At 39.3% G+C, this 576,716-nt stretch overlaps 1 protein-coding gene and 1 pseudogene across 2 annotated transcripts; one reads left to right on the top strand and one right to left on the bottom strand.

Moving 5' to 3' along the window:
• Positions 1-14,202: 14,202 nt before the first annotated feature.
• On the bottom strand, positions 14,203-422,316 carry AKAP6 (A-kinase anchoring protein 6). Of its 2 annotated transcripts, none has more exons than XM_055418225.2 (14): positions 422,269-422,316; positions 421,692-422,049; positions 321,725-321,976; positions 311,209-312,975; positions 280,853-280,975; positions 262,394-262,490; positions 261,111-261,277; positions 161,218-161,366; positions 144,326-144,446; positions 107,089-107,235; positions 103,812-104,036; positions 75,376-75,591; positions 24,852-28,258; positions 14,203-19,169 (listed from the first exon to the last, which is right to left on the bottom strand). In XM_055418225.2, the coding sequence occupies exons 2-13, from the start codon at positions 422,013-422,015 to the stop codon at positions 24,893-24,895; spliced, it is 6,954 nt and encodes a 2,317-aa protein (XP_055274200.2). In that variant the 5' UTR covers positions 422,016-422,049; positions 422,269-422,316; the 3' UTR covers positions 14,203-19,169; positions 24,852-24,892. The 2 variants fall into 2 exon arrangements, with proteins under 2 accessions (XP_055274200.2, XP_055274201.2); XM_055418226.2 differs by having other exon boundaries at positions 261,111-261,274; positions 422,269-422,315.
• A 31,302-nt stretch (positions 422,317-453,618) lies between these two features.
• LOC129550853 (U6 spliceosomal RNA) lies at positions 453,619-453,681 on the top strand (annotated as a pseudogene).
• Positions 453,682-576,716: the final 123,035 nt, after the last annotated feature.

Consider the following 576,716-nt stretch of genomic DNA (forward strand, 5'->3'; position numbering starts at 1 on the left):
TTTCTCTTTGTTAAAGTCTTACATCAAAATTTTAAAGAAGAACATAGATCTTTGTAATAAAAAACACTATTTATATATACCCACAAAGAACCAGGAATTGGATTAATTAATACTTTATCTCATATTCAAAACAACCTTGCCAATTATTTGCATCCTCATTATACAATTGAGGGATCTGAGACTCTGAAAGTGTAAGTAATTTGCCTAAAGACATACAGATGTTCAGTGACAGAGCTGGGATTTGTCACCCCAAGACCCCAGTGCCCAAAGTTCTTCCTCTTCTGTGGTTGGTGTGTGTCTAAAGCACATCAAACATGCCTTTTTTTTTTTAGCAGTGTTGCCTATAGGTTTTAGTGCTTGCTTGGGCAATACATATATTTATATATAGTATCTTTCAAAATTCCACTTTGTGCCTGACTGTTAGTATCTTGTTGTAGGTGCAACTGTTTACATCAAACAGAACTGAAAGATGGAACATTCTTGGGACTTCCCTGGTGGTCCAGTGGTTAAGAATTCACCTGCTAATTCAGGGGACACGGGTTCAATCCCTGGTCCAGGAAGATTCCATATGCTGTGGAGCAACTAAGCCCATGTGCCATAACTACTAAAGCCCTGGTGCCAAAAGCCCCTTCTCGACAACAAGCCACTGCAATGAGAAGCCCCCTCACTGCAACTAGAGAAAGCCATACCCAGCAACAAGGACCTAGTTCAGACAAATATAAACACAATTTTTTTAAAAGCTGGACCATTCGTTCTTTTCTTTTTCCAAGGCTCTTAGAGGGAAATTAGATATAAAGGAACTCCCAAGTATTATCCAAATTATATTATTTAGAATTGACCAGGTAGAAAATGTTATGTGATAAAATTCCTTTTTAAAACTGGACAGGCTTTTTATGAGAGACATAATGACTAACATTTGATTATACAAAATAATTGTATTCATGCAATTACCATTAAAAATGACAGATATGTCATAGCTGAATAATATCTTCTCCAATGATAAAAGACGAGGCAGGTTTGATGCTTATATTGGTTCAAGGTTGAAATATTTAAGGCCCCCCCCGCCCCCAGTTTGTCTTGAGGACAGGGGAGTCCAGGATAATTTGCATGGCTCTAAGCCAAAGAGGAACTAAAAAGCCTCTTGATAAAAGTGAAAGAGGAGAGTGAAAAGGTTGGCTTGAAGCTCAACATTCAGAAAACAAAGATCATGGCATCTGGTCCCATCACTTCATGGGAAATAGATGGGGAAACAGTGGAAACAGTGTCAGACTTTATTTTTTTGGGCTCCAAAATCACTGCAGATGCTGAATGCAACCATGAAATTAAAAGACACTTACTCCTTGGAAGGAAAGTTATGACCAACCTAGATAGCATATTAAAAAGCAGAGACATTACTTTGCCAACAAAGGTCTGTCTAGTCAAGGCTATGGTTTTTCCAGTGGTCATGTATGGATGTGAGAGTTGGACTGTGAAGAAAGCTGATTGCCGAAGAACTGATGCTTTTGAACTGTGGTGTTGGAGAAGACTCTTGCGAGTCCCTTGGACTGCAAGGAGATCCAACCAGTCCATTCTAAAGGAGGTCAGTCCCGGGTGTTCATTGGAAGGACTGATGCTAAAGCTGAAACTCCAATACTCCACCTCATGGGAAGAGTTGACTCACTGGAAAAGACTCTGATGCTGGGAAGGATTGGGGGCAGGAGGAGAAGGGGATGACAGAGAATGAGATGGCTGGATGGCATCACCGACTTGATGGACATGAGTTTGAGTGAAATCCGGGAGTTGGTGATGGACAGGGAGGCCTGGCGTGCTGTAATTCATGGGGTCGCAAAGAGTCGGTCATGACTGAGCGACTGACCTGAACTGAACTGAAACTGGTATAATGCCTGAGAATGCCAGCAGACCACATTAAGAGGAAAGTAAGCTCATATGTGGCTTCCCTGGTGGCTCAGAGGTTAAAGCGTCAGCCTGCAATGAGGGAGACCTGGGTTTGATCCCTGGGTCGGGAAGATTCCTTGGAGAAGGAAATGGCAACCCACTCCAGTATTCTTGCCTGGAGAATCACGTGGATGGAGGAGCCTGGTGGCTACAGTTCATGGGGTTGCAAAGAGTTGGACACGACAGCGACTTCACTTTCACTTAAGCTCATAGTATACATGTGCTGATGGTCAGATTTTTATATAGTAACATGCAAAGTTTTCATTTCTATATTTTTAAAAATATGTGGAGAAATGACAGTGAATTTAGACAACCAAGAATAAAATAAAATATTGAGGAAATAGGAAATTGACCCTGGGACAAAAGATGGAAAGGATTGGCCTTATTTACCTGAAAAGAGACTGATGAATTACTTAGTCAAGGTTTTGAAGAATAGCTTTTATGAGAGTTTTATTTTCATATGTGAGAAGATTAAGGAACTGACTATAGATACTCGTCAGGAAAGTGGACAATGTGAGGATTTACTGTCTATGAATGATGGACGTTCCCACCACAGGACAGTCTTTTGACAACCTCTAAAAATCTTCAAACATGAGATAAACTATCACTATCTTGGATATTTAGAATAACTAAATCTAATTCCTAGGGATGAAAAGTGAGACCTGATAACCACAAAGTACTCCAAGATTTGATTTTATATACTGAAGACTAAGAGCTTTCCAAACTCAGTCCTATCCATGTGGTGCCACTGTTATCCGAGGTTGGGCCCTCTCAGCCCCGACGGTGGCCCATTACCATGAACAGCCTCCTCTATATACTCCAGAGTAGAATATCATCACTTCTTACGTGTGCCATGGGGTGAAAGCATAGGAAATCACTGACTTCATTGTGTAATGGTCTGAAAAAGAGGTGGCATCTACACACAAATATTGTCAATTTACTGAAAACCTTTTGGAGACTAAATATAACCTTGTGATACACATATGGGAGCCAGGACAGAAATGAGAAAATTAAGGAACTTAGAGTATTCATTATTCAGACTGCTTAGGTGTTCTTTGGATTTTCTTTAGGAAAAGAACATTAGAGGAATTCAACTGGAACATTACAATGACTTGGCCAATGTGACAAGGTCTGTCACTTCATGACAAGTGCTGATGGAGCCCATCCATTTCCAACAATCTGTAACTTGAAAATCTGGAGTGATACGATTCCAAATTTTCTTGACAGAAAGCCAAGACAACCTCTTGAGCTAAAGGACACAGATCACATTCATCATGTTCTTTGACTTTTTGTCTCTTCCTTTTGTGTTTCCAGTTTTATGCTTAGGAACTTTGTATTTGATCATAATCAGAGTAGAAAATATTCACCCACCAGTCATTCATTCTTTTATTTATCAGACACATAGAAAGAACATTTATAAATTTATGGAATGACTGTTCAAAGTTTTGAATGGTCCAATAAAACAGAAAGGTAATTGGGATCATGAGACAAACATTGAAATAACTATCATACAAGAGAATGTATAGGAAGCATCACAAGGGTAAATTGGGAAAATAGTTTTGGACAATGGAAAAGGAGATGAGAAATCAGCATGCAGCATATAATTCTGAAGGCAAAATGCAGTCTTTCAATCAGTGAGAAGCATTATAAGACTTTTCATGGAACTTATTGATTTATCATTGGTCATCGAATCCATAAAGAGGCCTAAGTGTATGATCTCAACATAGATTCAAGGCTTATAATTCTCTCTCAGGGCCATTACTGCTGGACAGTATGGTACAAATTAACGTGGCTAGGATGAGCCTTCTTTTTGACAGATGAAATGTCTAGTCTAAATGGCATAAAACAGGGCTGGATCCCAAGTGCCCTCCTTTTAATTTTATAACTGAACAAATTGGTTGTGTTTAGATGTCCCAGCCACAGCAGGACAAGTACCTCTCATGTGTTGATGACATACTTTCCTATATGGTTACAAAGTGGCTTTGACAAGCAGTTCAGCCTATTGGCCAACTTATGTCAGAAAAAAAGATGCTAAGTATTAATTCTCCTAAAAACAAAAGTGATCCATTTTGGCAGGCATACTTTGACATCTTAATGGATAATATTAAACTAGTCTGCTCAATTGATGCCATATGTAATTCCTTAGGGTAAAATCTGTGATTCACCTGGTTAACTCTTGGCATCCTGTTGGTCTTAAACATTTGACATGGGTCATGTTAAGGATATTCTGTGGTCAAGACAGATCTTTGGTACTTCTTATCTTCAAAACGTTCTAAGACAGGCCATCTCCTTTGTGCCTTGTGATACAAAATTCCAGCATTTTCATCAATCTGTAAACAGTGAATTGCTTTGTGAGAATTGTCCTTGATCTATTAAAAAGTGCTCATCTGGCTTACTGTTTTACAGAGGTGAAGTGACTCTCCATTAAGATAAAAATATCAGACAAGTCTTTTTATTTTCACAGGGAAACAGAATCTCTGTCACCTACACATCTGATCTTTTTTGCAGTCAGAAATGTGGACCATTTGGGAGTAGATCTAGATAGCAATCTCAAATTTGAATTACATTATTACTCATCTTCTGTCACAAAGCCTGGCTGAGACTATTGATGCTTAGAAGGAATTGTTGAAGGGAACTACCGATCAGGCATTTTCAAGATTCTTCAAACTACAACTATGTTATGTCCTTACTTATCATAAGAAGTAGTTCTATGAAGACACTGGGGGAAGGAGAAAGTGGGATGAATTGAGAGAATAGCATTGAAACATATACATTACCATGTGAAAAATTAGATAACCAATGGGAATTTGCTGTATGATGTTGGGAGATCAAATCTGGTGCTCTATGACAACCTAGAGGAGTGGGATGGGGTGGGAGGTAGGATGGAGGTCCAAGAGAGAGGAGACATATGTATACCTAGGGTTGATTAAAGTTGATGTATGGCAGAAACCAATACAATATCATTAAGCAATTATACTCCAATTACAAATAAATAAATAAAAAAGAAAAACTTCTGGAAAGCTATAAAAAGAAGTAGCTCTATGCAGCCTTTTTAAAAAGTAGACTTAAATCATAGTATCTGTTATGTTATTCAATGGTCCCCAAATAAAGACTCATTGGGCAAATTTCTTCCAAAACTCAGGTGTAGAGAAAAAGTTATTTCCTTTTGTTAAACAAAGAATACTCTCATTGACCATGTTTTCTTCTTTACTTTAATTGCTGACAAACTCAGAGTAAATTTTTATGCTTAGGTTTAGTGCTTTCCCCTTGTTTGGATTTTCAAATAATCATTCCTTCACTGTTTTTATTTCTTGGCTCATGTCTTTTATTACATTAATAATTTCCTGTGATTTTTATTGTAAGCTACCTCATATCACATATCACTTGAGAAAGTAGGCAGTGTATAAATATATATGAAAAACATCATCTCTTCAACAGAGACTGATTAGCGACTGTTTGGAGCAATGACTAAGGAAGTGTGGTCAATGTAATACCTGTAGAAGAATCGCTTGATGTATGTGTTGAACAGACACTTAGGCTTTACCTCCTGTCTACTGGATCAGAACAAAGGTGGGACTGGGAATTTTCATTTTTACAAGCTTCTCCAGTGCGTATTCTACAGATTACGGACTGAGAACTCCAAAGTTACTGACCTTCCTTCAAAAGAAGGATACATCTTATACTTCCCAAGCACTGTCTGCAGCTCTGTGTGTGTGTGCTCAGTCCCTCCGTTGTGTCTGATTCTTTGAGAATCCATGGACTGTAGTCCCTCCTCAGGCTCCTCTGTCCATGGGATTATCCAGGCAAGAATACTAGAGCAAGTTGCCATTTCCTCCTTCAGGGGATCCTTCCAACCCAGGGATTGAACCTGCATCTCTTGTGCCTCCTGTGCTGGCAGGTGGAATCCTTACCACTGTGCCACCTGGGAAGCCCATCTGTAGCTCTAATAGGTCAGAAATTTAGATATTCACAAAATGCCTGGTTAAATGAAATGTGTGGGGAAAACCGATAAGCCCTAGGCCTGAACCAAGAATGAATAAGGAACTGGAAAATTACTATATACCATGTGTGAGTCATGGAGAGTATTGACACCAGGGTGGCAGCAGGAACGGTAAGTATTTAAAGATTTCAAACTGTCTGGAAGAGGGAACACAGGACTTTTCTAGTCATGTTTTGGGGGTGAGAGAGGATCAGAGATATTCCAGAATTGGAATGTTAAACAAATGGAAAAATGTTAATGTCATTATGTGACATACACAATCATATAAAAGTAAAAAAAAAAATACAAGTTTGGGTTTTAAAGCATGAGGTCCTAAAAAAACTAGTAGGTGAAAAGACAGTTGGATAAATGGGCCTAGATCTAGAATTCTTGAGACAAGCCAAGCTTAGTGATTAAACACTGGAATGTTACACCTAGAGGTGAGTTGAAATCATAGAAGTAGATAATAACTCTGGAACTATAGAGTGAAATGCAAGGAAGGCTAAGAAAGAAATCTAGAGAAACACCTCCCGTGAAGAGAGGGACGAGACACATGTCAAAAAGTAGGAGGCAGAAAAGAGAATTGTGGGCTTCAGAAGTCAAAAGAAAAATGGTTTTCAAAAAAGGGTTTGGGTGCCAGATGCTCTTTTGCTGTCTGCTAGGATTATAATTTCCTCAGGAATTGTACTTGAGCCATTTCAGTAGAGTGAAGGGAACAAATGGGAGGGATAGAGAACTAGAATTCGGATAGTATAGGCTGGAGAGCTAGGATGGTCACATGATCAGGAAGATGGTTTGAGGATGAAGTTACTGCTAGACTCTATGGTGCCTTTTCAAAAACTAGGAAAATTTGACGCTTATAATGGGTAGACACTGTCCCACGTGTGCTGGCCTGACTTGGCCAGCAGAATACTGGACGATTTCATCCTGTCTGGCCCCTTCAGCTAGGAGTTTTATGCTGAAGTTTTTGATGACAGCACATATTTAAGAATGTTTCTAGGCCTAGAAAAAGTTAGCATTTGTTGGTGGGGGTAAGGCAGCATGGAATGTAACTAAGAGACAGGAGGATAAAGATAATTGATAAATCAAGGGGAGCATGAAAACACACATAGCTGCTCTTAGAAAACAGAGCAGATACAGCTATTTATACCAATACCTTACTTGAAATAAACATCATTAATCTTTTCACATAATATGGGCATGAAATGGACTCCAAATCTCCTTTTATATTTACAAAAGGGCTTCAGAAAAGTTGTGAGTGCCATATAGTTACAACAAATAATGAGGCAGATCTCAAGAATTGATATAGGATGATTTCCAGAGGATATTATTAAATGGAAAAAATCAAAGGCAAAAGACACATTTGGTATGCCACCTTTTGTACTAGAAAGAAAGGGAAATAAAAATATAGTCATATATCTGCTTATTACTACAGAAAGAAGCAAGAAAAATAAGCCAGAAGACAATGGAATTTTGGACTCATAAGAGCTGATGAGCTAGGTGAGGGAATGACAGTGTTCTGAATATACCTTTTTAGGTAGCTTTGAGTTTGGAGAACAGGTTAATATTCTACATATCCAAAAATAAAAATTAGTTAATAAGGACTGGAGGGAAGAAAAAAAATAACCAAAAACTGAAAGGAAATGGAAATAAATGAACTTAATTTTGTTTTAAATGAAAGTCATAATAAAATGGAAGAAATAAAGAAAGAAAGGAAAAGAAGTGAGAGATGAAGGGGGAAAGAGAAAAGAGCCAATAATTAAGTAACAACATAACTTAGGAACTTTGGAACACAGTATCTGACCATATGCCCTCAGTCTTGAACAGGGCTGGGAGTGTGGGAAAGAGAATGTGGGGATGGGGAGACTGCAAACGAATTCTGAACTCTTTTTTGCAGGTTTATTACAGTGGTTTGAAGCAATTCTGAAGCCATTTTAATGGTATTACGTTACTCAGCAAATGGGTAAATGTGTTGATGCTGGTATCCAGGGAGCTCACGATGGGAGAAGGGAATATGAAATGGGAAAAGTCAAGAAAGAATCTGTGGGATGGGTTGTAACCGGAGGAACTGATGTGAACTCCTGATTGCTAAGATCAGTCTATGTATGTGTATCTGTGGGTTGGCATGAGCATGCATACATCTCTGCATGTATATACATCTATACATATGAATATGCCTTTGCACATATACATGTACATACATGTGTATACATATGTGTATTTGCTAGATTTGCCGACTGGAGGGTCAGAAAAGCAAACACATCTCAGTAGCCCTAAGCAAACCTAACACTCAGATCTTGGTCTCCAATGCCAACTCCTACTAAGGACCAAAGCTCTGCAAAGAAATGACCGATTAAAGGATTGGGGCAGGTAAGTACAAGGTAAGGTTGAAACACCTTGTTATACCAGAAAGTGGGAGATTGTTTAAAAGATGTCATAAGAACTAAAGAGCAAGATTGAAAAGGCTCCCACTGGTCAAATTTGGGACAATTTCAGCACCAAAATAATTTTAGTATAGTGATGGATTATAAAATAATTGGGAAAAAAGAAATTCATGAATTCATACTTATAATAAATATATAAATAGGGGCAAAGGGAGAGATTTTAGTGAAATACCAAGGGCCACTGCTAAGTGTGAAGAGAGTGGCAGAGTTGGAAAATCATAATTTTGCAGCAATCTGAAGTTATTTTCTAATAAAACATTGAAAAAGTTTTCACTTGTTATTATTTAAAATATGTATAGTTAGGTGTGTTGTCAGTGTGAAACTCAGAAAATATGATCCAGGAAATCTGCTATCTTAGAAAATATCTTTTGAAGATAATGAGAAATTTTGAGATGAATTTTTTACAAACTGAAACCTCAGTATTTACTCTTAAAATTACATTACCTTTAGGGGAAAAAAAGACCTAAGTGAAGAAAAGTCACATAAAAAGCCCACGTTTTCATTCCATTAAATTAAAATTTAATTTATACTTACACTTTGAATTTTCCCTCTCCATCACCTCTTTCAGGTATGAAACAAAATACATGAAAGGGAAATTGCATATTTTAAGTATTCTCAAGCAAAAATGTATGTTCCTACTAGAACATTAATCTCATCCTTCATAATTAACTATTGCATTTTTCTTTCATCAGGCTCTGACCTTTAAGGTGTTCCTGTGGTGTGTGTTTTTAATGTCTAACTTTTCTGGAAAATGTGCAGAGGTCATAATGAGGCATAATTATATACAGTATATAATTTTCTTTGGCCTTTTTTAAGTGCTAATTTAGCTATCATTTCTTCATATAGAATTTTTATAAAAAATACTTTTAAAAATGAAAGTCCTTTCTCCAGCTTTGGTATGAATTATATGTTCAATAAGTAACACAGACAGGAAATTTAGTAACATTCGTATAGATGTTAAGTGAACTCTGTAAAATAAATTCTTATTTATATAGATGGAAATGAGTTTCTGAAACAGCTTTTTCCCTCCACACTCTGCTTTTAGGAAAAGGAAGCAAGTAATAACTAGCCTGCTATATGGTCAGGCCACTCAAGATGGCTGTTCCCTTGCTCTCTGTATATCCCCTGCTCAACCAGTTCCTGTCTCACCTACATGCTACTCCCCTGACCAACCTTCCCTCTTCAATCATAGAGCCTAATCAGTAAATGCCTGTGTACTTGCCCATGGTCCCAGCCAGTGATTATTCTGATTTTCAGATCCGAATTAGCTCCACTATGATAGCTTATCAGAGGGGTGGTGAAGGTTCCCCACCTCTGCTGGTTTCCCTGGCAACCAGTGCGCCAACTTGATGTCAATTCCCTCTATCGCTGTTACTCTTCCTCTTCTCCTGGTAGTAAAAACGACTTCCATGTCCTGTGCACCGCCTGCCGCACACAGTGGGGTGTTGCTCCAGGATTTTGCTTTAGAAGTGGAAGATCCCTCCTCCCCCATCTGTTAAACCATTGGTATCTCTCTCACTGACCCTGAGCTCTTTCTTTGCTCATGAGGCTGGGTAAGTACAGGGCTTGCAGGACTATGGGGTGCAGTCCCCCACCTACCTTTCCAGTCCTCAGTTGCCTTATTGTAAAATGGGCATGCATAAAGAAGGATGAAATAATGACATTTGCAGCAACATGGATGGACCTAGAGATTGTCATACTGAGTGAAGTAATTCAGACAGAGCAAGACAAATGTCATATGATCTAGCTTATATTGGAATTTAAAACAATGGGTGCAAATGACCTTATCTACAAAACAGAAATAGAGTTATAGTTGTAGAAAACAAACTTATGGTTATCAGGGGTAAGGAGGGGAAGGATAAATTGGGAGATTGGGATTCACATAAACACACTACTATATATAGAATACGTAACTCATAAGGACCTACTGTATAGCACAGGGAACTCTACTCAATATACTCTGTAATGACCTGTACGGAAAAATAATTTAAAAGGGAGTAGCTATTTGTATCGGAGAAGGCACTGGCAAGCCACTCCAGTACTCTTGCCTAGAAAATCCCATGGATGGAGGAGCCTGGTAGGCTGCAGTTCGTGGGGTCGCTGGGGGTCGGACGCGACTGAGCGAGTTCACTTCCACTTTTCACTTTCACACATTGGAGAAGGAAATGGCAACCCACTCCAGTGTTCTTGCCGGGAGAATTCCAGGGACGGGGGAGCCTGGTGGGCTTCTGTCTATGGGGTCGCACAGAGTCGGACACGACTGAAGTGACTTGGCAGCAGCAGCTATTTGTATAGCTGATTCACTTTGCTGTACACTTGAAACTAACACAACACTGTCAATCAACTGTACTCCAATAAATTTTTTTTAAATGAGCATAAAATTAGCATAGTGACTGGCACATAGTGGATAGCCAAAAGATATTAATTTATTTTTTATTAATTATATTGATTAAAAAAATAATATCCAGGGTGTGTTTACTGTCTTAACCTGATTTCCTGTAACTTATTTGTCATACTAAATAATAACTGGTCATCATTAGGATAATGCTGAATCATCAAAGATTAAATTTTAAAAATGTTTAGGGCTTCCCTGGTTGCTCAGAGGTAAATTAAAGAATCTGTTTATCAATGCAGGAGACACAGGTTCGACCCTTGGTCAGGAAGATCCCACATGCTGCGGAGCAACGAAGCTTCTGTGCCACAGCTACTGAGCCTGTGCTCTAGCGCCCGAGCTCTGCAAGAAGAGAAACGACCATATTGAGAAGCCTTTCCACCACGACTAGGGCAGCCCCTGCTCACCGCAACTAGAGAAAAGCCTGCACAGGAATGAAGACCCAACACAACCGAGAGCAAATAAAATCTTAAAAAAATCTTAAGTTGCCAGTAAGTCACACATGACTTAATCAGATTCTTAGGTTAAGAGGAATATTCTGGTGTTCAGTTATTCAGAATCAGAATCTGTCATCTTTTATTTTTTAAATATAGCAATTAAGTATTTCATTCATGTTGAAGAATACCTCCTAACCTTCAAATAGTTAGCAATGTTACTGTCTATAAACTATCTTTCCATATAATTTCCATCATTAGTATAAGAGAATAATCTTAAACTTAGAACACTAAAAAACATATTTAGAAAATGGACAAGTAGTATATATGTAAAAAAAGAACTATTTTCCAAAAAATTAAGGAGCTTTCATTTTATAAAACCTTGCTGTAAGCATAGTCAGTCATTTGAGATTGGCAGGCATGAGAGAACCTATGTGAAGACTGATTTGACTTTCACACTATTGTAATGACAAGATGAAATTCAGCAATGTGAATTTCTCTATAAAAAGACACTTTAAATGAAACATGCTTGCAAGCAAGCATACACACACACACAGAGGGAATTATTTGTCTTGAATTGCTGACAGTGTAAGTAACTTGATCAACTAATAGTACCAGACTAATTCTATAAACCTTAGAGCATTTTTTATAAACCAGTGGTTAGGGAATATTGGGATTTAAAGAGGATCTTATGCATTTTTATGTTCCTAATGCCTTAAATCATTTTAGTCCTTGAATAAATGTTGCTGAATAATATTTGTTTCATACCTGTAATGGCCCATTATTTTATAGGGAGGTGGGATTTTTTTTTAATTGAAGGTTAAGTGTAAGGACAAGTAAATGTTTTAGTAATTTTAGTATGCTGCTGCTGCTGCTGTCAATTCAGTCGTGTCTGACTGTGCGACCCCAGAAACGGCAACCCACCAGGCTCCCCCGTCCTTGGGATTCTCCAGGCAAGAACACTGGAGTGGGTTAGTATAGTTTTTACTAAATCATTTGGTTAATGAATTAGTTATTACTTTTAGTAAGTTAATAAAATCCATTAATATGTGTCTTGATGGTGTGGAAAAACACCAAATTTTACATCTGGTGATACAAGTCCAAATTTGCCACATAAAATAGATGAAGGGAGAAAAAGCAAGGCTGCAGTCTATAAGGTTGATGAACATGGCAGCCTCTATGGTAGAGACACCAAAGACATTGTGAACATCTGGAAAATCTGATCGTTCTGTATCTTATGCCTCTGTAGTTAATAAGGAGTGAAGTTGCTTGGGTTAAATCATCAAAATGGGCCATTTCACTAATGTAAATCTGAGGCCAAGTTTTCTCGCATTTTGCACTAACTGCCCATAAATTCACTTGTTTTTAAGAATGTACTCACCAGAAAGCTCAAGTTCTTTGTAGCTGTGGAACAGATGTGTTGGTTGAGTCTCTTGTTCTTTGGAAGCCATTTCCCAGGTATGGGGGCACTTCCTTTCAAGCAAGAGAGTACAAGCCTCAATATCAGTGTTCTTAAACAAGCTATCACAAGGGATTTGTAACCAATAATAAAGTACCAATGTTTAGGAAATCGCTTTTTGTGTAAGTTTGAATTAGATTGTCTTAAAAGCTATCCATAGACTATGGATATGCCACCCCACTTGGCCACATTAAGATCCCCTTCATGAGTGGGAGAGAAGCGGGCAGAGCCTTTCCTGACTGGAAATTGCTTATCAATTCTTGGCAAAAGTTGTAAGTGTCTCACACGACCTTCCAAGTTGTGTGTGTTGCAATAGAAAAGAGACTGAGAAAAGTTGTTTTATGCATTTTCTAGCTTACTTTAAAACCCAATACAAACCATTCTTGCATATTTTCTGCTTTGTGAGGGCCCATTGTCAAGGAACAGAGTGGTCTCAAAGCACTGGCCAAAATGACTTTGCTGCAGAAACCTTAACATTGTGGAGTTGCCTTGAATATATCATTTTGTTATTTTACTCTGGAAATGCTAATACATAATTCTCAAATTAAGGGGCTGTTGATATGTGGAAAGAAGTGTTTGCTTTTTAGAGAGAAAATGGCGAAAAGGCCACTGTCTTTGTGTGTCTCCTTCCTAGGCATAATGGCAGTGGGAGGTGGTAGGGCTGACAAAAGTGAATTAAGAAAAAAATGTAGCAAGTCTTTAACCTTTGAACAGCTTCTTTTCAAAAAGTGTCTACCTATGACCACAGCAGGATCTGTGGTGTGTACTGATCTCCTTGATAAAGTCAGATGGTTATTTACGATCAGTCCTTAGGAAATGCAAGTGTATCTTACATAATCCTTGATCATGGTTTTACCTTTTGGTGGTTGAAAAATAAATTTGAAAACCCTGATTCTGAAATGGATTGTTTTTAAATTTCTTTGGACTACTTTAGAAAAACATTTAGAAAAGGGATTCCGGTTTATTGGTAAACTGAAGTGAGTTTGCTGCTGCTGCTGCTGCTGCTAAGTCGCTTCAGTCGTGTCCGACTCTGTGCGACCCCATAGACGGCAGACCACCAGGCTCCCCCGTCCCTGGGATTCTCCAGGCAAGAACACTGGAGTGGGTTGCCATTTCCTTCAGTTGTGTCAATTTTTCTTATGGTTTTGATTGAATTAATGACAGTCTATAATTGCCTAATCCTCTAAATCAATCAAAGACAGTCTATAATAAGTGAACTAAATTTAAATCCTTAAACCAACTGTGGATGTAGAACAATCCTTATGAAACAAAGCACACTTCATTTTACTAAGGACACGTGAAACTGAAATTAAGAACTCAATAAAACCTAGAATGCAAAAAACTATTGTAGGTGCTAATACCTTACATTGATTTTGCAAATGAAAATCTACCTGCCTCTAAGAAAATGGTGTCAGAATTAAGAATAATATAGACTAGGGATGGGAAAACTTTCTCTGAAGTGGACCAAACAGTAAATATTTTAGGCTTTGCAGGACATACGGTCTCCATCCCCACTACTTATCTCTGCAACTACAGTGCAAAAGCAGCCATAGACAATATGTAAACAAATGTGTGGGGCTGTGTTTCAATAAAACTTTATTCATGGACACGAATATTTGAATTTCATATAATTTTCACATGTCATGAAGCACTCTTTTGATTTTTTTCAACCATTTTAAAATGTAAAAACCATTTTTAGCTCATAGGCCAAACAGGCAGTGAGCTAGATTTAGCTCACAAACTAGTTTGCTGATCCCTACCTTATCCTGATGAAGCATGAGCTGTAAGAGTAAGTAGTGAACTTCAAGACACATCAAGAATGTCAGTGAATCATTCACACTTACAGAGTAGCTACTGAACACTACTGAACATCACCTATGTACTATCCTTGACTAAAATGTTTACCCTGAGTTGAATAAAGAGAAAACTGAACATATTCAGACTGTGGGTCATTCTATAAAGCTGGACAGGGCCCTTCAGAAATGTCAGTTATAAAAGACCAGGGAAAGAAAGAATAAAAGTGCAGGGAAACTGTTCAAGATTAAAAAGATAGGAAAACTAAAAACAATGTGTAATCTTTGGTTCCTGCATTAAAACAAAACCAACCATACAAGGACACTCTTGGGATATCTGGAGAAATTTGGATATGTGTTGTCAGGTTTTATCGCATCAATGTTATTAATACATTACTTGGGTGTGAGGATAGTATTGTGAACTTAAAGAACAATGTCCTGATCTTTGGTGATAAATGCCAAAGCATTTATAGATGTGCAATTTAATTCCAAATGGTTTGACCACACAAAAGTGCATGTGTGTGTGTGTAGAAAGAGATGAAACAAAAGTGATAAAATATTAATAATAAATGAATCTGAGTGATAAGCATACAAATATTACCATACTACTCATTCAACTTTCATATAGCCCTGAAATTATTCAAAATAAAAATTAGAGTAAAAGAATACATAGAAAAAAGAGACAGCTGTAAATTTAGTGGGTTCAACCTGGAAAATTTTGCAATATAAGACTTATATAGTGCTTGAAAAATAAAGTATTTGTTAGAATTACAAAATAATACCAGTTCTATTTAGAAATTAAAATAATGTGACTTGTAAGAAATAGCTGAATCATTTTAGTGTGCTTTCATATTTTTATCGAATTTTTCCCTGGAAAATTACAGCATTGGTAAAACCTAAAGTTGGACTAATCAAACACAACAAAATTATTAAGCTCAGCTTCTCAAAAGCCCTGAAATTAGATTTTTTGTTTTTGTTGTTATTGCATAAGATGTATGCTTATTCAGTGACCAGAAATCTGAAATGTATTTTTTTCTATAATTAAAACTTACAAATAAAAAACCCCACTTCTTCTAGTAGTCAATCCAGATAATTCTTCACATTACTTTGCTCACAGGATTTTTGGAAATGTAGGGAAACAAGATAGGAAACAAAATAAATGAGTCATCTTTTAATCTAGAGAAATTACCCTATTCAAGGACATGAAAGGCACTTTCACAAAACAACTGTAAACACGTTGTGGGCAGAAACCACATTTTAGTTGCCTTTGCATCTCAAACGCCAAACACACTGCTGCAAGTAACCATTCCATGAATGTTTGTTGAATGAGTAAATGAAGGTGGGGGGATTCCGCTCTATGAAAACAGGTTAGGTTTGGATTTGATGTAAGGAAAAGATTCAAGATGCAAGATGACTCCGGCACTGGACTGGGGCACTGAAGGAAGTAATGAATTCTTATTTATTTACTTATTTATTTCTTTATTGAAATTTACAATAATAGAATAAACATATATCTTGGATATATTCTGAGAGAAAACTTACCACTTAAATGTTCAGATATTTTTCTACACGTATGATAATGGAGACAGTTCCTCAGTTTCAAGGACACTGCCTCTTAACATTCAGTCAGGTTGAAATGGATCTGAAAATCATGACATATGAAGGGTGGTGGAGGGAAGTGAACAACAGAAATCAGAGCAGCTGGGAGAGGATGAGTAACTGGCCTCAACTTTATCTTTAGGGTTGACAGGAGAAAGGGGCAGAAATACTCTGAGCAGTTGCTCAGGACAGAACTCGGATCGCTGATCAAATTAAAGGCAAGGGGAAGCCGGAACTATGCAGATTTTAGCAACCTAAGAAACAACCTTTTTACAGAGAGATGTGTCTAATGGTGGGACAACTTGCCTTGACAGGTAATGAACACACTGAAATGGTCACATCGAAGACGTATAGGCAGAATTGGTGTGACCATTTTCAAGAGTGCCTGGGAGGGTTGTGTACAGAGCAAGAGACTGAGGCTATATTTCATTCCTTCCAGCTTGAAAAAGCATTTTCAATAAACCTGAAAGTCATGCTACAAATTCAGTGTTAATACTAAGTAGATACTTACAAAACACACATTTTCAATACCTCAGAGTCTTCAATGAGCACATAACTGGTAAATAGAACAGCTCAGTCAGTTTGTTCTTCAAATATGTTACAATAGACTTCGACTTGGAATTCTTAATTACCATCCAAGGAAAATTTAGGTTGTCTCAGTATATAAAATAATACCATACCTCTACGGAGATTCAGAGTGCACCAGGATCTGTTTCTTCTCTACAGCCTGGCCACTTTCCCTGTGAACTCTATGATCCTTGGGAGCCTAGATTATTACAGTCTATAGCTGCCTCTCAACGAGGCATTTATCTCTAATCTCTCCCACCTATAATCATGGTGCATCCTGCAGCTAGATGTCTGCCCAAAACCCCTTTTGAACAAATTACTACCCATTACAGAACCTAGAATGATTCATTGATTTAGAAATATGTATGAAAAAGATGGGGTACAACAAAATGAAAAGTTATTAAGTGGCAGAATTATAGACTAGTATTTTAAAAATGTTCTTGGTGTGGCACTAATAAGGTTATACGAATAAAAAAAAAATCAGGTGCAAAACAAAGATGCTATAAAGTTTCCTTACTACTTAGCATATTACATTCAAAGGCTCCAACTTAACTTTTGAAGAAACTCTTCATTTAAGTCTCTCAGTTTACCTTTTCTCCTCCTATCCCTGCAGTTAAGCTTCACTATCTCCTACTGTCTAACTTCCTGCTCTCTTCTAACCTTTTTCTTCCTTCTTGTCCCTTGCTGCTGTTTTGTGCCCCTTTCACCACTTTGCTGTCTTCCTCAGCCGCGGGACAACCACTCAGTCTCTCTGTGTTCACCGCGTCCATTCTGTCTCTAAGCCTCCTAAGAGCAGGGCTTTTGGTATCATTGCATCCCAACGTCTAGACTAGTGCCTTGCAGATAAAAAGATATTAATGAATTATCAGGTGAATGAATGATTGTCATTTTTGTGACTATATGAATCTACACTATTTTTAAAATTTTGATATAAATTGATTACACATTATGTGTGGTTTTATATTGCATTACATCTTTTTCTAATTGTTTATGTGTTTTAGTGTAGCTTTCTCAAAATGAATAGATAGATGTCATTCGTATTACCTAATTCAATACTTCAACTCAGCAGATTTTTATTGAGTACCTACTATGTGTCAGGCACTTTAGTAGGCATTAGGATATCAATTCATAACTACATTTAACAAGAGCAAGTAAAGACCAAATGGAGTATTTCTTAGCTAACTTCTTTTACACAAAATAAATACACTTGAAATCTATAGTTTAAATTAAAAAATAATCAACTTTTTCATACTTTTCTACTATTTTTTCTATAAATCCATTCAAAAGAATTATATAACATAAATATAAGATATGCTAGGTATCCTGAAACCCAAAACTATATCATCAATGATAAATATAAATTAAAAAATCTAAGATAAATTTTTATTGGTTTAGGGGAACTGGCATTTAACCATTTGTGTTCCAAGATCTTTATAGTGATCAGAAACATTTTTAAAATTGTGAAAGCTTCGTCTCTTCTGCAATATGAATATTTTGGAAGCTGCTACATGTCACATTTTTCCAGAACCAGGTGCAATAATTTGGTAAAGAACACAGGTAAAAGAGATCACTAATTTTCCTTTTCCCCCAATAAACTATGTTTATTATGCCAATTTTAATTGCCATGCAATCTAATGGATTTAAGGCTTATATTTTCCACATCACTAGACATCACAAACATGAAAGCATTTTGTACTGTCATTATACATCAATGTTTGTACTTGGTTATACATATATACAGAAATTATTCACACATCTTAACCTTGCTATTTCCTCCTTTCAAACCAACACAATTTTACCATGAAAGCAGCTTTTTAATAAATGGTATAAGAAATACAGCAAGGCACACTTTTTTAAAAAACTTTTTTCTCATTACCACCTCAAGAAGCATAAAAAAAGAAAATGTTGTACATAATTTAATAGTAGAATGTCACCAGTTTATAATATACAACACCATATAGTTGTTTCCTGAAGTGCTGCATAGATTATTCTTTTTAAAAGGAAATAAATAAAATGGTGCTTTTAAAAGTTGCTTAACTTTGAAAGAAGGACCAGTGTTTCTTCCCTTTGCTGCCATAAAATCAAATATTGACCTTTCAGGTAAATCTCTTTCCATAAACATAGGCATCATACCATTAAAAAGAATCAAGATTGAAACATGAGATTGGTCAAGTACCACCAGCAGGGCAGGGAGTCGGGGGTGGGGGGGCTGTTCATTCCAGATAGGTGAATTTAATGGACCATCAATTTAGTGAAGTGCAGAATTTTAAAGAGTAGATGGGGAGGGGAGAAGGCAAACTGAAAAGTCTTGCTGGAGAGGTGGGGTCGGTAGAGGTAGCTTGGGACAGGAATCCATGGGAGAACAAGCAGCTTTGCTGAACTTCAAAGACAATCACCTAAAGAGAACCAGTGCACATCCAGATCACAAGGCTCATGTGGACAACCGCATTCAGAAGAAAGATTCATCTGGGGAGAGGTCAATGTAACAAACGGCAGTGACACGATGGAGCCAGAGACCAGCCCGGGGAGGGAAGGTGAGGCCACCCTTGAGCTGCAGCCAGGCTTACCTACAAGAGACAAAGTGAGAGGAAAAGCTTTCAGAAGTGTCTGTTTCATTTGCCAAACTGATGAAGGCCACAATTTTAGAAATACTTGCTAATTTTCTGAAATAAAAGGATACATAAAATAAAGTGGTTGTAATAGCCCAAATGTTTCAAAATTAATGTGCAAAATAGTTTGCTTTGTTTTTTAAAAAAGAAACAGTTTTAAAGGAAAATAATTATCAAGTTTGACTTTTTCTCTGGATCTCATCTACTCTTGCTTGTGAGTGAAAGTTGCTCAGTCATGTCTAACTCTTTGGAACCCCATGGACTACTTAGTCCATGGAATTCTCCAGGCCACAACACTGGAGTGGTTAGCCTTTCCCTTCTCCAGGGGATCTTCCCAGGGATCAAACCCATGTCTCCCTCATTTCAGGTGGATTCTTTAACAGCCGAGCCACAGAGAAGCCCAAGAATACTAGAGTGGGTAGCCTATCCCTTCTCCAGGGGATCTTCCCGACGCAGGAATCGAACCAGCGTCTCCTGCATTGCAGGCGGATTCTTTACCAATGGAGCTATCAGGGAAGCCCTTTGCTTGTGAACTCGGTTTTGAATACTCGAGATAGCTTTAAATCAGTATGAAAATGTCAGGCTGCCGATGACAAGTGACACAGCAAAGTATCAACTGAGCCCCTTTGAGGAACTGATGAAGGCTACCATTTTAGAAAAGCTTGCTAATGTTCTCAAATGAAAGGATACATAAAACAGAGTGCTGTAACAGCTCAAATGTTTCAGAATCATTGTGCAAAATAGATTGCTTTTTTAAAAAAAAGACATAGTTTTAAAGAAAAATAATTGTCAAGTTTGACTTGATTCACAGAGTGGGAGTCTGGACTCTTAGGTTTAACCCTTCCTTCAATCACTATACATGTGACAGTGGGATTGAACAATTCCATTATTTTACAATGGTGAAATATTCATAAATGTGACAATCCCAAATCCTTCAGCCCCTTGCCTATGAAGGGAAACAACTGGGGCTTCTAGTTCAAATACGAATGCGTTGCATTTAAAGTATTGACAGCATTGTGCAAATGAGAATGATTCAATTATTTTTGTACATCTGATGGCCCAGATAAAATTTGTTACAAACTCAATTGGTTCTTCATATTTCTAAGTGGCTAAAATCAACCTGTTGAGTATGATGAACAATTAAAATTAGGCAATGCAGGATGCAAGTGTGGTAGGTGCTCTGACTAGCTCTCAAATATAGCAGGCTTTTGCTTGCTTGTAGGGGTTTAAACTGAGTTCTCAAGTCTGATGTCAGGTTGCTTTATGGTCCTTCCAGAACTGCTTTCATTCTTTCTGTCTTGCTCTCATCCTCTATAATCTTGCAACCTGTTCAAGAGCCAGAAAAACTTGAGCAAATATGGTTTGGCTGGAGCCACACGATGTTGGGGAGAAAAGGCAAGTTATCAAGAACAGGGAGAGAAAGACAGGAACAGATGGGATGAAATTTGTTACAGTAAAATAGCGCAGTAACTCAAGAAAGGCATGGTGCATTGTTCAAATGCTGAGGACATGACTCATTTGAAATCTGGCCACTGAGTAGGGAATCCTTAGGTGAGGCAAATATGGGCTTACTAAATGACAGTACTTAAATTCCTCTGGATAATCGAAACTTTCAATCAGGCCCATTTGGAAAGGGTCAGGATAAACCGGTTGAGACAAAGGTCTGGGCTGTGTGTATATGTGTGTGTGCGTGCGTGCGCACGGGAGTGCAGGTGAGGTGGGTGATGCGCTATAAAATCTTTGATATTTAGCAGCGCTAGTTATTCTGAAGCGCTAGGAAATTAAGAAAAGCACTTCACATCCAACAGAACTTTGATTTATTAAAGTGAGTTAAAGGTAAATATAATAAGATCACATCTATGTTGTTTAGGAAAAATTAATACACTACCCCCAAAAGTAGTTTCCTAAACTGCTTGGTCAACTTTGGGTCATAATAAACACTTAATGTATTTCAATTAACAGAATAACAATTTGTTGTGTACATGAGAAATGTTGCTTTTAGAGCTTTCCCAGTTTATAAAAACTGAGTAGCAGCACTGTTTACTGTATATGTGTATACTTGAGCATGCACAAATACAAATACTTGCCTAAAATCTAAAATCTATGGCCCTCTAACTCTTTGCAGACTGATAAAGTAGGAAAGGCAATAAACCTAAAAAAATTCTGAAGGAAATATATACGTCTTAAGTAAATACAGCACCCTCTCACACTAAATGCCCCCAGAAAATCAGAGGAAACCAAAGGTAAAAAGAGTATACACTGGCTGCATGTGATGAGTTCAGTTTTTGTATCACAGGATTTACCCAGCCTGAAGTTTAGGGTTAAATCATTCACCAAAGGTCAGAGGCATATGATGAGGATTATGAAGAAATAACTGTCAGAATACAGCAAAAAGATTAGTGCAAAGTATATCTCTTAGGCAGGTCCTAGGAGGCTCTCCAGACATATATGCTTCCTTCAAATTAGGCAGAAACATCTGGATCTATCCAGTTACCTTTCTTTGATGTGATTTGCTATAACTGACCCCTCTATGTTTGTAGAAACATGATACATAAATGAAAATAGTGAAAGGCACAGCAGTGTACCCAGAAATCAGTGCAAATGCATACTGTGTTAGAGCAAGTTAAAATTTCTCAAACAGATTCAGTGGGTTTTTAATTAGAACACAGTAAATGAAAAACTTGTTCCAAAAATTTTGCAAAAAAGAAATGTTTGTTTCTCTTGAGGTCTATAACTGCTATTCTAAGTTACACCTCTTCTAGAAGACATTACAATCATTTTATCCTCTGAGAACTTATTTCTGGTGGAAAAAAAACCAAATTTGGTGAACTTTATTTTCCTGATAAAAAGGGCATCCCAAGTAATAGCTTTCAAATGGCTTTAAAAAGTGGAGTTTTTCTTTTTGCTTTTCTGAATCCTAAAGGGAGAACAATGACAACAATTAAGCTTTCATAGACATGAAACCTCATATTTACATATAATTTTACTATGCATTTCTGACATTCAACACAGAAGGTGTGTCAACATTTTGAGATTAAATAACTTGTCCTGGTTGGTAGTATTTTAACAATATGTAAATACTTACACCCAGGTATCCAGCATTAATGACTGGTGAAAAGTTTAGGTATCCAGATGTTCTGTCTACATGAAACTGAGAACACTGAATAGGCCCAGTAAATATGGCTACCTGAATGGCCTTAGGCTGATAACAAGTCACTTGGGGGTGATGTGAGTTCTGCAGAAATAAAATCTGGCTGCTTCTCCCATTGCCTGTGATTGGTCAGGCATTGAACCGCAGGGGCTCCACAAAATATTGCTAACTGGCAGGCGGGCTGGCAGATAATTTTACACTGTCCATGCCTGTAAAATTGTGAGGATTACACAGATCCATCAGCATATTCCCTTCCCCGAGTCGAAAGATGGAGCTGCAAGTCATTACATTTCATTTAAATTCTATATCTGTGTAGGGGAGAGGAGAAATCCCCAGGGCATCAAAAAGGAAGGCGGGCACCCCAGAGGTTTCTCCAGGGCCAGAGCTTCTCGAGACCAGATCTAGGCGTGACTGGTGATTGGAGGGTCACCGTCACATAAGTCTGCGCCCAGAGTGGTGTTGCATTCAAGCCTTGATCCCCTTTCAGAAAACAAAAATCAGCCAGGCTCTACCAGCCCTTCTGTGGAGGTTGGCAGAGCTGGCAGTACAATTGGTTCTAATAGAACTTGTTTTGAAGCAGCTTATGGAATGGCAGTTATTCTCCCTTAATGGTCAGTTTTACTGCATACTGATGGAGAATGTGATTATAGGGTGGGCATGTTTCACAGAAAATACATTTCTCTCTCTTCTACTTTTGTTCTCCCTTGCAGCCAATTGTAAATAGATTCTGAAACACAGAAAATTAGTTGTGCTATATTAGTAAGTAGGGCTTCTTTCCTACAATTTTGCATACTGAGTTTATTTTTAGGGTATATATATGGTATAGATTCCCCCCTCACTCCCCATTTCTAGCAGCTCTACACAGAATCACACATTTTAATGAGCTGAGGGCACAGGTGTTACAGGAAAAAAAATAATGATGTTTGCCATTCATCTTTCAAATTAAATAATGTGTTTTTAAATAGTAACTTTTTTCATAATACATTATGGGAACAACATTATCTGTCACATTTTAAAAGATGTATTTGTAATAAATGTAAATTACTTTTAGAAAATCAGTAATTAGGCTCATCAAAAAATAAACAATCTGCCACAAAAAAGATAATCTTTAGCATAGTTAAGTATAATAACTGTTATTTGAATAAGTTAACAAATTAGGGTAGATTGCTTCTGTAATTCATTTCCTATAGCACGAGTTTAGGTTACTGCATTAAGCTTCTGAAGTAGGGGGTGGAGATGGCAGTCAGTACCTCAAACTTTGGTGAAATACAACTCTCACATTCAAAAACTCACATTTTTCTTTTTTAAACTTGATTGAGAAAGTATATTCATCACTGAGGCTTAGAAATGGGAAATAACAGAGTTTCGGTGTCACTTTTAGAACTGTATCATCCTATCAGAATTATCAATCAGTAGCTGTCTTATTAAACATGAAGAGCAGAATGACTTTCTTAAAAAAAAAAAAACCACACGGATGGAAATCAGCCTGTCACCTTCAGGCAAAATTCAAAAATTCTGTTTTTATCAAAACGCCATTAACTTGTCATGTATTCTCTCCGTATTTGCTTTCGGAGCCTGTTCTCAGTCTCTGTGTGGATAAATAAAAGCCTCTTCTTTAACATCAACTTTCCCCTCCTGTTTGAATCCTCATTCTTGGTCGTGATTAGGAGCTGTGACAGCACAGCCTTCCACCAGGGAAGTAAATGTGATGATAGTCACATTAGACAGAAGCGTAAAAGGAAGGCCCAGATCCGGAGATGCAGCTTTAACTTAATCACTGTTCATCTCCAGGCACTGAAGGGAGCAGGCCGTGGACAGAAGCTGAAGCGGGGAGCACTGTGCGTGCATTCTGATCAGAGGGTACAGCTGCAATCTGGAGGAGAGCCCCTTCTCCTCCCTTAATGGAAGAATCTGAGGCTCTACTGTATTTGACTACTTCCTCAAATTTTTGATTCTTCTTGGCATAATGATGTGATAAAGGTAATGTTACTAAGAATGTCAATGGTGACTGTTTTTTCCCCCTTTTGCTTCACAGTTACTTGCATGGTTGGGAGTATTTCTTCCATCTAAACGCCTTGCTGCTGCTGCTGCTGCTGCTGCTAAGTCACTTCAGTCGTGTCCGACTCTGTGTGACCCCATAGACGGAAGCCCACCAAGCTCCCCTGTCCCTGGGATTCTCCAAGAACACTGGAGTGGGTTGCCATTTCCTTCTCCAATGTGTGAAAGTGGAAAGTGAAAAGTGAAAGTGAAGTTGCTCAGTCGTGTCTGACCCTTAGTGACCCCACGGACTGCAGCCTACCAGGCTCCTCCATCCATGGGATTTTCTAGGCAAGATTTTTATTCAGATAAATATCTGCCATGACCAGCCATCCTGACTAGTCCTTTCTCCTATCATAGCTTTGTTGACTAAAACTCATATTTTAAGTATGTCTATATTAAATATATATGTGACAATATATTAAATATATATTAAAACACGAGGACTATACCTTTCAATGAGATGATTTTCATGCTTGGAGAGGGTTACCTTCTACCTATGCATATTTCTATGTCGTTCTTCATGAAGGTTTAGCAGATTCTCTTCACAGGTTAAAGCTGTGGGGCTGGGATGCCATGTGCCCTTGTCCTTTGGCTGCTTCACCTTTGAGGAGAGTCTGGGAACTCCAGATGGGGCTGAAGAAGCATTGTGTTCTTCTGGCTTTGCAGACTCACCTGGGTTTTCTGAACTCTCCTTTCCACTGCCCACCCTTGAAGGAGTTACCTCTGCACTTTCTCCATGGACATTAGAAGCTTGGGGTAAACCATCCACTTCCTTTCCTACATCACCTTCTTTTGGAGGACTTGAAAGGGCCACCGTGTCTGTGTTATTGGTGAGGAGGGAAGTATCGCTGAACCTGGAAGAGCCTGCTGCTGCTAGCAGGGGTACTGTGGCCTCGATGGGATCCTCAGGTTCATTTGGAGGAGCATCAGAGAAACAGGGCTTGTCTTCAGCAGGGTCCTCCTCAACACAGGCCTCGAAGAAGTATTCGGTGTCCTCCTTGTCCTCTGAGCCAGAGTCAGTCATGTCTGGTGGCAATGGAGTGATGCTCTTCTCTTCAATGTAATTGGTGACCTCCCCACAATCACTGTCATGAGAGGAGAGAGATAAGTAGGAATAAAAGTCCCCTTTTCTTAGCTGGATGGGCCGATGAGAATGCTCCAACACCTTCTCCTTGATTTGCGTTAATGAAGTAGGCGCAGTGACCTCGTTTTCAGGTTGAGACTTACATTTCAGGGCTGTTGAAGCCATGTCAATGATTTCCTTAACAAAGTCGTGCACTGAGCAATCTTCGGCATCTTTTTGATGAAAAATGTCTGCTTCACAGTTACAACAGGAAGCGTTGTCACTGGCGGCAACGTGTTCCTCTGTTTGGTTTTGTTCGCGTGCTAGGCAGCAACCAGCAGGTTTTCCAGCCATACTTGGTGCATTATTAGATGAAGATGTCAGTACATCGGAGTCCTGTCCATTGATAACACTGGTTTCTGAAGGCAGTTCTGGACAAGATTTCTCAATGGGAGTAGAAGCAGCACTCTGATTTTCAAAATGGTGGTGGTTTTGACATTTCTTTGGGACATGTCTAACCATCTGGGGAACAGACTCCTTCCCAGCAATATTTGATTCATCTGAGCCATCCGTAACTGGTTTGCACTTACAATGCTCACTCTCTGAAATCCTTTTCCCAGCTGAACCAAGACTTTCTGATTCCTTTGAAATCTCATTCGGTTTGTCCTTCTGACTTTCTGGAGTGCTTTCAATATTGCCGTTTTCCATGTCTGCCACATATGGATCTTTATTAACTTTGAAAATATTTTTCTTATTTTCACCTTTTGTCCCTAACTCACGGGTGTGGGGTAAATTCTTACTATTTCCATTATTTTCAGAGAGATGCTTTATTGAGCCATTGAGAAGAGTCTCAATGTTGAGGGTGTCCGAGGAATTGGTCATCTCACTACTGCTTACATCCTTACTGCCCTTGATTTCATCACTGAGATTACACCTTCTCTTATCTCTTGTCAAGGAAAGCTTGGGTCTAATCCAGGTCTGCAGCTCATTCTTTATGTAGTCCAGCCCGGACATCATGTTGCAGTCTTCATAAATTTCATCGTCCGTTGCAATACTGGAGTCGTCATCCTCATCTTTGATGCACAGCTCTTCTTCTGTTAAGGTGAGCGTTGAGCTGGAGAGGAGGTCACTGTCATCTTCATCATCAGTACAGGCAGAGGTGCAAGAGACGTTCACGATCATGCTGACATTGACATCACTTTCATCGGCCACCGAACGAGGCAGGCGCTTCCTGAATGACGCATTCGATTCTGGGACCTTGTTCTTGTGTGACACGATATCCTCCGAGCAAAGAGAAAGCTCATCACTGCTGCTTAGTTCTGTAAGAGAAGCTGGCGAGTCTTCATTGATAGAAGATGCCATGTCCAGTGACAGTTGGCCAGGGAAAGACATCTTTTGGGAACAGCTTTGAAGAGTGATATCGGAAACACTTCGCTTTATCTTCTGCTCTGAAGGGCTCTGGATATTCTCCAAACGATTCAGGAGATCTAATGTTCTTTTACTCAGTTCACCAACTGAGCCACTGCTCACACTTAAGTCCCCGGAGCTGTGACAGCTAAAAAGATCTTCATTGCTTTTATAAGACGTCAACCAACTTTCTAAAGAAGTGCTTCGCTGGAGGCTGTCACTGCCATTTTTAAAGATGCCCAATGCAAATAAATCACCCCCTGGAGAAAGAGACTCAATAGATGAACTATGAGATAAAAGCGAGAGCTGTCTGGCATTCTGCATGCCAGTGAATGTCTTCTCTACATCACTACTTTTATATGAACTGCAATCCATTTCATGGGGTGCACTTGCCAAAATCCTTTCATGGGGAGGTGCATCTGGTTGTAACTCTGTAGCCTGATGTTTAGATTTGCAGGATTTTTTATCAAAATAAAAACCATGAAGCAGGGGATCCTCCACATGTGCTTTTTCACTTTGTTTCATTATCATCGGTAATTTGAGTTTTGAGCCTTGGAGGTACGAGTAATCATAAAATGTAAACACATCATGTTTTCCTTGTAATTCTTCTCCCAAACAATCAGGGGTATGTTTGGTAACACTGTTTAAATCTCCAACTTTTCCATTTACACAACCCACTGGTGAAATGGGTAACTGAGAGCTATTTGGGAGCTTAATTCGTTCCTCCTCGTCTTTAATCTTTTGCTTTAACACGTTAACTGCATCTCCCATTTGTGGGTCCAGATGTTCACTGTCAGGGTTACTTGGGGACCCATCCACTGCATTGAGCAAGCACATTTCAGAGTTGGTGGTGGTTTCGGTGTCCCCTTCGCTGACAATTCCACTCTCACTGCCTGAATTTTGGCTCATGTCTCCTCCATGGCAGGGGCAGGGCTTCACCAAATTGGAACCCCCTAGAAGGTCTGGCAAAGATTTGGTAGATGAAAAGGAAGAGTCTTTGCTGAGACTCTTAGTTAAAACACTAGGCTGTGTCATGCTAGTGAACTGTGGATTGTTTTTCAGGAATGGGATGTGGCTGTCTTCATAGAGTTCAACATTGTGGAGGCTGTAGACTTGGTAAATGTGCGGACTGGATGGGGCAGTGATACTTGATGCATACTGAGATGCCCCGTGGTCACCTGCCTCTTCTTCGTAACTCGGGTTCTCACTACCTGTCTCTTCAAGGTTTAAGGAAGGCATGACAGGTTGGGATTCTTGATCAAGGTCGTTCGATTCTTCGTTTAAACTAATTAACTTGTTACTTATGTCGGTTTCATCCCATTCCAGGGCATCTTCATTCGTCCCATTTAGGTCCATCAAGCCAGGATCAATCACATTCAAAGCCTCCTGTGTAGGAGAAAGGGAAAAAAGCAGAAGAATTAGGGAACACAAGCATGAAAATTTTATCCATTCAAAATCTCTTGGAAGAGTCAGGAAAGAAATTTGCCCCAAGCATGAATTTGAAAGATAGCATAATTATCAGCTCTATTCCTCTCTGGAATAACATCCAAAATTATTGAAAGAGGCTTTTCTATCAATAGTAATTTGTCACTGGGGGCAATAACATAGATTAAAATGTAAGATTATTACAGTCAAATATGTAATTTATGGAATTAACTATTTCCTATTGATTTCTTCTACATTTTTAACCTTGGATTGGGTGAAGATAAAACTGTCAGGTAAATAAAGGTAAAAAGAGGTTAGCCTGTGACATCTTTTAGGGTCCAATCACTCTAATATTATCGCAGTTCTGGAGTTCATAATGGAGTACTATCTGCACCCACATATGGTGAAATCCCCTCTTGCTTCTGGTTCCTGAGTTCTCCACTTGATGCAGCTTCTGGGAAAAAGAGAAGAGAGTTGTAGCTATCTGTAAAGCCATTCACTGGCCAAAAGCTCTCATAGGTCTATCTTTTCCACTGCCTTCCCTTTAGGGTTCCTCCTCTTCAGAATGTGACCCTGTTCCCAATCAGACCCAAGCTGAGCACCATCTGACTGGTTTCTTTACCCACATCTTCCTGGACTTGAGTCTCAGGCCCCATTACTGCAGGGTAGCTTCTTAGTCATTAGTCACTGTTCTCACAGTCTCTCTCCTCCCCGGGCTCTATCACAGAGATTCCACTTTGATCCTGGATCCCTTGTTCACTTCTCTCACTACTGTCCCTTTATAAAGTCCAGGCAGAACCCTCCCCCTCCAGCCCAACTCCAGCCCTAGAATAACAACTATCTGAGGATTTCCTGACTCCATGAATGAAGCAGCCCAGATCCTCTTAGGATGCTTTCTGCCCGCACAGTTGGGATCTTTCCTTGGATTTCTTGATTTTTACCCTATTTGGTGGAGCGTGACACATTCTGGGACACAGAAGCTGAATGGGTTTGGCATGGTCTTGGGCAAGTCACTTAACCTTTCTGGGCAATCATCGCCTCACACCACTTTTTCAAGGGGGTCAGCACTGTCCATCTTCAGAGAGAATTCTGAGGATTAAGTGAGCTAATGCTTGTGAAGGGCTGAGGAGGCAGTCAGTATAAAGAAGCTGGAATAGTCAGCGCATGGAGAATTGCTCTAGAGTGGCCTTTAGTTAATTCATAAAGGGTTTTCCCAGCCTACCTCATTCTCTCCTCATCTTTCCTTTCAATTTGCTCTTAAAATCACAAGGGATTCATGATGTGGTGGGTAGAGAGAGGCGTCTCACTGTATTAACAGGTCAGCATATCTGCATTACAATTCAGAATTATTTTTGACAACCTGGTTGAAAAACAGGCCATGGTGCTTTTCTTCCTCAGGAGTGGGAAAAAAGGCTTCACCAGCTGCACATTCACAGTGCTCTCCTAAGAAGCTCTCAGTCTTTCCTGAAACTACTAGTGGAAGGACACCATGCAAACACATTAAGCATAAAATACCCATTAGCACTTTAATATACTGGATATGTAAGAGATTATCTGTATAGCCTACTTAAGTTTAAAACAGTCCAGATACAAAGTAAACATTAATTAAGGGATATTCTTAAATTTTCTAACAGAATCTTTCCTACCAATGTTACAGCACTTAATCTAGTTCACTGGCTATCATCATGCTTCCTTAGGTATGGGGTACGTTCACCATGATGAATTTTTATTAGAATTTCTGTTTATTCTTTGCTTGCTGATAAAGGAAGTACTGCGGATGCTGATTGCAGCCATGAAATTAAAAGACGCGTACTCCTTGGAAGGAACGTTATGACCAACCTAGATAGCATATTAAAAAGCAGAGACATTACTTTGCCAACAAAGGTCCGTCTAGTCAAGACTATGATTTTTCCAGTGGTCATGTATGGATGTGAGAGTTGGACTGTGAAGAAAGCTGATCGCCGAAGAATTGATGCTTCTGAACTGTGGTGCTGGAGAAGACTCTTGAGAGTCCTTTGGACTGCAAGGAGATCCAACCAGTCCATTCTAAAGGAGATCAGTCCTGGGTGTTCATTGGAAGGACTGATGCTGAAGCTGAAGCTCCAATATTTTGGCCACCTCATGCGAAGAGTTGACTCACTGGAAGAGACTCTGATGCTGGGAGGGATTGGGGACAGGAGGAGAAGGGGACGTCAGAGAATGAGATGGATGGATGGCATCACCGACTCGATGGACATGGGTTTGAGTGAACTCTGGGAGTTGGTGATGGACAGGGAGGCCTGGCATGCTGTGATTCATAGGGTCACAAAGAGTCAGACACAACTGAGCAACTGAACTGAACTGAACTGAATGACCAGTTAGTACGACTAGTGAATGTTAACATCTTTAGCTGTAGAAGCAATCAATCAGTCTAATCAAATAGTACATTAATTTCAAATACTATCTTGGCAACACTGAGAATGTTAATAAATAACTGAATTTGTCTTTCAAAAGAGCTCTCTCTGTAACTCTCAGGTTGACTTCAACATTGAGAGTTACAGATTTTCCGTGAGGGTCCCAAACCCAGGGCCTCACTCTGGCTGCGGGAACCATGCCACCTGGACGTACACCAGGAGCTGAGCCCAAGGGACGCCTGTAACTCAGACTTGCCTTCTATGACACAGTTGTTTTCTGACTGAAGGCTGCCTTTGCGGCTTTACAAATGCAAGCCCACAAAAAGTATAAAACTCGCATGGCAGCATCTACAAGAACAAATCTTCCACTCAATAAAGTAGTTGGAGTGGAAGATTTCCATAGGAGAAGATTAAACTTTTGTCTATAATATTGTCCTTTTCCTTTCCTAATTCTTTCTTCCTATAAATCTCTTGATTGTAATTTCAAAAAAGTTTTTATGGCAACTCTGGGGAATATCTGACAAGACCCATTTGAAAATCATTCACTTTAGACTTTACATTTTACATATTAAAGAAGAGCTGATCACTCTGCCCTTGTTCACTCTTTTCTGTAATGAATTAAATTCTGTCAATATTTTCAATAAAATCTCCATTTCTTCAAGATTTAACCTCAAACATAAAATATACCCTGAGGGTAGAAAAAAGTAGGGAAAGTTTCCAAGAGGAAGGACATTTACAACATTTATATACCTAAAAAGTTTTCTTCAATAAAAGACAAATGTACAGAGTGATATAACTGGCTGGAAAATTATTTGGTCAAGTGTTTTCTTTGAGGCTAGCCCAATATAGCAAATAATCCTCAAGTTAGTTAAGCATTTTTTGTTGTTTTGTCTTTCTAGAGGAATTATCTGGTGCTTTATAAAATGTCTCAGATGTTCCCTGTCTTTGATAAAGCGATAAATCAAACATGGATTTAGGAAAAAAACCTAAGAATATTTGTAAAACCAAGAGGATGGTGAGTCATACATGAAGTTCCAATAGAGAGTCTGCCTTTTCAGAGATAATTCTGAATTAAATCCATTTGTGCAAAGGCTTTTCATTCATAAACCTGTTTCAGTGGTGCAGAATTCTGTCCTAAACTAAGGACTCTCTGTATATAATTACACACAGGTATGCACACACACTTGGAGAAGGAAATGGCAACCCACTCCAGTGTTCTTGCCTGGAGAATCCCAGAGACGGGGGAGCCTGTTGGGCTTCCGTCTATGGGGTCACACAGAGTCGGACACGACTGAAGTGACTTAGCATGCACACACACACATCTTTGCAGATCTGCTCAAGACCAAGTGGAATTAATTGGCGTTAACTTTGTTTTGCTTTTATTCTTAGAGGCAGGTTATTTATGTTAGTGTAATATAGACAGAGAAACTAAAAGTGGCTGGAAAATAATTATGATGATGATGACAACAACCAAGATTCCAACTGCAGCAAGTAATACCTATCCAAATTAACTTCCTTCTGTACTTGCGTGACTTTGAGTCAGGTATCCCAGGACTTCATCTCTAGGATTTTCTTAAAATTTTAAGTTAAATGGTAGATTTTTGTAAGCGATGAGAAACACATTATCAGCAAAAGAGTGGAGATGAAGGAACCTGACATTCTATAAAACAATAATCCAACAGAGATCTGATATAACTACCTTTGGATTCCTTTAATTTCCTTTAAAGAGATGCAACTTTTGAAAAACTAAGGTATCTCAAAAAGACTAGGATGAACTGAGTGTTCCAATCAAATTTCTGGTGTTCAGAATAGCCAAAACCATTAGGAGGTCTTGTCATCTGTGTTCCCCTGTTTATTCCAGATCCAAGAGTTTATACTAAGCAAGACCACTTATAAAGCCCTGGGAGGAGCAGTTTATTTGTGGAAAAGTAGAATATAACAAAAACATACAAATAAAAGTATCAAAAACATAGAGAACCATAACTGAATAAAGATAAGCATATTTACCCTAGGGCAAAAAGCAAAATATAGGGAAGTTTGGATAGGAGGGAGAAAATGATATATAGATAAGGGTGGGGGATCAATTTAAAGAAGGGAAATTCTACCCTTAATATACTTACTCTGCTTTTTTGATGCAATATTTTCCCTAACACCACCTCCTAAAATTTAAAAAACCAAAGTGTCTGATCATTAGATGCATAATTATTTTCCTAAATTAGACTTAGGTAGAAATTTTTCAAAAACATCAACAACTGTAAGAAAGAGTTAGTCCTTAACAAACAGACAGCTTTCATGAGAGTTCAGAGCTTGTAGACTCTGCCTTTTGATGGGCAGAGAACAGATTCAGAGTTAGCAAGAAGAAATATAGATGAAAAATAAAATAGGATAAGAAGCAAAAATGTTCACTATTTATCAACCATTGTGAGATTTGGAGCAAACAGATCTGAGTATGAATCCTGGGTTGCCCTCCTTTACAGGTTAGTAGTATGATCCTGTGGTGGGCTTCCGTCTATGGGGTCACACAGAGTCGGACACGACTGAAGTGACTTAGCAGCAGCAGCAGCAGCAGTATGATCCTGGACATGTTATTTAACATGTGTGCCTCAGTTACACCATTTATCTGTTCAAGATAATCAGAGCACATTGTGTCTATCTTAGAGACTGCTGGGAGCTTTAAATGAAAAGAAGTCTGTGAAGTCCTAGGGGGAGGGCCTGGCACATTATAGGGATACAAGGATAGCAGCTATAGCAAATACTGCCTGTGAAAATAGAGGAGGACAGAGTAGTTGAGCGTTAAATAACCCTTTCAAGGTTTGCATTAAGACTGGTGGTTGGATGACTAAATTCTTTAGCGCAACCACATGCATGGAATCCAATGAAATCAACATTACTCAGGTCCCTGACTTACTCCCATTGCACTGAAAATGGGGGGGTGGGTTTGTCTTTGCATGTCCTTACTGAGCATATTAATAGCCAGATGAGAAAAGATGCCTGCCCAGCTCTCGGCAGGCCCTATAGCTCAAGGACTTTATATTTCCAGAAAATAATCTTTTTTTCAAAAGGCAGGTCCATTGTCTGTGAAATTCTATCACAACTGACACATTAGAGCAATCAAATCCTGCTCACTATCTATCAGATTGACAATAATGTTAAAGTAACTTGTCTCAGCTCAGAAAATGCTTTGAAGGTCTATCTCACACTAATGATCAAAAACTGTTGCTTTTTCAATAACAAAGCTGATCAGAAACTCAAAACAGACAAGTAAAACACAAAGTCAGCTCACAAATCTCACTAAAATGAGTACTGACGTGAACATATTTCCCAGTCTTGGCTACATAGATATACTGAATTAGATGAAAATGAAAAATCCATGAGATGTTGTTTTAAAGTAAATTTTACAATAGTAAAAATTGCCTTACTTTTCAACAGGAACCAGGGACAAAAGAGCGTTTGACATCGTGAATCAGGGGTTTTCCTCCCAGCTATAAACTCCATGAGGGCAGCAGCTTCTCTGTGCTGTCTCCATTAGTGCCCTAGCATCTAAAACCGTGCCTGGTAAGAAGCAGGTTCTCAAAAAGTTATTTAATGAGCAAACAAAAGACATGTCTGTGGTCTCGTGAAATGCTGAAGAACTCTGGGAAAGGTCTTTAGGATTTTTTGCCATGACAAAACCATGTGGAGAAATGTTTGACTTTGTAACTGGCGCTTCTGCTCAGTTATGAGCTAGCAGCCTCAAAAACATTTTGCTTGGTGAAAGAAGCCAGACACAAAAAGTCATATATTGAATAATTTTATTTACATAAAATACCCAGACTAGGTAAATCTATAGAGACGGGATCAAAATTGGTGGTTGCCAGGGACTTGTGGGAGGGGAGAAGGGGGAGTAATTACTTAATTGGTGCAGGCTTTCCTTTTGGGGTGATGAAAATGTTTTGGAAACAGAGGTGATGGTTATATACTAAAAACTGCCACCGAATTGCTCTGTTTAAATGTTTAATTTTATGTTATGTTAACTTCACCTCTATTTAAAAACAAAACAAGCAAACAGCAGTCCTCAGTCCTACTGTTTTCTGAACCTGTAACATCATCAAACGTGACAGGACGTCATCACTCTGTTGAGGACCTTGCTTACAAAAATATTACAACAGATATTTCTGAACTCGTGTACATCACTGCACATATATTATCAATGAAGATAATTTTTTATTCCAGGCCTCTTTAGTCTGAATGCATGCTCATCACTCCCAGAAATGTTGAAGAGAAAAGCATCCTGTGGATAGTACTTCGGGCTTCCCACGTGGCATTAGTGGTAAAGAACCTGCCCGCCAATGAAGGAGACATAAGAGACGCAGGTTCAATCTGTGGGTCAGGAAGATCCCCTGGAGGAGGGCATGGCCACCCACTGCAGTATTCTTGCCTGGAGAATCCCATGGACAGAGGAGCCTGGAGGGCCCTGCAAAGAGTCTGACATGACTGAAGTAACTCAGCACACACACAGTACTTCTCTTAGTTCAACTTCACTCATTTCAATGCAAAAGTCTCATGAGAAGAGAGAATGTGATCAAAAGAGCCCTTATTTGCTGAGTCCACCACAGGATCACCAGTGTCCTTCTGACAGCCCAGTCCAACTGATCCTCCTTTGCCCTTATGTTACGTCATTCTTCCACAGCATTTGACTCCATTTTTCTTGAAATTTTCTCCTCCTTTGATTACCTTGATGCTAAGCCTCCTCATAAAATGCATGCAAGCCAACTGTTAAATGACAGTGTGTCCCACAGTTCTGTCTTGCTTCTTTTCACCCTACAGATGCCCCTGCCCTAGGTTTAGCCACATGAGGCCTGACTGTCTATGATTCTGAAGGTTTATAGGCTACACTGAGGAGACAGGCATTCAGAGAAAGAGTTGGGGCGGGGGGTGGGGGGACACTGCAGGACAAGGGAACAGTAAGAGGCAAAGGCAAAAAGGGAATCGAGCTTTGTGGCTACCTTCAAAGGAAAGATAAGCAACCTGAAAAAGGAACACAGCAGGAAAATCCAGGTAGGACTGGTATAAAACTCTGGGAACTAAGAATAGAAGACTTTGAAAACAGTGGGTAGTTACGAGTGTTATAGAAGCAGAGAGGACAAGAAGAGAGGCAAAGCCAGTGAATTAGCAAGAAGAAAGTCATCTGCCCTTTGAGAGGGAATATCCTGGAGGCTGGTAGGAGAGGAAAGGAGCACAGGATATGCTTGATAGTAACCTGAAGAAATCTAGGTTCCATAGTAAGACTGCTATTGAGATTGGGAACCTGGTCCTACCAGATGCTATTCACCACCTTTCTTGTCTTTTAGCACCAGTCTTGGAAAGGGAGCACAAATGGGGGAACCATGGAGGCCACAGAACATACAGGAAACTCTTCAATTGTTCTAACACCTCTTCCCTCAATTCTAGTAGCCCATCCTGACTTTGTGCCTATTTAAAACAAATAAACAAAAATCCTCTTTAATATTTTTAAATAAGATTTTGTGTGTAAAGAACAGGTTGCCAAGAACTTTAAAGTTCTATAAACAAATGATTGTGAGGTTGTAAGAAACAATTCCAGAGAAAAAGAAGGATACACAAACTAGAAGCACTTCTTTCTATAATTTCAGTCTTACAGTGCTATTTTGACTGAGAAGCAACACATTTGTGCCAGTAAATTAAAGAAACTTAGATACTGTCAAAATGTTGACATAACTCTTAGGTGTAGTAACCTCAGCATTGGTGTTTTAAAGCTAGGTAGCAACCGACAAATGCCTTGCATCAAGTTATTTTTTAAAACAAATTCAGTTCAGTTCAGTCCTCAGTTGGGTCCGAGTCTTTGCGACCCCATGAATTGCAGCACACCAGGCCTTCCTGTCCATCACCAACTCCCAGAGTTTATCCAAACTCATATCCATCGAGTCAGTGATGCCATCCAGCTATCTCATCCTCTGTCGTCCCCTTCTCCTCCTGCCCCCAATCCCTCCCAGTATCAGGGTCTTTTCCAAAGAGTCAACTCTTCACATGAGGTGGCCAAAGTATTGGAGCTTCAGCTTCAGCATCAGTCCTTCCAATGAACACCCAGGACTGATCTCCTTTAGAATGGACTGGTTGGATCTCCTTGCAGTCCAAGGGACTCTCAAGAGTCTTCTCCAACACCACAGTTCAAAAGCATCAATTCTTCACAGTCCAACTCTCACATCCATACATGACCACGGGAAAAACCATAGCCTTGACTAGATGGACCTTTGTTGGCAAAGTAATGTCTCTGCTTTTTAATATGCTATCTAGGTTGGTCATAACTTTCCTTCCAAGGAGTAAGCATCTTTTAATTTCATGGCTGCAATCACCATCTGCAGTGATTTTCGAGCCCCCCAAAATAAAGTCAGCCACTGTTTCCACTGCTTCCCCATCTATTTGCCATGAAGTGATGGGACCAGATGCCATGATCTTTGTTTTCTGAATGTTGTGCTTTAAGCCAACTTTTACACTCTCCTCTTTCACTTTCATCAAGAGACTTTTGAGTTCCTCTTCACTTTCTGCCATAAGGGTGGTGTCATCTGCATATCTGAGGTTATTGATATTTCTCCCAGCAATCTTGATTCCAGCTTGTGCTTCTTCCAGCCCAGAGTTTCTCATGATGTACTCTGCGTATAAGTTAAATTAGCAGGGTGACAATATACAGCCTTGACGTACTGGTTTTCCTATTTGGAAGCAGTCTGTTGTTCCATGTCCAGTTCTAACTGTTGATTCTTGACCTGCATACAGGTTTCTCAAGAGGCAGGTCAGGTGGTCTGGTATTCCGATCTCTTAAATAATTTTCCACAGTTTATTGTGATCCACATTAATTACTATATAAATCATTATTCATTAAGCATCTACTGTAGGAAAAAGTTACTTTCCCATGTAACTCTGAAAGTTTCATTAGAAGTAACTTGAAAAATAACTTGCTTCTACTGGAAAATAAATTGTTTTATGTTAAATATTGTTTTATGTACAACATTGAAATATTTATTATATTTAGAATAGAATGAATAGGAAAACTAGCTTATTTTTCTCACTATTCTCTTTTCCAGAAAAATTTCCCCAGAGTTTCAAGAATGTGTCTACAATTAGGATTGCTTAAAAATGAATTTAAAAACAACTTTGGAAGAGATTTTAAATAAAGGAATATCTTTATCTGACCTCTTCAGTACTGTGTAGAACTGAAACCAATAAAATGAAGTACAAAAAAAACCAAGTTCAATATAAAGTTTTAAAAACTCAATCACAATAAAATGGTGGCATTTTCTACATTTTATTTACCACTTTGTTGCTGTAGTTTAGTCCCTCAGTCATGTCTGACTCTTTGTGACCCCATGGACTATACCCCGCCAGGCTCCTCTGTCCATGGGATTTCCCAGGAAAGAATATTGGAGTGTGTTGCCATTCTTTTCTCCAGGGGATCTTCCTAACCCAGGGATCAAACCCATGTCTCCTGCATTGGCAGGCAGATTCTTTTCCAATGAGCCACCAGGGAAGCCCCTGTCTACGACTACCATATGGTAAACCTATTTGGATGACAACAACAAACCCACATGGGAAGTTGCATAAAGAATTTTCCCCCTAATGATAACATCTGGCCCCATTCTTCTGCCATTGTTCTGTTTGGTGTTTGCCTTTTGACTGTCAAGAGTTGAGAAAACACTTGAGTTTTGTGCCTTGGGATATAATTTTTGCTTCACCTTTACCTTAGTGAAAAGTACAATCTAGTTCCTTTCTTTATGATAAGGATCTCCCATTAATAAAACTTACAATTTTTAAAAACTTATAAAGCATATTTGTGGTAAAGCAGGGGTGAACAGTTCTGTAAACAAATAAAGTTTACTGACAAAGCATAGGAGTTTCCAACTTTCAGACTGAATTCTAAGAACACAATCTGAGATAGCTTCATGTACAATGTGAGTTTTGCCAACATGCTGAAGTCTGCCTGAAAAGCCAAATATCAAAAAACGGAGTTCGCTCACATCCAGGATCTGTGTCCTTTATGAAGTACATATTAGTTGAGGGAATGTTGTGTCTTTTCAATCTCAAAAGGTCCACGTTAAGAACAAACACTGCGTTATCCCTATTTTTAATGGTTTGCTTGTCTTGTTTAGTTTGTTTCTGCTGAATTCTAATATTGTGATTACAACTCACCATTCAGAGAAAAAGAACTAAAAAAAAAATATTGAAATGACTAAAAATGGCACATATTTAATCTCTTTTCCATCTTAAGTCAACCAAACTTATCTCTTGCTTTTCTCAATTTATCACCTGATTGACCCATGTTTAACATGATTAACTAGAAGGTAAGTTATGCTTTGTTTTCTTAAAGGACTTAATTTTTCTTTCTAAATCTGATTTGATTTGATATGATTTCAGTTCAGTTCAGTCACTCAGTCATGTCTGACTCTTTGCAACCCCATGAACCGCAGCATGCCAAGCCTCCTTGTTTATCACCAACAACCAGAATTTATCCAGACTCATGTCCATTGAGTTGGTGATGCCATCCAACAATCTCATCCTCTGTCGTCCCCTTCTCCTCCTGCCCTCAATCTTCCCCAGCATCAGGGTCTTTTCAAATGAGTCAGCTCTTCACATCAGGTGGCCAAAGTATTGGACTTTCAGCTTCAACATCAGTCCTTCCAATGAACACCCAGGACTGATCTCCTTTAGGATGGACTGGTTGGGTCTCCTTGCAGGAGGGATCCCTCGAAGGGACTCTCAAGAGTCTTCTCCAGCACCATGATCCAAAGGCATCAATTCTTCTGCACTCAGCTTGCTTTGTAGTCCAACTGTCGCATTCACACATGACTACTGGAAAAACCATAGCCTTGACCAAGACGGACCTTTGTTAACAAAGAAATGTCTCTGCTTTTTAATATGTTGTCTAGGTTAGTCATAACTTTCCTTCCAAGGAGTAAGCATCTTTGAATTTCATGGCTGCAATCACCATCTGCAGTGATTTTCGAGCCCCCCAAAATAAAGTCAGCCAGTTTCCACTGCTTCCCCATCTATTTGCATGAAGTGATGGGACCAGATGCCATGATCTTTGTTTTCTGAATGTTGAGCTTTAAGCCAACTTTTTCACTCTCCTCTTTCACTTTCATCAACAGGCTTTTGAGTTCTTCTTCACTTTCTGCCATAAGGGTGGTGTCATCTGCATATCTGAGGTTATTGATATTTCTCCCAGCAATCTTGATTCCAGCTTGTGCTTCTTCCAGCCCAGAGTTTCTCATGATGTACTCTGCATATAAGTTAAATAAGCAGGGTGACAATATACAGCCTTGAAGTACTCCTTTTCCTATTTGGAATGAGTCTGTTGTTCCATGTCCAGTTCTAACTGTTGCTTCCTGACCTGCACATAGGTTTTTCAAGAGATAGGTCAGGTGGTCTGGTATTCCTATCTCTTTCAGAATTTTTCACAGTTTATTGTGATCCACACAGATGAGATTTACAGTTCTGTTTTAGTAGTCTCCTCTAAAGACAGCTTCTTTTAGACTAAGGAAAACTGAGAAATCTCAGAATTGCTAGAATATCTCCCTTGAACTACACTATTTAATAACTACAAAAACTAGACTTGACAGTATAGTAGTTATGCTTGATGCTTGAAAAGTTGCTTGAAATTTCAGGATGAATTTTCCTAGAAGGTAGTAAATTTCTTTGAAGTAAGGTTCCAAGAGATTTTATACATCTAATTCCTAGAGTACTTAGAAATGTTTAAAATGTAGAATCCCTAGGTTATTTTCTTCTTTGAGATCTTAGGGGAAAGACATTAAGGATTCTGAGATCTGATTAGATATAAAAATTCAGTCTTGCCTGTAACAGAAGCTCTGGTCTTGGGGTCTCATGAAGGAGGCTCTTAAGAGCTTAAAATGTCAGGACCTTAATTCAAACTGTAACCCAAATCAAAGAAATGTAAATTTCATTCTAGAGGAAAAATGATCTCAAATATGAATTCACTTTGTTAATTAAAAAAAATAGAATATTAGAAGCTTCAGTTCAGTTCAGTTCAGTCACTCAGTAGTGTACGACTCTTTGCGACCCCATGAATCACAGCATGCCAGGCCTCCCTGTCCATTACCAACTCCAGGAGTTCACTCAAACTCATGTCCATTGAGGCAGTGATGCCATCCAGCCATCTCATTCTCTGTCGACCCCTTCTCCTCCTGTCCCCAATCCCTCCCAGCATCAGAGTCTTTTCCAGTGAGTCAACTCGTTGCATGAGGTGGCCAAAGTATTGCAATTTCAGCTTTAGCATCAGTCCTTCCAATGAACACCCAGGATCAATCTCCTTTAGAATGGACTGGCTGGATCTCCTTGCAGTCCAAGGGGCTCTCAAGAGTCTTCTCCAGCACCACTGTTGAAAAGCATCAATTCTTCGGCGCTCAGCTTTCTTCACAGTCCAACTCTCACATCCATACATGACCACGGGAAAAACCATAGCCTTGACTAGACGGACCTTTGTTGGCAAAGTAATGTTTCTGCTTTTTATTATACTATCTAGGTTGGTCATAACTTTCCTTCCAAGGAGTAATTGTCTTTTAATTTCATGGCTGCAATCAGCATCTGCAGTGATTTTGGAGCCCCAAAAGATAAAGTCTGACACTGTTTCCAATGTTTCCCCATCTATTTCCCATGAAGTGATGGGACCAGATGCCATGATCTTTGTTTTCTGAATGTTGAGCTTCAAGCCAACCTTTTCACTCTCCTCTTTCACTTTCGTCAAGAGGCTTTTTAGTTCCTCTTCACTTTCTGCCATAAGGGTGGTGTCATCTGCATATCTGAGGTTATTGATATTTCTCCCAGCAATCTTGATTCCAGCTTGTGCTTCTTCCAGCCCAGCGTTCCTCATGATGTACTCTGCATAGAAGTTAAATAAGCAGGGTGACAATATACCCTTGACATACTCCTTTTCCTATTTGGAACCAGTCTATTGTTTCATGTCCAGTTGTAACTGTTGCTTCCTGACTTGCATACAGGTTTCTCAAGAGGCAGGTCAGGTGGTCTGGTATTCCCATCTCTTCCAGAATTTTCCACAGTTTATTGTGATCCACACAGTCAAAGGCTTTGGCATAGTAAATGAAGCAGAAATAGATGTTTTTCTGGAACTCTCTTGCTTTACCAGGATCCAGCGGATGTTGGCAATTTGATCTCTGGTGCTTCTGCCTTTTCTAAAACCTGCTTGAACATCTAGAAGTTCACGGTTCACATATTGCTGAAGCCTGGCTTAGAGAATTTTGAGCATGACTTTACTAGCGTGTGAGATGAGTGCAATTGTGTGATAGTTTGAGCATTCTTTGGCATTGCTGTTCTTTGGGATTGGAATGAAGACTGACCTTTTCCAGTCCTGTGGCCACTGCTGAGTTTTTCCAAATTTGCTGGCATATTGAGTGCAGCACTTTCACAGCATCATCTTTCAGGATTTGAAATAGCTCCACTGGAATCCATCACCTCCACTAGTTTTGTTCGCAGTAATGCTTTCTAAGGCCCACTTGACTTCACATTCCTAGATGTCTGGCTCTAGGTCAGTGATCACGTTATCGTGACTATCTTGGTCGTGAAGATCTTTTTTGTACAGTCCTTCTGTGTATTCTTGCTACCTCTTAATATCTTCTGCTTCTGTTAGGTCCATACCATTTCTGTCCTTTATTGAGCCCATCTTTGCATGAAATGTTCCCTTGGTATCTCTAATTTTCCTGAAGAGATCTCTTGTCTTTCCTATTCTGTTGTTTTCCTCTATTTCTTTGCATTGATCACTGAGGAAGGCTTTCTTATCTCTCCTTGCTATTCTTTGTAACTCTGCATTCAGATGCCTATATCTTTCCTTTTCTCCTTTGCTTTTCGCTTCTCTTCTTTTCACAGCTATTTGTAAGGCCTCCTCAGACAGCCATTTTGCTTTTTTGCATTTCTTTTCCATGGGGATGGTCTTGGTCCCTGTCTCCTGTACAATGTCACGAACCTCCGTCCAGAGTTCATCAGGCACTCTATCAATCAGATCTAGTCCCTTAAATCTATTTCTCACTTCCACTGTATAATCATAAGGGATTTGATTTAGGTCATATCTGAATGGTCTCGTGGTTTTCTCTACTTTCTTCAATTTCAGTCTGAATTTGGCAATAAGTAGTTCATGATCTGAGCCACAGTCAGTTCCTGGTCTTGTTTTTGCTAACTGTATAGAGCTTCTCCATCTTTGGCTGCAAAGAATATAATCAATCTGATTTCAGTGTTGACCATCTGGTGATGTCCATGTGTAGAGTCTTCTCTTGTGTTGTTAGATGAGGGTGTTTGCTACAGGGTCACCTTAATCTCTTAAAATCCTTTTAAATGTAAAAAATAACTAAAAATAATTTCAAACCCTAAACTCTTCAGATATGGGCCCCTAGGTGGCAACTAAGAGAGTATGTTGAGCTTATAGTCCAGAGAGGCAAAGCACTATGGCCAGTGGAGCTAATTACCTGGGCCAGACCTGCCTAATTTACTACTCCAAGCAGGTGACAATGGGAGCATTTGCAACCATCTCTGCTTTGCTTATAGTCAGTGCAGAGTGAGGCATACATTAATTACATAAAGCGTGGCTAATTTTTTTTTCTTTCTTTTTTTCTTAATAAATGACAAATAATCAGGGACATATAAAGCCAGTTGACCTCCATGCTTGTATGCTAAGTTGCTTCTTCATGTCTGATTCTGTGTGACCCCATGGACCGTAGCCTGCCAGGCTCCTCTGTCCATGGGATTCTCCAGGCAAGAATACTGGAGTGGGTTGCCATGCCCTCTTCCAGGCATCTTCCTGACCCAGGGATTGAACCTGCTTTTTTTATGCCTCCTGCATTGGCAGGCAGGTTCTTTACTACTAGCACCACCTCAAAAATATTTTTCAAAGGCCTAATCTATGCAAGACTTTCTCCTGGCAGATATCATTCCTGTTATTAGGAAGAGTGAGGAACACTTAGATACACAGAGATCCCTTATGTTTATCTGCTAGTATGTTCTATATTACGGGTAACAAAGGTTTTCTTTTATTTTTTTTTCCAAAATTAAAGTCCTTCCTCCCACAGAATTAATCATTTTCCCTCATTATTCAGTAAAACCACTAGATGAGCTGCGACTTCATAAACTTTAGGAACTCATTTATTATGTTGTCTGATCAGACCTTGCGTTTATTTACACAGTGCACCCGTAAAACCCAGCTTTCATTAGTGTTGGGGAGGCAGGGCCCTGCCTCCTTTGCTGGGAAGGTGAAGCTGGAGAAGATAATTAACCATGAAACAATAAGGAGGCTTGCTGGGTAAGCAGTAGTGTGAAAACAGTTACTCCTCACAAAAGAGGGGAAATTAGCTTGCTGAATAAAAAAGGAAGTGTCAGATTGAAGACTGAAAGGCCTGCCAACAGAAGTAGATAGCTCTATGCATCATTAATGAAATTTTTTAACACTTAAACACCACAGCTGTCCACATTTAAATGCATGTAAATGCCATGTGTTTCCAGAGATTAATATGCATGTTAAAGTATTTCTTTCCTCCTTAAAATCCTAGATGTTGTCTCTGTCTATTTCATTTCACCTACTTCTTTTACCAAGAATAAAAATGCACTAGCTTTCTCAGTGCTGTGTCCTCATTTCTAAAACCCACGTATACTAAGCATCCCAGAGATGGTCGGCATGCTCATTATATTTTTAACAAACGCATTATTTTACATTCATGATACTAATATTTTAGTAAATAGAAAGTTTGTTTTGATTTTGCTGCTTCACAGAGTGAAGACTTATGATGTGCGTTTCCTTTCAAAACTTCCTCCCAGAGCATTAGTGCTCCCTGAAGCAGCCCCATTTTGGCAGAAATTCAGTTCTGTGCAGTGCCAAAAGAAATAGAATAAACAAACACTGCTCCATGCAGCTGGCGAGATAATTTACATATTACTGCACACCAAACATGAAGACCTGAATATGGATTAGAGCTACGGTGATGACACAAATGTCATATAGATAAAGAGAAACAAAATCCAACACATCGTTGTTTATTTTACTGCTGCTACTGTATGAGTGCCACTCAGAAAGAAAAAAAAATGGAGGAATCGCTTTTTGAAAATTGGATTCCTTTCCTTGTTTGAAGAGGGTTCTTTCAGACTATAAAACAAGGAAAGAACTGAAAGGTGTGGGTTATTTTGGATCCCCTAATATTCTGTCCTTTTGTCTTGTGAGTTAAGCCAATTTTAATGTGCATCAGCTTGGATGAGGAGAATTAGTGATCTGATAAGAACAATCTTTAATATAGAAAGACACCTGAATTCCTATTTAGACTTTTTTCTGCCCTTAACAATTTTAGTTGAGCACTGTGCTCTTTGACAGTTTAAGTTCCATAAATGGAATCCTTGGTTAGAGAGATCCAGAAGGCCATTTGGACCCATTAAAGCTCCATCAGGAAACACCATCCAGTGGATAGAACTTGCCTAAAGTTCTCAGTTAACTTGTCCTTATTCCTGCATGTTAGTTGACCTTTCACATACATATCTAGATGTATAAGAGTACAAGGAAGAAGGGACATGGCTCTGGATATTTATTTATTACTGTAAGTCTTTTTCTAGTACTTGGATATTACAAGAGCTATATAAAGAGCTAAGAAAGTAACATTTGACAAATGATGATAGTGACAGGGTAAGGAATAAAGAAAATGTAAAATATTTGAGCTAACACCAAATTAAAAATTCTTTATCCTGCATTGGACAGGGTTGACCTTACAGGCAAAACCTACTTTAAAATGGGATTATCCTAGGAGCTTTCATGACATTGTACAGGAACAGGGAGCAAGAACATCTCCAAGAAAAAGAAATGCAAAAAAGCAACATGGCTGCCTGAGGAGGCCTTACAAATAGCTGTGAAAAGAGAAGAAGCCAAAAGCAAAGGAGAAAAGGAAAGATATACCCATTTGAATGCAGAGTTTCAAAGAATAGCAAGGGGAGATAAGAAAGCCTTCCTCAGTCATCAATGCAAATAAACAGAGGAAGACAATAGAATGGAAAAGACTAGAGATCTCTTCAAGAAAATTAGAGATACCAAGGGAACATTTCATGCAAAATGGGCTCAATAAAGGACAGAAATGGGATGGACCTAACAGAAGCAGAAGATATAAAGAAGAGGTGGCAAGGATACACAGAAGAACTATACAAAAAAGATCTTCATGACCCAGATAATCACGATGGTGTGATCACTCACCTAGAGCCAGACATCCTGGAATGTGAAGTCAGGGCCTTAGGAAGCATCACTACAAACAAAGCTAGTAGAGGTGATGGAATTCCAGTTGAGTTATTTCAAATCCTGAAAGACGATGGTGTGAAAGTGCTGCACTCAATATGCCAGCAAATTTGGAAAACTCAGCAGTGGCCACAGGACTGGAAAAGGTCAGTTTTCATTCCAATCCCAAAGAATGCTCAAACTACTGCACAATTACACTCATCTCACACAGTAGCAAAGTAATGCTCAAACTTCTCCAAGCCAGGCTTCAACAGTATGTGAACCGTGAACTTCCAGATGTTCAAGCTGATTTTAGAAAAGGCAGAGGAACCAAAGATCAAATTGCCAACATTTGCTAGATCATCGAAAAAGCAAGAGAGTTCCAGAAAAACATCTATTTCTGCTTTACTGACTATGCCAAAGGCTTTGACTGTGTGGATCACAATAAACTGTGGAAAATTCCCACCATCTCATGGCAAATAGATGGAGAAACAGTGGCTGACTTTATTTTGGGGGAGTCCAAAAAAAACAGTGTCAGACTTTATTTTTTGGGGCTCCAAAATCACTGCGGATGCTGATTGCAGCCAGGAAATTAAAAGACGCTTACTCCTTGGAAGGAAAGTTATGACCAACATAGATAGTATATTAAAAAGCAGAGACATTACTTTGCGAACAAAGGTCCGTCTCGTCAAGGCTATGGTTTTTCCAGTGGTCATGTATGGATGTGAGAGTTGGACTGTGAAGAAAGCTGAGGGCTGAAGAACTGATGCTTTTGAACTGTGGTGCTGGAGAAGACTCTTGAGAGTCCCTTGTACTGCAAGGAGATCCAACCAGTCCATTCTAAGGGAGATCAATCCCGGGTGTTCATTGGAAGGGCTGATGCTGAAGCTGAAACGCCAATATTTTGGCCACCTCATGCAACGAGTTGACTCACTGGAAAAGAGTCTGATGCTGGGAAGGATTGGGGGCAGGAGGAGAAGGGGACGACAGAGAATGAGATGGCTGGATGGCATCACCGACTCTATGGACATGAGTTTGAGTGAACTCCGGGAGTTGGTGATGGACAGGGAGGCCTGGCGTGCTGTGATTCATGGGGTCGCAAAGAGTCAGACACAACTGAGCGACTGAACTGAACTGAAAATCACTGCAGATCGTGACTGCCACCATGAAATAAAAAGACGCTTACTCCTTGGAAGAAAAGTTATGACCAACCTAGACAGCATATTAAAAAGCAGAGACATTACTTTGCAAACAAAGGTCCGTCTAGTCAAGGCTATGGTTTTTCCAGTAGTCATGTATGGATGTGAGAGTTGGACTATAAAGAAAGCTGAGCACCGAAGAATCGGTGCTTTTGAACTGTGGTGTTGGAGAAGACCTTTGAGAGTCACTTGGACTGCAAGAAGATCAAACCAATCAATCCTAAAGGAAATCAACCCTTAATATTCATTGTAAGGACTTGCTGAAGGTCCAACTTTGGCCACCTGATTCGCAGAGCTGACTCATTGGGGAAGACTCTGATGCTGGGAAAGATTGAGGTCAGAGGAGAAGGAGGTGACAGAGGATGAAGTGGTTAGATAGCATCAGACTCAGCAGACATGCATGTGAGCAAATTCCAGGAGACAGCGGGGGACAGGGAAGTGTGGTGTGCTACAGTCCATGGGATCACAAAGAGATGGACAAGACTGAGCAACTGAACAACAACTACTACTCTTAGCTATGTGTAAAAGCAAAAGGGGAAATCAGGGCCATGTGAGAAAATCTTGTTAGACATCATTAGAGTTTAATAGTCAAGGAAAGTTCTTCAACATTAAAGAAACAAATCATTTGAGAACAGTCAAGAGAGTTGGAGTTATTTTATCAGGTGAGGAAAAGGCTATATTGGAGCTTATTTTCGATTGCATTTTGGAAGTTACTAAGACTAGAACAAGGAAAAAATTCTCTGTTTTCATAACTCCAAGCTCAAAAAACAGAATCACATTGCAACAAGAAAAAGTAGGTAAGATATACCAGAAGGATTTGTTATTAAAAGGGCAATTAAACATTCTCATGGACTGCCATGAAAGTCTACAAAAAAATCTATCCCTCAGCTTTTCTAAAAACAGAAGAAACAACAATATGTTTAGGATAATCCTACACACCACTTTCGAACCACGCTTCCTAAAATAAATCCTTTCATTGCATTACTCCTCTCACTAAAACAAAACAAGTAAACAAACAATTTTCAGTGGTTATTGTCTCTTCAAATTATTTTGACTGATTTTTAAGGCATTTCATCATTTGGTCATATAAAAATGACTAAAATTTAATGTTCCCCCAAAGGTGATCTTCCCTATGCCTCATGAATATTTGCTGCCCACTTATGTTACCATGCGGAGAAGGCAATGGCACCCCGCTCCAGTACTCTTGTCTGGAAAATCCCATGGACGGAGGAGCCTGGTGAGCTGCCATCTATGGGGTCGCACAGAGTCAGACATGTCTGAAGCAACTTAGCAGCAGCAGTAGCAGCAGTATGTCACCATGTCTATGTTCATAGTAGGCATTCAATAAATTCTCTTTTGAATGAGTGGATGAAGGAATGCAGTTTCTAATACCCTTACCAAGTATCCAAAATTCAGTCTTAAACTCCTCTATAAAGATTCTCTGAATACTCAGCCCTCGGTGATTTCCCTCTCAATTCTTTTTTTTTTTTTTTCATTTAATTCTTATTCTAGTGACAGAACCACACAGTTTAGTATTAACATTTGCTTATTTACTTAACAATGTTCATTAAACACTTAATACACATAGTTCCCAATCACTGAGCAGACAATAAAGGTGAACTGAGCACACACTCCCCTCTCAAGTAACTTGCAGCTTTGTATTTAGTTTTCTAATTGGTACTGTCATTTTCAGCCCAAACACAGCTCGAAATAATTATTGTCTCATCTATGTCAATATTATCTGACTATATCACTTCATATAGCTTGCCAATTCCTTGAGACGGAAGGCCATATCCTGAACTACTTCAGTGTAGCCAAATCTCAGAACGGTGCTGAGCACAGAGGAGATACTCAAGGAGCACTTGGTGATTACCTGCCTATAGGTCCAGCTCCTTCCAATACCATGACCCAATGGAATCAGAAACAAACCATCTTGGCAAATAGGTTAAATATTCAGAATCCAAAACTTGCATAATCAGCAGTGATACACTGATAGTATTATGGTTATAAGAAAATATTTAACCTATAAAAACAACTTTAGTTATTCTGACTTCAGGCCCATGAGCCTGCCTGTATCATTTTGCACTGCTATACTCCTCTATTGGAGAAGGAAATAGCAACCCATTCCAGGAAAATCTTGCCTGGAAAATCCCATGGATGGAGGAGCATGGTAGGCTACAGTCCATGGGGTCACAAAGAGTCAGACACGACTGAGCAACTTCACTTCACTTCACTTCATACTCCTCTATACAAAAAGTAGCCTTTTCAATTTTGGTATTTCAGTTATAACCCCTTGGATGACTAAACAGAGAATCTTTTCTTTGATAGTCAGCAAACGTAGTCCTTTATAAGTTAAAAAGTCTTAAGTATAATTCAAGTGAAACAACAGACCTAAAATATTATCCATATATAAAAAAGAAAACTAGAGTAAATCTGATCTTTCTATAGTGGGATAAGAAAATTATTTGACGCTAGTGGCATTTCCACTTAAATGTTTTCTCGTCAATCAAAATTTAAATGTGACTACTGCTTCAAGATCAACGGGTTGGTGTTAAGGCTTAATACCTATTATTTCTAGACCAGTGCTTCCCAATATTTTTCAAGATACGACATATAGAAAATGCTGACATAAACTTACATACTGAGAAGGAACAAGAGAGCACTCACTGCAAAAGGCAAATAAATGGCAAGGTTTCCTTCCAGGCCCCATTCTGCCTTCCTTTCCACACCAGGAGGGAAAGGTTTCAATATTTGAACACTGATTCTAACTGATTCAGGGTACATGGGAGGGCAGCTATACATGAGATAAATATAACTAGAGGTTTCTTCAGTTGAGAAAAACATAAATACATGGGGAGGTAGAGAGACAGGTCAATGAAGACTGAATTAATGGCAGAGTGATGTAGAAAGGGGAAAAAAAAGCATACTAAAGCACTTCATTGCAAATAGATGGGAAAACAGTGGAAACAGTGACAAACTTTATTTTGGGGGGCTCCAAAATCACTGCAGATGGTGACTGCCGCCATGAAATAAAAAGATGCTTACTCCTTGGAAGGCAAGTTATGACCAACCTAGATAGCATATTAAAAAGGAGAGACATTACTTTGCCAACAAAGGTTCCTCTAGTCAAGTCTATGGTTTTTCCAGTAGTCATGTATGGATGTGAGTGTTGACTATACAGAAAGCTGAATGCCGAATAATTGATGCTTTTGAACTCTGGTGTTGGAGAAAACACTCTCAAGGAGATCTAACAGGAGATCTAACCAATCCATCCCAAAGGAAATCAGTCCTGAATATTCATTGGAAGGACTGATATTGAAGCTGAAACTCCAATACTTTGGCCATCTGATGCGAAATGCTGACTCACTGGAAAAGACCCTGATGTTGGGGAAGATTGAAGGTGGGAGGACAAGGGGAAACTGAGGATGAGATGGCTGGATGGCATCACCGACTCAATGGACATGAATTTGAGTGAACTCTGGGAGTTGGTGTTGGACAGGGAGGCCTGGCGAGCTGCAGTCCAGACTTAAGAGACACAGTTCCATCCCTGGGTTGGGAAAATCCCCTGGAGAAGGAAATGGCAACCCACTCCAGTATTCCTGCCTGGAGAATCTCATGGACAGGGGAGCCCGCTGAGCTACAGTCCACAGTATCACAAAGAGTCAGACATGACTGAAGTGACTGTGTACACATGCGTGAGAATATTCCAAAATTAATGAGACACCAAAATAATGAGCCAGGAAGCAGGATACAATATATATATATATATATATAGTATATACACACACACACACACACACACACATACACACATAGGCATATCATTCAAACTCCAGAAAACCAAAGACAAAGAAAATCTTGAAAGAAGTCAGAGCAGGAAGAAAACCTCACCAATAGAGGAACAATGACAAAAATTACAGAAGACTTCTTATCAGAAACCATGCAAGCAGAAAGAAATTGTAACAAAATATACAAATAATCAAGAGAAAAAAATCAGTAATATATAATTCTATAGCCAAAAAATTCTCCTTCAAACGTGAAGGAGAAATGAAGATTTTCTTAGACAAAAACTGAGGGACTCATTTTCAGCAGACCTCCTTGCAAGAAACATTAAAAGGAGCTCTTTGGGAATAAGGAAAATTATATTGGTAAGAAATTTGGATCTGTATAAAGGAAAAAGCATTGGAGAAGGAATAAATGAAGGTAAAATAAAATCTTACTTATTTTTATTCTTAGTAGATATAAATGATTCACAGTAATGTCATAGGGATGGGAAGGAATAATTAAAAATATTCTGTTGTAAGTTATCTGCACTATATATGTGAAACAATACAGTGTTATTTGAAGATAGGTTTATACTGTAAGCTCTAGGACAGTGACTAAGTTTTTTTTTAGGAAGAAGTATAATTGATATGCTAAAAGAGAAGACAAAATGGAATCATATGAAATGCTCCATCAAAATGAAAGAAAGCAGAAAAAAGAGGGAAAAGAAACAAAGAACAAATGTGATGAATAGGGAATAATTACAAAACATGATAGATATTCATCCAACTATATTAGTAATCACTTTAAATGTGGATGATCTAAATCACGCAATTAAAAGCTAGAGATTTTCAGGATAGATAAAAGTAAAATCCAGCTATAAGTTGTCTACAGAACTTTACTTTAAATGCAGACTCATAAGATGAAAAGAATGGATAAAGATATACCATGATAACATTAATCAAAAGGAAAGTGGAGTAGAAAATTATAAAAAATTTTTTAAGTGAAATGACTTCCAAATAACAACAACAAAAAGAAAGTTGGAGTAACTATATAAATTTCAGACACAGCATACTCAAAAAATAAGGAAAATTATCAGTGATAAAAAGGGTTATTACATAATAATATAGGGATCAATTCTTTAAGATGACAATAATCCGAAACTGTATTCACCTAACAAGAGGATATAAAACTACTTGAGGCAAAAACTGATAGAACTGTAAGGGAAAACAGAAAATCAGATATTATGGCTAGATTTCAACCAGAGTTGAAGTCTTCTGATTTAATTTCAGTAATTAGTAGATTAATCAACATTATTTCAGTAACTGATATATCAATCAGACAGAAAACTAGTAAGGAAATAGCTGACTTTAACACTAGCAATCAACTGTATCTTAACTGGCCTTTCTAGGATATTTTATTCAACAATATCAAAGCATAAATTCTTCTCAAACTCAGATGGAACATTCACTAAGAAAGACCACATTGTGAACCACAAAACACACCTTAGCAAATTTAAAAGAATAGAAATCACAATGTATGTTCTCAGACCACAATGGAATTAAACTAGAAATCAATAACAGAAAGCTGAAAAATTCCCAAATATTTGGAGATTAAACAACAAACTTCTAAATAACACATAGGTTAATGAAGTAGCAAGAGAAATTTTAAAATATTTTAAATTAAAATGAAAATACAATTTATCAAGATTTCTAAGATGCAGCAAAAGAAGTGCTTAGAGGGAAATTTGTAGTCTTTCATGCCTATATTAGAAAGGAAGAAAGATATAAAATTAGTAACCTATGTTCCTACTTTAGGAAACAGGGGAAAAAAAAGAGCAATTTAAACCTAAAACAAGATGGAGAAAAGAAATAATGAGAACAGAAATGAGTGAAATTGAAAATAAAATAATAGAGAAAATCAACTAAATCAACTAGTGCTGAGAGGGGTGTGGATTTTAAAATAACTGGCTTAAGTAAAAGTAAAGTCGCTCAGTCGTGTCCGACTCTTTGTGACCCCGTGGACCGTAGCCTACCAGGCTTCTCCGTCCATGGGATTCTCCAGGCAAGAATAGTGGAGTGGGTTACCATTTCCTTCTCCAAGGGATCTTCCCAACCCAGAGATCGATACCAGGTCTCCCATATTAGAGGCAGATGCTCTAACCTCTGAGCCACCAGGTAACTGGCTTAGTTTTGGCCAATTCTGAATCAAAAGGAGGAAGATAAGGATGGGTGGTTATGTCAACCATGGAATCTATCACTTTTTCAGGATTTCCTCAACTACTCAGTTCTTTGTCATTTGTTCATGTATTTATTAAGCAAAAATATATTAACATCCTAGTATGCCAGAAAGTTATGACCAACCTAGATAGCATATTAAAAAGCAGAGACATTACTTTGCCAACAAAGGTCCGTCTAATCAAGGCTATGGTTTTTCCACTGGTCATGTATGGATGTGAGAGTTGGACTGTGAAGAAAGCTGAGCACCGAAGAGTTGATACTTTTGAACTGTGGTGTTGGAGAAGACTCTTGAGAGTCCCTTGGACTGCAAGGAGATCCAACCAGTCCATTCTAAAGGAGATCAGTCCTGGGTGTTCATTGGAAGGACTGGTGCTGAAGCTGAAACTCCAATACTTTGGCCACCTCATGACTCACTGGAAAAGACTCTGATGCTGGGAGGGATTGTGGGCAGGAGGAGAAGGGGATGACAGAGAATGAGATGGCTGGATGGCATCACCGACTCGATGGACATGAGTTTGAGTGAACTCCGGGAGTTGGTGATGGACAGGGAGACCTGGCATGCCGTGATTCATGGGGTCGCAGAGTCGGACACGACTGAGTGACTGAACTGAACTGAACTGAACTGAACGCCTGATGCAGAGCCAACACATTGGAAAAGACCCCAATGCTGGGAAAGATTAAGGACAGGAGGAGAAGGGGGCGACAGAGGATGAGATGGTTGGATGGCATCACTGGCTCAAAGGACATGAGATTGAACAAACTCTGGGGGACAGTGAAGGACAGAGAATCCTGGTGTGCTGAAGTCCATGGGTTGCAAAGAGTCGGACACAACTTAGCTGCTGAACAACAACAGTGCTAAGCAATGTGTTAATTTTTAGACAACTACGAAGATAAGACTTGATTCCTACAGTAACATAAACAATAATAGCAGCTAACATTTACTGACCCTGTGGAAGCAATTTTTCACAGAATTTTCACCTATTAATTCATTTAAACTCATCTAACCCAAGATAGGTGATGGACAGGGAGGCCTGGCGTGTTGTGATTCATGGGGTCGCAAAGAGTCGGACACGACTGAGCGACTGAACTGAACTGAACCCAAGGTAGGCATTATTGTTATCTCCAACTCATGTATGAAGAAGGTGAGGCATTAGAAAAGTACATAATTTGCCACAATCACATACCTACTAAATGGCAAAGTCTGCCCAAGCTCTTAGTCATTATAATACTCAAGGAAACAAAAATCCCTCAACTTTTCTTGAAAATTTACCCTGTCTACCGGACATCCTCACATTAAGAACATGTATCTTACATTTAATATCAAGACCATCAACTGCAATTTAAAATCATTTATTTCCTTCTTTCTTCCTTTCTCCCTGTCCTTTCCACCCTCCCTCATCCCTCTTCCTTTCCTTCCTTTCTTTGGCTATTATGAATGGAAACAGGAGGGAGGGCATGTTGAGCTGTGTATAATGCACTTTCACACACTGAAGAATAATGGTGAGGGATTTATGAAAGAAAAATAAATCTATTGGAAGTGATTTTTAAAAGAGCTTTTGGTATTTGAAGCTTGGCTAGAAACACTCTAAAAGAAGAAAGCTGTTTTTGACATGTATAAGATTTTTAACAACCATCTCTCTTGTAAGTAATTAAGTATAAGTAATTACATAATTACTTGATTATGTAGCAGCACTAAAATTTTACAGGAGGTTTTTCACTTAAACTCTACCCTTATAAAAATAATTGCCACAAGTCAAAATTATTTTCTAAATGCAGCAATTCTTTCTGCTTTTAATTTTTTAAGTGGGGGTACAGGTGAGGGAGTGGAATCTAGGCCTATTTTTGTTTAGCAACCAGAGCCAGAGAATATATGATTTAATAACATGTCACTGTGTTCAGACACTGACTTAAAACTTAGAGTGTATCCCTAAGTTATGATGGTGAGAAATAATTAGGTGGGAAATGAAATTATAAGCCAAAGCATATTCTAGAGAATTTCTTTGTGCATAAATTTCTAAAATTATCAGTCATAATAGGGCGAGAATGCTATTACTTTAGTCATAAGACAGCATTTAAAAATACTTGGTATCTCAAAATGCATCACCAAATACTAAGACTGAGACACAGAAAAAGCTTCAGATATAAAGAAGACTCTCAAAACTTCATTTTATGTACCCTCTGCTTACAAGAAACAAGCTTCAGTAACAAAATATGTGAGATTTATCCGCATTTTCTTTCATTCTTCCTATCTTTCTTTGCTTTTTCTCTTTTTTAAAGTGAGCTGTCTCATCACTGCAAATTTTCTCAAGTTCTTAGAACTCTAATTAAAATGTGGTAATTGGTTATGTTACCTCAATTACCATGATGCATGGACATTGATGCAAAGTGACACCAATTGAATCCCTTGGGTGTTTTACCCTGGGGCATCCCATTTATCGTGGCCTTATTATTTTCAATTATGTGGCTAGATGTGTTGCATACTTTCAAGGCCAATAAATATGCAGGGGTTCTCTGAACACATCGTTCTGTTTTTTCAATGCTAGAGTTCTGGAGCAACAGGGCAAAAAGAAAAATATATTTTTGTGAAGAACAAAAACTTAAAACTCTAAATTCACTAAGGACTGAAAGGTACCTTTGCTAAAATAAAGGTATTTCAAAAGAATCTAGATTATATTTCTTTCTAAAATGTTTGTTTGGAAAGCAAGGATGATTTAATTGCTATTGATGACTACTTCTTCTACTAAGAAAATAGTGATGGGACCATTATATCAGAGACCTTATAGGATGAGTTAGACGGCGGAGGGGAACTGAGATAGAAAAACAAAAGTTTTCCTCCTCTTTAGATATAAGTGTGGGTTCACTTCACTTTGAAAAGGGCTAAGCTTTTGAACTGTGGCGCTGGAGAAGACTCTTGAGAGTCCCTTGGACTGCAAGGAGATCCAACCAGTCCATTCTAAAGGAGATCAATCCTGGGTGTTCATTGGAAGGACTGATGCTAAAGCTGAAACTGCAATACTTTGGCCACCTCATGCGACGAGTTGACTCACTGGAAAAGACTCTGATGCTGGGAAAGGTTGGGGGCGGGAGGAGAAGGGGACGACAGAGAATGAGATGGCTGGATGGCATCACCAACTCTATGGACATGCGTTCGAGTGAACTCCGGGAGTTGGTGATGGACAGGGAGGCCTGGCGTGCTGTGATTCATGGAGTCGCGGAGAGTCGGACACGACTGAGCGACTGAACTGAACTGAACTGAACTGAAGCCTTTTATATTTTTGTTGCTATTGTAAATGATATTGATTTCAACTTCAATTTGATTGTTAATTAATAGTACAAAAAACACAACTTATATCAGTATATTGATCTTGTTTCCTATAGTCTTCTTATATTCTTCGTTAGTTCTAGATATTTTGGGGGATTTTATAGCATTTTCTACATATATGACCATAGAATTTATGAATAAATTTGCTCCTTAACTTCCAAGCAGCATGTCGTTAATTCCTTTTTCTTGCATTACTGCACTTGCTAAAATTTCCAGTGCAATGGTGAATAGAAGTGAGTGAAAATGGACATCCTTACCATGTTAGAAGAAAAGCATTCAGTGTTTTACCAATAAGTATGATGTCAGCTGTAAATTACTGTATATGCCCTTTATTAAGCTAAGGAAGCTCCTACTTTAGTCTTAGGATTCTGAGCTTATATCAGGAAGGAAAGTTGGATTTTGGCAAATGTTTTTTCTGCACTCATTGGGATATAGTTTTCCTTTCTATTTGATTATGGTGAATTACATTGATCTTTTTCTTATGTTAAGCTACTTGTGCATTTCTATAACTCACTTGGTCATAATGTGTTATCTACTTTATATATTGTTGATTATTTTATAAAATTTTAATACCTTTTCTATATTTATGAGAGATATTGGTCAGTAGTTTTCTTGTAATATTTTTGACTAATGCTGAGTTGGGAAGTATTTCTTCCTTTTCAATTTTCTGGAAGATTTTGCATAAAATTAGTACAATTTCTTACTTCTCTATTTGGAAGAATTTACCCATAAAGCTATCAAGGTCTGGAATTCTCTTTATAAGGAGATTTTAAACTAATGGTCATGTAGCAGATATGGAACTATTCAAGTTGTGTATTTCTTTTTGAGTAAATGTCGACAGTCTGCAACTTTAAGGAATTTGTATATTTTATCTAAATAATTGAATTTAATGTTAGAAAATTATTCATAGCATTTCCTTTACATTCATTCAACATTAGTAGAATCTGTAGTGATTTCTCTTTTTTCTGATAATGATGATTAATTTTTCTCTCCTCTGTCCCTGTTCAGTCTTCTAGATCTTTCTTAGTTTCACTGATCTAAAATTTTTTTCTCATAAACTTTCTTCTATTGTTTTTTCTGTTTTTAATTTCAGTGATTTCTCCTTGAAACTTTATTATTTCCATTCTTCTACTTTGTGTTTAATATGCCCTTCTCTAGTTGCATAAGGTGAAAATTAAGGTTATTATTTTGGTGGCAAATTTTGGTTGGTACAAATTTTAATTTTTTCTATTTTAATTCATTTCAAAATAACCTCTAATTTCTCCTTTTCATTTTTCTTTGTTCCAGGAATTATATATAAGTTTGCATTTAGTTTCCAAATATTTCAGGATTTCTCCAATATATTTCTAATATTTATTTCTAAACTAATTCCGTTATAGTCCAAGAACAGGATATAATGAGGATTTTTTAAAATCTGAGACTTGTCCACAGCTCAGAAGAGAGTCAGTTTTGGTAGATGTCCTATGTACACTTGAAAAGAGTGTATATTCTTCTTTTATTGGGTGGAGTGTTTTAAATGTCAATTGGGTCAAATTGATTTATGGTATGATTCAAGTTTTTTATGTTCTTACTGATTTTCCATCTACTTGTACTAACAATTATTGAGAAAAGTATTGGACTCTCTGCCCCAAATTGTATATTCTTATCTTCTTGCAACTGTACCAGTTTTGATTTATTAATTTGTAAGTTTGTTACTAGAGCACAACATTTAGCAATGAATGGCATGTTCTCTTGATTAATTAGCATATTTATCATTAAGAAATATCCTTCTTTATACCTTATAAAATTTTTTGCTCCAAACTCTAATTGGTTTGATATTAATGTAGACACTCCAACTCTCTTTTAATTGTATTAGCTTAATATATATTTTTCCATCATTTTACTTTTAACAGTTTTTCTTTATACTTAAAATGGAATCATATAGTTCAGTCTTGATTTTTTATGCAAACTAGAAATCATTGCCTTTTAATTGAGGTCTTTAATCCATTTATATTTAACAGAATTATTGATGCAGTTGGTTCAATTTTTCATCAATTATATCTATTCTTTAATTCCAGTTTTCCTGTTCTCTGCATTGTGTGAGATTTTAAAAAGTGATTTCCTTTCCTTTGTTGACCTATTTTTTATAGCCCCTTCTGTTTTTAAAGAGTCAAAGTATATATTTTATCTATCTTTAAGTGATTCTATACCACTACACTTGATATAAGAACAATACATACAAAAGTATAATTCCATTTCCTGGACTTTGTGATATTTTGGTTATATGTTTTACTTCTACATGTCTTATATTAATAAATCCCTTAATACATTGTTATTATCTTGCTTTCAACAACCTACCATCATTAAAAGAAATTTAAATAAGATGAAAAAAATTTCATATTAACCCACACAGTAAATGTCTCCAGTGCTTTTCATTTCTTTTTGCAGACTCAGGCTTCCACTGATACCATTTTCTTTTTTCGTGAAGGATTTCCTTTAACATTTCTGGCGGTTCTGCTGATTGTTTTTTGATGATGATTTTTTTTTTAGTCTTGATAGCTGAAAACTATTTTTGTCTTACTTTTAGAAGAGCATTTTTTGTTCTAGGTTATTTTCTTCCAATACTTTAAAAATGTTGTTCCACTGTCTTCTGACTTTTATTATTTCTGAAAAATGTATGCAATAACTCTTTCTTCTTATGCTTCTGTATATAAGGTATTCCAACCCGCCGCCTGATACTTTGAAGATATTTTCCTTATCACTGGTGTTGTCTTTTTCATGTTTCCTGGGCTTAAAGTTTGTTTACATTCTGGATCTATGGGTTTATAATTTTCATCAAATTTGGAAAATTCTGGTCATTATTGCTTCAAAAATTGTTTGGTCCTCTTTCCTTTTTTAAAAAAAATTTATTTATTTATTTTAATTGGAGGCTAACTACCATACAATATTGTGATGGTTTTCACCATACATTGACATGAATCAGCCACAGGTGTACATGTGTTCCCCTCCGATCCAGAACCCTCTCCCAACTCTCTCCCCATCCCATCCCTCTGGGTTGTCCAAGTGCACCGGCTTTGAGTAACCTGTTTCATGCATGAAACTTGGACTGATCATCTATTTCACATATGGTAATATACATGTTTCAATGCTATTCTCTCAAATCATCCCACCCTTGCCTTCTCGCTCAGAGTCCAAAAGTCTGTTCTTTATATCTGTGTCTCTTTTGCTGTCTCACATATAGGGTCATTGTTACCATCTTTCTAAATTCCATCAGTTCGGTTCAGTTCAATTCAGTCACTCAGTCGTGTCTGACTCTTTGCGACCCCATGAATCGCAGCACTCCAGGCCTCCCTATCCATCACCAACTCCCGGAGTTCACTCAAACTCATGTCCATAGAGTTGGTGATGCCATCCAGTCATCTCATCCTCTGTCGTCCCCTTCTCCTCCTGCCCTCAATCTTTCCCAGCATCAGGGTCTTTTCCAATGAGTCAACTCTTTGCATGAGGTGGCCAAAGTATTGGAGTTTCAGCTTTAGCATTAGTCCTTCCAATGAACACCCAGGACTGATATCCTTTAGGATGGACTGGTTGGATCTCCTTGAAGTCCAAGGGACTCTCAAGAGTCTTTTCCAACACCACAGTTCAAAAGCATCAATATATGCATAAACATACTTTATTGGTATCTTTTTTTCTGATTTTTACTTCACTCTGTGTAATAGGCTCCTGTTTCATTCACCTCATTAGAACTGATTCAAGTGGGTTTTTTTTAATAACTGAGTAATATTCTATCGTGTATATGTACCATAACTTTCTTATCCATTCATCTGCTGATGGACATCTAGGTTAATGCCACGTCCTAGATATTGTAAACAGTGCTGTGAAGAACATTGGGGGTACACATGTCTCTTTCAATTCTGCTTTCCTTGGTGTGTATGCCCTGCAGTGGGGTTGTTGGGTCGTATGGCAATTCTATTTCCAGTTTTTTAAGGAATCTCCACACTGTTCTCCATAATGGCTGTGCTAGTTTGCATTCCCACCAACAGTGTAAGAGGGTTCCCTTTTCTCCACACCCTCTCCAGCATTTATTGTTTGTAGACTTTTTGATAGCAGACATTCTAACGGGCATGAGATGGTACCTATTTGTGGTTCTGATTTGTATTTTTCTGATAATGAGTGATCTTGAGCATTTTTTCATGTGTTTGTTGGCCATCTGCTTGTCTTCTTTGGAGAAATGCCTGTTTAGTTCTTTGGCCCATTTTTTGATTAGGTCGTTTATTTTTCTGGAATTGAGCTGCAGGAGTTGCTTGTATATTTTTGAGATTTTTGTCAGTTGCCTCATTTGCTATTATTTTCTCCCATTATGAAGGCTGTCTTTTCACCTTGCTTATAGCTTCTTTCCTTGTGCAAAAGCTTTTAAATTTAATTAGGTCCCAGTTGTTTATTTTTTCTTTAATTTCCATTACTCTGGGAAGTGGGTCATAGAGGATCCTGCTGTGATTTATGTCATAGAGTGTTTTGCCTATGTTTTCCTCTAGGAGTTTTATAGTTTCTGGTCTTACATTTAGATCTTTAATCCAATTTGAGTTTATTTTTGTGTATGGTGTTAGAAAATATTCTAGTTTCATTCTTCTACAGGTGGTTGACCACTTTCCCCAGCACCACTTGTTAAAGAGATTGCCTTTTCTCCATTATATATTCTTGCTCCTCTATCAAAGATAAGGTGTCCATAGGTGCGTGGATTTATATCTGGGCATTCTATTTTGTTCCATTTATCTATAATCCTGTCTTTGTGCCAGTACCATACTGTCTTTATGACTGTAGCTTTGTAGTATAGTCTGAAGTCAGGCAGGTTGATTCCTCCAGTTCTTTTCTTCTTTCTCAAGACTGCTTTGGCTATTTGAGATTTTTTTGTAATTCCATACAAATTGTGAGATAGCTAGGAGAGATAAGAAAGCCTTCCTCAGCAGTCAATGCAAAGAAATAGAGGAAAACAACAGAATTGGAAAAACAAGAGATCTCTTCAAGAAAATTAGAGATATCAAGGGAACATTTCATGCAAAGATGGGCTCAATAAAGGACAGAAATGGGATGGACCTAACAGAAGCAGAACATATTAAGAAAAGGTGGCAAGAATACACAGAAGAACTGTACAAAAAAGATCTTCATGATGAAGATAATCACGATGGTGTGATCACTCACCTGGAACCAGACATCTTGGAATGTGAAGTCAAGTGGGCCTTAGGGAGCATCACTACGAACAAAGCTAGTGGAGGTGATGGAATTCCAATTGAGCTATTTCAAATCCTGAAAGATGATGCTGTGAAAGTGCTGCACTCAATATGCCAGCAGATTTGGAAAACTCAGCAGTGGCCACAGGACTGGAAAAGATCAATCTTCATTCCAATCCCAAAGAAAGGGAATGCCAAAGAATGCTCAAACTACCACACAATTGCACTCATCTCACACGCTAGTAAAGTCATGCTCAAAATTCTCCAAGCCAGGCTTCTGCAGTATGTGAACCGTGAACTTCCAGATGTTCAAGCAGGTTTTAGAAAAGGCAGAGGAACCAGAGATCAAATTGCCAATATTCGCTGGATCATGGAAAAGCAAGAGGGTTCCAGAAAAACATCTATTTCTGCTTCATTGACTATGCCAAAGCCTTTGACTGTGTGGATCACAATAAACTGTGGAACATTCTGAAAGAGATGGGAATACCAGACCACCTGACCTGCCTCTTGAGAAACCTGTATGCAGGTCAGGAAGCAACAGTAAGAATTGGACATGGAACAACAGACTGGTTCCCAAATAGGAAAAGGAGTGCGTCAAGGTTGTATATTGTCCCCCTGCTCATTTAATTTATATGCAGAGTACATCATGAGGAACGCTGGGCTGGAGGAAGCACAAGCTGGAATCAAGATTGCTGGGAGAAATATCAATAACCTCAGATATGCAGATGACACCACCCTTATGGCAGAAAGTGAAGAGGAACTCAAAGGCCTCTTGATGAAAGTGAAAGAGGAGAGTGAAAAGGTTGGCTTGAAGCTCAACATTCAGAAAACGAAGATCATGGCATCTAGTCCCATCATTTCATGGGAAATATATGGGGAAACAGTGGAAACAGTGTCAGACTTTATTTTTCGGGGGCTCCAGAATCACCGCAGATGCTGATTGCAGCCAGGAAATTAAAAGACGCATACTCCTTGGAAGGAAAGTTATGACCAACCTAGATAGCATATTAAAAAGCAGAGACATTACTTTGCCAACAAAGGTCCGTCTAGTCAAGGCTATGGTTTTTCCCGTGGTCATGTATGGATGTGAGAGTTGGACTGTGAAGAAAGCTGATCGCCAAAGAATTGATGGTTTTGAACTGTGGTGCTGGAGAAGACTCTTGAGAGTCCCTTGGACTGCAAGGAGATCCAACCAGTCCATTCTAAAGGAGATCGATCCTGGGTGTTCATTGGAAGGACTGATGCTAAAGCTGAAACTCCAATACTTTGGCCACCTCCTGTGATGAGTTGACTCACTGGAAAAGAGTCTATTGCTAGGAGGAATTGGTGGTGGGAAGAGACGGGGACGACAGAGAATGAGATGGCTGGATGGCATCACCAACTCGATGGACATGAGTTTGGGTGAACTCCGGGAGTTGGTGATGGACAGGGAGGCCTGGCATGCTTGATTCATGGGGTTGCAAAGAGTCGGACACGACCGAGCAACTGAACTGAACTGAACTGAACAAATTGTGGGATTATTTGCTCTAGTTCTGTGAAAACCACCATTGGTAGCCTGATAACGTTTGCATTGAATCTGTAGATTGCTTTGGGTAGTTAGTTGTGTCATCTCTGATTTCTTTCATCATTGTTTTATAGTTTTCTATGTATAGGTCTTTTGTTTCTTTAGGTAGATTTCTTCCTAAGTATATTATTCTTTTTGTCACAATGGTGAGTGGAATTGTTTCCTTAATTTCTGTTTCTATTTTCTCATTGTTAGCGTATAAGAATGCAAGGGATTTCTGTGTATTAATTTTATATCCTGCAACTTTACTATATTCATTGATTAGCTCTAGTTGGTGTCTTTAGGGTTTTCTGTGTAGAGGATCATGTCATCTGCAAACAGTGAGAGTTTTACTTCTTCTTTTCCTACCTGGATTCCTTTTGTTTCTTTTTCTTCTCTGACTGCTGTGGCTAAAATTTCCAAAACTATGTTGAATAGTGGTATTGAGAGTGGGCACCCTTGTCTTGTTCCTGACTTTAGGGGAAATGCTTTCAATTTTTCACCATTGAGGATAATGTTTGCTGTGGGTTTTGTCATATATAGCTTTTACTATGTTGAGGTATGTTCCTTCTATGTCTGTTTTCTGGAGAGTTTTTATCATAAATGGGTGTTGAATTTTTTCAAAGACTTTCTCTGCATCTATTGAGATAATCATATGGTTTTTATATTTCAATTTGTTAATGTGGTGTTTCACATTGATTGATTTGCAAATATTGAAGACTCCTTGCATCCCTGGGATAAACCCCCCTTGGTTATGATGCATGATTTTATTAATATGCTGTTGGATTCTGTTTGCTAGAATTTTGTTGAGGACTTTTGCATCTATGTTCATCAGTGACATTGCTCTGTTTTCTTTTTGGTGGTATCTTTTTCTGGCTTTGGTATTAGGGTGATGGTGGCCTCATAGAATGAGTTTGGGAATTCACCTTTCTTTGCAAATTTCTGGAAAAGTTTGAGTAGGATAGGCATTAGCTCATCTCTAAATTTTTGGTAGAATTTGCCTGTGAAGCCATATGGTCCTGGGCTTTTGTTTGCTGGAAAATTTTTTTATTACAGTTTTGATTTCCATGCTTGTGATGAGTCTGTTAAGATTTTCTATTTCATCCTGGTTCAGTTTTGGAAGGTTATAGTTTTATAAGACTCCGTCCATTTTTTCCAAGCTGTCCATTTCATTGGCAGGTAGTTGCTGATAGTAGTCTATGATCCTTTGTATTTCTATGTTGTCTGTCGTGATTTCTCATTTTCATTGCTAATTTTGTTGATTTGATTCTTCTCCCTTTTTTTCTTGATGAATCTGGCTAATGGTCTATTTTATTTATCTTCTCAAAGAACCAGCTTTTAGTTTTTTATATTTTTGCTATAGTCTGCTGTGTTTCTTTTTCACTTATTTCTGCCCTAATTTTTATGATTTTTTTTCCTTCTACTCACCCTGGGGTTCTCCATTTCTTCTTTTTCTGGTTGCTTTAGATGCAAAGTTAGGTTATTGATTTGATTTTTCTCTTGTTTCTTGAGGTAAGCTTGTATTGCTATGAACCTTCCACTTAGCACTGCTTTTACTGAATCCCATAGGTTTTGGGTTGTCATGTTTTCATTTGTTTCTATGCATATTTTTATTTCCTTTGATTTCTTCTGTGATTTGATGGTTATTCAGAAGTGTGTTGTTTAGCCTCCATATGTTTGTATTTTTAATAGTTTTTTTTCCCTATAGTTGACATCTAATCTTACCACATTGTGATCAGAAAAGATGCTTGAAATGATTTCAATTTTTTTGAATTTAACAATTCCAATTAGATATACACTAACCTGCCTGAAGTTATCTCACAGCTCATTTATGCTACCTTTTTGGTTTTTTTCCTGTCTGTCATTTCTGACAGTTTCTATTGTTATGCTTTCAGATTTATAAATTGTTGCTTGTGCTATGTCTAATTGGTTGCTAATACTATCCAGTGTATTTTTCATCTCAGTTATTAGTTTTCATCTGTAGAAGTTTGATTTTAGACCGATATTTTCAATGTCTGTACTTAATAAGCTCAATATATTTTCTAGCTCCTTGAACATATGGAATGCAAGTAAAATAACTTTTAATGTTCTTTATTAATTCTATAATTTGTCATTTCTGGATCTGCTTCCATTGATTGAATTTTTCTCCTCATTATCAAGTATATTTTACTTCTACTTTGTATGCTGGTAGCTTTTAAAAAGAATTTATTTATTTTTAATTGAAGGATAATTGCTTTACAATATTGGTTTGATTTCTGCCATACATCAACATGAAATAGCCATAGGAATAAACATGTATGCTGGTAGCTTTTAACTGCATGGCAGATACTGCAAATTCTACCTTACTGGATGCTGGATACTCAGGTGCCAATAAGTATTCTTGAGTGTTGTACTGAGATATATTTAAATTACTTTTAAAGAGTTCGATCTTTTCAGGTTTTGTTTTAAAGGTTTTTGGGCAAGACTTCAAGTGGCTCAGTGGTAAAAAAAAAAACCCATCTGCCAATGCAGAAGATGCAGGTTTGATCACTGGGTCAGGAAGATCCCTTGGAGGAGAAAATGGCATCCTACTCCAGTGTTCTTACTGGGAAAGAGTAGGCTACACTCCATGGGGTTGCAAAAAGTAGGAAGAAACTAAGCATGTGCATGCACACACACACACACACAGAGCATTTAGTCTAATTTGCGTTACAAATGCAAAACTGTTCTTAGTACTCTGTCACAGACCCTGTGAATGATAAGGGTTTCTACTGTGACTGATAGGAAAAGGAACTAATCCCAGCTGTGTGTGAATTTCAGGGATTGTTCCCTCTAATTTTTTCAGGGGGTTCCCTTTCTTAAGAAGATCGCTCTGCATAGCTCTAGAGCCATCTCTCTGTGCAGCTCTCTCCTCTCTGTTATATGCCTGTAGCAACTGGAGCTGCCCTGTCCTCATTGGACTCCCAGACCTGTCTTCTCAATCGAGGGAGAATGCTAGGCTCTGCAAGGATTTCTTCTTTGTACACAGCGACCTGGAAAATCTCTCTGTGCAGAAATTTGAGTAACCATAGTATCACTTCAATCATTTCACATCTCTTCACTGCCTGGTATTCATGGTTTGAAATGGTGATTTCTGTCCAGTTTTTAAATTATTTCAGGTATAAGGGTACTGATCCTTTACTCTATCCTGGCTGGAAGTGGAAGACTGCTTATATCTTTTTAGAGCAAGAAAGTCTATGGCTCCCATCAAGGAGTTATCAAGGATGAAGCACAAGCTGGACTCAAGATTGCCTGGAGAAATATCAATAACCTCAGATACTCAGATGACACCACCCTTATGGCAGAAGGCGAAGCAGAACTAAAGAGGCTCTTGATCAAAGTGAAAGAGGAGAGTGAAAAAGCTGGCCTAAAACTGAACATTCAGAAAACTAAGATCATGGCATCCGGTCCCATTAGTTCGGTTCAGTTGCTAAGTCATGTCTGACTCTTTAGGGCCCCATGAACTGCAGCATTCTAGGCCTCCTTGTCCATCACCAACTCCTGGAGTTTACTCAGACTCCTGTCCATCGAGTTGGTGATGCCATCCAACAATCTCATCCTCTGTTGTCCCCTTCTCCTCCTGACTTCAATCTTTCCCAGCATCAGGGTCTTTTCCAATGAGTCAGTTCTTTGCATCAGGTGGCCAAAGTATTGGAGTTTCAGCTTCAGCATCAGTCCTTCCAAAGAATATTCAGGACTGATTTCATTTAGGATGGACTTGTTGTATCTCCTTGCAGTCCAATGGACTCTCAAGCGTCTTATCCAACACCACAGTTCAAAAGTATCAGTTCTTCAGGGCTCAGCTTTCTTTATACTCCAACTCTCACATCCGTACATGACTACTGAAAAAAACCATAGCTTTGACTAGAGGGACCTTTATTGGCAAAGTAATGTCTCTACTTTTTAGTATGCTGTCTAGGTTAGTCATAACTTTTCTTCCAAGGAGCAAGCGTCTTTTAATTTCATGGCTTCAGTCACCATTTGCAGTGATTTTGGAACCCAAGAAAATAAAGTGTGACAGTCCACTATTTCCCTATCTATTTGTCATGAAGTGATGGGACCAGATGCCATGATCTTAGTTTTCTGAATGTTGAGTTTTAAGCCAATATTTCCACTCTCCTCTTTCACTTTCATCAAGAGGCTCTTTAGTTCTTCTTCGCTTTCTGCCATAAGGGTGGTGTCATCTGCATATCTGAGGTTATTGATATTTCTCCTGGCAATCTTGATACAGCTTATGTTTCATCCAGCCCAGCACTTCTCATGATGTACTCTGCATATAAGTTAAACAAGCAGGGTGACAATATACAGCCTTGCTGTACTCCTTTCCCTATTTGGAACCAGTCTGTTGTTCTGTCCAGTTCTAACTGTTGCTTCCTAACCGGCATACTGATTTCTCACGAGGCAGGTCAGGTGGTCTGGTATTCCCATTTCTTTCAGAATTTTCCACATTTGTTGTGGTCCACACAATCAAAGGCTTTGGCATAATCAATAAAGCAGAAATAGATATTTTTCTGGAACACTCTTGCTTTTTAGATGATCCAACAGATGTTTGCAATGTGATCTCTTGTTCCTCTGCCTTTTATAAATCCAGCTTGAACATCTAGAAGTTCACAGTTCATGTAATGTTGAAGCCTGGCTTGGAGAATTTTGAGTATTACATTACTAGTGTGTGAGCTGAGTGCAATTGTGCAGTAGTTTGAGCATTCTTGGCATTGCCTTTCTTTGGGATTGGAATGGAAATTGACCTTTTCCAGTCCTGTGGCCACTGCTAAGTTTTCCATATTTGCTGGCATATTGACTGCAGCACTTTCACAGCCATCATCTTTTAGGATTTGAAATAACTCAACTGGAATTCCATCACCTCCACTAGCTATGCTTGTACTGACGCTTCCTAAGGCCCACTTGACTTCACATTCCAGAATGTCTGGTTCTAGGTTGGTGATCACACCATCATGATTATCTGGGTCATGAAGATCTTTTTTGTATAGTTCTTCCGTGTATTCTTGCCACCTCTTTTTAATATCTTCTGCTTCTGTTAGGTCCATACCAATTCTACCCTTTATTGTGTCCATCTTTTCATGAAATGTTCCCCTGGTATCTCTAATTTTCTTGAAGAGATCTCTAGACTTTCCCATTCTATTGTTTTCTTCTATTTCTTTGCACTGATCACTGAGGAAGGCTTTCTTATCTCTCCTTGCTATTCTTTGGAACTCTCATTCAAATGGCTATATCTTTCCTTTTCTCCTTTGCCTTTCACTTCTCTATTCACAGCTATTTGTAAGGCCTCCTCAGACAGCCACTTTGCCTTTTTGCATTTATTTTTCTTGGAGATGGTCTTGATCCCTGCCTCCTGTACAATGTCACAAACTTCTGTCCATAGTTCTTCAGGCACTCTGTCTATCAGATCTAATCCCTTGAATCTATTTCCGTATAATCATAAGGGGTTTGCCAGTCCAGGTTCAATGCATGAGACAGGGTGCTCAGGGCTGGTGCACTGGGATGACGCTGAGGGATGGGATGTGGAGGGAGGTGGGAGAGGGGTTCAAGATGGGGAACAATGCACACCCACGGCTGATTCATGTCAATGTATGGCAAAAACCACTACAATATTGTAAAGTAATTAGCCTCCAATTAAAATAAATAAGTAAAAAATATAAAAATTTTTTAAAAATTTAAAAAAGGAAAAAAAAATCATAAGCGTTTTTGTTTAGGTTCTATCTGAATGGTTTAGTGGTTTTCCCCTACTTTCTTCAGTTTAAGTCTGAATTTGGCAATAAGTTCATGATCTGAGCCAGTCATCTTCCAGTCTTGTTTTTGCTGACTGTACAGAGCTTCTCCACTTTTGGCTACAAAGAATATAATCAATCTGATTTTGGTATTAACCATCTGTGATGTCCATGTGTAGAGTCTTCTCTTGTGTTATTGGAAGAAGGTGTTTGCTATGACCAGTGCGTTCTCTTGGCAAAACTCTATTAGCCTTGCCCTGCTTCATTCTGTACTCCAAGGCCAAATGTGCCTGTTATTCCAGGTATTTCTTGACTTCCTACTTTTGCATTCCAGTCCCCTATAATGAAAAGGGCATCTTTTTTGAGTGTTGGTTCTTAAAGGCCTTGTAGTCTTCAAGAGGCATTCAGTTTCTTCAGCATGACTGGCCAGGGCATAGACTTGGATTACTGTCATATTGAATGGTTTGCCTTGGAAATGAACAGAAATCATTCAGTCGTTTTTGAGACTGCATCCAAGTATTGCATTCCGGACCTTTTTGTTGACTCTGATGGCTACTCCATTTCTTCTAAGGGATTCTTGCCCACAGTAGTAGATATAATGGTCATCTGAGTTAAATTCACCCATCCCAGTCCATTTTAGTTTGCTGATTCCTAAAATGTCAACATTCACTCTTGCCATCTCCTGTTTGACCATTTCCAATTTGCCTCGATTCATGGACCTAACATTCCAGTTTCCTATGCAATATTGCTCTTACAGCATCACTTCATGCCAAACAAATTAGGAAACAATGAAAACAGTGACAGACTTTATTTTGGGGGGCTCCAAAATCACTGCAGATGGTGACTGCAGCCATGAAATTAAAAGACGCTTGCTCCTTGGAAGAAAAGTTATGACTAACCTAGACAGCATACTAAAAAGCAGAAACATTATTTTGCCAACAAAGGTCCCTCTAGTCAGAGCCTTGGTTTTTCCAGTAGTCATGTATGAATGTGAGAGTTTTACTATAAAGAAAGCTGAGCACCGAAGAATTGATGCTTTTGAACTGTGGTGTTGGAGAAGACCCTTGAGAGTCCTGTGGACTGCAAGGAGATCCAACCAGTCCATCCTAAAGGAAATCAGTCCTAAATATTCATTGGAAGGACTGATGCTGAAGCTGAAAATCCAATACTTTGGCCACCTGATGCAAAGAACTGATTCATTGGAAAAGACCCTGATGCTGGAAAAGATTGAAGGCAGAGGATAAGGGGATGACAGAGAATGAGATGGTTGGAAGGCATCACTGACTCGATGGACCTGAGTTTCAGTAAGCTCTGGGATTTGATGTTGTACAGGGAAACCTGGCATGCTGTAGTTCATGGGGTTGCAGAGAGTCGGACATGACTGAGTGACTGAACTGAAAGAGTTATCTTCTCTTTGCTAAATATCATTCTTTGTGGATTTGTAAATTATTATAGATTATTCTGTGTGGATTTACACTGATATGGATTCTTACTGTTTTCATGGATTGCCTCATATATTTTAATTTGTATCTGTTGTAAGAAGTGAAATTCAAACTGTTCAAATAATAAAATCTTCAGTTCAGTTCAGTTCAGTCACTCAGTCGTGTCCGACTCTTTGCGACCCCATGAATCACAGCACGCCAGGCCTCCCTGTCCACCACCAACTCCTGGAGTTCACTCAACCTCAAGTCCATCGAGTCGGTGATGCCATCCAGCCATCTCATTCTCTGTTGTCCCCGTCTCCTCCCACCCCCAATCCCTCCTAGCATCAGACTCTTTTCCAGTGAGTCAACTCGTCGCATGAGGTGGCCAAAGTATTGGAGTTTCAGCTTTAGCATCAGTCCTTCCAATGAACACCCAGGATTGATCTCCTTTAGAATGGACTGGTTGGATCTCCTTGCAGTCCAAGGGACTCTCAAAAGTCTTCTCCAGCACCATAAGTCTTCTGTAATAAATACATCACAAATTCAGAACAATGTTTTGGGAAATAGGATACTCTAAGGTAATACAGGCAGATGGTACTGTTGGCCAAAATGTAAAGCCTTAATCTTATAAAGAAGTCAAAGGAACAAAATTCAAGCTTTTTGGTTCATAAAGAAAAAGGGAGGAGATGATAAATAAAAACATATGATTCAAATGAAAATTAGTTGTACAGTATAAAAAATATACACGGAGATTATTTTTATAGGTAACACAAAATAAACCAAAGTAAGTCTGGGAAAATAGCTTGAATGTAGAAAGAACAAAGTAGAGTTGGTCAAATAATTATGTAGTTTCAAATCTTGATGATAAATGAGAAAGATGCTTTTGAGTTTTGTCCGTTTTAACTCCTAGAATTTAATAAAAGATCTCTTGGTTTCTTCCAGTTAAGAAGAGAGAGATTCATTATTTACCTAGTTAGGAGAATTAGCTGCTACTGCTGCTAAGTCACTTCAGTCGTGTCCGACTCTGTGTGACCCCATAGACGGAAGCCCACCAGGCTCCCCTGTCCCTGGGATTCTCCAGGCAAGAACACTGGAGTGGGTTGCCATTTCCTTCTCCAATGTGTGAAAGTGGAAAGTGAAAAGTGAAAGTGAAGTCGCTCAGTCGTGTCTGACCCCTAGCGACCCCATGGACTGCAGCCTACCAGGCTCCTCCATCCATGGGATTTTCTAGGCAATAGTACTGGAGTAGACATTTTTACTTTTATCTGAATTTTTCTGAATATTAAGGAAAGATTTTTCATATTTTGTCAATATTAACTCTAAACTTGAAGCCAGTAATTACCTCAAGAGACCTAGCATTATTCCTAGCATTATTGTTCCTTGTATTTTGCATTAATTACACATTTTCTGCAGAAGGAAGATGTCTTGCTTACCTTTGAATCTCTAACACTGATTATTTTAGAGTATCAGTTAGAGAAAATTCATTTGTTTAACAAATACTACAGAGTACCTGTTAAGTCTTACACGGTATGTGGGGTTTTCAGGAATGTGAAAGTGAGGAGAAACTGAGATGTGGCTGTTTTCTTCAGACTGGTGGAGAAGATCAACAGTAATTAAATCATCACACAAATGGAAGTGACATAAAAAATAAGGAGTACTGGACAGACGATTAGGTGACATCTCTTATACGAGCTATTTCCAAAGTGACTGATTAAGAAAATTCTACAATACAGAGACAGAGTTAGAGCCTCTAATTCTAAGTGCCAGAACCTAGCCTGCACTTTCAGAATGACTTCATTCAATACCTCATAGAGAATTTCCTTCAGAATAACTTGAAGAAAAGAGAGTATACCATTTGGGACTTCACATCATATCTTAGAACCTGGAAGAACTGACCCTACCTTCGAGAAGAAAGGTTAAAAGTCATCTGCTTGGTGATCTCATGAAAGTGAAATACTCAAATAGGAACATAATACTCAAAGCCATTTTTTGGGGAATATGAACACTGAGAATTAATATAGTAACTCTATACTGAATGCCAGAATGAAACAAAATTATGAAATAAAAGAGTGTGTTCGTTCATTTAGCAAATGTCTATTAAAAGCTACTATATGCAGGTGTGTCCCAGACCCTGGAAATACAGCGCTGAATGTTCCTGTGCACAGAAGAAGATGGCACAGGGGCAGGGACACAGGATGAAAAAGCAAACAGGCCACTTAGAGGCTTCTGAGTCTCTTCGAAGGCAGCCTCCACGTGGGTGAAATACTTGTTTGCTTAACAAAGCAACTGGGACCCGTCACCTAGCCAACAGAGAGCGGAAGTCAGAGATGGTTCCAGCATTTTGAGGTACATGGTACTCATTGCCCTATTGACATTAGTGTCACTTGCTGCTCTTCGCTCCCTTTCTCGAAGGACTGCCAGCTTGTTTAGCACACAGGACCTTATCTGCTACCTCAGTATTCCAGAAAACCTACATGTCCAGCATCCAACCTACAGCAAAGGGGATTTGGTCCATCTGTAATCTTTATCTACCTCTCTGTAGTAGCTTGAGCCTCTAAGAAGCAATCAATATTTCAAAGCTAAAGCTTACCTTTACCACAGAAGTAGGATAAAAATGTCCACAGCTAGTCTGCAGAGGTCTACTCCTGCATCCCTGATCATATGATTTCAAGTAAATCTCCAGAGAAACACAGTTCTGTCTCCTTCAAAGTGGCCTGAATGTTTCTAAAATGTTAGAGCTTCTCCAGGTGCAATTGGTTTTTATGTAAACTTTATTATGATCACTACTATGCTTAGATGTTTCAAATTATAGATAAAAAATAACCTCTTCTACACTTCCAAATACTAGGAGGGAAAAAAAAAGGAAGAGAGAAAAGAAAGGACTGTAACTAAATAGCTTCACAACAAACAGGTCATTTTAAGAAAAGACATCCAAATATATAGAATCTGATTGCCGATAATAACTTGGATGTCTTAAGAAATTTAGCAACTTCAGCGCAAAACAATTGAAGTGAACTATTGAGGATAAAGGAGTATGTCAAGGTTGTATATTGTCACCCTGCTTATTTAACTTATATGCAGAGTACATCATGAGGAACGCTGGGCTGGAAGAAGCACAAGCTGGAATCAAGATTGCTGGGAGAAATATCAATAACCTCAGATATGCAGATGACACCACCCTTATGGCAGAAAGTGAAGAAGAACTAAAGAGCCTCTTGATGAAAGTGAAAGAGGAGAGTGAAAAGGTTGGCTTGAAGCTCAACATTCAGAAAACTAAGATCATGGCATCTAGTCCCATCACTTCATGGGAAATAGATGGGGAAACAGTGTCAGACTTTATTTGTTGGGGCTCCAAAATCACTGTGGATGCTGATTGCAGCCATGAAATTAAAAGATGCTTACTCCTTGGAAGGAAAGTTATGACCAACAGAGACATTACTTTGCCAACAAAGGTCCATCTAGTCAAGGCTATGGTTTTTCCCGTGGTCATGTATGGATGTGAGAGCTGGACTGTGAAGAAGGCTGATTGCCGAAGAATTGATGCTTTTGAACTGTGGTGCTGGAGAAGACTCCTGAGAGTCCCTTGTACTGCAAGGAGATCCAACCAGTCCATTCTAAAGGAGATCAATCCTGGGTGTTCATTGGAAGGACTGATGCTGAAGCTGAAACTCCAATACTTTGGCCACCTCATGCGACGAGTTGACTCACTGGAAAAGACTTTGATGCTAGGAGGGATTGGGGGCAGGAGGAGACGAGGACAACAGAGAGTGAGATGGCTGGATGGTATCACCGACTCGATCGACATGAGTTTGAGTGAACTCCAGGAGTTGGTGATGGACAGGGAGGCCTGGCGTGCTGTGATTCATGGGGTCGCAGAGAGTCGGACACGACTGAGTGACTGAACTGAACTGATTGAGGATAAAATCATCCCCTAGACTCAATGTAACTACAGTTGCAAAAAGAGTGAGAAGGCTTACTGATTCACTGTCCCTCCTGTTCCCAGTTCCCAATGCCAAACACATCAGATAGCAAATATTAAGGCTTTGTTAAAATTAGAATTCATTAGAGAAGACTGCTTTTCAGTGGCAACATTATGTTGATTTTTCAATTTTGAATCTTGGACTCTCTGAAAACGTAGAACTGATAATATAATTACACAAGAAAAAATTTCCATTGTATCTATATATGTATGTATGTGTGTATTTCACTGATGTAAGTCAAACATGAGAATTAGGCCTTGAACTAACAGACACTAACTTCAAGGTCCTTTGGGGAATGCAATCTTTTCATCTATAAATCATTTCCCTTAAAAGTATGAAGGTTTTCTGGATAAGTGTGTATTCTATATTATAATAAAACAACTCTAGTCATATCTTTTCGCTTCATCTAGCAAAAGCCTGAGTTTACAGTCAATTTGGAAAACTTTTATAAGCAGTCCACACCTCTACCTTGAGCACTGCATTAAAAAACTCTCAGAGGAAACTTGCCAGTTCTCAGCAACGCACCTCTATTTGAAGGAGCTCTAAGCAGGAACAATGGAGACTGTTTCGTAAAACACATGTCCATGTGTACATGGACAGTGTGAATTCTTAACATGGAAAGAAAAGATAAGTGGCATACTTTACTTCATTGCCTTGTCTGTAGAGCCTACACACAGCTCTATAAGCTCTGAGAGTGGTAAGCCGCCTCCTAGCAAAACCTTCATGGTGTATTGTATGATTAGCAATGTTGTTGGTGAAGGAATGATTGAAAGAATTAATGGCTTAGTTTGGTAAAGTTAAGTGAAGTCTCCATATGACTTCTCTAAAAGACAATGAGACTAAAATTCATCTTACTAGTAGGCAATTGTGGAGTTTCTTTCAGAGGTTGGAGATAACTATTCCTTTAGTTAGCAAAACTATTGTTAAGAGGAACACATTTTCCAAGTCCTGAAAGAATGTTTTTCTAATAAAAATGAGAGAGCATCATGATTTAAAAAAGAAACTATCACTCACAGATTCCTTTCCCATCTTCTTTTGCAGCCGTGTTTGCCACTGGACGGCTTGCATGACAATGGCTTCCCACCTTCTTTCAAGATTTACAATGATCAGCTGCATGGGCTGGTGGTCTGCGTTCAGGTTGCAGGTCTCCCGGTCATCCAGAAGATGTTGGCATAAACGCAGGATGGAGGCCACTCCGCGACGTCGCTGCTTGATTTCACGACAGAGGGACTGCAATGCAAAGAGGGATGGATCCATGAGCGTTTACAGGACAGAGTTCCCTTAAACATACGACATCCTCTTCCATCATAATTTTAAATTGTAGGGATATGCTCAACCATGAATAAATGGGACAAGAAGGCTCCTGGAGTTACTTCTGGATTGCATGTCTTCTACCCAAGTGACTTTTGCTTCATCTCATTCTTCTCCTCCTCTCCCCCCTTTTTTTAAACTTATTTCTGCATCTAAAATGTTGGGTCCCTCTTTGATACCTAGGTGATTAACTTAATGAAATAAATCATTTAGGTCATATGAATGCCAAGCAGATTGCCATGCTTTGCTTCAAGGTCACAGAAAACACAAAAGACAGAACAGTCCTCCAAAAGAAAATGGGATGTTTCCAAATTTTCTCCTAGATTCTCTGCAGCCAAAAGTTTACTTTTCTACTGACTGGAAATAAGTTAAATAAGATTGCAAAAAATTGATATATAACAGCTATTATTTGAAAAAATATGGTAAGCAACATTTCTCTTCCGAAACTTGATTAACAAAGCAATAATGTTTTGAAAACAGAAATTAGGATACAGGATGATTACTGCATTATTTGTTAGTTGCTGTGTTTCTCTTAATAGACATTCACACTATTTAAGAAGGATATGCATGTATCAAAATAACATTTTGCCCCCAGAAGCATTTGTATTGCTGCAGTGACCCTAAGCTGAATGATTCAAGCAAAATAGTGGGCACACATGTCTTAAAATATTGTATCTTTTCTTTGCCTACGGATAGTGTGTAAGTGATATTCTAATTCAAAGCCTTCAGGAGAAATGATGATTATATCCACAAACATCACTGAATTACTAATCTCCCTCCACTGCTACAATTGGACTGTTCTAACAGTTAACAGATTGCTTATTAATCAACAAGGGTAAACAAGACAATGCAATTTAATTTAGTGCTAGAGTTTTAATGCCTGAAAGTATTTGTGCTTAAAATGTTAATCTAGATAAGGCTTCATTAGAAGAAGTCTTAAAATGATTAAGTGCGGTTCACTGAAATGTGCACAGAGTGGTAGTAGATCAGCAGGTGGACGTTTCATACAGATGTTCCATTTATTGATATAATACATGCTATAGCCATTTAAACGACCTTAACTCAGCAATAGCTGGAATTCTATTATTTCTGTAATGAGAGAACCCTGTACCTTTAATATTTCTGAATTTTAAATAAGGAGAATGACAAATTCCCACACCTCTATTTATAGCAAAATATGACTAGGAATTTTATTATTCAATTTATACCAGTACAGCATTTTCAGTTATGTTTCTTGAACTTAGCCTTATTTATTTTCCTAGGGTTCATTACTATTTTCCTTATATAACTCCTGATAGAACCACCAGGTCTGACAAATTTCTTTACTGACACTATTCATTAGTTGAATACTGAATGGAGAGAAACTCCTACACAATCAAAGATAAAACTTAAAAGAGTCTACCAAAGCAACAGGCATTGTTTCCATCTCCTCCTCCAATTCTGCTGACTTTCTCTTTTATATGCTTTCTCTCTTTCCCTCTATTTCACTCTCTCTCTCTCACACACACATACAATCTTCAATTTGCTCTCTTGCTCTAGAAAAACTGTTGAGCAAATGAAACTATTAAGCCCACTTAATATCTGTCAATTTTTCACCCAAAGTTCAACACCTCAAGATGACATAATAATATAGCCAACTGGGATTGCTTCAAAAGAGTTCTATGAATATATATAAGACTTTGCTTTTTGTGTTTGTTAATAATTTGTTAAAAGGGGATGGGACTAGAAAATCAAAAGGGATGTTCCATGCTGCCAAACTGGATCTTGCAAAACTCTCTTTTAAGCTGCCTAAAACAATAACTGCATTTCTCCAGCCAACAAAGAGTCCTAATGTTTCTTAGCTGAATGAGAATTTGCCAGGGATGGCAGTAAAGGTATGTGTGGCGTTAGTCAGCAAGCCCCATTAGGTGATATTTACAAAGCAGCCCAAACGGGCTTTATTCATCTCACAGGTGTTTTCAAAGTTCTGAAACAGGACATATGAGGTAGCTAGACGTAATTTTCATAAAACTGATTAGCCATAACTTTTAATATGAATCTATAATGTATCCAGTATTTAAATATCCAGATGATCCACTGCACATCTGAACGCCAGTCAGTTGATGGGTTTTAACCATTTGTTAGGTGTTTTTAAAAACTGTTGACACTCAATATCAGATTTTTATGTCTCCATAATTCTGAAAATTTTTAAAATTTAAATATCCAAAGAACTCAGTGTATATTCTAGATTAATGATTTATCCTGTATGCACACTTCAGAAATAACACTACTTTAAAGAGGAGAGGAACACTGAGAATTTTACATGGAAACATATTTTTCAGTACATTTTACATCTAAGAAATATAATTGATAAAATTACATTCTTTTACATAAATGTGTTTCCATGTCAACCATTAAAATATACGTATTTATTTATAATCACAAACACATACTAAATAAAATCAGTGCATTTGCTGGCAATGTTTCTTAGAATCAGTAGAGTTCATATTATTTCTATGATAAACTATGCATAGAGAAATGTTAAATATAACTACATAGGAACAAAATGATTATTATAACTATTTTTGGCTTACATTTTTAGAGAAAAGCACTTTTAAACAGAAACCTAAGCTAAGCAATCTAAGTAAGTCTTAGAAACAAGACGAACTCATCCCTGCCTCCAGACCTCCTCAAATGTGTATTGTACCTTGCATCTATTTCAGGTATGGAGGCGACAAAAAAGAGCAAGTTACTGTTCCCACTCTCAAGAACCGAAAGTCTACTGGAAATGGACTAAACAAATAAGTATGGTACCAGGAATGATACAGGGAGGTAAGTGCTAACAGAAGTTTGTGCAGGTTGCTATCAGAGGAGTCATGAAATCAGGGAAACTATGTGAGCCAGACTGGCTAAGTTGAGTAGTTGAGGTTACAAGGACAGAAGGTCCAGTAGCAAGTAGTCTGGGACAGGGAGTACCAGGGAGTACCAGGCAGGTTGGAGAAAAGAGAGAATGGAGCCCCTGGAAAAGGAAGTTAAGAACAGAAAAATCTGGAAGGTTTTGTTATACATACATTTAGGTTGTTACATAATATTGAGCAAAGTTCCCTGTGTTATATAGTAAGCCCATGTTGGTTATCCATTCTAAATATCGCAGTGTGTACATGTCAGTCCCAAACTCCTTAACTATCCCTTCCTCCCACCCTTCTTTCCTAGTAACCATAAGTTTGTTTTCTAAGTCTGAAAGTCTTTTTGCTGTACACCTGAAACTAACACAACGCTGTTCATCAACTATACTCCAATATAAAAAGTTAAAAAATAAATTCTGGAGAAGATATGGGGAAAAGGGAACCCTCCAACATTGTTGGTGGGAATGTAAACTGGTGCAGGAACTATGGAAAACAGTGTGGAGGTTCACCAAAAAACTAAAAATAGAATTAACATATGATCCAAAAATACCACTCCTGGACATATATGCAGACAAACCCTAATCCAAAAGGATACATGCATCCCTAGGTTCATGCATGCATGTGTACTAAGTCACTTCAGTCATGTCCAACCCTTTGCGATCCTATGGAGTGTAGCTCACCAGTCTTCTGTCGATAGGATTCTCCAGGTAAGAATATGGGAGTGGGTTGCCATTCTCTTCCCTAGGGGATCTTCCTGACCCACGGATTGAACTCACATCTCCTGTTCTCTTGCACTGTAAGTGGATTCTTTACCACTGAGCCACCAGAGAAGCCCTAGGTTCTACTCATAATAGCCAAGACATGGAAACAATCTAAATGTCCAGTGACAGATGAATGGACAAAATGATGTGGTACATATCTACAGTGCAATATTATTCAGCCATAAAAAAGAATGAAATAATGCCATTTGCAATAACATGGATTCAACCAGAGATTATCATACTGAATGATGTAAGTCAGAAAGAGAAAGACAAATAACAATTATTTGTCTATTTCACTTATACATAAGTGAAATATTTATTTCACTGATACGTGGAATCTAAAATATGACATAAATGAACCTATCTATGAAACAGACTCATGGACATAGGGAACAGATTGGTGGCTGCCAAGGGGAGTGGGTTGGGAGGTATGGAGGGGGAGGTTATGGTTAGCAGATTTAAGTTATTATACATGGAATGGATAAACAACAAAGTTTTACTATATAGCACAGAGAACTGTGCTATATAGCATATATTCAGTATCCTATGTTAAACCAAAATGGAAAAGAATATCTTAAAAAGATGTATGTATATATATATATATATTTATACACATAAATATATAACTGAATCACTTTGCTATACAGCAGATTAATGCAATATTATAAATCAACTATACTTAAACTAAAATTTACCATTTTAATTTACAAAAAGAAAAATTTGGAAGATTTTTCATTATTGCCAGTTTTGAAGCATTGTCCTTGATATCCAATGAGATCATGTTGGTTCCTAAGCATAGTTTGTCCTTGATATTCAATGAGATCATGTTGACTCCTAAGCATAATCATATTGCCTTCTCAGAAAAGTAGAAAGGGAAGAAGTTGGAAAGAGAATATAAATATAAAGAAGGAGAATAATCAACATGTGTAAGAGAATAAGATGCCAAATGCTTTTGTATTTAGCTATCATTATTATTTGGTAATCTTTAGTCATTTTTTTCCTAAGGAGCTACCTTTGTTAGTATGGAGGTCATTGCCTTAGTATCACTTCAGAATCTGGTTGTTGGGATATAGTTTGGTGTGCTACTTTTAAGTCTCTAATGACCTACTTTATTTTCTTATTTTACATTTCTACTCAGTTTCTTCATGTTACTTTAAAAGTCGATTTGCTATAAAAGTTGAGAAGTACATAAAAGCAAAAATCAAAATTCCTAAGTTGTTTTTACCTTTACAGTTAAACAACCCTTTAAACATATCTTCTTGGACATGTTACGAGAGAGCTGTTGACAGATTGAAGGTATTTGTTTTACACTTACAAACTAGCAATATGATTTTCAATCTACAAGGAGATCCAACCAGTCCATTCTAAAGGAGATCAATCCTGGGTGTTCATTGGAAGGACTGATGCTAAAGCTGAAACTCCAATACTTTGGCCACCTCATGCGACGAGCTGACTCACTGGAAAAGACTCATGCTGGGAAAGGTTGGGGGCGGGAGGAGAAGGGGACGACAGAGAATGAGATGGCTGGATGGCATCACCGACTCTGTGGACATGAGTTTGAGTGAACTCCGGGAGTTGGTGATGGACAGGGAGGCCTGGCGTGCTGTGATTCATGGGGTCGCAGAGAGTCGGACACGACTGAGCAACTGAACTGAACTGAACTGAATGGTGATACAAAGGGGTGTTTTGGTTTATCTGGGGTTTTTCTTCTCTCCTGACCTGCTCTATGAGTTTCTTTGATAACTGAAACTACTCATATTATGGAGCCAATGTGATGGTGGTGTAGTTTTATTAATTGAAATAATAAATCAATTATTTTTTAATTGTTATTGAATGGTTAAAAAAAATTAATGAATCAATCAATGACTATATCTTTTCAGCCAGTGATAAATTTATATTATTCATATTTGCTTGATGATCTCTAGAATTTTAATATGATTAAGAATGCTGATTGTTTGAATACTGTATTGGGGGATTTTATACCTTTTGGTTATTTTTGTCAAGTAAGTAATTTACCAACTAAAGACTGACATGTTTGGCATTGGACTAAATTAAATAGAAGCTTTGTTCTGAGAGAGTTTACATAGTAATCAAAACCTTGATGACTGTTTGGCAGGTACAAGGCATCCCATAATGTTAATGCCTATAGCCAATGTGTGAGAAGAATGTATAGCAGATGGGAAAAATGAGAGGCCATAATGGTACCTTTATGATTCTCCAAAAGATGCTTTTGGCTTATTGACTTGGAATCATCATTTGGAGGCAAGGTTGGGAAAGATCACATGAATGATACTTCTTGTAGCAATGAACATTTATTGGGTATCATGTGTCAAACACCATACTTTTCATTACAGGATTGGTACTGAAAAATAAGAGGCCAATAATATGATGTGGTACCTGATCTTAAGGGCTTGTAAACTGGCTGTAAAGAAAAGACTCTTGGCTACTCACAATTAGAGATATCAATGCAATGCAAAGGTTTTTGATAAGACCTAACCCATCAAGTTATTGTAGGTTTTTAAATGAGATAAGTGAGGTAAATGTATCTTGTGAACAGTGAGGCTGTGACATGAAAAGTAACATGGAGTTGATATACATACTAAACTATGGGCACTGACTTTGAAGATGAGAAAGACCATTACCAGCTAAAGTAGATAATTGCTAGACTTCTCCTCTTAGTAGTATTTTCTTAGTTATTTTTCACTAATCTCCAATACTAATGACAAATTTTTTGTATATTTCTGTATGCTATGCATTTTCTTAGGTATTTCATATGTATCAACTCATTTAATTCTCAAAATAGCACTCTGAGATCACAGGAATGATATCGGCTTCTTGAAGAGGGTCTGAGACATACATTACTGTCATCTACCTAGTTTATAAATGAGATGATGGAGACATGAAGAGGTTAAGTATCTGACCAGTGATGACACAGTTAATAAGTAGCAAAGGATTTTAACCCATGCAACCCGAATCAAGAGCCAATCCTTGAAACTATGCCACACTGCCTTACATAAGAGAGCTGAAGAAGCTTGCAAAATTTTGACATTCTCAGACCATCTCTGCCCCTGAGTCTTAATCAGAAGTGGTTGCAGCCATAAACTTACTGTTGATGAGAGGGCCAACAACTTGGTTCATATACCTGTCAGGGGTTTACCTTATATTCATTCCTAACTCTGCAAACATAGTAAGAATTAGTAAACTATGCCATTCTTAAGCCCAGGGAAGTTAAGATAGCAGAGGTGGAAAAATATGAATTAATTCATTGAACAAATACTTAATAAACACATACTATAATGGGCATTGTTCTCAGTATTTGAGATACATCAGTGAACAAAACATAGTCAAAATGTTCTGCCCTCAAGAACCTCATATTTTAGCAGACAGTGGGAGCTAATCACTTTTCTGAGAAAGATGTAAATTATATAAATAATAAAGAAGAGATTTAACAAAAGTGAGAAACATTCATTAGGCAAATGATTAGCAAAGTTTCCAGCAAGGGGTCAGGAGATATTTTGGTCCTGACAGCTCCAGTCTTGAGACAATTATGTGCTTAACTATACCTACTGTATAATGTATGCTGCAAATAAGAATTTCCAACCTAGAGTTGTAAAGAAGTAATTCTTCAAAACAGAAAAAAAAAATTTAAAACACCCCAAGTGAGGTATGAATGATGAGTTGAATATTTTAAAGAAAATATGGACAAAAGACATCTTCATACTTTAACTGATTTCGAACTTAAAAGACATCAGCCAATACAGAAACTCAGCTCAGTTGCAAACTCTGGGACTTGATGTATATTGAAGCTAAATATTCTATAAGCATGCAGTGAAGTGCAAAAAATAGCAATTGAAAAATGACATGATTAAATGGCACGACATGCAATCATTTGCTCTCAATTATATCAATGTATCTTCTTCATTTCTAGGAGTCAGGCAGAAATATTGTTTTTTAAATGCCTCTATTAAATTGGTCACCAATAATAAAATAGATGAGAGTCCTAATAAGCTCATTTACATACCATACATCATACACTACAAAACTATTCTCTTCAAACAGTTTTACTCATAGATTTGTCTCCTGGTTGTCATTCGTCTTTGCTACATTAGCAGATTTTAAAAGCATAATACTGCCTTCAGGACCATTTGTAGAAAAATATTTGTGAAACTTTTCTAGTTAACCCTTGGCAGGGTCCTTATTGCTAATTATGGAAAAAGTATTGATATAATATCTTGGCTGTCACATTCTATTATGATGACGATAGAAGCAGAATTTAGGTCTGACATTTTGGAAATACCATCTAATTGCAAGTCAGAAACAGAGAATGACAGTTTTAAGTAGATTATAACTTCTTGCAAAATAACAAACTGGTTTATTTAATGTAAAAGCTAGATTTTAAAAATAGCATTAAAGCCCCCGAATTGATTCACCAAGCACATCTCTATCGGTTTCTTGAAGAGGGTCTGGGATGTGTGCCAAATAGTTTTAAAATCGTACATGACAGTATAAGTCTAGATTCAAATGCGAAATGATTTCTTTTAGCCATTTAAAATCAAAGTACTTTCAGTGAACACTTTGATTTGTAAAAAAAACCATCTCCCCTCTGTTCATCTAGGCTGCAGATAAGTGAAATGCCATCTTTACCACCATGGCCTAATTAGCCTGACCTTTGACCTAGAAAAAGATCTTGTAATCTAGAATCCTTACCAATCAAGATGAATCATTAAGGGCCGCCATGACTATTACTACTGAAAATTCTTAGACCTGCTTTGATGAATGGTGTCATCGAAGGAAAAAACATTCTTTTAACATACTCATATTTATGTTTTAATGTTTTATACCTTCATCTGTTTAAAAAATATTAATTCTATTTGGAAAGGAGTATTTCTATTCCTGTTAGCTACTTTGTAACTGTGGCCCAAACTTAATAAGCATTCTAAAAAGGAAGACTCTGTGTTATTCCATGAAAGCTGTTGCTAGCCCTATGTGGCATTCTTTAATTTCTTTGTGACTTACCCTATACTATGTTAAGTACTTTTAAATATGTTTGTTTTTAAGAATCAAGCTCAGTGGTCATGTGCTTAGTTCATATTCACATGTAATTAGTAATATGTTATATACTTCCTTTTCTAAATTAAAAATACTATTAAAATTCCAGACATATAGCACAATATGAAGATTAAGCTACTCTAAAGAAAACTGTAATAGCTTACGGATTGCTTGTGTCATTACTAAAATGCTGGTATCTATTACAGAGTCCCTCTGGAATAAAGAATGCACTTTTGGCAATAATCTCCTAAAAACATGTCCATTATTGTTAAGATGCTAACTAGCTTGCAATTATAGAAAGGTAACTTTTAGCAATAAGAGGGAAGGGGTGCTGGATATAAATGCAACTTAGCCATTATACTATAAATACCTTTTCTGAAAATCCTACAGTCACTCTTTTCATAAGTAGATAAGGCATTAATTGCCATTTATTTTTACATTATTATATTTTGAAATCTTTTTACAATGCCCACTGTGCTTTTTATCTCTTACTGATTCCATGGGAAGTATTTTAAAGTAATTCTGGAGAACAGATGAAGGTGATTTTCTTCTCTGGGTTATTTATGGATCCCAACTATCTGAACTCATCTGTGCGTTCAGGTAAAAGAAGAATCATCATAAAAAACCACACCTGGAGAATGAAATACCATTCAGAAGGAAAGCCAGAGAACATAGGAGCAAGGATGACACATACGGAATTCCCAGGGATAATGTGGAACGTAGAGAAGACAGATCATTGGACTAATTAATTTCACAAATCAGTCAACTCTGCTGTGTGATACTTTTCTAATGCTCTTATCCATACACAGTTGACTATACCTCACCCGTCTCCCCACCAAATCCTGTTTTTTTTAGACTTATCTCTGGCTAACTTACTTGCATTTCCTATGAAACCACTCCTGGAACTCATTACAAAGCTCAGTGTTACTTGAAGTATAACAGCTAGGAACTGGTATTTTAAGGAAGTATTACTGCTATTCAAGAATCCTACAGATGGGAAGTAAATGAATTAGAGAACTCTAGGGACCCAACAAGAGTGCAGGAAGAAAGTTAGGCTATGGGGAATAACACCAGTAAAAAAGAGGAAAATGATAACTAGGGACAAAAGTCAACATTAGAAAGACCTTTCTGTTTTTTCATTTATACCTTCCTGAACTGGAAGAGGCTGAGGTGTAGCCAGTTCTATAAACTTCATATTTCTGATTTTATTTTCATAGCACCTAAAATAAATAGGATGCTTTCCTGTGGGTTTGGACCATTGGGAATTTGCTTCTTAGCTCTTTCCTTTGTGTTTGTGGAGGAAGCCCAGGGCAACTCGACTCCTTTTTCACCGACTTTCAGTATTCCCAGATGTGCAGTAATACTAACCACACTCTCAGGGTCGTTTGGAAGTTTCACTAATATATAATGGCAAAACACTCTTCAACTGTTATATGAAGTAGTGGAGAGATGCTGACTAAATATTAGCCAACTGGTAAATTGCTATAATGATTACTTAGCTCAAAGCAATATTCCACAACCTTATGGGAAGGAAATGTAATAAGAACTTCATTCTTTAAACACTCCCATAGCTCAAAGAAAGCAGAGGTCCAGGAGAAATTTTTGAGAGCAGTTTCTTGAACAAAGCTAATTTTCCTTTTAGAAGAATATGTTTTCTTTTTCTGAGAAAAGACACCACATCCTTCTCCTGCTTGCTTCCCCAAACAAGATTAAATACATTGGGGGATAGTTTTCTCATTAATCTCCTTCATCTGTCAGCAACGTAGAACACAAGTGATCTAAGCATAAATGTGTTTTAGTGGAACATTTGAGAGGCAACTTTGATTAAGGGGGAAAGAAACAACTTACAGTCTTCTCATACAATAACTAGTTATGTGATCTCAAGGAAATGATAGAACTTTTATGTGCCCTCAATACCCCATCTCTAAAATACAATGATCCTTTAGTGTTTACCATCTTCAAGTATCTGATTTGTTCTGAGACAGGAAAATTTTCATATGGTGGTCCTTTAAAAAATAATAAAACATTGAATATCTCAATTCAGTTGCAAGAGGATTCTCATCTTTGCTGATGAACTTTTAGGGATGATAGAATATTAGTTTCATTTAGCCTGTATCATTCTTACTCATGTTCATCTTCACTGGCCTGCACTGTGGGCAGTGGCTTTAATTGGACAAGTGGGTTGTTTCAAACATTTGCGCAAATCATCCTTACTTGGTCTCAAGATTCTTCTCATGTCTTGGTCATGTTCTAACATCTTCAAAGTCTAACTCCAAATATTTTCATAGTGAGAACCACTTGCCTAAGCAAACTACACAAGACTGTAAATTTAACTTCCAGTGTTGCTTTTGTAAAACAGTGAAGTCTGTTATACCAGAGTTTATATTATAGACAGTTAGGATGACATAGTTGAATGGATTATTGGTTCTCTTGCTGGTAGTCTTGGCTGACAGATAAAGAAGTGAATTGGTTTTCAAACATCTCTCCAGGCTCTAGAGGACATTTCTCCTGTCATGACTGAGCAACAATAAAGAGGGGGATTTTTTAGAAAATGAGGAGAGCATAGGACAAGGAGGAGCCAGCATAGGATAATAGAGGAGCCTATTATCCTGTGCTTCTCAAATGAGCTTCTAACATCAGACCTGTCTACCTGGTTTTACCTACCTTGATGACATTAAACTGAAAAAGAGAGAAAAATATCCTTGGGCAAGAAAATATTGTCTTTTAAATGTATTGGGTATAAGTCAGGATTTAGCCAACAATTTGGAGTGTCAGGAAAATTAAAAGAGATGTTCAGTTCAGTTCAGTTCAGTTCAGTCGCTCAGTCGTGTCCGACTCTCCGCGACCCCATGAATCACAGCACGCCAGGCCTCCCTGTCCATCACCAACTCCCGGAGTTCACTCAAACTCATGTCCACAGAGTCGGTGATGCCATCCAGCCATCTCATTCTCCGTCGTCCCCTTCTCCTCCCGCCCCCAACCTTTCCCAGCATCAGAGTCTTTTCCAGTGAGTCAACTCGTCGCATGAGGTGGCCAAAGTATTGCAGAGATGTTAGGCCATCTTTTTGCCAGATAGGAAAAATGATTTATGCCTCCGCTCTATCTTAGAGAGGTTTGGGGAGGATTAATGAGTTAGTGACATTGTACAGGAGACAGGGATCAAGACCATCCCCATGGAAAAGAAATGCAAAAAAGCCAAATGCCTGTCTGAGGACGCCTTACAAATAGCTGTGAAAAGAAGAGAAGCAAAAAGCAAAGGAGAAAAGTAATGATATAAGCATCTGAATTCAGAATTTCAAAGAATAGCAAGGAGAGATAAGAAAGCCTTCCTCAGCGATCAATGCAAAGAAATAGAGGAAAACAACATAATGGGAAAGACTAGAGATCTCTTCATGAAAATTAGAGATATCAAGGGAACATTTCATGGAAAGATGGGCTCAATAAAGGACAGAATTGGTATGGACCTAACAGAACCAGAAGATATTAGGAAGAGGTGGCAAGAATACACAAAAGAACTGTACAAAAAGATCTTCATGACCAAGATAATCACTTGGTGTGATCACTCACCTAGAGCCAGACATGCTGGAATGTGAAGTCAAGTGGGCCTTAGAAAGCATCACTATGAACAAAGCTAGTGGAGGTGATGGAATTCCAGTTGAGCTATTTCAAATTCTGAAAGATGATGCTGTGAAAGTGCTGCACTTAATATGCCAGCAAATTTGGAAAACACAGCAGTGGCCACAGGACTGGAAAAGGTCAGTCTTCCTTCCAATCCCAAAGAAAGGGAATGCCAAAGAATGCTCAAACTACCACACAATTGCACTCATCTCACATGCTAGTAAAGAAGAGCCTTGGTTTGTTCTCATACTTATTTGTAATAATGTTTAAAACAGTGCTTCATAGTATTAGTTTTTCTACATTTCCTGCCAATCACAATGTTTATTGTGTTGATCATTTTTAATTTCTATTCATCAAATGAGATAGGCTTACTATATTTTATAGAGGAAAAATTAAGATGTGAAAATTACAAAGGCATCAATGATGACTCATAAAATCATCCATTTGGTATTATTGGACTATGGCCTAGATTAGGATTTAGGGGATATGGGCTGCCATCTGGCTCTGGTTGTGTGGTCTTGGGTGAATGATTTAATTTATCAGAGACTTGGTTTTCTCCTCTTTGGAAAGAGGAGGTTGAGCTAGCCAAATGACCTCAAATAGCATCTTGTGATGAAATTCTACAATCTGCTAAGTACTTCTTTAGTATCTAGCAACCCTAAAGCAATGTCTGTGTTACTGTGAAGGGCGTGCAAAAAAACAAAAACTTCAAGATAGTTCCTACTCCTGGATGGACCTAGAAATTATCATACTAAGTGAAGGACAGACAGAGGAAGACAAATATCATATGATATCACTTATATGTAGAATCTATAAAAATGATAAAAATGAACTTATTTACTAAACAGAAATAGACTCACAGACAGAAAACAATCTTATCGCTACCAAAGGGGGAGGGATAAATTAGGAGTTTGGGATTAACAGATACAGACAGCTGCTGGTACTGCTAAGTCGCTTCAGTCGTGTCTGACTCTGTGTGACCCCATAGACGGCAGCCCATCAGGCTCCCCCATCCCTGGGATTCTCCAGGCAAGAGCACTGGAGTGGGTTGCCATTTCCTTCTCCAATGCATGAAAGTGAAAAGTGAAAGTGAAGTCACTCAGTCGTGTCTGACTCTTGGCGACCCCATGGACTGCAGCCTTCCAGGCTCCTCTGTCCATGGGAGTTTCCAGGAAGAGTACTAGAGTGGGTCGCCAGTGCCTTCTCCAGACTACTATATATAAAATAGAGAACCAATGAGGATTCACTGTATGGCCCAGGGAATGATACTCAGTTTTTCATAATAAACTATAAAAGAAACTATCTATCTACAGATGAATCCGTTTGTTGTATACCCGAAACTAGAATAGCATTGTAAATCAGCTATACTTCAATAAAAAATGTTTTAAAAGTTCCTACTCTTAACAAGTTAATACAGTTAAAACAACAATGAAATATCATCAGTTCAGTTCAGTTCAGTCGCTCAGTCGTGTCCGACTCTCCGCGACCCCATGAATCACAGCACGCCAGGCCTCCCTGTCCATCACCAACTCCCGGAGTACACTCAAACTCATGTCCACAGAGTCGGTGATGCCATCCAGCCATCTCATTCTCCGTCGTCCCCTTCTCCTCCCGCCCCCAACCTTTCCCAGCATCAGAGTCTTTTCCAGTGAGTCAACTCGTCGCATGAGGTGGCCAAAGTATTGCAGTTTCAGCTTTAGCATCAGTCCCTCCAATGAACATCCAGGATTGATCTCCTTTAGAATGGACTGGTTGGATCTCCTTGCAGTATAAGGGACTCTCAAGAGTCTTCTCCAACACCACAGTTCAAAAGCATCGATTCTTCGGCGATCAGCCTTCTTCACAGTCCAACTCTCACAACCATACATGACCACATGCACCTATTAAAATGCCCAAAATTTGGAATACACAACAACAAATGCTGATGAGGTTATGGAGAAACAGGAGCTCTCATTCATTGCTGGTATGAGTGCAAAATGGTACCAACATTTTGGGAGACATTTTGGGAGTTTCTTACAAAACTTATTACCATATGATTACCATATGATTACCCTCTTACCATATGATCCAGCAATCACACTCCTTGGTAGTTACCAAGAGGAGTTGAAAAGTTTTATTCCCACAATAAACTGCACATGGATGTTTATAACAGCTTTATTTATAATTACAGAAATTTGGAAACAAACAAGATGCAATTTAGTAGATGAATTAATTAATAAACTGTGGTACCTCCAGACAATAGAATCTTATTCAGTGCTAAAAAGAAATGAGTTATTAAGCCATGAAAAGACATGGAGAAATCTTTAATGCATATCACTAAGGGATAGACGCTAATCTGAAAGGGCTACATACTATGATAGAACTATATGATATTTTGGAAAAGGCAAAAGTATGAGGAATGAAAAGACCAAGGGTTTCCTGAGGTTGGAGTGGGAAATGGGGGATGAGGAATGAATAGGCAGAATACAGAGGATTTTTAAGGCAGAGAAATTACTCAGGATGTTGATGGACATGTCATTATACATTTGTCCAGCCCCACTGAATGTACAACATAACTGTAACATAAACTCTTGACTCTAGGTTTATGATGTGTCAATGTAGGCTCACCAGTATATACAGAACAGGACATCAAAAAGGAGGGAACTAAACATATAAATCTTCCCTGGTGGTTCAGTTGGTAAAGACTCTGCCTATGATGCAGGAGACCTAGGTTCAATCCTTGGGTCAGGAAGATCCCATGGAGAAGGAAATGGCAACTCATTCCAGTATTCTTGTTTGGTATATCCCATGGACAGAGGAGCCTGATGGGCTACGGTCTATGGGGTCGCCAAGAGCTGGACATGACTTAGCGACTAAACCACCAAAGTGAAAGTGAGTGACTCTTTACGACCCCATGGACTATTCAGTCCGTGGAATTCTCCAGGCCAGAATACGGGAGTGGGTAAGCCTTTCCCTTCTCCAGGGATCTTCGTAATCCAAAGATCAAACCCAGGTCTCCCACATTGCAGGTGGATTTTTTTACCAGCTGAGCCACAAGGGAAACCACCAAACATATAAAGAAACAATGATAATCAAATAGTAGGAAAACTCTCCTGATCTAAAGCAGAATTTAACTTTTCAAAATCAAGTAGGACTCACCAAGCTCTCAGAAGAAGAAATGAAGAGATTAACATTCTATTGCATACAAGTGAAAAACAAAGTTACTATGTGGCCACAAAAATTAGACTTCGCCTTTACCACCACAAATGCCAAAAGAATCATTAGCAGTTTTGATGGCAAAAGATTACACAACCCATAACAAAATTTTTAATTCAGCCAAGCTATTGTTTGTATCTGAGGTCAAGAAAAATACATTTTCAGACATGCAATGGTTTGGGGAATATACCAAACATGCACTTTTTCTATAAAAATTATTAGAAGACAATCCAATAGTTAGTACTAAGAATAATTTTTTTCAATAAAAAACTATGGTACAAAAAAATTGAAGTTGAGCAATAAAAAATTTGTGTAAAGAATTAATTCTGAAATATTTTTCATAGTCTTATAAAATAAATGCAAATGCCAAAAGACATTATTGAAAGTATGAGAATGAATATAATTATATTAATAATACTAGCTGCACCAGTACTTTACTGACATATTTCTTTCTACTTTTAAATCAAACCAAGCTCTGATGAAACAAAACATGTTACCTGTGCCAGCATCCTGACTGAAATTCATAACTAGGAAGATGTTTACCTTTACATTTTATGCAGTATCTCTATTCAAATTATAAAGACATGATAATATTAGAAAGAAAATGGGTACGAAGAGACAACAACCATGGTGACAAAGGTAGCAACGTTGCAACTTGGGTTCAAAAGATGTTTTTGTCCTTCTGAGGCAGCATTTTCAATGACACAAACATGAATCCTGGTATATAAAGTTAATCATATACCAGTAATTTTGTGCCAAAGCAAAAGTATTGTTTAGAGGAATTAAATGGCACCTGCAATTGAATAAATTTAATGATAGAAAAAGATGTCTAGTGCAGAATCACAAAATGCTACAGTTGAAGAGAATTTTTTTCATTCAAGAGCCCAAATTTATAAATAAAGAATATTAGGCAAAGAGAAGAGAAATTAGTTGCTGAGATTACACAGTTGAAAATCCTAGATCGTAATACTGCCAACTAATAGAACCTAGTGAAGATATTCAAGAAATACCATTGGTTAGTTAAATTATAAAAGAATGATATGGAAAAATTATAGAAAGATGATTGACAATTCAACATGAACATTGTGAAAAAAAAAAGTTTTGTTTGTTTCCTTAAATGAAAGTCTAATTGTGTATGTGGGGGTACGTATGTATCTGTAGACCAATGATCTGTGAGAAATATGATGAAGCTATAAAGGGGTGTTTACAAGAGTCAGGGAGACAGAAAGTAGAGAAGAAAATGCCCTCCAACAATCACTACCTTACACAAAATCTGTAAAGTAGCCCAATGTGGAGACCCACCTTTGATAATCTGGGGTCTAGTTTTCTGCATCCCAGAAAAGCTGTCCAGTCCATAGGTCAGAGCGCAAACTTAGGATGTCTGCTGACTACCTCCTTTTTTTTTCTAGTCTTGAGAGGAAAACAACTTTGGTAAATGATGCAACAAATAGATAATTCAGTTCCTAAAGATCATACAACTAATTCTGAAGTAATTGAAACCCATGGAAATGTCTCCATTTACTATTTACCACTTATGTTATCTACTGTATATACATATACTGCTTTAAAATAAATGCCTTTTAAGAAGGACAAGTTTATGCTATAGTAATTATAATGTTGATAGCTAGTATGTATTGAGTTCCCATCAGGCAGGCTCTATTTTAAAGAACTTTCATATATATCACTTAGTACTCATAGCCACTCTATGAGGTTAGGTGTTATTACTATGCCTATTTTAAAGATAAGAAACCTGGGGCTTCAAGAAAAATCATGGATTAGAAATAGGTAGAAACAGTATAAACTCAAGCTTCTTGAACCCATACATTTAGGCTTCTACACTGCAGTGGATCAAATTCACTGCTTCAACCTTATCTGCATGAAGGGAAATTCTACAATTGTGTACTCCCAGTTTCTTCTTAATTTGAGTTTATTCACAATTAAAATAATATGTAAGTAATGTTAAGGCTGTATATTGTTACCCTGCTTATTTAACTTATATGCAGAGTACATCATGAGAAATGCTGGGCTGGAGGAAGCACAGACTGGAATCAAGATTGCCGGGAGAAATATCAATAACCTCAGGTATGCAGATGACACCACCCTTATGGCAGAAAGTGAAGAAGAACTAAAGAGCCTCTTGATAAAAGTGAAAGAGGAGAGTGAAAAAATTGGCTTAAAGCTCAACATTCAGAAAACTAAGATCATGGCATCCGGTCCCATCACTTCATGGCAAATAGATGGGGAAACAATGGAAATGGTGACTGACTTTATTTTTTTGGGCTCCAAAATCACTGCAGATGCTGATTGCAGCCATGAAATTAAAAGATGCTTACTCCTTGGAAGGAAAGTTATGACCAACCTATACAGCATATCGGAGAAGGCAATGGCAACCCACTCCAGTACTCTTGCATGGAAAATTCCATGGACAGAGGAGCCTGGTGGGCTGCCATCCATGGGGTTGCACAGAGCTGGACATGACTGAGCAACTTCACTTTCACTTTTCACTTTCATGCACTGGAGCAGGAAATGGCAACCCACTCCAGTGTTCTTGCCTGGAGAATCCCAGGGACAGAAGAGCCTGGTGGGCTGCCGTCCATAGGGTCACACAGAGTCGGACACGACTGAAGCGACTTAGCAGCAGCAGCAGACAGCATATTAAAAAGCAGAGACATTACTTTGTCAACAAAGGTCCATCTAGTCAAGGCTATGGTTTTTCCAGTGGTCATATATAGATGTGAGAGTTGGACTATAAAGAAAACTGAACGCCGAAGAGTTGATGGTTTTGAAATATGGTGCTGGAAAAGACTCTTGAGAGTCCCTTGGACTGCAAGGAGATCCAACCAGTCCATCCTAAAGGAGATCAGTCCTGGGTGTCCATTGGAAGGACTGATGTTGAAGCTGAAATTCCAATATTTTGGCCACCTGATGCAAAGAGCTGACTCATTTGAAAACACCCTAATGCTGGGAAAGATTGAGGGCAGGAGGAGAAGGGGACGGCAGAGGATGAGATGGTTGGATGGCATCACCGACTCGATGGACATGGGTTTGAGTGAACTCTGGGAGTTGGTGATGGACAGGAGGCCTGGTGTGCTGTGGTTCATGGGGTCGCAAAGAGTCAGACATGACTGAGCAACTGAACTGAACTGAAGAAATCAAGTAAGAACAGAAATAGTCATCACTGTGGTTTCAGAGCCTAATGACAGTTATTTGTGGTGCAGCAATGAAGTCAGGACACATCTGTCACCTTTCCAGATTACCATCTCAACCTTTGTGTGTATTATTCACTCAGTCATGTCCGACTCTAGGGATTGAGTTCCCAACCCAGGGACTGAATCCAGGTGTCCCACACTGCAGAAAGACTCTTTACCATCTGAGTCATATCTGAGAGCAATAATACAAATGACACATATGAAATGAGTACATAGCTACCTCTCTGCATCTTTAACTCAGAGGCAAAATGCCCCACTTCAGTAATCATTCAGTGTCTTCTAGAAAAAGGTGTACTCAGAATGAATTAGGCCTTAGTTACTCCATTTTTGGCTCAGAGGGTAAAGCCTACAATGCGGGAGACCCGGATTCGATCCCTGGGTCAGGAAGATCCCCTAGAGAAGGAAATAGCAGCCCACTCCAGTACTCTTGCCTGGAAAATCCCATGGACTGAGAAGCCTGGTAGGCGACAGTCCACGGGGTCGCACAGAGTCGGACGCGACTGAACGACTTCACTCACTCCATTTTCTTTACTTTAGAATGCTTACACTGTGATTGCCTATAAAAATTTCCTGTGGGTCTTCCCACTACCCTGATGGTTAGTGTGAATAACATTTATTTAAATCTACATTTGAACTTCAACCTTAATCCAGCCAATGTTTTTCTCTTTACAAGGCAATTCTGGATTGTATCCAATTACTTAAAATTACTTCCAAAGAAGTGTTAGAAGATGGATTTTTTAAATATATACAGTGGGGAAAAATATCTGATAAAAGCTGATTTCAGTATTCTTTTATGAACATATGTGATTAATATAATGGCTTTAAAAAAAAGTATTTAAGACACATAGAAAGGATTAAATCCTGTCTGAGGTCTGTTGATTTTGAAGGCATTTTACAAGCTTTTGTTACAGCCAGATTGAATTACTGTAATTCTTTGTTTGCAACTTTGCCAACAGCATCATTACCAGGTTTGTAATGAATGCCTCTGGACACAGCAGCAGAGATGATCCTATAGGGAACATGGCCTCCTTTCTCATATCTCAAAATTCCAGCATATTCTCTTCCATCCCTCAACCTTACCTTCTTAATATTGAGAGTTTTGAAGGACACAGGAAGTGTGATTATTTGTGGTGCCATTTGAGATTGATTATAGTGGACATGGGAAATTCCCTCTAAACCTCTTGGCTAGATTGGTTCTATTTTTATTTCTGGAAATTACAGAGTGAGATTTGGGAAAATACTTCTTAAACCATGTGAACTGTGTTTAGCTCTTTTATCTATTTTGTAAAAGTAGATCAGTGATATTCCCTTTCAGCTAATTACTTAGTAATGCTGCAAACTTCATAATTAATTTGAAGTTCTGTTAAAAACCCTACTCTAAAAATTTTAATTTCCAAAATTTAAAACACTGACTTGCGTGACTATCAATTTGACCTTCAAGCTGAACCTAGGCAACTGCACTTCTCCTCTCCACCCCTATCCCTCTTAAAAGCTGTCCCAAGGACAAGGCCTTGAGATAAGAGTGTGGTGAGAAGACTAAATGGACTCCATATATGACTGAACTCAGGTCAAGCCTCTATATAAAGCTTTAAAATTCTGGCAGGTATGGAAATCTACGAATTGTCTCACGAATGCCTGTGACAAGCCTCCTGTTTCCTTTCTTATTAAAATTGCCAACTACCAATCTGGAGTGGTCAGCTTCTTCTGTTTTTTCCTGCCCTCTGCTTATGGGGGTTGGTTTCAGGTTATAGCCAGGGGTTATAACTCCTGATGGGGTTACAACCCAACATCCTATAGATGGCTATCTAAGTAATCAGAAATGGAAGGAAAGACAGAGTAAGCTACAAATTAATGTGTTTTTCTCTTCCAGAAATAATTCTTTGACCCAGGGACTAATGAGTCTACAAAGTAGTGGCAGCTTCAGGAACAAACTTTCTAGGTCTGACTATTGGCCTATTGGCTCTATCCCTGACTAACAGTATAATCTTGAGTAACTTCAATTTTCCCTGCCTCAGTTTTCTCATCCATAAATAGGGGATAATAAACCAACTGCCTCAAGACTGTCATGAGTATTAAATAAGTGAATGGAAAAATTTAGGAACTGTGACTCGCCTCCTATGACCACTCAGTAAGTACTGGTTGTCACTGTCACAGTTATTAAAAGAATGTTTAGCTCCTCCTATTGCAGTTCTAGCATGCAGATGGTACCCATCACCATGTTTTTGGCAATTTTTGTAATCTAGAGCAGGGTCAGGAAACTAAAGTCTGCTGGTCAAATCTGGCCCACCAACTGCTCTTGTAAACAGTTTAGTAAATTAGTTTTATTGAACACACCATATATATTCATTTACATATTGTCTGTGGCTGCTTTTACACTACAATAGCAGAGTTGAATAGGCTTCCCTGGTGGCACAAGTGGTAAGGAACCCACCTGCCAGTGCAGGAGACATAAGAGACTCGGGATTGATCCTTGGGTTGGGAAGATCCCCTGGAGGAGGGCACAGCAACCCATTCCAGTATTCTTGACTAGAGAATCCCTTGGACAGAGGACCCTGGTGGGCTATGGTCCATAGGGTTGCAAAGAATCCGACACACTGAACTGACTGAGCACAGCACAGCAGAGTTGAACAACTGCAACAGAGATTGTATTATCTGGGTTTTTACAGAAAATGTTTGCTAACCCTTGATTTAACGTAAAACAAGGTTTCAGTGTATTTAAGGGTCAGCAAATGACAGAATGGGAGAATACTAAAATTTGAACCTAAAGCCCATGGCTTCTGCTCTGTCTTCACTGCTGGTTGCTGTCTGAATTCACATTAACTTTCTGTATCTCAAGTTCTTCACTCATAAAAATAAATAAGAACACACATAAGAAGGTGATCACAATTTTCAACTTATATTGTTAGGGTAAGGTTTAAATATAATAGCATGCATAAGAATGCTTGGTCAAATTTAAATTAGTAAGCAAATTTGCGTCATTAGTCATTGAAAAGGTTACCAGATCTACTCCACTCATTCTTCTCAGTGACAGAGCCTCTTGGCTAGTCTAAACTTATCCTTCCTAAGCTGGTTCTGGATCCAGTCCAGTGCTGCAGCCTCCTTTAACTAGTAATGGATAATTTCTCCCAATTTGAGTTTTTAGAATAATGAATTTCGTTATGGGGTACAAGGAACATATGATTAAGGAATTATTTTTTTTCTCTCTCTCTGTGAAGGGTCACTGTTAAAAAGCAATGCTTTACAGCCAATGGCATTGAAGCTGCACACACACAGCTCTAAGGGGCCCTTTGCCAGCTGGCCTCATTAAATCTTTGATGTGCTCTCTGCATTTTGTTGTCACAGTGTGTTCACTCCTGAACCATTTTTGCCTTTCTGTCCCTGGGCTCACACCTTCCTGTCTCTCCCATCCAGGGCTCTGACTTTTTCTTAGGTAGAATTTTGGCTCATGTCTAATCCCACATTTATCATATTACTGCCTTAAAGGAAAAGAATAAATTCCACAATTGCTTTTTTTCTTTTTCTGAAAACGTAAGACCCTGATCCTTTCTCTCATCCCAGACTAAGCTCTGAGAAGGAAACACTTGTGTCTACAAAGTGACGGATTTTCCTTTTTATATGCAGCGCCCTCCTTGCCTGTTCTCCTGGGCAGTGCACTGTGGCCTATCCATCATTACTCTGGGTGTCACAGAAAGAAATCCATTCTGTTAAAAGCCTGAGACTTTAGAGAATGGAGAATCATAAAGCTAAACCCTATGGATAAAGCCTGTCTTCTGTATGACCAATGACAGCAGAAGACATTTGGGAACCCACAAGAAGAGGCGGAACGTGGCAAAGAGTTTTTGACACACAAAGGTTCTTTAATAACTCTCTTATCCAAGTGGTTTTATCACTTAGGAAGGCAGAGGTTATCTGCTTTTTTTGGATTTGGGGTAAGTAAAAAGTTAGAATTCTACATATGCCTATTACCAATTATGACTTTGACAGGTTATAAACATTATATTACAATATTATTATATTATGAACATTTGGTTTCATTCTTCCAATGAATGTGGTAATATACAGAACACTTAACTAATTATACACTAAGCACTAAAGAGCAAAGAGCTCAGAAATATTTATAATTCTGGCTAGGAAAGACATTTATTACAACAAATATGCATAAAGCTTTCTTTAAAAAAAAAAAAGTGCTGTCATGCTAGATGCACTTAGCTTATCTGACCAAATTCCTCAAGGTCAAAACTTTAGAAGATACTAGATTTCTAGGATAGGGAGGCCTGGCATGCTGTGATTCACGGGGTCGCAAAGAGTCAGACACGACTGAGCGACTGAACTGAACTGAGAGTTCTAGGTCATAAAAGAAAATCATCAGGACTCCATAATCTCAAAAAGTTTTAAAAGCTTCAATTTTAAAAGTGATACACGGCAAAGAAATTGACACTGATATTGTACAAATACGTAAAACAAAAACACAAATATTTTCACCTCTCTAGATCATTAATAGCTACAACCATTTGCTGTAATGGCCAAATTGCTGAAGACTGTGACTAATAAAACTACCACCAAGAAACAATAACATTTAGTTTTGAGTCACCTGGCATGGGAAGGCATTTAGTAAATACCAAAAAATATCAATTTTGCATAGAAGTTCAAAGAATGGGCTTTAGAAGAGTCAAACAGTTCTGAACTGAAAACCAAATTCTACCAAGTATGGCCTTAGACACACAAAACTTAACCTCCATGTGCCTGTTCCCATGTTTGCAAAGTCGGGATCCTAATACCAACCTCATATGTTGCTAGTAGCATTAAGTGAGATACATGCACATACAATGGAATATCACATAATGTCAAAGTAAGTGAATTACAGCCACACTCCATGAGATGAATGAATCTTGGTATTATAATGTTAAGTGAAAAAGAAATCCTAAAAGATAACATACAGCATGATTACCTTTTAATAAAGTTAAAAGCAACAATTAAAAATATTCCTTTCTACCAGAGGAAAGCAAGTAAATAAAGAATGTGGGATTCAGGATCGTGTTATCTTAGGTAAAAGTAGCAGGGGATGGAACAGGGCTGGGGAAAACACAAGATGAGACATATATTACCATCAAGATCCTATCTGTTGTTTGGAGTAGGAAATATTATTTATTAGTTTTAAAATAATAATAACTATATTATTAGTTTGGGCTTCCCTGGTGGCTCTGATGGTAAAGTGTTGTTATTATCATTTATTATTTAGTTATTATTAATGACTATATTATTATTAACTATAATGTAATAATAACTATATATTTTTTTAAAATAGCTAAATAAGTGAGAGTGGGGCATAAAAGTAGTTTAACGAATAATGATACTGAAAACATAAAAATGCTCTAAAGAAAAATCATCTGAAGAAAAAAATAAAACAGCAAAAAGTATCTCTAGTACTTCTAAAAGAAAACATCTATGATGATTTTCAGGCACTAAGGTACACATGGTAAATAATGAATTAGGTATAGTGAATATTCCCCAGTGGCCAGAAAGTATTAGTTAGCAAATGACTGGAACTCCTAGAAACTGTTTAATGATTTGGAAGCTGAGAGACATATCTCTGTCTCTCCTAATCTCTTTTAAACTTGTTACTAGGACCTAGCTGAAAATGACATTGATGACACAGTATAAACCTAAAGCATAAAGCTAATGTCATTTGGCAGCACCAGTGAAATCAATGCAGAACTGCTTATGCTTCCATTTATGATAATAGTGGATGTGGAAAAATGGCTTTCAGTTACCTATGTATGAGCCAAATGGGTAGGTAGGCGGGTATAAAAATAACTGTAATAACAAACTTCCTGTTATTTCCAATTATTATGTAACATCTTTGGTCTTATAACGAAATTTCTATCCTGTATGAATGCATCATTACAAGAAGTGGAAAGAATGATTTACACATATGAGCTCGTAACTCTGTAAGATACATATTACCAGCATACCATTTCATAGATGAAGAAACTGAGGCAGCAGGGATCATACAAGAAATATGACCAAGGTCATAAAACTAACTGGGGCCACTAACCAGTTCACTAAAGCTGCAATACAGGCATAACAGAAAGAAAATATGTTACACAACATCTAGCCTATTGATGACCAGGATGCTTTGCAAGGTACCTGTAAAGTTCAAATAACACAGAGGGAAATATCTGAAGACTCCATCTCGCTGAAATGAGGGGTTAGAGTTAAACAAGCGGAGGTCAAATAACAAATCTTTCGGATATTAGATGTGAGAGAGTGAAACCCATTTGCCTTGGCAAGAGACTTTCAACTTCAACTCAATGGCAGACAAGGAGTTCAAGTAAAAAGCAATGTGTAGGTGTGTGATACAGATGGTTTACTGAGAAATACAGTGCCCCTACCCTAGAGGGTGACAATATACAGCCTTGATGTACTCCTTTTCCTATTTGGAACCAGTCTGTTGTTCCATGTACAGTTCTGACTGTTGCTTCCTGACCTGCATACAGGTTTCTCAAGAGGCAGGTCAGGTGGTCTGGTATTCCCATCTCTTTCAGAATTTTCCACAGTTTATTGTGATCCACACAGTCAAAGGCTTTGGCATAGTCAATGAAGCAGAAATAGATGTTTTTCTGGAACTCTCTTGCTTTTTCCATGACCCAGAAGATGTTGGCAATTTGATCTCTGGTTCCTCTGCCTTTTCTAAAACCAGCTTGAACATCTGGAAGTTCACGGTTCACATATTGCTGAGGCCTGGCTTGGTGAATTTTGAGCATGACTTTACTAGCGTGTGAGATGAGTGCAATTGTGTGGTAGTTTGAGCATTCTTTGGCATTGCCTTTCTTTGGGATTGGAATGAAGACTGACCTTTTCCAGTTCTGTGGCCACTGATGAGTTTTCCAAATTTGCTGGCATATTGAGTGCAGCACTTTCACAGCATCATCTTTCACGATTTGAAATAGCTCCACTGGAATTCTATCACCTCCACTAGCTTTGTTCATAGTGATGCTTTCTAAGGCCCACTTGTCTTCACATTCCAAGATGTCTGGCTCTAGGTCAGTGATCACGTTATCGTGACTATCTTGGTCGTGAAGATCTTTTTTGTACAGTTCTTCTGTGTATTCTTGCCACCTCTTCTTAATATCTTCTGCTTCTGTTAGGACCATACCATTTCTGTCCTTTATCGAGCCCATCTTTGCATGAAACGTTCCCTTGGAATCTCTAATTTTCTTGAAGAGATCTCTTGTTTTTCCTATTCTGTTGTTTTCCTCTATTTCTTTGCATTGATCACTGAGGAAAGCTTTCTTATCTCTCCTTGCTATTCTTTGGAACTCTGCATTCAGATGCTTATATCTTTCCTTTTCTCCTTTGCTTTTTGCTTCTCTTCTTTTCACAGCTATTTGTAAGGCCTCCTCAGACAGCCATTTTGCTTTTTTGCATTTCTTTTCCAGGGGATGGTCTTGGTCCCTCTCTCCTGCACAATGTCACGAACCTCCGTCCAGAGTTCATCAGGCACTCTATCAATCAGATCTAGTCCCTTAAATCTATTTCTCACTTCCTCTGTATAATCATAAGGCAGAGTACATCATGAGGAACGCTGGGCTGGAAGAAGCACAAGCTGGAATCAAGATTGCTGGGAGAAATATCAATAACCTCAGATATGCAGATGACACCACCCTTTTGGCAGAAAGTGAAGAGGAACTCAAAAGCCTCTTGATGAAAGTGAAAGAGGAGAGTGAAAAGGTTGGCTTGAAGCTCAACATTCAGAAAACAAAGATCATGGTATCTGGTCCCATCACTTCATGGGAAATAGATGGAAAAACAGTGGAAACAGTGTCAGACTTTATTTTTGGGGGCTCCAAAATCACTGCAGATGCTGATTGCAGCCATGAAATTAAAAGATGCTTACTCCTTGGAAGGAAAGTTATGACCAACCTTGATAGTATATTAAAAAGCAGAGACATTACTCTGCCAACAAAGGTCCGTCTAGTCAAGGCTATGGTTTTTCCCGTGGTCATGTATGGATGTGAGAGTTGGACTGTGAAGAAAGTTCATTGCCGAAGAATTGATGCTTTTGAACTGTGGTGTTGGAGAAAACTCTTGAGAGTCCCTTGTACTGCAAGGAGACCCAACCAGTCCATTCTAAAGGAGATCAATCCTGGGTATTCACTGGAAGGACTGATGCTAAAGCTGAAACTCCAATACTTTGGCCACCTCATGCGACGAGTTGACTCACTGGAAAAGAGTCTGATGCTGGAAAAGGTTGGGGGTGGGAGGAGAAGGGGACGACAGAGAATGAGATGGCTGGATGGCATCACCGACTCTGTGGACATGAGTTTGAGTGAACTCCGGGAGTTGGTGATGGACAGGGAGGCCTGACGTGCTGTGATTCATGGGGTCGCAGAAAGTTGAACACGACTGAGCGACTGAACTGAACTGAACTGAACCCTAGAGGGGGCCCTCCTCTTGGGTTATGCAGGTGAGCAAGGGGAGCATGCCTGTCTGGCAAGGGAAGGTGAGCTACATGTGACTACATTCTCTGATATGTAGACTGCAGAAGGTATGAGATGACGAAAACCTGGTCCTAGAAGCCTTTGAGAATAACCACTTGCTTGCTCTCAAGAAGTTCTTTCCTTCTTGATTTCCCCCTTTCTCCTCTTTCAAACCTCTCAAGCCAGCAAATTTTGATTTGCAACGCAAAAGACTTAGGCTGACACCGGCCAGAGCCCAAATAATCACTGAATTTACGGAGGGCTCAAGTAGTACAGGCTAGTGTGGCCAGTAAGAGCCAGCATTTGAATTTTAAGCTGCTTTTGAATAGATACTGTGTTAACCATGGGAACAAACAAGGGGAACACTTCTTCGTGGACATGCAACAAACACGCGCATGGCTGTGTTGCTAAGGTTGATGTTTTTCTATGGAGGAAAATGCCTCTAATGTAGGAACCTCTTTTACTTTATTTCTTCCTTCTGTAAGTAGCTAATTCTTTCATATGTAAAAATTATATTTCCTTTTGTTAGCATCAATACACTTCAATTAAATCACATGCTTTTATCATATCAATTTATAGAAGTATTTTTAGCCACATTATTTATAGAACATGTAGGTCTGCCTTTCAAAGTCCTTGGTAGTCTTGAGTGTCTGCTGGTCTGCTTTTAATTTATCAAAGCCCTCCTTCAATAGGCACTGCACAAAACCCACAAGCAGCAGAGATTTTCCCTACACAATGTGTATTTGATATGCTTAATGTTCATCTTTATAAACACACAGACGCTGACATATAAGAAATGTGGAGGGTGTCTATAAATTCAAGGAAACATTTAAGTGCACAGTGATACATAGATACATGGGTATAATACTTTATGCACTTGATAAATATTTCATCCCTACCATAAAGAAAGCTTTTTATCAACTTTGATTGTTTTTTTATTACCTTAAAGTATTGCAGTTGTTTCTCAGCATTCATTGTTCCTTCCTTTTCTTGTCTCAGACAGGAATTGAAGATGAAAAGCTCTGTATCTCTCAGCCACCCTTTCAGTTCTTTGATCCTGACCTCCAGCTGCCTTACCAGGCTTCCGCTTTCAGGAGAGAGCAGGTCACGTGTACTCGACCCACTGTGGCCCGCCATTGTGTCCTGGATCTTCTCTCCTAGGGTTTTCTAATGCAGCAGATTAAAAACAAAAACACCAACAGCAAAAGAAAAAGAAAAATCATTGATTAACATAGGTACCAAATACATATCACAGTTTGGCTGGTGACAAGAGCCCACCTGGAAGGTGTCTGCTGCACCTGCCATGTCACGACTGACATTCAGTTCAGATGAGCTCATTGTTCCATTAAGAACTTGATTCTCAAACCACGGGTGGTGGTATGACTACCACTAGAGGGTTAAGAAGACCTCATTCACTGATAATTTTCTCTAACAGAAAGGAGCTCTGACCCAAAAGTTCACCATGGTCACTGATAAAAATTCATTTGAATTCTCATGACAGGAGTTTACAGTAAAAATTCTCTGCCTAAAATTTTCAGGAGATAGAAGTTTGAGTTTAATCAAGATGTTAAAGAGGCCAAGGGAACTGCACAGAAGAGAATGAAATTTCTTTTTTTGTTGTTTTGTGAAGTACAATTCCCCAAACCTTATGATTCAAGGCTGTTAAGAAGGGGCAACCTCCTTGGTGCTGTTGATTTTACCTGCCCTGGAAATCATTCAGCCTTTCAATTCTTCCCACTTTGCATTTGTGGATGCTAGAATTTCTAAAATAAGTGTTAAAATGAGTCCCAATCCACTATGCTAGAACTCTGCTTAGATGAACCACTATGGCATGGAGTATAGTCAGAGAAGGTTTTTTTGCTTTTTTTTGGTGAAAAGCACTCTGTTTGGAGCATCAGAAGGAGTTAATCTATAAGGATGAATTAAACCTACAAATATCAGCTTTAAAACACAAATAAAATGAAGTCAACCAACATTCATCTGGTGTGCAGTGTTCTGTAAATAGTATCTTTAGGAGATCGTAACAGAAAAATAGCCTTTCCTGGCAACACCCTTGTATTTTCATGGTGCAAATATTGATAATTTGAAGACCCTCAGTGGAATCCAGATTTAGCTATTGTTTTTATGCTGTAACAAAAGTAGCAGCAGGAGGTGAAATCAATGCCCTTGGAGGGTAGGGTCACAAAAAAGAATTTATTGCCACTTTTTTGTTCTGGAACAGTTTGCAATCATAAATTCTTCATAAACAGAATACTTCAGAGAATGGTCCGTCTTCATAAATATACGACAGAGGACATCAATTTCATTTAATTCACAATTTGTGTCAGCACAGCAGATGCCAATGCCTGCCTTGATAGGGTTGTTTAATATGCAATTGAGACAGAGTAATATGCAGCACAGGGGACAAAATTTCACAGATTAAACTGTACGCACCACTGACATTTCATTCTAATGTATTTCCATTCCACACTGTTCACCTTAGATGAAAGTAATATTAAAAACCATATCCCTCTATTTTACCATTGTTAGAAGTTAAAATCCTTGTCTTTAAATTTTTTTTCATGCCAATTAAAATGTAATCATGCCAATTAAAGCAGTATGCCTGGTGGTGGTAGTGTGGCACAGGTTTTGTTAAAATCTTCCTTCTACCCTTCTCTCCCCAGAAATCATAACACTCAGCATATTGCATTCAAATGATAGTTTTGTCAAAATGGCAACCATTTTAAAGGTATCTGGCTCATACAGGATAGTGAAACATTCTGGTTCTTTTTTTAATATTATCTTGATTTAAAGTTTTTGTTTAGGGAGCTATATATATGACATACTTCAAACCATTTTCCAAAAAGATTATTATTAATTATTTATCAAGTTAGAAACAGATATGTGAAAATATAGCACAGACAAATCATCACTTTATCTACTGAGCAAATAAAGTTGCTGCTCTCATCTATTTAGTAAACAGTCTTTAAAATGTCAGACACTAACCACATTTCTCCTGAATGGGATCAATGAATTCTATAGAATTTGGTATGTTCGGATCTAAATCACCATATAATAAAATGAAAGCCATTAATAATAATTGAAAAGTAATGTAACAATAGGTCAGAATAAAAACTTCTAATGTTTTAAGTTACTTTGTACAACTGCAGAGTGTGGTGAATTTAGATGAGAAAGCAAGGATTTATACTTGCAGTTTTTTAATCACCTAGATTAAGCATGGCATAAACTGAACATGGCATTCCTCCAAGTCATCAAGGTACATGGAGAGCTTTTTATTCAAAATATTTTTGGAGTATTATTCCTTTAAAAATTAAAAAAAAAAATGTCAGGAAAGGGAAGGCATGCAAAACCATGCTCCATAACTGACACCATCCATACTTAGCTGTTAGAATTAATCATTTAAGTAATTGACAAATTTAGCTTACCCTTGATTTGAAGTGAAGGCAATTTAAGAGCGAAGTTGATGAAAAAATCGAATCTAACCTCTCTCTCTCAGCTGTCTTCCAACAAAAGGACAGAACTGTCCCCTGCACAGTGCCATCCTGGTCTCTGGGTAACAGAATCTCTATATTGCCTTTTTGCCAGATTCTTGCATCTCAGTGCTTGGCTGAGACCCAGCCCATCATGGCGTGAAATGAATTACATGAAACTTTTTTTTTGGCCTTTGTTAAAAGTGAGCTGGAAATTGAGGCACAAAACAGAGGCCAGTTTAATTCTGCAATTCAGATTTGGGTCAAATTTGCATCTTTGTTTTGGTGGCTTTAGTGTGACTTGAAAGCTGTAGTGACAACTCCACTTTTCATCTGAAGGGTACAGTAAATAGTTAAACAGTGGATGTCTCTAACATGTACCTTTGGAATAAATTCTATTAACATTCATTCAAGCATGACAGTCAGTGTATATCAGATATAGTGTATTATAGTTGACTTGGTGCCTACCCATAATACATGGCATATTTTACTTACTTTTTTATGTATTAAAGAACCAAAATTATTAAAAATCTGAAAGGAGACAAGCTCAGAGTAAAAAAAAAAAATCAACAGAAGAGGAAAAGCAGTGTTTTCCCCCCATAATAGCATGAATAGCTTGTTTGAAACGTAGGTAGTGAATTGAAAGAGAGAGATATTTGTGCCTCAAATTAGAAATCAGACAGATAGAGTACTTCACTACACAAAAAAATGTACACATAACCTACAAACAGTAATAAAAATGCAAATACCCCAAGCAGTTCCCATTTTTCATTAATTGAATCCACTTTTTCAAGGAGATCATTTGGTAGTAAAACGCCACCTTTCTTCAAAGCTTCAACCTTACTAAGCAGCTCCGTCTTTTTCAGGTCCCTGATGGACATTTCCACACTGTATCGCTAAAACGGGAAGAGAAAAAAGATTTCATTAGGGAAAGAGGTGTTCTTAGAAAATCTTTGAGCACAGAGTTAGTGAGGCTCACGGGTGTTAAAAGTTTTTGTTTCCAATAAAATTCACGGTGAAGCTAAACTAAGAACCTCAAGTCGTTGAGAAAAATTGCTGAAAATGGTTATATATATATATATATTTTGCACACACAAACATCCAAGGTATTCTATTTAGTTGAATAAGCGTCATGTCTTTCTAAAGTTTGTACTCATATTTGATCTTTATCTTGAAATATTCCAAATGAAAATATCTGGTCCGGGAGATTTAACATTACAACTAGTCTTGGTCAACATTTGCTCTGGAGTATTGCCCATCACTCATTTCTGCCCTCTAAAGAACCAGTCTCAGAGTGGTACAAATAAATTGATCTCTAAAAATTATGTATTTTCTTCCTTCTCCTATAAGTCCTCTGAATTCTTAGTTAACATTTTTTTTTTCATTTCTTTTTTACTTAAAAATTCTTGTGTGGGCTTGGAGAAGAAGTATATATAGAAAGAGGAAAAAAACACCTCTTTGAGAATGGTTACAAATCTATGCTTCCTTATTGATTACTATAAAATGTCCCCAAACATCACAATCAATTACAGAACTCTCATCCCCTGATATACATGGTTTTCTAACAAACTGTCAAGTGAGTGTCTCCTAAAAGATGTTTTGCAAGCGATAATGTAAGTGCTATTTAATGTGACAGTTACTATGGTGATTCTCTTCAAATAACTATCTTCATAGTTAGAAAGTCCTGTATTATGGACAACTATAAATGACTGTGGATGTATTTTTTAAATGTGCACATAAAAACACTGCTGAACAGAAAAAAACTAAAGTTTTTTTGGTTAAAGTATTAAACCTATTTTACCCCTTACTTTAGCACATTTCCAAATGTATACTGACAATCCCTAAACTTCTTTCTTCAAGGCACAAAAGTTAGGTTACCAAGGTCCATTGTCCTAACCGAGCTAATCACCTTATCAGATCTAATAAATGAAAAGCTTTTGTCTGGGCAAGGTAGGAAAACAGTAAGTTCAAAACATCCCCAAGCACTTGCGTGATTTTATTCACCTGAGAACATGATATTTCATAAGATCCCCAACTAAAATACAATTAGAAGGAGCTTAAAGGAAAAGAAGGTATAAAATCCTCGTTTCAGTTAATAGGCCCTCAGCATTTTCCTGCATATGTTTGCATACTTTTAGCTTCATATTTTAATCTTTCATTTACACTAAACATGCACATCATTTGTATTATGTAAACTTCTCCAAATGTTAGTCATTTGTGGATCACAGAACAAAATGTTTTAAATGAGGTGATTTAAAGCATTTCATAGTATTAATGAATGTTGATCAGGGAGTCAGAGTATCCAAAATTACATGAATATGTATAATGAAAAGAATCAAGGGTTGCTTTAGAGTTCTTTCAGAATTTGGCCTGTGAAACATGGGAGTTCTGAATTCATTTTCTAATGGCAGGCAATTACCATGACCACATTACTCCAACAGTTATAAAACACACTGTCCACTAGAGTCCTCTGGACTCAACACTCAACAAGTGTTCTGGAAACCTAACTGTTTATTTATCAGAGCAATGATTGGAGGAAAGGGCAGTCTGCTTTATGCAATCAGATTCCCAACGAAAGGTGATACTGCTGACAAAGGTTTACATAATTAATTTGGTAAGGCTTCTTTGACATCATATTGGAGGAACGAGAATTTCAAGCAAGCAGAGGAATCCTAGTCAAATCTTTAACTTATGCCACGTGCATTAATTGACAGAAGGGGTTCGCCACCTGTGCTACCCAGGAGCAGCCTCGACCAGTTATCACTTTCACTTGTAACACACTCACCCTCTCTCTTTACCCCAATTTTGAACAGTAACTACACAGCAGATCAGTCATGAAAGGCAGCAGCTTAGATGTGTCCCACAAAAAAACACAGTCTTGTAATAAGAAATACATAAAAAGCAATTAATGTACTTTTAGATATAATAAATTAATTTTCTCTGTGAAAGCTAGCACTAGCACTGGTAGTCAATGCAACAGCTATTATAAAAAGTCACTACGTTAAAAAAAAACTTGTCTTCATGTTCGTTCTCTTTGTCACTACGTAACCTACTGTATAAACAGATTGATGAGAGACAGGTTTGATGGACAATGCCTTCAAACTATAAACACTAAGAGAATCCATCTAATTTTTAGGTAAGTATTGATATGTGCATGAGAGGTAACAGAATGTCATATAATTTAAGGTAAAAATGTTTATTTTAATTTTTGAAGCACTCTGAAGTTTGAATCTGATATAATTTAAGGCCTCAAGCTGTATTTTGTTGATGTGAGTATTTTTTTGCTCTTCTCTCTCCAACATTTTCAGAAGCATTAGACAGGGACAATCAACTGCCAGCTCTATCTAGTTCTTGGTCATTCTATCAAGTAGGGCTACTTTAGTCTGTGGTGAGAAAATAATTTAATCTTCATATTCATTCCATCCACAGCAGTAAGTGAGCAGAGGCTGCCCCACTGAGTCCTGTAGTCTAGGGACGTTATGATACAGACTACTCTTCCAATAGTCAAAAATGAGATTAACAAAGTTAAAGTCAGATGGCTTTTCTTGAGTGCTAAGGTAAATAAGCATCCAGTATTTAATTTCCCCACAGCACCTGCTATGGGCCTCTCTGTCTAGTCAAAAATAAAATATACTCTATTGAAAGGGCATATTTACAATATTAAGTGTATTTGCTTGGCCAATTCAATTTTGACTAATGAAGCCTCCTAATAGATCTGTGAATGACCTAAATTAAAGCCACAGGCCACTCCTATTCTAAATGCCACTCTTGTGTGTGTATAGAGATATGTAAAGAAAACTTTAAAACAGTTAAATATAACCACAAACACTAGCTTATTTTAAAAACTAAGAATTAAAGAAGTTTTTAGAAAATTCTTATTCAGTGCTTACTTTTTAAAAGCACAAATACTAAAATTGAATTATAAAATGAAGTTAGCCAAAACAGGATTTCTGAAGTAAATATAATTAGAAATGCATGAAGACTTGATTGAGACAACTTTTTTGACAGTTATGCTAAAGGCTTTTTTTCCCTCCTAAAACCTTTTTTTTCCCTTTTTTTTTTTTTTTTTGTTAAAAATCACACCGAAAATTCTGCCCAAATGGAGACTGGAACAATGCCTTGAAACAGTGTTAATTGTCACCATGGAAACCAGAAGAATAAGCCATTTTGAAACTGGTATAGAAGGCACACATTGAGCAACTCAAGCATTTCTCTGCCTCCCTCAATGTTAAAGAACAAGATGCCTTGTCACTGTGAGGTCAGAGAAAGAAAGCATCATGAAAGGGATGTCGATGCTCACTGTCTAGTAAATAAAAAAATAAAAAATAAACTACATACAGCTAATGCTACAAGACTCTACCCAGTGAATCTTTTTGAAATAGAAAGATCATCAAAAGATGGCCAGGACTGGGGGATGGATTCCACCTAAGCAAAACTTCAGGGCTATATTATGTGAACCTTGCCCTCAAAGCTCCCTGGGAATTCTGCTGTTGTAATAAAACTTCAGAAGAGGAAAGAAAAAAGGCAGCATGATGGAATTCAAAATAATGCTCTAAAAGCACACAGAGAGATTAAGACATCCATTGTAAGACTTTTGTATGGTGCTTCTGTTGGTTATGCTGAAAAGAGACCAGACATTGCTGAGCGGAGAGTGAAGTTTTGGCTATGAGAAACACAAGAATTAAACCAAAGAATTTTCTTGATTATTAGAATAGGGCTGTCAGAGTCTGTGTCTCCAGGGTTTGCGTATTTACATCTTATACCGTATTTTAACTAGGCTTCACGTGATTTTATATGAGGAAGAGTAAAAGCAAGGATAAAATGATCTAGTTATTAGAATAACAGGGTGATTATCATTCCCAATGCAAAGTAATACCATAAATACCTGTATATCCAGCATATATGCCTTTTGCATAAAGACATGACAGACAAAGAAGATACACTGAGAAAAGAAAATATACTGTAGTCTATCAACTAGAAAGCTTATGCCAGGAACACACCAAAACACCAAACCACTGGCAAAATTATGTGTGAAAATATGCATTTTTGAACAAAAGTGCAGGGATGTGTCCATCTATGACTCCCATATTGTGTTTTCAGGCTAGTGTTTGCCCTCCTCATGCAAGGCTTCATGGTGGCCCCTCAGCAAGTCCATGCCTAATGCCATTCAGTGGTGAACAAAGAGTCTTTTTATATGAAAGTCCAGGGTCCACAGCTCAGCTGTACATGCTGAGTGCAGGAATCTGCTAAAGGCCAGTGTCCCCTCTGCAGCAGTGCTTGCGCTGCCCCTTTTTCAGAGCACCAGCATCCAGCATCTCAGGATGCACGCGATGTTTCACATGGAGCCGCTACACCAGCACTCAGCGAAGATGCTCAGAAGTGAAGAAGAGGGTTCAAACCCAGGACAAATAATGGTCTTTATTTCTTGCAAACTCCTTGTATTTTACCATTAGCAATTTATGGCGAATAATTGCACAGAGAAATTATAAAGACTCCTACAATTGTCCTTGTAAATTAATAATAGGCTTTCTTGATTGGGATAAATCTGCTGCTGAGCCTTTGGAAAAATTAAAAAGTGCAATGTCATTTAAAATTGCCAGAACTCGCACAGCAAATTACATCTGAGGTTAAGAATTGAGTTTTCCCCCCTCTTCTAGCTTATTCCATTTGCATGATCTGGAAATCACATTACATTGGCCATGTATTGTTAATTGGACATAGATTGCATTATCTTTAATATAAATCAAACTACAAATATTAAAATGAATTGCAAATTCCCTAATAGAAGATCATAAAACAATCTTTTTTAAAGTATCTCCCATTAATAATTTAATTCCAATTATATCACTCAGAAAACTTAAGTAGGAAACCTGGCAACTTATTTCTCCAATCATTCCTTTTACATAACAAATACCTAAGCTTTTTCTAATAAATACTCAGAGCAAAATTCCCTGTCAGAGAACAAAAATAAAACCACCATAACTGAAAACTTTTCAGGGCTGATTTTAAGTAAAATACTGCATAAGAATACCAAGTCTGTCTCTCTTGTCCCTTCCCTAAGGATGAGAGAAAAAAGTCTCCTACAAAAAAGATTTACTAAGTTTAACAACTACTGTAATTATACTCTCTGAAATTATAAAATTTATTATTCTTCTATTTATTTCTTAAAAGGTTCTCTAGCCCCTTAGCTTTTTTCTATAAATTTGATATCTTTCTGAAGCCTTTGCATGGCCTTTAATGAGTTTATATTAAATATTTAATACTGTTTAGGGCATATCCACTACTACCAAAAACAGTTATATTCCCAGCAGTCCCACTGTTTCAGGCAGAGGACTTGATTGATCCTCCTAGCCTGAATTGAGTAGAATGAAAAGAAGCAGTTGGAAAATAGCTGCAATCATTTAATGCAGATGACCTCTGACAGCCTCGCAGCTCTTCTATCTGAACAGAAATTTGCATGGGGTCTCTGTGCAGAGGAACAATGTAACCTAAATGGTAGACAATCTTTATTCTAATGAAGTGGGTGTCAAGGTCAATGTAAAACTGCAATGATAAATGGTGCACCACTAGGCAAGAGAAGTTGCATAGGCATTGTAGTGCTTTCACATTAATTGAAGACTGAAATGCACTGCGTGAAAAGCACAAGCCTCTCTTTTCACCATAATGTGTTAATGCGCCAATGCCAAAATGATTTCTTCAAGATGGTTGCCTGCTGACATGTATCTTATTGCAAAAATAACGTAAATATGAAATTATGGCACAAAATGGACATTTTTAGAATTCAGCTTTTTCCCTGATTATAATTATAAAATTCTAAATATTAATAAAAGTCCCCAAACAACATCCTGACACCTTATGTAATTCCTTTGATCCCCCTTCCTTTTCTTTTTCTATTTAGACCTGTCTTTAATTAGCTTCAACCAGCAACCTTTTATGGTTCAACCAGTACCCATCGATGTGTACTTTCATACTGAGCTAAGTTTAAAACAGGATTTAGGAGAGGAGAATCATTTAAATACATATTTTTCCCCTCTCACTTATAAGTTTTCTGCTTGGTCTGCAGTTAAAATCTTCAGGTGTTGTTTGTCCTGAATAAAATGGAAGAAAAGTCCATAGTTTGCAAAAGAAAATAACTATTTTCTAGTGTGAGAACTAGAGAACTATAATCTGGTTGTTGGACATTGCCAAAATGACGATACAGCAATAATTACACCATTTCTTGAGTTGATCTAGCAATTTTTGGCAGTCAATATTTTTCTTTATATGAAAATAAGGACAGTAAGCTGCTTTTAAGAAATCCTGATCTATTTAAGCCTGTGAAGGGGACATTGTTTGCTAATACACTCATTAGCAACCAAGCATTTTCAGTTCATCAATTAAACAGGAAATGGAGTTGCACCATTAGTCACAATTTGCTAAAATACTGATAAGAGCATATTGCTAACCATTTGAGAGACATTTCCAGGCTCAACCCACAATTTGTTATAAACTGGATGCATTTTTATGGTTTTTTCTGATTCTGGTAGACCCTGTGAAATGTCAGCCACATTTCACAACACTAAGCTTCTGCTGCAAATAGATCTTAATAATGAAATTATAGTTATACTAGTCAAGAATGGTCTATAGGTCTTTCAGTGTGCTCTCCTGGTGAGTAGAAGGCTTCTGGTCTGATTTACTATAAAATAAATGATATTGCTAGTTTGTAAGTCTGATGTAAAAACAAACTGTCTCAAATAGAAATCAACATTCCTGAAGCAGTAATTCAGGGGGAAAAAAAATCTCAACATGAAGAAGGATAGTGAAAAAGAAAAAAAGTTACTGATGAAACTGTTTAAAAAGCGGTACAGCTTCATCTGTGTGTGATTTGTCAGGTCTGAAGCTTTGACGTGCCCAAGGGGCAGACCCCAGCGGGGAGTAGGCTGCCGAGCTAAATAGCTGTGAAAGAAGTCTTAATGTAGGATGGAATTCAAACTAACCTTGACATGACCTCGGGAAAAATATGCAAAAAGTAAAATGAATGCACTCTGCAAGATACATCCTAATTTTGTGGTGGAGCTGGTTAGTTTTACAAACATAACTGAGACTTTAAAAGAAAAATAGAGAGCTAGTAAAAGGGGAAAACTTTGGAATTCAGGCAAAAAAAAAAAGATGTAAGCAGGCATGATGTACTACGGTGAAGGCATGTGAACCATTTGGAAAGAATCCAAATAAAAACCCACACTGAACAATATTGTTGTCAGCCTGTCTATTCAGGAAAATTGTTTTTTTTTAGGTTGAATATAAATGACACAAAGCCAAGATTACATCACTGCATTACAAAGTCTGTTGTGGCTTTTAGCTGAACAAGCCCCATGGATCTATTGGTTTAGGACAGTAATTCAGTAAGGAGGTTTTAATGTGTTATTTTCCCCCCAGTGTCAATAAAAAATAGAAGAATTTAAGAAAGAAATATCGTAAGTGCTCTCTAGTCTATTCCTTGTTTTTGATCTGTATTTGATAAGCCAAACTCAAATATTGGTTGATGCACTGAGTCTTGATTTGACTTTATTATAAATTTTGCCTGTTTAGAAATGTTCGGCTTAAGGAGGAAGGCATTTTTTCTAGCTCCTCAGCTAAGAACTGGCTAACTCATTGGATATATGGAAATTTTAATTGAGTGTCAACTTGTGTAGAAATTCAATCCTATTACCTTCTCAATGTAATTTTGTAGCAATACCAGTTATTTACTACACTACTAACCAGATTTTAAACATAATTAAATTGCTAAGAACATACACCCCAAATCTAATGACTTAAATCCCTACAGCAAGGATGTGAATTCCTGGACCAAGTATATATGCTTCTATTAGATTTTTAAAAGCATAAAGCGAGCAGGAGAATGCAATCATTTAGAAGTACGGAAGTACAAGGAATTTTGCTAAGAACCCGTTGAACGTTTATTTGTAAAGATCACTGCTTAATGGATATGTCATACCATGGGGTCATTTTTTGGTTAGTCTTATTCAATATTTTTATTAATGAACATATATAATAACATTTGTATATGTCATGTTGATTAGATTGCCAGATTATACTAATCTCAGTGGTCAGTAAAGAATAATAAATATTTTAGCTCTGATATCATAAACTCAAGCACCCACAGGTAGTAGTAAACTGGCTTCCTAGTGGAACGATTTCCCTAATGTAAATACTCCCATCATGGTAGATTCCAAGCTACCAATGGTTGCTACTGCTGGCAAGATTCCTTAATATTTAACAATCAGCTCTCACAAGTCAGAACTAACCAGATCCAGCACCCCACTGCCTGGCTCTAATGTAAAGGATGTGAGTATAGATAAGTCATCTTATATCTTTCATACTGTAACTATTGCTGCTGCTGCTGCTAAGTCACTTCAATCGTGTCCGACTCTGTGTGACCCCATAGGCAGAAGCCCACCAGGCTCCCCCTTCCCTGGGATTCTCCAGGCAAGAACACTGGAGTGGGTTGCCATTTCCTTCTCCAATGTGTGAAAATGAAAAGTGAAAGTGAAATCACTCAGTCATGTCCGACCCTTAGCGACCCCACGGACTGCAGCCTACCAGGCTCCTCCATCCATGGGATTTTCTAGGGTCACAGAAAAGAACTATTTTCTCTACTAAAAGAAAATGCATAAATGTGTTAATTGCTAACATTCAGTCCCAGTCAAGGGGAAACAAGAGGAAGTGGTGTGGATTTTATGGAGGATAGAAGAGCACAAGTTTCTCTACTCAGCTCTGACAACTGTTCCTATGTGAGATATGGCTTCTGTATGGTCAGATACTCATCTGAAGACAGAATACATAGTTTTACATGAAAGTTATCATTTTTATATGTTGAATTAAATTTTTTAACACTGTCCAGGCCAATCTATGTCTCTAGTTGGATCCGAACTTGCAAGCAAGTACTTCTAAATGTCTCTTTTAGATGAGATATTAGACCCAGAGGGAACATAACATGCTAGCATCGTAGATGAAATATAAGGAGATAGGACAAGTATTAAGTCAGACAGAATTAGTTAATAACCATCCCTTCCTCCCACCAAAAAAATAAAAATGTAGAAACTGCACAAAGAATGGAGGTGACTAGGCTTCAATTGTCTTTAGGTTCAAGGAGTCAACAGACAGTGGAAGTGATATAAAAAGAATGAAATATGATTTGAGGCTTGATTGAGACAAACACAGGTTCAAAAAAAAAAGGTAGCAGATAGATCAGTTTAACTGTGGTTTTACTAGGCCCAAACCTGCAGTCCTTGTTCTCACTGGGTTCCATGTTCCAAGAGGGACCTAAGCAATGTATTAAATATCTAAAGAAGAACACTTAAGAAGTTCCGGAAAAGAAGCAACACTCCTCCAGGGAACAGCAAGCTGTTGAAGAAGCTGGAGATATTCAGCCGAGAGATAAATAAGAGTTGAAGATGACAGAAGAAAGGGAAGAACGTGTTAGCAAGTGTGGAATAGTAAGAGTACTAAGCAGAAAACATTAGTTTCATCTGACCTCGGAGGTCAGGCCTGGAATCAAAGACTGAAGCACGAGAAGAAAGAAAGCCTGAACGGTAGTAAGTTTTCACTCACCAGAGTTATTCAAGCAGAGACCAGAAGTCTACCTGGTTGGGATATTTTATTGGATAATGAAGCATTGGTTGAGGATTGGCCTAGAAGATAGTCTAGAATTCCTCTCTATTTTAGAAAGTTGAGCTTTTGGGGCCCACATTCACCAGATCAGCCATAACAATCACATTATTATGTGTAGAAGAAGTGCCAAGACTGAAAAACACCAAGTTAAGGAGTATGCTGTCACTTGCTGGAAAGAGACTCAGATATAAGATCCTCATGCAGAGAAACCCAGAACAGTGGGGCAAAGATACAACTACATAAAACATAAGCTATATAATCTAAGCTCAAATATAGATAACGAAAAGAAAAGGCAAAATTGGCTGAAAAATCCTCAAATCATCTTCCTACTTTAGAGGCATATTTGGTGAATCCCTCAATTTAAGGAAATTTTTTGAATCCCTTTTTTTTTTGTTACTAAATATTTTATAGGAATATTGAGTTTGTAGGAAACTTCTACTATCCAATTTATGCAGTTAGGTCCATATTTCAACAAGTCCTTCCTGTAGATTTTTTTTTTAAACACAAACTTCACAAATACCACTCTCGAAAATATCCTTCCATTGATATATATCAGAACTTTCTCTAACAGATATCTAAGAAATGTGTTACATACAACCCATGCTGCCAGCGGCATGGGCATAATGGCAATTTCTCCTTCATGCTATGAAACTTCATGGTTGTGCTGTATTATGTCGAAAATCTGCACATCTCAATGGGTTTTCCGTGCATTCCAATGCACTTCAGTGACGATGTGGATCATTGCCATAATACATCATGACTGTTCTAATTACGGTTTCATTATGATATACCCTATCAGGGCTGTTGTAATGTCATGTCAGCACATAGTAAGAATAGTTATGCAATTATATAATATCTGTTAGAGTATGCAGTGTAAGATGGAAAAAAAAAAGACACGAAGAGCAGCAATTAATGTAATGAAACTCAGTTTTCTCCTTTAAAAAAGTTTCCAATTTAAAAGTACTTCCTTTGTTTCTCATCTCCCAACCTAAACAAACGCCTTCAAATACATCTGTTTTTGTTTAATTGGATACTGCTATACAGTTTAATGGACTTGTTTTTTAATAAAGCAAAAGAAGAAGAGGGAAGTCCTTGACTTCAAGCTGTTCTCTGTATGTCACAAAAGAGTATGATTCACCTAATATACGTGACAAGAAGTCCAGTAAAAATTTAGGCACTGAGGCTTACTATTATGCAAACTTCAATGTCACATTCTTCTATTTCTCTTCATCTCTTGTGTGAACATAGAATTTCTTGCCTTACCTCCTAAACTTCAACTGATCAGCTCTGTCTTAAAAATCAAACCATGATAATGAAATGAGATAAAATATTAGCATTCATATTTACCTCTCTAAATTATGACCATATATTCACTTGCCTTTAGTTTAGTAGCTAAAATACACCCAAATATCTACAAAAATAGAAATCTTGTCATTTGTCTTATAAATTTGAAAAATAAACTCTCAGAGGACGAGGGCATGCCTTTTTTTGGTCAACCATGGAGTACCTTGAATATATGAGGCCTTCAGAAAGCCCTGAGTCAATGAATAGCTTTTCAAACTAAGTGATACATGAACTGCTTTTTGTTGTTTTAATATACAATCATGGGAGAATTTATATATCAAAGCTATGCCATATCTTTATAGCTGAATTACAGGCCTGTTCAATGCATTCATAATAGAAATGCTGACGAAGGCTAAACCATGGATGTGTACGGTTGTGCAGCAGCAGTCATTTCAAATATAGATATATTTTTAGCATTAGGAGCAACCAAGTTTGTTTAAATATGGACTTTTTTTTTTTTTACAATTGCAAGTAATGTTAATAGCACACTGTAAATGTTAAGGCTAAGTGTGCAATGTCAAAATAGATTGAATCTCTCTGAAAATTGGAAATTCAGGCTTTTCAAACGTAATCCAGATGTTTGGCTTTTATTCAGATTTCAAGAAAGAGGGAACTAATATGATATAAAATTCATACATGCATATTTCATTAGTGCCTTTTGTATTGCTGAATTAAACATTCTGAAACGTGCTTTTCCCAAATCACATAGAGTCTTAAACCAAAGCAGTTGCCAAGATGTTGCTCACCTCAAAAATAATGCCAAATTAATTTCATAAGGAAGATACTATATATTTCTTATGTTAACTCTGCAGATAATGTTTCTCCAAAGAGAATATCTTGCTTTCTCTTTGAGGATGATAAGAAAAATGAGAAGTGGAACACTGTAGCCATCATAGTGTATGTATCAAAAAGATATTACTGCCAAATATGGTGACTTTGGAAATCTGGGAAAATCAATGGCCTAAATGAAGGCTGAAAACACTGTCCCCCATGTTGTCATCATCAAAAGCAATCTTTTCAAGTTCAGTGCAAACAGGCATTCCCTAGGACAGCACTGAGAAGCATGTATAGAACTCACCATGCAGGTGTTAAGACAGAGCCAATCAAAGCATTTCCAGTTTGTCTGTGCCAAAAACACAATGGAAGTGCCATCCTAACTTCATGTATTCATGTTTTTAATCTTTCAAAGTGTTTCAACATCTATAATTGTAATAGTCCCTTACTGCCATGGGATTTTTCTTGGTGACTGACTGAATGTGTGTATAATAAAATATTTAATCTCTTAGGCCAGTTTTTGAGAGTACTCTAGGTGTCTTCACATCGGATGAAGATGAATGTTGTATCAGAAGTAGAATAAAAGCTCCTGCAATGGAATATATAAAGTCAGGGACCATGTTTTGTTGACCCTTCATCTACTATAACTCTTATCATTATGGCTTAGATATAGAAGATAGTTGGAAAATATTTATTCATTAGAGTTTCTCCTACATGACCAGGTGAGCCTGTATCAAGCCGTCGAAATATATGCCAGATATAAGTATACAGTACACAACAATAAGGAGCATGTGAGTGCCTTATTTCTCTTCGAACTTTATGCTCAATAAAAAACAAACAAACAAACTTCTTTGGTTAAAGCATCCTATACAGAAATATTCTCAAATTTTAGAGAGAACGAAGTTAACTGTTTCCCATGGCCAGGAACGGTTAATGTAAGAAAAGCTTCTATAAAATGTATCAAAGAAAAGAGGAAGGTGACAGCAGCTCTTTAAATATTTAAGGACACCTTTTATGAGTTCAGTGTTTTCTCACAGCAATAATATTTGATCAGAATGCGAAAGGCTGGGTCCAATTTCTAGTTCCAACACTAGTGTGCAACAGAATTAAAAACCTTCCTGTTTTAACCTCTTTTTTTGTTTCTTTGGGATACATGCTCATATTTACTAGAGAGAGTTTTTAAGAAAATAAACTTTAAAGATTTTAGGGTTTAAGCTTTAAGTGCCATGTCTTGCTTCAGCCTCAAAAAACTTGACTGTCATTTCAATGGATTGTTCTCTTTTTTTGTTCTCCTACGGCAAGCCCAAGGGGAAAGTTAGTCACATCACTTCTGCCTTATGGATTAAAAATTGATACGTAGAAGTTAGGTGACATGCCCAAGGTCAGTAAGATCATGCTAAAACCCAGAACAGAATTTTCAGAAAGAAAATTTTCATCTTAGTTTTCTAGGCCATTCCGTTATCCTTGAAAATGCATCTTTAGATATCAGTGCAGAAGTCTGAGGAAATTGATGGGCCCTGGATATTACATTACAGTAAAATATAAATAAAGTCAAGAATGCCATTCAAAGTGAGTTTAGAGTAGTCAAAACACAGTTAAGAACCCCACTCTTATGGCTTCCACAGCCAGATTCACTTTGGTATAGGATCATCTTCCGAACATTCATGCATCTTTAAGAACATGAGGTTGAGGCTAAAAGGGCAGAGAGTTTTCACCATTAGTCATATTTGTGATCCAGAAGTTCTCAGGCACAGGTAAAAATTCATTAGTGTAAACTAAGATTACAGGCTTCCCTCATAGCTCCGTTGGTAAAGAATCTTCCTGCAATGCAGGAGGCCAAGGTTCGATTCCTGGGTTAGGAAGATCCCCTGGAGAAGGAAATGGCAACCCACTCCAGTATTATAGCTGGAGCATCCCACGGACAGAGGAGCCTGACAGGCTACAGTCCATGGGGTCACAAGAGTTGGACACGACTTAGCAACATTAGGACAAGACTAATGTCCTAAGCAATATCTTAGGACAAGACTACAAAGAGCAAACTTTGGTTGTGACAACTGCTTTTAAGCATTTTTTCCAGTTATGTAAGGGACTCTACCATGAGCCTTCAAATAAGTTCACTAGAATAGCTGCATCAAAGAGAAACACACAGTGTGTGAGTGTGTGAATGTGTTCAATCACATAGTGATAAAAGTACGGAAAAGGATGGAGAGAAGATCTAGTGACCAAAATGAAGGAAATGCATAGATGGATGGAAAGAAAGTAATGAGTAAGTAGGGAAAATTACAAAGGTTTAAACAGATGGGGGACAACAATAACTAGCCTACAGAGAATAAACCTTAAAAACTATGTAAAATAAAAGTACTGCAGAAGAGGAAGGAAATCCTGCTAGAGAAAAGATCTTCAGTAAATGACTTCCTGGAAATAATCAGATGAAAGAATATGATAATGATGGCTTAAAAATTGTGTAAAGGCTGCAAAAATTCACTGAGAAGAAGAGAACAAAAAGAGGCAAGAGTACCAGGATGTGGCCATTTAGTACAGCTTACAGCCACACACACACAAAAAAAGGATTTAACTTTTCAAGAATAAATGGTAGTTACTAAAATTTGTGATTTTGAGGATTCTCCCTAAGCACCATCGAAAGGGAGCCCCTTCACTGGGCACCATCTTCCCTGAGACTGTTACTTCTCTCTTTGCCATACTGGTGGCTTGTTACCTGGTTCAAGAGATGCCATTTCAAATTTCCATGTAAAATCTCTGCTGTTTAAAAACAGGGTCAATAATATACTCACCACTTATCCACCACAAATATATTTTAAGTAAGTGGGTCATGTTTCTACAAAATTTAAAATCTCTGTGGAAAATGCATCCTTTTATTTTAAAGAAGTCTCTACTTTTAATATATGTGACTTTTGTAATGAGTTTTCTCGGTCTTTTTCCCATTTGTAAGTAAGAATGCAAATTCCTCATTCATTTTTATTATGTCTTAGAAATAAGGAATTGTAACTACTGTCAATATTAGAGAGTAAAACAAGTCACATTGGAGGGTAGTCATTGAAAAGGTACATTCTCTTTATACATACATATATATGTATGAAGATAGTTCCCATCTTTTAGAAAATATATCAACAAAGTGTTACTATTTTCCTCTACCCTTAATGAAAGGAAGAGGGAATATCGTTAATATTACCCAGTAACACTATTTCTCAAAATCTACACACTTGTAACCATTTTATTACTGAGTTCTATAAACATGGAAACTGAAAAAGACCCATACCAAACATTTTAATTTGTGAACCAATGAGTTTCAAAGAGGCCACAATAAAAAAAAAAAGAAAAAGAAAATACATGTCTGGAATCAGATTGCCCATATTTAAACCTTGTTTGCATTGCTTACTAGCTGTTCAATTCTCTGTGCCTTAGTTACTCATTGGGGATAATGTTAATACTTTTTTCATAAGGTTCTCTGAGGACTGAATGTGCTAATATATGCAGAGATCCTAAACAATTACTGTTACATTCTAAGCACTATAGTCAAGTGTTTGTTGCAACTTGATCCAAATGTTTCAAGCTAAGAAAATATGACCTTTGGTATAAACTTTTCTGATGAAAGTGAAAGAGGAGAGTGAAAAGGTTGGCTTGAAGCTCAACATTCAGAAAACAAAGATCATGGCATCTGGTCCCATCACTTCATGGGAAATAGATGGAAAAACAGTGGGAACAGTGTCAGACTTTATTTTTTGGGGCTCCAAAATCACTGCAGATGCTGATTGCAGCCATGAAATTAAAAGACGCTTACTCCTTGGAAGGAAAGTTATGACCATCCTTGATAGTCTATTAAAAAGCAGACACATTACTTTGCCAACCAAGGTCCGTCTAGTCAAGGCTATGGTTTTTCCCGTGGTCATGTATGGATGTGAGAGCTGGACTGTGAAGAAAGCTCATCGCTGAAGAATCGATGCTTTTGAACTGTGGTGTTGGAGAAGACTCTTGAGAGTCCCTTATACTGCAAGGAGATCCAACCAGTCCATTCTAAAGGAGATCAATCCTGGGTGTTCATTGGAAGGACTGATGCTAAAGCTGAAACTACAATACTTTGGCCACCTCATGCGACGAGTTGACTCACTGGAAAAGACTCTGATGCTGGGAAAGGTTGGGGGCGGGAGGAGAAGGGGACGACGGAGAATGAGATGGCTGGATGGCATCACCGACTCTGTGGACATGAGTTTGAGTGTACTCCGGGAGTTGGTGATGGACAGGGAGGCCTGGCGTGCTGTGATTCATGGGGTCGCAGAGAGTCGGACACGACTGAGCGACTGAACTGAACTGAACTGAACTGAATCTCTTTTATGACCCTAGTTTTTATATTTATGTATAACTTCCCTTCACTAAATAAAACATTGAACCTAGGAATCAGTATTCAATAGGAAAAAAAACCTTGCTTTTTATTGACTTCCACTGAACATATGGATGAAAGCTATTGTGGTCTGCCATTGGTTTTATTCTTCCCCATTGTGTCTTCCTGATTTTGGAAAAGGCCTAGGAGCATGACAAACTAATTCCCGTATCTGAGGTGTCTTCTCATACATACTGTGTTCTTCTGCAAGAAGAACATCTGACTTACAAAAATTCTGTCTAGCAAGGTCCCTGGTGGCTCAGACAGCAAAGAGTTTGCCTGCAGTGTAGGAGACTTGGGTTCAATCCCTGGGTTGGGAAGAGTCCTTGGAGAAGGAAATGGCCACCTACTCCAGTATTCTTGCCTGGAAAATCCCAGGGACAGAGGAGCCTGGCAGGCTACAATCCACGCAGTCACAAAGAGTCAGACACGACTGAGCAGCTAACACACACAGCAAGGTTCCAGTTCAAATCTCATTTCTTTTACAAAGATGTTCTAATAATATCCTCTTAGAAGACCAGCACTTTTTTTTGTACCACACAAATGTGCTATCTTTGTTATAATTTTATGGTTTTTGGTTTTACTTTTCTAAATGGATTATAAATTACTGTGGAAAAGGGCAACCTTCCTTTTTTATTGTTCTCCACAAGATATAGTAGTACTTAAAAAAAGCTTATTGTCTCATCTTCATAGACACTAATACCAGACAGCATCATTTCTTATTCTTCCTCACTTTTTAAACTAAAGGTAAAATTATTCAACCATGAATTCCTTATATACACCTGACCTGCCTCTTGAGAAACCTGTATGCAGGTCAGGAAGCAACAGTTAGAACCGGTCATGGAACAACAGACTGGTTCCAAATAGGAAAAGGAGTGCGTCAAGGTTGTATATTGTCACCTTGCTTATTTAACTTATATGCAGAGTACATCATGAGGAACGCTGGGCTGGAAGAAGCACAAGCTGGAGTCAAGATTGCTGGGAGAAATATCAATAACCTCAGATATGCAGATGACACTACCCTTATGGCAGAAAGTGAAGAGGAACTCAAAAGCCTCTTGATGAAAGTGAAAGAGGAGAGTGAAAAGGTTGGCTTGAAGCTCAACATTCAGAAAACAAAGATCATGGCATCTGGTCCCATCACTTCATGGGAAATAGATGGAAAAACAGTGGAAACAGTGTCAGACTTTGTTTTTTTGGGCTCCAAAATCACTGCAGATGCTGATTGCAGCCATGAAATTAAAAGACGCTTGCTCCTTGGAAGGAAAGTTATGACCAACCTTGATAGTATATTAAAAAGCAGAGACATTACTTTGCCGACCAAGGTCCGTCTAGTCAAGGCAATGGTTTTTCCCGTGGTCATGTATGGATGTGAGAGTTGGACTGTGAAGAAAGCTGATCGCCGAAGAATCGATGCTTTTGAACTGTGGTGTTGGAGAAGACTCTTGAGAGTCCCTTATACTGCAAGGAGATCCAACCAGTCCATTCTAAAGGAGATCAATCCTGGATGTTCATTGGAGGGACTGATGCTAAAGCTGAAACTCCAATACTTCGGCCACCTCATGAGACGAGTTGACTCACTGGAAAAGACTCTGATGCTGGGAAAGGTTGGGGGCGGGAGGAGAAGGGGACGACGGAGAATGAGATGGCTGGATGGCATCACCGACTCTGTGGACATGAGTTTGAGTGTACTCCGGGAGTTGGTGATGGACAGGGAGGCCTGGCGTGCTGTGATTCATGGGGTCGCGGAGAGTCGGACACGACTGAGCGACTGAACTGAACTGAACTGAACTGATATACATATGTATATCAGAACATATGAACATATGTAATTTTAAAAATATATGTGAGAAAAGAGAATTAACGTGAAATATCATTGTGTGTAGGCATACAGAGAGTGATGCAAATTTCATAAATTATTAGTAGGGCTTGATACTAACTAGGGCAGTTTGTAAAGCAGATAAAATTTGAAATCAATTTTTCCCCAAAGTAAATACAAATCTGCCTTTAACCAGAGAGTGCTGCAGAGAATCCCCAGTAGCAAATTTGGAATTAAGAGTGATTGTCTGTCATGAGGCCTCCCATGGTTGACTTTGGATTCAAACGTGACCCTATGCTCTCCCAAATACCTTGGAGACCATTCTGGTCCTTTCTTTCTTTCTTTTTTTTTTTAAAAATTTTATTTATTTATTTATTTTTTACTTTACAATATTGTATTGGTTTTGCCATACATCAACATGACAGCTAAATGCCTTTAGCCATATTTGCAATGACATTCAATGTGACAAACAAAATACAAACCAGGCATGTGCATACCATACTACAAGCAGAAGGTAAGAACGGGTCTTTCATATGATGTGAAGTGACCCATTTTCAGTGGAAATACAAACAAATATATCTATTTGATGCTTTTGAGAAGTCCGAAGAGTATTTGATAATTCTGCCAAAAGAAAATGGTAGGAAAATTTAAAAATCTGGAAAATAAGACATCAAAGAGAAATGACAGTTTACCAAAGGACACTGGCAAGAACCTGAACGAATGGTTATCTAAAAAAGAGTGGTTATATGTATATGTATAACTGATTCCCTTTGGTTACAGCGGAAACTAACACAATATTGTAAAGCAACTATACTTCAATATAAATAAATAAAATTTTATACTAATCTGCATAAATAAGAAGTTATCTACTACTGAATAAAAGTAAAATGGAAAGAGTCCAAGAAGGCTCATAAAATATGTATTTATGACTATTACCTGAAATGAACCGAAAATAATGTGGCATTTAGAAATTACCACTAGTTTGCAAAAAAATTATATCCATTCAAATATATATTGTTTCCTTAGCTTGGAAACTATTCCTAAAATCCTGATTTTTGCTAGGTTGCTTGTAGGCAAAATCAATTACTAATTAGAAAAATTTTTGTTTTTTAACCGAAAAGAGAATATTGAAGTTGGAATGGACCTTGGAGCTACCCAGTCCAGTTCTCTCAATTTAAGATGAGGAAAATAAAACCTGAAAGCAACAGTGTCATCACCTAAGGAGAATCCAGCCTTCTTGTGCTTTATCACAGGGCTCTCAAATCTTTTCTTCCTTACACTGGTCTTATATGAAGCTTAAAAATAAGATCAAAGAACACTCAAAAGAGGATCTAGGGAACAAAAATAACGAAAAAACTGAAGCACTGAGATGAAGTCTATCCATGCTCAAGAATTTACTATTTGGAGATCTGAGTGACAGTGGTCTTTTCCTTTTCCTAAGGAAGCGTCAAGACCAGTAAATCCTGATAGCATGCGCAGGAGAGGAGGGCTGAGTCATGGTAAAGCTCTTAGAGTAGTGGCCAAACTTGTTTTTTTAAAACTCCACTTTACTCTATGTGTGTATGTGTGAGTGTGCGTTTAAAGATTTTTATTTTGCTTTTACTGTTTTAGTTCTTTCTAACTCCGCTTGATAACGAATTTTCTTAAAAGGTCAATATAAATTTCTCTTTCAGGACCAGATACAAAACATAGGGTTCATAGAATGATTTGAGAGCAGTCAAACCACCAGAGAAATACGAATAAAAGCTGAATAACAGCCAAAGTTGAAAGAAGTGTGTTAGATATACTTTCAGCTTCCTTTGGGTCCCACAAGCACAATAGAGTAGAGGAGGCCACCTGGTGGTGAAAGAAACCAATTAACCATTTAATGCTACACTGAAAATCAAGCAAAAGAGGCAGACTTTGGATTGTTACACAAGAAAAACTAGAACCTTGGGCAAAATAATGATAGTCAACATGTATTAATGCAATACAACAGACAGAAAACTGAATTGGAAATCATTCATATCTGTAAAGTAACGTGTATTCCTAAAAATGTTGCTGTAATAGTTATAATTTATACCAAGGACTGGCAAACTTTGCCTGTGAAGAGCCAGAGAGTACTGCTGACTACAACAAATTGAGAGTTTCGGGCACTGATACCCACACAGTCAAAATTCTGAGTGTAACTACAGTGGACCCTCCCTGTCTGAGATTCAGCAACTCAATGAACTGCAGATCATGGACTTATTGTAGTTCTTATTTATTGAAAAAAATCTATGCATAAGTGAATCCAGGCAGTTCAAACCCATGTCATTCAAGGGTAAACTGTAAATAGTTAAGGCATGTGGGTCATCTGGTCACTGCTGAAACTACTCAACTTGCTATCTTTGTATAAATACAGCCACAAACAATTCATAAATGAATGTGCCTGTGTTCCAATAAAACTTTATTTTAAGAAAACAGGCAAGGTCTGGATTTGACCTTCAGGCTATAGTTTGTCAGCCCTTGATTCTGTACTATGTATTGAGCCCATACTATTTACTAAATAAGCACAAGGCTGAACCCCTTACATACATCATTGAATTCTAACAACCTTTTAAGGTGGGTGTTCTCCCCATTTCACAGGTTTAAAAACTTAAAAAGTTTTAATAATTAGCTTAAAAAGTTCAAATAATTGGGTGTAAAATGCACTCTGCTCCCTCTCACTTAGAAACGCTTTATGTAGCCTCCTCCTTTATATAGCCTCCTTGTCTCCATGACTGTTGATGCCTGCCCTCCCTCCCATTCATTAGAGGCTGCTTCTGGTTTCACTCCATGGTGACTTTGCTCCTGTTTCTCTACCTCATGTTTCCTTGAAATGTTGTTTGTCTCTTCCATCTCTTTCTCCATCACTTCTGTTATGTTTAAAAGCTTTATGTCAGTTTTCATAACAACAGATGCAAGCAAGCATAAAAAAAGACAAAGCAATGTATTAAAAATAGATAGCCACATATACAACAATAAGCCAAGGAAACTGTCATACCATATATGTTCCAAATGGAAAGTGAGCCAAAAACAAGATGCTCACTCTTATATAAATAATACATTATACATCCACTGGGAGAAGAAGCAGCTCTGTCCCTAAATAGGAGGAGAATTTTTTTGGTCTATTTTTATGTCATTTTCTTTTTAAATTCTTTTTTCCCCAGGTATACACTATAAATCATATCATCTCAGACAGACCACGTTCCACTTCCAAACCATCCATGAACTATTTTATTAACTATTAATAGGAGAGTTGAAAAACCCAATGTAGAAATCCACAGACATCATTAAAGTTCCTCAAATACATAGATTTACCAGCAGTCTCTCCATATTAGCATAATTTCTCCTACAAAAGAGGATGGAGGTGGTTTCAATTAGATGGAGTATAGACAAACTGAAATAAAAGATTTTAAAATATTTTTTAACTTAAAAAGAAAACTGCAGAAAAGAAGAGATATGTGACTATATTAGAAAACAGAAGAGATTTAATTACAGAGCAGGGATTCCAGCCGATTGGACAATAAATCCTCACAGAAGGGATTTACACTAGATACAAGAAGACTTTCAGGGCAGGGAGAGTTGTTAAACATTTTAATGTAAGGTTGTGAATCCCCTCTGGAAAGATCTGTAACGGAGGACAAATTCTCTCCTATCTGGAATGGATTAAAAAAACAATCTCTGAAAGAGAGGAAATGAAATGAAGGTCATTTTGAGGTCACTTGCAGTTCTGAAACTCCAGGTAAAATTCTCACTTCCCATGGGTAAATAACTGTACAAAACCTCAAAAAGATTCACTTTGGAAGATTCAGGAGAAAACACTCGTTAAGCAGGTGATTCAGTTCAGAAAATATTTATCCAGTGTCAAATATTACCTAGCTCTGGGGAGACGTCCACCCCAGGAGGGCACAGGCCTGAGCAGCAGTGTGAACAGGGAACACAATTATTCACTTCAATTAATTTTTTAAACAAATCTTTGAGCTTCAACCAGTTTTCTGTAACTGTATTTCCTGAGATTGGTGAGCTCAAAAATCCTGCAAGAGCTGGCTGTCACATGAAATTTCTGGCATTATTCATGGTATCCTTGGATCTTTTTGTAAACAGAAAAGGCTCTGACAGTGTTTCCATACTTTATTTCCTTTTCAAACCCAAACTTGGACAGATGGAGCCTCTTAAACTATCATTGAAACACTGGTTATAAAATGCTGGCCAAATTTGAGGTCTTGTGCTATACTCCCTTGTTGCAAAGAAAGAATTCAATTAGCTCAACTGGAGGAAGCTGGTGGGCTACAGTCCATGGGGTTGCTAAGAGTTGGACACGACTGAGCAACTTCACTTTTCACTTTCATGCTTTGGATAAGGAAATGGCAACCCACTCCAGTGATCTTGCCTGGAGAATCCCAGGGAAGGGGGACCCTGGTAGGCTGCCATCTTTGGGGTCGCACAGAGTCGGACACGATTGAAGTGACTTAGCAGCAGCAGCAGCAGCGATTCAATTATATTTAAGTTTTCATGAACATGAAGATTTTTGTGGCTTATAAGAAAACTAGAGATTCACAGAATTGGTCTTTAGCATCACCAGGCTGAAGAGAGTGAAGAGGCGAGAACAATCATGCAGAGAATAAGTGTTCTTCATGCATATTTTCAAATCTTACCATGTGTCAGCTGAGAAAAGCTAAGGAGGAAGGACAAAGTTCAATGGGAAGACAGTAAACCCAAAAGGATATCAAGGTAGACACAAATGGGGCCAGGAAATGAATTCATCACAAATCTTTATCAAAATCTAGTTTTAAATGGCACATCTTTTAATCTTGACTTTATTGTTTAAAATCATAAAGCTTACAATTAATACCTAAATAAAAAGTATAAATGACAGTATATGAGAATTATTTTTTAAAATAATGAAGAGTATAATTTTTTTTAAATACAAGAGTGGGAGAAAGTTTCAAAATTACATTTCAGCTGTCTCTTGATATTGTAGCAGTGACATGTAGTTTTTTAATTTTCCTATTCTGAATTAGTTTGCTATAGCTTTGGAAAGACGAATCAGTCTTTTAGTCTTTTTCCTTTCTTCACCCTCACTATGATGGACTTGGATTAAAGAGCTTGCCCAAGTCCAAATCTCTTAATATTTTTCTCACCCCTTCATGATTACAGTTTTAGATACACACTTGTCTGAAGTCAAACCAGATTTTATGCAACAAAAGTGTCAGTAAACTCTCCTGCTAATGATAGTACAAGAACAAACTGTGCTGATATACTTCACATTTCAAATGACTGCTTATGTTCACCTTACACCTACTATTCTATTTTTGGGCTTCCCGTTTGCATGGCTCATGTTATCCTCATTCGTATGAACAATTATACTGAGATTGTCTACATATCAAGAATACATCAGTGAATACTATGGCACAAGGGGTTGGAAACTAGCCATAGAATTCGGGTGATTAATTGTACATTTTTGTACCGTTTGTCTCAGACATGGATGTCACTGTCCTTTCCCTCTTTCCCTCTTTTTCTCCCTGATACCAGCCTGGGCAAATCTGAGTACTCTGAGTATTAGGAACTGTCCTTAATGCACACTGGTTTTTCAAGGAGAGAAATTTTTATTTTTCTATTGGATTGCCCAAAAAAACTCATTTGAGTTTTTCTGTAAGATATTACAGAAAAAAATGAATGAAATTTTTGATCACCTCAATATATAACATAAAGTGTTAGTCACTCAGTTGTGACTGACTCTTTGTGACTCCATGGACTGCAGACCACCGGGTTCCTCTGTCCATGGGATTCTCCAGGCAAGAATACTGGAGTGGGTTGCCATTTCCTTCTCCAATAATATACAAGGAGGCCATAAAGTTTTAGACTCAACTAGCACAACATGAAAATAGGATTGTCTTCTTGAAAAATTAAGGAGTTGATAGCATAGCTCTGATCAATAGAATCTAATTAATAGATTATTAAATGCCTTATTTGTTAAAATGTTTCTCACCATATATTTATTGAGTTTCTATTCTGTGCGAGGTACTGTGCTAGCCACTGGAGATATATCAGTAAACAACACAGACATGAATCTTACCCTTGGAGTGTGAAATCTAATAAAAATTATAATCATTCATTCTCAAATTTGGTCCAAAAAATCTAAATCTACCATATTACTTAAAATGTTATTTAATTAATAAAAAGTATTCATGGCTAAATTAATCTCAAGGAGGCCTCTCGCAGGGAGGCACCTGTAACTACTGAAAGAGATAATTCCATTGTAATGAAGGTAGCAAAATTCAGTATGCCAAGATTTATAAGACAGAAATGAGCTCCAGACTAAAACTTGGCATATATGAAAGGATTTGTATAGTTATTTATATATGCACAATTATAATGTCATCTTGGGATAGCCAGTATGTCTGGTCAAAGGAATCTGACTTTATCTAGATTCAATCCTGATGAAAGATTATTTTAACAAGTTAATACTTGATATCTGTGTGCATATGTGTAAACACACATAAATGTACAGCATAACTAGGTATGTGTGTATCTCTTGCACAGATTTTCTAGTTTTCAATGGCTAAGTTGAGATGATAAGGGGAATACACAAATCTTGTTTATGCAAATATCTATGAGCATATGGAATCAACCACTTTGGAAGCAGCCGAAAGAGTAAGTTCAGAGGAGTTTCAGGGGTGTATAGATATCCTTCTAGAGAAAGGTGAAGCTCTGTGGCCTGAGAAATTTCAGAAGGAGAATTTAAATCAACCCCAAAAGCAGTAAGGATTTTAGTCTGGAAGACTCTTCCCTAGCTTTAGAATAAGAAAATGTGTGTATGTGTGTTGTGTCTTATGTAAATGAATCAAGATTCAGCAGGAAGACCACTCTTCCCTCTTGACTTAGTTCAGTGTGCCTCATTAGGGACAGAGTGTCACAGAAGTGCCTATTTTAAGAATGTATGAGCTTCACAAATGCCCACATTATTAAAAATATGCATAGGAATGCCCTTGTTTCTGAGAACTGAATTTGCTTCCTTGACAGGAGAGTAAGGTAGTTTTCCTGCAAATGATATGCCTCTAGAGCATCTCTCCAAGGGGACACTTCTTCAATGATTCCCTTTCCAATAATAGGATCCATGAGGTTGAATCTTTCTAGGGTCATGAGACCTTTAATCTCTCTCCCACAATGATTTACTTTCAGCCTTAGCTTTCCTGAAACTGACAAAATACAGGGGGCTCCTGTGAGGCTCAACATGGCACCCATCCCTAGGATGCTGAAGTGTTTAAGAAACGTTGATGAGTGGCTAAAGAACCAGCCCATTTTCTCTGCAGATATACCATCTAAATATTGAGGACTTTCTTCTGTCTTAGCACAAAAAGCTTATATAGAGGGAGGAAATAATGTTCTTGCAAGCATTTTACCTGTTGTAGAGAAGAGGATATAGGGCAACAGTGGGCAGGCAAGCAGTGTATGAAAGAAAACCTATGGGTGTTAGAACTACCCAAATTGGGATCAAACCCTGACTTATTTACTTACCTCTTGTGGTAGTTACAGATGCAGTTCAACAAAAATTTCTAGTTTTCTTCCTTTCAGTAGGGGTGAATTTTCCCATCCAGTTTAGAATAAGGTGGAGCCATGCAATTAGTTCAAGCCAATGATTTTGAGAGGAAGTGACGTGTTTCTTTCAAGAAGATTGCTACTCAGAGTGAGACCTTCCAGAAGTCTCTTTCCTCTTTGCCACATTGAGGGAATATTTAAGAGGGTGACTTGTCCATTAGTCTAAGTCCTGGAGTTAATAATAATACCAAGAATAGCCCATAGCTCACTTGTGATGGACACGTAATATATAGTGAGAAATTCATCTTTGCAGGTTTAAACCTTTGAGATTTTGGGACTGTTTGTTATCTCAACAAACCCTAGCCTATCCTGACTAAGAAACTAGTTCTGTTGTCTTTTAGACTAATCAGTTAACCTCTCTGTATTTCAAGCTCAGAGTACATGAAGTGGGGACAAGAATCCAAGATCATCATTAGTATTAAATACAATAATGTGCGTACGGCAAGTATTAAATACAATAATGTGCATAGAGCACTGACACAGTCTAATAGTAAGATCTGACCAATGTTCAGGTTGTTGTTTTTTTTTGGTCCCACTATCCTACTCCTACCTCCTATCTCTCTCTCTCAGACACACACACACGCACACTTCCCTTCTTATCAAATGGTGAAGTAGATAGCATCTGTCCTTGGTCCCTTTTCCAAATTTCTTCTCTCTACCCACTCTCCACTCTATTTTCCTTCTCAGTGTCTTTCCATTTAAACTAGATGACAAAATTGGCACTGAATTCAACAGTATTCTCCCCCGACCCATACATTATCTGCATCCAATAGAGTACATCCTTTTTTATCATAAAGAAATGAGTCTTAATGATGGGCTTTAAGGCAGTGTGGATATCAAGTAATGGAGATAAGATAGCTTGGATGGGGAATACCTAATACTCTAAAGATTATGAAAGTGAAAGTGTTAGTCACTCAGTCATGTCTTTAGGAGTCAAGTCTTCACTCAGTCATAACTTTTTGCAACCCCGTGGACTGTAGCCCACCTGGCTCCTCTGTCCATGGGATTCAGGCAAGAATACTGGAGTGGGTTGTCATGCCCTTCTTCAGGGGATTTTCCCCACCCAGGGGTTGAACCCAGGTCTTCTGCATTAGAGGCAGATTCTTTATCACCTGAGCCACCTGGGAAGCCCTTTTAGAACACTGGAGTGGGTTGCCATGCCCTCCTCCAGGGGATCTTCCCCACCCAGGGATCAAGCCTGTGTCTCTTGCATCTCCTGCACTGGCAAGCAGGTTCTTTACCACGAGCATCACCTGGGAAGGCTTTACTATAAAGAAATGAATCTCAAGGATGGGATTTAAGGCAGTGTGGATATTTAATAATGGAGATAAGATAGTTGGGATGGGGAATACCTAATAGTCTAAAAATTATGTCCCTTGGACAACCACACATCTACTTCTTTCTAAAGTTAGACATGGTAGTAAAACAAGGATAAGAAGGAAGGAGGTTTTTTTAAAAAAGGAAGGAAGTTAATGAGTTTATTTGTGAAAGCACTATGGCTGAGCTTTGCCTGTCCCCTGTCCCATCCCAAGCTGGCAATCACCAGTCTATTGTGACAGCTACCAGGACTTCTTTTGAAATAACCAAAACATTATTTAGCTACCCTTCCAGCATGGCTCAGTGGTGAAGAATCTATCTGTATGCAAGAGATGCAGGTTTGATCCCTGGGTCAGGAAGATCCCCTGGAGAAACAAATGGCTACCTAGGAGATCCCATGGACAGAGGAGCATGGTAGGGTACAATCCATGAGGTAGTAAAAAGTCAGACATAGCGACTAAACAACAGCAACAAGAAGCCTCATCTCCCAGCTTTAGGAATATACACATGAAATCCTAACAAACTGAAAAACTCAGAATGATAATAAAGATGAAATATTTGGGTTTAATAGCATATATATCATATACTTCCTTGTAGTTATGGTTAGCATAACCAATGGCTTCTTGATGTAATTACATGGAACATTAACCTAACATCTATCCTTTTTATATTAAGACCCTTTTGCCAATGCCAATAAAAGCTGTCAATGTCAATAAAATATTTAAAACAATATTTGGTTTTTATCTTTTAATTTTGGCAATTTGGGGGGACAAAATAAATAACCCGCAGTTCTTAACGACTGTTGTCTGTAAAGTTTAATCACACAACATACAACTTTTTTCCTAGCGTCAAACCAGATTAGCCTAAATATGAATAGAACCACTAAAGATAAGCAATTTAAAAATAGGAAATGCTAAAAAGTAGGTGAGGGACATTTCCCTTAACTCACTGACTTGAAACATATATTTATATAGTATTGAGTAGTTCAGGAGCCAAAGGCAACAGTAAACCAAACACCTTTTCATATAAGGAAGGTAAATGTTCCTCTTATTCATTTCAATAAAACCAGAAAGAAATCTACAAACATGTAGAGTTAAAGCCAAATATCTCAGCTTAACAGAGGTGGAGATTGATGTCTAATTAAGTAAAAGTCATTTTTCAAAAGTTAAAGGCTGAAATTTTTGCAATTTAATCCAAAATTTTATTAGCAAACTTTAATGATTATCCTGATTGCAATTAATAAAAAGTTCCCAAACAGGTCAACTCATTTAAGTGCTATCTGTAATCATTTGTATTTTAACATGATGGTTATTACTTATTACCCTGAAACCAAGAAGCACAATGAGATATTGATTACTTTTAACCTTTAGAGCCAAGGATTCAGGAAAGGTTAAAGTAGGGGAACATTCTTCCTTTCTTGGCTGGCAATGTATAGCCTTCAGGAGAATTCAAATGATTCCCATTGGCCAAGTAGATCCAAGATTAGTTTATTCCCTGGGCTGACAAGAAATGATGATGCTTTTAAAAATAACACCCAGCACATATTGGGTAAAGTGTTACATTTATATAACCAATGGCCTCAAGATGTGTTTCACATCACAGCATGTCTCAGGCCGTTAACCCTTTACCAAGATTTGTTTATTCAAGCATTTTATTGGAATGAAATATTAAAAGTAATAGTTTTAATTGGAATAAACTCATCTCATTAAACCAAGTTCTCTGGTAGTTTCCAAAAAGCTGAACACAATCACTAGCCACTGCTGGTCACTAGCATTTCTTTTTGTTTTCTTTTTCCTTGACAACATTTAAAAATAATTTTCACATTGTGCCACTGAGAAGCAGTGAGTTCTAGGTAGGGTCCAGCAAAATTATGGGCAAGGGAAACATAACTGTTATGTGTTAGATTAATTTGCAGAACACTTGGCATTATTATTGCCAAGTCGTCAAATTGTTCCAAGTTGTTCCGGAAGGTTGTTATTAATAGTATGTTTTCTGAGGAAAGTTCTGTCTACTTTTGGAACTGCATTTCTGTTGCCAAGGAAACTCCTTTAAGCACAGTTTTCTAGGAGCACACTGCTGCTTTTGTTTGCCAGTGTCCTATTCATATCATCTAAGTAAGCGTTTTACATGCTCCAGCCTTCAGTCCCAAATGTTGAAGTTTTAGCCCATTTAAGTTGCTTTTTCAAACATAGCTAATGCTGGCTATGATTGCCCTGTCTCTTCCTCCCCCTACTCTCTACACCCTCCACCCAAAGCCCCCTCTCCCCTCCTTCCCACTCTCCCTCCAACATGCCCAAATCTTACTATTCAAGTTATATTTTTTTTAAAACAGTTAGGTTAAGAAAGATAGTTTTCACAAGTTTTTGATAAATTAACTTCAATTTGAATAATAATTCATAGGTTGTAGCATGAGTCCTTCAAGTGTTAATTATCTTTTCACTCTGAAATTAATGTAGTCATTTCCTCCTGACTCCTCTACCCCATTTATTGAAGTGCTGAGGAAAACATGTCATTGAGTCCTGAGCCAGCCCTGTTGTTGTGATTAAGCGTGGTCACATGGCCCATCTCTGCCAAAAGGAGGGCCTGAGAAAAGGTGACAAAGACGGTGATTTCCTGTCAGCAAAGAGTACGACAGGGCTGTCTAGAAGTGATGCAAATGAGGGGAACTTTCCCCATGGCTTGTTTGATCCACTCTAGGCCAGAGCAGGCCAGGCCAGGGAGAGAGGGAGCAGTACAATACAGCTGAGGCTGCCCAGGGAGCCAACGCACCTTCCGGACAGTAGCTCACCCGCCAGAGACAAAAACTGCTGGCGGGGCTTCCCTTCCTTGCCCCTCTGCACACAGAGCCAGCTATTTCTTGGCATACTATTCTCTTAACATCCTTCTTTTTTTTCCCCTTTTTTAAAAAAGCTGTGCAAATAGGTATTATAAGCTCTAGCATAAATAGTGTTTCATATATTGTTCAGAAACCATATCCATCTACTTTTTCTTCTAACGTTTTCAGGATAAGTTTTGTCCTCTCTCAAAAAAGAAAAGAAAAAAAATATATATATATATTCATTCAAGTATTCAAAGCAAACACTGATTTCAAAGCCCAAATTAATATGACAGCAAATCTAAGGACTTTTTGAACTTTAAAAAAATGGAACAACAAATTCACTTCTAGACAGCAGTGGAGACAGCCTAGGTTTTTCCATTCTGATTGCTTTAAAAATGATTAGGTTATGTTTTTTGCAATATTATAATGATTTTAAGCATATTCTTCTTATCTTAATGGAGTTTTAATCTAACATACAATTAAGCTCTACAATTAATCTACTGGGAAAGAGGTAAAAAATTATCATTAGGTTTTTGTGCCTGATATACCTGGTACATTTTTACCTTGACTGCTTCACTAACTAGTAATTTGCTTCTTTTGAACAATCAAGGTAGAAAATTTGGAGATTGAAATTCCAATATAAAGCCTAATTAACAGAATTTAAGTTTTTGACATGTACTTCTATTCTGTACACCAACACATAAGTTAAAAAAGAAAGTTAATGGACTTTCTTCTATTTTAAGCCTAGCTACTGTGACCTGGACCATGAACCAGCCTACCATTACATTTTTAAGAGCTCAAGTTCAGGCATAAAGGTCTCAAGCCACATTTAAAATTATACAAATCAATATAATCTGGAACAAAATGAAAGAGAACTATTGTAGACAGCTGAATTTACAAAATACAGGACAAGCATGATTAATCTGTTTTCTATGATTGGTTCATAGCTATGACAACATCATTTTGGCATCAATAGTTATAAAAACAAAATAAGTCAACTATGTCCCATTTTTCTTCTTTCACGCTATATTTCTTATTCTCTAGAATTTCTTATCCCATTCCATACCCATGTTTATTTTAAAAGTCACATTGGTTGTCTTATAATACACATGTAAATTCTCTAAAGTAACATTTTCTCCTTTTAAAATTTACCCCTTTCTCTTGTCTGGCTTCCCACCCCCCCGAAACAATTCTTTTTTCAGTGTTTTGGTTTTAAAAGCTTGTTTGTATTTGATTTTTTAGCATTTTCTTACCTATTCATTTGTCTACCCATGATTGTAATTTACTCCTCTATTCTTTTTTTCCTTTGGTTAACTTTGTATTAACCAACTTCAACTGTTTTTCTATCTCTTCAATGTTTACATTTCTTTCTCATTTTACAAATAACCTCTTCTTTTCCAGAAGAGTGATATAATAGTGATATTCTTTCATTAATTCCATCTGGCCAAACTATCATTGAAAAGAGCCACTTATGGATGACAGCTGTGCTCAAAGTCTCTAAGCATTACCTGGCAACAGAGTCAGAGTAAACATAACTAACTCACTTGTCAGAAGTATTATGTCTACCTGTAAGAAATAATTGTGGTTAGCCATTTCTCTATTGTACCATTTTAATCCCTTATATTAAAAAAAAAATCCTAACAGAAAATATTTTCATTTCTAAGTATCAAAATAAACTTAATTTCTCCAAGGAAATATATATTTTTTTCATGGAAAATGTAAATTTATTGTCTGAGCATATTTCCCTCTTTGCTTTCGCTACCAGGAAACCCAGAAAAATTTTTAGGATCATCTTTAGTAGTTGTGTAGGACTTTATAGTTTATGTGACTACATATTAACTCTTCTCACAGAAACAGAATCCAGCCTACATATATTTTCCCAGTTCTGATTTGTACTTATATATTAAACATATTTTTATTATTTTCCTGTGACGTCTTATGCTATGCTATGTCACTTCAGTCATGTCCAACTCTTTGCAATCCTATGGACTGTAGCCCATCAGGTTCCTCTTTCAATGGGCTCTCTAGGCAAGAACACTGGAGTGGATTGCCATGCCCTCCTTAAGGGGAATCTTCCTGACCCAGGGATTGAAACAAAGTCTCCTGCGGCTCCTACACTGGGGTGGATTCACTACCACTGAACCACATGGGAAGCCCATGAAGTCTTATAAACAACCTCAAACCAATAACAAAATAAAAATTACTATGTTTAGTGAGCACTGTATTATATAGAATGAATGAATTTTCGTTTTTCACACAGGACATATTTTTTATAATACTTACACCAATGGAGAAGGATATAGGACACTTGAATTTTTCTCACAAAAGAAGAAAACACGAATAACTAACCGCCTAAATTAAGTACAACACCTTCAGTGTAAATTCCCTGAAAGCATATACATCTTGGTTGAAGTGTCAGTATTATATTATTTTTAAGCTAGAAGAGTTATTTTTAACCCCTTAGAAGTAATATAATCTAATCTTTTATTGATGTGGAATAGCTAAGGCATTCACTCAAGGCACAAATCTCTAAATGTGGTATTTTAGTGAGCTTCATACTATCTGAGGACTTCCCTAGTGGCTTAGATGGTAAAGAATCTGCCTGCAGTGCAGGAGACCCAGGTTCAAATCCTGAGTCGGGAAAATGCCCTGGAAAAGGGCATGACAACCCACTCCAGTATTCTTGCTGGGAGAATTCCATTGACAGAGGGGCCTGGTGGGCTACAGTCCACGGGGTCCCACAGAGTTGGACATGACTGAGTGACTAACACTTTCACTTTCATATTATCTGAAAACAGCTCTTTTTCAACAGTAACTATAAACACCAGCCCATAATTCCTGAATTTGGCTCTTGGAATTAACCCTTCATCTCTGAAACATCCAGCATGATTAGGGGATCTGACACCTGTGCTCTGTAGGTGGCAGAGACGGCAGTGCTCTGGGGCCTAGGATGAAGCCCCTGGCAGGCACAGCCTCCCAGCCCTCCAGGACTGGCTGCCTCTGCTGCGGACAGCAGCAACAGGCACAGCTGGCTCCAACTCTCCCATCATGGAGGTGCTTCCAGGTCACTCAGCTGATAAAATGTACAGGATGGGGGAGGAGCTGTCCTGAGCTTCTCTGAGCCCAAGAATAATGCCACCTTTGATCTGTAGGAACGGAAAATACAGCTTTTCCTTGGCAAGTGGGTTTTAAATATTTCTCCATTAATAGTTAATGCACATGCAGACCAGCAGAGTGACAGCTCCCTGTGATTATGAATTCTGGCTTCGTAATGCTAGTCCAAATAGGAGCTGAACTTTCAAAATCACGGTGTTACTTTTGACAAATTAAATTGTCCTACTTAGGAAGGTAGGAGGAATGAAGAGAAAGAAAGTGAGAGAGGGGGAGTAAATTCTCCTTGGAGGTGATCCTCAGACTGAGGAAGAAAGAAACGAGAAAAGACTACCTTTGTGTTTTCTAAGCTGATGATACTGCCAATGTTTATTAGAAAATAGCTTCAGAAGATCCCCATGCTGACGCCGAGCCAGACCAAGAAGGGGGAAGGACAGACATTGGCAGCATGTCTCACTGTCTCCAAACAAAAAAGAAAACATATTTAAGGGATTGGGTACTTTTTAATAAGAATCAGGTCGTTCTTAGGGCCCAGCAATTTAAAACTAATCAGAAAGAAAATGATTTTAAATTTCTAACAATCTGAAAATAACAAGAAAAATTTTAAACAGAAGGACTGATGCTAAAGCTGAAACTCCAATACTTTGGCCACCTCATGCGACGAGTTGACTCACTGGAAAAGACTCTGATGCTGGGAAGAATTGGGGGCGGGAGGAGAAGGGGACGACAGAGAGTGAGATGGCTGGATGGCATCACCGACTCGATGGACATGAGTTTGAGTGAGCTCCGGGAGTTGGTGATGGACAGGGAGGCCTGGCGTGCTGTGATTCATGGGGTCGCGGAGAGTTGGACACGACTGAGCAACTGAACTGAACTGAACTGAATCCACTTTATAGCCCATTGTAATATTAAGGATCTAAATTATGTGAGGTTGCATCAACGTATTCTTTGCCTTTCAAAACTAATTATTTCCCCTTCAAAGTTCCTTGAGCATTCTGGTGGTTTGGGGTAACTAAGATATTTCAATAGTCGCTCCGCTCAGGAGGTCTGCTGAATGAATTGTCTGGTCTCTATCTGAAATTCCATATTTAGGAGTCACATGATTTTCTAGCAGAGACAATAATATAAAGTCAGGAAAGTAGTACCTAATGCTGAAAATGCTAATAAAAAAAACAAAAAACAAAACCAACTTCATACTCTCTGACCACCATCTTACTATATTCCTCTAACGTTAACAGTTACAAAGGTGAACTTCAGGGATCAGCCTAGGACTGAGAAATGCAGAATTGGGGTGTGGGCACGCCTCTCCATGCCAGGAAATCAGCTGAATGATGAAACAGAGAGAGCCCTACTCCTCACTAGGGAGAGGAGGACAAAAGTTTCAAATTCTATAACAGGAATAACTGTCCTGATCTACAGTTCCTGGGAATTTACCATAACTTAGTTGAAGTCTCTCTTAAAAGCTGTTCACTCTCATTCTTTTCATTAACAGCAGGGATAGTGAACTTCAATGTCATCCTTAATTGTTATAACCCAACAATTATTAGTTCAATATCAACTGTGTAAGATGCTTTGCTAAAGAATATAAAGAATACCAGTGGAAGGCATTTTTCTCATTGCTGCACAAGCATTTTATCAAATGAACATGACATAGACAAGCTGAGACAGATGAAAATTCTGTGACGAGTTGGGTGTCCTATTGAGTTGTCATGATGATTGGAGGAACACGAATCACAAATACTCTGTAGTGGAAGCAACAGATCTACAAATGAATTTTTTGTCCCAAATGCCGATGGTGCCCCTGGTGAAAAAGGCTGATGACATGTCGGTAATTTTTAGGGCCAACAAATTTTAAGATTAAAGATGATTGAGGTAGACTCAAATGGTATCAAAAGCCTAGAAAGGTCTGGGGACCAACTGAAAAGCTTTAGTCCGTTAGGGGTCTCTGTGATCAACTGGCTCCAAATCTGACTTTCCCGAGGCATTAGTTGAATTGATTCCTAGAAAAGCAGATTAGAAAGAGAAATGGGACACTGGAAATGTTGACCTAACCTGAGACTCTCTGGGGATTCTTGACAAAGGCCTGAAATTAATTTTCTGCCATCAGTTTTTCTAACTCAGCAGCCACCCCAAGTTCTAAATGAGTCATTCATCAATATTCTCAAGACTGATTTGGAGATTTCTAAACCTCTGGAATAATTTGGGAGCTTATATAAAGAGAGACACTCCACAAACCTGTAGCATTGCCTTTGGTTTCTAACCTAATCTGTAATTTGTTTATAAACCAAATGCAAAATTAGTGCGAGTCTAGTGAGCTTAGATATACTGACACGAGTCACAAATGAAGAACCCCAGTACAAAAATGTTTAGAAAAGTACTATACTCCAGAAGTACTGAGTGGGAGGAATAATGGCCTTCAATATGCCAGAATGGAAATTCGCAGGCAGAGCACTTAACAAGGAAACCACAAGTAAAAGAAGACTGCATTTTTTGTTCAGTGATTTCCTATTAATTGTGATGTAAATTATATGAACAAGATTTTGACAAAGAAGAGCACTGTTTCTAAAAAAATAGTGGTTTATGTGCAAAATACAAAATGCATCAAGAAAAACGTTCTTTAGCATCATGGATGCAGTAAACTCTGAGATAATGGCTTATGATTAGATAACTTTCATATTATATTTTTTCTTTTTTACCTAGACTTTTAATGCTTAAGTCTTTGGAATAAAGCAAATACTAACAAACAATTAATATAGATTTACAGGCATTTTTCATATGTAAGTCTTGATCCCAGCATGAAATACAAAATCATCTCACTTTGGTTACATTAGGTTGAAATTGTTATTCTAACAATATGGGCTGCCAGACGATGGTAGTTTTGTGGCTAATGTGGACAGCTATCCATACAGGAAACAGCTAGCAGTCAACAAACTTGATTAATGTTGGGCAGAATTCTTTAGGGAGTAAAATATCACCGTTTGCTGAGTCCCTAGGGAGCTTATATCTTCCGTTAACTAAGATGATTCCCAGGGGACACAAATTAAAATCTACCACACCCTTGAAAATAAATATGTCTCTTTAGAGGAAGTAAAAGTTAAAATAATATATTAAAGAAAGGTAACTTAAAATGATAAAAAAAATTGGAGAACACAGAAAACAACTTCTATTTGACCTTGAACGTTATTTCGTATTCTATAAGAAATTTTAAAAAGCTAGAGGGTAGTTGTTTCTTGTCATTATACTGTTGCTGATTCTGTGGTTAGTTATTAATTTTATTTTTTATGATTCACAATCTGCTCTTTGAAATATGCCATATGCTCAAAGCAATTCAAGGATGACAACTGTCAGAATTACTCCAATAAAAATTGCCTAAATGAGGAAGATTTACTGCAGTCTGATATTTCAGTGGAAAGTCCCTCTACCCTCCCCAACTGCTTTTTCAGACACTGTGAATATTGCAACCATTTTTTCAAGTCAAAATCACATGACTGTTTTGCAAGAACTTCTAAGACAATTTAAGTAGACTCGGTTAAACACAGTAGGCTAAGGGTGAATTAACAGACATGGAAAACAATATAAATAGTTATTAGATGGATTGCCTTCAATCAATATGTGAGTTCCAAGCCAGTTTTCTTAAATCACACGCAAATGTATTGACTTAATATGACAACGTCTGTGCTATGTAACACTAATAAACATTAAATTGGACAAGCCCTGTACCCTGGAAGCAGTAAGCCAATCGGAAGGCTTTTTTTTTTTTTAATCTCTGGAAATATCTGAGGGTGGACAGAATCCACCTGAGTGCTCCAATCACAATACATTTTGTTAAATGTTACCAGTCCATTTATCCTTCATTTTGTTTGTCTATTTATTAATGCAGTTTCATTTATTGCTATTCATCTTGAAGATAAATCTTTGTCCTTCTATAGAATTACACCAAATAGAATGTGATAAAGGGAACTTTCTTGCAATTATGATGTCGGTACAGTCTGTCAGCACACAGGGGATGGAAATGAGTTTGGGGACAGGGAAGGGAATTCTAATAGACACCATGATACATACAATGAACGCAAAAGATATCCTGAGAGAGAGAAAGACTTGTCAGGCTAATCAGATCTTCCCCAGCAAGGTAAAGGCAAGAAGGGTAGCTCTAACCTTGTAAAGATGCTGCTGCTGCTCCTCTGACATCATCAGGTCATGGCTGTCCATCACGAGGGACTCCATGTCAATCAGCCAATCCCAGAGCTCCTGATATTCTGAATCAAAGTCCAGAAGCCTGAAGATAAGGCACAAAATGTATTATGCATAAATACAGTGTAGTTGTTAAAAATCTCGTATTAGAATAATATATTCTTGAAAACCTATGATGTTCCTGGGTGATACCTGTAAAAAGAGAAGGAAAAATTCTCGGTGTGGTTACACAGCGGGCCAGATAGGAACTCAAGCTTGTGACATAGCCATTTTCTTAGATTTTGAAAGCATAACATGTAATTCTGATGCTTGTATCTGAGACATATGGCTATTTCCATTCGCTCACCCTTTCTGAGGATTTGCAGCATTTGAACAAAATGATTTTAACAAAATGAACTATTGCCATATTTAACAGACTGAGACATGGCCATATTTAACAGACTGAGACATGGAGGGTCAGTGCCTCGGGAAGGTTACCCAGTCCGGAATCTGTGGTGCAAATAGCACTCTCAACATTCAAACCTCTTTCTCTTTGACTAGATTTTCCATGGACACTGCATGCACCCTAATATATTCATGATTAAGAATACTAATTCAGCTAATTTCTCTATATGATCACTATATACTACCATATCCAAAATATTATTTTCACTGGGAAATGACTCAATCATTTATCTGTCCCTCTGCTGTCTATCTGCCTATCTCTGCAAACGTATATCCTACATTTATTGTCATGGATGAGTAGCCAGCATTTCAGTTTAACACTCAGAGATAGGCTTGAGTGACTCTGGTAAGCCAGTGAGAATCAGGGGCAGATCCAGTATTAGACAGGTGTTCCCCACAGACATGTAGGAAACAAAGGTAAGGACAGGAAGTCAAAACAATGAATCTCTGAATAGCCAGCAATCATTAAAATTCAAAGGAGGATCACTATGGTTTTCAACAAAATAAATCATTAGAATAAGGAGCTTAAAAGGATTAATGTGATTCTCTATTGAAAGCCTGGTGAATAAGTAAAGCTCAGATTCTTCTAAAACACTGTGATCAGAAAATGAAAGTGCAGAATGAAAAAAACACTATGACTTTGTCCTTCTCCCCAAAATCATCCCTCTAAAAAAAATCGAGTCTTTTCCAACTCTGAGCAAAACCCTATCAGTACTAATGAAGCAGCAGCCTCAGGTATGAATCTGAACTTAATCAAGTGGGCATCTTATTACCGCCTTATCCCTGTCTCTATACATGAAATGACTGCTTTCCAAAAATGTGAACATCTGCTTTTCATAATTTACAATTTAATCTTAATAGATCTGTCAAAAAATTAAGGTGTATCTGGTGATGAAGGAGCCTAGACCTAGAATCGTCTATTTTAATTAATTTCCCATAATTATAAAGTTTTTTCATTAGAACGAGTTGACTCACTGGAAAAGAGTCTGATGCTAGGAGGGACTGGGGGTAGGAGGAGACGGGGACGACAGAGAGTGAGATGGCTGGATGGCATCACCGACTCAATGGACATGAGTTTGAGTGAACTCCGGGAGTTGGTGATGGACAGGGAGGCCTGGCGTGCTGTGGTTCATGGGGTCGCAAAGAGTCAGACACGACTGAGCAACTGAACCGAACTGAACTGAATAAGCACCCAGGTCAAGGCTTATCATTGGCTAACACATAGAATGAATTAATAAATGTTTAGTGAATGTCAATGATGGATATAATCAATGTAGCCAAAATCTTCAGTAAGGCTACGGTGGTCTAGAGCTGTGCTTTCAAACTTTACTGTGCATATGGCATAGCTGAGAATCTTGTTGAAATGCAGATACTGACTCAGTACTTTTAGGGTTGGGTCTGAGACTCTGTTTGAAGTAAGTGTTGGCAACTGGCAACCCTGCTGCCCCTCGATCACGCTTTGAGTAGTAAGGACTTACAAGCATACATGAAATCTGAAATAGTATCCCATTTCAAAATACTAACAAACAAGCAAAAACCACTGCAACAGGAACCAATAAACCATTAGGCTTTTAAAAAATTCATTCTTTGAGTGATTGATAAGAAATGACTAATAAGCATTTGCTCACACAGCAGGCACAATCACTTAGAAATATCTCCTGAATTATGTTTACTGGTTCTCTCTCCTTGTACCCTCTCACATTTTGACCACAAAGACAGGGGAAAGGTGGCATGCCATCCCCCAAATTAGGAGAGTATAATCCTAACACTCATATAGGTGAGAATATCCAGGAGAATATTAAAAGCAAAAGATAAATGAAGGGAAAGGCTGCCTGCTTCCATCTCAGTGGAGTTGGAGAATAAGAATGAAATAAAGGCAAGAGGAGCAGGTGCTCAGATGTGTGTACCCCTCTCTCTTGGCTTAAGACCTAAAGGAAAAGCCAAAAGCACCAGGATGCTTTTCCTGCTACATAGTCTGGGAGATTGCCTTAAACAACGCCCTCACAATAACCTGAGGTGGGGATGTTTCAGAGAGTTGTGGTCAGGACTCCCTTGGCTACTCTGTTCTCTTCCCCTATGATGAGACTGTTTTCTCATCCTCCCATGAGGTTTCTGGGAGTTCAGCTGGTGAACTTGACGGAGGCATTACCATGGCAACAGAGACACAATGACCTCTAAGGACAGCCGGGGGGCCTCTGAAGTCAGACCTCAGAGAGCTGGCTGGGCCAGTAAAGACTGAGATGAAGCTTTGTCAGCAGGAAATACCTCCTGAACCAAGCCAAGAGATAACAACATAGCCACAGGCCTCTGTCAGGTACAACCTCATAATGTAATGGCAGGGCAAGACCCATTTCATAGAACCTAACCAGCCTGCATCAAGGGGCCACATTAAGCCAGAGGGCCTCACTGTACCCCAGAATCACAAGATCACATAAGCCCCTTATATTGCCCAGATGCCGTCTTTCACAGAGAAGGCAATGGCACCCCACTCCAGTACTCTTGCCTAGAAAATCCCATGGACGGAGGAGCCTGGTAGGCTGCAGCCCATGGGGTCGTGAAGAGTCGGACATGACTGAGCGACTTCATTTTCACTTTTCACTTTCATGCATTGGAGAAGGAAATGGCAACCCACTCCAGTGTTCTTGCCTGGAGAATCCCAGGGACGGGGGAGCCTGGTAGGCTGCCATCTATGGGGTCGCACAGAGTTGGACACGACTGAAGCGACTTAGCAGTAGCAGCAGCAGCCATCTTGCACAAAAGAAGGGAGAGGAATAGGAAATCTGAAAAACAGCATTTATTCCAAGATGTTGTTCCCTAAAGAAAATGTTAATTTGTTAGGAATGGCTACAAGTATTGTGTGTAAGAGCCTGAACTCTGATCTTAAAATCAAGTTTCTTCCGTTGTTATACCAATGATGTATGTCATTAGGAAGTCTCATAAATTATCAATCAGCAAGTGATAATAAGGAAACCTGTTTTCTTTTCCATACTTATATGATTAAAAAAGAAGCTATGATTATGACTAAACAATTCAAGGGCAAGGGGTGAATTTATCTTTGTATCCCTAATGCCCAGGATCAGTTCAGTTCAGTTGTGTCTGACTCTTTGTGACCCCACAGACTGCAGCACACCAGACTTCCCTGTCTATCACCAACTCCCAGAGCTTGCTCAAATTCATGTCCATTGAGTTGGTGATGCCATCCAACCATCTCATCCTCTGTCATCCTCTTCTCCTCCCGCCTTCAATTTTTCCCAGCCTCAGGGTCTTTTCCAAAGAGTTAGTTCTTCGCGTCAGGTGGCCAAAGTATTGGAGTTTCAGCTTCAGCATCAGTCCTTCCAATGAATATTCAGGACTGATTTCCTTTAGGATGGACTGGTTGGACCTCCTTGAAGTCCAAGGGACTCCCAAGTGTCTTCTCCAACACCACAGTTCAAAAGATCAATTCTTCAGCACTCAGCTTTCTTTATAGTCCAACCCTCACATCCATACATGACTACTGGAAAAACCATAGCTTTGACTCTCTGGACCTTTGTTGACAAAGTAATGTCTCTGCTTTTTAATATGCTGTCTATGTTAGTCACAGCTTTTCTTCCAAGGAGGAACTTTTAATTTCATGGCTGTGATCACCATCTGCAGTGATTTTGGAGCCGAAGAAAATAAAGCCTGTCACTAGTTCCATTGTTTCCCCATTTTTTGCCATGAAGTGATGGGAACGGATGTCATGATCTTAGTTTTTTGAATGCTGAGTTTTAGGCCAGCTTTTTCACTCTCCTTTTTCACTTTCATCAAGAGGCTCTTCAGTTCCTCTTTCCTTTCTGCCATAAGGGGGTGTCATCTGCATATCTGAGGTTACTGGTATTTTTCCTGGCAATCTTGATTCCAGCTTGTTTTTCATCCAGTCCAACATTTTGCACGATGTACTCTGCATCTAAGTTAAATAAACAGAGTGACAATATACAGCCCTGATGTACTCCTTTCCCAATTTGGAACCAGTCTGTTGTTCCATGTCCGATTCTAACTGTTGCTTCTTGACCTGCATATAGATTTCTCAGGCGGCAGGTCGGGTGGTCTGGTATTCCCATCTCTTTAAGAATTTTTCAGTTTGTTGTGATCTATATAGTCAAAGACTTTGGCATAATGACCAGGATAGTACTTGATAAATGATGATGAATGAATACAGATAATGAAACCAAGAAATTTTAGTAGGGCAAGAATGACTTCAGAAGAGCAATACATGATAAAGACAATATTTCATCCTCAAATACCAATTGCAATATAGACAGGCTTCCCCGTTCATTCTTAAGGTGAGATTTTGCCTTAAGTACACAATGGTACATTTGCTTACTTGAAATGATTATATGCAGTATGCTCTCAATTAATGTGAGCTGTCTTCCCATTCCTTTCATATCCTGCTTCTACGGTGAAAATTAAAGGAAATTTATGAATAGGTTTTAAATAGATGAAAACTACATACAGGATGATAAAATGTTCAGAATCATGGAATTTTTTTTTTACTAGCTCTTTATCATGTCTTTACATCCATTGAGCTGTTCCCTCCTGTTAGTCTCCCTATCAAAGGACTTAGAACAAAAGCCATTTCTTCCAGTTAAATGTACCTCAGGCTCATTCTGAGATGATCTTCACTGGAGACCTGCAAGTGCTGAATGAATCTAACACAAATATTCACAGTTCCTCCAGTCCAGTCTGTTTTCATCCTAGCTGAGAACACTTAAGCTTGAGTTTGTTAGATATGCTTTGGTTCTTTGTTTAATTAGTGTAGAATCAGCACTAGTGTTTTTCAAATGACAAATTCTCATCAGATCCTAATACTGAAAAGTGAAAGTGTTAGTTGCTTCAGTAGTGTCTGACTCTTTGCGACGCAGTGGGCTATGGTCTGCCATGCTCCTCTGTCCATGGAATTCCCCAGACGAAAATACCGGAGTGGCTTGCCATTCCCTTCTCCAGGGATCTTCCCAACCCAGGGATGGAACCTTAATTCTGAAGACAAAAACATATTTTAAGTACTTGTGCCTGATTTCAGATTCTTTGCCATGTGTAAATTCACAGCTTAGGAGAAACCTGACAGTTTTCCAAATTTGAGTGAAGTGAAGTCACTCAGTCGTGTCCGACTCTTTGCGACCCCATGCACTGTTGCCTACCAGGCTCCTCCGTCCGTGGGATTCTCCAGGCAAGAGTACTGGAGTGGGTTGCCATTTCCTTCTCCAGGGATCTTCCCAACCCAGGGATCGAACCTGGTTCTCCCACATTGGAGTCAGACGCTTTAACCTCTGAGCCACCTTAAGTGAAATCAAATACATAACTTTGTAACAAATCAGAAATAAATTACTAGAATTTCTTTGTTGTTGTTTTTTTAAATCTTCTGAAATGACTATAATTTAATGTGCTCATTATAGCAGGAAAATTCTGAGGTAAAGGAAGTAGCTTCCTTTCTTCTATTTATATTACCTGCAAAGGTGTGCTGTAGACTAGTGATTTTTATAAAAGACATCTTCTAAGGAAAATGCCAGCTACTACACAGGAAAGCAGAAAAGATCATAGATGAGTGAATTTATCAAGGGTAGCATAGAACTAGTTAGTTCTATAACCCTTTGCAGAATATGCTGATTCCATCCGCTGATTTCAGGACCATATACTTTTCCTTGAAGTCCTCATGACAAATGACCTCTTTTTAAAAGAGAGAGAGATGATTGAAATTGTGGCAAATAGTTCAGAACCTTTTAAGGGCTATGAGTACAGGAACTGCTCTTTTGGAAGGATTTTCCTTATAAAATCTTCTTTGTAAAAGTGCTTGGGTTCCTGTCAACTGATTGATACAAATATATAATCTCCTAGATGTTAAAAGGTCTCTAAGCATACCTTTTCAGTACTCTATGAATACATTATACTCTATGAAAATGTTACAAAGCAGATTTGTACACTATTCTAAGACAGTGCTATAAATCAAACACATCACCAAAGTGATATTCTTTTAATTCCTTTAAACCGCCATACACCTGAAGGTTTCACAATAAAAGAGTTGGACATTCTATTGCAGATATGATATTACCAGTTTTGGAGCTTTACAAGCACAATCGTGTTATGAGGAGAAAAAGTCTTCTAAATCAAAGTCAGGTTTTGTTAGATAAATATAGAATTATGTGTTCATTTCAGCATCTGAAATTCTAATAAAGACAGAGACAAGTCTATGGAAAAGAATAAACATGCAAATTTTTTCTTTAGTGTTTTTTTCTAAATTTGGGCTAACTACTATGATGATTGCCAAAAGTATTTCCCAATATCTTGTCCATCATTTTCTCCAAATTTTTCAGGTTTAAAAAAAGAAAAAAAAGATTCCAGGATTTTTCACCATGGGAATAAAATACTAACAAGGCTGTTTAGTATCAATTTTTGCAGATTAGATAGCAATATATTATTTGTGAAGCTGGCACAGTTTAAGAAATGATCCTTCCTCTAAACCCTGGTGGGAGTTATGTTTGACCAGCTAAGTGTTTGAATACATAAATGCATTCAGCCTTTGGTATTTAAAGTGAGCATCATTAACTCAACATTTCAACTTAAACTTTGCTTAAAAGATAAAGTTTCACCCAAGTGAAATCAATGGAAGGTGTGTGTGAATATATGAGGTTCCAGCTTGGTCCACTAAGGAATTTTGATTAAATCAGACACCAAATGAAGAAATCATCAAAATAGAGCAACCAATAGTTGAAGAAAAGATAATACTAAAAAGGCCTGGAAGCTTTTCTACTAAGGCTGAGTAATACATATTTTGGAGCATTTAAGTATCCATCTTTTGTAAACTTACTAGTTCCTTTCACAACAACGTATCCAAAGACACACGATCAGTTCCTGAGATACCAGCTTGTCTATGCTGGAATTTCTGTTAAGTGATCCAATTTTCCTAGCTTCTTTAGCATATTGATTCTTTCCCCAAATATTCACTAAGTGTTCACTGTTCACATTATTTGCTCAAGGAAGTTTGCCTCTGGTTTTCAAAAAAGACACTAAAGGTAGTGGTAGCAAAATCTCATAAAAATACAGTTTAACATTATTAAAGTGAAACACTAATAACTGATTAGAATTTCCCATCATCCTCTATGCCATGTGTCATGTAAGCACAGGAGGGAGATACAAGAGTGGCACCTAGTCCAATCACAATATCATTAAAGAATAAAATTTAGTTTTCCAGACATGAAATCTGATATGCACAGTTGCATGTAGAATCCCTTTCCACTCTAAACATATTAAAGTGTGGACACTAATTTACTATTTTGAATGAAAATTCATGAGCCACTTCCTCATGAGAAAAGCAGCCTGCCTTTGCCATTAATAAATAAAAAGGAATATGGAGTTCTTTCCAGTAGTAATTTTCTCAATTCTCATATACACCCATGGACATGTGAAAATGTCTACGAAAAATAAAATCAATACTACAGATTTGTTAACGATAGGCCCCACTTTCTCATGGTCTCATGGACTGTTCATAAACTCTTGCTATTAAAATACAATCCATAAAGCAAAAAAATTCTAACCTCCAAGATTAGTCATAAAATTAGAAATATTAAAGTAAGTTTCTGGATATATCTAGAGGATTCTGTTAGGCTGTCAGGAAGTCAAAATTCTCTCTAAATTGTCAGATAATACACTGGACTAAGTTCTAGCCAAAGAACTTGAAAACATTCTGAAGAATTTAGAAATGGTAGTGATTCTAACACAAATGTGAGAACCCGTATATCTGAAGACAAAGCAAGAGATAATGTTGTTTAAAAAAGAGAGCAAGATAAACCCTCCTATGTCACTGTCCATGTGTTAGAGGGTCTGGATCCAGACTTGCTTCTGGCACACTGCTGAGGGTTAGGCAGCTCAGCCTTTTGTAAAGTCTACTCTATCCTATACCTCCCTGGTTTTCAAAGAGAGGGTATTTGAGGAGGGTATGGCAAACCACTCCAGTATTCTTGCCCAGAGAATCCCCACAGACAGAGGAGCCTGGTGGGCAATAGTCTGTGTAGTCGCAAAGAGTCAGACATGATTGAGTGACTAAGCATAGAACAGAGAATATTTACCCTTAAGGTTAGGGCAGGGGATAAAAATGTGTGTGCTCAGTCACTTCAGTTGTGGCCAACTCTTTGAGTACACAGACTATAGTCCGCCAGATTCCTCTGTCCATGGTATTTCCCAGGCAAGAATTCTGGAGTGGGTTGCCATCCTCCTCCAGGGGATCTTCCCAACCCAGGGATCAAACTCATGTCTCCAGTCTCATGTGTCTGCTGCATTGGCAGACGGATGCCTTACCATTGCACCACCTGGGAAGCTCAGGAGGTAAATAACATAGGAATAACTCTCTGCCACCAAATCTCTAACAAAATCTTTGTGGAAGAATTACTATGGAGATCTCTCCCAATATGACTTCATCTATCCTGTAAATTGGCTCTTAACTGAACTGTGCTTTGACATCACTTCTGCAGCCTCCATCAAAAAATTACCTTGGGAATTTGGTTTCTCTTATGAAAGTATTAGTTGCTTAGTCATGTCCAACTCTGCAACTCCATGGACTGTAGCCTGCCAGGCTCCTCTTTCCATGAGATTTCTCAGGCAAGAATACTGGAGTGGGTTGTCATTCCTTTCTCCAGGAGATCCTCCCAACTCAGGGATCAAACTCAGGTCTCCTGCATTGCAAGCAGGTTCTTAACCATCTGAGGCACCAGAGAAGAGGTGGAATATCACAGAGGCCTGTCTTCTCCTGAGAGAAGTACAGGAGAAATCCCTCCCAGGACTCAGTGTGTTTCCCCGGATATATATTATTTTTAATCTTAGGACATTATGAATTTTCTGATGGATGAGATTTCACTCTTTACTTTGGATGTGGAAAGCTTAGAACCAAATCACTGCCCTTCTTGAGGACATGTGCAGAAGATGCACTTTTTCGTTTTCTGGTACACATTTTACTTTTACCTAACTGGCTTCAGTCAAATATTTATTCTATTTTATTGTAAATATTTTTGGTAAGTTGACTTAAATCCTTTGTGAAAGTGATGTGGGAATGCATAAAGGAATATATTTTAAAGAAAAGAGTTAAGCTCTGCACATTAAAATGAGGTAGATTAGATTTGTTTTAGACTCTCTCAAACCTCTTTCCTTCTTCAACTGACCCCATAAACTTTCCAAAGCAGCACAGAAATTGTTTCAGCATTGTTAAGATGGAAAGGAGTTACATAAATAAATAAATAGTTGACTTTACTCTTAACTTTGAAATAATACTTCCCCAGTAATTATGCTACTACCTCTCTAGTTCATCCTTTGTTGGCTCTTGATATGGATGGCATTAGATTAGTGAAGTGAAAGACTGTCTAGGTCTAAAATTAGTTTAATGTATTTGAACATTAGAAGGATATGATATTATGATCCCAAATGAATACATTTATACTGGTGAGATTCTTTTTATAGCCGGGAAGACTTATTTTAATAATCATAGTGCCCAGAATATCAGTTTTTCAGAAGGTAATCAGGCACTTTTTGCTCCTTTGACTATAGGATGCATTGTAATCTTACTATGTGATAACACCAGTTCACAACAGAAGGAGCAAAAAAGAACCTGAACTGAACTGATCAGTTGTTCATTAGTTCAGGACAGGGTAAAAATCAGAAGTAGAAATGCAGGGTGGAAATAAGGTCGCCTTGGACTGTCTAGTGATTTATCTGAGAGAGTGTTCCCAACATCAGCACACAGTTTATGACTGGTGTGTACCAAAAAGAAAACATTTTATTAATATGCAACAATGTTCCAAAAACAACCATTGAGCAGAAATTCAAAATGTTCATTGAGAAAAAGAGAATACGAGTGTGCACGAATGTTCACCCAGCTGCACAAGGATATTTTTGGCCTTTGGCTCAACAGAAAACCAGAAAGATCATCCTATTGCAGTGAAATCCAGAGGTGATTACACCCTTTCTCAGGTATCTGAAGTCATTCAGTGTAACTTATTGCTTATTTGATCTTTAATCAAGAAATGTTTTAAATAGTGATATATTTGTTTTCATCTGTCAACACTATTCATCTTTGGGAGTGTTTTATATGTATATGTGTGTGTATGTACATTATCACAATGATTCAGGAATACTTCATTTCCTAAAGGAAAATGGATTTATTTTTACTGCCAAACTTTTAACCTTTCATCTAGTTAAAGTTCATTTAGTTCAACCTGTTGTGCTTGGAAATAACCTGTATATACTGTTTGTATTTGAAAGTAAAATTTACTCTAAAACGTTACATGATGTGGGATGAATACTTCTACATTTTTACAGAGAACAAACCTTGACTACATATCCATCTGTGGACATTGCCCAAATTCCCCCTCAGCCAGAGGCTGGCACATGACTGAGACTGAAGTATCTTCTAGAACTTTACCACAAGAACAGAAGGCTCTTTGAAATTCCCACCAGATTGCCAGAAGCAGAGTCAGGAAACATCTCCCTACTCTTCTACTCCATATTATTATTTATAGTAACCCTTAATATGTGTGCACACACATGCATACACATGCGCACACACATATCCCTACATGATGTTGCTGTTTAGTTGCTCAGTTGTGTCCATCCGACTGTTTGTGACCCCATGGACTCTAGCATGCCAGGCTTCCCCGTCCTTCACCATCTCCCAGAGTTTGCTCAAACTCATATCCATTGAGTCAGTGATGCCACCCAACCATCTTGTCCTCTTTCATCCCCTTCTCCTCCTGCCTTCATTCTTTCCCAGCATCAGGGTCTTTTTCAGTGAATCTGCTCTTTGCATCAGGTGGCCAAAGTATATACCAACTTGAATTCTGATCTTTAATTTTTAATCCTGTATACTCTCTCTCCTCCTATAAGAATTTAGACTAGAGTGAATATACATCCCTAAAAATATTTTTTTTTTATGTAGTTGGAAGCAATCTGAGCAGACCTAATACATTCTAATATCTGGAATCAGAAGGTTCCACCAGCAGCTTGAAGACAGAAAATAATAGTCAACAGTAGTTCTCAATTCCTGCTAATCAAGATATCACCTTGGAATTTTCAATGTTATGGTTTTATTTTGGGTTTCCCAGGGGGTACCAGTGGTAAAGAACTCACCTGCCAATGCAGGTAGACTTAAGAGATGTGGGTTTGATCCCTGGGGTGGGAAGTTCCCTTGGAGAAGGGCACAACAACCCACTCTAGTATTCTTGCCTGGAGAATCCCATGCGCAGTAGAGCCTGGCAGGCTGCAGCAGAGCCTGGCAGTCCATACGGTTGCACAGAGTCAAGACACGACTTGGCACACACACAAGTTTTACTTTAAAAGACTTGTATAATACAGCCTGAAAGATTCTAGCTGAAATAAAAATGTTCCTATTAGCCATATCTTTTAAAATGAGCGTCCTTAAGGAAACTGCTATGTCTATCTGGAGTAGGTTTTGTGGGGATATGCTACCACAGGGTAAGCTCCCACCTCTCTCAGCCCCTGCTACTTCATAGTCACCATACTGTCCTTGTTGATGGTTGAGGAGTCCAAGACATCCCTGAGCTTCAGATCTGCTTCCTGGGCATTTCTACTTAGATGTTCTGCAGACCATAAAAAAAAACTTTGTCCCAAACAGTCAGTTCCTTTCAGGCCCCCTGCTCCTCCCCTGCATTGAATACCATGTCCATTTGTGCAAAAGCCTGAAACACGGAGGTCTGTCTTAAACCCCACGTCCCTTAATGCCCCTCATCCACTCAGGGACCAGTTCTGTCTTCAACTTCCTTCCTTCCGTTTCCATTCCTGCTGTCTTCAGGCCAGAACAGTCTCTCGCTTGGATGACTGGAACAGCTTCTTAACCAAGCACTGTCTAGTCTTGCCCATGCCAGTCCATTCTCCAGAGTGCTGCCAGAATACGGTTTTAAAATTGCCAACCTATTCTTGCTGGAATCTCTGACTGGTTCCAGCTGTTTGCACACATTGCCTTTGCTGTGGGAAACACTGGCTGTCACCTCTGACCCTGGGCCAGCCTCAATGACACTTCTCCTGGCAGGCGTTCCTGATTTACATGCCCTGCCACTCTTTGTGTTCCACTGCCTCTACAACCCCAGTGCCTAGTACAGCCTGCTCAACAATCATGAAATGCTGAATGACACAGAAATCATTTGAATTTAAGTCTTCTTATTTTCTTTCTCTACCCACATTAGTGTGGCCCTTTCCTCTCTCACACTTGCCTCATCTAAGGTTTATCAACTCTTTCTGGCTTTAGCCTCCAATCTAGTCTCCACATTTCCCATTAATTTCTAATCTATTACTGGTCTCCACCTTCAGATTTTCCAATTTAGTACATTTGGAGTGGGACCCAGAATTTGCAATTTCTAACAGATTCCCAGGAGATACTAACGCTGCTGGTCTAGAGATCATTCTTTGAAAACCACTGGAGCAATGATCTCAACTGGCAGTGGGCATCAAGTATAATATATATTGGTCCACTCCTGCCTCCTGAATCAGAATTTTGAGGGAGCTGAGATGGGCAGGCAGTTTTCAACTTAAAAGTTCCCTAGGAAATCTTGATGCATCCTAGTTAAGAACCATGATTAACCAGTGATTAACTACAGGATCTCAACTTCACTTTCTTGCACTATTCCCTCCAACTTTCTACCTTGCTCTCCAGTCACATGGAACGGCAAGCAGCATAATGATTTCATACCCCTGTTCCCTCTGAGCCCTAGATTCGTTTTAGTTTTTCATTTATGCACCAACATTCACTGGGCACCTAGCACACTCCAGGATACAGTGCATAGTGTGGTGAATGTGACAGACATGGCCCTGCCTCATGGAGTCCACGTGTTGTTTGCTCTAAGCTTCCCTGGAACCCTCTACCTCCCCTTCTTCTTCACGATACAGAGAAATACTGGTTTAATGCTGCTCTCTTGATAGACTGTAAATTTCATGAAGGTAGGGACTACGGTCTGTCTATCTTTGTAAGTGCTCAATACATGTTTGTTCAGATTACACTGGAAAATTCTTCCCCTGGCCTAGCCCTCTTCCGAAAATCACCTCCAGAGTCCTGTCTCTCTCTATCATTCCTGACCTGCTCCGATTCTCCCCACCACTGTCAGAACTGAGCACCACCTTCCATGAGCCCTGCTCCCTACTCCAAGCAGATTCCTACTCATCACTTTGATCCTTCATTCTATGTTGTTTATAGATCTGGTTCCTCCTACATAAACTGTGAGCTTCTCAAGGGCAGGGACCATTTCATTTTTGCCTTTTAACCTCTGCATTTCATAAAGGAGGTATTTAATAATATTTGTCAAATTAATGAATTTCATTTTTCACTTAAGCCTGCTTTGCAGTGTTTTTGTCCAAACTTCTTGTGGCGTAAATGAAATTGCCTTAAGACTCTTATTTTCTCTATAGTAGGACAATACCATAATTCAAATTTCATCTACCGTATGGAACATGCATAACATGTGATTTAGGGGGGAAAGTGTTTATCAAGGGTCTGAGCTAAATTTTCAGAGAGAGGGCAAAGTGTGACTTCATGGACTGTTCACTGCATCATGACTCAGGGCTTTGAGGCAAGGTCCTGGACAAGCCAGTCACCCAGGCTTTTTGCCTCCCAGTTCTATTACTTATAAGCTAAACAAAAGATATGCTTTGTAATCTACTGTAAGTCTTGACATGAAGTAGGATACTACTTACTAAAATAAACAAGATTTTGAAATTCATTATAAAAATGAAATCAGACAACCCCTTAATAGAAAGAGGTGTCAGAAAGACAGATGGATATACTTTACAAAATTTACAAGACTGTTCTTGATGAAATCTGCTCAGAAAATTGTGCCATGCACATAGTATGCCTTCAGTGAATATTTATTGGATGAAAGAAACAAGACAATTTACAAGCTTTCATTTAAATCAACAGGCGTCAAAAGCACCAACCTGCTTCCTTTGAGAATCACCAGTGACTCAAGCACTGCCCTCCAGGAAGCCATGGTTTCCCACTTTGCTACTTAGGAACCAGTACCCAGTATCTCCCACAGAGGGACACACTGTTATTACAGCTCACACAGCTTCACATACTGTCAGGGAAATCTTCCCACCACACATATTCACGACTGTCAAACACACATTTCATGGTTGTCCACAAGTTGTGTTAAATCACCTTGATATGCACCTTTTCATCAAGCCAGAGAGGTTATAAATTCATTTCTAAACAATATTTTGGTTACACAAAAATCTTAGACATTTAAGATCTCCATTCAGTCTAGCAGCTGAATCTTCCCTGGAGTAACCTTATACATTTTCAACTATGTCCTTTGCATGGACATAGGATGGAGGAGGAAATAAAAATATACGGATTGCATCACCAACTTAATGTTCTCTTCAGTGGATTGGATATCTATCTGCATATGGAATGAAGACCCTAGAAGGCCCACATTATTCCCACAATATCTTATCAGAAACAATGCTCATTCTGTGTAACAAAAGGAACTGTTAATGAAGTTTATGTATCATTGGAGCAGATAATTTTAGAAGACTGTGTTCTTAAGGTTTCAGAATTACGGATTCAACTGTGGGAGCAAAGCATCTTAGGAGCAGGACGCCCCAGATAACCTCACCCACGTACATTTCTCAAACAATGGTTTTCTGTATGTAAACAGAAAACAGAAAGGAGTATATGGTTTTTGTCCTTAGTATTAAATAGCTGCCTTTTCTTCAGTACACTCTTAAATTTCCTCACAATGCACAGCCTTCAGCACCCTAAGGAGCATAAACAAAGGATATCAGGCAAGTTCACCTACTCCCACTTCACAGAACAATGCTTGCTGTTAACTAAGCCATTCCCAGGGCAGATTTATGATTTGTGGAGCCCAGAGTAAATACTCAGGTTGGGCTCTTGGAATCTGAGGTCAGAAGCACGTGGTACCCACTCAATCCCTAGGGCTTTCAGAAAACATGAAAATGTGACCTAAAGTTTGTAGTGGTGGGTACACCAGGGACTATTTAGGCATTTAGAGAAATTAAAGCACGTTAAAGCCTCAAAACAGCTTATTGTTCATGCTGGAATATTTAACCTTTTCTTTTTAATTTGCTGTCATGCTTTTCCTATTGTGAATAAATGTATTCTGAATCATAAAAGATGAATCAAATACATGCTCACATGTCTGTATATAAAAAATATCTTAAAAGAGCATCAAATTGTATAGATAGGTAAATTTTAAGTTAAAAAGCCCTTGCCCATTTCCTGAAAAGAATTACAACTCGAATTCTTTTCTTGCATTCTTAGACCTTGGGTTATGTCACAAGACAGAATTTGTAACCTGTGTTGTTAATTTATCCTCAAAATCTGAATGGGAATTTTAAGTCACATCAGAACTATAAGCACGTAAGAGAAAAAAGAAAGCAAGTGCATGGAAAGACTTCTTTTCTCTTGCCTTTTGAAGGAATATTTTGGCTAGAGTTACTCCCCGTAGGTTTACACTATGCTATTAACATGTTATGGAACTTGGGTTAACAGTTTCTCTCCCTTGTTGTCTGGCTCAAGTATAAAAGCAAAATAGGTTACTTTTTCCATTTTAACAAGTATAATTATTATCAAGTCATTAAAATTATGAAATGATTAAATTTCATTATACTCTTTCACTCTTTAATAATCACCTACTAAATATTAAAATTGAACCAGAAAAGAATTCTTAAAATATATAGTATTTTATAAATCTCATATATGTATTATATATACATATATTTATATATATATACACACACACACACACATAGAGAATGTATGCATAATTTTGAAGCAATTTGGAAATATTTGAATGCATAACTTAACTATTCAGTAGCACGGGTAGTTAGTATAAATACAGCCATAGATCTCAGGCTGAATGAAACTGTTGGTGGGTCATTGAAGTTGCTGGGTCTTTTCATGTAACACAGACAATAAGCACTAGTCCATCATTCCACTTGACTTCATGTGATGCTAACCAGTTAGTCCATAGTCCCTAAATAATTATTAAATATCTATATTTTCAAAAAATTATGCTCTACCAGTTTCCAGTAAGGTTCTGGTGTTTAAAATTTGCTTAGATAGACTTTAAACTATGAGGTTTAAAGAGAGGGAAATACGCTGAGAAAATTATAGGCACAATGAAGTAACAGAAACGCTCAGAAAATCACAAGACTGTTTCAAACAAATAATACCAAAGTTAGGAAGTCCTGGGTGAGATGACAGACTGATAAAATCCATAGTCTTCAATTCTGGCATGAATGGAAAAGAACATAAATACCTTGTCTATCGCACTTCTCTTGCTAGCTTGGGAGGAAATGCCCGCCTAACACCGAACAGTGGAACATCATTGAAAAAAGTAGAGATTAATGAGAATAAAACAACAAAAAGAATAGTTCCCTACCCATTGCCTCCTCCTGAATGAACTTTTGACATATCAGCAAACTCTTCTTTCCGTTTGCTGCTGCTGGTATACTGCTCGCTGTACAGCTTGAGGGACATCTGCTCAACAGCATCTCTTTGTGCTTCCAGGTAGCATAGTTGAACCTCAGCCTGGAGAGAGAAACAAAGAGGAATGGCTGTTTTAATCTGGAAGGAATGCATTTCAAGTGAGGTGTAACAACACAGAGAATGGGAATTGTTCACATCATTATACTGCTCCTTTTCAGCTTGGATTTAATGGGATCAGCTGGGCATATTACAGAATTGTATTTTAGATCTGAATCTTATAAGTTCCTCCTTAAAATATAACCTGAATAAATGAACTCTCAGAAGACTCAGTAAATATCACAAAATATCCCTGAGATCATCATACTGTATGATGAGACTTTATATAAAAGTTCTGTGAAATTCCTTAATAATATTCTTCCTCGTACTGCCACATATGTAACTTTTTTTCTTTTTAAGACTCCCCTTCTAACCCATACATTTGCATGGACACATACTCTGGATGTTCTCGTTACCTTCACCCTGAGGAGAATAAAAAAGCCTAGTACTAATTCAATACCTCTTCAATAGGGATAAGACTTCCTACATTACTTTTTTTTGGTTCTCTGTATTTTGTCTTAATAATTTTAAAATAGAACAATGATTTTGCTTACATGCAGGATTGAATTGTTAAATTTTTCATAGATACTTGGGGCTCACTGTACTAAAAGGAAAGGTAGTAAGTTCACCATGCTGTTTTCTATCAAACCAAGGCCAAAAGAATGCTGAATAGTATTTGGCAAGGAAATGTATTGAAGAGATGCTTTATTTATTGCAGCTGTTGTGATCCCTGTGGCTTTAGAGTTCCCCAGAACACCAGATAAAACGGGGAATGAAGTCTTCTCAGTGGCATGCTTGCCTGTGGTGAAGGAAAAAGGCCAGTGCTGAGTACATGTATACTGTGGGCCAAAGGAGCTCTTAAGGTCTTTCTGTGTACTTTACTAAATCCCACACATCCGTTAACATTTCTCAACAGCCTTAAAACTTCTACTTCTTTATTATTTAATTATATATTCTCCTACAGAAAGACCAAGTCTGGGTCAGTTGCTGGGTAGTTGCCAGATTTCCATAACATGGAGGAAAAGCAGAGTCAGAGATGACCTTCTACTCTTCATGTCCACGGCCAACCAAGCCCTCTTGCACATTCTCTGGTTTTATAGACGCAATCGTGGAAAAAAAAAAAAGAGTGTCATAAAGTAGCAGCTACTTAAAAGGGCGAATCAGGACTCTATAAAGGAAATGGGTAGTTTATGAAATGGAAGATCTCAAATCATTCTAGAATTTGTATTTTGTTCTTTTCCACAGGAGCTAATTATGAATGCTCTAGATATTGAAGAACTTAAAAAATACTAAAATCACTATATTCATGTAACTGAAGTTTCCGCAATCTATGTATTGGTTCATGTAACCTTTTTTTGTCCAAACTAATTGACTTGCATAAGGATTAAGAATTACGTCAAACACTATAAACTAAGGATAATGTTACATGGAGTATTTTCAGTGTGGGAAGAAAGGGTGTGGCTGGTGGAAAGCACAAAGGAAATACTAAATCTAGTGTTAATCAGCCTATTTACTAATAGATGGAGAAAGAGAAGGCATGGAGCATATTAAAGACAACATAGAAGAGTGCCAACTCAGAGGTTTGCAGGTATCACAGAATTTGAAGAAATATCTAGAGACCTAAGAATATTCTTTAATGGTTGGGGAGAAGAAAATGAAACTGAATATAGGGAGTCAATGATTAGAAAAAAACAATAGACAATAGAAATGTATTGGTTCTATATCTTTCAGTAAAGTGTACAATATTCCCAAGCAACTAAATACGAGATCATTGAGAGATACTGAACAGTAGTCAAAGAACTTAATACAACTAGAGATTATCATACTAAGTGAAGTCATAAAGTGAAAGACAAATACCATGTGATATCACTAAAATATGAACAAATGAACCTATCTACAAAACAGAAACAGATTCATAGACATAGAGAACAGACTTGTGGTTTCCAAGGAGGAGGGGGTAAGGAGAGGGATGGACTAGGAGTTTGGGGTTGGCAGATGCAAAATATTACATTCAAAATGGATAAACAACAAGGTCTTAGTGTTTAGCACAGAGACCTGTATTCAATATCCTGTGATAAACCATAATGGGAAAGAATATTAAAAAAGAATGTATATAAGTAAATAACCGAGTCATTTTGCTGTACAGCAGAAATTGGCACAACTTTTGTAAATCAACTATACTTCAATAAAAAGTAGTGATAAAATAATTTTTAAAAGAGAACTTAAAAACAAAAATCTTTCTAAATGCTATCCCTGCTGCTGCTCAGTCATGTCCAACTCTGTGTGACCCCATAGACGGCAGCCCATCAGGCTCCCCCGTCCCTGGGATTCTCCAGGCAAGAACACTGGAGTGGGTTGCCATTTCCTTTTCCAATGTGTGAAAGTGAAAAGGGAAAGTGAAGTTGCTCAGTCATGTCTGACTCGTAGTGACCCCATGGACTGCAGCCTACCCCTCCCCTTTTCAACACTATGGGGATAATGAGGAGATATCCCACACAAATTATTCTTTTGGAAATCCCATTAAAACAATGAATCTGCACCATTAGATGCCAAAGTGGCAAGTCTGATCCCTAGAGGTCCCTGTTAGTTTTTAACCACCCTAAGGTAGCAAACTAGACCACTGTTTGTTTTTGGTCAAGATCTCACAAATACGTGCCACTGGTCACAAAAAGCAATGCGAAGAGGGAGGCCAACTTCATATAGACTCATCACTACCATGGAAAAATAACTGAAGCTCAGCCCTTTGAGATCCTTGGCCATTTCTGTGCACAAGGGTAACACCTCTTGTGTGACACAGATTCCTGGAAAGTAATCCAGAGAACAATGCTGAGAGCAATTGGAGAAACAATTAGTCACCTTACAAAAATGATTGAAATGCTGTGATCTAAGACTTTTATTGCACAATATCTCACAGGCATTTGACATAGGAAACTTCCCTGTGCTAAAAAGGAGATGAATTAGATGGCCCAGCTCTTCCTACCCATCTGTATTTCTATCTCTGCTTTCAGTGATTCATTTCAAAACGTGATGATAAAAATAGAACCAAAGTTGTTTCTTCGGCTAAGGTTGAATGACTTTGCCGGTCTAAATCACTCTGCGAATTGCCTTAACTTTTTCTCACACTGTATTTTACTCCACAGATAAATTTTTAGGAGAAAGATTTGGAGAAATTATAGTTCTTAAAAAAGTAGTCACACTGAAGCTTTGATTAAAATAATTTCATTTATTGAGGCAATAGTTAGAACCGGACATGAAACAATGAACTGGCTTAAAATTGGGAAAGGAGTACATTGAGGCTGTATAGTCTCACCCTGATTATTTAACTTATATGCAGAGTACATCATGAGAAATGCTGGGCTGGATGAAGCACAAGCTGGAATCCAAATTGCCGGGAGAAATATCAATAACCTCAGATACGCAGATGACACCATTCTTATGGCAGAAAGCAAAGAGGAACTAAACAGCCTCTTGATGAAGGTCAAAGAGGAGAGTAAAAAAGCTGGTGTAAAACTCAACATTCAAAAAACTAAGATCATGGCATCCAGTCATATCCCTTTATGGTAAATAGATGGGGAAACACTGGAGACAGTGACAGACTTTCTTTTCTTGGGCTCCAAAATCACTGCAGATGGTGACTGCAGCCATGAAATTAAAAGACACTTACTCCTTGGAAGAAAAGTCATGAAAAACCTAGAGAGCTAAAAAGTAGTAGTAGTTAAAAAGTAGAGACGTTGCCGACAGAAGTCCGTCTAGTCAGAGCTATGGTTTTTCCAGTAGTCATGTACAGACGTGAGATTAGGACCATAAAGAAGGCTGAGCACCAAGAAACTGATGCTTTCAAACTGTGGTGCTGGAGAAGACTCTTGAGAGTCCCTGGGACAGCAAGGAGAAAAAAACCAGTCAATCCTAAAGGAAATCAACCCTGAATACTCACTGAAAGGACTGATGCTGAAGTTTGAATACTTTGGCCACCTGATGGGAAGAGCTGACTCATTGGAAAAGACCCTGATGTTGGGAAAGATTGAGGGCAGGAGAAGGAGGCAATAGAGAATGAGATGGCAGGATGGCCTTGTCGATTCAATGGACATGAGTTTGAGCCAACTCCAGGAGACAGTGAAGAACTAGGAAGCCTGGCATGCTGCAGTCCTTGGGGTCTCAAAGTTGGACATGACTGAGTGACTGAACAACAATGACAATTGTAGATACTTTAAAAGTCACTGTATTTTACAAATAGAAACACAGACTAATAGACTATATAGTATATTAAATAATATTGATGATGTGCAATCAACAAGATTTGATAACTCATTCATTAATAAAAATGAAAAGGAACAAGAAGGAACAGACTCACTGACAGATATACCTCTCACTTCCTGGCCAGTGTCATCAATGGGAATATAAAATAAGCAGCATAGATAAAGGGAACAAATAAGCTAAAACAGTCTTTTGCTTTGAGGTACTAGTATGACTCCCAAAATGAAATGTTCAGCAAGCAAGTGGAACTATTAGGACTGAAATATAAACCCAGAGGCAAAGGCTGACACTAGGCGATGAAATGAGAATGCCATGGGAGATCGTGTATGATGAGAAGAGAAAAAGGATCAGCTCTTTCTTATTCCAATTGAGGCCTGCATAAGACCTCAGCTGACCTAAAGTGATGGATTCTCAAACACTCTTCCTCCCTCTCCACCAGTCCCAATCCATTTTATAGATAGTTCATTGATCTTTTAGATTCACATCTGGGATCACTGGTTCTTGTTGTTTCAGGGCTTAATTCTGGACCTCTTTATTTAAACTTTTTTCCATGGTTTTCAATGCTACCTATGTAGTAACAGTTCCCTATTCTCTCCTCTGAGTGCCATACTTACAATCAGCCACAGCTAACTGAATTTACTTTAGGCATAGCTGTTGAACACACTCTCCATTCTCATCCTTACTGCATGCCTCCAAACTTTCTGTTCTTAGTATCCTCCCTTTAAATAAATGGCACCATCTGTTGCTTAGGTCAGAAACCTGAGAATCATCCATGACTCCTCTTCATCATTTCCTACAACCAGTTACTCCCTAAATTCTGTTGATTCTTCTTTCAAAATGTCTCTCCAGTCTGTCTTGCCAGTCTGCATTGCTGCCAGCCTGGTCCAAGCCTTTATCAACTCTCCCCTGTAGTAGAGCAATTATCTTCTAATGTGTATCTCCCCTTGCCCATTCCTGCCTCTACCATCTCTTCTATTACAGTGTCAGAGTGGTCTCTATAAAACATAAGTTGGTTTCACACTGCATTTAGATCTCAAACACAAACTTAGAACATAGCTCATTAGATTTGCTTCCTGCCTACCTTAGACCTCATTCCCTACTTCTCTCTTTCTTGATCACTATGCCCCTTGTCATGCTTTCCTTCTTCCAGTCCTTTAAATAGCTCTTTCCTCTCTAAGGACCTTTGCGCATACTGTTCCCTTTCTCTAGAACATTCTCTTGCTAACGACTTCTCACTTCTTAGCTCTCAGCTGACATGTTACTTCTCAGGGAGGCTTCTCTGTCCACCTTATCAAAAGTAGATCCTCTCTATTTTTCTCCATTTCAGAACAGTGTTAATTTCCTTTACAGCACATATCTCAATTCAGAATTCTTAGATTTGCTGGCTTATACTTTCTCTATCTCTGTCTCCAGAATCTAAGCTCCATACAGGGATGGTGTTTCTCTGTCTTCTTGGCCATTCTGTATTCCCAGCACCTAGGCAGTATCTTGAACGTGATAGGGGCTCAGTAAATAATTTATCGCTCATATAGTCACTAAGCCTTTATCATGTGTCAGGAACTACACCAAGAACTATGGGTACAAAGAAGAACAAAATATTGTCCCTTTTCTCAAGGGATTGCAGTGTAGTGGGGGAAAGAGCCATGGCAACAGTAGATGAGTGCATTGAGTAAGATGATGGTGGGGGAGGATGAGAAATAAAACACTGCGTGAAGACGAGGAATGGGCAGTAAAAGCCGGGCAGAGCTAACATCTGAGCCAGATCTGGGAGTATGGGTATATCTTTGTCAGGTAAAGAAGCAGATGAATATCTTTACAGGTAGGATTCTTCATTTGTTCAGAGGCCCAGACTTACAAAAGGATGTGGCATGTTCAGAGAATGGTGGCTACAGCTTTGGGGGCATTTAGACAAAGAGGCTAAAGTAGAAGGGGATAGGCTATGGAGAATGTCACCTCAGGGAATCTGAGCTATCCAATGACCTGCCAAGAAGATGTCACTGTTTCTGTGATGCCCTTAATCTACTCCTATCTGCCTTCTTCTGTCATGCGATGGGTCAGTCCAGATACACTCATAAAGTTCCTACCTCCTGACATCGCATTGAGAAGAGAATCAAGTTTCCAAGAGGACAGAAGCCCAGCAATCCAACATAGAGAATGTCTACCTAAGAGCTTCTATTAACTCATTTCTCTCTAGTAAACTTTTAACAAGATGTTTTGGGTTTATTTCACATACTGTGTCCTCTTCAAATTGTATGTTGAAGCCTTAAACCTAAATGTGACTATAATTGGAGACAGGGTCTTTAAAAAGATAATTAAGGTTAAATAGATCACAAGGGCATGGCCCTAGTCCAATAGGACTGGTGTCTTTATAAAAAGATGAAGAGTGGTCCCACAGAGAAAAGGCCATTAGAGGATGCAGTGAGAAGGCAGTTGGCCATCCACAAGCAAGGGGAGAGGCCTTCTAGAAACCAAACCTGTCAACTACTTGATCTGGGACTTCCAGCCTCTAGAACTGTAAGAAATAAACTTCAATTGTTTAAGCCACCCAGTCTGTGTATTTTTTATTACCACCCTAGAAGACTAACTAAGATCATGGCATCCAGTCCCATCAGTTCAGTTCAGTCGCTCAGTCGTGTCCGACTCTTTGCGACCCCATGAATCACAGCACGCCAGGCCTCTCTGTCCATCACCAACTCCCGGAGTTCACTCAAACTCATGTCCATCGAGTCGCTGATGCCATCCATCCATCTAATTCTCTGTTGTCCCCGTCTTCTCCCACTCCCAATCCTTCCCAGCATCAGACTCTTTTCCAGTGAGTCAACTCATCGCATGAGGTGGCCAAAGTATTGGAGTTTCAGCTTTAGCATCAGTCCTTCCAATGAACACCCAGGATTGATCTCCTTTAGAATGGACTGGTTGGATCTCCTTGCAGTCCAAGGGACTCTCAAGAGTCTTCTCCAGCGCCACAGTTCAAAAGCATCAATTCTTCGGCGATCAGCTTTCTTCACAGTTTAACTCTCACATCCATACATGACCATGGTCACTTCATGGCAAATAGGTGGGAAAACAGTAGAAACAGTGGCTGACTTTATTTTGGGGGGCTCCAAAATCACTGCAGATGGTGACTGCAGCCATGAAATTAAAAGACATTTACTCCTTGGAAGGAAAGTTATGACCAACCTAGATAGCATATTAAAAATCAGAGACATTACTTCGCCAACAAAGGTCTATCTAGTCAAAGCTATAGCTTTTCCAGTAGTCATGCATGGATATGAGAGTTGGACTATAAAGAAAGCTGAGCACAGAAGAATTGATGCTTTTGAACTGTGGTGTTGGAGAAGACTCTTGAGAGTCCCTTGGACTGCAAGGAGATCCAACCAGTCCATCCTAAAGGAAATCAGTCCTGGGTGTTTATTGGAAGGACTGATGTTGAAGCTGAAACTGAATATTTTGGCCACCTGATGTGAAGAGCTGACTCATTTGAAAAGACCCTGATGTTGGGAAAGATTGAAGGCAGGAGGAGAAGGGGACGACAGAAGATGAGATGGTTGGATGGCATCACTGACTCAACGTACATGAGTTTGAGTGAACTCCGGGAGTTGGTGATGGACAGGGAGGCCTGGTACACTGTGATTCATGGGGTTGCAAAGAGTCAGACAAGACTGAGTGACTGAACTGAACTGAACTGAAGTAGACTAATATACATAATAAAGTTAGAATCACTGCCTTCTTATCAGAGGTTTAATACAACTGCTTTGCTACTTATCATTGTTAGTATGTTTTCCCCTTTTATTTCCCAGGTGGCGCTAGTGGTAAAGAACCTTCTTGCCAGTGCAGGAGACATAAGAGACTTGGGTTCAATCCTTGGGTCAGGAAGATCCCCTGGAGAAGGAAATGGCAACCCACTCCAATATTCTTGCCTGGAGAATCCCAAGAACAGAGGAGCCTGGTAGGGCTACAGTCCATATGGTTTCAAAGAGTTTGGACACAACTGAAGCAACTTAGCATGCACAATTTACAATGTTGGCAGATTTAGTTGCTAAGTCGTGTTTGACTCTTTGCGACCCCATGGACTGTAGCCCACCATTCTCCTCTGTCCATGGGACTTCCCAGGCAAGTATACTGGAGTGGGTTGCCATTTTCTTCTACAGGGGATCTTCCTGACTCAGGTATCAAACTCGGGTCTCCTGTATTGTAGGCAGATTCTTTACCAACTGAGCCACCAGGGAACACCCTTGATTTACAACAGATACTTCCATTAAATCTTTAGAATTTCCTCTATTCATATGGAATTTTAAATGTCTTCCTTGAGACAGGTTTGATCACTGGGTTGGGAAGATGCCCTGAAGAAGGAAATAACAACCCACTCCAATATTATTACCTGGAGACTCCCATGGACAGAGAAGCCTGGTGGCTACAGTCCATGGGATCATGAAGAGTTGGACATGATTAAAGTGATTTAGCATGAATAGCCTAAATAATTAGAGACACTCCTCTTCAAATTTAGACTACAAATTAATAATTTAGTCAGAACACAAGACAGTGTTCTAAAATATTCTATTAAAATTTGGCTTGATATGTGGTGATTCAAATTCAGTGATATTCTCCTGAGCCCAAATAATTAATCAACCATATACTTTCCTCTTGATGAGGGTGAAAGAGAAGAGTGAAAAAGCTGACTTAAAAGTCAATATTAAAAAAACTAAGATCATGGCATCTGGTCCTATCACTTTATGGTGAATAGATGGGGAAAAAATGGAAACAGTGACAGATTTCCTCATCTGGGGCTCTAAAATCACTGTGGATGGTGACTGCAGTCATGAAATTAGAAGATGATTACTTTTTGCAGGAAAGCAATAACAAACCTAGACAGTGTATTAAAAAGCAAAGATATCACCTTGCCAACAAAGGTCCAGATAAACAAGCCTATGGTTTCTCCAGTAATGTATGGATGTGAGAGGTGGACCATAAAGAAGGCTAAGTTCCAAAGAATTAATGCTTTTGAACTGTGGTGCTGGAGAAGACTCTTGAGAGTACCTTGGACAGCAAGGAGATAAAACCAGCCAATCCCAAAGGAAATCAACTCCAAATACTCATTGGAAGGACTGATGCTGAAGCTGAAGCTCTAATATTTGGCCACCTGATGTGAAGAACCAACTCATTGGAAAAGACTCTCATGCTGGAAAAGATGGAAGGCAGAAGGATAAGAGGTCAACAGAGGATGAGATGGTTGGATGGCATATGAACGTGGGCAGACTCTGGGAGATGGTGAGGGACAGGGAGGCCTGGCATGCTGCAGTCCATGGAGTCACAGAGTCAGACAGGACTTGGTGACTGAACAACAACAACAGCTGCAGCAGCAACAACATACTTCCTTCTGATAATGTGTCTAACAACAAAATAGTTATTTAGCGCATTGTAAATTTGGTGGTGAGGGGGGTAAATTTCAATTACTCTAACAATCTTGAAGGATTAAACCCACATTTACTTTTATAATCATATACAGATACATGCCTTGTCCTTGCCCTAAAAAGCACTGATTTAGTTAAGAAATATAAATTATTTCATTGTTACTGCATATCCCAGGACCCTCTGTTGGGTTAGGTACCCTGAGAATGTTAGAAAATTAATTCTACTCTTTCTTAACTCATGCCATTGTAGGTCTGCCTGCTCACTTCATAGCTTCCCACCACATCTACCCAGCCACTTGCATCTGGTTCCATATCCTCTGCTTTCTCTCCTGTTTCTGTGGAAAATGTCCATATTTCTACCCAAGACCAATCCCATCCACTTAGACACAAAGACCCCCTCCTATCTATGCAAAGATTACCACCCCAGCAGCAAAACACCCTTCTCTTCTTCCTCAAGTTTCTTCCTCTCCACTATATTATTCTCATTAACACAGTCCCCACCCCAGCCTCCAAATGCTGTGTTTCTTCCATGGTAAAATAAATAAAGGGCTTCTCAGGTGGTGCAGTGGTAAAGACTCTGCCTGACAATGCAGGAGAAAAAAGAGACACAGGTTCCCCGGGTCTGGAAGATCCCCCAGAGGAGGAAATGACAACCGATTCCTGTAATCTTGCCTGGGAAATTCCAGGGACAGAAGAGCCTGGCGGGCTACAGTCCATGGGGTCGCAAAGAGTCCGACATGACAGAGAGACTGAGCACAACTGTACAAAATACATAAATAAAAAGGAAAAATAATCTCTTGACAACAATTGATACCAATCTATTCTTGGCTTAAGCCCCATTTCTCTGTTCTTCATTACAGCAAAATCACTTTTATCCACATTATCTATACTCACTATGTCCAATTCCTCTCCTATTTTCTCTTGAATGTACTCCAACTAGGCTTTTCTCCACATGCCACAGTTGAGTCCTCAGTCTTCAACCTATCCTGACCTGCTCCAGCAGGGCCAGTGGGCTTGCTCCAGGGCTCTAGGGGCATTTTGACCTTGTTTACATGACAGCTCTGTCCCTAACCTCCCTTAGTTCAGTTCAGTCGCTCAGTCGTGTCCGACTCTTTGCGACCCCATGAATCACAGCACGCCAGGCCTCCCTGTCCATCACCAACTCCCAGAGTTCACTCAAACTCATGTCCATCGAGTCAGTGATGCCATCCAGCCATCTCATTCTCCGTCGTCCCCTTCTCCTCCCACCCCCAATCCCTCCCAGCATCAGACTCTTTTCCAGTGAGTCAACTCGTCGCATGAGGTGGCCAAAGTATTGCAGTTTCAGCTTTAGCATCAGTCCTTCCAACGAACACCCAGGATTGATCTCCTTTAGAATGGACTGGTTGGATCTCCTTGCAGTCCAAGGGACTCTCAAGAGTCTTCTCCAGCACCACAGTTCAAAAGCATCAATTCTTCAGTAATCAGCTTTCTTCACAGTCCAACTCTCACATCCATACATGACCACGGGAAAAACCATAGCCTTGACTAGACGGACATTGGTTGGCAAAGTAATGTCTCTGCTTTTTAATATGCTATCTAGGTTGGTCATAACTTTCCTTCCAAGGAGTAAGCGTCTTTTAATTTCATGGCTGCAATCAGTATCTGCAGTGATTTTGGAGACCAAAAAATAAAGTCTGACACTGTTTCCCCATCTATTTCCCATGAAGTGATGGGACCAGATGCCATGATCTTCGTTTTCTGGATGTTGAGCTTCAAGCCAACCTTTTCACTCTCCTCTTTCACTTTCATCAAGAGGCCTTTGAGTTCCTCTTCACTTTCTGCCATAAGGGTGGTGTCATCTGCATATCTGAGGTTATTGATATTTCTCCCGGCAATCTTGATTCCAGCTTGTGCTTCTTCCAGCCCAGTGTTTCTCATGATATACTCTGCATATAAGTTAAATAAGCAGGGTGACAATAACAACCTTGATGTACTCCTTTTCCTGTTTGGAACCAGTCTGTTGTTCCATGTCCATTTTGAACTGTTGCTTCCTGACCTGCATACAGGTTTCTCAAGAGGCAGATCAGGTGGTCTGGTATTCCCATCTCATAGTCTTTGCTAAAATGTCATCTTCTTATTCAGGTCTTTTTTGATCTTCTACTTAAAACTTCAACTGACTCCCGCCCCCCACCCAGCAATCCTTACTGTCCTTCATATATATTTACCTTGTGTAGCCAAAATAGGTAACTTATTTTATATTGTCTATCTTCCAGTTGTGGATTGGAAGCTACAAGTGGACAGGGGCTTTTATCTATGTATCCATTGCTATATTTTATCCATGTATTCATTGCTTTTATCTATGTATTCATCGCCATCTCTCCAGCACCCAGCACAGCACATGGTATGTGATAGGCAATCTATATAAATTAGCTGAATACATTTTACAGAGTTTGAAAATTTTAAATGGTTTAAAATGTACAAGGAAATAAGACAGTTTTAAGGTTGTAGCCTCAGTTTAATTTTGAAAATAGTTGACTTTATTCTCTTAAAAAGGAGACTATTTTTTTCTTTGACCAAAAATTATTGAAATATATAACTTGTTTACTTTTATCTAGAGAAAAGGAAGAAAACCTTCTTTATTTTGAGTCATTTGGTAATATTTTATTCAGTTAATAAAGTGACCTTATATGTCACATATTATTTTAAAAGCTAATCACAATGGTCTCACGCTTATAGAATGAAAATTTCAGCTATTGTCACAATGGAGTAAGCTACACAATACATTTCAAAATGAAGTCTGAAGGTTTCTGGGCAAGAATGAGTTGTAGCTTAATAAAACCTGATTTCCCATTTAAGCTTTTGGAAGAGACATCAGCAATGTCACAGTTTGTATTTGGAAGAATTCACACCAGTTCAGGAAGACCATAGGGATCCATCAATACAGTGGAGAACTGTACATTTTTGATGATAATTTTGTTATTTGGGAATATTTTCCTACTTTTACTAGTCTTTTTTCTTTACCTTTGATGCACTGTCTCTAAGCACACACCTTTTTCCCTTATGTCTTATACAAACATGCCTCCACTCTAACTTCCCCGTAGAATCCATCTCTTGCAACTGGCCCAAATCACTTCATTCTTCTGGAAACACCTTCAGGTCCCTAAACCCCCATAGACTCTGACAAGGACTTTCAGGATTGATTAGAATCTCCATTTGGAAATCTCCATGCTTTTGTTTGGCAGAATTCCCTCATATTCACTCCAGGATTGAGAGTTGTCAACTCTACAGTGGTTTTTTTGTTCCCCAAGATCCTAAAATGAACTCTCAGAAGACATTTATCACACATCCATGATTGCTGCTGCTAAGTCACTTCAGTCGTGTCCGACTCTGTGTGACCCCATAGACAGAAGCCCACCAGGCTCCCCCGTCCCTGGGATTCTCCAGGCAAGAACACTGGAGTGGGTTGCCATTTCCTTCTCCAATATGTGAAAGTGAAAAGTGAAAGTGAAGTCGCTCAGTCGTGCTTAGCGACCCCACGGACTGCAGCCTACCGGGCTCCTCCATCCATGGGATTTTCTAGGCAATAGTACTGGAGTGGCTTGCCATTGCCTTCTCCGACACATCCATGATTAGCTACGTTCTAATTAAGTACAAATATTATTTGGCAATACAAAGGAGGAGTCCTGTGTATAGGACTGAGTAGAGCACCAAAGTCTCCTTCTCCTAAGAATTGGAACAGAGACTACGGACTACGGAGCAATGCCTCTCTTTAGAATAAAGTTAATTAAAGGTCTTCATTTCTTCATTTGACAAAAATATTTTGAGAGTCTCTTTATGTGTAAGACATTGTAAAAGATACAAATCTGGGTCAGACATGGTACTTGTCCTTAGGGAACCTATAACCTAGAATTACAGAAAATTATATCACATAATAGGAGCTGAAATATTTATTCGAGGATATGACCAATACACTTTGAAAATACTGTCAAAAAAACAATTAGTGAGTTGGTTCAGTTCAGTTCAGTTCAGTTTAGTCGCTCAGTCGTGTCCGACTCTCCGCGACCCCATGAATCACAGCACGCCAGGCCTCCCTGTCCATCACCAACTCCCGGAGTTCACTCAAACTCATGTCCACAGAGTCGGTGATGCCATCCAGCCATCTCATTCTCGGTCGTCCCCTTCTCCTCCCGCCCCCAACCTTTCCCAGCATCAGAGTCTTTTCCAGTGAGTCAATATTCTTTTTATCAATGGATAAAAAACTTTTAAAAGTATTTAAATATTTCTCATTAAAAATAAAATATATATCAAAATTTAGGAAGATGCTCAAAGCTATTTCAATATCATACTCAGCAAGTGAGTGAGTGAAAGTTGCTCAGTCGTGTCCAACTCTTTGTGATCCCATGGACTGAATACTGGAGTGGGTAGCCTTTCCCTTCTCCAGGGGATCTTTCCAACCCAGGGATTGAACTCAGATCTCCCACATTGCAGGTGGATTCTTTACAAACTAAGCTATGAGATTATTACATATACTAATCTTTTTACATTACGCTATAAAATTTCTCTGACCATACTAAAAGCACCAGAAAACCTAGACTTATGTTCCCAAGGTTTATTTATACTTCAGTTCAGTTCAGTTCAGTTCAGTCGCTCAGTCGTGTCTGACTCTCTGCGACCCCATGAATCACAGCACACCAGGCCTCCCTGTCTATCACCAACTCCCAGAGTTCATTCAAACTCATGTCCACAGAGTCAATGATGCCATCCAGCCATCTCATTCTCTGTCGTCCCTGTCTCCTCCCGCCCCCAACCTTTCCCATCATCAGAGTCTTTTCCAGTGAGTCGACTTGTCGCATGAGGTGGCCAAAGTATTGCAGTTTCAGCTTTAGCATCAGTCCTTCCAATGAACACCCAGGATTGATCTCCTTTAGAATGGACTGGTTGGATCTCCTTGCAGTACTCATGGATAATAAAGTCAAGATAACTGATTTAAATAAAAATATTGTATTTATATATTTAAAAGGTCATCTTTTGTCTACTGAGTTGGTGCTAGTGGCAAACCATTAAAACCATTCACTGTAATGTTTAAGAAATCCAATTTAGAGCTATATACTTAATAGTATTTGTTAAATGGGAAGCATTTAAACAAAGCAGAAAAATTAACATGAATGCTATTTTTATTATTTCTTCTGCATTTGTGTGTAAAGAAAAATGTCATCTTCCTTCATGTTAATGAGAGAAGAGATGCCTATATTAAAAACAACAATGATAACACCTCCACTTAAACATAAAGAACAAATATATCACACAATCACATTTGTGGATTGCCTCATCCACCACTACTCTCCTCTTCTTTGTAATGGAAGTAGTTAAAATCATTAAAAATTCAGCATTTTATGTCACGAACTAGGCTGGGAAGGGAGCGTGATTACACTGTGTGGACTGGAGGGGATGATTAAAATTTCTATGTTTCTCCATTACTGTTTCCTTAGCAAACCTTTGCACAGTGACACAGGCGTCAAGTCTTGTGTTTGTATTCTTCAGCGATGTTCTTATTCCCAACTTCCAAATACCACTACCACAAGTCCTTATGTACTTTCTGGCACAAACTAAAAATTAAAGACGTATAATGTCAAGATACAGTCTTAGCTTCTCTTGCCCTGCAGGACTGGCAGTTCCTTCCCAAGTACAATTATGTTGGCAAATGCTGCTATTAACTCTATGACTACGATGTGCACTAAAGTTCCTTTGAAATTCTATAAAATAGTTGTCCTTAGATGGTGATAGAAAGGAAGGAATGAAGCAGGAACAACAAGAATTACTTTACATACTAACAACAACAATTTAGCTATCAAAACAGAACTGAACAAGTATGCCTTTATACATTCTTTTAAAAATGTAGCCTCCTAGGGTCCTAATAATCAGGGCCTATGCTTCAGGAATGCACAGTAGCGCTCAGCTCAGTGCCTGTATCCTCATTTCAAAGAGAATCATTCAAACCGACATCCACCCTGTCAAGAGTCTTGACTTTGAGCTGCTAATGTAGAATAAAAATCAATATAAATTTTGATCATTTGATGAATATTTACTTCTTTTTTTTAGTGTTTAGGGATTTAGAATTGAAAAGTGCTGAATCAAGTCATTTTATTTTTCTGTGTTTGTGCCAACACCAATTTACTACCCTCCAGAAAGTTCCTGAACAAGATGTCTCAGGTGGTATGTGTGTTGGTTTTTCCTGTCAATCAAACAGTATGTCAGTAGGGAACCATAATCATTTCCCTTTCATACTCTTAGTGTTCCAAAGAGGAATATTTTGATTACATCCCTGGAAAAGGTAAACTTTCTCATTTAGACACACTATTGTAAGCCAGGGTGTCTGTTGGTTTTGGCATTCAGTTGAGACTCAATTGATACAATCTATTAAAAGTTAAACATTTTATCTTAGGCTCCAAGGATTTTGCACTATAAACAGAGCTACAAATGGGTTCCTCTATAAGCAACATTCAGCATCACCCCCAAGACAAAGAGCTTTTACAGATGTTGCCATCTATTTCATGCATTTTTCTGAAGAATGACAAGAACATATCAACTGACTGCTCTAATCAACATACTGGCTTCACAATAAAAAAAAAATACACTTCTATTATAAATGAAAAGAGAATGCATTACAAATAACTAAAACATTTAACAATTAAAATGTGATTCCAACGTAAGTCTAGTTGTGAGTAGAGTAGCATGCCACCATTTTTACTATGATACCTTGATATATATAACAAAAGCTTACTATTTTTGCAGGGTTTCCATAGTGATTATTAAAAGAATTGTCTTTCCTAATTTGAAAGAGGCTAATTGCAAATAACAAAAAGGTAAGCTATTCTCATTTAAAAAAAAACAAACTCACATATGACAGAGTGCCAGAAGATTCAATATTAAGGAGACATTTTTGGTGGTTCCTTATAAATTAAATAAAAATGGCAGCAGCTGCTTTTCCCAAGAATGATATAGCCCTGGACAATCACTAGATATTATGTAGACAGATGTTTTAAATAAAATAAGTATTTAGATTGCTAGATACCTTGCTAGATATGAAGACAATTATAGGATGTCTTTGTTAAATTACATTTTTCATTTTTGTGAGGGAAAAAAAGAATTGTCCTGGAAACAGTACCGACAGGAAATGATCCTATATCTAAAACAGCTGGAGACTGTAACTAATATAAATTTACTTGAAAATAAAAATGCTGTGTGCCTCTTGAGACATGCAGTAACATGCCATAAAAACAGATGAGAATATAAAAGTATTTAAAAGGAGAGAAAATACATTTTATCTAGATTATACTGAGATATGATTCACTAATAAATGAGAAATATTTGAAGATGAAGAAAACAAAGAAAATCAGAAGTCATTTAAAAACTTACAACAGATATTTTACTTAAAAATATTTACAGGAAATATAAAAATAATTTTCTAGGGAAAACATTTTGCTTTGCAATATATTGATTATTAATCAATTTACTAGAGTCATATAAAAAGGTAAAGGCAGATAATAGTGTTTAATTAAGAGGATGCTTACTGTGAGAAAGGCAAGGACCCAAAATGCTGCCTAAGGGTACTGGAGTAAATCTTAAAGTCATATGTAAGAGCCTCTATACAAAAGTCTCACTACCTTTGTCCATGCTATCCCCATCTTTATTCCTGTTAGCTGTTGAATCAGAAAGATATCTGATGTACTAATTCATACCAAATATTTATAGGCATTAACATTAACAGGAGAAGGCAATGGCACCCCACTCCAGTACTCTTGCCTGGAAAGTCCCATGGATGGAGGAGCCTGGTGGGCTACAGTCCATGGGGTTGCTAAGAGTCGGACACGACTGAAGTGACTTAGCAGCAGCAGCTTAGCAGCAGCAACATTAACCAGGGACCGATCTCTAAGTTCATGAATTCAATATTCTTCAATTAAAGACTGAAATGTGTTAATTTACAAGATAATTTTAAGGAAGGCTAATGGATGGAAACCTTTCTTCACAGCAGCAGTCCACCTCCTCATCTCTATCTAAGGCTCATCCTAGCTGTGCTCACAGGGTCTGAATATCAGGCAGGAGGAGATCACACGAAGCTGGATTTCCTCTGGGGCTCTAATTTGCACAGCCAGAAAAGACCCAGAGCCTCAGAATTTAGCTTATCTTGTCAAGAGGAAAGGGACCCAACAAGAGGAAGATAGGATGAGGAGAATAAGAGCAAGTGGAAAAGCAAGGAGAAAAAGCAAGTATGTATGATGAGTAAAGAATGGTTGTTACAAACCCCAAATAGAATGCTCTTAAATAAAATCTTGACTTAAAATTCTTTGATAGGTTGCAGTTGTAACATGCTCAAAAATGAAAGTCTAGAACCTAAAATCCCATGGATGGAGGAGCCTGGTATGCTGCAGTCCGTGGGGTCGCTAAGGGTTGGACACGACTGAGCGACTTCACTTTCACTTTTCACTTTCACACATTGGAGAAGGAAATGGCAACTCACTCCAGTGTTCTTGCCTGGAGAATCCCAGGGACAGGGGAGCCTGGTGGGCTGCCATCTTTGGGGTCGCACAGAGTCAGACACGACTCAAGTGACTCAGCAGCAGCAGCAGCAGCAGAACCGAAACTAAAACTCAAAACACATCTGTTACAGACTAAATGTTTGTAACAAAAAAGAAGTGACACTTTGGAACTGTGGTGTTAGAGAAGATTTTTGAGTGTCTCTTGGACTGCAAGGAGATCAAACCAGTCAATCCAAAGGAAATCAATCCTGAATATTCAGGGACTGATTGCTGAAGCTGAAGCTCCAATACTTTAGCCACCTGTTGGGAAGAGCTGACTCATTATAAAGACACTGATGCTGGGAAAGATTGAAGGCAGGAAGAGAAAGGAACAACAGAGGACGAGACGATTGGATGGCATTACTGACAGTCGACATGAGTTTGAGCAAGCTACTGGAGATGGTGAAGGACAGGGAAGCCAGGCATACTGCAGTCAAAGGGGTCAAGAGTAGGACATGATTGAGCGACTGAACAAGAGCAAATGTTTGTGGACCCACCCCCTCCAATTCATATGCTGAGACCTACCTTAAATGTGATGGTATCAGGAGGCTGGGCCTTCAGTAGGTGATTGGGTCATGAGGGTGGAGCCCTAATGAATGGGATTAGTGTTCTTATGAAAGAAACCCCAGAGAGCGGTTTCTCCTTTCTAACCTGTGAGGACACAGTGAAGCAGGAAGAGGGCCCTCATCAGACCGTGAATCTGTCAGCACCTGGATCTCAGACTTTCAAGCCTCCAAAACTGTGAGAAATAAATGCCTGAAGTTCACAAACCACACAGTCTATGGTATTCTGTTATAGAAACCCAAATAGGTTCGGCATTCTTTATGGTCCAACTCTCATATCCGTACATGACTACTGGAAAAACCATAGATTTGACTAGACGAATGTTTGTCAGCAAAGTGATGTCTCTGTTTTTTAATATGCTGTCTAGGTTTGTCATAGCCTGTCTCACAAGGAGCAAGTGTCTTTTAAATTCATGGCTACAGTTACTATCCACAGTGATTTTGGAGCTCAAGATAATAAACTGTTTCCACTGTTTCCCTATCTATTTGCCATGAAGTGACGGGACCAGATGCCATGATCTTAGTTTTCTGAATGTTGAGCTTTAAGCCAACCTTTTCACTCTCTTCTTTCACTTTCATCAAGAGACTTTTTAGTTCCTCTTCACTTTCTGCCATAAGGGTGGTGTCATCTGCATATCTGAGGTTATTGATATTTCTCCTGGCAATCTTGATTCCAGCTTGTGCTTCTTCCAGCCCAGCATTCCTCATGATGTAATTACCACCATTACCCCTACCATAGTTCTGCCTCAGGCCAAACTACAGAGAAGGAACACAGCCCCACCCATCAGCAGAAAATTGGATTAAAGACTTACTAGAGCAAGACCCTGTTTTCCCCACAGCCAATCCCTCCCATCAGGAAGCTTCCACAAGCCTCTCATCCTCACCCATCAGAGGGCAGACAGAATGAAAATCACAATCACAGAAAACTAACCAAACTGATCACATGGACCACAGCCTTGTTTAACTCAATGAAACTATGCACAGTGCTATGTAGGGACAGCAACACAGATCATGGTGGAGAGTTCTGAGAAAATGTGGTCCACTGGAGAAGGGATTGGCAAACCACTTCAGCATTCTTGCCTTGAGAACCCCGTGAAGAGTATGAAAATGTAAAAAACTATGACGCTGAAAGATATTAGATACTATGCTCCAAGTCTGTTTAAAGGAATGAGCTGAACTCAGCCTCAACCAGTGTGGTGCAGAGGCACCTCCCCTTGGGTACCAGAATGCTCAGGGTCTGCCGTGGCTGTCCTTCACTATCTATCACTCCTCCCAAGCTGCTCTCACGCTTGCCCACACACCCAAGGTATTACAGACTTCTTTCAGTTCCTTGAACAAACCTAGCTCCTTTCCATACTGGCCCCTTTGCCCAGAATTTTTCCTTCCTTCTTCATATGACTATCATCTTCATATCCTGTAGCGGTCAGTTTAAATATTACTTCCTTCCCTGATCATCTCACCAAAGATAGGTATAGTCTATTATTTTCTTTCTCAGGTCTTATTTATTTCATTCCTAATATTTACTGCATCTTAAAATTATAGTTATTGGACTTCATGATTTTTTTTTGCTTATTTGCATGCTTACTTTTTCTGATTCTTATCTCACTGATATGTAAATTCTATAAGGACAGAGACCTCATCTTTCTAGTTGTAGCCCCTAGTTGTATCATAATTGTATCCCGGATGTCAGAAAACTGTGTGTTGATTGAACAAATGAATAAATGGGCTGTTGAGTGAAGGCTCAGAAACAATTCTTCAAGGAAGCCTGAAGGAGAGGCAATGTCCTAAAGCTAAGATCCTTGGACAGTGACAAACACTTCAGGTTGCCAAATGGAGTGCTAAGATATAAATGGTGGCATTCAAAAGACTCCCAGAGCTGTAACAGGATCAATTCCCTTTAAAGGGCTGCTTTGACCAAAGTCTCCTGAGATTCTTTCAGTTTAACATAGACTGAAATTGTCTAAGAATTGCAAACAAGAAAACTCCTGGTAGCAATTAAGCCTCTATGTTATACATTTTAATTTAAAGTGTTGATGCTTAATTTTAGCTGGTCTGTATGATGCTTTAACCCTGGAGATAAAATGATTAGTTGACCTAAGACATGGAAAAAATATATTACATGCCAAGCCATGGTAGAAGCAGGATTCTCAAAGTGACAGCTAGGAAGTACAGTTGAACAACATACAACAGGATGGGAAAGTTCACGTCACAAGGAACCAAAGAGAATAAAAATGATTAATACATGGAAACCTCCTTAAGATGAGTTCAGAGAGACTCTAAAACTTATCTCATTAGGCTTGTCAATTATCAAAGGGGAGAGGGATGGGGCAATTTACCTCTTGAAGTCCCAGAATATTTTTCTTTGAGCTTCATTTCTTCCATTTAGAATGGAAGTCTGAGATATTTCATATCCTTAAACAGAATCAGTTCTGTGTATGACTGTCGAGATAGAAACACCAATTATGATGTGGTTATACCTGCAGGTACTGTTGGAGCTAGCTTCTTCACATAGAATAGCTTAAGCACAGTGATTTCGGAGTTATTGTTTCTGATTTAACAACGTATGCCTTCTTCCATAAGCAGGTTAGAAGAGTTATTCCTTGCTGTCCTTGATGTGACAGCATCTAGTTCATTTCATCTTTTACATGATATGTTAAATTAAGCTGGGAAACTAGATAATGCAAGTTGTAATAAGTATAAAAACAAAAGTAGCCTCAAAATAAGAGCATAGGAAGTCTCATTTCAGTTTGAATTTTCAGCAGCATTTTGGTTGTTCACATCATTTTACTTATTGCTGTAGCTTACATAATTGAAGTTGACTATATAAGTTAATATCTGGAGATATAACTCTATCAAATTTTGGACAAAGAACCAAAAAAGAAGGAGTTCTGTGTTTGGGAGAAAGATATCTGGGATTCAAAGAGCTTATCATGCATGGGTGCATCCTGAATTGCTAGGTCATGTCCAACTCTTTGCAACCCCATGAACTGTAGCCTTCCTGGCTCCTCTGTCCATGGCATTGCCCAGGCAAGAATACTGGAGTGGGTTGCCATTTCCTTCTCCAAGGGGATCTTCTGACACAGGGATCAAATCCATGTCCCCTGCATTGACAGGCAGATTCTTTACCAATGAGCCGCCAGAGAAGCCCAGAGCTTCTCATAGTTATGAGCAATTGAACCAACCCTCACCATGAAGTAACATTAAAACATTTTGGTGATCTGCTACTGCACATAAGACACAAATCACAAGATTAGCTAGAGCCCTCACATTCGAGTCAGTATACCCACTACTAGACAACTTGTTCAACAAATAACCTACTGGCAATGTGGTTACATTTCCCCTTATGATGGCCCACATATGTGAGGATTAATGGGCTTCCCTGGTAACTCAGACAGTAAACAATCTGCCTGCAAAGCAGGAGACCCAGGTTCAATCTTGGGTCGGGAAGATCCCCTGGAGAAGGAAATGGCAACCCACTCCAGTATTCTTGTCTGGAGAATCCCATGGAAATAGGAGCCTGGCAAGCTACAGTCCATGGGGTCACAAAGAACTGGACACAACTAAGTGATTAACACACACACACACACACACACGAGGATTAATGTAGCATATCTTCAGTTACATCACTGTTCTGATTTAAAAATCAAATAATAACAACAATGAACAAAGGTCTTTCAGTGGTTGCCATTTTCTTTAGAAAAATTCAAATGTCTTAGCACAATATTTAAACACCACTCTGATTGGATCCCAGTCCACCTTTCCCTGAATCCTCTATAACTTCGTTTTCTGACAAATAGTATACACCACTGATATTCACTTCAGACTAAACCATGTCCTCCCAGGTGTATAGCCTTTCCTTCTTTGTTTCCCAACCACTTCTCCATTTCTGAAGCTCCACACCCCATACATTCCTTCATGCTCAATAATCATTCACCACACCTGAATTCCTGGACTCACAATTTACACCTATATTATAAAATATGCATCTCTTCCCACCTTAAAGTTATTCATGATTGCTCTATCAGATTTTAAATTCTCCAAGAATAGGATATGAAACAGACTTATTTTGATATTGCAGGTTCCTGACACATAGTAAACAGTCAACAAATACTTGCTAAATGAATGAATAAGTCAAAGAGATGGTCTGGTGAAGTTTCTATATTAAAAGAGCTGATTATTTTAAAGATTATTTAAAAGTTTGGGGCAGGAAAAGAATAAAGTAAGCCAGGGACATTTTTTTCTACCAGAAAGCAAAGAAGCATCCATTGACTAATGGGAATATCCAAACAACACAAAAGCCATCATGAGGAGGCTTCCTTTTGGCAAATTTTAGACAATTTGAACATCAAAAAAGAAGAGTCATAAGTAAAAAACAATCAACATATAATTATACTCAAAAGAGAGGACAAGAAGTATAACTAATTAAGATGACTAGTACCCCAAAGTTGGTAAGTAAAAAGAAAAAATTGAGGCATTTCACTTGCTTCTTAAAAGAGATACTGTTGTTTATCTTAGGTTGATATGAGGAAGCTCTATAGGAAAAAAATGCCAGTTAAAAATATGGAAGAAATAGAAAACTACCATTTCACAATCCCCAAGGAAATCATTGATTCAAGCAAGAATCACCAGTGGATCCTAAAACCATTAAACAAAGCTTTGAAGGAGAACTAAATAGTCACATGATGTCAAGGCACTGTCCTACAGATTACTACTAACTATAGGAAAATCTCATCTCTACAAAGAAGATATTTGGCTGCCACCAATTTAGCATCACAAAGAGTGGACAACACAACTTGATGAGATGCCATATAAAGTATGCATACCATAAACATTTAACTTGAATCCAAGGAAGCCTCTGGACCAAATCTACAGGTTATAGGAAATAGGGAGTAGAGGAAAAAGCTACAAGACACCATGAGGAAGCAATCAGACAAATCTAGAACATAAAACATTTTGCATAATGATTCACCTGTTTCTTCAAATTGGTATTTAAGGGCTTCTGGGACTTCAGTTTGAGTGGAGTTTTCCCCAGTTTTATTGAGAAATAATTGACTTTCGTTACAGTATAAGTTTAAGGAGTATAACATGATGGCTTGATTTACATACATTCTGTGGAATGGTTATCTCAATTTCAGTCAACATCTATCATCTCATATAGATACAATAAAAATGAAAGAAAGAAGAAAAGAAAAAAAGAAAAACCTTTCCTTGTGATAAGAACTCTCAGGAATCACTCTCTGAACAACTTTCCTATGTATCATATGGTAGTATTAATCATAGTCGTCATGTTGTATATTACAGCCCTGGTTCTTATTTATCTTAAAACTGAAAATTTGTACTTTTTTTACCCACCTTCCCCCAATCCCCCTCCCTCACCCTCTGCCTCTGGTACCACATGTCTGATTATTTTTTTGAGTTGTTTTCTTTAGATTACACATGCAAGATCATATAGTATTTGTCTTTCTCTCTCTGACACATTTCACCTAGCACAATGTCTATCTATTTTGTCACAGATAATAGAATTTCCTCATTTTTATGGCTGAATAATATTTTATTTTGTAGAACTTCTTTATTCATTCATCTGTTGATGGACACTTAGGTTGTTTCCATGTTTTGACTATTGCAAATTATGTTGTTATGAATATGGGGGTGTAGATACCTTTTCAAGTTAATGTTTTCATTTCCTCTGGACATATTCCCAGAAATGGAATTGCTGGATCATATGATCGTTCTATATTTAATTTTCTGAGGCTCTTCCATACTGTTTTACCTAGTGGCTGTACCAATTTACAATTTCACCAACAGTACACAAGAGTTCCCTTTTCTCTACATCCACGCCAGCACTTATTACCTTGTCTTTCTGATGATGGCCATTCTAACAGGCATGAGGTAATATCTCATTGTCGTTTTAATATGCATTTCTCTAGTAAATGACTAGTGATGTTCACCACCTTTTCTTGTGCCTGTTTGCCCTTTACATGTCATCTTTGGGAAAGTGTCTGTCAGGTCCTTTGCCCAATTTTTAATTGTGTTATTTGTGGTTGGTTTTTCTTTTTTTCTTTTTTTGCTATTGAGTTGTATAAGTTCTTTATAGATTTAAAATATTAACAACCTCATGATATATATGGTTTTCAAATACTTTTGTTGGGTTCTGAAATAGAAACATGTTGAAATAAAAGATGACAGTGAGGAACAAATCATTTTATGTTAACATTAAATGCACTGCTATCTTCAATATGCTACTTTGAAGTCTGAGAACCAGCGCTAAGGGAGCATTATATTTTTCTAATGATAAACATTCTACTTTTAGTCAGAATACCATGTCCATAATGAAACTTTCTACTATTTATTGGATATTTAAAAAGAAATATAAAGTTTTATATTGTATATAATTATTCATTTTTATAGTTCCATCCCAAATAATCTATTCTCCTATGAAACAAGTATTGATTTTGTCCTGTTATTTGAGCCAGTATACAAATTAACAGGTTTATTACATGTGGTAAAAACCTGGATTTACTATCTCTCACCTATATCAGTTCACTATTCACTGGGTACCTAGACAAATGCTCAAATCATCATTGAGAATAATGTTGTGCTCGATCAGGAACCACTTGCTAATAAGATATTGATACTCTGATAATAAATTACATTATACTTCATGGTTATGTGATTACACATACATTTCTTCATTTGACAATTATAACAATCTTGTGCCATGCTCAAGTAGATCAGGTATTATTATCCCCACTGAACAGATGCAGAGACCAGAGATCAAATAAATTTGTCCAAAATCAAAGACCTAACAAGAGAAAGAGCTAAGAGGTTCTGGCTCCAAGTCTAGTGTTTCTTTAAACAACCATCCCAAGTATTGTCTCAAGCCAGCAGTTCTGCAACCATGATTTTCAATCCCTAACCAGTCTCAGAAAAGGCAACTAAAATGGATGGGGAGTGGCACAAAATCCCTGGGTAAGGTATGCACATCAGTCACTTTCTGCGAGGCTCAGTGTACCTTGTCCTGTGACTCCTGGACTCAATCAAAACTCTCCGCTCCTTTACCTCCAGCAATGATACCTATTATGCAACCTTAGCGGTTGTGCACCACCGCAGTGTCCACACAGCGACTACCCAGTACAGCTCCCCACTCAGCTACCTTGTCGCTCCTTTCCTTCACACAGCCTGCATGCGGTGAGCAACCTGGCCTCACTGCAGGGATCCTTTTCTTGACAGTTCTGATTACTGATCCCCAACCAGTAACAACCTGTTATCCTTATGATGTATTGATATGTAGGATTCATAGGGTCCTGGGATAACTTAGAAATTTAGGGCCAGGGTTACAGTACATGTTGAGCTCTTAACTTTCCTACATTTATCTTGTTGCCCTGTTACTCCTTAATGGAGGCATTATCCCTATTCCCTTCTGATCTCTTGCTTCTTGCTGGTCATAGATCCTCTGGCACCTACTCAAACTCTTGTTTCCATCCCAACACATGGAGGCTTGCATATTCCAATACCAGCATCATGGAGAACTAAGGACTCACCTGGTAACCTGCAAGACAATCTGTCCCAGCCTTATAGCAGGCAGCAGTGGGCTTGGCCTTCTCGTAATTCTCCCTATCAGGCACCTAGGGCATGTGGTCCTCACTATGCCTGTTTTTCAGAAAATACTAAGTTCTCCAAATGAAACATTACTCTCTGTGGTGAGTCTTGAAAGCTAGAGATTATGAAAAGTCAGGTGATCCTTGTGAGAAAGTGGGAGAATAAGCACTGAGACACAGACATTCAAGGACAAAAGGGCAGAGTGAAGAAAAAAAGAAGAAATAAAGTGACAGAAATAGCCCAAAAGCCTTTTTACATTTCATGTAGGTTCTAGAAAAATCATGAGATAGTAAATTAAGAAAGAGGAATAGTGACTTGAGTCATTAAATAGTCCACTTTCCTCACTCCAGTTTAATTAGTGTTTCCATATTCTCTGTGAACACATAACCTTTCCATATACCCTCAAAATCGTATGTTTTAAATATTATTCACAAGCTGGTGATGAATCAACTATCTTCTTAAAGTGGATTCCAGGTCCATGTAAGCCTTACTGACATCTTTAAAAAGTGTGTTCTTATTTAGCACTTGAGAAAAAGTGAGTTAATTTTCTATAATCGTTTTGTGTCCCCTGTAATCTTTTCACCAGACCCTAAAATCACTTATTTTCAGAATTCTCTGAAATCCCTGAGCTGGAATGTAGTGTTCCAGCCAACTCCTTCCTCCCACCACCAAAACATTGATGTTTCTTTCCAGGCTTTTTGAGCGATCACCTCACAATTAGGAAAAGCCCAGTACACCCTTTAGGTTGTCACTTCCTACCAGATGTTTTCCAGCTGTTCCCAATGTCTTTCTGCTAATGCTCTGCCATCTGCCACCTTAATAGTGCCCCAGTGGAGAATGGATGCTTTGGTGACTTTGCTCTCAGACTTGTAAAGACCTGGCCCATTGCCTCATCCTGGGAAATCTGATCTGCATGTTTGTCACACTCCTCCAAATAACTTGCATTTATTCTACCTAATAACTAACCAACCAGCATTGAGCCAATTATGACATGAAGTGATACTGTCATATCACTTCACCTCTACACAAATACACCTGTATATCACTCTTCATTAACGGGCGCATTCACATCTCATTTCCACCAATCATATGTCCTGCCACCTAGATGACAACTGACATCTTGCCTAAACAGTACTATTACTTTTTATCTTAAAATATTTTTTAATCAGTATGCCAAGCACAGCAGGACAGTAAGGAGTTATGTGCCTTTTTGTCACCTTGCTGGTTATATCAACACTTCACACATGGAAATCTTGTGTTCGTTTGATATTCTCTACAGCTGAATGAAGACAAATTCTGGTCCTCTGAGATCCACAGTCAGTTAGAGTCAAAGTCTGCCAAGGAACAGCGGTAACTGGTACTTATTTCCAGAGTCTGTAAATCAGTGTGGGATCTATTTGTGTATATTTATTTAGATTATTGCTCCCTTCAATTATGTAGAGTAATAGAAACTATTTTTCTGAAACCACAATTATACTAGATGTCAAAAAGGTTAGCACCGTTAGTTCATAGTGCTTTCCCAAACCCAGTGGGAATGGTTGTTATCGGGACTCCAGCAAACACAACAGCAAGTTCCAGAAAAATGACATGCATACTAACTACAATGTACCTGTCTACAGGCATCTATCTATATTTTGAATTAGTTAATTTAAAATTTGGGCCCACCACATGATAACATGTTATCTTCCAAGATAAAGCAAGCCCACTATGGGACTCTTCAATAAATAGTTTATTAAAAGTATTTGTGCTTATGAGGTCACAGGCCGGATCTCTATGCAAAATCATCAGATTATAAACCTGAGACTGAAAAAGAGTGTTCACATCATCCCTGTTAGCATAAACACAAGTTCTCTCATCTCACTGTTGTTATTTAGGCACTAAGTCATGTCCGACTCTTTTGTGAACTGTCCCATGAACTGTAGCCCACCAGGCTCCTCTGTCCATGGGATTTTCCAGGCAAGAATACTGGAGTGGGTTGCCATTTCCTTCTCCAGGGGATCTTCCCGACCTAGGGATCAAACCCAGGTCTCCTGCATTGGCAGGCAGGTTCTTTACTGTTGAGCAATCAGGGAAATCCTCTGATCTCATAACACTATTTTATATTGAACAAGCAGCGTCTTCCCATTTCAGCTCGTATTTAACTGAAATTAACAACATCCATCTTTTATTTGACAAAGCAATAAGATCCCAAATAGCAACTTCATGATTAACTTGAAGCAGTTATAAATGTAGCAACAGTGCAATTGTCTTGCACTGAAAGTTAAAAATTCACCCATTTCTGCCTCAGTCAATAAATGTATTTAGTTGTTTTGTGAACACTTAGAGTGTCTTCAACTTAGAAAACATCCTTCGTCTAATAACGTGTGCTGGGCCTTGTAAAGGAGGGAGATAAGGCCTGTAAGGAGCTTTTAGTTAGCAAAAGACACAGATTGTAACAGGTAATTACAAAGCAAGGCAGAGTGGCATAAAAGAAGTAAGAACAACAAAAAGGAGCTAATAACACATTGAAAATACATGTAAGAAATGGTATTTTCACTGAGTCCTAGTTAATGAAAAGAATTTTGACCAGCAGATAAGAAATAAATACAGCTAGGCTGAAAGGAGCCTTTAGAAATGAACCTACCAAACTCTACTGCACTTCATATAATCACTGATATTTTGCACCCCTAAGAGTGTTATTTAAGTTTTCAATGCAGTTAATTGAAACCCTACTAGATGCAAATCAAAAGTTTCAGCCTTAATTGAGATATTTTGAAAATTGAACCCATTGCTTCAGGCAGGTGCTACATGAGATTCCATTAATATAGGTAATTAACATTAGCCTCTGCTTTAATTAACATGCACACTTTAATTAGCAAAGCATTAACCAACATTAAAAAATCTGATCTTCATGCATCACAAAAACTACAAAGTTATGACTATTATGTTATTTTTCTCCAAGGTTGTAAATCACAAAACAACGATCACTTTTGAAGTACACACCAAATTTGAAATATTAAACAGGGAGATATACACAATATGAGTGATAACTCTATCAAAACGAAAAATAATGTTCTTTACAAAATATAGAGCCAAGAGCTTTCACATTTTAAATATGAATTATAATCTTTCAGTGATCATTTGGAGGGCAGAAGACTGACTTAAATGAATCCCCATAGACTGCTATCTTCTTTATAAGAAATAAACAAATGACTATAATAGAGTTAACAATGTGACTATCTACCTCCTAACCTCTTCTTATCCTTTCCAGGGACCAAAGAAAATAGTAGTTTCAATGTCATTTAATACCTAAGGTTCCAACTAGCAAAACTTTCATTTTTAAAACAACCTATGTTGCCTTGTTTTATCTTAAAGATCCATAGGCACTGGAATAGTTCTTTACTGTAGACCTACCATGTACTGAGCCACCAATAATTACCTATTTTTATAAAACACAAAATTGACTTTCATGTTATTTCTTTACTATGATCAATCAAGATGTGCCAATTTTTAAGTTCTATTAATATTCCATATTACCTATTTTATGAAAAAATCTTCATCTTTATATAGAATAAATGGTACCCATGTGGCATACCATTGTATTCTTTTGTCCAAAGATGTACTAAAATTACAGTAAAAAACATTACAAACCTTTTAAAACTCACATTTATAGAAAAAGCAAACATATCCTGATTAAAAATTATAAAAAATTCACAATATTGTGCAAAATTAAAACAACGAAGTCCCCACTGATCTCATACAATGTGTAAGGCAGTATTTTAGACAAAGAAAAACCCAAGTGACCATGACAAAAAGTGTCCATCTTGAACTTATATTCACATCCAAAACTGAAAATGTCAGAAAGCACAGCCATTGGGGTAAATGTTGGTACAATGAAAAAAAAAGAGCAGCGGGCATGATATTAGATTTGTAGGCTCATTTTCTGTCTTAAGCAGTTACTAATACTGCTTGTTCCCAGTGACTTCAAAGAAAGCTGGGTCTGTTCCCACCATTGACCACTTCACTACAGCCTACCACAGGGTCAGCAGGAGCCTGTATTTTCACCCTTCACTCTCCAAGCTCCTTTTCAGCTGACAAGTTGGGCAGTGAAGGTTTCCTGGGTTTTACAAAGCTGTTTTCCAGTTGTTACAGTGAATTCCTTGGCCCTCCTTCCTATGGCAAATCAGGACTTGGGCTACCAGGAGACCATGCAGGAGATAGGCATCCTTCCTGGATCACTGCCAAGGGCAGTGCCCTGGAAACAGGTGCAAGGGCACCTCTCAATTCTGTTTAAATGAAGTTGAAAAGTCTTTATCAAATTATTCCTCTATTCTAGAGATATTATTATGACAAATTCCTTATATAAAGCTTGAAAGAAAGTTTTAGTTACTCAGGTGAGTCCAACTCTCTGAGACCCCATGGACTGCAGCCCACCAAGCTCCTCTGTCCATGGAATTCTCCAAGCAAGAATACTGGAGTTGTTAGTGATTCCCTTCTCCAGGGGATCTTCCCAACTCAGGGATTGAACCTGTTCCTCCTGTATTGCAGGCAGCTTCTTTACTGTCTGAGCCACCAGTGAAGCCCACTTCCTTATGTAGGGTGCCATATATCAGTATTACCTATGCTCTGACCATTAAATTCATTTGGGCTTTCATGCAAAAGATACAAGCAGGAGAGACAGAAGCATAGAATCCTGATTTAGAAGTGTGTGACTAATTTAAGATCCAAGGACTTTCATAGAGAAGTCCACCAGTTTAAGTTCCCCTCCTGGTTTAAGTTCTGAAGACTTTTGTAGAGAATTCCTCCAGTTATTCAAGAGTGGACCCACTGCATCAATGAGCCATTTGTTTAACTGCATATAAATTAAGACAAAGGCCTAATAGTGAGAATTTACTCTCCACTAAATTGATTCTTTCTCTTCACTCTGAAGTAATGAAACCACCAGTTTCAAAATCAGCCTGTGGATGTACTAAAATGCAGATTCTGAGGCCCGGTTAGGAGGAAATGAATCCTGGTTTCTGGAGAGTAGGTCATGTTTAACCAGGACATCTAAGCAATGCTTACTCAGAGTAAATCTGGAGAAACTCTGAGAGAAACTACAGTACCCAATTTACCATATTACAGAAGATGGTCCTGAAAATAAGCAAAATAGTCCGTACCCAGTTGTGTAACTTCCATATAGATTAATGGGGAAGAAAAAAGTTTTTAGGTGAGAAAGATTTATTAAAATAGAGTCACTTTTGACAATTAAAATTTGATGGGCAGATAATAAAAGTCACATAAAAATAGAAATATGTTCATTTTGAATATATTTTTATAATCATCTCTACTATAGATATTGCATCATCAACACATTTTAAGCAGAGTTTCCAAACACATTTCTTTAGGAAAAAAAATCAAACTTAGCTCCACTAGTAGAGTGCTCTACTTTTGTTACGTTCAATTCACCAAAAGATGGCTGAATCTTTATCATGTTTCATATCAACCAACTTCTGATGAACCTCACGGAAGTAACAAAAAGAGGTTTATCTTGAAACAGATAGATTAATCTTAAAAGAGATAGATTTAACACACATTGACTTTCTTTAGATCTCTGATTATATTCTGCACGACATGATCATCATAAATCTGGGGAAATATGGTCCAACTCAATTTCCTACACAAGGTTGTTGCTGTTCTTGTTCGGTTGCTCAGTCATGTGCAACTCTTTGCGACTCCCTGGGCTGCAGCATGCCAGGCTTCCCTGTCCTTCACTATTATCCAGAGTTTGCTCAAACCCACGTCCACTAGGTCAGTGATGCTATCCAACCATCTCATCCTCTGTCGTCCCTTCTCCTCCTGCCCTCAATCTTTCCCATCATCGGGGTCTTTTCTAATGAGTCAGCTCTTTCTATTAGGTGGCCAAATATTGCAGCTTCATCATCAGTCCTTTCAATGAATACTTAGGGTTGATTTCCTTTAGAATTGACTGGTTTTATCTCTTTGCTGTCCAAGGGACTCTTAAGAGTCTTCTCCACCACCACAGTTAGAAGGCATCAATTCTTTAGCACTCAGCCTTTTTTATTGTCCAGTTCTCACATCCATACTTGACTACTGGAAAAACCATAACTTTGACTCGATGGACCTTTGTCAGCAATGTCTCTCCTTTTTAACATGCTGTCTAGGTTGGCCATAGCTTTTCTTCCAAGGAGCAAGCGTCTTTTAATTTCATGGCTGCAGTCATCATCTGCTGTGATTTTGGAGCCCAAGAAAAGAAAGTCTGTCACCGTCTCCACTGTTTCCCCATCTATTTACCAAAAAGTGATAGGACTGGATGCCATTATCTTAGTTTTTTGAATGTTGAGTTTTACGCCAGCTTTTTTACTTTCCGCTTTTACCTTCATCAAGAGGCTCTTTAATTTCTCTTTGCTTTCTGCCATTAGGGTGGTGTCATCTGCATATCTGAGGTTATTGATACTTCTCCTGGCAATCTTGATTCTAGCATTTCGCATGGTGTACTTTGCATGTAAGTCAATAAGCAAGGTGACAATATATAGCCTTGTTGTACTCCTTTCCCAATTTTGAACCAGTCCATTGTTTCACTCCCGGTTTAACTGCTGCTTCTTGACCTACATACAGGTTTTGCAGGAGGTAGGTAAGGTGGTCTGGTATTCCCATCTTTTGAAGAATTTTCTACAATTTGTTGTGATCCACACATTCAAAGGCTTTAGCGTAATCAATGAAGCAGATGTTTTTCTGGAATTCTCTTTCTTTTTCTATAATCCAATGGTTGTTGGCAATTTGATCTTGGCTCTTCTACCTTTTTTAAATCCAGCTTGTCTGTCTGGAAGTTCTTAGTTTACATACTGTTGAAGCCTAGCTTGACGGACTCTGAGCATTACCTTGCTAGCATGTGAAATGAGTGCAATTGTGCAGTAGTTTGAACATTCTTTGGCATTGCCCTTCTTTGGGATTAGAGAGAAAACTGACCTTTCAGTTTTCATTCCAAAAACTGAAAGACAAAAATGTTATTGTTGTTCAGTTGCTCAGTCATGTCCAACTCTTTGACACCCCCATGGACTTAAATACTCCAGGCTTCTCTGTCCTTCACCATCTCCCAGAACTTGCTCAAACTCATGTCCATTGAGTCGTTGATGCCATTCAACTATCTTTTTCTCTGCCATCCCCTTCTCCTCCTGCCTTCAATCTTTCCCAGAATCATGGTCTTTTTCAGTCAGTCAGCTCTTCACATCAGTTGGCCAAAGTACTGGCACTTCAGCTTCAGCCTCAGTCCTTTCAGTGATATTCAGGATTTATTTCCTTTAGGATTGACTCCTTTGATCTCTGCAGTCCAAGGGACTCTGGTAAAAAAAAAAAAAATGTTTTCCCCATTCTAACCCTAATCTCCTTGGAAGGAAAGTTATGACCAACCTAGATAGTATATTAAAAAGCAGAGATATTACTTTCCCAACAAAGATCTGTATAGTCAAGGCTATGGTTTTTCCAGTGGTCATGTATGGATGTGAGAGTTGGACTGTGAAGAAAGCTGAGTGCCGAAGAATTGATGCTTTTGAACTGTGGTGCTGGAGAAGACTCTTGAGAGTCCTTTGGACTGCAAGGAGATCCAACCAGTCCATCCTAAAGGCGATCAATCCTGGGTGTTCATTGGAAGGACTGATGCTAAAGCTGAAACTCCAATACTTTGGCCATCTCATGCAAAAAGTTGACTCACTGGAAAAGACCCTGATGCTAGGAGGGATTGGGGGCAGGAGGAGAAGGGGACGACAGAGGAAGAGATGGCTGGATGGCATTACCAACTCAATGCACATGAGTTTGGGTGAACTCCGGGAGTTGGTAATGGACAGGGCGGTCTGGTGTGCCACGATTCATGGGATCGCAAAGAGTCGGACCCGACTGAGCGACTGAACTGAACTGAACTGAACCCTAATCTTCTGTTTTCAATCTTATTTCCCATTCTCCTCTACACAATCTTCTTCCCCAGGCCATTTGTCTATTCATCACTGGCTTCTAACCAGAAGCTTCCTACTTCCAAGTCTTTGCAAGCATTTCTCCTCCATGAAAGACTTTCTCAAATATTCACTCACTTAGAAAAAATAAAAAAGTCCTTTAAGGGCCAACACTAACATCTCCCCAATTCCAAATCTTGTGTTAGTCTTATTTTCCTAACTAAATAATGAGCTTCTTATAGTCAAGGAAACTCCCAAAACACTCTGAACCTTGCCTTACACATCAGAGTTACCTGAAAGCTTGATATCAACATTTTAAGAGTAACTCCTGGAAATTCAATGTAAAACATGACAGCTATAGTTAACAATATGTACTGTATGTTTGAAAGGTTGCTAAACGCGTAGAACTTAAACATTATCATCACAAAGAAAAAAGCTTTATAACCACATAAGGTGATGGATGTTAATTAATACTATGGTGGTGATCATCTTGCAATATGTACATATGTGAAAACATTATGCTGCACACCTTAAATAACTTTGTATGTCAATTATATCTGAATAAGTCTAGCAAAAGAAAGAATACCATAAAATCAAATAAATAAATAATACAAAGATTTATTAAAACATTCAATAATAAATTGTTCAAACTGTATAGAATTTATCCTTTAATTTGAGGTACAGTTAACATTTTCACCTGGAATCATATGAGAATCAGATATAGATTCACATAGTTCACAGATGTCACCAAGGTAGAAGAAAAGTAATAGAATGTTAGGTAAGTATTGAGGTGAAAGAAGTTAAATTAGCAGCATCATAGGCTGGTACAGTTAGAATTGACTTCAATTTTATTAGAATATTCAATTTCTAAAAAATAGTTTCAGAATAATAATTACTATTAAGGAAAACTACCCAAAAATGTAAAAGTGCTCAACCCTCTACCCCTAACTCTGAGTAATAATAAGGTTTTCATTGTGTTGGGGAGGAAAATTTTTCCCTTCTCTCCTTTGGTTGGCCTGATATTAAATTACATATGACAGATTAATAGGAGGAAAACAAATTTGATTATGTAATATAGAATCCCCATGAAAACCTGAGACTCAAAGGCAGTCAGGCATCAAGGCTTAAGTACCATCTTGAGGTAAGGAGAAGGGAGTAAGGACTTAGGACTTCAAAAGAGAAGAAAATTCAAAGGAAAGTGAGATTAGATGTTTGGCCAACAAATGTTTATCATGTCATGCACATCAGTCTTTCTGATGTAAAAAGTTATCCCTGGTAATAGCTAGCTCTCTATTACTGGTCTCCTAAATTCTTTCAGGCAGAGAAGGGAGAAGTAAGAATTCTTTTCTGAGCCTATTGGGTCTTAATAGCGTTCTGCTTAAACCATCCACATGCCAAAGTGGCACACTTTGGGGTGGCATACTGTGCTCCCCCTCAGTTGCAAGCTGTAGTATCTTACTGAGTACAAGGTATACAGATAAACAATTATATTTAATCCTCAAAGTGTCAATTCCATCTACCATTCCTTAAAAGTAACCCAGAAATACCAACATCGTCTAAATTGAAAGACAAACTGGAAAGACAGTGAAAATACAAACTGTGATTATTTATGACACCCATCCATATGGCATAAATTAACATAGCAGCATCAACCGGGCTTTTTGTATTTTATCTCCCAATTATTTCTGAATGATAGATACTTTAGGGAACAATTTTTAGTTTCACTGACTGGTTTACTTTTTTTCCTTTCCCTTGTCTTCTTGTCTACCATCTTTTCCCTTTCCTCTCAGATATGAAAAATATGAAGGAATAACGGTTACCATTGAATTGAATAGTATCACCAGGGTAAAAGGTCACTGATGAGAAAAGAGTGATCACCCAATTATAACTGAAACAGGAGGGAAAGGAGTACGATAAAACCTTTAAAAGAATGACACAGCCAAAGGACATAACAAAAACTGTTTAGAACCAACTAGGTCCAAGATGCCAGAAGATCTGACTTCCAGTGGACCTTGAGTCTCATTATGTGCTTCTAGTACATTAGCATATGCTAAGTGACACACCCACCAGCACCACGACAGTTCCATGGTCAACCATCAAAGGTCAGAAAATGGGTGGTGGCTCAATTCCTGGAAATCTCTGCCCCTTCTCCAAAATAGTTGGAATAATCCTCCCACTCATTAGCCTCTGAAATTACTGAGTCCATAAAAACTAACCACCTCATATTTCAGGGCCTTCTGAGATGGCCCACCTTCTCTGGAGTGAAGTTCTCTCTAAATAAATCCACTTCTTACCGATCACTTTGTTTCTCAATGAATTCTTTCTGCCACAAGACATCAAGAACCTGAACTTCATTACATCTTGAGCCCAGGTGTGTGTTCTCAATTAAGAGACTGTGAAGTTTTCCACCAATTAGAAAGAATCTAACATCATTCAGATAGTTTGTGACTCTGTGACAAAACATGGCAGAATCAGTGGGATAATTTGTCCCTTCAAGGAATTTTTAGGGATCTCCCCAAAATCAAGAAGAATCATAGGTGAATATTTTACAATACAGAAAATACATTGAAACTTGAATTCTGTTCTTAATTGAACATTAAAAGTAAGCTTCACTGCAAAGTGAAAGTGAAAGTCATATCTGACTCTTTACAGCCCCATGGATTATATAGTCCATGGAATTCTCCAGGCCAGAATACTGGAGTGGGTAGCCTTCCCCTTCTCCAGGAGATCTTCCCAACCCAAGGATCAAACCCAGGTCTCCCGCATTGCAGGCAGATTCTTTACCAGCTGAGCCACAAGGGAAACCCAAGAACACTGCAGTGGGTAGCCTATCCCTTCTCTAGGGGATCTTCCTGACCCAGGAGTCAAACTGGGGTCTCCTGCATTGTAGGAGGATTCTTTACCAACTGAGCTATCAGGGAAGCCAAGCTTTACTGTAAAACCATAGTGATTTTGGTGCCTATCAATTTATAAAATATTTTATTACAAAAATCAACATTATATCACAATTCAAATTACTCACAGAACACATTTTCTGATCAGATAGTAATCTGTGCCAGAATCAACTGTTTCTTAATCTTCTGCATATTCATGCTTTTCTTGATAGTTATTTTTATTTCCATAATCAATTTTACTCATTGATACAGTACTTCTGTTGATGCATGTGTGTGTGTTAGTTGCTCAGCTGTGTTTGACTCTGCGACCCCATGGACTGTAGCCCACCAGGCTCCTCTGTCCATGGGATTGTCTAGGCAAGAATGTTGGAGTGGGTTGCCAGTTCCTTCTCCAGACGATCTTCCCAATCCAGGGATCAAACCTGGGTCTCCTGCATTACAGGTAGATTTTTAACCTTCTGAGCCACCAGGGAAGCCCATTTCTATTGATGAATTTTTCTAAATTCAACTCTTCAGCTGTATAATATTTCATCATCAAAATATTTTACAACCAAAATTTAAGTAATAAATCAGATTGAAACTGTAAGTCCAACATATGTTATTATGTTCATTTATGGAAGTACTTAGAATATGATCTTCCTGTATCCTTTTTTTAATGTATAAAGTAGATATTTAATATTTCTAACTGTGTACAAGGCATCTTCCTAAAATACTATAATGTGATATATCTCACTCTTAAGTAATAAGTCCACAGAATTGTGTGCTTTGTTTTGATGTAATTGGTTTGTTGCATTTGTGATTGGATTCTTTCTAATCCACTTTCTTATAGAGGAGAAAATTCTCATTTTAGTCAAAGCCATTTCATTCCATGACAGGACATCCCCTAGGGGAGCCCTTAGGGTATGAAAAATATGCTGTAGGACAGTGTCAGCAAAACAGACACAGGATGTCAGTGGTGCAGGCTTCAGAGTCTAGCTCTTGTGAAACTAGAGTTTGTAATGGCCTCACAAAGTCCCCTAGCCACTTGCAAATGACATACCAGTATTAAATTGAGCATGACATTTTTTAAAAGAGGAAATTACACAGCAGATATATAGCTGCTAAAAATTATGGCATTTTATAGGGCAAAATCTGATTTTTAATAATGGTCTAAAATAATGACTTTAAGTTTGAGCAATTAGTAAGAGTTTAAGGTACAATGGTTTGCAATTAGACTTGGTGTGCATGGCAGAAGAACCCAAATGGCCCAAGACATGGGTCTTCTGATTTGCTACTGTGAGTCTGCACAGGTTTTTAATGGTCAAAAACCTGAAAATTCCCACTCATTCAATTTGCATGAACATGAAATGATGGAACTCAATTATTGCATTTTTCTGTTGAACATATCAATTCACGGTCATAAACAAACAACAAAAATGAGGCAATCTTTCATGTGTTCTAGTTTTGTTAACACAGAGACCAGAGAGAGCATATGAACAACTACACATCTGTTACTGAATACTCAACAATTTCATTATGTTCTTAAAGATAAATATTATCATTACAAATTATATAGATAAAGAAATTGATTGACACAGAAGCAATGTTTATAGATCAACAAAAGAAAGAAGAGGGAAAAAATGTCCAAACATGGTAACTACGCTTTCAATGGTGGAATACCTCAATTCAGGCCAAATATGTACCAATTAATAGAGTGACTCTTCTGTGCTTTAAATGTCAAGGTACGCAAAGTTGCACAGGCATAAATCAATGGTGGATTTAAAAGTTTAAAAGTCGTGCATTCAGAAAGAGGAATGGGGAGAAAAGATCAAGGGAGGAGAAAGGTGAGCAAGCTCAGAGGAGAGTGGTAGAGTCGTAGCTTGAATGCAGAGTAGTTTTCTGGAAACGAAAATTTATTTTGGTGTAGTGGATGAAAGTATCTTTTAAAAAAGGCAAAATACCCTGGACTTAATCCAATTGGGAATGATGACCACACATGGAATTTCCTTTTAGGAAAATATTTTGTGGTCTTATAAGGATTAGAAGGCAGAAGAATACTTAAAAATAATCCAGCTCCATGATCTTCTGGGTTTCTAAAATAGGGAACACAATCAGGTAAGACTGGTGGACTAATTTAGACATAAATTCATTAAGGCCTATGCAGCAGTGACAGCTAGAGAAATAGAAAAGCATGACTCCAAAGAGCTTGTCAAGAAAGATTCAGCAGGATTTGGTGGCTAATGGTCCTCGTTTGGGAAATACAGGAGAGAAGAACAGTGAAAACTGCTTCTGGTGTCTGTTGCTGAGGAGCCTAGCCAGTAATGACAGGAAAGGTAGAAAAGGAAAAAGAGATACAGTTAATATTATTATGGACAGATTCAGGTATCAACACATCTAAAACAGGTAACCTTCTACAGGCCACCACAGATAGAACTGTAGAATCCCAAGTGGGAGAAGATTGAACTGAAGATATAGGTTTGAGCACCACTGCTTATGACAGTAGTTGAAACCATCCTAAATGATAAGACCTCAAGGAATCTGTACATAGAAAGGAGGTCTAGAATGGACTTTGAAGGCAATAAAAAAAGTGGGAGGAAAAAGAACAGTCAATAAAAAATTTAGTCCAAGAGGTAAGAGGACCAAAAAGAAATCACAGTGATTTGTTGTTAATAATCTCTATAGGAAGCAGATCTTCAACAGCACATGGGGCAGCAATTGATCCCACATAGCAGTGACCAGACTAACTGCAAGAAATTAGATACCAATTCACCACCATGAAGACAAAGAGTCACTGAAACAACTTAGAAAGAGTGATGAATCTGTCAAACCCACAATCCTCTGCTTCTATGACACATGCAATAGGCGTGAGCACCCTGATTAAAAAACAGAAAGTGGTTGAGCATGTGGAGGAGTGGACAAGGCTGCATAGTTATAAGTGTGGGCACTTGGTACCAATGTGTACCATTAAAACATGTTAAAGGGTGAAGAGGGGCTACAAAGCAAATTCCTATGACTGGTCGGTATAAAAAGCATCAAATAACCTATACAAGCTCCAATAACCTCTAAAACGTTTCTCTGTGTCTCACAGGGCCATCCTAGTTGTTTCTACATTCAACCAATCAAAGTTGAAATAATTAGATATCATGGAGAATTTTTTCCTTTATATGTTTTATAGTTTAGAACAAAAAATTTTTAAATCCTCTTTATAAGTAAAAAAAATTGCATTCTGAAGAGTAGAAAATAGAAAAAAAAGAGAGTTCTCAGAACTATCCAGCCTAAACCAGGCTTTCTATTAGTTTTTCTTATTTTTTCAAAGAATTAAAAATCAATGCACAATCTAGGTGAATGCAAAACAGGGCTAATAATGCTGCTTTTACTATTATTGCGACTTCATGGGGAACCCTGGTCTGATTAAAACACATTTGAGCTGGTAACTGATATATTTTTCTTTTTTAGGTGACATGGGTTTTTGTAAATTAATTGTACTTAACATTTAGAAGTTGGAGTAGATCACCGATATGTCCTTAAAAGGCAAATTACTCTAAGTTATGTGGGACTTCTTGCACAGTACACATCTAGGCTGTCTTAGGATGAAATACCACAGAGTAAACTGCTTATGGGCTTCCCAGGTGGCTGAGTGGGTAAACAATCTGCCTGCAATGCAGGAGACACAGACAGACGTGGGTTTGATCACTGGGTCAGGAAGATCCCCTGAAGGAGGGCAGGGCAACCCACCCCAGCATTCTTGCCTGGAGAATCCCATGGACAGAGGAGCCTGGTGGGCTACAGTCGATGGGGTCACAAAGAGTTGGACACGACTAAAGTGACTAAGCATGTATGTACAAACTGCTTATATTTGTTTGCACTGCACATGATTTTAATTGGAGGAAAGAAGAATAAGATATCTTTTTAAACTCTAACTGAAATTTATGACTATGAGACAAAATCAGATCTATAAAATTAAAATAAAATCCCAAATCTTAGACAGTTCAACATCTATGTTAAAATAAGAAACAAGAGCCCTTCTTGAGGCCTATTTTTAAATGTGATCTATATAAAATGTGAGTTCTGTGTGATGCTTTGAGAAACTTTGTGTCTCCATCGAAGACCAGGAACTTTTCTCTACAACACACTTTCCACCTTCTCTTCATTAGTTAAACCAGCTAAAAATCATTTACCAAACCATTCTACAAACATAGCTGAGTGATCAGCCAGTTCTTATTAATACTTTTTTATATCATTCTTATGAAATTCAGGTCACTTCAAAAAGGATTTGTATAAAATTAATCATAAACTACTTAAAGTGATTTGTTTACTATTGCATATTTGTTATATATTTGTAGCCTAAATTTTCAGACTTCTAAAAGTTATATATAATTGATTCATATTTATAAAAAAGTATAAATAATGCCTGATTTGCAGCAAGGAAAAAAAAATGTCTCTAACTTTAGAATTGATAAGCAACAAAATAAAAGTAAAATTACAGTGGAATCTATTGTAGCCCTTCAGTTCATGTCTTAGAAATATAAAGATATTTGTAGAAATTTAATGAAAACTTTGCAGCACAATTAAATGTGAAATAAGTTTTAACATGCATTTCTCCTGCCAATTGGCATACATAATAGAAAAATAGTAGAGAATAGGTTAAACAGTCTAAAAGGATTTTGACCTTAAATTTGACAGAAGTTAAATGGCTGTGACATTGGGTTCTTCTGCTTTATTCCAGCTAGTAATCCACCCTCAAAGTTCCTGTCAGGTAAATGACCTTGTATTTCATTAACTGATAATTAAATGGATTTATTCCACTAACGGTTTTAATTAAAATGCTAGAAATATTGATTACCCCTCTCATCCTTATTCCCCCAGATGAAAAAAAGGTTTTAGGAATGTTTATTTAGAGAAGACAGAGAATTAAATTAGATTGAATCTCTATGAGACCCGAAGACTGGTTCTTTCATTTCTGCTGCTCAAGCAGAAAAAGGTTTCAATTTTTTGATGTTTGATTAATTATTTTGCAATCCATTTATGCTTACCTTGGTGTTTAATTAAAAATGTCATTTTTAGCATAATTAAATTGGCTATCTGTGGAAGACTAACTTCAAACTTATATTTTAAAAATGCAATGCCTTTTTATTTTATTTATTTATTTTTTTTTTGGTAAAAGAAACTTTTTAGTTATTTGCTTTTTTGGTAGAGATACTGCCTCATGAATGGAAAGCTAAGGAGAGCTGGAGCTTAATTGGATTTCCTACATTTGAATATTAGGCCACATACGCGTATGACTAGTCTAGGTTTGTTTGGCTGTGCTCTTTAATCCATCAGAGATTCATTCATTCTAACAAATACAGAATATGCTCTTCCAAATGTGCTGGATTTCATAGTGTTTACACTGACAAAATGTACCTCATAAAAGCTGTCTTCAGCATGCCTGGGTGCTTTTCTACAGCACTGATTCAAGTTAAGATACAGTTTCTGCTGTCAGTTCTGTCAAAGCACATCCAGGCAACTGGAAACCTTTTTCTGCTAAACATCAGACCTAATAATGACAAAGTGGGAAGTGTAATAAACAGGAAAGGAAGACCCAATCCTTCTTGCTTTAAGGCACATGACCAAAAGGAAATGTTCTCCTATGTGTTCCTCAAAAAGGTAATTCTAAAAATGATCACCATTATTACTTATGAAGCAATGCTAAAAAACTAATTTCTACATTGGTGAGTAGTAATTCATGAGAAAAGCACAACCAAAGAAGTAACTAATGGAAATCAAATCTTACTCAAGACTGAGATATTTTGTTGTAGCTTTTCAACCAAAATCAGCTCAAATCAACATATTTTCTAAAATGTTTGCTTTTTAAACAACTCCTCCTAAATTCTACTCTAGCTGTAATAAGTTTGGGCCGTAATGCATAGTTCTGGCTTGCTGAAGTCACAGAAATGAGAACACATGCAGTTCTCATGTTCATGACTAATAGGGTTTCAAGAACTGAAGTGGCCATTTAACATTATTGTAAATAGAAAGACAGTAAAGGGGGAAATAGTGATATAAGACTCCAGATGAAGCCTCATTTTGGTACACTTTCCTTCTTCACTATTTGGGTGTTTTGCTTTTTTTTTATTGATTTTGTAGCTTACAGGTACATCTTTCCAGGGCAAAGTTGCATAGTTTCTCTTTTGATGGAGAAAAGCAAGTATAGTCATACTGATAAAATAATTATTTAAATTTTTCAATTAATTCCAGGAGGGTTTTTTAATATGATTGTGCTCTGAGTAAAAAGGCATATTCATACAGCTGGCTAGAGTGGATGGTGGTGGCTAATGCTCCACTGACATGAAGTTCAGAGCGTGAATTTTTAAAAAGAATAGTAACTTTTAGCACTAATGTACCTTAATTACATTAGTGACCCCAGTATCTATTAACTGGATTTTAGCAGTCTAATTTAAACAATGTGGATTTTCTCAAAGATTGTTACAAATCATTGATATATCTTAACTCAGTCTTCGGAGAAGGCAATGGCACCCCACTCCAGTACTCTTGCCTGGAAAATCCCATGGGCGGAGGAGCCTGGTAGGCTGCAGTCCATGGGGTGGCAAAGAGTCGGACACGACTGAACGACTTCACCTTCATGCACTGGAGAAGGAAATGGCAACCCACTCCAGTGTTCTTGCCTGGAGAATCCCAGGGACAGGGAGCCTGGTGGGCTGCTGTCTATGGGGTCGCACAGAGTCAGACACAACTGAAGCGACTTAGCAGCAGCAACTCACTCTTATTATCAGAATAAAATCTTGGCTAAAGCTTTTACCAGACAGCTTCATTCAATCTACTGAATGGGAGAAAATATTTACAAATGATGACTGATAAGGGGTTAATATCCAACATACATAAATAGCTCATACAACTCAACAACAAAAAACCAAACAACCCAATTTAAAAAATGGGCAGAAGAACTGAATAGTCATTTTTCCAAAGAGGAAATGCAAATGGCGACCATTTTGTGTTAAGGACACAAAAAGATGTTCAACATCCCTAATTATCAGGGAAATGCAAATCAAAACCACATGGAGATATTATATCACACCTGTCAGAAAGGCTGCTATCAAAAAAGAACACAAATAGCAAACGCTGGTGAGGATTTGGAAAAAAGGGAACCCCCATCCACTATTGGTAGGAATGTAAATTGGTGCAGCCACTGTGGAAAACAGTAGTAGGTTTCTGTAAAACATAAAAATAGAACTACCATATGGCCCAGCAATTTACATTCAACACAGTGTTCATGGCAGCATTATTTACAATAGTCAAGACGTGGAAGAAATCTAAGTGTCCATCAACAGATAAATGTATAAAAAAGATGTGGTATATACACAATGGAATACTACTCAACCAAGAAAAGAATGAAATCCTGCCACTTGCAGTAACACGGATTAACCTGGAGGGCATTAATTTAAGTGAAATAAGTCATACAGAGAAAGACAAATATAGTATGACATCACATATGGAACCTAACAAATATAATAAACTAGTGAATATAACCAAAAAAAGAAACAGATTCACAGATACAGGGAACAAGCTAGTGGTTACCAGTACAGAGGGGCAATATCAGAGTAGGGGATTAAGAGGTACATAATATTATGTACAAAATAAGCTACAAGGATAGATTGTACAACACAGGAAATATAGCCAATATGTTACAATAACTATAAATAAAATACACCTTTAAAAGTTGTGAATCACTCTATTGTGCACCTGTAGCTTATATAATATTGTATAGCACCTATACTTCAATAAAATAATAAATTTTTTAAACTGAGCATGATATATAAAGCCTGCTCAGGCTTCCAAATGGACTTCCTAGGTAGCTCAGTGGTAAAGAATCTTCCTACTAAGTAGGACACCCAGGCTTGATCCCTGGAGAAAGAAATGGCAACCCACTCCAGTATTCTTGCCTGGCACGAATCCAGGCTCCATGGACACAGCCTTGTGGGCTACAGTCCATGGAGTCACAAAGAATTGGGCACGACTTAGCAACTAAACAACAGGCTTCCTAAGCAAAAGAGAAGAGGAAAAGGGTATACATTTCCACTGGCAAAAAGAGGACCAGAAAAAGTGAAAGTGAGCAGGATTTCAAGAGCCTCTTTTTCTCACCAGTAAAAGGAAATCTATTTGGTCTTATATCTCAGTTTTCTCTTTTAGCAAATGGGAATGATGGATGCCTAAGGAAAAGGATCATGGGCATCTTTGCTGTTGCTAGTTCAGCCATTAGAATTTCTGAAAACCCTGTGGAAGTAAAGACTAATGAATACCATTTGCAAAATGATAACTATATCAGTGGTTCAAATTTGCATAGAAGAACAAAGAAAGATAAGGAAGGTGGCCTGACTTACTACACTTGAAAAATGACGTTTCATTTTCATAATAATACATACACTATAATTACATACATACAATATAATTACATAATAATTTCATACACCTACCACTTCTGGTATTTAGACAACAACCACTTGTCAAGACTACTGATAATCCTAGCACATATACCTACTTCTTTGACTATTGTTTTGGGAGAGGGTGACTTGGTATGCCCTCAAGATACATACAGAAATATTTTCAAGTTGCCAATATAGTTTAGTGCCTTTCCCATGAACTTTAAGAACTAGCCAAGATGAATAACTTTATTTTTATCATTGATATGACATATTTTAATCTGTCTACATACAAAAGTAGTGCTGTTAACAATTGCAACTTTCTTCAAGTATGCTATGAATCACTGTATTCCTTTTCCCTTTTTTCATGCACCATTGCCACTATCTTACCTTCAGCGGTTTTGCTAGATTTCAATGAAGATGGAACTAGAGGGCACACATTAGAATTTTATATCAGTTCAAGAAGGGGAGAGAAGAAAGACATATGAAGCCAGAATGACATTCATTGAAGGTTCCCTAGGGAAGATAACACATGTTTTTGTCTCTCACCTGCTAGGCATGCTAAATCAGTGCGATGATAAGCTAATTTATGAAATATATTTCATTGAAGCCTGGACATCTTTACTGTTGCTGGTTCAGTCATTAGACATTTAGAAATAATGGCAGCCTAATTTTTTAAAAGTAGAGGACTTGAATTTTCTGAAATAATGCTTGTAGAAGATTTTGTATGCAGCTTCAGGTTTCTAACTAAAATAAATGCTATGATGCAGCTGTTTCGCCTAAACCCAGAACCTCTATCGAAGTCTCTCTGGAATCTGTCATACCGGCCCTGTATGTCATTATTGTCACATTACAGTGTCAGAGTGATCAGGTTTGGGGAAATCCCAATATATATTAATATGTCTAATATATGTGTTCTCAGATGTACAACTGTCTTTAGCTCTTTATGATCCTTTACAATGCTTTATAACTCAAATGTCCAAACTTGGCTTTTTTCAGACACACCTTGACCCATTTTCCTTTAGAACTGTGACTTTAACAAAACTATCAGGCCATCTTAACCAGAAGAGTGGTCTAGGGATGATAGAGTGATTCCCAAGGAGTGTGCATCAATGTTTCCAAGTGGGCATCATTAAAATACAATGCCACTGTGGTAGCCCCTAAAACCAATCCTGTTTCATTAGTAATAGAGCAGACAGCGTCTTGTATTATATAATCAATGCCTTCTCCAAGGAATGGCAAATTAAATGTGGATCAAATTAAAAGCATCTGAGCATAAAATTAGAGTCAAAACAAGAATTTCCCATTAAAAAGTGCTATTCAGCCTTGTGTGATATTTTTGAAGACTCCTTTTTCCTGCCATGCTCTGATCCTCCTGCCAGGTTCCCCAGAATTGTATATAAACAGAGTCTGCTTCCCTTACCGTCCTCCTGTATCTCTTGCCAGATTTACTTGAATTCAACACATCACTGTTTGAGGCTTGGGAGCTCATCAACACAGGCATGAACTTGGTCACCCGCCTAGACAGTGACATCAAGAAGCAGACAAGGTAGGAGGAGACCAGTTAAAACCTCTTACCCACAAATATATTAGTAATCTGCCATGATGGGACAGGAGATGCAGCAAACACTCGTGATAGCCAAACGGCATTTCAATAAACTATTAAAGGTTGAAGAATTCCTCAGTGCTACCTTGCTCTTTCAAGGGTGCACCTTTCAGAACAAAATAATTTTCTCTGAAACTAAACATACAAATAAGTGAGTGGGATTTTATTTAATTACTTAATTTTTCTATGCCCAGAGTCAGAATTTGAGTAGAGTCTAACCTTTTGAGATTAGATCACGACCAAATACAAGATAGTCTTTGTCTTTAGCTTGATAATAGCACTGTCCTAAGCAATGTATTGAAGCATGTTTTACAGCAAAGATGATAACAAAAGATTTAGGTTTGTCACAGAAATAAGCCCGTAAGTGAGAGGTGACTGGTTTGTAACTTTTGTGCATGAATGATCCATTGATTACAGTAAACAAACCTGTTAGTCTGTCAAAGACCAGAAGCATTATGACACGACAGCTTTGTTTTTTTTCAAGCAGGCCTCTCATGACAAAAACAAAAGGTAATTTTATTGGGTTATCATATGAAGAACTCTTTGTGGAAGAAATTGGAGAGATTCAGTGAGAAGGTTAAAAATAATTTATATATTTATATAATAATAATTTATATATAGGGAAATACGAATGCTAAAGTATGTGAGAGTTGGTGAGTAGAAAGAATGGAGAAAAGCAAACAGGCAGAGAGAAGCTGTGGGATTAAAAAATGTGGGTTCCCTAAATACAACAGGGAACTAAAAAGCAATCTAAGGCCTTGTTATATAGACTTTGTGTCACTTTATAGAAAAGTAGAAAAAATTTTGAGTATTTAAAACCCTTTTTACTTCCTAGGTCAGTAGAACTCTTGGGAACATCCTGGAAACAAAACCCCTTGGGCAGTATTTACAGAGAGATCAAATGAATGTCTAGTTTCTTTGCTCCAAGGTCACCAGATAAAACTCAGCCAGGTTAGAAATTACTGACAGCTTTCCTCTGTGATGTTGGCTTGGAAACACTTGATAGGAGGAAGAAATGACCTTCACAGAGAAAGCCACTTCTCTGGACGTTATTTGACAGGCATTGGAGGGCAGTAACTTCCCATTCATACTACCATGCGTGTCTGCTAAGTCGCTTCAGTCATGTCCAACTCTGCAACCCCATGGACTTTGGTCTGCCAGGCTCCTCTGTCCATAGCATTCTCCAGGCAAGAATACTGGAGTGGGTTGCCATGCCCTACTCCAGGGTATCTACCCAACCCAGGGATCAAACCCATGTCTCATGTCTGCTGCATTGGCAGGCAGGTTCTTTACCACTAGCACCACTTGGGAAGCCCTCATACCACCATACCACCTCTTCAAATTCCTGAAGTACAATCCCAACTCCATCCATAGTAAGATCTATGGATGTTGGGCTTACAATCCCTCTGTTTCCTTCTGTGACAAATAGATCACCAAACTAAATTGGACCATTGAACATCAAAAGATTCTGTTGGAAATGGTCTGTTCAGCAAACATCACATCCTCAAGGGTCTGCAAATGAGTAGCTTTCGTAAGTCAAAATTTGTGCTTTTTATAGATGTGTATGGAGAGGGGAATGGCAATCCACTCCAGTATTCTTGCCTGGAGAATTCCATGGACAGAGAAGCCTGGTGGGCTACAGTTCATGGGGTCACAAAGAGTCGGACACGACAGAGTGACTAACACACACACACACACACACAGATGTGTACATATATGAGCATTTATTAATGTAGGGTTCATTAACATTTCAGTATGTCAGGTGAATATATCTATGAGAAACAGAAGAAAGAGGCAAATAACCAAAGTCAGCATTATAAGTATATTTAAGTCTACACAGTGAATCCTAACGAAAGTTGAGGAAACATGCATTTTTCATTTCTACTGCAGATGACTCTGGTCTGGGCAGAAAATCAAGACTAACTACCAAGTCTATTTTACCTCAAATGTCCATTTACTTAAGGATGTGTCTCTTGCCTTTATATTTTCCCCTGATGACACACAATTGGCAAAAGACAACACTGTTTTTACATTTCTTCAACAACAAAAAATGGTTTTTAAAGAAGGGAAATCATTTTCATGCTCATAAATCTGGAGGAGGAAAAAGAAGAAGGGGAAGAAGAACTGCAGGAGATCAAAAGTGAAAGGAAGAAAGAAAGAAAATGAAGAAAAAGAGAAGAGAGGAGGGAGGCAAGCAGGACACGCCTTTTAAAGCATAATATCCATCCTTGTAGATGAGTTTCAGCATTGGTTCCTACTTTCTCCTTTCAGAGTTAGAATAATTGAAACACTCATTAGGGTAACATTGGTAAGACAGTTCTTTTCTAGATATCCAGAGCATTAATCTTCCTTATTCTATGTTTTTGAGAGTTATACTGAAATGCACACATTGGTTCTAGTTGTACTAGTAAGTCTCAATTTATCCTCTTTTATATTGTCATAAAAAGGGCTTCCCTGTTGACTCAGACCATAAAGATTCTGCCTGCAATGCAGGAGACTGGTTTTGTTCCCTGGGTTGGAAAGATCCCCTGGAGAAAGGAATGGCAACCCACTCCAGTATTCTTGCCTGAGAAATCCCAAGGACAGTAGAATGTGGTGGGGTACAGTCCTCAGGGTTGCAAAGAGTCAGACATGACTGAGCAACTAACACACACACACACACACACACTGTTATAAAAACTTTATCTTAGTGAAAAAAAATTCTAATGCTATGTGAACTTTAATTGTATTGCCAATTTTCTCGTCATATCGTATTCCCATGCCACAGTATTAACACTGATATACTCTAACTATGCTTCATGTATAAATTTATACACACAGAGGCATGTGAAATTTTTAATGGGATTTACCTGAGTAATGCTAATAGGGAGCCACACATGTAAATCCTTGACCATCAAAATGAAAATATGTCTCTACATATTCTCAAATAAGGTTTCTTGGGGGTTCATTTAATGTTTGTGGGGAATTCATTTATATTTGTAACCAAATCGCATCATGTGAAGGTCACAGTATTTGGAGTGTTTCCTAAATGCTTGTTTCTATGGTGAATGAATAGAATAGACTATGTTCAAATTTGCTGCTTTCCTCAAAGCCCACTGAAAAATGAGATGCCTAATATTTTAAGGATAGTTTCCCTCTATTTAAAAAAAAATAAATCAACTTTGTGAAAGAAAAAATGTATAGCTGCCAAGTATATATAAGTTCAAAAGTTTTTCTATTGCCTGAAATAGAGATGCAAGAAATTACATTAAAGTTTTAAACAGAAACAGAAGTTTTCAGTCAATGCAGATAAAAATCTATTAGAGATAAAATTGTTTTGACAAAAACTGTGTAAATACAATGCCACTGGCTGCAAGCCTATTATTGAATGCAAGTGGAAAATAAGAATAGCACTCCTGAAGGGGCATTGCTAAAGTGACACAAAATAAACAGAGCCATTTCAGTATAATTTTTCACATTAATTACGTTCTCTTATCGTAGATGTATAACTAGCCAAGTATAACAATAATAACAAGATAGCACCAAAGTTATTTTGCAAACAGGAAGAGGCAAATAAAATAATACTGATATGCTAGTTATTAGATTACCAGCCTTTTATCTTGTGGAATAGCTTCCCTGAACAAAAAGACTATATTAATCATTTCTGTTCCTCTCAGTAAATGATATTGCATTTCTGGAAAAATAATGTTAACAGTCTTTCTCCTTAAAAACACCTTCATTTATTTGCTGATTTGCCATCTTCAAATCTCCGACTACTAAGAACATTTCCAAAAACAATTTTCAGCATAAGAACATTGGCTTTATTTTCTCTCTTGCCAGGTTAAAATATAATGCCCTAAAAGCACAAGTTTTCCCCGCTTTCTTTAATGGACCTCTTGCAACCTGTTATTTACAATTTTATCAAGTATGTACCTATAGATTATACCATTTTTAGTCTCCTCGAATAAATTTCCCTTTGTTCAAGTTTTAATTGTAGCTCTCCATTATTTCTTACAGACTGAAATTTATGAACCACCCTGAATTTAACCAGCTCCATCAGGAGTCTTTGAGGTTTGTCCTCTGGAGGCCATATTTTTTGTCCATTAATCTTAGAAATAACCCCAAAGTTCAAGTCCAACAGACTTGGTTAACGTAAGTCCTTTAGTTTTTCACCTAGAAGACAGAAGTTCTTTTTCTCTTTTCCTGAACATCCTAGAGCTCAGATTTTCTTTATTGTAGGGTATATTATTGTACCTTCCACTTCCTCCATTTATATAATTTGCATTCTTCTCTTGCACTCAGATCTACTCTTCTGTACACGGAGCATGCCAGACTTAATCGAATGCACACCTGATTACTCATTACCATCACAGAGAGGAGATGGGCATATTTTTCTTTATTAGTCTCAAAATATTATTCTTAGTGAAGGACAAATTCAAAAGAACCTCCCAGGGAGTAGAAGAGCAGTAATTTATTTCTTCTGCACCCTCACTAAAAATGGTTATCTGCAACATGCCTTAAAAGAAATCTCTGGGTCTTAAAAGAGTCTCCGGGTAGAATATCGGTGGCAATAGTTTATGGCAACACGCCATCAAAAGGTCACGAACAGAAAATGGCAGCAGCTCATGATTGCTTGTTATTTCGGCTCTTTGGATTTTTGTTTGTACGTTTCAGTTTGTTTCTACATTTTCACGTGCATACTTTTGTTTCAACATTTTTTTGTTTGTATATGTCTGTAACAAAGAGTCCCATGACATTACTACATAGATTCTCTGAGGTAGTATTTCCGTGTTGTTTCTAAACCACATTCTTTGAAGGTTAGCATTCATGTTTCAGAACTCTGATCTCTTTGGGGAATGATAGGATATTAGAATATACCACTAGATGTGTTTAAGACTCTGAATCAATTGAAGGTTGTCTGTGAGGGCTAATGTGAGCACAGGTAAGAGAGAGTTGGCCTCTATTCACAATGTGAAGCATACTGAATAACTCATTTATAAGGACTGATTAGAACAGATGTTTATATTTGCATTTTATTTATGCAGACATTTATAAATTGTTACAAAAGAAAAATTTTTTTTTAATCTCCCTAGATTAGATATGAGGATAATAAAGAAGAAATGTTGAGGAGAAAACTGGAAGATCATAGACCCCAAAAATAAATAAGAGGGCTCACTCCTCCCTAAGGTATAAATCAAAGCTCTGGAGTGATTTTAAAATGTTTTTTAAATGTTTTTTTAAAAATGATTTAATATAGTGAGTTGAGATACATTACATTAGATATAATTAGACCTAGACAGGAAAGGTGGTTCTGAGGAGCTAATGAAATATCATTAAGGTTGAATATAAGATTGTTGATTAGGATAAAGCTAATCCTGATTAGGATAAACAAGATAGGAGCTAGAGATCTTATTTTTTCTCTTATTTATATATTTATTTTTAGTGAAGAAGATGTATGCTATCTTGTCTTTACTGGAAAGAAAAAATAAAGACTATTACTGTCCTTACATTTCATTAAAATATTCTATCATGACAATTATCTTCTCCACTTTATTCTTAGAAAAGACATTTGCCTTTCTTATATTAAGGTAAATGATATGAATAAAATTAAATTTACTTGCTGTATATTTTGCCTTCACAGTAAAGAACTACAAGGCCCTGAGCGGTCTTCCTGCTCCTTCCCTCCTAAAGCCACACCCCTCACGTCCCCGACACCATGGCCTTCCTTGTACTCTCCAGCCACTATGCAGCATAATCACCAATACTCTCTCAGCAAGAAAAGATTTTCCGTCTCTCATTCCTCCCCACCTTTACCTATTTAGTAGCTAATCATTATTTAGATCCCCACTCCATTTTGCTTTCTTGGTGAACACTTGTCCAACCTTCCTGACTAGATCAAGCCAACTGCAATTTCTCCTAATACTCTGGACTTCTTTGCAGCACTTTTTCACAGATGCAATGTTTTCTTTATCTGTGCAAATATTTGATTACATCCCATCTTCCTCAAGCCTCGGGAAGGGACAAATCCTATCTGGTTTGGCTCACTAGCATTTCCCCCAAAACTTATAAGTGTGATTCCTAGAACATGGAAGGCACTCAGTGAACATCTGACAAGTAAATTAATGAATGAATGATTTTTACTTTTTACTGGGATTATTATTGTTTTATAGACACAACTAATCATCAGTTCTACTCTTGAGATAAGTAAAGATGGATGCAGCATCCTCTCTGTAAAAATTTGATATATAGCTGAAACTTTTTTCTCCAAGAGTAAATACCTCTGTTCTATGAACACAAAAATAATTGGCTACGAGTCATAAGATCATGTACACTCATGCAAAAACAACTTAGATACTTCTGGATCACTTACAGTTCCTTTAATCATCTTCAGAGCTTACTGGTAAGCATCGGTGGATGATAACATTAATTTATTTTGAACCATTCAATAGAAATAGCATTTAAATATTATATATTGCATGTATATCATTCATGCTGATGGCAAAGAATCAAAGTAAACCATACATATATGAAACCATCTAGACTTTGAAATTTAGAGTGTTACTTCTATATCAGGACCAAAATTCCCACTGAGGCATGTAAATTTATAAGTATTTCATATTCTTTATTATTCCTTTCTCTATACTTCCATAAGACATCATGTACTATATCATTTTAGTCCATATTTTTGCTGGTATTATAGTCATGACTGTGTATATTCAGTCTTTTTCCTTACCTATAATAGCCTTAGGAGTAGAAATCAAATTCTGTTCATTGTATACCACCTCCAACACTTTACCCAACCAACAACCACGCACAGTGCTTTGGTAGTTAAAACATAATACATATGTTTTAAATAGAAGGGAGGAGAAAACAAACTAAATTGAGAAAGAGAAAGAGAAGAGGAAACAGAGGGGGGAAAGAGAAGATGGATAAAAAAGTGGCCTTTCCATTGATGATACCATTTTGCTTGGATCAGGTTACTAGAAAATATCAACTATTTACAGCGGTTATTGGAGAAGGCGATGGCACCCCACTCCAGTACTCTTGCCTAGAAAATCCCATGGGCGGAGGAGCCTGGTAGGCTGCAGTCCATGGGGTCGCTAAGAGTTGGGCACGACTGAGCGACTTCACTTTCACTTTTCACTTTCATGCATTGGAGAAGGAAATGGCAACCCACTCCAGTGTTCTTGCCTGGAGAATCCCGGGGACAGGGGAGCCTTCTTGGGCTGCCGTCCACGGGGTCGCACAGAGTCGGACACGACTGATGCGATTTAGCAGCAGCAAGAGCAGTTATTTCACAAAAACTCAACAATGGTTAAGGATTCATCACAAGATGCCATCATCTATGATTAGATTTTCATTCCTTCTCACTATCTCTCTCCCTCAATTACCTGGCTAAAACATTAATGCATGGTTAAATAGTCAACATGCAGGATGCAGAAGAGAAAAGGAAACAAAGCAGAGGCATGGAGATGAACACATGGTCTATCAGGCCACAGGCAGCTGCCTGCCTCCAGTGCTGCTGCCCGTGTCAGGACAGAAGTCTGGGACAAGTGGATCCTACCACGCTTCTCATCCTTGCCATTCTTCACTCAAAAGAGAAAATCCTTTGCTGTCTTCTAATTTACTCTTACCCTGCTCTGCTCCCATCTCATTTTCCTCTTGACTTTCCCATCAGAAGTAGAGGCTGCTCAGTTTCCCCTTTCCACCAACCATGAAGTGCACAAGACAGTCTTCCCAGACTGCTTCCCAGACTGCTACTTCCCACAGCCCTTCCCAGACTGCTGCTTCCCACAGCCCTTCCCAGACTGCTGCTCCTTTACTCTAATTTAAAAACATCCCTGGGACTCATCCTGACTCTCTCTGTGTGGCTCATTACTCTTGGAATTTTCCCACTCTGTGGTTGAGGACTGTGGCACCAGGCTCAGGATCTAACTCTCCACCATCCCCAACTGCTTTGGTCAATTTCAACTTACATAAAAGTAACACTTCCCATAGGCCAGTTCCTCAGCTTTTTTGATTCTAATAAACAGCAGTCCACTCCCATAACCATATTCTTGCTGTATCTAGGATGTGAATGTAAACACCCATAACTTTGATCACTTTGCTGTACACCACTCTCTGACCACAATCCCTGATTCTCTCAGTGCTTTCTCTTTTCTCTCCCATCCCCACTCACCCTCAACTGTAAATGCATTTACTCTTTCCAGACATGTCTTGAATAATTCTAATCCCTGACCATATATCAGCTCTCTTTCAGCTTCCTGGTTTTTTCCAACATAATCTCAGGGTTTATTATTCCAATCATCCCATTGCCACTGTTTTCTGACTCAACTCAATTGCACATATTTGTACATATGTTACAAATAACCCCTCAAGAAACATAACACAACAAAAGAAATCTTTATATAACATCTCCCTTTGGCTATGATCTTTTTTTTTCCTACCTTTCCCAATATCTTGTTAGAATAGTCTATTCTACATTTTCACCTCGGATTTGTTTCTGAGTCCAGTGTAATCTGGTTTCTGTCCTTCAGAATCTGTCCCTCCTCCACAATTATCTATCTCAGAATACACTCTTGTTCACCCAGTTCCTCCTCAAAAGCCAGCAACTGCTTATGTTCTCCCTTCCCTCCCATTGGTTACCAAATTATGGTGTCATAAGCTAACATTCACTGAACTTATGCTATGTATCAGGGTCTATGTTAAGTTCTTCACATTTACTCCTCTCAAGAATGCTACAGAGTACACAGTATTATCATTATTCCCATTTTACAGAGATGGAAAGTGTAACTAGAGATGACAGGCTAGGCCAACATCCTTCTACTTCCGAAATAGTTTTTGGACCCATTCTTTCCACTCCTTTCCCATGAACACTGCCTTGTTTCAGCTCAAGAGGTGCCCCACCTCACTACTTACCCTGGCTGCATTTTGTGTCTTCCATCCATGCTCCCTACTGCTGTCAAAGACTCCTCTAAATTTCACAGCTGATTACATCACCCCTTGCTTTTTTGTTTTTTCGAAAATTTTTATTTTATATTGGAGTATGGTTGATTAACAATGCTATGTTGATTTCAGGTGTAAAGCAATGTGATTTAAAGTTAAACATACACATGTATCAATTCTTTTTCAAATCCTTTCCCCATTTAGGTTATTATAAAGGGTTGAGCAGAGTTCCCATGCTACACAGGAGGTTTGTTGGTTGTCTATTAAGATTTTAAATATAACAATGTATTTCCTTGCTTAAATACCTCCATGCTGCTGCTGCTGCTGCTAAGTCGCTTCAGTCGTGTCCGACTCTGTGTGACCCCATAGACGGCAGCCCACCAGGCTCCCCCGTCCCTGGGATTCTCCAGGCAAGAACACTGGAGTGGGTTGCCATTTCCTTCTCATAGCTGCCCGTTAATGGTCAGACTAAAGCTCAGTGGAAACACTTATCACACAGGTCTGCTCACAGTCTGCCCCTTGCTGGCCTCCCTGGCACTCTGCTCATGCCCTTCCCTCCTCCTTCCACACTCAAGTGGAATCACTTATTGTTCCCCGACACTGTCATGCTGTGTTCACTCCTGGAAGTACACTTTCATCAGTTAATTTTTATTCATTCTTTTAAATTCAGTTCCAGCACAGTCCACCCAGCAAGACTTTGTGATGCCTGGTGTAGGTGCCCATCCCCAACACTGTGACTTACTGTCCTGCTTCCACCAGACAGATATATGTTCATCCCTCGCACTCAACTATCATCACCTACAAGGTGACCAGGACTGTGCTTTTCTCAACCTTGAACCACCAGTGCCACTCATAGTGTCTATCAATATAGAGGGACACAAATATTTACTTCTCAATCTCTTCTCTCTAATTTAGCTGTCCTGATCTGAACTCAAACATCAAAGGATGTTTTTCAAAATCTGTCATACACCTAAGGAAATTATTTTTATCATTCTCCAAGTGCAACAAATGATGTTTTGATAAATTAACACTCCTAATGAAGACAGCATCGATGAATTTATAGTAAAACAGGCATCATTTGCTTGTTTTGATGGCTAAGTCATTTGATTGCCAGCAATTATATGTGTGTAGATATTTCAGCACATGTACCATTTACTACATTTCAAAGTCTGTTATTTTTAAAGGCATATAGATTTTTGTTTTAAAATGTCTAACAACTACTGGGACACCTTTATTTTAAGTAATTTTAAAAATAAGTGCAAAGTCCCTGCAAACGCTAGTCTAGCAACATTTAGAACTGGACATGGAACAACAGACTGGTTCCAAATAGGAAAAGGAGTACGTCAAGGTTGTATATTGTCATCTTGCTAATTTAACTTATAAGCAGAGTACATCATGAGAAACGCTGGGCTGGAAGAAGCACAAGCTGGAATCAAGATTGCCGGGAGAAATTTCAATAACCTCAGATATGCAGATGACACCACCCTTATGGCAGAAAGTGAAGAGGAACTCAAAAGCCTCTTGATGAAAGTGAAAGAGGAGAGTGAAAAGGCTGGCTTGAAGCTCAACATTCAGAAAACAAAGATCATGGCATCTGGTCCCATCACTTCATGGGAAATAGATGGGAAAACAGTGGAAACAGTGTCAGACTTTATTTTTGGGGGCTCCAAGATCACTGCAGATGCTAATTGCAGCCATGAAATTAAAAGATGCTTACTTCTTGGAAGGAAAGTTTTGATTAACCTAGATAGCATATTAAAAAGCAGAGACATAACTTTGCCAACAAAGGTCCATCTAGTCAAGGCTATGGTTTTTCCTGTGGTCATGTATAGAGGTGAGAGTTGGACTGTGAAGAAAGCTGATCGCCGAAGAATTGATGCTTTTGAACTGTGGTGTTGGAAAAGACTCTTGAGAGTCCCTTGTACTGCAAGGAGATCCAACCAGTCCATTCTAAAGGAGATCAGTCCTGGGTGTTCACTGGAGGGACTGATGCTAAAGCTGAAACTCCAATACTTTGGCCACCTCATGAGATGAGTTGAGTTGTCATTGGAAAAGACTCTGATGCTGGGAGGGATTGGGGGCGGGAGGAGAAGGGGACGACAGAGAATGAGATGGCTGGATGGCATCACCGACTTGACGGACATGAGTTTGAGTGAACTCTGGGAGTTGGTGATGGACAGGGAGGCCTGGCGTGCTGTGATTCATGGGGTCGCAAAGAGTCAGACACGACTGAGCGACTGAACTGAACTGAACTGAACTGAACTGAATACGTGTATAACTGAGCTAGAAAATCACTCAGTCAGTTCAGTGGCTCAGTCTTGTCCAACTCTTTGCAACCCCATGGAGAAGACCACTATTTGCATATAAATCAGTAAGCTTAGTAGTAGATTTCAGGTGTCTTGAGAACCAACATTAAGCAAAGAATAAATTGAATAGTATCATATTGTTTTCACAAAAGCTAATAAACATGGCTTTGTAACACCTTGTTCTTTGAAGTAATCGCCTTTCCTACCGTTATTTGGCTTAACATACATATTCCTACAATCTTCACATACGTATCCATACTTTAAAAAAAACTAATTACTCAGTAATTAATTACCCATGCTCAACATTCTTTATGTGTTTAGTAAAATATGTACAGTGAACCAAAATCATTTTCCCATAAAAAGGCTGACATTCCATTCTTTCCCCCAGCATAAGTATCAGTATGGTGAATGTAATTGCTGTCTGATTCTACCAGTGTCCTTCAACCCCAGTCTGTTCTAATTCATTCATCTAGCCTAGCCACAACACTACCTCCCAGCTTCAAGACAGCTTCTTAGCCACAGCTAAATTAATAATAGAGTTGAAGGTAGTACTTTCTAAAATTGCTTTCAATTTAATAATTGGAGATGGATCGAGGATATGCTTGCTTTTTGTGATTTTTCTGCAGTGAATGATACAAATTAGAGTGGACAATAAAACATCCAAATACAGAGCCCCAGCTACTTATTTCTGTATATAACTTATACATATGTTAAGCCCTAAAGCAAAGACTTTTACTCTGATCATGACTCATACAGTAAGCGTTCCATTTTTCCTTGTTCTTTACAGTTGTATGAGAATTGGCAAGCTACTTTTCCATGCGCCTATTCCCTCACTAAAATAAATTGACTTCTGGAGTTTCCTGGAAAGCCTGTAACTTGATTTTTGAATCTGAAAACAATTAATAAAGCACTCAGCAAAAAATCACAAAGAATATTAGTACAAGACAACTTAACCTTGGCAGAACATATACTTCATTGAACTAGAAATGATCTTCCCTTTCAAAACTGCCCTGATTAAACTCAATAGTACTGAGGTCACTAGAGCTCTACAATGAAAACTAAACTGAATGCCTGGGTCTCACTTTCTTTATCTCTGAATTCTTATGTTCCGAAGGGAAGCAGCCTTGCACAGGGGTCTCAGAGGTTTTGTTATTCATGTTTTTATCTCAACACCAAACCCTATTGTTATAGCTACCTGACTCAGCAAAAACAAGACCAGGAGCTGACTGGGGCTCAGATCATGAACTCCTTATTGCCAAATTCAGACTTAAATGGAAGAAAGTAGGGAAAATCACTAGACCATTCAGATATAACCTAAATCAAATCCCTTATGATTATACAGTGGAAGTGAGAAATAGATTTAAAGGACTAGATCTGATAGATAGAGTGCCTGATGAACTCTGGATGGAGGTTCGTGACATTGTACAGGAGACAGGGACCAAGACCATCCCCATGGAAAAGAAATGCAAAAAAGTAAAATGGCTGTCTGAGGAGGCCTTACAAATAGCTGTGAAAAGAAGAGAAGCGAAAAGCAAAGGAGAAAAGGAAAGATATAAGCATCTGAATACAGAGTTCCAAAGAATAGCAAGGAGAGATAAGAAAGCCTTCCTCAGCGATCAATGCAAAGAAATAGAGGAAAACAACAGAATAGGGAAGACAAGAGATCTCTTCAAGAAAATTAGAGATACCAAGGGAACATTTCATGCAAAGATGGGCTCGATAAAGGAGAGAAATGGTATGGACCTAACAGAAGCAGAAGATATTAAGAAGAGGTGGCAAGAACACACAGAAGAACTATACAAAAAAGATCTTCACGAGCAAGATAATCACAATGGTGTGATCACTGACCTAGAGCCAGACATCTTGGAATGTGAAGTCAAGTGGGCCTTAGAGAGCATCACTACAAACAAAGCTAGTGGAGGTGATGGAATTCCAGTTGAGCTATTTCAAATCCTGAAAGATGATGCTGTGAAAGTGCTGCACTCAATATACCAGCAAATTTGGAAAACTCAGCAGTGGCCACAGGACTGGAAAAGGTCAGTCTTCATTCCAATCCCAGAGAAAGGGAATGCCAGAGAATGCTCAAACTACCACACAATTGCACTCATCTTACACGCTAGTAAAGTCATGCTCAAAATTCTCCAAGCCAGGCTTCAGCATTACGTGAACCGTGAACTTCCAGATGTTCAAGCAGGTTTTAGAAAAGGCAGAGGCAGAGATCAAATTGCCAACATCCGCTGGATCATGGAGAAAGCAAGAGAGTTCCAGAAAAACATCTATTTCTGCTTCATCGACTATGCCAGAGCCTTTGACTGTGTGGATCACAATAAACTGTGGAAAATTCTGAAAGAGATGGGAATACCAGACCACCTGACCTGCCTCTTGAGACACCTGTATGCAGGTCAGGAAGCAACAGTTAGAACTGGACATGGAACAACAGACTGGTTCCAAATAGGAAAAGGACTATGTCAAGGTTGTTTATTGTCACCCTGCTTATTTAACTTATATGCAGAGTACATCATGAGGAACGCTGGGCTGGAAGAAGCACAGGCTGGAATCAAGATTGCCAGGAGAAATTTCAATAACCTCAGATATGCAGATGACACCACCCTTATGGCAGAAAATGAAGAGGAACTCAAAGGCGTCTTGATGAAAGTAAAAAAGGAGAGTGAAAAGGTTGTCTTGAAGCTCAACATTCAGCAAACAAAGATCATGGCATCTGGTCCCATCACTTTATAGGAAATAGATGGGGAAACAGTGGAAACAGTGTCAGACTTTATTTTTTTGGGCTCCAAAATCACTGCAGATGGTGACTGCAGCCAGGAAATTAAAAGACGCTTACTCCTTAGAAGGAAAGTTATGACCAACCTAGATAGCATATTAAAAAGCAGAGACATTACTTTGCCAACAAAGGTCCATCTAGTCAAGGCTATGATTTTTCCTGTAGTCATGTATGGATGTGAAAGTTGGACTTTGAAGAAAGCTGATTGCTGAAGAATTGATGCTTTTGAACTGTGGTGCTGGAGAAGACACTTGAGAGTCCTTTGGACAGCAAGGAGATCCAACCAGTCCATTCTAAAGAGATCAATCCTGGGTGTTCATTGGAAGGACTTATGCTAAAGCTGAAACTCCAATACTTTGGCCACCTCATGCGACGAGCTGACTCACTGGAAAAGACTGATGCTGGGAGGGATTGGGGGCGGGAGGAGAAGGGGACAACAGAGAATGAGATGGTTGGATGGCACCACCGACTCGATGGACATGAGTTTGAGTGAACTCCGGGAATTGGTGATGGACAGGGAGGCCTGGCTTGCTGTGATTCATGGGGTTGCAAAGAGTCAGACACGACTGAGCGACTGAACTGAACACAACTGAGGAAGAGAACTGGATGACATGCCAGATGTTAACCATTTCAGAATGGTCAGAAAGTAGTACTGCATTAAATCAATGGCCATTGCTATGCTGACTCTACCCGCCCCCCCCCACCCAAGTAATCAGCTGTCAAAATGAATAACCTCAAGATAATTACTATCAATCAATTAAATTGAAAGCCACGATGTCCTCAGCCTATAGAAAGATTCAAGGTAGGTTTAACTCACTGCTATTTTTAAAAAGTTTAAAACCAGGAATTAGCAGTAATGAGCAAGTTAAAGTACCATAAAAATTTGTCAGGGACTACTTCATAAAAAATGTAGGCTTTGAACTCAAATTTGAAGCTTGGTTAGAAGTGACTGAGATAAATGAGAAGGAAGAAAATAATTCCAGGTGAAGGCAACAATGTAGTACCAAGTAACACTTACTAAGCATCTACTGTGCGACAGAGATCATACTGAGCACTTTAAATGCCTAACATCAGCTATTTCTACAGTCCTGTGACTTGGTTTCTTTTATCATCCCCATTTTGTAGATAAGGAAGTTGAAACTTAGGTAGCCTGATTATCTTGTTCAATTTCACCCAGCTAATCAGTATCGGGTGCCTCAAACTCTAATGCCCTAAACATACAGGTGGAGCTTGGAGGACAATGAAAAAACTCACCCAACTAGTGATGGAGGCTATAAAAACAGAAAGCGTTTGATGTATGAATTAGATTGTAAAATGCCTTAGAAATAGAAAAGTTTTGAATTTGAAATTAGAGCCAGGGAAGGTCTGTAAGCAAGACAGCAGTGTTGGTGGAGGGCTCAGAGTTGCAGAGACATGCAGATTGGTTTGATGAGGATGGAGGTACACTTGACTGTGCTCAGTCATGTCAGTCATGTACAACTCTTCGTAACCCTATGGACGGTAGCCCACCAGGCTCCTCTATCTATGGGATTCTGCAGGCAAGAACTGGGTTGCCATGCCCTTCTCCAGGGGATCTTCCAAACCCAGGGATTGAACCCGTGTCTCTTATAGTCCTTTGGTAATTGTATGGTTTTTCCTGTGGTCATGTATGGATGTGAGAGTTGGACTGTGAAGAAAGCTGATCGCCGAAGAATTGATGCTTTTGAACTGTGCTGTTGGAGAAGACTCTTGAGAGTCCCTTGGACTGCAAGGAGATCCAACCAGTCCATTCTAAAGGAGATCAAGCCTGGGTGTTCATTGGAAGGACTTATGCTAAAGCTGAAACTGCAATACTTTGGCCACCTCATGCGACGAGTTGACTCACTGGAAAAGAGTCTGATGCTGGGAGGGATTGGGGGTAGTAGGAGATGGGGACGACAGAGAATGAGATGGCTGGATGGCATCACCGACTCGATGGACATGAGTTTGAGTGAACTCCAGCAGTTGGTGATGGACAGGGTGGCCTGGCATGCTGTGGTTCATGGGGTCGCAGAGTCGGACATGACTGAGCGACTGAACTGAACTGAACTGAAACTTTGCTTTAGAAGTGATTTAGAACTAAACCACCAAATGTTGGGGGCTTACAAAACCAAATGTTTACTTCTCATCTACGCTACATGTCTGCTAAGGATGGCTGTGATTGAGTTGTGAGTTTTCTCCATCTGTCTTCATTCCTGGATCCAGGCTCCAGGCTGAAAGATCAGTGCCTATTTGGACATGATATTCTTGTGGCAAAGGAAAAGAGCCAGAGAGATGAGAAAGACAGGCAATAGGTCTTAAAATACCTGCTCACTTACTGTTGTCAAAGGCAAGTCACACAGCCAAGCTCAAGCTCAGTGTCAACAGGGCAGGTTTGCATCCCCCTCCACAGGAGGCCTGCAAGTCCCACAGTAGAAGCAGGGGTGTATAATCCTCTTACAGGAAAGGGGAGTGAATAGTGGGAACAATAATGCAATCTACCAGAGGAAGCCTGCACTCTTTACAGATGCTGTCACTGTAAATTACAGCAACAGATCGAAATGATAAACTTCATAGAAGGGGGTAAAATGTCTTGGTCTCCCCAGATAGAGGGCTCCATCCTAAGGAGAACAACTGCTATTCTATTTCCATATTTTCTGGTAAAAGTCTTATGCTCTATAATTTTATTGTCCTGTGCCTAAAATCTGTCAAAGCCAAAGAAATGAAACAAAGACAGTTTATATGAATTGATGGGGATATGAATCCTTTATACCATTCATTACAATTAGAATCTAATTAAATTAGAAAAGTAAGTGGAGAAAGGACCCAGTTAACATGTGTGTACACTGTCTTGATTTTCTATCCTAGATGGTTTTATAATTAAGATGATTTTACCTACTGACTCTCTGTGGCTGCTGACCAATAAAATATTCTAATTGTATACAAAATACATGTGATACAAAGAGTGATAGTTAAAAACAAACGGACCTAAATATATTTGGGGACTGTTAAAAAGGAGACAGCAGGCCTAAAATGGAGTTGTTTGTGCTAAACCCCACGTCAGCAAACCAATACTTAATACCTAACCTAACTGGTTTTAATTCCCCCCTGAATTGTAACCTTTAACTCGTCAAGCTGGAATTATCTGGTCAGTACTAGTCGGGTAATCCACCCCATAGAACTTGCTGTATCCCTTAGGAGGGCAAACTTTCCTGGGACCTTTGCTAAAACTTTCTTTTTCTGTCCCTTCTCTACCTTTAAAGATCTTTCCTCTTCTACACCTTGGTGGAGCTCCTTTCTATTTACTAGAGAGGATGCTGCCCAATATTTTTTTAATTTTTTAAAATTTATTTATTTTAATTGGAGGCTAATTACTTGACAATATTGTATTGGTTTTGCCATACATTGACATGAATCTGCCCCGGGTGTACATGTGTTCCCCATCTTGAACCCCCCTCCCACCTTCTTCCCCATATCATCCCTCTGGGTCATCCCAGTGCACCAGCCTCAAGCATCCTGTCTCATGCATCAAACCTGGACTGGTGATTCATTTCACATATGATAATATACGTGTTTGAATCATTTAATTTAATCAATTTGACATTTACTCAGTTGAATTTTTATCTAACTGTGCTAAACAAGTCACTCGCAAATATGCAGATCATTAAATAAATAAAAATGATGTCATGATATCCTTAGGGTGAGTCATTTCTAAGCCTTTCTTTAGAATTTTTTAACCTATAAAACCAAAGTCTGAATCTTAGCTTCACACTGTTTGGTTTTATCACTCAGGTCTCTTGTCCCCCACTGATCATTTACAGCTTCCAAGGTCATTCCAAAAAGTCACTGTTTATCTGGTCCAAAGCCTGGTTCTTTGATCCCCTTCCCAGCTCCACATCAAGATTTCCTGTTTGAATTCTTAAACAGAGATGCATAGCTCTGCAAATTCACAACTTCATCTGAGCAAAAAGTTTAGTGATGCTAGAACATTCCCATTAAAGATCAATTTTGCTGACATTCCATTAGAAAATGATCTCTTTCCTTTCTTGCAATCCTACCAAATCTTCCAAGGAAAGTCCAAGTTTTTCCAGAAAACACAACTTGATAGTCTAAGGAAGACAACATATTGGGATGTGTGGTAGGTATGAAGTACTTAACAAATATTTGTAAATGGATAAATAAATAAATTGATTCATCATTCTAGCAGTTAAGCCCCTCCTACATAGCAAAAGCTCCTAGACTTTTACTTAAAGGCATATAAAAAATTCAATTTTTTTTAATAAGATGGTCAATAATTATTTGTCATTGCTTACCAGAGCAAGGAGAAAAAAGTATAGTCAGTGGTTCATAGCAAAACAGACTTCACACTTCTCATCCTCACCCACTTTTCTTAAACAAATGTTTTTAAGTCTGGGCACACTGGTCGGGGGAAGGGTAGAATGAATATAATACTGAAAATTCTAACATTAGAAAGAGAAAGTTGTCTTACTCCCAATCATCTAATATGTCATTTCCTAAATACCATAGAATGTTATTAGAATTCATCAAGGTCTAAGAAGCTTTCTTTTGTATTATAATGATCTACTACATGTAATTATGTTTATAGAAGAACATTGACAACTCGCAGCATAACCACATCTAGGGTATACTGTATTTGCTTTCTAAAGATCTTTACCTAAATTGACAATCAAAATGCTGCTGTAAATTTTTAAATCATTTGAAACATCTCATTTATGTGGCAACTTCTAGGGTGTATTCAAAAGGCTACTTTCCATACAGTAGTGCAAATAGACTTATTAGTTGCAACTTATTGGTGAAATGCTGAAATGCTGGCTTAATCATAGCTACAAACTTTGATGCGCTGGAAGAATGCGAATAGAATCCCATCACTTCAGACTGCAATTACTGCTCTCAAGAGATCAATAAATGCATTTCTCCTAGTTTTGTACAACTGCATAACTATAATATATAGTGTTTACTAACTGTTTAGCTATATTTGTAAAACCTATTTAAAATCTAACCAATCTCAATCTTAAAAAATCATAAACTAGTCAATCATGAAATCCAATCATGAAATCATAAACTATCCAAGAAAGCATTCTGAAAAGTGGAAAATTAGGAAATATAAAACCTGTCCTTCAACATCATGAGTTCATTTGCATAACAACATACATAAGGTGTTCAAAGAATAAATTTTCTAAAAATCACATGGTAAACAATAGATCAGGTATTTCAAGCACAATGTGAGATTTTAAACATGAGAACAAATCTCTCAAACAAATGAAATGCCATTTGTGGAAAATGAGTCATGGAAAGTATGTTTCTTAATAGGGAGTATAAAATATCTTGATCTAATTTAAATTTCTATATAATCTGTGAATTTTTAAAAATTCACCAGAGTTTTTGGAAATAGAAAAAAGACTAGAAGGAAATAATATACATAAAAATGTTTAGCCATCTTTACAATTCAATGATAAAGTAGTTATGACTTTATTTCTTTTTTATTGTTTACTGTAGTTTTCAGTTTTCTTTAATGAACATCCATTAATGTTAATAAAAGAGGGAAGAATAAATTGTCTAGAACATTGAAAGACCTAACCCCTTTCAATCAAGAAACTGTTACACAAACTTTATACACTCTATATGGAAGGGCTTACCTTTTAAATTTGAAAGAATATTGGAGGTATACATTATCAAGTTATAATTTCACTTCGGTTGGGGTTAATGCTTGCATCTAAGTCCTAGCAGGTGACATTCACTTTCATAAAAATATTTTTTCTCTGGTCCAAAACCATCTTGCTTTCTTCCCTGAACTAAATTATTACAAATAAGTCTTGAAAAATAAAACTAGTGCTGATACCCCACTCCATTGTATTTACAGGTTTTTCATCAAATTCTACAAGTAATGCATCATAATGCTTTCTTTTCCATAACAGTAACATGAGGTAATTTCCATTATATCCTTTTTATAGTTGAAAAAATATCTTTCATTTCCTAAATGTTGAACAATACAGAAAGCTGCTTGCTTACATTCTCATCTGGAATCTTATTTCTAATTTCAGTTTAAAGATGACCTGAAGTAAATTAAATGGGCCTATTAAATAAGATCTTCTAAGAACCTAAGTTTAAAATGAGATCTTCTATTTTAAAATTAACTTGTTAAATTTTGACAACTTTATTTAATGCGAACAGGAAGAGGCAGTTGAAATCGATAGCCTTGGTTTACACACAGGAGAAGAGAAATTGATATATTAGAGTAATAAATTTCCAGGAATCACAATGAAATGGTCATGATCACCTGACTATTGGGAAGCAGTTTTTTTCCTCTCCTGTAGAGGTCCCAAACTAATACTTTGGTTAGTCAATGTAATATGGCAGAGTATTACCATTCTTAAAAAGACATAATTTCGTCATTGAAGTTTGGTTGTGCTTAAGAATCTGAGGTCTAGTCCTTCCAGCTTCCTGATAAACGAATGGCTTACAAGCAGCTATCTGCACTGGAACATGTCGTAACCTTACATGAATGTTTTCTGATTAGAAAAAAAGCTTAAGGTTGTTTTCTGCTGCTTACGAAAGAAGCCCACTTATACCTAGGCATCCAAAGACATGGGAATAGGTTAAGAGTTTACTTCTACTGGCTCCTGGGCAAAAAATACGTTGCATGATTTTCACATTGAAAATTTTCACATTTTACATATAAGCATAAAATATATAAATGTAATAAATATAAATATATAAATGCCTTCCTTTTCCATTTCTTTCTCTCTCTTTTTTTTCCCCAAGAAACTAGAACTTTAGCAAATCACATAGTTATGCTGTGTTATGATGCACAATGTTTTCATAGTAATGTGACATGTCTAAATGACAAAACACTGGCTATATACCAAAAATGCAAAGTAGTTTACATCCTTTCGCAAGGAAGGAAAGACTATTATCAATTCCTTTAGCAAACTTCTTTGCTGTAAAATGGCAGCCAAACAACTTAATATCAAATCTTCACGAAGTTTATGATTACACTGAAACAAAAGGTTTTAGGTATGGATGACTTTGTTTGTGAGATTGTTCACTACCCATAGCTCCTCCCCTCTTGGCTCAAAGAGGTAAAATTATGAACCTTGAAATTGCCATCTCTCTCTTTTGTCCCTAGAAAAGGAAAAATAGATTTCTTCCCCAAACTGCACATCCCTCCCATTTCTCCAAGAGACCTGAACTGCAGGTAGTTAAAGTTTTTATTTAGAAGACAGCTTATTTATAGATCATGGATAGTCAAGTTCTGGTATTAATTCTCACTTTTGTTTGCTTAACTTAAATATTTTAATAAACTATTTTATTTTGACTTTTCACAGGTACTGCTATGCTGTTAGAGCACACAACTGTATGGAATTCTTAAGAGAAATATGCTATTTTTAAAATTTGAAAGAAAAAAAACACCTTTGGGGGGTGTTACTCTTTAGTTGGAGATAAAGGGAAAAACAGAAGACAGATAGGAGAGAAGGGAGATGTGTATTGTGTTACATTAAAGGCTTGGCAAATGCATCCAAACCTAGCCATACAAATAGATCCTTTCACTTAAAAAAAAAATTATACAGAGTGAAGTAAGCCAGAAAGAAAAACACCAATACAGTATTGCTAAGTCACTTCAGTCGTGTCTGACTCTGTGTGACCCCATAGACGGAAGCCCACCAGGCTCCCCCATCCCTGGGATTCTCCAGGCAAGAACACTGGAGTGGGTTGCCATTTCCTTCTGCAATACAGTATACTAACGCATATATATGGAATTTAGAAAGATGCAAATGATAACCCTGTATACAAGACAGCAAAAGAGACACAGATGTGTGGAACAGTCTTTGGGACTCTGTGGGAGAGGGTGAGGGTGGGATGGTTTGGGAGAATGGCATTGAAACATGTATGTTGTCATATGTGAAACGAATCACCAGTTCAGGGTCGATGCATGTTACAGGATGCTCAGGGCTGGTGTGCGGGGATGACCCAGAGGGAGGATAAAGGGAGGAGGGAGGTGGGAGGGGGGTTCAGGAGGGGGAACTCATGTACACCCGGGGCGGATTCATGTCAATGTATGGCAAAACCAACCAATATAATATTGTAAAATAATTAGCCTCCAATTAAAAAAAAAATCGTAACCAACCAGCACTAAAAAAAAAAAAAAAAAGGTTTTTTGTAGTTCAATTTAAAATGTCATGTATTTTAATTTTCTAGGTATGATATAATTTTTAAGAGAGAGAGTATGCATAGAATTACTCTATTTAGATAAATAAAACTGTGTTACAAAAGGTGTTAACACATGCATAGAAAAATTCTGGAAATGTATATGTTAATATTTATAAGAAACATTTAAAAGTAAGAATAAAAAGCCAGATATTCACATAAAAAAAAAAAGGCAAAAACAAACAAAAAATTTCCTTCCTTTTATTATTCCCTCCTTCTTTTTGTTTCCTTTCAATGGTCCAGGTTGAAATTATTTCCTGGAATCAATCAGCCAGCCCTAATTCTAATAGAAGACTCTAGAGGTTTGCGTCTAATAACAGCTCTGTGGAGGCCCCCGAATCTCTAATAAAGACCCATCAACCCATCAGAAGAACATGTAATTTTATGTTCATTACTTTGTGGTGCCCGGCTGTAGAATTTGGATGGTTGCACCTCAATTAAAAGTTGAATTGAAGTTAATATCATTTAAATAAAAACTTCAATAAAAAGTTAAAGTTCTATTCTTAATGGCATTAATACCCTCTTAATGACCGCTATGGTCATTACCACCAGATAACTGACCTCCTTGACCCTTTCCTCAGTGAGACACCTTCCTGTAACACACTCAATGATTTAGCAGTAATGAGCACTCTCTGGGAGATTATCCTGTAACCAAGCACCTTGACTAACCATTCCCTTATCTCCATCCTTCAACAAATTTTGTGTTTTCCCATTACAGGTTTTTCTTTTTCTACAAGAGAAAGCTGCTCAGGCTCCATACCAACCCGTCCAACTCCCTTTGACCTGCAGAGGTTCACCATATAATTGGTAAAAACCTCAAATGTAATTAAAACAGTGTAAATTAGAGGAAAGTCTACTATTCGTGAGCAGTGACTGCTGCCTGTTAAGAACCTTAATCTCTACGATTTGAGACCAGTCTAAAGAAGGGAAAAAAAAAAAGAAAGCTTAGAAAGGAGTTAAATGTGGCTTTCTAAGTCTCTTTCCAACTGGGCTTTGCAAATGGTGTTAAACTGGAAAATGTGGGAGACAAAAGAGAAGAAAAGTCCAAAAGGGTGATTTTAACAAGAGAGACTTCCACAAATCCTTTAAGAACTTCGTTTCCTGTTTTCCTTTTTCCAGAGACTGCCATTAACTCGGGGTTGTGCCAAAGAAGAAAAGGGAAGGGACACTAACCCAATTTTCTGTTAAAATAATGTCCTGGTAGGTTCAGCAACTAAGATGACTGAGAAATTCTCATTTCATAATGTAAGTTATTTTGGGGGCACTGTTTAAGGAAAAATAATACCCTCCTGAAACGTTATACTTTAATTGAGAATGGATCAAATTGGTAGAAAATAAATCCAATTTTTGTGGTCAGACTCACAAACTAGAAAACTAAAATACTATCTAAAATAAAAAAACTGAAATAATATCAAACACTGATTACTAAATAAGTAATTTTATTACAAGTCAAATTGGTCTTCAAATTGAGGTTAAGCAGTGCTGATGAGATACCCCTAGTTCAAAGTTCATTTATTTTGCTTCTCTGATTTTCACATTAAATTTTTAAAGTAGCAGGAGATTATTCAAAGAATAAAGGCCAGATCATCTTTGATTCCTCAGAGGACAGATACAGATGAAGTAAGTATCTGATGGTACTTTCAGATATAAGCAAAAGAATTTATTAACAAGGATTTTTCTACTAACATATGGTGTTCCTTTTTTTGTATAATTCTGTCTATATATATATATATAAGGTCTATTTTCATGTCCATAAAACCTGAACAAAGACAGGGAGACTGAATAAAACTTCAGCTGATATCACTCTAATAGTTTAATGATTCCCAATTAGTTCAAGATAAAAAAAAATAAGAAAGGAAAATTAAAAAAAGGGATATTGTTCATATATTCACCAACAAAGCATTACCTATTATATACTGTGCAAGAAAACAAAGATGAAAGAGCTATAATTTCTGCCCCTGAGGAGTTTATAGTCTAATGAACAATAATAAGATAGAATGGAATATATGAGAAATCACACAGAAGTAACATGTTGAAGGAATGTAGCTGATACGATTAATTTTGACTGAAGGAGAATTGTTTAGTCACCAGGTTGTATACGATTCTTTTGCAACCCCATGGAATGTAGCCTGCCAGGTTCCTTTGTCCATGGGATTTCCCAGGCAAGAATACTTGAGTGGGTTGCCATTTCCTTCTCTAAGGCATCTTCCTGACTCAAGGATTGAACCCGCATCTCCTGCATCAGCAGGTGGATTCTCTACCTGAGTCACCAGAGAAACCCCGAAGGAGAATTAGGAAGAGCCTAATGGATGAAGCAGTATTTGAGCTGAACTTTGGAGAAACAGAGTCTGAATGGATGGAAAGCAAAGAAGAATACTCTTCAGGAAATAGCCTTGGACCTATAGTTGAGTGTGGTGCTGGAAACGCAGGACTGAGGTATGGCCAAAGAAACAGAACTAAGGGCCAATAAGCCTGGAAGAGTGCTTTGGGGCTGTGCTGTGCTGTGTGCTGTGCTTAGGTGCTCAGTCGTGTCCAACTCTTTGGGACCCCATGGACTGCAGCCTGCCAGGCTCCTCTGTCCATGGGGATTCTTCAGGCAAAAATACTGGAGTGGATTGCCATGCCCTCCTCCAGGGGATTTGGGGCTGTGTCACAAATAATTCTGAATACCCTGTTAAGGAGTTCAGGTTTACATGTGGCAAGTCTTTTGAGCTGAAGTTTGATGTGATCCAACATGTATATTTTAGGACGATGACAATGGAAGTAGAGTGAGTGGTACATAGAAGTAAAATTGAGACTGAGAGTTCATTAAAAGCCAATGATATTACTCATCTCCAGCACTGGATGGGGAGACTTGGGGTAGGGTGAGCACCACCAACATTACAGAATTATTGGCAAGCAAGTCAGGATATCCTTATGACCTCATATGTAAAATACAAATTACCTGCAATTCACTGATTCAGTCTGTGGGAAATTAGATTTCAAGATCAGTTTGGTTGTACGAGGAGGCCCAGGCCAAGGATAGTAACTGGGTATAAAAAGGAGATGGGACATAACAGAAAAGCATCGCTATGGCTCAACCAGATGTGAGTGTGTCCACTGATTTGTAAATAAACACTCCTTGATCCAAGTTAAACACATACCTGGCTGGTATTGTAATGGACTTTCCATTTCGTCCCTACTGGTCTCTGTACATATTAGACCAAACTCAAGACCATGTAGGGTCAGGCCCACTAAACAACACCTGAAATGACCCCTGAAGGGCTGGTGAAATATCATCCCTTTGGTTGAAATAGGGCTTAACTTGTGTCTTTCCAGCAGATGCCAGGATCAAGAGGAGTAATGGTCTATATTGCTCATGAAGCAGGGGCTCGGGTATGACCACATGGGAGGCTTCCATAGACCAATGAGAAAAACAATCAAGAAAACATTTTTACTACACTGAAAGAAAATGGAGCAAGAAGGGTTATTTTTTTTTTTTTTTTTGTAAAATATATTGTTCTTCCAGGCTGCAGTGAAATAGTTTCTATTTAATTGCACAGAAATCCTAAGAAGGTTACAGCAGTGAAACATTAAAATTCTAAGGGCAACTAATAACATTAAAACTTTATAGCCCCAGATAGAATAATTTAGACAAAAACAACATGAACATATGTTTTGTGTAATAATAACAAACATTTATAGCTGTCAAGAGAGAAAAACACAGGTTTATGCACACCTTAATGGTGTGCATGGGTGAGCATGAGTATATTTAAAACATAATATATTACAAAAGTGACAGCAGGCATGGCTCTTCTGGGTACTATGTTAAATCAATGAATAAATTACCAAAAGTGAGCTGTGGCTGTTTGGATGTGTAATTGAGCTTAACGTATGTAGTGTTATTTCAAAAGAAACTGTTCAAGGAGTTTCGAGCCCAATCCACTCTGCATCTATCCTAGGCAGTTTACAAATAGCAATAAATGAAACTGTTTCACAGTAGGAAGGAAGTTTAGTTATATACATTACTTAAATGGAGGAAAAGTTAATTTTAATATGCTTCGCAGGAATTGAAAACAAACATAATAATTTTCTTATGTTCACCAAATTGGAAATTGAAATGTAATATTTGAATTTAAATTTATTTTAATTATTCACTGTATGACTCACAAAATCACTAGAAATTATCTGTTCAATGTAAAACAAATACATATACAAACCTTCATAAATATATGTTTATTATTCTACTTGTTTTAATTACACCATTTGAATGCCACACTTTTTCAAAAAAATTATTAGACTACAGAATGTGAAATAAATTTTAAGCTTGTTTGTGCCAACAAGTTAATGGCAATTGGTAATAACTGTGCTGCAGACAAAGCCATTAATGTGATTTTTAGAATAAAAATAACTTCTCATAATTTTCTTTCTAATTATAAGGTTGTTTGTCTTACTTAGTACTCTACTACAGTTTTATGAAACTGAGAAACAGGTATGGGCTCTTATTTTTCCCTGCTTATTTTTTTCTGGACTTACCCATCTCATATTTTTGTGTAATATATAAAATGCTGTGACCCTTTTACATAGAAAAAGTGAAACAAAATTCCCTAAGAATTAAGTCCTGAACCCTCTGAATTACAGATCTTGCCAAGTAGCCAAAAGGGCCACTCTATAACTGTAATTTCTTTTTTAGGAACAGCAACTTTAAGCAATTTAAAATGTTATGATGGGTTTAGGCAACAAGCATGCTGACTCATTTTTCATTTCTTTTCTGTTAATAGGGTCCTTATATTATGGCAGATTCAGGATGCAGGAATGTCATGTGTTTTATGAAAAGGAGCCTATTTCTCTTGAACAGCATATTTTCATCTGTTAGTCTTGAGTTCTGTCTCCATGTAAGGCCTAAACCTAACCACCTAACAGAAGTATCTTCCAATCCTCTCTGCAACTGTATGGGCCCCTGGACTCATAAACCCAAAGACTTGCTTTTCATTTGCACTAGATGAAACAGCTGCTTACTAGCACTGAAAAGAACTAAAATAAGCTTGTACTTAAACATAGTTTTATTAAAAATCACAATACAACTATTTACATCAACTACACCTCAATTTTAAAAAGGGACATTATCACTAGGTATGAGTTTGTCCCTTGGCACTTGCAACGCCACTTCTTCTCACATTGCCACAGTTAAGTCATTTTGCCACTCTACTCTCTTCTCCCAAGTTTGCACAAACCAACCAATTTACTGACTCCGCCAGGCACTAATCCCCCAGGGTTTCCATGCTTCTAAGAGCGGATGCTGATTAACACAGTCAGGGCAGTCAGATGTAGACAGACAGTGAAGCCCACTTACTGCCTCCTGCTTGTTAGGAGACCAAGATACAGAAATTACTAGGACAGGAAATACTGTTTTATGAGTTGGGAGTTTAAAGACCAGACCATATATGCTGAAATAGGTAAAGCTATTTGAGAAAGGCTTCCTTATCTTGCCCTCTTTCAAGTCTTCTCTGTAACTGTGGTCAGAGTTCTCTCATCTTCAGGGACTAATCTCACGGAGACAAAGCTGGTAGTTAAAGCAACAAGAATCAAATACTTTGCAGAAAGAAATTTACTGAGGCTCCTAAGAGCAAGGCCATAAGAGCCAGAGCCTTTCCCTGACTGCACTCATTTTTAAGTAAGCCATTTTCCTTTCTTGATTTAAACTGAGTCCTACAGGATTAACGGGCAAAGAGTCAAGGGACGTAGGAAGGGAAAAGAGATCGGCAGCTAAATTAGTGTTCAATGCCAACTGGTATGTTTTAAATGTTACCCTATGAATACTAGACCTACCGAGAGTAAGTAATGAATGTAAGTCACAGAAACAATTTACTACAGAGGTCTAAATACATATTAATAAAATCTTAACCTCAAAGACCCTTGAAAAAATATCATACTAGTTATTCCCATTAATAACAAACATAAAGTCATAATTCAGGAGTTCAGATCCTAAATCATTAAACTCAGGATCTAGTCACCTAAGGGTATAATGCTACAGTTCAAAAAGTATGAAGATATCACACATTGAGTGTGTGGGGTCTATAGGGCCAGTATTTTTGCACTGAAGGGAAATTCCAGGAATCACAGGATGGTGTGTGGAAGGCATGGCTGTGCTAGGACTGATTTTTCTTGCACCGTAATAGGTCCTACCGCCACTGCCTACCTCTGGTACCACCCAGGGTCCCTACTGTGAAGCATCTGGCTCTGAGGATTGGTGCCTCAAAGTGGCTATTTTCAGATTAAAATGACTGTTTTCCTTTCCACATCCATTACTTCTGACTCCAGGTGTGGATTCAGTCCTTGGTTCAGACTGTGTCTTTGGTTCTCATGCTCGACTTCTCCCTGAATGAGGTGACTCTCCTCCATTCCATGTCCCACTCATGGCTCCTCATTATAATTAAGTGAGGTCCCAGCCCCCACACACCCACCATTGCAAGAGAAAAGGGAGTTAGACTCCTACCCTGGCTGAAACTATAAGAGATTGGGAATGTATGAAATATCTCTGCTCTTAGCCACCATGTATGAACTGGGCAACCATCCAACTCTGACAGTACTTCCATGTCTATCATCTGACCACGTCAACAACCCTGTGAGGGAGGGAGGCAGCATTATTACACCTCCTTGGCAGATGATCACACAGGTGCAGAGAAGGGATTCTCTGACTTATGATCCCCGGGGACAGCACCTCCCATTTGTCTATGGTGTGTGGATATACCGACTTATGTTAAGCATCAGATTTCTAATTCTGAAATATGTCTATTTGTCTCTGTCATGATTTCTAGTCTCAATTTCAGTTCTTCTCTGGTTTTGAAAATAATTGATAGCATTAGTCTCGGGAAAAAAATACTTACTAAATTTATTTGGGCTTTTTCTCTCCAAAGCATATTAATCATTATATTATCACTACTGTATCATGGGATATACTCTTAATACAGTTTGCTTGAAATATAAACTTTACCAAATCATCATACCTTTTCTTCATCCAAAACTAAAGGTATTAATAAAATTCAGTTCAGTTCAGTTCAGTTCAGTCGCTCAGCCATGTCCGACTCTAATTATGAAGCACTAAATTACTTTGCCAACCAAGGTCCGTCTAGTCAAGGCTATGGTTTTTCCCGTGGTCATGTATGGATGTGAGAGTTGGACTGTGAAGAAAGCTGATTGCCGAAGAATTGATGCTTTTGAACTGTGGTGCTGGAGAAGACTCTTGAGAGTCCCTTGGACTGCAAGGAGATCCAACCAATCCATTCTAAAGGAGCTCAATCCTGGGTGTTCATTGGAAGGACTGATGCTAAAGCTGAAACTGCAATACTTTGGCCACCTCACGCGACGAGTTGACTCACTGGAAAAGACTCTGATGCTAGGAAAGGTTGGGGGTGGGAGGAGAAGGGGACGACAGAGAATGAGATGGCTGGATGGCATCACCGACTCTGTGGACATGAGTTTGAGTGAACTCCGGGAGTTGGTGATGGACAGGGAGGCCTAGCGTGCTGTGATTCATGGGGTCGTGGAGAGTCGGACATGACTGAGAGACTGAACTGAACTGAACTGAAATAACTAAACTGAAGTAACAAAAACTAAATAGCTTAACAGTATAGTACATTCTCTCCACCAACTTTTGTAACTCCTTCACCAACTTTTGTAACTCCTTCACCAACTTTTGTAAATCAAATTAATTAAACTTAATTGAATTCTCAAACATACTCTAGAAAGGAATGATAATCTTATAGAAATTATAAGAAACAGAAAAATAAATACAAAAAGAGGTATACTTTACTGAAATTTCATGTTTCATTGTCCTCCCTGGGAGCAAAAATAACAATTATTTAAATGAAAATAATATAGTATTATTATAGCTGCCATATTTATTAATATATAATTGGTATGTATAGGATGTCAGTGAACTAGCTAACTCAGGAATAACTGTTTAAAATGTCAGGAAAAGGCAAATTTCCAAACACAGACATAGGTTGCTTTGTTTTTCCTTTTTTAAAAATTATAAAATGAAGCTATGAAATATTTTGCATTAAAAAGATATTTCATTTTAGTTTTATATAACTGGCCTAGATTCTATCATATCAATTAAATTTAATCTACATAACCTCAGAGAATATAGATCAGTTTATAAAACTGGTACAAATATTTAAGGTACTAACAAATAATCTAAAGAATAACCACATAATTGAAGGATTTTGATTTCTGTTGTGAATTTTTTGTTCATCAACAAGCATTTTTAAGAGTAATCTTTAAGAGACGTAGGCTGAGCACCACAGTGTACAGAACAATGAATGAGAAATAATTCCCCACCTTCAGAGAGCAGACAGCCTGAGGAACATCTTTAATACAAAACTCAAAGACAGAATATGATATGAACTATAATTGAGGTACAAATGCAGAAAATTGAGTCATTTGACTAAGATAGGTATTGGGTGGGAGTGGAAAGGATTGAACAGGTAGAGATGGGAAAGATATAAGAAGCAAAATGAGAAGAGCACAGAAAAAAAGGACAAACTGAGCAGTTTTGGAGACTAGAAGGAGCCCTGTGTAAGTCTAGCAAAGGAAGACAGGCTCAAAGGAACAATGCTGAAAAGGATAGAACTTTACAGGCAGCAACGGAAAACCACAGAAGCATCCTGGATAGGAGAGTCACGGTGCAAATGGAACTGAGAAGAAGTTCAAATCTAGAGGCTAGTTTCACAACTTTGTCTGGTAGAAGCTGTGAGTTCTTCAAAGGTTGGGGACAGTGAGGGCTATACAAGGTCTAGATGGTAGCAAGCAGGGGACAGAGCCTCTGGGTTCTGAGTCAATCAAGAAATTTCACTTGGCTTTATGTTTTGTATGGGATTATGAATAACATTTAGTTTGAATTTTTTTCCATTAAAAAACCCCACTAATTAAGATCAAATGTTCTACTTATAAATTAGGGAACTGAGACTCAGAGACTGTTTTATTTGGTTACCAAAATCATGAGTGAACACCAGTGAGCCTTATTTCAATAGAGTGACTATTGCTAAAGTTATCACAGAGCAAAGAGTTGAGAAGTAAGAGGTTAAAAAAAGATGATAGTTTAACAGTATCAGAGTAGTAAAAGGGAAGAAGTAAAAGAAAGTATTTTGAGAAATAATAGGTAGAGAAAGATTCAAACTGTATAATAAAACAGTAGTCTATAATTATTCATTTAAACAGTGAATTTGTTGCCTAGGGTGCTTGTGTTTCCAATAAGAGAAAATTCCAACTCCACTAACAGAAGAAGGCCAGACAAAGAGGGAAATATTAAAAATGCTGAAGGTAGGATGGTTCCAGGGTTAGTTAATGCAGCTGTTCAATGATATAAGGAATCCATCTTTCCCCTCTGTCATCCTTGGCATATAAGTCTGTGCTCAGCCACCTCTATTCCCAGTGACAAAACCATACAGGTCAGCTTCTTGTCCTTTTGAAAGCATTCAGAACTGTTAAAGGGAATCTTTTCCTTCTGTTTGTCTCTTTCCATAAGGAAGAAAACCTAGGCAGAGACTTCTCTTCATATCTCACCAGTCAGAAGGCCATAAATTGACTATGCCTGAACCAATCATTACCATGGCAAGGGTGGCCCTTGTGGTTTTCTGGTGACTCATCATGGTTAATTGCCTGGGCTAGAGAATGGGGTCCACTGGAGATGGAAATGGCAACCCACTCCAGTATGCTTTCCTGGAGAATTCCATGGACAGAGGAGCCTGTCGGGCTACAGTCCATAGGGTTGCAAAGAGCTGGACGCGACTAAGTGACAAGCACTTTCACTGTCAGGTTTTCACCTCGTCCACCTAGTATAGAAGAAGGTGGGTATGTAGACAAAATATGCTATTCTGTTAGGAAACAAGACGGGGAAAGTGGCTGTTGGTTAGGCAGTCCACATGCCTACAACTGAAGCTTAATAACCATTGTTTGATGCTGTTGTTGATAATTATACCATTAATACAATATCCCCAAACCATTTCCCTTTTAGGAGGAGACATGTGGCCATACTTCCTAATATCCAATTTCACCATTTATAGGAAGGAAGAGAGAGAACTATTGATTGCCTAGGAAAAGTACACACAACAGGAATTTCTATTTCAAAGTATTCATTGAAAGAGGATGTTGTAAGACAGCAACTACTTAAAATGCAAGATTTCCAAAGAAATTCTATCTTCAAACTCTTTCACCTGATTTCCCTTTCGTGTATTAGCCAAAAGAGAAGAGTCGTTAAGCTTTTTGTGTACAACTAAAAAAGCAGAGACATTACTTTGCCAACAAAGGTCAGTCTAGTCAAGGCTATGGTTTTTCCCGTGGTCATGTATGGATGTGAGAGTTGGACTGTGAAGAAAGCTGATCGCCGAAGAATTGATGCTTTTGCACTGTGGTGTTGGAGAAGACTCTTGAGAGTCCCTTGGACTGCAAGGAGATCCAACCAGTCCATTCTAAGGGAGATCAATCCTGGGTGTTCATTGGAAGGACTGATGCTGAAGCTGAAACTGCAATACTTTGGCTACCTCATGCGACGAGTTGACTCACTGGAAAAGACTGATGCTGGGAAAGGTTGGGGGCAGGAGGAGAAGGGGACGACAGAGAATGAGATGGCTGGATGGCATCACCGACTCTGTGGGCATGAGTTTGAGTGAACTCCGGGAGTTGGTGATGGACAGGGAGGCCTGGCATACTGTGATCCATGGAGTCGCGGAGAGTCGGACACGACTGAGCAACTGAACTGAACTGAACTGAACTGAAGACTAAAAGATAGTATATTAAGCAGAGACATTACTTTGCCAACAAAGGTCCATCTAGTCAAGGCTATGGTTTTTCCCGTGGTCATGTATGGATGTGAGAGTTGAACTGTGAAGAAAGCTGATCACCGAAGAATTGATGCTTTTGAACTGTGGTGCTAGAGAAGACTCTTGAGAGTCCCTTGGACTGCAAGGAGATCCAACCAGTCCATTCTAAAGGAGATAAATCCTGGGTGTTCATTGGAAGGACTGATGTTGAAGCTGAAACTGCAATACTTTGGCTACCTCATGCGACGAGTTGACTCACTGGAAAAGACAGATGCTGGGAAAGGTTGGGGGCAGGAGGAGAAGGGGACGACAGAGAATGAGATGGCTGGATGGCATCACTGACTCTGTGGACATGAGTTTGAATGAACTCTGGGAATTGGTGATGGACAGGGAGGCCTGGCGTGCTGTGATTCATGGGGTCGCAGAGAGTCGGACACGACTGAGCGACTGAACTAAACTGAAGACTAAAAGAATCTGAAGATACTGACAGAAGATGCTATTTGTCAAAGGTGTGAAGCAGGAATACAACTGAAAGCTACTTCATAATTAGATAGAACACAGAAGTAATTACAAAGGAAGAAAAAACACTCTATATAAAATTTACCTTTATCCACTGATATCTTTGTTCACATCACTATTCTCTTTGTTCTATACACACAGTTAATAATTCCTGCCTTCACCCCCCAAAAGTGGGGGAAAATTTTGAATTACTGATCAACAGTAACAGTTATAAAATTCTCAATTATTAAGAAATGAGATGATTTACTTTCATTCTAAAATGCTACGTTGCTGCTACTGCTAAGTCACTTCAGTCGTGTCCGACTCTGTGAGACCCCATAGATGGCAGCCCACCAGGCTCCCGCATCCCTGGGATTCTCCAGGCAGGAACACTGGAGTGGGTTACCATTTCCTTCTCCAATATGAAAGTGAAAAGTGAAAAGGAAGTCACTCAGCCATGTCCGACTCTTAGCGACCCCATGGACTGCAGCCTTCCAGGCTCTTCCGCCCATGGGATTTTCCAGGCAAGAGTACTGGAGTGGGCTGCCATTGCCTTCTCCAGTGGACCCCATTTACTTTCATTCTAAAATGCCATATTAGCACTATTTAATGAAAATTTGAAAAATACATTTTGTTTTCTGTTATGTTAAACTAATTTACTTGGAAGAAAAACTTGTGACACAAGAATTTCATTCATGAGGACAGGTAGTGTGGTCCAGAAAGCTGCTAATTTATAACTATGTAATTCTTAGAAGAGTTTGTGAAGAGGAGAAACAATGTGTGATCAAAAAGGGGGTTCAGTATAAAACACTTGCTAAGTACACAAGAGGTCAAGTTCTGGAGCCTCTGAAGTCTTGGGTATTGGGGTAAATCCCAACACATTAAGCTGGTTGGCATCATCCTACAAGAGTCAATATCACTGATACTACTGAGCTCACTCAGCATTAGAATCATGAGTTTATATCATGTAGTTGTTGCTTTTAGATAGGAAACCACTTCAGTATTCTTGCCTCAAGAACCCCATGACCCCGGAAAATGAGCTCAACAGGTTGGCAGATGTCCAATATTCTACTGGGGAAGAGTGAAGAAACAGCTCGAGAAAGAATGAAGCAGCTGGGCCAAAGTAGAAACAATGCTCAGTTATGGATGTGTCTGATGGTGAAAGTAACATCCAAAGCTGTAAAGAATAATATTGCATAGCAACGGGCAATGTTAGGTCTATGAATCAAGATATTTAAGGACAAAGACCAACAGAGTTTTGCCAAGAAAACACACTGGTCATAGCAAACACAATAATGCAAGAGATGATGCAAGGGGTGAATCTTCCAACAACACAAGAGAAGACTCTACACATGGACATCACCAGATGGTCAACACCAAAATCAGATGGATTATATTCTTTACAGTCAAAGATGGGGTTCCATACTGTTAGCAAGAAAAAGACTGGGAGCTGACTGTGGCTCAGATCATAAACTCCTTATTGCCAAATTCAGACTTAAATTTAAGAAAGTAGGGAAAACAACTAGGCCATTCAGGTATGACCTAAATCAAACCCCTTACGATTATACAGTGGAAGTGACAAATAGATTCAAGGGATCAGATCTGATAGAGTGCCTAAAGAACCATGAACAGAGGTTCATAACATTGTACAGGAGGTAGTGATCAAAACCATTCCCAAGAAAAAGAAATGCAAAAAAGCATAATGGTTGTCTGACAAGGCTTTACACATAGCTGAGAAAAGAAGAGAAGAAAAAGGCAAAGGAGAAAGGAAAAGATATACCCACCTGAATGCAGAGTTCCAAAGAATAGCAAGGAGAAATAAGAAAGCCTTCTTAAGTGAACAATGCAAAGAAATGTAGGAAAACAATAGAATGGGAAAGAGTAGAGATCTTTTCAAGAAAATTAGAGATATCAAAGGAACATTTCTTTTTTTTTTTTTTTTTTATTTCTAAAAAAGAATTTTATTAAAAAAGCACAAATGCAAAGATATGAACAGAGGAAAATTTATGCGTCGAACCTGGACTGGTCACTTATGATAATATACATGCTACAATTCCATTCTCTCCAATCATTCCACCTTCACCCTCTCCCACAGAGTCCCAAAGACTGTTCTAAATGCCTATGTCTCTAGAAGAACATCAATACCGTATATTAACGCATATATATGGAATTTAGAAAAATGGTAACCTGAACCCTGTATAAGAGACTCAAAGGAACATTTCATGCAAAGATGGGCTCAATAAAGGATAGAGATGGCAAAGATATAAGAGAAACAGAAGAGATTAAGAAGAGGTGGCAAGAATACACAGAAGAACTATACAAAAAAGGTCTTAATGACCTGGATAATCATGATGGCATGGTCACTCCCATAAAGCAAGACATTCTAGAGTGTGAAGTCAAGTGGGCTTTAGGAAGCATTACTAAGAACAATGGGAAGCCACTCCAGCATTCTTGCCTGGAAAATCCCATGGACAGAGGAGCCTGGTAGGCTACATACAGTCCATGGGGTTGCAAAGAGTCAGACATGACTGAGCGACTTTAGTCGCTCACTCACTCACTAAGAACAAAGCTAGTGGAGGTGACAGAATTCCAGTTGAGTTATTTCAAATCCTAAAAGATGATGCTGTTAAAGCCCTGTACTCAATATGCCAGCAAATTTGGAAAACTCAGCAGTGGCCAAAGAACTGGAAAAGGTCAGTTTTCATTCCAATCCCAAAGAAGGGCAATGCTGAGCTATTTCTTTGTCTCAGATCTGGTTTCACAAATGGACCAAAAAGTCCAACACGAAATTATTGGTTTTAGTAGTTTTAGGCAGATGGAACTATCCAGTGAAATTCAGTATTTCCTCCTATCTTTCTAATGGCTGCAAGAAGAAGCACCAAATGAATGACAGTAGGGAAACAAATGTGACCCAGCTGTTTTGGAAAAACGCATATATAGATTCTGTTCCAGAGAAGTGATCTGGGTCATTTTACAAGACAGAGCTCCCCACCCCTATATTTCTGACAAAGGTCTAGAAGGGTATAAAAGAATATAATAAAGTGCATTATGTTAGCTAAACCTCATTCATCATTTACTAGAGGGATATGTATGCACACAGATTATGGTGTACCAAATATAACATGCCAATGATTACACTTCGTTACAGATTCAAACAGTATCATGATCTAGTTCTGTTCTTTGAGTTTATGTCAGTTTAGAAACCTTTACCTTTTCAGTTCAATCTCATCTAATCTTGTTAGAGAACTTTAGAGCAAAGACTACAAATTTCATCAACCAGTGTGCTGGTCAGCTGCTAAGTCACATTAGATGCTTTTAGTCTTTTTTAAAGCAACTCAGAATGTATTTTTTCAGAAAGTCTGTTCAAATAGAGACCAAGCTCCCCCCCCCACAAAAAAAAACTAGCAACCTATTAAAATAACTAAGTGACTCAAGGAAATACAAAAAATATTTTTAAAATCACACTTTTTTTATTTTTTTATCATAGAAATTACTAGTTATTTGGGGAGAAATAGGTGAAATGGCTCTTTTAAAGATTGTTTTACTTACAGTAGAAGCCAAGAGGCAAAGGAAATGGGAGAGAACTGTAGAAAGGAAGATCAAATGGTAAGATAAGATTATGCCATTACATAGTAAAGAAAAAAGGAATATCATAAAAGATGAGAAGAAAGAGTTCTGCCTTTAATAGTAATATTACATATCAACCAATTTAAATTTTTAAAATATATATTTTAATTCAAATAATGTTTAAAGTGAGCAAAACAAAGAAGTTTAGGATGCAGCTGCTGCACTAAGGAGTCTTCAGTCATGGAGTACATATTGCCTGAAAAGTAAACTAACAAAAGATATAAATGAGAGCTCAAGACAACAATGGAAATAGTGTCATGAGCTGTGTGTGATTAGTCACCAAATGTGTAAATGCAATATAGTTTAGAAGAAATAGCAATCACTTAGGGCTGGAAAGTTGCAGGAAATCTCTATTGAGAAGGAGGGATTTGAATCCCATTCTTGTTCTCCAGTTCCTCCTCACTCTCAACCCTCTCTCTATTCAAATAATTCCCCTATTGACTAATTATATGGAATCTGCCTTCATTCTTAATTCTTTGGTTTCCTTTTCTCTTTACAATTGCTTACCACTCAATATTCTTTCTTTCTCTTCTATTTCATAAGACATATCCTCCCTTCCCTCAATTCATAGCTACACCTGATTCACTTTTTCTCTGTCATCTGAATCATTATGCCAATTCATCTTCTTTCTTATCCTTCTTGAAACTATCTTCTTCAACTACCCATTTTTAACTAGTCCTATTCTGTAGTCAATAAATGTGCTAAGGTCACCGCTACTCCATGAAAAGTTCCTTTGACCTATATCCCTAGAATCCCCTGTTACCAGTATTCTGGAAGGCAAGAACTGGGAGTTTCACCATTGAGCATGCAGATTCTCATTTCACCCCCAGTATTAACATGACATCTTTGCTCTCAGTTACCCTAGACATCCACCAAGGTTCTATCACACTTCTCCATTCTCACACAATAGGCTTTTCTTGTCAATATCAGCTTCAAAGGCTAAAGCTATTAAATCTATGTAGAGTTCCCTAGCAAATTACCAATGGCATTTTTCACAGAAATAGAACAACAAAAACAACAAAAATCTTGCAAATAGCCAAAGCAATCTTGAGAAAGAAAAGGAGCTGGAGGCCTAGGGCTCCCTGACTTCAGACATACTACAAAGCTACAGTCAACAAAAAAAGCCTGGTACTGGGACAAAAACAGAAATACAGATCAATGGAACAAGATAGAAAGTCCAGAGATAGACTCATGCACATATGGGCACCTTATCTTTGACAAAGAAGGCAAGAATACACAACGGAGAAAAGACAGTCTCTTCAGTAAGTGGTGCTGGGAAAACTAGACAGCTATATGTAAAAGAATGAAATTAAAACACTCCTTAACACCATACATGAAAATAAACAAAGTGGAATAAAGACTTAAACATAAGGCCAGATTCTATAAAACTCATAGAGGAAAATATAAGCAGAACACTTTTGACACAAATCACAGCAAGATCTTTTTTGATCCAACCCCTAGAGTAACGAAAATAAACACAAAAATAAACAAGTGGGACATAATTAAACTTACAAGTCTTTGCACAGCAAAGGAAACCATAAATATATGCAAACAAAGTGACCAACAAGGGATTAATCTCCAAACTATACAAACTGCTCATGCAACTCAATATAAAAAAAATATTTTTAATGTGCAGAAGATCTAAATAGATATTTCTCCAAAGACATACAAATGGCCAAGAAGCACATGAAAAGATGCTCAACAGCACTAATTATTAGAGAAATGCAAATTAAAGCTACAAAAAGGTATCATCTCACACTGGTCTGAAAAAAATCTGGCCATCATCAAAAAATTTACAAACAACAAATGCTGGACAGTGTGTGGAGAAAGGGGGCCCTTCCTATACTCTTGGTGGGAATGTAAGTTGGAACAGCCACTATTGAGAAAAGTATGGAGGTTCCTTAAAAAACTAAAAATAGAACTATTATATGACCCAACAATCCCACTCCTAGGCATATTCCTGGAGAAAACCATAAGTTGAAAAGATACATGCACCCCAATGTTCACTGCAGCACTATTTATAATAGCCAGGACATGGAATCAACCTAAATGTCCATCAACAGAGGAAAGGATAAAAAAGATACGGTACATATATATAGTGGAATATAGTTGTTAAGACATGTCCGACTCTTGCAACCCTATGGACTGTAGCCCACCAGGCTCCTCTGTCCATGGGATTCTCCAGGCAAGAATACTGAAGTGGGTCACCATTATCTCCTTCTGAGTAATGGAACATTATTGGAATATCACTCAGTCATAAAAAGAGAACGAAAAAAAGCCACTTGTAGCAACATGGATAGACCTAGAGCTTGTCATACTGAGTGAAATATGTCAGACAGAGAAAGACAAGTATCACATAATATTGCTTATAAGTGGAATCTAAAAAGTGGTACAAATTAATCTATTTATAAAATAGAAGTAGAGCTACAAATGTTGGAAATAAGCTTAAGGTTACCAGGTGGTAAAGTTAAGGAGGAATAAAGCTTTTCAGGTTTTATTTTCTATTAGGTCCTCATCCCTTCCCATAAATATGTGGATACTCTATGTTCAAAAGAGCCAAACCATTCACTGTTCACCACTCTTTAGATGTCCCTCATATTTTCCATATCATGATATTTCCTCTACCTAGCATGCCCTCTTTCTAATATTTTCCTACTAACAATTTGTCAGAATATTAGAGAGCTCTACAAAATACAAATTCTCTTAGAGGAAAGAGCTTCCCCAGGCACCATGAAATTTAAATAATGTCCCCTTCACAAATTTCTCTATTTCTTATGTCCCTATCTCTCATTATAGTATTCATCACACAGTCTACCTTAATTTAAAATGATATGTGTGTGTGTGTCTCTACTGTTGGGAAGTGAGTATGGAGAGGAACAGTGTCCTGTCCAGAGTTATGATATCATAATGTAGTTATATATTCAGTATTCATTGATTTTAAGGATGGATAAGAGCAGTGTAAGGAGAGAGAATAGGAAAAGTCCTGGGCAAAAGCAAAGAGAAAAGAAGGGAAAAGACATTTGGAAGATGGTGAATTAATTAGAACATTAATGAAATGAAACAGTGACATGAATCTTGACTAAGCAGGTGGAGTCAAGTGACAGGATAAGGAATTTGGTCTTTATGCTGTTACACACAAATTTTAAGAAAACTTTGAATAAGCCTGAGTACCTAATATGAGTTTGGAGCCTACATTTTCTATCAGTAAAGTAAAAATGATAATAGAAGCTACAACTGCTATATTGTTGGGAACAATGAATGAAGGACTTCCTTGGTAGTCCAGGGGCTAAGATCCACATTCCCGATGCAGAGGACCCAGGTTCAATCCCTGATTGGGGAACTAGATCCCACATGCTGCAGCTAAACCTGCACACTGCAACTAAGACCATCACAGCCAAATAAACAAATAAAAATAAATATCAACAAAAAAAGAATGAATGAGATAATCCATATATAATCCTAGACCACAGTAAACCTGCTAACTATGCTAACCCCGTTAATACAGCATGTTACACACATACGCATGCACACTTTATGTGATACTATCCATGATGTCAAAAATAAAGACAGTTTTCAGGCTTTGACTTCCAGACTGGAGAAAGGAAAGAAAAAGACAGAGGGAGTAAAAGGAGAGCATTAATGTCCATGAAGTGACTTAGGCAGATGAGCTTCCCTAGATGCATACTTCCTTCTTTTATCTTTCCGTTCCTTCTCTCGTCTTAGACTCCGGCTTTAGGCTTCTTTTTTTTCCTCTTCCCTTTCTCACACAGCAAGATCCATGACCCTGCTTAGCCCTGCAACGGAGCTAGTGCTAGCCTCTGCGGGCCAGATTAAGTACAAAGAAGCCACTGCCCTCTCCTAGCACAAAGTGGCCTGGAAGCTACAGTAAGATGAGTCCCTGGACTCCAGCCCAGCAAGACCTCAATTGAGATAATGTCCCCTGAGAAACATTTAACCTTCATTTTGACACAGTGGGAGGTAAGACTGGGGATGGTCTGTGGGGCCTGGTGGAAAAGAGCACTACAGTACACAGAAAAAATCTGTCTCTGTTAGCATCAGAACCATATAAATGGCTATATTCCAACAGACTTCCAAGGAAAAGGAAAAACCAATATGTGGACATCTCCATGCTTTCTGACCTCACTGGATGGAAGAGATACTCTAGGTGTGAGAACAGTTAAACGAGCATTTGGAGTACTCAGGGTGTTGAGCGCAGGTGTGTGTACATTTAAAAGCTGCTGTTTTATAAGAAGTCCTAGGTGACTCAATAAACACAAGAGCCAGAGCAACATAATCCCTTTAGCAGGGCTTTCCCCAGCTCAGATGTTCCCCTGCCAGAAACAACACATTCGGGGGGGTGGGGGGGTGCAAGGTGTAAATCACACACTGAAGTAATTGTTTCACACTTTCAAATATTTACTTATTAGTTTTAAAGTGGTTTTTAGAAGCAATTCTGTATCTTGCCTTCCGGTTCTGTTTTGTTTTCTGTAAATACTTCTAGATTAAAAAAAAAAAAATGTTGACACCCACTGTATACCAAAAAGTACCTTGAATGTGTTTACTATCTTCAAAATAGATCAGGCTGAGTTAAATGTTCAGTTCAGTTCAGTTCAGTCGCTCAGTCGTGTCCGACTCTCCGCGACCCCATGAATCACAGCACGCCAGGCCTCCCTGTCCATCACCAACTCCCGGAGTTCACTCAAACTCATGTCCACAGAGTCAGTGATGCCATCCAGCCATCTCATTCTCTGTCATCCCCTTCTCCGCTGCTTTCCATTGAATGTAACTTTGTATCTAATACCATGCATCTCTGCAACTCTAGGTGTTACAGATTCAGAGATTAGGTACTCTTTGACTAAAAAGGAAAAAAATAGACTACCTACTCTCGTCAATGACATTTCCCTGTGTTGACTAGAGACACCAAAGAATTTCACTCCCCAAATCACCCAGCACTGGAAGTATAGTGTGAAAAATCAAGATAAGGTATGGTTTTCTACATCACATAGACCATGATGGGCCTGACCATTAGCTATCCCACCTAGCATAGATTATATCATTTCCATCATTTTTTTCAGTCACTTAGTTAGAATGGCAGACTTCTTTAAGAAAAACTCATCTTGGGCCCACCCACACATCTGATAATATGCAAATTTAAATGCTTCAAGGAGATTAGAAGAACTATCTTTTACTCCATTCCATCACAAATTTAGTAACCACACTGATCTTCAAAGAAATAACTCACTTTTGTTTCTGTCTTTCAAAAACACTTTTGAAGAAAAGTTGCCCTTCCGTTAACAAAAAAAAAAATAAAAGGACTACTGAAGAATCTACAGTAGAAGAAAGAGCTCTCCCTAGGTACTATATTTCAGGACTGTTTATACAGTTCAGCAGGAAAGGAACTGGATATTGGCTTTTAGGAAGAATTCTGTAAGGAAGATGTGGAATTGCTAATGCATTTACTACTCATTTGCTTGCATCAAGAACCCTATTCCATTTCAGTCTGCCAACATCCTAATTAAGATGATCTAAATCTGAGGTGATCTATTATTCTAGATCTAAGATAGCTCAATCTACATTAGACAAGATGTTACAGTGTGAGCTTACAATGAGATGATAAGACCACTGAGCAGGAAAGCATGTCTTCCCTCATGTCTAACCCAGCACGGGGCAGAGCTCTCTGTCAGCACAAAGTAAATAATGGCCAGGCCTTTGCCTGTTGTTTTTGTTTCTACTAATTCAATCTTATGATATCATTTCTGGTTCCTCTGACAACATATAACCGTGCTCTTGTTTTGAAAGAAGAAAAGAGTAAATTACCTCAAGTAATTCTTTATATACGTCAGTGCCACATACGAGTGTATGTGGAACTGACCACATATAAATGCAATTCCCATTCAATATCTTAAGGCTGTTTCTGAAGTTCTATATTAAAGAACATGCAACTCCATAAGCATTTGAGCCAGAAAAGAAAAGAATGCAGAGACAATGCTTTTTCTCACCAATGCTTTAGAAGAATCTGGATCAAATTCCGTTCCAGGATAATAATATCCAGCTGCACGATTACCTAAGAGGTACTATATAATACAGAGACAAGATCATAAAAAGGGCCTTCCCCAATCAGCCTCTTTCTCTTCCTTCAGTTAAAGAAAGTTACCCATAGTTATTAGCATAAATACTAGGTAAAGACTTGAGGTTCCGGTAAACAAACAGAGAGTATGTGTTACTGTTAGACTTGCCCTCTCTTGACATCTAACAAAAGGCTAGGTGGTTAGCAACATACCCAAGTCAGAGTACACACAGACACCACTTTCTCAGCCAGTACCTGAAACTGTCATTTGTAGGGCTGAGCAAACATATTTAAGAAATGTCCTTAAGCTTGCTCTTGTGCTATTGTTGAACAGATAACATTGATGACCTTCACAGTCTGATATCCATTTCCAAAGGGATGACAACTTCAATCTACGAACCTCAAAAGAAACCAGATAAAATAAGCACAACCCTAGAGTTCAAAGCAGCTAACCCTCTGCCTCCTTTCAGTAAGTAAGTGAAGATCTTGGTTGGAACCCAGGCGAGGTCACCCTTTCTATTTGCTATAAAGTTTACTGATTTTACATTAAAATCTTCAAATAGTCTTTGTTTTGGGAATGTATATGTTTCTTTAAAGAGGACAAAGGAACCATTGCTGTGTGCTTTCAGTGATGCAAAGTTTGAGATGTCAGGCGGGGAAATCCCTGCCTTGATTCTAAGACATCCGTAATGATGGCAAGCTCTATAGGTAAAAAATAAAAACAGGGATAAGAACATTTTAAAGGAGGCAATGTGCAGAATTTAAGAATGCCTTTCTGCTTTCAGGATCTTTGTTTTTTGCCTTGAGATGTAAAAAAACAAAGAAGGAATGTAGCCTTTGTTTGGAGTTAGACATTCACTGTGTTTTGAAATCCCTCCAGCTATACACCATATATATACAGAATCTTAACCTACTTGAAAGTGATAAACTTTCACCAATCTATCTTAAAATAAAATATATAATTACAAACATACATTCAATTCTTGGATTGTGCTTGCCAAAGCTCTATTTCTAGAATTGGTGAATTTTGTTCTCTATTTCCATGTATAAAAGATCTCACAGTCCTGGGAAAACACTTTTTTTAAAAAATGAAATACAACAAATAAGGTATGCTGCCGAGTCCTGGGGGAGAATTTTCCCAGAGTCTTTGAATTTCCTCCTATCCTCCTTCTTTACAAGATTTCTAAGACCAAGCCCTTTTTCTACAGTCTCTCAAACAAGGTAAAAAGAAAAATACCCCCTAGATATATTCCTTAGATTTTCTATTATGCTTCTCAAGTTCCCATAGCTTCTGATGTAAACCTAAGATGAATTCTAGAGTTATTTTTTTATTATGTTTTAATTTTAGTTCCTCTTTTAGGTCTAAGATGAAATAGATGATCATAACTGCTACGCTTGGAGATATATTTCAAGGCACAATTTGTACATGACCTGTGCAAGGTCATGTCATAGAAAGAGGGCCAACGTGATAGACACACAGGGAGCGAAATTCAGCTTTTAGTCTTGCAGAACTCCAGGGTTTAAGCTTGCTCTATGTGTGCAATATGTTTCTGCTTAAACAGGACATTTTAGATACTTTCTGTATAGGGACCTCACTCTGACTTGAATAGTGTCAATTAGAGACATATGAGGAATTATTGCTCAAGTCACTGATCACTAAGGGTCATTTTTTGTCACATGAACCTGGGTGTGGCAAGCTGGCCTAATCTCGTCCAAAAGGTTGCAAGTTTTCTGCATGTGCTCTCTCTGCCCATCAATTTCACTTCGGCAAAAATCCTTCCCTGTTTAAAACATCAACTGCCCTCTAAGTCTTTCCTTGAGACCCCCACTTGGGGTTAGTTAATTCTTCCTCTGTTTACTCACAGAACTTTGTACCCGCCTCCAGTATTCTTGCTTGGAGAACTCCATGAACAGAGGAGCCTGGTGGGCTACAGCCCATGGGGTTGCAAAAAGTCAGACACGACTAAGTGACTAACACTTCACTTTTTCACTTTCTACTAGAGTAATTGTTAGATTCTATTACAATTATTTGTTTGTTGTCTCCACCCTAGATTATGCAGTCTGGCATATTTACCCTCATCTGGGGCTTCCTATGGGCCCAGTGCTGTAAGCACCTCAGATACGCCAACTCTTTAATCTATATCACAGTCCCTTGAGGTGGATGTTCCCATTGCCTCCATGGTACAAATGAGGGATCTGAGGCAGAGAAGTTCAGTCATTTTCTGAAGGACACATTGCTAGTAAGTGTCAGGTTGAACACAGTCAGTGAGTCTGAGCCTCTCCTATTATTCCTCATGCTTGCCCAGAGGACTGAGGAAGGCAGTTCATCAACATTCAGTTCAGTTCAGTCGCTCAGTCGTGTCCGACTCTCCGCGACCCCATGAATCACAGCACGCCAGGCCTCCCTGTCCATCACCAACTCCCGGAGTTCACTCAAACTCATGTCCACAGAGTCGGTGATGCCATCCAGCCATCTCATTCTCTGTCGTCCCCTTCTCCTCCCGCCCCCAACCTTTCCCAGCATCAGAGTCTTTTCCAGTGAGTCAACTCGTCGCATGAGGTGGCCGGAGTATTGGAGTTTCAGCTTTAGCATCAGTCCTTCCAATGAACACCCAGGATTGATCTCCTTTAGAATGGACTGGTTGGATCTCCTTGCGGTACAAGGGACTCTCAAGAGTCTTCTCTAGCACCACAGTTCAAAAGCATCAATTCTTCAGCGATCAGCTTTCTTCACAGTCCAACTCTCACATCCATGCATGACCACGGGAAAAACCATAGCCTTGACTAGACGGACCTTGGTTGGCAAAGTAATGTCTCTGCTCTTTAATATGCTATCTAGGCTGGTCATAACTTTCCTTCCAAGGAGCAAGCGTCTTTTAAGCAAATAGAAAGAATGACCATTCTGGTTTTGCCTCAGTTTCCTAAGTTTAAATTTAGAAATGGATTTTCTTTATCTTAAGTCGAGTTTACCTTCACCCTTGACTATGGATGAGTTCATTTGTCCAGAGAAAATTCAATCCAAACTGATGAAGAAGAACTGGCTGGGAGGCAAAGGCCTGGGGCGTGGCCTGCTCTGGCAGGTCAAAGTCTTCACTCTCTCGCCTCCCCCAGGGTCACATCCTGAGACGCCTACAGAAGCTGCTCCTATAGCTGCTTTCAGATGCACCACACTGTCCACAGAGTATGATAGGAAATGCTTTGGAACAGAAATACTATTAACAGGAAAGACCACTTATGTTATTCTTTGATGTGACTTGAGAAAGACATTTTCGCTTAGGAGATGATTCAAATACAGAGGATTTTTGTTCTTGTTGTTTTGTTTGGAACTGAGACATCCAAGTTCCAAACTTGGGTGACTAGTGATGGAAGTAAAGTCTGATGCTATAAAAAGCAATACTGCATGCGAACCTGGAATTTAGGTCCATGAATCAAGGCAAATTGGAAGTGGTCAAACAGCTTTCATGAGTGAACACTGACATATTAGGAATCAGCAAACTAAAATGGAATGGAATGGGTGAATTTAACTCAGATGACCATTATATCTACTACTGTGGGCCAGAATCTCTTAGAAGAAATGGAGTAGCCATCATAGTCAACAAGAGTCTGAAATGCAATACTTGGATGCAATCTTAAAAATGATAGAATGATCTCTGTTTGTTTCCAAGGCAAAGCATTCAGTATCACAGTAATCCAAGTCTACGCCCCAACCAGTAATGCTGAAGACGTTGAAGTTGAATGGTTCTATGAAGACCTACAAGACCTTCTAGAACTAACACCCAAAAAAGATGTCCTTCTCATTATAGGGGACTGGAATGCAAAAGTAGGAAGTCAAGAAATACCTGGAGTAATGGGCAAATTTGGCCTTGGAGTACAGAATGAAGCAGGGCAAAGGCTAATAGAGTTCTGCCAAGAGAACGCACTGGTCATAGTAAACACCCTCTTCCAACAACACAAGAGAAGACTCTACACATGGACATCACCAGATGGTCAACACTGATATCAGATTGATTATATTCTTTGCAGCCAAAGATGGAGAAGCTCTATACAGTCAGCAAAAACAAGACCAGGAGCTGACTGTGGCTCAGATCGTGAACTCCTTATTGCCAAATTCAGACAAATTGAAGAAAGGAGGGAAAAACCACTAGACCATTCAGGTATGACCTAAATCAAATCCCTTACAATTATACAGTAGAAGTGACAAATAGATTCAAATGATTAGATCTGATACACAGAGTGCTTGAAGAACTTTGGATGGAGGTTTGTGACATTGTACAGGAGGCAAGCATCAAGACCATCTCCAAGAAAAATAAATGCAGAAAGGCAAAATGGTTGTCTGAAGAGACCGTACAAATAGCTGTGAAAGAAAGAGAAGCAAAAGGCAAAGGAGAAAAGGAAAGATGTACCCATTTGAATGCAAAGTTCCAAAGAACAGCAAGGAGAGATATGAAAGCCTTCCTCAATGATCAGTGCAAAGAAATAGAGGAAAACAATAGAATGGAAAGTCTAGAGATTTCTTCATGAAAATTAGAGATACCAAGAGATCTTCATGCAAAGATGGGCACAATAAAGGACAGAAATGGTATGGACCTAACAGAAGCAGAAGATATTAAGAAGAGGTGGCAAGAATACACAGAAGAACTATACAAAAAAGATCTTCACAACCCAGATAATCATGATGGTGTGATCACTCACCTAGAGCCAGACATCCTGGAATGTGAAGTCAAGTGAGTCTCAGGAAGCATCACTACAAACAAAGCTAGTGGAGGTGATGGAGTTACAGCTGAGTTATTTCAAATCCTGAAAGATGATGCTGTGAAAGTGCTGCACTCAATATACCAGCAAATCTGGAAAACTCAGCAGTGGCCACAGGACTGGAAAAGGTCAGTTTTCATTCCAATCCCAAAGAAAGGCAATGCCAAAGAATGCTCAAACTACCACACAATTGTACTCATCTCACACGCTAGCAAAGTGATGCTCAAAATTCTCCAAGCCAGGCTTCAACAGTGCGTGAACTGTGAACCTCCAGATGTTCAAGCTGGATTTAGAAAAGGCAGAGGAACCAGAGATCAAATTGCCAACATCCGTAGGATCATTGAAAAAGCAAGAGAGTTCCAGAAAAATATCTATTTCTGCTTTATTGACTATGCCAAAGCCTTTGATTGTGTGGATCACAACAAACTGTGGAAAATTCTTCAAGAGATTGGAATACCAGACCACCTGACCTGCCTCCTGAGAAATCTGTATGGAGGTCCAGAAGCAAGTGTTGGAACTGGACATGGAACAACAGACTAGTTCCAAATTGGGAAAGGAGTACGTCAAGGCTGCATATTGTCACCCTGCTTATTTAATTTATATGCAGAGTACATCATGAGAAACGCTGGGCTGGAGGAAACACAAGCTGGAATCAAGATTGCTGGGAGAAATATCAATAACCTCAGATATGCAGATGACACCACCCTTATGGCAGAAAGTGAAGAACTAACGAGTCTCTTGATGAAAATGAAAGAGGAGAGTGAAAAAGTTGGCTTAAAACTCAGCATTCAGAAAACTAAGATAATGACATCTGGTCCCATCACTTTGTGGCAACTAGATGGGGAAACAGTAGAAATAGTGACAGACTTTATTTTTGTGGCCTCCAAAATTACTGCAGATGGTGACTGCAGCCATGAAATCAGAAGACACTTGCACCTTGAAAGAAAAATTTTGACCAACCTAGACAACATGTTAAAAAGCGAAGACGCTCCTTTGCCAACAAAGGTCCATTTAGTCAAAGCTATGGTTTTTCCAGTAGTCATGTATGGATATGACAGTTGGACTATAAAGAAAGCTGAGCACTGAAGAACTGATGCTTTTGAACTATGGTGTTGGAGAAGACTCTTGAGAGTCCCTTGGACTGCAAGGAGATCCAACCAATCAATCCTAAAGTAAATCAGTCCTGAATATTCATTGGAAGGACTGATGTTGAAGCTGAAACTCCAAAACTTTGGCCACCTGATGTGAAGAACTGACTCATTTGAAAAGACCCTGATGCTGGGAAAGATTGCAGGTGGGAGGAGAAGGGGACGACAGAGGATGAGATGGTTGGATGGCATCACCAGCTCAATGGACATGAGTTTGAGTAAACTCCGTTGAGTTGGTGATGGCCTGGCGTACTGTAGTCCATAGGGTCACAAAGAGCCAGACACGTCTGAGCAACTGAACTGAACTGAGACATCCAAATGAGTTAGAGTCAGATATATTTATTTTTCCTCCTAATATTTAAATTCACATCTCAAGTCCCTTCATCAATGTCAAGTATGTCACCTTTTAATCACTTTTTAATTCTGCACTTTACATATATTTATTTTTCGGATTCAAATAATTCTTACTCATTGTAGAGGCTTAGAAAATTCAAAGGTATTTTAAAATATATAATCACACATTATATGCCTCTTCGAATGTTTGAAAATTCTCTTCAAAAACATTAGTTTTAAATGGTTATGTAATCTTTCATTGGGATAAGCTGTAACATAGTTTAATTAAACAGCCCCTGTTTTTGAACATTTTGAAAGTGTGAAAGTGTTAGTCGCTCAGTTGTGTCCAACTCTTTGCAACACTATGGACTGTAGCCCACCAGGCTATTCTGTCCATGGGGAATTTCTAGGCAAGAATACTGTAGTGGGTTGCCATGCCCTCCTCCAGGAGAGCTTTGTGACCCAGGGATTGAACCCAGGTCTCCTGCTTCACAGACAGATTCTTTACCATCTGAGCCACCAGATACCAATGGTTTAGTATTGGAAGTAACAAGAAGACATATCCTTTCACACTGTTTTGAGGATCCCAGTTATGTGAGGATCATACAGCCCTATAAGAAGAGGTTTTCTGGGAGCTGTGGAATGCAAATTCTGGGGCCCTACTCAGGTGACTGATTCATTTGAGGTGGGGCCTGGGGAAGGTGGTCCTACTTTTGAAAAATGTTAACATTGCCTCTGATTTCATAATACCCTCTCCTCATTGTGTTTAGCTATCTTCTTTATTTCATCTGTGTCCCACAGAATGAGCAATAGTGTCCAATTCAAGCTGACCCTGGTGAATAGAGCCACAGGTCCTTATGAATGCAGGTGACTGCACCATCTCTGCTCGTCCACCGTGCGCCTCGCCTCCCTCACCCCGACTCACCCCACTTCCCCATCCCTGCTCCACACCAAAGCCAAGGAGAGGGCTTTATTCTGTGAGTCAGTGATGTCATTCCCCTGCTCACCCCCAAACGTCACCCTCTCCCCCACAGCCACACAGCTTCCCTTGCATACTCCCCACTCCCCACTAGCTGCAACAGCCTGTTCACAGAATGTCACTTCCTCAAGGACGTGCTCCCCCAGACTTGGATCTCAATCACTTCTCCCAGCCCAGCCTCTGATTGCTCCCTTTGCTTTTCTTTCACAGTCCATCGTGGTTTATCAAAGTGTGGTTGTGAGCTTTAAGTCTGTCACCCCACTTCACTCAAGCTCCATGAGACAAGACCAAGGCTTATTGTTCATCACTGCGTCCTACCCTGAGCAACACCAGTAACAGGCAGTGCTCTAGGCAGCGTTGACAATGGGCTCTGGGGCCAAACGGCTCCGACTCACATCCCAGCTCTGCTACCTAACACCTATGTGACCTTAAGCCAGTTACTTAACTTCTCTGTGCTTCCATTTTTTTCCACTGGGAATTATAATAGTACTGCCTTAAGGTGTATATGGTTTGTGGTGAGAATTAAATGAAAGTGTACACAAGAAGTAATGTACAACACAGTAGCTGGCATGTAGAATGCGTCCAATACAGGGTAGGTTTTAAAAAGTAATCACTCGGTATATTTTTGTTCAATAAATAAAACACAACAGAGTTTTCAGGCGTGTCCTTTCTCATCATCGCTGCCCCCTACTCCAACCAAAGCATCGGCCCAATCAACTTCCACTACAGTCTGCTCCTTGAAAGAACAGCATTTCTGCCCCGAGAAGTCTGCTGAAGACACCCCCCGTTCCCCGTTACTAGTTCCAGCTCTGATTCTTTCATCATGTCACTTCCTAAAATACATGCTTATGCGCCAAGCCACCTCTCTTCCTTCCTTCAAGTATTTCCTGAAATGTGACCTCCTCCATGGAGCCTTCTTTAAATGGAACTGAGCTCACCATTCCATCTTCTGTTTCCAACAAATAAGGTAAAGTTTGTTGTTTAAGATTCCAAAGCTATAAACCACCTGAGCTTTTCAACTAGTTGCATGGCCTCACCACTGCAGAGCAGGTTGGGTTTCTCCTTGCCTGAACTTAAGAATGTGAGGCTCAGAGGGTAGAGGGTTTGTTTAACTTGCTCTGTATACATGGAGCCCAATGACAATCCACATGGAGGCCGAATAAATGTGACTTGATGATGATTTAATTACTTTGTCCGTGCCAGGAATAGAAGCCATGAACTCTTAAATCTGTTTCCCCCATTTTATAGTATGTTTCCATGCTGAGTCTATTATGAGACCTGTTTTCTGCATTAACTTTCACAAAAGAACAAATACAAAAGAAAAGAGAGATTGAATGAAAATATCAAATTAATAAAATTATCTTCCACATCATGAGTCCAAAGATACCTCTAGAACCTTGGCACACTGTATTAAAAGGTGCCTCATTTAAAATTCAAGTTCATATGCTTTACAGATTATTTTGCAAATCTAAAATAGATAACCAAAACATGTCAATATTCATTCTCAAAGTACTTGTATTTGGTGCATGCACCATTATGGAGAACTTACACTCAGAGCAAAAAGATTTGTAGCAAAGCATATGACCTTCTTCCCACTACAATGACCATCCCCTAATTAGGCAATGCATCTGATAGTCATTAACAGGAATGAGATAATGAATCACTTTCTCTCTTCTTTGTTAATTTGCTGTAACCAAGCGGCTAATGGATGTCAGAGCTGAGTGATTGCACTGATTATAGTGATTTATAGTTGCAACAAAACAATTTAAAACCATTCTGATTATTCATGTTAAAGATGCTTTATGTTTTGTTTACTAAATGTTTTATGTCCCCCTTTCTCCTACCCTTAAAGTACGGTCTCCCTCCTACTCTGACACTTTTCACAGAAAGACCCGTTCCTGGAAAACTTGAAAGTTGTAGGAGGCTTTTTTTATTGTTCTAAACTAAGCCATTTCATTTTGTTTATACATACCTATACATAGAGAGAGAAAGTTTACCCAGTAGAAACGAAAAGCCTTAGGGGTAGAAAGAAAACTTCAGTGGTACCTAGTTCAAAAGAAGACAGAAATAAGAGGAAATAAGGCAAACTTCAAGCCACTTACCTTGGGGCTTCCAGTCCCTTCCTCACCCTCCACAGACACATCAGTAGCCAGAATCTCAGCTTTGATGGTATCCAGAGCCCGGAGAATCCAGCTGTGTTGCCGTTTGATTTGCCTCTGCAGCTCCTTCCATTGACTTGCAATCATCCGCAGCATGTCCTTCAGTCCTTCTCCAGAGGAGGGGGAAAGCACACATTAGCGACTCGGCTGTGTTTTTACCCAGTATTGTTTTTCATTTAAGATTAGATAGATATTTCCAACAATAAACATAATTTTAAGCAACCATTACCATCACCATCTCAGAACCGAGACTGGGGTTTTTTTGACTTGACAGAAGGCATAAGAACACAAAAATGGGAAAACCCCATAGATGCATGGTTTAGAATTGACTTAGATTTAACACATGGACTAAAAAAATGTATACAGAACCAAAATCACGATATATAAAAATTATTAACACTCTAGCTTCACATTCCAAATAAAAGGCTCTGTGTATATCTTTTTGTGGAGACTTTACAATGATCAGAAAATGTATGGAAATAAGTAAAGGTAATTCGACTTGAAATACAGTAAATGGGCCAAATTTAAGACAGCAATCTTTAGCGTTAGCACATCAGATTAATGCTGCTTTTTTCTTATTGGGCTGTGGTAAGCTCAAAACAAGGGGCAAACTAATTCATCCTGTCTTATGGTCTTTTACTACCAGAATAAGTATAACCAAATGACAAAACTATTTTTTATTTACAATCCGTTTCTCATAAATACACTAATACTAGGGTAAGAATTGGTCTAAGGCTAAAACTCTGCTAATACAATGACCAACAGAGAACATGCAAAACGGTCATGAGTATGAGTTGGCAGGGAAATAATCATGTGTCTCTAGACTGCCTGCCTTATATCTGTAATGATACCTACAAGTACCCGGATGCATATGCCTTCTACCTATATGCACAATTCTCATTCATTATCTTAATGTTATTTCCAGAGCACCTACATCAAAAAGCATGTCAATGTGAAGCTTTCAGGAATGTGATTTCAATTGAAACTCGGGCGAACAGCAAGCCCCAAATAAAATGAACAGACCATTTGGAGGCAGTATTTCATCTTATAAGTATCACAGCATTGTATGCAGTATATGAAACATTTATAAATCTTGAAGGTCAATCTGATAATGTAAATATTAATAATACATAAGGAAGTGAATATATGCAGTAATTTACAGCAATGCTTCTTCATTCTTAATAGTCTGGAGACATAAAGACTTGCAATATTTCAGGAGGATTTACCTGCTTTGTGAGATGCAATAAGCTCAAGAAGTTGGTGTCCTTCTTCCTCCACTGCTTCCTTGAGCGCACAATGACTGTCTACGTTCAACTTAAAACTCTGCAAGGAAAAATATGAGCGTCAAACCCTGGCAAGGCCATTACACATGAAACATCCATATAAAATTACTTGCTACTTTTTATCAAGAGCCACACAGTTCAATTTACCCAATAGACAAACTAATTTGCAATACTAAAAGCTATTGATATTTGGAATCTGGGCTCAAAATGTTTCCATTAGATTAGCAGAGTGCATCTGTTTGGAAACAGCTGACATATCTAGAAATTCATTAGGTTTTTATGAAAAGTCACATCCCGTAGGCTATATCAAGACTAGCAGTGTTCTATAATACATACTGAAATTCTACCAGCACATATGAGGTCTTCTCTTCACTTTTTTAGAAACATTAGTGCTAGCACTATTTATGAAACCATAAAAAATTGGCAGCATAACTTATGTGCACACATACAAATCCATTAATATAGTAGGGTTTGATTCAGCTGTTTTTCAGATATCACACAAACTATGGAATACTGAGGTGAATTTAGGTGCTGTAGAGAGGAGTCAAATGTTTTTCAAATGTTTGAATTTTAAGCTTATTCCTTACAATGTGACATTGCTTGATAAATAAATACATCAAGCACATGAGGGGCATTTTTCACTTATGATAGTTACCCAAAAGATAAAAACTGTTCTTATGGGTGAATTTCAACTCATAGAAATTTCTTGCAGGAAGCTTTCCATAATGTCTTTCATAGAATTAATTACTCCCCTCTCTTGGCTTCCTCTGTTCCTTATATCTGCTTCTATTGAAGAATTTATCATACTGAATTCTGCTTTATTCCTATATTTGGCTACCAAATTATTAAAATCAAAGACTTGCCAGTTTCACATTTATTTCCAACTCATGCCACATACAAGGTGTTCAATAAATGTTTGGAGGAATAGTGGATATCTGCTGAACTAGATCAATAGGACTCTCTGAAGGGGAAGGTTTCCATTTTAATATTTCAAGAAACAGGGATGGTTTTTCCAAAGATTTTTTTCCCATCTCTGGAATGTTATAAGGTGTTCCAAACACAGGAGGTCTGATGGAGAGCAATGACAGTAACCAATATGTTGAATCAATGGTTAGTCTTCAGAGTGAAAATCCAGCCCTTGACTTGATTAATCTGAAAAAGTATGGATTTTGAAAGACTATGTGCCAAATTCTGGCTTCTCTATAATAGGACTCCAAAATACATGATATATTTTGCTCTCACTAAACACTTGTTGAGCAATGACTCTATGAACTACACTGAATTTAGTATTAAGAGTAATTGACAAGTTTGAGATGATACAGTGTTGTCTGGAATATAATTCAGGTCAAAGAGGTTAAACAATCATAAGTTATGAAACCAGGTGTTAATTTTTCCCATTCTTTCACTCATTCAGAAACCACATTGTACCTCTTCTGTATACTGGAGAGGGTAATAGCAGTTCAAGGGGTATAAGGCATGGCCCTGCACATCAAAAGGCACCTTAACCATCTTGGAGGTTCAGGGTGAGTCTTTTTCTTAGTGGAAAAAAGTGATCTTTCAAAGCTCAGAAGAAAAAGCAGAACAATCAAAGTAAGCTTAAAATGAAGGAGGTAGGGACATAATCAGAACTTGGAGTATAAAGATAAGAATTTTTATTTTTAAAAAATGACTCCAAAATGATGGATCATTTCATCTTACTAGAGGCATAAGAAACAGTAAAATTGCAGCACCATATGACAGAAAGAAACATCAGATTTCCTTGAGGGCTGTTCACTATTTCTTGTATTGTCCTCTTTCAACTATAGGTATTTGGCTGAATGAAATTAAGTATGCAATGTATCAGAAGTCTGATGCTTCTCGTCAATATAATAGTTACTAAAAATTAAATTATTATGATTTTATAACCAAAACATGGGTGTTATTTACTTTCTACCACAACAGTGGAGATCCTCAGCTCTGAAGCAATGACATGCAGATTGAGGTGCGTTTTTATGTTTCAGGGAGAAGGGACATAGAAAAGAAAAATACTTGCAACCAGCCCAAGAGCGCCAACACTTAGGAATAAATCTATTCTATAGATGATTTCCTTAAAACTGTAAATTTAGCCCAGTGCTCTCTTTGATTCTGTTTACCTAAAACAGACAAGTGTTGAATGTTGGTAATCATGAGCTTCAGAAGGCATGCATCAGACCTGTGTCTCAAGAAAAGAGAACCTTAGGACCTGTGAGTAGGTTTCATAATTTGACATAATTGATGCCAACAGTACAGAATAGAAGCAGTTGGATCTGGTTCTGCCTCAAGATGATGTGGAAGGATGTGATTAGGACATTGAAAAAAATGGTGTTCATTACTAAGAAAAAGATAAGCTGACAAGCTTTATGCTACAGAAAAGAACCACTTAACATACTACAACCCAAATGATATTGCTTGATTTTCAGGTGCATCCATTAACGATTAATAACATCAAGTAAGGAATGCACAATGGGCCTCTGAGAAGGCAGACAAGCCAGCACATGAACAAAATTGTCAATGAAATTTCTGGCTGCTAAAGAATTCTGTAATAAACTCACCTGATTCTGTGCCCACCTCTTCCCTAGGGAAGGAAGCTTAAGCAGAAGACTTTTTTGTTGCTGTTGTTTCACTTGACACTTGGACACATTCCCATTCCTGTGCTACTAACATGTTTCCTCAGCAATGCCTTATGACATATTGTCCCTCTGCAGCATCCATAGCACTCCCTGAAAATGCAGGGCATTCTCTGGAGGTTTAATTTATGGCAACAACATGGCCATAGGCAGGTACCACAGATCTACATCACTGACAATGATATGAAATTCCATAAGTATGAGTAATCTGTGTTTTACAAGATACTACATCTTTTTTTTTAGTGTTTTAAAGCAGCATAGAACTGAACATCCAGAAGAGAATAACTAAGGACATGAAAAATGCAGTGGCTGAGACCAAGGACCAGATTATCAAAAAGATGATACATCAGATGTTGACCAGTGGGTATTCCCCTTAGCTCAACCTCCAGCCTCACCAGCTGTATATATATGGGTGTCTTACTCCTTGTCAGGATCCAAGTTCAGGTAAGGTACAATGACTGTACTTTGATCACGATCACACCTTACCAAGTATATAAAGTACCACATCTTTATCCATACTATCCCATCCAAATTTCTGCAGATCTCAGTTTGACGGAAATATGGAGGTCACAAGGATATGAAATGAAATCATGGAAATGTATGCCTTAATACACAAAACTACGACAAATGTGAAGAATGTTATTCATGAGGGATCATAAGAATTGATACAAATCTCCTGGTATACGAAATAGTGGGAAGGACCATAAGCATATTCAGAGGGTTCAAGATCCAAAATGTCTATTTTAGCAGAATCATATCATGAACACAGGCTTTCCACTGTCCCCATGGAATATTGTTAATGTGGGCCAGGTCCATGAATTTTATGTTTGTGAACAGAGAGGCCAAAACGAGTTATTGCATCTTTCCTGACATAATTTTAGTTTTCTTTTTAATGCATATGTTAACTCAATAGTTATTTATTGAGTAGTCTCTACCAGACCTATAGATACAAAAGTTAACAGTACACAATACACATGCAACATATAGTCTGTTGGGTAAAAGAGATCAAAAGCAAATAGCTGTATATGACCCAGTAAAGAATAAATATGTAATCAGGGCTTGATGTATAACAGAGAGGGGCAGGGCCTCCTTCAACTGAACAGTGATATGCCATACTCAATGAAATTTAGCTCTTCTAAAGTACCATGCTGGCCAAATAAAAACAAGACTGTGGGCTATATTCCATATGACAGTGCTGGATAGGTACTGAGGGAGCTCAACTGGGAGCCAGGTTCTGCAGAGCCCAGTGGGGAGCTTGTGGAGAAAGGACCAGATTTCCATGTGAGGCTGGAGACACCCTGTTTTGCAGCAGGAAGCTGGGAGGCAGAAGCAGCTTGGTATGGCTAAGACAAGGTGGAAGAAGAGGAGCTGGGAGCTGTGGCTACACGTGATATGTAACTCTAAGAGCCGCAGAAGGAGAAGTGGAAGAAGATGTTGACAACATGAGAGAGTGACTGGTAGAATTCTGTGTTCTAGAAACATCTTTCTAGCTGTTATGTAGAGTTGATTTTAAAAGGGCGGACAAGGAGACCATTTAGGAGGCTGCTATGGTAATAGAGGCCAGATGTTTCTGTAAGCTCATACTTTTTTTAATTAAAAAAAGGTATGCTTTTTCTTCTAAATGAATGGAAGAAGGAAGAATGGAGACAATCTTCTGTCTTTTTAAGTTTTTCTCAGTGCGTGAGAATAGCATGTGCCAGAATTTAGTTCTTTGGCTGTTCTGATGATAAATACCAGAGTTTTATTAGTCAGGAGTCTCCAAATGTGAAAGACATATTGAACTGATGAACTCTTACTCCCACTGTCATTTTAAAGGGATGGTATATATGCTGATGAATAACACACCTGATGACACTTTTTCTTCACACAAAAGATTTTTACTACCCTAAGAAAATGAAAACTTGCTTTTTCACAAGAACAGGAGGAAGAATGTGTGTTCAGTCAGAGAAGCAGGGGCTTGAAAAGTCACCTGCTACCTGTCTCAGGCCATCTCTACCCGGGCTCTATTCTGAGCTGTGCCAAGTGCCATCCTGCGTCCCCCCAAGGGCTCTTGGTGGGAAAGAAAGCCATGATCCCCCGTGGAGAGCCTGGCAGTTTCTCTCCTGCTCATCCCAATGCCATCGATAGAGGATGGTCATATGGTCCTCAATATATAATATATACCTTCCAAATGCCATATGTGCCAAAAATTGAAAGATTTTTATGAGTAAATATTTATTTAAGAACCTCCTAAAAACTTGATAAGACACTACACAGCTATTAAAATGAAGACTATGAATTGACATGAAAAACAGAACACATTACAAGTCAAACAGTGAAAGTTCAGTGTTGTGGTATAGTGGTGAGCACAGCTGTCTTCCAAACAAAAAAATGAAACTTCAAAATTGTATCTATGATACAATGGACAGACCCAGCGTGTAGAAAAAGAAGACAGTAGGGAAATGCAACTAATGTTAACACAGACTGTGCAGTTAGGGCTTGGAGTGAACTTAGTCTGGTCTTATGGAATGAATTCTTGGGGCTTTAGCTTTCTGAAACATAAAATGTAATATTATCTAACTTCAAGTTGTGAGAATCAGTGGTAATGACTGGAAAGCATTGAAGTAGTGTCTGGCAATAAGTGGGGCTAAAGAAAAACCATTATAGACTTTCAAATTCATTGTCTCTGTTTTTCAAAATGTTCCGCGCAGTAGGTGGTACTTCGCGGCATTTTTAGGTGACAAGTGGCACTTCCTGTCGAGGCTGTCTGCACGCCTCAAGTACTGATGCCAGGTTCTCTTTGCTTCTGGGCCAGCGCCCAGCACAGGCCTGCCACAGGGGGCACGGAACACAGATGCTGCTCACTGAGAGTCCAGGGGGTGGGGGACTGAGAGACCAGTGGCCTGGGGTGTGTGCCCTTGGACAAGCCATCTAACCCTTCTGGGCTTCTGTTTCCTTATCTACAATCCAGGCATTTGGACTCAATATTTCCAGTTCTTGGACACTTTGATTTTATCTTTAAGCCAGACAGTTAAGGACAGATGGTTCAGGAGAATTTTTATTTATTCTAAACTAGAAAATTTTCAAAGGGGGAAGAATCCCAAAGGCCATCTAACCATTCATCTACCCTTGGGCAGCCCTGTCCCTCTCCCATTCCAGGCAGATGTGTTCATTCTATTTTTAACTATCTCCAGGAAACTTTCTTCTAACTTCTCTTCCTGAGTCCACAACATTTCGTCTCAGGAATGTGAGAGCTTTGTGAAGAGCAGCATGAGCTTCCCTCTGCTTCAGATTGTTTTGCCAAGTCATCTCTCCAGTGTAGGAGTTGGAGATCAGAAATACTGTGAGGATATGCCAACAAAATCCACATGTCCAATCAATCATCAAGTTTTGCCAATTTATTTCCCATCCTCACCACTCTGTATTGACTAATTCAGGCCCACATTGTCATCCTTTGACAGGCTGACTTCAACAGCCTCCAGTCATGACCCCCTAAAAACTACATTTTTTCTTTATTTGTGGTGTGCCTATGAAGGTGCAGGCATCATCTTAAGCTTGAGGGATGTGGCTGTGAGCAAGATAAATATAGTTCCTGGCCTCACAGAGCTCACAGCCTAGAAGTAGAGATAGGAGGTGGAGGAGTGTGCAACTTAAAAACAAGGAGTTACAATCGATTATATCAAGGAGACTGTGACACGGTGTGGGTGCTGGGGACAAGCATGGGCTTTGGAGCTGGACAGTCTTGGGTTCAAATCCTGACTCTTCCATCACCCCCTCCGTAGCTTTGGGCACTCTCTGTGTACTCAGTTTTTTCATCTGTAAAGTGAGGACATGTCAGTGCCTGCCTTATGGGGTTGCTGTGAGGATGAGATGCCCTGCCTGGCATAACATAATAGCCAAATACAAATATTTTATTACATAGAGTGGTCCAACTCTAAGATGCTTGTTAAAATCTCCCAGTGCTTCCCAGGTTGCAGGATAAGGTCTGGCCTGTGAGATCTCCACCAAGTCTGCTTCTCGGGCACCAGGTCTGCCTTGAAATGTGCCTGAACTGCTTAAAATTTCCAGCTTACACTAGTCATTTGCTCATCTAAGATTCTGCTCTTGCAGGCACCTCTGCCTGGAAGGTCCTCTCCCCCTCCCCTAATTCCGTCCTGCTTGTTCTTTATAATTCATCTCAGCCGTCACCCTTTCTAGAAAGCTTTCCCTGGCCATCTTCTACCTTCCTGGCTTCCCCTCCTCAGTACCCACAGTACCTGTGCAGAGCTCAGACCTCCACTTATTACATTGCTGTGTAACTACTGATAACAGGTCTGCTTCCCAACCATGAGTTCTGTGACAGGAGGATGTAACTTTTCACTTGTTTTTGTATTCTCACTGTCTAGGACAGTGCCTGGCACACAGCACACACCTAATAAATGTTCAGGGAGCAAATGAATGCAGATTCATACCAGAAACCTTCCACAATGTTTTCGAATCACCTATACAGCATTTTGGGCAATACTGGTGCAATCACTTCACTTGGAAGTGGTTGATAAATGTTCCCAAATTTTATTCATTGAACACCATGTAAATGAGCTGTCATGTTCCTTCGCTTACAAAATTACTTGCCAATTACACTGAGATGATCCTGGTGTAATTGCCATGTAAACTGTATCCTGGCTGAGATAGCCCAAATCATCAATTTAACTTTACCCTCTCATCATATGGTACTTACCACATAATTAAATAAATGGTCAGCTACCACCACAATTATATATCTCCCCAACAAAATGAGGTGGCTACATTTGTCACTGATTTATTAGTTATGACAATATGCGACACACCACCATGTATAATATCAGAAGCTTCATAAAATGAAAAGCACTATGTGCTCTTGAGAAAGATGTTCTATGTTTACAAACAGAGAAATAAGCATTACAAAAACTTTGTTCTCTGTTTTTTTTTTTAAGGGCATTAAGATATAAAGAAAAAATCCTGTTCTTTCTGAAGAAACATTTTGCCCCTGAAATCTCAGATAATAAAAACATCTAGCATTTGAAAGTGAATTTAGCTCCTCAAATAAATTACAACTTCTTTCAAACAGTTGCATTTTTTGTGTGGAAGGTATATATACTTTACTAAGGCTGGCATTCATTTTTGATAGACTTGCTAATATCTAATGCAAGGATTAGAGAACTTGGAAAGATCCTGAATATTGATGGTGCCTCTTAGTGACAAAATTTTCATGTTTTTCTGGATGCTGCCTCCACACCTGGCACAGGTAATCATATTGACTTTCTAGCACGGCCACATTAGGCCAAATAGATTCACAGAGGTTCTGTCTAAAGGGACCATTTGACTTCCAGAACACACTGCTTCTGAGGCCCTAATTGAAAAAAGAGGTCAATGCTAGCCCAAATATCTCTCTACCCCCTGCGGTGGAATAATTGATGTGGAGCAGCCTCTACAGATGTGGAGTCACTAAGGTGATGGATGGATATAAGTATATTATTCACACGTACATCTGCTAATATACAGGTCCCAGTGCAAACACCAAGACCTAAGAATATTATGTGGATTTAGGACAATCCCTGAAGGACTCCAGTTCCATTAAAAATTTGTTTGGCAGCCTGGGGCAGATCTATTCCAACTCCCACATGCTTCATGCATTTGAGAGGGGGAACCAAACTGCTTTAGAAATAAATTTGATAAATTTTGTAATGTCAAGTCATTAACATCCTGTCTAGTCATATAGTCTTCATCTTTTGAAATGGTAACATTAACCTGTGGAATTTTTTTTTAACCTTTCTAGTATCTGACTTAACATTTTTATTTTCCTTGTGTTTTCTGCCAGAGGGGATGAATTACATCCTGAAAGCAGAAGAAAAATATCCTACTGTTTCTCTCTATATGCATTTTTCTTGTCACAAATATATCAGACAATACCCAGAGAGTCTGTAACCAGGGTCCATTTTGATTTGGAAATTGTACAGGAAATTCTGCAGACATTCATGGTTTATAATCTTAGTTATAATTTGCTGCTGTAATGGTTCTAACGCTGCTTTTACAAATGTTCATTTATTCATCTGGCAGATTTGTCTAGTACTCATTAAGCATGTGTGTGCAGGGCAGGGTGACAGAGGATACACCAAAAAGACACAAGCCATCTCCCAAGTCAGAGGCGAATCATTCAGGCAGGGAAGCTGGGGGGAAATTCAACCTCTCTAGGGACACCTGAGCAACTCACACCTGTTCTCAGGTCTCTGACGGGTGTGCATGACTCTCCTGAAATGAACAAAGCATCTTCACAAACAACAGGCTTATGTGATCTTCACAACACCTTCAGGAGACATGACAGGCATTTTTCTGGCTAATTTCAGGCCTGAAACTTTTATCTTAATATCATTTATGCCAGGTGACTTGTTTCAAGATTCCAAAATTCCATGTGACATAGTAGATAAGATCTGCACACAGGTCTACACCAGGAGACAGATGGTGGGTGACAGCACCCTGGCTCAAGTGAGTTAGGTCACCCCCTGGCTCTTCTCCATACAGAGTCCTTCAGTCCATGCAGAAACCCTCACAGTACAAGGCAGTCTGCAAACTTTCTTTCAGCATTTAGCATACCACCACCCTAAACAGCAAGTGCTCAATAAATCCAGTTATTCTCTGTCAATCTATTTTAAAATAGTCATCACATCTGAAAGAAAAAGAATAAATAAATCAGGAAAATGTGTAAGTGACAGCAATTTTCAAAATGATGGGAACAAGAGTCCTTAAACTGAGTCAGGCCAAAAGTACATCCCCAGGTATTTTGAACAGTTCAAAGGGAAGACAAGACTATTTGTCTCCCAGATGCACAGAATTAGTTATATGAGCAAAAGGATGTGGTCCAGGACTCTCACATGAGCCTCCTGTCCCCACGCATCAACCTCAAAATGCCTGCATGCTATAAATCCCCGACAGATCTTTCTTCCACAAGCTACCAAAGGAAGGAACTCAAGGCTGCAAGTTGAGTACCTCAAATCCCTCAAAGAGAGCTGATGCTACTCCCTACTAAACTCTCAGCTACTCACCTTAAACCTTAAACTGACAGGAATCAAGGGGGACAAGCATACAGAACTTCAAAGCTCCTACAAGGCCACCAGCCCTTCTCCGTGAGGCTGAGTGGGGTGGCAGCCAAACTCACATAGCTCAGGCTTTTGAAGTCTGTCGACGGTCTCTTATTAACTGAAGAGTACAGGCATGTGGTAGCTGCTGGTCTTGTGAAGCTCAACTTTTTTGGGCCAGAGCTGCCTATCATCTCAGCAGAGAAGGGTAGGCAGGGAGAGGTGGGCACCAGGAAATGGGAAATGGAAAGCCTGTCATCCCGTAACTTCAAACAATGAAAAGTGGAACACAGGTGAACATGAAAGGGCAAGCTAAAGAAAAACAGTTGAATGTATTTTGGGAAATTTTCTGGCATGACTAAAAACTCGGTGAGAAGTATCAGTTTTTCTTATGATACAAATGAAAAATATGATTTAATTTAAAATGATATAACACAAAGATCTAAATATAAATTGTAAATGTATGAAAACATCTGTATTGAGATTCTGTTAGACAGTCACATGATTAGTTTGATTCAATCTGCTTTTGTAAATTCTTAGGATAATGACACAATATGGAATAAGGAAAAGTTTTCAGACCATTCTGCACCAATACAAAAGTACTGTCTGCAGGGTTTTGGTGTGTCTGTGCCCCCTTGAGCAAGACACTTCAAATTGCAGGGACCACTTCTAAAATGAACAAGGTTCTGGAAAGTGGGCTTTAAAAACTACTTCTGCAAATGCAAATTCAAAGCTACACACACATAAACATGGCTCTATTCACTTTTTAGGAACTGAAGCAAAAGCTTTTCCGAAAACATGGTAGACTGTCATTACACGGGACTCTGAACTGCTGCTGTTGTTGCTGTCTGTCTACAGCAGCAACTCAGGTAGACAGGAGCTCTGCTGTAGACAGACAACACTGGGACAAAGAGGAAATGCTCAACTGTTGTTACAATAACTTGAATGCTCATTGCAGTATTATCTGCCAAAGCATCAACAAAGAGGCAGCTTAAATAGCCGTAATTATGGGAATGGTTAAGGAAAGTGTGGCAAATCCACAGATACTAAGGAGCCAGTAAATGGTACAGTAGATTTTCATGTTCTGACAGAAGGACGTCTGAGATATATTAAGATACAAAAACAATCACTGAACAGTGTGCACGATGAGCAAAAAATCTTTACAATGTATGCACGTTGATGTAAAAAGGTCCAGAAAGTATAGAATAAACTGTTTATGTTGGTTATCCAGAAAGTGGAAGGCTTTCTACTTTTAATTTCATGGTCTTTATACAGTTTAAATTTTTCCAGTGAGTATAACTTAATGTTTTCCTGTAACTAGAGTTCCATAATTACAACAGCTGTATGAAAGACAGTTTCCTCCCCCTTAAGCAAATGCCCCCAGTAATCAGTGAGTTCTAGTAATGTCCCCTCTTTTCCAAGTGAATACTTCTTATAATGTTCACATTCCCTGATTTCACAAACCCCTAGAATAACCCTGGAGCTTCAATCCCACCCCATACATAGAGAAGCTTTCAGCCAATTTCTAGACCCTTCAATACATTGAAGTCTTACTCAGATTTCTGTCTGCTGTGGGGCAGCAGGCCTTCCTGTGCTAATCCCAAGGGCATTGGTAGCATCTGGGAGATAACAGAAGACAAACCAGATGTTGGTAATGAGACTTCTGACCAGACAACAGCATCAAAAAGTGAAGAGATCTTTTTCTGCTGACATCTCTTTCTAATTCACCCCCTTTCTAATCTATCCCTTCTATTCTTATCCATCTCCTGCTTAACCCTGTCCACTTCCTCTCCATTTCTCTCATTGCTCAGACCTCATTTAATCCTCTCACTCAACAACAGCCTCCCTAATCTTAGGCTTGCTCCATCCATGACTAAGGAAGCAAAGTCTCTAGCACATACTGGCCTTTTCAGTACTGGAAACCAAACATGCTTTTGCCAGGGTTAGAGACCTTTCACATACTTATTAGCCTGGCCTTCAGGCCTGCCTAACCGTGGATTCCTCAAACTGCTTAGATATCCTAGTTCTTTTAGAACAGAACCCCCAAAATAGTTGCTTTTAAAAACATTTTCTATTTACATCAAAAACAAGGGACTCATTTCCTTAATATACACAAAGCTCCCATAAATTCCAAAGCAAAAGGCCAATGACCAGCAGAAAAGTATGTTAAGAATATGAGCATACAGTTCTCAAAAAGTAATACAAATGACTTCTAAAAATAAAAAGCGGTACTCAACACCACCTAAATACAAGAAATAAAAACTAAACTACAGTGAGATGACATTTATCAAAGGGACAAAGATCAACCGATCTGATAACATGGTCTAATAGCAAAGATGTGCAGAAATAGGCTTTCTCATGCATTGCTGAGTACAAACTGGCACTACCTCTGTCAAGGACAATTTGACAATACATGAAAAATTTAAATATGTATAACCTTTGACCCAGAAGTTTCACATGAAAGGTATTTACTTTAAAGATAAGCCAATATTATGCAAGAGAATGAGTGTCCAAGGATATTCACTGAAGCGCTGTTTATAACAGAAAAAGACTGCAAACAACCTATGCTTTCATCAATAAACGATGGAATATTCATAAATGGAACAGCGTGCAGCCTTTCGAAAGGATGCGGTAGTTATATATTTACTGATTTTGAATTATTGCTAACATAAATTAAGAGAACAAAGTTAATTATACATAGGCATTTGTTTTCAAATACCAGGAATAACTCTGAAAAAATACAAAGAAACAAGGAATAATGGTCACCTCAGGAAGAGAACTGGTAAAGGTGGTGGCTGTGGTGGACACAGGTGGGAGGCATGCCTTTTCACTCCCTTCCTTTATTTACCTTTAGAATTCTGTGTTCTATCCATGTATTAGTTACTAAAAAAAAAAAAAAACCCACATTTAAAAAATCTGATACCAGAGTGCCAGTACGAGCACATCTTTCAAATGCTGTGTGTGTGTGTGTTAGTCACGCAGTCATGGTACGACTTTTTGCGACCCCATGGACCGTAGCCTGTCAGGCTTCTCTGTCCACAGAATTCTCCAGCAAGAATACTGGAGTGGGTAGCCATTCCCTCCTCCAGGGGATCTTCCTGACCAAGGGATCAAACCCAGGTCTCCTGCATTGCAGGCAGATTCTTCACCGTCTGAGTGACCAGGGAAGACCCTCAAATGCTATACTCAAATTCATTTTCCACTATGCCCATTGTTATTCTCTCACTTAATCCATGGACTTATCCAGTTAATTCATGGCAAGCTGAGACGTCCCCCATGGAATTTACAGTTGATTCTTGTCACTCTCCTGCTTTAAAATAAAATCAAACCTTCGATGAATCCCCATTGCCCACAGAGAAAAGTTCAATCCACTCAAAGGACATTCAATCTCTTTTACCATCCAGCCCTAACCTGCAAGACACAACCTAGCCTCAGCCACACCAAATAGCTCACCCCACCTCCCTTGCTGCTGCTGCTGCTAAGTCACTTCAGTTGTGTCCAACTCTGTGAGACCCCATAGACGGCAGCCCACCAGGCTCCCCCGTCCCTGGGATTCTCCAGGCAAGAACACTGGAGTGGGTTGCCATTTCCTTCTCCCTTCCATTCCGTTCAGTCGCTCAGTCGTGTCCGACTCTTTGCGACCCCGTGGACTGTAGCCTATCAGGCTTCTCCGCCCATGGGATTCTCCAGGCAAGAATACTGGAGTGGGTTACCATTTCCTTCTCCAGGGGGTCTTCCCGACCCAGGGATCGAACCCGGGTCTCCCTCATTGGAGGCAGACGCTTTAACCTCTGAGCCACCAGAGAAGCCCTCCTTCTCCCTTACTTGCCCATAAAATTTCCTCCCACCTCCTCACCTCCCATCTTTATCCAAGAAATCATATATGGCCTGTGAGGTCTACATCAAATTACATCTCTGAGCCTTCCCTACCCCGAGGAAGAGCAATAAAACTTCACACTATGCTCTGAACAGTACTTGGCTTATCTCACAAGAAGTTTACTGCTCAAAATTATACTACATTCATCATTTATGGTCATCTCCCTTAGATTACAAATCCCTGGAAGAAAGACGTGAAACTCATTCATCACATATTCCTAACATGTAAGTTAACTGCCTGGCACTCATAGGTGCTTAATATATATGGACTCATCATCATCATTCCCCTTCCCATGTTTTCTCATTTATCAAACTGAATTAAGAATGTTGTTTTTCCAAGGCTTTTTCTATGTGGTTAGTTAATGTTTGCCCAACTTGACACGGCGCTGCCTGTGCAAATTTACCTCCCAAGTTTAAGCCAGGCCTTTGGGCTTGTCTCTTTTTCCTAATTACTGTACAGATGTCTGGTGTCAGTTTGACTTTGCCTTTTCCTACTGGATACTCTGGTTACAGGTTTAAAAAAACAAAAACCAATTTCTGCTTTGTTTTCCTGCAATTGATTGCATATGATGTGGTGCCATTTGGTGAGTTAGGCATGGATAAACACTATTTAGGAAATGAAAGTTATCTTTTCAGCAAATGGACATGGACTGTAATCTCTGAGGAAAAAATTACTGTCCTGCTCTCCTGCTTTGCTTCTCAGCAGTCTAACTGAAGATAATAAAAAATCCTTTTGAAGGGAAAAACTATTTATGATGCTTCTATTTAAATGTAGTTTTGGGAGACTTTTGCTTCTTTAGACAATAAAAATGGTAGTGAGGGAAATGACCTAAGTGTCTACCATCAGGTGAATGGATAAACAAATTGTATTATATCTACACAAAGGAATACTATTCAGCAATAAAAATGAACAACTGAAACATACAAAATCAAAGTAAGTATGCTGGGTAAAAGAAACCAGACCAAAAAAGGAAAAAACAAAAAAAGAGAGAACATATAGCTTGACTGCACTTATGCAAAATTCTAGAAAGTACAAACTAAACTAAAGGCTCAGGACTACTTAGGGATGAAGAAAAGGCTGAGAGGGCAGGGAGGGAGCAATTACAAAGGGGCAGGAGGAAGCTTTTGGAGGGGATAGATATATTGCCCATCTTGATTGTAGAGATAGTTTCATGGGTGTATGCTGCTGCTGCTGCTGCTGCTGCTGCTGCTAAGTCACTTCAGTCGTGTCCGACTCTGTGTGACCCCATAGACGGAAGCCCACCAGGCTCCTCCGTCCCTGGGATTCTCCAGGCAAGAACACTGGAGTGGGTTGCCATTTCCTTCTCCAATGTGTGAAAGTGAAAAGTGAAAGTGAAGTCGCTCAGTCGTGTCCGACCCCTAGCGACCCCACGGACTGCAGCCTACCAGGCTCCTCCATCCATGGGATTTTCTAGGCAAGAGTACTGGAGTGGCTTGCCATTGCCTTCTCCGCATGGGTGTATACATTTGTCAAAACTTGTAGAAATGTTTGAATATATGCAATTTAGTATGTCAAAATTATACCTCAATGAAGCTGTTTAAAAAAGTGGACAGAGGTGAAGAAGAAGGAAATCCATTCAAGAACACATGTATACATTGCTACTGTAAAAGTAGTGTTTAAAGAGGGTCATCCAATGAGCTCAATATTTGAAAAATACCTTTCCAGACTGACATTTTCCTGAAAATGTCATTTTCTAAAAAGACATGAATTGTATTTTTGAAGGAGCAGCCAGGTTGCAAGCAGATGATTAATTATCATGGAAAATCACTGATGTATCATTGCAATTTCACAGTACTTCTTACAGTTAGAATAAAGCTCCTTCATATCTCTCATAAAGGTATTGTGAAACTTTAATTGATTTGTGTTAGTAAAAACCCTTGGTTACTGTCATGGAAAATAATTGAATTAAGTATCAAAATATAAATGTACAACTTTTGTTATTGTTTATTTGCTTTTCTTTATAATAAAACATTGCAGGGTGCCAACTATTCTATCACATTATTAAATCAGGGAAGACATGGGACCCAGAGGGTTTCACATCTGTTGGTTTAACATTAAATTATAGACTCTATAGAGATGTTCATCATGTAGCTAACTCCACATATTAGATACTCTTGAAAATACCTCTTGCCCACTCATTAAGAAGCAGCAAAGACTTATACAGGGTGAACTAAGAAATATAAATCTCTAGGCTTAGTTGTATACTTTCTTTATGGAAAGGTAGATTTTTTTTCCCACCTACTTTTGAGAAGAATAACAATATTAACTCAGCACTATAGTAAAAAAATACAATAAAAATATAAATGATAATATTGCTCAGGAGCTATGTAGATAGACATTGAGCTCAGAGAGACAGAGTAACACAGAGTTTGCATGAAAGATGTTTAAATGACAAGCTGTATCTAGATGAACAAACACAGCATGCAGTAAAACAGTACTGAATAACTTTTAGCATCACTCAATGGCAATCCATACACACGAGGTCTTCAGTAACTGTTAAAACAAAATTACCCCCAATTTCAGTTCCTAAGATTGTGATTTAACAACAGTGAACAAATCTGAGATTATAGTCCCTCACTATTGGCAAAGCAGAGGTAATGAAGATGTCCCCATATTATCTCTTGCAACGAATACAGACATGGTGGTGGAGAAAATTCATCCAAAAAAGTGTTGATCATCAGGTGGAAACAAAGTTATTCTTTTAAGAGAGATAGACATTCTAAGAAGGGCTGTTTGCTGTGGACCTAAGGTAGAATCCATAGCAAAGAGAACAATAGTTTCTATATTTTAGGCGGGGATGTCATTATGAAGCCGGTACTGGATATGTACAATTCATTATGGTCTGTAAAGAGCTCTGCAATTTACAAAACCAGAATCCAGTGGACACAGGCCACATGTGGCAATTTAAATTCAAATGGAAGTTCATTAGAATTAACAATTCATTTCCTTAGTTACTCTAGCCACATTTCAAGTGCTCAGTAGATAGGTGTGGTTAGTGGCTCCCACAATGGACGTTCAGTATAGAATATTCCATCATCACAGAAAGTTCTAGTGGATGGTGTTGGGCTAGAATGAGACAGAGGCCAACACAGGGGTGCTAAGTGAATAATTCTGCAATATGGATTTGAGAAGAGGAGTACCTATTGCTTAAAAAGAGGTCAGGTCATTCAGCTCCCAAAGAGAGGAGAGACCTTGGTTCATATTTTCCTTGCCTGGCTTTCAATAAATAACCTAGAGTTAAAGTGCCCTTTGTGTCCTCATGCCCTCTGGGACCTCAAAAACGAAATTTGTGTTTTCTATAAAATATTAAATCAAGAGAAGTTAAGACAGCACATTTAATGTGAAATAAAGTTCATATACTCCTGTTTAAACACAGATTAGAATTTCTGTCAGAACAATGCCAGTGAAAAGTTGACATCCTAATTAATACAATTTACATTATAAAGCAGCGAATATCTTTATCTTGCTATTATGAAATGCCCTCTTTAAAAAAAAAATCAAGGCTCTACTCAACAGGGATTTGAATACTAAGGGTAGTATTTAAAAACCCATGTACAAGAGAGGTAGTTAGGGTCAGGGGCGTTTTTATACATCATCAACCCCGGTCTCTAAAAATGGAAACAATATCCTCAGCCTCTACCACACAGTTCTGTGAGTTTTTTAAAAATCCTCCACAGGATAGTTACATGTAGCAATAGGATTTTGAGGCTATTCTCCTGCTTTTCTTGTAATGATATAAAACACCCTGCAAAACACGAACACTAAAGAGCTAAAATATCCCTGCTCTCTCTCCCCTCTCCCTTCTCTCTCTTTTTTCTCCCTCTCTCTCCTCCATGCACTTCCTATCACAGGGAGTGGTTCCGGAACCCTGTGAACTCACACACATGCAGGACTCCCACACAATGTTTATTCAGTCCAAATTCTGAGTGTGTGAGAGGGGCAGAGAATCAGCCCCACAGCTGGGCACCCAAGAATTCCTGTTCATTGCCTTTGTCAATTTTATGCTATCGGTGAAAGGAATAAAGATGAGATCCTGAAAGCCTGAATTTTCATTTCCTCTGACAACGTGCTTTTCCTTCATGCTTTATCACACTCCACTACTTGGTTTCCACCCCTTCATAATTGATATCGGCCATTTGAAGCATTCAGTAAAAACCTCATGAGGTTCATCAAATGTCCCCCAGTCTATAATTCTTGCTTCTAACATATTCAGAAGCATATTCATCCAAGTGTTTTCTGCTTTCTCTCCATGGCTTTCCTTGTGCACAGGGACAAGAGTAATGACAGTTGTATTAATTATATGCTGAAAAACCCACATAGCAGCAAAAATGATGGAGATCATCATTTTAAATATTTTATTAAAATAACCCAGTGTAGAACAGATAAAGTAGACCCTCTTGATAATGAGAGGTTCATTAATTTTACAAGAATTCTAGAAAGCTTTTAGAATGGTCATCAAAATGACCTTTATTTTTTTAAGAAGAAAAACTTCAGTCATCACTTTAGACAGCAAGGGTCTAGTAAAATTTTCTAAGATATTTTTTAAAATAATTACTTACCTTTCTGGGAAAAGTTTTTTTAAAATAGCTTGAAATATGGAGAATTTAGATTTCATAGTATTGCTTGAAATGCCCGCAAATTTTCAGCTTCTGTAATTTACCCCATTAAAACTTGGTTTATTAGCATATAATGACTTCTGATAAGTAAAATCGACATGCTCCATAAACAAACAAGGACCACATTAAAATTCTTCCCTAACTAACATTAAGAGCAACACAGTCTTGCTTACCAAGTGTGTCTCCAGGTACAGTTTTAGGCCATCCGTCTCTGCTTTAGGAGGTGTCCAATTTTCAGTGGTTTCCATGGCTTCGTTTAACCATTGAATAAATTCATCCAGTTTGTTTACAAACCCCTTGTGACAGAAAAGGGGGGGAAAGAACAAGAAAAGCATGTAAATAGGTTATTTTTTAAAGTCAATCTTAAAAATTCCATACCTCGTTGATGGTAAAACTGATACCACTGCAGTCCCATTCTGCGTCTACACTGTACAACAAAATTCCCACCATTCCTGCTACTGCAATCTATTAAAATGGAAAGAAACTGTTCATGATACAGCTATGGTTTTTTCCCTAGGAAAGATTTTGCTGTTGTTGTTGTTGGTTTGTTTTTTTTTGTTTGTTTGTTTTTGAGGAATTTAGATTGGACTGCAGGGTATCATTAGAAAGGTGACCCTCAAATCATCAAAACAATTCTGGGTGTCTGACAAGAGTCCCCTCACCAAATATCAGGTCAAGTCTGCTAGGAACCTGGCTTTGGGGGATAAAGGAAAGATGGTGTTCTTTACTTAGAAGCCCAAGAAGTTGAGGTGCCTTAACTGAAGGAGAAATCTATTTTTAAATCACATTAGTGTTTAAAGGGACTTGGATGAGTTCTACTGACAGCTCAAATGTCTGTGATTGAGTCTGGGTTCTAAGAAACTAAAAAAGGTACAGGACCAAGGAACAAATGTAAACTCCTAACTTTGGGTGTGTCCTGGACATAAAAAAAAAAAAAAAAAAAATTATTGGCTAAGAAGCACAATTCACAATAATCTTGCAAATTTTCAAATAGTGGTTACAAAAATTTATTGGCCATTTAAAAGAATACATCTGTGGAAACGGAAAATATTTAGAAAAAAATGAAAGCCCAGCTCTGAATCTTAAGGGAAGGAAATGGGGCTGGCCACCGGCTTGCCATGGCTGGGTGAACAGCACCACCTGGAGGTCGAAAGCAGGAAGGACAGGCTTCTGTATTTGAACTCACTGAGATGGCTTGGGATGCTAGTTCTCTATTGAACTTAACCTGTTCTTCAGAGTTACCTTTTGATTATCTTTAATTAATGCTTTAATACTTAACTGGTGAGTTAACTTGCCATAAAAACCTAAGCACTCCTAATTAGGGGGAATTTTAGCTTTCCACCTTCCCTCCTACTTATGTGTAGCCATAAGAATATAAACAGAAATTATGAAGGCAAGTGATACTAAAGTCCATCTGATTTCTGAGACTTTTGTCACCTGCTATTTCTCCATCTCTCTCAGCCTGTTTCTGTGTGGTATGTCAACCAGTGAAGTGGACAGATCTGTTCTCACATCATGAGAGGATATTCTTAGAGAAACCAAATGGGCTCCACTCTATACACTGAGCTATGCACCATGCAGGAGAATTCACATTTGGATGCAGAAAAACGAATATTTGATGTTCATCTTCAGAAACGCTGCTAGAGTCTTCGTGGTGGGAACGAAGGAAAATGAAGCTGACATAAGTAACATGAGAAAATGAGGAAAAATGCAAAATTTTACTTATTTTGTAACATAAATCAAATACTAGTAAAATAGATACTGGTCTTCCATTCATTCTTTTTAAACTTTTATGTATTTATTTCTGTCTGTGCTGGGTCTTCACTGCTGCTGCACAGGCTTTCTCTAGTTGTGGCCAGAGGGGCTACTCTCTGGTTGTGGGGCATGAACTTCTCATTGCAGTGGCTTCTCTTGTTATAGAGCATGGGCTCAGTAGCTGCGAAGCATGGGTTTAGTTGCTCCACGGCATGTGGGATCTTCCTGGACTAGGGACTGAACATGTGTCCCCTACACTGGCAGGAGATTCTTAATCACTGTACCACCAGGGAAGTCCCTTTTTCATTCTTTTAACAAATAATTATTAAGCAGCTGCTTTGTGTGAAGCACACTGCTGGACATTACTGAGAACAAAAAGATAAATATCAGTGAAATAAAAATATCAGCAGAACATAAAGCATGTCTAAGCACTGGCTTACTGAATTCTGGTCATTTCAATCAGTAGAAAAAGTTAAACCATCAATAGAGTTGAGACATGTACCTGAACTTTTTTGTGAAACTTATTCTGCCTGTATCGGAATTCTGTATGTACCTAAGTTTGTTTCTGTTCTTAGTATTTGACCTGCCTGTTTCTCTAATACTCTGAGTTTATGCATATTTACCTGGAGAGTCAAAGACGACTATAAAAATCAGGTTTTCTTCATAACACAATTCAATGCTGCACTACACAAAAAGCACATTTTACACACGTTCGTGTCACTGCTACACACTGAAATACAAGCCTTTGAAAGGCCCCATTTTAGTTTTCCTCAAACTCCTGTATCTCATCTATTCCATCTCTCTTGTCATTTTCTACCACCAGTTTCCTTATTGTTCCTTTTTGCCCCTTCTTCGATTATCTTTCTCTGCCTCCCTGCCAAGCACCCGAGGGGCACACTGAGGGTGACCCAGTCCACAGGCACCAGCCCTCCTGGGCCACCCCCTTAACTGTCTCCTTATGGGTGTGTTCCTTGCTATACTCATATTTGATACATGTTCTGAGAGTCTGATTACTGGAGCCAAGCCAGGATTCTACCTGCAGAAGAAACCTTGGTCATCCAACTTGGGAGAAAATGGAACAGCTGTTAGCCTGTTATCACCAGTAACAGTGCACTTCCCACTTTCAAATCATCTGCTGGAGGAATCAGATCATTTACATTTTGAAAGTTCCTTAATGAGATGCTTTTAAAGAATCTTACTTTGAAACTTTCTAATGCATGAATTTTTTTTTAAGGCTAAGAAGCACAGTGAAAAATATAAAAATGTACACTTACAAGTTTGTGTAAAATAATTTGCTAAAGTTGGTTAATATACATTTGAAGATCATATTTGCAAGGAAAATATAAGGTTGAGTCTTGCAAACAGCTACACTCACGACAAGTTAAAAATACCCATTATTAATCCTCCTACACTGTTGGTGGGTAAACAGGTACAGCCACTATGGAAAACAGTGTCAAGGTTCCCTTTAAAAACTAAAAATAGAGCTACCATATGATCCAGCAATCCCACTCCCAAGCATATATCCATGAAAAAAGAAAACTCTAATTTGAAAAGATGTATGCACCCCAATGTTCATAGCAGCACTATTTACAATAGCCAAGACGTGGAAGCAATCTAAGTATCCATTGACAGATGAACAGATAAAGAAGAAGTGGTGTGTGTATATATATATAATGGAATACTACTTGGCCACAAAAAGTATGGCATATTGTCATTTGCAGCAACATGGATGAACCTAGAGATTATCATAGTAAGTGAGGTAAAGCAGACAAAGAAATAGTGTATAATATCACTTACTCATGAAATCTAAAAAATAACACAAATGAGTCTATTTACAGAACAGAAACAGATTCACAGACATAGGAAACTAATTTATGGTCACCAAAGAGGAAAGTGGGGAGGGATAAAGCAAGGAAAGGAGGGAGAAATTAGGAGAACAGGATTAACAAATGCACGCTACCACATACAAGATAGATAAACAATAAGGATTTTCTGTACAGCACAAGAAACTATATTCAACATCCTATAGTATCCTATAATGAAAAATATTCTGGAAAAATATATATCTGAATCACTTTGTTATAAACCTAGAACTAACACAATATGGTAAACCAACTATATTCCAATTTTATAAAGAATATTATTTCTTTTATTTTCCTATCTATTTCTCTTCTGAGACAAACCTAGTCTGGTTAACTAGAAACTGTGGGGGTGATTAGTGTTGTCCTTTGACAAAACTGCTGTGTGCAGCTAGGACAGAAACAGAGCTTTCCTTGCATCAGACATGGGACCAGGAAACAGCAACATAGTAGAAAACAAGACATGGTCCCCCTGCCTTGTGTTGTTAAAAGTCTAGGGGTAATTTTTTAAATAGAATTACATGATTTTTAGAACAAATTGAAATTGAAAACTATTTCGGTAAAAGGGGAAAGGGGTATAAAATAGGAAGCAGATACTTGTGTTGTCAACACAAATCTGTGAAGTGGTGCTGATTATGGTAATTTTACAGATGAGGAAACTGAGGGTCAAAGAAGATGGGTGCCTAGCCTAGAGGCAGAGCTGGAATCTGAATCCACATCCCATTCCAAAGTCTGTTCCTCTCACGGTACCACAGTGCCCTCTAGAAACAGCGCTCCGAGAGACATATGACCAGACCCAGATGAAGGAGAGGAAACATTTGTTCCCACTCTCACATTCTTAGCACTGAGATTAAAACTCTCAAAAAAGTCCCTCCCCCTCACATTCAGTATTTTCTATTAATTTTTCTGAAAGGGAATCTCTGATGAGAATAGGGACTTTAAAAAAAAACACCTTTTTTTTTTTAGCAAGCAAAAATCACTGTAAATTTAATTTTTAATTTATAGAAAATTTAAACCAAAATTTTATTTCTAATCTATAGAAAATTTAAACCAAATTTTAAGGCAGCACATGCTTAAGCAAGCCCATCCAATCAGTGCCTCAATTACAGATGAGTTTGACTCAGTTCGATCGCAGAGGAGATAGCTCTTAGTCCTCAGGAGGTAGTTTAACCAGTGAGCTGAGCTGCTAATATCCTCTTGGTATTTACAGTTTGGATACGTGTGAACATGTGTGTGTTCGTCCCGAGAAGGATGTACATTTCTTGGTGGACACAGAAATCAAGTGTGTTGTCTGACCTAGCCCAGATCAAGTTAACTGCCTTCAGAGAGGGACATGCTGAAGAGCATCAGAAAGTGAACTATTTTCATTGTATTTTTGATACTAGAAAAGGTCAGCCTCTGCTGTTAAAACTTTTTAAACCATTCAAAAGTATTTACCCCTTTCTTAGTATTCCAAGATTAAAGGATTCCATGAGTGACCTTATCTAAACAATGATAGTTGAAACAATAAGTAATCCTCATATAGCACTCACTAAGCCTGGCACGCTACAGTCCATGGGGTTGCGAAGGGTCAGACACAGCTTGGCTTCTGAACAACAAACATGCCAGGACCATTTAAAAGCAATAAACAATAATAGATCATCAAGCCAGACTTTAAAATATATTTTCTCTTGAAATCTTCACATAAACCCCTAATGGATGTCCCCATTCCTATCTTGTAAATGCAGAAACTGACTTTCAGAGGCACCAAGTAGGGTCATAAAGACCCTGTGAGGTGGGTACTGTTGCCCCCAATTTACAAATGAGAAGACTGAGGCCCTGAGAAGTAAGGAGACATGCCCAATGCCATGTGGCTAGAAGGTGGCGGACTCAGCACCTGAATCCAGAGAGCCCAGCTGGCACCATGTGAAATCATGAAAGGCCAGCTGATCTAACGATTTGCCTAAATCCCTGGCAGAAATTAGAACTTGAAAAACATTTAAATGAGGATTAATCATGATGACAGGAAAAGGTATATTAAAAGGCGGGGGGAGAGGGAACACGCTTATCATGAACCAGTGCAGATAATAGTAAGAGAACAGCTGTTACAACCAGACAAAACTGAACTTGATTCTAGGCTCCATCCGTCTCTTACTAACAGTATAAACTAAATGAGCTACTTGGTGCCTCTGAAATTCAGTTTCTTCATTGGAAAGATAGGAATAGGGATATCCATTAGGGGTTTATGTGAAGATTTCAAGAGAAATATAAAGTCTGGCTTGATAAACAATTTTAAAAAACCATTTCTAATGAACAGGTTCCAATTTTATCATTTATGTCATTCACTCAAAACATTTTGATTATTCACTAAGCATACAGCATTTTCCTGGGTGTCACAGGGAAGATGGAGAGAAAAGTCCCCCCACAGTCATAATATGAGAGGTGGCACCGACTGCTCTGGGCATGCAGAAGGCATCGCAACTTGTCTCAGGTCATCACGTGAGGTGATGTGGCGGGGGCAGCATCTGAATCTGCAGGTGAGCAAAGATTTCCCTACTTCTTATCCCACCTGCAGGTCCTGAAGGGATCATGCTTCTCTATTTAAATAGCACACGCTTTAAGGATAATCTGGCTTCATTTTTCAAACCAGGACAAATGCTTTGAAGCCAGTCTTTACATTAATAATGAGTACCAATGAGTAATTGCAATCCTCTTACCTTACCCAAAAGGAAGCTTTATTTAGGTTCTGGAAGCTGGTAAAATTAGAACTCCACTTATAAGCAAAATTATGCATTGAGATTTAATATGTGTATCTACCAACATATGGGACTTCCCTGGTAGCTCAAGCTGGTAAAGAATCCTCCTACAATGCAGGAGGGAAGATCCCCTGGAGAAAGGATAGGCTACCCAGTATTCTTGGGCTTCCCTGGGGCTCAGACTGTAAAGAATCTGACCACAATGCAGGAGACCTGAGTTTGATCCCTGGTTGGGAAGATTCCCTGGAGGAGGGTATGGCAACCCACTCCAGTATTCTTGCCTGGAGAATCCTCATGGACAGAGAAGCCTGGAGGCTGCAGTCCATGGAGTCACAAAGAGTCAGACACAACTGACTGATAAGCACAGCACCAAGATATGGGCTTCCCAGGTGGCACTAGTGGTAAAGAACCCACCTGCCAATGCAGGAGGCATAAGAGATGCAGGTTTGACCCCTGGATCAGGAAGATCCCCTGGAGGAGGGCATGGCAACCCACCTCAGCATTCTTGCCTGGAGAATCCCATGGACAGAAGAACGTGACAGGCTACAGTCCATAGGGTCACAAAGAGTTGGACACGACTGAAGCAACTTAGCACACACGCTACCAACATATATATTTAACCTTCCATTTTTGCTTATATACTTAATTATTTTATGAAATGACTAATTTAGCTTTTTACACAATAGCTTTCAAATGCAATTCACCTTTCCCAACCACATATCTGCGTATGTAATGTGCTACCAAGACACAGAGGCTCAAGATCAAATGAAAGGGAATTAAAAGTGATACACTGAACTCTACCAACTTACACATTTATCCACATTCCTACCTATCAAATCCAACACAGTACAAGTAACTGACAGAAGGGAGGATATGGTATGTGCTTTTAGAAGAAAGATTGAAGAGAAAATGAAATGCTTTAAGGCAGTTTTAACTCTGTTGCCATAAGAAAACTCAAATACTGAAATGTTTTATGAAATATTTAGCTTCTCTTCTAAAGGTTGAATGAAACATCTTTAGAATTTGAAAATATTCCCAATATAACTATCCCAGAATAAAGACTGTCAGGTGGAAAGAGAATAAAAAGGGTAAAGAATGGTATTATTTTAAATTGGCCGGGTGAGATGTTTTATTCTGAACTCAGTATCATGTTAGCATGATAAACTGAGGATAATCTCTGATTCCTTCAAATACTAATGACATGGTTTCAACTGAGAAAAGAAGAGCCCAGAAAGATCGCTGACTCTCACAATGGGAAAGGCTTTCCTCCAACATCCAAAGGCTTTGACTTCAGTTACTCCCTATTGTTTAGTTGCTAAGACATGTCTGACTCTGCAGCCCACCAAGCTCCTCTCCTATCCATAGGATTTTCCAAGCAAGAATACTGGAGTGGGTCAGTTACTCCCTACTTATTTATAAAAAGAAATAGTCAACAACGTTAAGGGCAAAACAAGTTAGGAATGCATATCAGCAAAGTCTAATAAAAATGGGAATGAATAAAAGAAATAGGAATAAACTGGAACTCATAATAAATTAATATTAACTGAGTACCTATTATGTGCCAGGCACTTATGTATTATACTCTATGCTTTAAGGGTCCCACACTCTCCATTTTACAGAGAACACTGACGCTCAGACAAACTCAAATGCTTACAACTATCAGGAGTGAAGCTGGGGACCCTCCCACAGAGCTGTGCTCACTGACTCTGTGTGACACATTGTCTCCAGCACCCCCAGTGTTCCAGAGGCACTGGATCAGCAGATCAGGTCATCTTTATCTGCCTCTGAATCCCAAACAAGGACCTAAGTTTCTCTCACTTTAGAATTTAGGATTATGATTGTTTAATGGTTTACTTGTAGGCTTTTTATATCCAGTGTTATAAATAACAGTACTTAACATTTGGGTGCTGACTATCTAAAAACTATTCTTCTGATAACTTGTGTAATCACTTAATCTTCACAAATGTCTCTATTTTACAGATGAAGAGGCTGAAGCATAGAGGAGTTATGTAATTTATTCAAGGTCATAAAGCCATTAACTAGCTATTAAGTAGTTTTGTTCCAGGGCCCAAGCTCTAAACCACTAAGCCACAGTCTTTGTAAGCAGACTTACCCTCATGGGGCTCACAGAGAGAAAAAAAAGGACAGAAACATTCACTGTTGTCCATTCTTACTTCTCAAGCTTCTGTGAGAACCACAGTCCATGCCACAAGACTTCAACAGTCCCATCACCACCGCCTGTGTTTTAGATAATTTTCCCTCTCTACACTACTTTCTATCCTCCTTTGCTCCTTTTTCTTTAAGAAGGGGCTAATCTTTTATTGATATTAGATGAACATTTACTATTATATCAGTTCAGTTCAGTTCAGTCGCTCAGTCGTGTCCGACTCTTTGCGACCCCATGAATCGCAGCACGCCAGGCCTCCCTGTCCATCACCAACTCCCGGAGTTCACTCAAACTCATGCCCATCGAGTCGGTGATGCCATCCAGCCATCTCATTCTCTGTCGTCCCTGTCTCCTCCCGCCCCCAATCCCTCCCAGCATCAGAGTCTTTTCCAGTGAGTCAACTCTTTGCATTATATAGAATCTTATAAATATTACAGGGAAATATACAATAAAAATATAGGCATTACATAGACATGTCATATAGACAAGAGCCCCCATATAAACTTTCTATAGAAGATATATAAACATTATATAGAAAAGGGAAAATGTTTTATTGAGATTAGATGAATATTTTACTTAGCAAGTATTTTTGTTCACTTTCATTGGCGTATAGCTGCTTTACAACGTTGACTACTGTTTCTCTTTTGCCTTTCCTTCTCTTTCCTCTACCCTTGCCCCTCCCCTCTCTTGCTCTTCATTTTCTCTCCCCTTTTCGCTCCTCTCTTCCTTCCTCTCCTCCTCCCTCTTCCTTGTCATTGCTTCTCCCTTCTTCTGCAGCTCAAAGTCTCCCCCTACCATGTTGCGGCTAATCAGTCACTTTTAATAAACATTTCCCCATATGTCCATACAGTTTTAATGAAAAGGGCAGTTTCCTTGACACTGAAATACAGAGCTGAAATGATATAATCCTATGTTTAGATGGAAATACTTTCCTGAATAGTAAAACCTCCTTGTAAATCTAATAACTGGAACAAGAATGCATGTAGCTAGACGGGGGTGCTTTTAGATGCTAAAATTTTTCAAAAGATTATCTATGATTGTTTAAATAGCCTAAATTTTCTCTAAAGAACATACAGTTCTTTAGTAATAACAAAGTTATTGCTTTAGAAAAAAATGGAATTCATTGTAGAGAGTTTATCACACTGGATGAGCAAGAAAACAGCCAACTTTCTACCAGAGAACTTCAGAGCAGCGAGTCAGTAAAGGGTAACAATGCAGCCACTGTACTATCAGTGGAGCCAAGAAGATAGAAAATAGCATTATCTAAATACATCTGCCTGCAAAGAACAAGAGTTCCCCATGCACATTAGAAGCACAGACCCAGTCTTCAAAAGCCCCTCAGATCCCAGGTAGTTCAATGCCTTACAGGTAAGGAAACTGAGGCTCAGAAAGGTCAACTACTTGACTGGTAACAGACCAGTAGGCAGCTGAGGCAGAAGAACCCCGGTATTGTGTCCTCAAGTACAGAGCTCTAATACTGTCCATTTTTAAATTTTCATGACTGTCTTGTGGGGTAAAAAGTTCTAGAATTAAAACAAAGACAGAGTTTTAAAGAATAACGTAAAATTCCAGAGTTCTGCTGGCTTAGCTAATTGGGTTTGCTATCTAGATTGGGTGGCATTAGTCCAGATGAAAATCAATAGAGCGCACTGAGAGGAACCAAGAACATTCTTGGCAGATAAAATCCAATAGAGGACAACGCATTAGGAGAAATCTAAGTAGCTGGGTGTGGCTAATGTTCTGGAGGCAAATAGGGAAACTGAGAAGTGAGGTTGAAGAGTCTAAGTCAGGAGCCGGGCACACACACTGCACTCTCAAGTTGGGACTTGATCCTAAGAACAATGAGGGTGTCACTGCGGTTCTGCAGCAGAAGAGAGAGAATCTGATCTGCATCTTAGAAGACTCACTCTGACTGCAGTGTGAAGAGTGGATTGTTAGGTGTTAGGCTGAGATCAGAAAAGCCAGTTGAAAGGCTACTACCCTAACTCCTGTGAGGGCTAGACTGAGGCAGAAACAGTGAGCATGGAGGGAACGTGCAAGATTGCAGAGAGAGAAGTTAACACAGACAGGAACAGTTGAATTCAGTGGATAAAAAATTTGGGAAATCTGTAAGAATCTGATATGACTTCCAGATTTCAGTTTTGGTTGGAGGTACTATTCTCTGAAAGGAGCAGTGAGATATTCAGAAGGAAGAAGCCATTTTACATGGTCTTAGATAGCATGTGAGGGGTAAGGAACAAGATCGAGGTTAGAGAAAGCAACATACAGGTGGTCCTGGAGAGCACAGGCGGGGATGAGAACCCAGGACCAGCGTGGAGGGCCGTGTCTACTGGGTGTCTTCCTCACACTGAGGCCCCGCAGTGCCAGGCTCTTAATTCTACTCACCCCAATCCCTCATTCTGCGTCTGTCTCAGTGGTTCTTGACACTGGCTGTGTCCCCAAATCAACTGTAAAATGCACCAGATTCAAAGAAGGGAAATCTTCCTCTAAGTCCATCAAGGCTACAAAGATAAACGGCCAACAGCTCAGAGGCACTCAGAACATACTCCTGTTGATCTTGGTGGGAGAAAAAGTACTCACTGCCTTTTTGTGACAAGCTAGCAAAACCTGGTATTAACCAGAAAACAGGATGTGCTAATAGGAAGCACCAGACCACCTCACCTGCCTCCTAAGAAATCTGTACACAGGTCAAGAGGCAACAGTTAGAATTGGACATCAAACAACAGACTGGTTCCAGATACGGAAAGGAGTACATACACCCTGCTTATTTAACTTATATGCAGAATATATCATGAGAAATGCTCGACTGGATGATGCACAAGCTGGAATCAAGATTGCCTGGAGAAATGTCAATAACCTCAGATATGCAGATGACACCACACTTATGGCAGAAAGTGAAGAGGAACTCAAAAGCCTCTTGATGAAAGAGGAGAGTGAAAAAGTTGTCTTAAAACTCAACATTCAGAAAACTAAGATCATGGCATCTAGTTCCATCACTTCATGGCAAATAGATGGGGAAACAGTGACAGACTTTATTTCGGGGGGCTCCAAAATCACTGCATATGGTGACTGCAGTCATAAAATTAAAAGACGTTTGCTCCTTGGGAGAAAAGTTATGACCAAGCGGAGACATTACTTTGCCAACAAAGGCCCATCTGGTCAAAGCTATGGTTTTTCCAGTAGTCATGTATGCATGTGAGAGGTGGACCATAAAGAAAGCTGAGCACAGAAGAATTGATGTTTTTGAATTGTGGTGTTGGAGAAGACCCTTGAGAGTCCCTTGGACTGCAAAGAGATTCAACCAGTCCATCCTAAAGTAATTCAGTCCTGAATACTCATTGGAAGGACTGATGCTGAAGCTGAAACTCCAACACTTTGGCCACCTGATGCAAAGAACTGACTCATTTGAAAAGACCCTGATGCTGGGAAAGATTGAAGATGGGAGGAGAAGGGGACAACAGAGGATGAGATGGTTGGATGGCATCACCAACTCGATGGACATGAGTCTGAGTAAACTCCAAGAGTTGGTGATGGACAGGGAATCCTGGCGTGCTGCAGTCCATGGGGTCACAAAGAGTCGGACATGACTGAGCAACTGAACTGAACTGAATAGGAAGTACTCCTGAGAGAGGCATGTTCCAGCTGTAAAACGAGGGAAATGAGTTGGACAACTTCTCATGCCTTTCTGACTGTTACCATCTCTGGTTCTTGCATACAGAGCCTCTTTCAAAGCCAGTGATGCTCAGATGATTTCCCTGTTCTCTTCTAGTTGAACAGGAACTGTTCTTTGGTGACTTTCGCATACCTTCCCAATGTCTTCTACTCCTCTCACTATACCTATCCTTTAAGATTCAGCTTTAAGGCTCCTCTCCCAGAAAATCATCCTGACCTAGCGCTATGCTTCCAACATGCTTTCTTAATTTTTCCATCTTTTCCAGTGTAGGTTCTGATGGACAATTGTAAACCTCCTGGAGATCGTTCCTTTTTCTTCTTATAAATTGTAATGATCTTCCCCTGGCTAAAGAGTGCTGTGAGAATTATTATTTATAAGTACAAAATTATAAATACATATTATAAATATGTATAAATACAAATTACACATAAATAAGTACATATTATTTATAAGGATGTTGTGTGACAATATTATAAACTAGAAGTTTGTATTTATCTGAACACACATTCACAGCATAAATTCCTCTACATAAACTTCCTAAGGTGTCAGAGAAGTGCATTAACTAAAATTATTGGGCCAATTAGAGAAGAATTATCTCTAATGCAACATAAGAATCATTTGTCAAGGCAGGAGGCTCAGAGTCTCACAGAGAAGAGGGGTGCAGGAATCTAGGGTGATTATCCCAGGTCCCAGGAAGGAGGAGGGGTGGCCTTAACCACAGTGGGTGGGTCTTGAGTAAGAGGTCGAGGCTTCATAATGACCAAGATGGCTGAAGGTAGGAGGAGAAAATAGGGTGGTGGCATCTGATCTCAAAAGGCCAGAGCCACCTACATACAAAGAGCTACTGAGGCCTCAGCCCTCCCCTCTCATAATAGTAATAATAACAACCACAGGAGCAAACATTTACTAAATGCTTACTACATGCCAGGTACTATTCCGAGCTCTTCATACATTTTAACACATTTAATAAAAAAAAAAAAACAACTCTATGTGGAAGATACATTTTTAATTTATCTTGCAAGGAAAAAAAGTGGGGCGAGAGAGATCAAGTCACTGGCTCAAGACACACAGAACTGCATCAACCTGAAAAATACCTGGGCCTGAACTTACAAGCAGCACCATTCCTGGGTAAAGTTGCTTATTCACCATGAAAATCTCAGGCCAATCATCTTTATATGATGAGATCAACAGCCTGACATGGTCTGACATCATGTGTGACCTTGACATAGAACCCACACTCTTGGAATCATCTGCCCCCACACTGTCTAATTAAAATTTTAAAAGTTACTTTTAAGACATCACAACAGCAAACTTGTCAAGATGAATGTTTCCAATCTGCTTCATTTAGCTGAACTTACTTACTATAGAATCAGTCTAATTCATATCTAATTCTTACTTGTTTACTGTGACCATTGTCCGTTTCCAATCTGCTTCATTTAGCTGAACTTGCTGCTGCTAAGTCACTTCAGTCATGTCTGACTCTGTGTGACCCCATAGACGGAAGCCCACCAGGCTCCCCCGTCCCTGGGATTCTCCAGGCAAGAACACTGGAGTGGGTTGCCATTTCCTTCTCCAATGTGTGAAAGTGAAAAGTGAAAGTGAAGTCGCTCAGTCGTGTCCGACCCTTAGCGACCCCACGGACTGCAGCCCACCAGGCTCCTCCATCCATGGGATTTTCAAGGCAAGAGTACTGGAGTGGCTTGCCATTGCCTTCTCCTAGCTGAACTTACTTACTTACTATAGAATTTGTCTAATTCATATCTAATTCTTACTTGTTTACTGTGACCATTGTCCCTAGCTTCCTGGCATCTTAGAAACTCTAGCCAGGCCCTAGATTCCTCTAGGATGTCTGGTTCTTCTCACTTTACAGTGCTGGAAACGCAGCATGCATAGTTTCATACCACCAGGCTCATTAATGTCACAGCCCCACACTCATTTACCATTCCGTTCCGTTCCGTTCAGTCGCTCAGTCGTGTCCGACTCTTTGCGACCTCATGGACTGTAGCCTATCAGGCTTCTCTGTCCATGGGATTCTCCAGGCAAGAATACTGGAGTGGGTTACCATCTCCTTCTCCAGGGGATCTTCCCGACCCAGGGATCGAACCCGGGTCTCCCGCATTGGGGGCAGACGCTTTAACCTCTGAGCCACCAGGGTCTTCTAAAGAGAATGCACCCAGGATTCCATGGAACAGAAAGAAATTCCATTTTGAAGTGATATATTCTAGCGAATATTTTACAGAGAAATGGCTGCATCTCTTAGCTATGCCTCTTAATCTCATAACATTTCAGAACTGAGAGGTATCTTAGAGGTCAGCCCATTCAATTTCTCTACTAATGTTTATTTTTTGAAACTGAGGTTTGAGGGCTAAAGTTTCTAAGGTCACAATGCTACACAGGGGCAGAATTAATATTCTTATTCTAAAATTAAGATTATTCTTTCTATTATTGTAGATATTAATTCCTTGAATTCACAGGAAAGGTCACCATCATGATAAGACTAGTATTCATGTAGCTGTTAGAGTTTACAATGAGCTGGTGCTCTCTGTAATTTCATACAATAATCTGTGCAGTGACAAACATAATTAATATCCCATTTTAGAGACTAAGAGATTTAGACAGTAAACTTTGAGAGATGTATTCAAGTTTTCATAATTAAACAATGGGGGGCTCTGAACTGAGCTCAAAGTTCCTGCCTTTCAGTCTGTACATGAGTAAATTACTAACTTCTCTATGTATCTCTGCCCTCATTGGTAAAATGGGGATAAAATAAGAGTGTATTCATCAAAGAGGTATTTTTTTTTCTTGAGAATTAATGTGATGATGTGTTAAATGAATAAAACTCTTAGCATCTTGCCTGACGTGCCAAGTGGGCAATAAATGTCAAGGCTTTTTTTTTTTTTTAATCACTATCTTTCTAAAACATCATACTGTTAACACAGAGTAATTAATTTAGGCTTAAGGATAAAGAAGCGTTCACTAATGCCCTAATAATTATTGTAATTGAATTAAAAATGCAACACTGAGTTTATTCCTCTTTTGATTTTCATCATCATAGAAATACTTGCTGTCAAACGAGGTTAGGAACTTTTATCATCCTGACACAGCAAAAACCAATTTAATCATAGCTTTTTACACCAAGAAAAGAACAAAGAACTATTTTCATCTTAATATTTAAAACTGCAAACAACCGCACCTTCCTTATAATACATTCAGTTCAGTTCAGTTCAGTTCATTCGCTCAGTCGTAATACATTTCAGAAGCTAAAAATCAGATGCACTGACTGGATGCAGCCTCATGGTGGTGCTAAATCACCGTGGATAAAGCCTGGAGCCCCAGCTAAGGCTCCGCAGAAACCAAACTGACACAGGACTGAAACATTGCTACTGAGTTAACCAGGAAGGTATTTGCTTTGAATTCCTACAGTTCTTCACAAACCCTGAGCAATGACCTTGACATACTGTCCCAACAAATCCATTAGTAATGTTAATTCAGTTTTTTCCCCTGGCATTGCAACAAATAAAATATACACACATATATAATATTAGCCATAAAAACATCTGTGTAGCTTTATTTTTTAATGTTGTATTAATTGAGATTCTCAACTTGGATTTGGCCACAGCATCTGCATACAAGATAACATTTACCTCTGCCCCATTCATCTACTGTAGATCTTAATTTCATATGTCCCTTGGAACCATTTATTAGAGTTATTTTATCTCTCAGCCCCCAAATCTTAGCCTGAAATCTCAACTCTTGACCCTCTTCCTCCACTATCTCAATTTTTAAAAGCCACAAAACTAGACTGATTTGCCCTTCATAGCATAACTCATCTCTCTTCAATTTCCTTAACTGACTTCCAAAACCATAGTTCAGACCCTTTTATCATATATGCAAGTTGTTGCAACAACCTTCAAAATTAGCCTTAGAGCATTAGTTCCCAACCTTTACTGCACATCAGAACCACATGAAGGAGCTTTAAAAAATACCCATCCCTTGGGAATCTGCTTTAATAGCTTTGAGTGGAGCCTGAAGTTGGAATTTTCTTTTCAAAGCTCCCAGTCATTATCATGTGCAGCCACAATCAAGAACTACTTCACCAGAGGTGTATCTAGCACACCATGGTCATGTTAACCTTAAACTATAAACTGGGCTAAACATTTGAGTAATTTCTTCTCATCAGAAAGATTGCAAATAAGTGACTTGAAGGCCTAGCCGGATTTAGAAAAGGCAGAGGAGTCAGAGATCAAATTGCTAACATTTGTTGGATCACAGAAAAAAGCAAGAGAGTTCCAGAAAAACATGTACTTCTGCTTTATTGACTCTGCCAATGCCTTTGACTGTGTGGATCACAACACACTGTGGAAAATTCTTCAAGACATGGGAGAACCAGACCACCTGACCTGCCTCCTGAGAAATTTGTAGGAAGATCAAGAATATCAACAGACTGGTTCCAAATTGGGAACGGAGTACGTCAAGGCTGTATGTTGTCACCCTGCTTATTTAATTTATATGCAGAGTACATCATGTGAAATGCCAGGCTGGATGAAGCACAATCTGGAATCAAGATTGCTGGGAGAAATATCAATAACCTCAGATACGCAGATGACACCACCCTTACGGCAGAAAGTAAGAGGGACTAAACAGCCTCTTGATGAAAGTGAAAGAGGAGAGTGAAAAAGCTGGCTTAAAATGCAACATTCAAAACACTAAGATCATGGCATCCGGTTCCATCACTTCATGGGAAATAGAAGGAGAATCAATGGAAACAGTGAGAAATTTTATTTTGGGGGGCTCCAAAATCACTGCAAATGGTGACACAGCCATAAAGTTAAAAGGCACTTACTCCTTGAAAGAAAAGCTATGACCAATCTAGACAACATATTAAAAAGCAGAGACATTACTTTGCCAACAAAGGTCTGTCTAGTCAAAGCTATGGTTTTTCCAGTAGTCATGTATGGATGCGAGAGTTGGACTATAAAGAAAGCTGAGCACAGAAGAATTGATGCTTTTGAACTGTGGTGTTGGAGAAGACTCTTGAGAGTCCCTTGGACTGCAAGATTAAACCAGTCGATCCTAAAGGAAATCAGTCCTGAATATTCATTGGGAGGACTGAACGCTGCAGCTGAAACTCCAATACTTGGGCCACCTGATGTGAGAACTGACTCATTGGAAATGACCCAGATGCTGGGAAAGATTGAAAGCAGGAGGAGAAGGGGACAACAGAGGATGAGATGGTTGGATAGCATCATCAGTTCGATGGACATGATTTTGAGCAAGCTCTGGGAGTTGGTGATGGACAGTGAAGCCTGGTGTGCTGCAGTCCATGGGGTTGCAAACAGTCAGACACAACTGAGTGACTGAAATGAACTGAACTGACTTGAAGGCCAAACCCATCCAACGGATATATCTTATTTGGCCTGTTATTAAATTGTTCATACTAAAGATTTTAAAAATTGGGAGATGTCACCTAAAATCCAGATTTCCTATTTCTTTTTAAAAAACCGCAAGGTCTGGCCACACAGGGCCCACAACCCCAAGCAACCATCACATGGCTGCCTCCCACCAGGCATGTCACTGGCCCCTCAGCCATTCAGTTTCCTTCACTCCTTACTTATACCCCTCTGCGTGACTCATTTATACTATCCGTCTGCCACTCTTAAGAGTCATTTTAGTTTGCATCTCCTAGTCTAGAGGAGAAAGTTCAAACTGAATGATACATTTCCTCACCCACTTATTCACTTCTTCATGGATTCATTAGACAGGTATTTATTTTGTGTCTGTGCTAGGCAAGCACTTGGAATACAAAGTTCAATATATTTTGGTCTTTTCTTTCTAACTTTACATAATGTTTCCCTTCAAGTAACTCTATTCTACCAACAGTTGGTTTAAGAGACATCTCTCTCCTAATGTTCATAGCCTGGAGGCTAAATTACCAAATCCTTTGCAGTTAGCTGAGTCTATAAAGACAAAGTCTGGACCAACTGGATGTGAACAGAAGTGACGTGTACAACTTCCAAGTCCTGTCTGTGAGAGCAACGTTGGGTGCTCTCCATGTTCCCCTTCTGGTGAGATGGAACACAGGCATAGCACTGGAGTCCCCTGGGACAAGAGCAACAGGGAGAAAGCACCTGAGTCCCCAGATGGCCTCTATCTTCCCTGGATTGATTGCCTACCTCTTGTTATGTGAGAGACCAACAGTCTTCCATCTTATTATATTTCAGAATCTCTTTGTCTACAGCAGTTTAGCCTACACCCTTTACTATTTCCCAAATACACCTTAAATATTCTTGCCCTCAACCTTAGCTTACACCAAAGCTTTTGTCACTAATATCCTGCCTTCTCATCTCTACTAAACTTGGCTCATCATTCAAGGCCCAGCTCAGGTAGTCCATCTTCTGTGATGCTTGTTATCTTCCTTTCTTTGTTCTCCCATTGTTCGACTTTCTACTTGATGAGACTTATCAAATATTATCATATTTAATAAACAGGGCCTAGAATTCTGTTGTCATAGCTCTCTCAAATTCCAGGTCCAGAATTTAAGTCAAAATTTGAGATTTTACATACCATAAATACAGAAGAATAGTCAGAGCCCAGTATTCTGTTACTAATGCCTCAGGAGTGCATCAAGATTGTCTATTGTCACCCTGCTTATTGAACTTATACGCAGAGTACATCACGAGGAACGCTGGGCTGGAAGAAGCACAAGCTGGAATCAAGATTGCTGGGAGAAATATCAATAACCTCAGATATGCAGATGACACTACCCTTATGGCAGAAAGTGAAGAGGAACTCAAAAGCCTCTTGATGAAAGTGAAAGAGGAGAGTGAAAAGGTTGGCTTGAAGCTCAACATTCAGAAAACAAAGATCATGGCATCTGGTCCCATCACTTCATGGGAAATAGATGGGGAAACAGTGGAAACAGGTGTCAGACTTTATTTTTTGGGGCTCCAAAATCACTGCAGATGCTGACTGCAGCCATGAAATTAAGACTCTTACTGCTTGGAAGGAAAGTTATGACCAACCTAGATAGCATATTAAAAAGCAGAGACATTACTTTGCCAACAGAGGTCTGTCTAGTCAAGGCTATGGTTTTTCCCTTGGTCATGTATGGATGTGAGAGTTGGACTGTGAAGAAAGCTGAGCGCCGAAGAATTGATGCTTTTGAACTGTGGTGCTGGAGAAGACTCTTGAGAGTCCCTTGGACTGCAAGGAGATCCAACCAGTCCATTCTAAAGGAGATCAATCCTGGGTGTTCATTGGAAGGACTGATGCTAAAGCTGAAACTCCAATACTTTGGCCACCTCATGCGACGAGTTGACTCACTGGAAAAGACTCTGATGCTGGGAGGGATTGGGGGCGGGAGGAGACAGGGACGACAGAGAATGAGATGGATGGATGGTATCACCGACTCTATGGACATGAGTTTGCGTGAACTCCGGGAGTTGGTGATAGACAGGGAGGTCTGGCGTGCTGTGATTCACGGGGTTGCAAAGAGTTGGACATGACTGAGCGACGCGACTGAACTGAACTGAACTGAACTGAATGTCTCTTGTAGGAAAATAATCTGCACTATCAATTCATGTTCAGTTTGTTATCTTTTAGCACTCTTGAATCTTTCAATTTCAGCTACAAAGCTAAGCCTTTCCAAGTCTTTAAAATTATGGCTTTTTCCTTGATAGTTAAGCTAAATTCCTTATTCTTGCATCTAAACAAATCTGTCAACCCACTGGATACACATTTCTAAGAATAAGAAATGCACTGAGAAGATCAACGGTTCAAGCTTGAATGGTGATGAAGAGTCATCCTGTAGTCCTCTCATACCTGGAATATGAGAATCTCTAGGATGACATTAGAGGGAGAAAGCAGAAGATGCACATGGGGAAGGAAATTAATAGGGAGAATAGGTGCCAGGGAGTGAAAACTACATATTCCAGAAGAATAGTAAATAAAAAGGAAAAGGAAAATAAATAAGGAAGATAATTCAGATATGGGAGAAAGGTGAGACTAGCAACTGCGAGGGAAAAGGTTAGCATAAGGGAAAGGCATGCACAAAATGAAATCCAGGGAAGAAGAGTTGAATCCAATAACCTCAGAATGCTTCCTATCTGACCGGATACTCTTAAGAGATCATTATAAACATTGAAGTGCAGACTACCACCCCACCAACTTGAGGAAAACCGCTGTGTGGTTGGTACAAAAGAAACATCAAAGGGAGGTGAAAATTAAATTTATAGCATATCTCGATAAAGTTACTAAGTTACTCTAGGGGCAAGTTACTATAGGGGCAAATAAAAACAAAACAGCTGTGTTTCAAATCAAGTAAAGAATGGCAGACAGGGTTTTTTAAAAAACACACAAGTGTTTTTTTGTTGTCGTTTTTAATTTTTTAAGACAAATCTTGGCTCTTGAAGTTTTGTCCTATCACACAAGCTAGAGGTGAGAGGTGAGATCTTTAAAGTATAAAAGCTAATCATCCTGAGATAAAAGGTAATCACACTAAGAAGAGATTAAAAAAAAAAACTCGAAGACTTAAACCTAAGTCTTAAACTATAAAACACCTAAAAGAAAACATAAACACCTCGTGACATTGGTCTTGGCAAAGATTTCTTGGCTATGACACCAAAAGCACAGACAACAAAAGCAAAAATAGACAGATGGGTCCACAGCACACTTTGAAAATTCTGAGTATCAAAGGGCCCAGTGAAAGGCAACCTACGGAATGGGAGAAAATGTTAGAAAATCAAAACTATAATAAGATCCAGAATATAAAGAACTCCTACAACTCAACAACAAAAAATCAAATAACCTAATTTATAAAATGGGCAAAGGACCTCAATAGACATTCCTCCAAAGAGGATATACAAATGGCCAACAAACATATGAAAAGATGCTCAACACATCACTTATCATCAGAGAAATGTAAATCAATATCCTGATGAGACATTGCCTCACACCCATTAGAATGGCTACTATGATTTAAAAAACAAACAGAAAACAACAAATGCTGGTGAGGCTATGGAGATATGGAGAAACTGAAACTCTTATGCACTGTTGCTGGGATTTTAAAATGGAGTAAGCACTATGGAAAATGGTATAGTAATTCCTCCAAAAATTAAGATCACAACTGTCATATGATCCAGCAGCAATCCAGTCCAATTTCTAAGAACAGATCCATGGAATTGAAAGTAGGGTCTTGAAGAGGTATTTGCATGCCTACCTTCATAGCAGCATTATTCACAATAGCCAAGAAGTGGAAGCAAGCCAAATATCCCTCCACAGATGAATAGGTAAACAAAATGTGGTGTATATATATATATATACAATGGAATATCATTTACTGTTTAAAAAGAAGGAAATACTGCCATATGCTACAACATGGATGAACCTTGAGGACATTATGCTAAGTGAAATAAACCAGTCACAAAAAGACAAATACTGTATAATTCCACTTATATGAGGCATCTAAAAAAAAGGCTTCCCAGGTGGTGCAGTGGTAAAGAATCCACCTGCCAATGCAGGAGACTCAAGAGATACATGTTCAATCCCTAGGGAGGGAAGAACCCCTGCAGTAGGAAATGGCAACCTGCTCCAGTATTCTTGCCTGGAAAATTCCACGGACAGAGGAGCCAGAGGAGCCTGGTGGACTACAGTCCATGGGGTCACAAAGAGTTGGACATGACTGAGCACACACACAAAGGAGTAAAATTCATAGAAACTCAAAGTAGAATGGTGGTTCCCAATGGCTGAAGGAGAGGGGATAAGGGCATCATTGGTATAGTTTCAGATTTGAAAGATGAAAGAGTTCTGGACATCTGTTTCACAACAATAAGAAGATACTTAATACTACTGAACTGTACACTTAAAAATGGTTAGGAGGGCAAATTCCATGTTTTTTTTTTTTTTTCTTTTACCACAATGGGAAAAAAAAGAGAAGAAAAAGAGAACACAGGACAGCGTGATATTTCTTTAATCACTGCCACCATCAGTGTGGCATCAGTGATGTATCAACATATGGTCAAAACGAGGATGAAAAATAGGAAGGGTCCTATCTGCACCGTCTTATCTCTGGGATAAAGAAACGCAGAAATCAGTGACAAGTTAATCCCAGGACCACATCTCTTCTATATTCCCATTATTCGTTACTTGGGAATTACTGACCAATTCCCTTCTCTAACTCTAGGTGGCGGCAATGGTGACTGCCTTTGCTACCACAGGCTAGACTGCAATTCTATATAGCCTAATTATAAAGAGCAAGCACTCAAATATCTGTTGCACTCAATCTGAAATTATTTATGTGCAAAGACATTCTTCAGTTCAGTTCAGTCGCTCAGTCGTGTCTGACTCTTTGCGACCCCATGAATCACAGCACGCCAGGCCTCCCTGTCCATCACCAACTCCCGGAGTTCACTCAAACTCATGTCCATAGTGTTGGTGATACCATCCATCCATCTCATTCTCTGTCTTCCCCGTCTCCTCCTGCCCCCAATCCCTCCCAGCATCAGTCTTTTCCAGTGAGTCAACTCTTCGCATGAGGTGGCCAAAGTATTGGAGTTTAAGTTTTTAGCTGATACCAAAAAAAGGTTTTCAAATTGGATTGTAGATGTCTCTGAGATAAAATGTTAACAAAAGCTAAGTCATTGAACTATAGCTGAGACACTATAGTTCAGCATTTGAAGACATTTATATCTCAGGGGGAAAAAGGAATCAGCTTAGTCATGCATCCATTAACTTGTTACCAATAAATTCAACCTAATGGAGTCATGTATTCCAGGGTGAGTTCTGAGAATTTAGAGTGAGCAGAAAGCCTGTGATGTGAGAAGTGAACCCGGCACTTATCCCAAAGGACAGATCTCCTGAAATGCTTTACTTGTCGCTCAGTCGTGTCTGTGGAGAAGGCAATGGCAACCCACTCCAGTACTCTTGCCTAGGAAATCCCATGGACGGAGGAGCCTGGTAGGCTGCAGTCCATAGGGTCGCTAAGAGTCGGACACGACTGAGCGATTTCACTTTCACTTTTCACTTTCATGCATTGGAGATGGAAATGGCAACCCTTTCCAGTGTTCTTGCCTGGAGAATCCCAGGGATGGCAGAGCCTGGTGGGCTGCCGTCTATGGGGTTGCACAGAGTTGGACACGACTGAAGCAACTTAGCAGCAGCAGCAGTCGTGTCTGACTCTTTGAGACCCCATGGACTGGAGGTCCTCTGTCCGTGGATTTTTCCCAGCAATAATACTGGAGTGGGTTGCCATTTCCTTCTCCAGGGGATCTTCCCAGTCCAGGGATCAAACCCAGATCTCCTGCATTGCAGGTGGATTCTTTACCATCTGAGCCACCAGGGAAGCCCTGCTGGTATCATACCACACTGCAATTTTCCAGCTCCCTAAGAATCACAACTGCTCAACTGGCATCAATAATCACTCACATTGGACTAGTGGCTACTTACTAGCTATGGCTAAGAGAAAGAAGTCATACTGTTCATTTGCTAATCTAGTAGTGGTCTGTGGGTTTTATAAATAGATTTGATCTGCCTATGTGATTACTGCCTAAGTTCCTTGGCATTTGAATACATCTCTAGGAGGAAAGCAAGTCAATTCTGGCATCTCAGTTGAAATCCAAGCTCCCATACTTAGCAGCAGGGTGACCCTGGGCAAGTCATTAGCATTGGAGCCTTAGATGTGTCATCTGTAAAAACAGGACCAACAATAGCTCTTCCCTGAGGATGCTATGTAAATTAAATGAAGGAATCTACTCAGAACATGGCATATAGTGGATGCTCAGTAGACATTATTTGCCTAGCTTCTTCCTCACTTTCAAGCAAAGGTCAGCCAATGTTTTCCATCAAGGACCATACAGTAAACATTCTAGGTTTTGCAAGCCATTGGTCTCTGTCACAACCACTCAGTTTTGTCACTGCAGGACAAAAGTAGCCATAAATGATGAGCACAGCTATGTTCCAATAAACTATTATTTTAAAAAATCAGGCCTTGGGCCAGTTTTGGCCCACAAGCTATAGCTGCCATTCCTTAACACTTAAACCACATATGTCCAGACATTAGACTAAGCTGATTTTTCATCATTCTGTTGGATTTGCCTGCTCCAGACATGTCCTTGGCCCCTTTCTCTTCATTGCTTTTATTTCTTGAATGTATCAGAGCAAATGAGTCTAGTTCAATGGACTGACTCATTTCTCCACTTTTAATTTTAGGCCTTGAGAAGCCCCATAGGAGGTAAGCACTCAGACCTGGGATGCTCGATTACCTTATCCACACAAGAGGTTCTGGGGAAATCAGCCACATTTGAGGAAGATTCCCTCAACCTGCACAGAGAGACTGGAAGAGGGACCATCACTTAAGATCACCGAGCTAACTGAGCAGCTCTCATTAATGGAGAAGGATGGGTTGCAACTTATTTCCCAGGTTTTAAAATACTGCATAACCAATATATTTGCATTCATTTGTATATGTATAAAGCACTTCTTAAAGGACATAAGAACTGAAAACAACAATGATCACTGGTGAGGTGGGAACTCAAATTGAGGGACAAGGATGGGAGAGAGAGTTAACTGAATATTTTATAAATGTTTTTAACGGTTTTGTTTATTTTTAATGATGTATAGTTGACTTGCAATGTTGTGTTAGCTTCTGGTATACAGCAAAGTGACTCAGTTATACATATATAAATACATTCCTTTTCTTATTCTTTTCTATTATGGTTTATTACAGGATACTGAATATAGTTCCCTATGCTATACAGTAGGACCTTGTTGTTTATCTATTTTATATATAGTGGTGTATATCTGCTAATCCCAAAATCCCACCCTTTTCTCCTTTGGTAACTATAAGTTTGTTTTTTTTTTCCTATGTCTGTGAGTCTGTTTCTTAAGCATAAGTATTTAAACCATGTGAAAACATACAATGTATTCAAAGAAATTAATTTTTCGGATTAATTAAAAATTCAAACTAAAATCAAATCTTTCACATTCACAAAAGCAGCCTAGTAAGAGAAAGACATACATGTGAGAGGTGACGAATGACAAGAACATAAAGCATCTAAGCTCTCACATGTCTCCTGACTCCCAGGTGTCCCCAGGGATTCTATGACAGCCCATAGTTTTAGATCAGGCCACAGCTCCTCTCATGGAGTCCCACATGCCACATTGAGATGCTTTCCAGTAGCTCCATCTCTTGCTGCTGACTCTTTTATTCCGGCCTTCAAATAAGCTTTAACTTTTTAAATAGAAATTTTATCTGACTTCACTTTCCACTACCATCAGTTCAGTTCAGTTCAGTCGCTCAGTCGTGTCTGACTCTTTGCGACCCCATGAATCACAGCACGCCAGGCCTCCCTGTCCATCACCAACTCCCGGAGTTCACTCAAACTCATGTCCATCGAGTCGGTGATGCCATCCATCCATCTCATTCTCTGTCATCCCCGTCTCCTCCCACCCCAAATCCCTAGATAGTATATTAAAAAGCAGAGACATTACTTTGCCAACCAAGGTCCGTCTGGTCAAGGCTATGGTTTTTCCCGTGGTCATGTATGGATGTGAAAGTTGGACTATGAAGAAAGCTGAGTGCCAAAGAATTGATGCTTTTGAGCTGTGGTGCTGGAGAAGACTCTTGAGAGTCCCTTGGACTGCAAGGAGATCCAAGCTGTCCATTCTAAAGGAGATCAATCCTGGGTGTTCATTGGAAGGACTGATGCTAAAGCTGAAACTCCACTACCATACTTTTTCTCATATGGCTTTCACAACTCGGTTCCAGGAGCCATTAGGAATGATTCTCTCTCACTTCTTAACCATCTATAACCCAGCTTCTACCTCTGCTCTTTCATGAAGTCCCTTTTCCTCTAAGGTCCTCACTGACTCTTTAAAGCAAATCTAAAGGTTGGTTTTTCTCCTTCATCCTTACTGTTCTTGAAGTCCATTTTGCAAAGAACAAAGCGGATGTTCATCTTACTAAGCATCTCTTCTCCCTTCATTTACTTAGTACCACAGAATTCTGTTCCTTCCTCAACCCCACTCTGGGCCTCTTTCATAGTCTTGCCTCATAACTGGGCTAAAACTTGAGACATCCTTTTCTCTTCTCCATCTATCCTCAATCTCTCAGGGAATTCTTCTCTTCCCAAGACTATCTAGTGGGAAGAGAAAGCAGACGGGGCTTGAAGCATGGCTCTATGACATATTAGCTGTGCAGGTTAAGGGAAGTGATTTAATCTCTCTGAACTCGTTTCCTCCGCTCTAAGGCAGGGATTCACCCACTCTTTCATTCAACAGTCTTCCCTCAGCACCTGCTATGTAGCAGACAATCTTCTGGGTACATGAGATTCACCAGCAAACTAGACAGATGAGTATTTCTACCCTCACAGAGCTCCCAGTCTAGCAGAGGGAGACAAAAAATTAATAGTAATATACATGCTAAATAAGAGAATTATATAAAATGTCAAAATAAAGTAAGAGCTGAAGACAAGAAAGAGAGGTCAGGATACACCTTTTAAAAGGTGATCAGGGTAAGTGACCCTGTGTGCGTGTTTAGTTGTGTTCAATTCTTTGCAACCCTATGGACTGTAGTCTGCCAGGCTCCTCTGTCCATGGGGATTCTCCAGGCAAGAATACTAGAGTGGGTTGCCATGCCCTCCTCCAGGGGATCTTCCTGATCCAGGAATCAAACTTGCATCTCTTATGTCTCCTGCATTGGCAGGCAGGTTCTTTACCACTAGCACCACCTGGGAAACCCAAGCTTCCCTAAGAAGCTAATATTTGAGCAATCACTCAGAAGAGAAGGAGGAATGGGAAAACTGACAGAGAAGGTACAGCCAGAGGGAGCTGACAAAGGTCTGAAAGGCATAAGTGTGCCTAGCTTATTCTAGGGACAGCAAAGGGGCCAAAGTGGGAAGGGAGTGAAGTGAGCACAGGAAAGAGCAATTGGAAATGAGTCAGAGAGGAGCTGGGGGTGGAGGGGCAATCCATGTAGGGCCCCTGAATGCCACAGGAGCTGTTGACAAGATAGGGTGACAAGATCTTTTCAGGGTTTTGAGCAGAGGAGCGACATAATCTGATTTATTTTATAAGGATCACTCTGGCTGCTCTGTTGGGAACAGACTTTAGGGGAAGCAGGGTGGAAGCAGAGAAACCAGCAAGGAGGCTGCTCCAGTAATCCAGGCAGGAGGTGATGGTAGCTAGGACCAGAGTGGGTGCACTGGAGAAGTGGTCAATTTAAGATTAAAAAAAAAAAAAAAACCACCTTGTAGGGTTGTTACGAGAATCTTATGAAAGCATGACTGCAGGTAAAGTGCCTAGTATGTGCCTGATACCAGGAAGATGTTAACTTCCTAAATGGCTTAGTGGTTAAAAAAAAAAAAAAAATCTTCCTGCCAACACAGGTGACTCAGGAGATGAGAATAGGGTTCAATCCCTGGTGGGGAAGATCCCCTGGAGTAGGAAATGGCAACCTATTCCAGTATCCCTGCCTAAAGAATCCCATGCACAGAGGAGCCTGGCGGGCTACCGTCCATGTGGTTGCAAAGAGTTGGATACAGCTGAGCGTGCACGCCTGCACACTTATTATATTTTTCTGGTCAAATATGGGTCACCATAGGGAAGAGATCAAAGCTAGAATGTGCTACCCAAGGTCAACTGACCTGGGGATTGACAGTCACCCTCACCTGAAGTACTGAAAGGAGGCTGGGCTGAGGCCTTTTACCTCAGAGCCCAACTCCACAGGACAATATTTCCCGTGGCCTACATCCCTCTTAAAAGTCGCATCATCTACTCAACATCAGGGCATACATTTTTATTTTTTATTTTTTTTAGAAATGAACTGATTTATTTGTTTTTGCTGAAACAATAGATTTAAATAAGTACAGAAATTTCACACTCAAACTGTCTAGAATACAATCTGAAAATACTAATTATATCAAAAACAGTGAAATCACAATTCAAATGAGAAAAGACAATCAAAAGACATAAATACCAAGAAAACATATGTGGTGAACTTCTTTAACAAAGATTTTAAATCAGGGATTTAAAATGCTTTTTAAACATATGGGAAAATAGGAAGTCTTGGTAAATAATATAAAAGAGCTAAATGAAGATTTTACAAATAAAAGCTGCAGTAATTAGAATAAAACATTCAATCAATGGGCTCAAGAATGAAATAGAGATGACAGAAGAAAAAAATAAGTGGGTTTGAAGATAGAAGAATAGAAAATTTCAAATCTGAACAAAAAAGAAAAAAATCAATTGTAAAAATAAGAACAGATCCTCAGAGACCTGTGAGATATAACAAGAGAGCTAATATTTATGTTATAGAAGTTCCAGAATGGGAGAAATGAAGTGTGGTGGGGCAAAACATTTTTAAAAACTACCTGCCTCACCTCCATCTCAAGCTGTTTCTTCTATTCAAACGACACCAGTACCTAGAGGCTAAAAACTCAGCTTCATCTTTGTAGAATTATGGAATGAAAGATGCTTCTTTTGGAAGCTGGTATAATGCCATCATCTGTTTAAAACATCTCTACCTACAAAAAAGAAACGAGGAGCAGAATGGAGCATGACTAGCTGTGAGCCACTCTTTGTCTTTAACGACGGGGCAAGGCCTGGAACCGATTTTCTGGATCCTGGTCACGTCTTCAAAGCCCTGCCCCCATTCACCCGTCCCCCATTTCCACAGCCCCTTACACTGGCTGCCAGAGGCATCTCCGCATCCGTCACCGCCATGGTTGCCATGATCATCTTTCCTGCCACGGCCCATGAGGCCTTCCAGAAAGGCTATTGGAGGCCATGGCCTATCTGCTTCAAGTGTGCTGCCTCTGGGCTCAACTCCTGGCTCTGCACTCACTAGCTGTGAGGCCCTGAGCCAGTTTCCTAATCATACTCTGCCTTGCCATCTTCATCTGAAAAGTTCTTACCTCCCAGGACTTAGTAGAACAAGGTATGTAAGGCCCTTAGCACAGAACCAGCGCAAATAACAGCCCAAGGACGGTAAAGTTACCGTGAGCTGTATGACTATTCTCAGTCCCTTTCAGAGAAGGTACCACAGATCTCTGGTGAACAAATCCTACTTGCCTTGGTCTGGCCATCAGGGCCTGGCAGCAACCAGGTCCATTAAATGTATGGAAATCTAGTGCTCCCCGCTCACTGACCTTCTGGTTGAGAAATTCTCTGTGTCCCAGTACCATGCTCATTCCCAATCCCCACCTCCATGTTTTGGCTTTTGCTCCTGCCTGAAATGCTCATCTTACTTCTCTCTGTCTAAATCCTGGCTCATCCTTCAAAGCCCCAGTGAAAGCTTATTCTTTCACAAGGACTTCCCAGGCAAATCTTAGCTCTGCTGCTATTATTTCTTCTCTTCAATACTACAATATTTACATGTGGTACACACTGGTCACTTTCTTGTGGAAAGGCATGGGAGCATTTAGCCAATAATATGAGTTCTAGATCAAACTGCCTAGTCTCTCTCAGCCTTGGTCTCCTCATACATAAAATAGGGTTAATATTAGGGTTGTTGTGAAAATTGGACACACAAATACTTAGTAAAAACAATTAATAATATATGTGACTATTATTATATATTGCTGTTAACTTTTCCCTCTTTGTTTTATATATTTTCATCTTCTTCTTCCAGGTCATTCCATCCATATGTACTTTTATCTAGTATCTTATATCACAGCTTACATTAATGAGCTGAGTTCTGAAAATTTTGATTTCTCTTCTTAAAGATTTCATTACATCTAATAATTTGCACTAAAAATACAGATTTACCCAAAATATCACCTCCCCATCTCAGAGCCCATAGATGGTACAGAATACAGGAAGCATGGTTATTAGCCAGAGGAGGAAGATTGAAGAAAAGAAAAAAATCCTGAAAAACTATAACTGCCTGGTCTTTTTCTACAAAAGTTAATATTGGAGATATGGAAGCTATTCTGGGGTTAGAACCAACAAATCGGAAAAGCACTGAGGGTAACTGGAACTTTCCATTCACATATTCCTGAAGTATTGGTTTGTGTGCACGGCTACTGTTCTACTTTGTTTTGTATTTCACTCAAGCAGGTCCCCCACTTACCAGGACAATGCTAGGTCAGAGCAATACCAACCAAGTGGTCTACGCCAGCAGGCACACATCAAGCTGTGCACAGACATGCACAGTTCCTAGCTGATGCCCACTGTCACTAGGCAGTGATCACTGTGTGTGTTTTTCTTTTCTTTCTATGGGGAATCAACTACGTTTATCAATAATATCAAGACATTTTATAACGGGGAGGGGAGGATTTCACCTTTTCCCAGCAACACTTCCAAAAATCAAGTAAGAAATCATCTAGGTTAAGAAGACCATCCTTACCTCTATTTTTTCCCATATGGCTTCATAGTTGTCCTGGTGTTGAATATCTTGCATCAGTTTCTGAATTAATGCAGACTTTGCAGCAGAATGGCTCTCATTTTTCTCAGAAGATGAGACTCTCTCTGACTTCTCGTCCGAGTATTTTTTCATGCCAGAGAGAGGCATGCACAGTTCCTCATCAGAAAGAAGGTCACTCAAGGGGCCGGATTCCACACTCTCCCCTAGCGAAGAGGCTATGTCACTGGACGAGCTTGGAGACACCCTGCCTAGCCTCGTATGCTTCTTCTTGACATGGTATGTTGGATACATCTCAGAATCTGAGTTCATTTCAGACAGTTCCCAGTCATCAATATTCTGAATGGTTTCTCCTCTGGGTTTCTGAGGCAGCAGCTTTGTTAGGTTTTCCAGCTTCAGAGCTAATACTTCTGTCTGCTTGAGGTGAGAGGGCAGTGCCAGGTACTCATCAGAGCCATACCAGGCCTCCACAACCTGACCGTTCCTGGTGATGTGACTTGGGGAGGAGGAGTAGCTGCTTTTGCCTTTGTGGTCTGAAAGAAGGGGTCCTAGAGATGTGACGCTGTCTGAGCTAGCAGAGGACTCGCTGCTTTGAGTAAAAGGTGGTGAACTGGATGTTTCTGACTGCACTGGCAGTTTGGCCTTCCCACTCCTCTGGTAACACGGCTCCAGTGAGGACGTGGAAGCAGAATCTGTCTCTGGCCTCTGTCTGGCCTTGGAAGGACTACAAGGAATTGCATTCGGCACTGTCGAGCTCCTAGTGTTTTTGGCTTGCTTGTCTGAACTGGGTTCCTGTTTAGGGGTCTGGCATGGAGGCACCCCTTCTCCGGTCTTGTGGGGCTTTTTCAGTCGAAGCTTCTCTTTATGGCAGTCGTTGAGCCTCCCCAGGCTGGAGGAGATCTCCTTAATGTGACTTCTAACTGTATTTTCAAGATTCCCACCCCCCATCTTGTGCAAACACTCATATGACTGGCTGGCAGCAGAGGGGCTGTTGGGGTAAGAAGACTGTAACACCAGGCACAGCTTAGACCTGTCAGGAGGATCCACCAGGGATGGGGTGCTTCTGCTCATCTCAGGCTTCAGATCGACCACCTGCTTCTTTCCACTAGAGCCTCTCAGATTATTCTTAAATGTCTCGTCTTTAAGGAAAAGCCCTCTTTTTGGCAACGTGGGCTGTGTTGGAGAGTCCTCATTATAGTTAAAGCAGTCTCTGATGGATCGCTTGGGGGTTGTGTTTTCACAAACAAGAGGCTGTGGATTCTTTGCCCCATGTTGGGAAGAGGAATCAGATTCTTGCTTCACAGCTTCCGAAGCGGGTTGAACAGCATTTGTCGGAGCTTCCGCTGAAGATGATGGCCCCTGCATTAAGCCTGGTTGCTCCTCCACCGTGCACGCATTATTTTCCTCACTTCTGCCTCTGTCATCTGCTGAAAGAGATACTTGAGACGCCTCCTCGCTCACGGCTTCACTGCAGTTGGAAGGGACGGAGTCAGGAGCAACTGAAAGTAACCCAACACTTCGGATAAGCTCGGGGAACTCCTTTTCCATTTCACTGTAGCTCCACGAGTCGAAGGGTTTGGTTTTGACCTGGCTAGAGGTCATATCACCCAGGCCACCGAGCAAATCCTCACTTGGACTGTAGTCAGATAGTTCGAAAGCAGTAATACCGCAATCCAAAGACAAATAATTTTGCGAGCATTTGATTGTTAACTGTCCAGAGTCGTCTACTTCCGTTAGAGCATCAAGCCGGCCCTGAAACAGACAACGGAAATGGTTTCAGCAAATGTAACATTACACTCATCTGCTGCTCACATGAAATCTCAGCAGAAGCCACGATACAGGCCAAAAATGCATCAATCTCAATTGCTTCTGGTTTGAGGTACAGAAAGGCACATTCATTAATTACCATATTGCTTTACATAGTATCCTGTTCTTAAATATTTAAGGATTTTTCTTCAATCTGGAGAACAGAGCCTTGGTCAAAGCCAATCCAAAAATAACCATTCTTGCCCTGACTTTCTACTTTAAAATAGTGTATTGTTCACTTAGTAAGCATTTGTTAGTGATGCCTTAAGTAGTAATATTTCTGAGAACAAATTACTATGAGAGTAAAAGCTCCATGTATGTCCCTTTAGCTTATCACTCCATCACCGGCTACAGTGGTAAGAGCATAGTAAATGCTCAGTAAACAGTTTAAAGTAGAATAATTACTTATAGTAAGTCTATTGTGTTAAAAACATGTACACAAATCACAGGAAGACGAAATACTGAACTTGCACACATAACAAAAACAGTTCAAGACCAGCTTCTACTGTCCCCATCTGTGTGAAGGTAAACATGAGAATCCTGGAAAAAATTAATGTGTTTCAAAAGTGTATCTTTGTAGCCCCCATCCCTCTCCTCTGTGTGTATTCTCCCATACTCTCCCACCCTGACGTCTGCTTCATCTGTGTATGTTAGATCCTAAGTGCCCACCTTCCTTCAAAGTAGGCTGACTTGAAATTCCCTTATGCTAAAAAATAGTATTATAAGTGTTTTTAATTTAATCATTGGTTGTGTGACTAAGGCTCTTATCTCATTACTAATGCAGTTTCCAACATCACACAACAAATGGGGAGAGTTTTAATTGATGATTCGTTTGAGACAGAAGGGCCCCTGGCATCCGAACACCTACAAGGCTGAAGGAATAGCTGGTCTGATCTAGCCCTTTAGGAAACAAAGAAAACTGCGGAGTAGAGGGTGGCGACACCCCAGATCTCTGTGCTCCTGAAGGAGGAATGGGGTGAGCACGACTCTGTCATTTCAATCGGGTTATCCCGAGATCTGATCTCTCCAGGCCCTGATATCAAGTTTTTTGGCTCATCTGTTTGTTTGGACTGGGGAGGTTCTCTCTCTTCAGACCTTGCCTTTATCTTATATTCCCTTCAGTCTTATTTCACAACATCCAGGTAAATAATAATGAAAAGCTTCATTTTATTTTTAAGCCTAAATCTCCTCATCTTATAAATGCGGATGGTTCCTTATTACTATTACTTTTTCACTTAATCCTCAAAACGATTTTCTCCTGGGGTCTGTACTGTTGTCCCTGTTTTATATACGTGGAGCCTGAGCCAAAGGAAGGCGCGTAACTAGCACAGGGCCTGGTGACTAAAGATGAGCCAAGCCTTAAATGAAGGCTGTCTGATCCAGAGTCCACACTCTGACCTTGGTGCCAAAATTTTCTCTGATTTACTGGATGCTATTTTAAAAGGATATATCCCCTCCTCCAGTCTGCCTTCCACATTGCCACCAGAGTAATCTTTACAAATTGCAAGTCGGATGCTATTACTTCTTTGCTTAAAGTCGTTTGTTAGCTTCCTGCTGCTAGATTAAAACGCAAACCCTTCAAAGACAGATATGAAGAGGCCTCTCTCAGGCCACCTGCCCCTGCAAGGCTGTACTCAGCCACAGCATCATCCTTTCATTTTTTGAATATATTGTTTTTCTTCTGCCTCAGAACCTTTGCACATGCTATTTCCTCTGCCAATAAAGCTTCCCACCTGTAACACCTCTAACTAGTTAACTCTTACTCACCCCTCAGACCTCAGATCAAGCTTTATTTCTTCAAGTTTCTTAAGTCCCAGGTAAATCAGAATCTTTTTTATAATCTCTCAAAAAACTATGCTGTTTTTTCTTAAACATTTATCTCAGTCTTTAAATACATATTATTGTGATTCTTTGATTAATCTGTTTATCCCATTGGTTTGTAAGCAGCTCCGTTCCGTTCCGTCGCTCAGTCGTGTCCGACTCTATGCGACCCCGTGGACTGTAGCCTACCAGGCTTCTCCGTCCATGGGATTCTCCAGGCAAGAATACTGGAGTGGGTTACCGTTTCCTTCTCCAGGGGATCTTCCCGACCCAGGGATCGAACCCGGGTCTCCCGCATTGGAGGCAGACGCTTTAACCTCTGAGCCAAGCAGCACAAGGGTGTAAATCACATAGAAAAGGGCTTGCTCGCCAGGATAACCACAACACTTAGCATAGTGAGCTGCAGAGAGTAAGCATTCAAAGATACAAGTGTTGAATGAATGAAGACGTTTGGGAATGTATATATATGCCTTCATGAAGTTTATTCCTCTGATTATGTATTTTTAGTTGACTCCAGTGATTAAATGCCCAAACCTCAGAGTTAAATGGACACCACTAAAGCAACTCAGCATGCATGCATGCATTGGAGAAGGAAATGGAAACCCACTCCAGTATTCTTGCCTGGAGAATCCCAGGGACAGAGGAGCCTGGTGGGCTGCCGTCCATGGGGTCGCACAGAGTTGGACACAACTGAAGTGACTTAGCAGCAGCAGCAGTAGAGTTAAATTCTAGCTTATGCATTAATTATTCATATGACCATGAACCAGTAGCTTGATGTCACTAAGCTTCATTTCCCTCATCTGTAAAAATGAAACAATAAGCCATGTCATAGGGCTGCTGCAAGCCTTGAAGACTATGTAAAACACAAGTCTGGCACATGGATAGGTACTCAATGAACCCTTACCCTTATTATTTATTTTATATACATCACACTTTGTTGTGATATAAATTGTCCTGTGGTTAAGTGTTAGTGGAAGAACAAGCAAAGTGTAATGGTGTGAGTGCTTGCAAGGGCCAATGTGTTCCCTCTGTGAGGGTGAACATCATTCAGGTAGTGTTTACCACACCTTCTGGCATATGGTAAGTTCTTAATCAATGTTTGCTATTGTGTTAATACTATTAACAGTTATCACTACCTGTGCGACTCCCTCTCTTAACCTCATTCTTCTTATTTGTAAGATGGATTACAATAACATCTGTAAAATAAGGATAACAGCACCCACTATCCCTACTTTCCAGAACTGTATGAGGATCTAACAAAATTGTGATGGTAATCCCTAACATTTAATAACATATGTTATTCATCTATGACTACCTAGTGCCTATAAAGAGTAAGAAATCAGGCTCCTCTATCCATGGAATTCTCCAGGTAAGAATACTGGAGTGGGTTACCATTCCCTTCTCTGGGAGAATCTTCCCAACCTAGGAATTGAACCCGGGTCTCCTGCATTGCAAGCAGATTCTTTACCATCTGGGCCACCAGGGAAGTCAATAAATATTTAGGTGAAGTAGAAAGAAAGGAAGGGAGGAAAGAAATTATTATTATTACAGAAAAGATCAGTTAAGAGCTGGTTTTGCTTGTTTTATTTAATTATTCCTAAATTTATCTCCTTAAACAATCACTTAACCTCTCTTAAATTCAGTTTTGAGAACTGAATGGAAAAATGAAATTATTTTTTCAACTGAAGCATAACTGAAATATATTTTTTAACTGAAGCAACTGATTTACAATATTGTATTATTTTCAGGTATACAGCAAAGTGATTCAGTTACATATATGTTTTTTCATATTCTTTTCCATTATAGGTTATTCTGATACTGAATATTATTCCCTGTGTTATATAGTAAATCCCTGTTGTTTATCTATTCTATATATATAGTTGTGTATACCTATTAATCCCGTACTTTTCATTTATCCCTTTTCCCTTACTTTTCCCTTTGATAACCATAAACTTATTTTCTATATCAGTGAATCTGTTTCTGTTTTATAAATAAATTCATTTATGTTATTTTTTATATTCTACTTAAAAGTAATATAATTTAGTATTTGTCTTTCTCTTTCTGACTTATTCACTTAGTATTATACTCTATAAGTCCATCCATGTTGCTGCAAATGGAAATCTTTCATTCTTTTCTATGGATGAGTAATATTAAAATGGAACTACTCTTAATAGCCATTACCTTTCTTACTAAATGAAACCACAAACATAAATTATTACAATTTCTGAAATATAGAAAATTTCAGGATAACACATTTTGATACAATTTTGAGCTTTGCCCTAAAGTATTTTTCATTTTTTTGTTCAGCTGGCTTTGTTTCAGTAACATGTTTGCCAATTGGTTTACAAGACATGATCTACTCCATATTTAAATAAAGGAATAAAACTCATTTTGTTTTTGTAAGGACAGAAAGAAAGAGAACTTGCCACTTTCTTAATTTTCAAACCTATTCTTTAATGGGCTCTGAAACTCTACTGATTTCTAGAAAAGAAAAATGAATTCACCTTCACTGGAATATATCTACTATTTTAGATTATTAGCATGTTTAATGCCATTTCCCTCTTCCTTCTACAAATCTTTCACAGCTGAATTTATTCTGATGAAGCTGAGAATTTTATCCTAATTCTCTTTCTATTTTCCACAGTTTCAGTGTGTTGGCAAAAACAAAACTGAAAAAATAGGATCAAAAATCCATAGCTTCAGAAAGGATGGTAACGGAGACAGTGCTTCAGTTCATAGAGAAATGTTCACAAAGCAGATGGCTCTGAATCCACTGTTCCTTTACCCCTTCACACAATATATTCTTGCATGTCTACACCAGAGCTAAAAACTGACTCCAGACATGAAAATGCACTAAACTGCTTCCGACTGAATCTGTAAATAATTAAGCTCACAGTGTGGGGACCACGGGTACTATTTAATATAAAGTCACAACACAGCTGTGATCATAGTGGCCAGTTACAATCTCAATGGTTTTTCATCTTTCATGGCTTACTACTCGGTGAACAATACAAATTCAAATAAAAGCATGATGAACATATTCCACAAAACAGCAATAACCATAAACTCTAGAGCACTTTCACATCTCCAGCTATAAACAGAGTTGATCAGTAAATGTTTATTCAATTAATAATCTATTGTTGTTGTTGTTTAGTCACTCAGTCATGACTCTTTGTGAACCCATGGGCTGCAGCACGCCAGGCTTCCTTGTCCTTCAGTATCTCCAGGAGTTTCCTCAAACTCATGTCCATTGAGTCAGTGATGCCATCCAACCATCTCGCCCTCTGTCATCCCCTTCTCCTACCTTCAATTTTTTTCAGCATCAGGATCTTTTCCAATGAGTCGGCTCTTGGCATTAAGTGGCCAAAGTATTGGAGCTTCAGCTTCAGCATCAGTCCTTCCAATAAATATTCAGGATTGATTTCCTTTAGGATTGACTGGTTTGATTTCCTTGCAGTTCAAGGGATTCTCTATAGTCTTCTCCAACACCACAGTTCAAAAGCATCAATTATCTGGCGCTCAGCCTTCTTTATGGTCCAACTCTCACATGCATACATGACTACTGGAAAAACCGTAGCTTTGACTAGATGGACCTTTGTCAGCAAAATAATGTCTCTGCTTTTTAATATGCTATCTAGGTTGGTCACAGCTTTTCTTCCAAGGAGCAAGCATCTTTTAATTTCATGGTTTCAGTCACCATCTGCAGTGATTTTGGAGCCCCCCAAAATAAAGTCTGTCACAGTTTCCACTGTTTCTCCATCTATTTGCCATGAAGCAATGGGACTGGATGCCATGATCTTAAGTTTTTTGAATGTTGAATTTTAAACCAACTTTTTCACTCTCCTCTTTCACCTTCATCAAGAGGTTCTTTAGTTCCTCTTTACTTTCTGCCATAAGGGTGGTGTCATCTGTGTATCTGAGTTTGATATTTCTCCCTGCAATCTTGATTCCAGCTTGTGCTTCATCCAGCCTGGAATTTTGCATGATGTTCTCTGCATGTAAGTTAAATAAGAATAAGCAGCGTGACAATATACAGCCTTGATGTACTCCTTTCCAAATTTGGAACCAGTCTGTTGTTCCGTGCCTGGTTTAACTGTTGCTTCTTGACCTGCCTACAGGTTTCGCAGGAGACAGGTAAGATGCTTTGGTTCTCCCATCTCTTGAAGAATTTTCCATAGTTTGTTGTGATCCACACAGTCAAATGCTTTAGTGTAGTCAATGAAGCAGAAGTAGATGTTTTCCTGTAATTCTCTTGCTTTTTCTATGATCCAATGGACATTGGCAATCTGATCTCTGGTTCCTCTGCCTTTTCTAATCCAGCTTGTATATCTGGAAGTTCTCAGTTCATGCACCATTGAAGACTAGCTTGGAAAATTTTGAGCACTACTTTGCTAGCATGTGAAATGAATGCAAATGTGCAGTAGTTTGATCTTTGTCACAGCACTTCTTTAATAATTTGAGTAAATAAATATGTAAAATGAATTGGTTTGACTCAATTATTTCCAGTGTCCCCTCTAGTGGTAGAAAGTGGGCAGATCCAATGACTAATCAATATGGGATGTTGGACAGAATGAGGCGAATACATGGGTAAGAAAAAACAAGCCAAAAAAAATGTATAGATTGGAGATACCAGGAGATATCTAAAGTAAGATCTCTTCAGAGTTTAGACAAAACCTTCCCATTTCTGATTTCCACCTTATTAGCATACAACTCCTCGTAACAACAGATTTAGGGCAGAGTTGACTAGTTTTGGATTCTTTTTTGTTAATTGGGTTATAATTTCTTGGGCTTCCCAGATGATGCTAGTGGTAAAGTACTGGCCTGCCAGAGCAGGAGATGTAAAAGATGCAGGTTCGATCCCTGGGCGGGGAAGATCCCCTGGAGGAGAGCTTGACAACGCACTCCCATATCCTTCCTTGAAGAATCCTATGGGTAGAGGAACCTGGAAGGCTGCAGTCCATAGCGTTGCAAAGAGTCAGACATGACTAAAGTGACTCAGCACACATGCATGCATAGTTGCTTAGTTTAGAGTTCTTTGTAGTTTCCCATAACCACAAGAATTCCAATCGAGGACCCTCTAGGGATCCCACTTGGGAGGGATGGCATCTGGGGACTAACACACACCTACATATTCATCCTACAATTTTAAGAGGAACCCTACCAAAGACTGTATCACATCCTTCATTGCCATACTATCCAGGAAAGCTAAATGAAAAGATTGTGCCTTAAAGTTAGAAGTGAGCCCAGTAGATTTTCATTCCCATAAACTTCTAGGGACTGCAGGGAATTTTCCACAGCAAGAGCATCATTAAGAAAACAATAATCAACAAGTATAAATCATTTATGAGAAGCCCAGATTTGTTTTGTGCTGTTGATAATGTTGGAGCCACTAACACATTAATAAATTAATGAGCTATGGAGCACTCTTTATAAGGCCTTTTAGTCTTATATATTTATATAAATGCCTTTTATACTTGTATAATACATATTTTCCACAAAATCAACAGCAGAACACTAAACTGGGTATCAAGAGCCAAGGGACTATACACACACACACACACTCTCTATATATTTCCACACATAGTATCTATCTATACATACACACGCATATATATATAGCCCCTATTTAGCTAGCACAATACCTCTGTGTGTGTGTGTGTGTTGCTTTTACTTGGGAATAGGAGAGTTTACTTGGATTTAACTTTACAGTGTTCATTATTAAACTATGCATTGAGATTAATAACAATAAACTCTCCAAACTGTGCTTACTGTGAGTACAAAAAATCTAAGTATACTGGTTGTGCAAAATTCTAAAGCCCATATGACTCACTGAGACCAGGATGATTTTTCTAAAGCATGAACTGAATCATATCAATTCCCTGAACAAAGTCTTCCCTTATCCTCAAAATAAAGTCCACTTCTCTTAATATGACTTTTTAATATAGCTTTTCATCTTCACGATATGACCTCGCTCACGTATTAGTTCAAATGCAGCTTTCTGGTCCTTTGAACCTTTTGCTCTCTGATATTATCCTTCTCTCTCTTACCTCTGAATCTTTATGTCATTCCTTCTGCCTAGAATAGTTTCTACCTCCATTCATCAGCCTAATCCTGCTTCTTCTTCAGGTCTCAGGTTAGACTCGCATCTCCTGGAAAGGCCTCCCTGCCTGAATTAGATGCCCTTCTCTGACCTCCAGTGGCTTCACGTAGACCATTGTATCTGCATGTAAATCATGCAGATCAGAGTCTAGTCTTCATGTCTGTCCACGTGTCTCTATCCCCCACTAATCTCAGCCCATGCGGGCATGACCCAGAGGGAGGATAAGGGGAGGAGGGAGGTGGGAGAGGAGGTTCGGGAGGGGGAACTCATGTACACCCGGGGCGGATTCATGTCAATGTATGGCAAAACCAACCAATATAATATTGTAAAATAATTAGCCTCCAATAAAAATTAAAAATAAATAAAAAAATAATAATAAAATAAAGACAAAGATCACACTTTCATCATGATTATATTCTTAGCACCTAATGCCTGGCCCACAGTAAGCACTCAATAAATATTTATAAAACAGTTGAACAAGGAACAGAATGTCAGGCTAGCACCAAAAGCTATCTATGTCAGGCTAGCACCAAAAGCTATCTAGCACCAGGTGTGAGTTAACTCTGGTTCATAGCTTCATTCATTCATCATATCCTCTGGTTGATAGATTCATTCATTCATCATCACCTCCTGTCACTATACCTAGTTTCAAAGCCCAGCTTAGGACCTGCTTATTTACTTATAAATAATTCCTATCCCGCACCTCTGAACTGAAAAGATTCTCAAACAGTCACACTTGATGATGCATTATGTGGCTTCCAAGAAAACACCCACCTCCTTTGTCTCTTCGGAGAAAGCCTGCAGAATGTCCGTCTGTCTGGTGTAGTTGCCATTGGCATCCTGCAGACCCTGCAGAATGCGCTCCCGTAGAACAAGCACTGAGACGCGGAGTTGGTGCCAGAGCAGCTGCACGGCGTGGATGTCCACGATCACATTGACAGAGTAGGACAGCAACTTCAGGGAGAACTCTGTTTCAAGGAGGGCATGGATTTGCTCGACATGATCAGAAATATCTTCACAAATGTCCTGCAATAAAGGAAAGCGAATATGTGATGACTCTTTTGCCTTAACCTGGGGTGCTGTGGTGTGTTTAGTCGCTTAGTCATGTCTGACTCTTTGTGACCCTATGGACCCATCAGACTCCTCGGTCCATGGGATTCTCCAGGCAAGAATACTGGAGTGGGTTGCCATACCCGCCTCCAGAGAATCTTCCCTGGGGAGGGGAACATTAAAAAATCACTCCTTTACTTGACACCAATGATCAGGGCCAACAGGTCAAGGGAGCATATGCTGAATAGCGGCCTTTGTTTCACTTCAGACACAGTCACAGGGGCTTCCCAGGTGGCGCTAGTGGTAAAGAACCCAGCAGGAGACACAGGTTCAATCCCTTCCCTGCTGGGAAGATCCTCTGGAGGAGGGCATGGCAACCCACTCCAGTATTCTTGGCCTGGAGAATCCCCATGGACAGAAAAGCCTGGTGGTCTACAGTCCATAGGTTTGCACAGAGTTGGGACACAACTGAAGTGACTTAGCACAGAGTCACAGGCCATATTCTCGGGTCCTGGGGCTTCAGTGCAAGCAGGCAAGTTGATCATTTCCAAGACACAAATAAGCTACTATTTTTTCAGATACCCACACTGAAAGTTCAGCCAAGGTAAGAGGCTTACCTCACAAATCCAACCTCTGTTCTCTGTGTCTACTATTAGTTTGGGATTCAGGTAAGGGATCTAACAGGGCTTCTCTTTGCTACTGGTGGGCTCCACCAAACACAAAACATCTCAGAACAGAAGCATCCTCCTGACACCTAGGACTTCCCTGATAGCTCAATTGGTAAAGAATCCGCCTGCAACACAGGAGACCCCGGTTTGATTCCTGGGTCAGGAAGATCCACTGGAGAAGGGATAGGCTATCCACCCCAGTATTGTTGGGCTTCCTTTGTGGCTCAGCTGGTAAAAAATCTACCTGCAATGCGGGAAACCTGGGTTCAATCCCTGGGTTGGGAAGATCCCCTGGAGAAGGGAAAGGCTACCCACTCCAGTATACTGGCCTGGAGAATTCCATGGATTGTATAGTTCATGTGGTCGCAAAGAGTCAGACATGACTGAGCAACTTTCACTCACTCTCCTGACACCTAGCATGAAGAAAAATGGACTAGAACGTGGGCTTCAAAGAATGCCCAGCCATTCTCAATGAGCCATGGGCTCTTCACTATAAGGGACGACTGTCACATTCCCACAGGGACACAACTTACAGTTAAATTTGTAATGGATATACACACTTTGCAAACAAAATCACTCTTAAGAAGGAATACCAGAGAAATCCCAAGAGTAAAAACAGTTTTGTTTTGTTTTTAAGACTCAGACATTGAAAATAAAAACACTACTATATTAAAGTTTCAATGTCCTCCTCACATACTATTGCTGCTGCTAAGTCGCTTCAGTTGTGTCCGACTCTGTGTGACCCCATAGACGGCAGCCCACCAGGCTCCCCCATCCCTGGGATTCTCAAGGCAAGAACACTGGGGTGGGTTGCCATTTCCTTCTCCATCACATACTATTCAGTTCAGTTCATTCACTCAGTCGTGTCCGACTCTTTGTGACCCCATGAATCACAACACGCCAGGCCTCCCTGTCCATCACCAACTCCTGGAGTTCACTCAAACTCATGTCCACAGAGTCGGTGACGCCATCCAGCCATCTCATTCTCTGTCGTCCCCTTCTCCTCCCGCCCCCAATCTTTCCCAGCATCAGAGTCTTTTCCAGTGAGTCAACTCTTCACATGAGGTGGCCAAAGTATTGGAGTTTCAGGTAGGCATATTTTATCTGATGTGTCACTTGTCCTTACAAGTTTCCACATTTTCATTGTGCTGTTAGAGGCCTGCAGCATGAAATGGGTAGCAACCCTTTAACATTTACTTGAACAATTGGACTCAATTAAGCATCAAAATGATGCAAATGTCAGTGAAAAGTGCTCAATTACTCATTTTTAGTTATGCATCAGTGATTTCTTTTAAATGGAGCTTTTATGATTTTTGTTAAAGCTAAAATTTTAAGATAGCATTTGAGTTCTAAGCCCTATCGTGAGTATCAAAACAGTCATTCTGTGCTGGAAATATAACCTTCCAATTTCATATAATTCAGTTGCTACTGCTACTGCTAAGTCACTTCAGTCGTGTCCGACTCTGTGTGACCCCATAGACGGAAGCCCACCAGGCTCCCCCGTCCCTGGGATTCTCCAGGCAAGAACACTGGAGTGGGTTGCCATTTCCTTCTCCAATGTGTGAAAGTGAAAAGTGAAAGTGAAGTCGCTCAGTCGTGTCCGACCCTTAGCGACCCCACGGACTGCAGCCTACCAGGCTCCTCCATCCATGGGATTTTCTAGGCAAGAGTACTGGAGTGGCTTGCCATTGCCTGCTCCGATAATTCAGTTACTTGTTGTCAAAGAAAAACTAAAATGTAACCTGTTTTTAACAATGTGTGCTAATAAGCAAAAAAAAAAAACAAACAAACAACCCACTATTGAATAATGATGGAAAGTTGTGCTAAATTTTGAATAATTATTGTACAATTTCAATAAATGCTTCAATATTAGGCCTTGAAATCTAAGACCTTAACTTGAAACAGATTAAAAAGTTTGAACAGGCATTGGAGTTCTAATTAGGTAAACTTCTTAGAAAAAAATATGGGCCTATGGGCTTATGCAGTCCAGTAGAGACTTGAAGCAAAAATTATACTACCATATTACATGTACATGAGAAGAAATCATAGCCAGATTAGCTAGCCTTTGCTGGCCTTCAGCAGAAAACAGCAGGCCTGTAACTATCATTAGATCTTCCATGTAGCTTGGGGTCTTAGCTGATGCTTGTCTGGGCATCCACTCCATTTACCCCCACAGCTCTTATCTCTGATCCTCAAACACCTCCCCCAAAGCAAATGCCCTGCATCCTTTGCCCTGTCAAGATGCTCATTTCTGTGCAGCACTGTTGCCTTGGGAAACGCCGTTCCTCCCACTGCTGACCTTTTCTAAATTCTCGTACTCTCCTGGGTAATACCCCACAATCCACTGTAAAAACATGCCTTAACTTCTTCATGAATGCTACCTCTACCTCCTGGTCTTACCCAAACTTGACTTTGCCCAAGGCTCCTGCTTCCTCCATCACTCTCCCAGGGGAGCTGCTCATTCTCCCAGGCCTGGACTGAGAGGGGGGTGGGTAGGACAGGAGAGGGAGGGGGACCTGATGTGGCAAGAGCAGACCTAAGGCTGCTTTGCCACTTTCTGCTCATTACTCTCTTGCCCTCATATTAACACCCTTCTTTCTTCATAGGTGCCTACCATCTGCTAACCTTCCTGTCATCTTCTTTTACTGCTGTTATCTGCATTCTTCTCTTTCCTTCCTCTGCACTAAAGAATGCATCTGGTTCACAGTTTTCTTTCTTTTCCATACTGAGCATAACTGTTATCTTAGGTAATGTCAACATTCACATTGAGGAACCAACCAGCACTCTAGGTTTGAATTTCATTTACTCCACCGCTCCTAAGACCTTGGTGCCCACTGAACTGGGACAACTCTCTGCTCTGGACCTTGCTATCACTCCACCTGGGGAACAATATTAGGAAGTCCCTTGTGCCACCAACCTCTTTGTCTGACTTCTTTACTCCCATTCTCCCACTGCAGGTGCTCTTCCCCTATCCAGGCCACCATTCCCTCCATCCCCTTTCTCATACACCTCCTGCCTCCTAGCACAGCCTCTACAGTGAGCACCTCAACCACTCTGCTGACAGTTCTCAACTTCCACACACTTTTTGACTCCATGACTCAGAATTTGTGAGTGTCAGCCCCTTAGGCCCCATTATGATCCTACAGATGCAAAATACATGACATACCTCAGTGAAAAAAAGGTTGGGGAAACCCTTCTGCCACCTGCTCAGAATAGCTAAACAGGCATTTCTATACCCTCCCACGCCCATCCCCCTATACAAAAATGATATATATATATAACCTTGGTACCATGAAACCCACATGCCAGAGCACATGCCATCTAGTCTCTTTACACACATATGGCTCCTTTATAATGGAGCCAGGAATATAGTCAGAGCCAGGTCATGGGTCAGGATGTCAGGGGAGTATCCGGGGGAAACTGCACATAAAAGGTACTAAAGCATCAGTGGTGCCAGTTAACTTAGGTTTCCATTCCCTCCTCCTTAGTAACTGTGAAATGTGAACTGGCCCTGTTCCCACACATCAGGTTAAATATTTTCTTACTTAATTCACATACAGCACAGTAGCTCCTGTGGCATTCAGAATCACAGCACAAAATGCATTGACTACATTATGTTTATCAACTGCCCACTTCACTCAACAGCTGCTGCCGCCTGTCACTGAAACAGGACTCTCCTATGGTTACCTAGTAGCTGATACAAACACTGATGATCTGAGATTGTTTGCAAATAAACTCCATCTGGTTGGCTCAGTGTTTTTCTTTTAATTTTATGTTTATGTGAGAGAAGTGCCTTTTTTGAGTAAGATTGATGTATATGTATTTTCCAGTTGTATCTTATTTCTTCTAAACAGATACAGGGCTTTTAAGACAACTCTTATGTATTTAACCAGTATCGCCAGTTTCCACCACTGTGATATAGCAGTGAGGGTGCCTTTTCTGCAAGTGCTCTGACTGCCTACTCTCCTAACTCTAAGCATAATTGCCAAAACTCTGGCTAACTCTCCCTTGGAGGGGATCTATTTGCTGCTTCATCATGAGGCCACCATGCTCACTCCCAGCCATTCTCAAGACATTGTGATGGTTTCCTTGTGAAATTAAAAGTATCTGTAGATCAGCATTCTGCCAAAGTGTCCCAAACTGCCCATCTTCAAGGATTCCATGCATATGAGAAGGGAAACCTGTCCTTCCAGCAATTTCCCTGCCCAGGTCCTAACACAACACTTGGCACCCCCGTTTCACTAAATCCCACTGATGCAGCCACTCCCACTTCTCTTTGTTTCACACTCCCCCCCCCCACACACTCCTTAAATGAGAACAGAGAAAAAACCCCCAGTAACTACAGCCTGCCTCTCCATTGGACAAAGAGTAATCAGCAAACATTTCTGCCTTCTTCTACTACCCAAATAATGTTTCTTTCTCTTCCCCTCAAATAATTTCACTGTTTCTCTCAAAACACTCTTGAGGTACATTTGTATAACTGCAGGACACATTCAGATGGTTTTTCTAAAACAAACATGAATTATAGCCTGCTTTTAAAGAACATGTCTCCCCACTCCCTCTTCCATCTTTTTTCCTATCAGAATTTTAAAAACCTTGAACCCTCATCTTATTCAGAGCACACCATTGCACTTAAAATAGTTTTTATTTTCTAAAAGCAGTAAGCGAGAGATAAGCAAATATAAGATGTATTGTGTGTACCTATTTTAGTCTTACTGCAAAATGCCATGTCATCATGACTGCTCATTTTCTTTACTAGCAATTGTAGAAATGAATGATTGAAAGTAAAGTGACTTTTACCCATATGCTCACCATATGTGTGCATGCTCATTAAAAAAAGCTGAGAAGAGATTCTTACCTAATACATATACTTTGTATTTTAAAATGTAGATCAAGGGAATAGCAGTTACTTGTTTAAAAAACCCTATAAGTGAACCATGTGAACTAGAACTTGCAAGTTTATGCAAAAAATATTGCAAAGTATTAATGTCATCTTCAGTTGACTTTCAAAACGGTGCTTTCTCCAAAAGACAGATTAATAGCTGTTCCTGTGACACAGTATTTTTATTTCTCCCAAAGTAGACTCCCTCCTCTTTTCTCCTTCCTCTCCACTTTTTTAATGGTCCTAGTTTCTTTGTCACATTGAAAATGACTGTGAGTGATAAAGACTGGTGGGAGGGATGCTGAGACTCTAATTACCCCAGTACTTCTCTCCAAAGTTTGAAGAGCTCTATGGCTGTTATCAGTGGTTATCCTTTTAATTACTAAAATTCTGCAAGTGTGAGGACTGAAATGAGATTATTAATGTAGAAATGATTTTTCTGTTATCATTAGCTGGTACTTGTCCATCTCCCTCACCATATTGTACTTTTCTGGAAGCAGGAAATGTGTCCTACTCATCTTTTCACTGCTAGGACACTGCCATACAAGTGAGCACTGTTCAAAGGATGTTTGCAGAATTGGATTCAATTGGATAAAATACTGCTATTTCACAAATCAATGTAAAATCCTTAAAAAGCAAGCACTGGTTTAGCTTCTTCTCCTAAGTATATCCACACTAATTAGTACTCTCTGCAAATGTAACTGATACTGAATTGTCTCTTGCTTTGATTAGAAGAGGTAACAAAAAAAGCATTTTGGTTAAAAATTGTGATTTTAAAAGACTCAGAGGGTTCACTGATGAAGATGCTGCTTTAAATTCTTAATCCCAGGCTCTGATTTATTTGAGATGAGAAAAATCCTGAGCAAAAAGACAAGAGGAAAACTGACAATTGCTACTGCACAATAGAAGACCTGTTTTCTCTAACTGAGCTATTGCTTAGTCATTTTCACATTCAGTGTTTTGATAATAGTTCAAAATCAAGGTTCATTCACTAGTGAAAATGACAGCTGTGCCTCAACACTCTAACAGCTCATCTGGAAATGGCTCAGAAGGTCTGTACTTTTCCCAGGACATCTTTACAGAACTGACTTAAGGTAGAAACGGACAGAGAAGTCAGTTCAATTCAGTCGCTCAATTGTATCTGACTCTTTGCGCCCCATAGACTGCAGCATGCCAGGCTTCCCTGTCCATCACCAACTCCCAGAGCTTTTATACTATAGTGTACTTGTTAATCACACAGATTTCAAAGCTGCTCCTTTTGAAGAAAAATGGGACCAAGGAATCTGCATTTTATGAAGCATGCAGTGGCTATTATGACTGTGTTCTAAGCACCATGCATTGATAAACACTGAGCCACAGATGGATCATCAATCTAGAAATGGGAGCCACATGCAAGCGGCTGCTACACAATCATAAAAACAAAATCTCCAGCAACTGGAAGGGTAGCCTGCCACGGACACTACACAGATATCTCTACTGGTGTACTTACATTCTTTGTGTTCCAGAACACAATTTCCCACAACCTTATTTATCCATCATGATAGACTCAGGCCATTATTCTTCCACCTTCCTAGTCCCGTGAACTACTGCAAACACACACACACACACACACACACACACACACACACACGCCTAAAGACATATGCATATTCCCTTGAGGCTCATTCCCATCCTCCTACACTACTCACTACTATCTCTTCATTCCAGTCACTTAAGATTTTATTTTCTAAAAATTTATCAAAACTTTTTAGCAATTTACATTTCTTTATTTGAGATGGGAATTTTCTAATAACTCGAAATTTTGGAGCATTTCAAGTTACAAACAGTCTTATAAATTTACCTACAAATACTTTCTCTTCATCTATTCATAAACACTCCACTCTTTATACTGGGAGAAAGTTCTATTTGGGATTTCATTGCTGACTCATAGTGTGACCTTGGAAAGGTCATCCTCTTTCTTAGATGCTTTTTATATATTTAGATCACTAAGAACATGGCACAGCTTCTAAGGATGTGTTTCTATGTCTTCCTCCCCCACATAAATATATCCACAGCAACTAGCTTGGCTGTTGATTTGTATTTAAACACCTACAGCATGCCTGCTGGAAGCTAACATTATAGACACAAGATTTTAGATCTCACATCCGGAACAGGAAATGAAATCTCATAGTATTAGAGCCCCGTTAAGAACTAATTTTAGGGGCCATGGTTTACAACCTGTGACTGAGATAACAAAAAATTCATATTCTGAAGCCAATACTACCCTTTTATGTAAATGGAAATGCATGTTGTCAATTAATCTTCTAAAAATCTCTCATTGCCTCCCAAGAACCCAATAATTCCATTTCTAGGAACCTCTTCTAATGCAGTAATGCATTTACCTACTGAAATACTACCACAGAGTTATTTATAATGGTGAAAAAATCTGACAATCAAAAGAGAGGAGATTGGTTTAACATGATGTGGTATCCCATACAATGAAAAAATACACAGATACTAAAATATGCATTCTGGATATCAAGAAATATTGTTAAGTGAGACAAATTAAATTACATGAGTTCTATTAAAAATTATACATATGGGCTTCCCTGGTGGCTCAGAGGTTAAAGCGTCTGCCTCCAATGTGGGAGACCTGGGTTCGATACCTGGGTCGGGAAGATCCCCTGGAGAAGGAAATGGTAACCCACTCCAGTATTCTTGCCTGGAAAATCCCATGGACAGAGAAGCCTGGTAGGCTACAGTCTACGGGGACGCAAAGAGTCGGACACGACTGAGCGACTTCACTTCACTTCACTTCATATTACATATACTCTCAAGGAGAGAACTGAAAAATATGTCAAAGCTGTTTGTTCATAGTATATTCTCTAGATGGCAGCAATATAAATGATTTTAATATATTGTTTTGTCTGCATATATTAAATTTTCTCTAGTAAATACACATTTCTTCTGCAAAAAAGTAAAGTAAAAGTTAACCAACACAAAGAAGTTAGTTTCTACGGCAACAAGTCAAGGAATGAACAGTTATACAGAGTAAGTGATATGTAGGAGAAGGAAATGGCAGCCCACTCCAGTGTTCTTGCCTGGAGAATCCCAGGGACGGGGGAGCCTGGTGGGCTGCCGTCTATGGGGTCACACAGAGTCGGACACGACTGAAGTGACTTAGCAGCAGCAGCCGCAGAATACAATATAAACAGAGTCAATATCACTGATTGAAGAAAATCAATGTCAGAGCAACAGAACCCCCAAACTGTCAGCATTCTTTCTGTGTAGGGACAGACCTGTCACCTCATTCACAGATAGCCTATCATCGTTCTCTGAGGGCTCTATGTCAGGTGGCCAGGTGCTGCAAGCTGAGTACTAACAAATAAATAACATGTCATTCAGTTCAGTTCAGTTCAGTTCAGTCGCTCAGTCGTGTCCGACTCTCCGCGACCCCATGAATCACAGCATGCCAGGCCTCCCTGTCCATCACCAACTCCCGGAGTTCACTCAAACTCACGTCCATCGAGTCAGTGATGCCATCCAGCCATCTCATTCTCTGTCGTCCCCGTCTCCTCCCACCCCCAACATGTCATTAATCAGTGGTTATTATACTCATATTATATTCATATCCTGAATATTCATTGGAAGGACTGATGATGAAGCTGAAGCTCTAAAATTTTGGTCACCTGAGGTGAAGAACTGACTCATTGGAAAAGACCTTGATGCTGGGAAAGACTGAAAACAGGAAGAGAAGGGGATGACAGAGGATGAGACAGTTGGATGGCATCATTGACTCGATGGGCCTGAGTGTGAGTAAGCTCCAGGAGTTGGTGATGGAAGGGAGGCCTGGCGTGCTGCAGTCCATAGGGTCGCCAAGAGTTGAACACAACTGAGTGATTGAACTGAACTGAATCAGAAGTTATTAAGACTTTCAGTTCTGTTTTTGTTCTCACTGCCTTTTTTAAAGTTTAGCAGAATTGATATAAAGATATAGGTAAGGAAAAGACATTAATCACCTGAAATGAGTGAGAATTTATTTATTAATCACCCTCTCTCGCTTTTAATTTGATTGAGTTGTTCCAGAGCACAACTACATAGATCATCAACCCTCTTCCATATTTTCATATAAACTCACCGGGGAGGGATGCTGCTGGGACAGATTCCATTACTGAACAAAGTAAAACCTGTTCATCTCCAGGAGAGACCACAATACCCTAGGATTCAGAATCTTCCACTTTCAAAATACTATAGTCTTTAGGTAATCACCATGGAAGTGAAGATATCTAAAGATAACTCAGTGTTCCCTTGGGGGTATACTTTATATAACTGAAATATCAGTTCTCCACAACTGTTTAGGAATTACTGAAATACGAAACTTTTGCTAATAGATTTATATAAGCTTCTGTTTACTTCCATCAATGCAAATAATTTGTGTTGGTGTGTTTGTTCTGTCCCTACACTCATCCTTCCATCCACAGAACCACAAAGAGAAAAATGCAAACATCCAGTACATTTTCTGAAAAATCTAATGCTGAGCATCAGAGCCTATGTTTTCTGAAAACATAGAATTCAACTTATATCTTAGTTAAGAAAATCTATTTTTGTATTTTGCCTGTTCCCCGCTTGACTGATTCTCTGTATTGGAACTACTCTTCAGCAAGCACTAGACATACAAAGCAAGGCGAAAGTTATTGAATTCCAATAACGTGGTTTTAAATCTACCCTCATTGCCCTTTTCCAGAGGCCCCTTTGGGAAATAAAAATGGATCAGAATAACATATCTGACCACCAAGTGCAGCAACCATCCATTATTAATGTCCCAATGACACACCAAGATGAAAGACGGAGGAGCCATTCAAATAGTCATATAACACTGATTCAGGCTTCTCAAAGGACGTTGTACTTTACTTTTTAAATCAGCAACCAGCTGAGAAATAAATTCAATTTCAATGCACTTTCCAAACTTCCAGATTAATTTGACCTATAAAATCATTTTAACATCATTGCTTACTTAGATTGACTATAAACTTAGTGAGGATGAACTTTCTTTTCTCTTATTACACACACAGAATCCTATTCCTATCAAACAATAAGCAGAAAGCACACAAAAGGAAAAGCAGGACCTATAAATGAGCTCTGAGCAAGCAACCAAACCTCAGGTTAGTCCTTTCCACATTTACTCCATGATTAATAAGCTCTTCCCAATAGCATCCTAAGTGTTAAACTTCTCTACCCTTAATTAACTGCAGACAGAAACCACTTTGCGAATGTCAAGTGAAAATTCTGACGTGTACAAGTAAATTAATGATGAGTTCAGTTCAGTTCAGTTCAGTCTCTCAGTCATGTCCGACTCTCTGTGAACCCACAAAATGCAGCACGCCAGGCCTCCTTGTCCATCACCAACTCCCGGAGGTTACCCAAACTCATGTCCATTGAGTCGGTGATGCCACCCAACCATCTCATCCTCTGTCATCCCCTTCTCCTCCTGCCCGCAATCTTTCCCAGCACCAGGGTCTTTTCAAATGAGTCAGCTCTTTACATCAGGTGGCCAAAGTATTGGAGTTTCAGCTTCAACATCAGTCCTTCCAGTAAACACCCAGGACTGATCTTCTTTAGGATGGACTGGTTGGATCTCCTTGCAGTCCAAGGGACTCTCAAGAGTCTTCTCCAACAACACAGTTCAAAAGTATCAATTCTTTGGTGCTCAACTTTCTTTATAGTCCAACTCTCACATCCATACATGACCACTGGAAAAACCATAGCCTTGACTAGATGGACCTTTGTTGACAAAGTAATGTCTCTGCTTTTTAATATGCTGATGAGTAATAAACTTAAAGAAATACAATACAAAGGGCAAATGACTTGCAGATACAGAAAGTAACAGTAAGGAAAGGCGATACAAGAGATTTTTAAGGACAAGGCAATTTACATTGTTTCTCTATGATTCAGATCTTACCTAGGTCCAAAAAGGGGGAGAGATGGAAAGTGGCTTACAGATAGCAAAGTTTACTGATAAAGTTTGAAAAAGGACAGGAGGGAGGAAGATGAATAAGACACGTAGAATGACACAGTTGCTGCATTCAAGCACTCAGTTCAGCTCTATTGAGGGAGAAAAAAGCATGTGACGAGAAGTAGGTGGCTGAAGAAAAAGACCTGGTATGGGAACTCTGAGACAGAAAGCAATTATCAATAGCTAACACAGCAGGGGAGCAGTAGATGATTTCTGTGAGTGGTGTGAACTAATGACCTGGAACATCCAAACACAGAAGATCCTGCTTCTTTGGAATTACATGAAATCTTTCTGGCAATAACTCAGACTTTGGGCAGAAATCAGAAGCAAGGTTTCAATCAAAAGAGTCAGGTGCAGAGAGGACTATCTACCCTGGAAAATAGCTGAATTGAAATCAGAGAGAGAACATTGATAACAAGGAAATTTCTGAGGAAAATTTACCCTGGCACTAGTGAAAAGTAGAATCTGTAATTAAACCCCGTCCATGGTGCCTGTCCACCCATACTCTATAGAGGATTTGTGCTCCAGGTTTGCTCACACAAATATCAAGAAGGTTCTCAAACTCCAAGCAGAGGATACAAGGTATGTGTAGGGCGATTTCATCCCAAGGGACTCTTCTCCTTTCTCCTGCAGGTTGGTGCAAAGGTTAAGATCATCAGTGACCCTGAGGAGCCCATTATATCAAAATGCCCCTGGGGTTTCATCACAGAGCAGCAAAGAATGAGGACTTGATCGGCTAGCCTGACTCATGGTTTCTTTTTGCCAGAGTTGACGTGAAAAAATAAACACATGCTTCCTTGAAATGGACAAATATTTCATCATCATATGATCAGAGCAAAGAGGCCATCTTGATGCTGAAAAAGGCAGCTAAGCACCTAATTATAATAGTATTCATTCTCTATAGGTCAGTCTTAGGTGGAAAACAATATGGACCACAGCTTAAGATCTATAAATAGGCTATGAAATCAGTAGAACAAAAGCTGACAAGTATATGAGGAAAAAGTAAAATAAGTACCCAAATATCTCTGGGAGACAGGACTGCAGGTCACTTTTTTCTTTAGGCTTTCCAGGTGGCTCAAAGGGGAAAGAATTGGCCCGCAATGCAGGAGATGTGGGAAATGTGGGTTCAAACTTCAGGTCATTTTTTCTTCATAGCCATATGTTTATGTATTACAATTTAGTATAAGGAACATGGAATACTTTTAAAAAATAATCATTTGGTAGGTTTTGTGTTTTTTTTTTTTGCTGCTTGTTTGTTCTTCAGCATATACACAAAGATCCTGTTTTTTAAAAGTAGGAAGCACTAAGTGTATTGAAGCAGAAAGACATGGTTATTAGTAGTCATGGGAGAAAAGCTGGGTGAAGCGAGGGAGAAATAGCACAAAGGCTTTTGTGTAAGGACCCTGAACCCTACATGATGGCCAGGGCCGGATTCCCCATGAGTACTCTGCCCACAAAGATGTTATAGCCAAGTCCTGACCCATGAACTCACCCTAAAACTTCCTTTATATGCAGCCAGAACACATTTTGTTTTTCAGACTGTGGGAGGTCAGCTGCCAGGGGTTATGGAATGACAGAGATTTCCGGGAGAGGCAACCTCAATGAGACTAAAGGAGTGTCAAGTAACATAGAGCCAATGTTAATCGACACCAAGGCTGGAATGACCAGCCCTCAGATGGACTATAAAAAGCCAGCAGAGTTGCACGTCTCATCAGCAGGCCTCTAGTTGCCTTGGAGCCAGACTTAGTCTGAGAGTGGGAACCACTCCAGCTGTCAATAAGCAGTCAGCGCCATCATCCACCCCAAGCAGGAGCCTGGTGTCCTGGAGCCACCTTCCCTCTCGTGTAAACACCTCGATGAAATGCAGGCCAGGACAGTGTCATTTATAACAGCGCAACTTGCACTTACTTATACAGCCAAGGAGGAGTCATGAAACACACAGTATGCCACACAAATGGCCAATGAGAGGATTTTTTAAAACTTTACAAAATATTATTGACAGTTCACTGCAAAAATGTTAGAAAATCTAAGACATAAAATTAATCATGGACATGTCTGTCTCATTTACCATTTATCCCTAGAGCCCAAAACAATACCTGACACATAGTAGGCTCTTGATAAATAAATAATCACTGAATGAAAAGTAATAAATAAATCTCCAATAACCTACTCTTCATACAAAGTAGTGCATAACTTCCAAAGCTGTTTTCTATTTTTGTGTTGTTTTTCACTCAATGGCATATGATGAATATTCTTGCATGTCAATAAATGTGTTTCAGAATTCTTTATGGCTGCATAGTATTCCATTTTATGAAAATATGGTATTTTTTTAACCAATCCTTTGTAGCTGGATGTTGGCCTTGGAGGGTCATTTTCTTAAAGGCACAAATACCCTATTGGTCAATCACCAAATTCTGCTGATTTTTTCTTTTGTTAGAATATTAAGTTCCATGAGAATAAGAAACCTTTTCTATATTACTTATTACTGGATCTCCAGAACCTAGTACAGTTTCTCAAGATCAATAAAGAATGAATAAGCAATGACACTTGTCTGTCCCCTTCCTTTAATTCCCATTTCAATGTCCCAGCTCCTGTCTGAACCCCTGACATAACCTCCACGCTGGTTTCCTTCCTCTAATATATCCAACCACCTTTCCTGAGACAACCATCCTTTACTGAATTAAATACCAATAAATGCCCCTTTAATTGCACAATGAGTTCCCCCTTCATTATGTTATTCTCTTGCTTAGAACAACCTTAAAATCTCTGCAATGCAAGGATAAATTTTAAAGTCTGTATTCTAATTTATTAAGGACCACTATAAAATAATCACAGAATACTTTAAAAATGGAAATCTACCTTGGAGATTTTTCAATCTGAAACTGTCATTTCACACACGAGGTAACTGAAGCTTAGAAAATTCAATGACTTACCAAGGACACGTGGCTGGTCAGTAACAGAGCTCAGGTCATTGGCCTGTAGGCCACAGCTTGCTCCTTGAGGTCACACCAGCTGTGTCCCGGTCTGCCTTGCCAGCTTCATCTCCTACTCAGATCCTCATTTCAGAGGAGACAGTTTTCAAACTACTGCTGAAATAAGCCTGACTCATTCTGGCTCTTGTCTTTCACTCACAGCATTTCTATTGCCTAAATTGTCCTCCTGTTCTGCTTCAAATCTTTTTCAAGGTTTAGTTCAAGCCCTGCCTCCTCTACAATTCTTTCCCAGGCCAAACTCAATTCTTTGTCCTCTGATCTCCATTAGCACTTCCCTGTCCCACTCATTCCAGCACTAAACTATACACCACCTTGTAATTGTAAATATCTCATAGCTGAGGGAAGTAGCTTACTGCATGTGTAAGAAAGAAAAGAATGGTAGAAATGGAAAAAACACCAATGTGCTGAGCCAGTCAAATATATTCTGATGCTGAAACATACCACTAATAAGCACAGGCGCTCAGGCATTATGCCTTGATATTTCCTTTCACCCTTTCTTATTCTAAATGTGGAACTTAATTTGAGGCCAGTGTTTCTGGTTTGCTAATTTCTACAAAAGCCTCTCAGTTTCAAAGCAGGATTATTTTTTATACTTTGAGACACTGGATGATAAGACCTTTGAGAGAAAGAATTGTGCCTTACTTATTTTAGTATTCACAGTAGTGACTGGTGCAAAGCATAAGACTACACAGTTTGGAGCAAATCTGACTACTTTTCTATAAGTAATTCTACAAATGCCCAAATTGAAACTTGCTATGGTATTGTCCCCTAACTGACTAATACTTTTGACTAATAATGAGCAATTATTGGATGGATAAACATAATACTGATCAATCTGGAAAGAAAATAGTTAAAACTTTTTACTAAAGTTACTACTATGCCAAAGGACAAAAAAAAATCCTCTAATATATTTAATTTACCTTATGCTAGTCACTACTGTCTATTCTTATACCACAACTCAGGGGAAGTACTGCTTTTTAGGCACCCTGTGTAGACATTTCTTTTTTTTTTTCTTAAGGTCTTACTAAGAAACATATATATGTCAGGGGGTGGTATATAATGATATATGCACACACTGAGGAAAAGAGAAAGGAAATTTCTTTATATAGAAGAATTAAAGCTGTGTGTGTGTGTGTGTGTGTATACACAAAAGACAGTTACATCTGCCATAAAACTGCTATTTATTATTGCTATATTGATGTATAAGTTTGGGATCAGATGTCACTTTATGTATTTCTGAATCAGTGACTAGATAATCGATCCATTCACATATTTATTGATGAGAGAATGGACCATCTCCACCTACTGGCTAACAAGTCTACATATGTCTAGATACTTACATGTGCACACAAAATCAAGGCCTGATTTTATGGCCATGGCCTGACTGAAATTCTAGAGGGGCTAGGGGCAGGAGCACAAATTATGTGGATGTGGCGAGAGCTGGTCTCTTCATAGTAGAGCACTTACCATAATCTTTGCAGTCTATTTTTTTTTTTCAGTTTAAATTTTTCAGTTCAGCCTAAGTTTTTCAGTTTCTAACAAAAGCAGAACAAATAGATCTATGACTTTTGCTTTACACTCTATCTACAAAACAAGCTGGTTCAATGTTCATAGGATAGTGCTATTAAGCTTCCAACAACTATATTCCCCTCCATTTATCAGGACTTTAGGACATTCCTTCAAGTCGTTCACATGGAGGAGGAGCTCCTGGATTGGTAATTACAGAAAAACCTGAACGGTCTTTTAGGCCAACCCAATACATTAATGCTAGGCTTCACACATCCAAAAGTAATGTTTTCCCTCCAAGCTGTCGCTTTTTCAGCAGTGCAATTAAAATAGAAATTTCTAGAATTCCACATTAAGAACTGCCTTCAAGACAAGTTCATAAATTGCACAGTAAAATAAATGCTGTATCTTCACATTCATTTCTATTTTGACCAATGATTAATACCCAGCTTAATAACCTGGCTTACTCACCCTACGCTTGGCCCTAAATAACTTTTGTCTGTTTTCAAAAATCAAATCTACTATAAAAAGGATGAGTATTAGACACCACTGAGGATTTTGAAAGAAGTATGTAGACGTCTCTAAAGAAGATTCCAAAAAATGGATTCTCAAACTACTGTGCATATTATTGGACCATGACTCTGAAAATGAGTACATTTATTTATACAATGATATAAATTCCTTGTGACTGAGCAACTAAATGGAATCATTCATATTTATATATACCTCATAAATAAAACATGCATATATATTATGCATGTATCAGAATGCCTTATACATAATACTCAATAAATACACTTTTTCAATAATTGTTCCTAAGTACAGAATCAATGTTATTGATTTCTCTTTTTGCCTCAGGCTCCAACATAGCTTGACATAGCATTGTTATGTCTTTATTTAAAATTTATTTCATCATGATTTGTCTACATTGATTTTGGTTATTTAAAATATTGCATTAAAATACTATTTATCTTGATTACTAAGTTTTTTGTCATGCTCTCAAATTTGGGGCCTGAAAAAAGTCCCTCAATTGCTTCACCATAATCTCCGCCCTGCTTTGGTTAACCCACTGGCTGAGGAAGATGACAGAACCTCCCATGCCAAGCTGGGTCTATGTCAGCCACCATCAGAAAACCAGCAGACACAAGAACTAGACAAATGCTTGATGCCATATGGCACTGAATTATGAAGTGGCTTCTCATGCAGCAAGAGTTAATTGATATAACAATGACAATTATAGGTCTATAGAGATTAAATTTAGGGGGCTAGTGGACTCTGGGAGTTATGATTATATTATTCAAAGTTTGCTGCTTATCTGCAAAAATAAAGGAGACAGTATAGAGCAGATTATGGGGCTTCCTGGTGGTTCAGATGGTAAAGAATCTTCCTGCAATGCAGGAGACCCAGGTTTGATCTCTGTGTCAGGAAGATCCCCTGGTGAAGGGGATGGCAACCTCCTCCAGTATTCTTACCTGAAGAATTACACAGACAGAGGATCCTGGAGAACTACAGTTCATGGGATTGCAGAGTTGGACATGACTGAGTAATTAACACTTTCACTTTTCACTTTCATAGTAGATTGTATTACTGATTTCTAATAGTCAATGTTCTTCTTTACGAAAGGATTATACTTCTTCAGCCCATTGATAACAGACTTGGCCAAATTACTTGTTTTGGCCAGTGAAAACTGAGCCAAAATGAAGTAGCTGGAATTCTAAAAACCATAGGGTAACCCTCTCATTACTATTTCCTTCCTGATTTCAGAAGACCAGAATAACCCCAAAAGAGCTGCTCCTTCAGCCTGGCCCCAGATGATAAAGACACAGAGGGAGAGCAGAGCTGAAACTCATGCACCGAAATGCAGAGCCCAGGGACCACAACAAAGACCCAGTGCAGTCAAAATAAATAAATAAAAACAATATAGCAACAACAAAGATAATGCCTTGTAATGAACTTAAGAAAAATGAAGAAGACCTAAATTTTAAAAAAGGCTTTAGAACACTAATGAGGTGGGGTTTTTTTTGTTTTTTTTTTTAAAAAAGATGAACGAATAGAACAACAGAATATGTCCCTGGATAGGAAGATTCCACATCATTAACTAGCAGCCCTCTCTAAGTTATTTTATAAACATGATGCAAATTCCCAAACAAATATCAACAGATCGTCCTTTTCACTGAGGAGAGGAGTTGAAGGTTGGGGTTAGAAACAGACAGTCTGATTCTAACATAATTGGATAAACAAGAATAACCAGAGAAAACCTAAACAAAACAAAACAAAACAATGATGGTGTGCATGCTAAGTCGCTTCAGTCATGTCCAACTCTTTGTAACCCTGTGGATCCAGGGGAGGCACCAGGCCCCCCTGTCTGTGGGATTCTCCCATCAAGAATACTGGAGTGGGTCGCCATGCCCTCCTCCAGGAGATCTTCCCAACCAAAAGATCAAACCTGCATCTCTTTTATGTCTCCTGCATTGGCAGGCCAGTTCTTTATCATTAGTGCCACCTGGGAAGCCCTCTTTAATAAATATCAAAATATATTATAATGTCTCAGTAATTAAAATTGTGTAATATCATCACAGACAAATAGAAAAAAACAAGTCCAGAAGTAGACCCAAATACATAAGGGTATTTGAGCTTGTGATAAATGAGGTATCTCAAGTCAGTGAAGAAAAAAGTAACAACCAGACAAATATCTTAAAAGATTAAGTTGGATCTACCATATACCTGGATAAATCCCAAATGTATCAAAGATTTAAATGTAAAAATGAAAACATAAAAATTACTAGGAAAAAATAGCTGAGTTATTTATAATCTTGGAATGAGTAAGGCCTTCTGGATAAAAAATCCAGAGCTATTAAAAGAAAGACAGACTTGTATACAATGGAAAAAGGAAAGAAAATTTCTGCAAAATTGTGAGAAAGTATACATTAAGCATAGTCAATGACAAATGACAAACCAAAAAAAAAATATATCATAGTTCATATCACATGGTTTATACCCCTAATCAACACAGAACTCCTATAAATCAATGAAGAAAAGACCAACAACATAACTGAAAAATAGGCAAAAAAATTAATACCGTTCATAGAAAAAGTATTACTTCATAGAAAAAGTAATAGTTAAACATATGAAAAACTGTTCAACCTTCTTCCTAGTATGAGAAATATAAATTTAAACTATACCAAAGTATCAGCTACAAGGCAAAAATCCAAAAATTTGATAACTCAAGCAACTGGCAATGGTGTAGGAAACAGACACTTTTAATACATTCCTGGTTGGAGGGTAAATTAGTGAGATAACTGAAGAGAACAATTAGGCTATTTCTGTCAAGTTTCAAATACATATACACAATGACTTACAATTATACATCAGAGAATTTACGTCTCTATTTACATTTTTTGTGAAATGACTCATGTTCAAGCTATTTACTGTAAAATAAGTTTACAATGTCTAAATATTGGAAACAGATTAAATGTCCAGTAATGGGTGATTAGTTAAGTAAACTAAGGTACATTCATATGACAGAATACTACATAGCCATAAAAAAGAATTATGATGATAAAAAGGCTCTCTACAATTCTGGCATAGAAAGATCTCCATTAGGTTTAAAAAGCAAGGTTTAGAATAGTGTGTATAGAGTAACACAGAAGAAAGAATATATATTTGCTTATAAATGCAAATACAAAGTCTGGAAGGATCTGTAAGAAACAGATAAGAATGAGTACAACTTGGTTGGGGTACAAGAGGAAGAAGCTGGACATCCTCTACTGAGGGACAGAAGGGGGACCTTGGAAAGTATTTATTTCATATTTTTAAATTTTTGAAATCTGTGAATGTATTTCATATTCAAAAATTTAAGACAGCATCAAAAACTCCAAACAAGTTTGCCACAGGTAATTTAAAGCTAAAGGGCAGTCAGTGGTTTAATCATAGCATCTTCAATAAAACTGACCTAAGGGACTCTTGTGCTATAATCAGTAGTCCATGGAGCGCCATCACTCTTTACTACTAGTCTGATTTGAGGAATATTATCTCATTTCTCCATCTAAAATATCCCCTTCCATCCAAGAAATAAAGCAGCTTATTCAACCACTTCAACTCAACAGTTTCACAACAGCATTGCTGTTACTATTCTTCTAAGTACTTCTAAAAAGCTGAAAACTTCAATTGAACAGGCTGCTCATTATAACACAAAACGCAATTTATACATTGATTGAAATAGCTTGATGAGGACCTTAGTAACCCTTTGCTTTGAACGAGGAACTTGAGTAAGCTAAAGGAAAAGGCCCACTCAAAATGATAATGCAGTGTTCAGAATAGTACTATTAGTTGAATTATTCAGTAATAAGGCATATTTGCTTCATTATACTTGGGCTGCCTGTCATTTCCAAAACAGCTGTAACAGGATACTGTCATTAAGTTACAGAGCAGCCTCGGAGACAAAATATTGAAGACCTGAGGTTTTCTGCGAGAATTATATCTACACAGACAAAATTAAAGAGGGGGTTGAGGGATAAATAAATGAGGATTGGGCAGTCTGACAGAAAAAACATCACTCTAGGGACCAGCATTCTACTTATACTTTCTCATAAACTAACCCATCATGTAATGTGCCTGGGCATCAGTTTCCTGATTTATAAAATGTGGATAATAATAGCCTGTTTGCTGTGATACAGACTCTGCTGTATGCTCTTTAAACCCATTTCCTCTTCCTCTTGGGCACAGGGCTAAAGAACATTTCCCAGGTATCCCAGGGACTTAAGTGGGTTTGTATGACTGAGTACTGGCCAATGGAATGTAGGTAGTAGTAATACTTTGCTGCCGGGTCTAATCCCCAAAACTTCCTTTGGGATACTCTACCGAACTGTCTCTTCTTTGTTTGCTGGCTAGACTCAAAGGATCCATGGGGTAATCTGAAGTCACAAAAAACGGCAGTCTCTAGAACTGCACTATCCAATATGGTAGCACTTGAAATGTGGCTACTCCAAATTGAGATATACTATAGTATAAAATACATGCTGGATTTTTAAGATTTATTATAAAAATGCTTAAATAGCTTATTAATAATTTTAAAATGATTCAGTTCAGTTCAGTTCAGTTCAGTCATTCAGTCGTGTCCGACTCTTTGCAACACAAGAGCACATGAAGCACAGAACGCCAGGCCTCCCTGTCCATCACCAACTCCCAGAGTTCACTCAAACTCATGTCCATCGAGTCGGTGATGCCATCCAGCCATCTCATTCTCTGTCGTCCCCTTCTCCTCCCGCCCCCAATCTTTCCCAGCATCAGAGTCTTTTCCAGTGAGTCAACTCATCGCATGAGGTGGCCAAAGTATTGCAGTTTCAGCTTTAGCATCAGTCCTTCCAATGAACACCCAGGACTGATCTCCTTTAGAATAGACTGATTGGATCTCCTTGCAGTCCAAGGGACTCTCAAGAGTCTTCTCCAACAGCACAGTTCAAAAGCATCAATTCTTCGGCGATCAGCTTTCTTCACAGTCCAACTCTCACATCCATACATGACCACGGGAAAAACTATAGCCTTGACTAGATGGACCTTTGTTGGCAAAGTAATGTCTCTGCTTTTTAATATGCTATCTAGGTTGGTCATAACTTTCCTTCCAAGGAGTAAGTGTCTTTTAATTTCATGGCTGCAATCAGCATCCACAGTGATTTTGGAGCCCCAAAAAATAAAGTCTGACACTGTTTCCACAGTTTCCCCATCTATTTCCCATGAAGTGATAGGACCAGATGCCATGATGTTAGTTTTCTGAATGTTGAGCTTTAAGCCAACTTTTGCACTCTCCTCTTTCACTTTCATCAAGAGGCTTTTTAGTTCCTCTTCACTTTCTGCCATAAGGGTGGTGTCATCTGCATATCTGAGGTTATTGACATTTCTCCCGGCAATCTTGATTCCAGCTTGTGCTTCTTCCACCCCAGCGTTCCTCATGATGTACTCTGCACATAAGTTAAATAAGCAGGGTGACAATATACAGCCTTGACGTACTCCTTTTCTTATTTGGAACCAGTCTGTTGTTCCATGTCCAGTTCTAACTGTTGCTTCCTGACCTGCATACAGGTTTCTCAAGAGGCAGGTCAGGTGGTCTGATATTCCCACCTCTTTCAGAATGTTCCACAGTTTGTTGTGATCCACACGGTCAAAGGCTTTGGCATAGTCAATAAAGCAGAAATAGATGTTTTTCTGGAACTCTCTTGCATTTTCCATGATCCAGCGGATGTTGGCAATTTGATCTCTGGTTCCTCTGCCTTTTCTAAAACTTGCTTGAACATATGGAAGTTCACAGTTCACATATTGCTGAAGGCTGTCTTGGAGAACTTTGAGCATTACTTTACTAGTGTATGAGATGAGTGCAATTGTGCAGTAATTGGAGCATTCTTTGGCATAGCCTTTCTTTGGGATTGGAATGAAAACTGACCTTTTCCAGTCCTGTGGCCACTGCTGAGTTTTCCAAATTTGCTGGCATATTGAGTGCAGCACTTTCACAGCATCATCTTTCAGGATCTGAAATAGCTCCACTGGAATTCCATCACCTCCACTAGCTTTGTTTGTATTAATGCAAAATAATATTTTGGACAAATTGGGTTAAATAAACTAATATTATTAAAATTTATTTTACTCGTTTCTTAGATCTGGCTACTAGAAAATTTAAAATCATGTACATGATCCACATTTGTGGCTCATATTATTTATTTATTTTGAACAATGCTGCCCCAGATGTAAGGAGCCTTGATCCCTGAATGACTGCAAAACAGCAGAAGTACTCCACTACAGTGCTGTGCTATCACCAGTCCAGAATGCTTCTGCAAGGAGAAACTGCAGGACTCAACCCTTGTTCCTTTGGGAGTCCACCCTATGTCCCCTGTGTGCATACCTGCTCCAGCTAAGCTAAAAGAAAAAGAGATGTGGTCACACCAACGGTAAAAGGGATGGGGGAAGAGTATCTTAGATAGCATGTGGCTATGACCATTATACATTCAGACTGTGGAAAAATCTGGCAAAACTGGTAGAGAAAATGATAAAAGTTGGGGGTATAGAGACTTTTCCACACAGGTAGTGATCAGTACTAAAGTACAGAACTCTTCAGTTCTATTTGCCCATCCAAACCCTCACCATTCTAACTAGTACCGGCACCCCACAATGACACCACCATACCAATCCTAGGTAGATACATTACAGGGATTAAATTTTAACCACCTGCAGAGCACCTGGGCATCTGGATGGTGAGCATGCTCTCCTTCCTATCAGAGGCTTGAGGGAAGTATGCCCAGTGCCACACAGCATGTTCACTGTCACAAGTATAGGAAACAACAACTGGTTGAGTTGATACTTTCCTCCTTTCCTTCAGACATATTGCAAAATTCATTTTCATATAATAACAACGAAAAATCTTCAAGTAAATGTTTTGTAGCAATCTGCCAAATGATCAGGTCATGGGATGGGTCTGGGTGCCTATTTCTCCACAAAGCTCATTCAAGTCTTTTGTAAGCAAGATCATTGCTAAGAATAATCTATTTTTCCTGTTGATAATTCCATGGATCAAGCAGATAAAATATGTCAGTAACTTTTTCTCTCCTTCTTCTTCCTGTCTCTTTTTTTCTTGAACATAAAGATCTTTTTATAAGTGGGCCAAACACAAAGGTATTAGAGAGCAGCAAAATCAGAACCTCAGGTATTTTGGACATGCCAATTACAGTTAACCTTTTATAGATAATAGCCTCATACAGACGGAGAAGGCAATGGCAAGCCACTCCAGTACTATTGCCTAGAAAATCCCATGGATGGAGGAGCCTGGTAGGCTGCAGTCCGTGGGGTCGCTAAGGGTCGGACACGACTGAGTGACTTCACTTTCACTTTTCACTTTCCACTTTCACACATTGGAGAAGGAAATGGCAACCCACTCCAGTGTTCTTGCCTGGAGAATCCCAGGGACGGGGGAGCCTGGTGGGCTTCCGTCTATGGGGTCACACAGAGTCGGACACGACTGAAGTGACTTAGCAGCAGCAGCAGCAGCCTCATACAGATATATAGCCTTATACAGACCTGTGGCTCAGAGGGTAAAGAATCCACCTGTACGGCAGGAGCTCTGGGTTCAATCTCTGAGTCAGGAAGCTTCCCAGGAGAAGCGAAGGGATACTACCCACTCCAGTATTCTTGACTGGAGAATTCCATGGACAGAGGAACCTGGTGGGCTACAGTCCATGGAGTCTCAAAGAGTTAGACACAACTGAACAACTAACACTTTCATATACAGATATACTGCTTCAGTTCATACAAATTCTTACTGTATAGATTTAATTATTTTATCATGTACATGTAAACTTTCAATAAGTTCTACTTTTAATAATAGGTATTTCATATCAATGAGGACTACTCAACTGGAATTATAAGATTTTTCAAATTAAAAACCATGTAATAAAGGTTTTGTCTAGTCTCTTTTGAGGGATTAACGCTTAAAAATAATTAAACATTTGAAATCTATAATACTCAATGCATTTTAGTTTGATAATAAATATGTGATAATATCAAATATAATAATGAAAAATAATAATAAACACATAGTAATATCTCAAACTTCATGAACTATATTAACAATGATATATTTAATATTACTGCTACTGTATCAACTGTGTAAGATCAAAATCAAACATCATCTAAAAGCTGAAGCAAGGGGTACCTTCTTAATTGTATACAAAATGACAGCCCTAAATGAGTGAATAAAAATGAAAATTCCTTCTCTCTCTCGCTCTCCTTTTGTGGCACTAATATTTTCTCAAGTGTTTTAAACTTTCATATTGTGAAATACAGCTTGCATATATAAACACTTATAAGTCATAAATTTAAATTTTAACCAATAATCATGAAGTGAATACTTGTGTAACTATCATTGTGCTGAAAGAACTGATCATTGCTGACAGCCAAGATGTTCCTCATATACCCTGTCTAGAGGTGATTAAGCCTATTACTTTATGTTTATCACTCTTGCTTCTTTTTTTTTTTAATCATTTTACCTAATTAGTATGGGCACCTGAATAGTTTAGCTTTTCCTGTTTCTGATTTCTATATAAATGCAACATACAGTGTATATTCTCTCGTCTTGGTTTTTTCATATAACATTAAGGCTAAAAGATTTTTTCCCATCCTGTGTGTTTTCTATCATGAAAAAGTTTCTAAAAATAGAATACATAATTTACATATAAATAACAATAAAAAAATGAACACTCATGTGCCTATCATCTAGCTTTAGAAATTTCCCTCATTTACAAACTGGGTTTGCCTAACAGTTTCCAAAATGTTTTGACAAGAGAAAGAAAAGGGAGGAAGATATGTAGAATTATTTAACTACCAACTATTATTGACTTGGTAGTTCAGAGCCTCTAAACATCTTTGCCTACAGAAATATAATCAAAGCAGCCCGACCTTCTAACCCCAGGGTCTTGGGGCTGCCCTGGCCTAGATGGTGACTGAAGCTGATTTAGTCCCACGGCCAAATGGCAGATGCTATATATACTGTATGGAAAGAAACAGAGATGTGTGTAAATCCCACCTGGGGCCTGAGCTGCTATAAGCTTCTTTTCTCTGAACTCTATCCTCAGTATGCAGAAGGCTCTACACACAAAGCAACTACAGAGCAACTCATTTTGTTGCTCTGATTTCAGTCCTGTTGGTGCATTATGATAGCTCCTCCCCAGGTTCTAAAGACACCTTCCTTTCCCAGAGGTGCTGTGGAGTGATATTGCTAGTCTGTGGTGTTTCCAGTGACAGTCACTTCCTTTAGGTAACATCCAGCTTGTGACAGAGCTGAAGAGCAGCTCCGATATCTTCCTGCATCGCCCATATTGTTGTTGTGATAGTCACTCAATTGTGTCTGCCTCTGCAACCCCATGGACCGTAGCCTGCCAGGATCCTCTATCCATGGAATTCTCCAAGCAAGAATCTTGGACTGAGTAGCCCTTCCCTTCTTCAGGGGATCTTCCTGACCCAGGTAACAAACTCAGCTCTCCTGCATTGCAGGCAGATTCTTTACCAACTGAGCTACCAGGGAAGCTAAGCAAAGGAAGAGCATTAGTAAAAACCCGACACAGACAAAAAAAGTTATCATTGAAGATACACTGATTATAAGGTAAATGGTTAAAAAAAAAATCTCTGGAAGAAGAAAATGGGATACATATTATAAAATAGTTGTTATCTTTTTGGAAATAGGCAAATTAATTTATTCTCAGCTGTTCTAGGGAGAAGGCAATGGCAACCCACTCCAGTACTCTTGCCTGGAGAATCCCAGAGACGGTGGATCCTGGTGGGCTACTATCTATGGGGTCGCACAGAGTTGGACACGACTGAAGTGACTTAGCAGCAGCAGCAGCAGCTGTTCTATCCTAAGAGATTCTGACACTCCCCTGCCCCCACATTCCTGCATCACAGTCTAGGTGTGCTAGAACCTGCAACAGGTCTCTCTTCCTGACTACACTAGCTTCTTAAGAGGAAGGACCAGCGAGTGTCATTCACCCTCAAGTTCACAGTGGCTGACATATGTGGTTGTTGTTCAGTCGCTTAGTCAGGTCCAACTCTTTGTGACGCGATGGACTGCAGCACACCAGGCTTCCCTGTCCTTCACTGTCTCCTGGAGTTTGCTCAAACTCATGTCCATGGCTGGATAGCATCACCAACTCAATGGACATGAGGTTGACATACGGGAGAGCGTCAATAAAAACTGGTAAGTTAAAAAACAAATATTTTCTACCTGAAGCATCAGCTAAAATCTAAGATATAAGTTTAAAAATAAGTTCCTTTATGGAATTTTCCTTATATAAAGAAGTCACGCCTTAATATGTTGATATACATGTTAACTTGATTATTGAAGAGCTCTAGGGATTCAAAACAAATATTCTTTAAAAAAATAAAAAGTATCTATAAAATGTAGACTATTGGTATGACTGAGAAAATGGTTCCAGCACCTAAGGAAGGGGTGATTCAGTTCAGTTCAGTCACTCAGTCATGTCCGATTCTTTGCGACCCCATGAATCACAGCATGCCAGGCCTCCCTGTCCATCACCAACTCCCGGAGTTCACTCAAACTCATGTCCATCAAGTCGGTGATGCCATCCAGCCATCTCACTCTCTGTCGTCCCCTTCTCCTCCCGCCCCCAATCTTTCCCAGCATCAGAGTCTTTTCCAGTGAGTCAACTCGTCGCATGAGGTGGCCAAAGTATTGGAATTTCAGCTTTAGCATCAGTCCCTCCAACGAACACCCAGGATTGATCTCCTTTAGAATGGACTGGTTGGATCTCCTTGCAGTCCAAGGGACTCTCAAGAGTCTTCTCCAACACCACAGTTCAAAAGCATCAATTCTTCTGTGATCAGCTTTCTTCACAGTCCAACTCTCACATCCATACACCATGACCACTGGAAAAACCATAGCCTTGACTAGATGGACCTTTGTTGGCAAAGTAATGTCTCTGCTTTTTAATATGCCATCTAGGTTGGTCATAACTTCCAAGGAGTAAGTGTCTTTTAATTTCCTGGCTGCAATCAGCATCCGCAGTGATTTTGGAGTCCAAAAATATAAAGTCTGACACTGTTTCCACTGTTTCCCCATCTATTTCCCATGAAGTGATGAGACCAGATGCCATGATCTTTGTTTTCTGAATGTTGAGCTTCAAGCCAACCTTTTCACTCTCCTCTTTCACTTTCATCAAGAGGCTTTTGAGTTCCTCTTCACTTTCTGCCATAAGGGTGGTGTCATCTGCATATCTGAGGTTATTGATATTTCTCCCAGCAATCTTGATTCCAGCTTGTGCTTCTTCCAGCCCAGCGTTCCTCATGATGTACTCTGAATATAAGTTAAATAAGCAGGGTGACAATATACAACCTTGACGTACTCCTTTTCCTATTTGGAAGCAGTCTGTTGTTCCATGTCCAGTTCTAACTGTTGCTTTCTGACCTGCATACAGGTGATTGGTTGTTTTATATTCAGGGCTGATATTCAGGCAGCACGTATAAGTAAGGCCACACCTGTCACTGAGAGCTGACATCAGTTCTGATTGGCCAGTGTTCATTTCATGATACATGTTAAAAATATGAATATTATGCATCATATAGAAAGAAGGCTACTTACTATAAAATGACAATCACATAACAATGGAGGAGGGATAGCAGTAGAAGCACTGCTACTGTAAAACATGGACTTGTGGAAGGACATCTGAAAGCTGTTAGTGAATTCTACTCATAATTAATAAAATCAATATATTAATAAAGAAATAGCTATACAGTTTATTTTTTCATAAATCCCTTAGATAGAAACTCCCTAAGAGAGAACAGTCTTTAAAACAAAGCTGGGGGTACTTTCCTAGTGGGCCAATGGTTAAGAATTCACCTTCCAGTTGCAGGTTCCAGCACTGTTAGTTGCTGCAGATTAAGCCTATGTGCCACAACTACTGAAGCCCGCACTCTCCAGAGCCCGTGTTGCACGAGGGAAGACACTGTAATGAGAAGCCTGTGGGCCACAACTAGAGCGTAGCCCTCACTCTCTGTGGGTAGGGAAAGCCCACGTGCAGCAACAAAGACCCAAAGCAACTAAAAGTAAATAAATAAATAAAATTTAAAAAACAAAGCTATGGTGTTTTTGATCTCATCTATTGCATCATTCATTGTATATTGACTCTTTTTTTCTTCTAGATCCTTGTTAAACCTTTCTTGCATCTTCTCAATCCTTGTCTCCAGGTTATTTATCTGTAACTCCATTTTGCTTTCAAGATTTTGAATCAATTTCACTATCAAATTTCGAAATTCTTTATCAGGTAGATTCCCTATATCTTCTTCTTTTGTTTGTGTTGGTGGGCATTTATCCTGTTCCTTTACTTGCTGGGTATTTCTCTGCCTCTTCATCTTGATTATATTGCTGTGCTTGAGGTGGCCTTTCCGTCTTCTGGCAGTTTGTGGAGTTCTCTTTATTATGTAGTTTCCTTACTGTGTGTGGGGTTGGACGGGTGGCTTGTCAAGGTTCCCTGGTTAGGGAAGCTTGTGTCAGTGTTCTGGTGGGTGGAGCTGGATTTCTTCTCCCTGGAGTGCAATGAAGTGTCCAGTAATGAGTTTGAGATGTCAGTGGGTTTGGAGTGGCTTTGGGTAGCCTGTGTATTGAAGCTCAGGGCTATTCTCCTGTGTTGCTAGAGAATTTGCGTGGTATGTCTTTCTCTGAAACTTGTTGACCCTTGGGTGGTGCCTGGTTTCAGTGTGGGTATGGAGCCGTTTGATGAGTTCCTGTCAATTAACGTTCCTTGGAGTCAGGGGTTCTCTGGTGTTCTCAGGATTCGGACTTAAGCCTCCTGCCTCTGGTTTTCAGTCTTATTCTTGCATTAGCCTCTAGACTTCTCTATCTGTCACTTCCAAGGTGGTTCCCTCTGTTTTACCTTCTGTTTGCTGGTCTCTTCAGTGTCTAATTTCCACCCTGACATTAGGGGGCGGTGGTGGACACTTTTTAAGGCTCAGTTGTTCAGTCCTGTTCTGGGAAGGGAGGAATGCTGCAGACAAATATCTCTGGCATCTGTGGGGAGTGCTTGCAGTGTCCTGGCCACACTGGGTTTGCCCCCGGTCATGGCGTGTGTGCTGTCCCAGTCTACACTGCACAGGCTCTAGGTTTCTCTGCCAATAATTGTCTGAGGCCGGTGCTGGGTTGCATGCACATCCCAGGTCTAAGCCGCTCTGGTTCAGGTACTCAGCTACTCCACAAAGGCGCAGACTTGGTTGGGCTTGCGTTTTGTGCCTTCCCCAGTCTGAGCAGCTCAGGTGACCAGGTGTTTGGCAAGCGCGGTCGCTGAGACTTATCGCCTCCCCGGCCCCTCCCGCTTGGTTTTCTGGGTGTACAACTGGTGCACCTTCTCAGGTGGATGTTGACCGGCCAGAAACCCAAGAAGTCTTACTCAGCAATTAAAAAGAAGACATTTGAATCAGTTCTAATGTGGTGGATGAACCTGGAGCCTATTATACAGAGTGAAGTAAGCCAGAAAGAAAAACACCAATACAGTATACTAACACATATGATAATGATAACCCTGTATACGAGACAGCAAAAGAGACACAGATGTATAGAACAGTCTTTTGGACTCTGGGAGAGGGCAAGGATGGGATGATTAGGGAGAATGGCATTGAAACATGTGTATTATCATATGTGAAACGAATCACCAGTCCAAGTTCAATGCATGATACATGACGCTTGGGGCTGGTGTACTGGGATGAACCAGAGGGGTGGGATGGGGAGGGAGGTGGGGGGGGTTCAAGATGGGGAACATATGTATACCTGGGGCAGATTCATGTCAATGTATAGCAAAACCACTGCTGCTGCTGCTGCTGCTGCTAAGTCACTTCAGTCGTGTCCGACTCTGTGTGACCCCATAGATGGAAGCCCACCAGGCTCCCCCGTCCCTGGGATTCTCCAGGCAAGAACACTGGAGTGGGTTGCCATTTCCTTCTCCAATGTGTGAAAGTGAAAAGTGAAAGTGAAGTCGCTCAGTCGTGTCCAACCCTTAGCGACCCCACAGACTGCAGCCTACCAGGCTGCTCCATCCATGGGATTTTCTAGGCAAGAGTACTGGAGTGGCTTGCCATTGCCTTCTCCAAGCAAAACCACTACAATAGTGTAAAGTAATTAGCCTCCAATTAAAATAAATTAATTTAAAATAAACAAAGCTAGGGTCGCTATATTAATATCAGAAAAAGTAAATTTCAGAGCAAAGAATATTACTAAAGAGTCATTTCATAATGATAATGGGATAAGTTCATCAAGGGGATAAAACGATCCTAAATGTCAATGGATCTAATGAGACCATTTCAAAATTCATATAGCAAAAACTGAAAGGAGTAATAGATTCACAGTTATAAGTGGATATTTCAATATCCCTCTCTTAATAATTGATAGAACAAATAGACAAAAAACCAATACTGATACATACATAGAGAAGATTTAAACAACATTAGCAGCCAACTTGACCTAACTGATTTTATAAATCTTTCTCAACTAACAGTAGAATACAATTCTTTTCAAGTGTCCATGGAATGTTTACCAAGATAGATCATAATTATAAAACAAGTCTCAATAAAATTTAAAAGACTCAAGTCATAAAAATTATGCTCTTTGGCTACAATGAAATTAAATTAGAATACTTAAAAATAATAACAAAAGGACCTCTGAAAAATCCCCCAAATATTTGGGAAATAAGTTATACACTTTTAAATAATTGATGAGTTAAGGAAGAAATCAGAAAGTAAATTAGAAAGCATTTTTAAATGAATAAAAATAAATATACAACCTATAAAAAATTCTTATGCTGCAGCTAAAGTAGTACTGAGGAGAAAATTTATAGCATTAAACACCTATACAAGAAATGTATCAAATCAATGATCTCAGATTGCATCATAGGAAGTCAGACAAAGAAGAGTCCCACTGAGATAGTACATGTAGAGAAACCCTAAAATTATCATATCCATTTGGTCATTGACTAACTACCAAGGGTGAATTTTTTCAAAGACATCCCAAACACTGCTAAATATCAACTCTCAGCCATTGAGGATATACACTCTCAGTTACCATGTCTGACAAACACCACAGGCAGCACTCAGCAAAAACAGTAAGTTCTTTTAGAAAGATAAAGGAACTAAGAATTAAAAAAAGATATAGGATATACATACTAAATGTATTCATAAGAAGCAACCTTGATGATCATGCTTTTAATGAGATGGCTCTCATATTTTGGGAAAATATTTCACTCTTGCTATTATTGTTGGGGATTTAAGGCTAAACTTTCATTAAAATGAATTAATGTTCAAAAGTCACTTAGAATAAGCCACACAAAACTGATATTTTTTGACAGGCCCAAAGTTATCAAATATTGGCAAATGCATATTGTTCAAGCTAATAATTCCTGAGACTGCAGTAGATATAAATATTAGAAAAGCAATAAGATTTCAGCTTTCAAGGTTATTAAATAGACATAATGCACTAAAAACAGGATAATATGCTTTTCAACTGTTATTTTTTAGTTTAAGTCTCAGACTACACTCCTTGTTTCTAGAAAATCTTTACCCACCAAGATCATGATTTAATATCCAATATATCCAATAAGTCACCCCCCAAATCCAAAACCACACAGACATTCTTCTAGGGATACCCAAAAGATTTTGTGTGATCACATACATATACCTAAATGTTCCTTGATAATGAAAACACAGTTTTTGCTTCTCAGAAATTTATCCAGGTTTATGCAACATTTGTGATCTCAATTTAAGATCCTGATGCACAAAATAAAACAACCTACCCATAGTTTAAAACTTCTTATTCATTTTACATAGAGCCTCCTTAAAAGTGATCAGCTATTGAAGTATGTGTTAAATTATTCCAATTACAGAACCCTGCTTGCACATATGTTTCAGAAATATGTCTGTCATAAGATATGAGGTATATGTATAAATCTGAATAAATTCTGGATTATCCCACTTGGGCGGAAGTTCCAAAGCGTACCTTCCAGCATTTACATACTTATTTTATGTGCCAGATATTTGGAAGCCAAAATTAAACTTGATACTTTATAATGTAGGTCAACAGTGGAGTAAGAAGAGCAAATACCGCAGCATTTTACATTAGTTGCACTGATTCAGGGAACAAACAGAAGGCTGAGATTATTTGGATGAGAGAAGTGTTGATTTTCATCTTAAAAACCTAGACCCTCTTAAGGGTTTTAAAATATATTAAAACTACTAACAACATTTTCTCCCATTGTTTCTCACAAATATAAAACCCTGTCTTTTGTATCTAGAATAAGGGAAATAAAACAGGAAAGAGGAAGGTAAATTTTATTTTTTTTTTATTTTTTTATTTTTTTTTTAGGTAATTAATTTATTTTTTATTGGAGGCAAATTATTTTACAATATTATGTAAACCCGGGGCAAATTCATATCAATGTATGGAAGGTAAATTTTAAAGAGGCACTTCATCATATGCCAGGCAAACTGAACTTTGTCTAAACTCCATCAGTCTCCATTAGGTCCTAGAATTTTCATGCACTTGAGTGAGAAAATGAAGACTTTGATTTGCAAAATATCAAGGAAGGGAGTGAAATTAAGTACCCATCAAAACAGACATGCTGTGTGCAGAAGAGACATTTGAGATCTCTTGTCCAACTCTGGAATTGAACAGTTTTATGACCTCTCTCCAACTTATAAAGAATTCCATGTAAACAACAGCCTACCTGAACTGCGCTGCAAGAAGAGAACCAAAGTACTGTGGGTCCTACACAGGCTGCGGAAGTTTCATGTCCCTCGGCCGAGCCCTCCGCTTCTTTCAGTTACTCCATCATTGACCAACAGGTTGAAAGCAGGGCACTGGAAGCCCAGATCTTGTAACTCAAGTAGATTTGGTCTTTAATCAGCTGTCACTGGCTAACCAGCTTTACACACTGAGACGATAAAGCACAATACGTAACTTTCTTTCCATACCTGAACACTTAGAGGCTTTTGGGCCTACTGCTTAGAGGGGTGTTGTGAACTGTTGACTGTAGTACACTTTCAAAGCCTCAGTCCCTCAGCTCCCAGACTGCTAACTGGAATTTCAGTCCACATGTGCCCCTCACAATTAGCAGGGTTATTTTAGGCACTGACCTAAGTTCTCAGGGAATGTAAGCTGATGGTAAGCCAGAGTCTAATGTGACAGTTGCTTGGTTACAATAGAAAACTCGTTCGAGAAGCTTACAATCTGTGTGCAGTGCTTCCTCGACACCCCACTACATGGATTTTTACTTTAGCTGAGGAGAAACACTGAAATTATTCACCTATCTTTTAATACCCACAGAAAGCTTAGACCCATCACAAAGAACAGTAATTCAACAGAGGGACTGGACAGCTGTTATACAAAACAACTTTAAGTTCTGACTGGCAGTATTTAGTCACATGGTGTGTCATTTCACAAGAAGTCCTAGCAAAACTAAACTACCCGAAATCTAATCAAGATTACCAATTCCCTTCCAGGTTCTCTTACAGAAAGCTATAAATGTAAAATACTCTAAAAATTTTTCATAATTATTAAAGTTAGTTCCCCTCTACAAACGAATACATAGCTACTAGGTTCTACTATTTCTAATAAAGTACTCCACCTACTGGTTAATATGACCGTTTCACAGACCCTGTCTCATGGGAGATATAAAGCAGAAAAACAGTAGAAGGAAAACTGTGCTATGTCTCCTTACCAGTGAATTCCTCCATGCAGCACTGAATATTTTGTCTTCCAGAGGCAATACGAGATAAATTCACAAACGTTTCAACTTCCTCATCAACACCCTTCTCATGGTTTCCACAAAAGTCACAACTCAAAGAGAGAACTTGAATTCCCAGGAAGGCGTGGATATAAATTGGACACAGGAAGAATTTCCTGAGCTGGAGATTTGCTGAGAAGTACTTGTAGAAAGAATTAGTCAAACCTCATTCTGAATGCTCGGCTGTATCCAAGTCTTTTGTGACCCCACAGACTGTAGCTGGCCAGGCTCCTCCACGGGATTTCCGAGGCAAGAATACTGGAGTGCATTGCCATTTCCTCGTCCAGGGCATCTTCCTAACCCAGGAATCAAACCTGCATCTCTTGTGTCTCCTGCATTAGCAGGCAGATTCCTTACCACAGAGCCACATGGGAAGCCAAGTCAAACCTCATTCTAAGAGAAGGTTAAATAAAAGGGTTGATAAATCTGTTAGGAATGGTTAGTCATGGGCTCCCTAAAGAGACAGCAACAAAATGGGTTAAGTCTAAAAGTCTCGTCTCTTTCCTTGGCGACTGCTATCTCAAATTTCTTGACAGTCAGCTCAATGGTCATCTCCTCTGGAAGCCACATGATTCCCCTCAGCTGGCTTATGCCCCCTCCTCAGTGATTTTTCAATAGTCTTGTTACCTCCTTCCTAGTTCCCCAAACAGGGAACTCAAGTCGGCAGTTCCTGTATCACATTCATCTTTGCAGAGCAGGCATTAATCAGCACTGGGCCCTTAATGGATATCAGTGAATGTTTGCTGAATTAATGAATTGGATGGGATGTTTTAGAATCACTGAAGCATTCACGGCCTGCTTCTAGGTTCAACAAGCCACTCACTCTATTCCTACTCTCCTGAGATATTGTTAGTTTAGGGTGACCAGCAGCTCTGAGGTGGCATGATGTCACACAGACTCATAAAACCGAATGACTGATGAAGGAGCAAACAAATGAATAACCACGTCAAATCTTTAGTATCAGCAAAAGTGTTTTTCGAGCCCATTCCTGGGTTCCAGTCTTAAGCCAGGCCTGCTCTAGTCAGTTACTGACAGGGATAAATAAGAATCTACTTTCCCAAAGCCAAAGGCTTTTTCACACAGCTCCCTCTCTGAATGCAATTACCTTTTTTCTCCAGCACCCCCGCTCCCACTTCCCACAATCTGAGGTTCTTCCATTGATGATGATGAAGAAAAGGGAAGCCCAGCAGTCAAAGCCAGTTCATAGCATGGATGAATCACAGGCTATAATGGCTACACTTGAATCTTCAAATTCTTCGAATATCTTTCAAGAATGAGGAAAAAAAGCATATTTTCTATTTGGACTCATGAAAAGTATTTGGACCACTGAATATCTCTTAAGGGTTATTTTTCTCATCACGGATTTTTATCTAGAACTTGATAGCATAACCTGTGCAATTTTTTTTAAGAGAGAGAGAGATAACCCTAGTTCTGTGGTCAGTTATATCCTGGCAGCAAAAAAAGGAACATGCACTTCACAGAGTCCTATTTTTAATTCTCATTTAAATAGCTGTCAGCTCTTGCCAGCACGAAATAAGAAAGATGACAGAATCAAGACAAGATTTTCTGACCAGCACCAAGTATTAACACTGGATAAAAGTTATACTTATTTGAGAATTTACGTACTTCTCAGCAAGTTTAAGAAGCATCCAAACATAACTTTCTATCATTCTGGCACACACCAGAAGTAGATAGATAGACAGATTAACAGATCATCCAATAGAGACATTTGACAAATCTATAAAAGAGATTCTTCTAAAATTCAGATAAGGGAAATGCATTTCTTTATTGGCTCTCATTGAGAAATATATTCAGTCATTTAAACATAAATTACTTTTTCAACATCCATTATGTATTAAGTTCTATGCTCAGCCCCCAGAATTTTAAAAATGAAAGTACCATGGCCCCAATCCTCAAGGAACTTAGAATTTAGAAAAATAGGTAAGTAAAGAATCACGATGCTGTTTGAGACAGAGGTGGTGTCTGCAGAGGGTGTCATGAGAACAGGAAGGTGAAAATGGTCGCCCTAGTCAGAATAAGACAGAGAAGCCAGTAAAAAGAGGCAAGGTAAACTAGAGTGGGGAAACAGTGGAAACAGTGTCAGACTTTATTTTTTTGGCTCCAAAATCACTGCAGATGCTGATTGCAGCCAGGAAATTAAAAGACGCCTACTCCTTGGAAGGAAAGTTATGACCAACATAGATAGCATATTAAAAAGCAGAGACATTACTTTGCCAACCAAGGTCCGTCTAGTCAAGGCTATGGTTTTTCCCATGGTCACGTATGGATGTGAGAGTTGGACTGTGAAGAAAGCTGAGCGCTGAAGAATTGATGCCTTTGAACTGTGGTGCTGGAGAAGACTCTTGAGAGTCCCTTGGACTGCAAGGAGATCCAACCAGTCCATTCTGAAGGAGATCAATCCTGGGTGTTCATTGGAGGGACTGATGCTAAAGCTGAAACTCTAACACTTTGGCCACCTCATGCGACGAGTTGACTCACTGGAAAAGAGTCTGATGCTGGGAGGGATTAGGGGTGGGAGGAGAAGGGGACGACAGAGAATGAGATGGCTGGATGGCATCACCGACTCGATGGACATGAGTTTCAGTGAACTCCGGGAGTTGGCGATGGACAGGGAGGCCTGGCGTGCTGTGATTCATGGGGTCGCAAAGAGTCGGACACGACTGAGCGACTGAACTGAACTGAACTGAAACTAGAGTCCCAAAGAACAAGTAAGAGAGAGGCAGACACAGATTCTGTGGGGAAGCATTCAAAGAGAGAGAGTATCTGATGAGAATACCTGGCAGCAGGAGAGTGCAAGGTACTTCTGCTGAGGCAACTGAAAACATGTCAGTATGAGAAGAGCCTAGCATATAAGGGTGGGAGTAGGCAGAGGCAAGAGATGGAAACAGAGGATAAGATCATTTGCCACACCGCAGGCCTGCCCAGAGGAAGGGATGTTGAGGATAACAGCTTGCAGTACACGTTAATCCTAAGGGGCTTCTGTGGGCCTTTCGTGGTGGAGGACTTCAATTAAAATAATTCAATTAACTCATTATTTAGTTTCCCATTTGAGTCACAAATCCATGCAGATAAAATCAATTGCTGTTACATAAGAACTGCATGATGGATATTTGATATTATTCTTTACATAGTATTTACAACCTAGATATGGGTGTAGCTATATAAAAAAAGTTTTATTTCTAAAGGCACACATAACACACTTTAAAGCAATGATTCAGAATCACAAAGTCACTGGGGTTGGAAATCTGGTTCAATTTCCTCTCATGGTAGAGGAGGAACTACCATAGCCATGGTCCAGAGAAGCTGTCATTTGCTCCAGTCATATGCTAGGAAGGGGCAGTCCTTATCTGAGGGCAGAGGTCTATGAGAATCCCACAGCGCACAGTGCCTGCATTCATCATTTGCTGCAGGGGTGGAGGGATGTGAGGGGATAGGCATATTGTTACAATTTTGTTTTATGGGCTATAGAGAGCTATCACTAGATTGTAAGCACTGCAGCAAAGCTTAGGTAAGATCTGTATTTTATTTTATTTTTTTTTAAGTTTTTAAATTTTTATTTTTATTTTTTTAGCATTTCTTTTTTTTTTTATTGGAGGCTAATTATTTTACAATATTATATTGGTTGGTTTTACCATACATTGACATGAATCTGCCCCGGGTGTACATGAGTTCCCCTTCCTGAACCCCCCTCCCACCTCCCTTCTCCCCATATCCTCCCTCCGGGTCATCCCCGCATACCAGCCCCGAGCATCCTGTATCTTGTGTCGAACCTGGACTGATGATTCGTTTCACATATGATAATATACATGTTTCAATGCCATTCTCCCAAGTCATCCCACCCTCACCCTCTCCCACAGAGTCCCAAAGACTCTTCTATACTTCTGTGTCTCTTTTGCTGTCTCGTATACAGGGTTATTATTTCCACCTTTCTAAATTCCATATATATGCGTTAGTATACTGTATTGGTGTTTTTCTTTCTGGCTTACTTCACGCTGTATAATAGGCTCCAGTTTCATCCACCTCATTAGAACTGATTCAAATGCATTCTTTTTAATGGCTGAGTAATACTGAAACCAAGATCTGTATTTTAGAAGGAGCATTCCTTGTTTCAATTGGAGAGTAAGAATAGAAGTCTTTTCAGTAACTCAGACAAAGAATTGGGATAACTGGATGAAAAAGGCAGAGGGGATGAAAAAGAGTAAACATATTATGGAAACAATAGGGAAATATAATGGACAATATTTGGCAACCAGAACTGCATGATGTTGAGCAAGGGTAACTCCTTGTTTCCTGGCACAGATAACTGAGTAACCCAGGAGCAGGTATCTAATGAGATACACACGAAGTATTTATGTAGAAAGGAGATGTCACCTAGCCTTGAGAGGAGCAGAATGAGCCTGGAGTGACAGATGTCACAGCCAGATCACCTTCACATCCCACAGAACACTAAGTGACATTCTTGGTATCTGAGGTAGTGTGTCTTACCTTTGTTGTTCCCAGAGGCATGGACATAAATCATAGTTATTGATTAAATAACTAAAAATCATAAACCATTCCCTGATAATAAACTGTTATACTTTGACAGGATATTAAACTTCCATTTTTATCATTACTTGATTTATAATTCTGGTTATGGCAGATTAGCCTGTGCAGACCAACCTTTCTCACTGAGAATAACTAGATAAGTTGAACAAAAAAAGTATCTGTTTGAAGGTATAAGAGAATTCCCAAGGCAGCAGGTACTTGAGAACCTAAGATCTTACAGAGAACAGAAATTCAGAGAGAGAGGCTACATGGCACCATTTTCCCCTTTAAGGCCTTTGCAGAGTTGTAAGCAGAACTAAGAGGTTGAGAAGCTGGGCTGAACTTTTAGCAGTTTTCAGTGCTGGAGGGACAAATACTGGAGCTCACAGTGCATCAAGGAGGAGCAGCCATGGTTAGAAAATAAATAAATAAAAATAAACCAAAACAAACAAACAAAAAATCAGGCTTTCAGGGAGAACCTCTAAAGAACCACTCCAGAGGAGTACAGGTAAGCCAGAAATAGGCCAGTCCTCAAAAGGAATCCACCAAAATGTAAAATAGAATATATCATGACAAGGTTGGACTCACTCCAGGAAATCAATATTGTTTGAATTTAATGTTTGAAAATGAAAGTTTGAAAAATAATAGGAAGATCTCTATTCAGAAAAAAAATTGCTAAAAAGGCAACAGTCATGAATAAATCACATAGACATATTTTTGGCAAAGGAAGTTAGATACAAAAGAATATATCTAGCATGACTATATTTATTTTAAGCTCAAAGGCAGGCAAAACTAAACTGTTATTTAGAAATGCTTACCTGGAAGCAAAACTGTAAAGCAACAAAATGACTATCATAAAGTCAGAATGCTGGATACTTCTGAAGGGACAAAGGGGCTGAGATCAGAGGGAGTGTGTGAGATGATTCTATGTTCCTAAGAAAGTTCTACTTTTGTTTAAGTTAGGTAATAATAAGTCAGATGTTTGCTTTAAAGTTCCTCAAATCAAATATATGTGTGTGTGTATGTGTATATATATATATATATATATGTGAGAAGAGAGCAATTTTTAAAAGGAAATGTATACTGATAACAAGACGTGAATGGCTAAAGAAACATACCATGTTCTTGCATAAGAAGATTCAAGATTACGAAGATGCCAATTCTTCTAAAACTCACCTCTAAAGCAATATAAGACTAATAAAAAACAACAGAAAATCTAGTACCAAACAAGCCGATTTTAATTTTAATTGGAAAAATATGCTAGAAAGGCAGGGAATTTTTGAAAATATCATTCTTTTCAGAACTTTTCTTTTAGTTTGAGGTAGCGACAAGGAGTCCATCAAGGCTTTATATTGTCACCTTGCTTATTTAACTTATATGCAGAGTATATCATGAGAAATGCCGAGCTGGATGAATCTCATGCTGGAATCAAGATTGCCAGGAGAAATATCAACAACCTCAGATATGCAGATGATACCATGCTATATGGCGGAAAGTGAAGAGGAACTAATGAGTTTCCTGACGAGGGTGAAAGAGGAGAGTGAAAAAGCTGGCTTAAAACTCAACTTTCAAATATCTAAGATCATAGCATCCAGTCCTATCACTTCATGGCAAATAGATGGAAAATGGAAACAGTGGCAGATTTTATTTTCTTGGACAACAAAATCAATGTGAATGGTGACTGCAGCCATGAAATTAAAAGATGTTGCTCCTTGGAAGAAAAGCTATAACAAACCTTTTTAATATGCTTATTAAAAAGCAGAGAAATCATTTTGCAGAAAAGGTCCGTGTAGTCAAAGCTATGACTTTTCTAGTAGTCGTGTACAGATGTGAGAGTTGGACCATAAAGAAGGCTGAGTGCTAATGAATTGATGTTATCGAACTGTGGTGCTGGAGAAGACTCTAGAGAGTCCCTTGGACAGCAAGGAGATCAAACCAGTCAATCCTAAAAGAAATCAACCCTGAATATTCATTGGAAGGACTGATGCTAAAGCTAAAGCTCTAATACTTTGGCCACCTGACATGAAGAGCTGACTTGGAAAAGACCCTGATGCTGGGAAAGACTGAGGGCAGGAGGAGACGAGGCAGCAGAAGATGTATGGTTGAATGGCATCACTGACTCAATGGATATGAGTTTGAGCAAACTCCAGGAGATAGTGAAGGACAGAGGCCTGGCATGCTATAGTCCATGGAGTTGCAAAGAGTCAGACACAACATAGCAACTGAACAAAAACAGCCAGATAACTAACGAAACATAGTAAAAAACTGTATTATATGAAGCAATGTAGTACCTCATATGTGAATAGATAAATGGAAATATAAAGCTAGAAACAGAAATGTGATGAAGTTGGTATAAGTGGGGAAAAGATCATTTATTCAACAAATGATATTGGGACCCTGAAGTAAACTTGAATCTTTGGTTTAAGAAAAGTCTCATTATAGGGACAACCCAACAAGTTTATAGAAGAGGTATTAGTACAAAAGGAATACAATTGTGTTTTAAATATATAAAAAGATATTAAACCTCCCTCATAATAAGAGAATTGTGCCAATGCTATCTCAAAATGCATGTTGTGGGTGAGAGGCCTGATGCAGTTCTCTCAGTTTTGAGGCATTTCCTTTCTCTAATTAGCAGCTTGTTAATAGGTATATAACTCCTTGCTAAAAACTAGCAAGGGGGCACTCTTTCTGTCCCCTTCTGATGTCTATTTCAAGAGCTTTCTCTATCTCTTTTATACTTTAATAAAACATTATTACATAAACACACACACAAAGAATTGTAAAATACCATTTCACAATTGTAAATACACATTGTAAATACCAAGAATTGTAAATACCATTACACTGATATACCATTTTCATTTATCAGATGAGCACTATCAAAGAATTAACATGTGTTGAAAGAGACACACTCATATCCTGCTGGTTAGAATATAATCTTGTATAAGTTTTTTTAATAGAAAATTATTTGGTAATATCTATCACAACTATCATAGTCACGATAACGTGATCACTGACCTAGAGCCAGACATCTTGGAATGTGAAGTCAAGTGGGCCTTAGAAAGCATCACTACGAACAAAGCTAGTGGAGGTGATGGAATTCCAATTGACCTATTTCAAATCCTGAAAGATGATGCTATGAAAGTGCTGCACTCAATATGCCAGCAAATTTGGAAAACTCAGCAGTGGCCACAGGACTGGAAAAGGTCAGTCTTCATTCCAATCCCAAAGAAAGGCAATGCCAAAGAATGCTCAAACTACCACACAATTGCACTCATCTCACACGATAGTAAAGTCATGCTCAAAATTCTCCAAGCCAGGCTTCGGCAATATATGAACCGTGAACTCCCAGATGTTCAAGCAGGTTTTAGAAAAGGCAGAGGAACCAGAGATCAAATTGCCAACATCCGCTGGATCATGGAGAAAGCAAGAGAGTTCCAGAAAAACATCTATTTCTGCTTCATTGACTATGCCAAAGCCTTTGACTGTGTGGATCACAATAAACTGTGGAACATTCTGAAAGAGATGGGAATACCAGACCACCTGACCTGCCTCTTGAGACACCTGTATGCAGGTCAGGAAGCAACAGTCAGAACGGGACATGGAACAACAGACTGGTTCCAAATAGGAAAAGGAGTACGTCAAGGCTGTATATTGTCACCTTGCTTATTTAACTTATATGCAGAGTACATCATGAGGAATGCTGGGCTGGAAGAAGCACAAGCTGGAATCAAGATTGCTGGGAGAAATATCAATAACCTCAGATACCCAGATGACACTACCCTTATGGCAGAAAGTGAAGAGGAACTCAAAGGCCTCTTGATGAAAGTGAAAGAGGAGAGTGAAAAGGTTGGCTTGAAGCTCAACATTCAGAAAACAAAGATCATGGCATCTGGTCCCATCACTTCATGGGAAATAGATGGGAAAACAGTGGAAACAGTGTCAGACTTTATTTTTGGGGGGCTCCAAAATCACCGCAGATGCTGATTGCAGCCAGGAAATTAAAAGACGCTTACTCCTTGGAAGGAAAGTTATGAAAAACCTTGATAGTATATTAAAAAGCAGAGACATTACTTTGCCAACAAAGGTCCATCTAGTCAAGGCTATGGTTTTTCCCGTGGTCATGTATGGACTGTGAAGAAAGCTGATCACCGAAGAATTGATGCTTTTGAACTGTGGTGCTGGAGAAGACTCTTGAGAGTCCGTTAGACTGCAAGGAGATCCAACCAGTCCATTCTAAAGGAGATCAATCCTGGGTGTTCATTGGAAGGACTGATACTAAAGCTGAAACTCCAATACTTTGGCCACCCATGCAACGAGTTGACTCTCTGGAAAAGACTCTGATGCTGGGAAGGGTTGGAGGAGGGAGGAGAAGGGGACGACCGAGAATGAGATGGCTGGATGGCATCACCGACTCTGTGGACATGAGTTTGAGTGAACTCCGGGAGTTGGTGATGGACAGGGAGGCCTGGCGTGCTGTGATTCATGGGGTCGCGGAGAGTCTGACATGACTGAGCGACTGAACTGAATGAGTGAAATGAATGAGTCACAACTATCAATATTAAGTATATACTCTTTGATGAGCTAATTAAAAGGATTCGTTTCTGAAGATACACTGACATAATGGAAGACAACATTATGAAGTTATTCCTTTCTGTATTGGAAATAACATAAAAATCCATTAATATTGGACTGATTGAATAAATTTTGTTTATACATATAGTGCAAAACTATGCAGGTTGTTATTCTGCTTTGAAATGTTCTCCAAGGTATGTGCTGTTCTCATATGTGCAAAACATTATGTAAAGGTTGCAACATTTGCATGAAAAATAAAGTGAATAATTATTCATACTTCCATAATATTACTTGAACATATTTTCTGTGCCAAGCACTTTTCTAGGCCCTTGGAAAATATTAGAGGACAAACCAGAAAAAGACCGACAAAAAGAAAAAACATATAGCATAAGTGCTTTGGAGGAATAGAAAAACAAAACAGGGGGCACAGAGAGCACAAAGCTGGCAGTGGGGATGCTGCTTTATATAGAGTGGTCAGGAAAGAATTTCTGATCAAGTGATATTTGAACAGAGACACCAAGGAAATGAGGGGGAGACAGGAAGGCATCTGGGGGAAGTATATCTCAGGAAGTCAGAGAGCAAGTGCGGAGGTTCAGGAGTATTAAGTATGCTTAGTGTATTTAGGGAACAGCTAATGAGAACAGAACGAAGGGAAGAGTGTAGGAGATGTAGCCAGGAAGGTTGCTGGGGGGTGGGTGGGAGGAGGGACACATGCTGCCACTGTGAGGACTTCAGGCTTTTATTCTGAGATGAAAAATCATTGGACGGGTGTTGCAGGATGGTGTGCTGGGAAGCAGACTCTACAGTGAAGATTAGCATCCTAGAAGTCTTTTAGGGCAGGTGATGCTAGCAGTAAAGAACCCACCTGCCAGTGCAGAAGACATAAGAAATGTGGGTTCGACCCCTGGGTCAGGAAGATTCCCTAGAGGAGGACATGGAAACCCACTTCAGTATTCTTGCCTGAAGAAGCCCATTGACAGAGGAAACTGGTGGGCTACAGTCCACGGGGTCGCAAAGAGTTGGACACGACTGAAGCAACTTAGCATGCTCACATGCTCTTAGGATGAACTCTGAGGAAGGGGAAGAAAGTAGGCAGAGCTGGGGAAATGTGGATTGTAAAGCAGTCTCAACTAATGCATCAGTCCACCCCACACGGAACTCTGAAAATACCCTTCAAATTGTCCAAAGTTGTAATGCGGGGCCAGGTCTTTATAACCCCATATTGCTTAAATACAGCATGAAAATGGACACTGCAATAGTGAGTTTATCAAAGGGTGGGAGAAGAGGAATTGGAAACAGTATTTGGAGACAACTTTTCAAGTATCACTGCTGTAAGGGGAGCAGAGAAGCAAGGTGGTAGCTGAAAGGGAATGCACAAGTCAAGGAAGAGTTCTTCCTCTTTCAGGCTGGGCTATGTTACTGCTTGTTTGTGTACTGAAGGGACTAATGCAGCTTATATTTGTTTTGGAAGAATCTATATTAAGTTGATAGCAATGATTGCCTCTGGAGAAGAGAACTGTGAGGCTAGATAATAAGGGTAGGAGGGAGGCATCAGTGTTTACAGTTTTGCAATTTGCATGCATTATCTAATCACAAGTCAATCAATAAACAAAGTAGAACAAATAAAATAGATATTTATAATATTGACACAAAAAGTGATCCTAAAATATTATGTGAAGTAAGCTAACTAATAGGAGACAGTATGTTTTTAAAATTATATATATGAATATAAATTTGGACTAAAAGTAGAAAAATATACCAAATTGTCCACAGAGTTTATCTCAAAAAATATAATAGGAGAATTCTCATTTATCTGTTTGATTTTTTACAATAATCTTGTATATCAGGAAAGTTTTTTTTCATATTTTAAAAGTATCTTTACCATATATGAATTTGTAAATACAAATTAATCTTCTCTATGCCGAAGCAACAAGGAAATCAACTAGATACTTTCCTGGGTCACTGGACTCTTCAGGCATGAGAAGATGGGGTAGGGGCTGAGGGGGAATACAAAGAATCAGACCTGGGCTGATCGAGTGAAAGTGTAGTGAACTCTGGCTTCTAAGAGCATGTCTCACACTGCTTTACCTACCAAACCATGCCTACCATGGTGACACCTAAATTCAAACAAATTAAAAATGAAAATAGATTTCTTTAATATTTGGGCTCTACATGGGTTTATAAATCACAAAACCATTTCTTCCTTCCTTTCTGACTGATATGTGAGTCAGTTTACACAAATATCTACAAATCATGGAAAGAAATTCAACATCAAAAAGCATGACCTGCTATGAATGGGCACCTTGACCCTGAAAGAAGTACAAACATTTAAGAAGAGAGCCTTTTGGATTCTTCATACTGTGTTACTATTTCAATTATAAGACTTCAGGGCTTAATACAGATCATTCATTAATACAAGAACCCACACAGGAGAATTTTGTATTCAGGTCAGTTGTGAATTTTTTTCTCTTAAAATATGACTCCAGCATTCTCTGAGTTGGGGCTATGTTCAGCTGCTTCTTTCTTTTAAATATCTGACACAGCAGCCAATATTTCTCTCTCAACCAACAGCTGTCTATCATTTGTTTGAATTTGTTGAAATGTGAATATACATTTACTCAGAACATGCTCCTCAAAGGAAGAATATTAAGAGATCTAAACCTCAACATCAAGGTCCAATGCTCTCATATTTACAAAAAGATTGTTTTTTCCCTCTCACAGCTCAAGACACTCTGCAAATCCCAGACTGGCCTCACAAGGACTAAACAATCACAGTGCCAGCATGAAGAAGGAAAGAACTCGACAAACCCCTGAGCACAGGAGTTGTAAGAAAACATAAACATATGGGCCCACCCGCCGATATGGTACAAAAAATGTTCAGGATATAATATTAAGTTAAAAAAACAACATATAAAATTGTGACAGAGCCAAAGTCCAATTTTTGAACACGTGTAAGTAAAAACTGGGAAAGGGAAATGCATCAAGAATGATTATTTTGGGTCTCTCTAGTGGGCCATAGGTGATTTTTATTTTCTCCTCATTTATATAAGAATATGTGCTATTGTTATAATCAAGGGGAAATAATAGAAGTGATTTTTAAAAGCAACCATATGCAATGCCAAAAATCAATCAAAGTGGGAAGGGGTATTTCCCTGATATAAGCTACATGTTCCTTTCTAAACTGAATGGCATTTCTTTCTCATAAAGTATTTTCTTCATGTTCCTGGGGGTCCTTTACCAAGTCAAATTCTCTTAGAAATAGGAGTGGGCAGCCCTATCTGCTCCTTCCTCCCACTGTATTTTCCTCAACACTTTTAATTTGAGAATAGCTCCTCCCTCCTGGATACTAATTGTATTCTGAACCAAAGACAACATAGTAGAAATCAGGAGTTCGTGGTGAATGATGAATTCCATTACACCAAGAAGCCTTGCTCATGCCACTCTTTCATTCTCTATCTTAATCCAACTATTTGCTCTTCCTCCACTTGTGTAGCCATCTCCCATCTAAAGGAGTCATAACCAGCTTTCTTCATAACCATCTGAAGGAGTCATAATTAGCCTTCTTCATACATAGTCATCACAGTGGAGTTTGTGTGTCCTGGTTTCTCCCCATAAAACCTACCCTGGTATAAACCTTCTTTTTCTGACCTGCACCTTGGGCAGACATATACTTCAGGCTAAATCTAGTTTCCACATGCTAATTATCTCTTTCTGATATCAAACTACATTTTTGCGTTTTCTGATGGCAGAGGTCTCCTCTGATGTGTCTTCTGTCTCGTTTGGCTTTCCCTCTGAGGATATTCAGTTCATCTTTAATCCTTGTCATCATGGTGTATTAGCTTAACTGCTGCTGCTTCACATCTTGACTCCATTTACAGCCTGGGATTTTCCTCCTCACAATTCACTTACTTTTTAGTCATCTGTTTAGCAGAAGGACCCTCAGCTCCCTAACATCTGTCCCTTTGTTTCACAGATCTGAGTGTGATGTCTTCCTGTAACATTTGATAAAAATCATATAGGAACTTGGCTTTCAGGTGCGTGTGTGTGTGTGTGTGTGTGTGTGTGTGATATGCTTCTTGGCATCAACATTCACTGATGCTGGCTCTTAATCATTAAATATGAAAGTCCCAAACTCCATACATGGCAATGATCAGTAAATGTTTTTGCTCTTAGTGTTTCCTTGGCATTTAGGACTGGAGGCCCACTAGATCTGTCCGGTCCAGCTATGTGAAAGATTCGCTGTGGATGCTAAGCCCCAGCCAGGCAATGCCTATTCACTGACAAATCTAAGACTCTCATCATAATAGCTACATTCGTATGGCACTTATTATGGCCAGGCATCATTCTAAGCATTTCACAGATACTATTTAATTTATGTTCATTACAATCCTATGAAGTAGATGCTATTATTATGATCACCCTTTTAGAGAAAAGGAAAATGGGGAACAGTGAACTGCCTTTGTAGCTGTGTAAGAGGTGGGGCTGGAATTTGCACCCAGACAGTTGGGCTCCATGAAACAACTCCCTTAACCACCACTCTAAATTGTCTTTCATATGTAGCAAGATCGCTATAAATAAAAATGCTTTGTTACTGAAAAGATCTGACTAAATTGAGTTTGGGAACCAAAGTAGTAAATATGCCACAAGGCATTTTTGCAAGTCTGTGATACACACTTGTCTTGAATTGTGGCACTAAGTAAGTTTGTCAGGACAGACACACACACACATATGGCAGCCAAGTTGCTTAGAGCTGAGCTTCAACCAGCCAGTCTAAGCCACTCCTTGGGAGAACTGTGAACCAGACCCTCAACTTCCTTTTTCATCTGCTTCTACTTATGGAATTTTTTCTCTATATTTTTAACTCTGTGATTCAGAATGATCCTCAATTTGGGGTCCAACATCTAATAGTTTTAATCTTCAACTATACAATTAAAATATAGCTAAAAATTCTAGGTATGAGAAAGAAGGCTAAAATCCTGTAGGAGACTTAGACTTCTATTCAAGTATTTTAATACAAAGCATTTTTGAGGAAATTTACACAAAGGAAGCTCAACTGAAACCTTTTCCAGCCCCCATTTTGCTGTTTGCCCTAGTCTGAACAGAGTCTGAGTTGGCAGTGGGGCTCTTAAAAAAGGAGGCCCCATAATTTTTCCCTAAGCCGCTCAACCCAATCTAAGGAGCTGCTTCTATAGACCCACCCTCCTTCCTTCCCCTTCTGTTGACAACCCTTTAAAAAACTAATCACTGCAAGAATGTTAAGTGCTTGAGGTCAGAATTTTTGTCAGTTTTGCCATTGCTATGCCAAGGATGAATGTCTGACATATGGTAGGCTCTCAATAAGTATTTGTTGAATTGATAAATACATTGTAAGATGCCAGAATATAAACATAAGTATGTTTAAGAACAATATATTGAACTTTTGTTTCAGCATAGAAATAGCACAATTTAAAGGCACAAACTAGATAATAATTACAAAACTGTTGTTGTTCAGTCACTAAGTCACGTCCAACACTTGGCAACCCTATGGAATGCAGCACTTCAGGCTTCCCTGTCCTTCTTTATCTCCTGGAGTTTGCTCAAATTCATGTCCATTGAGTCGATGATGCCATCCAACCATCTTATCCTCTGTCATCCCCTTCTCCTCGTGCCTTCAATTTTTCCCAGTATCAGGGTCTTTTACAATGACTTAGCTTTTCCCATCAGGTCACCAAAATATTGGAGCTTCAGATTCAGCCCCAGTCCTTCCACTGAATATTCAGGGTTGATTTCCTTTACCATTGACTGATTTGATCTCCTTGCTATAGGTTTTCCTTTGTGGCTCAGCTGGAATCCGCCTGCAATGAGGGAGACCTGCATTTGGAAGATCCCCTGGAGAAGGGAAAGGCTACCCACTCCAGTATTCTGGCCTAGATAATTCCGTAGACTGTAGATTCCATGGGGTCACAAAGAGTTAGACATGACAGAGAGACTCACTTTGTCCAAGGAACTCTCAAGAGTCTTCTTCAGCACCACAGTTTTAAAGCATCAATTCTTCGGTGCTCAACCTTCCTTATGGTCCAACTCTCACATCCGTACATGACTACTGGAAAAATCATAGCTTTGACTAGACAGATTTTTGTTGGCAAAGTGATGTATCTGATTTTAATATGCTGTCTAGGTTTGTCATAGCTTTTTTCCCAAGGAACAAGCATCTTTCAATTTCATGGCTGCAGCCACTATCCACAGTGATTTTGGAGACCAAGAAAATAAAATCTGTCACTGTTTCCACTATTTCCCCATTTATTTGCCATGAAGTAATGGGACTGGATGCCATGATCTTGTTTTTTTGAAAGTTGAGTTTTAAGAAAGCTTTTGCACTCTCCTCTTTCATCCTCATAAAGAGGGTCTTTACTTCCTCTTCATTTTCTGTCATTAGAGTGATATCATCTGCATTTCTGCAATTGTTGATATTTCTCCCAGCAATCTTGATGCCAGGCTGTGATTCGTCCAGCCTAGCATTCTGCATGATGTACTCTGCATAGAAGTTAAATAAGCATGGTGATGTACTTCTTTCTCAACTTTGAACCAGACCATTGGTCCATGTCTAGGTCTAATTGTTGCTTTTTGATTTGCATACAAGTTTTTCAGAAAACAGGTAAAGTGGTCTGGTATTCTCATTTCATTAAGAATTTTCCACATTGTTTGTGATCCACATAATCAAAGGCTGTAGAGTAGTCAATGAAACAGAAGTAGATGTCTTCCTGGAATTCTCTTGCTTTTTCTATTACCCAAAAGATGTTGGCAATTTGGTCTCTGGTTCCTCTGCCTTTTCTAATTCAACTTGTACATCTGGAAGTTCTTGATTCATGTATTACTGAAGCCTAGCTTGAAGGATTTTAAGCATTACCTTGCTAGCATGTGAAATGAGCACAATCATACAGTAGTTTGAACATTGTTTGGAACTGCCTTTCTTTGGTATTGGAATGAAAATGAAACTTTTCCAGTTCTGTGGTCACTGTTAAGTGTGCCAAATTTGCTGATATATTGAGTGCAGCACTTTAACAGCATCATCTCTTAGGATTTTAAGTAGCTCAGCTGGAATTCCATCCCCTCCAACAACTTTGTTAGTTGTAATGCTTCCTGACCTGGAACCAGACATCTTGGAATGTGAAGTCAAGTGGGCCTTAGAGAGCATCACAACGAACAAAGCTAGTGGAGGTGATGGAATTCCAATTGACCTATTTCAAATCCTGAAAGATGATGCTGTGCAAGTGCTGCACTCAATATGTCAGCAAATTTGAAAACTCAGCAGTGGCCACAGGACTGGAAAAGGTCAGTCTTCATTCCAATCCCAAAGAAAGGCAATGCCAAAGAATGCTCAAACTACCGCACAATTGCACTCATCTCACACGCTAGTAAAGTCATGCTCAAAATTTTCCAAGCTAGACTTCAGCAATATGTGAATTGTGAACTTCCAGATGTTCAAGCAGGTTTTAGAAAAGGCAGAGGCACCAGAGATCAAATTGCCAACATTCGCTGGATCATGGAGAAAGCAAGAGAGTTCCAGAAAAACATCTATTTCTGCTTCATTGACTATGCCAAAGCCTTTGACTGTGTGGATCACAATAAACTGTGGAACATTCTGAAAGAGATGGGAATACCAGACCACCTGACCTGCCTCTTGAGAAACCTGTATGCAGGTCAGGAAGCAACAGTTAAAACTGTACATGGAACAACAGACTGGTTCCAAATAGGAAAAGGAGTACGTCAAGGTTGTATATTGTCACCTTGCTTATTTAACTTATATGCAGAGTACATCATGAGGAACGCTGGGCTGGAAGAAGCACAAGCTGGAATCAAGATTGACGGGAGAAATATCAATAACCTCAGATATGCAGATGACACCCCCCTTTTGGCAGAAAGTGAAGAGGAACTCAAAAGCCTCTTGATGAAAGTGAAAGAGGAGAGTGAAAAGGTTGCCTTGAAGCTCAACATTCAGAAAACAAAGATCATGGCATCTGGTCCCATCACTTCTTGGGAAATAGATGGGGAAACAGTGGAAACAGTGTCAGACTTTATTTTTTTGGGCTCCAAAATCACTGCAGATGCTGATTGCAGCCAGGAAATTAAAAGACGCTTACTCCTTGGAAGGAAAGTTATGACCAACCTAGATAGCATATTAAAAAGCAGAGACATTACTTTGCCAACCAAGGTCCGTCTAGTCAAGGCTATGGTTTTTCCCGTGGTCATGTATGGATGTGAGAGTTGGACTGTGAAGAAAGCTGATCGCCAAAGAATTGATGCTTTTGAACTGTGGTGCTGGAGAAGACTCTTGAGAGTCCCTTGGACTGCAAGGAGATCCAACCAGTCCATTCTAGAGGAGATCAATCCTGGGTGTTCATTGGAAGGACTGATGCTAAAGCTGAAACTCCAACACTTTGGCCACCTCATGCGACGAGTTGACTCACTGGAAAAGACTCTGATGCTGGGAGCGTTTGGGGGTAGGAGGAGACAGGGACGACAGAGAATGAGGTGGCTGGATGGCATCACCGACTCGATGGACATGAGTTTGAGTGAACTCCGGGAGTTGGTGATGGACAGGGAGGCCTAGCGTGCTGTGGTTCATGGGGTCGCTAAGAGTCGGACACGACTGAACGACTGAACTGAACTGAACTGAATGCTTCCTGACACCCACTTGACTTCACACTCCAGGATATCTGCCTCTAGGTGAGTAACCACACCATCATGGTTATCTGAGTCATTAAGACGTTTTTTGTATTCTTGCCACTTCTTCTTAATCTTTTCTACTTCTGTTAGGTTCTTGCTGTTTCTGTCCTTTATTGTGCCCATCTTTGCATGAAATGTTCCCTTGGTATCTCCAGTTTTCTTGAACTAATCTCTAGTCTTTACCATTCTATTTTTTTTTTCCTTTTTTCTATTGTTTTCCTCTATTTCTTTGCATTGTTCACTTAAGAAGGCTTTCTTACCTCTCCATGCTATTCTCTGGAACTCTATTTTCAGTTTTCTATATCTTTCTCTTTCTCCTTTGCCTTTCACTTTCCTTCTTTTCTCATCTATTTGTAAGGCCTTCTCAGACAACCACTTTGCCTTCTTGCATTTCTTTTTTCTTGAGGATGGTTTTGGTCACTGCCTCCTGTACAATGTTATGAACCTCCAGCCATAGATTTTTAGGCATTCTGTCTACCAGATCTAATCCTTTGAATCTATTTGTCACCTCCACTATATAATCATAAGGGATTTGATATAATCATAATGTCATATCTGTATGGTGTGGTGGTTTTCCCTACTTTCTTCAATTTAAGCCTAAATTTTACAATAAGGAGCTGATGATCTGAGCCACAGTCAGCTCCTGGTCTTGTTTTTGCTGAATGTATAGAGCTCCATCTTCGGCTGCAAAAAATATAATCAATCTGATTTCGGTATCGACCATTGGGTGATGTCCATGTGTAGAGTCATCTCTTGTGTTGTTGGAAGAGGATGTTTGCTATGACCACTGTGTTCTCTTGGCAAATTCTGTTGGCTTTTGCCCTGCTTCATTTTGTACTCCAAGGTCAAACTTGACTGTTACCTCAGGTATCTCTTGACTTCTTACTTTTGCATTCCAATCCCCTATAATGAAAAGAACATCTTTTTTTGGTGTTAGTTCTAAAAGTTCTTGTAGGTCTTCATAGAACTGTTCAGCTTCTTCAGCATCAGCAGTTGGGGCACAGACTTGGATTACTGTGATGTTCAATGTTTGCCTTGGAAACGAACCAAGATCATTCTGTTGTTTTTGAGGCTGCACCCAAGTACTGAATTTTGGATTCTTTTGTTGACTATGCAGGACTCTTTCATTGACTATTCATTTTGTTGACTACTCCATTTCTTCTAAAGGGATTCTTTCCCACAGTAGTAGATATAATGGTCATCTGAATTAAATTTGCCCATTTCCATCCATTTTAGTTCACTGATTCCTAAAATGTCGATGTTCACTCTTGCCATCTCCTGCTTGACTGCGTCCAGTTTACCTTGATTCATGCCCTAACATTCCAGGTTCCTAAGCAATATTGTTCTTGACAGCATCAGACTTGACTTTCACCACCAGATGCATCCACAGCTAAGCATGGTTTTCACTTTGGCCTGGCCTCTTCATTCTTTCTGAAGCTATTTCTCCCCTCTTCTCCAGTAGCATATTGGACACCTACCTACCTAAGGGACTCATTTTCCAGTGTCATATCTTTTTGCCTTTTCATACTGTTCATGGGGTTCTTGAGGCAATAATACAAGAGTGGTTTGCATTCTCTCCTCCAGTGGACCACATTTTGTCAGAACTCTCCACCATTACCCATCCATCTTGGGTGACCCTGCATGGCATACCTCACAGTTTCATTGTGTTACACAAGGCAGTGATCCATGTGATCATTTTGGTTAGCTTTCCGTGATTGTGGTTTTCATTTTGGCGGCTATGAGATTATAGTTCTTGCTTCCGTCTGCCCTCTGATGGGTGAGGATAAGAGGTTTTAATTGCAATATTATATAGTTTAACATGTTGTTAAAACATTTTCATGGTTAGTTGAAAGAGCTGAAAATGATTTCTGGTTGCAGACTTGGCTCACAGATTAAGACGCAAGAATTAAGGTGAGCAGCTGGTTGTATGCTGGTGCTGCAAACAGAAGGTGGCTTTGCTTGAATCTCCACACTGAGGAGATTCATCAACATGCTCCTTTTGAAGCTTTGCTCCTCACAGAACAGTCAATATGTACCCGCCATCAGTCCTTCAAGACACCTTGCCCAAATGGCACCTTCAAAATACAAGACAACATCAAAAACATTCAAGGAAAATGATTAACTGCAGGGGGGCTGGGGGCGGGGATGGTGGCAAGGGTTGCATCTTAATCAGGTATAGTCAGTGTGATAGCAGAATGGTATAGTAAATTAAGAGAGTAGGTCTGGAGATGGTCTGAAAGTCAGTCTTTGCATTGCTATTAACAACTTTGATTCCTTGGGAGAGAAACTTAACCTTTGTGCCTCAGTTCCCTCATTCATTAAGACAGGACTACCTCATGTGACGAGTTGACTCACTGGAAAAGAGTCTGATGCTGGGCGGGATTGGGGGTGGGAGGAGATGGGGACGACAGAGAATGAGATGGCTGGATGGCATCACAGACTTGATGGACATGAGTTTGAGTGAACTCCGGGAGTTGATGATGGAGAGAGGCCTGGCGTGCTGTGATTCATGGGGTCGCAAAGAGTCGGACACGACTGAGCGACTGAACTGAACTGAACTGAACTGAAGACACAAGTAATAGGATGAGGATTAAATGTGATAGTACATGCACAGTACCTTATTATGCTTATAGAAAGTGGTGAATAAAAGTTCACTATGGACGCCCGGCTCCGGCGGCGCAGGCGCAGACGCGGGAGACGCCCGGCTCCGGTGGCGCAGACGCGGGAGACGCCCGGCTCCGGTGGCGCAGACGCGGGAGACGCCCGGCTCCGGCGCAACCGACCACGTGCAGAATCGTGGCTGAGATGAGCTACCCCGCGCCCAGGGTTAGGGCGGTGGCCGAGAGGAGCTGTACCACGTTCAGAAGGCGGTGGCTGCTTGGGCACCGGAGGGCCGAGAGGAGCTGATCTACATTCAAAGCAGGAGGTGCGGCCTTGAGGAGATACCCCTCGTCCAAGGTAAGGTACAGCGGCTGCGCCTTGCTGGAGCAGCTGGGAAGAGATACTCCACTACCAAGTGGAATATAAGAAGCCAGTGTTCTGGGGAGGAAGGAACAAGATGGCGGAGAGATAAGACGGCAAGACCACTTTCTCCCCCACAAATTCATCAAAAGAACATTTGAACGCGGAGTAAAGTCCACAAAACAACTTCTGAATACTGGCAGAGGACATCAGGCTCCCAGAAAAGCAGCCCATTGTCTTCTAAAGGAGAGAGAAGAAATCCAGCTCCACCCACCAGAACACCGACACATGCTTCCCTAACCAGGGAACCCGGACAAGTCACCCGTCCAACCCCACACACAGCGAAGAAACTACGTAATAAAGAGAACTCCACAAACTGCAAGAAGAGGGAAAGGCCACCCCAAGCAAAGCAATATAAGCAAGATGAAGAGGCAGAGAAATACCCAGCAAGTAAAGGAACAAGATAATTGCCCACCAACACAAACAAAAGAAGAAGATATAGGGAATTTACCTGATAAAGAATTTCAAATTTTGATGGTGAAAATGATTCAAAATCTTGAAAGCAAAATGGAGTTACAGATAAATAACCTGGAGAAAAGGATTGAGAAGATGGAAGAAAGATTTAATAAGGACTTAGAAGAAATAAAAAAGAGTCAATATACAATGAATAATGCAATAGATGAGATCAGAAACACTCTGGAGGGAACAAACAGTAGAATAACAGAGGCAGAAGACAGGATAAGCGAACTAGAAGATAGAATTGTAGAAATAAATGAAACAGAGAGGAAAAAAGAAAAACGAATTAAAAGTAATGAGGACAATATTAGAGACCTCTGGGACAATGTTAAACGCTCCAACATTCGAATCATAGGAGTCCCAGAAGAAGACAAAAAGAAAGACCATGAGAGAATACTTGAGGAGATAATAGTTGAAAACTTCCCTAAAATGGGGAAAGAAATAATCACCCAAGTCCAAGAAACCCAGAGAGTCCCCAACAGGATAAACCCAAGGCGAAATACTCCAAGACACATATTAATCAAATTAACAAAGATCAAACACAAAGAACAAATATTAAAAGCAGCAAGGGATAAGCAGCAAATAACGCATAAGGGGATTCCCATAAGGATAACAGCTGATCTTTCAACAGAAACTCTTCAGGCCAGAAGGGAGTGGCAAGACATACTTAAAGTGATGAAAGAAAATACCCTACAGCCCAGATTACTATACCCAGCAAGGATCTCATTCAAATATGAAGGAGAAATCAAAAGCTTTACAGACAAGCAAAAGCTGAAGGAATTCAGCATCACCAAACCAGCTCTCCAACAAATGCTAAAGGATCTTCTATAGACAGGATACACAGAAAGAGTGTATAAACTTGAACCCAAAGCAATAAAGAAAATGGCTACGGGATCGTACTTATCAATAATTACCTTAAACGTAAATGGGTTGAAATTTTCAAAAAGGCTAGGAAACAATTCTCATAGCCATCAATAGTTCAGTGTTGAGTTCATGAATAGTTTTTAAAGTTTGGGACAAACTGTAGTATTTGCTATTTGAAGTACTATTTGTAATTGGCATATTACGATGTAACATTGGTCTTCATTTCCATCTTAAAACGCCTAAAAATGCCTAACAGGTTCTTAGATTTGTGAATTTTAGTTGAAATGTATTTTACGATGTTACTAAACCTGCAGAAATATTGAAATATTTCAGAGAACTTATTCACTGTACATTTAATTTATTTTATTTATAAAAGTTATGAACTGTAGAAAGTTTTACTTGTTGGGTCAAATGCTTGTTGCTTCAAATGCTTGTTGCATTTGAAGTGCTAGTTACAAGAAAATCAAATACCTTCAATGTATAAATGCTATTAAGTTTTTAAAGGACTCTGGAGTATAAGTAAGTTTGTTTAAAGAAATTTAGTCTGTTCAACTTGAAAAAAATAAATAAATAAAATTGGAAAAAAAAAAAAGTTCACTATGATTAGTACACATTTATGAACTATTAAAAGTAAAGTATAAAAGAATACTACACTGAGATTTCTTTCTTTGTATAATGCTCATCAGGCTATAACTCTGGCTTTATTTTCAGAGAGAAAATTTAAACAAATACACTTCCTGTGTCTCAAATAAAAATATAAAATTGAGCACAAATGCTCTAGAGCTGTGGAAATGAACCAATGCACAAGTTCTTCTCAAATGAATGGAAAGTTAGTTTCACCTGCAAAAAATCAATATACTTTCTATGTTTCAAATCAAAGAGGAATAAACAAATATACAGAAATGTTTGACAGAGATGTGAAATCAGAACAAATTTTGGAAATGACTGAAGTGCAAACACCAAAATGAATTTTTAAGCTAAATGAAAGATCAAGTAGACTGGAAACATACCCCACATAGAGAACTTCAATCCTCATCTCCCCTCAGGGAAAAGCAATCATTTCCTGCAAGCTGCAATCCCATTTCTTTTCTGTTTGTGAAGTACAAGCCAGCCCCATCTGGAATTTAGTTTAATTACAAATAAGTTTGTCTGTCTGTTTGTTTACCTTGAAGTCTTTTTCTCTCTCCTCCAAGAACTCTAAGGATAACATTCATAGTCACTCTTTTTTTTTTTAAACCAGAAAACTCGTTTGTATAGTAGAAGCTCAACCATGTGAAATTACCTACATTTAACTGCCTTTGACCTACAAAAAGAGCAATTTCATATGGTTCCACTTCATTTGTTGTAAACTGGATGGATGTGGTCTTGGGAGAACTGAGAGGTAAGGAAGTGGTATCGTATCACAAAGCCAAACACTTGCTGAGGAATTAGAACCGCTTCACAGGGAAGGAATTAAATTCTTTCAGTATTGATGAAAAGACAATGTGTTGCTAACAGCAGCAGACCTATGAGCCAACTGTATGAGAAGGTGACAAGGAAGTAAACCACTAGCCAAGCAAAGAAAACAATGGTTTTCTGCCCCCTGCACTGGGATGAAAGCTGCATATGCAGTAGGTGAACAAGTTATCCCGAGAAACATGACCAGGGAGTTTCCTACCATGTAAAGTACTAGATTTTCAGTCCCCTCCCCTATAATCCATGCCCCTTCAATGAACCTTGTTCAGGCATGTTTATTAAACAATGGCAAAATGCTTGAATTATGAACCTACAGGTTAAGCAGCAAGCAGCTCACTCCATTAATTAGGCATTTCAATCTCTTCTTCCCCAACCTCCTTGCTTTCTCTCTTTCTGCTTTGGAATTTTCATTAAGTATGACATTTGACTTATTCTGAGAGCAAACACTGTGTTTTCTGGCTTTCTTAATTTGAAAGCCAGATGATCTCTTTACTGGCCCCAGGGAAGAGGGAAAACAACTTTTTGTAAACAATTGCACGTGGCTTTTCATTTCCTAGTTTTCAAATTCACAATTCCATTGTTACCTGCTGTGCGTGTGCCCTGGAGATGGTGTGAGCAGCCTAGAAAACAGGCTTCCAGTGTATCACTGCCTCTGAGGACCACTCCTCACGATCTCCTATCTCCACCTCTGGGCCCCTTCCCACTGCCCACCAAAAGCTAAACTGTCATCTATGTTTTATTGAAAATAGTATTTTTAAATGTGTGATAAAAAAAGCAGTAGGTCAATCTTACAGAAAATAAATACAGAACATGGAAACTTTTTTTCACATTGCAATTCCAACATTCCCCAGGAATTTATCTTTAGGCAAATATGGGTGTTTGACTCAACTTTAATCATTCTGAGAGAGGAAGAGTTCAACCAGTTTAAACTAGATTTTTCACTCTTTGTAACCCATGTGGCATTCCAAACATTTCTAAGCATTAGAGTTACATCATTTTCTCTCTTTTTTTCATTTAATACAAACAAGCCATTATATTCCATTTCATAACCTTTAAGTTCCCAGTATCAAATTACCCAGCTGTTGTTTCAATCTCTCTCTGTTGCTAAGAGATGGAGATGGTGGCAGACCAGACCAATTTTCTTCAACACAGAATTGCAAGTTGACATAAGAGGAAACCAAATGCAGCCAAAGCACAATGAGCCCAACAGTTGGCAGCCAGGCTGTGTGTCTTTTCACAGCTGCAGGAGACAGTTGGTTCAGAGAACTTCATTGCCATCTCCCTGCCAACATCACTGCCATGTTTTCATGAGTTCTGCACAATGCCTCTCAGCAAAGAGAGGTATTTTCATTCGTATTACAGAGATCAGTCTCCTGTTATATTGCTGCTCTTAGAATTAAGTACCATAATCTTTTCTGGGTCAAGCCCTTTAATAATAATAATAACAATAACAACAATACAGAAAAGCTATAGGAACATTTATAGTCCCGCACTATTCTGCCTAAGGCACTTATTCCCCCAGCTGCCAGGAGTGTTGGCTGCTTACTGCTCCCAGATGAGACCTTCTCTGGGGCTTGCCCTCAGCTGCCCCACCCAAGGTCACATCCTTCCCTGGGAGCACTCCACATCCAATGTCTGCTCAGTGGGAGGAGGTAGAAAGCCTGGCAAGGGAGGAGTGGGCATAACCCCATGGAGTTCCCCATAGTTCCCCTTAGTAGACTAAGGCCTCTACTGCAGCACAGTGGTTCAACTCCTCCCTCTGCTAGGATGATGTTGCTCGTGTCTCTCAGATGCTTTCCCGATGGTTCATTCCAATAAGCCTCCAACATACAAATCTCAGAGCCTCAGAATGTGCTTCCTTGAGAACGCAAAGACAATTATCAATACATTCTCAAACCTCTGATTTCTTTGAAGGAACAAGCCACTTAGTTTCTACATATTGAAGTCTCAAAGAAATCTCACAAGGACTGTTTTTCTTGGTTTATTCACAATAATCGTGCCAGCACAAAAGTCAATAGCTCAGAATGCATAATACATGTGCTTACACAGTGGCCCAAGGCAGTGTTTTTAATCTTGTCCAAACTCCTGTCAGGGGGCAACATCAATAGAATGATGGTAAAGTGGAGGTAGATGAAACAGATAAGAAACTATAATGACAGTTTATATCCTGGATGGGGGTGCAGGTTTCAGTTAAAGTTAACTGTGCAATGAAGATGTTAGCTGCAGCCCTGGTAGGGGTGACACAATTCTATCTACTCCAACAGGTAGAAAGAATGTTGAAAGAATTTACAGTAAAACTTGAATAAAGGTAGACTACACCTCAGGAAAAAGTGAGGCACCAGGCTGTGAAACTAAATCCCAGCTGATAGCCATAGACTTGGATATGACCCCTGGCAGAGAAGATTTAAACATTTAAACTATGTATGAGAGGGTTCATAATATATGGGTTCCAAAAACAGCCCCCAGGTTTTGCATTCTGGAACACAATGTGTTACTTCACTATACCTGCCTATAACTAGACTAAAGAACTGCTCACGGATCAAATAACTTCTGCTTCCTTTATTTGTGTGACTAGGAAATATGAAATGTAGAAATAAGTGTAGAGATGATAACATAAGGCATGGTACTTTGTGCTAGATTTAGTACTAAGTTTTGTAATTATAGAGATAATGTGTGTTTATTATTTAAAGTTTTAAAATCTTCTAAGGAATCTGAAATATAATATTGCTTTGAAGTTTTAATTTGAAATGTTTCACATCTACTGTGATTTTATTAAATTTCAATTAATTTTTTAATATAAAAGAATTGAGTTTATTATGGTTATGAGCTTGGTCTATAACATTTTTTAACTTGTCTAAGTGCATAGAAAGATTGGTTTAGTTAGGCTTCTAAGTCTATGGTATTATTCATCTAAGGTGTTTGAGATTATTAGACAGGTTAAAATGCTTTAGGAAACTTAACCAAATTTGTGAATGATGTTAATTTTTTAACCATGAGATAACCGAACATTAACCAAAAAAGTTATCTTATTTTTGCACTATATTTTCTAGGTATTTTAATAAAGAGATAGATAAGATAAAATTAAGGCTTAAGGAAAAAACCCAATCTTCAAAATTTTCAACTTTAATAATGCAATTTCTAAGTGTTTCTTTCTACCTCAATTATCAGGAATTATTTAAGCCTCATCTACTACTGTCTGTTCAAACTATGAGTCTCTCTATCACAGCAAACTTAAGTATTTTGTTGGCGTCTGCATACCCTACAATTTCAGAGCTGGCAATTTTCCTCTCAGTTGCTTTAAATGGCTCCTTAATTATGTTTCTTGAGAAATGAAGCCGATGAATTCAGTAGGAAAGAACTGTGCCTTCTTTGTTCAGTTACTGATGTGAGTCCCACAAACATCAATGATACAGTTTATATGGAATAAGTCATGAGTCAGAATAGAAGAAAATCATGTAGCTTTATCCAAAAGTAAAATACTGTATAATAAATCCAAAATTATAATGAAAAGTCCTTAGTTCTGGTTTGACTGACAGTCAATCTTTCACAGTGCAGTAGGGGGTAGTATGGGTGGGAGTTATGTCTCTCAAACTGTGCTTCTCCATTGTTCAGGGGCATAGAGGTCACCTTGTGATCTTGTCAAGCTGTAGGTTCAGTGAGTCTGGGCAGGAGAGACTCTGCAGGTCTAGCAGGTTCCCAGGTGTTGCCTAAGCTTCCAGACCAGGGACCACACTTTGGGCCACAAAGCTCTAAACATCAGTACTCTAGTTGATGTTCTGTAGTTTCTTTAGCAGTAAAGATTCTGTCAGGAGTTACAGGAAGGGAGTGGTGGTGCCTAAGTACTAATCTTGGCCTAACATGGTGTCAATATATTTGCAGGAATTGATGTTTCACCATTTAAAGATTTGCTCTTGAAAGAGCAACTGAGGTTAAAGCAAATCAATAATTTCCCAACATCTACAGGCTATTTTCTTATCAAGTAAAAAGATAAATATTAAGCTTAAAAGAGTTAAAATGTCACCTATGCATGTCAATGAACATGTCCATCCTGATAATGAGGTAACTGAAGGCATAATCCTTCGTTTCAGAAACATATAATGTCATCTGTATTTCATAACTTACAGACATGTTTGAGCAGCGTTTCTTTGGCTGACAGACCTAGAGTATATGCTTTAGGAATGTGTTTCTGTTGAACAGCAAGGCAAGAAAAACTGTAAATAACTGGCATCTATATGAACACAAGGTGGTGCTACAATACAAGTAAACTATAAATATATAGCAAATCCCTTCCCCTGCCAGGATTCAATTCTTAGTGATTTAATTAATCATCATATCTTGCTTGTTTTCTCACAGATCAAGTTCAAAATTGATCTTCAGTTTATTACACATATTACTGGCCATGTTTCAGAAGTTTTCTATTTCTAGGAAACACTATAGGAATCTACTGATAGTTTGATATGTCACAGATCCTAACAGTTATTTAAAATGTATGAACATTTGTAGGCATATATTTTTTCATTGTTCTTAAATTACATGAGAGAATCTTAATGGTCACAAAGTCTGTGATACACTGGCATACAAAGTTGTGAAAATCTCTTCCCTTAGAGATTTTTAACAGCAATACAAAACCCTTTATTGATTTCCTGGATTAGTTTCACAGGCCTGCTTCAAAGCAAGTTTGATGAACTTTACCAAACAATGCCTACAAATTATTTCCTGGCACTAGGTCTCGTGACACAAGCTCTCGTACAGGAAAGTACTTCCCCAGTGTTGCATCAGTTCTCACAGTAAACCCCATGAGTCAGAAAGGAGTGACAAAGCAGAGGAAGGATCAGCAAATTTTCTAGTAGAATTCTTAACTAATACCTCTTCCAGTAGCAGCACCACAGAGTTTAAGACAATCTGTTTTACACATTCTACTAAGCAGAGATTAATTTGGACTAAATCTACCTATCATTCATGTCTTAATCACAAGTCATTTTAAACAACTGCTCTATCTCAGATCAGTATCGTAGAAATTAAGATGCCGATGAAAATGGTTTAGTTCTGTTAGGGCAGAGGGAAGGCCCAATCAGAAAGCAGGACACTTGGGAATTAGCGAGAGTCTGGAGGTTGTTGTGGTTATACAGGAGGACTTTGATCAGAGGAAAACAACATGAGGGTGTGGAGTACCATGAAGAGAAAACAAAGCAACAAAGATGGGAGCAGGAAGGACAACAAAACATGTCATAAACACAAGTCCTGCTCAGCAGTTTTGCCTTTAGTCATGGTAGCACAGGTGTGTGACCCAGAAGAGACCCTGATCTGAGCAACAGAGATGACATCCTACAGCAACTTGGAATTACAGGCTGCTTAAGCGCAGAGATATAAACTTGAATCAGCAAAGTCCCTAGCTTCAAGGAACTCTCAATCTAGTGTTTCTGTGCTACACTGATGAGGTAGGCTGACCTTCAGTCCATGAAAGTGCAAGACATTGTCTGAAAAAGGCTCTGATGTATTCATTTCCTGGATACAGAAAGCATGGCAGACAGGAATGAAAACTGAGTCTAACCCCTCAAAAGGCACCGAGTAAGGAATGTTTTGTCATGAAACTAGCTCTTTTGAGTTGTTGTTCATTATTCAGTTGCTCAGTCATGTCCGACTCTTTGTGACCCCATGGACTGCAGCAAGCCAGGCTTCCCTGTCCTTCCCCATCTCCTGGAGTTTGCTCAAACTCATGTCCATTGAGTCAGTGATGCCATCCAAACATCTCACCCACTGTCGACCCCTTTTCCTCCTGCCCTCAATCTTTCCCAGCATCAGGGTCTTTTCCAATGAGTTGGCACTTTGCATTAGCTGGGCAAAGTATTGGAGCTTCAGCTTCAGCACCAGTCCTTCCAATGAATATTCAGGGTTGATTTCCTTAAGGATGGACTGGTTTGATCTCTCTCTGTCCAAAGGACTCTCAAGAGTCTTCTCCAGCACCACAATTTTAAAGCACCAATTCTTTGGTGCTCAGCCTTCTTTACAGTCCAACTCTCACATCCACATTTGACTACTGGAAAAACCATGGCTTTGACTCTATGGACCTCTGTGGGCAAAGTGATGTCTCTGCCTTTTAATACACTGTCTAGGTTTGTCATAGATTTTTCTTCCATTGAGCAAGCGTCTTTTAATTTCATGGCTACAGTCACCATCCACAGTGGTTTTTGGAGCCCAAGAAAATAAAATTTGTCACTGTTTCCACTTTTTCCCCATCTATTTGCCATGAAGTGATAGGACCGGATGCCATGATCTTAGTTTTCTGAATGTTGAGTTTTAAGCCAGCTCTTTCACTCTCCTCTTTCACCTTCATCAAGAGGTTGTTTAGTTCCTCTTTGTTTTCTGCCATTAGAGTGGTATCATCTGCATATCTGAGGTTGCTCTTCTAAGTGTGTCATTTCATTTCCCCTTCAGCAACATCATCTGTAAATATTAATGAGGTGCTTACTTTTTCAAGGTACCGGGGTTCCTCTCATATTACTGACAGAATAGAAAAATCACATATCTTCCTAGATTCTCAGTGTTATTGCTGGGGTTCCTATCTCATTGCTATAAGACAAGGACTCCTATTAAACAGAACTGTGACACCATTATTTCATCCCTAAAAATTAGTTGGAGAAGGAAACGATAACCCACTCCAGTATTCTTGCCTGGAGAATCCCATGGACGGAGAAGCCTGGTAGGCTACAGTCCACGGGGTCACATAGAGTCGGACACGACTGAGCGACGGAACGGAACGGAAACATTATAAAATGTTCATATTTCGTCAATATTCATATATATATATATATATATATATATTGCTATATACATTGAATTCTGAATCAGGACCCAAGCAAATTCCAACAGATTAGTTAATATGGCTCTTAAATCTCTATTAATCTATAGCTTTTTCTGTCTCCCTCTCTTTCATGGAAATTCTGTTGAAGAACTAGGGTTGTCTGTCCTGTAGAGTTTCACATTTCACAGTCTGGGCTGTGTTAATTGCAACCTCATGGTGTTGCAAAATATTACACATGCCACTCTCTCCTATGTTTCCAGGAAATTGATAGTCAGATCTAAAATCTTGATCATGTTCAGGTTTCTATTTTCTTTTTTGTTTTCCTTTTGGCAACACTAACTTATGGATGGTGTTGCACAGTTTTGTAAAGAATTGCATGTGGTTGTCTCACTTTTTGTGACTTTTATCAGCCAATGAAAATCACTGCCATCAGTTCTTATACGGACTTTTGTCCATATATTCTGATTCGCTTCAGTCGTGTCCGACTCTGTGCGACCCCATAGACGGCAGCCCACCAGGCTCCCCCATCCCTGGGATTCTCCAGGCAAGAATACTGGAGTGGGTTGCCATTTCCTTCTCCAGATATTCTGATTACCTAACACATATTCTCCAGCAGATTTCTTAGTAACTTAAGAAACAACATACCCTGATTTCTTGCAAATCTGAGATCTTTATACTCGACGCTCTGTTTCACTGAATCCTTAGCTCGTATTTTCTTTCCCAGAGTATCCTAAACATGTTACTCCACTGTTTTCTGACAGGAAAATAAAATTAAATAATCATCTGACAAAAATCTAGTGACAATCTCACATTCCTTCCCTAATTAATGACTTCATTCTTTAGCCTGGATGACCACAGGATTTTTCCCCCCTCCTTTTCATAGTCCAGTGATTTTTCACTAATCTGAAAAACTGTCTTTTTTAAGTGGATTTTTTGCTGCTTTGGAATCCTTTAAGAAAATGAAAGCAAGCTTGATATATTTTTAACTGTTAATACAGCTTTAGGGTAGTAAAAGAATTGCTATCTTGAACAAATTAACTTTTTTATATATGCTAACATATATATGCTAACATATATATGCTTCCCTGGTGGCTCAGAGGTTAAAGCGTCTGCCTCCAATGCGGGAGACCCGGGTTCGATCCCTGGGTCGGGAAGATCCCCTGGAAAAGGAAATGGTAACCCACTCCAGTATTCTTGCCTGGAGAATCCCATGGACGGAGAAGCCTGGTAGGCTACAGTCCACGGGGTCGCAAAGAGTCGGACACGACTGAGCGACTGAACGGAACGACTGAACGGAACGGAACGAACATATATTTGCCAAGGGTTTTCATTCACACTAACTTGCTATCAAGGAGGCAGATTGAACAAAATATGACTTTGATCACTGGGGAATTATCTGTAGCAAAATGGATGGAATCCCTACCTTGTAAAGTCAATTATTGTAATTTGCTAAAATTACGACCAGGTCAGCCTTATAAAGTTGGAAAATGAAGGTTTCAGGAAAGGGAACATAAGGGAAAGTTTTAAATTTTTCTGTTTTGTCATAACTCAGGTCCCATTATATAATTAAGGTTTACGGCCTCTGAACAGAGATGAAAATGTCAACGGGAACAATTCAGAAAATCGAGTTTATGATGCACACAAAACACATGTGGTCCAGGGATGGGGCCTGGTCTGTGCAGCTTCACCAGAGCCTGAACTTTATCAGGATGTCAGCCCTAGCAGCACACAGGGAAGAATTTCCAGTGTCGTCAGCACACAAATATCTGTCTGTTTGGTTTCATTCTCAACTAGCTCTGTGTTGAGGTCCTGAAGTTGATTCTAGATGAATAAGAAGCTTGGGATTTCTAGGTTTTGCCTGCCCTGGCCTAGTGCTGAGTACAAGGGGGAAGGGGTATTCTCACCATATCTGCTATACAGACAAGCTTCTAATTTTGAGTTGCCTCCACTCTATGCCCGGGCCATTTGAAGGCTAAAATGTGAAGCAGATAAAGTTTGGAATCCTCATAACTTCCCCTGATATTACTAAAAATGCTCATTGTCAGGGAAGCTTCTGGCCCATCCACCAACCCCCCGACTTGATCAAAACCTACATCTTCTGTATTAAATTCCCTCAAGTCCTACTCAGTAGATGATAAGACCCTATTCTATACATTAAATTCAGTGCTTCTTCAACCCTGTCTTCACCAAGAAACCTCTTTTGTTAGCTATCTCACTATAGCCAATTCTTTCTCACCATAAACCCCACATTTTGAAAGACTGTACCTATTAGAGAAGTTAAATTATTTAGAAATCTTTATTTTTCAATTTTTCCATTTATTCAATGACAACTAGAACTGCTTCTCAGAGCTGCCTGACCAATATGAGATAAGAAATATTAGTTACCTCATAGGCTTGATAGAACTTCAGAGAAAGCAGTAAAAACAAAAAAAGAAAGAAAGAAAGAAAAAATCAGTCTCTGAAACTACATTATGGGTAAATGTATAACATCTATTAGAAATTAACATCTTTTTGAAGTTTCCAAAGTACTTTGAAGATTATCATTTATTTAGATATCTTTGGTTAAATATCATTGATTATTTTCATTTTAAAATTATTTCTCCTAATACGTATTACTCCCTCCTCTTTCATAAGAAAATATTTTTAATTAAAATGCATATAATTATTAATGCTAAACAAGCAGCAAGTCCTATATATTTGAGGCCCATGTACAAGATTCTGGTTACAACCAGCCCTGTCTTTTTTTTTTTGCTCATGACACCTTAAGGTGCCTATTTTAAAATAGCTATCTTGATCCAGCCATTTGACAGCTCTCACTAAATCATAATGTAATCTTGGTTGATTTAGATTTCCCATCTATCAAAATTCTTTGTTTCAATTCAAGAGCATAATTTATTTTATAAGGATTGCTGCTGCTGATGCTGCTGCTAAGTCACTTCAGTCGTGTCCGACTCTGTGTGACCCCATAGACGGAAGCCCACCAGGCTCCCCCATCCCTGGGATTTTCCAGGCAAGAACACTGGAGTGGGTTGCCATTTCCTTCTCCACCAGCCACTTATTTTTATTATTTGATAATGAAACAAAAAACTCTTGAAAGCTTGTTTCTGAAAATAGCTATATTTGGTGACTTGCTTACATAATATTATAGCTTTTTACTCTGTGCTTTGGTTTTATAAAAAGCATTTTGATCTCTGCTTTCTGTTCTTTCTAAAGTCAAAACTGAACAACATTTCTGTGAAGACAACATTTCTACTTTTTTCATTTTGAAATATTTGCTAAATTAAATACTATGTCATTCAAAGACTGCTCATCATTAAAATGAAACCATGATGAATGCTACTTTTCATATAAGGCATTGTAGTAATATCTAGACCAGTTTCTATCGATCCTATTGGCCTTAGCACTATTATTTTACCTGCTTTATAATCAAATAGCCTCATGTATTTATCACATATTGGAAAAAAATGTTAATCATTAGCCCCTTCAAAATTTTGCAATGCATGTATTCTGTCCTTTTCTACATATGCTGATCTACCACTTAAAAAAAATAACAAGACAAAATAAACAATCCCCCCACAAAAACTCAGCCCTTATAAAATGATGAGGTAAAGACAACAACAAAATACCTTCCTCTATCCCTTCCTCTCAACAGTGTGACCGAATCCAGATTGTCTTGCTTTGACCAACCACTTTCCCCCACCAACCCATTTTATAAAGGCAGATGAACAGTAATTCAATCATTTGTTTGGAATTTATACTTCATGTACTTCCAAAGTAGGATTGGGGCAAGTTACAAATGTCATATAATATAAAAACAGGACAGCACTGATAAAAATAAACCAGTCACTCTAAAGGTGATCAAAGGGACAGGGACTATATGGCTCACCACTGTTTTTTCCCAGTGTCAGTATCACAAAGGACGATTTTGGAGTGAACCAATTTTACTTCAATAAAAAGGGGAGGAAAAGGAACTTTATTTACAAGCAAGCACTTCTTGGGACTTTGAGTAAACCATGTCTGGTGACAAGTTGGCAAACACACTGAGACCCTCTTCCGATGGATAATTGTCATAGTCACATCATTCAGCTGCGACATGTTCAAGAAAAATTCACCATCCAATAGCTGTATATTCAAGAAAAACATACAACCAAGTTTTTAAATGAATAAAAGAAAGAAAACAATTTCATATAAGAAAGCATTTATTTGGGGCAAATAACTCAATCCATTTCAAATCTATGATTATATGCCTTTTAAATTATATATCAAAAAAGAAATGTGAAATAAAAACTCCTTAAACATCTAAACATGTGTGTTACCTGCATCTTTTCACCTCATGTAAAAATCAAGTTTTCACTATAATTTATCTTCCTACTTCTGCTCCAGCAAACCAGTGGTCCCTACATCGTGGCATCTCATTTTCTACTGCTTTATATCAGCAAGTACAAGATCAAATATGGCCCTGAGTACAAAACTCTATGATATAGGGGTCAGAGCCAGCCACATAAGTTGTGCACTGACCCGAAACCTTGAGACTCTAGTTTCTATAGAAGGACAAGCATTCTCAGTGAGTTGAAATCCAACACATGACTCACTGGAGGGCATTTGCCCTTTCTAAATTTAAGATCTCTTACATATCTTAGAAGACCCAGATGAAATAGAAGGCAGGCCATCAACCTTAATTTCTCTAAGTTATGTTTTGCTAGGATTCAAAAAATGCCAGTGAAGAGAGAGATCCCAAAGAAGGCAACTGGGCATTAAACACTCAAGAAAACAACTTTGAAGGCATATTCCAACTGCAATAAGGCCATGACCATCTGGTTAGCTTTGCAAGCTGATGGAAAACTTATGCATAATTTGAAACTGTCTGTCCTTATCATTTCTTATGTAAAGTCATAGGGAAAATTAAGGAATTAAGTTCAAGTTTCAGAGATGAGCTAAAGACAGAGACTGACTGCTTCCCCAGACTCTAAGAACCTTCATTTCTAAGGAATGTTGCCTAACTTGGATGCCATTCATGAGAAACAGATTCAATTTGTGAAGTGAAGTGAAGTCGCTCAGTCGTGTCTGACTCTTTGCAACCCCGTGGACTGTAGCCCACCAGGCTCCTTCGTCCATGGGATTCTCCAGGCACGAATACTGGAGTGGGTTGCCATTTCCTTCTCCAGGGGATCTTCCCGACCCAGGGATCAAACCCAAGTCTCCAGCATTGCAGGCAGACGCTTTAACCTCTGAGCCACCAGTAGTTTGGCATAAAGAGTCACTTTGAAAAATTCTATTATCACTTCAGGAATTTGAAATAGCTAATAATGAGCACATGATAGTCTGACTTTAAAATGGCTCAGTCAGTCTATACAAAGCATGTACTTCAAAATAAGCTTCTTGATGAAAGTGAAAGAGGAGAGTGAAAAGGTTGGCTTGAAGCTCAACATTCAGAAAACAAAGATCATGGCATCTGGTCCCATCACTTCATGGGACATAGATGGGGAAACAGTGGAAACAGTGTCAGACTTTATTTTTTTTGGCTCCAAAATCACTGCGGATGCTGATTGCAGCCATGAAATTAAAAGACGCTTACTCCTTGGAAGGAAAGTTATGACCAGCCTAGATAGCATATTAAAAAGCAGAGACATTACTTTGCCAACCAAGGTCCACCTAGTCAAGGCTATGGTTTTTCCCGTGGTCATGTATGGATGTGAGAGTTGGACTGTGAAGAAAGCTGATCGCCGAAGAATTGATGCTTTTGAACTGTGGTGCTGGAGAAGACTCTTGAGAGTCCTTGGACTACAAGGAGATCCAACCAGTCCATTCTAAAGGAGATCAATCCTGGGTGTTCATTGGAAGGACTGATGCTAAAGCTGAAACTGCAATACTTTGGCCACCTCATGAGACTAGTTGACTCACTGGAAAAGAGTCTTATGCTAGGAGGGATTGGGGGTAGGAGGAGACGGGGACGACAGAGAATGAGATGGCTGGATGGCATCACCGACTTGATGGACATGAGTGTGAGTGAACTCTGGGAGTTGGTGATGGACAGGGAGGCCTGGCGTGCTGTGGTTCGTGGGGTCGTGAAGAGTCGGACATGACTGAGCGACTGAACTGAACTGAAGCTTCTAGATCAATACTAGTTATCAGATTGGATCGCAACACTGCCTTAAACTGTATCTGAGAGACAGTGTAACTCCTGACAGTGCCTGACTGGTCATTTAGAGTGGTGGGATGTAGAGGAAGGATGCTGGCTGGAGCATCAGAAAGCGGGACATCACCTGGATTCTGCCCCTTGTTAGCTGTGTGAATATGAGAACTTGCTTAACTTCCATGGACCTCTGCTTTCTCATCTGTAGAATGAGGAGTGGGATTGGATGATCACTCAAGTTTTATCACATTGTAAGTTTAGAATAAAAAAACCCCCACTGCTCTAAATGTCCTTATATAGAAAATCTGCCTTTGTATTTATGTATTTATGCCTACAACAACAACAACAACAAAACTGTTTCTGGAGCCAGAGTTCCCTTTGCCATGATAAAGTCTTCCAAGTCATATTTTCTCCACCACTATCATCAACACAGGGCCCTACTTTAGGTTTTAAACTGGACTGCACAGGATAAAGGGTCTCTGACTACCACCGTTACAACTAAGAGGTGTTTTAGTAATATGAATATCATTCATGACAGTAGCACTTTCCATTTGTTTAAACTAATCACAAACATTATTTTATCTCTAATTATTTGGTAAGGTAAATGGTAAATATTATTAATACTATCTTGAATAGAAAAATTTAATGAGACTTAAGAGTGGTTCAGTGACTTGCCCAGTTGATGTGAATGCCTTTCCCATAATCAACCAAGCGAATATTTATTGATGCAGTCTCTGCAGGGCAACTCTACAATATGGACCAATTTTAAATATTTTTTACACATGTACTAAAAGATACATGCTCAAAGATAATAATCACAACAATTTTTATAATAGGGAAAAAATAGAAGCTACCTATATGTACATCATTAGCAGAATACGCAAATAAATGAAGGCATATTCAGGCAATGGCTTACTATACAAAGGAACTGAATTTATAAAGTTTTATTTAATGTTTATTAACTCAAGTTTAAATATCCATATTTGGCTAGAGCCTATTGATTTCAGACAGCACAGCAGACACTGATATTTATTTTATGACTATGTATTGCCTTATAATAAAAAAAAAATATGAAATATTTCATTTAAACATCAGCAGCAACAATAAATCAACTGACCTGTGTTTAGGAGACAACCAGAAGATACATAAATAAATCAGTTCACAACAGGTTTATCTAAGGAGCTGCTCTTCCTGCAGAGTGAGATCCCATTCCACGTTTTATTAACATATGCATGGTTTCCATACCTGCACATGATTGTGCTAATTTGGCAAGTTTCCTAGACACTGGTTCACATACCAGCAAATAAATTGCTTTATGCCAAGAAAGCTATATCCTTTGTGCGAGCTCTGCAGAACACAGCCGAAAGAGAGTGATAAATGGACGGGTACAGAAAATGAAGCTGGAGCATTGAAAGCAAGGCCATATTTTTGAAAGGATGATAAATTATTCAACTCATTGAATAGATTTATAGTGATTAGGAAACTCATTCTTTCTACTTACAAATTTTGATTATATAAAAATGTATACTAATAAAGCAGCAAAACACCTTTCTTCTTCAAATGGCAGCCAGTATAAAATTTAGTCTTAGGGAATCATGCAAACTAGCTAAAAGCTAATTTGACTTTTAGACCTGCATGAAGCAAGAAGGATATTTGTTTGTTCACATGGATTTCCAAATTCCAATCTATTTGCAAATTAAAGCAACATTTTCCCTCCAGTCAATTAATTTTTTTCCACTACCAGGTTATTAGCTAGACAAAATATAATAATGCATAACTTCCCCAATTTGTGTTTTTCCTAGTATTCCGCTATTCTAAATAAGCTATAATAAACATATTCATGTAGAAGGCTTTTTTTCCCTCTATATTAAGTGTTTTAAAAAGCCTTCTAAAGGATTAAATTGGCCCAAATTTTAGCATCATTAACAATAAAACTATAACTAAGCTTATCAATAAATTGAATCTTCCACTTAGTCCATTCCTTTGAAGAAAAAAAGCTAATCCCCAAAGTATATTGAAAGAAGACAGGAATGTTCAGCATACATCTCTTTGTTGTCGTTCAGTTACAAAGCTGTGTCTGACTCTTTGTGACCCATGGACTATAGCAAGCCAGGCTCCTCTGTCCTCCACTATCTCTTAGAGTTTGCTCAAATTCATGTCCTCAGAGATGCTATATAACTATATCATCCTCTACCACCCCCTTCTCCTCCTGCCCTCAATCTTTTCCAGCTCAGGGTCTTTTCCAATGAGTTAGCTCTTTCCATCATGTGGCCAAAGCTTCAGCTTCAGCAATGGTCCTTCCAATGAATATTCAGGACTGATTTAGTTTAGATTGACTGGTTTGATCTCCTTACTATCCAAAGGACTCTCAAGAGTTTTCTCCAGCACCAAAATTTGAAAGCATCAGTTCTTCACAACTCAGTATTCTTTATGGTCCAACTCTCACGCCCATACATGACTACTGGAAATCATAGCTTTGAAAATACGGATCATTGTTGGCAAAGTGATATCTCTACTTTTTAATAAGCTGTCTAGGTTTCTTATAGCTTTTATTCCAAAGAGTAGGCACCTTTTAATTTCATGGCTGCGGTCACAATCTGCAGTGATTTGGAAACTTGGAACCCAACAAAAAAAAATCTGCTACTGCTTCCACTTTTTCCCCTTCATTTTGCCATAAAGTGATGGGACCAGATGGCATGATCTTAGTTTTTAAATGTTGAATTTCAAGCCAGCTTTTTCACTCTCCTCTTTCACCCTCATCAGAGGCTCTTTAGTTCCTCTTTACTTTCTCCCATTAGAGTGGTATCACCTGCCTATCTGAGGTTGTTGATATTACTCACAGAAATCTTGATCCCAGCTTTTGATTCATCCAGCCCAGCATTTTGAATGATGTACTCTGCATATAAGTTAAATGAGCAGAGTGACAATAAACAGCCTTGTCATACTCCTTTCCCAATTTTGAACCAGTCAGTTGTTCCATGTAAGGTTCTAATTGTTGCTTATTGACCTGCATATAAGTTTCTCAGGAGACAGGTAAGGTGATCTGGTACTCCCATTTCTTTAGGAATTTTCCACAATTTGTTGTGATCCACACAGTCAAAGGTTTTAACATAGTCAATGAAGCAGAAGTAGATGTTTTCCTGGAATTTCCCATGCTTTCTCCCCGATCTAACAAATGTTGGCAATTTGATGACTGGTTCCTCTGCCTCTTCAAAACCTAGCTTGTACATCAGTTATCAGTTCATGTACTGCTAAAACCTAACTTGAAGGATTTTGAGCATTACCTTGCTGGCATGTGAAATGAGTGTAATTGTATTGTACTCTGAACATTCTTTGGCACTGCCCTCCTTTGGGATTGGAATGAAAACTGATCTTTCCCAGTTCTGTAGCCACTGCTGAATTTTCCAAATCTGCTGATATATTGAATGCAGCACTTTAACAACATCATCTTTAGGATTTTAAATAGCTCAGCTGAAATTCTTTCATCTTCACTAGCTTTGTTCCAAGTGATGCTTCTTAAGGCCCACTTAACTGCACACTCTAGGATGTTCGGCTCTAAGTGAATAACTACACCATTGTGGTTATACCACTCATTAAGACCTTTTTTGTACAGTTCTTCTGTGTATTCTTGCCACTTCTTTTTAATCTCTTCTGCTTTTGTTAGGTCCTTACCATTTCTGTCCTTTATTGTGCCCATTCTTACATGAAGGGTTCCCTTGATATCTCCAATTTTCTAGATCTCTAGTCTCTTCCTCTATTTGTTTGCATTATTCATTTCTTCTCTCTCCTTTCTATTCTCTGGATTTCTGCATTCAGTTGGGATATCCTTCTCTTTCTCCCTTGCCTTTCACTTCTCTTCTTTCCCCAGCAATGTGTAAAGCCTCCTCAGACAACTACTTTGCTTTCTTGCACTTCTTTTTCTTTGGGATGGTCACTGCCTTCTGTACAATATTACAAACCTCCATCCTTAGTTCTTCTGGCACACTATCTACCAGATCTAATCCCTTGAATCTATTCATCACCACCATTGTATAATGATAAGGGATTTAATTTAGGTCATACCTGAATGGCCTAGTGGTTTCCCCTACTTTTTTCAATTTAAGTCTGAATTTTGCAATAAGGAACTCATGATCTGAGCCACAGTCAGCTCCAAGTCTTGTTTTTGCCGACTGTATATAGAGCTTCTCCATATTTGGCTGCAAAGAAAATAAACGGTATGATTTCAGTATTGGCCATCTGGTGATGTCCATGTATAGAGTTGTCTCTTGGGTTGTTGGAAAAGGGTGTCTGCTATGACCAATAACAAAACTCTGTTAGCCTTTGGCCTGCTTCATTTTGTACTCCAAGGCCAAACTTGCCTTTTACTTCAGGTATCTCTTAACTTCCTACTTTTGCATTTAAATCCCCTATGATGAAAAGGACATCTTTTTTGGTGTTAGTTCTAGAAGGTCTTGTAGGTCTTCATAGAACTGGTCAACTTCAGCTTCTTCAGCATTAGTGGTTGGGGCATAGACTTGGATTATTGTTATATTGAATGTTTGCCTTTGAAACAAACGGAGATCATTCTGGTTTTGATTTTGAGGTTGCACCAAGTACTACATTTCAGACTCTTTTACCTATGAAGGCTACTCCATTTCTTCTAAGGGTAGATATATATAATGTAGTAGTAGTAAATATAATGGTCATCTGAATTAAATTTGCCCATTCCTGTTTAGTTCATTGATTCCTAAGATGTTGATGTTCACTCTTGCCATTTCCTGCTTGACCATAGCCAATTAACCTTGATTCAGGAACTGAGCATTCCAGGTTCCTATATAATATTGTTCTTTACATCACTGGACTTTAGTTTCACCACTAGACACATCCACAACTGCGTGTTGTTTCTGCTTTGGCCCAGCCGCTTCATTCTTTCTGGAGGTATTAGTAGCTGCCCTTGGCTCTTCTCTGGAAGCACACTGGACACCTACAGACCTGAGAGGCTCATCTTTCAGTGTGATATCTTTTCGCCTTTTCATACTGTCCATGTCTTTCTCCAGGCAAGAATACTGGAGTGGGTTGCCATTTCCTCCTCTAGTGGACCACGTTTTGTGAGAACTCTTCACTATGACCCATCCATATTGGGTGACCCTGCACAGGCATGGTTCATAGCTTCAATTGACTTACCAAGCCCCTTCTCCACAACAAGACTTGTGATTCATGAAGGAGATACAATGTCTTAATCTACATTATTTTGTGAAAATGATGTTCCAATGGTTACCTCAAAAGCTTCTATATCCTTAATTTTGAGAAAGATTCAGGTATGCTCAGTACTATACACTTGAAATTTGGGGAGAAAGCATACTAATACACAGTAAAAAAAAAAAATTATTTTTAATATTTGTTCTTTATTTTACTCTGTTAACAAGGAAAGTCAAATGAAATATGCCCTGCCCCTTGCAGGCCTTGCTAATTAAAGTTTTATTTTTTAAATGCTATATTTCTTAATTTCTTGTTTCTTTATACTTTTTCAACATATTTGGATGTAAAATAATAGTCTTATAACTTGAAAACAATGCTCAAAGATCACATTCTCCCTCAATAGGCAAAAGAACAAAACTATGCTTTATCTTTTTTAAAAAAAGCTATATTTTATTGTGTCTTAATGACAAAAAGAAAACAATAGAAGAATGAATTGGGAGTGGCAGTATATACAGTTGCCACAAATCAAACACACATGCACATACATACACTTGGCCAGGTCATCCTGCCGTAGTCGCAAAAGCAGCAAGCAGTGTTTAGATTGGGAAATTATAATCAGTACTAGGGACATTTAAATAGCATCTGAGAGAGTTCCAAGTTCTTCTAAAGAATGATCTTACTTGATCTTTAGCCTTTAGAGAGAAACATTTACAGCTAAGAAAATTACAGCTCATAGAAATTACTGGATTGCTTGGCATCCAACTCCCAGTGAGTAGCAGAGACAGGATAAGAATGAGGCCTGCCATCTCTAAATCCTTCAGACTTCCCACTCAGCCTCATGTCCATCCAGCCCTGGGGCAGCAGAAAGTGGAGAGAGGGCCGCAAGGACAGAGAAGACAACTGACTGTCACCAATTTGAAGAACTCCCATTCCAACATTAAAACTGGTTTATACTAGTGGGGCATCAACCTTTCATTACTCGCAACATGCTTCTGAAATCTCCAATGCTGCTTAAACTAAAGGAGCCAGCATAAAATAAAATTTTAATTTTAAAAAGGACTAAGACATTCCAGTATGCCCTACAAACTCTAGAAGACAGCTTCAAACAAGCTTTCAGAATACCTTCAACTGTTTTAGTAGTTATGAACAACAGGTTTAGAAATTAGTCTCTTCTGCTTGAATTCAGTTAGCAGTCAAGTCATGACAAGGTAAAAACTGGCAGTTTTCAACTGGGCCTCTTTTGGAAGGCTTTTCCTTCCATCTACTGTTTCTGGGCCCAGAGCCCTCTCCTCCATTAAAAAAAATTTTTTTTTTTCTAAGAAAGCCTCTGGTATATATTCTAGATGTGTATGTAAGCCCATGCATTACTTATGCCAGTGACATTTATTTTTAATGCTTTATCTCTAATTATGAAAATGAAGCCTTTGCAGAGGGCAGAGGGAATTCAGGCATTAAAGAATGGACTGGCAAGTTAATTTTAGAAGGTGGATCTCATCTGCAGTCTTACCATATACCTGGGACTGGGCAGCTCCCACCAAAGCTCCCGAAGTTCATGTATATAAAAATCCTAATACAAAGGAGGATCCAGATGACTATTTTCTACTAAACATCAGATGAGAAATCAAGTATACATTTTCAATATATCTCTTTCAAAATCTTCCCATTTTGAAATCAGGAAAGAGTGAACTGAAAAAGCGGCATTATATATAGTATACTATATGAATAAATGAGAGAATGAGATGGATGGATGGCATCACCAACTCGATGGACATGAGTTCGAGTGAACTCCGGGAGTTGGTGATGAACAGGGAGACCTGGTGTGCTGTGATTCATGGGGTTGCAAAGAGTTGGACACGACTGAGCGACTGAACTGAACTGACCTGAACTGATAGGAATAAATGCAGAGTTCCCACGAATGGGTTTCAGAGGTTGTCTTGAAATAGTATGCAAATTATGGGCACACATGTGTAACACCTTGTGAAGATGACTTAAAACTTTCATCACATTTTCAAAGAAATTACTAATATAAAAGAGACTAACAGTGACTTCAGAATTGGAAAGACCTAGTTTTTATTCCTAGCTCTACCGTTTTCTAGCTGTGTGAACTTGAACAAGTCAACTAACCTCTCTGTACCTCAGATCCCTCACAGATGTCCAAGTATTATTGTAAGGATTAGCAGAGATAATGCATACAAATCACTTTGAAGAAAGTAAAACATAAACACTGGGGAGCTGGTTAGTATTATTACTAGCAGAGAAAAGGACTTTAAGAGAAAGGAAACTTTCTTATCCAGATGCAGAAAGAGGCACCGGGGGATCAAAGCCACAAATTTGGCAGAATTTACAGTTGGCTGAGGATGTGTCTAGTTTTCTCGGCAAAATGTTACAGCTGGAAGGAGGCCTACCAATCTCTCATTTTATAAATGAGGAAGATGAGACCCAGAAAAGGGAGGTGTCACTACATCACAGAGTTAGTAACAGAACTTGGACACTGAATTTTAGTCCTACTCCAGGCAGCCAAGAACAAAGAGAAGCTGCCACTGAGGTACTATTGTTAACCAGCTACAAAAAAAACCACTCAGCTTCATCAGATTTATAGATGTTTTTCCTCCTTTGCAAAAGGACCTTTGGTCCTGGGCATTATTAATCAAGATGTCAGTGCATTTCATTTTTAGTTCTTCCCCCTTTTCTCTCCTTACTACAGAAAAGGCTGTGTGCATGGGAAGATTTATGATGGATTTAAATATGTCACTGTACCTGTTTTAACCTTTGAAACCAAGACTCCCACTGGGAACTGTTAGAGAGAATGTCATGAGGAGTACATTTCCATACCAGCTCTCACTTGGACAGAGAATGGATGTAAACAAATATTAAACTGCCAAGTAGTCAAAGATGGAGTTGGTTCATAATTCTATTTCCTCTCAAACATTAATATGTATTATGCTAGAGATTTAAAAAAACTGAACTAACTGGTAAAGGACTTGTGTAGAACTTACAGATTTAATTTGCCCCAAACTTTAGATCTGATTAACTGAAGTATCTTGTCTTTCAAGGGAACTTAATTAACACTACTCATTGTCTCATTCTTATTAAGAAAAAAGTCAAATATTGCTCTGAGTTAATTCCAACAAAATTCTGCTTGTTTTGGACAAGGCAGAACCCCAAAACTTCTGTGAACAATTATACTAATTTTAAAATGCTTATGAATACATTTTCTAATTCATTGAAATATCCTCAGGAAGTTATGTTTTCCCTGGTATGTTAATGCCACTAAGAGCAGAGGGAAAAATTTAAATGATAATGTGATGTTCTTGGATTAGAAGAATCAATATTGTCAAAATGACTATACTACTCAAAGCAATCAACAGATTCAATGCAATCTTTATTAAATTACCAATGGTGTTTTTCACAGAACTAGAACAAAAAACTTCACAATTTGTATGAAAACGCAGAAGACCCCCAAATAACCAAAGCAATCCTGAGAAAGAAAAACAGAGCCGGAGGAATCAACTGTCATGACTTCAGACTATACTACAAGGTTATAGTCATCAAGACAGTACATACTGGCACAAAAACAGATATATAGACCAATAGGACAAAATAGAAAGCCCAGAGATAAATCCATACATATGTAGGCATCTTTGACAAAGGAGGCAAGAATATACAATGAAGAAAAGACAGCCTCTTTGATAGGGGAAAACTGGACAGCTACATGCAAAAGAATGAAACTAGAACACTCCCTAACACCATACACAAAAATAAACTTAAAATGGGTTAAAAACTTAAATGTAAGGACAGAAACTATAAAATTCTTAGAGGAAAACATAGGCAGTACACTCTTTGACATAAATCGCAGCAAGATTCTCTCTGTCCCATTTCCTAGATTAAGGGAAATAAAAATAAACAAATGGGACCTAATAAAAGCTTTTGCATAGCAATGAAAACTATAAACAAGATGAAAAGACAGCTCTCAGAATGGAAGAAAATAACTGCAAATGAAGCAACTGACAAAGGATTAATCTCCAAAATACATAAGCAGCTCATATAACTCAGTATCAGAGAAACAAACAATCCAATAAAAAAAAATGGGCAGAAAATCTAAACAGACATTTCTCCAAAGAAGGCATACAGATGGCCAATAAACACATGAAAAGATGCTCAATATCACTGACTATTGGAGAAATGAAAATCAAAGCCACAGTGAGGTTATCATCTCACACTTTTCAGAATGGCTATCATCAAAAAGTCCACAGACAATAAATATGGAGAAGATATGGAAAAAAGGGAACCTGCCTGCACTGTTGGTGGGAACGTAAACTGATAAAGTTATTATGGAAAACAGTATGGAGATACCTTTGAAAACTAGGAATAAATCTACTCTATGATCCAGCAATCCCACTTCTGGACATTTTTCCTGAGAAAACCACAATTCTAAAAGATACATGCACCCTAATGTTCACTGCAACAATATTTACAATAGCCATAACACAGACACAGCCTAGATGTCCACTGACAGATGAATGGATAAAGAAGATGTGATACATACACACAATGGAATAGCACTCAGTATACAGAGTGAAGTAAGAGAAAAACAAATAACATATATTAACATAACATGTGGAATCCAGAAAAATGATACTTATGAACCTAGCAGAGAATGGACTTGTGGACACAGCAGGGGAAGGTGAAGTTGGGACAAACTGAGAAAGCAGCATTGACATATACACACCATCACGTGTAAAATAAATAGTGGGAAGTTACGTTTTAACACAGCGAGCACAGCTTGGTGCTGGGCTGGGGTCAGGGGAGGGGAGGCAGGCTCCAGAGGGAGGGGATATATATATATATATATATATATATATATATAATTATGACTGATTCATGTTGTTGTACAGCAGAAACCAACACAACACTGTAAAGCAATTTCCACCAGTTAAATAATAAAAATAAACAAACAAATTTTTAAAAATAATAAAATGATAATGTGAGAATTCAATCAATCAATCAGCTGACCAAAAATGGTTACAGTTTTATACCAAAAAAAGTGGAAAAACTTTCCCTTAAAAAATGTTTGAGTGGGAAGATCAGATTGGGAGTTTGATATGTAGACACTGCTATATTTAAAATAGATAACCAACAAGGACCTCCTGTTAAAAACATTTTTTAAACAAAAGAAAATATGGGGGGCAAGCTTTTAAACTTGTTGAGAATATAGAGAACATATGAAAATAAGAATTCTTTTCAAATTAGAAAAAATTAGCAAACAAGAATGCAACACAGAGAACACTGTTGCTAAATCACAGCTCAAGAAAGCAGTGAGGGTTGAGTGCATCCAGTAAGGCTTTACAGCTGAACGAGGAGATATGTGCCAGGCTTTGGGTCACTGGCTTTTAGTTGTGAATGAGAATTATGAGTGTAGAATTCATGCTACAATGTCTAGCTGGGGTCATGATATAAAGAAAACACATTCATCTTCTTAAATAGCTTCAGTTTGAAATAAGATTTTTTTTCCTATCGTTGACTATGTTATAAAAATCAAAATAAAACAAACAAAAGAATCTAAAAAAAAACCTAAGTTTGATGAGAAATAATAAACAAATGCATAGTCTTTTATAGCTTTTATAGCCTTGTGCTTTAAGCTTCAATACATTTCTTTTGGAAATCTGCTACACATTTATGCAACTGAATTTTAAAAGATGTATGGAATTTTAGGGTAACCACATTAAACAGATATGAAATATTTATTCTTATTTATGATCGTGTGGCAGACAAGAAATATGATTGCTTGTAGCTCTTTAGGAAAAGCTAGGCCCAAGAATTTTTAAAACCTAAAACAAACAATAACAAAACAGAAGTCCAACTCTGAGAAGAAAATTCACCATTTTTTCTAACATAGTTTTACATATCTGAAATTTAATTTATGAAAGTTTAAAAAGAAATATTTTCAAAAATATGGACACCTCAACTTTATCTAATTAAGAGATACAAAAAAAGAACATATGAAGCAGAAAAATGAATGAGGAAAGCATGCAATTATATGCACACAAAACAATGCCAACTACTGCGCTAATCCATGCAGAATTTAGGTTCACTTTGATTTACTAGCTCATTATTCATTATAGAAGACCAGAAACCAACTTATTTGCACCCAAGGGAGACCTACTAGAGTGAACACATTTAAACAGAACCCAGCAAAATTATCAAGTCCATGCGGGTATTTAATAAATAGTTTCTGCCACAATAATGATGTATCTGTGTATTCACATATACAAATCTTATATTCATCTACTACACAATACAGAACTCAAATAAATGCGCTAAAAATACCTCATTATCTTTGAATGTCTCCTTACAACTACCCTTTAATAACATCAGGTTTTCATTACAAACATGTTTTACCCCTAAGTGTTCACTACGTGTTCACACTATTTTTAAAACTGCAAACAGAGATTTGAGGTGAGGACCCACCTCCCACCCCCCACAGTTATAACCATAAGGTGTAAAGTGCTCAGGATGTCTTGGCAAAGGTCAGACAAAATGGAAATATGCATGCCAACTACTGTGTTAATCCATGCAGAGTTTCTAGCATAGTGTGAACTAACTTTCCCTGAGGAAGATCTGCTAATTATTCACAGGTCTAAGTTTCTCAGGTTGTAGTCGATCAGCAAGATAATCAAAGGAAACGTATCTTATGCTGATTGTTCCCTTCTGTCCTGATTCTAAAGTCATACAAATGTATCATCAGAGATGCAAAATTATGGAAGAGAATAAAGCAGGATTCCTCATAACAGATAAGAGTTATGAGTTATATATAACTCATATATATAACAGAAGAGTTATATATCCAAACTGGATGCTACATCTACCACCATGCTACAGTAGATATCATAGGAATATCACAGGAAAATATGGGGAAGATCAACACAACTGACCAGACTGGACTCCAAAACACTTTCACCAGGTAGGTGACATTTTAGCTATGACTTGGGAAATGTACAGCAATTTTTCTAGAAATAGAAGTTTAGGGTAAGGCATAATGTGATTTCCCAGGGAGAGAGAAACCATGAAGGCATGAATTTCTGAAAGGGCCTGGATTTTCAGAGGAGAAGGAAAGGAAATGTCAGAGGGAACAACAGACCAGCTGAGTCCAGATTGTGAAGGAACTTGCAGGCCGTGCCCAGACATTTGGACTTTACCTGGAAGTTTCCCTGGAAGATCAGCTGGTAAAGAATCTGCCTGCAATGCAGGAGACCCCAATTCGATTCCTGGTTCGGGAAGATCCACTGGAGAAGGGATAGGCTACCCACTCCAGTATTCTTGGGCTCCTCTTGTGGCTCAGGTGGCAAAGAATCTGCCTGCAATGAGGAAGACCTGGGTTCCATCCCTGGGCTGGGAAGATCCTCTGGAGAAGGGAATGACTACCCACTCCAGTATTCTGGCCTGGAGAATACCATGGACTATATAGCCCATGGGGTCGCAAAGAGTTGGACATGACTGAGCGACTTTCACTGGGAGGCAGCCAGAGGTTAAGAGAGGTAAACACTGCAGTTGAAATATTTTTTAAAACAACATTTCACCCATGTTACTTCCAGGATGCGGATATATGTGCATAAAGGCAGTAGTGTCCTACTTGTGTCATGTGGATGATTCTCCCCATCTTGTCAGTAGCACCTAATCCCCAAAACTACAGAGGTGGATTCATTTGGCCAATGTGATAATATTAATTCCCTTTGCAGTAGCGAAGGTTTGAGCTGCAGCCATTCTTAACACTGTTGTTTGAATTACTTTATAGGGTCTTTTGTGGAGAAGGCAGTGGCACCCCACTCCAGTACTCTTGCTTGGAAAATCCCATGGACGGCGGAGCCTGGTAGGCTGCAGTCCATGGGGTCGCTAAGAGTTGGACACGACTGAGCGACTTCACTTTCACTTTTTCCTTTCACGCATTGGAGGAGGAAATGGCAACCCACTCCAGTGTTCTTGCCTGGAGAATCCCAGGGACAGGGAGCCTGGTAGGAGGCTGTCTATGGGGTCGCACAGAGTCGGACACGACTGAAGTGACTTAGCAGTAGCAGTATAGGGTCTTTTGATAGACTTTAAGTTTCTGGAAAGAAGGGACACTACAATGCATACTGAAAACTTTCTTTGGAATTTCACTCAGGCCAGCTCCCTCCTCATGAATCAGTTCTCCAGCAGACCTTATACTCACACTTCCTCGGGTGAAGAGCATTATCACGTTCCATCTTCATTTCACATATTCCATGTCTATTAAACAATGATTTTGATAAATTTGCCTCATTCAAATAATGAGAAAAAAATAGTGGTTTGAGTATCTCATAACAATAGAAGCAGCTCACACTAAAAGCCCTCTAGTAACAGCCATGCTGGTAAATGAACACAGAAGACATTTCTATCCTATTACTTTTTATTCTATTCACATGTGTATAAATAAACACAGTCCTGAGCCCTAATGGCAAGTGATAACAGTTATATCAGTTTGATTTGAGCCCAAAGAGGGCAAACAAAGCCACAGAGAACTAGTTGCCTCTGACTCCCCAGCTACCTTCCTGGTTTGCCACAGTGGTCTGGTCTAATGGGCTGTTTTGTTTCCTGTTACCACCACCCAAGTCCAGCCACTTTGTGTCATTTACTGAACATCCTCATAAACTGTATCACATCTCTCTCCTTCCCAGATTACTATGCACACACCCACAGATTCATGCCAAGACCCAGGTTTTTATCATGTTATTTCTTTGTTCGTAGGTGTCTGTATAACTAGTGTATCAAGCCCAGACTCCACCGAGGGATTTAAAATATTTGTGGCCCTTCAAAATGTGTCTCCTCTAAGTTCAGTGACATACATCATTCATCATTCCTCGACTCCAGGGGAAAGGCCCTTCCACCTTTCATATTCAAAGCATCCTGTGCACAAGCTATCTCCTGGACCTATACAAGGCAACACAAAAAGTTATACCAGTAAACTGCACAACCTCAAAAGGTACCATTTGTATATAACCTGAACAACTATAGGTGGGCACTCCTGAGCCTGGAGTTCTCTACAGAATAATTTCTAGCTCAAAAAGTTGTTGTGAGAATTAAGTAAGAGAGAAACATTTACTTTTTCTGGATTCAGTTTTTCTTTTTAGGTAAAAACTATTAGGACTGTAACATAACATTTTGAGGCATTTCTTACAATTATGAGTATGGGTGTTTATTCATTCATTAATTTAATAAAATTTTTTTTGACCATATAGCATGTGTGATCTTAGTTCCCCAGCCAGGGATTGAACCAGTGCCCCCTGCATTGGAAGCATGGAATCTTAACCACTGGATCCCCAGGGAAGTCCTAAGTAATGTAAAAGAGTACGTCTAAAACACACGGGCTGGTGTCTGGCATGGACTTATTACTTCCTTCCCAAAATTTTTACTTCTTTATAAGGTCACTTGGGAAACTTAAAAAGTTCAAAAGAGTCATTTCATAGGAGTCTTTGCTCCTCAATAAGTGATATTAAATCCGTTGCTGTCAATTTGGGAGGAAAGGAAAAATGGAACAAGCAAGACATATCCAAAAGCCCTCTGTTCAAAAGTGTCTCCTTTCAGGGTGGTCAACTCTAGCCCATGCAGTGGAACCACTAGCAGAGTCTTTAAAAGTACAGATGCCTAGGTCCAAACTCAAACTCTGATACCACTGTCTACAACAGGGCCTGGGAAATGGGCTTGTTAAAGCTTCCCAGGAGATTCTACTGCATAGGCAAGGATGAGAAACACTCTCTCTACACATGACATACCTGGAAATCAACTGATTTGTTAACATCTTTTGATAAAGGTGTTCATCTCTTTCTCCACCCACTTCCATGTTAGGACGGAGGTTCGTGACATTGTACAGGAGACAGGGACCAAGACCATCCCCATGGAAAAGAAATGCAAAAAAGCAAAATGGCTGTCTGAGGAGGCCATACAAATAGTTGTGAAAAGAAGAGAAGCGAAAAGCAAAGGAGAAAAGGAAAGATATAAGCATCTGAATGCAGAGTTCCAAAGAATAGCAAGGAGAGATAAGAAAGCCTTCCTCAGGGACCAATGCAAAGAAACAGAGGAAAACAACAGAATAGGAAAAACAAGAGATCTCTTCAAGAAAATCAGAGATTCCAAGGGAACATTTCATGCAAAGATGGGCTTGATAAAGGACAGAAATGGTATGGACCTAACAGAAGCAGAAGATATTAAGAAGAGGTGGCAGGAATACACAGAAGAACTGTACAAAAAAGAGCTTCATGACAAAGATAATCACGATGGTGTGATCACTCACCTGGAGCCAGACATCTTGGAATGTGAAGTCAAGTGGGCCTTAGAGAGCATCACTACGAACAAAGCTAGTGGAGGTGATGGAATTCCAGTTGAGCTATTTCAAATCCTGAAAAATGATGTTGTGAAAGTGCTGCACTCAATATGCCAGCAAATTTGGAAAACTCAGCAGTGGCCACAGGACTGGAAAAGGTCAGTCTTCATTCCAATCCCAAAGAAAGGCAATGCCAAAGAATGCTCAAACTACCGCACAATTGTACTCATCTCACACGCTAGTAAAGTCATGCTCAAAATTCTCCAAGCCAGGCTTCAGCAGTATGTGAACTGTGAACTTCCAGATGTTCAAGCAGGTTTTAGAAAAGGCAGAGGAACCAGAGATCAAATTGCCAACATCCGCTGGATCATGGAGAAAGCAAGAGAGTTCCAGAAAACCATCTATTTCTGCTTTATTGACTATGCCAAAGCCTTTGACTGTGTGGATCACAATAAACTGTGGAACATTCTGAAAGAGATGGGAATCCCAGACCACCTGACCTGCCTCTTGAGAAACCTGTATGCAGGTCAGGAAGCAACAGTTAGAACTGTACATGGAACAACAGACTGGTTCCAAATAGGAAAAGGAGTACGTCAAGGTTGTATATTGTCACCCTGCTTCTTTAACTTATATGCAGAGTATATCATGAGGAACGCTGGGCTGGAAGAAGCACAAGCTGGAATCAAGATTGCCGGGAGAAATATCAATAACCTCAGATATGCAGATGACACCATCCTTATGGCAGAAAGTGAAGAGGAACTCAAAAGCCTCTTGATGAAAGTGAAAGAGGAGAGTGAAAAGGTTGGTTGAAGCTCAACATTCAAAAAACTAACATCATGGCATCTGGTCCCATCACTTCATGGGAAATAGATGGGGAAACAGTGTCAGACTTTATTTTTGGGGGCTCCAAAATCACTGCGGATGCTGATTGCAGCCATGAAATTAAAAGACGCTTACTCCTTGGAAGGAAAGTTATGACCAACCTAGATAGCATATTAAAAAGCAGAGATCTTACTTTGCCAACAAAGGTCCGCCTAGTCAAGGCTATGGTTTTTCCCGTGGTCATGTATGGATGTGAGAGTTGGCCTGTGAAGAAAGCTGATCGCCGAAGATTTGATGCTTTTGAACTGTGGTGCTGGAGAAGACTCTTGAGAGTCCCTTGGACTGCAAGGAGATCAATCCTGGGTGTTCACTGGAAGGACTAATACTAAAGCTGAAACTCCAATACTTTGGCCACCTCATGCGTCGAGTTGACTCACTGGAAAAGAGTCTGATGCTAGGAAGAATTAGGGGTGGGAGGAGACGGGGACCATAGAGAATGAGATGGCTGGATGGCATCACCGACTCGATGGACATGAGTTTGAGTGAACTCCAGGAGTTGGTGATGGACAGGGAAACCTGGCGTGCTGTGATTCATGGAGTCGCAAAGAGTTGGACACGACTGAGCGACTGAACTGAACTGAACTGAACTGAATTCACACCTTAGTATCAGTTCACTTTAATTAGATCACATGTTTCCCTCTTTTGAGATGAAAATTTTGAAATGAAGAGAGTGGGCAAAGGAGCAACAAACAATGGAGAGGAAAAACATCTCTCTATTTCACAGTCTATGAACAACACTCCTACTCAAAGGAATTTCAGGATTTCATTTATGTCCCATTTATAAAACTTCACATTCCTACTTGCAATGAATCAAAATATAAAATATTTTAAATTAAGAAGCTTAAAATACTAAGCTTCTTCTTAATTAAAAACATGAGCCCCTATCCTCACATCCATTCATCTCAATCATCTAGTACAAGAAAACCAGAACTAATATCTTGTACTTTATATCCAATAAAATTTCTCACACCTATATGAGGGTGTGAGGACACTGCACTAAAGTAGAAAGAATATTAGACTTGAGGCTCTGACAGCTTGTTTGACTCCCAGGTCGATTGCCTACTAACATTTCTGGGATTTAATTTCTTCATCTCTACTAGGAGATTAGGTAGGGATTGAATAAAATACTGTAAGTAAAAACTTCTGGAACATATCAGGCATTCAGTAAATGCTATTGAACTAAAAACTCTCCAGGAAAGGGAAGAATTAACTCATATCCTACCTCTGGGCTACCCCTAGAAATATCTAACTCCCTGAGATCATAAAAACTGGTGTCTACTGTTGCTCAGTGATAGATCATGCTGACACTATTTTAAAACTACTTTTTAAGCAACAGATCCCAACAACACTTCTCTAATCAAAATACTGGTTTCTTTAGATTTTTCTCATTGGACTCATTTCTAAATCCTTTAATGATACTTATTACTTTTCCCTAAACACTATTTTTATGGTTTCCTTCAAATTGGGAAGCCTGTGATAATTATAATTTTCCAATCTACTATCGCTAATTAAAAATTACACAGCTGGACCATCTAGTAAACTTGTTGGGCCACCTCAATAATTAGTCCTCCCATCCTCAACTCTAAATATGCAGGCACATGTGGCTAAGGTCCTTACACACCCAAAGATCTTCTACAACATGTGTCACAAATAACTAGTTATTTTTTCCATGTCACCCTTCCCAAGACTTCCCAAGTCTTAACCAAGAATATTCATATGTATTATTAAACATATTCTTGATGTGAGATCTTTAGATCATCTTCTAAAATCATCATGAAAAATATTAATCATGCAACAATCAAAAAGTATTTATTTAGCACTTAGAGTATGTGTGCAGGGGGTGGAGGTAATTACTCAACAACTAAGACTTTTTATCACGTAATTACATATCTAAAATTAGCCTTCTTGAACATTAAACACTCTTGTTCAGTTCAGTTCAGTCACTCAGTCGTGTCCGACTCTTTACAACCCCATGGACTACAGCACGCCAGGCTTCCCTGTCTATCACCAACTCCCGGAGCTTACTCAAACTCGTGTCCATTGAGTCAGTGAAGCCATCCAACCATCTCATCTTCTGTCATCCCCTTCTCCTCCCACCTTCAATCTTTCCCAGCATCAAGGTCTTTTCAAATGAGTCAGTTCTTTGCATCAGGTGACCAAAGTATTGGAGTTTCAGCTTCAGTATCAGTCCTTCCAATGAATATTCAGGACTGATCTCCTTTAGGATGGACTGATTGGATCTCCCTGCAGTCCAAGGGACTCTCAAGAGTCTTCTCCAACACCACAGTTCAAAATCATCAATCTTGTTACTTCATCCATTTTTCATGGTCAGTGTTACCAACTGTCCTTATATAATTTCAGTTCAGTCACTCAGTCGTGTCCAACTCTTTACGACCCCATGAATCACAGCACGCCAGGCCTCCTTGTCCATCACCAACTCACATTAATAATAGGAAAACCTTTTCCACTGTTAATCATTTTACTGAAATCATACTTCCAGAACATTTGACAGCTAGTATTCTTATTCCCTGAGAAGATACACCCTGAGGAAGACACATTAGCCAAAAGAAGATTCAAGCAACAAATCTGGGCTTGGGAAAATAAAAAACTTCAACATCCTCATATCTACAAACATAGAAATCAGCTTCATTTTCTTGTTTTCTGAGATTGAATATGCTTTGGGGTTGTCATCTGATCCCATATAAATACAATAAAAAATTAAGTTGCAAAAATTGGTAGCAGGTTACCCTAACTTGCATAATAGATTGCACAATTAAAGTACATATCAAAGATATGAGGGAAAAAAGCAGTAACTATCAAACTGTTCTGGCATTGACTCAGAGAAAGACATAAATTATACATCATGACCAAGCATATACATATATATATATATATATACATATAAGATGAAAGGCAAGTTTCACAAAATAGTATTTATCCTACTTAATGTAATTCTACTTCAGTTTTAGCTCTTTAGTTCATTAAATTGATTTCACAACCACTAACGCACCGAGATATACTTTTTGAAAAACAGCCATCTAAAGAGTGAAAGGGAAAATATTTACTCCTGGGGCAAATGCCTTTGCCCCAAAACAAAGACATTTGGTCTATGATATTAAACTAGTACTTATTTAACTTGAGATATGTTACAAAGAAAAAGAAATGCAAGAAGGCAAAGTGGTTTTCTGAGAAGACTTTACAAATAGCTGAGGAAAGGAAAGAAGCAAAAGGCAAAAGAGAGAGGGAAAGACAGACCCAAATGAATGCAGAGTTCCAGGGAATAGCAAGGTGAAATAAGGAAGCCTTCTTAAGTTAGCAATGCAAAGAAATAAGAGGAAACCAATAGAATGGGAAAGGCTAGAGATTTCTTCAAGAAAACTGAAGATATCCAGGGAACATTTCATGCAAGAATGGACCAAAAAAAGGACAGAAATGGTAAGGACCTAACAGAAGCAGAAGAGATTAAGAAGAGGTGGCAAGAATACACACAGAAGAATTATGCAAAAAAGAGGTCTTAATGACCCAGATAACCATGATGGTGTGGTTACTCATCTGTAGCCAGACATCCTGGAGTGTGAAGTCAAGTGGGCTTCAAGAAACATTATAATGAACAAAACTATGGGAGGTGATGGAATTCTAGCTGAGCTATTTAAAATCCTAAAGGATGATGCTGTTAAAGTGATGCACTCAATAGGCCAGCAAATTTGGAAAACTCAGCAGTGGCCACAGGACTGAAAAATGTCAGTTTTCATTCCAATCTCAAAGAAGGGCAGTGTCAAAGAATATCCCAACTACTGCACAATTGCACTCATTTCACATGCTAATAAGGTTATGCTCAAAATCCTTCAAGCTAGGCTTCAGCAGTACGTGAACAATGAACTTCCATACGTACAAGCTGGATTTAGAAAAACCAGAGATCAAATTGCTATCATCCACTGGATCATGGAGAAGGCAAGAAAATTCCAGAAAAATATCTACATCTGCCTCTTTAACTATGGAAAAACCTTTGACTGTGTGATCACAACAAACTGTGGAAAATTCCTAAAGAGATGAGAATACCAGACCACTCTACCTGTCTCCTGAGAAACTTCTATTTAGGTCAGAAGCAACAGTTAGAACCTTACATGCAACAACCGACTGGTTCAAAACTGGGAAAGGAGTACGTCAAGGCTGCATATTGTCACCCTGCTCATTTAACTTCTATGCAGAGTCCATCAAGCAAAATGCTGGGCTGGATGAATAACAAGCTGGAATCAAGATTGCTAGGAGAAATATCAACAACCTCAGATATGCAAATGATATGACTCTAATGGAGGAAGGTGAAGAGGAACTCAAGAGCCTCTTGATGAGGGTGAAAGAGGAGAGTGAAAAGCTGGCTTAAAACTCAACATTCAAAAAATAAGATCATGGCATCTGGTCCCATCACTTCATGGCAAAATGAAGGGGAAAAAGTGGAAGCATTGACAGATTTTATTTTCTCGGGCTCCAAATCACTGTGGATGGTGACTGCAGCCATGAAATTAAAAGGCAACTGCTGCTTGGAAGGAAAGCTATGACAAACCACAACAGTGTATTAGAAGGCAGAGACATCACTTCACTCACAAAGGTCTGTATTGTCAAAGCTATAGTTTTTCCAGTAGTCATGTACAGATATGAGAGTTGGACCATAAAGAAGGCTGAGTGCCGATGACTTGATGCTCATATTGTGGTGCTGGAGAAGACTCTAGAGAGTCCCTTGGACTGCAAGGAGATCAAACCAGTCAATCCTAAAGGAAATCAACCCCGAATACTCATTGGAAGGACTGTTGCTGAAGCTGAAACTCCAATCCATTGGACACCTGATGCAAAGAGCTGACTCACTGAAAAAGACCCTGATGCTGGTAAAGACTGAAGGCAAAAGGAGAAGGGGGTGGCAGAGGATGAGATGGTTTGATAATATCACTGATTTAATGGACATGAATATGAGCAAACTCCAGGGCTTCCCTGGTGGCTCAGATGGTAAAGAATCCTCCTGCAATGTGGGAGACCTGGGTTCTATCACTGGGCCGGGAAGATCCCCTAGAGGACAGCATGGCAATCCAGTACAGTATTGTTGCCTGGAAAATCCCCATGGACAGAGAAGCCTGACAGGCTACAGTCCATGGGGGTGCACAGAGTCAGACACAATTGAAACGAGTCAGCGGCAGGAGACAGTAGAGGAAAGAGGGGCATGGGGTTTACAGTCCACGGGGTTGCAAAGAGTTGGACACATCTTGGTGACTGAACAACAAAATATTACAAACTGAAAACTACTTTGCTGCTGCTGCTACTGCTGCTGCTGCTGCTGCTAAGTCACTTCAGTCGTGTCCGACTCTGTGTGACCCCATAGACGGAAGCCCACCAGGCTCCCCCGTCCCTGGGATTCTCCAGGCAAGAACACTGGAGTGGGTTGCCATTTCCTTCTCCAATGTGTCAGTCATGTCTGACCCTTAGCGACCCCACGGACTGCAGCCTACCAGGCTCCTCCATCCATGGGATTTTCTAGGCAAGAGTACTGGAGTGGCTTGCCATTGCCTTCTCCAGAAAACTACTTTAAAATCTTTTAATTGGATATTTCAGGCTTTCACACAGTTTATTAACATTAAGGTCAGATCCTCTAAGCCCTAAACTATGATGTAAGAAGTTTAGTTCCACTCAGAGTTCCCGTTATAAAGAATTTCTGAAACCCCTATGGTGTGTTTTGGATGTACCCGAGAATTCACCCTGGCTGTTGCTCACTGTTACAGCCAGCAGACTCCACAACTGCCACTTTAGTACAACTTCCGCCACTGTAGGCAGAGCCTGTTATGCTTCAGTGATAAGGGAAAGAGAATATTCTTTCCCTCTATACCTGGAGAGCAAGGGGAGGAGAGAAGCCCAAGCACCCAGGCATAGAGACAGCTGAGACACGTCCTCCAAATTATACCCACAGCCCTTTCCCTTCACTGGGTACCCATGTTGCCAGGTGATGGCTGCTTAAGATGGGTTCTAGAACTGAGAACACACTTCACCACAAACCACACTCCATCCCTGCTCTGGGGAAGATTCCTTGCCCCATGATGAAGGTGAATCCCCTTCCAGGAGTTCATCATCCCAGGATTTCCATTGTCTTCAGTTTGCCAGGTACATCTGATATGAGAATCCCAGCTACGGAAAGGATTCAAGCCTTTTCCCCAGTAAGCCCTCCAGGTCCTCCATGTGAGTCACTGTGTATCTAGATTTAATTCCAGATGTCAGGCACAGTCTCAGTCTGGGTATAGCCCAGTCAGAACATCTTATAAACACAGTACCTACTCAGTGTTCTAACTTTGAGAATCTTAAGCGTGTTATTTAGGGAGCTGATTCCAGTAAAGTCACTTCAAGACTTTCACTTGTCATCCAGCTACATCTTTTAGTCTAAGCTTTGCCTCTTTCCTGCTATCATGCTTCCAGGAATATAAATAATATTCTCTCTAAGATGACTGTTAATCAGGAAGCATAGGTATCTAATTTGCTTATTTAGCACCCAAATATATTCATTCAGAGCAGAAATTGCAGTCAGAGTCAAACCCTTTTAAGGTTCTTGTTCTAGTTTTCCCACACAGAACTGCTTCTGAATCCAAAGGAATGGGGGCGGGGTGGAGGGGTGGGGGAGAGTTTCTAAAAATGGCTCAGCTTGCCTCTCATATTTCTTCCTCAAGTATTGTATCTGGAAGCTAAGAAGCAAAATATGTGGATTACATATTTTAATCTTAAGGTGAGACATTTTTAATTCACCCTCTAGAACAATAACCACAACCCCCTCCCATTCTGGGGACTTTATAATAGTGGTTTGTAGTTCATCCTAAGGGTTACAATAAAACTTCCCCTAAAAACTTGAAAATAGGTTGGTAAGAGTAGTCTCTGATTAATAAACTTTCAGATCAACACAATGACCAGAAGAGAAGTTTAGTTACATTTAAAGAAAAGGAACTGTTCCAGGCCCTCTAGTTTATTGACTGAAATCCTTAACAAAGAAGGAGTCAAACTGAAAGTGGGATGGGAGGAAGACCAATACAGCTACCGATAGAAAGAATAGACTCTCCCAGGAAGACTCCCCAGACAAGATCTCCCAGATTTCTGAATCACTCACAGAATCTCCCTCAAGGGAGAGTTATGTCCCAAACGCATTTGGGCCTGATTCATCCAATGCTATTGTCTTAATTCAATCCTCACCAAGCAGGCTTCCTGCTTGTTATTCCAGAGCAAGCCTGCCTATGGGGAGAGACAGCACTGACCATACAGATTTGGACTTATCTATCCAACCACAGTGATTTTTCCCGTGGTCATGTATGGATGTGAGTTGGACTGTGAAGAAAGCTGATCGCCGGAGAATTGATGGTTTTGAACTGTGGTGCTGAAGAAGACTCTTGAGAGTCCCTTGGACTGCAAGGAGATCCAACCAGTCCATTCTAAAGGAGATCAGTCCTGGGTGTTCATTGGAAGGACTGATGCTAAAGCTGAAACTCCAATACTTTGGCCACCTCATGCGACGAGTTGACTCACTGGAAAAGACTCTGATGCTGGGAAAGGTTGGGGGCCGGAGGAGAAGGAGACGACAGAGAATGAGATGGCTGGATGGCATCACCGACTCGATGGACATGAGTTTGAGTGAGCTCCGGGAGTTGGTGATGGACAGTGAGGCCTGGCGTGCTGTGATTCATGGGGTCGCGGAGAGTCGGACACGACTGAGCACCTGAACTGAACTGATCCAACCACAGATACTAACTGAGCTACCCGCAGATGCCCAGCCCTTGCCCTCGGCAACAGGGATACAGTGGAGAATTACACATTTGAGGTCCTTGGAACTAATACAAACAAATAAATAAGGAAATTAAAGCTAATGATAAGAACTATTACAAAAAATAAGCTGAATAATGGACTAGATAATTGCTGGGGGAGGAGATGAGTGTTTTAAGAATAGGGATCAGGAATAGCTTCTTTGAGAAAGTGACATTTAATATAAAATCAGAGGGTGGACCCCACTCTGAACATTTTCCAAAAGCATCTCTCAACTAATCTAAGTTATATATCAATAGGATGGTAGAGAAGACCATGCCGACAAGATTTAGATCAGTGTGAAAGGGAGTTTGAGGTGTGTAGACAAGTTAGGTAAGGGTAGCTCCTTTTTCTGTGCTTGCCTTTCACCAACCATAGCACAGGTCCCACCTCACTCCCAAACCCTGCTCAACCCTTCCCCAGGTTTGTGCCTCCAGATATCAGAACTGGACCATGTCTCTGGCTCACTGTTTGATGAGGATCCAGAATCTACCAGATCGAGCTGGAGGATGAGTGTTTCTAGGCAGAGGACACAGGAAAAGCTATGAGGCAAGAATTAGCCTAACATTTCTTTGGAACTTTCAATCCGCTTGAAGCTTTATAAACAAGGGGAAAGTAATAGGTGACATGGATAGAGAAGTAGGCAAAGACAGAGCCACAGGAAGAGAACTGGATTTCACTACAAGCCAACAGGAAGCAAGGGAGTTACATGACTGACTCACATGTTTAAAAGATCTCATGGCTGCTATGTAGAGAATAAACTGCAACATAGTAGAAGAAGCTCTAAAAGTAGCCCAGGCAAGCCGTAATGTGGCTTGACCCGGGTGGCAGCAATAGTGTAGCGGAGAAGTGAATGGATCTAGGGCATATTTTGAAGATGGATCCCTAGAACTTTTAACAGACATATATGCAGGGCGTGGAGTCATGTTTTTGGCTTGGCAAAAAAAGTGGTGCCTTTTACTGAAATTAGGAAGACAGCACTGGGGAGGCATTCAGGGCTTTTCAATGAGCATATCAGTTTGAGATGCTCACTAGAGACACAAGATGTCTGTTAGGAAGCTGGGGCTCCTAGAAAATGTTGTGATAGAAATACATAAATTGAGAAATTATCTGTGCCTAGATGGTTGGACCATAAAGAAGACTGAGCACTGAAAAAGTGATGCTTTGGAATTGTGGTGATGGAGAAGACTCTTGAGAGCCCCTTGGGCTGCAAGGAGATCAAATCAGTCAATCCTAAAGAAAATCAACCCTGAATATTCATAGGAAGGACTGATGCTGAAGCTCTAATACTGTGGCCACCTGATGTGAAGAGACAACTCATTGGAAAAGATCCTGCTGCTGGGAAAGATTGAAAACAAAACAAGAAGAGGGTGGCAGAAGATGAGATGGTTAGATAGTATCACTAACTCAAAGGACATGAATTTGAGCAAACTCTGGGAAGACAGAGGAGGCTGGCACGCTGCAGTCCATGGGGTGCAAAGAGTCAGACATGACTTAGCAGCTGAACAACAAGATGGTCCTTAAAGCCATGGTATTCCCATCAATGTGATTTTTTTTCACTGTATAATAAATAAACTGAATAATTCACCAAGGCATAAAGACAATCTGGGATGCCCCACAGCAGACGGCTGGCTTTGCCCCGGCTGGGCCTGCCTCTCTGCTTTGCGTGCACCTAACTTAAGACCTGCTTCTACAAGGATGTCTTGCTGTGATTCCACATATAAAATTCTGTGACCCGGGGCCCTTTTTTGCTTGGGAATCCAATGTGGAAATCTGAAGAACTGACATGTATTTAAAATATTTTTTAATGCATCTAAATGCTTATTTGGTTGATTAAAAAAATATTACACAGAAGGGAAACTTAAATAAGCAGATTAGGAGACCAAAATGAAACCCTTGTGTTGACAGGGCCATAGCTTACTCACCAGAACTCTTTGACTTTGGGTTCAAGGTGGAAGGGCTCTATTATTAGAATTGTTATTAGAAAATTCTATTATTATAGAATATTCAGAGACTGTTGGTTAAGTCATCCGATAAACTAAGCATCAAATAAAGTAATAATAGAACTCCTAGAATTAAGTTAACATAAGACAATTTCACTTTACCCCTTAAAATGTTATTAACTACTCTGTGACCACTGTGTTGACTTCCTGCTCTCCAGGGCTCCATTCCAGCAGGGCAGACAGACCACACGGTGGGACAGAGCTAGATGGAGGCAGTGAGATGCCTTTTGAGTGAGAAGGTAATAGGCAGTTCTAATGAGAAAAAGTAAACTGCCCTACAGGGGATTTCTCAACACTGAACAAAATCCTGGTTGACAAAGAAAACTTCATGTTCCTATATGGAATGAAAATTTAAGTTTTTACCTAAGTACTATTGATGCAATTAAATGTAGTTAGTTGACACATTGTTTTTAGGTGCCCTTAGCATTTTTAGCAGAGAAGGCAATGGCAAGCCACTCCAGTATTCTTACCTAGAAAATCCCATGGGTGGAGGAGCCTGGTAGGCTGCAGTCCATGGGGTCGCTAAGGGTCGGACACAACTGAGCGACTTTACTTTCACTTTTCACTTTCACACATTGGGGAAGGAAATGGCAACCCACTCCATTGTTCTTGCCTGGAGAATCCCAGGGATGAGGGAGCCTGGTGGGCTTCCGTCTATGGGGTCACAAAGAGTCAGACACGACTGAAGTGACTTAGCAGCAGCAGCAGCATTTTTAGTGGAGTCTTCTAAGGAGATTTCCATCCCCCCATTCTCATTTATCATTTACCACATTTTCTGTGTAAATCTGAAAGATTCTGTGCTTAATCGGACTTCCCTGGTGGGCTGCTGTCTATGGGGTCACACAGAGTCGGACACGACTGACGTGATTTAGCAGCAGCAGCAGACGGCTCAAACAGCAAAGAATCCTCCTGCAACGTGGAGGAGACCTCATTTCGATACCTGCGTTGGGAAGATCTCATTTTAGAGAGCAACAGTTAACTTTCCTTGCAAACTCAATCCTGCCTTTCCTCATGGGAGTCACAAAAGAAGTGCAACATTAGCAGGAACAGAGGAGAGTAGGATTGCTGAGGAGCCCCTGACTTCCTTCTGTCTCCAATCTGGAGGTGCTAGAGGGCTGGTGGTGGTGGTGGTTTAGTCACTAAGTCGTGTCCGACTCTCGCGACCCCATGGACTGTAGCTTGCCAGGATCTTCTGTCCTTTGGATTCTCTGGGCAAGAATACGGGAGTGGGATGCCATTTCCTTCTCCGGCTAGAGGGCTGCTCCTCTGATTAAAGGGACTGTGCAGCAGGAACTGATGTGCAGCAGGACACACCACACTGCTGCCACAGCGGGGAGACCAGCCAGCTGGCACTCCAGTAAAGCTTGTTCCCAGCCATCTCTGATACCGTTTTGGTGCTTTCTCCTTCCTAAGAACCTATAGAAAGATCACCCCACCTGCTCAGCCTGGGAGAGGCCAAGTCACCTTGGCATTCTGGCCTTTTCATTTTTTCTCTCTGAAACCCCTCCCCTTCCCTTTCTTGAAAACTCTCTCTTATGGAGTAGCTGGGCCCCAGGTTTGCTGAGCCAGCCTGAGGAGGCTGAGCTAAATCTGCTCCAGGCTTTGGGGCACCTGTGCTCCCTCAACTGTCCTTTCCCCTCACAATGATGGCTGCATCTGATAAGTCATTTAAGCATTAAGATCCAAGAATCTGTTTGGTTTTTGGTTGCAGATCATTTAATATGAACCAGTTTAGGCAAAGGAATTCTCCTTAGGATCTCACCTAACTAACTAGAAAGTTACATCGGGGTTTGGGGCCAATGACCTAATTGGTTATTAATCTGCCTTGCTTTTTTGCCCACTATTGACCGAGTGTGTATTTCCCTTGGGAACCTGGAAGAGAGAAGTGGCCATGAGAGGGCAAGATTCCCTGTATCTTGAAATCCCCAGGCCAAAATCTCTATTAATAGCACTCTTTACTAGCATCTCCATTTCATTATTATCAACAGTCAGGCTTCTGAAGGGCTCAAGAAGTCACACACATTCTTTTAATGTCTGAACTTCAGATGAGTTGCTATAAATGCATCTTTGTTCTGCATGATGCATTGTACCTGGATGTAAGAACTCATTCTAAAAGGAAAACACTGCCCTCCCCCACCATGCCAGAATCCATTGCTTGCCACAAAGGCAGCATTGACTTCAAAAGGAAGTAGTAATCACATACATATACAATCATGGCTCAGTTTGACTTTTTTTTTTTAATCTATGAGAGTTTTTAGTAAACCTTTTGTAATATTTTTATTCTTTACTGCTGATTTCTATGGCATTGCACAAAAATGTCCCCCTGCTTTCCTCATTTCTCTGCATTATCCCCTGAGGTCAGTTTTATTTTAGGTGCTCAGTTCACAAAGTAAAACCAGGAAAGAAATCTGCCCATGTTTAGCTACAAAAATAATAGTTTCAAACCTGTGGTTCTGATTTCCTTCTTGGATGCTTTCTCACTGAGAATTACAGAACTCAGGCTCTAGTTACTGCAGCCACCTTCAGACTTCTGTCTGGAATGGGCCTGAGCCCAGAGACCTTCCTTACCTTTAGTTGAACTAGATGCACATCCACATGCTTGCTGTCTGAGTCCTGCTGGACTGAATAGGTTAGGTCTCGGACCCTCTCTGAGGTCATCCGGAGCCAGGTCTCAATCTCAGGTAAGTGGAGGACAATCTTCCAGTCGGCTCCTGTATGTAATGGGGGAGGCTTTTCGTACTGCTGGTCAGGATCCATGTCCCTCATCACCTCCTCTCCCTCACCCTGCTCCACAGTGGGCGTCAAGTTGATGGCCATGGGTGAAGCATCAGTAGCCATGGGATCCAGGTCCTGTGACCTCAGAGGGGAAAGTGTCACGCTCATGGTTAACATGGAGAAGTCTAAACCTTACTTCTTTCCAAAACAGCTGAAAGGCAAGAGGAAAGAAGAAAGCAAAAGTCAGACAAGATTGCCAAATAAAGGAATGATACTTCGCAGAAGAAACAAGATTTCTAAATTAAGCCAGCTTTCTAAATTAAGAAACCATAGCTCATAACAAAAACAGAAAGAGGTGCTCTGAGTTTCTCCCAACTAGACCCAAGACTCAGTATAAAACAGGAACACAAAACTGTATGGTATTGCCTACCCCAACATCCATTCTCTTCTTACTCCTTAATAACAAAATCCTAGTTTTCAGCTGTGTATACATTTGCCAAGAATTTAAAACTACATTCCCTGCCTCCGTCAGAGCTTGCTGTGGTCATGTGGCTAAGTTCTGACCAATGAAATGTATGGTTTCTTTTAAGATAAAAGTTGATTAGTTTACTAATGATCTAACTATATCATTTATTTTTTTTTCTGTAGCCAATTTCACATAAAATAACAGCTCAGGATCTTATACTTTAAACATTTTAAATAGACATTATTTTTAGTTTCAGGAAAAACTTCTACACGGGGTAATGGGTTCCTTGTCCTTTTCTAAGTCTTTTTCTAGTTCTATGCATTCAAGTCAGTTTATATGCTCATTTAGATGAAAGGCAACTGATCAAAATATGAAATGTGATTATCAGAAAGTAGCTATATTTCTTTATATTCTTAAGATTAACTTAATAACAAAAACAAAATTATTTTACCTATAAACATGGAGGAGGAATAAACAAAAAAGTTCCCAGTATGACTTGAAATATGTAACATTCCATACAGGAATGAACACAGGGAATAAAAAGACTTATTGAAATGACAAAAGCCTTAAGAATAAGTTATTCTTATGACATATTATTTCAGAAGCTTTCTAAAACATACTCCTTCTCCCAATTTCTTGATTTTTTAAATTACATGATAAGGGGGTTTACAGATGAATTTTTGAAAACAAAGTTATTTGCAAAGAGAAAAATATTATGTTATAAGGTAAGTTTATCACATTGGTACCTGCCTTAGAGAATGGTTTTAGGCTTCAACAGCTTTTCTACACCTGATTGCAAGCGGGAGAAATCCACACCCCATATTTTTAACCAGTCTCACATGCAGCCTTTAAAATATCAATAATACTAGACTTGACTGTTTTTAAAAAACAAACAGAATCCTGCTCAAACTCTTCCAGAAAATTTCAGAAGAAAAAGTCTCCATCATGCTGATACCAAAACCAGACAAAGATGCCACAAAAAAAGAAAGCAACAGGCCAGTATCACTAATGAACATAGCTGCAAAAATCCTCAACAGAATTCTAGCAAACAGAATCCAACAACACATTAAAGGGATCATACATAGTGATCAAGTGGGCTTTATCCCAGGGATGCAAGGATTCTTCAATATACGGAAATCAATCAATGTGATACACCATCTTAACAAATGGAAAGATAAAAACCATATGATCACCTCAATACATGCAGAGAAAGCTTTTGACAAAATTCAATACCCATTTATGATTAAAAAAAAAAAATTCCTCAGAAAGTAGGGACAGAAGCAACTACCTCAACATAGCAAAGGCCATATGTGACAAACCCACAGCAAACATTGTTCTCAATGCCAAAAACTTAAAGCATTTCTTCTAAGCTCGGGAACAAGACAAGGGTATCCACTCTCTCTATTATTACTCAACATAGTTCTGGAAGTCCTAGTCACAGCAATCAGAGAAGAAAAAGAAACAGAAGTAATGCAGAGTTACAAAAGATGAAGTAAAACTCTCACTGTTTACAGACGACATAATACTATACATAAAAAGACCTTTAAAAATGCCACTAGAAAACTACTAGAGCTAATCAAGGACTATAATAAAGTCACAGGATATAAAAGTAATACACAAAATCCCTTGTATTCATATACACTACCAATGAGAAATCAGAGAGAAATTAAGGAAAAATCAATTAGAAGGTATCAAAATTTCACTGAGAAGGATAAAACTCCAGAAGAGTGAGCTGTCATGTTCAGTCACTCAGTTGTGTCCGACTCTTTGCAACCCCTTGAACTGTAGCCTGCCTGGCTCTTCTGTCCATGAGATTTTCCAGGCAAGAATACTGGAGTGGAAATACTGGAGTATGAAAGGAGTGCCATTCCCTTCTCCAGGGGATCTTCCCAACCCAAGGATCCAACCCAGGTCTCCTGTATTGCAGGCAGATTCTTTACCATCTGAGCTACCAGGTAATGTGTATTTTTTACACCAGATATGTCAGTAAGACTTTCCAGAGGAATATATATGGAAGATTAGTCCTTCTGGATGTTTGCATATTAAGACTGATAACACAGATGTGGTTATATATGTAAAGGACAAATAGAGTAGATTAAAACAAATAAAAACATTAAAGAAAAATGTATTAACACCTGATGTGCATCACACGTGGGTAAGTAAAGGGTAAAGAAACCTTATATTTAAGCTGTGAAAGCAAAATTTTCCTCTATCTACCCTGTGACTCAGATGTTAAAGAATCTGCCTGCAAGGCAGGAGACCCAGATTCGATCCCTGGGTCAGGAAGATCCCCAGGAGAAGGAAATGGCTACTCACTCCAGTATTCATGCCTGGAGAATTTCATGAACAGTAAAGCTTGGCAGGCTACTGTCCATGGGGTTGCAAAGATTCAGACATACTTGAGCCACTAATACTTTTCACAAAATATTACCTGCATGGGATGTTTCTATATTTAGTTGATCAAACTGTAAAGAGAATGTCCATAACCCAGTAAAGCAAAGCAATACTTTACTTGAAGTATATTTCAGCTTCTATTTGCTTTCCCTCACATATAGCTTTGCCCCTGGGGAAGGAATACCGTATGTGTCATAAGAGCAGAGCAAGACCAAGAAGTGGCATAAAATTGATTAATTACCCATTTTCATGGGAACTAATTGCAATAAACATTTAATTTTCAATTCCAGTAGTTCACAACTAAATGTACCACCCATGGATAACCACCCTCTATTTCTGATTTTCACAAAATTACACCTGATTTCCGAGATAAATTAATACTTTAAAGGAAAATGGCTTCATACTGTAGAGATCTACAATAACAATCTTCATGTGCATTTTTCCTGCCCTTATCTCAACTAGTCAAGCTTGCTTTGCCATCAAATTAATTACTCCATTTGAATGCAAACAAATAGTAGGAAATTCAGCACAACTCTATACATTCTTTCAAATTCTAAGTTTTGTATTTTTCTTTTACAGGGGTTCATGCAATAAAATTCCTTTCCAGTCACAGATAAATTTGAGAGGGCCGGTGGGGCGGGGGGGGGGGGGGGGGGGGGGGGGGGAGCCAATAGACCACAACTTCTGAAGATGCAAATGAAGCATTGTTTCAAGTACATACGGATACCTACGCAGTTATAACTCTGGCTCTGAAGCTGTACAAGAGGAGTGATCAACCAGCTTTTTGGAACTCAATGACCTCCTGTTCCCCTCCCCCATCAAATGCTTATCTGTGGTCACCTTTCCAGCATTAGAGATAATACCACCTTTATCCCAGCTGCTGTTAAAAATAACATAGATCAAATCCTTTCCTTTCCACAAATCCAAAGAAGATTCAACATTTAAAGTGCAAAAGGCAAAAGCAGTAAGGATTTTAAAACTTTAAAAAAATATTTTGTGGAGAGGTTTTTCTCAACACATTCTATTTATCATCCTACAGCAACTGAAGAAACATTCCATAGGTTGCTCACTAACAAGGACTGCTGCTGCTACCTCCCTGACAGTCCACAAGTTTTCAGTCGAAACCTGATGTTAGCAGAATACATTCAACGTGAATAAGACATTTAAATAAGGAGTGTGTTCTTTGACCAAAGTAGGAAGCAAAAAACGCAGCTACACACGCATCAAAACTGCCCACCTCTTTCTCCTATCTCTTGTGATTTTTCTCTGTTAAATAAAAGAACAGAAAAGCCAGAAATCTGTTGCTGTACTCACTGTAAATGCTTTTGTCCCTAAAGGTCCTTCAGGATTAAGTGCCTGGCTCCTCCTCCTCTCCCCATTCGGGTTCTCTTCTTATAGCCAAACAAGATAAAGGCCCCTATCAGGACTGCTTCATGCCAGCAGGACACTGGCGAGCCTGTAGAGGACCAGCTTCATGCACTCTTAGTGCCCTAAATCTCCAGCAGAGAGAGGGCTACTGCACTGTCCCTATTTGGAAGCTAATGTATAAGCTCCAGTCCTATGCAGTTATAGGCTGGCCTTTTGCAAACAAGCAGTGATAAGGGTGCTAAGAAAAAGGAGGTAGTTGCCAAAACAAGGATCACAATGCAAAAGAGTATTTGGATGGAGAGAGCACACCCAGGCATGGTTCAGAAGAATCAAGACCATATACCCCCAAATCAATCAATTTTAAAGCAGGATAAATTTTGAAATGTACAAATAAATTAATAGTACTATAGCAACATAACCATTTGACAAAGTCAGTTTGAGCTAAATGCATTCATTCAGGCCCTCTCTCTTTTCTTAGGAAGAAACTGCTCTTCCCAAAACAAGAGCATCTTCATGTGTATAGTTTGAAAGGTGGTCTTATCATCATGTAAATCAACCCCAAACCTAAATACTTACTGTCAATCTTCCCGTACCCTGCTTACTCCCCCAAAAAACAAGTGAGAGACTAAAGCGTAAGTCTAGCCAAACTAACAAATCTGCTCACTACAAAGGACATGCTACAAAGCTGAGGTAGAGAAAATTAAGTTAGGCATCACTAAGTTCCTTTTTTCTTTTGCTTCATTTTTTTGCTTTTGTATTCTCATAATTACTCTTCACAGAACCTATTCATAGAGACACTGAATTTTGAAAGAGGAAAAAAGTTCCACTGGAATGCTTTGGTTTTTGTCTATGGCTAGCTCTCATGCTTTGACTGCATTAAGGAAAAATAAATGAACTCAAGAGGTGCACCCTATATCCGCTTCCAGGACTCTAGAATCAGGCTCTGCAAAGAAAACACAAAAACAAGCTTAACAAATGGCTTAATTAAATGTTTCAGCCTACCCAGATGAATGAGGCTGTAATTCATCACCTAGTTTTAAATCTTGCTGCCTGTCTACCTTCCCAGCCTCTTGTGAGGTCAAGGGTTGGGAAACTTTAAGTGGCTTTAAATTCTTTAAGAGGAGAGCCAAAGAATTCCTACAAAATATTGTTAAATTTGTACTTAGAGGGAAAAAGAGTGCCTTTTGTAAGATGCTCCTTGGGAAATTTCCATCATTACCCACTCCTCCTTCTCCTTGGCCCTCCTCTCCCAGCCCCAAGCCCTCCAGCACTCATCTGGGTAACACTGTTTAGTGAGATCACTGTGGTAACCTCAGATTAGGCTCACTTTCTAATCCTCCTACAAAACAGAGCAGCCTGCAAATGGGTATCAGTGAGAAGAAGAAACTCAAGCTTCAAGTACACAGGCTTAAGGAGTAGGGAGGGGGATGAATACAGCCCGTAAATAGTGGGGCCCAGACAGATTTCTATAATTTAAAAGATCTTCTTGGTGTTATCACTGATGTTCTCCCCCATCCTTCCCCCCTTTGATATATCCTTTGTGTATGGCTGTCCCCTCAAGCAAATGGCTGATTACATCCTACTAATCACACAGAAACCATGAGCCCTCTCCTGGGTCATTTATCAGTCACTGTCAACTCCCTCACCCAGAGCATGGGGTCTTGCGTCAGCCATAATACACTTCATCAATCATCTTCCTTGCTTAACCCTTCCTCCCACCCCACCCCTACCCACCTCCTATTACTTAGATCCTCCTCCTGTGGCACAGACACCCAGACTGACTCAGTTAGTCATCACACCTCCCGTGTCTTCCATCACTGCAGTGGTCAGTTCCTGTCACTCAGAGATTCAGCTGGCTACTTCACTCCACTTGGGGTGGGGTAAGGAGCACGAACACTCATCAGCTGCAAATAGTGCCCACAGGCATGAATTTGTGGATCTGAACTCAGGGATGCTAATGAGTATTCATATTTCTTACCCCCACCCCAGGTTGCTAATAATCACCTTTAAGCATTAGGCAGCCACCTTTCTGTCCTTCAGGAAAATGTCTTGGGGAGAACTGGATTTGTAAAACTAATACATAATTTATATAGTCATTACTTTTGTCAATGCTATTAATACAAAGAAAATGAAGCAAGATTTATATCAAACCAACTGACATTACTGAGAATCAACTTTATATAAAGCACTATGTGTATATATGGAGAAGGAAATGGCAACCCACTCCAGTGTTCTTGCCTGGAGAATCCCAGGGACAAAGGAGCCTGGGGGGCTGCCATCTATGGGGTCGCACAGAGTTGGACATGACTGAAGCAACTTAGCAGCAGTAGCAGCAGCCTGTGTATATATAACTCATCAGATTTACTTCCAAGAAATTATAATTAATGGAGACAATTTCCCTCCCTCCACTCTCCCCTTAGACACACACACAAACACACATGCACACACACTCATCTACTAATACCTTTAACATAGGCAGAACGTGGGCAAACAAAGCCCTGTGGGGGCCCTGTGGGGTGGCATTAATCCTGGATAGAGGAAAGATAAGGAAGAACCTGAAGAGGGAAACATTTGAGATAGGCTTGTAAAAGTGGGTGTGATTTAGATGGGCAAAAATACAAGGGAGATTTGGAAAGAATTCCACCCTGGGGGAAATACCTGGACAAAGACGCCTCAACATCAAGAATTGGGGAGAATCAGCAAATAATTCAGTGTTGAGAGGAATTGGGAGCTTGATGAAATGGGAACCAGAAACAGATAAGACCACAAGGTAAGCTCCAGCTGTGTTATAAGAACACTTTGAACACCACACAATGGAGTTCGGAATGAATCTCACAGGGATCAGGAACTCTGAAAAGATTGCAAAAGAAGAGAGAATTACAGTTGTGTGCTAGAATGAGACATAAAAATCAATATACAAACTCTTATTTACCAAGAAAATTAAATGAGAAATAAGCATTATGAGAGAATCAACATCTTTTCCAGGCACACTTCATCAATATAGAATGTAATCTTAAAAACTTCTTTATACCCCATAAAAATCAAAAAGACAGACTGATTGAGACAGAAAGACTACAAGTCTGACTTTTAGATCAGAGTGATTAAAGGAGTTCTGTGCTCTGTTCTACCTACTCCATTAAATATAAAAGAGTTCCCCATTTTTAGCTCCCTATTAACCCTAGCATCATATAACTGACGTGGAAAAATTTGGGGGATCATTTCATGCAATGTTTTTACTTTTTTCTTGTTATAAAAATTTTTAACTAAATAAAAAGTAACAAATTTGGTGTTTAAGAGAGACTTCTCTGGTGGTCCAGTGGCAGAGACTCTGTGCTCCCAATGCAGGGGGCCTGGTCAGGGAACCAAATCCCGCATGCCACAACTAAAGATATTGAGTGCTAACTAAGACCCAGTGCAGCCAAGTAAATAAATAAATATTTTACAAAAAGAGAAGCAGGGAGGGCAGTACAGCTGGAGCAGAGTGTGTGAAAGGAGGGCAGCTCAGTTGTGACCATCATAATCACAGGGGCAGCAGTGGATGGATGGTCCAATGGGTCTTTGGTTTCCACTCTGAGTCACCGAAAAGCTTTTGAAGGGTTCTGAAAACAGAGATGATATGTTTGACTTCCATCTTAATAAGATTACTTTGGCTACTGCATCCTTAATAGTGTCCTAGAAGTACTGTATCAATGAAATTTCATGATTAAAAAAAAGAGTTAGAAATATTGGTGGCAAAGAGTCAGACTTGACAGTGATTGAACAACAGAAATATTGGAAGGTAAAATGACTATTTTTGGTTTATGTTTAAAACATAAACAAAATTTCATGTATAAAAATAATAGCTAAACACCAACATAAAAAAAAATGTACTATGCTCATCTAAAGAGAACTTTAAAATCCAAAGGGACATTTGTTCTTCCATGGCAAAGGAGATATAAATTCCCCCACTAAGTTAACTGATCAATTCAATTCATTCAATCCCAACTAAATACTAAATAAGATGATCCTTATTTTGAAATTTGACAAATTATATTAATGTTCATCTGGAAAATGAAGTACATCAAACCTAAGAATTCTGAAAAAGAAGAGAAAGAGGGGAGATCAGCTCTACTGAAGTCATTATGAAGCCATTATAGTTAAAACTGTATGATCAGAAAAGGATCACACAGCTCAGTGAAACAGAAATGAGTCTAGAAACAGACCTGAACATATATGGGAATTAAATTTACGATAAAGGTATCAGTGGAGGAAAAAAAAAAAAAAGCTGATACATAAATACAGGCAAATAGATGGGGAAACAATGAAAACAGTGAAAGACTTTATTTGTTTGGGCTCCAAAATCACTGCAGATGGTGATTGCAGCCATGAAATTAAAAGATGCTTGCTCCTTGGAAGAAAAGCTATGACCAACCTAGATAGCATATTAAAAAGCAGAGACATTACTTTGCCAACAAAGGTCCGTCTAGTCATAGTTATGGTTTTTCCAGTAGTCATGTATGGATGTGAGAGTTGGACTATAAAGAAAGCTGAGAGCTGAAGAATTGATGCTTTTGAACTGTGGTGTTGGAGAAGTCTCTTGAGAGTCCCTTGGACTGCAAGGAGATCCAAGCAGCCCATCCTAAAGGAAATCAGTCCTGAATATTCATTGGAAGGACTGATGCTGAAGCTGAAACTCCAATACTTTGGCCACCTGATGCGAAGAACTGACTCATTTGAAAAAACCCTGATGCTGGGCAAGATTGAAGGCGGGAGGAGAAGGGGACAACAGAGGATGATGAGATGGTTGGATGGCATCACCGACTCAATGGACATGAGTTTGAGTAAATTCTGGGAGTTGGTGATGGACAGGGAAGCCTGGCGTGCTGTAGTCCATGGGGTCGCAAAGAGTCGGACACGACTGAGTGACTGAACTGAACTGAACTGAACTGAATTCAAACATTATAAAAATAGATAATATTGAAGTTAAAAGCTCCTTCTCTATCCCAATTCTCATCCCCAATCAATAAGTGATAAGAGGCTATTTATCTTTTGTATCCTCAATATGTAAAGTAGAAAGCAAATGAACCTTAAAAGAAAAGTTGTCTTTAAAGATTCCGAAGCCTAAAATAGTCAGTTATCTCTATTAATGAAGCAATATAGAAATGTTTTCTAATTCAGTGTTTATTTACCAGGTACTAGTATGAATTCCAGTGGTCATGTATGGATGTGAGAGTTGGACTGTGAAGAAAGTTGAGCGCCGAAGAATTGATGCTTTTGAACTGTGGTGTTGGAGAAGACTCTTGAGAGTCCCTTGGACTGCAAGGAGAACCAACCAGACCATTCTAAAGGAGATCAGTCCTGGGTATTCATTGGAAGGACTGATGCTGAAGCTGAAACTCCAATACTTTGGCCACCTCATGTGACGAGTTGACTCACTGGAAAAGACTCTGATGCTGGGAGGGATTGGGGGCAGGAGGAGAAGGGGACGACAGAGAATGAGATGGCTGGTTGGCATCACTGACTCAATGGACATGAGTTTGAGTGAACTCCAGGAGTTGGTGATGGACAGGGAGGCCTGGCTTGCTGTGCTTCATGGGGTTGCAAAGAGTCGGACATGACTGAGTGACTGAACTGAACTGAGTATGAATTCTACAGAAAGTTGTCACTGACAAACTGAAAGAATGCTGGGCAATTTCTGCAAAGAAACAGCCAACTGAATATATGTATCTAATTTGGCTCCCTCTAGAAACCTCACGTGGAGAAGGAAATGGCAACCCACTCCATGTTCTTGCCTGGAGAATCCCATGGGTGGGCTGCCATCTATGGGGTCGCACAGAGTCGGACACGACTGATGCGACTTAGCAGCAGCAGTAGCAGCAGAAACCTCACGAACACTACTGCAGTGGGGTTTTGGTTTGAAATTTAAGTATAAATACTCAAGAATAGGAGGGAAAACAGTAATATTTTTGGCAGCTGAAAATCAAATGAATAAATGATAAATGCCTTAGCCAGCCCAAGAAAACAAAATCCTAAACCAGTGGCACAGAGAATAAAGAACCAACCTGATTTTACCTTAGAATTCTTTAAGCATTTTGAAATTGGTGGAGCCAAGATACCTCTGGCATTGGAGATGGAAAAGTATTTAGTGAAAAATTAACTTTACCCAAGAAAAGTCTGGCCTTTGTTCCAACTCCTGAGAGGTAACCTCTAAACTTCTGGAACTCCCTGAGTGATAGGATTATTTTTGTTGTTCATGGTGGGCCCCTCAGACAACACCTGATAGTCTACACTAACAAGGTGATGCATGATGGGAGCTAACCACACAGAAAGACCATTAATGCAATTAGAGTGTTGGGGCCTTGAGCAACCACATGGGCAATCATTCAATCATTCATGCCTAAGTAATGAAGCCCCAACAGGAATTATCAACACTGAAGCTCAAACAAACTTCCCAAGTCGGCGATACTCCGTGAGTATGCTTACACACAAAGCACAAGAGGTAATGTGTCCCTAAGGACATGGAAGCTCTGTATTTGGAAATTTCCCAGTCCCAGATTCCACCGTATGTTTCTTCCTTTGGCTGGTTCTGATTTGCATCCTTCTGCTAGAATAAAACTACAATCATAAGTATAGTGCTTTCCAGAGTTCTGTGAGTTGATCTATCAAATTATACAATCTAAAGGAGTCTGTGAGAATCTCCAAATTTATCATTAGCTGGTCTGAGTGAGGAAGGTCCTGGGACCCCAGAACTCACAGATGATATCAGAAATCTTGGGCAAACTAGACGGTCTTGAAGAACTGTACCCTTAATCTCAAGTTTCGCCTAACTGTGGGTAAAGGAGCAATGCTATGTTGAGAAGATTAATTCTGATTGAAAAATGTTTAGAGACATTAGGATTTTAGGTCTTTCCTTACTCTGTGTTACTGGGTAGTTGCACTCACTCCCAATTCTAGATGTTTATTCTTCAGAAAGAATCAAAGGATCTCTGGACTTAGGGGCTCTTGAATATAGCAGTTGAATATAGCAGTACCTTGAAAATAGGGGAATATAGTTAACAGGCATTCGGAGTGCTGAGACCCCAGGTCCTCCTCTGCAACTTGACTCTCCAAAGCCTTTATCCTCCATTTAGGAGACTAGAGACACCTCCCCCATCCCCACAAGTAGATCTGATCAGTCCAAGAAGACACAATACAAAAACCTGGCACATCCAGATCACCATACAATGACATTCAGGCCTACCCACACACTCAGAGATTCAATCAGCTTTCTAGTCTCCTACTCCTAAATATGATCAGGTAGTTAAGGATTAGCAGAAATTAAGGAAAAACTCTTATTTGGCTAACAGTCCCAAAGGAAGCAAACAAAAAATTTCAACCTGGAGGAAACAGATTATGCAAGGAGAAGATGATTTGGTGAAAAATAAAAATTATCAGAGATAAGATATAGCATCCATGAAAAAAGAATAGAATTTTATTTTTAAAAATATATAGAAAGAATAAAAATTTGGAAAAATAAAAACATGAGTTCAGAAAGAGAAATCTTAATATAATGGTTGGAAATAAAGTTGAGGAAATCTCAAAAAAGTAAAGCAAAAGATAAATAGAAATTAGGAAAGGAAGATAATCAGGGACCAATCCAAGAGGTCCAAGAATAGGAGTCCCTGAAGGTGAAATGAAAAAGAAAGGAAAATATCATTAATAAAATCTTGTAAGAAAATAAAGGACATGAATAAGAAGACCCACTCAGTGTATGAAAATAGACACACAATAGGACACTTCATTGAAATCCAGAATACTAGGAAAATAAGATTTGGTTTAAAGGTAGAGGCATATACAAATAATTATAAATTAAATTAATTTAGATCTCAATAGTAACTATGATACTGTGATTTATAGTAAGAATATCTATTTTGTCTTTATCCCCATTTCTGGCACAGAGTTCCTAAAACTCTGGGAATGTCCAAAGCACAATAGCAAAGAGATCATCTTTCGTCATAATATTTGTTCTTTTGTCCTTCTTCCTGAACTAGCTCCAGAGCCATAATGGTGAAAGGAGTGTCTTGTTATTCTTAAAAGTCCCTTTCAACCACACCTGAGTTTAAGTTAATGAGGTGACTTTCAGAAAAGATGGGGGCTGATTGCCAGGGAAACCAAACAGATTAAGACGTTGGAACTTCTGGTCCCACCCCCCAACTTCTAAGGGGGAGAGAGGGGCTAGCACTTGAATCAAACACTAATACCTATGATTTAATTAATCATGAATGTTCAATAAAGCCCCATAAAAACCCAAAAGGACAGGCTTTGGAGAGCCACCAGATTGGTGAACAAGAATGTATCCACAGGCTAGGTGGCTGGTACATCCCGAACTCCACAGAGACAAAAGCTCCTGTGCTCAGGACCCTCTGGACTTTGCCCTGTGTATCTCTTTATCTGGCTGTTCACCTGTATTCTTCAATAACCTTTGTGACAAAGTGGTAATCTAGTAAGTAACCTGTTTTCCTCAGTTCTGTGAGTGGTTCTAACTAATTAACCTGAGGAAGGGACTGTTTTATAGCCAGTCAGTCAGACGCACAGGAAGAAAATCTAGATTTGCAAATGGCACCTGAAGTGAGTAGAGAGAAGGGGACAGTCTTGTGGGCTGAGCCCTTAGCATGTGGAATCTGATACTATTTTCAGGCAGACAGTGCCAGCACTAAGTTAAATTACATGACGCCCAGCCGATATCACTGAGTTGTTTTGTGTGGTAAAAACCACACACTCAGCAACGGCAAAAGTGAAGAAGAGTATTGAAAATGGAAGAGACACACAGAAGTGTGATTTTCCATAATAGCAACATTGGAGACCAGAAGACAATTATTTTCCTCAAGAAGAAAAAAGAACTCTAGCATATAATGGGATACCGAGAATAAAACAGTTTGATAAAAAAAAAAAAAATCAAATGTGAGGACAGGATAAGAGACTAGTCTCTTCATATATAAGTTCACAAGAAAAGAAACCTCCCACATACTTTTCTCAAGAGATACCAGTCTCTTTGGTAGGTAGTCCACCAAAACAAAGAAGTAACCAAGGAAGAGGAAGTTAAAGGATGCAACAAACAGGAAACCTATCACCCCAGGGTGGTAAAGAGGAGAAATTTAAGGATGCCAGCCATATACCAGGGCAAGGCAGGCATCCAATCCAGATTGGACCAGGTCAGAAGGCTCTCTAAAAGACTTCTCCAAACAGATGACACTGAAAGAAAACCTGATGTGAATGAACACAACAAGAAGAGATTTGTTGATCTAGTGGAGCACTGGAGATTGAATCAGAGACAATTCAATTAGAGACACAGAAAACTAAGCAAATAATAACAATAAACTCTAGAAAAAATTAAAAGGTGTACAAAAATAGAATAGGAATTATATTATTCTATGTGGTTTAGCTAAAAATTGCATTTACACATTCTTAATATTAACACTGAATGCAGAGTTCCAAAGAATAGCAAGGAGAGATAAGAAAGCCTTCCTCAGTGATCAATGCAAAGAAATAGAGGAAAACAACAGAACAGGAAAAACAAGAGATCTCTTCAAGAAAATTAGAGATTCCAAGGGAACATTTCATGCAAAGATGGGCTCGATAAAGGACAGAAATGGTATGGACCTAACAGAAGCAGAAGATATTAAGAAGAAGTGGCAAGACTACACAGGAGAACTGTACAAAAAAGATCTTCACGATGAAGATAATCACAATGGCATGATCACTCACCTGGAACCAGACATCTTGGAATGTGAAGTCAAGAGGGCCTTAGAAAGCATCACTATGAACAAAGCTAGTGGAAGTGATGGAATTCCAGTTGAGCTATTTCAAATCTTGAAAGATGATGCTGTGAAAGTGCTACACTCAATATCCCAGCAAATTTGGAAAACTCAGCAGTGGCCACAGGACTGGAAAAGATCAGTCTTCATTCCAATCCCAAAGAAAGGCAATGCCAAAGAATGCTCAAACTACCGCACAATTGCACTCATCTCACACGCTAGTAAAGCCATGCTCAAAATTCTCCAAGCCAGGCTTCAGCAGTATGTGAACCGTGAACTCCCAGATGTTCAAGCAGGTTTTAGAAAAGGCAGAGGAACCAGAGATCAAATTGCCAACATCCGCTGGATCATGGAGAAAGCAAGAGAGTTCCAGAAAAACATCTATTTCTGCTTCATTGACTATGCCAAAGCCTTTGACTGTGTGGATCACAATAAACTGTGGAACATTCTGAAAGAGATGGGAATCCCAGACCACCTGACCTGCCTCTTGAGAAACCTGTATGCAGGTCAGGAAGCATCAGTCAGAACTATACATGGAACAACAGACTGGTTCCAAATAGGAAAAGGAGTACGTCAAGGCTGTATATTGTCACCTTGCTTATTTAACTTATATGCAGAGTACATCATGAGGAACGCTGGGCTGGAAGAAGCACAAGCTGGAATCAAGATTGCTGGGAGAAATATCAATAATCTCAGATATGCAGATGACACCACCCTTATGGCAGAAAGTGAAGAGGAACTCAAAAGCCTGTTGATGAAAGTGAAAGAGGAGAGTGAAAAGGTTGGCTTGAAGCTCAACATTCAGAAAACAAAGATCATGGCATCTGGTCCCATCACTTCATGGGAAATAGATGGAAAAACAGTGGAAACAGTGTCAGACTTTATTTTTGGGGGCTCCAAAATCACTGCAGATGCTGATTGCAGCCATGAAATTAAAAGACGCTTACTCCTTGGAAGGAAAGTTATGACCAACCTTGATAATATATTAAAAAGTAGAGACATTACTTTGCCAACAAAGGTCCATCTAGTCAAGGCTATGGTTTTTCCAGTGGTCATGTATGGATGTGAGAGTTGGACTGTGAAGAAAGCTGATCACCAAAGAATTGATGCTTTTGAACTGTGGTGCTGGAGAAGACTCTTGAGAGTCCTTTGTACCGCAAGGAGATCCAACCAGTCCATTCTAAGGGAGATCGATCCTGGGTGTTCATTGGAGGGACTGATGCTGAAGCTGAAACTGCAATACTTTGGCCACCTCATGTGACTAGTTGACTCACTGGAAAAGACTCTGATGCTGGGAAAGGTTGGGGGTGGGAGAGAAGGGGACGACCGAGAATGAGATGGCTGGATGGCATCACCGACTCTGTGGACATGAGTTTGAGTGAGCTCCGGAAGTTGGTGATGGACAGGGAGGCCTGGCATGCTGTGATTCATGGGATCGTGGAGAGTCGGACACGACTGAGCGACTGAACTGAACTGAACTGAATATTAACACTAAATGTTGATGTAATCCAAGTCACAACATGTTTTTGCAGGAAGAACTGGGGGTAAGAATTGTGTGAGTGCACCCATGGGCATGTGTGCCCCTGTGAGAGAAAGTAAGAGAGAGGGATGGGATGGGGAAACAAGCTAAATAAATTCCTATCTTTCATAGTGAGAAGGCAATAGATGAAAATAAGAGAAAAAATACCCAGGAAGTAGTCATGCCATTCTATTGTTCTAAGATGAAGGTACTTACCAAAGAATCAGCTGACAGATGAAAATGGTTGCCTCTGGAGAACTGCAAATGGAAAAGAAAGTCTAGAGGCTGCTGTTTATCTAAAATCCCCAAGCTACTTGACTCTAAACTATTTGTGTGTAAACATACAAATTTAAAATACCTAGATTAAAAAATAAAAGTGTTTAATTGCAGGACAGAGTTTTAATAGACTCAGGTACATTGAGAATTTTCAAATAAGGAATAGGAATATATGACTTATTTGACTATGAAAATGATTACTTTTGTTTGCTTGTTCCAGGTAGAGAATGGCACAACACTGGATGGGGCACTCAGTTACAATGCTAAGTTTAAAACTGTGCCTACCTACCTGTTAAAACATCCTATTTTAAAAGACAAAATGCTTCTTGTGACCCAGTTCAATAATAATGTTATATTTGTTTCATTCAAATAATTCCTTTAAGAAATAAGTGTTTCCTATGAACTAAACCTTATCTCAAGATGAAAGCCACAGAAGATTAAGGGACCAAGCTGAAGATAAGGTTATTTCATTATTTGTCCCATGAGTGGATATGTTCTAGAGTGAATATTATTTCTGACGACAACTGAATCAGACTAAAATACAAAATAATGAACTTAAGCCAGATCTTTCAACTAATATTGCATTTGTTAGTACCATTCATGCTGCAACTTGAGAACACATCAAACAACTACCCACGCTACTATTCTTTCATCAACAGAAGGCATTTTACAGGTGATGAACTCTCATAAAGACCAGGATTTTCAAAAGCGTTATTTCCTATTCATTATTATTTTCTATTCACCCTAACCTCTCAGACATGCAAAAAAGATTTTCTTTAGAAGATTCTAATGTCAGATTTAAAAATACCAATGGAGATAGTAAGAGCTCTTAATATCTAAAGGTCTGATGTGATCACAGATCCTCCCTCTGAATGTTCTTTAATACAGAAAGAATAATTAAAGGTCTGGCATTATATCTGCTTTTCAAAGAAACAATCTCTGCAAAGTAAAATTATTTCAAATATTTTACAACGGTTTTGCTTAAAATGAATCAAGTTTATTAAATACTGTTAAGTATTTCTGTCCATCCAGTCATCTAAATTGAAGATTGGTATCCCTGATAAAGTATGACTTGCTCCAACATGAACTGTTGCTTTAAAAATTAATTCCTAGAATAAATAAAAGTTCTACATTATGGACCTGCAAAGAAAAATAAAATATATATTTTCTAGTAAAAAAAAAGATAGATAGAACAAAAATAAATATGGGCTTGTACCATGTATGCTGGTAGGCAATAAAAGCATAGGGCACGGACAAGCTTAAGCTTATTTCTTAATGAATTATTCATTCTCTTGCTTAAGGGAATAAATAGCTATAATAGAAAATGCTGAGTAACAGCTAATGACTTAAAAGCCTCTAAAAAGAACCTGGCAGATCCTTTAAGGACCCTAGAAACTTAGATTGAATACTACCAAATGCTCTGTCAGATCTTCCCTTTAGCAAACAGGAAAAAAATATTTTATTTTTTAAATGTAGGCTGTCTCCTCTAAATCCCAAGGAGTACTAGGAACAAAATGCTGAATATTGTAACAGATCAACCTAAACTTTCTCCCAACTGCTTGAGAGCTAAAGCCTAATAAGTTGAAAGCAAAAACCCTCCAGCCCTTAGATTTTTATCACTTACCACTAAGGAAGTTTAGCTGTGCTATGGGAAGAGAGCAGCAGGTTCCCAGAGAGGTCATCATTTCCAAGCCTTTCACTTCTTGCTCTCCTTAGTAAGTCATGGATAAGACTTTTATCATCAAGCACATGAGAATCTGGCAGTCATCCAAGACCCAAGGGTCATCCAGATGCTTTAAAGCCAACTAAGCATTTTATTTTAATTTTTCCTATCTTTCCTTCTTAGCAACAGTTAAAATTGATAGGTCACTCATAAACAGTTGTTTCTTCTCCATCAAGCTCAGAAAATTATCATTGTATAATTTTTCAATTAAGACTTCACAATCATATCATACATCACATGACACAGCTATTTTGGGTCTTACTTAGTCATTTACAGCTAAATACAAATGAGCCTCAGACAAATTATGCCTGTCACAGCTTCTGTTCATTGTGCCCTTTGCCCAGATCCTGTCATCATTAACAGTTCCCTATGAGTCATTGATTTGGATACTCAACGTCTTTTAAATGAATTTCTTCAACAAGAAATGTTACTTCATAGGTTTGAAAATGAACAATCCAGAATATGTCATCAATACAGCTAACAACTTTTATAACAAGAGTATTTGGAATGACCTTTAATTAAACTAGACTATAATGTGGGAGTTTTATTTCATTTTTAAATAATAAAACAGAAACATCTGAGAGAATATGGCTTCTCTCAGCTTCCATCATAATGTGCAAAGTAACATGAAGAAAACAGATTTAGACAGATTTATAAGAAAGCAGAGGAATATTTTGTCCTGACAGTTTTATGTATACCATAGTTTAAGGGAAAAAAGGTATTTAATGGGCATCTCACTTTGACACTTTCTTGGTGCTGTGAAAAACAAGTGAGGCAACACTTGTTGACCCTCCCCATTCCAGGAACTTCAGGCCCAGGAAAGGAAGAACTCACAGTTTCTGTGTGGACTTACTTCCCAACTGAACTATAAAGAGAAAAGATTGGAGAAAAACTGCTCTGAACATAAAGAATAAGTCTGTAATGTTTTTCCATTTTTTACCAGCTTTATTGAGATATAACTGACATATAAAATTGTATACACTTAACTTTCATGCATTGGAGAAGGAAATGGCAACCCACTCCAGTGTTCTTGCCTGGAGAATCCCAGGAACGGGGGAGCCTGGTGGGCTGCCGTCTATGGGGTCGCAGAGTCGGACACGACTGAAGCGACTTAGCAGCAGCAGCAGCAGCAAGTGTATGTGAGGGCTTCTCTGGTGGCTCAGATGGTAAAGAATCTGTCTGCAATACAGGATACCTGGGTCTGATCCCTGGGTTGGGACGATCCCCTGGAGAAGAGAATGGCTACCCACTCCAGTATTCTTGCCTGGAGAATTCCATGGACAGAGGAGCCTGGTGGGCTACAGTCCATGGGTCATACAGAGTCGGACACGACTGAGTGCCCAAGCAAGCACACAAGCGTATGTGATGATTTGACATACAAATATTGCAAAAGGATAACCACATAAGGTTAGTGAATATACCCATCAACTCACACAATTACGATTTTGTGTACGTGTGGTGAGATCACTTAAGATATATTAGTATTAAATACAGTCACAATACTGTCCATTAGATTCCCAGAACTTAATCATCTTATACCTGGAAGACAGTGCCTCTAACAACCACATTCTACTTTCCATTTCTATGAGCTTGGCTTTATTTTAGATTCCACATACAAGTAAAACCACACAATATTTCCCTTTCTCTGTCTGACTTTTATCACTTAGCCCTCAGGTCAATCCATGTTGTCACAAATGGTAGGGTTTCCTTCCTCTTGTGGATTACACACACACACACACATTCATGTCACATTATATTTATCCATTCATCTCTTGATGAACACAAATTTTTCCCATGTCTTAGTTATTGTGAACAATGCTGCAATAAACTTGGGGATAGATATCTCTTCAAGACAGTGATTTCATTTTCTTTGGATATATGCTCAGAAATGGGATTGCTGGATCACATAGTAGTTCTATTTTTTGAGGAACCTTCATACTGTTTTCCATAGTAGCTACACCAATTTACATTCCCATCAATAGTGCACAACAGTTGCCTTTTCTTCACATCCTCATCAGCATTTGCTGTCACTTGTCTCTTTGAGAATAACACTTATTAGTTATTCTAATAAGTGTGTGGTGACATCTCATCATGGTCTTCATTTGTATTTACCTGACGATTACTAACATTGAGCAACTTTTCTTATACCTGTTGGCCAGTTGTGCGTCTTTGGAAAAATATCTACTCACGTTCTCTGCCCGTTTTTAAACAGGATTATTGAGGGGGTTTGCTATTGAGTTGTATAAGTTTCTTATATATTTGAGATGTTAACTCCTTATCTAATATATGGTGTGCAAATATTTTCTCCTATTCCATATACTACAAAAACTTTTTCCCAGTTGAGTATTCTTGACTGCCTTGTCAAATATGACTCAACTCTGCCCTCCAGTGAGTAAGCACCAGCCCCACCCCACCCCCCCAGGCCATGTACACGGCTTCAGGGGGCCCTAGCTCCACCCTCCAGCAGGTCAACACCAAGTCCTATCCCCTCTGGGCTGCATGACCAGCCACAGGGGGACCCAGCCCCACCCATCAGCAGGAAAGCAGCAGCTCCATGTCCCCCTCACCAGACGACACAGCCCACTGCACAGGAAACCTACCCCACCCTCCAGTGGCACTGAAGCCACCACTGAAGCCAGCACATGAGGCATGACCCTGCAGCCAATGAGACCAGGGGCCAGTCTGTCCTCCCAAAGCATCCATTGTAATCAGCTCCAGAACAACAGAAGGGCAAACACATCCCACATTGATGGCAACCCTAGAGTGTACAGCTCTGGTGACCAGAGGGGAGTGTTTCTGGGCCCCAAAGCACATCTCCTCCATAAGGCCACTTCTCCGAGATTGAGAAACGTAACCAAACTACCCAACACACTGAAATAAACTGGGCAAAATGAGGAGACAGACAACTATATTACAAACAAAGAAATGAGGCATAACCTCAGAAAAACAACCAAATAAAGTGGAGATAAGCAATCTTTAAGATGATTATTTTTATTTATTTGTCAGGCAAATTATAGATCTTCATTTCTTTGTGGTTGGAGTTTTATTAGTTTTCTTTGGTCATCTCGTATATTGCCTGACACTTCATGATCCATGCAAATTTACATTGGTTTTTGTGCACTTGAAGGAGCAAGCACCTCTTCCAGTCTTTATAGTTTGATTTCAGTAAGAAAAGATCTTCTCCTGTCTATTCCTTCAGTTGGTGGAATAACCTATAGAATCACAGTTATGTTGGGCTAGAGCTGGTTATGAGGTTGTTGCCGCGTATGCAGTGAGATCCGTGGTTGGCAGGCTTGTTATCAGGGTCTCAGGTGGATGTGGATAATGCCTGGTGCCTCTAGTACCTTATTCAGTAAGTAATACTGAGTAAGTAGTGCTCAGACAACTGCTCACTTCCGAATCCACAGTGGGGTCTTCAGACAGTGGACCTATTATAGGTGTGTGGCAGGTGTGGTCTCTAGGAAGATTGCCACCTGGTCATTGGATGGGCCCCTATGTGGGCAGGATTTATCTGAACCTCAGCTGAGACGGGCTGAAAGCAAGCCCCAGGACTGTTTCAGTTTCCAGAGCCAAAGCTGAACTCGGCAGACCTGCCTCTGCAAACATAGATAAGTCTCCCACCAGATCCCTGAGCAAGCTGGACTGATCCCTGACTGTGAGTAGAGGTACTAAAGCCAAGTATAAGACCCCTTCAGGCTCTCCAAGAGTATGGACAAAAGGGCCTGCTGCCTAACTCCATGCCAGCAAAACTGCTGGCAGACTGTAAAGGCACTGGAGTAAAGGGCCCTTTCAGGGTCTCCAAGGGCACACATGCGAGTGTCTCCTGTGCTGGGACCCTAGAGCCCCAGGATTGTTAGCAGACTGGCAGACTGTGGCTGTGAGGACGCTAAAGCCATGTATAGGGCGTTTTCAAGGTCTCCTAGGATCCATATGAGAGTTTCTCCTGCCTGGTTCCTATGCCAACAGGCTTGCTCTCGATTGCGGCTGGCACAGGACTAATACCTAGTCTAAGGCCCTTCAAGGATCTCCAGGGCACAGATGAGAGTATCTCCTCCCTCATCAAGTCTCTGTACTTTTAAAGTAGTTTCTGAGTTTATCGTTGTTAAGTCGCTCAGTCGTGTCCAACTTTTTGTGACCTCATGGACTGCAGCACACCAGGCTCTCCCAGAGTTGGTTCAAACTCATGTCCAATGAGTTGGTGATACCATCCAACTATCTTATCTTCTGTCACCCCTTTCTCCTCCTGCCCTCAATCTTTCCCAGCATCAGGGTCTTTTTTAATGAGCTGGCTCTTCACATCAGGTAGCCAAAGTATTGGAACTTCAATATCAGTCCTTCCAATGAATATTCAGGACTGATTTATTTTAGGATTGACTAGTTTGATCTCCTTGCAGTCCAAGGGATTCTCAAGAGTCTTCTCCAGCACCACAGTTCAAAAACTTCAATTCTTCAGCACTCAGCCTTCTCTCTTGGTCCAATTCTCACATATGTACATGATGACTGGAAAAACGATAGCTTTAACTATATGGATCTTTATTGGCAAAGTGATATCTCCACTTTTTAATATGCTACCTAGGTTTGTCATAGCTTTCCCTCCAAGGAACAAGCATCTTTTGATTTTATGGCTGTAGTCACTCTCTGTAGTGATTTTGGAGCCAAAGAAAAGAAAATCTGTCACTACTTCCACTTTTTCCCCCTTCTATTTGTCATGAAGTGATGGGACCAGATACCATGATCTTAGTTTTTTAAGGTGGAATTTTAAGCCAACTTTTTTCACTCTTCTCTTTCAATGTAATCAAGAGGCTCTTTACAGAAAGAATAATTAAAGGTCTGTCACTTTCTACTATAGGAATGGTATCATCTGCATATCTGAGGTTGTTGACATTTCTCCTGGCAATCTTGATTCCAACCTGTGATTCATCCAGCTCAACATTTCACGTGATATACTTTGCATAGAAGTGAAATAAACAGGGTGACAATATACAGCCTTGATGTATACCTTTCCCAACCTTGAACTAGTCGGTTGTTTCATGTAAGGTTCTAATTGTTGCTTCTTGACCTGCACACAGGTTTCTCAGGAGGCAGGTAAAGTGGTCTGGTATTCCCATCTCTTTAAGAATTTTCCACAATTTGTTGTGATCCATCCACACAGTCAAAGGCTTTAACACAGTCAATGAAGCAGATGTTTTTCTGGAATTCCCTTACTTTCTCTATGATTCATCAGATGTTTGCAATTTGATCTCTGGTTCCTCTGCTTTTTCTAAACCCATCTTACACATCTGGAAGTTCTTGGCTCACATACTACTGCAGTCTAGCTTGAAGGATTTTGAGCATTACCTTGCTAGCATGTGAAATGAGTGTAACTATACAGTAGTTTGAACATTCTATGGCCCCAGGGCCACAGAATTGTCCTTTGGCAGGGGTACCATACCCTAAACTGAAGAATTTTAAGCTTATATTCATAGTTAATATACTTATATTAAATAATACACTTATTTAATATTTAGATCTCATCTATTCTTCCACTCAGATCTCAAAATGCTATCAGCATGGCCTTAACTTTCAGTCAGGAGATTGAAATCTGATCAGATCTGAAGGAAAGACTAAAAGATATTACTGAGGGAGGTAAGTTCATCAGTAAACATCTCTCTATAGCAGGATTCTTCTACCTTGCTATTATTTACATTTTGGGCCAGATAATCCTTTCTTATGGCTTCCCAGGTGGTACAGTGGTAAAGAATCTGCCTGCCAATGCAGGAGACACAGGAGGCATGGGTTCAATCCCTGGGTTGGGAAGATTCCCAGGAGAAGCAAATGGCAACACACTCTGGTATTCTTGCCTGGAAAATCCCATAATCAGAGGAGCCTGGCGGGTTGCATACTCCTTAGGGGTTGCAAAGAGTAGGACATGACTTAGCGACTACGCATAGCACAATATTGTATAATAAAGAGCTGACTTGTGCACTGTAGCATGTTTACCACCAGATGCCAGTAGCACCTGTGCAGTGGCAGTGGACAGTGTCATCACCTGTCCAGTGATGACAATCAAAATGTCTTCAGATAGTGCCAAATGTTTCCTAGGGTTAAAATCACTCCTGGTAGAGAACCGCTGCCTTTTTTTTTTTTTCCAAGTTTGATCTGTTTATTTTTATTTTTTTTAACCTTCTGATGTGCATTTTTATTTTTTTTTATCTGAAACTTTATTTTATTTTATTTTAAATGAGGCTTTTAATTAATGTTTGACAGAGCTGATTCAAGTTGAACAGACTAAATTTCTTTAAACAAACTTACTTATACTCCAGAGTCCTTTAAAAACTTAATAGCATTTATACATTGAAGGCATTTGATTTTCTTGTAACTAGCACTTCAAATGCAACAAGCATTTGAAGCAACAAGTAAAACTTTCTACAGTTCATAACTTTTATAAATAAAATAAATTAAATGTACAGTGAATAAGTTCTCTGAAATATTTCAATATTTCTGCAGGTTTAGTAACATCGTAAAATACATTTCAACTAAAATTCACAAATCTAAGAACCTGTTAGGCATTTTTAGGCGTTTTAAGTTGAAAATGAAAACCAATGTTACATCGTAATATGCCAATTACAAATAGTACTTCAAATAGCAAATACTACAGTTTGTCCCAAACTTTAAAAACTATTCATGAACTCAACACTGAACTATTGATGGCTATGAGAATTGTTTCCTAGCCTTTTTGAAAATTTCAACCCATTTACGTTTAAGGTAATTATTGATAAGTACGATCCCGTGGCCATTTTCTTTATTGCTTTGGGTTCAAGTTTATACACTCTTTCTGTGTATCCTGTCTATAGAAGATCCTTTAGCATTTGTTGGCGAGCTGGTTTGGTGATGCTGAATTCCCTCAGCTTTTGCTTGTCTGTAAAGCTTTTGATTTCTCCTTCATATTTGAATGAGATCCTTGCTGGGTATAGTAATCTGGGCTGTAGGGTATTTTCTTTCATCACTTTAAGTATGTCTTGCCACTCCCTTCTGGCCTGAAGAGTTTCTGTTGAAAGATCAGCTGTTATCCTTATGGGAATCCCCTTATGTGTTATTTGCTGCTTTTCCCTTGCTGCTTTTAATATTTGTTCTTTGTGTTTGATCACTGTTAATTTGATTAATATGTGTCTTGGAGTATTTCGCCTTGGGTTTATCCTGTTGGGGACTCTCTGGGTTTCTTGGACTTGGGTGATTATTTCTTTCCCTATCTTAGGGAAGTTTTCAACTATTATCTCCTCAAGTATTCTCTCATGGTCTTTCTTTTTGTCTTCTTCTTCTGGGACTCCTATGATTCGAAAGTTGGAGCGTTTAACATTGTCCCAGAGGTCTCTAATATTGTCCTCATTTCTTTTAATTCGTTTTTCTTTTTTCCTCTCTGTTTCATTTATTTCTACAATTCTATCTTCTAGTTCGCTTATCCTGTCTTCTGCCTCTGTTATTCTACTGTTTGTTCCCTCCAGAGTGTTTCTGATCTCATCTATTGCATTATTCATTGTATATTGACTCTTTTATTTCTTCTAAGTCCGTATTAAATCTTTCTTCCATCTTCTCAATCCTTTTCTCCAGGTTATTTATCTGTAACTCCATTTTGCTTTCAAGATTTTGAATCATTTTCACCATCAAAATTCGAAATTCTTTATCAGGTAAATTCCCTATATCATCTTCTTCTGTTTGTGTTGGTGGGCAATTATCTTGTTCCTTTACTTGCTGGGTATTTCTCTGCCTCTTCATCTTGCTTATATTGCTTTGTTTGGGGTGGCCTTTCCCTCTTGCAGTTTGTGGAGTTCTCTTTATTATGTAGTTTCTTCGCTGTGTGTGGGATTGGACGGGTGACTTGTCCGGGTTCCCTGGTTAGGGAAGCATGTGTCAGTGTTCTGGTGGGTGGAGCTGGATTTCTTCTCTCTCCTTTAGAAGACAATGGGCTGCTTTTCTGGGAGCCTGATGTCCTCTGCCAGTATTCAGAAGTTGTTTTGTGGACTTTACTCCGCGTTCAAATGTTCTTTTGATGAATTTGTTGGGTAGAAAGTGGTCTCGCCGTCTTATCCCTCTGCCATCTTGTTCCTTCCTCCCCAGAACACTGGATTCTTATATTCCACTTGGTCGTGGAGTATCTCTTCCCAGCTGCTCCAGCAAGGTGCAGCCACTGTACCTTACCTTGGACGAGGGGTATCTCCTCAAGGCCGCCCCTCCTGCTTTGAATGTGGATCAGCTCCTCTCGGCCCTCCGGTGCCCAAGCAGCCACCGCCTCCTGGACGTGGTACAGCTCCTCTCGGCCACCGCCCTAACCCTGGGCGCGGGGTAGCTCCTCTCAGTCACGATTCTGCACGTGGTCGGTTGCGCCAGAGCCGGGCGTCTCTTGCGTCTGCTCCACCGGAGCCGGGCGTCTCTCGCGTCTGCGCCGCCGGAGCCGGGCGTCTCTCCGAACCGCTGCCTTATATTGAGTCTCACAGTTGATATTCCCCTCCCACATACCAAGAGCTTCACATCAGCTTCTAAAATATTTTAAAATTATGTATGGGTGAATATATATAAATCTGTAATCTGTATTTGAATTAATTAACCATTTAGGAAGCATAGTGTATTTTGGCTCTTCTCAACTAAAATTATTTTGTTCTTTACAAGATCTAAACTCAAAAAAAATTTCTGAAAAACACCATCTAAAATTAAAAGTATCCATCCTCCCGAAATTTAAAATTGAAAACAAAAACTATTTAACATTATCTACCCATGGGAAATAAAGTGAGATTTACCTTACTTTACACAATTCTAAACAGATGTTCTTTCTCACTCAAGAAACAATTTATTATCTTAACCATTGTCATGATCATCTAAAAATCTCATCATACATAATCAAGAGAGGTAAAGTCAAGCAGATTTTCCTGAGGATAACTCTGAGGTTCTGGTCTTTAAGAGATGCGTATCGAATGTCAGTTTGAAATGTGGAATTTTATTACCTTTCACGCTGTTAAGTACTTTTAATGTCAGTTTCAAATTAAGAGTTCCTTTTTGCATGTAAGAAAAATACTTTTAGAATGTATGTATATATATATATGTGTGTGTGTGTGTCTGTATACACTCTAAAAGTAATTTTCTTACTGTCTGGTGGCTCAGACAGTAAAGAATCTACCTGCAATGCAGACACCTGGGTTTGATCCCTGGGTTGGGAAGATCCCCTTGAGAAGGGCATGGCAACCCATTCCAGTGTTCTTGCCTGGAGAATCCCAATGGACAGAGGAGCCTGCGGCTGCAGTCCATGGGAATCATAAAGAGTCAGACACAACTGAGCAACTAAGCACACACACACACACACACACATACACACACACACACATAAAACTGAATCACTTCACTGTACAGTAGAAATAATGAACACAACTGTGTAAATCAACTACATTTCAATAAAATAAATTTTCTAAAAAAGAAAGAAAGAAAAACTCTATTATGGGAACCATACAATTTCAAAGTAGAAAGGAACCTTAGGAGCCATCTATCAACCTCTTATCCCAGGAAGGCATCACCACATCAAGATTCCTGAAACATGATTAAGAATAAAGAAAGGACTGCTATTTTTAAAGATGGTTCACTTGTGAATCAACTAGAAAACTATCCAAATCTGCTGTTATAACTTTTACCCATTGGTCTAACCTTTAAAGAAAACAGAATTTTTCTTTCTAATTCATCAGTTTCCATTCAAAAGTTCTGGGCTCTTTCCTCATCTGTGTAGTTTTAAGCCCCCAAATATTCCTAAGCCTCACTGGTGTCAGGAAATGAAGTAGAACAAGCTTCCTGAGACAGCTGACCATTTACCCCTCCACCAAAACCCTTCCCACCTACCCCTAACTTCTTTCAAACACACCCAAAGTCACCTGGATAGTTAGCATTTTCAAAAGGGATGGACTCTTTGTCTTAGATCCGTTTATCAGCTAATCATGCAGCCTTTCACCAGCATCATCCTCTCTCCACGGACTTAACTGAGCCTCTGCTGCTGCTGCTGCTGCTGCTAAGTCGCTCAGTCGTGTCCAACTCTGTGCGACCCCATAGACGGCAGCCCACCAGGCTCCCGTCCCTGGGATTCTCCAGGCAAGAATACTGGAATGGCTTGCCATTTCCTTCTCCAGTGCATGAAAGTGAAAAGTGAAAGTGCAGTCGCTCAGTTGTGTCCAACTCTTAGCGACCTCATGGACTGCAGCCTACCAGGCTCCTCCGTCCATGGGATTTTCCAGGCAAGAGTACTGAAGTGGGGTGCCATTGCCTTCTCCAACTGAGCCTCTACTCTTCACCAATATCCATTCATCAAGGAGTGATCCTTATTTCTACTCAGAGGCTAGTAGAGGAGAGGAACAAAGGTCATCTTCCTCACCTACATACACCCATTTGGAGATACTTTTCACTATAGCAGAGAATAATTAATATCTTTGATTAAGAAAAGAAGCGAAAATCAAGTCACACTCAATTTACCTGTATTCTTAAGAAGAACTGTGTAGCAGACGCCCAAGTTCTCATTCTTATCTTTAGAGAGTTTTCTCATCCACTTAAGTGAAAATCAAATGAGCTCCCAACAGTTAAAACCATCACCAAAAACCATCCTGTCTTACTCTGAACACTGAAAAGTTTTTAGTATAAATAATTTTGCTAATCTGAGACCACTTCTTTTTTTTGTAATAATTTTTAAGTCTCCAACCCTATTCAAGTCAATCATTTCAGAGCTAAATTTGCAAATGATACTACTTTTATAAGATAATGGAACAGCTGAAGACTCATTAAAATTTTCATTGTACCCTGCAATAGAATTCTGTTCTTTCCCCCTCCTTCCCTGTTTTTTTCCATTTGATTAATCCCAGCTCCCAGCCAGCCAGTCTTGGAGAAGATCCTGCTCCCCTACCCTATCCCCACTGCTAGCTATGATGTGCCAAATACTAATTCTTACTCATGCAGTGGCAGCTCCTCTTTTCTGAAAAGCTTTTCCTCCCCCTTCTCCTTTCCTTTATTACAGTTTGGGGGAGTTATAAGGCCAGTGATTTACATAGGTACTAGAGGTTCCTGACACCACCCAGAATAAGCCTACTCTTTTGGCAATTTTCTGCACATTATCTGGCAGTAGGTATCATCTGCAGTCCTGCAAGGAATTCTTTTCAGGACCTTGAGGTTTTTCTGCCTCAGCTCCTAATAGGCATTAAACCAAATATTTTGCCCAGATTCATCCTACTTACCACTATGGAAGCCTTGCTTCCTCCAGGAGTATCTCATAACCCAGCATCCTAGGAGAGTTTGTTTGTTTGGTTTTTGTGTTTCTCTGGAGGTTGCCATTGCTCTGAGGTTACCTGGTACCATTTATTAAATCTCTAAATCTAAAACTATGGGCCTCCTGAAAACTACCTGGTAGTAAAATGAGAATGAGTGATCATAAAATAGAACAAAGGGAGAAGTAGAGAAACTCTGAGACAATCTCAAACCATCTCCCTGACATGCAGTGATTATTTGGGTTTTGTTGCTCTACAATGGTGCCCACACCTCTGTGAGGGTCAGCCTCCTAGGTTCCTGTCCAGGCCTGGCCAGGGGGGCTCAGCCTCTGCTCCCACCCTCTGTGCTCTGTGGTGGCTGAGACTCTCCTAGGTGCCTGAGTGGCCATCTCCTCACACAGAGCTGAGCTGGCGAACTGACGCTGCCCAGGCCCGGAAACAGTGGGGGCTAGATGGTTTGTCTAATTCTCTGAACATAAACTTGGCAGGAGTCCTTTGAGTTACTAAGCAACTGAACAGCTGACATGAAGCGTTTAACAACCTTTCCATAGATTACTAAAAGTTCCCAGAGAAAATTCATGTCTGGTCCCATGAAGAAAGAAGAAGGAAACAGAGGTAGCCAAGAAGAGAGTGGGGAGAAAAAGCCAAGAAAGAAGGCGAAAGGAAACAGCAACTTACAGAGGCAGGAAGAAGAGGGAGGCACTTGAGATGGAGACTCTCAGGAAAGGAGATTACGCCCCAGGATAGCATTTCCCAAAAGCTCTAGGAAGCAGTCTTTCAGCAAAATGAGTTTCTACGGTTTTCATTTGTTAGACAGAATCATGGGTCTTTCCTCCATTTTTGTTGTCTTCACTCCATTCAGCCACTCACCTCAAATACACAGCTCTCATAAAATCTGTAACAGGAGGCTAACATGCATGACAATCTCATGTAGACACACAAGGAGCAGAATACCAATGTGAGACAGTTAGCAGGAATGGAAGAGTTCACTACTTCTGGCTTAGAAAGCTCTCGATTCTTAACTTAATGTTCTGAGCAAGATGCTTTTCTGCTGCCTCTCTGGATTGACTTCCTACACTGTTCCCTGGTGCAGGCAATGTGTGCTTAGTTGTTCAGTCATGTCCAACTCTTTGACACCCCATGGACTGTAGCCCTCCAGGCTCTTCAGTCCATGGGGATTCTCTAGGCTAGAATACTGGAGTGGGTTTTCATGCCCTCCTCCAGGGGATCTTCCCAACCCAGAGATCGAACCCAGATCTCCCACACTGCAGGCAGATTCTTTACTGTCTGAGACACCAGGGAAGTCTGGTGCAGGCAATAAGGAGATGAATTGTTTGTGGAGAATTGGAAAATTTGACAATAAGAATTATCCAACCAAAAGTCAATCAGCATTTTATTAACATATGGCTAAAAATCTAAAACCAAGAATTACTACAGTTTTAATAATAGGTTTGTGGGCCTCAAATTGTCTCTCCCACCACCTTTCTTTAATAAACATTGCATTCTACATAGAAGTTAATCCAATTAGCTTCCAGTCCTGCTGTCAGCCCTGACACACAGAGATCCAGCTAGAGGTACTTCTTTCCAGAGTAAATTTTAGGGGTCCAGAGTCAGTGGTGTGTGCTATTACAAAAGCAATTCTTGCCTCCAGCCCCCAGAGTACTACATATCTCATTTAAACAGCAAATTAGAAAAAGCAATTGTCAAGAGGAAAAATTAAAACTTGAGTGACATAAATTCTGCCATTCTGTATGATCACACGGAATTTTTAACTCATGCTTAAAATTTAAAGCAGTAAAACAGTGTAATTATAATGTTTTGTTTGATAAATGCAAAGTTAATACATGAACTATTTTACTGAATTTAAACTTTAAATTTTAAATTATTACTTTTATTAATAATTGTTAACTATATTTATTATAAAACTTAAGGGTGAATCAATAATTATGATTGATTATTCACATGGTTATTGTTGAAAATAATTCTGTCCTATATGAGCAAGGGTAGGGGTATTAAAAATTATCTGTTCTGAGTGTCAAAAGTGCCTAGTATACCATTACCTCTTTGGAGCACATAACAGTCTCCTCTGCTCTCTGGCTTCTGACTGGGTTCTTACTGGATCACTGGTGAGGATCAGGAAAGAAGAAGAGCGAGATCGGGGCATTTATCTCTTCCTTTCCTTGCAGACTTGCCCAACTCTGGCAACATCCTTTGACATTTCTTCCCAGCTTTATTGAAATATGATTGACAAATAAACAGTGTATAAATTTAAGGTGCACAGGTGGTCCAGTGGTTGAGAATCCACCTTGCGGTACAGGGGACACTGGTTTGATCTCTGGTCCGGGAGGATCCCACATGCCGAGGAGCAGCTGGGATTACTGTTCCACAATTACTGTGTCCGACAGCCTGACAGCCACAACTATTGAGCCCATGTGCTGCAACTACTGAAGCCTGCGCACCTAGAGCCTGTGCTCCACAACAAGAGATCATCACAATGAGAAGCCCACGCACCACATGAAGAGTAGCCCCCACTCACTACAACTAAAGAAAGCTTGTATGCAGCAAAAAAGACCCATCACAGCCAAAAAAGACATATATAAATATTTTTTCCAAAAAAAACTTAAGGTGCACAACATGATCTTTGGAAATATGTATACACTGTGAAATGATTCCCCCAATCAAGTGAATTTACCTATGCATCACCTCACGTATTTACTTTGTGTGTGTGTATGGTGAGAACACTTAAGATCTATTCTCTTGGCAACTCTCAAATACATGATACAGTATTATTAACTAGAGTCACCATGCTGAATATCAGATCTTGAAAAGTTATTCATCTTGCATAAGTGAAATTTAGTACTATTTGACCAGTATCTCCCCATTTCCCCTACCCCCTGCCCCTGACAACCACAGTTCTATCCTCTTTTTCTGAGTAAGTTTATTTTAGATACCATATATAAGTAAGATTAAATGATGTTTGTCATGCTTGCTTTGGCAGCACGAAGATTAGCCTGGCTCCTGCAGAAGGATGACATGCAAATTCGTGAAGCATTCCATATTTTTTTTAAAAAATGATGTTTGTCTTTCAGTGTCTGGTTTATTCCACTTAGCATAACGTCCTCTAGAATCATCCAGTTTGTCACAAATGATGGGATTTCCTTCTTTTTCATAGCTGAATATAATCCATTGTATAAGATTCCAATATACCACATTTCTTTATCCATCTACTCATAGATGGCCATTTAGGATGTTTCCATATCTTGGTTACTGTGAATAATGATGCAGTGACATAGGGATATGACTACAGAGATGTCATTTCCTTCAGATATATATCAGAAATGGAGTTGCTGAATTATATGGTAGTTATTTCTTTAGGTGTTTTTCTTTTTTTTAAGGAATCTCCATACTGCTTTCCATAATGGCTATACCAGTTTACATTCCTGCCATCCTTTGACTTTGGCCAGAGTCAATCACCCCCATCTGACCCATTCTCTCCCTCTCTCTGTCTCCTTCTCTCAATTGTGATTATTACCTGTTCATTCAGACCCAGGGATGGACAGGCACTGCCCTCATTCCTCAGGAGCCTGAGGATACCACCCTATCCCCGGTCATCTCTGGATATCCTGTCTATACCTTCATACATTTAGTTTTATTTAAACTCTCTGAACCTTACCCACCTGGTAGGAGTCAACTATTCCACTAAGACCCTAACTAATATATATTCTTACTTCTTATAAACCCAATTTCCATCACAACTCTTCACTATCCTAGATCTCAAATGGAAATTTTTCTCCTCCTTAAATATGTATATTCTAATTCCATAGGGTCTTAGGATCCTGGGAATGGAGTAGTTGATATCAGTTGTTTAATTACACTTTCAATATTCAGGGGAAAGTGGATGTGCACTTAGCTGATGAATTGCTGCAGCAGAGCCTCTATACATCACTTCCCTTCTCCAAAGTTTGCCAGTCACCTTGTAAAAATAACACTAGACAAATAGCCTCATTTAGCATAACATCTCCTTCCACAAAAATCACTATCACTTTTCTGCATCTCCCCAAATTAGAATCTAAGAGTTCACCTGTCATACCATATCTAAAAATTAAACTTACACAGTCTGAGATTAATCAAAGCCTTTTAAAAGGGATAATCTTAATCTTCCCAAAGAAAAGCAATGCCAAAGAATGTTCAAACTTCCACACAATTGCACTCTCACATGCTAGCAATGTAATGCTCAAAATTCTCCAAGCCAGGCTTCAACAGTATGTGAACTATGAACTTCCAGACATTCAAGCTGGATTTAGAAAAGGCAGAGAAACCAGAGGTCAAATTGCCAACACCTACTATATCATCAAAAAAGCAAGAGAAATCCAGTAAAACATCTACTTCTGCTTTATTGACTATGCCAAAGCCTTTGACTGTGTCGATCACAACAAACTGTAGGAAATACTGCAAGAGATGGGAATACCAGACCACCTGACCTGTCTCCTGAGAAATCTGTATGCAAGTCAAGAAGCAAAAGTTAGAACTGGACATGAAACAACAGACTGGTTCCAAATCGTCAAGGTTGTATATTGTCACCCTGCTTATTTAATTGATATGCAGAGTATATCACGCGAAATGCTGGGCTGGACGAAGCACAAGCCAGGAGAAATATCAATAACCTCAGATATGCAGATGACACCACCCTTATGGCAGAAAGTGAAGAAGAACTAAAGAGCCTCTTGATGAAGGTGAAAGAGGAGAGTGAAAAAGTTGGCTTAAAATTCAACATTCAGAAAACTAAGATTATCGCATGCGGTCTCATCACTTCATGCAAATAGATGGGGAAACAGTGGAAAAAGTGACAGACTTTATTTTGGGCTCCAAAAATACTGCAGATGGGGACTGAAGTCATGAAATTAGAAGACACTTGCTCCTTGGAAGAAAAGCTATGATCAACCTAGACAGTACATTAAAAAGCAGAGACATTACTTTGCCAACAAAGGTCCATCTAGTCAAAGTTATGGGTTTTCCAGTAGTCATGTATGGATGTGAGAGTTGGACTATAAAGAAATCTGAGCATCAAAGAATTGATGCTTTGGAACTGTGGTGTTGGAGAAGACTTAAGAATCCCTTGACTGCAAGGAGATACAACCAGTCTATACTAAAGGAAATCGGTTCAGGCAGGAGGAGAAGGGGACGACAGAGGATGAGATAGTTGGATGGCCTCACTGACTCGATGGACGTGAGTTTCAATAAGCTCCGGGAGTTGGTGATGGGCAGGGAAGCCTGGCATGCTGCAGTCTATGGGGTCACAAAGAGTCGGACACAACTGAGGGACTGAACTGAATCTTAAGGTTATTGGGAACAATTAATTCCAGACAGTACTGACTTTAATCTGTCCACATCCTCTGCATTTCATTTCATCCATTTCCAAGTTAACAGCAACTAAAAACATAGCTAAAATTTTCTACTAAAAATATTTCTTATAATTAACACTTTTGTTAATAATTTTTTAAAAATGTGTGTGGGAGAAAAGGCACACTTATCTCTATTCTCTGACCTTATAATGTTTAAAATGACTTAAATACTCTTACAGTGTGAGGATTTGACATCAGAGTACCAAGCAAACTCAAGCAAGGAAACAGAATTATATCTAGTAAAGAGCAAAACTACATGATTTCTGCAAAGCAATTCATCAATCTGATGTGACTCTAATGTAATTACTCAGGAGAGAATCTGGCGGTGGAAATGGTCACTTAAGAAACAATTACCTTAACTAATCTGCATTGATGAAAATAAGAAGTAGAGTTGAACAACAACAACAATAGCAATAATTTAAAAAAAAAGCTAATGAATCACACTTACTATGTTTGTAAGGCACAGTTTTAAATGTTCTACATGTATTCACTTATTTAATCTTCAGAACAATCCTAGGAATTAGATCACTATTGCTGTTCCCAATTTTCAGATGAAGAAATTGAGATTCAGAGAATTTAAGTAATTTTTCCAAAGCTACACAGCTAGTAAGTGACAGAGCTGGGATTCAAGAGTGGGTCATCTGGCTTAGCACCCATATATCAAACCACCAAGACATACCATCACTACTGGAACTTAGAAAAACCATCCTTTTATTGGTGTACAATTAAAAACTATATCATCTTATCACAGCATGTGGATTCCATTTAATTTCTGCTTCTCTTCTAGGAACAACAACTAAAAATGGGAACTGAGACATCCCAAGAGAACCCTTACTGGTGTAGTCACAGACATGGCATTAGAACCTAGTTTTATCAGCAGAAAAGAAAATGAATAAATTCTCATCATTTAGGAGAGAATCAGGAACCTCTTTGCGAATCTGCTGACAGCTATAGTCCCTTTCCCCAGAAAGTATGTACTTTGCATTCAATTTCAGGGAGTTTGCAGAAGCCCAGATGTCCATCCATAGGCTTTATGTGAGAAAACTCTCTTCTTAAATGAATCCTAAGTCTACAATGCTGTATATACTTCATTAAATAAAAAAAACAAGAATCAACTGATAAACCAATATTTTCACTGGGTGACTTCTACAATCAAAGCACTGTGCTGAATCTTGTGTGGAGAGCCTAAGAAAAGACATATAATATAGTCCCCGCCTTCAAAGAGCTGGATGGTCAAGTTTGCAAGATAAGACAAGATAAGAGTAGGGTCATTACTTCTCTAGGGACTCTAAAGAAAGAAATATTATTTCTAGCTTGAGTTGTCAGGCAAGGCTTTAAAAGACGACTTGGAACATGATGTAGTCTAGAGAGCTGATTAGGATTGCAGAGAAAGTGAGAAACAGCATTCTATATCAGAAAATAATAGAATTCTTCCTTTCAACACTTGCCTGGATTTGTAGGCTAAGAAAATTACTTTTATGAGAAATACGGTGTGTTACCTGCAATTTTTAAGAATCTTATTTTCCAACCAGATACTGTGCCTCCTGCCAATGTGCTCACCGTGGCCCAGCTCTTTGCTGGGAGGACAGCACAGAGCTGGCAGCCCTTGGCCTGTCCTCTCAGAAGCCAACTATTAATAGATGGCGCATAACACTGTTTACCAGGACAAGGATACCTGTCAGTAGAAATTGGCTTATGGCTCTTAACTCATCTCCCCATGGCCAGAGGAGACCAACAGATAGAAATTTATTTTGATTCTGAGGTGACTTTCTATCTCATTAGCAACCCCATGAGTCCCTACTCTTTTCACTCAACTGTCAACAGTCCTTGATGTTCTGAATAAAGAAGCTGTCCAAACTGGGATTAAAAAGAAGGGGGGAAAAATCACCATTCCTTTTCTCAGACTCCATGTGGAGCTGTTGAGCTGGCTCAGCTCCCTAGAGAGTTCTCTTTTCCTTTTCTTTGCAGCCCTAGTGACTAAGCAGGATTTAGGTATTTACATCACACAGCCTTGATTCTTGCTGCAATTCCTTCCAGCAAAAATTCCACACAACAGAAGGACAAGGTACAGTTAAAATTCTGGTAGAATCAATGTTGACTTGATTGGGAAATTCTAGAAAATGAAATTAAAAGTCTGAAAAGAGATTAAGTTACTAATTAGCTAGGGTTGCAAAAAAAAAAAAGCAATGTATAGAAATAGAATACAAGGAAGAAGACATCCAGTAAAATGGTCATCCTACATTCAGCCAGAAATGGATACCGCCATCTCATATGTGGTAAGGAGATGCAAGTTTGGAGTGGTTGCCTCCTTTCAAGAGATTCACAGTTTGACAGTGTTGCACTATATCCCCAAAGGACTGGGTAAAATTGGAGGGTGGGAGGGAGAGGTACAGTGGAGAAGAAAGTATCATAGAAAGCAAATAGGTCAAAAACAGAAATGAAAGCATAGTTTTAAATGAACTCATACTTTGACACTTTATAGCTGGGGGTAGCGAGAATAAGATCCAACAAACTAATACCATCCTACATCACTTAGAATATTTGGGGTGGTAAGCAACCAGGAAACTCTTGACTCAAAGTGTACTTAAAAACTTAAAGTTTTCCCCCTCCATTTATACAGTACCTCACATGATAAATAACAGAGGCAGAGTAGTACCTAGCCAAGAAGAAACTATCAGGATTCTAGCTCTGCTGCCCTGGGATTCACTTGGCTCTGCTCTCTACCCTAGATTGGCTTCATCCTCAGGATGAAGGCAACATGCCTATAGCAGTTCTAGGCATCATGTCCTGACAGCATGGCTAGAGGAAAAACAGATCTAGGCTTTCCTGTTTTCTTCTCAGGATTGAGGGGATGTTTCCTGGAAGCTTGCAGCAGACTTCCCCTTACATCTCTTCCAGCAGATTCAGATCATGTGCCCCTTCCAAAATCAACCACCAGTGGGAAGAACGTGAGTGGCTGTCAAAGTGCAGTCCCTGATACATCAGTAGTACCTGGGAACAATGTAAATTATTAGGACTAGACTCACTGAATCATAGTCTCCTGAATTGAGGCACAGCAATCTGTGTTTTCAGAGAAGGCAATGGCAACCCACTCCAGTACTGTTGCCTGGAAAATCCCATGGGTGGAGGAGCCTGGTAGGTTGCAGTCCATGGGGTCTCACAGAGTCCGACATGACTGAGCGACTTCACTTTCACTTTTCACTTTCATTCATTAGCGAAGGAAATGGCAACCCACTCCAGTGTTCTTGCCTGGAGAATCCCAGGGACAGAGAAGCCTGGTGGGCTGCCGTCTATGGGGTCGCACAGAGTCGGACACGACTGAAGTGACTTAGCAGCAGCAGCAGTAATCTGTGTTTTAACAAGAATTCCAGGTGATTCAGGTGCACTTCAGTTTGTGAACCACTGGTTTAGACTAGAGTAGAATGGATGTTGGATTCCCAACTACAATGACCAGGACAATGGTCGAGGGATCAGACCAACCATTAACATGACCAAAGAGTTTATTCAATTACCATTTTTGAATGCTTGCTCCACTCCAACTTTTATTTTACTTTCACTATACCCTTTAACACTATACAGTATCTCTGTCAGGTATTACTGTCTCCATTTTACAGCTTAAGAAATGGAAGTTCAAGCAATTTAAGTAAACATCCAATTTTACAGAGCAAAGTCAAGATCTGAACTTAGGCCTTCTGACTCTAACCCACTTTTCATTTCATTATGCCAGAGTTGAAAGATGGAGGTTGCCTTAGCCTCTATATTCTAGAGAGGCTCTGAATTCCTTGATATTCGTATTTAAATGAAGATTGACCAGAGAAATATCTTCAAATCTATAGTCTTCCTTGGGTCCTGGAATTCTAAGAAATTGCCAGGTTATGAGGCTTTCCTGAGGATACATTTTAACTACCTCTTAGAGTTCAGAGTAAACCAAGCCTAAAGAGATGGCCCAAAAATACAACAGACATTTTTTTTTCTCTCAGAAATGTAAAGAAAACCCCCAAAGGCCCAAAACCGAGAGAAATCTCAAAAACAGGTACTCAAGTTCCTGTTACTCTAGACAGAGGTCACTGCCATTCTCAGTAAGAAAGGGGCTTGCATGTAAATGATACATGGGGTGGCCACAAGATGGGGTGAGAGAACTAAGATTCTTACATTGAGCCAGGACCCTAAAAGGGCTACACTCTGAGAACAGGTAGACTAAAACAAAAAATCGATCTACAGATGGAGGACAAGGAAACTCCTCTCCCTCAGGCTGAATTCTAAGGGGAAAAAATAAAACTCCCCTGATAATTTGCAACAAGAGGCTTGCCCTCACGGTGAATTTGAGATATGCATTTATACTACTAGCAATGGTAATAAATCCCCAGTCAGAGAAAGTAACATAAAAATTGGTTTCCAGATTGTCACTACCCCTGAGGTCCTGGCTAAAGAAACCAGGAAGCCTCTTTGTAAAGACACATTCTTATCTCAAGCTACACAGGATTCTCACAGACAAGAGCTCACAATCCTAAATCACAAAACCTGAAGGAAATGTCACCACGGCTAAAAGTTCAAAGAAACAACAAATATGAATTCACATAATAGAATTATCAGAACAGGAGGTTTAAAATTAGCTTTAAAAGTAAAAGAATTAAAAATATGAGAAAGGAACACGATACTATCAAAAAATAAAATAACCAAGCAGATTTGAAAAAGATATGCAGTAAGGAAATTTCTAACCTCTATCATATAACTGAGCATACACACACATCATTCTTAACAAGAAATGTATGACCTCATTGAGAAATTATCCTGGGTTGCAACAGAAGTTGTCAGAGAGGCAAGAAAAGCATAAGGTTAATCTCATTGCTCCACAAAGCATTTTGTAAATTGAGAATCACCAAAATGCCCTGCTTCATACTGTATCCAATCCTACCCCTACCACGACATGGAGAGATTTGTTCCTGTCGCCTGCTGTAACATGGGGTGAAGTTGAACAACAGCTAATTGACTGGTGATGATGTTTTTAAGACTGCAGAGGGCATGTTTGACGAAAAGCTTTGTGAAATCTCTTGCCCTGCAGAACTTCTTTAGCTTTCAGCTTAATATTTATATTTGGCATTTCACAACAAAGGTAAGCATTTCAGAAAGTACTATATTAAATCAAACCTCTCTTTAGCAAAGTGAGTTTTCTTTATCAAACTTAAAACTTTTTGTTCTGGTTTTCTAGATATGGAGCATTTCCCTTAAAATTTATTTCTAATAACTTGCAGAAATATAAAAAGGGGAAAATGCAAGTTGCAGAATATCATCAATTTGTACCAAATACAAATTCAATTCCAGTGCTGGAGAAACACTCTGTGAAGGCCTGCAGTTCAGTAATCATCATAAATGTACTTATTCACAGAAATTGTCACACCCCTTCTGTTGCTAGACCTAGCAGAAGCCTGAAACCACGGGAAGAGGCCTGCACATAACAAGTGGATGGCTGAAAAGCACAGGATTGCATCAAACTACGCTCATCAACTTGGATGCTTCTGTCTTAATCCATTCCTGGCTGAGGGAAAGGCCGCTCCTTCACATTCCTCCCTGCATTTCCAGAATGCGTGAATCACTTGGCAAAACCTGATGCCAAAGGAACCACAAAAGGCAACTTGAAGCCAAGAAGCCCTTGCCTGACCCTGCCTCAGGGAGAACGAACTCCTGGTTTAAACAGAGGCTTGGAAGAAGCAGCGATTCCCTTCCTACCAGGGAGAAGGCCTCATGAGTGCCCACTGCAGATATCCTTCCATCACTGGAGACAGGCAGAGTCTCACTCCATTTGGGACCTATGTTTGCTGCTGGGAAAGAAAGCAGAGAAGCACTTCTGGCCCTTGTACAAACACCAATTATGTTCCTTGTTTACGAAGCAGTTATTTGTCTGAATGCAAGCCACATAAAGAGCAGGAAGACTCTCTTCTCTTACAAAGTCAGAGTTCCTTATCTATCTAACACAAAGGTCTCCTTTATTATAAACTTGGAATAGATGTGTCTACACAGGGGATAAGTGATTGAAGGCACATGCAACACTGCCAAGCTAGTAGGGTGGCATCTGAGATTTATTGTGTGGATAGTGTGAAAGGTGGAACAGTGACAGACGATTCGTTTTCTGGTTAGAAGCCTAAGGCTTCAAAGAGGAGATCTCAGTGCTACCGTTTCCCAAGTTGCTAGTTTCGTAGCAACTAAGTGAACTCTTATTTGCATAGTCATCAGCCTGTGTTAGTTTTAGCCTTCTCTGTACCAACTCTCATCTTAAAACATCCAACCACAAACACTTGGCAGAGAGCTCTTTCCTTCCAGTAAGTTAATTAAGGGTTATTGAGTACGTACAGCCTATTTAGAGCCATGTGTTAAATCTAAGTCACAAATCCACTTCTCATAAAGAAGGTGGTTCATTTAAGAAGACAATCATCTCATCACAAGGAAAAATGTATTTTTCTACTTCTTTAATTTTGTATCTATTCAAGATGAAGGATGTTCACTAAAGGTATTGTGATCATCATTTCATGATGCATATAAGCCAAATCATTATGCTGTACCTTAAACTTATATGGTGCCGTATGTCAATTACATCTCAATAAACTGAAAGGAAATAAACAAGTGAAAAAAAAAAAGATGACCACAATGGTACTTTGGCCCATTATGTGGATTTACTTGATTTGAGGCACTTGGTGGCTCCTCCAGAAACAGCCAGAGTTCATTTCTCGGCACTATGGCTCTGCCCCCAACTCGTGGATATCCTGGCAAGAAAGGCAGAATACTTGGAACTCGAAGGCAGTAATTCTCAAAGGTGGTCCCTGGACCAGGAGCATCAACACCACTGGGGAACTTGTTAGAAATGAGAAGTCTCAGTCTTTGCCCAGAGCTAAGGAATCAGAAGCTCTGGGACGGATTCTCAGCAATTATACATTCTTTAGGTGATTCTAACATATGTTCAAGTTTGAGAAGCACTGGTTTAAGTGAACTGATTTTTTAAAGCTCTGGCCACCTGTCAAACTGTCTTGCTTTGTTTCCACTTTCCACCTTTTCAAACTAGAGAATTTTTGTTTTGTTAACAAGTTATAACCCTTTTGGCTGCAAGTCACAGCAGACACTTATCAAACTAGCTTAAACAATGAGAACGTTGACTGGCTCACCTAATTGGAAAACTAGCATCGGGCAGGTTCCCCCATTGACCTAATCCACCAGCCCTGACTTGGGTTTTCCCAGAATTCTATTAAACCCACCCTCCTCCCAGGTGGTCAGTGAGATGGCACAGCAGTTCCATCTCATAGCTGCACACAAAAGCCCCCAGTGGAAGAGAGAGGGCTCACTTCTGGCAACTCCCAAAAGAGTGAGGGAAAACTTTCCCAGAAGTCTCCAACACATCTTTCCTCTCTTTTATCATGGATCCAAATTACAATATGAAGTCATTCCTGAACCAATTACTGGCAGACAGGATGGGAATGAACAGTCAGGCCCATTACCACATCTGTGGGTGGAGTTAGTTCCCCTCACCCCCACATGGAAGATGGATGTCAAAAGAAAATCAGAGTTTCGGCTAGAGAGGAGAAAGGAGGATAACTGATAGGTGTCAACTCATTTCCACGGAGAAGGCAATGGCAAGCCACTCCAGTACTCTTGCCTGGAAAATCCCATGGATGGAGGAGCCTGGTAGGCTGCAGTCCATGGGGTCACTCAGTCGGACACGACTGAGCGACCTCACTTTCACTTTTCACTTTCACGCATTGGAGAAGGAAATGGCAATCCACTCCAGTGTTCTTGCCTGGAGAATCCCAGGGACGGGGGAGCCTGGTGGGCTGCCATCTATGGGGTCGCACAGAGTTGGACTGGACTGAAGCGACGCAGCAGCAGCAGCAAAGAAAATCATCTGTTCTCGACATGGCACTTAAAGCTAAATATCATGAGTCTAGAAAGCCAAAACCACAAACTGCAGCCCTTAGCATTGAACAGTAATTAGGCTGGAGGGAAAGTTATCAAATCTCACAGGAAAACTCAGGAGTAGAGTGAAAAATAAAAACTATTTCCTTTTTATTTCTTATCCCATTATTCTACTTCTCCCACCCGTGACAATACAATTTTCTAAGGAATAGCTGAAGTCTTCTGGCCATTTCCCCAGTGTTACATGAATACCCCTTATAGATAATTAATGACATATTTCACTCACAAATAATATATACTCCACTTCAGTGCAAGGGTTCAGACACAATTGTATTGACATATTTTGAAAGTAACTTGCTACTAATTATAAAATACTAACATATGCAAATAACTCACCACTTAATAAATGAAAGCCAGGTTCAAGGTTATCACTATAAACCTGTTACTTTTATTTCTCATGTGCTTTCAGAGGCGGAGAAAAAAGGGAACAGAGTTATATTTAGCCTAATGGAGACAGAGTATGTGTCTGGGTTTCCCATGATTGTATATAGTAGGTATGAACAGGATCGGTTCTGAGACCTGGCTAGAAAAGGTGAGGACAGAAGCTTTAGGCTAATGCTGTTATTAATTAATTCCTGAAGTCAACTCCTAACTTGTGGTAACCAAGGCCCTAACTGGGGCCTTGAAATGAAATGAAACTAAGGTGGCCCTAACTTGCACAAGTCCACTCTGTAATGAATGATGCTATCAAGCAGACGCCTGATTTTTCACATGCACAAAACTGTTCTGCCCCACAATTTTTCAGAGATAAGGGTCTTTTTCCTCTTTTTCCTTTAGTTGCTAAGAATGACAAATACAGTGACTTTTATATAAAAATAAAGCCATATTTACAGGAACTGCTTCTCCCACTAAATAACAGAAGTAAACTTACGAAAACTACATGTTTCAGTTGACTAGACTCAAAGGTCACCCCAGCAAAAACAGACACATGCAACAAATAAACATGCCGCAGCCAAGTTCCGGGGTATCTGTGTGTGTATGTATGTGTTTGCATTCAGGTGTAGAGAAGAGAGAGGGAAAGAGAACTATTGCGTGATATGAGTATAAATTTCTTCAAGAGTAGGTCATCTTGATTACTGTTTAAAGTCTGTTTGCTCTCATGTACCAGTGACCCCACATTTCCTGTCCCAAAATGTTTGTAATGACAAAATGTTATTCTTTTTGAGACTCAGAGTCTGATGCTTCATCTTACCCTGTATAACTGTAAGACCACCCCAGTGGTCCCATTTTGGGAACTTAACCTCCCTAATATTATAACATATTTGCCAGACTCCTTTGGAATCCTAAATCTTTGGAAGTTTAGAACATTCTCCTCAAGCAAGCAAAGAGTGTATTACTTGTGGGTGGCATACAACACATCGTGAGTGCTCAGGAAACTTTCTAGATGGTAACAGCAGAAAATCATCTTGGAAGAAGAGTATCAGAAACACTTTTGAAATACCAGTGTCAAATGGCTTTCAATTTCACCTACTGCTCGAAGATCACTTTAATGAATGTTATACTACCAACTGTGAGTTTCCTACTTGAATAAGCAGAATTCATGCATCTATGTTCAGTTCAGTTCAGTCGCTCAGTCGTGTCCGACTCTTTGCAACCCCATGAATCACAGCACGCCAGGCCTCCCTGTCCATCACCAACTCCCGGAGTTCACCCAAACTCATGTACATCAAGTCGGTGATGCCATCCAGCTATCTCATTCTCTGTCGTCCCCTTCTCCTCCGGCCCCCAATCCCTCCCAGCATCAGAGTCTTTTCCAGTGAGTCAACTCGTCACATGAGATGGCCAAATGTTAAGTATTATCATGTAACATGACTCTGTAGAAGAGAGTGCTTGGTGGTTATTATCGATTTTAAATATGCAGTAATTGAAACCTGAGGAACCTGCTTGAAGGTAGATGTTTTCTACATGATTTGTTTTCTCTTTAAAAAATTTCCTTTCCAGTTAATTTCCACATGTCACTCTATTATTTACTCATATATTCAACTGTGCCAGTTAGAATTTTAAATACATGAAAAATCTCAAGTGTTTATAAATGTACCTATTTTTAAAGAACACTTTCTTACTTTTTATCATTATTAGTCATACCAAGAAATAGTAATAGCCAAGAAGAGGACTAGAACCCATATTTGTCCTTAAATATCTCCTTGCCACAATTTTTCTTTAATTTCTTAAATTTGAATTTAAAAAATTTACCTTTAACTTTTCACTTTGCTTTACAAAAGAGTTGCAAAATAGGACAAATAACTCCAGTTAATTCCTTCTTCCCTTCTTTTCCCCAAATGTTAACATCTTATATAATGTTAACATCTTATATAACCATAGTACAATTGTCAAAATAAGAAAATAAACATTGATAAAATTTTATTATCTAATCTATAAAGCTGATTCAAATTTTGTCATTGGCTCCACTGACGTCCTTTTTCCAGTCTGGGTCCAGTTTAAGATCATACAGTGCATTTACTTGTCATGTCTCCATAGTCTCCAACCTGGAGCAGCTCTCAAGTCTTTTATGACCATGACAATTTTAAGAGTATTGGCCTGTTATTCTGTAGAATGAACCTCAATTTGGGTTTGTTTGATGTTTGCTCATTATTAAATTCAAGTTTTCAATTCTGTCCAGAATACCACAGATTTAATATTGTACCTTTCTCAGTGTATGAGCGCAGGAGACACATGATGTCAATATGTCAATATTTATTGATGATACTAATTTTGTTCATTTGGTTAAGGGGTGTTTCCCAGGTTTCTCCACTATAAAGTTACTATTTTTCTCTTTGAAATTAATAAGTATATCATAGAGAAATACTTTGATTTATGCAAATACTTTTCTACTAATTCTAGCATCCACTGATGACTTAAAATTGCTAAGCTGCACTCCTGTGAAGAAACAAGCTGTTAATGGAGAATATTGTGTGCAGTCCTTTTAGTCTTGTCGCCTTACAATATATAGGCAAAACCAGTTTACCCAGAGTTGCTAAAATTAATTCTTTCCTTCTCCAGACCGTTCACTGTGGTTATGCTGTTCATGTGTAATCATTAGATTTGTTATTATTTATATTCTGATTTTCCCCACACCTTGGATGACTTTCTGAGTAAACAAAGCATTAACATGGTTCTAAAAGTCAGAGGTACAGAGAAAGGTATATTCAGAGAACATTCCCCCCTTTCACCTATTCCATTTCCATTGTCCCTGTACCCCACAACACACACATACTTTTTCACTCCCATTGTCTCTATATAACCAGTCTCACTTGTTTCTGGTTTATCCGTCTTGTATTTCTTTTTTCACAAATGAATATTTTCTTTTTTGCCTGTCTTTGTTACATGAAAGGCACATACTATAAATGATCATCTATCTTTACTTTTTTCACTTATTACATCAAGGAAATTATATCAGTTCACAGAGATTATAGTCTGTCTTTTGTTTTGGGGGTGAAATTTTCTTCAGAAGGATAGAGGAAAAGTATATGACAACTTGTTCAAATTCTGGAATATTTTAACTAATATTTCCTAGAGGAAAATGTTTCTAAAAACACCAGTTGCACAGATAAGCATACCTAAACCTGGCAGGATTCCTCCTTTTACTGAACAAAAACAGCTCCTCACTCATCCAGGATAAAGCATCTCACCTAGAAAAATATTCCACATAAATGTTAAATTATTTCATCATTTCCAGTATCCCCCTTTTGTGTCATATTAAAACTATCTTGTAAATTAATGAAGTATTATTGAATATCTGTTGAGCACCTTCCAAATGCCAGTTATTATGGACCTAAGACACTGCATCTAGGAAGCTAAGAAGTACAGTAAACAGAACTACGGAAAAGGCTATAAAGCCAGGTCATATGACAGTGAAGTGATTGTAAAAATTGCCCTAGAAATGCAGAATAAGAGAGTCCTATTCAAAAGAATGATTAGAGACATATCATATGATTACCAAGGGCTCTATTTTTTTTTTATTAATGAAGTATTACAGGCTTGAGAATTTAAAAGCAGAAGTATTCATTTGTGTTGGAATGTAACACAATAGATGACTCTAAACTCCCAACTCTACCCAGCAACTCAGCAGACCCCAGTTGGGATCTTTTCTATAATTTAATCATCACTGAATACAATGAATAATAACTACAAGAACTAACAGGCTAGGGAGAAAACAAAAAAACAAACACTAACAGGCTAGAAAGCAAAAGGAATGATGTAAATAAGACCCAGGTTTTCACACAGTCAGCTTGTTCCATGGTCTGGTGATCATTAATGTGGATAGCGCAGCGTTAACAGAGCCAGTTATTCTGAATCTCTCAGTTCATATCACAGTTTTATCTCTTAAAAATCGGCTTCCCTGGCTCTAAATCAGTGTTTCTCAACTTGTTTTTCGTTATCAACACCCCTCAGGTGCTCTTTCAGACATATTTTTGTAATCACCACTCATAAAATTTTACTACCACAGATATACTCTACATGTACTATATGTATATCTGTACTTTAAATATCAAAAGAGTAGGATTCCATTATTATTTTTTTTTTTACTGGGCAAAAACCAATTTTTGCCTCCTAGGGCAGGGGTGTAATCGTGCATCTATTGAAAATGCAGGCTCTAGGATTCCCCCTGATGCTGTTTTCCTGTGTAGAAAATTCTTCCATCTCCAAAATGAAAAGAATTGAGAACCAAATGAGTGTCAAACTGCTGCTGCTAAGTCACTTCAGTCGTGTCCGACTCTGTGCGACCCCATAGACGGAAGCCCACCAGGCTCCCCCATCCCTGGGACTCTCCAGGCAAGAACACTGGAGTGGGTTGCCATTTCCTTCTCCAATGTGTTAAAGTGAAAAGTGAAAGTGAAGTCACTCAGTCGTGTCCGACCCTTAGCGACCCCATGGACTGCAGCCTACCAGGCTCCTCCATCCATGGGATTTTCTAGGCAAGAGTACTGGAGTGGCTTGCCATTGCCTTCTCCGGAGTGTCAAACTACCTAGCAAAAAATAAGAGAAAAAGCATAAGGAAAGCAAGTCACTAACCATTGAAAATAGAAAACTACATTTCAAGTATTAATTAGCATTAATAAGACTCTACAGCAGTTAGAAATGGCTGCCTACTAAAGTTAGCTGTCTTTGACAATGCTAAACCTTATGCTGGACTATTAAAGAAAATTATCTTCATTGATGATAAAACTGCAGCTGCACTTTCCAAAGGCAGTGAAACACTCAATGTTCTCGCTTTCAACCATATTTAGCAATGATCCTCATGGCTTTACTACCAGTGAGGGAGTGAGTGAATGAAGTCAGTCGTGTCCGACTCTTTGAGACCCCATGGACTGTAGCCCACCAGGCTCCTCCATCCATGGGATTCTCCAGGCAAGATTACTGGAGTAGGGTGCCGTTTCCTTCTCCAGGGGATTTTCCCAACCCAGGGATCGAACCCGGGTCTCCCGCATTGGAGGCAGACGCGAGGAAAGCTAACAAACAAGCTAATTGCCCTTTTAAATATAAGTTCCCCTTAAAAAAAAAAAAAACTACAAAAAAGAAAAAAAAAAGCATTTTGTCAAGAGATTGTTAACACTGGACCTAAAGAAAGTAATCTGAATGAATGACTCACTTTTCAAGAGAAGGCTTGTTGGTCTTTTTTCCCAATGAAATGACAAAATCAGGAGACTTTTCCTTGGCATTAGCCAGGCTGAGAATAAAAGAAGCTATGGGGAATTCAAATTTATTGGGCCATTTCTCAAAGTTAAGGAACAACATTGAGTTCTTCCTTCTCAAATGTCCCAATCTCCCTAGAAGCAAATGCTGGGGGGAAACTGGCGCAATAGACTTTTGTGAAATGAAATAACAGAACCGGAGTACATGGGGTCGCAGAGTCAGACACGACTGAACGACTGAAATGAACTGAACTGAACTGAACTGAATGTATACTAAATGAAAGTGTAAGTTGCTTAGTCATATCCAACTCTTTGCAACCCCATAGAGTGTAGCCCATCGGGCTCCACTGTCCATAAGATTTTCCAGGCAAGAATACTGGAGTGGGTAGCCATTCCCTTCTCCAGGGGATCTTTCCAGCCCAGAGATCAAGCCCAGGTCTCTGCACTACAGGCAGATTCTTTACTGTCTGAACCAAATTTGGAGCCCTAGGTAAACCCTAATGTATACTAAGTGCCAAGCAATTTCATTAAGTTAATATATTTATCTCTTTAAATTACCATATGAAGTGGTATTTCACTTCATCTTCAGAAGTGAAGAAAACATGCTTAGAAGTGATCTAATTTCCCTCCTGGGTGACACAACTGCTACATGATAGACTTAAATCTAGGTATAACTCCAGCATTAATATCCTGTTCCATCATGGGTCCAGAACCTTGAAACAGTTGCCTACTGCCCTTTCTGACTTTTTGATGCCATTTCTTCCTACATTTTCCTTATTCCTTTTTGCCTAATACATTGGCAAAAACATTCAAAATCTGCATGTGTCCATAATTCCTTTACCACCTCCTTTTTTCTTTCTCTTGGTTAGTGGCACTGGGTTGCTCCTTCACTTTCAGATTCAGTGGAATACCTGAAAGGTCAGGTCTTTCTTGCATCTCTTCTGGAGGAGTCTTGAGTGACCTGTTTGCTCACTGTTAAGTGCCAGCCTGTACTTAACAGTTAAGTGCCTGCTTTGCCTCATGCAGCTTGGTATCTTCCCTTCTTCATTTCCCTTTTACTCTATTAGGAATAAATTAAAATAGATTTTATGCATTAATAAGACTGTGGTGTTGGAGAAGACGCTTGAGAGTCCCTTGGACTGCAAGGAGGTCCAACCAGTCCATTCTAAAGGAGATCAATCCTGGGTGTTCATTGGAAGGACTGATGCTGAGGCTGAAACTGCAATACTTTGGCCACCTCACGCGACGAGTTGACTCACTGGAAAAGACTCTGATGCTGGGAAAGGTTGGGGGCGGGAGGAGAAGGGGACGACAGAGAATGAGATGGCTGGATGGCATCACCGACTCGATGGACATGAGTTTGAGTGAACTCTGGGAGTTGGTGATGGACAGGGAGGCCTGGCGTGCTGTGATTCATGGGGTCGCGGAGAGTCGGACACGACTGAGCGACTGAACTGAACTGAACTGAAGACTGTGTTTTACACCTCATCACCTGTGTTTACATCTTCACATGAAGTATTGAAGTTCTTGTTTTAGGCTCTGCTTTCTTGAGAAATAAGGCAAAGACTCTTATACATAGCTTTATAATACTTAGAAATTATATGCAGTGTTACATTGAATTTTTAATAGATTTTACTTTAGAGAAGCTTTACATTCATAGCAAAATTGAGTTAAAGGTAGAGATTTCCTACACATATACAATCTCCCCAACTATCAAGATCTTATACCAGAGTGGTACATTTGTTAAAATGTTAACATTGTAACATTTTTAAATGTGGTATATTTGTTAAAATGTTAAAACCAATGAAGCCACATCGTCACAACCAGTGAAATTACATTGTCACATCTTTATCACCATTAAGTCCAAAGTTTACATTAGGCTTTACTCTTGATCATAAACATTCTATACAGGCTTGAAAAATGTATAACAGCATGTTGTTGTATAATGGTGGATAATGGCACGTATCCACCATTACACTATCATACAGTATAGTTTCACTGTCCTAATAATCCTCTGTGCTCCACTTATGCATACCTCCGTCCCCACTAACCCTTGGCGACCAATGATCCTTTAATTTTGCCTTTTCTAGAATGTCATATAGTTAGAACCATATAGTATGTAACCTTTCAGGATTGGCTTATTTCACTTAGTCATATGCATTTAAGGTTCTTCATATTTTTACATGACTTGATAGCTCATTTCTGTTTAGTACTAAATAATCCACTGTCTGTACATATCACAATTTATGTTTCCATTTAGCTACTAAAAGACATCTTGGTTGCTTCCAAGTTTTGGCACTTATTAATAAAGCTGCTATATACATCCACATGCTAGATTTTGTGTGGCTATAAGTTGTCAGCTCTTTTGAGTAAATATCAAGAAGCCAATTGCTGGATTATATGGTAAAAATAAGTTTAGTTTTCTAACAAACTGTCAAACTGTTTTCCAACATGGCTGTTGGAAACCATTTTGCATTCCCACCAGTAATAACTGAGAGTTCCAGTTTCTCCGTATCTTCATCAGTATTTAGTGATGTCAGCATTCTGGATTTTGACCATTCTAACAGTCAAGTAGTGGTATCTTCAGTTCAGTCCAGTTCAGTCGCTCAGTCGTGTTGGACTCTCCGCGACCCCATGAATCACAGCACACCAGGCCTCCCTGTCCATCACCAACTCCCGGAGTTCACTCAAACTCATGTCCATCGAGTCGGTGATGCCATCCAGCCATCTCATTCTCTGTCGTCCCCTTCTCTTCCTGCCCCCAATCCTTCCCAGCATCAGAGTCTTTTCCAGTGAGTCATCTCATTTTATGAGGTGGCCAAAGTATTGGAGTTTCAGCTTTAGCATCAGTCCTTCCAATGAACACCCAGGATTGATCTCCTTTAGAATGGACTGGTTGGATCTCCTTGCAGTCCAAGGGACTCTCAAGAGTCTTCTCCAGCACCACACTGCTTTAATTTGCAGTTTCTTGATTACACATGAAGTTGGGCATCTTTTCATATGCTTATTTGCTATCTCTGTATTTTCTTTTGTGACATGTCTGTTCCAGTCTTTTGTTTCTTTCTCTCCAATTAGCCAGATAAGTCAGGATATGATGGATTATCAGCCATGTACACTTACCACTCCCAGTTCAGTCAGTCAGTTCAGCCGCTCAGTCGTGTCCGACTCTCCGCGACCCCAAGGTCACCACAAAGATCTATTCTCTGCAGAAGACGTTCTTTTCATCAGATTGCTCTAAGACTAAGATTCTACTCTGCTCCATTGCAGGCTGCCTGAGGGAGCCCCTCCCTCAAAATCTTGACCTCAGTCTTGTTTCTACTGAAGAATAGGTCAGCCTCTCCCATCTTCACTTCCAACTCAATTCCAACCAATCCTTTTTTTTTTCCCTCCAGTTTCTCCAGTATGTTTAGTTTTCTGGCATTTGATGCATGCATGATGTCTGGGGTGCAGCAGAAAGCCCTCAGAGTACAAATCTGGAGAATTGTATCTGGTGCCTGCTCTGTCTCTGATCAGCTGGTGAGCTCTGGCAAAGTCACTTAGCATCATTATACTTCAGTTTCTGATTCTGGGAAATGAAAAGCTAAATTGAGATCTTTTCCAGCTCTGACGCTAGAATTTTAGAGATATATTCTGCTCTTTAATGACATCCTGGAATACAGCCGAACTCTTCCTTTGTATCTGAAAGTCTAGCATATATATTTCTGTCTTTGAAAATGCAGTTGAAATGTATCATCTTCCTTTTCAGGGACATTGGTGAAATATGGAGCCAATTCCCAAATCATATATGAATACAATCCAGCGGAGGGTGAAACCTTCAAGTAAATATTCTCTCTCTCAATCTTTTCTCTGGCCCACCCTCTTGCCCTCATCCTGCCCACTCCCTGTGCTTCTCCTGTTTTCCTCTCCTCCCTTCTCTCTTCCCCTTTTGTGCACTCACAGATGGCATGAGCAGAGCAACACAGCTGACAATTAGAAAGCTAGCAAATTTGCTGAGCTATATTCAGGCATAAGATTCATGATGAAATCGTTCATGTATGAATACTCATTTATGCTGATTCAGCTCATCCAGAAAATGGTTAAGAGTAATCTCCACCCCTATCAGGTGACTCCCACCAGCAGGATGTGCACACTTGCTGGTTGCAGCCAAGAGAGGCGGTGAGTCCTGTGTAGCAGTGGAGGCTTTGGGTCTGAATCCGTGGCAAAGTTGCTTGCCTCCCAACTGGAGTCTAGGTGGACCACACAGCTGCTCTCTCAATTGCCCAAAGGTCAAGGAGGAGCTGTTTCCAAAGGAAATACTTTCGAGGAAACTAAACTTCTTAATATGCTGCATTTTCACATATGTCTATAGAAATATGTAAGAAATGCAGAGAAGGAAAAGCTGTAGACCCAAGAGCAAGACATCATCAGAGAAGAAGATGTGAATAAGACAAGGGCAGAGATACTTCAATCGAGGAGTTTTGCCAACCTCCTAATCAGGAGGTACTAGAGATCAATATGAGAATGATGCTGCATGGTATCTGCCATTCGCTTTAAATTAACAGTTAGCAATCTAGGGTCCTTCACACTTTAGCTGCATCAACAAAGTTCGCAGTAAAGAATCTGAGAACAGAGGATAAATATCTGTGAAGAGTTGGTCCCAGAGAACAACTATAGATCCTGTACCCAGGCTGGGGGTAGGAAAGCAGTCCTCTACACACTGGTGCCTAAACAAGATTATTTCCACTGGGTGTGGCACATGCCACACTGTAGCAAATGTGACACTTATAAATCAGAGGCCACCAACAGCAAGTAAAAAAAAAAAAATCATCATCTTAGTAAAATAAAATTTCCATTCAAACCATTCCACTCAAATGTCATCAAAAGATAAAGGGAAAGAACTCCTTTCCTTCTAGAAAGGTGAAGCACCAAGAAAGCAGTCTGGAGCTCTGTCTCATTTCAAATTTACTCCTTGTAGATTTGCCTAATGCCAAACAGATCAAAGCAGGAAATATGCATAAAACCCCCATTAATTCCATTAAGCATCCATTACCATGAAACGGAATCAATTTTTGCATTTGCAGCTTTCATTGTTAGCATCACCATCCCTCACCCATCATAATGCACCTCATTCTAATCTGTCCCCATGCCCTGCACACCCAAGCACACAATGTTTTCAGAGTTTAGGCACAAATGGCACTTTGCCAGTGACAGTCATGCCCCCTAAAACCAAAACAAGAAGAACAATGTGGGCTTTGTTCTCCCCCTTACAGGGAGCTCATTAAAGGGCGAGGCTGCGCTACCACAAAACAGGCCAAACCAGTTCCTATTAAACCAGTTCATCAGAGACATTGTAACATAATAAGGAACACGAGCCAGGGGGCTGGAAACGTGAAGTTCTAGTCCTAGCTCTGCCTGGTATTCTGACCTTAAATTGTTTCACCGCTCTAAAACTTGAGAAGTAGGGTTGAGGCCTCCTCCATTACCAAAATTCTATGTTCCTATGGTTTACACTGGGCTTCCCAGGTGGCTCAGTGGTAAAGAATCCACTTGCCAATGCAGGAGACGCAGGCGATGTGGGTTCGATCCTTGGGTTGGAAAGACCCCTGGAGGAGGGCATAGCCACCCACTCTAGTATTCTTGCCTGGAGAATCCTGGTGGGCTACATTCCATAGAGCCACAAAGAGTCAGACACAACTGAGAGACTGATCATGCACTTGGCTTCTCACAGGTAGCCATTTTCAGCTGTCCCTTGCTTCTTTCCTCCCTGAATCACTAAGCAACAGTAACAAAACATGAGATGACAACATCACAATGTCCCTGGTTTTATCTCCTACTCCCCCATGAGAATTTATCTAGTAGTATTAAAAATAACCTGAATACTCAGCATATTAGGGCAATGCAAGACACAGAATCTGTACCCTAGAGATTCAACCTTGTTGTTCAGTCACTCAGTTGGGTCCAACTCTTTGTGACCCCATGGACTACAGCACGCCAGGCTTCCCTGTCCTTCACCATCTCCCAGAGTTTACTCAAACTCATGCCTATTGAGTCGGTGATGCCATCCAACCATCTCATCCTCCACCTATTGCCCTGGTATTGAGAGAATTAACCGAGTCTGAAAAGAAAGCCCACCTCACACTAATCTAGCAAGATGGGACAAAATGACCAGATTCCTCATGTGCTAGAGTCCAGTGTCACAAGTTAAGGGATTTTGCTCCTTCACACTGTTTCCCCAAGCCTTCAGTGTGCAGTGTGCTCACTCCTGGGCAGGTGCTCCTAATCCCAGCAATGCACATCATGTTACCAGTGGCCAGCACTGGTTACTTGCTGGTTACACGTTACACCGGTTAACATGGTTACAAGTTACTTGCTGGTCAGGAGCCAGCCTTTCTACAGGCTATCCCTAATCACTTACATGCACAATGGCCAACGTAGAAAGTATGAGTTGGGGGAGGGAGTGTAGCAAGGCAGGTAAGGAGAGGCAGCTGGTGGCAGAATGAGGAGCTGTGTTTCACCAGGGCTTAAATCCAGGAAAAACTCACTTTGAAAATCATCCTCAAAAATCCATTAAGAAAGCACCATATTAGAGATTGACATTTGGCCCCTCAAAAATACTTTTCTCCAAGGTAGGAACAACCGACTCTTTCTTGGGTTAAGCAAGAGATGACAAAGTTGGCTTGCACTTAGGAGCCATGTTTAAACCCAGAATTACCCTCAGCTCAGGAAGATGCTCCACCCTGGGGCACCCAGGGGAACCGAGATCAACTCAGGAAAAGCAAGAGCATGTGTCCCATCCTAAGGGAGTTCTCCAGACAAGCCTAGGCTTTTTGGGTAATTCAGCATGTAGGATGAGTCACAATATTTAAACTCCTTTCCACAAGTTACTGGATGAATCTGTATATTTTAAATGTCCCATGCTGTAAAAGTCCACTATACTGTCACCAGGCAAGGATACTGGATTTTCTGGAACTGGCCAAATTCAGATATTCCGTCTCAGCCTCAGAATAGTTGATAAATTACAAGTTTCAGATACTATAGTGATTTTAGAAAATAATACAGGCCCTTGAAAGATAATTCATCTACTTTTTTCAGACTAGAATAGGAAATGACACAGTATGCTTTTGTATACACACACACACACACACACACACACTCACAAACACATAGGTCTGCTCTCCTGACCAGAATGTGACATAATATTATTTTTGACAGTGAAATAACATATTTTTTAAAGTTGCTTTAGGACAATTTTGGTTTTATACACCTAAATAGTTTTCTCATCTGTGAAAGTAGTTTCATCTTCAGCTTCTCTCTCTACTCTTTACTGGGGAAAAAAAAAAACAAACCTGAACTCTACCCTCCTGAGTAGAATCTCAAAATTCTATCTCGGAATGGTGCATGATCTTTCTAAGGCAATTTATTTTTTTTTAAGCAGGGGCTTCAGGGTTCTGATAACTCCCAAGCTGGCAGCAAGAGGGTGAGGCCAGTAGAAATACCAAAAGCGTTCAGGTGATGGCAGCAGCACCCTTTGCTGGCCCGCTCTTCTCTGCCTGCTGCCACCAGCTATCCCATTTCAGGGAGCCACATCCAAGTCATTGCATCCTTGCCTGCTGATACAGCTTCCTTCCCCTGCAAAACAAAGCTGGTGCACACCCCCACACCCGCCTCCTCCACAGACAGTGAACCCCAGCATCTATCAAGGGCCTGCTCTGGATGTGCCCCGGTAACTGGCACTTGAATCCTGAATCATGCTTTCCTGGCACTGAATCATGCTTTCCTTCTGAGATGAGATAATGAAGCTGGAGTATTGAGGACATCAGGCCAAAGAATACTGGAGTGGGTTGCTATTCCTTTCTCCAGGCAGATTCTTCACCAACTAAGCTACTGGGGAAACCCTGGTCACAAGGCACTCAGTCAGTTTTCTAATTTGAGGTTACCTCTAACATTTACTGAGCACTTACAATGTGTTGGGTATCGCAGTCAACACTTCTCATCTAATCTTTTCAGTGACCCTAGAAGCACAAATAATTATTACTCCCAAATTATAAATGAGGAAACTAGCCCACCAAGAGAATATGCAACCTACCTGAAGCTCACTCAGGAGCACATGGTGGGACAAGGAGCTGAACCTGCGATGTCTGATTCTGCAGCTGCTGCAGAGAGGTCTGCACCGCAGAGCCTCCCTCTGAAACCCTACTCTCAGACACAGGCATGGACTCCAGGCGGAATTCCAGAGGCAAATTTCCAGCAGATGGCTTAGATGCTGAGAAGACTGGAAGAGCACTGGTATCAGCAGGGTGGAAGTGAGTCAGTGGGAACAGCAGCAAAAAACAGAAGGGAAGGGAAATGAAGGCTTGTTGAGGACCTGCTGGGCAACTCACAATCCTGACAGGCATGCGTTGCTAACGTTCTTTCCACAGATGAGCATACTGAGGCCAAGAGGGTTAAATCACACACCAATAGTAAGTTAGGACTCTGCTGAGCTACAGATTAGCAGGTAGAAGTTTCATCCTTCCAGGGAAAGAAAGGGAGGAGATGATATCCCACAGCAAGTGGGACCCTGGACCCTGAGCAGGTGAGGTCTGGAGGCAGAGGCTGGGGAGGCAGACTGATGAGAAAGCGAGAGAAGAACCTGAAGTGTCTCGAGTAGACATGCCGTTGGAGGAGGGTTTCAGCCAGATGAGGTAAGTTAGAAAGGAAGCAGGGCCGATGAAAGCAGAGACCTCGAAGACAAAGGTTATGGAGGGAATATGGGAACAACTTCCTCTTCTCGTGGGCTCGCTCTGCCCTCCCAGCCTTTCCTTTAAGGCAAGCTGTGCTCTGCCTCCGACTCCTCACCCCACCCGCTTCTCTGCCTCCAGATAACACTTACTTTACTCCCTTCTCCTTTAATTGCCCAAATAATGAAGCTGAAACTGACTGTTATTTTATGAATTTAATAGTCAGATGCTCTCATTCAACTTTGAAATTAGTTAAACAGACAATTTTCTGTCTCTACCATTGCTCAGAAACTTCACTGAAATTAAAACCAAGCTTCTCCATGTATGGGCATCTTACTGATATTTTCCACTGATTTTTTCTTTAAAAGAAAAAGGTTTCCCATTTTTACCATAAATTATGTACTTTGGCTGGATGTTTCTCCTACTGTGTTATCATTTTTTAAAATAAGACTTTGGAACTTCCATGGTGGTCCAGTGGTTAAGACTTTGGCTTCCAATGCAGGGGGCTGTGGGTTCTATTCCTGGTTGGGGAGCTAAGATCCTACATGCCACACTACCAAAAAACCAAAACATAAAATAGAAGTGATATTGTAATAAATTCAATAAAGACTTAAAAAATAAAATAAGACTTTGAGGATTTATATGTTTGATTTATAGATCTTGCTGAAAACTCCAAGAAAAAATTTTAATTAGAGGCTCTGAGCCGAAATCATCTCAGAAATCTTGAGAATGAAAGCTCTGAAGCAGATGGCTGTTCCCTGTACCTGATTAGTGTGGTTTTAAGGACAGGGGCTTACATTCCTCTGGTAACAAGGACTCTAGCAGCAGAGGATGCAAGAGTTTAAGGACATTCCTACAGATGGAACTTTCTGTCCTTCTGCTAGACTAGCCTCAGTGTATAGGCATTGTATTCTCTTCAGAGAGACAAAAAATCTTAAATATTTTCTAACATATGCCTCTTGAAGGGAGAATCTGTTAAAATGTTTTATTATTTTAATGTCTGAACCAGCATCTTCAATAACAGAATACAACTTCAAGCCTAAATGTAAGTGAAAAAGACTTCTCAAAATCATCACTCATCAAATATTTGTTAGTTTGTATCTTATTTGAGGTAGGCCCTGGGATGAGGATTGAGAGAGAAACAAATTATAAACTGCACTCTCCAGGAGCTTTCTTTCTGGTATCAGTTCAGTTCAGTTCAGTCACTCAGTCGTGTCCGACTCTGTGCAACCCCATGAATCACAGCACTCCAGGCCTCCCTGTCCATCACCAACTCCCGGAGTTCACTCAAACTCATGTCCATCGAGTCAGTGATGCCATCCAGCCATCTCATTCTCTGTCATCCCCTTCTCCACCCGCCCCCAATCCCTCCCAGGGTCAGAGCCTTTTCCAGTGAGTCAACTCGTCGCATGAGGTGGCCAAAGTATTGCAGTTTCAGCTTTAGCATCAGTCCTTCCAATGAACACCCAGGATTGATCTCCTTCAGAATGGACTGGTTGGATCTCCTTGCAGTCCAAGGGACTCTCCAGAGTCTTCTCCAGCACCACAGTTCAAAAGCATCAATTCTTCAGCGATCAGCTTTCTTCACAGTCCAACTCTCACATCCATACATGACCACGGGAAAAACCATAGCCTTGACTAGACGGACCTTGGTTGGCAAAGTAATGTCTCTGCTTTTTAATATGCTATCTAGGTTGGTCATAACTTTCCTTCCAAGGAGTAAGCGTCTTTTAATTTCATGGCTGCAGTCAGCATCCGCAGTGATTTTGGTGCCCAAAAAAATAAAGTCTGACACTGTTTCCACTGTTTTTCCATCTATTTCCCATGAAGTGATGGGACCAGATGCCATGATCTTTGTTTTCTGAATGTTGAGCTTCAAGCCAACCTTTTCACTCTCCTCTTTCACTTTCATCAAGAGGCTTTTGAGTTCCTCTTCACTTTCTGCCATAAGGGTGGTGTCATCTGCATATCTGAGGTGATTGATATTTCTCCCGGCAATCTTGATTCCAGCTTGTGCTTCTTCCAGCCCAGCGTTCCTCATGATGTACTCTGCATATAAGTTAAATAAGCAGGGTGACAATATACAACCTTGACGTACTCCTTTTCCTATTTGGAACGAGTCTGTTGTTCCACGTCCAGTTCTAACTGTGGCTTCCTGACCTGCATCCAGGTTTTTCAAGAGGCAGGTCAGGTGGTCTGGTATTCCCATCTCTTTCAGAATTTTAAAACAGACCATCAAAAATGTCTCTTTAAAAGAAGAGTGTGGGAACCCCAAAAATGGGGCAAAGGACTGCCTGAAGACACTGGAGAAGGCTTTGGAGAAAAGACACTCCAACTGGTCTTAAAGGATATGCAGACACTTGCCAAATGAATCAGGGAGCATTTTCAGTGGCAGGAGCCATGGGCTTACTACATAGAAAAGAAGCTGGAGAGTTAGGTCAGATTACAGAAGACTTCACATGCTCAGCAGAGGCAAAGGGGTGGGGAGTGCTCTTAAGTTTGAGAATGACATGGCCAGCATCAAATTGTAGGAAGGAAAGTTGCAACCTTGTGAAGACAAGTTTGTGTGACAAAGTGACCAGAGAGAAGGCACTTGTGGCCACTGGCAAGGTGGGAAGAGGGACTAGATGAGTAGTGGCAGAGAGGAGTGGAGAAGGAGCAGATCCTGAGTTTCCGAGGTAGACATGACAGGATTTGCTAAATGACTACAGGTGGTATGATAGGGAGGAGACATCATTGTCAAGGGCAATTCACAGATTTTCAGGCTAGGTGGAGGCTAGCTGGAAGGTGATACCATTTGCAGTACTTAAAAAGGAGGATCTTGACAAGAGTTGCTGAGCTCACCTTTGAAATATTGAGTTTGAGGCCCCAAGAGGAATCCAAGTCAGGATCCAAACAGAGATGCAGAGCTCGAACCTGCAACCAAAGTACGGGGGCAGATATTGATGGAGGCCCTCTGTTCACAGGTGGGGCTGACATCATGAGGGTGGGCCCCAACGGAAAGGAAAAGAAGTAGGTGGTCCTAGGAGAGTAGATAGAAAATGAAGAACAGGACAAGACAAGGGGAGAGAAAAAGGAAATGAAATAAGGGACCATCTTAATATTTCACCCTGTAGGAAAGGTATACTGATGCCTCAGACCTCTGGCCCCTTCTTCAGGTAACTCTGTGTAAAGTAAGAAAGCAGAATAGAAACAGATATACAGAGGACAAGTGGCAGTATAAAGGAAGAGGCAGGAAGAATGAGAAATAAATTACTTTTACTTTGCTCCAAAGTGTTTAATGAGAATTTTTTTAAAGTCAAGTAATTTCATACTGGAGAAAATAATCCTATACTCTTCCATTGTCCTTGAAAGAATTACTCTATTAGACAATTACTAGTTTCAGCTATTTGCAAAATTCACTTAGGTGAAACAGGGTTTGTGAGAATGTCAAGACAAAATAATTATTTCCATTTAAAATACTCATTTTTTCCAATGATTTGAAATAAAAACCCCTGCCCTAAAAAGAAGTAACTGGTTTGGATCATCTTCTATGTAATACTAGAAATGAATCAAACCAGTATAAAAGTCACTTTAGTGTGGAGTCTAATGGACCGTGCACATGAGGACAATCAATAAATGTTATTTTCCAGTGATGATTAGGCTGGTCCCTCTTCCCCAGCAGGCATCCAATCCTCAGACACTTTCCTCTCTTTCAGGCATGAGCTCCCACTGACATCAAAGGAAGCTTTAAAAATGGATTAAAGCAAAGATCATATACTGACTTCAAAGGGAGCCTGAAAACACAGAAGATATTTCATAAGGGAAGGGACGGAGTTGAAAATTTTGTTCCTCTTATTGTTTCATGCTTAATGAATACCATCAGTATCCGCTGTGCATTCAGCCAAAAGGGTTTTCTTCCCTTTGCAACACTTTCCATTTTGATGACATCATACTAGTTGTTCATTCTTAAAAAATTCTAATGCTTGCTCTAAACATTTCAGTATTATTTATGAACAGTGAAGCTAAATGTTAATTTTCTCTCTTGATGATATGGTGGCCATGACAATACAATTTTGTCACACCATGTAAAATATTGCCATTTTAACTTCATACCATAATGTCACTATGGAAAATGATGAGACTTATTCTTGATAGCACAATGTTCTTCTATTATACATAGCCAGATCTGATTCTTAGGTCTCTCTTACTCTCTTAAATTTCAAATCATTTACTATAATAAACTTTGAACTTTCTGTGTAAGTGGCCACCAGGCCTGTTGTTTCTCTGAAGGATGATTATTAATGTACCATCACCACATTCACATAAGCAAAATTCAAAACACTAAACACTTTGTGGCATTAAAGAGACTCTGAAAATAAAAATATATTTCAAGGAGGGTTTGTCTTCTCCATAAAAAAATCCCTGACTCATTCTAAAGCAATAATTATGATTAATCAGGGGCTTGGAAACAAGCACGTGAGCTAATAAAACTCCTACAGAGCCCTCTAAACTCACTGGTGTCCAGATTCAGAGGTAGGACATCCAGCTAAGGAATAAACAAAACTTGCATGCAGGTGTGGTTAATGTGGAGGAGGAAAGCAGTCATTTTTACCCTAATGCTCAGGCCTTTCCTAGGGATCTCCATGCTCCCAAGACTGCCTGTGTTCATGACTGCCCTGACTCCCTCCACATGACTCCCCTGCCCTGTACACACACACTCTCTCTCTTTCATAGACAAACACACACACACTTCTATAGGACACCCACACGTGGGAGTCATGAGCTGCATGATGCAGGAAAGAGAGTGGGAGGGAATCAGAGAAGGCTCTCCTCTTTCTCCATGGGGAAAACAGAGGAGGGCATAGCTGAATGTGTTATACAATTCCAAAGGAGAGGAAGATCAGACACAACCTCACATTTGATTAAGTTCTATATAAGGATTCACAAATGAAATAATGAAACCAGTGGGACTACCTCCAACCATAAGTCAGAATAAGCAAGAGAAATAATTACAACAAACTGGTAAGGAAGTTCAAAGATATAAGTATGCACTGATTTAGCTAACAAATCCAAGTCTGGCTTTAAATGATATAATAAGACCAGATACTGCTCAAGAACAGTGATGTTTCCAAGACCTCATGGTATATCCTGTTAAACATGTAAAAGAGAAGTGACCAAAATGTTACTTTCCTAAGTTTATTCATCAACTGACCCCAAGAGCAAACAGTTCAAAAGAAAATTAAAACTGGAAACATACATTCTTCTTATTCTCAAAGAAAAGCCTGGTTTGAGTCTAAATTTACATCTACATTTTGAAACAGAAAAGTCCTTTTAAGAGAAAAGTTTCATTTCAAAAGAAAAAGTACGAATTTCCTCTGTGTTCTATTCATTTTGCTGTTGCTGCTGCTGCTAAGTCGCTTCAGTCGTGTCCGACTCTGTGCGACCCCACAGACGGCAGCCGACCAGGCTCCGCGGTGCCTGGGATTCTCCGGGCAAGAACACTGGAGTGGGTTGCCATTTCCTTCTCCAATGTGTGAAAGTGAAAGTGAAGTCGCTCAGTCGTGTCCAACTAGTAGCGACCCCATGGACTCAGCCCACCAGGCTCCTCTGTCCATGCGATTTTCTAGGCAAGAGGACTGGAGTGGCTTGCCATCGCCTTCTCCGTCTATTCATTTTACTTATGCACAAATAGATGAAACAACGACTGTAAGAGAGGCACCGAGCTAGGTCCCATGTAAGACCCGGGCACTGGGAGGAAAGCAAGGCACAAATAATGATGGTCCAGGAGAGAATGTGTCCCATGGCCAAGAAGAGTGAGAGCAAATAAAGCTATGCCATGTATCTCACTTAAAATCACCTGAGGAAAAGTCAAGTCGAGGTTCACTAGGAGTGTTGCAGAATTCTAGTTATGAGGGGAGTTTACAGATTTTCTACAAGTAAAAGAGGGATGGGTCCCAAGGTCAAATAAGTTCAACTACGTCTGGGAGACATTTGACAGACAAATTTAGAATAGGGTCTTTACTGTGGCACTTCCCAATACCCCTTCAGTTCAGTTCAGTTCAGTTGCTCAGTCGTGTCTGACTCTTTGCGACCCCATGAATCACAGCACGCCAGGCCTCCCTGTCCATCACCAACTCCCAGAGTTCACTCCTTAGATGGACTAAAATACATCACAAATTTCCAAGAGAATTGAGCTGGCAGCATTTCTCAGACTTGTCTGACCACAGGATACTATTTTTCACAGAATATCTCATGAAACTAGTGGCCCACAAAACACTTTGGGAAGCCCTGGAAGAGTATGAGCTTGTGTAGAAGACATGGAGCATTTCAAATTGACCAATCTCAAGTAAGTAAAGAGTAATTAGAAGACAAAGTTGGAAATGTAGGTTAGGGTTCAGATCATGAAGGACTGTGACCGCTCGGAGTATATTTTCCTGGAATTTCCCTCTTTCCTTGGCCATCACAATAAGACAAATCTGAATGACTTCAGTTCAAAACTGGCTCTGCCACTTACTAACTGCAAAACATTCAGCGAATTACTTGACATTTCTATCCCTAAGTTCCCTTTTTTCCCTCATCTATAAAATAGGGTTGTTACAAGGATTCAAAGAGTCCCTGACTTACAAACCACTTATGAACTCCAGAACATAGTAAACACATAATAAACCTTTGTCTGTCTGTCTGTCTGTCTATCAAAGGCTTGAAGGGAAGCTCTGGAAGAGTGTGGGCTTGTGTAGAAGACATGGAGCATTTCAAATTGACCAGCTGAGCATTTTAAATTTCTAGTCTTTTGACTATTCCTCTGTGCCTCCCATGTTGGTTCAGCATTTCCCTCTTGTTCCTTAAACACTGGCTTTCCCCAGAGTGGTTCCCTTAACCCCTATTCTCTGCTTACTCTGAATGCTTTCCTTAAGAGATGGCCTCAACTTATTTTTTGCTCTATTTCCAAACTTCTTTCCCCCTCTGTATTGCATATCACATCATCAAACGTCCAGTTGTCCAGAATAGAAAGCCTTGGATTCATCCCTCCCTTTTTATACTCCCACCATCCTGCCTTTGTTCTCCACTGATCCCCTCCCTACATTCAGCTTGTCATCTGATTCATTGACTCTACTTCTGGGATGGTTCTTGAATTAACTGGTACCTCTCCATTCCTGGGATTTCCCTGATAGCTCAATTGGTAAAGAATCTACCTGCAATGCAAGAGACCCCAGTTCAATTCCTGGGTTGGGAAGATCCTCTGGAGAAGGGAAAGGCAACCCATTCCAATATTCTGGCCTGGAGAATTCCATGGACTGTACAGTCTGTGGAGTCGCAAAGAGCTGGACATGACTAAGCAACTTTCACTTTACTTCACTTCTCCATTCCTACTGCAGGCTTTCATCACATTCTTAGCATCTCTCACTTAGATTTTTGAAGCAAGTTTCTAATTTGTTTCCCTATTTGAATAGGTTCCTCACATTATATTTTCTAAATATAAAATTGATTCTCTTATTTTCATTTAAAATCCATGAAGATTATGATTTTACATTAAATGGTTTAAACAATAAATTCCAGGTAATGATATTCATGTTGAAATATTTAAAGAGTAATGTTCTGAGATCTGTGATTTGTTTTGAAAGGCAAAAAAATAAAACGGATTGGTGGATTACAAAGGAATGGATGGTTGGATATACTGGTGATTAAACAAGTATAATAAAATGTTTATAGTAAAACACAAACTGAATGATAGTTGTACAAGTGTTCATGGAGAATTCTTTCGGCTTTGCTATATGTTTTGAAACTGTTCATAATAAAATGCTGGTGGGTGGAGGACCATGCTGGCTCCCTGTCATCTAGAGGAAAGCATTCAAACATCTTAGGTGGGCCCATCACAGTCTGGCTCCCATTCTTCCCCCTGAATTTATACCCTATTTTGTTGTTTTGTTGTTTAGTTGCTAAGTCAGTTCCGACTCTTTGCAACCCCAAGGACTGCAGCATGCCAGGCTTCCCTGTTCTTCACTATCTCCTGGAATTTGCTCAAACTCATGTCCATTGAGTTGGTGATACCATCCAATCATCTCATCTTCTGTCACCCCTTCTTCTTTTGCCCTCAGTCATTCCCACCATCAGGGTCTTTTCCAATGAGTCGGCTCTTCATATAAGCTGACCAAAGGATTGGAGTTTCAGCTTCAGCAGCAGTCCTTCCAATGAATATTTAGGGCTGCTTTCCTTTAAGATTGACTGGTTTGAAATCCTTGCTGTCCAAGGGACTGTTAAACATCTTCTCCAGCACCACAGTTCAAAAGCATCAGTTCTACTGAGCTCTGCCTTCTTTATAGTTCAACTCTCATGTACAGACCCTATGCTTTAACCAAATGAGTCAAATGCCTTAATACCTTGTAGACTCTTATATGGCCAAAGTTTTACCATCCTTTTCTCTTTGTCTAGAAGATTCTTCCATTATTTCTCTATCTAGCAAATGTCTAACTGTTCTCAGAAGCAGCATCCCCTCTTAGATGACCTCCTGAGCACTATCGCTGTATCAATAAGTTACTGTTAGTTTTTCCTGCTTGTACTAAAAACTTTTTCTAATAATGATTTTGGCTGCACCACATGGCAGGTGGAATCTTAGTTCCCCAACCATAACTATCGCTGTATCAATAAGTTACTGTTAGTTTTTCCTGCTTATACTAAAAACTTTTTCTAATAATGATTTTGGCTGCACCACATGGCAGGTGGAATCTTAGTTCCCCAACCATAACTATTGCTGTATCAATAAGTTACTGTTAGTTTTTCCTGCTTATACTAAAAACTTTTTCTAATACTGATTTTGGCTGCACAACATGGCAGGTGGGATCTTAGTTCCCCAACCAGGCATCAAACCCGTACCCCCTGTATTGGAAGTACAGAGTCTTAACCATTGGACTACTTACTAGGAGCTTCTTGATGGACTATGTCTCTCAATTCTTGTAAACACAATACTCAGAATAGTGTGGACACATTCTAGGCCATCAAAACATGTCTCTGAGTTAAATTGTGCACCAGATTAAGTGTGCTATTTCTTACACAGAGTTTTAAGTTGCTATCTCTCAGCCTTTCACCTCATTCAGAAGCAATCTTTATGTCCTCTGTTCCATGTAACAGTTGTTTTCATCACCCCTCATCTTTAACAACGGATAATTATGATACCAGGCTGTATAGCTGTTCTATCTTAATCCAAATGGGTTGCACACATTTCAAGTCTATTTTCTATAATTAAGGAGTAAGAGTTTTTTCTTCCTATAAAGATTTTTACATCAACATGTAAGAGAGGAGAAGGTCACTTATGACTAGCTGATGTTTGGGCTGTTTCTAAAAGTGCTAACAACAAAAATCTCTTAAGTTTTAAAATGAAATTCTGCATTATAAAGAAATAGAACCATTAGACACTGAAACACTGAAAAGTCCCTCAGAATTTTTACCAAAGCTTGCATCTAACATTCATCTTCCCCTAAAACTTAACAGGCAACAATCAGCAATAACACTTTAACCTCTCATTACACTTCCCTCTCATCATTCTGTATTCTCATGAGAAACAGCCGTGAAATACACAAAATCTTGTTTGGGGCATTTCTAACTGCTCCTTCCACTTGTTCAGGAAAATTCTTGTCAACTGAACAAGTAAATGTTTGATTCCAAAAAGCTGAGTCTTGACACTCTACTTTGTCTCCAGTGTCCAAAAACCAAAAATGCTATTTTTAACAAATACATTTAATATGAAGAAGTTTTACTCCAGTTGGGAAAAAAGCGACTCTTTCCAGGTTCATTGTGATGGCATTTGATTTGGGTGATTAGTACTTCATCAGAGAAGGCAATGGCAACCCACTCCAGTACTCTTGTCTGGAAAATCCCATGGACAGAGGAGCCTGGTAGGCTTCAATCCATGGGGTCACTAAGAGTTGGTCATGACTGAGCGACCTCACTTTCATTTTTCACTTTCCTGCATTGGAGAAGGAAATGGCAACCCACTCCAATGTTCTTGCCTGGAGAATCCCAAGGATGGGGGAGCCTGGTGGGCTGCCGTCTATGAGGTCGCACAGAGTCAGACACGACTGAAGCAACTTACTAGCAGCAGCAGCAGTACTTCATACCCATTACAAACACTGTTTCTGATCCACTAAATTTGCATTGCTCCAAGGTTCACTGAATTATAATAGCTCCTCCTCTGCCTAGCAATAAATGATGTATTTCTTCACAAAAATCTTCAACAGTGACTCATAACTCCTCTACAGTCAAGAGAAATCCACAAAGGACCCAACAAAAACAAAAGAAAAATGTTAACTTAACAAACAGCTTTTACAAAATGCTCACAGTTTTGATTGCATAACAAGCCTCCCAACTTCCAGCCTGTTAGCCACTTTCTCAGCATGCTGGCCTCCTCAGGACCACATGCATCCTCCTGTACGGCAATTTGTTTGTTGGTCTCCTCTTTGATGAGAGGCAACAACATGGGGTGAAAGGTACATTCTATATCCCCAGGACATAGGATAGTGCCAGGGATAAAGTCAGTGCTTCATAAACTCTGTGTTGACAGGAGGGAAGGAGAGGCAGTGATTGTGGCTCATGTGTCTAGCTTAGGGACATCTTTTAGGTCACAGAAAACAAGATGAGCATTTACTTCTAGTGCTTAGTTAATTTTCAAGTTTCTGGAGTTCTCTTGCCACAGTTTAATATATAATCTACTTCTCAAATTACTATCTAAACTAGCAAATATCTCCCCTCAAAAGAAATAAGCCAGAGTGAAGCTAAATGAGACGATTTGTTGACTCAGTTTGCACCTTCAGGAATTCACTGAAATTAAAACCAGGAGTCATCATGAGTCACTCTTCTTCCTCTTGCACAAGGAAAGGAGATGCAATCATGGAATGGAACATACAAAGAATAAAGCAGGTCCCTCCAGTACTAAAACCTACCCCAGTCTCTGCATGCCAGTGAACCTAGAAAATGCAAATCCCAAACAGATCTTTAACCACTTACTTGTTTGTCTACATTTTGAGAGCCTTTATAAGAATAATATCTTTTAGCTTTAAGAGACTATCCTCCTTTCCACCCATCATTTAATAGTAAAGTAAAAGATTTTTTTCAGGAACCTACCATTTCACCAACACTAACAGGGCCCCTGGTTTCCTCCTCAATCAATCAGTAAGTTATTTATGGCTAAGTCTCAGAACTGTGCAATTGGAGACACTGGAAAACTCTACTAATGGTCATTCATCGGGAACAGCAGTTCTAATTCACAGGGAATCAAACTCAGTCATTATTTGGATTCACTTCTGATAATTAAGCATTTAAACAGCATTCTGCACATCAAGCATGTTCAGCAACAATTTTGATAAATATTCTTCCTAAGAACCTAGAACATCACCCCCAGATCAATAGTATTGTCTTTATAAGTTACAAAGTTAGGGTGGTCAGGGACCAAGAAAGTCCCCTCCTTCTGCATGAAAGAGAGGCTTCTCTGACGGTAAGAACCAAGCTGCTTCTCTAACAGCAATTTCTGGTTTGTGCTGATTCATCCACAGTTCTTCAGTCTTTTAGTAGGTCCTCTCCTGATGGTTAACGGTATTTCACAACTTCTGACCCTGTCCTGAAAATGCCATACATCACATACTCTGTGGCCAAAGTGAAAGAAAACAGACTGGCTCAGAAATAATGGTCATATAATGGCCTGACGTTAAGCTGCTCTAGGGAGTTATGATTTAAAGGGAACTTACACACTTAAAGAAAAAGACCAAGAACAACTAAGAGAACTACTGTTTTCTATTTGGAACAAGTCAACCACTAAAAGGATAAATTCAGCACTTAAAATGGATTGTTCTCCTGGAAAAGAATTTAACCTTATATGTGTACTAACCATATGGTGGTTAATTTTATTTGTCAACTTGACTGGCTAAGAAATGCTTAGATAACTAGTAAAACATTTTTGCCAGGTATACCTGTGAGAGTGTGACTGGAAGCTATTAGCATTTGAATCAGGAGACCGAGTAAAAAAGATTGTCCATACCAGTAAGGGTGGACACCATCTCATCTGTTGAGGGACTGAATAGAACAGAAAGGTAGGGGGAAGACAAATTTGCTCTTTCTGCTTGAGCTGGGACATTCATCTTCTCCTGCTCTCGGATATCAGCATTTCTGTTTCTAGGACATTGGGACAGAAACTGCCACTTACACCACTGACTCCCCAGTTCTCAAGTCATGGGGATCTAGACTGAGTCACACCACCAACTTTGCTAATTCTCTTGCTTGTAGACACACCAGATCATGGGACTTGTCAGTTTCTGTAACTGTGTGAGCCAATTCCTATAAGAAATATCCATATATATATATGTATGTGTGTGTGCGTGCACGCACTTCTTTGGAGAACCCTGATTAACTTGGTACACTGACTGTAAGTCAACACTTGAAAGGAAGCAGCAATCTTGGGATCAAGAGGCCATAATGAATAAGTCTTATGAGGCTAATCATCCCTTAATTGTTTGTTTTTTAAACATTTTTTTACTGGACAAACAATTCAGAAAAACAAAATAGATGGGTCTACATACCTGTATAGGTTCCATCAAGAACTCTGACTTAGTCGGTCAAGATGTAGAGAAGGTAACAGGAAAGCAGGAAACCAGTAACAAATCCAATGAACTGAGCAAATGGTTACTGGTTTCTGAATCCTAATCAGTCTGGAAGAAGGCTTTTGGTGCCACTCTGCATTTCTTGTCCTTTGCCTGTCTTGGACAACAGGTCTTTCCCTCTAAGTGCTTCTCAACGTCTCGGTACCAGGCCTGGCTATCTTTCCCCTGGGCCCTGCAATGGCCAGTCTCTGCCTTCAGCCTTGCTTCTTTCTGGTCTTTTGCCCATGTTTTAAAAGGGTGCCTATCTTTCTTGCTTTTGCCTATCTTTAGAACCGGCCAAAGTTCTATTGTTCTATCACAATTATTCATAATTACTTTCATTGTCAAAAGTACTCCCGGTGGGTGAAATCATATGCCTAACTTTAAAACAGCATAATTCTAACCACATTACTCTTCCATTTAACCCTTTCAGTGGGTTCCACCTGCTCTTAGAGTAAAATCTAAATTCTTTGATAAGGTTTTTTAACCTAATTCCACTAAACTCTATGTACTATGAGGGAAGGGATTTTTCTCTTGGTCTGTTTTCTTAACTGGCATGACTCTAGGGCCCAGAAGAGTGCTCAAACCTGTGTTGAATAATCAGCTTTTAAGGAACCCACAGTGTGGACACTCCCTATATCCCCTACTTCATCCCTGCCTCCTCTTCTTTATAGTCTCATCTTCAGACGGTGCTACATTCAGCTGCTTCTCACCTCGAGGCCTTTGCATATGTTCTTTGTTCTGCCTGGTACATTCCGTTCCTTCCTCCAGCTCTCCCTCGCTCTTGCACCTAATCTCCTGTCCAATTGCTTTATGGTCCTGCTTTATGGTCCTTCCTTGCGGAGGTCTTTCCTAACCCTCCAGTTAGGAAATGTCCCCCAACTACTTACACACACACCACCCTGTACTTCTAGGCTAACACTCAGCATACTTGCTTTTTCAGTTCAGTTCAGTCGCTCAGTCGTGTCCGACTCTCCGCGACCCCATGAATCACAGCACGCCAGGCCTCCCTGTCCATCACCAACTCCCGGAGTTCACTCAAACTCATATCCATCGAGTCGGTGATGCCATCCAGCCATCTCATTCTCTGTCGTCCCCGTCTCCTCCCACCCCCAATCCCTCCCAGCATAAGACTCTTCTCCAGTGAGTCAACTCGTCACACGAGGTGGCCAAAGTATTAGTTACCTATTTTTGCTTACTTTCTCCCTTTCTCCCTCTTTTCTAGCATGTTTGCTCCCTGAGAGCATTTATACATATTCCCAGCACCTAGGTATCTACTACAATGTCTACCACATGGGAGGAAATTAATAAATTACTGTTCAATTAATGAAAATAAGCCAATGTGATCTTAAAGGTACAGTATAAAGATAAGATGGGATGACAGTCCTGCCTCACTCCTCAGTGGATGATGTCCAGTCCTGTGTACCATTTGTTAATAAAAACGTAGCCCTCCTGCTCAGAGGAAAGCAGTCAGGGAGGCTAAAAGACTACAACACAGAAACTAAGACAGTTCAGCCTAGAAAAGAAGGGGAAGGAGGAAACAGAGAAATGAGAACTGCCTTCACATTTCTAGAAGAAAGAAAAAGTCTACGTTTCCCTTCTAGGGTCGATGGAAGGAATTAGAGGACAACAGGTGTGGGCGTTTTTACCAGTCAAAGCTACCAAAATATAAATGTGTTGTCTGTGAGGCATTCCTTATAAGCAAATGGTGACTTGGTTGGGGAGGGAGGCTGGACTAGAATATTTTTAGGTGTAAGTGGCAAAGAAAACATAGTAGAGATAAAGGTGGTTAAAGCAGGTTGGTCAGATGAGGAGGGAAGTTCCCAAGACTCCCATGCATACCTCACTGAGCTGGCTGGGAATTCATCCCTGTCATCACTCTACACACCTGTGAAGAAAAATAGGCGTGGTCAAGTAGCATAAGAAGCAAGGTTTAAGGAGTAGTATACTAGAGGTGCGGAGAAGGTAATGGCACCCCACTCCAGTACTCTTGCCTGGAAAATCCCATGGACAGAGGAGCCTGGTAGGCAGCAGTCCATGGGGTCGCTACTAGTCGGACACGACTGAGCGACTTCACTTTCACTTTTCACTTTCATACACTGGAGAAGGAAATGGCAGCCCACTCCAGTGTTCTCGCCTGGAGAATCCCAGGGATGGGGGAGCCTGGTGGGCTGCCCTCTATGGGGTCGCACAGAGTCAGACACTGCTAAGAGACTTAGCAGCAGCAGCAGCATACTAGAGGTGAGCAGTCATTGAGGAGAAAATTAAATTACTGATGGTAATCCATCACTGTTTAACATACAAGAAGATAATGGATTCAGTAGTCAACCTTTAATAAATCCAAAGAAAAAGAAAATCTGTTCACTTTAGTTCAAGATAAAGAGAAAAAAGGTCTGATCTTTTTTCATAATAAATAATATCTAATAACACTTGTGTTCATAATCTTAGCTTCTGAGCAATTAATTTAAAAAACAAACAAGCAAAGAGATGGAGTTTTAGACCACTTAATTCCATGACCATAATACTTTCGATCACTTCATATCCTTAACCCATCCTTCAAGTTACTAGTGCAAACATCCATGTCTTATCAGGCTCTGAGGTAAGACTCCAGGTGACAAACTAGTGACACTGATCTCTGTTTTGGAGGACTTATTTCTGGATCTCCGATCTTTGGAGAACTGGACTTGGTGGGACAGAAAAGAAACTCCTTACAGCAAATCTGAAGAAGTGGCTAAGCCTCGCTCATTCTAAAGAGCCTATCCCAGGGAAGTGGGATGTCTGCTCCCAGGAAGGCTTCCAGAAGATCTATTGAATTACTCATGGTGTGAGTTGGAGCAGCCCACTGCAGGAATTTTCAAATACCCCTATGTTTGGCTACCACACCGGCCCATTTCAAGGATCTATTCCAGAGCTCAGGGGGGCCAGGGTGGTTTGTAAAGCACTCTGGTGTGTATCCAAATTCTTTCACCTAGCCTCCTCTGAGCTGTGCTATGACCTTGCAAAAGCCTTTCTTTCTCGTAGGGGACAAATTAGAGATTTAAACACCTCAGTTTTCATATTTCACATTTTGACTAACATAAACAGAAATGCTTGCTACAGTTATGTCACCATTACTCCCTACCCCAATCCCTTCCCCCGCCCCCCACACACAGCATTTTCTAATTCAAATGTAAAGGGAGAAAAAGATCACTCTCAAGTTAGAAAAGAAACACAGCAAGAGATAAAATATGCAATGCCAGTTAAAGTCAACATTCTAAAAATCAAAGGGCCTAGTTCTCAGGACAGATTGTCTTGCTCTCACAATGGTTTTCTAAAGACCTTGGACCAAAGTCAGAGAGTATCTGCCAAGGATCACAGCCACCCCCCTACTCCACCCATAGTCACAACAGGCCACTGGGTGGTGTCAGAGACAGACTATCAACCCACAATCTGACAACTTATCCGGAGAGGACTCTGACCCCAGAAGGGGCTGCCCCACAAAGAATTAACTCCTGAAGATCCCTGGTATCTGAAGAAAGATTTGTTAGCAAATAAAATAATGAAGTCTGGCAATCAGGCATCAGGCCACTGCAAATGGGCAGGAGCAGGATGGGAATGATGGTATAAAGGCTGAGCAGAGGCAGGGGCGACCAAGGAAGGGTAGGATGCCAGGGGGAGGCAAGGACTAATGAACTGTTGTTTGATGAGTGTGGTTTTGCTCATGTCTGTTTATTTTAATGGGAGAGACTTTTGAGGGTACTTGTATCCTAAGGGAAAGAGTCAACAAAGAAAGAAAAGTTTGAAGACACAGGAAATATAGCAGGGAGGATTAGTGAGCAAGTGCCCTAGGGAGAGGGAGGGGGAGACTAACTGCAGACAGGGCAGGGACACATCTCCCCCTGAGGAACGGGGAAGCAGTGAGTGCAAATGATGGTCAGCAAGGTTGGGTGTGGGAGCTGAGAAGTTCTCACCCTAAGATCAACAATTTCTTGGTGAAGTTGGGGGCAGGAGACAAAAGTCTGGAGTGATTCTGAGAAGACAGAGGAAAGGCTGACCGGGAGGATTACCAGATGGTCCAGAGGCCCTTCTGACCACCAGCCTGGGTACAGGTGCCCCAAGAATAGCTCCCATGGGGGGTCACAGAGGAGACTGGTGTCCCAGAGGGCCAGGGCAGCTGAAGAAAGCTGTTCAGAGGAGGTGGGAAAGGTCTGGAATCAGTAGTCATGAGGGTTAACTGACTACACAAGGTATACATTATCTGGTGTGTTTCAAGAGAAGGCTCAATGGGTCCTGGGGTCATCAGTAAGACCTAGTGAGACATTAGAGCCTTTTGCTGGCAATGTCTGTATGACCTTCACAAAAGGGACAGATTAGGTCCCAGGACCAAAGAGCAGTGTGGAAATGAGCTGCAGAAGACTCCCACCAAGAGAATCTCTCTCCCTACTGTTCCGTGACTCCATCATTAGAGAAGCAACTGTCCTGTGCTGAGATGACTCATTTGCCATAGGTACTACCACCCTGCAGTTTCTGCAATCAAGGCAGAAATCAGAGCAGCTGACAGCAGTCAGGGAATGAGAATGTGGTGTTGCGTCTGCAGTCTGCAGCACAGCCGTGTGCCAGGTGGGCAGTGGTCAGGCCTGTGGACTCAGGGAAAGCCCAGCTTGGCTCCTGTGATAACATGAGTGCATGGCTTGGACTGCGTCTACATCTGTGAAGTATGGAGTTTGTCCTAGAATCTAGAGGATTTCTAAGCCATTCCCTGGTTCTATTATTCTTTATAATTCTATCATTAATTCTATTTATTCCAGAGTCCGAGCATCTCTGGCAACTTAAATCGACCACCTAGCAACAAATAAATGGGAAACAATCTGGGAGACCATTGTGGCTGTCATAATTTGTTATTTGTGTCACTGATTATCATCTAGAAAAGTAGTTTTCTCAACTGGGACTTCTGAAATATAAATTGAAGGAAATGATTCAAAAAGCCCCCTTTTCACTTTTTCTTTGAAGTAAAATCTTCTTTTTCCCTGAAATGTCTACACTTCACTGAGAGGTGGGAGTGAGACAGGAAATGGGAACTATTGGAATGGGGGGAGGGGTCATAGTCCAAATGACTAAAAGGTTGAAAATACCACCAGTGTTAAAGATCAAAAGAAATCAGGGCTATTTACCTTAGCTAAAGAGATAAGTAGTTAGTTAGATGCTTACTCAGATAATCCCACTCCCCACAACCATCTGCCCTTCAACAGATGGGATACACCACTCTGCCATGCCCACCACGCAGCATCCACAGTCTACAATCCAAACAGATTTTCCAAGGGCTTTGGTTATGCTAAGAGGAAAGAAGGGAAAGCGGAGCTTACAAGGAACGCCTCTCTCTATCAATATCAAGAAGAATCCTAGAGAGGACTGAACTGGTCCAAATCTATTTCATTTCTCTGCATCAGTTTATTTCTCTCAAAACTTGCCACCTTCTCTCTCACACTTTCCTTTTCCTCTTCAGCTTTTTTCACAAAAATCAATCCAGATTCATTATCTCTACAACCTCACCCCAGTGTGAAGAGACTTCCTGCTACCACCCTTCCTCCAGTACCTAATTCTCTCTCCTACCACTCAGATTTGAGACATGATGATGAGCAAAAATGACCCTTGCCCTCACCCCACTTACAAGCTAATGGGCAAGCCAACTGTTGCCTCTACAATCCTCTCTCACTATTTTTAACTTATCAAATGTTCTCGCCTGAACTAGCCACTGCCCTCTTATTATCCTAGCAACCAACTAATCATCTTTTTAGTAGAAGCTGAATTGGCACCTCCCCAGTGAAACCTTTCTCTGTTCCCCTTGGTAGACTTAAATATTTGTTTTCCTGTGTTCCCACAGCACATAGTACATAATCAACCTGTTTCTGGTAGGGGCTCATTGGTTGGTGATTTTTTGTGCTTCTGTCTACTCACTAAGATGGTAAAATGCTCAAGACAAGGGATGATGTTTTCTCTCAGCAGCACCACTGCCCAGAAGAGCATGACATCTATCAGTAAAAAATTAAAACTGTTACCTAGTCCATACGTCAGATAATATTCCATCCATTCAGCCATTCACACTACAAACCATAGGACCATCTTTGGTTCATCCTTTTCACTCTCCCTACTCCACTGAAATCCAGGTGTATACATCTGAATTACTGATTTTGCCTTCAATGCTCTGCAATCCCTGAGTGCCTGCCTCATGCCAGCCCTGGTCTTTTCTTACCTGACCTGTGACAATAATCTGCTTACCACTTTCAGTCCTCCTACCACTGAATGACCTTTCAAGTTGTTGCAAAAATGAGTTTCTAAAACACGGGTCTAACTGTGTAACTTCTCTATTCAATAGGATAAAGTTTTATTAACTCCTTAGCACAGTTCCCTGGTGGCTCAGAGGTTAAAGCGTCTGCCCGCAATGCGGGAGACCCGGGTTCGATCCCTGGGTCAGGAAGATCCCCTGGAGAAGGAAATGGTAACCCACTCCAGTATTCTTGCCTGGAGAATCCCATGGACCGAGAAGCCTGGTAGGCTACAGTCCACGGGGTCCCAAAGAGTCGAACCGAGAAGCCTGGTAGGCTACAGTCCACGGGGTCCCAAAGAGTCGAACACGAGGAACGGAATGGAGCACAGTTCCAATTCACCTCTCCAGTCCTATCTCTTACCTCTCTGTGCTCTACCTGCCCCAACCAGCCATCTACTCACCTTACGCTCAGGTCACATTAAACTGGAACATGCCATGTTTGTTCCTGCTCCCAGCCTCTGCATGTGCTCTTCACTCTACCTGGAACACCACCACCGCCTGTCTTTCCCCAAATACACACAAACACAACACACACATACCTTTCCCTGGCAAGTTCCTGTTTGGGATAGAAGCCCAGTTCAAATATCAACTTTGCTCTGAAGATTTTCTCAAATCTGGCAGAACCCATTTTTTTCTCTCACAGTGCATCCACATTATCTGGCTCATACCTGGAGTATAGCACTTACTGTACTGAATTTTAATACTATCTACACTGCTGTGTACCCTACAATACTATAATTTGTTGGTGTCTTAGACACATCTAATTCATCTTTTTAATGTACACAAGCTATATGGTACAACATACAGGAGGTTCTCAATAAATGTTGTCACCACTGTTGAAGATGTCTGTGTAGTCGACACGTTTAGAAATATTAGAAAAGAAAATAAGAAACTTTAACCAGAACTCTAGGGGCACTCATTGGCCTCCAGGCTGAGGGATGGACTAGATAATCCCTCAAGGACATTCTCAGTTCTAGTCTGATCTCTTAGCATTAATTGAGTACAATAAGGCAAGCACTATGCTAGGTGATTTTTTTTAATCAAGTATCTTATCTCTCACAACAAACCTGTGAGATAAGCAAATTATTTCCTTTTCAATGCTGGAGAAAAGTAAACTCAGAGAGAAAAGACTTGGCCAAGTTCCTGCAGCCGGCCAGCAGCAAAGCCCGATACTAACCTGAAATTTGAAGATAAGCCTGAAGAGCAGGCCTTTTTAAACCCTGAGGCACAGTAGCACCCACTGGGCTAATATGTGGGAAAGAGAACTTAAAGAATAATACATGAACAAGCAGAAATCAAATGATCTTCCCCGTAGCTTGAGTCCTGGTCTCTGTTGATTCTGAGCCATATACACAGTGAAAGTGAAATTCACTCAGTCATGTCTGACTCTTTGCGACCCCATGGACTATACAGTCCATGGAATTCTCCAAGCCAGAGTACTGGAGTGGGTAGCCTTTCCCTTCTCCAGGGGATCTTCTCAACCCAGAGTTTGAACCCAGGTCTCCCACCTTGTGGGCAGATTCTCTACCAGCTGAGACACAAGGGAAGCCCAGCATATTTGAGTGGGTAGCCTATCCCTTCTCCAGTGGATCTTCCCAACCCAGGAATCAAACCAGGGTCTCCTGAATTGCAGGCGGATTCTTTACCAACTGAGCTATCAGGGAAGCCCCCGATAGTAAAGCCTAATAAAAAATCAATGAGGAGCCAATCCATATTACAAGTCCAGCTGGAAATATTCCCTATGTGAAAGAGAAAGATTTCAGAAGCAATGAAGCAAACTCTAATTAGTCCCTCATATCACACTTTACCCAGCAGAATCCAAAACAAAACTCTAGATGGCGTACTTTTAAAAGGTCCAGCGGTTCGTTAGTTACTGGACTTTGAAACAGCTGCCAATTAGGCTGTTTCCTGACTTCTTTCCAGCACTGGCCTCTGGCCTCCTGGCTGGTGCTTCTTACCCCTATTCCCTTCATCCTCTGCCATTTATAGCAGAGCCCAGCCTCGCCGATTCCCTGATCCCACCAGTGTTCTTCCTACCAGATCGTTGCTCACACTGTTCTCAGCCTGCAATGACCTTCCTCAGCCTCTCTAAAAATACATTAATGGCCAAAGGTGACACAATTTGAGCAATGTAACAAATAACCACAGGACTGAATTATAACCTAAAGTATAAAATCCGTTCCGTCGCTCAGTCGTGTCCGACTCTTTGCGACCCCGTGGACTGTAGCCTACCAGGCTTCTCCGTCCATGGGATTCTCCAGGCAAGAATACTGGAGTGGGTTACCGTTTCCTTCTCCAAAAGTATAAAATAAATATCCATTAATGTATACTTATATTAATAAATGATTGAATAAAGTAATAAGGGTAGGAGTGACATTCCTTACCAAAAATTTGAATTAATAAATGTAGGGAAATGAGGGAAATAGAAAACCACCACTGTAACACCACAGAAATAATTGCTACAGGCACAATCCATTGATGAATGCTAAAATTAGTGGGGAAAATATTCAGAACAAAGATGGTATTAGCACTGCCTCAAAGTACTACCTCCCAAATTTACTAAGGACTGTGGTGTTTTTAATATATGCACACAGATCCTTTGACAGACCTCTGTCCTGGAGATGAAGCTCATGCCCCCTCACCTAAGTGTCACTGAGCTTAGAGATTTGCTTCTGAGGAATAGAGCATGGAAAGGGAAAAACAGTAACTTTACTGTTACTAACGACATGATCAAGGTTAAATCACCAGCGATCAGGTGAAAACACCAGCCAGACTAAAATTGAAGGCCATTTTAGAAAACACCTGATGACTAGTCTTCAAAAGTATCAAGATCACAAAAGACAAGCAAAGACAGAGGGGCTGTTCCAGACTGGAGGAGACTAAAGAGATGGGATTACTAAATGCACTGTGGGATATCCTGGATAGGACCCTGGAATAGAACGGGGGCACTGATGGAAAAAAAAAGGAAAATCTAGAAGGAAAGGAGTGTTTGGTTTTTAGTAGTGTATCGTTGCTAATTTCTTGGTCTTGATGAATATATCATGGAGATGTCAGCTGGTAATATCAGAGGAAGCTGGGCAAAGGATATATGGAGACATTCGTACTATCCTTGCTACTCTTATAAATCTAAACTTATTTCAAAATAAAATTTTTTTAAAGTACACCTGTTTTTTTTTTTGCTTTTTTATGTATGAATATATTCACTTTTCTAAAATGAACATGTTTTCCTTGAAAAATCAGAAACAAACAGAAAGATGTTCATTTTTAAAGACAACTTTCTTGGCAAAGGCTTCTCTCGGGAGAGTAAACTGTTCCTCATGCTGCATGCAAGAGATGAGAGTTCGATCCCTAAATCAGGAAGACACCTGGAGAAAGAAATGGCAACCCACTCCGGTATTCTTGCCTGGGCAATCCCATGGACAGAGGAGCCTGACAGGCTACAGTCCATGGGGTCACAAACGGTCAGACACGACTGAGTGACTAAACAACAACTGCATTCCTTCAGGATTTTGTCTGCTCAGAAACTCTGTTGCAGCATTCAGTTCATTCTTTATTTTACAGTCATGTGTTTATCCTCTCCCCAATTTTATGGAGGCAAAGGCCTTTTTAATCCTTCACAGCACTGAGAATCCAATGAGTATAAGCTGAGCTTCTGGTAGTGAGGAAGACTCTGTCAGTCAAGTGACAGGCCCTGACCCAACCTCCCTTCGAGACTGGCCTGCCAGCTGCGGTTTCTCTAGACCTCTGCACCTGGGGCCTCAGTAGGCAACACTAAAGCAGAGCTCTGGAACCAGTCGGTCCCTGGATAACCCATCCCTACCACCCCTGGCCACAGCCTTGTCTAATTCAATGAAACTATGAGCCATGCTGTGTAGGGCCACTCAAGATGGACAGGTCATGGTGGAGAGTTCTGGCAAACTATGGTCTACTGGAGAAGGGAATGGCAATCCATTTCAGTATTCTTGCCTTGAGAACCCCATTAACAGCATGAAAAGGCAAAAAGATAGGACTCTAAGGATGAACTCCCCAGGTTGATAAGTACCCAATATGCTACAGGAGATCAGTGGAGAAATAACTCCAGAAAGAACAAAGAGAAGGAGCCAAAGCAAAAACAACAGCCAGTTGTGGATATGACTGGTGATGGAAGTAAAGTCTAATGCTATAAAGAGCAAGACTGCATAGGAACCTAGAATGTTAGGTCCATGAATCAAGGCAAATTGGAAATGGTCAAACAGGAGATGGCAAGAGTGAACATTGATATTTTAGGAATCAGTGAACTAAACTGGACTGGAATGGGTGAATTTAACTCAGATGACCATATTATCTACTACTGTGGGCAAGAATCCCTTAGAAGAAATGGAGTAGCCATCATAGTCAACAAAAGAGTCTGAAATGCAGTACTTGGATGCAATCTCAAAAACAGAATGATCTCTGTTCATTTCCAAGGCAAAGAATTCAGTATAACAGTAATCCAAGTCTATACCCCAACCAGTAATGCTGGAGAAGCTGAAGTTAAATGGTTCTATGAAGACCTACAAAACCTACTAGGACTAAAATGCAAAAAAGATGTCCTTCTCATTGTAGGGGACAGGAATGCAAAAATAGGAAGTCAAGAGATATCTGGAGTAACAGGCAAATTTGGCCTTGCAGTACAAAATGAAGCAGGTCAAAGGCTAATAGAGTTTTGCCAAGAGAACACACTGGTCATAGCAAACACCCTCTTCCAACAACACAAGAGAAGACTCTACACATGGACATCACCAGATGGTCAACACCGAAATCAGATTGATTATATTCTTTGCAGCAAAGATGGAGAAGCTCTACACAGTCAGCAAACACAAGATCAGGAGCTCACTGTGGCTCAGATCATGAACTCCTTGTTGCCAAATTCAGACTTAAATTGAAGAAAGGAGGGAAAACCACTAGACCATTCAGTTCAGTTCAGTTCAGTTCAGTCGCTCAGTCGTGTCCGACTCTCCGCGACCCCATGAATCACAGCATGCCAGGCCTCCCTGTCCATCACCAACTCCCGGAGTACACTCAAACTCATGTCCACAGAGTCGGTGATGCCATCCAGCCATCTCATTCTCTGTCGTCCCCTTCTCCTCCCGCCCCCAACCTTTCCCAGCATCAGAGTCTTTTCCAGTGAGTCAACTCGTCGCATGAGGTGGCCAAAGTATTGCAGTTTCAGCTTTAGCATCAGTCCCTCCAATGAACACCCAGGATTGATCTCTTTTAGAATGGACTGGTTGGATCTCCTTGCAGTATAAGGGACTCTCAAGAGTCTTCTCCAACACCACAGTTCAAAAGCATCAATTCTTCGGCGATCAGCTTTCTTCACAGTCCAACTCTCACATCCATACATGACCACGGGAAAAACCATTGCCTTGACTAGACGGACCTTGGTTGGCAAAGTAATGTCTCTGCTTTTTAATATACTATCAAGGTTGGTCATAACTTTCCTTCCAAGGAGCAAGCGTCTTTTAATTTCATGGCTGCAATCAGCATCTGCAGTGATTTTGGAGCCCAAAAAAATAAAGTCTGACACTGTTTCCACTGTTTTTCCATCTATTTCCCATGAAGTGATGGGACCAGATGCCATGATCTTTGTTTTCTGAATGTTGAGCTTCAAGCCAACCTTTTCACTCTCCTCTTTCACTTTCATCAAGAGGCTTTTGAGTTCCTCTTCACTTTCTGCCATAAGGGTAGTGTCATCTGCATATCTGAGGTTATTGATATTTCTCCCAGCAATCTTGATTCCAGACCATTCAGGTATGACCTAAATCAAATCCCTTGCAATAATACAGTAGACGTGACAAACAGATTCAAGGGATTAGATCTGATAGACAGAGTGCCTGAAGAGCTATGGATGGAGCTTCATGACAGTGTACAGAAGGCAGTGATCAAGACCATCCCCCCAAAAAAAGAACTGCAAAAAGGCAAAATGGCTGTCTGAGGAGGCCTTACAAAGAGCTGAGAAAAAAGAGAAGTGAGAGACAAAGGAGAAAAGGGAAGATATACCCATTTGAATGCAGAGTTCCAAAGAATAGCAAGGAGAGATAAGAAAGCCTTCCTCAGTGATCAGTGCAAAGAAATAGAGGAAAACAATAGAATGGGAAAGACTAGAGATCTCTTCAAGAAAATTAGAGATACCAAGGGAATATTTCATGCAAAGATGGGCTCAATAAAGGACAGAAATGCTATGGACCTAACAGAAGCAGAAGATATTAAGAACAGGTGGTGAGAATACACAGAAGAACTACACAAAAAAAATATCTTCACGACCCAAATAATCACAATGGTGTGATCACTCACCTAGAGCCAGACATCCTGGAATGCAAAGTCAAGTGGGCCTTAGGAAGCATCACTATGAACAAAACTAGTGGAGGTGATGGAATTCCAGTTGAGCTATTTCAAATCCTGAAAGATGATGCTGTGAAAGTGCTGCACTCAATATGCCAGCAAATTTGGAAAACTCAGCATTGGTCACAGGACTGGAGAAAGTCAGTTTTCAATCCAATCCCAAAGAAAGGCAATACCAAAGAATTCTCAAACTACCGCACAATAGCACTCTAGCAAAGTAATGCTCAAAATTCTCCAAGCCAGGCTTCAATAGTATGTGAACCATGAGCTTCCAGATATTCAAGCTGGATTTAGAAAAGGCAGAGGAACCAGAGATCAAATTGCCAACATCTGTTGGATCATCGAAAAAGCAAGAGAGCTCCAAAAAAACATCTACTTCTGCTTTATTGATTATGCCAAAGCCTTTGACTGTGTGGATCACAACAAACTCTGGAAAATTCTGAAAGAGATGGGAATACCAGACCACCTGACCTGCCTCCTTAGAAATCTGTATGCAGGTCAAGAAGCAACAGTTGGAACTGGACTTAAAACTCAACATTCAGAAAACTAAGATATTGGCATCACTAAGATCATGGCTAGTCCCATCACTTCATGGTGAACAGATGGGCAACAGTGAGAGACTTTATTTTTTTGGTCTCCAAAATACTGCAGATGGTGACTGCAGCCATGAAATAAAGACACTTGCTCCTTGGAAGGAAAGCTATGACCAACCTAGACAGCATATTTAAAAGCAGAGACATTACTTTGCCAACAAAGGTCCGTCTAGTCAAAGTTATGATTTTTCCACTAGTCATGTATGGATGTGAGAGTTGGACTGTGAAGAAAGCTGAGGGCTGAAGAACTGATGCTTTTGAACTGTGGTGTTGAAGAAGACTCTTGAGAGTCCCTTGGACTGCAAGGAGATCCAACCAGTCCATTCTGGAGGAGATCAATCCTGGGTGTTCATTGGAAGGACTGATGCTGAAGCTGAAACTCCAATACTTTGGCCACTTGATGCAAAGAACTGACTCACTGGAAAAGACCTGATGCTGGGAAAAACTGAAGGCAGGAGGAGAAGGGGACAAGAGAGGATGAGATAGTTAGATGGCATCACTGACTCGATAGACATGAGTTTGAGCAAGCTCTAGGAGTTGGTGATGGACAGGGATTTCATGCCCTTTGGCATGCTGAGTCCATGGAGTCACAAAGAGTTGGACACGACTGAGTGACTGAAATGAACTGAATGTTGAAGAGTGAGGAATTGGTTCCTCCGCTGACCTGGTTCCTCCTATACTTCTTCCTGAGCAGAGGAAAGATAATCCTTACCAGAATTATGAGGTTTTACTTCCATTCCCAAAATGTGGCTTTAATTTCTCTCGTTCTTGTAGCTCTTTTCCTCAAGGATATTGGGATACATTTTCCAGGGCCTGGAGGACATTTTCATGAAGCCACACGGTACCTGATGGCCATGACCCAAGGGCAGAGACTGCTCTGGACAGTGAGATAGAGATGAAGGACAGGGCAAGTCAAGGACCTGGAGGAGAGAGCTGGATAGGATCATGCTGGCAGCAAAAGCAAGAAGTTCAAGGTAGGCTGGACCAGAAATATTCTAGACAGGAGTCAGGGGATTTTAGAGGTTACAGACTTCCCAGGTGGCACAGTGGTACAGAATTGCCTGCCAATGCAGGAGACGCAAGAGAGGCAGGTTCATTGCTGGGTTGGGATTGGAAACCCCTGGAGCAGGAAATAGCAACCCAGTCCAGTATTCTTACTTGGAAAATTTCATGGACAGTGGAGCCTGATGAGCTACTGGGGTTGCAAAAGAGCTGGACATGACTGAACGTGCACTCGTATGCGCACACACACACACGTACATACACACATTCACAGCTTATAGTAGGGATCAGTTAGCCTTGCTCAGAAGAATGTAGGCCGAAGTCAGAGCAAGACAAACAAAATATTAAATTAGTACATTCTGAGATACCAAGAGCAAAAAGCAGTTTTCCAGAAGCTAATAGAAACCCAAAAATTCTAGGAAGAAGAATGTGGATGCTGAAAAACTCAGAAGAGTTCTGTCATTATTGGAGAATTTCTGCTTCCTTTTATTTCCCAGCATTCTTCCTGCAGTACTTTTCCCCTGGACTCCATGAGGCTTCAGATATATGATAACCAGGGTGAATATTCCACAGCACAGTACTTCCCACCTAGCAACTCTGCTGGGCCCAGATAATGTCCTGAATGTTGCAAGTGACTCTGTATTTTTAGTCATTCCTGTTCCTGTGTCCTGAGCCTGCCTTTTGGTCTAGGATCCTCCCCAAGATCTTCTGAGGGTCTGTCTCTCAGGACACTTCTGATTCTCATGCTCCACTCTTAACTTGCCAGACTACTTAAGGTAGAGTTCCCCTTTAAGTCATCCCCTTAGGACTCTCACTGTCTAATTCATAAAAGGGACAGCAGTACCTATTGCTCAGTAAGAATCATGGCATTGGTGGTTGACACAATGGAAGCTACTCAAAGGAATTTTTACAAATCTGTTGGACAAAGCTGCTGCGTCACTTCAGTCGTGTCCGACTCTGTGTGACCCCATAGACGGAAGCCCACCAGGCTCCCCCATCCCTGGGATTCTCCAGGCAAGAACACTGGAGTGGGTTGCCATTTCCTTCTCCAATGTGTGAAAGTGAAGTCGCTCAGTTGTGTCCAACCCTTAGCGACCCCACGGACTGCAGCCTACCAGGCTCCTCCATCCAGGGGATTGGACAATAGCCATTTCCATTCCAGTGACATTGCAGTATTTCTAAACAATTTTTGGGACAAGAATTCAGAACTGTACTTCATAGAATCAAAGTGAGTTTGATTTGTATATGGGAGTGATTCTTTTTCAAATGCCCTTCAGACATTTCATTTAAACTTAAAAATCAAGGGACATCTTTTCCTACAGTAGCCTTTTGATTTTATGGCTCTGTGAAGATGCTAAGAAAGGAAGGAAAAATGTCTTATGACCAAAGAATGTACAGTCCTGGGCCAGGGGTGGAGGACTGTCTATTTCTTGGCCTTATATGGTCCTGAGCCTCAGAAGTACAGAAAGATCTGTAGGCCTACTGGGGCTTGATATAATGATTAATGGGATATAATTTTGGCTTAGAATTTGGAAGTTCCAAATTTATTGAAAATGTATATAATAGTAATAAAAATAACAACAGCAATGACTTTCTTCTGTTTATTGAGTGCTAATTATGCATCAGGCTTTATGATAAGAAGTGTTTCACATTAAATAAGTGCTAACTTATTAAATCTTCGACCAATTTATTGTTGATAAAAGGTAGTTGAAAAGACACACTCAGTGCCCTGACCTTGGTTTCTAAATATCCTTCTTCAGTAAAAGGAATAACTTTCTAGGATACAAAAAGTTTAAGGAAAGCATGAACATCATGTAGTATGAGAAAGTAAGGAAGTACTCACAAAAGAAAAGCAAAAGGATGGGGCACGTCAAAAGGTACATAGGAGTCAGGCTGAAAAAGCTTTTCTATTTTTCAGCTGAGCCACACTTGCAGAATCTTAGTTCTCTGACCCAGTCCCAGCAGTAAAAGTGCCAAATCCATACTACTGGACCACTAGGGAATTCCCTGAAACAGCTGCTAATAGGCAAATTTGGAACACTCTGAGCAATAAAATAAATAAATAATATAGTATTGCATTATAATTCCAAAGTATAAAACAAATATACAATAGTGCATGGTAATATAAAATAAATGAATGAATAAATAAATGAACAGGGGAAAAGAGGCAAGTTTTCTTACTCAAGAATTCCCAAATAATGTACAGAAGTGCTGCTGTCTCTAGGAGTAAGAATTTAACCCACCCCTCCGTTCCCTACCCACCCACTCACCCACCCCCGCCCCGACCACCACCAAATTAGGGTGGGCTAGATTTGGTGGCTCACTTCCAAGGAACAGAGTACAGAAAAAGAAAAATACACAGTAACTTTACAGGGGAAAAGTCTGGCAAACACCACCATAGGCAAGTGATGAAGTAAACTTCAACAGTGATATTAGGCCGAAATCATGTACCACTGATTCTGGTGTGATGATAAGGGTGCTTCATCTCCATGGCAGTCTTTCCAAAAACCCATGTGTGTTATGTGCTTAGTCACCCAGTTTTGTCCAGCTCTTTGCGACCCCATGGACTGTAGCCTGCCAGGCTCCTCTGTCCATGGGGATTCTCATGAGAGAAACATCAGACAACCTAGACTGAGGGACATTTTATAGAACAGCTGGCCTATCTTTCTCAAGACTATTACATTAGTAGTTATGTACCAAGATCAGCTTTATAGTTTTTACATATAAACCTTGGTAATATGAGATGTTAACAAGGGAGAAAACTGCGTGTGGTTGTTAGAGAACTCTCTGTATTCTCTTTGCAGCTTTTCTGCAAATCTAAAATTATTCCAAAACAAAAAAGTTTACTGAGATAGATAAATGAATGAATAAACTGGTGCATAAATAGTTGAAAGCTTAAAAAAATACAGGCTTTTTTTTTTTTCCAAATCAGAGTATTGTAGAAAATAAAAAAATTCCTCTCCTCTCTGAGTAGAAACTCCAAGCCCGCCCCACTGCAATCCCAGAGGTAAATATAGTTTAACAATTTGGTATAAATTTTTCCAGATGTTTTCTCTGATCTATATGTATATACTTTAAAAATATACAACTGGAATCTTGCTTTTCATTCTGTCCTATGACTTATTTTTTCTCTACTAAATACAAAATCACGGAATTAACTTGAAGACAGAATGTAATGATTTTCCAGGTGACTTTTAAATATTCCTGAGAGAGTATTGCTTCCAGAGAGGCATTAGCTATCATGTCTACATCCTACCCAATTTTTAAGCCTTCTAGATGTACTTCTTACAGATGTCTTAGGCCTTTGTAAATTTTAGTCATAATACCCAAGATTATTACCTGATCTGCTCTAAAAATAGTCTCTGGTAATCATGGACTTTTAAGAAACAAAAACTAAGAAAATAAATTTATTAATAATTAATAAAATAGAAATAGGAAAGGTGTTGCTAGTTGACCACATTTATGTCATAATTGTAGATGGATGTTAACTGAGGTTGTTAGTGATAGAAATTGAATGTATTTCTGTATATATGCAGGTATATTTGTGTATATAATTTTAAAGCATTACTTTACTGCCACCTTAGGATAAGAATAATAATCTCTAATTATCTGAGCTCAGAGTCAGAGAAATTACTAATCTGAGTAAGATTTTCTTTACTTTCACCCTTTTTGTAACACAGCCAGAGCTGGGACTTCAGCATGGTTCTATCTTAGCATCTTGCTGTGCTGCCTCCAGCCCCCACTGGGTAGCCCTGATGTGGATACTACAGAGAGTTACACAGCTATAGGCGGTGGTTCCTGTGCAAACTTGAGGAACTATGTGTGCGTGTGTATGTCGGGGGGGCAGGGGTGTGTAGGGGAGTCTTCAGCATGCTCCTCAGGCCTTTTTTTCCTGTCATATTTCTCTCCCATTTCCAGCCCACACTGTAACAGTCCCTCACTGGTCACCCTCACTGTGCCATCCCCAACCTCCCGTTTCTCCACCAATGGCTGCTGTATCCTGCAGAGAAAAGAGAAGCTTAATGACAGGAATCCCTCCCATGTCCTGCCTCCTTAATACAAATCTATAAGCTGGTATACCTCCTTCACCTACTTTCTCTTCCTGCCTTTACAGAAAGAGGCAAAATATTGTTAAAAGCATGGATCTGGGAGTCAGGAAGAAATCTACCCATTCTCTGCTCTGCCACTGTAGCTGTGTGACTTTGAACATTTAACTTAAAATTTTTCAACACTCAATTTCCCATTCTGTGAAATGGGCATAATTACAGTGTTCCTTTGGTAGTATTAGAAGATAACGCAGCAGAAGTCTGTTTAGCACAGTAAGTGCCTGGTGTGGTAAATGGCAATAGAACCTTCTTTTCAGAAAAAAATCCATCACCCAGATCTTAAATTTCTCTTGTTTTTCTGAACCTTTCCTCTGTCTATAAATATGGTCAAATAGCATCCAGGTTAAAGTAAACAAGATCCAAAAGACTCCTCCCTTGATCCTGCCTTTATTTCTTACTGTTGTCCCACTTCTCTTTGCTCACTGCCATGGTTTTTTGTTGTTTTTTTTTAACAGAGGACACCCTGTTTCACTTTACAATGCATGTCTCTTTGCTCACATGAGATAGTTGGCTCTATTTCTTATTGTAGAATAACCCTAACTGATACCGATTCTTGGAAGCGTCTTTGCTGCCTCATGTGTAGTTAATGCCGCTCACCTCCTTTAGTTACTTTAGTCACTGTCAACAAATACTTGTTAGGAACAGCAGCTAAGAGCTCCTACAGTACTATGATCTGGAAATACATAAATGAATAGAATACGACTCTTTTCCTCAAGAACTTCACAGTTCAGTGGAAAAGAGAAATATACTGGCACACAATTGTGAATCATGTATTATGAACTAGTAAAATTGTAGAAACTTTCCTGGGGGCAAATGATAGGTTCAAGGACTAGGAGGTGAGAGGCATATTTTGACATATTTAGTGTTGCTGGAGCTTCCCTGGTGGCTCAGATGGTAAAGAGTCTGCCTGAAATGCTGGATACCCAGGTTCAATCCCTTGGTCTTCGGGAAGATCCCCTGGAGAAGGAAATGGCAACCCACTCTAGTATTGTTGCTTGGAAAATCCCATGAACAGAGGAGCCTGGCAGGCTATAATCCACGGGGCTGCAAACAGTTGGACATGACTAAGCAACTGACACTTTTAGTGTTACTAAAAAAATAAAGGGTTTCCCTGGTGGCTCAATGGTAAAGAATCTACCTGCCAATGCAGGAGACATGGGTTCAATACTTGGGTCAGGAAGATCCCCTGGGGAAGGAAATGGCAACCCACTCCAGTATTCTTGCACCTGGGAAATCACATGGACAGAGGAGCAAGCTACAGTCCATGGGGTAGCAAAAGAGTCAGACATGACTTAGTGACTAAACAAAAACAACAAAAATAAAATAAAAATAACACTATGTGATTCACGTAAGGAGTAAGTTTGTTTCAGGGAAGGAAAGCAAATTAATGAGTCTTTCCCATTATAAATTTAGGACAAAATTTTAGTTTCACTTTGTAATGTAATTGGACCTCTCTCATGGAGAAACTAGGTCAAGGAACAGTTGTAGTGCAGGGGAAGTGAAATTATAGGCATTTTAAAAGCTGGTATGAGTTTCTGATATAAAACCTCAGTCAACCATGTCCGTTTTAAGGCACTCTTTTAGATGGATATATTATTATTTTGTGTGAAATTGTTTCTTTTCACCATATCTATAAATGTTTATCTAAATCGAGGTTAGATCTACTGCAAGTAACTTTTAGAGCAATTGCCAAAGAGTCAAGAATATCTGTGGGTCCTTATTATGGACTGGTGTTTGAGAATTTAGAGATGGAATTACTGATTAGAGAGCAACCTTACAGCATGAAATAAAATCATGGCTGCTGCCAGCCCAAATGGCACGTTTACGCAATTTGGAAAAAAGACATTCTCTCTTCAAAACACTTCACTTCCACCTTTAGGAAATTGTCATCATATACTGACTTTATTAGAATAGGGCAATTTTATTGCCATTTTTCTGGAAAACCACACTAGTAAATATGCAAATTTTGGTATTTGTGATGTGAAGAGTTCCACTAGAAGGGATGCCCTTGTTTAATGCGTAGCCTGAATTGTGGCGCACATGGCAGTCTTAGTTATTGGGTTGTATTTAGCATTCTCTCCTCTTACGTAGTTTTTCTGCCAATTACTTTTTCAAAAGATGATAAAAATTTGCAAATGAAAACCAAAAAGTATCAGCTACACTTTACTTAAGGGGAGAAGAAGCTAACTTTGGGCATATCCAGATGACTCTCAGACCATGCATTTTGTCCAATAGAATTGAATCAGAGGACAGAAGAGTATTGTATTTGGGCTGTTGCTTACCTGGCTTGAAAAGTATAGCAGCTTCAAGAGTTCTGAAACATCACATGCATTAGCTGTGGCTCTGCAGACGGTACACCTCCAGTTACCAACTTCCTATTCTAGGATTCTGGGACAGATTTGCACGTACAAATTTTTGGCTTATGGTTATACACCATAAATTGTGGCCAGCATTTGATCTTTGCCATTTATTACACTCTCTTGCTCTAGAATTTAAAATTCCCATTCTTAGGCAAACCCTGCAGTGGATACTTAACATATGAAGCCAGGAAATTATTTGTTCCCTGAATGAAAATGAACTTTTGCTTATTTTCTAATAAAGAATGAAGTTTTGGATTTTAAATCGTTGGGTATACCTTGTTTCTGGTGTTTTTCCCTCTAGGTTTGTTCTCTGACATGTATTTTGGGTGGAGGCCTAGGATGCAGTGAGTCATAGCAGTTTACCCAAGGTATATTCTGGCTTTTAACATCCCAAGAGGACCAGTACAAAAGGAGAGCCAGGATCCCAACAAAACTGGGAGGTGAACAGAACATGTTGAGAATAGGTACAAGATGTAGGAGAGCTTGTTTACTTTGGAGTTGGAGTGATAGTGATAGGGTTCCCCAGGGGCAGTGGAAGAGGGAGAAAAGCTGTCAGATGTGAGTGAGATGGGAAGATGACTAGGCCAGCTTGAAAAGCCCACCGAGTAAGAATTAGTGGTTACACAGGCTGTATTTTCAGTGGTGACAAGGGGTGGTTCAGTTCAGTTCAGTCAGTCAGTCAGTCATGTCCGATTCTTTGTGACCCCAATGGACTGCAACACGCCAGGCTTCCTTGTTCATCACCAACTCCTGGAGCTTACTCAAACTCATGAAACTCATGTCCATTGAGTCGGTGACGCCATCCAACCATCTCATCCTCTGTTGTCCCCTCCTCCTCCCACCTTCAATCTTTCCCAGCATCAGGGTCTTTTCCAGTGAGTCAGTTCTTCGCATCAAGTTGCCAAAGTATTAGAGTTTCAGCTTCAGCATCTGTTCTTCCAAAGAATATTCAGGACTGATTTCCTTTAGGATTGAATGGTTGGATCTCCTGGCAGTCCAAGGGACTCTCAAGAGTTTTATCCAACACCACAGTTCAAAACAATCAATTCCTCAGTGCTCAGATTTCTTTACAGTTCTACTCTCACATCCATACATAACTGGAAAACTATAGTTTTAACTAGACGGACTTTTTTTGACAAAATAATGTCTCTGCTTCTTAATATGCTGTCTAGGTTGGTCATAACTTTTCTTCCAAGGAGCAAGCATCTTTTAATTTCATGGCTGCAGTCACCATCTGCAATGATTTTGGAGACCAAGAAAATAAAGTCTCTCACTGTTTCCATTGTTTCCCATCTATTTGCCATGAAGTGATGGGGCCGGATACCATGATCTTAGTTTTCTGAATATTGAGTTTTAAGCCAACTTTTTCACTCTCCCCTTTCACTTTCATCAAAAGGCTCTTTAGTTCTTCTTTGCTTTCTGCCATAAAGGTGTCATCTGCATATCTGAGGATATTTATATTTCTTCCAGCAATGTTGTTCCAGCTTGTGCTTCAGTCAGCCCGCCATCTCACATGATGTACTTTGCATGGAAATTAAATAAGCAGGGTGACAATATATAGCTTTAATGTACTCCTTTCCCAATATGGTACCAGTCTCTTGTTCCATGTCCAGTTCTAACTGTTGCTTCTTGACCTGCATACAGATTTCTCAGGTTTCTTCTCATCTCTTGAAGAATTTTCCCCAGTTTGTTGTGATCCACACAGTCAAAGGCTTTGGCATAGTCAATGAAGCAGAATTAGGTATTTTTTTTGAACTCTCTTGCTTTTATGATGATCCAATGGATGTTGGCAATGCGATCTCTGGTTCCTCTGCCTTTTCTAAATCCAGCTTAAACACTGGAAGTCCACCGTTCACATACTATTGAAGCCTCAAAATTGGAGAATTTTGAGCATTACTTTGCTAGTGTGTGAGATGAGTGCAATTGTACAGCAGTTTGAACATTCTTTGGCATTGTCTTTCTTTGGGTTTGGAATGAAAACTGACCTTTTACAGTCCTGTGGCCACTGCTGATTTTCCAAATTTGCTGGCACATTGAGTGTAGCACTTTCACAGCAACATCTTTTAGGATTTGAAATAGCTCAACTGGAATTCCATCACCTCCACTTCCTAAGGCCCACTTGACTTCACTTTCCAGGACGTCTGGCTCTAGGTGAGTGATCATTCCATCGTGATCATCTGGGTCATGAAGAACTTTTTTGTATAGTTCTGTGTATTCTCACCACCTCTTCTTAATATCTTCTGCTTCTGTTAGGTCCATAATATATATGTCCTTTATTGTGCCCATCTTTGTATGTATGAAATGGTATCTGCCTTGGTGTCTCTAATTTTCTTGAAGAGATCTCTAGTCTTTCCCATTCTATTGTTTTCCTCTATTTCTTTGCACTGATCACTGAGGAAGGCTTTCTTATCTCTCCTTGCTATTCTTTGGAACTCTGCATTCAAATGGGTATATCTTCCCTTTTCTCCTTTGTCTCTCACTTCTCTTTTTTCTCAGCTCTTTGTAAGGCCTCCTCAGACAGCATTTTGCCTTTTTGCAGTTCTTTTTTTGGGGGGATGGTCTTGATCACTGCCTTCTGTACAATGTCATGAAGTTCCATCCATAGCTCTTCAGGCACTCTGTCTATCAGATCTAATCCCCTGAATCTGTTTGTCACTTCTACTGTATTATTGTAAGGGATTTGATTTAGGTCATACCTGAATGGTCTAGTGGTTTTCCCTCCTTTCTTCAATTTAAGTCTGAATTTGGCAACAAGGAGTTCATGATCTGAGCCACAGTGAGCTCCTGATCTTGTGTTTGCTAACTGTATAGAGCTTCTCCATCTTTGACTGCAAAGAATATAATCAATCTGATTTCAGTATTGACCATCTGGTGATGTCCATGTGTAGAGTCTTCTCTTGTGTTGTTGGAAGAGGGTGTTTGCTATGACCAGTGTGTTCTCTTGGCAAACTCTATTAGCCTTTGACCTGCTTCATTTTCTACTAAGGCCAAATTTGCCTGTTACTCCAGGTATCTCTTGACTTCCCACTTTTGCATTCCAGTCCCTTAAAGTGACTTTTCGGGTGTTAGTTCTAGAAGGTCTTGTAGGTCTTCATAGAGCCGTTCAACTTCAGCTTCTTCAGCATTACTGATTGTGGTATAGACTTTGATTACTGCGATCTTGAATAGTTTGCCTTGGAAATGAACAGAAATCATTCTGTTGCTTTTGAGACTGCATCCAAGTACTGTATTTCAGACTCTTTTGTTGACTATGATGGCTACTCCATTTCATCTAAGGGATTCTTGTCCACAGTAGTAAATATAATGGTCATCTGAGTTTAATTCACCCATTCCAGTCCAGTTTAGTTCACTGATTACTAAAATGTCAATGTTCACTCTTGCCATCTCCTGTTTGACCACTTTCAGTTTACCTTGTTTCATGGACCTAACTTACCAGGTTAATGGACCTAACACTCTTTAACATTGGCCTATCACTGTTAGCTAAACTTTAGACTTGACTGAAAAGTGGCCAAGTGGCAGATGGCTTCAATCCCAGGGGCCAGCACTAGAAGTACATACAGTCAAGTGCACTGGTATTACAAAGAAAGTGTGGGATACAGAATTATTTATACCTGGGTTCACTTTCTGAATCACCCCTCATCAGCAAAGACACTTTGAGTAAATGATAGACTATAAGTTTCAATGTAAAATGGTAACCCAATGTTACAAAATCTGTAATTTACTTTAAAGTACTTCAGTATAATATGTGTGATATATATGACAATTAATTTAAGCTTCCTTATAGATATAGTCAGCAAAAGTTATATCTGATAAATGTGGTCTAAAAAGGGGGGGGCGGGTAATGTGCCAAGAAGCAGTATGTCAAAAAGGGGGTAACCTCTCTCCTACCTCTATCAATAATCATTGCTTTTTCATTTAGAAAGACGAAAATTAGAAACGGATTTTCCCTGGAAAGATTAAATGTATTCAAAAGATGTGAGCTAGTTAAAATACTGTAGAAACACTTTTAGGAAGAAAGAATAAGGATCCTCAAATGTGCCCCTTAGTGATGTTATCTGAGGCTCAGTCCCTAATGTGTCCTTGTCTTCAACCACTGGTATAGAAGAACTTGATTGTGTGATGCTTACTAAAGGGTACAGAATTCTACCTGGAATAAAGTTTTTATTTAATATTGTACATTTGGAGCACCTAAGAAGAAACAGAGCTGGAACATCATTAAACTTATCAAACAGACTATATGAAATATCTTGTGCCTACTTTGCTAACGAATGTTTGTCTAATAAGTACCTGTATGTGTGGTAAATTTTGTTTCAAGGCTTTCGTTCATTACAACTTGTTAACAAGGTTGTGGAAGAGTAGTCAATTATTATCTATTCGAACTTCTCAGGTAGCTACTATGATTTCTAAAATTAACCTGAGAATTAGGTGTGATTCTCAAACTGGGTTAAGGATCCTACAGAGCTGTTGAGGATAACTCTGTTATTGTAAAAGCTACTGTAAACTCTAAAAATCCAGTACAAACATGTCTCAGAGCTGTTTTTGATTTGTACAACTCAATCTTCCCCAGGGTTTGCCAGCTTAGGGGGTACAAATGTAGTCACACTATTGGCAATGTCTTACATTTACTAGTTTCTTTCTTTTACCAGGCTCACCAGAGTCTAGTTCCCTGAAAAGAGGGTCCAGGGTAGAATTTCATGATGTTTCAACGCTAAATGTGTATGCACATGCATTACAGCATGGGCACCTTCACCAGGAAGAGCTGTTATTTCCAGGCACCAGCAGGCCCCTCTCACTGAGGCTCTCTGGGCAGGGGTCTGCAGGCTGGGGCTCACCCATGGGAGATGTAAGGCAAATCTTTGGTAATGTGAGGAAAATATTAGTTTCTGCTTAATTTTTGTTTCATTCTTTTTTATTTTTACTTTTGTGTGCATTTTATAAAATATATATTAATACAAGTGAGGGTGTATACATTTTTTAACAGATAAGACTGTCAATCAAAAGAATTTGGAAATCTCTGTTTAGAGCACCTGTAGAGAGAGGGGAACATACCTTTCTCTCTCCTATTTAATACACTGTCTAAAGCTTCTAATAATAGGCTTCCCTGGTGGCTCAGATGGTGAAGAATCCGCCTGCAATGCCAGAAAACTGGGTTTGATCCCTAGGTTGGGAAGATCCCCTGGAGAAAGAAATGCAACCCACTCCAGTATGCTTGCCTGGGAAATCCCTCAGACAGAGAGCCTGGCAGGCTACAGTCCATGGGGTCACAGAGAGTCAGACATGACTGAGCTATGAACACTTGCATTTTCAAGGCTGCTGAAGCAGTGGTCTTGTGCTCTAATCAGGTACAGATTCTTTAACTGAATAGCTCTTATGTACAGTACACTTGCTCCTCCCTAGTTTTATAGGTCTTGGCTGTGAGTTCAGGGAATGACCAAGAGAGGATAACTTGAGCTCAGAATCACTTCACCCTTTGGAAATTAGAGTTTATCACGGCTGACTTCACTTTTCTTAGAATGAGTTCTCTTCAGAAATCTCTTCTGTCCCTCGTGCCAATACACTCTGTCCCTTGAAGGGAACAGATCACCCACTCATCACCAACATAGGGCAGACATTCAGTGGACATACCCAGACATGTCTGTAGCTCACTGATGGGGGCAACTCAAGCTAAGAGGCCCTAGCCTACACCACATCTGACAGTGTAAAGAATATTACCCCTCACTGCTAAGTCACATAATCATTTCCAAAGCAAAGGACTACCTGTACTGGGAAAACCTCTCTAGGTAATCTTTTCCCCTGAGAGTAGATGCACAACCTCTGTGTCTCCATACTTATTCAATATCTGTGTTGGGTGGGGGGAGGTGAAATCAACTATTTACAGTATTGTAATACCTGAAGGTGCAACAGATTGTTGAACTGAATCTGAATTAGAGAAATAAATGCACATGTTAAAGTGTGGAATTTACCTTGACAAGACTATGAGAGTTTAATAGTAAATATTATTCACTAGGCTTAAAACAATTTTCAATGGAAAACTTTTCCCCAAAATAGAAAGGAAGCATAAGGAAAATAAAATTTGATATACAGACCAAGGAATGTTCAAACTACACACAACCACACTCATCTCACACATTAGCAAAGTAATGCTCAAAATTCTCAAGCCAGGCTTCAACAGTGCCTGAACCATGAACATCCAGATGTTTAAGCTGGATTTAGAAAAGGCAGAGGAATCAGAGATCACATTGTCAACATTCACTGGATCATTGAAAAAGCAAGAGAGTTCCAGAAAAACATCTACTTCTGCTTTATTGACTACGTCAAAGGCACTGATTGCGTGGATCACAACAAACTGTGGAAAATTCTTCGAGAGATGGGAATACCAGACCATCTGACCTGCCTCCTGAGAAATCTGTATGCAGATTCGAGAAGCAACAGTTAGAACTGGACATGAAACAACAGACCGTTTCCAAATAGGAAAAGGAGTACGTCAAGGCTGTATATTGTCATCCTGCTTATTGAACTCCTATGCAGAGTACATCATGTGAAATGCCAAGGTGGATGAAGCACAAGCTGGAATCAAGATTGCTGGGAGAAATATTAATAACTTCAGATTCACAGATGGCACCACCCTTATGACAGAAAGCAAAGAAGAACTAAAGAGCCTCTTGATGAAAGTGAAAGAGGAGAGTGAAAAAGTTGGTTTAAAACTCAACATTCAGAAAACTAAGATCATGGCATCTGGTCCCATCACTTCATGGTGAATAGATGGGGAAACAATGGAAAGTAAGAGACTTTACTTTGGGGGTCTCCAAAATCACTGCAGATGGGGACTGCAGCCATGAAATTAAAAGACGCTTGCTCCTTGGAAAAAAAGCTATGACCAATCTGACAGCATATTAAAAATCAGAGACATTACTTTGCCAAAAAAGGTCCATCTAGTCAAAGCTATGGTTTTTCCAGTAGTCATGTATAGATGTGAGAGTTGGACTATAAAGAAATCTGAGCACTGAAGAACTGATGCTTTTAAACTGTGGTATTAGAGAAGATTCTTGAGAGTCCCTTGGACTGAAAGGAGATCCAACCAGTCCATCCTAAAGCAGATCAGTCCTGAATATTCATTGGAAGGACTGATGCTGAAGCTGAAACTCCAGTACTTTGACTAGCTGATGTGAAGAACTGACTATTGGGAAAGACCCTGATGATGGAAAAGTTTGAAGGCAGGAAGAGAAAGGGATGATAGAGGATGAGATGGTTGGATGGCATCACCGACTCAACAGACATGAGTTTGAGCAAGCTCTGGCACTTGGGGATGGACAGGGAAGCCTGGTGTGCTGCAGTACATGGGGTCGCAAAGAGTCAGACATGACTGAGTGACTGAACTATACAGATCATCCCAAGCTTATCATGGTTCAACTACTATTTTTCAACTTTATAATGGTACAAAAGCATTCGCGTTCAGTAGAAACTATACTTTGAATTTTAATTTTGATCTTTTCCTGGGCTAGTGATATACAGTATCATACTCTCTTTTATACTGGGCAGTAGGAGTTTCATCATCCACACTGGATAATAACTGATAAAATTACAACCATTCTGTACTCAGACAACCATTCCGTTTTTCACTTTCAGTACAATCAATATTCAATAAGTTACATGAGCTATTCAATGCTTGATTATTAAATTGGTAATGCATTATAAGATTTTTCCCAACTGTAGGCTAATGTAAGTGTTCTGAGCACATTTAAGGTAGACGAGGCCATGCTACGATGTTCATTAGATTATATGTATTAATTTACATTTTTGATTCACAATATTTTCAACTGATGTTGGATCACCCCATATTAAGTCAAGGAAGATCTGTATAAATATTGGTCAGCACTGAAGAGTTGATGATTTTGAATTGTGGTAATGGAGAAGACTCTTGAGAGTCCCTTGGACAGCAAAGAGATCAAACCAGTCAATCCTAAATGACATCAACCCTGAATATTCATTGGAAGGACTGACGCTGAAGCTCCAATATTTTGGCCACCTGATGCAAAGAGTCAACTCACTGGAAAAGATCCTGATGCTAGGACTGATTGAGGGTAAGAGGAGAAGGGGATAACAGAGGATGAGATGGTTGGATGGCATCATGAACTCAATGGACATGAGTTTAAGCAAACTCTGGGAGATGGTGAAGGACAGGGAAGCCCGGCATGCTGTAGTCCATGGGGTCACAGAGTCATACATGATTTAATGACTCAACAACTACAACAAACTGTGGTTATTCCTGCTCAATTTAGGGAAGAAGCTGAAGTTGGACAAGACGCTGACGCAAGACTCTTTTGACCCCTGAGATCTCACAGGTCTTGGACTGGAATAGAAATCCTACTAAAACAAGGTCAGGCTGCCAGGCTGGCCACCAGTTAGTCAATCTTTTATACTATGAATACCCCCAGCCTCCACTGACCACTCCTGAGAATTTACAGTATCCGAGGTAATGTGCGATATATATATATATTGTGTCCAAACTACAGAATACTTGACAGATGAGGTACTAAGAAGAAAAGCAGAGCCCAGAAGGGCAACTTTCCTTAGGCACAGAGCTATTAATTGTATGTGACTGTAATCTGAACACAGAAGATCTAACTGACACCAAGCACAGCTCACCAACAGACCACCACCTTCCTCATGGGAGCCAGTCATCTGAATCCTTTAAGGGGGAAAAAAATGGTTGTTGATTTGCTCTCTTGTGAACATTACTGTGAACAATGCCAATGTCATGGGCCACAGAGTTAAAACTGGCCCCTGTCCATTGGAATTAATTCAAAAGGCAAATGAAAATAATGCCTGTAAAAAAGGAAATACATTTTGGTGCTGAAGTCAGCAATGTGTAATCCTCTTGAAATAGGGTGTAGTAAATTTATATACCAACTTTTGGAACTCTCTGATCAGATAAATTTTTATTTCAAAGTAAAAAATAATAATAATAACACATTCTTTCCATTGAGGATAACACATCTCTTCTTTGTTGGAGCCCTATCAGTGCTCACACTGTGCACATTCCCCCCGTCTTCACCACAGCACACCAACCACACTGAACACCTGACGTTGTCCTAGACACAGGCTTTAACAGAGCTGGAAAAAGTTCAGAGCACAGCTAGAAAGACTATGGGGATGGAAGGGCCTTGAAAGGAAAGTCTAATAATATCAGGTCTATAGCTTAGGTAAGAGGACACCAGGAGGTAGGGAAGCATGACCTAAATCTACTAGACAATAAAAAATTATTTGGGGTGATATGACCCTAAGCTCATTTTCACCATCCCAGAGGATTAGAAACTCTACAAGTCTTGGTGACTCAGCAGGACCTGGATGAGAGAAGAGGCGAAATAGAAGACTAAGGATGACGCTTAGTCTCTGCCCTGAGGGATGGAACGGAAGACAAGGCTATACTCCAGACAAGCAATCCAAAAAGAAGAGCAAGTGTGGAATGGGGAAGAGGCTGAGATAATTTTAGATGTGCAGAGTAAAGGTATTCAAGGAAGATTCTGGAGAATACAGACAGGAGGTAGGAAAAATATTAAGTCTATATCTCAGGATAAATAATCAGAGGGTTCAGTTCAGTTCAGTTCAGTCGCTCAGTCGTGTCCGACTCTCCGCGACCCCATGAATCACAGCACGCCAGGCCTCCTTGTCCATCACCAACTCCCGGAGTTCACTCAGACTCAAGTCCACAGAGTTGGTGATGCCATCCAACCATCTCATTCTCTGTCGTCCCCTTCTCCTCCCGCCCCCAACCTTTCCCAGCATCAGAGTCTTTTCCAGTGAGTCAACTCGTCGCATGAGGTGGCAAAAATCTGAATTCATGAGTCATCAGCACAGGGTTACAGGAGAAGGCATCAACAAGCACAGGCTCATTCTAAGAAATGGAGGAGAGTTAAAGATTTGTCCCTTTCGGTCTAGGAAAGAGACACAGTCTCACAGGAGTTATTTTAGGCTATGTAAAACATTAAACTCATTTACCTAGTGGGTATTAAAACATATGGAATACTTGTTGTGAACCTTTAACATCTATGACTTTTTTTGGTGCAAACAATTTTACAAATAAAATTTTTAATCTATTTATTATAAATAAATACAATTTAAAAGTCAACAGTTTTCATGAGAGGTTTGTTACTGTTGCTTTCAAAAAACAAAATATAAAAGGGAAAACAGTTGAAGGAAATTTCCAGATGCCAGATGAATAATAGAATTATTGCTCCAGAAATAGGTATATGAAGATGGCATGAAAGACAATTCTCCTATTTTCGCCCAAAATGTCCCTTGGAGATCTTATTAAAAATCTACACAGCCCTGGAGGATAGGACTCTTCTTCCCGGGAATCTGCTCCTTGCAACCATTTCTCATTTAATCTATTCAGGGCCCTTTGTTCTTCTAGCTAAACATTTAGATATTTATGAATAAGGGAGTATAAGAATGGTTACTTGAAACAACATCATGACTGTTACAGAGTTCGAAGCATGAATCAGGCACCATTCTAGGAGTCATAAGGATTGTGCTTGGCAAGCCCTTGAGGCAGGCAAAAGCATTTCCATTTTACAAATGAAAACAAAGCTCAGCAAAGTTGAGCAACTTGCCCAAGGCACATTGCTGGTAGCAGAAAAGCGAAATTCGATCCCAGATCAATCTTTCATTAAAGCCCCTGCAGGCTCTTTGCACCACTTCTTTAACTCATTTAAGGACTGACTTTCATCACTGCATTACAAAAAGAGTAAAGACATTATTATGATAATTAATAAATTATTAGGTTGAACCATATGAAACTGATGATATTTGGCAATTTTTGATCTACAAAACTGGGAATGCCACACAGTATGACTTTCTAAAAGCACTTACAGGTATTTTGGGGGGTGTTGAGAGCCGCAGTGTGAGTTTATGAAAAAATTCCACACCCAACAAGAAGGGTAGAGGAGAACCCAAAATTTCACTCAGCTCATTAATAGAAAATACATATTACAGCTAAAAAGAGAAAGAATATATAGAAAATACTTGATTGCAAGATAGGGGAACTGTTTAAAAGTTTGTTGGGGTGGTGGTAAGAGGAGAGAGAATTGGAGGAAGGTACAAACATCCAGTTATGAAACAAATTAAGTGCTAGGAATGTCATGGGTAACATGACATCTATAACTAACACTGCTATACAGTATTTAGAAAAGAGAGTAAATCCTAAGAATTCTCATCGCAAGGAGAAATTTTTTTTCCTTAATTCTTTTCTTCTTTCTTTTTATTGTGTCTATATGAGAAGATGGATGTTAGCTGAATCTAGTGTGCTAATTATTTCACAAAATATACAAATCAAACCATCAGGTTCTATGCCTTAAGCTGATACAGAGATGTATATCAATTATTTCTCAATAAAAACTGGGAAAAAATTTAAGTTTGTTGTGAAAGACAGTTCAGTTCAGTTCAGTTGCTCAGTCATGTCCGACTCTTTGGGACCCCATGAACTGCACCAGGCCAGGCTTCCCTGTCCATCACCAACTCCTGGAGTCCATCCAAACCCATGTCCATTGAGTCAGTGATGCCATCAAACCATCTCTTCCTCTGTCGTCCCCTTCTCCTCATGACCTCAATCTTTCCCAGCATCAGGGTCTTTTCAAGTGAGTCAGCTCTTCACATCAGGTGGCCAAAGTATTGGAGTTTCAGCTTCAACATCAGTCCCTCCAATGAACACCCAGGACTGATCTCCTTTAGGATGGACTGGTTGGATCTCCTTGCAGTCCAAGGGACTCTCAAGAGTCTTCTCCAACACCACAGTTCAAAAGCATCAATTCTTCAGCACTCAGTTTTCCTTATAGTCCAACTCTCACATCCATACAATGACCACTGGAAAAACATAGCCTTGACTAGACGGACCTTTGTTGACAAAGTAATGTCTCTACTTTTCAATATGCTGCCTAGGTTGGTCATAACTGTCCTTCCAAGGAGTAACCGTCTTTTAATTTCATGGCTACAATCACCATCTGCAGTGATTTTGGAGCCCCCAAAAATAAAGCCAGCCACTGTTTCCACTGTTTCCCATCTATTTGCCATGAAGTGATGGGACCGGATACCATGATCTTCGTTTTCTGAATGTTGAGCTTTAAGCCAACATTTTCATTCTCCTCTTTCACTTTCATCAAGAGGCTCTTTAGTTCCTCTTCATTTTCTGCCATAAGGGTGGTGTCATCTGCATATCTGAGGTGATTGATATTTCTCCCGGCAATCTTGATTCCAGCCTGTGCTTCTTCCAGTCCAGCGTTTCTCATGATGTACTCTGCATATAAGTTAAATAAGCAGGGTGACAATATACAGCCTTGATGTACTCCTTTTCCTATTTGGAACCAGTCTGTTGTTCCATGTACAGTTCTCACTGTTGCTTCCTGACCTGCATACAGGTTTCTCAAGAGGCAGGTCAGGTGGTCTGTTATTCCCATCTCTTTCAGAATTTTCCACAGTTTATTGTGATCCACACAGTCAAAGGCTTTGGCATAGTCAATAAAGCAGAAATAGATGTTTTTCTGGAACCCTCTTGCTTTTTCGATGCTCCATTGGATGTTGGCATTTTGATCTGTGGTTCCTCTGCCTTTTCTAAAACCAGCTTGAACATCTGGAAGTTCACGGTTTACGTATTGCTGAAGCCTGGCTTGGAGAATTTTGAGCATTACTTTACTAGCGTGTGAGATGAGTGCAATTGTGCGGTAGTTTGAGAGTAGTGAAAGACAGAAATTTGTTAATTTAAGTGAAACCTTATGTATTGACTATGTATTGACCAAGAGTACTGTGAAACACAAGCTAATGAGTCACACAAGTGTGAAATTTAAATGGTGTATAAACTAAAATACGTCTTCATCTATATCAGAGCATTAAGCAAATTTAAAATGGTTTATGGGACATAATTTTGGAAAAATCACAAGGCTAAACAATTGAAAGATAAGGATAACTCTGTAAGTGAGCCACAAAATATTAGAGCTTAAAGGAAAGACAAATCATTTACTTTAACCCTTTTGTTTTACTGTGGAGGAAACTATGGTTCAGGGAGATTGTATTAGCAGGAGTTAAAATTCAGGTTCCTGACTTCCAATCCAGGGCTCTTTAAAATAGATCAGAATAACATGCTTTTTGAACATAATAATGTCCTTGTACTATGTAACTGGCTATGGCATATATTGCAGATGTAAGGAGATATTCATAGGCATAATTTTATCCTGAAGCATGAGGAGGTTGCTAAAAGTAAATACATTAAATATGTTTCATAACCATAAAATAAAAACACTATGAACTATCAACTTAACATTATTACATTTGCATATTCAGCCCATCAATATTATGGTATAACAAGAACACTGCCTTCTCCCAAGATGTTTTTCTAATTGCTTTTGGATATTGTTTTGACCTTTAAAAGAGGAAGGCATTCTAAAAATAGAATGCTGTCAAAATGGTTTGAATTTTAAGAAAAAAAATCTCACACCTGTTGGTTGAGAAACAAATACTCAGTTCAAAAGTATGACATTTAGAATATGTCTTTGGTACAAAATTCAGCTATAGACATCCACTGTTAAAAGACAGTTTGCCTCTAATTTAAAATATATAGCAGAAATTGGTTATCTTAATTATTTCCTTCATTATGAGGTGATCTGATATTCTGACCAAGCAAATATATTGTTATGTGCCTGTGCTTTATTTCTCATTAGAGCATTTTTATAGCAACAGGAAAGGGCTGATTCCATGGCTTATCATTCTCCCTATCTGGTGCTTTCCTTGAAGATTCTTTTGAAACTCACTAATGGATCAATCAATCCACTGAGAATTCATGATTTAAAGGAGAATAAAGAACTGTTCCTGAAGGAGACTCAAATTCGCTAAAGAGAAAGAAGACAGCCACCAGTAACAGAATCAACTTATCTTTCAAGTGACTTGGGAAACTCCAGCTCTCTTTTAGAAACGCCATAGAGAGGAGAAGCCCATCAGAGATGTCTGGGCAATATCCCTGCTTTCAGTGGAAGGATTTGGAAACTGAATGGTGTATAATGACCTAACCACCAGCCACAATGGCTTCTTGACATGGTATCTGGAAAAGCAAGAGTCACTCAAGGGTGTTCAGAACCTTGAAAAGCATCACTGCAATAGAGAATTCACTTTCTACATACTGAATACAATCAAGTTGCCTCTCTCGAATGTACTGAACCCCACCATATGCCAAGCACTATTCTAGGAGCTAAGGAAACATCAGTGAAAGAAACAGACAAAAATCTCTGCCCTTGTGCAACTAGCTTTGTACCAAGGGGAGACAATATAGTAAAATGTGTAGTTTTCAAATGGTGATAAGTGCCATGGAGAAAAATTAAGCAGGAAAAAGAAATTACGTGAGATAATATATGTGCCTGCTGCTGCTAAGTCACTTCAGTCGTGTCCGACTCTGTGCGACCCCATAGACGTCAGCCCACCAGGCTCCCCCACCCCTGGGATTCTCCAGGCAAGAACACTGGAGTGGGTTGCCATTTCCTTCTCCAATGTGCCTAGCACAGTATAAGAATTTAAAGTATATTAAAGGGTTTTTCTTTCCATTAATGAAAGCTCTGAAAATTATTTCATTGGTTTCATAATTGAAGTTGAGAAATTAAATTTTTTCTTGGAGGAGCAATAATCTTATCCCACTACTTCTGAGTAGTGAAATAATAATAACTTTTATTTATCAAATGCCTGCTCTGTGCTAGTAACTTTACATAAAAACACTTATAATTCTGTAAAATGGATGTGTGTATGTGTGTTCAGTAGTGTCCGATTCTGCGACCCTATGGACTCTAGTCAGTCAGGCTCTGTCCATGGGATTTTCCTGGCAAGTATATTGGAGTGGGTACCCCCTCATTTTATATATGGGGGAAATGACACTCCAAGAAATTCAAAATCACAGATCTTGTCATCTTATGCTATAACTAAGAGTCAAAAGTAAATATGCCTGGCTCCAAAATGCACCGTGCCAGGCTCTATTCTTGTCTACTGTTTAGGTTTAGGAGGGTCAGGAGATGGAGCGAGTCAAGAAGGGAAACATGGCTATTGCTCCCATACGACCACCCACCCCTGCCTACCTCCCAACTGCTAATCTTCTAAACAGAGAATATCAGTCTACATACATGTAAATAAGTTGTTAGATTTTAGGATTTCGAAATCTGGAATGGAAAACTCTGATTTGGTATAAGCTAGGCAAAATTTCACTTTAAGTTTGGTAATGTAGCCTTTCCACCACCAATTGAAGGTATAGGGTATCTTTGAAAAGGAGTTTTTTTGGTTTTTTTTGATTACTCATACTAGCTGACAGAACTCATTTACAACTTTATGTTGGGTATCTGGGCATATGCATTATTTAAAAAAGGATGATGTTAAGATTTAGCACCTAAGAACCAGAAAAAAAACATAATGCTAGAGACCATGATCTTTGTTATTTTCTTAAAGAATAATCTTTAAAATTAAAACAAAATATATTCACCTTCACAACAAATAAACCTAATAATACTAATCAGAGCAAGGACCAAAAGGAAAAACACTCTAAGTGAAAAATAACATGGTGACACGTGCCTCTTCTTAAGTTGGTTATGTTACCTTTTCCTTACCTCTGCCTCTGAGCACATTCATTTTCAGTTCAGTCAAAATTCAAACGGTGAAAAATCATGTTATCAATTATTTAATACTAAATTAGTGCAAATCATAATATCGTAATTCACTAATCTGATTCTTATAGTTCTCTGAGCAGACTTAAATTGAACAAAGTAGGGAAAACCACTGGACCATTCAGGTCTGACCTAAATCAAATCCCTATGATTATACAGTGGAAGTGAGAAATAGATTCAAGGGATTAGATCTGATAGACAGAGGGAACATTTCATGTAAAGATGGGCACAATAAAGGACAGATATATTATGGATCTAACAGAAGCAGAAGATATTAAGAAGAGGTAGTGAGAATACACAGAACTATACAAAAAAGATCTTCATGACCCAGATAATCACGATGGTGTGATCACTCACCTAGAGCCAGACATCCTGGAATGTGAAGTCAAGTGGGCCTTAGTAAGCATCACTGCGAACGAAGTGGAGGTGATGGAATTCAGTCGAGCTATTTCAAATCCTAAAAGATGATGCTGTGAAAGTGCTGCACTCAATATGCCAGCAAATTTGGAAAACTCAGCAGGGGCCACAGGACTGTAAAAGGTCAGTTTTCATTCCAATCCTAAAGAAAGGCAATGTCAAAGAATGTTCACACTACCACACAATTGCACTCATCTCACATGCTAGCAAAGTAATGCTCAAAATTCTCCAAGCCAGGCTTCAACAGTACCTGAACAATGAACTTCCAGATATTCAAGCTGGATTTAGAAAAGGCAGAGGAACCAGAGATCAAATTGCCAACATCAATTGGATCATCAAAAAAAGCAACAGAAATCCAGTAAAACACCTACTTCTGTATTGACTACGGCAAAGCCTTTGACCATGTGGATCACAACAAACTGAGGAAAATTCTTCGAGAGATGGGAATACCAGACCACCCAACCCGCCGTCTGAGAAATCTGTATGCAGGTCAAGAAGCAACAGTTAGAACTGGACATGGAACAATAGACTGGTTCCAAATCGGGAAAGGAGTACATCAAGGCTGTATACTGTCACCCTGCTTATTTAACTTATATGCAGGGTACATCATAAGAAATGCTGGGCTGGATTCCAGTACAAGCTGGAATCAAGATTGCTGGGTGTCTACGGCCATACCACCATGAACGCGCCCAATCTCGTCAAGATTGCTGGGAGAAATATCAACAACCTCATATATGCAGATGGCACCACCCTTATGGCAGAAAGTGAAGAGGAACTCAAAAGCCTCTTGTTGAAAGTGAAAGAGGAGAGTGAAAAAAGTTGGCTTGAAGCTCAACATTCAGAAAACAAAGATCATGGCATCTGGTCCCATCACTTAATGACGAATAGATGGGGAAACAATGAAAAGTAAGGGATTTTATTTTGGGGGTCTCCAAAATCACTGCAGATGGGGATTACAGCCATGAAATTAAAAGATGCTTGCTCCTTGGGAAAAAAGCTATGACCAATCTGACAGCATATTAAAAAGCAGAGACATTACTTTGCCAAAAAAGGTCCGTGTAGTCAAAGTTATGGTTTTTCCAGTAGTCAGGTATGGATGTAAGAGTTGGACTATAAAGAAATCTGAGCACTGAAGAACTGATGTTTTTGAACTGTGGTGTTGGAGAAGATGCTTGAGAGTGCCTTGGACTGCAAGGAGATCCAACCAGTCAATCTTAAAGGAAATCAGTCCTGAATATTCATTGGAAGAACAGATGCTGAGCTGAAATTTCAGTACTTTGGCCACCTGATGTGAAGAACTGATTCACTGGGAAAGACCCTGATGCTGGGAAAGATTGAAGGTGGGAGGAGAAGGGGACAACAGAGGATGAGATGCTTGGATGTCTCACCGACTCAATGGACATGAGTTTGAATAAACTCCAGGAGTTGGTGATGGACAAGGAGGTCTGGCATGCTGCAGTCCATGGTGTTGCAAAGAGTCGGACATGACTGAGAGACTGAACTGAACTGAACTAAGCAGTCATGCCTATTTTGTGATTGTTTTTATTTTTGACCCTTATTTTCAGGTCTGTCCTTTCTCTTTAAGCAGCTGCTCTTCTGAGACACATATTCTCAGTGTTCTAGAATCTGCGTGCCACTCCTACTCAAGACTGGAACCTTGCCATGATGGCTACCCTCTCACCATCCTCTCTCCCCATTTTTATTAGTTATCTATGGGTCGCAAAGAGTTTGACACAACTTGGTGACTGATCAACAAAAAAAATTGAAAATGCACAATTTTTTAACTATGTTCATATACCTGTTTTCACTTTGCACATAACCTTCTACTACCTAAGACCCTGCTCTTTTGGTAATTTCTAGTCAACACCCCACATAGACTGCCTGCAAGAGTGATTAATATGCATTCCAGACACATTCTCTTTTAAATCACACAAAAGCAAAAAGCAAGTTAAATAGAGTGGAATATCACAATTAACTATTTAAAGCTAAATGTAAGCAGATTGCTTCACAAGGGGAGCTGAAATGTCATTTGGTTTTAGATGGGCTATTTTTATGCTAATATCATGGGAATAAATAGTAGCAGGGAAGTTGGGTGCCTGGGGGGCTACTGGTGGGGAGAATGATGGTGGGTTGATAGCTATCCCACAGGAACAGTGATAGGAGACTGGTGGGGTATAAACAAAGGATGAGCACTAAGAACTGAAAAAGCTGAGAGCGTGTGGCAAACAGACTTTGAGTGGGCCGGAAAAAGTAATGAGTTGTTTAAGAAGACACATTTATATGGCTGAGTCCCTTTGCTGTCTACCTGAAACTATTATAACATTATTAATTGGCTATACGCCAAAGTAAAATAAATAAAGTCTGAGTACGGTTTTTTTAAAAGAAGAAAACACATTTAAATCAAGGAATTGAATGAAAAGAACGGAAAATGAGATGGCAGCCCCAGCTACACCTGAAGCCCCATCTCAGAGTATCTCTAGAGCAAGGGAAGAACGAATCAGAATGTCTACAAGCAGAGCCCAGACAGCATGGTGTTAAACCTGTGACAAGCTCTCCAACTAATATACATGTGCTTGCCTTTGGCTGTCCTAATTTGAAAAGTGCTTCTTCAGCACATGATCTTGCACATGGTAGACATTTGACATGCTTGTTGATTGTTGACTGCTGATGAAATTATCTGAAACCACTGGCTCTACAGCTTGTATAGTGGTGGATGTGGTGGGCGTTAGGATAGTTACATAGAGTACGGAGTAAGGCTGTGAGTCCTTGAAACTTGATCCTTAGAGAAGACTCCATCTCTAAGACATGACAAAAGCCCGTCATGGATTTGTCAGATCCTTGTTTACTGTCACACAGCCACAAAAATAAATAAATAAATAAATAACTTCTTCCAGTGCATCAAGTACCATCATTCATGTCAGTTCTCTAATGTTTCTCTGTTCATCTGCAAATCAGTACAGTATCTTCTCACTGTGACATGACAGGAGAGAATGCATCACCTACTCTAAGGTCTAAGAGTTTGTCACCATCTCACTATTGTAAATAGTAATGGCAAATCTGGACTTACAAACATTAGCATGGCTGGAACTACCTTGCTGAAAAAGAGTTCATTATAAATATTGACTGTAATTCCCTTTTTAATCAGAAAAAGTGAACTCTTCCTACAGTAATATAATCTCAAATTATAGGCACCCAGCCTCCTAGAAAGAGAGAATAGAAAAATAAAATAGTGCTAAACAAATACCCAACCAGCATAAAAATATTGTGCTATTTAAATGAGAGTTAAACAAACAGGTGATAAAAAGTAATCAAGTAGTAACAAAGGGTGGCAGAATTAACTCAAACAGTGAGCCAATAGGATGGTTAATCAGTTTGCTTTGCAGAGAACATTTGATTTCTCCCCTGAAAGCAGCAGTGGTAACAAATAAGTCTGACCTATGAAATATCTTCAGGTATAATGTAATATGTCCCTTATTGCCTATAAAAGAAATACCACTGAATTACAGGTGTATGGTGCTGAATTATCATGGATGCTTCTAAATTACCATGCATGGTGTCTTTGCTGTGGGTTGTCTGACAATGGTTCTTCTGTTTTTTAAAGCTCTACAACTGCTATTTGAATTATTCCAGAATAGAAGTTTCAAACTAAAAGGGCTCAGGCAGCAGCAGTGAGGGTAAATGGACAAGAACAGGGGGAGACCATGATGAATTGGAGAATACTGCTCCATCTAAGGCAGTCAACTCTTGCCAAGTGAGTCACATCATCTAATTCTTAGACAAAACTCAGAATTATGGGTCAGTTTTTTATATCAAAGGGGCCATACAGATGGCTAGGTAATTTGCAAGGTCCTGTGTAAAATAAAAATACAGAACCCCTTGCCCCCTAAATTGTTGAGAATTTCAAGCTGGCAACAGTAGAGCATTAAACCAAGTGTGGACCCCTCTCAGCACAGGGCCCTATGTTGCAGCATAGGTTTCCTGCCTATGAAGCCTGTCCTGCAGCTATTTAAAACAAACTCAGGAATCACCTAGTGTGAGACCTATTCTAAAGCTTCTACATTCTCTCCTTATTTCCCCTAGGGACTCAAACTCAAAGGCTGGAAGAGTTTGGAGTATGCCCTATAGTGAAAGAACTGAGACAAACATGGCTGGTGGCTGACAAGGAGAACAAAGTATCCCTTGTTCTCACCATCTTAAAACCAACTGGGGGATTCAGCTGTTGACAGGTGTGTGCTTGTGGAGATGAAATCTTACGCCTTACTAATCCAAAATACATAAAAGTTTGTTGCCATAGCCAAAGTCCTATAAAAAGTGATACTCCCCAGAAAAGCCTTCCCACTCATGGCCCATCTATAGAGCTGGGTATGTCAGACTGCCATCAAAGAGGAAAAGTCAATGTGCAAGTGACAGTCACAAGTTAGATATGCTTCATGAACACATGCATGAACATGAAAACATCATGAAAATTTATAATAACACAATCAAAGTTTTGCATACATTAGTTAATACAATTGTTTAGACAAATGCTTCCCATTTAAAGTGATGTTCCTAAGGCATACTAGGGTGAATGAACAGGTTTCTTGTGGCTAGAGGTGACTGGCACATACCTCCACCAGCATGCTGAACACGCCATTTAGAGGGCTCACTAGAGAGTTTTTAAAGATGAGAACTATCTTTCATTAAAATGAAAAAACCTCCTTAAACTGATCTGTCATATACATTTCATATTTCCATACATCAGGTTTACATCAATTGAGATAGACATATAAAACAATTACAATTATACTTTTCATAACAGCTTAATACCAACAAAATGCTTATTGCCATATTGGCTATGGCCACACCGAACAAGATTCTAATCCAAACTCAAGAAGAAAAAAATCAAAGCTATTCTTCAGCGCAGCAACTTTACCTCCATGTGGAGGCCATATATGTATGTGTGCACAGATAACTGGTGTATCTCTGAAACATAAGTAAACAGAAATAGTATTACAGTATCAAAAGAATAAATTATTCCACCATAAATTTACCTGTTTTATTTGGTCTCTCCATCCCCATCCCTGATAGAATGTAGTGGGGAAGAAATCTGCATCTATCTTGTTCCACTGCTATGTTCTCCAACATTGCCTGGCACATAGTAGATACTCAATAAAAAGTTGTTAAATTAAATTGAATACATAGGATCAAAACAAGTTATCACTCCCTGATTCTAGGATTTTTTAAATAGAGACATGTGGCAGAATTACCAATTTCTCTAAACTCCACTGGCTTTTCTATTCCCCAAATAGAACCTAACTCCTGTAGTCACCGTACCCAGAAATTCTGTTGCTTTCTGTCAGCCTCTAATTCCCGTAGCTCACACAGACATGAGCTTGGGCCTCCTTGAGTCAGGATGGGAGAAACATTAACTTCTTCCCAGAACCTAGAAACAGCTAATGAGCTCTGAGGAATAATATTTCTAAGTATTCACCAGACCAAAATCAATATCAATGTGCTGTCAGTGTGTGCATTAGCCCCACAGTCAAACAAAGAACAGCCCCTACAGCCCAATAATGACACTGGGTGTGGGTAACTGGGGATGGGCAAGATGATGCAGAGATGACTGTATCAGCTCTCCTCAAACACAAGGCTTCCAGGATGTTGCACAAGACTGTCATTCTCGTACTCTGTCAGAAATAGGAAGCATTTAGATTCAGTCACTGATAATATTCAGCAAAATAACTCTCTTTTAACTTCTTAACCCAGGAGATGCGTTCAAAGTACACCTTCCTGGCTAGAAGAGAAGTTTACTCCTCTGTTCCTTGTCTGGAGTTGGCAGGGAATTCAAATGCCTTAAAGTTAGCAGAGCACTACATAATGCAGCTGATAAGACAGGTCCAACAAACTTGAATCATTACTGACTCAGGTAAGACCTGCTTTCAGTACAGCTCCATCATGCCCACACTCTTTCATGTAGCATTTCCCAAACACAGATCCTGCTAGAAAGGTTTATCGAGCAAGGATACTGGCCAAAGGGCTGAGTATCCGTTGTGCATTGCTTTAATCTCTAGGATCAGAGTAGGATCTGACCAAGATTCATGCTCATCCCGGTAGTAAAACTGATCTTAGTGTTTTAAATGAGATTTCATTCTATTAGTGAAATCTGATTTTCCAATCAGAATGAGAAGGGTGGGGGGAGTATGACAGAGTAAAGGTGACTGCTCTTATGGTATACACACTTAAGATGTCACAAAACTAAGATGACCGTGGGAAGCAGGTGGGTATCACAGTCAAAGCACACTGATTTGGAATCCTGGTCCAGGCACTTATTAACTATATGACCTTAGCCAAATTTGGTAACCTGGTGAAGACTTGGTTTCTGTAAAATGTAAATAATAATATCTAATCCTATAAAATGAGATTGTTACTCTCTATTTCATAATGTCTTTATACGGGCCGAATAAGTTATATTCAATGTTTAGTTCAGTGCCACACAATAAAAACTGAATAAATAAGAGCTTGGTTGTTATTATGATTTTTATTTTTATCACCCCACCATGGCCTGATTATCCAAAGAATTAACTTATTTGTAACTTTGTAATTCAATGAAGAAAGCTATAACCAAAAGCATAGAGGAGGTTAGTTTCTCATGAGGCTTCCATGGTCTAAACTTGGCCACGCAATAAATATGATCATAATGATCTTTCTCTTATCACTGTGAAAGAAAATTCTCTACATTCTAGAAAGTTTCAATGAAACGCCACAAAATGCAGCCATAGAGCAATCTCTCCCTTCCCCAGCACACACATACACTCCATCTACCCCTTGGGGATATATTAAAACTAAGACAGCTGAAATAGCCTTAGCCAATAATTAAGACACACAGCTAATCAGAGAGCAGCACGGGCTCTGCAAAGAAACCGAGCACTCAGGATAACAGTTCCCATTATTAGGGCTTTGTTCTCCTGGAGCAAAAAGAGCACAAAAGCATGAAGTTGGGGAGCTGCAACTGTATTTTGAATATGTGCAGAGGTGAGGAGAGATCACAGGCCCCTCTAAACTAGAAGGATATTCCACCAGATAACTGCGTCAGCCCACACCCACCAGCGCACTCCCCACCCTCAAAGCATGACTCCACTGTTTCTAACACAACCCTTAAGGAATCTGGCTTCTGCGACTTCCAGTAATTGTACAAATCACCCATGATGAAGCATCTAAGAGCACTGTTAGACAAAGAAACAAACATTAAGCAAATAGGAAACTCATTATAACGCTGCCTTTGGTTACTTTTATTCTTAGCAATTTATGTTATCAAACAAGTCTTTCTTCATTGCTTTTCCCTGGAAGTAACACTTCAAATGAATTTCAGTGGCTACTGAGTGATTTTCTCCAGACCTATAATCCAGCCATGAGATGCACTTCCCCTCCCCACCCCCACCATCCAGCACTCCTCCCTGTCACCCTAGAGCCTCTGACTTAGCTGTGTTCACACCCAGAAGTCCCAGCAGAGCTTTCTGCTCACATTATACAACACAAAAAAGCAGGCAATGAACAACCAACCCATGCTCCTAAATGCTTGCGATAAAGCCAAACTGAGCTGACCTCTCCCATCCCATATAGCTGCATATCAGGCACATAAACTTAAAAGAACCGAGAGCAGCCTGTGTGTGACATAATATAAACAAACTAATTAAAACCCAAGGTCTTTCATTCTAGCTAGTGCCTAATAATGGGACCAATATGCTCGACTCTGTGCAAAAAAAAAAAAAAAAATTCACTCCAAGCTGGCAAGAGGTATTCCTTTTCCTGCTCCCTGTGAAACATCTCTTTCAGGCTCAATAAACAGCCTAAAAGAAGAGGAACTCAAGGGTTGCCATTCATTCCTGTAAGACTTTTCAAATAAGAACTATCAGCTTGGCAGCACTGAGCCAAAAGACCACTCCCTGATTCCAAGTGGACATATTGATCAATTGAACTGACATGTGCCTCCTCCTTTCTCTCCCTTAGTAACAATCAGCTGCACCAGGGAAATCCATTTCCCAAAACAAAAGGCAACTCACTGCTCCTTATCTGACAATGCCAAGTCATGTATTTAAAAAAATAATAAGAATCATGGTGATGATGAGGCCTAAAGACAGAGATAGGAGTTTAAATAAGCACCATACGTGTTTATCGTAGAGTTTCAGAATTGAGTTGAGGTTATGACCAAGCCCAGAGATCTGTATTCACCACAGTTGCTGAGGATTCAGCTATTTATTCATCTTATCAGATTCTGGTTAAAGTTAAGCGACACCACTGCCACTTCCAGAGGCTCTCCACAGGGTTACCCTTCACTGCAACTGCCGCAGAGAGAAGACTTGGTACAAGTCAGCCTGCAAATAACTCCAGCTATTTTGGAGACTAGCGAGAGATGAAAAAATATCGTGGCAGTCTTTCAACTAACTATGAAGGCTATAGACTGAAGGACTAGCATATAAATCAAAAGGCTTAAGTAATTTCATTCTGTTTAGGTCTCTATATTTTTCATAAATTCTGTCTTGAACATGCAAGAGGTCCCTTTTCACATCAGGGTTATGTCAAATGCTTATTCAGCATTCATTTCTTGCCATGAAGAAACTGAAACCCAAACGAGGTAAATACTGAATTTCATATTGTAAACCACTTAATATTTCATAAATCACAAGAGCAAACAGGGGACCAATGAGCTTTCCCCATAAAAAGGAAATATATCTTTACAATCTTTAAATACTGTGTACTGCTCAATTTAGAGCCTATTTGGGGTTTTGCGATAGAAAAATATCTTATGTTTATGAAAAATTCCATGAGAACACTAAAAATAACAGGCAGAGATGAAACAAGAATAATTCCACATGTTTTTATTCCTCTATGACTCTTACAGGGCTTTGTCTTAACCCAGCAGCCTGAAAACAGATTTAGGTAAAACAGCTCTTCCTTCCTTAGACCATTTTAAGCAGACAACATCCCCCCATCACCGCCTTAGCAGACACCGGCTAACCAAGAAAACAGCCGAGCAATTAAGGCCCAGACATTTAACACTCACCATCTCCTGCTCCCACCGTCTTCTTTTGATGTTTACAGCACATCTGTAGGATGCAATACTAGGAGATGCCTTGTTTGACCTGCTGCATGATGCTGTGACATCAGTTCAGATGATGCAGCTCATTATGGGAAAGACTGCTGTTGCTATGGCAACTGGGATGTGCTAGGAATCCTTGCTGCATTTCCAGTGGAGCCTGAGACAATACGGAAGCCCTGTAAGAAACAGGCGATATGCAAAATATAGACCAAAGGAAGAGGATCCCTCATTGGACTAAAATCCATACGTCTAAAAGGGATTTCCCTGAAGTCACTTTGAAAAAAAATAAAAATTATCTCCTACTTTGTTGTTACACATTTAGGAAGGGGAGAGGGAAGAATCAGATTTAGTGCTAAACAAATTAAAAACTCAAATGGACAATATTTCTCTGTTAGGCAATTTGATTACTTTTTCCTCTCTGGACAGCATTACAATTAATTACCTTTTTTAAAAGTTACTAAAAAGAATTTTTCTCATTTGTCAAAGACCAGAAGAACAAAGCAAGGAACAGAAAAATAATTATAAATGGAATATAAACAGCTGAGAAAGTGACTGTTATTCTGAAGTAAATAGGTTTTAGTTCTACAGAACACAAACAAACTCCTACCAATGAAGTCTGTCCTAATCATTTCTACTGATGAACAACAACCCACAGAACCTTCTCACATAGACTAGCCCCAGCTCTCACTTGAGCATTGGATAGGCACCTGGAAGGAAGTTTAGAATCTAGGGGCCATACAACTTCACCTTCAACTTCTGGGGTCCCTTCCCTTGATCAGCAGAGAACTCAGAGTCAAAATACGAGAGAGACTTTTCTGGGACCAAACCTGGCAGTTGGAACAAATGGCAACCTGCTAGAAAGTTCCTAAATCATCGGCATTCTTAACATTGGGGTTCTGTTTTCTTCTCTATGAGACAATAAGACACAAAGGAGAAAATTACTCACACCCCTCCCCCAACAAAAGCTGAAACTGCATGAAAAGCCACCTTTATATAAGACACAGTGAGGTTATTTCTCCAGTTAGGAAAAGAAAAGTAAATCTAAAGCAATCCTTTCTTTCCAGTCCTGAGCAGAAACAAACATTATGTGATGTGAACTGGGGGGAAGGAGATATGGGCAAAAGCAGCCATCTCTTGCATATTTAATATTCTCAGACCATGGATAGACAGAGAATCAAGCTGACCTACATCCACTCTATCTGCACAACTCTGAGGAAGAACCACATTCTAAAACCCCAAGTCTAATGAGACAATTACATTGTCCCCTCCCACTTGAGATTTTAAATGCCATTGTTAACCAACAGCATTGGGGATGGGGGATGAAACAGCAGAAGGAATTCAGGCAGTGGCTTGGTAAATGGGGGCTGATAAAATGTCTGAAAGGTGCCAAGATCCTAGCAGGGTGCACCATCAGCCATGCACAGAGCATTTCCTTCCTGATGGAAAGCCAAGACTATTCTTGCTTCACCTAATGAGGAATTGGGAGGCCAAGAGCAAAACGTAAAACTGCCTGCCCAAGTCATCCATGCTCTCTGTCACAGGCCGAGCCTGACTCCCACCCTTTATCTTAGACCACATGCCACACCACGGGAAGTAACAGGCATCTACTCTAGCACAAAAAGCACTGATCTAGGATTCAGGAAACCCAAGTGTTAATGCCAGTTCCTCCAGTGAGCATCTGTGTAACATCAGGTCAATCAATTAACCTCTCTGGTCCTCAAGTTTTTCATCTGCAGAGATGATGGATTGAGCTAATAACCATGGTTTTCAAGGTTTTTGTTAGTAGTGGAACCCTTTCTTCTAATGATGTAGACCAAAGCTGGGTTGCCCTGGTTAAGAAGGGAGAAGAAGCCCAGAGTCAAAGTTGGTAAGTTCTTCTCGAGCCCACCCCACCTCATCTGCCTATGATCTGACCGCTGAAGTCACCTCTGATGAAACCCTCAGCTGGGGAGGAGAGTGAAAGTCGTGGGTCTATAACAACATTATGAGCCTTTCCCTAGCTGAAATCCATGGTTCTATAGAAGGGAGAGAAAAGGGTAGGATCCGGTGTTCCAGACTTGATTATGGCTTCTCAGGATGAATTTGCTTTGCCAGAAGCAAGTCACTTGTTTGGTGGGAAGAGATGAATGCCTTATCAAATCTGAGGCCAAGTCAGACTTTTAACAACCTGAAGTGGCTGAATAACTGGCCCCCAAAATGGCCTGGACTGGCTTAAAATGTGGACCCATAAAGCAGAAGCAAATCATGAAGTGTTTTCTTGTCATGTGAACAGGCCTATAGTAATTCACCTTGAACTGCCCAGTGGCCTTTCTCACTGATCCCAAATCCTCAGCCTGTGCTGCTGTTTTGACAACTGCATGCATTAATGTTTATACCCAGAACCATCATAGAAACATTGAACCTTGTTAATATTGTCATTAACAGCTCACTCAGCCCAATCAGGGGAGGCTCTTTAGCTCTCGCCTGTAGGACCAGCAAGACTCTAGAATAAGATGGTTAGGAAATGGCTCACAAAGTCTGCACAGCTACCAAAGAGGGCTTAACCCTCATCACTCACTTCAGATAAAGTCAGGGAAGGTAATGGACAAGGGATCCTCCTAGAGGCCAGAGCCAGGACCGGGGCAGAATGGCTAAGCACTTCCTCTTAGAGAACAGTCAGAGCCAGCCTAAGAAAACTCTATTTCCAGGTAGCCATTTTTACTAACCAAGGGTCATTTTTATCCTAGGCAATGTTATGCAGAAGGAGAAAAGGTTTAGTTAATCTTTTACCAACAATACCCAATTCTTTAATTCTGGCTGCAAAACTGACCTTTGTTCACAAAATATACAAATACACAAGCACTCTAACCACAGGCCTCCATGACCATATACACATGCTGGCTGTAGAAGCTGCTTTAATCAGTACACTATACACTTTCTGAGAACATCTGGAGGCCAAAAACTTGGACACCAAATTACAGTAGTATTTATGGCTTTTACTGTTGTCAAATGCACAGCAGCCCTTCTATACTTTTTAGATAACCATGCAAAGCAATTACTCCCTGAAGATTATTAATCATGGGTGATCAGAATTTCCAACCATAATATTAATATATAAGCTCAGTTATTGTTGTTACTTGATGTTTGGATTTATTATCTCCTCTCAGAAATCACCACTTCCACATTCTAAATTACATGCTTTGGGTGAGAATCCAACAAAGGAATGCACAGTGCCACTCTCTGTCTTAAGCCAGTCAGCTCATTACATCCCCCAGAGGTAAAGAAATTAGTTGAGAGATAATATGGGACCCCACTGAAGCCAATGAGATACAATGAGATATTGTAAGGAAATGACTATTGGCTCCTAGTTTTAAAAGGATATCAAATCTGAAGCTGCTTGTCCATTCTGCAGTCATGAGTGTAAAAGCTACCTAAGAATAAAGCCAATAGAGGGAGGGCAAAGCTGAGCTGAGAGACAAGAAACTAAGTACTGGTGATATTGCTTGGGCCAGAAATCAGCCCTACTCTGACTTCCAAGAGCCCAAAGTCCCTTTTTCTGCTTTGGAAAGTATATTTGGGGATTTCAGACACAGTAAACAGAACCTCAATCAATCCAATCACTGGAGAAACTGTGTAAGGCATAAATTGCCACCATTAGCATGAAGCACATATAGAAAGGAAAAAAGAAGCTTGGGGTCTGGAGTGGTTCATGGGACTCAATAATGACACACCTCAAAAGGCTAGGGCCAGGGCCAGAGCTGGCAAGACCTCCTCACAGGAAGGTGCAAGGCGTTCATCTTTTCTCTTGGACATTCCTGGACTTGACAGTGATCATATACCCCAGTCAGCTTAAGCCCCATTCCTCTGTTCTTTCCCAAGCAAAATTCCAATCAGCAAAGACCAAAAAGCATCCAAAAATCCAGGGAAGGTAGATTAGCTCCTGAATGAACACCTAGATTTGGAGCCTGAATCAAACCTTGGGGTGACTTTCGCCAAAGAAACTGACCCCAACCTATTCAAAAATCTCCCTGTCATCTGAATTTAAGATATTCTCTTGCCCAGTTTCAGAGTTAATATGGTTTTCTGTTTCACTAGGATTAACTCCAAACATAAACATCTGACATAAAACCAACTGGCAGAAGTCCAGCTGTGCTGTACTACATAGGTAAATACCTATACATGTCAGGACCAACATACGATGCAGGGGTTTATGAGCTGTTTAAACTCTGCATTGGTATTTCTGGGGCTTTCCTGTTTTCATATTTAGGTTTTTCATAGGTCTTAATCTTATCTATTCAAGTAGACAACACTTTAGGGTATTACCAATGTCTTGTGAGACTTCTGATTTCCCCATAACCTTTAGAACACTCCTAGGCATAAGTAACCCCCTAACAAGTCCTGCTTAATTCTTTGTTTTTTGTTAAAGTAATATTGTTTACACTCCAACCAAGGAACAATTTCCTAATAGCTTTCCTTATCACTCCAGAGTTTGAAATGTTATAAGATTTTACTAAGGATTATATGTGTAAATCTTTTTCCCTTCCTTTGCTGCCAAAATAACAAAAAGTAATTTGCTACTAAGAAGATCTGACCAAAAATGATAAAGCAATCCAGAAAACAAACATTTTCTGTTTGTCATCAGAGACAGAACGAACAATGATCATGATACCTGTTTCAAGTTATTTACAACTGAATCTTTTAATTAACATAGCATTTTCAGCTCACACAGTCTTTTAGACTAGATTCCTCCCCTTATCTGAAAAAAATTGTGAATAAAATAACTACCCTCATTTATACATATTCTTATCCCAGCAAAAGCAAAATACATTCTTGAAAGATAGGGTTTCCCAAGATAACTTTAGTTAGAAAAAGTGATTCCTTTTTTCTATGGAGAAGAAACAAATTACATCATACCTTCATATGTAAAATTCCAGTAAATAATACAGTAAAAGTTTCACTAAATCAAAGTCACAAGCAGCTCTGATAAAAGTTTTGTTTTACAGGGTACAAACATATTTTTTAGTGAATAATCCAATAATCAGCTCTATATAAAGAATAGAATCACACATCATTGGTAAAGTAATCTTCATTTGCTAGGGTGTCATGAAACAAATGAGAGAGGCGAAATGCTACAACCTATCGTAAGCATCCATTTTGTTTTACCTCTAACTAAGTTGTTACACTGGCCTGCCTTATATTCCATTAACTGGATGCATCTCTGTCATGGAAACAACTTCAAGCATCTTCAGGGCAAGGACTAAATCTACCAGAGCAAAGTAGGCTATGTAGCAAACACTTGTTGTGTACCTTGCCTAGCAAATGCTTCTTTACGTGAGTTTGTCAAACTCAGAGACTTAATTCTGGTCAGCTCAAGATATACAGTTAAATACTCCCAAGCCACCAGTCAGACATAAATATATATGCATATAAACACATACACAAACAGACTTAAAAACATAGGTGAGAATGAATTTTGGCACATAATACCAATATTTCCCTCCTACTCTAGTCAATGATAACATTTTACTTTTAAATGTACTAATTTACTGCTGGTCTAAACACTCCATCAATGTATTTACTGTGAAAATATTTTTCTATAATACAAAATATTATTGCTTCATGGAATTCTTTTGAAAAGGATTACACAGCCACAAACATAAATGTAAACCTAAAATATTCATAAGTATACATGTCACAAAAAGAACATATATCATAATAAATACATTGAGATAACAAACAAAACAATAAATCAAATAATGAAAGTACTGCTTTACCTATCTCTGTGTTTACAGTGCGTACTCAGTGCTATGGACTGAATATTTGTATCCTTCCAGAATACATACACTGAAATCCTAACCCTGAAGGTAATAGTATCCGGAGATGGAACTTTTGAGAGGTGACCAAGTCATGAAGGTGGATCGTGCATAAATGGGATTAGTGCCCTTACAAAAGAGGCCCCCAAAAGTTCCCTTGACCCCTTTTACAATGCGAGGACAAGGTGAAGGGGCATTGTCTGTGAACTTCTCACTAGACACAGAATCTTCCAGCCCTTGATCTTGGACTTTCCAGACTCTACAACTGTGAGAAATAAATGTCTGTCTTTTATAAACTACCCAGTCTATAGTATCCTTGTTATAGCAGCCCAAACAGATTAAGACTCCAGCTCCTCAAAACTAAGCTGTGTTTCTATATACCCACAACAAAAGATAAATCAAGAAAACAGCCCCATTCACAATGGAATCAAAAAGATTATAATACTTGGTAGTAATTTAACCCAAGAAAGTGCAAGATCAATACACTTAAAATTATAAAACACTAATGAAAAAAACTACAGAAGACACACATAAATGAAAAGACAGCCCATATTTGTGGGTTAGAATAAACAATCCTGTTAAAATGTCCATACTACAGAAAGTAATTTTCAGATTCAGTTTATCAGCCTATCAAAATGCCAGTGCACCTTTTACAGAAATAGAAAAAACAATCCTAAATTTTGCATGGAGTCACAAAAGACCACAAGTAAAGCAGCCTTGAGTACGAAGAGCAAAGCTGAAGCATCACACTTTGTGATTTCAAACTATCATACAAGGTTATATAAGTGAGCAAAACAATCTGGTACTAGCATAAAAATAAACACATAGATCAATGGAACAGAATAGAGAAACCAAAAATAAACCCATGCATATATGGTTGACTAACTTTCAACAGTGGCACCAAAACACAAAATGGGAAAAGATGGCCTCTTCAATAAATGGGGTTGGGAAAACTGGGTAATTATATGTAGAAGAATGAAATTGAGCCTTTATCTTATATCATACACAAAAATAAACTCAAAATGAACTGAAAACCTAAGGAAAAGACCTGAAACCATAAGATTCTCAGAAGAAAATCTAGGGGAAAATCTCCTTGATATTAGTCTTGGCAATAATTTTTTGGATACAACAGCAAAAGCACAGACAACAAAAACAAAAATAAGTAAATGAGACACATTAAACTAAAAAAGTTTCTGCATAGCGAAGAAAAGAATCAAGAAAGAAAACATTTGCAAACCATACATCCAATAAAGGGTTAATATCCAAACTAAAAGGAACTCTTACAACTCAAAGACAAAAAAAAAAAAAATCAAATAATTCAATTTAAAAATGGGCAAAGGATCTAAATAGACATTTTCCCAAAGAAGACATACAAATGGCCAAAAGGTATATGATAAGATGTTCAATATCACTAATCAGGAAAATGTAAATCAAAACCACAGCCCCACCTGCTAGTATGTCTATTATCAAAAAGACAACAAATATTGTTCAGGATGTGGAGAAAAGGGAGTCCTTATACACTGGTGCAAATGTAAAATGGTATTGCAATATGGAAAACAGTACGGAGGCTCGTCAAAAAATTAAAAATAGAATTACCATATTATCTATAAATCCTACTTCTAATTATATAATTGAAGGAAATGAAATCACCATCTTGAAGAGATATTTGCCCTCCCATGTTCATTGAAACATTACTCACAATAGACAAAATATACAATCTAAGTGCCCATGAACAGATGAATGGATAAAGAAGATGTGGAAGACATATATAATCTGTGGAAGATATGTATATATGAAATCCCACATTTTATATGGGATTTATATGTCCCATTTTATATATATATGTGTGTGTGTATATGTATATATATATATATTTGTATAATATATACAGTCATAAAAAAGAAGGAAATTCTGCCATTTGTAAAAACATGGATGAGCCTGGAGGGCATCATGCTAAGTGTAATATCCTGAAAAAGAGACAGATACTGTAGGTATCATGTGGAATCTGGGGGAAAAAAAATGTCAAACTCATAGGAACAGAATAGGATGGTGGTTTTCAGGGCCCTGAGGAAGATGTTGGTCAAAGGGTACAGACTTTCAATTATATGATGAATAAGTTCTGAAGATGTAATGAACAAAATGGTGACTATAGTTGATACTTCTGTTTTGTATATTTGAAATCTTCTGAGAGTGTAAAATGTATGCATTCTCACCAAAGAAACCAAAAATCAAACAGAAAACAGCAATCCATGAGATAGATGTGTTAATTAGCTTGATTGTGGCAATCATTTCACAATGTATATGCACAGCAAATCATCACACTATACACATTAAATATATTACAATTTTATTTGTCAATTATACCTTCATACAGCTGCGGGATTGAGAGAGAAAGAATCAACAACAACAACAAAAAAGACATCCAGAACTTGTGTGGAATTTAACCAAGTGTTTCCTTATGAATATAAGATTAAGATACTTCAGGACCTGTTTTAGTTGGTGTGCTGGTCCTTGGCTTAATGTCTTAAAACACCCAAGAAATATGGCATAACTGTAGATAGTACCTGCTGTAGTTGATCAACACTTAAATAATGTGCCATTCAGGTTTTAAAAAATTAGTGGTGTGCTACAGAGTATCGTGAATAGTGCAAGAGATGAGCTAGACTGAAGGAAAAGATGATGGTCCATGGTAAAAAATGAGTTAGCACCATTTGTCTATCTGGGACTCCAAGTGATGATTTAAATAAGGAAATAACCCCTCCTCACCAAAGTGGCAGCCTTTAGAGTCACTGCTTCTGATGTTGTGTGCATTCCCATGTACTGGTGGCTTTGAAATCAGCTCTGGAGTCTCCTTCTTCACGAGAGACAGTTATGAGTAACCATCACGCAGACAGTGGGGTCTGAGAAGAGTCCAGGTCCCACCTGCCCCATGCTCTCCTTCACAAACCTGCTGCGCTTCCTAAATTACCTCAGAATCCACTCCACTCAGCTGGAAGCTAATGAATGTTCTGGAGGAGAAGTGTCACCATCTGCTATCCACAGCCACTGATACCCACAAGGCAGTGAGTGCTCTGGGACAGGCACTAAGCAGATGAGTGGGAAGACAAATAGGCTGAAGCCCCACCACTAACAGCCATAGGAAATCGGGCAGGGCATTAACCTCGCTTAGAGTCCTCGTCTGGAAAGTGAGGGGTGACTGCTCTGCTTACCTGACAGTGCTGTGGAAGTCTAGGAAGTAAATGCCCTATCTGTAAGTGCTGTAAGAAAGAGGGAATGGAGGAAGTGGGTAAAGGGAAATGGGAAGGAAGAAAAAGAGGAAAAGTATGAGAGAGAGAGAGAGGGCAGTACAAGGACAGGAGAATGAGGAGGAGGGAAAAGGGAGAAAGGAATGAAATTATGGGGACAGAAGAGTGAGGGAAGTGAGGGAACGTAGAAAGGGAGAAGCAAGGGGAAGGGAATGGAGCTAGGAGGATGAGAAAGCTGTGAAGAAATGTAGGCTTTGAAACCTGAATTCTTCCAGGCTCTGCTCCCACCTAGGTGTTTGTACTGGGCAAAGCATGTATCTGAGCTTCACATGTGTCTTTTGGGAAATGAGGATAATAATTCTGCCTTTCAGTGTTATTATAAAGATTATCCACTCCATTTGTTTCGACAAATATTTATTGAGCACCATTCTGGGTGCTTCACGTGCATCAGTCAACAAACACACCAGAAGCTCTGTCTTTTGGGAGCTCATATTCTAGTACGAACTGAAGAGTCCAGCATGAAACCTGGACACTCAGTAGATGTTAGTTAACATTTTCACTGATACTAACAAACTATAAAATATTGTAAAAGTTAAAAATATTACTATTAGCCCAAATTAATCAAATTAGCCAGACTCCATTTCTCTGGAGAAATGGAGGTTAGAAGAGGTAAACTTGGATGAAGAAGGGAAGAAAGTTCTGGTATACCAGATGGTACCCAGGAGAGAAACTGAGGAACGGGAACCTCTATGAGCCCAGGATGCACCACCCTGGAATAAAAGTAGAAAACTGCTCTTCAACCAAAATACCCACTGTGGGCTGTTAAATGAAGAGGGGAAAAAAATCTACTATAATATTTGAGATGTTACATGTATTTTCAAAGCCACTCAGGTTATTCTAATGATCAGTCAGGATTGAGAATCACTGAACTAAATAATTCATATGTGAATGATTGAGAGCAACTTTGTTGCACTATGTGAAATGTAAGTATATAATTAATGTACATGAGGAATCACTTTGTAATTCCTGCAGCTAGAACAGGAACTTTTGAGTTTTTCTACTAAGGGTGACATGTTTGTACTGATCCACACTCTCCTTGTTCACTTGACTTACAGAAGGTGAGGGGGAGTGTGCAAGATGAGAGAAGTAAAATGAAAGGATTTTGAATGTGCCTTAAATAGGGCTCAGTCTGGGGGGGTGAAGGGGATGCGGAGCCACTTAGAATTTAAACTAGGAAAAGGCATATTCTAAAAGCTATCCTTCTAACAAAGTTTCATAATACACCCTTATCTGGACTTACTAGAAATGTGCTCTTCTATTAATCTCTAAGTTGGTATATTTTTCTTATTTTTTAATGTAAAAGCTATCTTTTAAATATGCAATCTCAGCTTAAATCACTAAGGAGACATATATAGAGAAAATGTATACAGAGTAAAGGATTCAAATATTTCAGTAATGTGAGTTACTTAAGAAATAAGGACGAATAAATGAGAGAAAAATTATAATAATCAATATAATATTAGCTAACTATGTGACAGGCACAGTTAGGGTATGTATTAAATCATTTAACCATTAAAGAATCCTGTGAGAAAGGTACCGAATGTCATTTTGCAGATAACAAACAAAGGTGCCCAGAGGTGCTCAAAATCTTGCTGCTATAAATGGCAGAATACTAGAGACTTGAATCCAGGTGGGTAGACTGATACAGAGCCTGCATTCTTCTTTTTTAATTGAAGTATAGTTGATCATAACATTGTATTAGTGTCTGGTAGACAACAAAGTATTCAGTTATACACATATATATATATATAAGTATTCTTTTCCATATTCGTTTCTATTATGGTTTATTATTACAGGATGTTGAATACAGCTCCCTTTGCTATACATTAAAGCCTTATTGTTTATTCATTTTATTTATATGGTGTGTATCTGTTAATCCCACACTCCTAATTTATCCCTCTCCCAGCCCTTTCTCCTCTGGTAACCATAAGTTTGTTTTCTATGTCTGTGGGTCAATTTCTATTTCGTAAATAAGTTCACTTGTGTCATTTTAGATTCCACATATAAGTGATATAAGGCATTTGTCTCTGACTGATTTCATTTAGTATGATAATCTCTAGGTCTATCCATGCTGCTGCAGATGGCATTATTTCATTCCTTTTTATGGCTGAGCAGTATTCCATTATGTATATATACCACATCTTCTTTATGCATTCATCTGTCAACAGACATTCAAGTTGCTTCCATGTCTTGGCTCTTTTAAATAGTGCTGCTTTGAACACTGGGGTGCAGGTATCTTCAAGTTACAGTTTTCTCTGGATATATACCCAAGTGTAGGGTTGCTGGATCAGAAAGCAACTCTATTTTGTTTTTTGAGGAACCCCCATACTGTTATCCATAGAGGCCACACCAATTTTCATTTCCATCAGCAATGTAGGTTCCCTCTTCTCCATACCCTCTCCAGTATTTGTTATTTTTAGGCTTTTTGATGATGGCCATTCTGACCAGTGTAAAGTGGTACCTCATTGTAGTTCTTATTTGAATTTCTCCAATAATTAGCAATGTTGAGCATCTTTTCATGTGCCTATTGGCCATATGTTTGTATTCTTTTTTTTTTGTATGTATTCTTTAGAGAAATGACTATTTAGGTCTTCTGCCCATTTTTTGATTGGGTTGTTTGTTTTTCTTTATTTTGTACAGAGTCTATACTCTTACCCTCCAAGGCACAACATATAATCCCCAAAATGTTTGTTTACCTCTGGAACACAGACCCTCTCTCATTAACAGACCTTGCCAGGCATCTTGCCTTGACTACATTGGTTCCCCAGCAGCAGTTCAGAATTCAATCAGCAGTGGAAAAAAGAAATCATGGGCACTCAGGTAATCCACAATATAAATTAGCCATGTACAGATCATGAAGAGGAGACTGTGTCTTAAGGAGCCTCCAACTGATTTCTTACATTTTATAAGCTACCATCTGCAAAAGTCTTGGCTGACAAAATTCTGTTGGTACAATCTGACCAATCTGGTGGGCGTATATTAAGTTTTCAATAAATTCTTGTTGATCAAAGCGATATCCAGATTTAAACAATTCATCTACCAGCCCAGGCATCCTTTTATTACAAACTCACTTTTTATTATTCCTATGCATGTTTCCATAAGTTTACTAGATACTGATGCATTCACATACATTATGAAGTATCATATCATTGGTTTTAAAGTTTATGTCATAGTGATCTGCATAAATTGGGGTTTTCCCCCTCAACATTACATTTTTTATATCTAGCCAGGTAGATAGAAATAGCTCTAAGACATTCACTTTAACTGCTGTAAACGATTTCACTTCATGAAAAGTCTGAAATTCATTTATCCATTTTCCTTTTGATGTATTTTGTCACTGATTATTGGTCAAAAACCCTATTTTCATATAAGGCAAAATATTAATCTTTAAGAAAAAAGATCGACAAAAACAAATTCAAAACAACTAGCAAAATAGCAATAAGAAATGCATATAGATAATTACCTTAAATGTAAATGAATTAAATGCCTCAACCAAAAGACACAGGATGACTGAATGGATACAAAAACAAGGCCCATATATATGTTGTCTATATGAAACCTATTTCAGATCTAGGGACTCATATAGAATGAAAGTGAAGGGATGAAAAAGGTATTCCACACAAATGGAAATTAAAAGAAAGCTGGAGTAACAGTACTCATATCAGACAAAAAAGACTTTAAAATAAAGACTATGTCAAGAGACAATGAAAGACACTATATAATGATCAAGAGATCAACCCCAGAAAAAGATATAACAATTGTAAATATGTATGCCCTCAACATAGGAACACCTCAATACATAAGGCACATACTAACAGCCATAAAAGGAGAAATTGACAGCAATGCAGTAACAGTGTGTTACTATTATGTAGGAGTCTTTAACACCCCACTTTCATCAATGGACAGGCCAACCAACAGAAAATCAATAAGGATACACAGGCCTTAAATGACACACTAAACCAAATGGACTTCATTGATCTTTATAGAGCATTCTAAGCAGGCCTCAGTAAATTTAAGAAAATTGTAATTATATCAGGTATCTTTTTTCTACCACAACACTACAAGATATAATCAACAACACAAGAAAAAAACTATAAAAAAAAAAAAAGACAAAAAATAAGCTACTAAATAACCAATGGATCCCTGAAGAAATCAAAATGGAAATAAAAAATTACCCAGAGACAAAACAAAAGCATGACAATTCAAAACCTATGGGATGCAGCAAAAGCAGTTCTAAGAGCGAAGTTTTTAGCAATACAGTCTTATCTCAGAAAACAGAAAACTTTCAAATAAACAATCTAATCTTATACCTAAAGCAAACAGAGGAAGAAGTAAAAACAAAACCCAGTTAGTACAAGGAAAGAAATCATAAAGATCAGAGCAGAAATTAACAAAATAGAGATGAAAAAGACAAAAGAAAGGATTCATGAAACTAAAACCTTGTTCTTTAAAAAGATAAACACACCCAGGGCGGATTCATGTCAATGTATGGCAAAACCAGCCAATATAATATTGTAAAGAAATTAGCCTCCAATAAAAATATAAAATTAATAATAATTAAAAAACAACCAGTCCATTCTAAAGGAGATCAATCCTGGATGTTCATTGGAGGGACTGATGCTAAAGCTGAAACTCCAATACTTTGGCCACCTCATGAGACGAGTTGACTCACTGGAAAAGACTCTGATGCTGGGAAAGGTTGGGGGCGGGAGGAGAAGGGGACGACGGAGAATGAGATGGCTGGATGGCATCACCGACTCTGTGGACATGAGTTTGAGTGTACTCCGGGAGTTGGTGATGGACAGGGAGGCCTGGCGTGCTGTGATTCATGGGGTCGCGGAGAGTCGGACACGACTGAGCGACTGAACTGAACTGAACTGAAAAGGAAAAAGAAAAAAAAAGATAAAATTGAAAAACCTTTGGCCAGACTCATCAAGAAAAAAGGGATAAAATTAAAAATGTAAAAACAGAAGTTACAATGGACACCACAGAAATACAAAGGATCATTTAAGAGATTACTACAAGCACATATATGCCAACAAACTGGACAATCTTAGAAGAAATGGCAAATTCTTAGAAAAATGTCATCTCCCGACACTGAACCAGGAAGAAATGAAAAATAACAGCACCCCAGACATCTATTTCGATGCTGCAGTGCCTAAGCTGTACAAGGAACAAAGGTGCTTAAAGATAATGTTTCCAGGCTTCCCTGGAGGTCCAGTGGTTAGGAATCCACCTGCCAATGCAGGGGGCATGGGTTTCATCCCAAAGATCCCACATGCCGCAGGGCAACTGAGCCCATGCTCCACAACTACTGAGCCTACACTCCTACAGCCAGTGCTCCACAGAGGACACTGCAATGGGAAGCCCATGCACTGCAAAGAGTAGCCCTTGCTCTCCCAACGAGACGAAGTCCTCACACAGCAACAAAGACCCAGCATAGCCAAGATAAATTTAATTAATTAATTATTTTTCTAAAAAAAGATGGTGTTGCCAATCAAAGGGTGTGGTTGCACAAAGTACATGGATGGTAAGGGTACAGGAAGTACAATCTCAATAATTGCTAGAACTCTTGTCCCCCTGGCCTAATTTTCAGGCTCAGTAAAACACACTGTGGCTCCAGAGGGAAGAAGACAGGGCTGGGAATTGGGAGCACTGAGTCTCAGTCCTGCTAACTAGCTCCGAGGCTCATTTATCTTTCCTGTGTTTCATTTTTTGTCATGATGCAGGCCCTGCCATTTCTGAGGACTATTATGAAATTCCCTGAGATAATATTAGGGAATGTGCTTTCTGTATTTAAAGACTACAGGCCAGTCCAGTAAAAATGGCAAGGGTTTTAGAGACCAACAGACCTAGGTTTAAATTCCAGGTCTGTCACTCGTTAGCTATGTAATCATGGGCAAGTAACCTGCCCTCTCTAAACGTAATGCCCTCATCTGTTAAAAAGAGTTACTAGTAAGATCTATCTCTTAGAACAGTCAAAATAACTAAATTAGCTGATTATATAAAGCACCTGGCACATATTAATGCTAAATAAATGGTAATTTTTATGCTTGTTTTCCAGCCATTATTCCTCAGGTTAGTCCTACATAGACTATAAACATCTTGAAGGCTTTGACAATGTTTTAAAATCCCTACAGCATTTAGCATAGAACTGAATATGTGAATAGTGACTAGTAGAGCAGCAGAAGAAACAATACTGCTGCTGCTGCTGCTTAGTCGCTTCAGTCGTGTCCGACTCTGTGCAACCCCATAGACGGCAGCCCACCAGGCTCCCCCATCCCGGGGATTCTCCAGGCAAGAACACTGGAGTGGGTTGCCATTTCCTTCTCCAATGCATGAAAGTGAAAATTGAAACTGAAGTCACTCAGTCGTGTCCGAAACAATATTAGAAGAAGCAAAATCAGCCACAGCAGCATCAGCTAACAGACCACTCTTAGCAGGAGGCAGCAACAATAATAGCAGAGCAATAGTATTACAGTAAAGCCAGCAATAATAATGATATTAGTAATTGCAATGCTATCCTAACCTATGCCTTCTTCTACTATGGATCTTCTATCCTCACATCAAGAAGATAAAGTCTCCCATGCAAATAACCACTGATTTATAGGCACTGGGTCAATAAGAAATTGAGCAAACCTTGCAAGCTGAGGAAGCGCAAATGCTAATGGATGTTAAATACAGGCTACCTCATACTAATCCTGTAAGTTGTCATCTGTTATCAAATGCAGCATCTCTATGCCACTGTTAAATGGGGAAAATGCTAAAGAAAGAAACTGGCAGAATTCTGATTAGTGGTGAGCATAATTCACTCAATACTTAAGGAGAAAACAATCTGAGGCCCTTCTGCTCTCAAACTGAAGCCTTCCTTAGAACTTTCTTCTCTGACCCTCAGAACCTCAACATCTTAAGAGACTCTAGTCCTCCAGATTCAAAGTTAATTTTTCAGGTATCAGGGAATGAGCAGAAAGGCTCAGATAACTACCTGAAAGAGAGGCCCAAGTCTGTCCCAGCTACTTTGGGTCAAAGGACAAAGAGGTTGGGAGAGCAACCACCATGAAGCCAAGAAAATAAACTTAAAACACCAGATGAATTCCCCCATCCGTCCTCACAAGTAAGGTTTTCTTTCTCTGGTGAAAATTTTAATTATTGGTTAAGAAAGTAACCCAAAGCAAAGACACATTGTAATTTCCTCCTTTTTACAGTTGTTTTTAATGCATGGTTTCCTTTGGGGAACATGGGGGAGGAAGTTTATTTAAGTTTATTTAATAATATGTACATGGTATATATTTTAAAAGAAAACACTTACAAAGAGGTAAAAGTGGCAAAGCTTGACCATGAACCACATATAAAGAAACATCCTTCCAATAAGAGCAATTCCAGAGGGGGAAACATAATCTCTGGTTTTATATATATATATATATATATATGAAGACACTAACACTGTAGATGTCCAAATACACGTATATAGGCTCAGTCCATAACACATCAACATGACAACACACCAAGAAATAAATATCTTAATGGAAAATTCAAAGGAATTAAAACACGATGTATCAGGAAGACTCTCACCACTATTGGATAGTATTTTTATTCATGTGAGAATGAAGGGCAACATCTTTTCTTTGGGAATGAACAAGTCAGGGGCCTTTTTCTGGACAGGCCTAATGAGCTCTCCACAGCTTTCCTCTTTCCTCAATGATAGGAAATCAGAATTCACAAAGAAGGATCCATTTGGCTGAATGCCAAGGGGAGAAACCACTTTGCTCAAGACAGCCCAAGGAAGAGAAAGTTTGGGTTCTCTCCTGCTCTGCAGGGGACGCACATAGGCAGTAACTCTGGGGATAGCACTGCAGCAAAGGGTCCACAGTTTAAAATCTGCTATCTCTGCCTCATCACCACATCCCCAAAGTCAGCCAGGGCTTATAGGCCTGGAAATTTCCCTTGGTCCACCCAGGAATGGATTTCCTGACCCTAGATTACTAATTTGCCAAGTTCAGTATTTGCCAACAGCGGGCCTCAGCTAGGTAATAGGAAAATACAGCATCTGGTGTCATCAAATGGAGGTGTACTTGAAAATATCCACCAAGTAGTTGATGAATACTGGAGAAGGAAATGGCAACCCACTCCAGTGTTCTTGCCTGGAGAATCCCAGGGACGGGGGAGCCTGGTGGGCTGCTGTCTATGGGGTCGCACAGAGTCGGACACGACTGAAGCGACTTAGCAGCAGCAGCAACAGCAGTAGCAGCAATTGATGAATACAGAACAAGGACCTGAAGTAGCAGTTTTGTGTTCAGTCAAGTAATACTGTTATCTCACAGTTAGTTTGTTCTTCACTGGTAGCAAAGATTCCCAAGTCATTTCTGGTACCAGAGGAAGCAGAAATTCTAAAAATACTTGAGGTAGAGAGAATGGAGTGACCTAGCAGAAGCAGAGGCAACACTCAGGGTAGGAATAAGCAAAGCTATGAAGCTATGCCCCTCAGTTCAGTTCAGTCACTCAGTCGTGTCCAACTCTCTGCGACCCCATGAATCACAGCATGCCAGGCCTCCCTGTCCATCACCAACTCCCGGAGTTCACTCAAACTCATGTCCACAGAGTCGGTGATGCCATCCAGCCATCTCATTCTCTGTTGTCCCCTTCTCCTCCCACCCCCAACCTTTCCCAGCATCAGAGTCTTTTCCAGTGAGTCAACTCGTCGCATGAGGTGGCCAAAGTACTGCAGTTTCAGCTTCAGCATCAGTCCTTCCAGTGAACACCCAGGATCGATCTCCCTTAGAATGGACTGGTTGGATCTCCTTGCAGTACAAGGGACTCTCAAGAGTCTTCTCCAACACCACAGTTCAAATGCATCAATTCTTCGGCGATCAGCTTTCTTCACAGTCCAACTCTCACATCCATACATGACCACGGGAAAAACCATAGCCTTGACTAGACAGACCTTTGTTGGCTTCCACCCATTACATACACAGAAAACACTTTTCTTGCAGTTTTAGAATAGGAGTTTTCCTTTATTCCAGCCATCAAGGTTCAGAGGTACAGAGGTCTAGCTTTGGAGACTAAAATATTGTGCTATGTGATTTAATACCAGACTCAGACAATGTAAGTACTATAATGTGAGTTCTGGCCACTCCTAAGATTTTCCAAACTTTGATGGGTAAAATCTGAGTGGGGGGGTGGATGAGGGCTGCTATATAAGTGATTAAAACAATTCTATTCACCCAGATACAGGAACCTGAATTCCCTTCAAAGAGAACAGAACCTTTGTCCTGAAAAAAAATCTCAATATACTTTGGTTACATCTACCAATTTTCCTTGATGAACAATGTGAAATAACCTAAATATAGCTGCTTAAAATTTAAAATATAAGTATTATTTTGGCAGAGAAGATTTTCACTTGAGGTTGAGCTTGAGTGGTCTTTAGAGACTTTTTTTTTTTTTCTTTTCAGAAGGGAGCTATGGATTGAGGATAAGGTTCATCTAAAGGGAGTGGATATTCCCAATCTTTGGATGAGCTAGAGAATTCGACTGAGAGAGCCACCCTTAGACTGGGAAGGGAGGAACCTTGTTCTCTTTCCGGGTTCTTGGGAGAGGTATACTTAGATTCTTACAAGTACAGCACTCCAGTGTGTGGTCAGCTGGCTTCTGCAACATAGAAGCATCCAGAGAACCAGGCAGGTGGGCACTAGAAAGGTACCCTGGAGCTATGTCAATCTTTGAAGGTAACAAAACTGCTATAAACTGAGTTGTACCACTCAAAGTTCATATGTTGAAGCCTTAACCCTCAACGGTGACTATATTTGGAGACAGAGCCCACAAGGAGGTAATTTAAGTTAAATGAAGTCATGTGGGTGGGACCCTAACCCAACAAGAAGAGAGCCAGAGCGCACGTGTGCGCTGTCCCTCGCCCCATCTCTGTCTCCCTCTCCCCCACTGTCCCGCTTCCTCTCCCCTGCCCCACACTCCTGCCATCTCCCTCCTGCCCTCTCTCTCTCGTGTGCACTGGCGCACGGGTTTCTCTTTCTTCCATGTGAGCGCATAGCAAGAAAAACAGCCACTGACAAGTTAGGAGCAGAGCTCTCACCAGGGACTGAATTGCTCAGCACTTTGATCTCACACTTCCCAGCCTCTAGAGCTGTGAGAAAACAAATTTGTGTTGTTTAAGCCATCTATGGTATCTTGCTGGACTTCCCAAGTAGCACAGTGGTAAAGAATCCACCTGCCAATACAGGAGACATAGGAGACAAAGATTCAATCCCTGGGTCAGGAAGATCCCCTGGAGAAGGAACCAACTGACAATGTGCTCCAGTTTCTTGCCTGGAAAATCCCATGGACAGAGGAACCTGGCGGCCTACAGTCCATGGAGGCACAGAGAGTCAGACACAACTGAGCACACACACATGTTATCTTGCTATGGCAGCCCCCAAGTCAACCAAGACATATACCTATCAATAGTAACTGTTTCAGGATACTTTCTGTATAATTTTCTGTTTGTTTCATTATTCCTTCATCTTAAATAATCTTATTAAACCTGACAGTCTAACAGATCCCTCAAGTTATTTGAAGGCCTAATATGCTTTGTAAACTGTGCGAGGCAAGGGAAAACAATGACAAATATGATAGACACAGATGCTACCTTTATGATCAGTCTAGACAGGAATATATTAAATATACACATATATATGTTCATGATAATTGTAACAAGTGCCATCCTACCATATGAGAGCACACAGTAGTCTCTGCCATGCTATGCAGAATTAAGAGGAGATCCTGATCTTTGTATGCAAGAATTAGGCAAGGCTAGTGTGGTAGTGGGGGCAGCCATGGCCTGAGGGAGATTAGAGATCCTATACCACATAAGGCAATGGCCACGTTTGATGAAAAGACTGGGCATCAACCATCTCTCTCTCATTCACTACAACAATATCCCCAGAATTTCACATACCCTAGCACACTGTAGACACTCTACAAGTATTTGTTTTTAGATGGATGGGCACGAATGACAATGCCATGGGGGAAATCTCAGAAATAAATGGAAGAAAATCTGAGATGACTATAGCCCTATCCTCCAGTATATAAGAAACATAAAGTTGCTGTCATAAGAATATGAAGAAAAAGTGACACTTTATTACAACTCTCAGGGACATTCCAGTAAAACTGACTGAAGATTTGTTTTGGGGACCATGTCAGAAATGCTCTGTAATAAACAGCTGTTGTTTCTGCCCAACAGCCATTTCCAAAAGTTCCAAGAGATTCAAAGCTTTTACATCTTAAGCCTCTTTTCCTTTGGGAAAGAAGATCCAAAATTTCCTTTGGGAAACAATCCTCCACCATTCTCCTGTCATGTGGTTTCCATGGAATTGAATTAAACTTGAGCTACAGGGGAGTCCCTGATTGGCTTTAAAAAAACAACACATCCCATCCCTGTGGCTACACTGATTACTTCCAGAATGGCACATAAATCAGCCAGAGCCAAGGAAGTATGTTTAGTCTTCCTCTGGAATTGGTAGTGGGAGTGTATAAAACCACAGAGTGAACCAGTAAAGCTGACACCCAAACGAAGCAAGCCTAGAGACTGAACATGGTGATAATATGTGAGCACTGGACCAAACCACACTGGAAGCTCAGCCTGCCTGGGTACTTTACGTGAACTGATACATTCCCATCTTACGGAAGACACTTAAGAATCCTAACAGATATTCCCTGCTTGCCCTGTCCTCACTGTCTTATAGACTGAAGTAGGCTGGGTCACAGGAGCAATCTGCCCACCTCAAGCCTCTCTGGAAGGCAGCTTGGATTTCTCTGGCAGGGCTCCACAGTCATCCTGCCAGCGAGGATGGTCCTGAGAGAGCTCCCTTTGCCCTGTGATTAAGGGCTCCATCCTACAAGCTGCCCTCCCTGCATCTGTTTCCTACAGCAGGAGGGCAAAATGCCCAGTATGAGATATATGGGAAATCCCTGGGCTTGAAGTTCAGAGTTATTGATGCAATAACAGATTTCAGCTGTCTCCCTTTCTGTTACCACTTTGTCATGTCACAATTGCTCAAAACCAAGAAAAGGAAACCTCAGTGGCTCAGTGGAATTATAGAGACAGGGAGCACAACCCTTGAAGACAGAAGGGTAGCTCTAACTCTTTCCACACTGCCCTGCAGCCCAAGATTAAGTGGCCATAGTCCTTCCCTTCAGTTCTCCGTCACAGGTTTCCAGCACACCGCTATGCCCTGCAGTCAGAGGATGCCATGGACTGAACCATGTCCCCCAAAATCTGTAGGTTGAAGCCCTAATTCCTCCTCTCCCAAAATGACTGTGTTGGGAGTTAGGAGATAATTAAGGTTAAGAGAGGTCATAAAGGCAGGTCCTAATCCAATCGGACTTCTAAAAGAGGTAGAGACACTGAGCTCTCTCTCTCCCACACAAGAGCAGCAAGAAAAGGCCATGTGAAGTCACAGTGAGAAGGTGTTGTGTCTACAAGCCAGGAAAAGAGTTCTCACCAGAAACCAAATCAGCTAGAACCTCGATCTTGAACTTCTAACCCCCAGAATCATGAGAAAATATTAGTAAAATTTCTGTTGTTTAAGCCACCTCATCTATGATATTTTGCTATGACACACTGAACAGACTAATAAACAGAAGGTTACAGTTATCTAAAGCCAGTAGGAGCAAATCGTGTGATAAGGTTGTGCGAGAAACTAATCTTTACTTAAGAAGATACTAACAAACTGTTGATGGGCAATAATTGTCATGTTTTATTCTACTACACATAAAAAGACACAGAGGGGCAACCAGCATGAGTCACCATTGAGGGAAACTGAAGTTACTGGCATGGAAAAGAGGATATGGTAGTTTTCAAACAGCAAAGAGGTGTCACGTTGAAGAGGGAGCTAACCTTGTTCTGGTACTCAAACACCAGAAGATCAACAGAGAAAGAGAAGGTAAAGCTGGTTTCAGTTTAACATTGGAAAGCACTCTCAAAGAGTTGCCCAGTAATTGAAAGGATTGCTTCCTTGGGCCATGTAGCACCTTCTTACTGAAGATAAACAAGTAGAGACTGAATAAGCATCTCTCAGAAATATCAAGCAAGTAATTCTCACTGCAAGGCACAAGGTTGAACTGTAAAACTTCTATCTCTTCCTCCAACTCTACGATCTTATGAATCTATGACTAATAGCACAGCAGTCTCCTGGTTTCAATTCCCGACTCTGTCACTTACAAACTGTGTGACTCTGAACAAGGTACTTGCTCATCTGCAAAATCAGGGCACTAAGGATAACTTCTTCACCTTGTGGTGGTAACATGAGTTAATATATATAGAAAGAACCTAGAACAGCACCTAGCCCATAGTAAGCCCCGAGTAAATGTTAGCCTTTGCTACTGATAGCTGAGTGACAACTTTGTTCCCAGCCCCATTGCAACTAAAGTGAAAGTGTTAGTTGCTCAGTCATGTCCAACTCTTTGTAACCCCATGGACTGTAGCCTGCCAGGCTCCTCTGTCCATGGAATGCTCCAGGCAAGAATACTGGAGTGAGTGGCCATTTCCCTCTCCAGAGGATCTTCCCAACCCAGGGATCAAATCCAGGTGTTCCACACTGCAGGCAAATTCTTTACTGTCTGAGCCACCAGGGAAGCCTACTATACCTACAGCAGGATGTAAAAATATACACATGCTCCTGGTCCTCAAGACTAATATATAAAAGTAGGAGCAAACAATGATAGCTACCATGCTTGGAGTTTCAGCTACAAATTAAACACTTTACATAAATCACTATGTTACCATTCCAAATTAAAATCACAGACCAAAAATTGTAAGATTAAGTAATCTGCAGCTAGTCACAAGGTGATAAAAGGATTCAGATGCACTTTTACCAGGCTACAAAGTGTAGGCTCTTTCCATTCTATCGGCCATCTCACAACTATTCTGTTGCTTTCTGTTATCTAATTATATCACTGCCAAACCCTGTGGGGTAAATAGAGTGGACAGTATGATATGCGAGTGTATATACAGGCTCTGGAGTCAGGAGACACAGGATCAAGATGGTGGCTCTATATTACGAGCTGTGTTATTTAACTCAGGTCACAGCTCCTTCATGATAAAATGAAGAGGATATTAACAGTTTCTATATGTGTATAGAAAATATTTGTTGTTGTTTAGTCACGCTATCTGACTCTTTTGCAATCCCATGGATTACAGCCTGCCAGATTCTTCTGTCCATGGCATTTCCCAGGCAAGAATACTGGAATCGGTTGCCATTTCCTTCTCTAGGGGATCTTCCTGACCCAGGACTTGAACTTGTGCTTCTTGTGCTGGCAGATTTCCTGGTAGCTCTTTACCACCGAGCAACCAGGGAAGCCCTATAGAAAGCACTGGGTTAGCCAAAAAGTTCATGAGGGTCTTTACATACCAGAAAAACCTGAACAAACTTTTTGGCCAACTCAATACCTGGCACAAGGCTAACCATAATGAGGTGTTGACCATTATTATCATTCCATTGACACATAAAGGAACTGACACAAATCAGCAAAAAACCTAGATGATAAATCAGGTTCCTTGCTTGTCAACCATTTTTCCACTAAGTCAAATAGTTGTACTGATATGATATGTTAGTGTTTTTCTTCTGAAAGACTACTTATATTTTCTCTTAGTCAAAAATGATTATATTTCTGCCACCTCCGCAAAGCTTAAATATTCAATATGTTTTTTGCTAATGATTCAATCCTTAAATTCAGCCCCTGATCATCCTTCTTCTGGCCACCCTTCCACATCATTCAGGAAAAGAAGGCTCCCCTGGTCCTGTGTCCCCACCACAGTCGCCACAGCAAGAACACTGCCAGACCTCAGCCTCCAAGCTTCCTGCTCTGTTACACATCCCAGGGAGTAGCTGCTACAGAAACGCTACTTGCCTCACATCTGGCTTCCATTTTCTTTACCGAATGGTCCTGTTTTTCACTTTGTGATCCTTCCACTGACCCCTGCTAGACTTCCAAACAAACCAACCATGGGCAACCATTTCCTTTTGGTGAAACTCCTTGCCAGCCCAACCATAGTTATTGTTTTGGTTTTTATTTCCTTATTATAGTCCCTGATGGTGACAAAGCAGTACTTGCTCCCCTCTCCTATTGTGGGTTGGAGACCGAGACAACAGTCCTGGAATTAAAATTTTAAAAATAATTTTTTTTAAAAGAGTAAACTAGAGACTGACAGTACCTATTCTCTCCCTCCTTCACTCGCAAATTAGGCCTCTGACCCACGTTCTCACATGGATAATGGGGTTTCTACCAGGCTGAGGATCCCAATTCTGTGCCAAATATGGCTCCCCCATATGGCAAAAAAGGCTGCTGCCATGGGACAGCTGCTGAGCTGAGACTAAATCCTGTTTGGAGCATTTATGGCTCACAGGGTGTCACCTCCAAGATGTTCAGGGCTCCATCTCTCCTGCCCAGCCTGCCCATTAGGTTTAAAAGCAGGCATGCAGCATAATCACCCATGCCTCTTCTGGATCCCTGAGGGGAGCCCCCTCCTCTGGGTGAAGCGTCTGTCATATGGCTACCAAGCATCTGGTTTTAAGCAGTTTTTGGTTGAGAGATGAAGTCGTGCCAGTATTGTACTGTTTCCCTTCCCTGTGGACATTCATCAGAGCAAATGACATGAGTAGATTAGCCCAAGGACCTGAGTCCCACCTGGCTAAAATTGATTCTATGCATCCAGAGTGTTGAACCTCACATACTAGGAATCCCTTCTAGTGTTAAAGTACGTGGGGATTTGAGTTGTTTTTCAGAGTTTATATTGTTGTCTGATTGTCCCCTACACACCTGTAACACCCCACTGCACACAGACACACATTGATATACATTTTGCAACTGCTGGTTGGTTTCTTTTTTTTTTTTCCTTATAATTTCTCCATGTCCTTGTTAGTGAATGAAAACATTTTGTACTTCAAACTCAGCTTATTGAATGAATGTTAAGTCTAAATCAGCAAGAGGTTGATTGATACTAAGGTCAAGAAGGCCATCTCCTCCCCCCACACCAGAAAATGCCAGAACTGGAGGACTGGGAGGGCAGTGTGGTTGGGGAAAGACATAGAAGCAGAAAACAAAAGCCAGGAAAAAACTGACATTATCCAGTGATATGAACAAAGAAAGAGAAGGAAGGTATGAAGAGAGATAAAAAGTATGATGAGAGATGGAGTAGAGAGGAAGAAATTAACATTTATAAAATATCTACCATGCACCAAAACTTTATAAGATAACTCCATTTTTATGGAACGTTTAACATCCATCAGGACCCCATAAGAAAGAAGGCACCCCATTTTTACAGACAAGTAACTTGTCTGACGTTGTTGAGTAGCTAGTAAGTATAATATAGCACCTGAACTCGTTTGTTAGAATTCAAAATCACATGCTTTTCAATGCATCAATCTGTCTCTCTCAAATCTAAATGACTGTGTTCATTCTTAACCACAAACAATTACTGTATCTATGGACACATAAAATGTTAACATTAGAGGAAGCTAGGTGAAGGGTATATGGGAACTCTCCGTACTATCTTGGCAACTCTCCTGTAAGTCTAACTTTATTTCAAACTAGAATTTTTAAAAATGAATATAACTGCATTTCACAGAGCACATGTAACCCAGACAAGGAGAGAGCCATGCTTCCAGGGATCAATAACCAGGCTTCGTATGATTTACTCATTGTCCTTTGACCTCAGATGCTAATGAGCCCAAATGTTGCTTCTTACTAAAATTAAGTAATTGCTTTAAAAGTTGCTGTCAATCTGAAGATATTTCCCAGATAACCCTGTTACCATTGCTAATTTAAACACAGAATTAAAAACTGCCACTATACACCATGCTACCTGCTTATAATGATTATTCCTCGCATCTTCATAATATACGGTAGGAGTCTCACTCATATCATAAGCAACCAAATTAAGTAAAATATTCTAGGCTTTGGGGTGATAATGCCTACTACTATTCTAATGATTGGTAACTCAATCATTTAGTTATAAAAATAATGCCCTTAGTTGTAGAAGTTCTATGTGTTGATCTGGCATCATGTTTTTAGATATTTATTAGACTGGAAAGAAGATCCAGGCCCTTCAGAGGACACAATCAGACAAAAAGAGTGATAGCCATCTAATTCTGTTTTCATATTTTCTACTATCACCTTTTGTGTTTCTAAAGGGATATTTCAGAGTCCTGTCTTTCTTTGGGGTACACTCTGCTTTGACCCTTCTTGTGCTACTCCTGGATCTCTCAGTCTCGACACCCTGTCCTAGCCAAGAGGTAAGCATGTAAGCAATCTACCTCTGACCCTCTCCCCCAGGAAATGGAATAGTGGGCAAGGGAACTAAAGATAGAAGATAAATGGAGGTCCCCTAAAGCGACTTTCCATGAGTTAACCCAACTAAGACCTCTGGAGCTAACATGGCTTCTATACTTGTGAGACATCATTTTCTATTACTGTGTGAGCTATGCAAATCTATTCAGTACTTTTTTTTTTTTTTCTTAATAAAAGACAGTTTCTGTTACAAGCAAACGTAGAGGATCATAACGCTGTATCTAGAAGGCATCTTAGAATGACCTAATAACCACACTCCCTTACCTCCAGCCAGTACATTGCAGTTGAAGTAAGTGAGCATTTTAATTTGTGTTCAGTCTTGCTACATGGAAGGTCAATTTTTTGTCCTTGAAACTAATAGCATGCTAGTGTAAACAGTCTCCGTGGGCTTGCCCATAAATATTTCATAGGATATTGCTATTTAAAAAAAAGTCTGTTTTAAAGAGTTCTTGATGCCACAAACTAGCTCTCTCTATAAATGAAGACTTAACAATGTAGAATATTGATACTCCTGTAATATTTCTTATCACAAAAATGAGTTAAAGGAGACAGAAATTACCTCCAAACTCTATTTTAAAGTAGCTCATTTAAATAAGGTATTAGGAGAGATACTGCTATAGGCTCTCAGTGGCTTAGAACATTAAAAGCTTACTTCTTGTTCATATCACAGGCCAATGTAGGTCATTAGAGGGACACTGCTCCACAAAGTTACCAGGTCTCAGGTTCCTCTGTCTTGTAATTCTGAGCTCCTTTAGTCTGTAAATCTCTCCATGGGGCAGTCAAATGGAGAAGAGAGTAGGGTGTGGCCACAGGAGATTTTTATGGGTTTGACCTGGAGGAGGAACACATCACTTTCACTCATATTCCACTGACCAAACTCTAGCAAGGTCACACTTAGCTGCACAAGACGTTGAGAAATGGGGTCTAGTTTTGTGCCCAGGAAGGAAAGAACACATATATTAGTGAATTCCACTGGGTTCCCTGGTGCTCAGATCCTCCTGCAGTACATGAGACCTGGCTTCAAATCCTGGGTTGGGAAGATCCCCTGGAGAAGAGAATGGCTACCCACTCCAGTATTCTTGCCTGGAGAATTCCATGGACAAAGGAGCCTGGTAGGCAACAGTTCATGGGGCCGCAAAGAGTCAGACATGACTGAGCGACTTTATTTCTGGACTTGAAAGAAAACAAAAATTCTGAGTATAGTTCACCTCTACCTAAATACAGAGACTGCCCTACTTGAATTAGCTACACACACAGGTATGTTTTTTAAATATTCTGTTTTACAGTGACACAAGAAAAGCACTAAAATTATCCAAGTAATCAAGACATTCAAGCTTCGGGAACTTCCTTGGTGGTCCAGTGGTTAAGACTCTGCACTTCCAATGCAGGGATGGCAGGGGGTGCAGGTCTGCTACATGGTCAGGAAACTAAAATCCCACATGCCACACAGTGAGGCCGAAAAAGAAAGTTAAAGAAAAAGATATGCGAGATTTCTTACTAAATAATGAAAGCAAAAAATATACTAGGATAGGATCTTCCATGGTGATTCAGTGGTGAAGAATCCACCTGCCAATGCAGGAAATACGGGTTCAATCCCCGGTCCAAGAAGCAACTAATCCCATGTGCCACAACAATTGAGCCTGCGCTCTAGAGCCTTGCAGCACTATGGAAGCCTGAGCTCTAGAGCCTTGCAGCACTATGGAAGCCTGCGCACCTAGAGTCCATGCTCTGCAACAAGAGAAGTCACTGCACTGTGCGCACCTCACTCCTGGTACACTTGCCCAGAAGAATAAAGCCCCTCAGTTCCTATTTCCTAACAATTATCTGCACCACAATGGCTTAAAGAGGGAGGGGGGGGGGAGAAGGAGGGAGGGCCGCCTAGCCAGCAGGTCTGCTTCGAGGCAGCCAGCGGGCTGAGCTGGCAGGCTGCTCAGAGCCTGCTGCTTTCCACCAGGGGTTTTGCCGACCAGATCAGAGCGACACTTGAGAAGGCAGCAGCTGTGGCCAGAGACATCTCCTCTAACTCCTTCTTAGCTAATGAACTGGAAGGATCCAGAGGGAGTCAGGAAAGAATAGCTCCCCTGGGGTGTGCAGAGAGGCCTCTCCTTCCATGAATTTTCCATTTTTAATTAGGCTTGATGGTTTGGTCAGGATAAGACTTTTGAGACAAAGTATCATGCTGGGCAGGGATGCCCGAGGCTTCATTCACCAGATCCCTCAGGATCACAGATCCAATACTTTCCCTGACTTGTCTCCCGACTTGTGATGGGGCAAAGAGGAAAGAAAGGGGATTTTTAAAGTATGTTTTCTATTTCAAAAGGAACATGCAATAATTATTAAAAATTAAGGCAGTTTTGAAATACAAAACAAAAAAAGAAAACGTGTCCCATAAACCTACCTTCCCAGAGGATAAAAATCTAGTGTTTTTATTTAGCTTTTTTAATAAACATACAAAGATACCTGTGTTACTTGCACATAAACATAGATATTTAAGATGAAAATTGATGATATTATACACTCTATGCCTCTTGCCTTTTTCTAACTGCTGTATCTCTCATTCGCTTTAACAGCTGAATAATGTTCCATTTTAAGTTTATGCTTTTATTTTGCCAATCTTTTACTGAATAGTATCACTTTTCAGTATTTTATTAGAATAAGTTCCTGATATACAGATTATTAGATATTCCAGCTTACACTATATATTTTTTATCTTAATAGATTTTAATAGACATTACCAAGTTATAGCCTTTTTGTTGCTATTGTTCATTATAAAATAAGTTTCCAAAACAAATTTAAGGAGAATTGTTTGAATGATTTACCCACGAAACATGGCCACCAGAAAAGTTCCTACCTAGATAAATTAACTGTTTTCCAAATCTAGGAGTGTGGCTCTACGAATAGCTGGCAAAGAAGTCACTCAAAATAGACAAAGCTGTGAACAGACAAGTCATTTGAACAATTCTACATTCATTATCTGATCCTGCAAATTATTCACAATCGTACAATATTAGCTTCTTTTAAAGTAAAAATCTAACCTCTTTACATTTCTAGAAGAAAGTCAGTCCTGAGAAGTTTGGAAACCAGAAATGGAACAGGGTCTATGAGGAAAGAGTCTAATATTCAGTGCCACAGTCCTCAGGCGTGAAGGGGTGAAAGTGAAGAAGGTCCCCAGCCTGACAAATACTTCTCTCAAACGGATGCTAGATGTCCCTGCCCTGAGCACTGGATAAGGATGTCAAGAGGGCCACTGTCCTTGCATGTAACAGATGGAAAAGAGAAACCAAGAGAGTTGCCCTCAAACTGTTGCATCTTGGGGTCACAATTCTTTCCCTCACATAAAACCCCTCTCTTTGTGTCTCCTCAGTTTCCCTCACTCGTAAGCAATGAACCAGGTCTGTATCCTCACTTTCCTAGGTCACTGTTGAACTGCATTCCCCAAGACACACTATCCTGAATTCAGTCCCAAATTGGCATGTGTGACCAGCAGAGGTCAGCATGGAAGTTTTAGACGTCACTGGAGTCAAACGTCAAAATAGAAGAAGAAATGGCCACATCCATTCTCATCCAAGCATGTTTCAGTCTTTGCAGTGATAGCTTGTGTCTGAATAAGAGGAAAACAGAATGAAGTAATATAGATGGGTTTGAAAAACAGCAGTATGAATTCATGTGGCCTTCAACATTTATTTCTTCTATCTACAAGCTACATTTTTGTAAGTGTGATTCAAAATTGACTACTGACTGTATTAAAGCCCTGTGTAAACTGAAGACAACAGAAGGAAAAATCAAACAGGAGAAGAAGCAAAGGAAACTTCTAAGAGTGAACAAGCTAGTTTTGAAAGACACAATTTGGGTAGTCAGTTCTTTTCTTCATTTTCAAATTCGAAATATGATACAAAGGATTAAGAGCTCCCTGGAGTGAAAATAAGAATTACCTAAGATTGCTGATTCATTCCAATCCCAAAGAAAGCCAATGCCAAAGAATGCTCAAACTACTGCACAATTGTACTCATCTCACACGCTAGTAAAGGCATGCTCAAAATTCCAAGCCAGGCTTCAGCAATATGTGAACTGTGAACTTCCAGATGTTCAAGCAGGTTTTAGAAAAGGCAGAGGCACCAGAGATCAAACTGCCAACATCCGCTGGATCATGGAGAAAGCAAGAGAGTTCCAGAAAAATATCTATTTCTGCTTCATTGACTATGCCAAAGCCTTTGACTGTGTGGATCACAATAAACTGTGGAAAATTCTGAAAGAGATGGGAATCCCAGACCACCTGACCTGCCTCTTGAGAAACCTGTATGCAGGTCAGGAAGCAACAGTTAGAACTGGACATGGAACAACAGACTGGTTCCAAATAGGAAAAGGAGTGCGTCAAGGCTGTATATTGTCACCCTGCTTATTTAACTTCTATGCAGAGTACATCATGAGGAACGCTGGGCTGGAAGAAGCACAAGCTGGAATCAAGATTGCCGGGAGAAATATCAATCACCTCAGATATGCAGATGACACCACCCTTATGGCAGAAAGTGAAGACGAACTCAAAAGCCTCTTGATGAAAGAGGAGAGTGAAAAGGTTGGCTTGAAGCTCAACATTCAGAAAACAAAGATCGTGGCATCTGGTCCTGTCACTTCATGGGAAATAGATGGGGAAACAGTGTCAGACTTTATTTTTTTGGGCACTAAAATCACTGCGGATGCTGATTGCAGCCAGAAATTAAAAGACGCTTACTCCTTGGAAGGAAAGTTATGACCAACCTAGATAGTATATTAAAAAGCAGAGACATTACTTTGCCAACCAAGGTCCGTCTAGTCAAGGCTATGGTTTTTCCCGTGGTCATGTATAGATGTGAGAGTTGGACTGTGAAGAAAGCTGAGCGCCGAAGAATTGATGCTTTTGAACTGTGGTACTGGAGAAGACTCTTGAGAGTCCCTTGGACTGCAAGGAGATCCAACCAGTCCATTCTAAAGGAGATCAATCCTGGGTGTTCATTGGAAGGACTGATGCTAAAGCTGAAACTCCAATACTTTGGCCACCTCATGCGACGAGTTGACTCACTAGAAAAGGCTCTGATGCTGGGAGGGATTGGGGGCAGGAGGAGAAGGGGACAACAGAGAATGAGATGGCTGGATGGCATCACCGACTCGATGGACATGAGTTTGAGTGAACTCCAGGAGTTGGTGATGGACAGGGAGTTCTGGCGTGCTGTGATTCATGGGTTCACAAAGAGTCGGACACGACTGAGCAACTGAACTGAACTGAAGATTGCTGATAATCATGGTTTGTTGCAATAATGCTAACATCAGACAATATTAGCATAAAATGCCAAGATAATAGTTTATGTATATAAACACATACCTTGTAAGTAATTCCCTTTTTAAAAAGGAAAAAGAAAAGAAAGAAAGAAAGAAAAGTACCATTTCATCACCATGCCCTTTTGATGCAGAATTATTATTCTTAATGTAGAGTCAGATTAGATAATCCCTCTACCTAACAGGAAAGTGTATGAGTATGAATGTATTAGCATGTGTAGGATATGTGTCTGTATATACACACACATACATCCTGCTGTTTTATTTCATTTTAAATCAGTGTGTTCAAGTGTATTCTCTTATGCTATATCAATAACAAACTTTACTAAGGAAACCTAAGCTTACTAGGATCAGTAATAAGTCTTCAAATTAATCAACAACAAAAATGAGCATTGGAATTATATAAAACTGTGCTCAAATCCTGGCTCCACCATTTACAGTTCAAGAAACTTGAGACAAATAAATGACCACTCTAAGGCATGGTTTCCTTCACTGCACATGGAGGTACTCCCCATAGCGCTGTAGTATGAATCAGATGAGAACACATGCAAGCACCAGACAAATCCTGAGGACTCAATAAATTTGATTATCTTCCCTTTAATTCAAACATGAATGATTTATGCAAAATTCTTCCTAAGGTATGCATGGTACTATTATTAGGAAACAAAGGAGAACATTTAAGTTACAAAGCATAATTTAACACTTTTTGCTAACATTTATCATATGACACCATCACTCCTAGTTAAGCCAGTTAGTCTTACATAGTGAAATTGGCCTTTACCAACCAAGAGAATTTTGAGGGATTTCCCTGGTGGTCCAGTGGTTAAGAATCTGCCTTACAATGCAGGGCACGTGGGTTCAATCCCTGGTCATGGAGCTAAAATCTCACATGCCTTGGAGCAACTAACCCCACATGTCGTAACTACTGAGCCCGCACGTTCTGGAGCCTTTGTACCATAGCTAAGACCCACCATAGCCAAATAAATAAATATATTAAAAGGGAGAATTTAGATAGAAGGAGTTTTGATATCCTCACTATAATCTTTCAAGCTAGTGGCCAAAAAGCAATGTCAAACCTAAAAACGGACTATAACCAAGATTGTTAAAGGATAATACTTGGCTCCTTTTATTGAAGAGAAACAAAAGTCTCAGACAGATTATTTTTAAATCACTCAAAAGCACAGCAAAGGAAAGATAAAACAAAGGGAACCACCTGACAATAACACCTATTGTTAAAGTAACCCTTTCCCTTTTCCCCTTTCTGCTGCCAGAAAACAAAGCCCTTAAAGTACAAGCCTCTACTGCCAATGCAGGAGACACAGGTTCGATCCCTGATCCCAGAAGATGCCGCACACTGAGGAGCAATCGAAACAGTGCACCACAACTCCTGAGCCTGCTCTAGAGCTCAGGAGCCACAGCAACTCAAGCCTGCATGCCCTACAGCCCATGCTCCAAAACGAGAAGCCACCACAGTGAGAAGCCCGAGCACCACAACTAGGGAGTAGACCACACTCACCGAAACTAGAGAAAAGTTCTCACAGCAACCAAAACTCAGCACAGCCAAAAAATAAATATATATATTTTTAAGTACAGGCCTCTAATCAATGCACATTATCTACATTAACGTATAAATGTGCCAGTTTTCCTAAATGGGAAAAAGTTCAAATCTAGAGAAGAAAAGCCAGGAGTAGGACAAATCCTGCGTAGGTTAAATACTGGAATGTAAGTGAGATTGAACCCACGTTAAAGAAAAATCAGAGGTGATCAGAATTCCAACGGGTCCAGTCCATCCTTGTGGGATCCCACTTGTGTTACGGTTCCAGTTCGCTCTTGCTCTCTTGCACTTGGTACTTTATAGTCATCTTCCCTTCCCTGTCTGCTCTGTGTCCACAAGCTCCAACATCAAATGGGAAGATGACACACTTATACACACTGCTTGACCAGCTCCCACAGTTACATAAAGTCACGCTCCTGCAGTAAATCCCTGTGTGTCTGTGTGTGTACATTTATATATAAATACACGTATGAAGGGATTTGTTACAGGGATGAGACCTTATATAACTGAGGGACTTACAGATATATATCACATTCCCAAGTGGCTCAGTGGTAAAGAAACTGCCTGCTAGTGCAGAAGACAGGAGACGTAGGTTCACTCCCTGGGTCAGGAAGATGCCCTGGAGGAGGAAATGGCAACCCACTCTAGTATTCTTGCCTGAAAAATCCTATGGAGAGAAGAGCCTGGTGGACTGCAGTCCATGGGGTTGCAAAGAGTCAGAAACTGCTGACTGCTCACATAAGACATCACAAGGCAGATATACATATATCTGACGATCCCTTACTGATACACACCTACATACTTAATATAGTGATACTTTTCTTGTTTTTCTCTGAATATCTTAAATCTTTTTGATCTCTTCAACATAGAAGGGAGAACGCAGAAATAACTTTAAAACATCCTTTTCTCTCTCTCTCTCCCCTTCAGGTAACTAGGTTACAATTAAAAGCCATTAAATGGTCATGTTATAGGATAAAGAATACCCAAAAGCCATTTTTCATCTCTTTCTTGTTAGCAGAAACCCAATCTGATTCAGGTGTCAGAAGCCTGCTACCTCCTAGGAGGCTGGGCCCTCCTCGGCCCCAGGGGATGCATCTTGAGTAGTGCAAGCTAATCATGGAATTTCTTTTCCTTTCCAATGACTGGGTTATGAAAAGGCATGTGACAATTCTGGCCAGTTAATTGAAGAGGGAAATCTGTTGGGTGCACAGAAGTTTTAGGAAATCTTCCTCCTCCTTTTTAAAAGGGAATGTGCAATAGAGATGACCCTTCTCACAGTCTTTGGATGTTGTTTTACAGGGACATGGTTTCCGGAGCTGCTGTACCGCTTATGGTAGGCAGAATAATGCCCTCCAAGTGTGTCCATATCCTAATCCTCAGAACCTATAAATATGCTAGGCTACATGGCAAAGGGGAATTTAAGTTGCAGATAGAATTAAAATTGCTAATCCTCAAAAGAGATTATCCTGGTTCATACAGATGGGCCCAAAGTAATCATAAGAGTTCTTAAAAATGAAAAGGGGAGGCAGAAGAGGAGAGCTGGAGTGAGATGTGACTATGGAATAAAGGCACAGACAGGCAACACTACTGACTCTGAAGACGGGGGAAGGGGGCCAGCGTCCAAGAAAGTCCCTGCAGAAGGGAAAGAAGCCCTGATGAAATCAGGCCTTACATCTTTTTTTTTTTTAATTTTTATTTAATAAATGGTACAAAGCACAATGCCAATAACATTAACAGTTAAAATTGCACCAAATGAAAAAATACTATAGAATACACAGTTGTAAAAAGCTCCATTAAGTTATTTTACAACTGCCTCAGGCTACAAAAAGAAAAAAAACAAAAAAACCCAAGCCTTACATCTTGATTTTAGCCAACTAAGACTAATGTGGGACATGTGACCCAAGGAACTGTAAGATAACAAATATTTGCTAATAAACAGCAATAAGAAATTAATAGAGCCCTATCTGACTATGATGCTAATACACCTGAACTCAAGAAACCAGTGGCAGGAGTAGAGAGTAGGAGAGCTTTGGCTTCCCCCTGGAGTTTTAAACTCCATATGTTCAAAATAATTACTAAACCAAATGCAGAGCGTGTTACTAGCCCAGTATAACACTCCTACTAAACTCTGCACTTATGACTTGCTGTGTCCTGTTCTGAGCATCATGTTCAAAGAGGAACACTTGGAACTAGAGTGTTCACATGATATCACAGGAACAGCAAAGAACCCTGAGGATGTTGCCGTAGAGGAGACTTGAAGAAAGTCTACAAACCTTATGAGGCTGGGATGTGTAAGTGGGAATGAGACTGTTCTCCATGGGGCAGATTAGAACCCATGGATAGAAACAGATGAAGCAAGTTTCATCACAATATATGGACAAGCTTTTTATCATTTAGAGATGACCACTGCTGGAGGGTCTTGCCTCTGAATGTATAGCACTTGGTGTCACCAGAAGAGAGTCTCAGATAGAGTGGGTCTTATTCTCTTCTAAAATCCCACCTAAATCTAAGGTTTCATTGGTTTATTTTTAAGTGAGAGTTTTAGTGACTAGTACAATGCTTACCACGTAGAAGGTACTTAATATTTGTTGAATGACTGAGTGAATTCAGTGTGGAGGCATAGGACACAGACAGCAAAATCTATCTACTTCACTGTTTGTCCACGTTAGTAATGCTTTGATAGGTATATCTAGCCTGCAGAAACAGGCCTGAAAACACTGGCAATATAATTATGACTAAGGATTGTCAGTAAGAATTAGTGTCCAGATAATGCAATTGGTTTTTCTCATCCTAGTCTTTCCACAATTCACAGAGGAACGGAATTTATTTTGTTACTCCTCAGGTGGTTTCCAACCAGTGGTCATATAATTTCTAGCTATTTATCATTCCATGCAACCCTCCAGTAAAGACAAAACAATGAATTGCTTAACAAGTAGTATTTGACTGTGATGACATTCAATAGTATCTTTGTATTTGCCTCAATGTTAGGACACTTTTCAGGGCTGCCATCTGGACTAAACCAAATGACAATGCTGATTTCTTGATGGCCCAGTCTCCACGTCTTGTTTTGCCCTTTGGGTTTATCCAAAATCCAAGGCTTGTCTGACTCAGAATCAAAATATGTGGTTAGTTACTAAAACAGGGTTTTGGAACTTGGTTGGTTGGCTGGGTTTTTGTTGTTGCTGTTCTGAGTCCAGGCATTACTCTTAACTCCCTTAGGTTAAATACTAAATTGCCCTTTCCAATTTCTCTTTAAAAATGCATACAATTCTGGGTCAGAATGGGAGTGATTGCTTTCCTAGGCCTGGAGGGATTGGGGTATCAGAGCTCTGAGCGCCTCAAGGGGGCAAAGGGAAAAGACGAGAAAGGGGGAAAACAGAGATGCACTGCACTACTCAAAACTACGGGGAGCTTGAGGTGTCATCTATGGAATCACACCTTGCTCAGGAACAAATTTTAGAACAAATCTAGATAACTAAATTCTAGAAAATCAGTGAGTGACTCCTCTTTAACTGTCTGCTTCCCTCACAGCAGTGGGTCTTGGTCTTGAAACTACTTTTTATAGAGTGACTCTGACACCCTGACTGGACCAAGAACAGGCATGAAGTCTAGCTGGACCAATCGGAGTCCATTTACCAATACCTGAATTGAAAGACAGAGACACATTGGCCTGGCCTCTTGAGAAGCCTCATCCAGTTACCATGAGGTAGCTCAGAACCTGTAAGCGGGCCAGCTTGTACTTGCAAAAGGTCAAAGCAGCAAAGGACATAGGCCTATGGCAAGACACACCTGATCCTAGGCCCTTCAGAGGCCTGGCTACATTCTTGCTCAAGTTTACAGGAGTCATTTGTGTTATCTTGCAAGTTATTTTGTCCTTAGCTAATCTTGATTGGAGTCTGTTACTTGTCATCACAGAACCATAATAGTATATATCTGCGGTGACTTCTTTAATGTGTCAACTTAAGTAAGCTGAACCACATTTTCCAGGATTCCCTTTTCCGTGTATTTCTGAGGAGGATCAGACACAAGAATGATTCTTGTGGGAGATCTGCTGGGCTGAAAAGATGCAGCAACAATTTCAAAGCTCTCACAGGTTGCTGCTTATATTTGCTCCCTCAGCTTGTTCACGTAGGCAGCAGCTGGGCCTGAAGCTGGCTCTGCTTTCCCCTGGAACTTCCCTCAGCTTCTCTAGCTCCTGGACCAAGTGTGCATGGTTAGCTCTGTGATAAAGAATTCAAAATTGACTTTTAGCCATGTATTAGTTCATTCTGCTGATACTGGGCCCATCTTCCCAACCTATCGAGATCATTTTATCTGTCATTCTGTACATTAACTACCTAAGTTTCATTACAATCTGACCCCTGGCTGTCCTCTCCATACTCTTATTAATACTTCTTGGAGCCCTTCCATCTTGTAGAAAACTATTAAAATATTGGGCAAGAATGGAAAGTGATCTAATATATCACTATGCTGCCCCTTTCTTATACATTTAAACAAAAGTTTCTGAAGCTAATAGTATGAGTTTTGCAGATATGGAAATTTCAGTCTCTAGATCAGGCCTGGTAGTGAGGTAAGGCAAAAGAGGGCCTTAAGGTAAGTGACTGCCTTGTCTGGCTACTCTTGTAGCAAGTTTTGGCCACCACAGCAAGAAATAGGAAGCCCCAGCTTCTCCCATCTCTTACACAGGGCAAAGATTCCTCACGCTTGTCTTCCTTTTTCAAAGGACTGTAAGATCATAAGGTTGGGGAAAAATGACTTGTTTCAGTCTTATCCCCCAGATCTCGAACATGCCTGGCACAAGTAGATACTCAGTAGTAACTATTGCTCTTTGCTGCATAAGCTTGCACAAGGCCCACTTTGACACTGAGGGCACAGAAAATCATAGCCAACCCTAAACTGCAGCACAAACATCAACGTCTGTGTTCATAGTGGCAGACATATCACCAGCCCTGACTCATAATATTTGGGAGTAAGAAAGAGAGGGAAGAAAGAAAAAATAGTGACATAGTACTTTTTACCAAGTGTACAATTCCAATTTAAAACTAGAGATTAGTCAAATATTATTATCCTTCAGTTCAGTTCAGTTCAGGTCAGTCGCTCAGTCGTGTCCGACTCTTTGCGACCCCATGAATCACAGCACTCCAGGCCTCCCTGTCCATCACCAGCTCCCAGAGTTCACTCAAACTCATGTCCATCGGGTTGGTGATGCCATCCATCCATCTCATTCTCTGTCGTCCCCGTCTCCTACCGCCTCCAATCCCTCCCAGCATCAGAGTCTTTTCCAGTGAGTCAACTCGTCACATGAGGTGGCCAAAGTATTGGAGTTTCAGTTTTAGCATCAGTCCTTCCAATGAACACCCACGATTGATCTCCTGTAGAATGGACTGGTTGGATCTCCTTGCAGTCCAAGGGATTCTCAAGAGTCTTCTCCAGCACCACAGTTCAAAAGCATCAATTCTTCGGCGATCAGCCTTCTTCACAGTCCAACTCTCACATCCATACATGACCACGGGAAAAACCATAGCCTTGACCAGATGGACCTTGGTTGGCAAAGTAATGTCTCTGCTTTTTAATATGCTATCTAGGTTGGTCATAACTTTCCTTCCAAGGAGTAAGCGTCTTTTAATTTCATGGCTGCAATCAGCATCTGCAGTGATTTTGGAGCCCAAAAAATAAAGTCTGACACTGTTTCCACTGTTTCCCCATCTATTTCCCATGAAGTGATGGGACCAGATGCCATGATCTTTGTTTTCTGAATGTTGAGCTTCAAGCCAACCTTTTCACTCTCCTCTTTCACTTTCATCAAGAAGCTTTTGAGTTCCTCTTCACTTTCTGCCATAAGGGTAGTGTCATCTGCATATCTGAGGTTATTGATATTTCTCCCGGCAATCTTGAATCCAGCCTGTGCTTCTTCCAGCCCACCGTTCCTCATGATGTACTCTGCATATAAGTTAAATAAGCAGGGTGACAATATACAACCTTGACGTACTCCTTTTCCTATTTGGAACCAGTCTGTTGTTCCATGTCCAGTTCTCACTGTTGCTTCCTGACCTGCATACAGGTTTCTCAAGAGGCAGGTCAGGTGGTCTGGGATTCCCATCTCTTTCAGAATTTTCCACAGTTTATTGTGATCCACACAGTCAAAGGCTTTGGCATAGTCAATGAAGCAGAAATAGATGTTTTTCTGGAACTCTCTTGCTTTCTCCATGATCCAGCGGATGTTGGCAATTTGATTTCTGGTGCCTCTGCCTTTTCTAAAACCTGCTTGAACATCTGGAAGTTCACGGTTCACATATTGCTGAAGCCTGGCTTGGAATTTTGAGCATGCCTTTACTAGCGTGTGAGATGAGTGCAATTGTGCAGTAGTTTGGGCATTCTTTGGCATTGCCTTTCTTTGGGATTGGAATGAAGACTGACTTAAGCCCTTTTTAATTCTGAGTCCTGGAAATTAAACTAAAATTTCTACCTGAGCAAAGTGTGCACACTGTGTTAACTGAGAAGGTAGAGGGAAATATGAGATTGGTAGACAGATGCAGACAGACCTCACAAAACAGAAAATGGCTATATAGAGAGGGAGGAAAGGCTTAAGTGAAGAGG

The sequence above is a fragment of the Moschus berezovskii genome, chromosome 21 (assembly GCF_049115385.1).
Source record: "Moschus berezovskii isolate FMDL1 chromosome 21, NW_MosBer_1.0, whole genome shotgun sequence".
In the NCBI taxonomy this organism is placed as follows: domain Eukaryota; kingdom Metazoa; phylum Chordata; class Mammalia; order Artiodactyla; family Moschidae; genus Moschus; species Moschus berezovskii.

Excerpts from the sequence above, each read along its gene's own strand:
- AKAP6 (XM_055418225.2), bottom strand. The coding sequence starts at position 422,015 with ATGTTAACCATGAGCGTGACACTTTCCCCTCTGAGGTCACAGGACCTG. Across the intron at positions 312,976-321,724 it reads TCTCCGAAGAGACAAAGGAG|GGCCGGCTTGATGCTCTAAC; the intron begins GTGGGTGTTTTC and ends TGTCTGTTTCAG. Across the intron at positions 75,592-103,811 it reads AACAACTGCAATACTTTAAG|TCCCTCTGTCGTGAAATCAA; the intron begins GTAATAAAAAAA and ends TTTGCATTGCAG.